Here is a 407926-nt window from a genome sequence, read left to right as displayed (position 1 = left end):
ATTGGAAATATAATAATAAAAGTGAAATAACTAAAGGATATAATAAACTAATGAATGTTCAAATAAATGTAGACGATATCTAATTTAAAAGTATATCTTTATTAAATGAGAGCGGGCGAGTGACAAAACGTGACGAAGTCAACGTGTGGTCTCATAGGACCTTATCTGCTTTTTACTATAAACAAATTGGAGGACCAATGGCGTGATTCTATACAGTTACTAAAGAGAGAAAAAGAGAATCACTTATACATAGAAATATATGGATATATAGTTGTACAGATTAATTTTTGTATATTCTAATACTCCCACTCAAAAAATAATTCCAATTTTAATTATGACATACTCTTTTATCTGGGAAAAATTGTTGGCCCAACATTTGTTGCGTGGATTGAGGAAACCCAGTGAAACCTCAACCAGACCAAAAGTAATTGTTTTGTTTACAATATTTAGTATTGAAAATTTTAATCAAAAATAACATTTTAAAAATTTTACTTTAAATTGAAAAAGTTTTATGAAGTGAATTTTATTATTTGCTTTCTTCATGATGTTTTGCCATCTCCCCCTTTCAGTTCCAGTTTAGAATTCCTCTAGCCCAATCTGTCCACGGATATTCGTGAACTGCACTGCAGGAAGCGACTTTGTGAAGGTGTCCGCAAGTTGGTTACCTGTTGGAATATATTTTAATATTACTTGCTTTTGTTCAACCTTTTCTCTGGAAAAATGATATTTAACATCGATATGTTTAGATCTTTTGTGGTCAGTCGGGTTATTTGCAATTGCAATGCAACTGTTATTGTCTTCGAAAATTGTTATTGGATTTATTATTTCCAATTTAATGCTAGCTAAGAGGGATTTTAACCAGCATGCCTCTTTAATTCCCTCGTAAAGAGCCATGTATTCGGCTTCAGTTGATGACGTTGCAACTGAATTTTGTCTCTTAGTGTTCCAGCAAATTATATTTTGATCGAATAATTTGAAGACATAACCAGTTGTACTTTTGCGATCTAATTCATTGCTAGCCCAATCCGCATCTACGTAACCGATTAGCGTTTCTTTGTACTCGTTTTGTCGGTAAACTAACCGGAGATTTAATGACCCTTTAACATATCTTAAAATTCTTTTTAGACATTGCCAAAGTTCTTTATTATTTTTATCTTGATATCTACTCAAAAGGTTCACCGCGACACACAAATCGGGACGTGTGCATAGCATTGCGTACATTAAACAGCCAATGACGTTTCGACATGGCGCCTCGTAATGTTCCGCTGAATTTAATTCGGTGTAATTTAATTTAGTCGGCAAAGGAGTGTTTATAGAGTTACAATCACTCATATTAAATTTCTTTAAAACCGTTTGTAGATATCCGCTTTGGTCTAAAGTGATGACTTTATCTTTTCTTTCGATATTTATACCGAGAAAAAATTTGACTTCATTTAAATCTACCATTGAAAAATTTTTCATTAAATATCGTTTAAAATTAATCATGATAGTTTTGTTATAAGTAATTATTAAAAGATCGTCAACATAAAGTACGATATAAATGTTTTTAGTTATATCCCCTTTATCGAGAAAATATAAACAGCGATCTACTGAGGAATTTTTAAACCCGTGATTTGATAACACTTGGTCGAATCGTTGAAACCAACATCTAGCAGATTGTTTCAAACCGTATATCGCTTTGTTTAATTTACACACGTGATTATTAGGGGCTTCGACACCGTCAGGGATTCTCATGTAAATTTCCTCTTTTAAAATACCGTTAAGAAAGGCGGTTTTAACATCCATTTGATGGATTAATAAATTGAATTGATTTGCAAAGGCAACTAATGTTCGAAATGTCGTTATTCGCGCAACCGGTGCAAAAGTTTCGTTATAGTCTAATAAGTATTGTTGACTAAAACCCTTTGCTACTAATCTCGCTTTATATTTCGACGGATTTCCGGCTGCATCATTTTTTATAATAAATGTCCATCTACAATCGACTATATTTTTATTAGATGGATATGGGACAATTGTCCAAGTTTTATTTTGGGAGAGAGAGTCAAGTTCTTCTTTTACAGCTATTTCCCACTTGGATTTGTCGCAGCGATTTTTTATGTCATTATACGATTTCGGGGTATCACCAACCATCGACTGTGCGCACGAATAAAAACATTCGGTAATATTATCCTCTTCATTATAAGAGAGAATAGGCTTTTCTTTGAGTCGTGCGCTTCGTCTTAGTTTATTTTCGTCTGATTTCGTTTGAGAGTTTGTGTCAACTTGAGACGGTGTATTAACTTTATCTGTTCTAGGAACAGTTTTGTTAATATTACTCTCTTGTGTGTTACTGATTTTTGATGTTATATCAGTTTTCATTCTTTTTGTGTTGAGATTTTCATGTTCAATCTCTTCCACGTGTACAATGGGCCTTGAAGTTTTAAAATTAACTTCATCAAAAATTACATCACGAGCTGTGATAAATTTGTTTGTTTCAACATTGAGAACTTTATAACCATTTTGTTCATAACCTACGAGTATGCCTTTGAATGACTTTTTGTCAAACTTGGTTCTCGTAGTTTTTATATGAACATATATTGTACAACCAAAAACCCTTAAATTCTCTAACTTTGCTTTTTTATTATGCCAGAGTTCATAAGGAGTTTTGTCTTGTACGATGGCTTTAGTGGGCGTTAGATTAAGCAAGTACGTTGCAGTGAGTATTGCTTCGCCCCATAGTTCTTTGCCTAGGTCGGCGCCGTGAATCATAGCACGGGCCTTTTCGGTCAATGACCTGTTTAGGCGCTCCGCAACAGAATTTTGTTGAGGAGTGTATGGCACAGTCAAGTGGAATTGGATGCCCTTTTGTACACAGAATGATTTGAAATCATTAGACACATATTCTCTCCCGTTATCGCAATATAAATGAGCTATTTTTAAATTAAAATGTGTTTCGCTTTTTGCGACATAATCTTGAAAAACTCTAAAAACATCAGATTTATAGGTTAACAAATAAACTACTGTGTAGTGAGTAAATTCGTCAAGAAATGTCACAAAATAATTTTTGTCATTTATAGTCGAGGGTGTAATAGGACCACAGACATCTGTGTGAATAACGTAGAGTGGCCTTGTAACATGATCCCTATTTCTTTCTTTAGAGAAAGGGAGGCGCGCTTGCTTTCCGTATACACAAGCTTCGCAGACCTCATCAGTGGGATTTATTGTCGTCAATTTTTGACAGTCAGTCAGTAAATTGTTTTGTTTAATTTGTAAAAATTTTGATTTACCAATGTGGCCTAAACGTGCATGCCAAAGTTGATATGTGTTTAATTTTTTGTTTGTATCGAGATGGACTTGATTACATGAATTTTTATATACAATAAATTTTACACATATTAAATTATTTACTGACTTACCCTTCAAGATGGTCTCACCATTTTTTGCGATTGTCACCTGTCCATTTTCGCTGAAAAATACGCTCATACCAGCTTCCTGGATTTTGCGCACAGACAGCAGATTATATGGAACTTCTGGTACATATAGGACATCTTTCAAGGTTCCTTGGACTCCCAGCGTTGTCGTCACCTCTATTGTTCCCCTTTTAGTTGCAAAGATTGCCTCGTCCTTCTTGGCGACTGAAATTTTTAGTGGTGTTTCCAAATCAGAGAGGGTTGAGAAAACATCTAGTTCATTGACAAGATGATCAGTTGCACCGGAGTCTAGTAAGAATGTCAACTGATTTGAGGAATTTGTCAATGTGGTTGAATAATTTTCAGCTTTGCCCATAAATGCGAATCTATTGTTGTCTTCGAGTTGGATGGTTTGAATTGTTCTCGGTCGTTCTTCGGAATTTTGTAGGCCTTTTTTATAGTAAAAACAATGCTGTATGTCATGATTAGGCCTGCCACAATGATCACATTTTCTTGAATTTGATTTTTTGTAATTTCCTTTGTATGAAGGTTGTTGTTTCGAATTATTGAAGTCACGTTTCTGATGGTTAAATGGTTTCCTTTTAAAGTTTGTTCGAGGATTTTTCCATTTTCTTTTGGCATTTGTATTTTGTTTCTTTTCTTGCTGTTGGATTTCAGCTTGCAGCACTTTTGCACTTGTATCCCCGCTTTCGCTTCGCAATTTTATTTCATAGTCCAAAAGTCGAGTTTTGACAAACGCGAGGGATAAACTTTCGTCCGAAAGGGTTTGAATGGCGGTTACCACAGCGTCATAGGAATTCGGCAAGGTTAAAAGTAGTCTTGCAACTTTGCTGGTTTCGTTGAGTGTTTCGCCAGCAGCTGACAATTCGACAATCATATCGTCAAATTTTATGAAATGCGATACCAACGGTGTATCACCTTGGAGCTTAAAGCTCAAGAGTTTCCTTTCTATGGCCAACTGTGTAGCCAAGCTTTTTCGCTCGTATATTTCGTCTAATTTCTTCAAAATTTGACGAGCCGTGTCATTTTCAGTAGCGAATCCGATCATCGAGTCACTCAGGTGTTCAATTATAATACCTTTAGCAATCCGCTCTCGTTTTTGCCACTTATCGGTCACATTCTCGGGAATGTCTTTGTCGATCACTTGCAACGCGTCTTCTTCCGCTATGAATGCACGAACGCGGAATTTCCATATGCTATATTTTTGTCCGTTAAACGGTTGAATGTTTCGCTTCGATTTCTTTTCTTCACTCATTGTCACTTAAAAAACTATTCGCTGATTTAACAGTCACAAAGCACTTAAAAAGCACAGGCACTTAAAATAACTAATTGTTTGTACCTGGGCCCATAACCTATTGGAAATATAATAATAAAAGTGAAATAACTAAAGGATATAATAAACTAATGAATGTTCAAATAAATGTAGACGATATCTAATTTAAAAGTATATCTTTATTAAATGAGAGCGGGCGAGTGACAAAACGTGACGAAGTCAACGTGTGGTCTCATAGGACCTTATCTGCTTTTTACTATAAACAAATTGGAGGACCAATGGCGTGATTCTATACAGTTACTAAAGAGAGAAAAAGAGAATCACTTATACATAGAAATATATGGATATATAGTTGTACAGATTAATTTTTGTATATTCTAATATACTTAATAACAGAATTCTTATGTATCGAAGTTTTATTGATACAAAATTCTTTGAAACGCCGAATTTTAATTTGTCCCAATTTGCAAATGTCGGAACAAATAATCGACAGAAAAATTACGGCACGTTGTTTAAAATTCACCAATCAACAGTTGGCAAAAAAATCGTGATTGGTGAATTTTAAAAATCACGCCGAAATCTTTCTATTGATTATTTGTTCGGACATTTTCAATTTCGGACAAATAAAAATTCTCTCACTAATGATTTTTATGGGATAACCATGCGCCTTGGTCAAATATATAATTTTTTGGTTATATTAAATTGAAAATTTGCCTAATTCAATTCAAAGTTTTGTTGTCTGAAAAAAATTTAATATTTATATGCGTGCGCCTGAAGTTCTGAACATTCAAATGAACGAAAAAGTTTACTGCTTTTTAAACTTCAAATTTTATTATAAAATAATTGCTTTTTGCATTCAAAAATAAATTTATAATTTATTAAATATTTTTTTATTTTTCATTCCTGTATAGTGTAATTTTTAAATAATTAATAGATCAAAAAAAAAAAAGGATTTCGTTCATTTGTACGTTCAGAATTTCAGGTGCATTAATATATTTACATAATAATTGAGTACCAATTTTTAAAAATCTGATAAATGTATTTTGGAAAAATTTTTTTTAAACATGATTTTTATAAATAGTACAGTAGAGACTCCATTATCCGGACTAATGGATGCAGGCGCTTGTCCGGATAATCGAAAATCCGGATAATCGAGTAAAGTACGAATTAAACAAATTTTTGATTCGTAATTTCATATATTTATTCGCATATGTATTAAAATAAGACTGAAAACAACTAAAACTTTTAAAGTCAACATTAATAAATGTTTAGTTAGAAATATTTCAAAATATTTGAATAAACATTTTCTTAAAATAATTAAAACACTTTAAAACGCAACGTTTCGTGTAAAAATTCACGTTTTTGAATTGACTTATATGGTATTTAATTTTTATTAAAATATTTGGTAATTGTCGTTTGACGTAAGCAAATTTCAATTTAAAAGTTGGGCGGGGAGAAATTTAAAATAGAAGTTTACGGCTTGAAACTTTATAAACTTTATATTTAAAAAAAAAAAAAAAAATAATTTTAAATTTGTCCGGATAATCGAATATCCGGATAATAGGGGTCCGGATAATGTAGTCTCTACTGTATGTTGAATTACGCACAGAAATTATGTTTGTAAAAACATTTTTAAAAGTAGATATAGTTATCAGGTTTTGAAAAAATCAATTCAAAGTAACTAAACTTTGAGTATTTCGTTAAGATAATCGAATTGTTTTGTTGACTAGAGCAAATATTTTTCTTTCATGAATTTTGAAATTTATTTAAAATTCTACATATTTGAACTAATATGTAAAACTTTCAAATATAGTCACAGTTTCTATTTATTAACACCTGTCGAGAAATTAAAACGAAATGATTAAAATTGAAACTGCTAATGCAATTGAACGTATCAAACTGATTGAAACATGTTACGATTATATTGAGAATGATTATGGCACCATCTGTCATGCACCCTTTGAATTACAACCCTTTCACAAATGTTGACATGCACGAATCTTTATGGTAAAGAATTGTTATTTTTTATATATATATTTTTTTAAAAATAAAAATTTTCTTTTTCAGTTTCACATTTATTATTTTTGTGTATATATATAGAAAGCGTAGTTTAGCGTTGGATTTTATTAGTGAATATATATTTGCAGAGAATATATATATATATCGATCCGCTATATAACCCGGGGTAGACTTGCCCCCTAAATCTAGTATTTTTCCAACGGTCGAAAACGGTGGCTGCAGATGGATTTAACTTGGGTAGATTGTATATATCCTGGAATCTGCGATATTACCGACGCGCGAGGAAAGGGTGCGCATTATATACCTCACATGGCGAATAGAAGGTGCAACGTTCTCTCCAGACTTTGCTGCAAAATGTTTAGGGTATTGCGCGGGCGCGAGTTATTCCAACTTCTTTGAAAATTGAGAAGGTTGGGGTAGTATAGGACTGGAAGTTGGTCCAGGATGGATGGAGGAAGGAAGATCGGCTGCCGCGGTTGCCAGGGCGACCGGCATTGATTACTCCCTTCTCTTCGCGAAACCCATCCTCTACCCCTCAACCGCCCCCTCTCATTTTCCCCGTCTCTCTCTCTCTCTCTATCGCTCGCTCTGCTTCTCTTCCTCCTGCACACTCTAATTCATTGTTTTCCCTCTTCTCTCTTTATCGTTTTTCTCTCTTTCCTCTATAATGTCCACTCATGTCCATATATATATAGTCATCTCTTTTTCTCTCTTTGTCTCAGTCAGTAACGACTCTTCGATCAGGTGTTACTGCATATTATATTTATATGAGAAAAAAGAAACCATCAGGAGGATTTGGTATATAAACGTGGCATGGAAGCGAAATTGTCAGATTATATATCGGAAAAGAGAATTTATCAGTGGAGAAAATGGTACAATTAGTTGTACAGAGAAGGAATTGTTAAATTAGTTAATCGAGAGAATAGAATAAAAACTGGACATGAGAAGAAAAGAGGGAAAAATATTGAAAAGAGAGACGCAGGATGGACACCCAACTGGAAGAACCGGGGAAAAAGCCGGGACTAAAATTTTACACCGGCAGATTTTTTTTCAAATTTTTTCATCAAGCCATATTTACGAGATATAAATTTTTCAAAATTTAAGAATTTTAATGATTTTTTATTTTTGAATGCTCATAATTTTCTTAAAAATGCAATTTTAATTTGTTTTTTTTTCCTTCAAAATGTGTGTTTTTAACTGAACTTTTAAAAAATTTCATGCAAAAATTTATACAATTAAAATTTGCTATATTTTTTGTAATTTAAACCTTAAAACCTTGTTTTTAAAACTGCATGGAGAAAAATGGAAAAACGAATAAAGGAACACTTTTATTATTTTAAAAGTAAAACCGGAACTGTCCGCTGTTTCTGCGCATTTCTGGCAATTTTTACTCCAGAAATAGTAAAATTTACTACGAAAGTAGTAAAATTTATTCCGGTAATAGTAAATTTTACTATTTCTGGAGTAAAGATTTCCAGAAATGCATAGAAACTACGGACAGTTACGGTTTTATTTTTAAAGTAGTAAAAATTACATTATTAGTTTTTCCATTTTTCTCCGTGTGTATCCTTCGATTTTTTTTTTTTTAAAACTATTTCCTTTTGTAACAATTTTAAGCCTGGTCTTTTATAAATTTTGTTGATTAATAAAAACAACAAAAAATATTTTTCAGGCAAAAAATAATACAATTTTTTATTCTAAAAAATGATTTGTTTAAAAATCGTTTATCATAAACGTTGCGTACTTCAGAATCGTGAAAAAATTGTTTTCCCATTACCAAACCAGGCTTAAAATTTTTTTTAAATGCAGTAGTTTTGTTGAAAATATTACTTAAAAGTAATATTTTTCTGAAATTTAAATTTTAACTAAAAACCGGGAGAAATCGCTTATTTTTACTGGGAGACAAATAGTCTAAAAATAGTGGCTACCCTGGAGAGTTAGAAAGTTTGTTGGACCAGACGTATAGGAATAAAAATAAATAAATTGATAAATTTAAAAGAATTGAAAAATAATATTCTGTTAATGTAAAGATGGGCTAAAGTTAATTAAATTGACTTTCCATTTTATAGAAGTATCGCAAAAATTAACTAATTAGAATCAAATTTTGAATCGGTTAATTTTAAAATACTCTATAGTATTTCTAAATTTTTAAATTTCTTTATTAAATTACAATTTGGTGTTTTATGAATCCTATATAAAATGACAACATTCCTGCAAATGAATGTACGATAAAATAAAAATTCTGCAATATATAAATTAGGCCAATTTTAAGTATAAGAATTTATATTAAGTACAATAATTGTACCAAAAATCGATCAGCAATACTAATAAAATGTAAATAGTGTTTCCTAGTTTATGAGAACAATAGCTTCGGTACAGCATCTGAGACACGTGATAAAGCTTTAAAATTAATTTGTTAGATTTTATATTTCACACGCAGAATTTCCTTATCTAAAATTTACTTTTAGCCTAATTTTTAGTTCTTCGAATTATTATTTAACCGAATTTCTATATATTCGAACTAATAAAATTCGGCTCATTGCAAATTATATATAATCTAATCAAATTCTATTAAATAAAAATTCAAACAATTGATTTTTAGATCATATTCATGCGTCCCCAATTAAAAAAGGTATTTATTTAAAATACACAGGGTTGCTACAGTCAGGGAAAACCTGGAATTGTCAGGGAATTTTTGTCCAGTCAGGGAAAACTTAGAAAAGTAACAACCCTGATACAGAAATTATTGGTTCAAATTTCTTGTATTTTTTATTAATCAGCAAATTATAAAAAAAATATTTTTTTAAGTAAACAATTTTATAATTTTCCGTGTTAAAAATAAAATTGATTTCTAATAATCGTTGATCATAAACGTTGCGTACTTCAGCATATATCGTATATAATACAGTTTATTAAATTGAAATATAAATTATTTGGTTCAGGTAAATATACCTATATTTATATAATAATATAGTCAAGTAATCGATTATTTGAATCAAATAAATCTTTTTTCCAATGTATAAATGTCAGTTATAAATGCATATACATATATAGATCCTATATAGACCTCGAAGGGTTAATTGATAATAATTGACGTGCATAATGAGTTGAAGATACGTTGTTTGGATGAGCCCAGGGCGCTAATTATAATCTGCGATTAGACTTACGAGAGAGTGAGACTGAATGAGAGCACATGGGGTTACTCTCTCTCTCTTTCTCTCTGTCTCCCTTCGGAAAGGTTACGAGGTCGTACATTAACTTGAGTGGGAGGAATGAAATCTAAGGGTGAGAGCTTGAAATGCTCAAGAGAGTTAGAGAATTAAATAAATAGTCATGAAATTTGATTCGGGTAAATATATTATGTTCTCAGAAGCTTATTCTATTTTCTATGATATATACATATAGGAAAAATTCACAATATGTATATTATATATATATTCAATCATAAAAAATTGTATTTGCAAACAAGGAAGCAGTTAAATGTAGTTTATAATAATAATAATAATAATAATAATAATATAATAATAATAATTAGTCCTGTTATAGAAACTAACTGGACTGGATTTTACTACAGAGTATTAGTTGTCTGTAAAATAAAATAACTGTTACTGCTAAATTAAAAGAAGTAGTACGAAAGAGAAAGGATATGAAATGAGTTTGTTAGAGGGGAAAAAAAGAAGTCGAAAAGTCTAATTTACAGTATACAGCTCATCATATACTTTATATCTACTTCTTGTTTTCTTACTGTTGTAATATTGTTTTTAAAATTGAAATATCAAATATCATTCGTTCACTAATTTTAGCAGAAATTTTCACTGATTTTTAGTAAAATATTACTATTTTATTTAGTAATATTTTTTTTTTACTAAAATTTTAGTGAAAAATTACTAAGAAAATCAGTATTAATTTTCACTAAGATTAATAAACGAAATCTCACTATGCAACTATGCAACCAAAAGTTCATTTGGTACAATCAAATTGTTTCTACATTCGAAAAATTTATTAAAATATATACACGGAGAAAAATGGGATTGTTGTGCAAACAATTTTTGAATTGTTGTCAGTAGATTTGTTGATATTACAATTCGAAATGTTAATATTACAATTTGGATTGTTGTCAGTACAAATGTATGTTGTTTTAACAACAATACGAATTTTTGGTTGTCAGTTTTGTTCAGTTTGCAATTCCGTACAGTTGCAAAAGCAAACTCTCTGTCGATTGCTGATGGAACAATCCGGATTTGTTCAGCTGACAAGTTTATTGTTCCATGTCACGTGGTCATCTTGAATTCTTGCAAACTGGCGTGCTGATCGTTGCGACGTTTGCTTCTGGCACATGAGCCACTTTTGCTTTTATTATTATTTTTTTTTTTTTGAAAATGACAAAGTGCTGTTACATAATGAATCCGGTTAAAGTGAGAAATCTATTGCAAATGTGGTGAATGGATGAAGAGCCAATTTCAGCGTTTATAGGTATGTTTAACCTATAAGTATGTAACAGTAAAAGTAGATATTGTTATTGTTAATTATTATAAGGAATATTTTATAATTTTTTATAATTAAAATTTCTTTTATATTCATATGTAATTAAATTAATATCAAGTTTTAAATTGTCTAAAAGTAAACTTTTATAATTAAAAAAATATCATTTATAATCTGAATTTGGATTCAAATTTCTATTTAAGTATTTATGATAAGAACTTCGTCGAACGCACGTGTTCCAAATTTTTGTTTAACTTATCCCTACTCATATAAGCGCAACTACACAAAGGACATGAAACATCACGTCATAAAAAATCAGTTCGACTTAAGACGTTGTAAAGAATAGTCTTCTCTTAAAATTATAAAATTTAAACAGTCTTTTTTAATAAACGTATTTTATTCATTTTACATTTCACTTTTTTGTTCCTCATAGTAAACGAAATAATCTTTCCAACAATAAAAATTGATGGAAAGGTACTAAAACATTAGTACAAAATAAACAGGTAAGTTATACACGGTTACTATTGAACATAACCTCACCTTAAAAAATACAAAGTGTATATTAAATATTATTTAACAACAAATTTTAACTCAAAATAATTTTTTGGTTTCAGGTCAAAGAATTTGATTCAAAAGCTGCATGTTCCACAGATTTTAATACAAATGAAACTGGTGATATGACCTATACGGAAATGTGCTATCGATTATTTTAGAAGGCGAAGAAACTGAACAAATTGTATTAGACGGAACAAAGCTTTGTTAATACAAACAAATTGTATTGCCGATTTAACAATTTAGTTTTGTTATTTCAACTGTTCCATAACAATTTTCTTTGTTCATTAAACAATTCTGTTTGTTTACCGAACAATCCCATTTTAACAATTTGTTTTGTCCCAACAACAAATAGAATTGCTGGTTCTATATTGACTATCCGGAATTGTTGTCTGGACTTAATTTTTAGTAACCACAACAATTCTTTTTTCTCCGTGATATCAAACCTTTATTTACATCAAATAAATATTTATTTGAATCAAACAAACTTTGTTTTAAAATAACCAAGAAATTGTATTTAATATAAAAAAATGGTTTGGTTCTCTCTAAATATGAATCAGTGAAAAAGTCACTGATCTCAAATCAGTCGCTAAATTCTAGCTATTTGAATAAGTGGTTTTCACTGACAGTTAGTGTCAAGCTATTTGTTACGGTCTGCCAAAAAATGGCGCTAATGTATGTAACTAACCGTTACGTGGGGGGGGGGAGTTTAAATTTCCAAAAAAGCCTTACGTTTTTTGTGAACAGCGACAAAAGTATTTTAAGTGAAAGATGCCAATAATACTGGAAAGATAATCAAAACCTAAACAGAAAATTAATAAAAACAAGTAGATTGAATTGAAAAAATTATATGAAAAAGTATATATATACATGTACTCTGGTTAAATAATGAAAGAACATTTTGCAAAGTCAAACAAAAATGTGGAATCATTGCTTGAAGTATGAAGCTCTTAGAACGTGAGAAAACAAAGATATATATATATATATATATATATATATATAGAATGGAGTCAAGATTCGCAAAAAGAAGTCTATAATGAATCTGGGAAAATATACGAGATGAAATCAGACTTTTTTTGTCCAATATAAAATCTGAAACTCGTTGTGGAAATACTTATGGAAAAATTAATGAAAAAATCATATAGACATTAAACTCTCAAGAAGGAAAATATAATTCAAAAAGTTTGAAGAATCTTTTACTTTGTGTTTTGAGTTATTTTAATTTTCAATATGTATTTTTTTTAAAACACTCATTTTCGAAATTATTTTGTTTGATGAAAAAAAAAAAATTCTTTTTTGACTTGGTGAAAATTTTTAAATATAGAATACCGTTTGTATGAAGAAAAAAATTTTTATATACACCTCAAAGTGTTAATGACTATTTTATAATGATATTGAATTTCATCTTAAAATTTCAAAGAATTTAATATTGACATGTTCTCAATTGAAAAGCGTCAGGCAAATATAACGTATACGTCAAATTTTCGTTATGTGAGGGTTTCGGACACGAACTCCTAAAAAAAAAAAAAAAGAAAATTGATTCAACAAAAAATAATCAGACTCGACGAAAAAAAAAATAAAAATCAATAGTACGATATTAAAAAAAAACACAAAAAATTTATTTCATAAAGTTTTCAATATTGTAGCTATATATGTATATACAAGCGAGGGAGGGAAATCTCGCAGCGCGAGCTATTTTCCGTATATTTGAATGAACGAAAATCCAGAAGGGAAAAAAACAATCGGTGAGACGAGTGATTTGCCGAATATATATTCTCTCTCTCTCTCTCTCTCTTTCTGGAGGGGGGTGGATGTAAAAAAAAAGTGTCGATGGAAGGTGCTCTGTATTAGGTATGGTCAGTTACATTCGAAATTGGAATCTCTCGTTATTCGGGAATGGCGCGTGGCGACGTTTGTCGTCGGGACGCTATTGACGCAAGAGATCGGCTCAAATCGGGAAAATTCGGCTCACATAATCTCTCTCTCTCTTTTCCTCTCTTCTGTTCTCTATCTATCCGAACATTATTTCTCTCTTTACGTCCCTCTTTCTGCTTCTGTGTCTCTTTATTTCCCTCCTACTTCCCTTCCTTGGTCTCTCTCTGTGAGTCTGCGCCACCAACCCCCTTATCGTCTCCTCTTTTCTCCTCTGGGGAACACTTTTCCATGGACGGTTCAACGCAAACGAATGCCGATCCACCTATCGACCCAAGAACTTTGACTACATTGCCTGATTGGATGAGCAGTTTGCCTTGATCGATTTTGTTTTTATGGAGAAATATTTTTCAATCTTCATATTAAGCTATTTGTATATATATATATATATATATAAAAAACTGACATTAAAAAAAAAAACTGGTGGGTGGTTTCTTTTTTGTGCGTGTATTTTGTATTCAATTATCCTAATACACGTGAGAAAACGATTCGTTAAATTTACTCGCAGAAAGATCAATAAATTCTACCGTTTTTCTACCCCTACTGCTTCTGCAAAAAAAGGGGAATTTTTTTTTCCAGTAAGAAATAAGGTTTTATATGATCCGTTATCAAATGGAGAATTTATGTTTATGCGATGATAAATATGTTAATTGTGAAGATAATTATATAGATGATAAATTAAAATGTTTTTATATAAAGGTAGATTTTGAATTGTCAGAATTGTTATTGTGTGTAAAATTCTTGTTATTGAGAATTAAGTGTGTATTTGAAAAAAATTTCTGGTTTTAAAATGGCATTAAATAGTAAAAAATTTAAAATACTTTAAATAGAATTTTAAAAAAATTTAAGTTAAATTTTTTTTAGCTGAAGAAATGAGAAATAAATGCAATATAAACCATTCCAATTTTATTAATTTTCAAATTTTATTATTATTATTTCTGTTTTGAATTTAAACATTTGGATATGCACATACAAAATAATTATATTTCATTAAAATTGCATTTTGGTGAAAGTTATTGGTTTTCAAGTCTTTTGTGTTCTGGTTGGAAATTGAAATGCTATTTCCAGCGTTACCATGTGATCAAAATCAGATTTCTCTTTATTTACAAAAAATTAAACAAAAATTCATTTCTAAATAGTTTGTTCTTTTTTATTAAATACTTTAAAATGTTTTGATTTTTGAAACATCAATAAGTAAGTTATTATTTTGAGGCATTACAAAATTTGTTTCCTAGCCAATCAGTTTTTATCCGAATCTAAATTTCTACGTAACTTAAAAAATTCTTTCCGGATCATTCCGAATCAATCCATTTCATTCCAAAGCTTAATTTTATAATCATTTTGACTCCAGAAATTTTATTCCAAATCAATTCGAAGCCAAATTTTAATTCTTTTAAATTATAAAATTTTTATTCCAAATAAATTCAAATCAATCCGTTTTCAAGCCAATAGGATTGATTAGTAATGAAATTTTAGGATTCAAAAGGATTAAAATTTTGTTTCGGAATAAAAAGAATTTATTCGGAAAAGAAAACAAAATAGAAAAGATTATGAGCCAAAAGTTTTGAACGTTCAAATGAACGAAATTTTTTTTGCAACTTCTTTAACTACGAATTTTATTATAAAATATTGTTTTAAATATGTAAAACGGAGTTATTTATTCAATAATTGTTTATTTTATTGTTTTATTTTACATGGCCATCATAATTTTGGATATACTTCCGAAGTAGGGGTACCTCCGATTTTAATAAAACTTGGTATACTAACGTATTTTGGTGCGCTGATTACAAAAATGATAGTGAAAATTGGCACAAATTTGATTATCATGGTAAAAACCATAAAAAACACCATAAAATCATGGTTTTTTACGATTATCTCGTAAAAAACAAAAAATTTCGAAAAAAGTTTTAGACAAAAGTTGTAGATCTCAAAAAAACACACATTTCATGTTTTATGCATTTTTTACCAAAAGTCATTATTTTTCGAGAAAAATGGTCCACAGCAGCGGTAAACGCAAAATAGTAAACACGGCCTTCGGCCGCGTAAGGTACTGCTCGCTTTTCTTTTTAAAAAAAACCTTGGCGAGAGGGGGTGGATATGGCCGAAAGTATTTTGCGCAATTCGTTAGATCCTGACTAATGGTGAATATGATACTATATACGAGTCAAATAATATGTCTAACCATGACTGCTGTATATGTTTTCATTATCATGGTGTTTTTCGTTTTTTGGATTTTTCTCGAAAAATAATGACTTTTGGTAAAAAAATGCATAAAACATAAAATGTGTGTTTTTTTGAGATCTACAACTTTTGTCTAAAACTTTTTTCGAAATTTTTTGTTTTTTCGAGATAATCGTAAAAAACCATTATTTTATGGTGTTTTTTTATGGTTTTTACCATTATAATCAAATTTGCGCCAATTTTCACTATCATTTTCGTGATCAGCGCACCAAAATTCGTTAGTATACCAAGTTTCATTAAGATCGGAGGTACCCCTACTTCGGAAGTACACCCATAATTTTTAATAATTTATAGATTGAAAAAAATATTTCGTTCATTTGAACGTTCAAAATTTTTGGCTCATAAAAGATTGATTGATGCCACTGAAAAATTTTTTTATTTGATTCAAATATTTCAAATACTCGATTAATTATAATAAATAATTATTGGTTCAAATAAAATTTATTTAATACAAATAAAAATTATTTTGGTTCAAGTAAATATTTATTTGATAATAGTCAAGTAATCGTGTATTCGAATCAAATAATTTTTTTTTTAGTGTGTTATTTCACATGTAAATATTCTCAGCAAGTTTTTCTTGTAAAATATTTGTTAGATTGAAATAAAATTTTGCGGAGAACTCAAAAATAGTATAAGGATTCGTTGCCATGTGCACCAGAGAATTAATATTTTATGGAAAAATTTATTTTTAAAAAATTGCATATTTGAAGAAACTTCAATATATATATATATAGCTCAACAATACGATTTTATCTATTTCTACAAATATGTAATTTTTTAAATATAAATTTTTTAACAAAAAATTAATAATACTCTGGCGCATGATCATTGCAGATATTCGGAGCTGACTTACATTGACTTTCTAAATTTTTCGATGAAAGTCGTCAATATGGACTATAATCTCATTTTGTTTTATATAATTTTAACGACAAATTTGTCAGTATGTCAGCTTAATGGTAATCTTTACACATTGTAAAGTGTGTGTTTGTGTGTGTTTTGAAAATTGATGCAGTTGCTCCATCGCTGTCCAACAATAGTTGTTGTGAAACTCGTAACAGGCCGCAACTAGCCAGGCAAACCAATCTCAGGAAGATTTTGCAACCGTGCTCGTTCGTTCTACTTGCATCCACCTTACCGGTCTTCTAGGTGTACTTTCACATTGAACAAAAAACAACTGTTCCGCGCTCGTTTATCGATAACCGACTCTGTGTTGTTCTTGAAAAATATCCTAAGGCCATAATGAAAGTTGCAAAGGGATAAAAGGTGTAAATTTTATAAGTAGGTATACAATTTAAAGGGTGTTGTTCTTCAAATTTTCATTCTCTTTTTTGGCTTCATCATGCTTTTTTATTATATATATATATATATATATATATACAAAGGTGTATCAAAAGTCCCGGGACGATTGAATCTTTCTAAATTTTGAATCAGTGAGATTTAACTGATAAAATAGTTGGAATTTAGAAAATGAATCAGTTCAGTAAAATTTTCACTGAAATACTTTTATGAAGTTGGCGTCGACGTTCAGCGCCAAAAATTATTTTTCACCTAGGACGAAAAATTTCAAATTTTTTTTCTTATAATTTTCGGTTTTAAATAATGCCTTGAGAAATACATTTTAAGGTATTATATGGACCCAAAATTTTTTTAAACAAGGAGGGGGTCCTTTATGTTTATTTCATAAACATTATGCTTCCTCATTTTGTGAAGCAAAAAATTCGCTTCCTCGTGAAGGAAGCAATGAATTTGTCCAATTCAATTGATTGATTTAAAAAATTTCGAGTTAAAAATGTTTTAAATTAATTAAATTTTTTGAAAAATAAAGAAAATTTTAATTAATTTTGAGTGTAACATAAACTTTATATATACGAATCGATTCGTTTTAATGCAAGGAATACAATTATTTTATTCATCAACTTGAATTTTAAAAAAACACAAAATTTTTTAGCTAAAATATGAATTTTCGATTTTTCAATTTTTATTAATTCTCAAATTTTAAATCAAATCTATACTTTATATATACCAACCAATTCGTTTCAATGCAGGGAATAAAATTATTTCATATATAAACATGAATTTAAATAAACACATCATTTTTTAGCTAAAATGAGAATTTTTGATTTTTTAACTTTCATTAATTCTTTAAATTTCAATCAAATCTATACTTTATATATATCAATCGATTCATCTTGACATAAAGAAGACGATTATATTATATATTACCTTAAATTTTTCGATTTAAAAATTTTTTCAATTAAAAAAAAATTTTTGGAAAAAAGACGATAAAATTTTTTTTTTGGGGTATTTTTAAAAATCCTCTCGTCATTTTTGAGAGATTAATGTGTTAAATAAGCCTACCAAATTTTACCCAAATCCATTAAAACCTGTTAAAGATATCGTGTTCACAAAAACTATCCACACACACATACACACACACACACACACATACACACACACATACATACATCCGGACAATTGATCAGGATCTCATATAACATGTTTCTATATAGAGGAAAATTTGTTTTCACCATTTTTAAAAAGTTTATAAACGAAAGGACTACATAGCTTCCTCCACGAGGAAGCAAAATGATTTGATATTTTTGGAAAATAATTTTCGACGCTAAGCGTCGACGCCAAATTCATGGAGGTACTGAAATTTCAACGCCCCTCGCCGATAAAATATTTATTAAAACGCCAGTGCAATATAATGTTAACTCAGAATGTTGTTCTATATGATGTCTTTTCAAAATTTCGTTCTTTGCAGAAAACAAAAAAAAAAAGTTGTAAAAAATTCTAATATTTAATTTGAATGCTTAGAATTGTTAAAAAATGGAGTACACTTCAATACTTTAATTCATTAAGAGTCAACGAAAATGTAAGGGTTAGTAAAAATTTTATTGGCATTAAATTTCTAAGTGACAAAGGAATTAGTGTAGATTTTTGTTTTTTACTTTGAATGTTCAAAAATCATTGAATTAAATGCTTATTTTATTTTTATTTTATTATTTAATAATAACTAATTTTTTGTGTCTCAAAATTTTTGTGTAACTTTCAAAAAGTAATTTTTAGATATTTTTTTTGGTGCATGGGGTAAAATCGCGTTTTTGGCTAACTTTTGAGTACCTCTAACACTGAAACAAAAGGTCTTAGAACCTTCCACTTGGGCTTAATTTGAAGCTTAATATTTTAACTATTATCCCCAAAAATGACCTATGTTGCACCATAATCTTAAAGTCATTTGTTATCCATTTTTGATTCCCAAATATAATTTTGTAAAAGTTTGTGCGCGTACATCTAGTCCTTGAGGTTAAGGTGCAGCAATGTAATTTTTATGAACTACAATCAAGGGTTAAATTGAATTGAAGCTCAACAAGAAGGTTCACTCACCTTTGATTTTATTGACTAGAGTTATTCAAATATTACCAAATAAGTTTTGTAGGTAAATACTAGTTACCAACAATTTTGAGTTTGTTAGTGAATAATATAATTTTTAGGGCTTGTAGTCTAAAATTCAAACTTTATTTTAAGTTCAAATAAAAGGTTCCATGATCCTTTTTTCTTTGTCAGAGGTACGCGCTCAAACTTTTACAAAATTAATATTTGCGAATCAAAAATGATAACAAATGACTTTAAGATTATGGTGCAACATAGGTCATTTTTTGGGATAATAGTTGAAACGTTAAGCCTCAATTTAAGCCCAAGTGGAAGGTTCTACGACCTTTTATTTCAGTGCTAGAGGTACTCAAAGTTAGCCAAAAACGCGATTTTTGAACATTTAAAATCCGTTTTTCTCAAAAACTAGAGCTGATAGGAACTTTTCGTTTACGGATTGGTGTTCAGCATAAAAAAAACATATCAAAAACAGGTCTGACATTTGCCGCACCAAAATCAGTGTTGGCTTGTGTTATATATATATACTAGACGTAGACTGCGCGCGCCTTTTAGATTGGTATTTTGTGCTTGACCAGAAATAAGTAAAGAATATTCATATTGCAAATGTCAAAATGATTGAAAATTAGTCAAAAGTTCAATCTTTTGTCGATAATAATTTATTTGAGCGGAATTTATTATGTCAACACTCTTAAAAGTCGACATTTTATTAGAATGAAATTGGTTTATCATTTTCTAGAAAGGACATAGAACCATCTAGAAACTTAATGAAACTGTCTAGAAACTTAATGAAAACTTTTAGAATCTTCATAGAACGTTCTAGTAAATTTATAAAAACTTATCGAAATTCCGTAGAATTTTCTAGAAATTTCTTGAAATTTTTGAGAAACTTTGTGGAACATTATATTCACAATACCTTGTACTATCTTCATGGAATTATCTATATACTTTATGGAACCTTCTAAAAACCTCAAAAACTTTTTAGGGTTTTCATTGGAATTTTCTAGAAACTTCATGGAACTTTCTGTTCATAGAACTTTTCAGAGTTTTCATGAAACTTTCTAAGAACTTCATGGAACTTTCTAGGAACTTAATGAAATGATCTAGAATCTTTTTGTAACTTTCTATTCATGAAACCATATAGAGTCTTTGAAACTTTCTTAAAACTTAACTGACCTTCTAGAAACTTTATAGAATTTTCAAGAAACTTAATGAAACTTTTTAGAGTTTTCATAAAACTTTCTAGAAACTTAATGAAACTTCGTAGAAACTTCATGAAGCCTTCTAAAATTTTTGTGGAATTTTCTAGAAACGTCGTGGAATTTAAAAAAAAATTTAATGAATCTTTTTAATGCCTTCATGGAACTTCATAGAAACTTAATGAAACCTTCTAGAATCTTTACAGAACTTTCTAGACAATTCATGGAACTTTTCATTCATGAAACCTTGTAGAGTCTTTATGAAACTTTCTAGAAATTTCATAAAACCTTTTACAATGTGCATGGAACTTTATAGTAACTTCATGAAAACTTATAAAATATTCACGGAAATTTCTAGAAACTTCATTGAACTTTCTGTTCATAGAACTTTTCAGAGTTTTCATGAAACTTCCTAAAAACTTCATGGAACTTTTCAGAAACTTCATAAAACCTTCTAGGAACTTAATGGTACTTTCTTGAAATTTCATAGAACTTTATACCTAGAAAGTTCGTAGAACTTTTGAAGAAACTGAATGAATAACCTTTTAGAATCTTTATGGAACTTTCTATGTATAAACTTCGTAGAACTTTTTGGAAACATAATGGAAAAATCTAGGAAATCTTCATCAAAATTTTAAAAACTTCATTAAAATATCTAGAAAATTCAGGAAAGCATCTAAAAATTTAAAGAAATCTTCTGAAATCTTCATAGATCCTTTTAGAAACTTGATGAAACTTTTTAGAAACCTAAAGAAATATTTAGAAATTATATTTCATCTTTTAGAAACTTTATAGAATTTTCTAAATATTTCATGGAATCTCTTAAGATCTTTGTTTATGAAGTAGAATATTTGCTAAAAAAATATTTACCTAAATATACACATTTTGAAAACCATCAAACCTAAGCAACTTTTCTTTATGAACCAAAAAGTAATAAATAAAAAATTAAAATCACAAACAATTTTTTTTAATTAGAATGCTTTTATTATGGCGTAGAAAAGTAGAACTATAAAAATTTTAATAAAAGAATAAATGTCCGATAAAATATTTTAATTTATTGCAAATATTCATTATGGCAGATTACATCAAAATGAAACATGACAGTTTTAAATAGTTTGTCGAATTGATTAAAGGTCCAAGAAGAAATAATTCGTAAAAACATTCAAAGTTGTCTAAAATATTTTAAATCATTGAAAACATTCTTTAAACCATATTTAATCAAAAAAAATTTTCCAATTTTGAATGCTTTTACGAATTACTTCTTCTTGAACCTTCAATCAATTCGAAAATATATTCAAAACTTTCATGATTCATTTTGATTCAATCTGGCATAAATAATACCTACTCGCAATAATTTTAATTATTTTGGCAAACATTTATTCTTTTATTGCAACTTTCAACAGTTATACTTCTATCTTTTATTTATCACTTTTTAAGCCGCCATAATAATAGCATTCCTATTAAAAAAAATTTGTTAAATTTAATTTGTTTAACTGGGGCGCATGAATAAGTTCTAAAATTAATTTGTTAGAATTCCCATTTGTTAGAATTACATTAGATAGAATTTTCTTTTAACCGAATTTTTACTTGACCGAATTTTTATTTTACAGAATTTCTGTTCATCTGATTTTCTATATGACAGAATTTTTATATAACCGAACATTCAATTGACAGAACTTCTATTTGATCGCATTTTTATTTCTCACAATTTTCATATACTCGATTTTTTGTTAAACAGAATAGCTATTTAGACAAATTCTTATTAGACAGAATTTTAATAAAAAGAATTTACTTTTATCCTGAGTTTCATTTTTTAGAATTATTATTTCACAGAATTTCTATTTCATCGTTTTTTCACATTACAGAATTGTTACTTAACCAAATATTCATTTAACAGAATTTCCATTTGATTGAATTTTTATGTGTCAGAATTTTCATTTTTTAGAATTTTCATTAAACAGAATATTCATTTAAATGAATTTTTATTAGGTAGAATTTTAATAGAAAGAATTTACTTTTAGCGGAAGTTTTATTTCTTAGAATTATAATTTAGAAGAATTTTAATTTAATCAATTTTTAGCATTGCAGAACTTTTATTTAGTCAAAATTTTATTTAAAGAATTTCTATTTGATCAAATTTGCATTTGTCTGAATTTTTATTAACTCGAATTTCTATTAAACAGAATATTTATTTAGACGAATGTTTGTAAGACAGAATTTACATTTCACCGAATTTTTATTTGTTCGAATTCTTATTTGAACGTATTGTCATTTGAAAAAATTCTTAAAACGTTGAATTTGCATTTGACCGAATTTGCAAATGTCCGAATAAGCATCCGGCAAAAACGATTCAACCATTTGCAAATTCGGTCAAATGCAAATTCGACGTTTTAAGAATTTATTCAAATGACAATACGTTCAAATAAGAATTCGAACAAATAAAAATTCGGTGAAATGGAAATTCTGTCTTACAAACATTCGTCTAAATAAATATTCTGTTTAATAGAAATTAGAGTTAATAAAAATTCGGACAAATGCAAATTCGATCAAATAGAAATTCTTTAAATAAAATTTTGACTAAATAAAAGTTCTGCAATGCTAAAAATTGATTAAATTAAAATTCTGCTAAATTATAATTCTAAGAAATAAAACATCCGCTAAAAGTAAATTCTTCCTATTAAAATTCTACCTAATAAAAATTCGTTTAAATGAATATTCTGTTTAATGAACATTCAAAAAGATGAAAATTCTGACACATAAAAAATCGATGAAATGGAAATTCTGTTAAATGAATATTTGGTTAAGTAATAATTTTATAATGTGAAAAAACGATGAAATAGAAATTCTGTGAAATAATAATTCTAAAAAATGAAACTTCGAATAGAAGTAAATTCTTTATATTAAAATTCTGTCTAATAAGAATTCGTCTAAATGGCTATTCTATTTAACAAAAAATCGAGCATATGAAAATTCGATCAAATATAAGTTCTGTCAGTTGAATGTCGTTGCTTGACAAAGATAACTGACGCACACACCACTTTTATTTCTGTGTGTCGGTAAATCTGTACGCGGTCAGATCGTGTCTGTTTTACGCTCTTGCGAGACGAAGATGACAAATAAGAATTCGACCAATGGAATAGACGCCACGGGGACAATCGACCAATGGGATAGGCGTTACTATAGATCGAGAGTTTATCGTTTAGAGATTTCTTATATAGGATATATAGGATATAGGATATTAGTACTGGCTATTTGTAGTTACAAGAGGCCATTTAAACAAAACAAACAAACAAAAATATAGGATATATAGAAAAGTGAAGAAAAAATGTTCGCAACAATGCGATTTTCTTATCGGTATAACGTTATAAACTTCAACATAATTTTTATTAGGGTGGGAAAATGGTTATTTATTATATTTCGACCTTTTAGATTGGTAAATTATCCCATTTTCATAACTTGCGTTTATATATGCTGAGATATTCTGATCGGAGATCGATTCCTATCTAGATTTATCGTTTGCTATTGTCTCAATTCAATCATTTAGTTCGTGATTTGTGAATATTGACGCTTCACAATATGCATATGTAAATGTGTGAATTTGCAAATTTGATGGTTTTTTTTTTAAATTTTATTCATTTTAAAAGAAATTTTCTTTTTTTTCAAATCAAAATTTTTTATTTCTTCTTATAAATACCTCTTGTATAATAATAGAGAAAAAAATCATCTGTTATATGTATATATTATAATAAATTTATTATGACAATAATTATATAGTTTCTTGATGGACTATTGTAAAGTTTGATATTTTTAACACACATATATATATACATATATATTATTTTGTTACAGCATAAAATCAAAATGTAATTTTGTCGTTTACTTTCACTGAACAACATTCCAGAAACCACTTGTGTGTTTAATGTAAATTCAGATATAGTACAATGTGCTCGTAAATGTCTCGCAGATGTCTTTAGAGCTATTAAATGTCTCTGAGATGTCTGGACAACCATTTCTATATACAATCAAGAAAAAAAAATGTTTCTAACAAATCCGCGGTTTAACTTTATGCTCACACCTTTTATCTCCCCATAACACCTCGTTTGACATGGTTTCATTTTTTTGTTTCTTCAGAAAGAAAACGAAAAAATAAAGTACACTCTAAATTTAAATTATGTAGTTAAAAATTTTTACTAATTCAGATTTAGAGTGGTTATTTTGTTATTTATTTATTTATTTATTTAACGATGCAAACGTTATATAAATCTTTAGTGCCCCCTTTTGTACTAAAATATTATAATCAATAATAATTAATTTATCAATACATTACGCTGCACTATTTCTATATCATAAATCATAAATAACTCTACGTGCATTCATATACGTTATATATTTAAATTATCATAAAAATTGAATTTAACTGAAATAAAAAATTCAAATTGATGCAAAATTGATTGCAATTTTTTACACTAGTTTTTTTTTTTTTTTTTTTTGAGCACTCATAAATACAAAAAATATATTGACATGAATATATCCACAATTCTTGTTATACTAATATTTTTATTTCAATTAAATTATATTTTGTTATTCGAAAATAAATTATTGGTCCCAAAATGACAAAAAAAAATATGTTTAAAACATAAATCGTTCCCCTTGTGCAGATATAACATATGATTCTACATTCTACGAGTTGTATTTGAATATATTTTTCAAGAAGTCAATATTATTGATGTGTTTGAAGCTCTGCACGTTCAGATGAAATTTTGAATATAACTCTCTTATTTTAAAGTAAAATATTAAAATATTTTATCTTGTAAAAGAATTATGTATATTTTATATAAGCTTATATATAAGATGGAATATTAAAAATTTTATTTTCATATGTTATTAAACACAATTATATATATATATTTTCAATTTACTTTTAAAAAAAAGGATATAGTAAAAAGATCAATTTAGCTTTTATATTAAATAAGAAAATATATGTATAAATGAGATGAACTTTATATATATATATATATATATATATTTTTTTTTTGAATTTTAAATTAAACAAATATTAAATTAATAACTTCTTTTTAGATATATTTAAAACAAAATAAAATAATAAAATTCGTCATTAAAGAAGTTGCAAAAAAAAATGTCGTTCATTTAAACGTTCAAAACTTTTATGAGCCGAATTTTATGTGAAGATGAGAAATATTTGTAAATAAGATTTTCTTTTTTCCAGGATGATTTTTACTTACATATATAATTTTTTGGTGAAAATAAAAATTTTTGAAATTTAGTTAATTTTATAGTTTCTAAAAACCTATAGTTTTTCATATGTTATCTATTTTAGTTATTAGATTCTAAAACTATATATTCCCTTGGAAGGTCATTAATGTGAACGATGTGAACTCCCAAGTATTGGGACAAGTTTGTCTCCCTCATAAAGTCACGCTTAATGAATGTAGGACAGCCCTTCTATTTACGCCTTCCAACGCACAGAATAATGTTTAATAGTGTCTTCTAATACATACACACATACGAAGCGATCCCTCAGTTGTGGCCTCATATAGGAAAAGGGCAACAGCACTAAATAGGTCAAAAGCACAGATAGTGCCTCTATTTTTTTTTCTTCAATATTTTCCCATATTACACTTTACTACTCAATTTTATAAAATATCATTCTGGCTAAATAACCTTTTGTTACTAAATAACACAATTTACAATAATAAACTCTAAACTTTTTATAATTATAAATATCACATTTTTTAAATATGTGTTTTATTTTTCCTGATAATGACTTATATATTTACAATCGCATTATTTAATTACTTTCGTTTATTACATATATGAAAATTAAATATAAATAGGTTTAAAAAATTAAATTACAGGGGGGGTCAATTGCGTAAATATTTCTGGATCCCACATTCCAGATCCCAGATAGTAGGTAAGCTTGCAGCAATCTTGCTGCAAGCTTCAAATGTCCCACCTGACACAAGCTTGCATGGTAAGCTTACCGAAAGATTGCAGTGTAAGATTACTGCAAGATTGCGGTTTAAGGTTACCGCAAGTTGCACAATAAATTTATCGCAAGATTGCTCAGTAAGCTTGCACGGTAAGCTTTTAGCAAGATTGGTGCAAGTTTGCCAAATACCCTTACTTTGAACCTAAAAAGGAACTTTTTTTTTTAATTTTTCGTCTAATTTATATATTTTTATTATATAAATTTTACTATGTAAATTAAACGAAACATTTTTTTTTTTAAATTTTATAGTTTCAAAGTAAGGTTTTTTGGCAATTTTGCACCAACCTTGCTACAAGCTTACTGTTCAAGCTTACTGAGCAATTATTGTGCAATCTTGCAGTAATCTTACCATGCAATCTTTCGGTAAGCTTACCATGCAAGCTTGGGTCAGGTGGGACATTTGAAGCTTGCAGCAAGATTGCTGAAAGCTTACGTGCTATCTGGGATTCCACATTCCGGATCCCATTTTCAAAATTCTGTATTCCAGATTCCACATTTCGGAGTCCACTTCCAAAATTCTGGAAATTCGGAACGGAAAAGTGGAATCCGGAATGTGGAAACCAGAAAAAGTTATACGTAATTGACCTCCTGTATACAAATATTAATATTTGAAAGAAAAAAAAAATTATTTAAATAAATTGGTTACTTGACTATTATCAAATAAATATTTATTAGTTAGCTTAGAAAAAAAATTTACTCTTCCATATCAAAGTACTAAAATTAAAGAAATTATAAAATATATATTAATAAAGAAAAATAATTGTTTCTTAAAAACAGGTAGTGTTAAATAATTATTATTTGAGTCAATTAATAAGTAGTACCTATTTATTTCAAATACAGTTTATTTAATTCAATAAAAAATTATTTGACAATTATCTCTGACAGCCCCCCCCCCTCTCCAATTTCTTTGATTATAATTTATAGAATGATTATCTCAAGAGTATTATATAGTGTGTAGATGAAGCTCATGACGATGTTTTTATCGATCACGAAAGGCAGTTGGATGTAGCGTGTGCGAATATTGTATATATACATATAGTGTACAAGAGGTAGGCACGTGCTCGAGAACGAGTGACGTTATTTGTCTAGAACATAGCTATGTCGTTCAGTTTCGATATCACCCCCCCCCCCCCCGCTCACACACATATTCTCGTCAGGTGCTTCGTGTTTTTCTCCTAGAAATCAAGTTTACCGTTTAACTGATGTGTTCCAACTCGATGAACTGTTCGAGAAATTTTACTCAACTATACGGTATTATATATACAGGAAGGTTCGTCGACGTTCATATAGAACCTCGATACAGATGTTGTGTGTCGTCATGACGTCAGACTCCTGACGCGCTATTTCTGTTCAATGACAATTTGCATTTGCCACTTACCTTCCTTATTGAATCAACTTTGAATGAAAATCGAATTTTGTATTTATTGTATATATATATATATTGTATAGCTTGTTTGCTATCGATTTTCTAAGGGTTTTCATTTGGAGAATATTACTTTCATCTTGCGTTAAAAAAAAATGTACAATATACTTTTTATATAATAAGACTTTAGTTCTACATATTTAGCTGAAATTTATAAGGCAAAATTTTTATTGGAATTTATTTTAAAAATTAATTGTTAGAATTTTCATTTAGAAATTCATTAGATATATAAAATATATTCATTTAGCTGAATTTTATTTGTTTGAATTATTATTTTTCACTCTGTGTTTATATAAAATTTAATTGAATAATATAGAAATTCGTTATTATAAATTTTGAGATTCATGCGATTCTTATAACTAAATGTTGAAAAATATTCTTTGACCCATAAAAAATTAAAATAATTTGATTTACTTAATAATAAGTATTATTTTTTTTTACTTTACAGATAAAATAATCGACGTCCGGATTTTTTCTGGACATTCAGACATTGAAGGCAATGTGAAATACGCGGATCGAAGACAAAGTAAGTTTACAAAATATTTTATTATTTCATTTATTTCACTAAAACAAAAATTTATCTTTTCACGTTATATTATCCACTGAAACAATTTTGTCAGTGATTATATGTACCTATATATATGTGGGGCGAAATTCCTGAAGTGATCCAATTGACAAAATGTGAGCATTGCATTTTTTGAAAAATTATAAAAGGATTAAAAAAAATTTGACCTATATTATTTCGAAAGGTTTTTTCCTACTTTTTCGAATGTTGCAAAAATTTTTTTAAAAACATTCAAAATTTACCCCTTTCTTTGAAAATAAAAAATATTTTGACTTTTTTTTTTTAATAAAGGACAGTTTTTATTTCTTTTTTTACACCTTAAAATGAAGCTTAAAATGTATGCTTTTAATAAACAAATTAAACAAAATATCGTATTTTTTTCGAGATCACAGTAAAGTTGGTTGTATCATTTTCTATTGCAAGGTTTTGATGCATATAAGTTATATCAAAATGAGAGCGTTTTGTAAATCATTTTTTGCAACACTAACCTCAAAAGTTAAATTTTACACACCGAAAATTGTGTTTAAAGAAGCTCTTTTTCAAACGGTGTGTAAAGTGATTCACTTTACGCACTGAAATATTACTTTACACACTGAAATTTACTTTACGCACCGAAATTTCTCTCACATAATATAAGGATTGTTTAAGACCATACAAAACCATAAAATTAAAAAACGAACTTTACTTTTAAATGTATACACTCCTGCTTAATGATATTTTTCCTGATCTTCGATTGACTTTTTTAATTCTATACAATCGAAATTATTCTAATAGAGAGTTGGAATTCTTCATAATAGGTACTTAACTTTAGAGGTGGGTGTTGCAAAAAATGTTGTATGATACACGTGCGTAAATCTGATTATGCTCGTGTGAAACGTCACACTCGTATAATCACTCACTTTACGCACTTGTATCATAAATAACTATTTAGAAATGATACACGAAACGGTCTCATTTTTTGATGCAAAAAATTTAATCAACTTATATTAATAATGGCCGTAATGAATCGACTGAAAAATAAACGATTTATTTTCAGTTATTTTCGTAATAGTGTAATTGCGGAGACTATTTCACTATTTAATTTTAAAATGAAAATAACAGAAAATCAAAGTCAATGTGCAATTCGATAATTAAATAGTGACAGCTTATAAACATAACCTAAAATGCATGAAAAAAAAATTTGTTGATAAAATCAATATAGCCGAGCTTTTTAGAAGGTAGGTGGCAGCACTCATCTTTTTTTTTTCTTTAAATTTTTTCTCAATCGTTATTTTTTTATAAAAAGCAAAACTCTTAGTTGCTCAACGGAAATGTTGGTCAAAAAGATGTATTATGTTATCAAAAAAAGTAATATTGTAATCAATAATATTTGTTTAAAAAAGATATTAATTATTTTCAACAATATTTTTAATAAAATATTTAATTATTTTTTACAATGTTTTTAATGAAAAAATTAATTTTTTCACAAATTTTTTTGATCTAATAATAAATATTTTTCACCAATGTTTACGTTCAAAATTAATATTTTTCACCTTTTCTTTGATAAAAAAATTAATTTTTGTCAGGATTATTTTTGATTAAAATGTAATTAAATTATAATTAAAATATAATAAATATAAAGGGCTTGTCCCGTTAATGTCAATAAATAAATAATTTTTTTAACCAATAATTCCTTTAAAAATTAATTTTTGTCACGAATATTTTTGATTAAAAAATTTATTTAATTCACCAATATTTTTAGTTAAAAAATTTTTTTTCCTGAAAATTTCCTTTAAAAATGCATTTTTTCTTTCTGTAAAGAGGAGGAGGTAAAATCTTAATTTGCAATTTAATTTTTTAATCAAAATATTGGTGAAATAAATTAATATTTTAATCAAAAATAATCCTGACAAAAATTAATTTTTTTATCAAAGAAAAGGTGAAAAATATTCATTTTGAACGGAAACATTGATGAAAAATATTTATTATTTGATCAAAAAAAATTGTGAATAAATTAATTTTTTCATTAAAAATATTGTAAAAAATAATTAAATATTTTATTAAAAATATTGTTGAAAATAATTAATATCTTATTTAAACAAATATTATTGATTACAATATTACTTTTTTTGATAACATAATACATCTTTTTGGCCAACATTTCCGTTGAGCAACTAAGAGTTTTGCTTTTTATAAAAAAAACGATTCAGAAAAAATTTAAGGAAAAAAAAAAGATGAGTGCTGCCACCTACCTTCTAAAAAGCTCGGCTATATTGATTTTATCAACAAATTTTTTTTCATGCATTTTAGGTTATGTTTATAAGCTGTCACTATTTAATTATCGAATTGCACATTGTCTTTGATTTTCTGATATTTTCATTTTCAAATTAAATAGTGAAATAGTCTCCGCAATTACACTATTACGAAAATAACTGAAAATAAATCGTTTATTTTTCAGTCGATTCATTTCGGCCATTATTAATATAAGTTGATTAAATTTTTTGCATCAAAAAATGAGACCGCTTCGTGTATCATTTCTAAAAATGATTTACGAAACGCTCTCATTTTGATATAACTTATGTGCATCAAAACGTTGCAATAATTTGATGTTGTTTTTGGTTTCAATTTGATACTTTCAAGAAAACTGTGATTACAAATTGTTACTTTTTATTTACCTATAACGTATCGTTATCCGTCGTACATAAAATTAGGTTTTAGCTTATTGTAATATTAAATTTTCATCAGAAATTGAGAAGTTTAAATTGTGGACTGATTTTTAGAACCTGTTGCCTCAAATTAAAAATCTAATTTTTGCAAATTTAAAATAGTGAATCAAATATAGCGGACTCATTTTTTCAAAATTCTTCAATTTTCATAAACTTTTGCATTTTGGATGAAATGAAATGTTTCATCAAAATGAGAAAAATCCATTGTAAACGGAAATTACTTTTCTCTGGTCTTGTGTAATTTTTCAATCGCGAATTGCTAAATTTCCAATCACATGCAAACGAATTTTGTTTACTGACAGCAATTATTTTGGTTTTTGTTTGAAATTCAATTTTAACGTTTATAAAAATTGCTAATGCTAACAAAGGGAATTGATAAATTAAATTAAAAATTTAAAAAAATGGGAATTTAAAAATTAATTAACATTTAGCAGAAAAAAATTAATGTATTATTTTAATTAACTATATTTTTTTGAGAAAATTTATAAAATGTTTTTAAATTAATTATTACATAATACTGAAAAACTTCCAATGTTTCTTTTCATATATGAAATGTATTGACTTTTTAATTTTACAGTATGTATATATATAGAAGTATAAAAAATTTTACATTTTTCTGTTCAAGTTTTGAGAATTTCGCAATATGTTTGCCGTTGAAAAATGAACTGCTAATAAATTTTATTTAAATTGAAAAATCTCTGAAAAAACGAACTTTTAGATTAAAAAACTAGTAAACCTATATAATTTCGTTGAAATTAGTCACATAATCATTTTAAAAGTTTAATACATTTAACTGTTTATATAAGACATTTTTAGTCTTAAATTTCATTCCTGAAGACATATTTTTCAAATTAAATAAAACTGAGGTAATCCTGAGAAAGTTTTTCCAATTGATTTTCAATATCAGTTTTGATATAAGTAAATTATCCTGAGGTATTCAGAAATTTGATTTTGAGTCAATCATTTTTTATCGCAAATCTAAATGTTGTTTGTAAATAAAAAAAAAAAAAAAAAAAAAAAAATTCTTTCCGAATCAATCTGGCAAACAATTTTATGATTTTTCGCATGAAAAATTTATTTTTATTTTTAATCGTTGTAACGTTCATCGACGTTTAAAACTTTAAATTTTATTCAAAATCAATCCGTTTTCAAGCGAAGCGGACTGATATTCGGAATAAAATTTAAGGATTTCAAAAGAATTAAAATTCATGTTAAAAAAAGTTTTTGTTGTTATTTTTGTGACAGGTGAATCTTAGCTGGTGTATTTTTTTTATTAATTCTCCAAACGAAAATTGCATTCGCTTGTTTGTTATTTCTGAGAAAATATATCTTTTACGCAGTTTTCGTAAAAAAATGCTCATATTTAATTTATCGACATTAATTTTTTTTTCCTTTATTTTAACTCAAAAAAAAAAAAGTTTTAGCTGATGTATTTCTTGACAGTAATCAATTATTCTAAAGGACAATGCATTTTATTTTCTCGTTTTCGAGTAAATTGAAAATTTTCCGAAATTTTAGTTTCGATGTAGATAGCGCTGCCTTACAAGGACATATTATTTTTCAACTTTTTCAAGAATAAAAATCTTTGTTTTTTTTTTAAATATGAATGATGTAGTTATATATTAAAAATCTAATTTGTGCAGTTTTTTAACCATAACAGTCTCTGTTAAGGTTCTCACTATATATGTGTCCTGACGCGGTGAAAGGGACCTTATGGTCCAATTGCAAATTGTACTTTAAATGTTCATAATAAAAAATGAATTGAACAAAATAATTTCTAATTTTTGGAAATCAAATTATTTGAGTTGCTCTTTCCTTTCCAAAAACTAGAAATTATTTTGTTCAATTCATTTTTTATTATGAACATTCAAAAGTACAATTTGCTATTGTACCATAAGGTCCCTTTCACCGCGTCAGGACACATATGTTTTGTTTCGATTAGAAAGAAGAAAGCAAGAAAGAATACGTTCTTTTAGATGTAGAAAGAACCTTTCTGATTTTCAGTAGTATAACAATCATCTCATATTTGATTGATGCTTCTGGTAAATCCTATAATATTGAATAGTATTCCTCTCATTTTCCCTTCTATTTCCTCAAAAGAAATTCGATTGATATAACTCTTAAAAATTCCCATAAGTTATGGTAACTTTCTTTTATATACTGTCTCTTTATTTTTCTTCATAACTAAATAAATTTTTCTATTTAGTTATATTTTATTAATAAAATAGATATATACATATATATTATATCATTGAGTCTTAGACTTTCTCTGCGCATATTTTTCCAAATTCCAAACTTTAAATATTTCTTTCTGATCCAGTCAGACTTTCCTGTTTCCTATTCTAATTTTAGATTGAACTGTCTACATGCTTTTATTTACATGATGATTTTTAGGCGAGAATATTATTTTCCTGTTACGTTATATATTGGATGTTAATAAAGCAGTTGGTTAGAAACGCATATTCAAAAAAAAAATCCACGAACATAACTTTAAACATTTTTATAATTACCAATCAACAATTAAAATATGAAATAAATTATTAGTTCTAAAGGAGATATAAAGAATAATTTTTTTAAAAAATCATCAAAAATATATTTCTAAAATTACATATTATTCTCAAAACGTAGAGAAGTGTTAAAAATTTTCCACAATATCAACCTTCTTATATTTGTGTAGTAAAGGGGGAATTTATTTTAATACACAATATAAAATTTCAGTCGAGGAAATAATCAAAAATGAAAACAAAATGTTCATATACATAAGCTTTTGTTACACTATAAACGGATGAGATTGTTTCGTACAACAAATCAATGAAAATGATATTACATATTTTTGTTTGATAATGTCCTTGACAGCTTTTTGTCCATTTTATTTGCGTAATTCATTCCATTGACACTCCCGTGTAGAAATTTATCGTGGAAGTGTATGAGAAACTCTCCAGTTGTGCTAGATTCAACCTAGCATCTAGATGGGAAAACTGGACAGGCTTGAACGTGGGATGTAACGCTAGCAACGTCAAGATTTTGTACAGGTCTTCTGTCTATTCCTTGTCTAGTAAAATAAAGTGATTCTAGCCAGTTCCACGATAATAAAAAAAGCAGTTTCTACCTACATAGAATAATTGATATTTATAAATATAAAAGAATATTTTTCAATTTTACTCTTTCGTTTTTCTAACAGAACTTATATTACAAAAGTATTTTTTAATAACACAATTCCTCTTGCAATTATTTTTAAAATTAATTGTAATACATTTTGTTAAATTGGATTTTTTCTTTAAAACAGATACACAGTCACTACAAAAATCGTACTTGTATATTGATAACTAATTACATATATTCTTGCAATCACAAAAAATTCACTCTAAATTGTCAAGTTTTATTATTTATTATATAAAGATTGTATATTTTGAGAGACAATCTCTGAGACTATGAATGTCCTTTTTCTAATAATTGTTTGTTTTATGCTGTATATTTTAACCTGCACGCTGAAACTGTTCAAAAATGCAAAAATATGGAAACTGATCACTAGATTTATAAATTTGATTTTTTCTTCACAAAAAAATAAATTCAACAATAAACCTTTAGTTTACTTTTACCGTGCACTATGTCAAGAACTGATTTCGTCTGCTAGATTAACGGATTCGCAGTGCCACCTTCTCTACGACATATTATACTAAATTCTTCAGTCAGGATCCTAAACTGGGCCTGGCTAATTCCTAGACAACCTACTATACGAACTTTGTACTGAATTTTAAAATCAGTGTCCTAGACAAATTTTAGCTAGATTCTAGACAAGCATTTATATCGAAGAAAATAAAGGGAAAACTGTACATTTACTTTTCGGGGCCAGGACAGTTTTTTCAGAATAAATTTCGACGACAAATACTGTCTAGCATTAGTCTATTTCTAGGAAGGCCACGATAAATTTCTACATGGGGCTTTCAAAACAAATGCGCAGCATTTGCGTCTCTTCGAAAATACATTGTCGAGAAAAGATTTGAAATCAATGAAATTTGAATCTAAAGAGAGGAAAAGAGGAGATAGAGAGATAGTATAAAGGGTGGATTTTGAACAAGTGAATTTGTGTTAACAACGCGTTAGAAACGAGGATTGAGGAGTGTGGCATTGAACTGGGAGTGGGGCTTAGTTGACCTCGCTCCTACATGGTCCCGTTAGACTCGAGTTCACTTCATAACCAGCCTCTTCCCAGGGATGCTGTTCAACTTGTGTGATAAATAATCTTCACTTGCCTTTCCACCACGCTCAAATTCGTCAAATTGATCTGATATAATATAAACTGCGCTAATCTGATGACAAGTCTGATAACATCATATTGATAAGATGATTGAAACAAAATATCCAATATGTAGGTTAAATATATATCGTGATTTTTTTTTTTTATTCTTTGACAAAAATTATGCAATTTTGCGAAAATAAATATTTGTAAAAACATTGGGATTCGATACTATGTGTTAATTTATATATTTTTTTCTTTTTTATCGAGATTACCAAAATAATATATTTTAGTTAGAAACTGCCAGTGAATATTGAATTTAACCATTAATTAAAAGATAGAATTAATTAAAATTATATTTTACTGTAAAGTATATTCGATAATAAAATATAATTTTAATTAATTCTTTAATTAAAAATATATATACACGGAAAAAAAGAAAAAGTAACTTTTACTACTTTAAAAGTAAAATTGGACCTGTCCGAAGTTTCTGCGCATCTCTGGCAACTTTTACTCCAAAAATAGTAAAATTTACTTCAGAAATAGTAAAAATTACTACGGAAACAGTAAAATTTACTACAGAAATAGTCAATTTTACTATTTTTCGAGTAAAAGTTGCCAGAGATGCGCAGAAACTTCGGACAGGTCCAATTTTACTTTTAAAGTAGTAAAAGTTACTTTATTCGTTTTTCCATTTTTCTCCGTGTACTATTGTAAAATTATTATTAATTAGACGCTTTTATTTTTAGAGTGAATTTATTATTTAATATAACTACTAGAAATTAAAAATTTTATAATTAATTAAAATTACTTTCAGAAAAATTTATTTATTTAGATTAATTATTTTTTACCATTGAGATTTTATTTTAATTAAAACTTAATTACAGTTAACGTATATTTTTATTCGTTTACAAAATTTAGAATTACAATTTTTTTTTAGATTCTCTCTTTCTCTTATTTGGAAAAAAAATAAGATATCTTCGAGTGTAATTTTAAAAGAATTTGTTTTTTTTTTTTTTTTTTTATAAGCATATATTTATAAAATTCTGTTAATTGTTTTGATTAATTATAGTATCATTAATAATAATAATTACATTGTTTATGAATTGAATCGTAAAATTAGAACACTCCTTAAATATCTTCTTATTATCTTCCTTTTTGATAATAAACGTCGCACAACCTACTTTTCCTTCCCATGACCCATGCCCTACATTTTCAAACTTCGATCCTGTAAAGTTAGCTTAATAGAGAAAATACGAATCAATTTCTTCTGTTGAATATTTATTTATTATAATTAAAATATATTGCGTATTTTTTTTCGTTTTACACTTTTTATATATAATAGATTAAATCATTAAATAATTAGTTGATCATTGAATTTCGAATTATATATACACGTAATTATTTTATATATATATATAGTTAATATAAATATAAACGAGTGAATTAAATGAAACCCCTTTTCGAAAATTAGTAAATAAACAATATCTGCATTTGAATTAATAGAATCGGATTTTATGATGTACATTGTCCGTGAATCCTATTCAGTGCTTCACTTCTGAATTTCCAGACACAGGTGCAATACATATTGTCGAACCCGTAGTCACAGCATGCGTCCATTGAACTGAGCATAATGAGCAAATACTCTACTGGTGCTCCTGAACGATATATGTATTATATATATATACGTGTATATATTGTATTGTTATTATGCGTGTAGATTTTGTAGACATACGAGCATATCGACTGGTCCAGGAATAACCACCGTGAACTACACAAATTCACCCACACTAACGAAAATTCTCTCCAGCGTGCGTGCGCAACTCCAAGGATTCATTTGCAATATAGTAATAAATATTATCATGCTGAAAACATTCAAAATTTTTAGTTGCAGTGACCCATGTTAGTACCACTAGTTAGACTAGACAAATATTCGATTTTATTTTTATACAAATTTACCCATTTGTATATTAATTGGTATTTTGATATTTTATAATTTTTTTTTAATTAAAATATTCATTGTAAAATTGGAGAGTTGATATACCCCCTAAAAGTATTCTATGAGCAATTCCATGGGATATGATCACAAGAATTTTTTGATGATTGGAGCAATTTTATTGAAATCTTGTGAATGTGTTCCTTTATTTGTACAGAATGAAAGCCCACAAACAATTTTTTTTTTTGGTCTCAAATATGTAGATCTTTTTGTTTGGAACAACTTTTGTCTTGAACATTTTTTACGAAAATTCGTACTTTTCGAGATATTTGCAAGTTTCCATACATTAACAAGAAAAAAAGTTAAATGGTTTTTTTAAAAAAATTACACAAATTTTTAATTAGAAATATCTCAAAAAATTTTGAAAATTTTGAAAAATTGTTTGTGGGCTTTCATTCTGTACAAATAAAGGAACATATTCACAAGGTTTCAATAAAATTGCTCCAATCATCAAAAATTCTTGTGATCACATCCCATAGAATTGCTCCTATGCAAAATTGCATTCTTTTAGAGTTGAAAAAAATTAATTAGAACTTAGGGATTTAAAATTTTCCTCCTTTACATTAAACAGAATACATTTTAGAAAAGACTTTGTTTGAAACGACCAAGTAAATGTATTTGGTTAATACATTAACTTAATCCAAAAAAAAATTATTTAAATGAATTATTTGTTGATTTTTAACACTAAAAATTTTACTACCAACTTCGGTTGCCATTAACTATTAAAAATTTTTTATTGAATAATGACATTGTATTATAATTTTTTGTCAAATTAAAGTTAAGCTTTATTGAAAAAATTGTTTGGTTTTGACAACAAAACGTTTGGTTGGTATATTCAAGCAATCAAAATTATTTTGTTGAAGCAACAGAAAAAATTTAGTTGCTTAAATACCAACCAAAACGTTTTTGTTGTCAAAGCCAAACCCTTTTTTCAATGTTCATTCTTGATTTTTTTAACTCTTGAAGTAAAATTTACTCACATGTGAAGTTAATTTTTAACATGAAAAATCTTACTCCCAATCCCTGCAGCCTTTGATGTAGAAAATTTGAACACTGAGAGAAAAGATTGATCGGGGTTACCATTTTTGAGATGAGCAGTTTTAGTTAGTAAACTATACTGCTGCTAATTTATTAGTTGTGGTTACTTTTTTTATTGGTTGGCATAACTATTTTATTAGTTGGTTTAACTAATTAGTTTGTAGAAATAACTAACTAACGAAATGCTAAGGCTGACTGTAATAGTATCTAATATAAATTTGCAAAAATACTCTTACTAATGAAATGGTAATAGCAACCGAAGTTGTGAGTTAATTAATCCTTTGCTTCTACTCTAAAAAAGAGTGGAACTTTTGTTGAATACCATATATATTGGGAGTTAAAATCTAACTCTCTTTTTTTACAGTATATAGACCAAGCCAAGGCAAATGTAAGGCTAGGTTTAAAGTTTTTGGAAATTTGAGATTATGTTTGCCTTTTTACTTGGACCTTGGAACTAATTTTGAAATTTAACTTAATGATTGTATATATGTATTGTGGAGACACCCTTACAATACTGAACTCTTGAAGCAGCAGCAGCGGATATCTGTATATGTTGTATGATAATACTTCAGATTCAATTTGTGTTTTTAAAATATTTTAGTTCACTAATATAATTAACAATTATAAAATAAATGATGGAATTATAAATATTCTTTCACTTTTGTACGTTTCTGGGAAACACGTTTTGCAGGGTTATACCCAAGTTTTATATACTGATGTTTTGTAATTCTTGTTGTAGCCAGCCAATATACATATATATATTTATCCATTCTGTGTAGACATCCTTCCTGTTTTTTAACATTTACGTGAGTATATGTGTAATAATACCTACATTTTATCTTCGCATACATCCTCATCTTACTTTTCATCTCCTCCTTCTCTTTATTTAGCCTTTCACTCCACACTGTGGTATACCAACTCAACTTCGATATATATATGTAAAAGCGGACAATGCATATATAGACATTTACCTTTACTATATACATGTATATATGGGATTTGAATGAAGCTGCTAGACGCTTATGTTGTGAAATCCAATTGATGTAAAAAATTGTTTTACGTCACCGATAATCCTCCAATATTAAAATTTTACAATTTTATACAATTTATACTATGTGTTTATATATATAAACCCCCTATTTAAATTTACTAAAAATATTAAATATTATTTTGATTAAATTTATATTTAATTAAATTTTTAAATTTGAACAGCATAAATTTATTTATATTTTAATATGAACATAAACTATATTTTAGCTTACATCCGTAAACTAAATTTTCATCTATTCTGCAATTGCAAAATTAATTAGGAACCGAATAAGTTTTTATATATTTTTAAAGATTAATTTTACCCAATTTCTTTAAATAAAATTTATTATTTCATTTTAAAGAATTTGTTTCTAAGATGCACCACGGATGCCGTCCTTCTAACCTATGATCCTAATTTTGCGGTAATGTCAGATTTTTTCTGTAACTTTGACCAAATTTTAAGGTTATGTTCGCCTACACGCCTATGACCTTCAACGTAGATTTAAGGTTATGTTCTCCTTTGACCTTTAAAAGTTTAAAGGGAGGGTCATATCTTGACCTCAGATAATAATTTTGAGGTTATATCCGTCTCTACTCCATCAAAAAATTTGGTTTTTAACATACTATGTCCTTGATTTTTAAAGTTATGTTCGTTTTAATCTATGATTTTGTCGTTTGACCTTGAGTATTGATGTTATGTTAATTTTTAACTTCTATTTTTGATACAGATAGATCAATATCTGAAATTTTGGAGACAAATTCTGAACGGTATGCAAGTTTTAATGCTTCGCGAGTTGAACAGTAGGCGAGTACTGTGAGCTCCCGCGTAGCGACGAAATTCTCGCCTAGTGTTCATTGGAGACAAATTATGAATGGTACGTGAGTCTGAATGCTTCGTGAGTTGAATGGTAGGCGAGTATTGTGAGCTCCCGCGTAGCGTCGAAGTTCTCGCCTAGCGTTCATTCTTGAATCAGCGGCGGCGGCGATATCTTTTTATAATATAGTAATGATATATATATATATATTTTTTTTTTGATAAAAATAGTTTTATAATTATTATTTAAACAAACTGCATATTTTTTCTATGAGTATCTCTTGAATTTACTTGAAAAAATTTTGTTTTTAAAATCATATACAATTAATTAACGAAAAATCAACTATTTTTTCATTTCATGATTTTCATGATGGATATTTTGAATTTTCACTGTGAAAAAAGTCGCACTCTTTTGGAGTTAACGCTAAGGGGAATAATTTTATGCCTACACTGTAGGTATAAATTTAAAATAAGAATTTACTTTCAAGAGTTGATTTATATTACTCCAAATGATAAGAGTCAAAATTTTACTCCTACTAAACGTCTGCAAATTTCCTTCAAACAGTCAATTTTTATCAAAAAATTTAATGAAAAGAGAATTATATGATAGAAATTGTGTGTATTATTTATACTCGAAATTATATATATAGTTTTATAATTATTGCGAGAAAATTTGTATTTCTCTTTTTTTTAATTTAATAAATATTTTTCTCTGTGTGCATGATACGTATGCACGTGGGATACTATAGTGCTACACTGCGGTGGGATCGATTCGACTGGAGGTAGAGTCCTCATCCCCATTTACAAGCTCCAATATATAGAGCCCCGCAGTACTCCGTTCGTCTCTTTCGCACCCTAGCAAAATATCCGGAGGTTGCTTCCTTCGTTCGCATTTACTCCTTTGGCTCACGTTTTTCTCTTTCTTCTTCTCCTTTATCATCTCTCTTCTTCTTCTTCTTCTTTTCGGTCATCATTCTATTCCTCCTTGTTCTTCAATTTTATCTTCTTCGTTTTTTTTTTCAATGCATCATATATAGGAGAAAGAGAGAGAGAGTTAGACGTCTTTGTCTCTTTCTATAAACACCCTCAACATCCGCCCTCTTTGTGAGTTTCAGATAATGAAAATACAAGGAATGACAAGGAGCTTATAGAGCAGAGGCTATATAAGTATCAATCAACTAAAAGTGTTCGAAATTAACTGAAATTCAAATATTTTACACAGTTTTCCTAAAAGTATCAAATTGAGACTAAAAATTGCATCAAATCTTTGCAACGTTTTGATGCACATAAGTTATATCAAAAAGAGATCGTTTTGTGTATCATTTTTAGAAATGATACACGAAACGGTCTCATTTTTTGATGAAAAAAATTTTATCAATTTATATCAATCATGGCCGAATTGAATCGACTCAAAATTAAACGAATTTTTTTCAGATATTTTGGTAATAGTACAATTGCGGAGACCATTTCACTATTTAATTTGAAAATGAAAATAACAGAAAATCAAATACAATGTGCAATTCGATAATTAAAAAGTGACAGCTTATAAACATAACCTAAAATGCATGAGAAAAAATTTGTCGATAAAATCAATATAGCCGAGCTTTTTAGAAGGTAGATGGCAGCACTTATCTATTTTCTTTCTTTAAATTTTTTCTGAATCGTTTTTATAAAAAGCAAAACTGCCATCTACCTTCTAAAAAGCTCGGCTATATTGATTTTATCGACAAATTTTTTCTCATGCATTTTAGGTTATGTTTATAAGCTGTCACTTTTTAATTATCGAATTGCACATTGTCTTTGATTTTCTGTTATTTTCATTTTCAAATTAAATAGTGAAATGGTCTCCGCAATTGTACTATTACCAAAATATCTGAAAAAAATTCGTTTAATTTTGAGTCGATTCAATTCGGCCATGATTGATATAAATTGATTAAATTTTTTGCATCAAAAAATGAGACCGTTTCGTGTATCATTTCTAAAAATGATACACAAAACGATCTCTTTTTGATATAACTTATGTGCATCAAAACGTTGCAATAGAAAAAGATACAACCAAGTTTACTGTGTATAATATTTCGTTTTGGAAATATTAAATCAAGTACGAAATTCAACACGACCCAAAACTGACCCAGTATAGTGGCAAAATTGGCACCTACTCTTGACAGCGACAATATTGAGCAGATTGTCAAAGTATTAACCGCGATACATTTTTTTCAAAATTGAAATTACGTATTAATTATTTTAGGTTTTTTTCGCTGATTACGAATCTGATGTCAGAATCCCAAAAAATTCTATAATTCTAATATGGCGGATACATTTTTAAAAATTGATTGAATATTCGCTTGAAACTCGTTATTCTCAGGGGTTTTTCAGGGTCACTAATTACGAATTTAAAGTCAGATTTTAAAAATTCAAAATAATATTTATTTTCTACTAACAACATTGTTTTATTCTTAATATATTTTCATAATGAAATAATGAAAAAGGTTTTTTCTTATTGAAGAAAAAGGTCAAGTGTATATTTTTACTCCTATATTCTGTACAATACAACATCCCACGTCTAAATCGTAGGAAGTGTCACTAATACAAAGAAAAAAAAAAAGCTCCCTCGTAATTTTTCGCATATTATACTATCGTCATGGCAACTTATTTAGAATCGATTTTGCAAGGTGCGGGAAATAAACTATATACAGTTTATAAACGCACGCAATGTATGGTGATGCGATGGCGACGCGATGATGATGATGATGATGTTATTATATTTAGGATAACGAAAATAATAATCATAGTAATCCTTGCAAACTAAATTTAAAGTTGTTATATTGATTTTTTTTTATTTTCATCAATGATTCGGATTCAGTACGTGTGACTTAAAAGTTCTAAATAAATATTTTCTACTGAATTTGTTAATTTCAAAAATTTTTAATAATGAATTTTTTAAATTTCAAAAGAAAAATTGTATTCAGCAACCTTAAAAACATTCAATTTAAATATGGTAATATCAACATTTAAAAAAGTATTTTCTTTTTTTGATTCCACTGTGAAAGATTTAATCTTTTTTCAATTTAGAAATAAACAAAAGTGTGAACTATCCTCTTTCAAAGTGACACTAAAACTATCAACAATGTAAATGTCAATGGATTAAAATTTCACTCGTCCCATATTCCTTTAACAAATTTTAATTATATTTTTCCAGAAAGTTTTGAAAAAAAGTTCTAAAATTCTAAATATTACTGAATATTAAAATAGGTACTTTCAATGTGCTTTCGATATGATGATATTACATAAAACTGAATTTTTAATTTTCTATAGCGTATAGAAATATGAAGAATTTTATGTTTAATTCTGAAATTTTGAGAATATTTGTTGATTTTATTAAACACTCATCAGAAGAAAAAAGGAAAAAAAATCCAATTTTTTATTTTTTAATTTTAAGTTGGATTTTCTTGTCTATACAAAAGTTTGGCGTTGAAAAACGAGCTACTGTATGCGAGAAATGTGTTTACAAAAACGAATTTTAAGGCTAAAATGTATAAAGTAGTTTTTGTAGAATTGAAGTTAATTGCATTAAACAAATTTTAAATTGATAATGTGTCCTGCTTACTTTACTTTTACAAAATTAGATACTTGCATTTTAACCTTAAAATACGTTTTTGTAAACAGATTTTTTAAATTAGCCCATTCTCTAATGCCAAACTTTAATGCTATAGAAAAGAGGATCTAACTTTAATTTAAAAATAAAAAATTCGATTTTTTGTTTTGAGGAGGAGTGTGAAGAGTATTTTAAAAATCACAGAAAAAAAAACTCGAAACATTTCTATTTTCTATTATAAATTTATCCAACTGTCAAAATAATTTTTTTCCTTACAACTTAAAAATTCACTCTCTAAATCTGAATCAGTAAAATTTGACTGAGAATCAATGGCTCTATTCTCGCGATTTTAATCAGTGAATGTTCACTGAATATCCAATTAAAACATTACTGAAATTTTCTGTCACACATATTGAAAATTTCAGTTAGTTTTTAAATGGACAATCAATGAAAAATAACTGATATTTCAATCATTTTTAATTGATCTTCAGTGAAAATTCACTGATTAAAATCGCTAGAATATAGAGCCATTGATTCTCAGTCAAATTTCACTGATTCAGTTTTAGAGAGCAAAATTTTTATTGTTAAATTATGTCCAATAATATACCTTTTTAACATATATTTGTCTATAATAACAATATGGTTTCGATAAAATTTCTTGCAAACTTTAGTTTTTAATTTTCTAAACAAGAAAAATGTTAATGGCAAAAACTAAAAAAAAACATCGACAGAGGGCTATAAATGAAAACCTTGCTTTCTGTCAGAAGGTGGAGTTTGAATATTTCTTTCATTTATCTAATTTAACCTCCATCTTGTCTTTAGAGGCTTGGTCTACTTAGCTTTGATTTCTCCTTTTTCAATCTACTCTCCAGGACTACGAAACACACTGCGAGACTTTTGGTTTGAAAATTTAATATAGTTCCGCATTCAATTTAGGGGAGAAAGAGGAAATTATTTGGAATTTCTAGTTTGAGTATATCGAAGTTTGTAAAACAGAATGCGGAAAATTGTAGTATAGAGTTAAAAAATACTAATATATTATCCCCGAACGTTTTTTCGAAAGATGCCGAATGTAGTTTGACGTTTTTCTTAAAGACCTGTGATTGGTTGAACTATACGTTTTTTTGAATCAGCGCGCGCATTTTTGACCAATCAAGTACTTGCGAATCGTAGAGAGCAGATAATGTAGGAACTATTTTGAAGGTTAGGTTTGGTTCTTATGCAGTCAGTGTTAAAAATAAAAATTCTCAATTAACTATAAGCCAAAAGTTTTGAACGTTCAAAAAATTTTTTGCGATTTGGTTACTTATCAGTTGTGGAATATTCATGCGTCCCAACTAAAATTTATTTATTAAATTTATTATTCAAATTGTCAGATTAATTTATCCAACTATTTTGTTTTTCTTCTCTTTTTTTTCATAGTGTAACATTTCGAAATTAACGATATACGTTGATGTGTTTACGATGGTTGTTGAACTATAGAGTAGGGGTTGGTGGGTGGTAAATTCCACAGCTTCCAGGGAGGTCACTGCAAGCGAGACGGTGCATTATATTCGGCTCCCTCGCTCTTATTATGCCAGCGCGACCTGTAGTACGAGGATATGGCGTGCGGGAGGTACACTACTCTGGTGTTGACTTGAATCACACATTCGTGTTCTCTCTTGCACCTAGAGTTTCATCTCTTCCAGTAACTGAAGAACGAGAGAAAGAGAGATAGATATAGATAGAGATGAAAAGGAGAAAGAGAGGCGATTCTCCCTATATAACAGGTCTTGTGATCCTATATATACGAGCTAGGCTACCATACACTATAAACTATAGTATATATATATATATACAGTATCATATATAGTAGCCTGCGCAGACTGGTTATGAGAAGGTCCCAATAGCTAAAGCGCGGGGAAAGAGTCTCTCGCGGGGACGTTTCCCAGAAAGCAGCGACGAACTCGCAATATTCCTTCACTGACGCCGTCTGCTCTGCATCGTAAAACCACCCATCAGCTTTGATCTTGCTCCGTTTTTTTTTTTCACGAAATATACCACTCACTTGATTTTTTCTTCTTCTTTTTTCTCATCCCAGGACTCGAATCGTTATAGAGTCTCGACTAAACGTTCGAAGGCAAGAATTGTAGGTCCACCTGATGTTTATAAACAGGTCAGGATGACCCAGTCATCAACATCAGGATTCATGGAACGTAGACTTCGTCTTTTCAGGGAAGCGTGAATTTTTAGAGAAGTTTTCTCTGCGATTCTAAAAGCTTCTTTTCGAAAGAGTTGCATCTCTTGGATGAAAATAAGAATTGCCATTTCTGAGATTTAAAATTTTGAATTTTCGGAAATAATATTTTGGTATATGAGTTTTTAGCCGCATCTTTTTAGTATAGTTTCCCATTTTTCGTATTAGGCGTATTATATGGTTTTTCTCTTTAAATTTTACTATAGTAGAATAATTTTTGAACAAATGACTCGGATTACTATTTTTATAGTTGAGATGAACATTTTTGGAATCATCAAATTTTTCAAATTTCACTGAATTTTCCTTTAGATTTGGTTTTCTGAATTTTTGGAACTGGACGCGAGCGGAATGATCAATACTTTCAACAACTTGGTCTCCAGGTGGCTCCAATTTTCAGAAATTGACTCGAACTAAAATGATCAATACAATTTTACAGCTTGATGGTGGTTTGAATCTTTAAATTTTGCTTCAATCTTTTTTTTTAATTAAACTTTAGCTTGATGGATCTTAATTCTCGAATTAGCTAGCAAGATAATCGATATTCCTCCTGGTATGGGAATTCAAATTTTAATTATACAAATTTTTCTACCTTTAGCTTTTTTGAATTAAGATGATCAATATCCAAATTTTCGAATTGGATTTCAATGGAATGATCAGTAACTTCATATACTTATATTGAATCCATGAATGATTTATTCAATTTTTGAAATTTTAGCATTTAAATCTTAACGAAATGATTAATATTTGCTACAGTGGTTTAAATTTTCAAATTTCTGGAATTATATACAACACATCAAAATAATCAATATTCCTCCTGGCTTTAATAGTTATATCCAAATTCTGGAATTGAACTCGAACGAGATGATCAATAATTCCCACCGGCCTGGTTTTTTTTGAAGCTATTCGGATATTTAAAATTTAAGGGGACTTTCTGGTTTAGAATTTCAAAAAAATCGATTTTTTTTTTTTGCTTAAAAATGTTCCATAGTATCATAGAATTACTGTCCCAAAACGTTTTTTAAAAAATATGTACAAAAACAAAAGTTATAACAATATTTATGACGGTATGTATTTCAACAACAATCTACAGTTATCTTATTTACATATTTGGTGTTCCTCTTTTATTGATATTAGCTTGAAACATGTTACTCGAGGGTTTTTGGGGTCGCTGATTACGAATTTGATGTCAGTTTTTAAAAATACAAAATGGCGGATCCAATATGGCGGACGAAAAAAATAAAAATTCAAGCGGATTTGCTTAAAACTTGTTACTCGGTGGTTTTTGGGGTAGCTGATTACGAATTTGATGTCAGTTTTTGAAAATACAAAATGGCGGACAAATATTAAGAAATTAATTAAATTTAGTTGAAAATGGTTACTTGTGGCCTTTTGAGATTGCTAGTTATGAATATAGGCACAAAACATTAACGTTCTAGGAACGTTTTAATTAATAAAAAAAGTTAATTTTTTATTTTGTAGTCCGCCATATTGGATCCGCCATTTTGAATTTTCAAAAACTGACATCAAATTCATAATCAGCGACCCCAAAAACCCCCGAGTAACAAGTTTTAAGCAAATCCGGTTGAATTTTTATTTTTTCGTCCGCCATATTGGATCCGCCATTTTGAATTTTCCAAAACGGACATCAAATTCGTAATCAGCGACCCTAAAAACAGCGGGATACGAAGTTCTGTTGTAATAAAAAGTTGTTTGATATTCATGACTCAATGAACTATGTTATGAAAACTTTGAACGCGTTTTTCTCGAAAACTCATTTTTCAAACTGGTACAGAGCTTTTCTCGAAATCTACCGAACCGATTTTGAAATACCAAAAATTTTTCGATTCTTTATTTAAAAAACTGGGGCCTAAACCTCTAAAAACTCATATTTCTACCCCCTGTGTTTTTATATGGAGGTAAATTGACCCAAAAACACGGCGTTTTTGCGAGTTTTTGAGAAAAATGTACATAAAAAATAAAAAAACCTTTAAAAAAAATCGTTTTTGAGGTTTAGGCCCCAGAATAAATCCTTATGAAGAGATTCCCGTTTGGAACTTGAATTTATGTATTACAGGTTGCCCGGAAACTAACGTACCAAAAAAAAGAAATCTTTTGGAAGACGCCACCTACAGCTATGAAATTGAACTAAATACACTCAAACATATTTTTTAAATTTTCTCTACGCAATGTGCTACAATGTCCAAAAATAGTTTTTACAATTTCTTTAATACTGTTCTTACAATAAAAGTTTTAAAACCTTCCTTTTTTGTCAATTCTAAACCAGAAAGTCCCCTTAATTCAATTGAAGCGATTAATTCTTTGCTTTATAAATATCAAATGAATCATCAAGATGACCAATTTTGGCTTTGGCGCAATACAAATTTAACTACAATGTGATGATCAATATATCTGAAATTACATTTTCAAAATCGAATTAATCATCAACAGGATGATTATCATTCCTCTATATAGATTTATTTATCTGAATTTTTTTTAATATTAATTACAAATTAGAGACGATCAAGATGATCAAGAATCATTCTGATTTGGTAAATCGTATTCAACTCGATAACAGGATGATAAATATAAACTTGACTCCATTTTCGCGGGAACTTTAGATTTTTCTACATTAAATTAAATCCTATAACAGTATATGAATTATTTCTTCAGCTTCATATTTCTGATTTTTTCAATTTGAACTCGAAATCAATACTCCGTAGTGACTTTCAAAATTTTCGAACACAGATTCGAATGTTCAACATTTTTACTTGTAACTCTCTATGGATATTGTAATAATTAATATTCCTCCTAGTTTCATTATCTGAATTTTCAAATTTAACCACAATGGGATGATCAATACCTTGACAAAGCTACATTTTCTGAATATTTGCATATTCCTATATATAATTAACCAATCATGATTATCGTGATTTGGAAATGTTTAAATTTTCAAATTTGACATCAATAGAATCAATATATATATATATATATTTATATATATATACCTCTTACATGGAAAAGAATGAATTAGCTATAATACAGATGTTAAAAAATTTTTGCTCAAAATCCTACATTTGATTTACGAATCTAGCAAATAAATTTTCTTTCTGATCTCAGGATCTGACCATATGTTTACTATATATGTTTTTGGGGTTCCTGAATCCGAATCCGAGGCTCATTTGAACCCCATCATTTCAGGATTCTGTCATAACCTCAAAAAAATGTATTTCTAATGTCTTTTTTGGGCTTACGGCAGAATTCTAAAATGATGTGGGGTTAAATGGGCTTCGGATTCGGATTCAGCGCGCCCAAAAACATTATAGTAAACATGATACCCTATACCAGAAATTGACAGAGTTATCACTACTGGAACAATACTAGTACCCAGTATTGCAGCAGTAGTAAAATTTTAATAGCTAATTCATTGTTTTTCCATTTAAAATCTAATTGATTTATAAATATGCTCAATACCGGACATTGCTGTACATTTTCAGAAAATTTTCAATTATTAAATATACAAATATAATAAAATGATCATTATTCCACAAAATTCATTATATGAAATTTTCAAATTGAACTCTAGCGGGATAATCAATACTTCCCACCAATCTCCACTGGTCTCTCCCAAAGCTTCGCGGAATTTTCAAATTGTACTTGCAACGGAATGATCAACACACACACACACAGGATTTCTCGAATTAGCCGCACCAAAATATATATATATATATAATATAATCAATATTCCTCCTAGTTGTTTATTGTTAATTCCAAATTCAATGTAGGAATGATCAATATCTAAAAAAGTTTCAGATTTTTTTTTTTGAAATTTGCCACCCTCCTCTCCTATATAAATGAGATGATCGATATTTCTTCTACACAGAAATAAAATACACATTATTTTTCTCTTAATATAATAAAATCTCGATAATTTCTCATGGTTTCTTTTTGTGTGACCTCTTTTCGTTTTTCGGTTTCACCGAGTGGCTTGAGGGAAAAAAAAATTATTTTTCTTTTTTTTATGATGAATAAAAAAAAGGGAAGACTTCTTCTGTTTCGAACGAGCTGTACTATACATATACACACACGACAATTGCGATATATTCGTTGTGCAGCGTCGCGCAAGCGCTGCTCTCTCTCACGTTCGTTGAACCATCAGGCAAACGGAGTAGGTATATATGTATGTATATATATATATATATATATATATATATATATATATATATATATTCTTCGGCCGCTGGTACGCGCCGATTTCGCGCCAGCAATCGCTGACGCCGTGTGCCCGAGGTCCAACGAGCTCCCACGAACGCCCACGAGCTACTCTTCTCTCTTCCCAATAGCCAGGACGACGCGTTCAATCCCGAGTGCTGCGTCGTGTTCTTGGGTTCACTCTGCTTTGAGCTGGTGAACGCGAATCACGCGCCTCTCTCGATCATCTCTTCCTGTCGAGTCTTTCTTTTTTTTTCTCTAAATAAAAAAAAAAAAAAATCATAAATACACACAAACATATTTCGAATTCTAGACTCTTCCTAGTTCTCACGGCATTACCTTCTTCTATTGCTATATACTAGGTTGAAAACCCACTTTTCAACAAACGCGCCGTTAATGTCGCGTTGACTCCGTTCCCTCTTCATATACAATATTACTATACATAATATTATCTCCCGTGTTTTCTCAATTTACCGTTCGAAAAAGCCTCTTCTTCATTTTTCTCCATTCTTGAATTTTATCCAGTTCATAGTAAAAAAAAAAAAAAAAATCATTTCTGATTATTCTTCTAAAAACATTTATTCAAAAAACGAAAACAATCTCAAAAAATTATTTTTCACGACATAAATATCTGTCGAATGTCTTTTAAATTATTGAATTCTCTCTATATTCCAAGTAGAGGAATCATCATGCTCGTGGATCAAAGGGTCGATGAAACTCAACTCGGTGAGAAGGGTGGTTGGAGCTGTGAAACAACGTAAATCTTCCCCGAGAGGATTTTTCATACACACACACACACACACAAAGAAAACTTGACTTTAAAGAGATTGAAAACAATTCAAAAAAAAAAAAAAAATTCCGTCCCAAAGAAAAAAAAGAATCCCAAAAGTTATTTCAAATCGAGGGAAGGTAAAATTCAAATTTTTTTTGTGTAAAATACGAAAAATTGCATTTTGTTTTTTTTTCTCATAGAAGACAAAAAAAAAAAATATCACTAACGTGTAAAATAATAAATCTCAGTGAAAAAAATTTGTGGCAAAAAAAAATTTTTTTTAACCCCTTTTTTTAAACAAAAATGTGTTGAAAAAAAAACTTTTTGGGGAAAAATTGAGGAAACTAATCCATGTTAAATTTGGTCCTGTTGAAAAAAAAAAATATATATTCTATTTTGGTGATTTCGCCTTGGTCTTTCGATGTTTACTAAAAAATTGATTTTTCCTCGGTAATGCACGCTTTCTTTATCATCGTTACTTTTTTTTTCTCTCTCTGTCTCTCATGGTGCGCGGTACCATTGGGCGCGTGGCTTATTGATCCCTCCGTCCTCGTTCGTTCCTTGTGTATGATATTTCAGAGAGAGAGAGAGAGAGAGAGAGAAAGAAAATGGAAAAATTGCTATAGACTATATAAAAAAGAAGAGTAAAAAAACAAAAGAAAACAAGTACCGACGAGCGTCTACGCGTCGTCAACTATATGATTTATTGTAATAGACGAGATTCCAGGTCCATCGCGACAAATTCCAATCCCTCTTTTCTTGACAATCCTTCAATATATTTTTCTATTTTCAAATAGAATTTTCTATTTAAAAAATATTTTTAATAAGAATTATTTAAATTTAATTGAAAATAAATTATTTAGGATAATGGGGGGGGGAATAAAATATAGAGAATTTATTGAAATAATTCTAGAGAATTTGTTTTTTAAAAATTAAATTTCAAAAATTCTAAATAAATTTGTTTTTTTTTTTTTTTTTGATAGACGGGAGAAACGGCCGAGATGGAATCGCCTTTGGCCGAGGACTGTGTCGTCAACGCGGCCCAAGAGGATTCCACCTCAGTGATGAATCCTGAAGGAGCAAGTGAAATCTTACCAACAACATCCGTTAACAATGAGATCATCATTAATGACAAGACGACATCAACTGCTATTACAAATGAGATGATTTCTAAAATTTCCTCAGAATCATCAGAATGCGATGAAAATTCATCAACAACAAACGAAAAGGAGAATTTGTCAACAAAATTGGAAATCAATGAAACTTCAGAGAATGAATTATCAAAAAATAATGATAATGTTGATGAAAATAATGATAATAGTGATAATAATATGAAATCATTGCAAGTCTCGCGTAAAAGACCAGCTGCTGATTTTCTTCCATTAAGTGGTGAAATTAAAAAAATTGGCGTCGAAATATCCGAGGAACAGGCACAACAATTGAAAAATGAGGTCAGAAGACTCTCGCCTATACACGTTAGTCTTCGTGAACGTACTTTAGGTGAAATTTCATTAATATCCACCGAACCTCGTGTTTTTGTTGATGACAATATTAGAATTTTAAAGAAAAATAATGATGAAGAAATGGAATGTTTGAAAGTCACTAATCAAATTGACACGAGATCAGAAAATTCAAATAATGATAGTTATAATTCGCGAGTGGAAAATTGTGTTAAAGTGACGGAAACATGTGTTATTAATAATAATGATGATGATGATGATAATAATCAATCGGAGAAAAATAGTTCGACGACAGATTTAAATTGCAGTGCTGTTGATTTTGATGAAAGTACAACAACAATAGAAAATACAAAAGGACTTCGTGAATTAGTTCTTGTACTATCAAGGGTGGACGCAATAGAACAGAAAAATAATAGCAAAAATAATAATAATAGTGAAAAAATTGATGAGGTTGCAAATTGTTTAGATAAAATGAAAAATAATGAGAAAGAAAAAATTAGTGAACCTGAAATTGATTCTTCTAGGACATTGACTTCGACTGAGGAAGAAAGTATTGGTCTTGTAATCGAGAGATGCGTCTGTTATGTCCATGAACAATCATCATCATCATCGTCGTCGTCGTCAGAAAAAAATGAATTGTTTTTAGTTGAGAAATTAGAAAAGAAAGAAGAATTAACTATTGACGATAGAATGACGACTAGAAAAACGAGTCAAATATGGGAGAGTAATAATGTGATTGAAAAAATTGAGGTGGATGAGGAAATTATTTTTTCCAATTCCACACTTGGAATTGATGATATTCAAACAACGGTGTTGAACGTTGGTGAAAATCCTTTGGAATTGGAGACAATTGGATTGACCTCAAGTGAAATTCAAGTGGCTGTTGATACTGAGGAAACGGAAACAACAGAGACTGGTTCAGATAGTTCGGAAGTTGTCGCGTCAATGAATGCAGTTCAATTTAGTGTTGACCATCATAATCATCATCATCATCATCATGTTATTTCTAATCATCAGATTCCATGCACAGAGAATGATCCACTTATTTGTGATGATATTACGCCAGATATTATGACACGTTTGGAACCGGAAAGACCGGAAGCATTCACTGAGGATTCTGCTGAGAGTCTTGCCCTTGCTACAGGTTCAAGGGATGAGGTCAGATCAGATGGAAGTGATTCGGGACTTGGTAGCGAGATTCCTGGTGATTCTGGACAAGCACCAGCTCCTGAAAGTGATTCTGAGACATCATTCCTCGATAGGATACCTGATGAAATTTTGTCGGATAAAGATAAAAGTGAGTGGAAATTTTGTTAACTTAATTCTAGATTAAAAAAAAAAAAATTGTTCAATTTAGATTCCTTATAGTCTTTATTTTGAAAAGAAATGGGGGGATGAATTTCTTATTCAAATGAAAACAATTTTTTTCACATTAGATTTATAGAATTTTAATATTAGAAATAAAATTTCTAAATATTATTTATTTCTTATAGTATTTAAAAAAGGGGAAAAAAAATTTACTTTTTACGTTTCTTTTTTCTCAAAATGTAATAAAACTTTCTTGGCTGAAAACCAATATTCGGAAATGGAAATCGACTGTATTGAAATACAAAAAAAAAAAAAAATTTCTACTATGCAGCAAAGGGAAAAAATATTTATTAAAAATTATTAGTTATTTATTTAGTTGAGTTTAATATTAGATTGTTAATAGTTTAATGTTAATTTCAAAAATGGATAGAAATTTTTTATTATTTTTTTTTAATTATTAAAATATTTGTATGTGATAATATTGTTGATATGATATAATGCGTGGCTTAATTGATTATGAAGCAGCTTTTTAAAATGACATTTGAATTTGAATTAATATTTAATTTTAAATTAGGATTTAAATGTAAGTTTGGATTTAAATTTGAATTAAAGAGATAATTAGAATTTGAATTTTAAGAAAGACCAAATATAAAATTCCATTTATTTGAACGTTCTGAATTTCAAATTGACCCAAATTCATAAAGCTTTATATTATAGTGAACTATTTTTAGAATTCAAATTATTTCTTAGAATTTGAAGAATTATTTTTCAACTAATTAGTTTTAACAAATTTGAATCTTTTTTTGGAAGAAAAATATCTTACTGTAATTAATATTTTTATTGTAAATTTAATGAATATTGATATTTATTATTTTATATATATTTAAATAATAAGAATAATATAGTAATAGTAAATTATTATTTTAATTATTATGTATAATATTTTTTTCATTTTCTTAACAATGACTATCAAAATAAATAAAAAAGAAAAAAAGTTTAATAGTTCAATTTGAGAATTCAAAATTTTAATATCTTAATTTTTTTTTTTTATAATTTAAATGTCATATAAATATTTCCTTCCAAGTATTTTAATTAATATTTGTATAAAGGGTGACATATTTAAAAGCAACTCTTTGACTTCAAGCAATAGTTATAGGTTCAAAGAGCATGCGATCAATATTTCGAAAATTATAACAATTTTTTCTATGAGTACGCTGACATATGCGGAAATTAGTTTAAGTTAATCACATCTCACGTCTGCTATATTGATTTTTCGAAAATGTTAAAATTACGTATATCCACTTTTCTATATGAGTACATCAAACGAGAGAGAGAGAGAGAGAGAGGGAGAAATATTTTTTTATTTAGAGCTGCACTTGAGTTTGATTAAAATTTACTAATTTATCTTCATGTACTCAGTTTTAACGTCTAAATTAACTTTTCTATTTGTAATACTCGAATATTTAATCAATATCTCGATAACTTAAATGATTTGGCGCAATTTTCGCATATTAAAACAATTTTATTATTTAAAATAATTAAAATTAAATTTTTATTTATTAACTTCCAATGTATTTTTTTTAAAGTATTAATGTTTTATTATTTTGTTTTCATTAAAATAATTTTTTGGCCAAAAATTTTTTTGGTTATTTGTAAAAAACAAATTTCTAACTAGATTTCAGTTTCGAGGATCTGTTAATAAAAATAAAAAATGGTATTTTTTTTCTAAATTTTAAACTCATAATACTGAAAGAATGTACCTCAAAAAAATTGTTTTCCCTTAAATTGTTATTTAGAAGAAATAACGTAATATTATTTTTCTCAAACAATAATAATAATAATAATAATTGTTTGGTATTTTCGTGCAAATAACGGATAGGAGCATTGTTTCCCAGAAGGAATTCTGGCGTTCATCAAATGGAATTGTTTGGTCCATCGATTTTAGTCGTGAATCGATTATCAGCACGCGATACTTTACAATAAGAGATGATAATAATCATATAATCAGAACGTTTTCTTTCAGCTGTAAATCAATTGGAAACCTATGTCCCCGACGTGAACGGACAGTGCATACCACAAACGTCTCTTCCAACTTTTCGAAGTCCTTCAAAGAGTAATCTAAAGCGTAGATTAGTTGATTGCATGGAGGGTGAACCAAATGCAAAGAGAACAAATGCAGATGAACCACCAAAAAAGAAACGTAACATCCAATTCGATGCGGTTACCGTCTATTATTTCCCTCGGGCTCAAGGATTCACTTGTGTACCTTCTCAGGTTAGTTAATATAATTGTCAAATAATAGCCACTTTCATTCTATTATACAATTGATTGTTCTTTTTTAAAGTTTTTTTTTATGTATTTTTAATTAAATTGTTAAAAAAAAATTTATTTCTTATTTTTATCAATTTTTCATATATTGGAATTAATCTTCAATTTAGAGATGAATTTCGAAAACCTGTAATTAATGGCAAAGTTTTATTTTACAAAATTACTGATTTTTGAAATCGAAAAAAGAGAATTCTGTTAAATGGAAATTGTGTTCGAATGAAAACTCGATGAATTTTAATTTTTTTTTTTACTTTAATTAATTAATTAAAATTATAATGTGATAATAAAGAATTAACAAAATTTGATTTGGTTTTCAGGGTGGTAGTACACTTGGAATGAGCGCGACTCACACTCATGCCGAGCGATTTTCATTATCGGAACATGCAACTGAACAAAGGCGACTTCATCGAGCAAGATTGGCGCAATTACGTACTGAGCGTGCCGCGAACCGAGTGGCGGAAGCTGCATCAAGCTCAGAGGATCCAAGTGACGACACCGATGAGGAACCAAGCGACGCCGAGGAACTCGATATTGACAGCTATTATTTTTTGCAACCTGTACCAACATGGCAGAGACGTGCACTTCTTCGGGCAGCTGGCGTTCGACGAATAGACGCCGTTGAGAAAGATGAATGTCGCGATATTAGGGCAAGTCGCGAGCACTGCGGTTGCGGATGCAAGGGCTACTGCGATCCCGAGAGCTGTCCCTGTAGTCGAGCCAATGTCAAGTGCCAGGTTTGTGATTCTGTAAATTATACCAAAAAAAATTAATTAGAAATATATGCCTCAAATATTAAATTAATTATTCTTTATTAAATAGTAATTAATGAATTTTGTAATTTTTATTTTTTAATAATCTAAAGTCTTAATATTATTTAATGAAAATTTATTTAGATTTTTAATTTATTTATTTGAAAAATGCTAATTTAATTTGAGAATTTTTTTTTTCTTTTATTAAAATTCCATATAAATTTTATATCTAATTTAATTTGATTTTCATTAGAAAAATTGTGAAGTATTTCTAATTTTTAAATCGATTTTACAGCAACTGGAAATACTTTAACTAATTTTTCGGAACCTTAAACATTTTCAGTAAATTAGAGAGATACCTAATAATTCTGAAAATATATCTAAAATTTTTAAATAATTTAAATTATACTATAATATCCAAATTCTCTTCAAATATTTGGAAGTAAGTTAGTTTAAACTGTTTTAATTGAAATTGAAATTCAAATGATATTTAAACTCAAATTAAATAGTATTCATTTGAATTTCATTACAGTATTTGAATTATTATATATTTTTTAAAAGAAATTTTCTTTTAACAAAAAATTTCTACTTTAGAAAATTATTATTTAACATAATTTCTAACTAACCGAATATATCTATTTAATTTTATTTTCATTTAACAGAATTTCTATTTCACCTAATTTAATTTGATTTCAAGACAGTTTGGGTAAATGAAAAATGAACTAAATGAATACTCATTTAAATAAAAAATTTTCTAAATGAAAATTCTACTAAATTGACTTAATAAACATTAGATTAAAAGAAAATTTAATTAAATGAAAGCTCCACTAAATTAATATTGAATTAAATAAAAACTACTGAATTAAAATTTTCTTAAATACAAAACTAAATGAAAATTTTACTAAATTATAATAAACTAAATCAAAGATCAATTGAATACAAATTTGATTAACAGAAAACTTCACTAAACATATTCGGTTAAATAAAAATGTTCTAAATAATAATTTGACAAAATATAAATACAATTTAAAGAAAACTTGGTTAATGAAAATTTTACTAAATGAAAATTTATTTAATTAAAAATTTTTCAATTAAAATTCTGCAAAATGAAAATTTGATTAAATAAAAGAATAATGAAATGAAATTTTCGCTTTATAAATTTTCGTTAAACAACAAATTTGTATAAGTATATTTTAAAAAATATCAATATTGTAAATAGTAATTCTATTTGTAAAATCATTGAAATATTCTGAATTATTTTCAGGATTTTTGTTTTAAATTAAAAACACACGAAAAAAAAAATCCGATTGAAAAAGGAACTTGTAATCAAATATTGGTACTAATTAGCTTCTAATTAAGGGGTCATTAATCTATTGATATTTGTGTTTCAGGTCGACCGAGCAGGATTCCCTTGCGGATGCTCTCGAGACGGTTGTGCAAACAGTTCTGGTAGAATCGAATTTAATCCTGTCCGCGTAAGAACGCACTTTATTCACACTTTAATGCGTTTAGAATTGGAAAAAAAGCAACGCGACGAAGAGCACACCGATCCAGATTTGATGGAGAATAATCATCATAATCATCATAATCATCATCATCATCAACAACAACAACAACATCATCATCAGCATCATCTTCATCAAGATCAAGGAACAGGACTTCGCGATGTTTCCTTAGGATCTGTGATTGATAATTCAGCGGAAACATGCATGAATGGAGGTGGATTTACAACACTTCATTACGAGAGTCACGAGAGTGTTGTATCATCGTGTCAAGGTGGTGGTGGCGTCGGTAGTGTCACGGGCGTGAGGGAGGATAGCTTGGATTTATACGCGATTAGAGATGATTGTTATTCGAGCGAGGACGCGGTAGATTCTTCGCAGAATTCACAACAACGTAAACTTCATCCCGAATTTCATCAAACTTTCCAAACTTTTCCTGGTCATCCAAATTCCTTTCAACAAAATACATATGCCGATTATCAAACTTATCAGAATTTACCATCAACGTCGCGAGGAACGCCATTTCAACCGCAATTTCCCGTAACCAGTGGCGGTGGTGGCAATAATTCTGGTTTTTCTTCACATTATAGTGGATATGCAACCGATCTTGGTACAATGCAACTTAATAATTGTCAAACGCATACGGGACAACATTCGACAACAACTGGTTATGAAACGACTTTCGCTCAAGATGATGTGACGGGCTCACAATATACAAATTTAAATTCTGTTCAGCCAATGAATGCAGTTGTTCAACAAATGGGTAAACTCGAGCCATTTTCCGAATTATTGGCTGGCAGATATTCTTATTACGGTGAATTAGATCCACAAAGTCATGGAAATTATCATGCTAATAATGGAACGACAAAAATCGAGACTGAAAAAATTGAAACGATCAACGATCAGCAATTGGAAAATTCAGAGGAATGCGATGAAAATTTCGGTGAAATTATTAAAAAATCAATGGTTGAGACTGTCTCAGCTTAAAACATCAGCGACGATTTATTAAATTCACTGATCAATTATTATTATTAATGGCTCATAATCAATTGAGATGCAAAATCATCAAATTTTTATTGTCGGAAAAATTTTATTTAAAAAAAAAAAAAAAAAAAATTGAAATTTATATAATCGTAGGGACTATTTAGCAAAATTTTTATCTAGTCAAATTTTGTGACTGGTATTTGAATTTTCATTTACCAAAATTGAAATATTTATTATTTATGTAAATTACATAAATTGTCATTGATTTTTTTTTCTTTAAAACAAATATTTTGTTTTACTGAATTATCTTATTTTTTTTATTAAATTAAATTAATTTTTTGAATTTAATTTAATTGTAGCAAAAAAAAAAAAAAAACGATAATTCAGTCAAATAAAAACTGAATGTTCTATTAAATGAATTTTCGGTCAAATACAAATGCTCGTATTCTACCAAATAGAAATTTAAAAAAAGAGATTTTTCTGACAAATGAAATTTGATAAATATTCAATCAATTGATGATAGTTAATAATCAATCGATAGTTGTAAATCATAGTTCGAAATCAATATTGAGAAGTTCAAAATCAATTGATTGTTCACAATTGATCATTTTCAAAATCAATTGATAGTTCAAAATCAATTGATAGGTTCAAAAATCAATTATAACTTCTAAACTTTTGATAGTGTAAAATCAGTTGATTATTCAAAATGAACTGATGATTCACTTTCGATAAATTGATAATTCACATACACATACACACACAAACACAGTTGATAGTCGATAATTTAATTAATCGTTCGAGTCCGTCGAACTTGAAAAATATATATTTTTCGATCGGCTACTGAGAACCGATCTGCGTTACCACAAAATAAAAAAAAAATAATAAAAAAAAAATAAATAAATAAAACTTTCGATTCCGATGATCGTAAAGTTGATGACAAAAATGTGTTATCAAAAATCTTCCCGAAATAGAGAAATATCTTTGATGTCCTCGTTTTGAATTTGAATTTTCTGCGTCATTTGATCGAATAATGAGGATAATTTTACAGAAAAAAAAATGTCGATTAGGATAGTATCAATTTTAAGACTTCGAGGAGCTGCAATTTTTTGACGACACTATAATATTAATTATATTAGAATGGATACAAAACAAACAAACAAAAAAAAAAATGGAAATGAGTCAATGCGGTTGTGACCAAACTAAAATAAAAAAAAATACATGGGATCAGCTTAGAGTGCAGTTTGTCATAATAAACTTAAATATTTATAGTAGATCAATCAGATTGCGTACATTGTTCAATTTCGTCGAATTTATGACGATTTTTTTCGATTGCGTATACAAGTTGACACAATTGACGTCTAGGCGATGCCATTCAATGAGAATATATACACATTAATGATATTCTTGCAATCTTGATGCATATTATTAAATATGCATTCGTATTTTTCTTTTTTTTTTTTTTTATGGAACTTGACAAAATTTAGAATTGTTCAGTGCGTTGTGGATTGCGGAAAAATTTTTATAAACCGACAAGAAAAATAGAACATGCGAAAAATATGTAAAGTTTTTCTGCCTATACTATTATGATTATTATTATTATTATTTACGATTATTTACAATTTATTTAGAAGAAGGGCAATTAAAGCTCATTAAGAATGTTTTCGTTAAATGATAATGCGAGAAATATTTGGATTTCTTTGTCTCGTTTCTTTACTTTGTATCACAATTAAGTATTATGTTTATCAATGTCTTTATTTAAAAAGTATTTTTTTAATTTTTTCTTTTTTCGAGGTATTTAATTTATTATACAAATTTTTTTTGGATTTATTTATTTATTTTTTTCTTTTTTTTTGATAATTTTTTTTCGAAAAGTAAATTTGAAATTTCTGTAATGAAAGGCGAAAATAAAAAGAAAAAAAGTGCGAAATTATAAATTATTTGACAAAAAGTGTGGAAATAGCGACTGGATGAGCCTGATTGGTGGTGGTTGGTTGCCTTGTATTGTTTTTCTAAATATGCAATCCTCGTTCCTTCCGTGCGTTTTCAATGCAAATCTTTTTAGTAATCATGGGACGTCGATCGCTAAATCCACGATTAATCGAAGCACTACGCGTATAAGAAATTAATTATATGATAGTATTAAATTTATACATATATTATATAAAAAAAAAAAAAATAAAATAAAATTACGGACGTGTCAGCTCCGGAGCATTTTTGCAGGTATTTTTGTTATTCATAATTTTTTGCGCGCATTCATTGTCCGCCCGTATTTCTTATTTTTTTTCTATTTTTGTTTCTTGTTTTTTTTTAAGAAAATTAAAAAAAAAAAATAGACGGGTCGGTATGTAAAGGAATAATAACCAAGTTTATAGATGAGTCTTTAGTTGGGATCAGCGAGGTGGATCCATTTTATGATGTTACACTTTGCGAAGGATGCGACACCTCCATACGACGTAAATTATACAAAATATACTACACGTATGTAAGTTACTTTTAGAATATTTGAGTAAAAAAACATACATAGTTTATAGCGTTTTATTAAATGTTGTGAAAAAGTCATTTTCGATGTTGTACTTATCGCCTTGGTATCCTTAAAAAAAAAAAGAAATTATTTTTTTTAATTACAATTTTTATTTCTAGTTGTATACAACTTAGTTTTAGTTTCACTTGTCATTGAATTTTATCATTAATTACAGATTATTCATTATCATGTAATTACGGATTAATTATTAATTAAATTAATAATTAATTTAGTGATTGATTAGTTATTGGGTTTTTCTAATAATTTATTAATTAATGTTAGTGAGTAATTGGTAATTGAAATTAATGATTTATTAAATTTAATTAGAGACTATAAATCGAATTTAATTTTTAATTATTACATTTTAATGAATATTTATCTTCTTTTAGGGTCCATAGAAATTTTTATCTATTTTTTCATTTATATTTTACACTTTCTCTTAATTGAAAAAAAAATGTTGCTAAAAATTAGAATAAGATCTCTTAGAAAAAAATTAGGTATATAGAAAAAAAATTCTGATAAACTTTTAGAAACTTTGGGTTAATTGAATGCGGGAAAAATAGTATTATTTAAATTTCCTGCATAAAAAGGAAATACTAGGGGGAATCCCCTGAAATGAAATTTTTCTTGTTTTCTCCTATTTTAACATTTTTTTAATATTCTAGTAAAATTATGTTTAATAATAATTGTATGTACAGTAAAGTATTTAAGTAAAGATGATAGATAATTTATTTTTACGTAAATTACATTTATAAACAATAAATAAATGTATAATATTTTAAAAATTAATAAAATTGAAAATTCAAATTTTAGCGCGTTTAATAAAAGTGCGCATGCGTGTGTTCTCAAATGCAAAATGGCGGCGCAGCGGGAATTAATCAACTGTCGTATGTCAGACACATGCTCCTTTTTTTCATAAACAAAGTATTGTCGCATTGTAACATTCTTAAGAAGCTTGACAAAGAATTCTCTTGCGAAAGAGTCAACGGTGTTAATGCGTGCAGCATGCAAATTGGAATTGCATCGAGTAACACTACTTGTATTTGTCGCTCTTCTCTAAAGGAGGGGAGTTTGTGGGAAGGGAATGGCGTCTTTATGTATAGGCTTTATGCAGAGGTTAGTTGATCGTAGTGCGTCGACAGGTTGTGAAAAAGTAACGTGTGTAAATTTTATCAATGTTCTTGATGCCGGATTAAATGACGTGAATTAATGTAAATTAGTGATTGAAATTAAACGGTAAAAGTTATAGAAAATGTACATCGTCGACGGGCATCAATGGCTTCGACGGACGTGAGAGCAGCGTGTTTCGGATTAGTGTCGTTGACGTTTCTTGTGTCAGTGTCCTCGTCTCACTCCCTCTTTAATCTCAACTCATTTCATCTTTGTCACGCGAACAAGTGTTTAGAAAATATCCATCTCTCTCTATCTACAGGAAACGTATACGATGCCATATGACAGGTACGGGATGCAAGTGCTCAGAAACGAGGTCTTGAATGGCTACAGAATTTGACGAAATTTTTTCGATAAATTCACTAAAATAAATGAATCACGTAATGAGGATTACAGAAGATCGCAAGTGTAGGGACGAGAACGAAGATTTTCATCACGTTAGTGGGCTATGAGCGCTGACAATGGGGACGACTCCTTGGTAATTATTCCTACTTTCATTTTTTTTTTATTCTTTAACCAATTTGGTCTACCTGGCGGTACACTTACGTTCTCCGGAAGTTATAACTGAAGATTATCTAAAATTATCAGACCAGATGTAATTAGATTTTATTAGAAACTGAGAATAAAATTGGTGACTGGAAATAAACATCTGTTCGTGGGGTGTCTATAGTAAAGTTTCGGTTCCTTTGGAACCTGCTGTACTTCCGGTTACCGGTACTTAATTAATTTCATAGACTGGCTTTAAACAATTTATTACCTTCAATTTTTATTGTCCTATTTATTGAATTATCTAGTATATTCTTGATTATTAAAAGTAACGGAGAAAGTATGATCGAATGTAGATTTTTACATTTCAAAATATGTAAATAACGCGATAAATTTTTTTTTCTTTTACAAATAATTATTAAAAAGGCTTGGCAAAAATAAATTAATACAATTTTCCATTAATTAAATAACATTATATTATTCTTTTTAAAATGTTGTATAGACTTTTATGTTAATTTAATGATAAATATAAAATTTGTTAACGTAAATAAATTTAAATTAAATTGATGGTAATAAATTGTTGTGTTAATATAAATAACAAATATTGATTTTTGAGAATAATAAATATTTATTTGACAATTATTACAAATATTGGTTCACAAATATAAATATTGTAAATATATTGGGCGACTATAATATTGGTGAAAGGAAAAGTTTCATTTTATTACACGTTAGGATTTAATAAAGTGATAAAATTGTGATAAAGGATAACTATTTTTAGATAATTCTAATATGATTCATTATTGATTCTATTTTTAATTATTATTTCTTTTTAATTTCGTTGAATTAAGGAGAAACCTTCATCAATATCATGGAAACAAATTATTTTACTTTTGTTTAATTTGCGGGTGCGACTGTTAATTCTATACACACCCTAGAAATGAAGACCTCATTCTTGACATATTATTTAAATAACATTAATTAAGATTTTTCCTTGTGACTTTATCGTTGATGAATTATAAAAATATGTCGAATTTAAAACAATATTTTAATTTTTTTTAATTTTAATTTTTCTTTGTTTAACTATAATTAAATTTTGGTTCAGATACAAAAAATTTGTTCTTTAAAATTATTTAGTTGTTGAAAAAACTGTTACAATGCTGATGTTTATGAAGATTTATTTACGCCAATGAGCAACTAGTAATTTATTTATTTTCTACTTTAAAGATTTATTTACTTTTCTAAATACATTAAGTTGATATTTTTTTCGAGAAAAAAAAATAATATTTACGTTTTTGGAATTTTAGTTATTGAATACAATGTTTATTTCGTGCTTTCTTCTTTTTCTTTCTCTAAAATAAAACATATGGAATATTCCAGAACGTATATTCGTAATTTCTATAATAATTAAAATACTCCATTTTTATACACAAAAAGTATTGAAAATAATAAACAATGAGAACAAAGTACTTGGAATATCAAGAATATTTCTTAAAAATATTTTTTAGAAGAAAAAATATTTTTTTTATATAAATTATATATTTTTTTGACTACATAAAAATATTTGCAATGCGATTAATAATTTTTAGAAGAAAAATTTGTAGGCCAAAAATGATATTTTTTTTGCGTGAAAAATATTGGATAATAAAAACAATAATAATATATATATATAATTCTATGTGGATGGGTGTTATATATATTTATCGAAATTGAAACTGTTAGGAAAAGTTCAGTGAACCTAATTCGAACTATTTTCTCTATGGGATGCAATTGAAGCTTTGTATTATTATACTAGAGAAGGAAGGCAATAAATGCGAAACGGGACGTAAAAATGCTTAGACTTGCCCCACCCTTATATAGTTTCGCCAATTCGAGAGCTAAGCAATTTGTTCTCTCAAGACGACATCCTATTCAATTTACTGATTATATTTATGTTCAAACCCTTTTCTATTTTATTCTTATCTAGAAAATTTAAAGTTACGTGTCAAAACAATTTCTTTTAAACATATCTTAAGTGAAAAAAATTTATAATATAAAATTTTCTTTTCACAATATCTATGTTGACAAAATTTTGAAAATTGAAATTTTTTCCAATTATCTGTGAATTCTAATACAATTTCTATTCAAATTAAGATTTTTTTTTAAATATAAAATTATTTTATTGACTTATTTGTTTCACTATTTTGCAGTGAATCTAGATGTAACGTTGTTCTGAAAAGTTTAAGAAGTCGATTTCAAATTTTCGTATACAAAAACGAAAGTTATATTTATTCCTTTTAAGATTTCTCAGATTTCAATTTGTATTCAAGAAGTACAGATATACTTCGAAAAATAAGATTTCATCAAAATCGTACCTTTGCTTTAAGAATGTAAAGTAATACGTGTCAAGTCTAACGAGGCGCGTCGTGGAATGCAGAGCGAGAGAAGTTCGCATTCTGTTCGAACTTTACAGCTGTTGTCGTGTGAGAGAGAAGGAAAAGGCCGAGGTTATAATAGACATTGGTTATATATATGTATATTGACAAATTTTCATTTATATATTTAATGAACACATAATAAATCAGGGTGTCCAGCGGTCAGGAAAGTCAGGGAATTTAATTAAAATTTAGGGAAATTTTTAAAAATTTGCCAAAAATTAATTTTTTAAATTTTTTGATGCAAGACAAAGTGCAAATGCAAAACATTTTATTTATTAGCATTAAAAAAGGTTAATAAATAAAATGTTTTTAATTATCTTTTAAAAAAAAAAGAAATGTTTTCTTTCATTTTGAACATTCAGAACTTTAGGCACATTACAGGCCTCGGATTATACGACTTTTTCGACTTTTTTTACATTTAAAAAAAAAAAATTTTTACAAAATACGTTTTTTTTTTTAAGTATACAATGCAGATCTTCTCTATTTCAATTATTTAACATATTTTTAAATAAAATTATTCATTAAATTAATTATTTTTAATAATTTTAATGAAATTCATGACAAATTCAATTTTCTTAAACTATTTTTCAAATTAAATTTTTTATAAAATTTAATAATTGTTCATAATTTAAAGAAAAATTAGCAAATAAAATTAGCAAAAAAATTTTAATACAAAATCACTTGAAATTTAATTATTTGCAAAAATTTCAATTATTTTTAATGATTTTTATAATATTTTTCGAAAATTCAATAATCTAAAAGCAATTTTCAATTAAAAACTTTTGGAATTGAATTTTTTTTTTGTCAAAAAATTTTAATTCAAAATCAACTAAAATTCAATTGTTTTCAAAAATTTCAATTCAAAATAAACTAAAAGTCAATTATTTTAAAAAATTTAAATTCTAAATTATAATTAAAATTCAATTATTTTTCAAATTTAAATTCAAAATCAACTAAAATTTAACTAAAATACAATTATTTTCCAAAATTTTAATTGAAATTCAATTATTTAAAAATTTTTCATTTTAAAATCAACTAATTTTAATTAAAAATAAACTTAAATTCAATTATTTTCAAAAATTTTTAATTAATTTTTAAATTTTTCTATTTAAAATTAACTAAAATTCAATTATTTTCCAAACCTTCAATTGAAAATTCAACTATGTGAAATAATTTTTTTTTCCAAAACATAAATTTTTTTTAATTCTGTAAAATTGAATTATTCTCTGAAAATTAACAAAATCTTTTGAAATTCATGAATCAAAATTTCTGAACGTTCAAATGAATAAAATATTTTTTTCAATCTATAAATTATTAAAAATTATAACGACAATGTAAATTAAAATAATAAATTAAACAATTATTAAATTCTTTTTAGATATTTAAAACAATATCTTGTAATAAAATTCATACTTAAAGAAGTTGCAAAAAAATTTCGTTCATTTGAACGTTTAAAACTTTTGGCTCATTGAAATTCAATTATTTCTAATAATTCTTAAGGGGGGAACACCAGTTGTAACTCAAAAAATAATGCTTTTTTCAAGAATATTTTCCAAAAGAACAATGAATCTTTTTAAAGAATACTATTTATTAGTTAAAAGTACATGTAAAAAGCTGTAATTTAAAAGAAAAAAAAAATTTTTTTAACAAAAACTTTTGGAGATATGAGCCATTGAAGTGGCGTCTTAAGAAAAAAGGCGAATTGCGGTGACCAGCATTCTGCAAGTATACTTCGTCTGAAATACAAAAATGAAATTGATTTACATTTATTATAAGATTATCTAGTTCGTGATCGAAGGATTTAAAAAAAAAAAAAAATTTGACAAAATGGCGACCTGTCAAAGTCAAAAGTATGATTTTCGTTAAAAAAATACGGTCGATTTTCAGCTATATAAAAAAAAGTTTTGCATAAAAAAAAAAATCCTTCGATCACGAACTAGACTTATATGTGTAAATGAAGCACACTAAATTTTAAATAAATCGGTTTAATGGTATTCGAGTAATCGTGGTCACCGACTTGGAAAATGTCATTTTGAGAAAAACGCATTCAAAGTTTCAACTTACTTTTTTTTGTTCAGAAGAAATTTTGTTTCCAAGTAACAAAGAGTCATCGATTCCTGGACCATATAATAACTCTTCCGCAGTGGTTGCCGTTTCTAAATCATAGGAAAAGGCCATCTGTCGTTAGGGTCAGTTATGGCTGGCCACCTTGTATGAAGCCACGGGACGCGCCGATGCAGTGTTCTGTATATCTCATTTATTTTTCACCGGATCGACTTTGAAATTTACAGACACATTTCTAAATATGTATACTTTAAGAAAATGCACAAAAAAAAAAATTGATTTTTCGAAAGTTACAACTGGTGTTCCCCCCTTAATAAGGTTCTTATAGAATGATTCTTATTACAGAATTAATTAAATGAATTTAATATCTAATAACATTAGTTATTTAAAGTAAAATATTTATTAACCAATTAAATTTTGTTAAAATTGAAAAAATCGACTTTTTTTCGAACATAAATCGACTAAAACAACTTTTCTTGTGCCTTAAAATCGATCCGAGGCCTGACATTATCTCATTGTGCATAGTTTTTTCTTTGCGAATGTAATATATTCTGAATCTGTACTACAGTGATTAAATTAATTTTTTTTAGATTAAAATAATAGGCGTTAAATTTCTTTTGTGTGTTGGTTTGCAAACAACCATATATTGTGCCATTAAATTCCTTAAAAGTAGAATGGCATGCTTGTCATTTGTTGGTACTGTTATAGTCACAGTTTTTCCACTGGTAGACAACAACTATGTTGAATTCCGGTTCATCGTTTTAACTTAAACTCAATAATTCTCTCTCTCTAAGAATAAAATCTTATGTTTTTGAGATAAACTTCAATCATCCATTATTATCTATCTTAGAATTCAATTCCCTCAATTATTGTCCTTAAAGATCTTGATGCATATTGAAATTGAAAATATCGAATTTTTAATTTAACAAAAGTTTTATTTATTTTCAATTTTTATTAAGTAGAATGTTTGTTTAGATGAATTATTATATTTAAACGAATTTTCGATTGGGGTACAAAAACACCAAAAATAAAAATTGCCAATCCAAAATTGCCAAGAATATGGTAATTTGCTAATTGTTTTTCTCGATGTACATAAAACTATAGAAGGTAAAATTGAATTTATTCGTTAGTTACGAAATTGGGTTTTTTTTCTTTATTTTTTTCTGCATTTATCTTTTGGCAAATGAGATAAATTGCTTTATACTTTTTTTCCAGGAAAAATTTTTTTCACTCACAAATTTTTGTTGATGTTTTCCACCAGTATATAATATTCTCTCTTGAGTTATTTGCGCAAACGAGAAATATGCGTATAATTGAGAAACGGTTTCAGTTACGGATATTTATGAAAATCCGCAGGAGAGAGAGAAATTGTTTTGTTGTTCAACAAAGTTCTTTTTTTTTTTCTCAATATGCACTAATTGATTTTTCCTTACTCGAGAATATGAATCATATATATATATATATATATATATATAAGCGATAGTGACAAAAGTAATTTAACCAAAAAAGCCTCAAATTAAATATGGAATTTCCTTGTCTTTTTTTGTGAATCGAATTTTTTTTTTTTGAGAAATTCTCTTAAATTATTATTTACCAATATCAAACATTTATTGCAAATTTATTATTTAATTTTTTTCATTTATTTAAAAACATTTTACGTCTTGTCTTTATTTAAGTATTTCACGATGAGTTTTTTTTTTTTTTTTTTGAACGCGTTAAAATTATATTCGCTCTTACTGAAATTTCACGCCTGGGTAGTAAATAACATTCGCATAGCATTCACAATGTTATGTATAACATTGAATAAGGGAAAGAAAAAGGGAAGATTCCATTCTCCTCGATTTCAGAATGGAAATCCTTTCTTCTCACGTATCCGCGAACTATGGCATGGCACTCTGTGCGCGATGTTGATTGCGTGGGAAGAGCTGCAAATATATCTATATATATAACATTGAATAACAGTCTGGTGTGTATATTAAGGATTGTCTTTTCATTTCACTAAAATTAAATTATTTTATATTGCACAATGCTTATGGTAAACACAATATTGAAAAAAATATCGGAAATTATTTGTCTATAAAGCTTACATTGGACATAAATAAAAGTATTATGTTTATTGAGTTTTATTTGCTTTCATTATATGAATAGTGGAATTTAATAGAACTTAATTATGCTGTACTCGCTTATAATTTAAATTCATATAGTGTATAGAAAATCAAGAAATGATCTGAATTTCATTTTAACGGTATTTTTGCTAATATAGGTGATTCTCCAATTTTTTTTTTTTTTTTTTTATGTAAAATATTGGGGCGCATGATTATGTTCTAAAAATCAGTAATCAAAATTTACATTTTATCGAATTTCATTTGTCATAATTAGTTTTGAGCCGAATTTTTATTTGTTCGAATTAGTATTTTGTATAATTTTCATCAAACCGATTTTCTATATTACAGAATTTTTATTTGCTCGTATTTTCATTTAGGGACAGCTGGGGTAAATGGGGACAAAATCGCTATGTTTCACAAATTATGCAAGATTCTTCCTTTAAAAGGTAATATTTGCGGGTTTATATTTTTTAAGTTGTTATTTACGTTCCCAAAATTAATTTTATGCAGCAGAAAAAAATGTAGATAAGCTTTAAACACATGAAACTGACTGTCCCCATTTACCCCAAAATTTAGAAAATTTCATAAAATTCGGGGTAAATGGGGACAGCATAGTTTCTAAGAAAGTTTTAAGAAAAAAGTTTCCTTAAGTATATTACTGTATTAAGGGATGCAAAAACTTGAAAAAAAATTGTGTAGATATGTAATAGTTGAACCAATTAAAATTTTTTTATTTTTTTTTCATTTCAGTATTTTGTCTCGCATTTCAAAAAAAAACAGACTTAAAAATCATACCAAATTTTTTTCTTATTCCTTATGACTCCCTTAACAGAAATTCACTTGAATTTTTAATTTTTGTTAATTTGGTTAATGATGACAAGGTGTCCCCATTTACCCCAAAAATTTGAAAACTCAGGGTAAATGGGGACAGCTTCTCATTATTAACCAAATTGCCAAAAATCAAAAATTCAAGTGAATTTCTGTTAAGGGAGTCATAAGGAATAAGAAAAAAATTTGGTATGATTTTTAAGTCTGTTTTCTTTGAAATGCGAGACAAAATACTGAAACAGTTTGACTTTGATTTTCAAGTTTTTATGCATTGAGCGATAACTTTTTTTATCTTGCTGCCAATTGTCAAGATAAAAGCTTGGCAATACTCAGAACCTCTTGCAGGTGATCTGAGGTTAAAATATTGACGTTGAACTTCATTTTAAAACTGTAAATTAAGCTACAAAACCTCTTGTCCCCATTTACCCCAACTAACCCTAACATAATAGGCATTTTAAAGAATTTTTATTGGGTAGAATTTCATTGCATAGAATTTTCTTTCAGATGAATTTTCATTTGTTGAATTATTATTTGATATAATTTTCATATAACCGATTTTTCATACTACAGAATTTTTACCTAACCGAAAAATTATTTAATAGAATTTTCATTTGTCCGAATTTGCAAATGGCCGAACAAACAATCGACAGAAAGATTTCGGTGCGATTTTTAAAATCAACCAATCACAATTTTATGGATTATTTTTGATTGGTTGATTTTAAAAATCGCACCGAAATCTTTCTGTCGATTGTTTGTTCGGCCATTTGCAATTTCAGACAAATTAAAATTCTATCAATTAGGTAGAAATTCTATTAAATGATTTTTCGGTTAAGTAAAAATTCTGTAGTTTGAAAAATCGGTTATATAAAAATGAAATTCTACCCAATAAAAATTCTTTAAAATACCTACCTATTATGTTAAATGAAAATTATGCAAAATACTAATTCGAACAAATAAAAATTCGGCGCAAAACTAATTATGACAAATGAAATTCGATAAAATGTAAATTCTGACTAATGATTTTTAGAACATAATCATGCGCCCCAAAATATTTGGTTAAAATAATCAAAATATACTGATTTTTGTATCTTTGATTCGATTATGTGCAATTTCGGACAAATGAAGATTCATTGAATTTGAAAAATACGAATCAATTAAAATTCTGTATTCCATTAAATGAAAATTATGCTAAATTAAAATTAATTTTTAATAAAAAGTTGTGTGAAAAAAAATTCTGTAAAATAAGTATTGTGCTAAATAAAAATTTAGTACCTAAAAATTTTATAAATTAAAAATGTATTTAAAAAGAAATTTCTCTCAAGTGACAATTCGAAAAATTAAAATTCGTCATAAAAAATAATAATTTTTATAACTAAAAATTGTTGTATTAAATTGTTATAGGGATTAAAAAACTATGTTAATGTATTTCACTTTGTGGATGTCATATTGATGATAAAAGGGGCAAAGATACAATTATTACTTTCAGGGCCGTTATTTTTTATCAATGGTTCGCAATCGTGCTTGTTAAAATTGATTTTGATGAGAGAATCAATGGAATATGACATTTTAAATTAAAGTGTTGTGTTTTTCTCATCGTTTAATAAAAAAATATTTCAATATAAATTGCTTTGTTGAAATACTAAAAAAAAAAATTAAATTTAATAAATTACAGTTCCAAAAAAAATGGGAAAAGAATTTTTCATTTTAATATTTTAATTTATATTTTAAATAAATATAAATTCTCCATCATTTCAAATTTCTGTGAAAGAATAATTTAAAAAAAAAAACAAAAAAATAAAACTGGGTGTTCAAAAAAAAAAAAAAAAAAAAAAAAGATTTAACTAAAGTTCGTTATTATTTTTGTTAGAAATTAAATTGCAACATTAATATAAAAAATAAATAAATAAAATATTTTATGAAATGCAAAAATGGTTATTTTTGCTATTTTTTAAAAAATTAACTCTTTTTATGTATTTTTTTAAGTAGTTGAAAATTTTTGCGGAAATAGTTGAAATTCCACGTGTTACTAATTAATGACAGTAGAGTATACTTGCAACGGAAATTGAAGTAGGTATGTGCTTGAACTTGTGATGTTATATATACGTAAATTAGCAACTGGTGATTTAACGTTATCTATTGAAGGGCATACTTTTGTTGACAATAAAACTACTCGAATGTGACAAAGAGTCTATATACATATAGTTGCGTGTGCTGTGCTGTCAATTTCAATATAGGAAATTTCGCGACTTTATAGGCAATCGAGTTGTAAAATAGGCGTGGGTCATATATATACAACCACGTCGCGTGAGTCACATAAAAACACTCCTACGTCAGTCAAATAAGTTCTTCTCAAGGACTAAAAGTTATTAATATTTGAAAATAACTTCACAAGGTTTTTTTTTCCTATTCTGATTTATATATATATGAAATCACTAATTTTTGTCATACACTTTTTTGAAAAAGAGAATTTTTTTCAAATATAAATATTATACAATTACTTTGTTTCTTAAAATATATAAAACAATAAAATATAAAAATAATTATTATTATAATCAAAACCAGGGTTGCAATAATTTAAAATTTAATTTAAGTTAAAATTTTTTAAACATTTTTTTTTAAATTTATATGTTTTATTTTTTTTTTACATTACATTTATTTTAAGTTTTAAAATTCATCTTTTAACCTATTGGCGAATACTCTACTGACATTTCATCAAAAGTTATTTACCTTTTAAAAAAATTAAGTTTTTTTTTTATAAAACATGTCATTTTTAAAAATTTATTAAAAAAAATTTTATATCACAACTGTCATAACCAGTTATTAAAATATTTAAAAACATATCGATTTATTTATATTTATGAAATATTTATATTTTTTAAAAATTAATTATTTCCTGATGCTTTTAGTATTAAATTTATCTTTTAATGTATTTTTATTAAAAAAAATATAAACTATCTTAAAAATGAACTTTTGAAAAATGTTAACGTACAAGTAAAAATAAATTATGATTTAAATTTAAAAAATTAGGATTTTTATCAGCCCTGATAAAAACTATAAATAATTTATGGTTGTTTTTGGATGTTTATTCTATGACAATTTTTATATCGATTTTCGAAATGACTCATTGAACTTTTTTTATGTTCATTGTTTTTTTTTGGTAATTTGTCATTTTTATTTTATTATTTTTTCTGTTATATTTTAGTTTTATATTTCTATTTAATTTTTATCAAATTTTGTTATTTTTAATTTTTCGTAATTTTTTGTCAAATACTGTTATTATTAATTTACTTTATGTTGGTAGGTAGTTGGTACACTGAAAAAAAAATTATTTGATTTAAATACTCGATTACTTGACTATTATCAAATAAATATTTACTTGAATCAAATAATTTTTATTTGAATTAAATAAATTGTATTTTGAACCCAATAATTTCTGTATTTGAAAGAAATACCATCTCAAATAATAATTATTTGATACAAATAAATATTTATTTGATAATAGTAATCGAGAATTTGAATCAAATAAATTTTTTTTTCCCTATAATTATTTTTAACTGGAGTTGACAATTTTTGTTAGTTTTTTTATTTTGGTTTTTTTTTATCAACATATAGTTTTTCAATTATACAAAAAGTAAATCACTCTCACTTTAATGCTAAAAATGAATTAATCGAATATAACTTGTGTGTGGTTTATTAACCGTTATAGTAGAATACGCGTGTAGACATTTATTTGATATTTCCCTATTTACACTCGGTTAGAAAACCGCAAGTCTTTACCCAGTGGACTATTTATTCGTATTGCAAATTTCTTGTTTCACATTTGATCTATATAATATGTATTTTCTTTCATATATGTACGTTTCTTTTTCTATTGCAAAAGTCTTGACGTGACACTTTCATTGAAAAATAAATATACTTTGATCATTATATATATATGAAAATTAATGACGATGGTGACGATGTGGTAGTTAATTACACTGTCAGGTATTTTATATTATACATATACTCACACTTTGCAAGTCGTTTATGAAAGTATAGAGAAAGTTTTTATTAACGTTGACGCCGTTCGACAATATTTGTATCTATTTTCGTGCTTTAATTTTCCCTTTTTTAGTTCAATGCAGTTAAAAAATTTTTTCCCTTTTTTTGCTCTTATAAATTTTTATATGTAAAATACTTGGCATAGTTTTAATAATAATTGATAATATTATTTTGTACAAAGATAAAATTCAAAATGTAAAAGTTTCCAAATAAATATCATATCGTATTAAGAGTTTTTGAGGTCGCTGAATCCAAATTTAAGGTCAGATTAAAAAAATTCAAAATGGCGGACCCAATAGGGCGGGAAAATTTAAAATTGATTCGATTTGTTCAAAATTCGGTACTTGGCGATTTTTTGGGTCGCTGAATCCAAATCTGACCTCAAATTTGGATTCAGCCACTCCAAAAACCCACGAGTACAAAATTTTGAACAAATCGAATCAATTTTAAATTTTCCCGCCCTATTGGGTCCGACATTTTGAATTTTTTAAATCTGACCTCAAATTTGGATTCAGCGACCCCGAAAACCTTAGTATATTCATTGACACTCAAATTGAATTATGTTTAGTATTTTTTTTTTCTAATGTGGACATATATGTCCAAAATCACAAAGGTGGTACGACTTTTTTTGGACATATATGGGCCATTGACTGTCAAGGGGTTAATTCTTGAAATTTTTTATAGAATTTATATTTTGTTTCTCCTCTTTTCTTTTCTACTTCATTTTTGATTCTCTTTATGTATCAAAATTGGAAATTTTGATAATTAATTTTAAATATGTATATATATATAGAGAGAGAGTGTGTGTCTCGTATATCGAGAAATTTCCCCGAGAACATAATGAAGTTAACACCTAACCCAATTTCACGTGCATCATATTTAGCTTGCACTATATTTGAAATTACCTCTGACGAATTTGCCGTCACTGTCTCTCGCTTGACGTAGGATCGTCGACGTCATCCATGTCGTTCGAGGCAATGAATTATGATATCGACGCTTCTATATATTTCAATCTATATTAATTTCAAACTTGTTGTTGAGAGGTTATCAAAACTATATTTTATTAAATATAAATGATTATAGGTTATATGTATATATTAGATAAGGTATATAAAATATATAATTCGTATAATTACATATATCAAGCTGTTTTTATTAATTTATTACAACTTATTAAATTTACATTACACACATTTATACAAACGATTAGGGTAAGTGCATCAATTACGACGCGTTCTTAAAAAATAACTATTATTACTATTATAGTTAATATAACTATAGTTGCAAAATAATTTTAAAAAATTATTGTAATCTTTTTTTGATACAATTACTAATAAAAATGCACATTTAATCAATTATTAATTTAATTATTTGATATCAAATTTTTTTTCTCGCCGTAATTAAAACATTTTTAAGTCTTCCATTGGCTCCAATTGCGGTGGGCAAAGTATCTTCAAAATACACATAATGTTGGTATACAAATAGAAATGTCGAATTTTCTATTTTAAAGGTGTTTTGATTCAAATCGCGCCGTAATTAGTGCATTTACCCTATTTGGAATAAAAATATTTTTAAAAAAAGTTAATTAATTTTTATATAATTTATTTCAAATTTTCATTTAAAAAAATATATTTTTTTTCATTTTGAATGAACTGAAAAATGAAAATAAATTTTTTTTAAAAATTATTCATTCTACTTGTGAGAGAGGGTTGATTTGATGACTCAGTGAGTAAAAGCTTTTAAGACAAATGCAATCTCGTTTCTTCTTGTTTAGTGTATACGTCGACGATACGTAACCGTCTGGAAACTTGCTTTATCACCCTTTTTGCACCCTTTTGTTTTATATAAAATTCACCAGACGCTTTTCAACATTTAACTTTTGTTGTAATGTGATTCATTAATGCGTTAGACTCATTAGCAAAAGTTAAAATTTATATATTTATTACCATAAAAAAAAAAAAATTTATCCCTTTCGCATATTTTAAATAAAATTATTATATACAATTTTTAATATGCACTCGCTAAATTTGAATTAATGAGAATTCGTTCACTAATATTAAAATTAGTAGAAATTTTCGCACTAATTTTTAGCAATATATTATCCCTCACAGCACCGAAACTTTTCTAAAGATTTCCTAAAGATTTATTTGAAATGTTTGAAATATTTAATTGCGAATGTTTAGTGAAAATTGTGTAAAGATTTAAATGTCCCACTTGAATAAATGTTTATAGCGCGAAACTTTCCTGATGAACATTTATTTAATCGAGACATTTAAATCTTTACACAATTTTCACTAAACTTTGCAATTAAATATTCCAAATATTGCAAGTAAATATTTACTAAATTTTCAGGAAAGTTTCATTGCTGTGGGGAACTATTTGATTTAGTAAAATTGTATTACTACAGTTTTAGTGAAAAATGACTAAAAAGGGATAGTAGAAATTTTCACTACTTTAAATAATTAGTGAACGAATTTTAAATTTTATTATTATATTTTTAGAATATTTAATAAAAATCATTATGCGTGAAGAAGTAATATTTTTTTTCAAAATCTAAATATGGATACATGTGTGAAATAAGTGTACGCATTGTCAGAGACTGTCACAATTTTCCGGAATCGTTAACTTTAGAAAGCGTAACCAAGGATAAGACGTGCACTAAAAGATGTCATTTTTTTATCAGCATTCTGATTATTAAAAATACATATACTGATTTTTAATCAAAATTATTGTTAGGCGTACTATTACTAAAACTATATATTATTTTATTTATTAACACTGAAAAAAAAATTCTGGTTAGGCTATATTTAACATTACTTTCTAGTTATGTTAACCAGAATTCTAGTTGAATTAACTAGAATTCTCGTTAAAATAACCAGAATTCTGGTTAACCTAACCAGAATCAAAATGTTAAATATACCCTTACCAGAATTCTGGTTATTCTAACTAGAATTTTTTTTCAGTGAAGAAGAATAACAATTTAATATGATAAATTATTGTTACTTTTGTAATATATTTATTATTTTTCCTTTTGAAACCATTATTTATTATTATCTTTTGAGGAAAAAAATTTCACCTATTGCGCTTTGTGCAACAATTTTTATGTCAATTTCGAAGAATTTTGATAATAATAATAATAATAATAATGATAATTAACAAAAAACTAGTAATCATAATATAGATACTATTATTATTTTTAATTAAAGCGAAAATTAAACAAATTATTTTACTGTATATATTTTAATAAACGAAATAGACAATGCTGAAGTATACGCAATGTTTTTGATAAACGATTTTTAAAGAAATAATTTTTTAAAATGAAAAATTCTATAATTTTTTTCTTAAAAAATATTTCTCGTAGTTTTCATGAATCAACAAATTATAAAAAAAAATATTTTATAAGCAAAAAATTATAGAATTTTTTATTTTAAAAAATTATTTCATTAAAAATTGTTTATCATAAACGTTACATACTTCAACTTCGTACAAAATAGCCCCCTTTTTTTGTATGTAGTTTCTACAGGTTTTTAAAATTATAATTTTACGTTTCCTTTTTTGTCTTAAAAATAAATTCTTTATTAATATGGTATATTTTTTTAAGAATAAAATCTTTAATCAAGATTTAGAGATTTTTTTTTTAGTACGAAATCGGTCCGCATGAGTTCGGTATTATCCAGAGTCCAATCAAAATATTACCGACAGAGATAAATCGACAAATCTCTGCTGTTGGAATTGTTGGACATGTGTTTTATCGATGAAAGATATTATGTGATTACGCGCAGGTGTAAAATTTAATTAAAAAAATATTATCTATTGATTCAAGAGAAAAAAACAACAACAAAACAAACAAAAAAATTACAATTTAATTAATTAATTAATGGTAACTATAATAATTGAAGTTATCAATTTTGAAAATACCACTATTTAAAAATACTATTTGTTGGAATTATTAATTTAAAATAATTATTTTTTGAATACTATACGATATTTAATTAGTATACGAATTTGAATATAATTTTAGTTACCGCATTGATTATAATTATTAGTATTAATTGAAATTATTATTAATTATAATTACCATTAATTAATAATAATTAATTAAAATGACTGTTTATATTGAAATCATATTCCATTTTTTATAGAAACTATTATTTTTATTCTTCTATTTTTGAAACATTGAAAAAATTTGATTCTTTATTTTTCATGTAAAATTTATCTCAATATATTTTTTGTTTTTCTTTATTATTGATAATCGATAGAAAATTGCTGCATAAGAAATATTTTATTATCTAATAGATATGAAATATAAAAATTTAAACAAACACACCATATCTATACATAAGGAAACTGTTCTTATTTTTAGTTTGCACTCGGATCAATAATTTGATCTTCATATTTAGTACACGGAAAAGAGTTCACTTTTATATAATATAATAATTTTGTTCATTTTTTTAATAGGTATAAAATGCGCTCTCACAAACAAAGCAATTGTTCTTTTAATTTTTCTTCTATTGAAAATCCATTGACACTTAATAATTAAAGTTTATATTGCAATTATTTTTTAAAAAAAAAGTATTTTTAGAGCAACTTGTATATTTAAATTAAGAAAAACTTTTTCTAAAATTCAGAAATTTTTTTTTTAAATTAACCTTAGGGGTCGTCCATAAATTACGTCACACATTTTTTAACTTTTTGACCCTCCCCCCTCCCCCTTAAAGTGTGACTTAATTTATGGACAACCCCTTATTAAATATTAACGTGAAAGAGAATTTTAAAGAAATATTTTTTTATCGTCTTTTCTTGCACAGAAATATTGATTGATTTTCAGAAAAAATATATACTTTTTAGCTGAAAATATACCTACTTTATAATTTTTACAGTGTCTCGTTTAGATTTTGGATATTAAATTTCAAAAAAAAAAAAAAGTTTCTAAAATAGAATTTGCATTAACAAACAAAACATTTTTGCATAATTGTGCAATTAAACCTTTTTTATTGCCCCCATAAAATGTTTTTTTACGTTAACCAATTTTTTTTTATTTCAATGAAATGTTTGTCAATTTAACAGAAAACAAAAATATTTTTAATTTTTGATATCAAATATACATAATATTATATTTTTTAAAAATATTTTTGTAAAGAAAATATGTTACTTCCTCTATAAAGGAAGAAATCAATTTTCATTTTCAAAAATTGTTTTTTAAATTGAAGTGTATAATTATTTATGAAACTCGACCTTTTTTCTATAAAATGTATCAGAATTATTAAAGTAGGTTTGAAATAATTTTTAATGAAAATTTGTTCATCCTGTATAAAGGAAATGACTTCATTTCCCAAGTAATCATTTTGATAAACGTTTTTTTTTTCAATCGTATTATCTGCTCTATTATTTATATATTAAAATGTTTAGCGAATGGGAAATTCTAAATCATAAAGAATTTTTTTTTCGAAAAATTAGTCCGGGATGCTGATAAAATAATCTCTATTTATATACAACTTAAAATCTGAAAAATCGCAATTTATAACTCTTATACGCATGTATAAATGGCTTTTACGCTTGCAATCTGGATAGTATGTACCTCGTGTCATGTAACTTGAACGTCAGTCGTTATAGTCGTATCGTAACGAGTCAGTCGTTCCTCGAACGTCGACATGCGAGGTTCATTCATAGTTTCTTTGGTTTTTTTTTTTTTTTTTTTTTAATTCAATCAAATACGTGTTCGATAAACTTGTGTTGTTATAATTCACTTTTAATTGCATAGTGCGGACAAGTTTTTTTCCCTAAAAAAAAAAACTATAAAATACTAAGAAAATTATATTAGTGCATTAAAAAAAAAAAAATGAGAAATAATTTAAAAATTTTACGATAGTGAAATATTGTGACAGTAAAAATTTTTGGTTGGTAAAAAAAAAATTTACCCTTTTTTTTAAATTAATGATATTTAAAAATCTGTTTAATATTAAATATTATGTAATGATTATAATATACAATAAGAGGCTGTTGATATTTAAAAATTTTTTACACACACATATATATAATAACTTGAAGAATTCTGCCATTGGTTGGGCAATAAAATGTTTATTTAATCTTGAGACAATATTTCTTTAAAAGTAACGTGAAATTTTATGTGTAAGTTTTGTATTATAAATGAATTACTTAATTTTAGTTAAAATTATTATTTTATAATTGTCATTTTTATTATTATTATTATTATTTTAATTATATTAATTTAATTTGTAAATGGCTTTAATTAAATTAATTTAATTATTGTTGGAAACTTTTTAAACACTCTGTATAATTTAATGTTTTGATAGCATTACCGTGATTTTATATATTTATTTTTGAAATTTTTGCTAATTTTACTTGTTAGGTATATAGATTAATAGTAACAACTTACAGTGGTTATTCCTGGCTTTTGTCAGACAAAGCATTTGAATTTTGAAGCAAATTTCTGGAGTATTTTTGGAATTTTATTGCATACAATATATATTTACCTAGTGAAAAATAAAATCTCCTATATATATATATATATATATATATATATATATATATATATATATATATATATATATATGGAATGTGTGACCAAAATATTGTCAATGCACACGTGCACAATTCTGTCGGTATTTTCTCCAAAGCTTTGAGAATGTATTATATGTAGTAACAGAGACAAAGATCCAGTGCACGTGCATATAATGGCAATCTCTATTTTTTTTATGTATACCACGTGCGAGAATTGTCTACAGTTGTAAATAATTATTGTAGAGTACATTTCGAGCCAGTTGTTTTCCATATTATATTTTTTATTATGTGTATTATAACTTTCAGATTTATATACGAATTTTTAAAACTTAGGGAAATCATTTTTTTTTTTTTTTTGTTTATAACATTTATCTCTTTCATTAATGAAAGAAGAAATTAATGTATAAAGGAATAAATTAGAAATAATAATAATAATAATAAAATAATATTAATAATATTGACAATATCAATGAACAATAATAATAATTATTAGTAATATAAATTTATTTGTTTTCTTTTTTATAGTGATATTATTCGAAAATTCAAAAAATTTAATTTAACATTACACTTTGCTGAAGTTCTCAATTCAATGATTATCTAATTATAATTTTTTTATTTAATTAATTTAATTTATAATTTAAGTTATAGTTTATTAAATAACTTTCTACACATAACTCAAAAAAAGAATATACTTTCTCTCTATATATATATATATATATATATGAAAGCAAAAAAAATATCGGAATCAATAAAAATAAATTGATTTTTCATTATTAGAATTGACTTTTAGGTATATAGATAAAAGTAAAAAAATGATGAGCCAAAAGTTTTGAACGTTCAAATGAACGAAATTTTTTTTGCAACTTCTTTAAGTACGAATTTTATTACAAAATATTGTTTTAAAAATCTAAAAAGAAGTTATTTAATTTACTGTTTTATTTTACAATGACATCATAATTTTTAATAATTTATTGATTGAAAAAAATATTTCGTTCATTTGAACGTTCAAAACTTTTGGTTCATAAAAAATGATTAAAACCTAAATTTGTTATTTTGAACAAAAAGATCAATCCTGATATATTGCTTATAATTTGTGAAAAGTCATATGGAATTTGTGAAATTTTTTTAATGGTTTCAAAACTTGTATATATTCAAGTATGTTAATTATATGTCAATGTATTAACATTTAAATTTGAAATTCGTGTTTTAAAAGCACAAGTCACAAATATATTGTACTAAAAATAAAGTAAAATGTCATCATTGATCAATATATTGTCATTGAGAAAAATTATTTTCGTATAATACATTTTCAATTTCCCTTTTGCCTTCTGTATATATTTCAATTACAGTTGTATAATTATAAAATTTATTTTTGGCAGAAGAATGTTAAAAAAAAAATTGGAATGATATAGTAAAATAATAAAAATTTGTTAAAATGTGTCAAAATACATAATAAAAATATATATCTGTAAAATAGAGATAAATATCCCATAAAATAGTCTGTTATATTATAGAAGGAGGTATAGGAAATTTATGAGAATGTTACGCAAATCTATCATTGACTAATAAAAAGGGGTCGGTATTATTTTGACACAAATTTTGTTGTGAAAATTGTTATATTGTACAAATAAAGAGTATGTTATTTAGTACAATTTGTAAAACGAAAAATTTTATTTTGTATACAAGTGAAAATTAATTTATTCTTAAAAATAAAAATATAACAATATAGTACAAAATAAAATTTTGGATTTTAATAGTTATACAAACTATTATTATCACCGGTTATTCAACATATAACAATTTTCACAAAAAAATGTGTGTCAATATAATTATACCAACCCATAAAAGTAGGGTAAATACATTTTTTGTTAGGTTTGAAAAAATAATTTGGTTGTGTGAACCAAATATTTTATTGTGACAAAGAAACCTTTGGTTGCAATCGCAAAAATTTGGTTGAGTCATTATTCAACCAATAACCTTTTGATTAACTGCGTTGTGTTACATATAGGATAAAGTTATGTAATTTATGGATGGCTCCTTAAAGAAATTCGTTATGAATATACTTCATATCTTTCGCACTTGAATGATATAACATAAAATTATCGATTATTTTATTTAATTTATTATCATGAATGTTACGTATTTTTTGTTATTTTGAAAAAATTCTAATGAATTTTCTTTTAAATTACATAATTACTGGATGAAAATACCTATAATTGTTTTATTATTATTATTATTATTTTAAATATATTAAATGATAATCCGTTACTCGAATATAAAAAGACGCGATCCTTTATTGAAATACATAATTTTTTTTATCTCATGCATTGGGAAATTTTATTTGAATTGAATAAAAAATTTCTTTGAAACGAAGATTATTTTATTTTATTTTTTTTTTTGAATCAAGGATAATTTGTTTGAAACAAATAAATTTTTTTTGCATATCAAAGAAAAATTTGTCAAAGAAATTTTTTTAAATCAAAGAAATCTTTTTTCTATTTATATTACATAAAAAGTATAACTTTTTTTAAATATTTAGATATAAAGAAAATAGTTTTATCAACTAGACTTTTGTGTCGTGAGTTAATATTTTTCTTTTTTTGTATTTAACAGTCAAGTTTCAATGTCTATATTTAGAAGTTAAAAATTGTTTTGTATTCTTATTATATGATTCAGAATCGTTTGGACTTAGGGATCAGTGATTGCAATGCGTAGGGTTATTGTTAGACTCGAACAAAGATGACCCTTTTCATGGTATATACGCATACATACATACATATATATAGTAGCAGACAGTAGCACATAACAGCAGTATTCTCCTAAATCGATGCATTTATCTTGGATCTTGTTCACCACAAATGACATGTGGATAAATGCACGCGATCAGAATTTGTTATGCAATTAGTTATTGTTCACGAAAATGTCTATTCCGTCTCGCGAGCAACATATATTATAAAAGAGAGGGAGAGAGAAAGAGAGGAAGTCTAGTCTTCGTTATTGCTTGTATATCTTGAACGAGCGGATTTCATGCCTGTTAATAATGCCAACGGAAGCTAGGTATTAACAAAGGGTCGCGCGTCATAAAAAAAGAAAAAGTTCAAATGAGGGGGAAATGATATTTTATGTTACATACATATATATATATATATATATATAAACTTTTATAAAAGTAAAAGTTACGATAAAATAACAGATATGAGAGATGAATAATATATATAGGAAACATTTTTAAATTAGTTAGAGATTAGAGATAAAAACTCCTATTAAAAAAAAAAATAATTTTATTATTTTTATTTAACAGAATTGTCATTAAACATAAATTCTATAACGAAGCTGAAGTATGCAACGTTTATGATAAATGATTTTTAAAGAAATAATTTTTAAAAATGATAAATTCTATAATTTTTTGCCTAAAAAATATTTCTCGTAGTTTTTTATTAATCGACAAATTATAAAAAAAAAACATTTTTTAGGCAAAAAATTATAGAATTTTTCATTTTAAAAAATTATTTCTTTAAAAATTTATCATAAACATTGCGTACTTTAGCTTCGTAATTCTACTTGGCTAAATTTTTAAGTGATTTTCTTTTCACCGAAATTCCATTTGTCCGAACTTTAACTTGTCCGAATTGTCGTATATTTGAAAGGAGGTACCGAAAATTATATTTGGTTTTGTTTTTTGTAAATATATAATAATATTTATTATGAATAAAAACAATAATTTTTTATTTTTAAAACTTTTTATTGTTAGCAATAAGTGATTAATAAATCCGCGTGGAAATGTATATGATTAGTTTGATTTTCTGTTCTCTCTTGATGGGGATAGGTTAAGTTGTTCATTGGCAAATGTCATACTCGTGTTAATCCGTGACAGGGCGTTGAATGAATTTATCGAAACCAGTCGCATTAAAATGAATATCTATACTTTTTATCAGCAATATAAATTGTCATTCAATGCTGCCTTTTAGGGCTCAATATTTTATTAGTACTTATCAATTCAGTGGAAAATAATTCAAGTATATGTTTGATACACTTTTTCACTACAAAAAAAAACAATGTCTTTTTAATTATTATAAATTGTTTTTTGACTTAAAAATAAAATAAAAAAATACAATTCCCTGACGAAGGTTTCGGATTAACAATCAATTTTAATAATTATTATTCTGAGACATTTCGAAATTTGTTTCTGAGCCAATATTAGTTTCTATTCGAATCTAAATTTTAATGTTACACTGAAAGAAATTTTTCGTAATTACTGCCATAATTCTTGCTGTTTCTGTCATATCGTATAACTGAATTAACATGGAATTGTTACTGCCATACAGTTTGGGTAATCCAACCAAACGAATAGTAGTGGAGACCGGGGCTGTTTGGCGCACTTGAGTTTATTCAAAAGTGTTAAGTTACATTAATTTTTCTCTTTATTCTGCTTGAAGTACTTGATGAACTGTAAGTTTGTACAAAATTTCATTAATATTCATTAATTATTGTGGAGTATAGATTAAAGTAACTGATTTTGGCACTCCAAAGTAATTTTTTAACCTCTTCATTTTTTTGTCATATCTCTTTAAAAAATTAATTTTAGAAAAGCTAAAATATTAAGTTTTGAGCTTTATACATTTGTTATTAAGAAACAAAAAAAATTTTTTGATTTATATTAACAGTTTTTATAAAAAATTAATAAATATTTCAAAAGTACATTCGGGGTTAGGTGGCGCGGTTATCTGAAAATTTCGTTAAATATTAATAAAATGAAGTTGATTATATGAAATTTACACATTAATAAGCACCAATAACAATCCTATTCAAAAAATTTAACCGAATAATGGTTTTTAAATATTCACAGCGTTATTATAAAAAAAAAATTTTTTGGTAATTTTACGATTTCATTTAAATCAAATTTCATTTAATTTAAATGAAATTTTCTAATTTTTAAATTTAAAATAATTTTATTGTAAAATTACAGTACAAGACTTATTTTGTTAAGTCTTATATTATTTAAACTTTAAATCATATAATTTAATTTTAATTTCACTCCTGCGCCACGCAACCCAGGGCCGGGGTTGCTTTGCACAGCTTCAAATAAAGTGGTATAAAAATAAAAGTATTAAATATATTTCAACTTTCTTTTTTTTAATTAAAGCTGATATGTTACAACAAGTTTTCTATACATTAACTTTTTAAAAAAAGCAAAAATGAGTAAGTTACACAACAAAGAGTAAAAAGTGCGCCAAGTAACCCCGGTCTCCCCTACTTCCAAAGAGCAAGATGTTTGAGTGAGACTTCACATGGTTATAATATAACCTAACTTATCTACCAATTTAATAGACTGTATAACCAATTCAACCAGAAATCTCAACCATAAGTTTATGGCTGAAATTTCAATAGCATTTCTTTCTGTGTAACTTAAGAAAATATTCTTTTCGAATCAATTCATCTCGATTTTATTCTAAAGCTGAATTTTAATTCCTTTCAATTCTGTTTTTTTCTTTCCAAATCAGTTCGTTTCATTCGAAAACTAAATTTTAATCCTGAAATTTCATATCGAATCAATCCTATTGGCTTGAAAACAAATTTAAACAAGGAGGGGGTCCTTTATGTTTATTTCATAAACATTATGCTTCCTCATTGTGTGAAGCAAAAAATTCGCTTCCTCGTGAAGGAAGCAATGAATTTGTCCAATTCAATTGATTGATTTAAAAAATTTCGAGTTAAAAATGTTTTAAATTAATTAAATTTTTTGAAAAATAAAGAAAATTTTAATTAATTTTGAGTGTAACATAAACTTTATATATACGAATCGATTCGTTTTAATGCAAGGAATACAATTATTTTATTCATCAACTTGAATTTTAAAAAAACACAAAATTTTTTAGCTAAAATATGAATTTTCGATTTTTCAATTTTTATTAATTCTCAAATTTTAAATCAAATCTATACTTTATATATACCAACCAATTCGTTTCAATGCAGGGAATAAAATTATTTCATATATAAACATGAATTTAAATAAACACATCATTTTTTAGCTAAAATGAGAATTTTTGATTTTTTAACTTTCTTTAATTCTTTAATTTTCAATCAAATCTATACTTTATATATATCAATCGATTCATCTTGACATAAAGAAGACGATTATATTATATATTACCTTAAATTTTTCGATTTAAAAATTTTTTCAATTAAAAAAAAATTTTTGGAAAAAAGACGATAAATTTTTTTTTTTGGGGTATTTTTAAAAATCCTCTCGTCATTTTTGAGAGATTAATGTGTTAAATAAGCCTACCAAATTTTATCCAAATCCATTAAAACCTGTTAAAGATATCGTGTTCACAAAAACGATCCACACACACATACACACACACACACACACACACATACACACACACATACATACATCCGGACAATTGATCAGGATCTCATATAACATGTTTCTATATAGAGGAAAATTTGTTTTCACCATTTTTAAAAAGTTTATAAACGAAAGGACTACATAGCTTCCTCCACGAGGAAGCAAAAGATTAAAATTTAGCTTCGGCTTGATTCGGAATGAAATTTTGGGATTTAAAATGATTACACCGAAAAAACGATATTCTAATTTTAAGAATTTTCAACTTATTTTAAGAATATGCAAGACTTAAATAGGCGCCACGAATATATTCTTAAATTAAGAATAGAATCTTCTTATATTAAGAATATTTTCTTAGAATCACTTTTTTAGAATATAATTTTAAAATAAGTATATTTTCTTCTTGTATCAAGAAATATACTTTTAGCAGTTTTAAGAATACTATAAACTTAATTTAAGAATAGTAAATACTTAATTTTAATCCAAAATATACATAATTTCAAATAAAGAAAAAATACAGCATTTTTATTATAAAAATATTACTTTTATTAAAGTTTTCAAAAAAGAACACAATTTTAATACTTAAAGACAATGTTAACCAATTGTCGAATTTGGGATCACAAAAACTTAAATTACTTAGATAAGATTAAGAAACGCAATAATATTTTATTTATAAATTTTTAAACGTGAAAAATTAAAACTAAACAACAATTATTACAATTGTAGAGAAAAATAGTTTTAAAGTTTACTATGATTGTCAAAAAAAAGACACTCCGACGCGCACGACGACTCGTTAGTCAATGGCGACGCGAACAAGCTAGCAGCCTGTCAATTCTAGCGCATATTCTTGTTTTAAGAAGAAGAAGATTTAGTACATAGAAAATATTCTTAAAGTTAGAATCTGCTTAAGAATATTTATGTAAGAATATAACATTCTTAAAACTAGAATATTTTTTTAAGAAAATAATAATCTTAAAACTAGAATACCGTTTTTTCGGTGTATAATTATTTGATTCCCCCCCCCCCTAAAAATAATATTTTTTATCATATATAAAAAATATTTTGAGCTTAAAATTTTCATAATTTTTAATTGACGTGCAAGTTTGAAAATTCTAAAAATAGTATATATATACGAAATTCTTTTGAGGGATTTATTATTTCCGTGTGTTAAGAAACTTGTAGTTTTTTTTCTTCTTGTTTTTTGTATATAAGCTAGCAAGAAAAACTGAGAAGAGTACTTAAAGGTGACGAGACACGTGATATGGGGTATATAAATGTGAAGGGTCGTATGCCTGTTGGCTTTCTAGTTTTAGTTGAGTTTGAACCTGGAAAATGAATTTTACAAAGGGTTATATATATTTTAGAGGGAAATATTGAGCTGGTGCGCTTCTTCACTATAAAAGCCATGTCTCAAAAGACAACAATGAGTGTTTGTCTCTCAGATTAATGACGATCTTCTTCATAATATATGAACCCAACCCACATTATATTAGAATGACCTCATCTACTCTTTACATAGATTCTATTCTTCTTTATATATTGAACATATATATGCGATCACTTTTTTGCATTGTTTCAATATAATAATCAATGGATGTCAAGGGCTGGCCTTTGAATATTGATCAGTGACCTTTCAGGTCGATGTATTTTTTTTTTTTTTTTTGCTCATAGTAAATACTGACAAGTCTATACGTTAAAGTGACCCTATATCCTTGTAGAATATCGCGAGTTGGCTTTTGCTTTCGTGTTCACTGAACATCAAGTTGAAAAACTATTATGTATCGTAGTATAAAGAGTGGGTTGCTTCCACGCTTTGATGACCACAACGTCTACTGTGGAAACGATGAGTGTTAACGAGGAAACGTCAAATTGCGCTTTACCGCAATAAGTGAACGCGAATTGAATATGTAGATGAACAATTGAACAAAGTCTAAATTAAAGTGTACAAACAAAAAAGACGAATTTTTTTTTTTTTTTATCATTGGGTTAAACTGACAACAATAATAAATTTATTATTCCAAGTTTTCTCAGAGTTCATAGTGGTCAGTGTTTAAGTTTTTTTTTTTTATTGAATTGAAATTTATTTTAGGATTCACTTTTTATGGTTCTTGAAAATTTATTTCATTGATTATGTGCTTGAAATTCTAAACGTTCAAATGAACGAAATCATTTTTTTGGTCTATAAATAATTATTTAAAAATTACTATAGCAATAAATTCTGGAAAATATTTGAGTTGAACATCTCCCCCGGATTTACACCCAGAGAAATGTTTTATTTGAAACCAAATATAATATATATTTGAGTCAAATAAAGGTATATTTGTCTCACAGCCTACTAGTCTATTTATTTGACGTAAATAAAATTTTTTTATTAAAATCAAATAAAAATTTATTTCAATCACTGTAAAACGAAAGGTATTAATTTAATATCGACTTCAGGCATTAAATTGTCAATTTGGTTCTATTTTGATATACCTAAAATCGGTACTGTTTTAGTACTTTTTTTTACAGTGATCATTTCTTTGGGTGTACCCTATTATTTTGAATTTATTATACTCTTCATAATTATTATAATAATTAAAATTTATAAAAATAGCGAATCATAATTTTTAAATATTAACAGCTTCCTTTAAAAAAAAAAATGAATTTGATGTAAAAAAATTTATTATATTTCGTTCTATTCAGTGATTTGGGAAACAAATTTTAATTAATTATAATTTTTTAAAACAGCGGGTAATTGCAGATTTTTTTGCGCAAGAACAATTCCAAGGGGGAAAAAGAAAGAGATATTATGGATTGTAAAACTGGATTAACCACTATTAAACAATTACATATCATTTTTGGTTGTAATGGGAAAATTGTATAACAAATAATGGAAACATAAATCAACATTTGAGGAGGAGTGAAACTTTTGTGTGAATTATAATTTTTTCTGTGGCGTAATAAACGGGGTGTACAGAGGCATCTTGATTGTGGATGCTGTGGCCTGTGTTGGGGGATGATGGGCTGAGGCCCTCGTCACCTCCGGGGGTGACAAATGCAAAGGTGGCCAATAGATTGACCCCCCTTCTTTTTTGCGCCCCATGTAAACCGACATTAAGAAAAAATCAAAGTTCAACTCAGTGGTATGTGCAACAGGTAATGATCACAATTTTTTCTTCTATAGTCACAGTTTTTTATTTATTTTTTTTTTTTTTGTGGTTTTCTATTATTTTGAGAGTGTCTGAAAATTGTGTTTTTTCATTTTATTCTATTGCAAAAATAGAATTTGGTTAATGGTATAAAAAGAAACAAAAATTTTAGATTTGTGGGCATGCTTTGCAGTGATGAGTTTTTAAAAAATTAATTTTTGATATATTTAATACTCAACGAGAAAAGGGACCTTATGGTAATGAAATTTTAGGTTATGTTTAGTGATAGTTTTACTTATAAACAAGTTTCTAATTAATTATGTAAAATTAAAAATAGTTTTTATTAAATTTTTCGAATGTAATGAAGATTTAAACAAAAAATAATTTTTTGTATTATACATTTTGTATTTATATTTTCAATTCAAAAATCACAAATATAACATAAATTTTTTTTCACCATCCCTTTTCTTGTGTTTGGCGGTCAAGTGCATGGAATATTAATACACTAAAAAAAATGTATTTGATTCAAATACTCGATTACTTGACTATTATCATATAAATATTTATTTGTATCAAATAATTATTATTTGAGTCAATTATATGGTATTTGTTTTAAATACAGAAATTATTGGTTCAAATACAATTTATTTAATTCAAATAAAAATTATTTGGTTCAAATAAATATTTATTTGATAATACTCAAGTAATCGAGTATTTGAATCAAATAAATTTTTTTTTCAGTGTAATAATTATTTTAAAATAACGGCCAATTATATATTTTCATTTTTAGAATACCTAGATTATATTTGGTGTTCTTATTAAAAACAGAAGGACTAATCTTTAAAAAAAAAAATTTCCTTTCATTTTTATTATTAAAAGTATGCTTTTTTATATATAAAAAAAGCCGATGAAGTTCAAAACGTTTATGATCAACGATTTACAAGAAAAAGTATTATTATTATTATTATTTTTTTGTTTAAAAAATTGTTTGCAACGTTTCTTGATCAAAATAATTCTCTAAATTTGAATTAGTATAAGAATTCGGTTACTAATTTAAAAAAAAAGCAAATTTCTACTAATTTTTAGTTTATTTTTCACTAAAACTTTAGTAAAAAAAAATTACTAAATCAAATATTATAATATTTTATTAAAAATTAGTGAAAATTTCTACTAATTAGTAAACGAATTCTCACTAATAAATTCAAAAGAGATTATTTTTTAAAGAACAAAATTTTGTAGTCTTTTTTCTTCTAATAATTTTGAGAAAAAAATAAATAGTAAAACTAAAAAGACAAGAAATATTTTAAATAATGATAACATTTTAAATAATGTAGGGTCAGTTGGGGTAAATGGGGACAAGAGGTTTTGTAGCTTAATTTACAGTTTTAAAATTAAGATCAACGTCAATATTTTAACCTCAGATCAGCTGCAAGAGGTTTTGAGTATTGCCAAGCTTTTATCTTGACAATTTGCAGCAATATAAAAAAAGTTATCGCTCAATGCATAAAAACTTGAAAATCAAAGTCAAACTGTTTCAGTATTTTGTCTCGCATTTGAAAAAAAAACAGACTTAAAAATCATACCAAATTTTTTTCTTATTCCTTATGACTCCCATAGCAGAAATTCACTTGAATTTTTGATTTTTGTTAATTTGGTTAATAATGACAAGCTGTCCCCATTTACCCTGAGTTTTCAAATTTTTGGGGTAAATGGGGACAGCTTGTCATTATTAACCAAATTAACAAAAATTCAAGTGAGTTTCTGTTATGGGAGTCATAAGGAATAAGAAAAAAATTTGGTATGATTTTTAAGTCTGTTTTTTTTGAAATGCGAGACAAAATACTGAAATAAAAAAAAAATAAAAAAATTTCAATTGGTTCAACTATTATATATCTACTACAATTTTTTTTTTCAAGTTTTTGCATCCCTTAATACAGTAATATACTTAAGGAAACTTCTTTCTTAAAACTTTCTTAGAAACTATGCTGTCCCCATTTACCCCGAATTTTATGAAATTTTCTAAATTTTGGGGTAAATGGGGACAGTCAGTTTCATGCGTTTAAAGATTATCTAAATTTTTTTCTGCTGCATAAAATCAATCCTGGGAACGTAAATAACAACTTAAAAAAATATAAACCCACAAATATTACCTTTTAAAGGAAGAAACTTACGTAATTTGTGAAATATAGCGATTTTATCCCCATTTACCCCAACTGACCCTATCTAGTTAATTTAATTTTAATCAATGACAAATTAATGATTTTTTTCTATATAGTGGTTTCAATTTGTACTTAGTTCCAAAGAACGGTATAATTTGAATTATCAATAACCTCGCAAAGTTTAACGTAAATTTTTTTTTCTTTTATTGGAAAACCTTCAGTTATAATACTTTCCAAAGAATAAGTGTAGATTGCTATTAAAATGAAGTAATTTTTACCGTGAAACCTTGTAAATAACAATTGGATTCATTTCTCGAAACTTCGCATAAATTTGAGAAGATTACTTGGCAGAGATTAATATTTGTGCGTAATCCGTAATTTTATACACGTACCTTTTATACATATATATACATATACAATTAATGAGTGTACATTATAACTTAAAAATGATTTTTTTATTTTTAACACATTTTTACTATATATATATATATATATATATATATATACATGTTTTTAATAATATTGGTAACAGGTTCAGTCAGTTGCGTTGTTGATGATGATAGCTGTATATATGTATATCAAATGAATTTGTAACGTAAGGCAAGAAGACTTTATGAATGAATGTTATTTTACATGCAATAGAATCGTCTGACTAGTGCATATTTTATAATATGTGACTCATATTGCTATACTGAATTTTTCAAGGAAAAACGTCAGTCATCATATACAAGAAAAATGAATACTAAGCTGTTTTGTTATATTTACAATTTTCATATAAAAAAATTCTTATCATTTTACTAGAAGATAAGCAATAGAAATGTGAAATTTTATTTTTCAAATTTATCCCTTTTTTTTTATCGTTTATTGATTATTTTGTTACAAATTTCTTACAATTCTTTTTTAATTATAATTTCTATTTTTATATATAGTAGCAAAAAAAACTGTTTTTACTTTATTCCTATAAAGGGCATTTTTTGGAATCACTATATTGAAAAAAATTGTATTTTTTTTTTCGTAATTTTATGTAAATTACTTGAGTTATTAATTTTTGAAAATAATGAATGTTTACATGAAGAGTGTAGGAAAAAAATTTATTTGATCCAAATAATTGATTATACTTAGATATTTGTATTTTATAATTTATTATTTGAATTAAATGAATTGTATTTTTATCAATAATTTTTTTATTTGAAACAAAAATAATTTAATTAATTCAAATAATAATTATATTTAATTACAAATGAATATTTATTTGATAATATAGTCAAGTAACCGCGATTATTTGAATAAAATAATTTTTTTTCATTGTACTTTTGATACGTGTTTTTCTTCATTATAATGAAAAAATGAAAAATAATATATGCTACATGAAATTTGTTGAAATTTTCTCATATTTTTCAAATATACAATAAAAAATAATATTCCTACAATGGAAGTAACCTATAAAGAATTAAAATTAAATAAAAATGTTGCTTTTTCTCATAAAGAGAGACACCATCGATTTTCAATTTTTTTTTTTTGTTCAACGCAATAATCTCTGGTAAATAAGGAATTTTTTTCTCGTTTATCAGAAATAAGTGTTCACAATTTTTTCGCTTCAACTAACAAAAAAAAAATATTTTTTATTAAAAAAAATTATTATGTACTATTTATTTTCAATTCCAAAAAAAATTGTTATTGCTGACTTTTTTTTCTGTATTTTTTTAAAATAAGTTTTTCTTTTTTTTTTTTTTTTGTTAACACTTTTTTTTTTACCAGTGAAAAATAATCTTTTAGTGATGATTCTTAGACTCGATAACTTTGTGAACTTGGATGACATTCCGGTTACAGTAATTCAATATAGAATTCAATGAATGAGATCATTTCTCAAAGTTCATATATACAGTAAAAGATAGAGTTTCTTTTTCTATATAGTGTTTTTGCTGGAAGAAAGAAAGAAAGAGATATGAAAAAAAAGACATCTGATTAGTTGTTTTTTTACCCACGGTATGTTTTTCTATAACTGTGCGTGCGTAAAAGGGCGGAGGAGAAGACTTTGTAATTATGCATTACTTTGGCCGGAAACTGAGGTCTATCTGCTTCTAATGGGATTCTTGTAAGACAGGCCTTTTGTTCGTAAAAGAATAAAAGACACTAATTTATCCTTGAAAAGTATATAATATTACACCTTACTCAAAATATTGTAACATTTTTTTTTTTTTTTAATTTCACTGAAAAAATGTTTGAAAAGCAATAAAATTTTACAAATTCAATAATAATGATAATATATTTATAAATTATTTTAAAATTTGAAGAATTAAATATAATTAAATTTTTGCTACTTTTTTTTTGTTTTTTAAATTTCACCGAATTCTGTAAAAAAAAATATTTATTTGAATGAAAATTTGATTATTATTATTACTGAATATTTATTTCTATTTTTCTCAATTAATTTCTCAAAATTTCTTTCATTTGAAAGAACATAAAGTGTCGATAAACAGAACAATGTCATTTTAAGTTGACATTTTTAGTTCATTGTACATAAGAATTAACAAGACACTTCTATTTGAAAGAGAGTTCTTTAAGTGTACATATATATATATATATATATATATATATATATATATATATGTACTTCCATTCTTTCATCTCCGAAAATGTTCTCTTTTGTTCCTTCGGTCTTTGAACTTGTCATGTAATGATTTATATTTATTCTATACATAGTATATAGAATGCATTTAATTAATATGAAAAAATCTTGTTATTATTATCTAATTGTGTAATTATTGTTATATACATTCATGAGAGTGTCTACAAACCGTAAAATAACCGGAAATTTGAAATTAATCATCAATTTATCGCCAAATCGAAAATTGTATGCATTAAAGAAATATCAAAATTGATACCTTAATTAAAAATTATAATTTAAATTAGTTAAAAAAAAATTTTCTCATATTTTTCATTGTTTTTAAATGTAAATTTTATTATTTTATATATAAATAGTAAATATTAGTGAGACAATAATTTAGAGATATGTATAGATAACTATGTATGTATATCGATCTTATATAGTTCCATAATCTGATACATTAAATCTTTTTTTAGTCTCTCACGTGAAAGTGTAATAAACTTGTTCACTGGACATTGAACTATCATCGCATGCGATATCACATATTCTTTATATACCTGTGAACATCAAATCAAAAACTCATTTTCAAGATTAAAATGAAAATAAAAAAGCTTTTTTGGAAATTAAAATTAAAAAAAAAAACGTAACTCTAATTAAATAATTAAAATTTCATTATTTTCCATTTGTTTAGAAAACAATATAAATTATTTGCAACTGTACTTATCTTTAAAACTAAGAGTTGAATGCATTTAAATAAAAAATTATTTTTATAGTTTAAACTTAATTATCTTTTATCATATATAAATATACATTCAATAGTTTCACATTTTTTTATTGAAATTAGTTATTGATATTATTAATATTTTACTAATAATTAATTTTTTTTTTTACTAATTTTTTTGTACTAAATAAGAAGTCACTCAAGATTTTACTAAAAATTAGTCATTTTTAACTAATTTAGATTTAGAGAGTAAATTCAGTTGACATTTTGGAGCGCATGATTATGTTCTAAAAATCATTAGTCAGAATTGGCATTTTATCGAATTTCATTTGTCATAATTAGTTTTGAGCCGAATTTTTATTTGTTCGGAATTAGTATTTTGCATAATTTTCATTAAACCGATTTTCTATATTACAGAATTTTTATATAACCGAAAATTTACTTTACAAAATTTTTATATAACCGAAAATTTACTTCAAAGAATTTTTATTTGTTCGAATTTTCATTTAAAATAATAGGCATTTTAAAGAATTTTTATTGGGTAGAATTTAATTGCATTGAATTTTCATTTGTTCGAATTATTATTTGCTATAATTTCCATATAACCGATTTTTCATACTACATAATTTTTACTTAACCTAAAAATCATTTAACAGAATTTTTACTTAACCTAAAAATCATTTAACAGAATTTTTAATTGATAGAATTTTCAATTGGCCCAAAATTGTAAATGGCCAAACAAACAATCGACAGAAAGGTTTCAGCGCGATTTTTAAAATCATCCAATCAAAAATTATCCATAAAATTGTAGTATGAGTAGTTGTAGTATGAAAAATCGGTTAGGTATATGGAAATTATATCAAATAATAATTCGAACAAATGAAAATTCATCTGAAAGAATAAAATGAAAATTCTATGCAATGAAATTCTCCCCAATAAAAATTCTTTAAAATGCCTATTATTTTAAATGAAAATTCGAAGAAATAAAAATTCTGTGAAATGAATTTTCGGTTATATAAAAATTCTGTAATATAGAAAATCGGTTTGATGAAAATTATGCAAAATACTAATTCGAACAAATAAAAATTTGACTCAAAACTAATTATGACAAATGAAATTCGATAAAATGCAAATTCTGACTAATGATTTTTAGAACATAATGTTTCAAATCATTTTGAAAAAATTTTTTCTCTAAATTTGAATTACAGTGAGAATTCTTTCATCAATTTAAGTTTGCAGTAATTTTCACTAATTTTTAGTAAAATATTACAATTTAATTTAATAATATTTGTTTGACTAAAATTATAGTGAAATAATGACTGAGAATTAGTTTACATTTTAATTTTTAACTAATACGTTTAGTAAAATATTACTATTTGATTTAGTAATATTTTTTTTTACTACTAAAGTTGTAGTGTAAAATGATTAAAAATTAGTAGAAATTTTTACGAATTTAAATTAGCGAATGAATTCTCGTTAAATTTAGATATTTCATATTTTTTAAACTATATATAATTGTTTCTCTTGCAAATATTGGGACATTTTTTTGTGTTTTTGACGAATTCTATTAATATAAAAATATAAGTTTGGTTTTAAAAAATATTTTTCTATTTATATTGTTTACTTATGAATATATATCTTTCAAGACCACATTAATATTCCAGATTAAAAGAGTACTTTTCGTTTCTTTTAAATTGCTTATATCGTAAATGCGTATTACCTATAGTGAATCTGTTTTGTGGGAAAAAAAAACAGTTTGAATAGACAATTTTGAAATTATGAGCTCATAAAACTGCGTGAATGTTGTAAATCGTTTTGCTATGATTGTTAACCCTGAGAAATCAACAGGTCGATGCCACGTTGATTGTTTATGTATATATATATATATATAAGTCTTCGATAAAAAAAAAAACTTAGTCACGGTTAAACCTTTTTGCTCGCAGATCATATTATTGTTTCTAGAGTTTAATTTTATAAATTGTGTGTATTTATTTAACAGATTTTTTTTTACACTTAACTGAACTTTCAATAAGAGATTTTTCAGTTTACTAAAAAGTTTAACAAAATTTTTTCAATTTATTAAACAACATTTTCGTAAAAATAAATAAATTAAATAAACAAATAAAATTTAATTAGCTACATATGCTATAACGAATATTTGCTATACCTGCTAAAAATTTAGCTGTGACGTGTAAAAAAACAAACAGAAAATCGAGAATTGAAATCCCACAACAAACCTAAATTAATTTTTTTTTTGTGTGTGAAAATTATTTTTTATTTTAAATTTAAAAACCCTTTTTCCGTTTTTGACGAAAGATTTTCGTTGAAAATTAATAATTTATTATTTTTATTTGATTTAAATTTAATTATATTCACTGGATTATTTACGATTAACTTAATTTTGTAAATTGTAGGTCTTTGATCATAAAAAAAAAAAATGATTGTGGATATTTTATACATTTTTAGTACACTTTTTTTTTTAAACACCTTTGATGGATTTGTTGTTGTCAGTGATCTATTGTATTCTTCAATAATTCAGGGTCGTAGAAACTCGTAAGGCTTGGGGTTCGTCATGCCTCGACTCTTTTTTCCTTAAACGTTTAATTACCGGATGAGTCGTGTTTTGACCGTTCTCGCATACAGTACTCAAGCAGTTTTTTGTGAGGTTACACCTCACGCTGAGAAGTTTAACATATAATTAGGAGTTCAATTGATTGGATTATATATACTTTGGACTGATAATAAATTTTGATAATTACTAAAGCTTTATATTGGTCTTGACTCAACACATCTCTGGAATTTATACTTTTCGTCATATTAAGGAAATTAAACCGGCAGTCATTCCAAATCACAAATCTCAATTTCACGGAACAGGAATAAATGGCAATATAGAACGTGACTTGGATACATGTGCCTTATGGAATTTATGGTTGTTTACCAGTAGTTAATTGAATTTCAACCTACACCTTTTCGCAAAATTTGGAAATTTGGAAAATTTTAAATATAAGGTCACATTTATATATCAAGTTTGTCTGGATCTCCAGGTACTGCCGTCCTTCATTTTATACTTTACCTTGTTTACCTAACTACACACAATACCCTTCTTCCCTGTGGGTTGTATTTACGCTCGATTTTTGGATGTTTGTAAATAAAATAAATTTAACACCTGTCAATAATCTTAAAATTCAAACTTTTAAACTAAATTAATTTTGTATTCTCATAACTTTGACTATATTTATTAAGAGCAAATTGACAAACAGTATATATATCTCTAAATAATAATTTTCTCTTTTCTTTTATAAATAAACAAACCAAATACTTGAGGTCTGTAAACACAATTAGTGAATTTTTCTTACATACCTTACGACACTAAACTTGTCTACACTATACTACTTTTTATTTTTATTATTTAAAACACTTCCTTCTACAATTAAATTGATACCTTTCACTTACCCATAGAGGAAGAAAGTTTTTATTTTATTTTTTGTTTACTGAATTCACATGTATGTTTAAGTCTTTTATATTTAAATTTAATTAAATTAATTTTTTGAGCCTGCTTGGCATTTGAGGCCGAGATCGTTTCCGGAGTTTATACTTGCCGGCGTTTCTTTCTATTTTTAGGTGTGCTCATGTCTCCAATCCACCCACGCAAGTCACCTTTGCGTTCGTCTCCAAGCACTCACCGTCCACATGGTATGATAAAGGCTCGTTCTACCGGAAGAGCCATGAACATAAATAAGAGATCGCTGGATATTTCTAACCTCAAACCGGGGTCTGTTTTTAACATCGAAAAGCGTTCTAGGGTCAATATCGGGTTAGGTGGGGATCCTCTTCATTCTCTGACATCCTCATTACATTCTCAACATCCCCCCATTTCCAACATCCCGATGGAGACCTGTGATTTTACTCCGGTTGATGGAGTTGAGGCAAGGTCACCCCTTGCTTCCAATCCCCTCACAGATCCAATTGTTCAATCGAATTCTATTCTTTTTGATCATGCTACTGAAACGTCGTCAGATCTAGCCATTTCACATCTGTCCTCTTCTCAATCTGATTCAACAGATACAATTGCTTCTGGGCCTGAGTCTCTCATTGATGAGTCTCCCAACACCAACTCACCTAAGAACTCTAGTTCTGTCTCTTACGATCTTATTTGGATGAATGAGGACTTCAAAGATGACCCTAGGTTTTCCGAGGAGTCTCCTACCCCTTTTACCATTCTCGTTGAATCCACTCAAAATAAAAAATCGGTAAATATAACCGCATTGCGTTCGCGGATTATTTGGAGTCGATCGTCAGTGATCCTCTTCGCACCATCGTCTCCAACGGTCTTAACCAGCTGCGCATTACTTCCTCAAGCTGGTCCCTTGCTAATTCTCTTCTGAACTCCACCCACTTGAGTAGTAGCGGTTATAGGTCCTTTATCCCCACATCATTGGTCAGTCGTAAGGCGCTGGCTCACGATGTTGATCTCGGTCTGTCTCCTCTTGCTATAAGTGGAAAGCTGGAGGGGGAGGTACGAGATAAAATTATTTCTATTCGTAGGAAAATAAAGGACCTCAACGAGGTTTCTGGCATAGTAGAATTTTTATTTTCTGGTGTTACAATTCCGGACTCTATCCTCATCGCCAGAGTCATATTCAAGCTTACGCTTAGTGTAACTCCACCTAAGCGTTGTTTCAAATGCCAACGCTTCAGACACTTCGCAACTCAGTGCAGAGCAACCCACCCCACCTGCGAATTTTGCTCAGAGCATCACACTAAAAACAATTGTCCCAATCATAATAGATCCTCCCAGTGCTCAAACTGCATGGGCAATCACACTGCAGCTTCAAGGGAATGCCCTTACTTTAAGTATGAGCTTGCTGTGATGAGACACAGATTGGAATTCAATGTGGGTTACGAGGAGGCTGAATCCTGGCTGCTGAATCATGGTTTCTCTCGACCTGGTTACCAGGTAGTCTGGGAGGAGCCGATGACTTCGGCTGCTCATAATCAGCCAGCTACTGAGGATAAGACGGCGGAGAATGCCGAAAGCAGACCTATCTAATTTATACTACATTTAATTTTGGAACAGTGTCCCATAAAACCTTTTGTTTTTTTGTTTTGTTTCTGTTTATTTATTTATTTAATATTTATTTATTTTTATTTCATTTATTTTTATTTATCTTTGTTTTTATATTTTTATTATTTTTATTTATTTATTTGATCTTATTTATTTTTATTTCATTTTTATTTTATTTTTTATACTCTTTATAATTTTTATTTATTTTGTTTATTTATTTATTTTTACTTATTTATTTATTTTATTTATTTTATTTCTATTATTTTATTTATTTATTTATTTATTTTATTTATTTTATTTATTTTATTTATTTTATTTTATTTATTTTATTTATTTTATTTATTTATTTTATTTATTTTATTTAATTTATTTATTTTATTTATTTTATTTATTTTGTTTATTTATTTATTTTATTTTTATTATTTTTAGTTTATTTATTTATTTTTTACTTTTTACTTATTTATTTATTTATTCACTTTATTTATTTTATTTTCATTATTTTTATTTATTTATTTATTTTATTTATTTTATGTATTTTATTTATTTTATTTATTTTGTTTATTTATTTATTTTATTTTTATTATTTTTATTTTATTTTCTATTTTATTTCTATTTTTTCTTGACAGCCTACATGTGATATATTTTATTTTATTTATCGACCTACCTATATTTTGATTTTAAACTAATTTTAGTGTCTTGTCTTGCTTTTGCTCTGTTCGGCTTTTAAAATATTCGTTATGCAAGAACACAGACCAATACATAAAATTTTTTCACTAATTCTCTGGAACGCCAGAAGTATTCAATCGAAGAGACCAGAGTTGGAGGCTCTTTTATGGACCCATGACCCTGATGTTGTGTGCATCACGGAATCATGGCTCACATCCTCTTCGAACTTTGAAATTCCGGGATTTATCTCAATTAGACAGGATCGTCTGACTGGTAGGGGTGGTGGAGTTCTGATCTTGATTCGAAGGGAGATAGCTTTCCGTCTTACAAATGTTTTCACTTTTCACACTAGAAATCTTCAAATCGATGTTGCTTCTATCTCCCTCCGCACTATGTTTGGCACCACCCAGATTACGTGTCTTTATGCCCCCCCTGGTGGTGACATCTCTCCGGAATCATGGTCTGAGATATTTGAAATGCTACCCATGAATGTCAACCACATTTTCTGTGGTGACTTCAATGCACATCATACATGCTGGGGTGATCAAGCCTCGAATATCAGAGGGGATTCTCTTCTGACTTTTGTGTTGGACAGAGACTTGCTCATCACTAACACTTCTTCCCCTACAAGATTCCGTGATGCTAATGTTATGGGCTCCAATCTGGACCTTATTTTCTGTTCGCCATCGGTTCTTCAGAACTCTTCTATTTCCGTCTTGGAGGACTCATCATCTTCGGATCATCTGCCGGTTGTGTTTCGTGCCGACATTGTTCCGGCAAGGGTGTCCTCCTCGTCTCTTCGATATTGCCTCAAGGATCTAGATTGGCTGGATTTCAAGAATAAAATGGAACAGTTCTCTCTTGACTTGACTTCCTTACTAGCCCAAGAGCATTCTCCAGTCCACGTTTACAACTCCTTTGTGGACAACCTCAAGTCGTCTTTACTGGAGTGCGGAGCATATCTCCCCCAGCCACGCTCATATAAACCAGCTTCTCGTCCTCTCTGGTGGAATGAGCAGTGCGATGCGGCTCTGGCAAGACGAAGGGAGAATTATAGATGGTATCAATCCAATCAAACGGTGGAAAATCGATCTGAGTTTAAAAGGCGGGACAACGAGATCAAGAGAATATTGAGGGAGCAGAAGCATCTGGCCTTTAGAAACTTCTGCGAAGGTATGTCGCCGGCGGGAGGTGTGTCGAGTCTCTGGCGTACACTCCGGGCGTTGTCTTCCCGCTCGGCCAGAGTCAATACCAATTTATCTTCTGATCCTACATCTCCTCTGTTAACGAAATTCAGGGATGAGTTGATTAGGGAGGATATTCCTCCGGTGTTTATCCCAAATCTGGACATTCCACCTGTATCCAGCCCTAACAGGATTCCTCCATTTACTTCCAACGAATTTAAAAAGGCCCTTACCTCCTGCAAGCCTAAGGCTTCGCCAGGATTGGACGGTATTTCTGGGGACATGATACGCGGACTTGGGCCGATAGCCCTTGAATTTTTGCTCGTCCTGTTCAATCGTATGTTCCAGCTATCTTCCTTCCCGGACTCATGGTTGAATTCAAGAGTCATACCAATTCCCAAACCTGGTGGTAAGGGTTTCCGACCTATCGCCCTCACTTCAGTCTTTTCCAAATTATTTGAGAAACTTGTGCAGGGCAGAATGGAACATGTGGTGGAGTCTGGGAGACTTCTTCCTACTCACCAGTATGGCTTTCGAAAGCAGAGATCAGCGATGGACTGCGTGGCTGCTTTTTCCACCGATGTTCTGAAAGGCTTCGCGGCTTCTCGTCATACTCTCGCCATTTCGATTGACATAAAGGGTGCCTTCAATAATGTCCGGCCAGACATTCTCAACAAATCACTTGTAAGACTCGGCTTCCATCCCAATATTATAAACTTCATTACTTTTATTACCTCTAAGAGATTTATTTCTTTTGACGCGGATGGATCTAATCTTAGGACTTGCGGCGTTGGCGTTCCACAGGGGGGGGTCTTATCACCTATTCTCTTCAATCTCTACCTCCGAGAGATTGAACTCATCCTTCCTAGTTGGATGAAGTTTGTAATGTATGCTGACGATCTTCTTTTGTATGTCACATTTAGTGATTCCGCCTCTATATCGGAAGACGTTTCGCTTGTTCTGAGCCGCTTGTCCATTTGGTTGAGAGGTCTTGGTCTAGATATTGCCCCGGCCAAGACCACATGCTGCATTTTTTCCAGATCTAGGAGGTCCTTCGACGACATACATGTTTTGATTGGGAACTCGATCATCTCTTGCGACGCTTCAATGAAACATCTGGGTGTTCTTTTGGACAGGAAGCTTTCGTGGCTTCCTCATATTAAGATGATTGCGGATAAAGCAACCAGGGCAACAAACATCTTAAGAATAATCTCTAGAGCCACTTGGGGATCCTCCCCTGACTTGGCTTTGCTAGTATACCGCAATCTTATTCGCGCTATTCTTGATTGGGGTGCCCCTCTTTTCGCTGATTCGGCCAAAACCACCCTTAAAATCCTCGACAGAGTCCAATCGGCAGCTCTGAGAACGTCTTTGGGTTGCCTTAAGTCAACCCCCATCTCGGTACTCCTGTCTGAAGCTGGTGAGCCCCCTTTGTCCTTTCGCAGAATCCATCTTTCTAACTCGTTTATTCTTCGAAATCTCAGATGGAAAGAGAACCCTGTCATACTCGGACTGGACCAGCTGCTTCGTAAGGTGCAGGCTGGCGGGACTAAACTGAATCTTGAAAGAATCTCTCTACTAAATGCATACGCTCGCACTTATCCTATTGTCGAACTCTCTTATAGGACAGCGCTGCCTGCCTATTTCGATTGGAGGTGGGAAATTCTTTCCACAGCACCATCCTCGGACATTAATTCGGGATACGAAATGCAATATCATGCTTCGCCTGAGACCTGCTTCAGAGACTTGATTGCCAGGAACTACCCGAATTTTGCCCTAATATACACTGACGCTTCCCTTTTTTCAGATTCTGGATTGGCTTCGGCTGCTTTTTATGATGAAACAACTGAGTTCTCGTATGGGATCCCTCTCCAGCCATTCTCGTCCATCTTGGTTGCGGAGGCCTTCGCCATTTACAAGGCTATTCTACATGCCAGGGCTCTGAATCTCCCAAGAACTCTTATAGTTACGGACTCTCTGGAGGTGATTACTCGTCTCAACAATTGCCTCCTCCGTAAAGACAACCCGGAAATTATCTATAAGATCTTGGACTTGATCCATCACCTCCCTTCTGACCTTCCATCTCCTTTCAGTTTTCTCTGGGTTCCGTCTCATGTGGGAATTGTTGGCAATGAAAAAGCGGATGCCATATGTAAAGCCTCTAACACATTTGCTAATAGAATCTATTTTGGAACATCTTTGAGCGATTTCAGAAGAAGTGTCTTTGTCCCTGATCACCGTGCGAGGTTGGCTCATTTGTGGCCCTTCTCGGATCGTGACCTAACCGGACATCGATACTTTGAAAGAATATCGCTCAAGACTAGTAGACCTTGGTTTGAGGGTCTTTCCCTTCCCAGGGCTTGGATCAATGTAGTCACCAGACTCAGATCTGGACATACTTTTACCGCGGATCACTTTGAACGCATCCATTGGAATACCAGGATGCAGTGTGCTTGCGGGGTTGATCGGAGAACTTATAACCATGTGTTGAACGAGTGTCCTTCCCTGGCACCGGTCAGGGATAGATTCTTTGATTTCCTCAGGAGAAAGTTTCCCAATGAGGATCCGGAAGCGGTTTCCCTCGATGATTTGATTTTTGCCCCTAATGAGGAAATTGTCAGAGAGATTGGTGGATTCTTTTGTCATGACCATCAATTCATCTGACTCTTGATTCTGGTCTTTTGGCATTTTTACTTGCCTGATAAGTATTTGGCTGCTTTGTTTTGTTTTATTTTGTTTTTGTCTCTCTTTTTGCTCTTTTGTTTTTTATCTTTTTGTTTATTTATTTGTTTATTTTTTTTTTTTTCTTTTTGCGTTTTGATCTTCGCGTTAAATTTTGCGCCAAAAGTCGAGTGTGTTGCGGCCGGTTCCGGTGTCGCCTCTCCCGACTGGTGGTACCTGGCCCGTCTGCAATTCACTCAAGAGTCGGGACTTTGATGCTTTGCCTCTCCCCGAGCAGCCTGTACATGAATGGACCTTGGTCTTATATGTTCTCTGATCTTTGACTTCTTCTATTTATTTGTTGTTCTGACAGTTGGCCAAGCCTCAAGTCATTTAAGAAGAAGAAGAAGAAGAAGAATTACCGGATCTTCTCGCAATGTTATATAGTTGCTTCTTTTCTGTATATATTATAAGTATATTTTAGTTTGTGCTCACATTTATCAAACTCAATTCCATAAAAATATATCATTCTAAAAGTATATGTTAGGAAAATATTTCTTTTTTTTATTTCAATAGAAAGAAGCATAATTTTTTTAAGGTTATGTTAGACGACCTTGAAATTTTTTCATTGCACTCTCCCATATATAAAAATTCGTGGATGTGCAACATAACCTTAAGGTCTTTTGCTTGCTTCTACATGTAAATGTTCTCCGTAGGTTTTCTCGCAAAATACTTGACAGATTGAACTAAAATTTTATGGAAAACTCAAAAATAGTATATAAGTATTCGTTGTCATGTGCCAGAGTATATTAATATTTGAAGAAATAATTTTTTTTTAATTATATACTTGAGGAAAATTTTAAATGTCGGCAATACGTTTTTAGTCATTTTTCCACGCATAGAAAAAGTTTACTGTGGTAGCGAATTATTTGCTGTCACAACAAATTATGTTAGCTAATATAGGGACAGCGAACAAATTTGCTGTGGGGTCAAAAAAATTTGCTGTGACAATAAATTTTTAAAAATTAAGACTGATATTGTTTATCATAATAAACTTTTTTTGTTGTTATAGCAAAAAATTTAGCTGTGGTTACTAATTTTGATAGATCCGATAGCAAATATTGTGTTTTTTTTTACTACTTTACAAAATTTTAGCAAATCGATCAATTTTCACATTTTCAATAATGAAAAAATAAATTTCCACCATAAAAAAACATTTTTTTTTTTTTGTTTCAAAAAACATTTTCTCTTACTTCTCACCTGCCATGTTTAATTTTACCACAAAACTCATCATTTTTTCTATTTTTGTACTCTTTTTTTTTTTTAATTCTTCTCCATTATAATTAAATAGTCATAAATTTGTCCCGCGAATATGTGTGGGATCGAAAAATGTCACTTAAACAATGACTGATAATAATTAACACCCATAGTTAGTTAAAAGTCCTCGTATTAATCCATGAAGTTTTATCACTTGTCACGACAACCAATATAAGTAAGTCACGGCAAAATGACGCATTCTATTCTTGCCGAGTATAGTATTTAATAAATTTGCACGTTTTTTTTATTTTTTTTTTTTCTGCATGTAGACTTTTGTCATAGAATATTGGACTTCCACATATGACCCCTGGAGTTTTATATGTTACTTTTTACATTCACATGAAAAAAAACTGTCTTTTAGTGCAACATAATTCTGACGAAAAGTTGTAAAAAAAACAAGCTTACAGTTATATTGATGTATATAAACAACAAATTGAAAACATTTTTATAGTTTTAATTTACTTTTTTATTTTCATTGATTCACACATACACATAAGATATAATACGCATGTAAATATATATATTATATAAAAAAAAACGGTAGTTGCGAATAAAAATTATTTCCTGTTCATTAAAGAAACTTAATAAATTATTCAGTAAAAATTGTTGAAGTAACCGAAGGCTTTATTTTATATTGCGAAATATGTTAATTATATGGATACAAATGTACATTTAAAAAAGTATTTTCAGATACTTTTCTTTTTTCTTTTTCTTTTTTTAATAAGTCAAGGTTTCAGTTACCGAATTCAAATTTTAACATTCATATTTATAAGTGGTGTGGCTATAAATATATACATAATAATATACAGAAAGAAGTTTTGAAGTTTTTAAATGAAAACAAGTTTTGTTTATCGAAAATTGAAATGTGAGGAAAAATATTTATTTTTGTAAATAACTTATTATGCAATCCTATATATATATATATATATATATTTAAAATTAAGCTATATATCAATTGAAACAACTGCTTTAAAGAGAATACAATTGCTTGGAACTATCGTTAATTGAAACTACAATCAACTGAAGGTATAATTAATTTAAAGTATTTTTAGTTGTATTGAAACTTTTAGAAAATTGAAACTATATTTATACCATAGTTGAAAAAAAAATATTAATTATAAAACTATATTTTTAGTTTGAAATAAATATTGCAAAATTAAAAGAAATATTATTATTATTAAATATATATCTGTTTTTGAAAATATATTCAAATATTGTTTACACGAATTTATTTATTGTCATTTTACAGAATTGATAAAAAAAATTGATATAAACGAAAAATTCTTTGGTGTATAAATTTTTTAAAAATTACTACAGCAATGGAAAATAAAAAAGTATACATTAAATTATTAATTTATTTTTGGATATGCAGAAACGTCGGTGAAATTCACAACGTTTATGATCAACGATTGAGAAGCAAAAATATTTTTCTATGCAAATTATTATTATTTTTGATCTACAAAAATGTTTTGCAAATGTTTCTTGATTAATAAGTTTTTTGAAAAAAAAAATTTTAGGCAAAAAATAAATTATTATTAGTTGAGTGGAAAATATTTTTTTTTTTTTTCAATCGTTGATCATAAACGTTGTGAATTTCGCCCACGTAATTTTAATTAAAAATTTTCATATAAGTTCTGATATATTCTAAAAAAAAGTTATAGTTCTTCAAACTTTATTACGAAATTATTTACTTTTTAAAGACTCGACAATTTTAAAAAATATGTATATTGTTGAACAGTTTAAATTTTTAATTCAAAAATGTTATTTTTTTTAATATATAAAAATGTAAATATTTTCTTATGTCGCGGTATTATTAAATTTATTATGGTATTTATTTAAAAAAACAAAATATTTAAAAATATAAACTTTTTGAAATATGTTAAGGAAAAATAAATTTGATTTAAATAAAAAGAAAAATCAGGATTTTTATCAGCCCTGAATCTTACGTTAACGGAATTTTCATTAAATAGAATTTTTATTTAACAAAAAAATTAGTTGAAATGTAAATTTGATTAATTTAAAAATTTGCGGGTTAAATTAAAATTTCAATGAAATGAAAATTCGTTGAAATAGAAATTATAATATATGTAAAATGAAAATTCTGTATGAGCCAAAAGTTTTGAACTTTCAAATGAACAAAATATTTTTTTCAATCTATAAATTATTAAAAATTATAATGTCAATATAAAATAAAACAGTAAATTTAAACTAATATTAAATTAATAACTTCTTTTTAGATATTTAAAATAATATTTTGTAATAAAATTCGTATTTAAAGAAGTTATAAAAAAAATGTTGTTCATTTGAACGTTCAAAACTTTTGGCTCATAATTCTGTTTTAATTAAAAATTTTTTAATAAACTGGAAAATATGTTATAATTTTGTTTTTTAAATTGTATAGGTTATATAAATAGAAAAATTGTAGTCGATTAACAAATTTATTTATTGATTTAAATGTGTGATAAAAATTAATATAATAAATAGTTTAATTACTCGTATAGTGTAATTATTTATAAAATGAATGAAAAGAAATCGAATTGAATATTGTGATTAATTGTGTGTGGATAAGATAATGGAATGCCTTGAAAAAAATAAAATATTTATATAATGTTCACACGTGTGAATCAACTGTATAATGTAGTCCTTGCTATAATTGGAGGACATGGAATGTTGAATTATTTCTTTGTGAAAGCATATATATATATATGCGAGGGCCATTCCTGTTCTATATCGATTAAATTTCATTAGAGTGTGCGTTGAGTAGATTGTAGAGTACTCATGATAAAAGGGATTGCTATAGAGCTTCAATGAAATTAGGACTATAATTCACTTCCCCTATATAGTAAATACTAGTGCACGATATTTTATTCGATATTTTCAAATTAGTCAAGTCTTTTTTTTCTCATTTTCTTTTTCAGCCCACGTGGCGTCTATGGGGCGAGGAAAAAGGAGATGATGTTATATACACTGTGTACCTGAAAAAAGTCCGATATCATAGACCTACTAGAAGTCTGTCAGCTTCGGTAAGATTATTGTCAATTATTTCAAAAATGTAAATCAATATTTTTTTATGTATTCAAAAAAAAAAAATTCCATTTTTAATTCTTTTTTCAACCAATTAATTTTACTAATTAAATTAATTTCGTTATATGATTTATAAATTATTTAAAATGTAAATTATATTATATTTTTTCTATATATAAAAAAAAAATTTATGTTTCAAGCTTTTTTTTAACTTTGCAACTTAAATAATTAAATTCGATAGGATTTGTAAATTATATTTTTTCTTTAATGAAATTTATTTTTTAAAGTGTTTTTTTTTAAACTAATTAACTCTGCAACTTAAATTAAATTTACTGTGTAATTAAAATTTTCTGTATTACTTAATTTATTTTTTCAAATTTGTAAACTTGCTTTGTCTTTTGTTTGAGACTAATTAACTTTTTAATACTTTTACATAAATTAAATTCTACGCATAATTATTATAAAGTTAAGTAATTTTATAAAATACAAATTTCACTGAAAAAGTTGTTGTAAAAAAAAAAATAAAAGTTAAATAAAAACGAAAAATTCTAATTTTCTTTTTTATTTCGAAAAAAGACTGAGTTTATTAAATGTGACTTTCTTTAATAAAAGTTTAATGAAAATTTTTACTTCGTCGTTTGATTATAATAATAGTTTCCGCATCAGAAAACTTTTTCACAGCATTATATAAAAGTTGCCTTTATTAACTTTTGTTTGTGAGCTTTATCAGTCCACTTGAAATGAAGCTCATCCTAAAATGCTTTTATTTTGACCTTAATTCAATCATTATAAGTTGACATCATATCAATAATATAATTGTCAACTTTCATTCAAATATAAAAATTTAGTCTCTGAAGTTCAAAAATGAATGAAATAATTTTTTTGGTCTATAAACTTTTTTTTTAATTACTACAGAAATTAACAATAAAAAAAATAGATATATTTAATATTTAATAAATTACTTTTTTTTTTGAATATAGAAAGCAATATTTTATAATAAACTTTTTATGTTAAAAATGTAGCAAAATTTTTTGTTCATTTGAACGTTCAAGAGGCACATAAGTTTTTATATATATCTTCTTTGTAAATAAAATAAGAATCCTCTAAAAAAAAAATTTAAGTGATTTAAATCGAAATAAAAAAAATTTTGTTTTTTGTCAATAAAAAATCGCTGACTCAAAAAAAAGTGTTCAAAATTAAAAGTTAGAAAATAATTAAATAGATAATAAATAAATGTAAAAAAAAAAAATTTTTTAATAATAAATTCAAGTGATAGTTACCTCGTTTTTTTCTCTATAAATTTTTTTTTATCACCCAGAGAAATGGAGATTAATTTTAATTTTTAATTTAACTCGCACTAAGATTGTGTTTAATTTTTCTTTTCTTTTTGCACAGGATTCAGATGATGAAATTTCTCATCTCGAATGGGAAACGGTGAGGGTGAGATTCCTAAAGGCCGGCACAGTTCAGAGATTAGTTGAGAGTTTGGCTAACGATGATGGAGAACTTGAGTCGACGTATATCAATGTTTTTCTTGCGACATATCGAGCGTTCACAACTCCACAAGAGGTTTTGGAGCTTCTACTTGTCAGATACGATTCCCTCGATGAAAATTCTGGAGCACTCACTGGCGAGCAACATCGAAAAACTTTGGTTCAAGCACTTCATGTATGGTTGGACGCGTATCCTGGCGATTGGTGTACACCACCAAATCATCCACTTCTCATGAGACTTTTAGATTTTACGCATCGTCGATTGCCCGCCTCGGAACTTGAACTTAAAGCAAGGCATCGTCTTCATCGTTTTTCTCAACCAAATGGCCAAATAGGTATATATATATATATTTTTTTAATTATACCTATGTCATTTAATTTATTTTAAATTTCACAAATTTCCGAATTTATGGTTTCTTTTTCTAAAAGACTATGTTTTAATAAACAATTTTATTTTTATTTATTTAGAGTGTTGGGATAGAATTTTTTGTTAGATGAATTTTCATTTTTTCGAATTAGTATTTGACCGAATTTTCTAATTAAATTTTTTTTGAACTGGAATTCTCATTTAACAAACTTTATACTTTGCCGAATTTTTAAATTGTATAGAATTTATTTTTCACCGAATCTTCATTTGTCAAAATTTATATTTTCACAAATTGACATTTGACAGAATTCTGTGAAGGAAAAATTTTTATTTGACAGAACAATTTATTCGAACAAATAATTGACATTAAAATAATTATTTTCTTCCTAATTTTTAATTGGTTTAATTTTAAAATTAGTTTTGAAATTTTTCTGTCTAATGTTTATTTGGATAAATGAAAGTTGTGTTGAAAATTCGTCGTTTTAATAATTCTATCAATATTTGTCCAAATAAAAGTTCATTCTATTAAATGAAAAATCTGCGAACTAAAAAAATTTTTACAAAACAAAAGTTTGGTTAAGTAGAAATTCTGTTGTTAAATGTAGGAAACTAGTGAAAAATAAAAATTTTTCGTTAAAAAAATTTGGTTTAATAAAAATTCAATTTAATTAATCTACACTGAAAAAATTTATTTTTATTTTAATAATCGATTAAACTTTTTTTTTATCCGATAAACATTTATTTTTATCAAATATAACTATTATTTCAGTCAATATGTTATATATTATTTTTACTTCAACTATACAGGAATTATAGGTTCAAATTGAGTTTATTTGATTGAAATGAAAATTATATTTCGTTGAAGTAAATTTTTGATTTTTATAATAGTCAATTAATCGATTATTTGAGGTAAATAAAAAAAAATGTAATAGCGAGAAAGTTTATTACTTATCAGATAGTACAAAAAAACTTTCTAGGATGTACTAGATTTAAACTAATAATTAATTATTTTAATAGCAATCGATTGTTGTTTTTTTTTTCTTTATAATTTTCTAATTGAAACATATTATATGGAGAGTTTATTATACCAGTATAATAAAATATAAAGTGCGTCTGACGATGTAAACTTTCCATTTTGCTTTTTATTTGTTATGTACATATATATGTATAATATAGCATTCGATCATTATTCTACAATAATTAGTTGATTGTGTGTACATATAAAAAATTTTATTTATTTACTTTATTTTTTTCTTTATCTTTTGTACTTGAACCAATTATCTCATTTGAGTAAATTTCATGAGTGTAAAATTTGTCATCAATTTTTTTTAAATAATAATATTATAATAGAAATAAAAATTATAAATTTTATTATTATTTTTATTACTACACTGAACAAAAAATTTATTTGATTCTTTAAACAATCGGTTACTTGATTATTATCAAATAAATATTTATTTGTATATCAAATAATTTGAGTCAATTAAATGGTATTTGTTTGAAACACAAAAATTATTGATTCAAATACAATTTATTTAATTCAAATAAAAATTATTTGGTTCAAGTAAATATTTATTTGATAATAGTCAAGTAATCAAGTATTTGAATTAAATAAATTTTTTTTCAGTGTATTGTTATTATGTTTAAATTATTAAGTAAATAATTGTTGATTGTAGTACTTTGAAGAAACATTTAAGTTTTCAATATAGGGGGAAAAAAAAATTTGCAAATATTTTCAATATAAATAAACATTAATAACTAATAATGAGGGCAGTGTGTTTCGTTTCACTTAGTATATTTGTCCTACATTTAAGTCAACATCCACGCACAATCAACATCTATGACACACTCGTCCGACTGTAGACTTAGTTTCAGGAAGAATTGTGTCAGCAAAGATCAAGAATTTGCTCTTGACAGTAAATTGTCTGAGGTATTTGTAGTTTCCTTCAGCAAACTTAGATCAACTTGAAACTTTAAAAAAAAAAAAATAATGATTTCCAGAAAAAAAGTAACTTTAATATATATATAAATTGAATAATATGAAATCTGACGTTTAATTTTGAAATTATTTTTTTAAGAAGAAAAATTTAAAAAAAATAATAAAATATATAATAAAATAAATCAAATTAAATATGTCAAAAATGTATGCAACTTATCAATTTATTTAACTTTAAATAATAAAAATATAATATAATATAAAAATGTTAAAAAAAACTACTTTAGTTGTGAATGGTTTACAATTAAGGCTTTAGGAAAAAAGTTTTTGAAAAAATTATTTTTCATAATTTTGAGATAATTTCTTGTCTTTTGAATCTTGGGTATATATAATTACTTTTAGTAAATATCTGATGTAGTAAAAAATAATCATTGTTGATTTGTTGATTCACTTGACTATTGCGATATAATGTTACACATATTGTCAGTTTATCACAAAGACTCAGGGTGATTTTAAAAATAGGAGAAACAATAAAGATAATTATCGTCATTCCTTGAATCTCTGGATATTTATTTATAATATATATATATAATCTTTAGCAAAAAAGTTACGGAATACTATATACATAGTATTTTTAAAAAAGTTTATAATTAAATTAGTTTTATTCTAAAAAATATTCTTTTCGAAAAATTGTAAAAAAAAAAAAAAATTATAAATTAAATTTATTTATCTTTTTAGACTCGTGTCAACCATACGACAACAGTCGTTTGACCTCACATGGAACGACAGATGTGATAAGCGATCATTGGCCGACCTACATTTTTCCTGAGGTGCCCCATCGACATTTCGCTGAGCAATTGACGCGAATGGATGCCGAGGTGTTTAAAAAACTTATAGCACATCAATGTTTGGGTGCAGTGTGGTCGAGACGTGATCGTTCGCGAAGTCATGATGCTGCAACTGTTTTGGCAACTGTCAATCAATTTAATGCAGTCTCATTACGTGTAATTGCGACAATTCTACAAGACTTAACATTGAAACCACATGAGCGAGCAAGAATACTTGAAACATGGATTGACATTGCTCAGGAATTGAGAGTTGTAAAAAATTTCAGTAGTCTCAAAGCCATTGTCTCGGGACTTCAGAGTAATCCTGTTTATAGGTTGGAAAAATGTTGGCAATGTATGCCACGTGAAAAACATGAGGTATTCCGAGAACTCGAGAGGATATTCTCAGAGGAAAATAATGCATGGACACAACGAGAATTACTCATTAAGGAAGGAACAGCCAAATTCGCTGATACTGCTGGCAGAAGCGACAGGCATTTACAAAAGATATTTCAAAAACAAAATACTCACGCAGGAGTAAGTCATTTAATTTAATTTTTTCGAATTTCCAGTAGAGATCAAACTTTTATAAAATTAACAGTAAACCGAATTTTTACACAGGAATTTTATTTTAATTCCTAGAGTCATGGAAATATCAAGAAAATTTTATTGAAATCATGAAAATTTATTTTTAATCTTTATTTTATTTATTAATTAATCTAATTTACTTTTAACCAAATTTTTATTTAAATATCAAATATTTAAAAAAAAAATAATTATAAAATTAGGTATTATAAGAAAGAAACATTTTTTTTTCATGTTTTCATAAAATAATTTTTCTTTTTCAGAATATTAGTTATGGCACGATACCTTATTTAGGAACATTTTTGACTGATTTAACAATGATAGATACAGCGATTCCTGATACGATAGCGGGTGGACTTATAAATTTCGATAAAAGAAGAAAGGAATTTGAAGTGCTGGCGAGAATAAGACTTCTTCAAGGAGCAGCGAATGCATATAATTTTAATACAGATCCAATTTTCGATAAATGGTTTCATTCTATTGTTGTGCTTGACGATCGAGAAGCGTACAAACTTAGTTGTCAAATTGAAGTTCCACCGCCAGGAACAACTTTAAATAATCGAGTAAAAAAGAAACAGGTTTGTTCCAATTTTCAGATTTTTTTTAATATTATATTAAACAAATTTCATTTAAATTGTTGATTTGAGTTGAAAAACAGGCAAAAAATTCTTTTGAAAATTAATTTTCATTTAAATTAGATGAAATTTATTTGAATTATTTGTTTTATAAATTAAGAAAATAATAAAAATGAACAAAATTGTTTATTAACAGAGAAATTTGTAAAATATCAGATTAAAAAATATTTTAGTGTCTGGAATTTTTTGTGTTATATTATTATTAATGTTCTTTGAATTTTTATTTACTATTATTTATAGTTAACTGAATTTTAATTCATTTTTCTTTAATTGTTTCGTTTAATTTTTTTTTAGAATCATCAAGGTCATCGGAAAAATGATTCGATAGCATCAACCTCGAGTTCGAGTAGTTCTCAGTTCTATTGTGATCTTGATTCCTTGCCGAGTTCACCGCACAATTCATTGGATCGAAGAACATCGCCGTCACAAATGTCCAGCTCGTCTTCCAGTTCTTCTCTTCCATCGTTGGACGTGTCTCTTAGCTCAGGTGGTGGAGCATCATCGGGTCAGAATTCACGTTTAGCGCCTCAAATTGGAGTTACAACAAATGGTGGTGGTAGTCCCAGTCATCCTGGACTACCAAGTCCCAGTCATTCGCATAAAAGTTCACCAGATTTTTATATTATTAAAGTAACAATGGAGAGTGACAATGTCGAGACAGACGGTGTTGTTCTTTATAAATCAATAATGCTTTCAAACAATGAGAGAACTCCACAAGTTATTCGCAATGCAATGCTAAAATTGGGCATTGAGGGCAATCCGGATCAATATACATTGGCACAAGTATTACCAGATCGCGATATGGTACTACCAACATCGGCAAATGTTTATTATGCTGTTAATACGGCTCACAATTTAAATTTTATCTTACGATCGAGACGTGATGTTAATGACGGGACCACGGACAGTCCTAAAAGTAAAACGAATTGTCACAAACGATAATAATAAGTTGAGTATTATTGCATTTATATATGAAAAAAATTAGGCAATGCGCATTAACTCAACGAGAGACTGTACCAAATTTTCAAAATATCGTATATAAATTATGAAACTCTTTTTCTTTTGTTTTTGAACTGATTTTCAGTTTTTAATAGAAGAAAAACGCACATTTTGCCAAACATTTTTGATGCCTTTTACGAATCAAATCTTTAAATAGATTAAAGGTGATTCGTCGACTTTTTTCCATATCATGACATATCGATATTAGTATTGACGATGTAGTTGTTATATTTGTAAATCGAAACGCGTTTTACGATCTAGTGTTATATATATAACAAATCGAATTTTCTTGTATATTTATATTTTTTTAGTGCAATCAAGTCTCGATCAATTTTTTTTTTTCAAAATTTAGACTTGAACTTTTTTTTTGGAGTTTTTTTGACTCGAACTATTTCAAGTTTTAAATAGAACTTTACGAGTATTTCCAGTTTTATGACTTGGATTTTTCAAAATTTGTATAATTGAACTTTTCGAAGTTTTTATACATCAACTTTTTAAAGTTTCAAAAATGAAGTTTCCGAAGTTTCTAGAATGAAATTTTTTAAAGTTCTTTTTGAATTCTTCTAATTTTAGTTGAAAATTTTTTTTCAAGTTCTCTTGAATTGGATTTTTTCATTTTTTTAAATTTCATTGTATTTTTACTTTGATGTTTAAAATTTGTAAATTTTCAAAATTCTTAAACTTGAATATTTCGTTCATTAGAACTTGAAACTTTCTGAAATTCTTGGATCTAAAATTTATCAACTTTAAAGACATCTGTGCTCTGTGTGTGAGAAATGAATCAAAGAATGATTGTGAAAATAGAATGATATAGAATTCAACGATTGTAATTATAATATCAATGATTTGTTTTAGTTATATTAATTAATTCACATGAACAATTGTGTATATGAGAGAATATTTATATTGCGCAATTAACATAGAATATTATTTTTATTATAATGCAAAAAAAAAAGATTTTTAAAATTTACAGAAAGATTAGTAAATACTTTTACTCATTGAAATATCAATTAAAATTAATTATTATATAATTTGTAAATACAATGCAAATTAATTAATTTCGTAATAATAATGTAATAACTAATTAATTTAGTACTAAATTATTTATTTATTATTACTTTTATTATGTGAATTATATTTTAACTACTACAAGAATTTCAATGATTAAACATTTTTTTTTTTTATTAGTTTTTACAAAATTTGAAATTTTGGAAAATTGATAAAAGTATTTAAAGAATAATATTCTTTAACTCAAAATTATGGTGTTTAGTATGTGTTTGTTATATTTATCAGAAGCTTAGTAAAATTTACAAATCAATTGATTTACTAAACTTTTTTAATAATAAAACGTATTATCTGTTATTGATCTTTCTGTAAATTTTATCAAAAAAATTTTTGCGCGCAGGATCGAAAACTTGTAAATATGAATCATCCATATAGGGCGTGTGTTGATTGAGAAAACTGAAGGAAAAAGATTATATTCTGATTGTGTCTCGTCAAAACTAAATCGAATGCTTTATCAAATCACACATGCAAAATTTTTTTTTTATTTTTCTTTATTTTTATAAAAGAAAATTTTATTATTATCAATCAATTTATTTTTTGTTTGAAATTTTTTGTTATATTTTAAGTTGTTTTTTGTTTCTTAAAATTTCTATTTGTTTTTATGTTTATTATATTTTTATTTATTATTTATTTTATTTGAATTTTTTATTCTTTAAATTTTTGTTTTTCTTATTATTAATACTTTTCATTTATATTACTTCTATTTATCATAATATATATTTGTAATTTATTTAGGTATGTTTCAAGTATTTTTATTTATTTTTGTTTATCTCTTCTGATCAGTTTTCTCGAGTGTCACACCAATTTTTTGTTAATAAGTTCTATTTTCGTTGTAATATAACGCTCCATTTATCCGGCGAAAAAGATAAGAAAAAAAAAAAAATTTTCTGTGATACTGAAATCGCTCTTTTTGGCCGCGTGATAGAATCTCATACGAGAAAGAATACTCAAATACCTGATCGGCTTTACGTAGAAGTTTGAAAAAAAAACCATATACATATTATATGCCTCTGGGCACCGTTTAGCGAGTTTAGATACCGAGAGTCAATTTATATATATATACCATTTTTAATCGAGACCAATTTTTCTTGGACTCAGATTATTATCCAAAGTGTATTATACAACCAGACTATGAAATTATCAAGATCAGAGCGAAAGAAAAATGTAAGAGAATAATTATTTTTGCTTCGGTCTATTCAACTCGGAAAAGTCTGGATTCAGAGAAAAAGTGTTAGTCTTAGGCAATTTTGTACTTACCTTCATCAATCATTGTATCTCACTAATTTACTCAGTATGTACACAACTTTTTTTTCCATTTAACAAGATCAATCAAGTGACCAAGAATTTGTCTTTATTTCATATCCTTGAATTTTCTTGTATTTTTCAATTTTAATTGTAATATTCGTCGTTTATTTTCGTAGAAAGAATTTTTTTATTGTGATTTTAGTTTTCAATTTTATAATAATGTTGATTAAAAAGAAATGCAAACGTTTGTCAAATTTAAATTTTCTAATTTGAAATTAAATTTTTTTTTCAATTCAGGAAGTAATTTAATTTAAATTAATTTCCATATTTTTAAATATAATTTTGCAGTAAATTAGGAAATTTAAATTAGTTTGTAAAAATTTTTAAAATATTGGTCGAGTGTTTTAAAAAAAAAACGCAAAAAACTGTGATTTGAAATTTAGAAAATAGGAGAAAAATGTTTTTTTTCACGTTTGAAAAGCATCTTTCTCTCCACACATGGATTGCGGTTATAAGCCAATTGAGATTAATTAAAAAACAAAAAGACTTAAAGTTTAAACGAACGGAGATTATCAAATTGGTTTGTGTTGGTGTAACGACTCTATACCCACTTGATGAGTGGACTTCCGGAACAGCAGCACTTCCGGCACGCGAACCTGTTGAGCTAGAATCGAATATGTGTACCTAGAGCACTTCAGGTGCACTGGTTTACGTCCTGGATCTATATACTAACGAGATCGAATCCACTGGACGAGAGCCATTAATGACTAAACCATATCAGTTAACGAAATGAAGCAGGCGGTTATTTCTGTTTAAGATAGTGTGCTATAAAGATACATTAAGTGCTCGGAAAAATTTTATTAAATAAAAAAAAGTGAGAAAATATTATGAGAGGTCAGTAAAAAAGTCAAATTTTTCAAAATAGAGTAAACTTTTTTTTTAATTTATAATTTAAAAAAAATTTTAAACTCTAAATTATAAAAAATTTGATTTTATTATTTTTTTCTAAACTATAATTTATATATTCTTATTATTATCATTAATATAATTAACATTAAAAATATTAATAACACTGTTTAAAAAACATACTGTAATAGTAATTTAATTTGTATTATATTTTTTATTTATTATTTAATATTATTTAACATTTTTTCTCACGTTTCTTTCGTCATATGTTTTAAAATAACGTGTCTTTGTAATTTACTAAAATTATTTTTTAATATTGTTATAATATCTTATGGGAACAAGATACAAAAATTAATATTTACTGAAAAATTCAAATTTCGCGCCGAAATATTGTGTGAAATGAAAGTGGAAAATTTGTCATTTATAATATAAATTATTATATTTATTAATTTTTAGGGGTAGGGGTAAATAATGATATATATAATCTTTAAAAAATATATATGAAAAAGGAAGTCATGAGAAAAATGTATCGCAAAAGAAAGTTTTGAGGTTATGTAAGGAGCGTTGGGAGGGGGAAGCATTCGCATTGAAGCCATTGAAGCAAGCGGAAGAAACGCAGCCGGCGAAAAGTTGCGTGTCCTGTGACTGAAGAGCCTGAAGAGCTTGACAAGTTTTGCAAATGTGTAAAAAAAAGTGATTATCGCAATGAAAAAACGAGAGAGATGTTGCATAGAGAAGAAAAAACGAGAAAAAGGTAAGAAAAAAATGTCATTTTGTGTAGAAAAAGTGTCTCAATCTCATAACAATGAAATTGGATGATTTTTCTTTTATTTCGAATTAGTCGAATTTTATACTCTATGAACAAAATTTTGTCAAGTTATTAGTAAAGGATTTTTTTTCTTATTAAAAAATAAAATTAATAATTGAAATTTATTAAAAATTAATTTTTACAATTTTATTGAAACATGTTGCTCTGCGACTTGAAGTTGGTTCCTATTCGTGTCGAATACATAAAATTTACATTTTTCGATCCTCGCCCCTTCCTAAGTTTGTTGATCGTTATAAACATGAATAATTGCAGTTTTTCGTCATAAAATTAATATTTCAAAGTAATTAAATATTTAGTAAAAGTTTAATGACGCGAAGGTCATGAATTTGTTTATTATGAAGAATATGTCAGGAGTACCAACTTTGGAAGTCAGTAAACAAACAGAGTGTAGGGATTGTTATTAATTTGATAATTTGGTACTCCTGCTTGAACTGAAGAAGACAACTTTGGAATCGGGATTAGTGAAGAATAAAAATTATTTCTTGAAATTCAGTCAGAATTGATTAAACATTTTTTAACAAAGTTTATAAAAAAAATAACGATTCTATGCAATGTGTTTTTATCATTATTATGTTTATGCATTTTAACATTATTCTATGACATTAAGATAATCGGATGGAGGTCGTCGTCATCAAAATGTGGATGAGAGAAAAGTCGAGTGTCGAATTTGTTGATTGTCCTGCGAATTTGTTTTTTTTTTTTAAACACGTTTGTATGTGACTATAATGAAAATACAATGAAAAACGGATTGAGAGAATGGAGATGAAAAACGGAACGAAAGTGATAAGAATAAGAAGGCTGAGAGGTAAATAAATTTTATATATTTTTTAAATCTCAACACGAAAATAGGTTATGTTTACTCTAAAATTTCGGATTAACATTATTTATTGTTCATCAACAAAAATCGGGCTTTTCATTTATGAAAATTTTTCTAATTTTATTGATGAAATTCAGTTAAATTATTATAAAAAATATTAAAATATTGTCAAAAATATTTCAAATAAACTTTTTGGATTTTTTCTGAAACGTTTCCTTTTACCAGTTTCAAGTTTAGACGAGATTGAATTGTTGAATTTTTTTTTTTTAAATATATATTTTATTATGTCATCACATAACAAAAAGTTAATCTTGTAAAGGTTATCAAAATACGGGGAGAAATTTCCATCAGTCAAATCCTGGAGTTAAATTTCAAACCGATTCATGTGAGATATGTGAGTCATTCGCTAAAAGTACAATCATCAATGGCAGAAATCAAGAGAGACAGGATGAAGAGGAAAAGAAAAAAGGATAATAAGGTAAGCAAAATAAATATATTTTCACTTTTAATGAATCTTATTTAAAGGAAAATAGGTTATGTTTATTTATTTACTATTTATTTGCAAAGATTTTTTTTTTTATTTTATTAAATCCCCATATAATTATTCGAGAGGATTTGAGATCCTGTTAAAAAATGGAGAAAAAAGTTATTGCTTTTGGTTTTATCTTAATTTGTCTATAAGATAGGGATCGTTGAAATAAAACGGATGCAATGAAAATATATGAATATTTATAAAGAATACTTTTAAGATAAACAACTGAAGAGAATTAATGGTAGTTATATAAATATAGAGAACAATCATTGCAAGTTGTTGTTGAACTCTTGAGGTGTTTATTTATAGGTTAAAATTGATTTACGAGCACTTTTACATATTCATAGAGGATAATTCTCGCTTTAGTGCTTCTTCCGTTATTGTTAGGAATTTAAAGTAAAATAGTAATTTAAAATTCATGTATTATATGAATTTTTAAAATAAGATAACAAAATTTTAATTAGAAATTATAATCTGAATATAATTTTCAAAAATTATAATTATTAATAATTAAATTTAAAACATTCGGAACTTTTGCAAAAGTTTAGGTCGCTTGAAAAATATTATTCTCGCAGTTGTATAATGAAAACAGTTGTTTAACTTAACTTTTAAAAAATTATAGAAAATATTATTTATACCTATTTTTGATATATTCACATGACTGTATAAGATTTGAAAAATCAGCTGTCAATTTTAAGAGAAAAAGTTTTTATATTTATTGAATTAAAATGAAAAAAGTTGAAAAATTTTAGTTATTCTGAACTAATGACAAAAATTTTCTTTTTATACTTTTAAAACTACTTTTTCCAAAAATTATTTTCTACTGACTAAAAAAATTACAATTTTTCTTTTTTTTTGCTGCCTACATTTCATATTCTTCATTTTCAAAAATGGAACATAGGCAAAGTATTATAATTTTTTTAATAATTCAGAAACGACTTTGGTCGAAATATAGATTATATAAAATAAAAATAGTAGTAAAATCCATTTCTAGTCAGACAAAACTTTTTAAATTCTTGTAATTTTAGTAGAAGAAAAGTGCATTTCTAAAAATACTGTAAAAACAAAAGGAAACAGAGAACATTCAAATTTTTAAAAAATTTTATTAAATATAATTATTTTTTAGATGATTTATTATTATTTGAATTAACATTTTATAGAATTTATTTCTAAACCAATTTTTAGTTAATCGATTTTTTAGGTACCGAATTTTCGTTTGTCAGAATTTCGGTTTTACTGGCATTTCTCTTTAACCAATTTTTTATTTAAAAGAATTCTAATTTACCCGAAATTTAATTTTGCAAAATTATCAGTTAGCAAAATTTTATAGGATTCAAATTTTTAAATTCCAGAATTTCCAATTCATCAAATCTTCATTTTACTGAATTTTTTATTTGCACAAATTCTTATTTAATATAGAATTTTTGAAACGTCGAATTTTCATTTTTCGAAATTGTAAATAACCGAAAAAATAATCAATAAAAAGATTTCAGAGCAATTTTTGAAATTAACCAAGCAGAAATCATCAAAAAAAAAACGTACACGGAAAGAAATTTTCTGTAGAATTTACAGAAACTCCTGCGTCATCTACTGATGTTTCTCCAAATAGAGAAATTTGTAGAATCATTGGCATTAAAATCTGTTAATTCTACAAGTTTGAGCTACAGTTCTTAAAAACTGTTGAGTGACCAAATTATGTATACTATATGGGGATAATATATATTTGGTAGAGTATTTCTTATAGGTTATATATTCTCCTCCGAATACATTAAATTCGCGGAACATTATTGTATAAATTAGTATAACTTCTATGTAAATAAATTCATCCTTCAATAATTTTCTAACAAAAAAAATGAGGAGCAAGTTTTCAAAACTTATGATAAATCCACTTTTTCTTATGTCGAGAAATTGAAACAAACGACTTTTCTCACTTAATCACTGCAGTTAATTTTACGATAAAAAATTTGTAATAATTTATTTCTATAATAATGTTTATATACTTAAGACGTTTCCTTTTTAATTAAACTTTCTTGCCGACACTATGATAATAATAAAAACACTAAATTCGCCTTAACCTCTCGCACTCAATCGTACTCAGCCTTAGTCGAATCACTGCATTGTTTTTGCGCATGCGTTAAATCCTTACAGAAAATATCTGTAGAATTAACAGATTTAGGAACATGTAAAATCTTCAAATCGATGTTAAAGAATTACCAGAAAATTTTTTTCCGTGTAATTGCGGTCAATTTTAAAAAATCGCGCCAAAATGTCGATTATTGTTTGTTCGGCCATTTACAATTTCGGGCAAATGGAAATTCGACGTTTTAAGAGTTCTATTAAATAAGAATTCGTGCGAATAAGAATTCAGACAAATGAAGTTTCGGTGAATTGAAAATTCTGACGTTTAAAAATACGAATCCAGGGTGGCCACCGATCGGGAGAATCGTGAATTAGCCTGCAATTTTGTATACCGGGAAAAAGCCGGGAAATAGCCGGGATTTTTAATAAAAACCAGGAATTTTAATTAAATTTGCATTAAAACTAATATATTCTATTAAATTTGTTGAAAAGAAATTTGAAAAAATTTCAAATCAAGTCAATTTTCAAGTTAGTCCGTGACGCTCATTCACGTTATGTTAAAGCTTTAAAAGATAAAAACAAAATAAAAACTCAAGAAAATGAACTCTCTAAATCTGAATCAGTGAAATTTCACTGAAAATCAGTTAAAACTTACTGAAATATCAGTCATTTTTCACTGATTGTCAAATTAAAAAATTACTGAAATTTTCTGTCACGCATATTGAAAATTTCAGTTATTTTTTAACGGGACAATCAGTGAAAAATAATTGATATTTCAATAATTTTTAACTGATCTTCAGTGAAAATTCACTGATTAAAATCGCTAGAATAGACTTACTGATTCTCAGTCAAATTTCACTGATTTAGTTTTAGAGAGAACAAATAAATAAACGAAAAATTCAAACTCAAAAAATTAAAGAGCTTTCTATAAAAAAAACAGAAGTTACAAGAAGACACACGAAAGAAAATTGATACAATTAATGCAGAATTAAAAAATTTAATTTAGGATGATATTACTTCAGAAGAAAATTGATTAATTTTCGTTTTGAGATTATATTTAAGATTTAATGACTTCATTGTTACAAATTTATGTTGTTTGTAAAAAGGACGTATTATTTTTGTAGAAAATATTTTAGAGATCGTTATATAAAGTTGGATAAAACAGTTTTATTACATTTTTAAAGATTTAAAATCAGTATTTGAAATACCAAAAATCCCAATCAGCACAAAAACTTGCAGCAAATTTGCAACAAAATGTCCTCTTGTGGCAAGCTTACTGCAAGTTTGCAAAACTTAATACGATGCGCAGTTGTAAACGGAAACTCCTACGGCTGCGCAATAAATTTTTTAACCTTCAAAGCAGGGTGCCCTTTATGTATATCTAGTAACAAATTGTTTAAAAAAAAATTTTTTTTGGTATTATACAAGCTTGCAGCAAGCTTTTTGCAAGTTTGCTGCAAGCTTGCTTAACTGTCTTGCCACAAGAGGACATTTTGTTGCTTGCACCAAACTTGCTACATGTTTGCACTGCAATCTTGCATGGCAAGCTTCTTGCAAGTTTCCTGTAAGTTCTAAGCAAAAGCTCTCTGGGTCACAACCCCCCTTTTCGGGCTGGATTACCCGCCAGAAGCTTTTAAAGGTTAAAAGGAGTAAGTTACTTTTTGCAACCTTTATACCTGTAAAATGCAATATTTTCCTTACTTCTTTGTACACACAAAGAAGATTATAAGTTCTAAACATAATAGTTCCGTACCATACAGTATCATACCGTACCTAACCATACCGTACCGTACCTAACCATACAGTACAGTTCGTAACCGTACCGTACAGAATCATATCTAACCATACTGTACTGGAAAACCGGGAAATAGCCGGGAATTTTTTTCTTATGTTACAGTGGCCACACTGGATTGAATCACATAAAATTCTCGATTGAATACGAATTCTGCTAAATTAAAATTCAGTTAAATTTAAATACTTTTAAATAAAAAGTTGGGTAAAGAAAAATTTTGTTAAATAAAAATTCGATACCAAAAAAATTATGTTTAGTAAAAATTTATTAAATAAGAAATTCTGTTATATGCTAATTTGAAAAATGAAAATTCGTCTAAAAAATAATTATATCTAATAAAATTCTTTAGAATGAAAATTTTAACCATTGATTTTTATGGGAAATTTATGCATCCCAAAAAAAAGACTTCTTCATTAAAAAACAAAATTCTATAAAATTTTCTTTACGCGCATAGAAAAAATTTTGCTGTGGCAGCGAATTATTTGTTGCCACATTAAATTACGTTACACTGACAAAAATTTGCTTTGCATTAAGGGGTCTACCCACTTTAGACAGGATAAAAAAAGGCTATTTTCATATATATTTTTTTAAAGTTTATATTACAAATATTGATATGCGAGGTATTGCACATAATAAATACACTCTCGAAGTGCAAAAAAAAATGTTTTTGATTTTTTTCAATTAATTTTTTTATTTAAAAATACATGTTGAAAAATATGTTTAAAAAAAAATGTGGTGCGCGCTGTTGATGAAATTTTTGACACGGATGGTCTGAAACAAAAAATTCAAACGGTATTAGATTCAGCATGTTGATAGCTATTGCGCATATCATACGATTTTTTTTTTATGCAAAATTGACAAAATGGCGGCCATTTTACGAAAAAAATGTAAAAAAAACGTTGTTTTTTGACCGTTTAGGGCTTAAAAAAAATATTTAAAATCAAAATTTTTAAAATCCCTTGATATGCGCAAGAGCTATGGTCCCAATGAATATGTGGTAAAAATTTGGTAAGGATCGGTGGAGCCGTTTCCAAGATTTCATCAACAGCGCGGAAAAAAAATTTTTTGTGGGATTTTTTTTCAACTACCATCTTCATGCATATAAAATTTACAAAAACAAATAACAAAAATTTTTTCATGTATTTCGGGAGTGTATTTCTTTAGTCTAACAATTTATATGTCAATATTTATAATATAAACCAATCAGAAAAATTCTTGAAAACAACCTTTATTTTAGAGCGTCTAAAGTGGGTAGACCCCTTAATGACTATTAACCATAGTATTTTAAATCTAGTAAGCGTAACCAAGCATCCTAGTCAATTCAGTTATGTAGCTTGGTTAATATTGTCAAAGTCGATTTAGTAGAATTGACCCCTTATTTACTAGTTATATTAACTAAGATGTTTAGTTAATATGACATGTATCCATAGTCAATTTTACTAAAATTTAATTAGTCAAAGTGATTCTAGCCAATGTAACTAAGATAACTGGTTATTGTGATAAGATTTAAGGGGGCACTCGCAGTTGTAACTTTCAAAAAATCGATTTTCTTTTGTCTTGCAGTTTCTTAGAGTATATGTTGTCAGAAATGTGTCTACAAAATTTTAAAATGATCCGGTAAAAATTGAATGAGATATACTGGCTGATACTGGCTTCGATTAAAGACTAGATAATCTTTCAATAAATGTATAACCGTTTCACTTTTTGATTTAAGACGAATCAGATTTCCATATAGTGTTGGTCACCGCAAACCATGTTTTTCAGATGGACGTCACTTTGACGAGACATAACTTTGGAACTATTCAATATTTTTATCCTTTTTAGGGTTCCGTACCCGAAGAGAAAACCCTATTAATAAGACTAGTGAAGCAAGGCATGTACCCCCCTTCCCCCCTAGCGGCCACACGAATTTATCTAGAAGGCTGAAATTTGGTACACATATGTATTTTGGCGTGTAGATTACAGGAAAAATATAGCGAATCTCATAGGAATTGATTATCATAGCGTTGTCAAGAAAAAACCATGAATTTTTACGAAAAATTCTTAAATATGACTATGTACCCCCCCCCTGGTGGCCACATTTTTTCACATAGAGAGCTCAAATTTGGTACACTTATGTATTTTTACGTGAAAATTACAGGAAAAATATAGCGAACATGATTCGTATCGATTTACATACCGTTGTCAAGTAAGAATCAAAAATTTTGAAAAAAAAACGTTTAATCCTCCTAGCGCACACACTATTTGACCAAGACAGTTCATATTTGGTATACATGCGTATTTCTGCGTATAGATTACAGGAAAAATATAGCGAGCACGATTTGAATTGATGATCATATGTGACGCTCCACGAGAAAAGGGACCTAACGTGCTTTTGACTTAAGGTTCGCTTTTACCGTGCAATGACACAGTGAATGAACCTTAAGTCAAAAGCACGTTAGGTCCCTTTTCTCGTGGAGCGTCACATATTGTTTTTAAGGAAAACTCATATTTTTAGAAAAAATCATTGATTTTTCGAATAAAAAAGAAGAAAATTTTATCTTAAGGGATTCAAATTTATACATTTTTACGTATTTTTACGTGTAGATTACAAAAAAAATGTAGCGAGAACACAGTAAACTTGGTTGTATCTTTTTCTATTGCAACGTTTTGATGCACATAAGTTATATCAAAAAGAGATCGTTTTGTGTATCATTTTTAGAAATGATACACGAAACGGTCTCATTTTTTGATGCAAAAAATTTAATCAATTTATATCAATCATGGCCGAATTGAATCGACTCAAAATTAAACGAATTTTTTTCAGATATTTTGGTAATAGTACAATTGCGGAGACCATTTCACTATTTAATTTGAAAATGAAAATAACAGAAAATCAAAGACAATGTGCAATTCGATAATTAAAAAGTGACAGCTTATAAACATAACCTAAAATGCATGAGAAAAAATTTGTCGATAAAATCAATATAGCCGAGCTTTTTAGAAGGTAGATGGCAGCACTCATCTATTTTCTTTCTTTAAATTTTTTCTGAATCGTTTTTATAAAAAGCAAAACTGCCATCTACCTTCTATAAAGCTCGGCTATATTGATTTTATCGACAAATTTTTTCTCATGCATTTTAGGTTATGTTTATAAGCTGTCACTTTTTAATTATCGAATTGCACATTGTCTTTGATTTTCTGTTATTTTCATTTTTAAATTAAATAGTGAAATGGTCTCCGCAATTGTACTATTACCAAAATATCTGAAAAAAATTCGTTTAATTTTGAGTCGATTCAATTCGGCCATGATTGATATAAATTGAATAAATTTTTTGCATCAAAAAATGAGACCGTTTCGTGTATCATATCTAAAAATTATACACAAAACGATCTCTTTTTGATATAACTTATGTGCATCAAAACGTTGCAAAGATTTGATGCAATTTTTGGTCTCAATTTGATACTTTTAGGAAAACTGTGAACGATTGGAGTTGATCATCATAGCGTTTTCAAGGAAAAACTGATAATTTTCGATAAAAATCATGAATTTTCTTCAAAAAACGTAGAAAATTTTATCTAAAGGGCTTCAAATTTATAAATTTTTACATATTTTTACGTGTAGATTACAAGAAACTTATAGTGAGCATGATTGGAGTTGATAATCATAGCGTTTTCAAGGAAAAACTGATAATTTTCGATATATGTGACTATGTTTCTATCTATGTGTTTTCATGCTCACATTACAGGAAAAATTAAGCAAAATTGAGGGTTCACATGCAATAAGGGGATACGCATGAAAGTGAAAGTCCCCGCGTACAGCGATTCTGCGGCTGCGCGAGGGGCTAACGAAAATACTGCGCGTCCCCTTATTGTATGTGAACCCTCAATTGGAATTTTTCCACCTGCCTTCACACTTTAACTCCCTTAAATTTTAGGTTTAAGGGTACGAAACCCTCAGTTTTAATGGGAGTGTAACTCGCACTTGTCCGATTTTTTTTTAAATTCAAGTTTAAATTATGTACTTTTAGTTAATAAATCGATATTTTAAAAACACTTAATGGTTTACGAGAAAAAATTCATGAAAAATGTCTATTGTTTGGCGCTACAACTGCGAGTGCCCCCTTAAGTTACTCCTTAAAGGATGAATAAATTCAATAACTCCTTCTAGAGTTAAAATTATGTTACTTTCATATAGGACAACAATTTACCAAAATATCAAGCTAATCCTAGAATTTCTTTTTTTTTGAGGGGGGTGGGGTGATTTTTTTAGAGAATGCCTCATATTCAAATTACAGAGAAGTCCAAAAGAAAAAGGGAAATTTTCATTCAGTCATTATTAGTATCAAATACTTTTTTTTTGACAATGACAAATGTTTATTTGAATGTCGAATATATAGAAGGAAAAGAGAGAAACATACAATAGTATATATATATAGATAATGTCTGACTATTGCGCGTTCGTACTACTGTGACACTGCGCCGGACTTAAACGCAATGGTATATAGTATAATATACAGTAGTATCGAGAAAGGGTGGGAATTATATACAATATGTATAACTATAGGTATAATAGTGAATGTAGAGCATAGTGTATGGAAAAAGGCATTAGGTCGAGGGTGGTTGGGTGGGATAAAACTCATGGAGCTTGCGCACCCCTTGTTCAAGAGAATGAGGTTTCAGTCAACGGAATAGTTTGCCAAGTTTTCGTCAGGTGGTGTTCCCGGTCTGCGGATCCGCCACTGTCGGCCATATCATCCCCCGCACATCGTGTCAACCTCCCCCTCCTTAACGAACCCAAAAACTGCAAAAGCTCACGCAAAGTAAAAGCACTGCCAGCTAAAGCTTCGAGCACGAGCGGCAGTTGGGAGCTTCAGGCCGGCCGGAGGCAATGCGCGTCTTGTCTGTCAGTTTTGTTCGCCATTGCGTTTGCGTGTGTGAATCGGTATGCGTTAATCAGTGTTTACCGCGGTTTGTGTACTTGATGCTGCGGACATGAGAATCGTGAGTTTTGTGTTTTGAAGCAAAAGGAAAAAAAAAATTTATTTGTAAAAATAAAAACCTCGAGGGGTTATTGAAATTGGTCGACAAAACACGTTAGGAGCCACTTTTTTTTTACACCTAACATGGCAACGGAAGAGAGTCGAGCGAGGCGTTTCTAGTCAATAATTTTATTCTTTCAATTTATTATTGTGAAAAGGAACGACTCTTTATTCGAAGTTCCTTCGAAAACGAGCCGCATTCATGTTTACCATTTTCAACTTTGACCCAGAGAGATGACAAAATGAAAGTGTCGGATTAAGATATCGTGGAGCCCTTGGGGCTACTGGTTTTTTTTTCACCTTAGGAAGCCCCTGATCATTATATTTATATAGTGAGTGAATTTTTCTCTTTTTCTTCTTCTTTTTTCTATTTTTGGTAATTTTTTGTTTCTTTTGCTTATATGCTATAGAGAAAGGACAAAAAAAAATGCGAGGTGAAAAATATTTTGTTGACTGTATAATTTATTTTAATTTTTTTCTTTTTTGATATTAATTTAATTTTTTTTTTTTTTAAATTGAATTAAATTACTCCACCCAAATAAAAATCTATAGCACATTTTAATGAAAATAAAATTATGAAAATTTGTACAAAGTTAACATCGATAAACACGTTTACTCATGATTTAAAATTTTATCAGATTTAAAAAAAAAAAATTATTATTATTTATGAATTTATTATTATGTAATAAAATAACGTATGGCGTGGAAAAAATTTATTTTTGGTATTTTTAAAGGTTTTTCGTTTTTTATGTCTCTTGTAAAAATGTTCAATTGTTCGTTATTCCTGAGTAATATTTAAATATTTAGTTTTAGCTATAGTTTAGTGAATGTTTTACATATTTATTTTGAATATTTTTTTTTTTTTTTTCTGGAAAATTTTCTAATTATTTTTCTCTATCCACTCTAAATCTGTATTTATTACAATTTTTTACTGATTTAAATAAATGACTGTAAATTAGTAAAATTTGACTGATAAATAAATAATTATTAATTTTTTTAATTCATTAGTAAATTTCAACTAATTCATATAGCGAAAGTCAATCTCGGATTTGAATTAGTAAAAATTGGAAATTAATTCAGTTTTGGAGCAGTGTCAATTTGGATATGTATGTAAAATATAGAGAGATATTTGTCCCTAACTTGTTAATTTTCTAATTATAAAATTATTTGATTTAAGTGATTTATTTAAAAATTGACTAATAAAACATTTATTTGATTAAAAGCAATTATATAATGAAAAAATAAATGGCTTTTTAGGGTATTTCAGCATATTTGTTTAATGAAATAATTTTTTTCTAAAATTTCTAGTTATAGTCTCGGTTTAACTTTTATATATACATATTGGGAAAATGTTGACTGGGTTCCTAAAATATTTGTTTTTATTGAGTAAAATTTTTACAATATGTAAAAAAATTTTGGTTTCATTTTGTATTACAAAAAAAAAAATTTTTAACAAAACAAAACCACACATTTTGAATGAATATTTGTTTATTAATTAAAGATACTAAACATATTAGAAAAACATTTAGTTGTCTCAATCAACAGTTATTTATTTCAAAAAATTTTTTTATCTGAAACAAATAAATAGTTATTTAGTTCTGAAACAAATATATTTTTATTTAATTCAAAACAATTAATAACTGTTAAAAATTTTGTTTCATTTATAATAAAATATTTCCTATTGTCATTTATAAATTCTCTATAAAAAAAATTACATATTTCACTTCCTAGTATAATAAAAAAAATTTAAATGAAACCAAATTAAAATTAAACTAATTTATTTTTATTATTCACGTGTAATACGTTTTTTTTTTTTAGAATAATTTTTTATGTTACAATTAATACGATTTTTCCCAAAAATTTTATTCATTCAATTGCATAATTTTTTTAGTGCAAAATTTAATTTTTTCATAATTAATATAAAATGTTATATGCAATTAATTATTTTATATTTACCAAAAAAAAAAAAAAACATATTTCCGTTAATAATTTTTTGTTAATTATATTTCTTGTGAATGCATTTCTGGCTTTTTGTGGAGCAATCATTTAATGTATCATAAATTACATTAGTGGCGCTAATAGTGTTGATATAATATAGTTATTGGAGCCAGTGTGTCGCATATAATAGCATGCTTTGCTAATTTTCCGGAAAATGTGGACCCACACTCCCTAAAATGTGTTTCATGATAATTAATGGACAATCCACAAAAAAAGCTCTTATATCCGCTATATTATAATACAATATTCTTTCAATGCATATATTGAAAATAGTTTAAAGTTAAATTTTTAATTTAATAAATAAATTAAATTTAATTAAATTTGTTATAATTAAAATCTACAAATTAAAAATTGTAAAATTTTTAATTTTTAATAATCTATATAGTTTTTGTATGTAAAATTATATAAAAGTAAAATGACATTGACATGAAAATAATTCGAAAAATAGAAAAAAAATTTCTTTTGTAATTGGAATTTAATTTTAAAAACAATATTATAGTTATTTCCAATAAAACAACACACATAAACATGAGATAGTATGTGAAAATGTTTTATAGTGACAGTTTTAAAATAGAAGCTGGACCGAATACCCAGAGGTGTAGATCACTGACTCGATCACAAAGTAATTTCCTATCTTTCTTTTTTTTTTGGCTATATGTGTGCTCTTATTCGCTCTTTATTATTATCATTATTATCCTTCACGGGTATAGAGCTTTTGTTCTTAAGCATCCACTTCTACCTGGCCACGAATTACCTTCCAAAGTCAAGTCTCATTTTTTTTCGGTATTTGTCACGTACAGGATTCACATGGTACGTGCTCGATGACCGAATATTCTGTATATTAATAGTACAATAGCAGCTTCCCTTTTATGTTTTCTTTGATTTCTTTAAATTTTGTTTTTTGTCTTGTTTATTTATGTTAGTTTATAGCTCAAAAAAAGTGAAAAAAAATTTGTTTCTAACAAATACAATTTATTTAATTGAAATAAAAATTATTTGGTTCAAGTGAATATTTATTTGATAATAGTCAAGTAATCATGTATTTGAATCAAATAAATTTTTTTTTTCACTGTACGATGTTTAGGATTTTTGTTAATTTTGTTATATATTATTTTTTAAATTTTTGTTTAAATTTATTGTTTATTTATAATTGTTTAATTTTTGTATTTTAATGAAACGAATTTAATTTTTGATCAAATTGGAAATTAAATATTGAATTATTGAAAGTTTGACTCGCTTTGTAAATTCAAGAGAAAAAAGAAAATAATTTGATTTTCAAAGAGTTTGTCAATATTAATCTAAAACTTTAAAAATTCGTTTAGTTATTGTTTTATTCTACGTTTAGTAATTATAATTTTTGGCAGAAGTTTATTGATACGATTCATACAATATTATATATGTACAGTAAAGTTCGATTTTTGTATATACAATGACAGGTTTTCGTGTTTATTGGTGAATAGATGAAATGACATAGGGTTATCAAGATCGGCTTTCGATCGGTGTATTCGACATTTCTGCATTCAGTTTTGCTTGGTTTGTTCCGGGAATAAAAAGCCTGTCAGTTACAAAGGACGTATTCCTGTCCACTTTTCAAAATAGCCTAATACAGAAAAGCTATTGAATTCATTTTGATGAATATATATATAGAATTTCATCTTGATGTGTGGTTCTTTTATTTCCAAATTTATTTATTCCACAACCAGATTATCTTTATATCGATTATTTTAATTCATCTTTCGATGTGACCTGTATTATAATCTAAGTAGAATTATCACTTAGATCTCTCTTCCACTTTAAGAAATACTTTTGCAATTATTTTTTTCATAAAATGAGGAAACTATTGAAGAAAATGTTTATAAAACAGTTTTTTGATCTTTTTTTAAAAAAATTTAAATAATTGTTTGTTTAAAACAACTCAATTTCACTTATTTTTTCTATTTTTCTCACTCAGTGAAAAAGTTTATTTAATTTAACGAAACATTTTAATTATTCTAATTTGTATGAAACAATTAAAAAGTTTAGTTAATTGAAATAAAAATTTGGTTCATTTCAATAAATGATAATTTATTATAAATTAATTTAAAAAATGCTTATAAAATAATTAAGAAATTCGAAAAAAATAAATAATTAACTTAACCAAAAAATGTATTTAAATAAATCAAATACGCTGGCTAAAATAATTTATTTAAATCAAACAAATTTTTTACTATAAAGGAACAAACTTTTTGTTTCGATTAAGATTAAAATTTAGTTAAATACAATTGACATTTGGTTCATTCAAAAAAAAGTTTTCATTGAATAATTTAGTTGAATCAATCAAACATTTATTTAACTTTATGGCAATGCATTTATTTAGTTGATTCAATAAAAATTTAGTTGGTTCAAACAAATTTTTCTCTGATTGCTCAAAATTGACATTAGGTCCCTCTTTGACGAACGGCTTCATTTTTAGAAAAAAATCTCTAGAATTAATTTCAATCTGATTAGAACTAAAAAAATAAAAATATGTAAATTTGAAATAAGAATAAGTTCCACAATGAAATATCATCTGCAATCTATATAAAATACCATGATGATTCTAACCTTCTATTGAAATAACAAATTAAAGTAGTATAGATTTGTTCTCATTTTTTCGAGAAGTGTATCACCCTCATTGATTTTCGTATTAGGTAATTTTACGCTTTCTTTTCTCTTCTAATTCCAAGTAATTACATATTTAACTTGGCTCCTAATTAGAAGCAATTTTAAAAATGAGAAAATTGAACCTTATATTTTAGCAATGTGTACATATATAAGAATTTAAGAAGGAAGCATGTCGTTTGGCAGTTAAATGAAGGGAAAAAAATTCTTGACTATAATATTCTTCACTCGCGTTTTATATACATATAGTTATATTCACGTGTATTAATAAAAGAAAGTTGTACATGTATATTAAGAGAGAGAGAGAGAGTCCTTTAGTCACGCTCAGTTCGAATACTCTACCTTTAGCGTTTCACTAACCCCCGACCTCATATAACTGGAAAGAAATCGATCAAACCGTTGAAAGTGCGTGCGTTTTACTTCATGGAAAAACAAATCAACTTTTAGAATTCAAAGCACCATCTAGTTAATAACCAACTTTACTGGTAGTCAAATATGTCCATTTCTGTTTTATTTATCTCATAAATTATAAATAGCAAATTTTGCAACCATATTCCACTTGAAATTGACGGAATTTTAATGTTTTTACTGTTAATTAGTACTATCATTGTTTAATGTCGTTTATATTATTAAATTTGAAAAAAATTTTGATGATTTTTTAAAATAAATTATTTAAAATTATTATAAACTATTATTAGATGTAAAAATGTAAATATAATGTAGTTTTTTTTATCTCAAACAAAAGATAGTTCAGTCTTAATATTTAGAAAGAAATGTTGGGTAAAAGATTTGTAAGTTAACGTGGCTGTCAGGTAAGTGTACATGGCTCGCGTCCCAAGGGTCCTGGGTTCGATCCCTTATGCGTGCCAAATTTTTCAATATTATTCTTGTGTTTTATGTAGATACTGTAAATGGAATATAAGTTAAAGATAAGAAATTTCAAAAAACGTCGTTATATTTAAAATATAAATTATTTCACAAAATAGGTCGCAATTTAAAGGACAACTGTCAAGTTTTTCTCTAAGTAGGGTATTGGTTAGCCACATCGTAACTGTCTTGTAGGGCACTAGTTAGTTTTTCTGTACAGGGCAATTTCTCATTGATCCCACATTTTAATTTCTGCTCTGGTATTATAAAATAAATATTTATTTGCATCGAAAAAAAAGGAAATATGTTTAACTGTTTAGTTAGAAATCACATAAACTTTTTCTCCAAGTGTACTATAATAATAGTAATACCAACTGAAATTAGTGATATTTACCACACAGAAAAAACCTGAATTCAAATTGAGTATAGATTCTATACTCAATTTGATTCGCAACAAAAATGAAACTGGTTGTTTCATTTCGAGTTCTAAGGTAAAAGTATCAAAATGAAACAGGCAAGTTTCATTTTGAGAAAAAGAAAAATGGAAAAATATTGTGAAATAACGAATAATTTTGCACAAAAACATGAAATATAATAATTACAAAGAAGTAAATAACACGCTAGACTTAATATATTTGATTAAAAATTGCTTGTAATCGCGTAATAAAATAATAAAGGAAATATGTTTTTAGGTTAGAAAAATGAAAACATGTGTTTTGACAACAGGAACGGTACTGCCAACTTAAATAATAGCGGTAAATTTAAAAACTTATGAAATTAATTATTATCTACGTAAATAATAATAAATAATTTTTATTTAAAAACTTCTAAATATTCGTACTGGTCAAAATAATCTTTCTGGTGTTGTTGAAATATTAGAAACAATAATTGAAATACAAAATTACTCTGCTTATGATGCCAACTTAGAAATCTCAAATTCCAGCCAATATCATTTTGAATAACATGAAATTTGTCCCATACTCATTTCGATACCCAAAAGAAAATGAGTTGCAACAAAAATGAGTCCAAGTTTTTTCTGTGCAAATATGATAATATCACTAATTTCAGTTGCTATTTTTATAAAAATATTATTACTTAAAATTACATATCATTTATAGTAACTACTATAATGCTTAAGCAATAACTAGCTTTTAATTGTAATTTCCAATGTTTTAAACTTACTATTGTTTGGAAGAACATGGAAAAAAGTAATAGTGGAACTTGATTGATTTGTTAAAAATTACAATTACAATACATTAATTATTATCAGATAAATATTCACTTGAATTAAATAATTTCTATTTAAATCAAATAAATATTTATTGGAATCAATTAAACTGTATTTGAACCAATAATTTCTGTATTTTAAACAATTACCATTTAATTGATTTAAATAATAATTTTTGATATAGAAATAAATAGTTTTTTAATAAAAAAAAATATTTTATTTGTTTACAGTGAAGTAATCTATTTTTTGAATCAAATAAAATTTTTTCAGTGTATGAAATTGAATAAATCATATTTTTTTAATTGTTTATTAAACAAAAATTTCGTTGAGTAAATAATTTTTTTTTTCGATTAACCTAAGTAAAATTTAGTTAAAGTAAATTATTTGCGGTTGATTAAAACAAAATTTTACTTTGTTTTTTTTTTATTTAATTGAATAATAAATGAATTCTAAATTCAAAATGTTAAAGTAATAGTATCTACTTTACCATAATCTATTTTTATGAGTTGAAGTATTTTATCTGAAAGACATTAAATTTTTAAAACCTTCTGACTGAAAGTGCATTTTTATTTACGGTTGCTTTTTTTCTATTAAATAATATATTTCAAATATCCATTAGATGGTTAAATATAGTTTAGTATTTTGAAAAATTTAAATAAATTCCGATTATTTGAAACAAAATTTCTTCGATCTAAATATATTCTATTTTTAAAGTTAGAATATAATACACTGAAAAAAGGGTTTGGTATTGACAACCAAACGTTTGATTGGTATTTAAGCAACCAAAATTTTTTTGTTGAATCAACAAAATTTTAATTGTCTCAATCAAAATTTATTTAACACAACCAAAATTAGAAAAAAAAGGATTTTTGTTGTCCTAACAAAAGTTTGATTGGGACAATCAAAATTTTGTTGATTCAAAAAAAAAAAATTTGGTTTCTTAAATACCAACCAAACGTTTGGTTGTCAATACCAAACCCTTTTTTCAGTGTATTCTTAAAATAAGAAATACTTTTTTAAAATCAACAAATTTTCTTAATTTAAAAAATTCGTTTTTTATTTTTAAGTAAAAGACAAAATATACATATTCTTAAATTAAGAATAACTACACTGAAAAAAATGTATTTGACTCAAATAATCAGTTACTTGACTATTATCAAATAAATAATTATGTTTGATACAAATAAATTTTTTTTCAATATATGAGCCGCCGGAAAGTAAAAGGGCGCATAAAATTTGTACGGCCGTTCGAGTTGGCCCCTGACGCTTGAAAAATCGATTTAAAAAAAATTTTTTTTTTATTACTACATTACTGGAAATTTTATTCCGCATCTTTTTTCTTCTATGAAAAAAATCTCTATCTTTTTCGGTTTTCGAGTAAATCGAAAAAAACTGGATTTTTAGAAAACACAAGTTTAATTAAATTTTTCACTTCAACTCGCACTAAAAAACAAAGTTATAAATATTTTTTGACAAAATTTACAGGAATTATAGTTTAAACTATTCTTAAGACGACAAACTTTGTAAGAATGTGATTTTTTTATTTCGAAAAAAGTTATGAATTTTTTTGTTTCACAGTGACAAATTTACGTTTCCAAATTTTCAAGGGCTTCGTTTATCTGAAAAATTTTCAGTCATTGAAAACTTATCCCGAAAAAAATGTTCACTAGGGTCTTACAAACATTCTTGTAAAATATTTTTGCAATTGGAATAGCCGTTTACGAAACATTATTGAAAAACTATTTTTCGTCAAACGCGCGCGAGTAAACATAAACGACCTTGGCAGCCATCGCTGAGTACTAGCCGGCTCTATACAAACGGGAAGTTTTTGACTCGCGCGCGTTTGACGAAAAATAGTTTTTCAATAATATTTCGTAAACGGCTATTCCAATTACAAAAATATTTTACAAAAATGTTTGTAAGACCCTAGTGAACATTTTTTTCGGGATAAGTTTTCACTGACTGAAAATTTTTCAGATAAACGAAGCCCTTGAAAATTTGGAAACGTAAATTTGTCACTGTGAAACAAAAAAATTCATAACTTTTTTCGAAATAAAAAAATCACATTCTTACAAAGTTTGTCGTCTTAAGAATAGTTTAAACTATAATTCCTGTAAATTTTGTCAAAAAATATTTATTTTGTTTTTTAGAGCGAGTTGAAGTGAAAAATTTAATTAAACTTGTGTTTTCTAAAAATCCAGTTTTTTTCGATTTACTCGAAATCCGAAAAAGATAGAGATTTTTTTCATAGAAGAAAAAAGATGCGGAATAAAATTTCCAGTAATGTAGTAATAAAAAAAATTTTTTTTTTTAAATCGATTTTTCAAGCGTCAGGGGCCAACTCGAACGGCCGTACAAATTTTATGCGCCCTTTTACTTTCCGGCGGCTCATATGTAGGCAAAATTTTTGAAGTAAATTTTGAATTTAAAAAAAAAAATTTTTGCATCATTCGAAAGAGTAGGAAAAAACCTTTCGAAATCATATAGGTCAAAATTTTTTTCATTCTTTTATACAATAGTTATGATTTTTCAAAAAAATGAAATGCTCATACACATTTTGGCATTTGGATCACTTCAGGAATTTCGCCCCATATATTTTTTCAGTGTTGTCTATTGAAATTTATTACCTATTGTTTTCTAAATATTAAATATAGAAATGAGCCTTTTTGTAAAATAATTAGTAAAAAATTACACTGAAATTCATGAGAAGATTATTTACTACATTAACAACATTTCTACATTAATGCATACGTTGCGTTTCTGTCGTTGTGTGCGTTTGTACGTTACACCTTGTGAATATTCAACGTTGCGATGAATGCCATGCAAATCTTGACATTACGTTTTGTCCCGCAAAAGAAAAAATAAATATATATTATATATATATATATGGAAAAGGGGGGAAAAAATAGTTTCAAAAGAAAATGTTTGAAAAAAATGCTTTTATTGTTCAAGAATATCATACCTATATATATTATGTAGAAAAAAAGTAAAAAAAAGAAAAAAAGTACTGAAAAATTAGCGTTCCCTGCTATGAACCACATACGCTCTTATGCACGCTGTTGAAATTCCAAGCATAAAATAATCCTAGTAGGAATTCGTGTTCACAATCTCACTCTCGTGAAAATAAAACTTCTCCTTGTTCCTGTGCACTAAAAAAAAAGTGGAGACAAAAGCGATTCTCCTGACAAGAAAAAAGTTATTTTTTGTAAAATCTACTGAAAATAAGACTTATTTTCTCTTCTGAAATATGGGACACATTCTGTCTTGAATAAGGTTTTTTTTTATTTTTTGTTTATATTTTAAGTTGCAACATTTTTATGTACCTATAGTATTTTATGTAGTATATTTTTATGTAGAAATCCCAATCGATGACAGTTAACTAAAGATTATAAGATCAAAAAATTAATTTTAATTTTCATTTAATATATACACTGAGAAAAATATGCTATTGAATCAATAGCATTTCTACCAAAGGTATAAAAATTATTGATTCAAAAGCATATGCTATAAAATCTATAAAATATTTTACGAATTTTATAGCATATGCTTTTGAATCAATAATTTTTATACCTTTGGCAGAAATGCTGTTGATTCAATAGAATTTTTTTCTCAGTGTATAGAAGCAAATTATTCACCTGTCAATGATTCGTACATAATAAAAAATGTTGATTAGATAAACTTTTTATTATAAGGTTTACTTTTAATTTATGAGAAACTTGGGAATATAGGAGGAGATCGCAAATTAAATTAAATTATATTAAATAAATGTGTACCTACTGAACTCTTTATAAAATAACACAAATGGGAATAAGTAAATTGGTTTAAAGAACCTTGAAACGTGTGTTAAAGGTAGGGCATATTGTTTTGCCATTTTATGGAATTAAATGTTCCATTAAATTAAATTTCATTTATAATTACTATTTCAAGTGCAATATATATATGGGACGTTCTTTGTCAACCGGACCACCCCATCTCTCCATAATTGGTTTAATTTAAAAAAATTTTATAATATTGGAAAAATTAGCTTGGAATGTCTACTTTTTAATCCCGTTGGGCGCTTTTTGAAATTCAAAATGGCGACTTAAATATGGCGCCTAAACGACATAAAAAACACAAAAAATCCACTAATATGATCTATATTATTGTTTAAAGCTTCACATATGACGATAAAAATAACCATAACATAGTTTACTTACAAACTGATAACGTATCTCCATTCAAAATTCAAAAATTCAAAATGGCGGATTAAATATGGCGGATAAAATTAAAAATTGAGCTAGACTCGTGAAAATTACTACTTGGGGGTTTTCGAGGTCGCTGATTACGAATCCGGTGTTAGTTTTCAAAAATTCAAAATGGCGGATCCAATATGGCGGACAAAAATTGAAAAATCGTGTAGATTCGATTGAAACTTGTTACACGGGGGTTTTTGGGGTCGCTGATTACGAATCCGTTGTCAGTTTTAAAAAATTTTTAAATGGTTGATGACAAATCTCTATTTAAAATTCAAAATGGCGGATAGAATTAAAAAATTAAGCTAGTCTTGTGATTATTAATTAAATAATCCTCACGTAATTTCCATAAAAAGTTTTCTGGCGTTGTATTTGATAAGTTCAAATGGCACCTTTTTACGTTCAATATAAAAAAGTTAGGTCAATTTTTTATATTTTGGTCCACCATTTTAGATTCACTATTTTGATTTTTTAAAAAGTAACGATGAATTCGTAAAGATTGTCCTGAAAAACCCTTAGGTAGACATTTTAACGAGTTTAGCTCAATTTTTTGGATTTTTGGTCAGCCATTTAGAATTTTTAAAAAGTAACCACAGATTCGTAATCACTGACCCCGAAAAACCCCGAGTAAATAATTTCACGGGTTTAACTCAATTATTTAAATTTTGGGCTACTATTTTAAGTCTGCCATTTTGAATTTTTAAAATCTAATAACGGATTTGTAATCAGCGACCCCAAAAACCCCCGAGTAACAAGTTTCAGGCGAATCTAAACGATTTTTTAATTTTTGTCCATCATATTGGATCCGCCATTTTGGATTTTTGGAAACTAATACCGGATTCGTAATCAGCGACCCCAAAAACCCCCATGTAACAAGTTTCAATCGAATCTACAAGATTTTTCAATTTTTTTTGTCCGCCATATTGGATCCGCCATTTTGAATATTTGAAAACTAACACCGGATTCGTCATCAGCGACCCCAGAAACCCCCGTGTAAAAAGTTTCAATCGAATCTACACGATTTTTCAATTTTTGTCCGCCATATTGGATCCGCCATTTTGAATTTTTGAAAACTAATACCGGATTCGTAATCAGCGACCTCGAAAACCCCCAAGTAGTAATTTTCACGAGTCTAGCTCAATTTTTAATTTTATCCGCCATATTTAATCCGCCATTTTGAATTTTTGGATTTTGAATGGAGATACGTTATCAGTTTGTAAGTAAACTATGTTATGGTTATTTTTATCGTCATATGTGAAGCTTTAAACAATAATATAGATCATATTAGTGGATTTTTTGTGTTTTTTATGTCGTTTAGGCGCCATATTTAAGTCGCCATTTTGAATTTCAAAAAGCGCCCAACGGGATTAAAAAGTAGACATTCCAAGCTAATTTTTCCAATATTATAAAATTTTTTTAAATTAAACCAATTATGGAGAGATGGGGTGGTCCGGTTGACAAAGAACGTCCCATATATATATATCTTATAAGGTGCAATTCATTGATTGGATGTTTAAGTAATAATATATGTATAGTAATTTCAGTAAATGGAAAGTTCAATATCCAGTGAAGGTCTATATAAATTTTATATACATTTTTTTAATATATCCCTATTATTTTACTTTATAATAAAAGTTGAGAATATAATTGGCAAAAAAAAAAATGTATTTCAGTTGTTAAAAATGTAGAACAAAATTTAAACTTAAGAAATTCTGTTTACAATTGTATATTTCTGTGTCATTACCTCACGGTATAAATCATTTTAATGTAAAACATATAGAATCTTTTACCTTTAAAACGTAAAGCACGATTCCTTGCGGGTGGTTACATCGTATAGGCGATTGGTTTCGATAGAACGTGCTGGATTATTTATAGTCGAGTCACATATACCCGAAACTTAAATATATATACAATATAATCCACTCGAAAATATTTTTATTTTTTTGCCTATATTAATTTATACTACTATTATTTAAATAATATGTTTTATTCCATATTTAAGAATATGTTTTGGCTCCTATATTTAAAAACAACATTTTATTATTCAGATATTTGTTTGCAATTAAATTTAAATATTTCTTTTAACTCAAAGATTAGTAGAAATATTACTATTTAAAGTAACGACTGACTTTTTGCTATCAAATTTGCTACTTTTTAGGGTTGAAAATTTTAAATTATAATAGTTAAAATAAAGTACCCATTATATTTGGTCTTACCATTATGATATTAAAAAATATCGCATAAATCTGATATTATTTCACTCACTCTATAGATTATGGAAAGTAAAAAATTTATTTTATGTAATTTCATTTTGATTCTTGAATATTATTAAATGAGATTTTATTGGAAAATGGAAAACAAAGCTAACGAATTCGAAACTTTATATTTTCCCAACAATTGAACTTTTATATATATATATATATATATATATATATATATATATATATATATATTCTTAAACAATAGGATATCTATATAAGACATTTTTTTCAACTCTTACTTTTAACATTTTTTTTTCTCGCATTTTATTCATTTTAATCTCGTTTCTTTGCACTTGACTCCTTTTCTTAAAGAAAGTACTTGACAATACTGACAAGATTAATTTCAGAACTGAATTTTCCTTTCTCTATATATTACTTCATTCTTTTATCCTGAAAAATAAGAGTCGTCATAATGTCTAATGCTTCTGACGTAAAAACGACTTTTTCAACTTTCAGAATTTATTTCTTTGAGCAATTTTTGAAAAGTTATATATAGTGTTTTTATCATATGTTCTTAAATTTTTTTCAACTATTTTTTCGGTAGGTATTATTTTTACACAAAATTTTTCGTATTAAGAATTATTATTTTATATGGGCAAATCCACGAAACTTTTAACTTTCAAGAAAAAAAAATTTCTTTTTTTAATTTGCAGGCACATTCATGTCACTTTGTATACACGTTTAAGTACATTTTAGCACTACAAATTCATATGTGTGATTCATTTTTAGCTCACGCCGTCAATGTTTAACTCTTTAAACCTCTTTAATGTTAATAAATTACATATAAAATTGAAAAATTCAACTTTTTTTATTTTTGATATCGGAGTGGTTTTCAAAGTATTTTCGTCCTCTGAACACGATTCTGGCACCCAAATTGACTTAGCACGTCAGGATTTTGAGAAAAGAGGGGGTAAAGACTCCAAAAAAGTTTTTTCAGCTTATTCTTAACTTAATAAAATTTATTTCACTCAAAATCCTTAAGCGGTGTTTTTGTGTTCAAATATTTGTATGAAAATGTTTCTATCACACCATAGATTGACCTCTTTAAAGCAAAAATGCAGTTGTGTCTTTCAAAAATGTATAAATTTAAATGAAATCACGATTTTTATTATCATCTTTAAAATGTTGCCACAGGAATACAATTAGAGGCACATCATTGAAAAAGGTCTTAAAATTTTTATTTTTTCATCACCTTTTAAGAAATGCATTGAACTTTTATTTTTATCCAACGCCGTAATAGATATTTTCATAAGAAGACGTTCAATTGAATTTTTTCAAAAAAATGCTATCACTCAATCAAACCTTCGTATTTTTAGTTTTAGTGGTGACACACTAATGGGATAGTGAAAATTTTTTGACAAAATATGTCTGCTAAATATTTCCATTGTAGCTAAAGTGATATTTTACAAGCCGCAAAAATAAAAACGTTAAGAATATAAACTTTCTCGAGAAATTCAAATGAAATTTTAGCATTTTTTCACTTTTTAACTTATAAAACTAATTGTCAAATAAATATTTTGATCTAATACTGTACATAAATGTTTCTTTGTATATAATTTAGCAAAAAAAATGATACCCAAAGTTTTAATTAAAAATAATTCAGATTTTTAAGTGTTCGATTCGAGAATCACAAAAGTTAAAAGTTTCGTGGATTTGCCCATATACAACTGATGATGATATAATGTTAGTTTTGTACAACTATTATTAAAAACGAAAATGCTAGTACACGGAGAAAAAGAAAAAGTAATTTTTACTACTTTCAGAGTAAAACTGGACCAACTCGAAGTTTCTGCGCATTTCTGGCAATTTTTACTCCAAAAATAGTAAAATTTATTATTTCTGTAGTAAATTTTACTCTTTCCGTAGTAAGTTTTATTATTTCTAGAGTAAATTTTACTATTTTTGGAGTAAAAATTGCCAGAGATGCGCAGAAACTTCGAGTTGGTCCAGTTTTACTCTGAAAGTAGTAAAAGTTACTTTATAAAAGAAATCTTTTTTCTCCGTGTACACTAAAACGTCAATCGAGAACAGACGAATGTGCAGTGCTGTCCTCGATTGACGCGATTTTTATCGCTCGAAAATAAAAACACTCAGAACCGTATGAAGTGCCTTAAGCAACAATGTGAATTTTATCTAGCACAGAAAATTAAAAGGCATTAAAATAAGCTGCAACGCTTATTATTTTAATCCAATTTTGCTTATTTTAATCCATTTTGGTATTAAAATAAGCAACATTGGATTAAAATAAGAAGCGTTGCAGCTTATTTTAATGCCTTTTAATTTTCTGTGAGGGGATTTTCACTAGTGGGGCACTGAATCCACCTTAAATTTAAAAATCACAAGTACGACTTTGGCGTCATTCATAACCTAAATTCTACCCGCTTCCCCACTTCCCCTCAAGTGTTCCCTTCACAAAAAAAAAACTGTACTCATTTTTGCTGCTTATCATTTTGAGTAAATTATCAAAATCAGTAAACGTCAAACTTCACGTTACTCAAAATGAAACTGGTTAGTATCAAATGTCAGGTTATGCTAGATAAAATTGTTTACCACTATTATGTTGGTACTAACTGTGAACTATTTCATAGTTTTTTATCACATTATTATTAAAGTTGTTTATAATAATTATAATAATTATTATTATTATTCATATTATAATATTATATTAATAATTTTAATAATTATGAGTTAATTTAACTATATAATAATATAAATTTATTTTTATTTTAAATATATTATACATAAGAATTTTTAAATAATAAAAACTCAATTTTATAATATTATAATATTTTAAAATAATCATTTCGTTTATTACAAAAAAAGCAAAGCTTTTCGTCCATTGACGATGGATTTTTTTCAAATAAAAAAAAGAACAACTTCTACTAAAAATTATAGATCCAAAGAAAAACTACATCAATCACATATATTGAATTTATAATTTTTTATTAGTTTATTCATCACAAAACAGTGATTTTAAGAATTAAAATTTATTTGTTAAAATTTTTAAAGATAAATTTTTTTTATTTATTAATTAATGTAAATTACTGTAATTACTGTCTGTCATTTCATATGTTTCTTAACCTAAAACTTGATTTATTTTATTTTATAAATAATAATCACGAAGTAGTATAAGGAGTCCCCACTATGCAAAATGAATATGTACCGAGTTTCCCGACAGCCTTTCAATTTGGTAGGTTAGCGATACTAGCGCGATTACCGGGAAAATTGTTGCAACTCAACTGGATAATGGCGGAAATGTATGTTTGTGACAGATTTGTCGTCTGCACTCGACTCTTCACGAGCAGATACGAATCATCACGAAACATATATTTCCGCCATTATCCAGTTGAGTTGCAACAATTTCCCCGGTAATCGCGCTAGTATCACTAACCTACCAAATTGAAAGGCTGTCGGGAAACTCGGTACATATTCATTTTGCATAGTGGGGACTCTTTATACTACTTCGTGATAATAATAAATTGACTTTAAGAATTAAAGTCTTTTTAGTTTAAAAGTGTTTATTTATGAAAAACAATTGTTTTAGTATTATTTTAAATTAAATAATCATTTGTTATTTATCTATAATTCATAGTTAAACATTTACTCAAAATAAAACTGACGTTGTTCATTTTGATATTTTTTTCACTGAAAACTCAAAATGAATAAGAGCGTTATCATTTTTGCTGCATATCAAAATGAGCATGATTTCGTACTCATTTTGAGTACAGTTTTTTTCTGTGTTGCTCTGTTTTCGACTGACGTGTTCTCGATTGACGTTTTAGTGTATTATATTTTTAATTTTACGAATAAATTAACTTGTTACTTTCAGTTGTATAAAACAGCATTATCAACGGTTGTACAATATAAGAATTGTTACGAAAATGTTTTTTTTTTTCAAAATAATGCATTTTTCGATCCTTGTGTGTGCGAAACATCGATTTTGAATTCATAGTGTGTATTTAGATAAAATTACTGTCTCAAAAAAAAGGTGTGAGGGGGTTTTTTTTTTTACAAAATTTGATATAAAATAAATTCTTCTCTTTGTTCTTTTCATATATAAGAAACAGAAAATGGAAAAAAAGAGTATTTTTATATACTCTGTTAAAATCAATTTTTTTAGAAGTCTATTTTCTCCACAAGGCGATAAAGTATAAGATTATTGAACCGTAAAAAGTGAATTTGTGCTTAGACTAAGGAGTTATGAAGTGGCAACTAATCAATTATCACAATGAACTTAAAATTTGTCCATTTGCGCGTTGAGGCACACTCTATTAAGTTTCGAAGGCATGTTACATCGTTGAACTTATTGTCACGTATATATGAGGCATTCTTCGTCAACGGGACCCCCCTGCTCTCCAAAAATGGTTTATGTTTAAATTATCGGGCATAGGCTTAAAATTTAGCTAAAAAGGAATACTTTTAAATGCCGAATGGCACTTTTTGAAATTTCAAAATGGCGGCTGAAATATGGCGGGCGAATTTTCAAAAATTAATTTATTTCACTTGATACTTGTTACTCGGGGGTTTTTGGGGTCGCTGATTACGAATCTGATGTCAGAATTTCAAAATTCAATATGGCGAATCCAATATGGCGGACGAATTTTTAAAAAAGCCCTGGAGATACTTAAAACTTGTTACTCGGGGGTTTTTGGGGTCGTTGATTACGAATCTGAAGTCAGAATTTCAAAATTCAATATTGCGTATCCAATATGGCTGACAAATTTTTTAAAAAGTGATTGGATTTGCTTGAAACTTGTTACTCGTATAGGTTTTTGGGGTCGCTAAATACGAATCTGAAGTCAGAATTTAAACATTCAATAGTATGGATCCAGTATGGCGGACTACTTTATTTAAATGTAATTTTTTAATGTCTTAATGTCTTTAATGTCTTGTGTAAATACTAGTTAAAGTTGATGCAAATTGATTAAAATACTCAATTTCTTCTAAAGATTTTGTTGAAGAATTATGTCATAAACTTGCGAAATTAAAATCATATTTATTATTACAAAGCAGCAAATTTAGTATATGAAAAATCGGAAAAGTAATATTTGTGACATTCAATTCTATACAAAAATATTCGCAAGAAACTTTACGAAAATTACAGAAAATTTCTCGGGAATCCATTTTTCCGATACTAATCCGGGATTTTCTAGGGAATTTTCCGAGAATCAATACCTTGAGAATATTCAGGTATATTATTAAGTAGGAAAAATCAGTACATTTATTTTTTTCTAGAAAATTATAATTTAGGACAAGTTGCTGTTCAAATACTCATTGTACTAAGATTTCTCATTAGAAAGATATGACAGTGACAGACCGTGTAACACAGAAACCTTTTTTTAAAATTTTTAAAGTTTACGAAAATCTAATAAAATTAAAAAATATCGTCCGATATATTTTACACAGTTAGAATTATTGAAAATTGACCTTATATTTATGTAATCAGCTAACCTAAAAACCAGTAACTAACATTTATCATGTAAATCATATAAGTTAAAATAATCGTTTGTTATATGTGATACAATATATTGAATTTTTTAAAAATTAACTTATATTCAAAAGCAACTACTCTAAAACATCCTTAGTAACAATTTTTATTAAAAAAATTACATTTAAATAAAGTGGTCCGCCATACTGGATCCATACTATTGAATGTTTAAATTCTGACTTCAGATTCGTATTTAGCGACCCCAAAAACCTACGAGTAACAAGTTTCAAGCAAATCCGCAATCACTTTTTAAAAAATTTGTCAGCCATATTGGATACGCCATATTGAATTTTGAAATTCTGACTTCAGATTCGTAATCAGCGACCCCAAAAACCCCCGAGTAACAAGTTTTAAGTATCTCCAGGGCTTTTTTAAAAATTCGTCCGCCATATTGGATTCGCCATATTGAATTTTGAAATTCTGACATCAGATTCGTAATCAGCGACCCCAAAAACCCCCGAGTAACAAGTATCAAGTGAAATAAATTAATTTTTGAAAATTCGCCCGCCATATTTCAGCCGCCATTTTGAAATTTCAAAAAGTGCCATTCGGCATTTAAAAGTATTCCTTTTTAGCTAAATTTTAAGCCTATGCCCGATAATTTAAACATAAACCATTTTTGGAGAGCAGGGGGGTCCCGTTGACGAAGAATGCCTCATATATATATATATATATATATATGTATATGTATATAGTATAGTAAATCGAATTATAAGAGACGATGTATGTGTATATATCTGTTTATGGTATCTATAGGTTGATGTTAGATTCATAGGTGTAGGTAAGTGCACCTGAGTCAAGGCACATTCCATGTCGAAAGTGTACATGCTGCGGGTCAAGCGTTCGTAAAATATTGCTACCGCAGTAGCCGCAGTATTGTTACTGTGTATAAGAGAAAGAGAGATAGGCTTGATGAATTTTTTATTTTTCTTTTGCCTTCTTATGTTAAAAAAAGCACTTCACTGTGTTTCGTGACTTCTATTACTCTAGCGGACAAAAGGAGCCAAAGAATATACACATATATAGTATAAAGAGAGATGATTTATTGTGAATTATACTTTTGCCCTGCATACATTGTTGAGTAAAAGTGTATTAAAAATTTTTTTAATAGGGTTTTATAAAATAATAACAATTGAATAATTTTTACATTTTTTTTAGATGTCGAAACGGAGTAAAATATTTTTAAACATATTTGACCGAATATAGTCAATTGATATTTATTTTTTAAAACAGTATTAACAAAATCTTAACATATTTTCTTTTTCGTGTCTATTTTGACCAAAGTCGCGATGCAGACTAATTTTAAGAAAAAAAAAATTATAATATACTTTATAGGAAATAATTTTGCATGTTTCTAGAATATAGTAAAAAGAATTTTGTTAAGAATTTTTATTATTTCCTGTAAAATATAAATTTAAAGTAAAAAAAAGAAAAAAGATAAGAAAAACTATCACTTTACTGTCATTTATATACATTTCTTTTGAAACAAAAAAAAAATTTCAAAAAAAATGAGAGGTATTAACCTAAAAAGAAATGTTTAATATTTTTAACATTCCGTTGTGACACACTTATGTTGTTAGTTTTTTTTCCAACTGTGGTTAATGACAGACCAATTTTTTTCTCGATATATTTATTAAGTTAAGTATAAACAAGTAGATATTTGCAGTAAACTAAAATTTCTACTGAGAACAGCGAAACGTTTCACTAGAATAGCAAAAGTTTTATAATTATTACAGATAAATCTTTCACTTTTCTGATAAAATTTTTCACTGTTTCAGACAGTGTTTTACTAAAAATAAAAATTCATTTTAAGAAACATGCAGAATGAGTATTAAAAATATTTGTTCCTATGCTCAATTAAATGTTAAAGTAAATATAACTTTTATATAGTATTTTATAGTGCAAAAGTCAACATTACAATAATTATACTTCAACAAAATGTCCAATTTTATTTCAATATGGAGACTAGGCAAATATAAATTTAAATTGCTAATCTTAGGGAGGATCAGCTATATAAATATAGTATTACATATACGTCAATTTTCGCAGAAAATCGCATAAAATCGAATATATTGTTTCGAACATTATATTTGCTGTGTAGTTGACATAGTTTGCAAAATTATCTTGCAGTTTTTTATGTTGGTTCATAAACATGATAACGGACAGAATATATGTCTTCAGAATGTTACTGTTTTAGTTCAAATATAAAAATCTGTTTTTAGAGTTTGTTGAAAATTTTAAATCGAAAAATATTCTTCTTTGGAAAAAAGAAAATTTCAAAATTAGAATAATTATGATGCATTATATTTTCAAAATGCTTTTGAGTTAAAAATACAACATTTACTTGTTAGATTAAAAATAACTTTTTTCGTATCAACAGTTCAATATTTTAAATTAAAGATGGAGCTTTCAAACTGTTTCGAGTTTTTAATTTATAACGTGTACTGTCTTATTTACAAAACACTTTTATATTTTCATATCAAATTTCAGTTTAAATTAATACCAACATTACTTTCAAGAATAATTTCATTTACATATTTTATTTTAAAATAAGATTTTCATTTTACTTCCTTAAAGCTGCGTATATAATTTATATACAAAGATATTACAATAACTCGGATTGACGCATGTGTAAGCAAATGTAAATATCAAAGGCAATGCACCGTAATCCAATATTCTTAATTTCTATCTCGAAATACATTTGTATTATGAACGTTTAAAAGGCTTCTCTTATGTTATAATTTACATTCTACTTTTCTTATTTTTATTTACATAACTCTTTTCTTCTTGGAATTTATTGCCAGGTAGATTAAAAATTGTGTACTCAATTAGTTAAAATATTTCATACTTTTTAACATTATTTTGCAAAGGTTAATTTTATCATATTTCAACATTTTGTCTATAACATTTTGAATTTTGCAGTTTTAACACTAGATTTGTAATTAGTGAAAACCACGAAAATTCCGAAGTATATTCATTTTTTGCAATAACTTCCACCATATTCCTGATTTTTAAAAAAATGCATTTTTAATCCTGAAAGCTGACCTCATTACCCCATTAGTTAAGTAATAATCGAATGTCTAAATAATTTAGGATTTAAATTCGTACCTTGAATTTCAGGCCAAAAATGTTTTTAATAATGGGTTAAAATATCTCAACACAGAAAAAACGCTGGGTAAATTTTGTTGCGGGTAATTTTAACCAATGCTAATTCACATAGACGGTGGCGCCCTCAACTAGGATAAAATTTGTTGCAGGTAATTTTTATACCGATTTTGGGGTAAAAATTGTACTCTTTTTTTCGTGTGTAATTTTTGTTTTCATTTGTCCAAAAGTTACTCTCTAAATCTGAATTAGTAGTTTTCTACTAATAAAAGAGTGCGGATTCGTTTACCAATTGAATTAGTAACAGTTTTGACTCTTTGGTTTGTAGCTGTACAACTTTTTGGCAGACACGCGCCCAAAAATGTACCGCAGCAACCAAAACGTATAGTCTCGTAGCTTACTAACAGAATGCTCCGCAGCCGCCTGTCGAAAGTCGGCTACGGTGCAAAAGGTCTCTCAGAGTAGCAATTAGTAGTCTTCTACTAAAAAAGAGTAAAAACTGTTACTAATTCAATTGGTAAACGAATCCGCACTCTTTCGTTAGTAGAAAACTACTAATTCAGATTTAGAGAGTAAGAAATATATTTTTGCATAAAAAGAAGGGATATCATTTATTTATACTATTTGTAGAAATAAACACAAATATTAGAACAGATGTATGTTCTGAAAAGTAATTCCAAAGAAATACAAGGAAACTTACTAAAATATATTTTTCAGCTAATTGTTATGAAATTCAATTTAAAAAAGAATTATACTTTTTCCGGTAGTAATTTCTAAAAAAAAAAAATAATTGAAAAACAATTATTTTATACTTAAAAATACTTTTATGATGAGTAAAATGGTATGTAGTTATCCAATATAGTGACCTTCAAAGTTTCAGAGCCATTTAAAGAATTTCTCGTTTGTATGTTAAGAGAATGGGGTAAAAAAAATTAAATTCCAAAGGTATATAGAGATAGTGATCGTTTCTGTATGAGTATGACCATCGGTAAATTCTTGGGAGCTTTGCCCATTTGCAACACACACACACACACACACCCTCTTTGTATATATAGGAAAGTCTGACCCAACCTTGACACTGAGAAAATCAGCTTGTTTGCCAGCAATAGCAACAACAGCAGCAGCAGGGGGTTGGTCGGAGGTTATCCCTCGACGGTCTGCGTGTCTGCGTGTTGTTGGCTGGTTATATACGAAGAAAGGTAACGGGTGAGGTTAAGGAAGGACAAGAAGGGTTAGGGGGAAGCTCTTGGAGGAGCTTTCTCTTATAGGCGAGGATGGGGCGATCAATACTGCAAACCCAGTAGTCGACTTCATTCAGAAGCTCCTATTCCTCTTTTTCCCTCGCCCTTTCCCACGTTTCGCTACAAACCTTCTATATGTACCTATAGGTTATACAACGTTTTACTATAGACTCATATATATAAATGTGCTTTACCTCAATGACGCGCGGCCAAACTCTAAAGTCACTTCAACAATATATATATAGTATAAAATTGCTAGGTTTTAACGTCAAATACTCTTAGTTTGCATTTAAATCAACAATGTCGTAGGAACTCCTTGACATTCGCCTCTGTATTTACAGCCTCATGACTGGAAATTTACAACTTGTTATCGAACCAACACACCTACTTTTTTTTCAACTAACAAGTATTCACTAAATTAATTTATACATTAACTCGAATTACAATTAGTGGATTTCTTTTTTGCTTTTGCATTAGTAAATTAAATCTAACATCTATATAGGTGTTAAAGCTAGTGTAACTTTTGAAGCAACTATCGGATAAAAGCTGTGTATAAAGTTTATTAAAACTATACCATTAATTAAGCTAGCTAGCTATTAGCTGATAAGTACATAGATGGTTAGCTTAATCAAAGGATCCATTCTATAAACATTCTTTTGAATCCCATTAGAATATCCGCACATTTTGAGAAATTTTTAGATTTTGTATATTTAAAATCTGACATCAGATTTTAAATAAAAAAATCCGGCAGCCCCCTACGGGGGCGGCCACATTCTCATCACGCGCTTCGCGCGTAGGAGCTCGCTTCGCTCGCATAATTGAGCGCGCCCCGGGGCGCGCGTAGGACGATCGTCCCGCTTCGCGGTCCGATTTTGATGCTGACTCTACATTGGCTGCGCAAACGTGTACGTGAACGTGAACGTGCTGACGTCACAATGTTATTCAAATGGGTGACGTCAGCACGTTCACGTTCACGTACACGTTTACGCAGCCAATGTAGAGTCAGCATGATGCGCGCTTCGCGCGCATTTTCTTACGTTGTGCTACACGCTCCGTTTGTCTTTTACAATTAAATAACCTAGTATCATTAATTACTTTTTATCTGAATTGTATAGTTCAAAAATTCATGAATTTCATTTAAAACTTGTATTAATTATTCTATCAGAAAGTACTTGAATGACCCAAGAATCAGTTTGGTAGAATGAGATTTTGTAGTAGTTTCAGATTTTTTAGTTCATTTAACTAAATATTGAAGTGATACGTGTAATAGAAAGAAATTTTTTTTATTAATTTTCTTAAAAAGAGTAAATTTAATTACACACAGAGTTTAAATAAGTACAAAAGTAGTTACTTTAAGGTGGAAGCTATATGTAAATGACCTGTTTTGTATAATTCATTAGGAAGAACTAGTATTTTATATTAAAATGCGCTGAATTAAATTATACAAATAGGTGAGGTTGAAAGGTATTAGAATAAATTTTTTATCGAGAAAAAAAAAGGACGGCACTGCAGCTGTTCAGACTTAGTTCGTTAATTTGCGCCGTTGATTGGACAGTTCTTTGTAATTAACGAAATCAACAAACCCAGATTATTTATTAAAATAAGTTATTCCTCTTCAAATTAATTTCTATTGAGTAAACGAATAAATTAATTGAAAATTTTAAAACATTTTAAAAAAATAACTTTATAGTAAATCAATTTTTAAAGCAACAACAAAATTTAATTTTATAGGAGGTATCAACCTTTTTTTTAATTCCTAAAAAATTTGTGTACAATGGATGTAAGTGAAATTTTTTAAACATTTAATTTTCTTAAAGTCCTTTGACTTTAAGGATAACATTCTCATCACGGCACTCGCGTTTCACGCTCGAAAATTAGAAAAAAGCGATAGCAAAACTTGCAGATTTAGAGGAATTATTAAAGAAAATTCAAAATAGCATAAATCTAATCTTAAAGAGAAAAAAAATTCTTGATAATGTTGTTATCATGTCGAAATTTTTGGGGTGCATGAGGCCAATGGTGTTTGCCAATATTGCACCATTATAAGAACATTAATCTAAATTTTCTTCATTAAAATACCAATCTTTTATTTACGACGTGCACAATATTAAACAAAAAAGGTTCAAAAAAATAGTTTAATCGATATATACCTTCACTATTATATAATATAACTGAGCTAGCTATGATAGTTAAAATGTTGTACATAGAATTTTAATCCGAAAATTTTGATATATTTTAACGAAATTTGGATAATATTATTGTTTTTTTGACGAAATCACCTGGCCATCGATCTCAGGCGACATTTGAAGTCGATTCATTAAAATTTATTCAAGTTATTATCGTCGGACCAAATTTTTTGTCTACAGACATTCATGCGTACATGACAAAGACAAAGACAAAGATTTTTGTATTGTGAATTTATTTTTTTAGGATTCTAGAAGTCTCAAAACGTGAAGATTCACTGGAATTATAGAAGGCTCAAAAGCGAGCAATTATAATAGGTGAGAGAGGGGAGTTGTGCTTCAGGTTTTGTTTTTCCATCAAAATGACTATATAATTTTTTTTTAATCTATTATATGAAACTTTTAGTAAATGTACAAACAACTTTTAGCATGATCGATTAATTAAAATTTAAAACGAAAATTTGCTTGTTTTCAAAAATACTGGTTTTCTTATTTTTCGAAAACAGTGGAAGATGACCTCCACCGTTAAAATTTGAAGAAAAAAACATTATTTTAGAATATTCTTTATTTAAATTATGAAATGTGAAAAAGTAAAATAACTTACATAGAATAAAGTAATAGATAGGATAATAAAAGATTAATTTTAGATAATTTAGATAAAGTTAAATTATTTTAAAAATAATTTAATTTAACTAGGTAATTAATTACATTTACAGTGAATACTGTTGTAAAAAGTCTCATTTTACTAAAAAACAATATTTAAATTGCATAAAACATTCTAATTATTCATAAATAATTTAAAATAAAAAAAATTTCCTCCATATTGGTTTGCAATTTTGAATTTTTTAAATTTTACCTTAAATTTGGATTCAGCGACTCCAAAAACTCCCGAGTACAAAATTTTAAACGAAACAAATCAATTTGAAATTATTCTGCCATATTGGGTCCGCCATTTTGAAATATTTAATTTGAACACAAATTCCGATTCAGCGAGTTAGTAATCGAAAACATAAGAAATTCTGGTATAAACAACGCAATATAAACTATTTTGGAATAGAGGATTTTTTAAAAAACAATTGAAATGTTTGGAAATGGATAACAATGGTTGGACTTATAAAAAAAAAAAAAACAAAAAATTCGGTATTTTATGAGAAAGTTACTTTAATTTATGTTAATTTAAGGTGGTTTAAAGAGAAATAATACATAGTTGCTCATATTTTCTCAAAATAAAGTAATTTCGCCCTGCATTTTACCCATTTTTCATCCGTTTTTGTCATTTTTTGTCTTTTTTTAAAAAAGTGGTATAACTTTTTTGTTTTAATCGCTATTAAAAATTGTCAAAGGAAAAAAGTGTTTATTTTTAGTCGTAATTTTCGAAAAAAAATTGAAAAAATTTTTTTTTTGAAAAATGCGAATTTTAGAACTTTTTAAAAACTAAAAATTTGAATTATTTTGTTGTTTTTCAACGAAATCATCTGGCCAACGAACTCAGGCGAGATTTTGGTACACTTAAGGTGTATACCAAATTTGAAGTCGATTCATTAAAATTTGTTCGAGTTATCGTCGGACCAAATTTTGTCTACAGACATACAGACAGACAGACATTTTTTTAGGACCCATTTTTTCGGCATCAGAAAGTCTCAAAACGTCGAGATTTACTAAAATTAGAGAATGCTCAAAATCGCCCAAATGTAATACCTTCTCATTATGATGAGAATGTAAAAAACCCAAAAATTGTAGAAAATTAAATTTTTATATAATAATCCGTTAAAGAGGGACTTAATATTATACATCTCCTGTGGTTGGCTAGTAGATTGTCTTCCATAATTAAATAATTTGAGTAACTAAAGGTTAGCTTAGGTAGTAGTTTACATCAGGCAACATCTGCGTTAAAATCTTTATTTTATGCTTTTGTAGTATCTAAATTGGAATATGTTTCACTTCTTTAGTATAATTTAGCGCAGTATTTAATTGATTTGATTCAAAAATTCCACAAACAATTCTTAAAATTTCTTTATTTTAAAAAATATCGTATATTTCTATTACTTGGCACAGCTTATAAGGAATTGTGTAATAATTTTAATACACAACCTCTGTAACTTGTACTTCTGTAGAAGTAACCTTCTTTATCAAGAATGTTACTTTCTTCTTTAAAATTGTACACTGGAAAAAAAATTGTAGGTTTTACTACTTTTTAACTACTTTGAGTAGTACAATAGGTCCTCAACTGAATTTAAACGGTTCTATTAACTTTATAAAAATAGTTAAACCAATTAAAAATGTAACTGGTAGAATGACATTTTGTGATTGTATTAACTCAATTTAAAAATGTTAAAACAACTCAAGATGTAAGTAGTAGATTTTACTACTTAAAGTGGTTTAATAGGCTTTAAGAACATTTTTTTGGTACATTTAATAAATATTTTGCAATTGAAACTACTACTTTAAGTAGTAAACTTTACTACTGAAAGTGGTTCAATAGGCTTTAAGAACATTTTTTTGTAGAATTAATAAATCTTTTGCAATTAAAACTACTATACTTTAAGTAGTAGATTTTACTACTTAAAATAGGAAAATAAAATTATTTTTTATTTATAATTGTTTATTATCAGTAAAATTGACTTTTTCATCCTCTCTCCTATACTGACGCTTATTTAATGCCCTAACGATCATGTACCTAACAGAGAAAATTTCTAACCGACGGGAATTGAACCCTCGACCCTAACGCTCGCTATCCGATACCTTAACCGACTAACCACGCACGCTCGCTACGACAGTCTGCAAACTACTCGAAGACTACTTTCTGCTTGTCCAATTGGTAATTTCACTATTTAAAGTAATCATTTTTACTACTTTTATTAGTTGCTATAACAATCCTTTTTAAGTTTTGACTTTTAAATTTTTCATCTTTTAATTATATTATAAGTTGTTTAATTGCATAGTGCAGTAAAATCTACTACTTAAAGTGATACTTTTAATTGCAAAGGATTTTTTAATTCTACGACATAAATGTTCTTAAAGCCTCCCGTGCAGAAATTTTGACCGGGCCCTGGCCAGGGCCAGACCGGGCAAGACCGGGGCCACTTCGGGAAATCTGGCCTGCCCCCGGCCTGGATGAAACAATAAAACCGACCGGGGCCATGGCTCGGGGCCCGATCTGGTTCCCTGCTGGGGACCCGACCGGGGCCATCAAATTTTTCCCGATTTGACCACCATTCAAATGTTTGTGGTATGGTAAACCATACAGTAGTCATCTGCCTAACAATTTAGAGTGGATATTGTTAAAAATTTTGAACAATATGTAGATTTTGTTTAGAAATATGGTAAATTAGTAATCTACAATTTTCTCAAAAATTTTAGCAATAATCACTCCAAATTAATACGTGTCTTATTATACTGTATTCCCTAATGTATCATTAATAAAATAAAAACAATAATATTAAGTTTATTTAAGTTTTATTTAAATTGCATAAAATATCAAAGATTTACATATTTATAAATTAATCGATAAAACAAAACAATAATTTTTTTTTACGACAATGACCATCCCTATCCTTGGGTGACTTTTACAAAAATAAACTGTTAATTTATAATAATAATAATAATAATTTTTAAAAATTTTATTACAGTAAACAACACTTAAAATTGTATTATAATTTAATTTCGTAATATGTTTACAATATTTTGGATCTAACAATAAGTGAAAATAATTTATGTTGAACTTTTTTGAATCCACAAAAAGTCAAGAAATACAGTTGAATTCCAAAAGGTTCAACTGTAGAACAATTTAAACCGTATATTTATAATTTTTAAACGGCAATGGTTGAAAATTATTAACTTATACTGTATATTAATGGTCAGTTTGTTTGTTTTTTTAGCTCTGTCAAAAAATTTTTTTTTAATTTTTGCAAACCTTAGGAAAATTTTAGTCTTTTAAAAGTTAATAGATGTTTTTATATTATTTTTTACATTTGTTAAATATAGACATTTTGTTATACATAGCAACAAATATTAAATAACTTACTGCTTAAAAGCAAATTTCCACACAGTCTAAATCTGAATTAGTGAAAATGTCACTAATTTCAATTCGCAGTGGATGAATTTTCTTTGATGAATCAGTGAAATTCAACTGAAGAATTAAAGAAAACTCGTCCACTGCGAATTGAAATTAGTGACATTTTCACTGATTTAGATTTAGAGTGTAGCTATTTGAAATATCGGTCAATTTTTACCATTCTCAGATTTTTATTTGAAAATTTTACTATTTCTGCACTTAATTATTTTATGAAAATTTTTTTAATTTAATCGAACGTCGTACAATTTGTTATGAATTGTGATTATTTCCAAAGTAAATTTTTCTAAAGAAATTTTATTGGTAAATAGTAAAAGTAATTCTGAAAATAATAATTTTTCATAGTACATTTTATTATTTTGAGAGGAAATTTTACTAAGTCCGAAATTAATCCGAAGCAAATTTTTTTAATTTTTACTTAAATTTAATGCGTTATATACATAAATTTGAATATAGTAAAATTCATGGAATTTTAAATCTGGAATTTTAAATCAAAAATAGAATTTTAACAAAAATTTGTATTCAGAATTAAGAAATATAGGCTACAGAAGAAGATAATAATTAAATATCAGGGAATAAGCGCCATTTTCGTAACATTGCGCGTATCCTCATATAGCATTCAGCCCCTGAATTATAATAAAAAAAATTTTTACTTAATTTGAAGAAATATCTCTTTCAAAAATTAATATCCCCCTTTTCACCTAATGTTAATCACTGTGATCTCGCGTTCATTACGTTGAAATTAATTTTTAAAAATATTTTAAGTTTACTTTATTATTAGTAATATTTACTTTGGTCTTCAGATTCATTAATTTCGTAGTTTGAATCAATGTCGCCTGGTGTGAGACAATCTTCCATATGGGAACTAAGCGAATCATATTGTTGTCCTAGCTGTGAGCTGATATTCTCATTAACATTCGCATCTTCATGATTTGAATCATCTGAAGCTATAAGGCATAGAATTATATTTAACATACATGAAAATAGTTGTTATCATTATTATTATATAAGAAAGAAAGATCATTCTTATAAAACTAATTTCGATCGAGTGATAAATTCATACTTATACATATTATTATTATAACAAATGTGAAAGAATATATAAGAAGTCAGATGTAATAAAAGAATTTTTAACTTAAATTCGGGATTTTTTCAAAGGAATACTACTAGAACATTTGTAAAACTATAAAAATAAAAACAATATTTATAAAGTTAGAATACAAAATCTCTATTTTTAGGTTATTTTTTATTTGGTAATGTAATATCATGTGAATAATATTTTTTACTTACGACTTGATATATTCGGCAGAGATGAAAATTGGGTTGACAGTCGATGTTTCCGTACACGTTTCGTACTTTTGTGTTTTGGCATATTATTCACAGAAATAAATAATTTATGTATCCAAAATAAAACAAAAGTTAGGCCAAGAAGACTAGAAATGGGAGGTACCGTACGAATACGTAAGAAAAAGGGTTTTCTGAAATAGGCAGAGCAATAGAATAAGTTGCAAGTCGCGGTAGCCTTCTGCGCAGACTAACTGTTGACTTACCATCTGGCGGTAATTCAGAATAAAATATTAACACTGATTCTATACGTACGTATATGCTTCGGTAAAATAAATATCTGCTTTTTTATTATCACCTGTTCGTAATATGCGCAGGAGGCTACTGCGTCTTGCAACCCGGCCTGGCCACGACCGGGGCCACTAACATTTACTGACCCGGGGCCGGACCAGATAATCTGGCCGGGGCCAGGTCGGAAATCGGGAAGAAGGGTGGAAATTTCTGCACGGGCTATTGAACCACTTTAAGTAGTAAAAGCTACTACTGAAAGTAGTAGTTTTAATTGAAAACGATTTGTAAATTTTACATCAAAAACGTTTTTCAAGCTTATTGAATTAATTAAAATAGTAAAAAATTACTACTTAAAGTAGTAGTTTTAATCACAAAGGATTTGTTAATTCTACAACAAGAATTTTATTGAAGCCTATAAAATCATAGAAATTAATAAAAAATTTACTACTCAAAGCAATTATATTAATTAAAGAAAATAATTCCTTTTACTACATATAATTGACTGTCCATACTTACTATCATTTGAAACTCTCTTTGTAATGTAAATCTCTACAGAATACTATTTTAAACAATATGTGTGATGTATTTAATAGTGTTTACAATGATTCTGATTTTAATATTAATTTTCATTATTTGACTACTTTTTCGAAACTGGTACACGATTTTGGTAAAAAAATTTTGTTCTTTACAGATATCATTTTGTTGGTATATGTAATAGTGAAATGTACCATTTTTCGTTAATTTTCCCAACATTTCAGGGTTTTAGTTTCTACTTCACAATTCATGCTCCTTCACTTTACTGGAATGTTTAGTGTCTATTATTTCCCTTGGCAGTTTAAAGCCCTGCTTTTGTTTAGCATTATTGGCTTCATCAGTGATCAATCCCATTTCAAATTGTCAGAGAGCCGTAGTATTGATGGGTATGTGTTTAAGGTTAAACTGCAACACTAGACACAAAGAGAAGCTGTTGACGAAACATTTTTCAAACTTGAAGGAAAATATAATTAACTTGTGACAATGTTCAATATTGCTTACTTTTCGGAAATTAAGCATAGTTATTTAACAATGAGAAAAATATATTCTTAATTTTATTTCATTTAATTTCAAATTTTTAATCAATTTTCATATTTCTTTGATGATCCAGATTTTAATAAAATGTGACTTGGACATTTAAAAGGGACCTTACGTCCGAAAAAATATATTTATTTAAATCCAGAGATAAATATATTATATTTTTTCTTTGTACATTGTAATCAATTGAAACAATTTAATTCAAGTCGAGGTTAAAGTAAATATAGATTTTTGAAAATGTATATATAAAATAAAAAATTGGGGCATTCGATATTACATTTTAATGTCACTCATTCAATTTGCCTTATCTGACACTTTAATTAGAAGTGCCAAGGGTATTATTTAAGAGAAGTTATATTATTAGCATATCATCATATAATGTCACCCATTAAAATACTTTAATGTCTTAACTGGATTATTGTAAAAATGTACAAAAAAAAAGTAAATTAAAATTTCTCTAAAATGAAGTATTTTTATTCATTTCACATTTTTAGGAAAATAATAAATATCGTTGGATATTTTTTTTTTTTGTTCAGGTATAGAGGTATAATAAATTTCATTAAAATTAAAAATGAAAAAATAAATTTCAAAAATAATTGAGAGAAAAATGAATTAAAATAAAATATTAAAAAATTTATGTAATAAATTTTTAAAATGATTTTTCAATGGAAATTCTTGATTAGAAAGAAATTCAGTTTGTTAGTGTCGAATGTCACCCTATCCGAGGATTTCAATATTGGCGGGTATCAACTCCGGAAATTTATGACTCCGGTCTGGATTGGTCTCCAGGGTACGTTTGAAAAACAGCTCGTTCATTTCCGGAATCAGCGTCCTGATGTCCCGGCTCGAGCAAAACGCGAATTACGTCAAATTTTTCATGTAAAAACTGTTAATCCCCCCCCCCCTTACCCTTCCCTTCTCACTTCGCCTATCAGCTCTTTGTCAACAAGGTCAAATATGAAAAATTCTACGATGACCTTAAAATTATTTCGTTGTGTTAGTTTTACTATACATATATAAGTATGTTTGATATCATTAAGAAGCTATAATTTTTTTACGATTATATACGTAGGAAAATATGTGAAATTGAGGAAGTGCTCTTGTCTCATATATATATATAATATATATATATATATTTGACATATACGCTCTTGGGATTTGCAGCATTTAAAATTTTCATCATCATTAGTCACGCTCAAAATATGACTTCTTTGTTTATTTGTTTTTTTTATGCATTTCAACGAGTTCTGTAATTTAAAAAAACACAAACAAAAGAATATGCAGTAAAATTTTTCCAACTATCATTTGTGTTTGTAACATTCACAATTTTCAGTCCATAAAGCAAAACTTTTGCATAAAGTTTTCTCCTAAATTTCTGCATATATATAGTATGTGCATTTGTCTCAAAAATAGGGTCATACATCATCATACTTTATTTGGTGGGACTAAAGGTGAAGGTAATTTCAATTTTAATATTGAGGTTACCTTCAGTTTAGCAATGTGCCATCAGGGAATGAAGAACCAATACTTCAGTATCGAACCACGTTTTACATGGTATAAAATTTTTATGAGAAACCCTAGTCTAGGTGCTTCTAACTTTCTCGTTTGTATGTATGTATGTATATATATATATATACATTTATATCACCTTTTTCTCTTTTATATCGTTTAATTTTTAAAACGCATTTTAGAACAAAAAAAAAAATTATAAAAAAAGAAAATAAATTGTAATTTTCTTTTTAAATTATTTAAATTTTTTTTTACATATCATTGAGAAAAGGTATATTTAAAACAAAAGTATACTACATGCGTGCAAATTCAAATTTACATTTTTAGAAGATAAAATAAATATTTCGTATCTCTCAAGGATATGTATTTTAAACTCTCATTGATAGTGGATTTTTTTTTAAACTTTTTTTTTTTTTTTTAATGAAAATTTCATTAATGACTTTTCATATACGTGCTCGTGGGAAATTTTTCAGATATTCTGAAGCTCTAAACGTGTGTTAATACACAAGAGCACTCTTGTTTTGAACCATGCTAACGCAAAAGCTCGCAGGTGTGCACACTGGCCTCCCATACAAATGGCTGTCTCAAGCAAGTGGTGCACAATAAATTCCCATTACCTACATTTGAAATTCATCGCCTTTCAAGATAATGGCCTGCTTTCCCGCTTTGCATAATAATAAGTTCGCCAGTTTTATATTTGCCATTTTACTTTTTTGCCCTGTACCAAAAATTTCATATTCATCTTTTATTACCCGTACAACCCAGAGAAATGTTTTATTTGAACCAAATATAATATATATTTTGAGTTAAATAAACGTATATTTGTCTCACTGCCTTTTCCATTGATCTTATTTTTCCAAATGAACCACCTATTTCAAAGAATTATTATTACAAATTCATTGAAATCTGAATAAATATTATTAAAATTAAAATTAATTAATTAATAATAAATAAATAATTAAATAAATTAAAATCGACATTAAGAAATTATTTTTAAAAATAATTTCAATGAAATTGACTAAAAACCAATAAATTATTAAAAAGTCTTGAAACGAACATAACCTTTAAATTCAAGTCATTTTTGGCGGAAACTCCACTTTCACTTGCGGCTATATTGAAAGCACGATTGAAAGTCTTGAAATTTACATAACCTTAAAATTTATGTCATTTTTGGCGGGAAATATAGAGAGAGATGAGGGAAGGGGGAAGGACTTACTGCTTTATTAGGGTCTTAAAACAAACATAACCTCAAAATTTAGGTCAATTTTTGGCGGAGGAGGGGAAATGAGAAGAGGGAGGGAGGATTTGCGGCTATATTCAGAGCCTTGAAACGAACATAACCTCAAAATTTAGGTCATTTCTGGCGTGAGAGGGGACTTGCGGCTATATTCAGAGTCTTGTAACGAACATAACCTCAAAATTTAGGCCATTTTGGCGGAGGAGGGGAAATGAGAGGAGGGAGGGGGGACTTGCGGCTAAATTCAGAGCCTTGAAACGAACATAACCTCAAAATTTAGGAGGGGGGACTCACCCCTCCTAGGTCAAGAATTCTTGAAACAGCGGCAACGGCGATATCTTTTTGTAATATAGGAAAATATATATCATTTCTCTAGGTGTATTTTTGAATGTTTCTTTCTTGTATTATTAGTATATACGGTGAGAAATAGCAGAATGAAATAGTATTAATTTAGAATAGTGGTTTTACATCAAATAATATTTTATGAAGCGTTTATAGCGTAGTGGTTAGAGCGTCAGGTTTGAGGTGCTTGTAGATCGTAGGTTCGAATCCCCTCAGGCGTTAATTAAATTATTTCCTAAGGTTTGCGTTAATTCTACACTGTTTCTATTATTTGTAACAATGGTAGTTGTATTTAATGATATTAATAAATTTAATTGAAATTTTAATTATTATCGTTTTTAGTTAACAAAAATAGTTATCATAGTCATTTGTATAATTACAATAGTTGCTAGTTCTAATGATCAGCAGTTACAATTATTAATATTAACTATCATTATTAGTTATTGGTTGTCACAAAGGTTGCTGCTTCTAAATAATGTGACATATAGTGAATAGCAATGACAATTAATGATATCAGTAACTTTAATTATTAATTAAATATTAATTGTCACTTTCGATAAATGGTAATTCCTATAATTATTGTCAATTAAAAATTGATGCTTTCAACAAACTGATAGTTTCAAACAATAGAGTCATCTAATGAATATAAACGAAGTGAAAATGAATTTTCGGAAAATACAATAAAGAAAATATTATATTATTATTATTATTATTAGTGTCAGTATTATTATATCATGTAAAATAATATGAAAACATTATCATTATTATAAATCGGAAATTGCGAATAAAACCCATCGATGCGAGAATATGTGTTTAAAACTTTAAATTTAAACATTTCTCTGTATAGTTTAAATATTGATTATACTCATGATTTTAGTTCTTTGAAATTACATTTGCACAAAACTCATTAGACTAATTAAACAAGAGGCAGAGAGTAAATTAATGCTAACAAGCCTTCACGTAAATAATGTTTATCCTTCGTGTGTGGAAACGACTATTTTTTATATATATGTATGTATGCATTTATATGTGTATTATAATGTCGATGAATGTGTTATATATAATTCATGACATATGGAATTTTTTTTGCATATATTCTGTTATTAATTGAGAAGATAATCGAAAATTAAGGGATTAAACGGAAAGATGGATGAATCTTTTGATTAGTACTGCTATCGATCTTATTTCTACTATTTATTTATATATAAGTATTGAAGGAGGTAATTAACTCCTGGTCAAAGCCTCAGAAATCTCGATGATGGAAGTTGGCTGGGATAATCGACTTCTTCTAAGCAATTGCCTTGTTGGCACGCAAACTGTATCTAGGGCTTCCTTTTCATAGTAAAAGGTTTCCTTCACTTCGGTCACTGATCCTAATACATTGTCATTTACTATATTTCTCGACATTTGATAATTTATTAATTTTTATTTATTGACATCAAATATCACGTCTTGAAGTGATTACAAAATTATTTTTAACCCACTTGGAAAGATTCCGCGTAAAGTGCCCTGTGACAGGATATTCTTTTATTGAAACTTAACACTCTTTGAATGAGGTCGACATTTAGGGTCCTTTCATTATCGATTCGATCCTGGAGATCTATGAGAAATGGAACGCATGCGTTTGACGGGACGCCGTAAAACTGCGTGCTTGTCGGGCACATGGCACTCTTGGATCGATCGTTAATGTCAATAGACGTATAAAATTATATTTGAAAATGTAACTTGTATGTGAGTGAGTGTTCATATTGTGTTGTCTTAGGAAGATTTACTTGACAAATTATGGAAAGTTAATCTATTAGACGTCAATTGTAAGTAGATCGTCTATTATATTGATTAAATCGACTGATTGAACTTGCTCATTTTATTCTTTTGGGTTCTCTTATTTTACCCACCCTGGAATTATATTTCTCTTGCTTTAGTTGAAGGTAATTAACGTAAATCTAATCATTTTGTATTACATATTTTTGGCGGTAATTTTTATTAAATTATTAATTCTTGACCCTTTGCGGCTTTGAACCCGGCTGCGCCAAGTGAGTGTAGATCTTATTTATTTAATTTTTATATATTTTATTGAAATAAGAAATCTGCCTGTCTCAGACCCCTGAAAGTTCTATCAGAATTCCATCGGAGTTCCAAAGAATTTCCGATGGGATTCCGACGGAATGAGGACTCTAAAAATTTTGAAAAAAATTAATCGGAATTCCGTCGGAATCCCATCGGAAATTCTTTGGAACTCCGATGGAATTCCAACGGAATTACATTGGAAGTTCCGGCGGAATTCTGATAGAACCTCCAGGGGGCACTTTCCGGGGAATCTTTCCAAGTGGGAAGGCAGAAAATTTTTAATGATAAAATACTTTTAGCTGACAAAAGGTACTGAAATCTTTATTTTCTTCTAAGTTTGTATTAAGTATTAAATAAATTATTTACATTATCTTTATCGTTTTTTTGGAGTTTCGTGCCCCAGGGCTAAAAGCCTTATAGTTTCGCTTTGGCGTCCGTCCGTCCGTTTGTCGTACAGTTGTACGGTTGCCATTGTAACAGTTACTATAGCAACCGTTACCATTCATCCACCTAAAAATTTGTCAGTGACCATTCTTTTATTTTGTTTTTTTTTTTGAATTCCTCTTAAGAATGAAAAAATGTATATAAAATTATTTAAAATTGTAATTTTGTGAGTAATTTATTACAAATGCAACTGTCTAAATTGCAGGAAGGGTTGGAATTTTTTTTCACAAATAATTTCATATATCGAAAAAAGTAAAAAAAAAATTTTTTAGTATGATTTAACATGATTTGAAAATTGTAGTACTGGTAACCTTAATAAATAAATTTATTCAATCGAATCAAAAATCTTCATTTGATTATATAGGATTATACATGGGAGGAAATTGGATAATAAATTTTACTTCTTCTACAATTTATATATATATATATATATATGTGAGAAACGAAATTACATATTTTCATGTTGAAAATTATGAATATGATTACGATTTTTTGATTTTTGAAAAATTTAATAAAAGCTTTATTTATGTAAAATATTTCATTTAAATTCTTTTGATGAAAATATAGAAATATTTTTTTAATGCGAAAATGTTACTTTTTCATGCTTAATCGCTTAACATATATTAAAATGTTCAAAAATTACATTATATACTTGGTAATTATTCTCGTCACAATTGAATTTAAAATATAATTACATATTTTAATAATTTATATACAAATTATACTCTAAATCTTTTCTTTTGTTGAACATAATTTCTAGAAATTAATATTTGAGTAATACTATATGTAATTCATTCATTTAAATGAGAAAGGAAAATCAAAAATTCACTAAGTATATTTAAATCTGATTGAATGAAAAATTCATTGATTATTTAGAAAGCAGATGATTTTAAATAATCGTACAAGTGTAGTATCAACATTATAGATGAAGGTCACAAAAAGTGTCAATATAGTGTTAATAGTGAACTTTTTTCAGCTAGTTATGTCAGGTTATGAAAGCATAAAAAAGAAAAAAGGAAGCTTTTATGATGGGGGAGGGCAGTGGGGTCATGAATGAGAAAACAGCGTCATTCGACTTGAGAATAAACGCGACCTGCTGCAATATAAACACGACCCACGACTCGACGTCTAGATTGCTTTTGAGAAATGAGGTCGGTTTTCTTTTACCCATTCCTCCTTGGCTTTACTCTGCTTCTCTCGCGAGGAGACTTTCATATACCTGTTACGTTCTAAGAATCTTTCTGAAAACGCTTTTACTGGTAAACCCTGGAACGAAGAGTGCTCAACGAAATTTACGTGAAGAAACATGCACATGACTGGAATTGAGCTGCATAAGAATATATATATATGTACATATTTAAATATACCCATAGGTACATAAAGAATCATATTTTCTTTTTTTTTCTCAAATTAAAAATCGAGTTCTTCAAAAAACAATTAGCCCACTTGGTTCATTATCACGAAGTAGTATAAGGAGTCCCCACTATGCAAAATGAATATGTACCGAGTTTCCCGACTGCCTTTCAATTTGGTAGGATAGCGATACTAGCGCGGTTACCGGGAAAATTGTTGCAACTCAACTGGATAATGGCGGAAATGTATGTTTCGTGATGATTCGTATCTGCTCGTGAAGAGTCGAGTGCAGACGACAAATCTGTCACAAACATACATTTCCGCCATTATCCAGTTGAGTTGCAACAATTTTCCCGGTAATCGCGCTAGTATCGCTATCCTACCAAATTGAAAGGCAGTCGGAAAACTCAGAACATGTTTTTCCTGAAATTGCCTATGCAGTGGGGGCTCCTTATACTACTTCGTGTTCATTATACACAAGAGGAAAAAGTTTTACAATATAATTCAATTCATTTTCAAAGAAAACACTGTTTTCGTTTCTTTAATGTTTTAATAATAGTTTTGATTGCTATTTGAGATTTGACTATTTTTTTCTTTCATTATTTCAACATGTGCAAGTTTTTTCGCTACAATTTAAAACGAAGATTTTTTAGATATATATTAATTAAATTAATTTATGATGATTTTAAATGCTCAAGAGAGATTGTGTATTAATATTATGCATATATGTATATATATATGACATATTTTTGCTAAATAAAAGTAAGTGAACTACTTTGCTAAGTGAGATATTTAAATATTGCAAGTAAGGCACTTCCTAGAACACATTGAACCCACGCCCGACACGCAAACGTTCAGACCAACTGACGGAAAGTCATCTTTATTCAAATTTCACTTGCATTTCAGAACTCATGCAGTTGTAAGAAAGATCTTATCTATCACCTTTATAACACGTGTTCAATGTACCCAGATATTCTTCGATTAAGGGTCAAGAACTTTCAAAGCCATTCAGTAACTTTTCATTCTTGAATTGCCGTCGAAAAATAAGTAATTTTTAGTAAATTTAAGGCCATGTGGGAAATATCCACGTGACCCCCATGCAAAAAATATGGTATCGTATTACCAAATTTTCTCTAAAATGGTAAAGAATTTTTGGTTGAAATTTGTAAAATGTGATAGAGAATAGCATTGAGAATGGCGCTGTTCTCGATTTGAAGCACAATTTTGCGTTTAAGTATTAAAAATAAAAGTTTGAAAATAATAATAATAATTCCACTATTAATTACTGTTTTAAATTATTTCGCATTCAATTACAGAAAATAAGTAGAACGGCCCAATTCCTTCAACCCTTTTTTATCATTCCTCAAAATTTCAACCCGAAATTTCTTCTCATTTCCGAGAATACTTGGAACTACCAAAAAGTGTCTTTGTCTCACATGGCCTTAAGTGGGAATACTTAAATATATTTTAATAGTTTATAAAAAGTAGTGGACGGGGGAGTACGCAATGGTTGTTTGTACTTTTTTTAATTTGAAAAATTGAATCGCAAAATGTATTTACGGATATAACTTTTATTGAAATTACACACTGAGAAAAATAATATCGTAAAAATAAGAAAATAACACAGCCCCACAAAAAAAAAAAGTGTCATGTACTTTTGACCGGAATACCCTAACCCTATGTATTTTGACGCGCTGAACACGAATCCGAAGTCCGTTTTGCTCCATCACGTCAGGATTTTTTTCTAACCTCAAAAAACATGTCGGATTTTGAGAAGTAGGCGATTTTTTTAAAAATTGCTGTATTAACTTCAAACTTGGTATCTGGGGGTTTTTTGTGTCGCTGATTACGAATCTGAAGTTAGATTTTCAAAATCCAAAATGGCGGATCCAATATGGCGGACGAATTTTGAAAAAATTTTAAGATTTACTTCAAACTTGGTATCTGGGGGTTTTTTGGGTCGCTGATTACGAATATGATGTCAGATTTGAAAAATTCAAAATGGCATATCCAACATGGACTTCTATCGGACATATTAGATACGCCATTATCTGTATCTGGGGGTTTTTTGGGTCGCTGATTACGAATATGATGTCAGTTTTCAAAAATTCAAAATGGCATATCCAGCATGGACTTCTATCGGCCATACTAGATACGCCATTATCAATTTTTGAAAACTGACATCATATTCGTAATCAGCGACTCAAAAAACCCCCATTTACACTATTGCACATTATTTTTAAAAAATTTCGTAAAATAATGTCCCCCTACCAAAAAAAAATTCAAGGGGTAGTTCCCCCCATAAATCAGCTTTTGGGGAAAAACAAAACATACGTGTCAAATTGTTTTTAAAAAACTACAAAACTGCCAAGTTTCAGAAAAATCGTCGTATGGCACTTCCCTAGTGTTACTTGTCAGCAACTTAGAAAACCTGTAGATACCAAATTTCATAATAATCTGACAATTTTTTAAAAATAATTCCTTAATATTGAATCAGACATGTCGAATTTCGGAAATCTGACATCAGATTCGTAATCAGCGACCCAAAAAACCCCTAGGTACCAAGTTTGAAGTAAATCTTAAAATTTTTTCAAAATTCGTCCGCCATATTGGATCCGCCATTTTGGATTTTGAAAATCTAACTTCAGATTCGTAATCAGCGACACAAAAAAACCCCAGATACCAAGTTTGAAGTTAATACATCAATTTTTAAAAAAATCGCCTACCTCACAAAATCCGACATGTTTTTTGAGGTTAGAAAAAATCCTGACGTGATGGAGCAAAACGGACTTCGGATTCGTGTTCAGCGTGTCAAAATACATAGGGTTAGGGTATTCCGGTCAAAAGTACATGACACTTTTTTTTTTTTTTTGGGTCTGTGTAATTTATTTAAGCATTTTTAGTTGGTCTTACTAAAGTATGGTTGGCACAACAGAAAAGAAAGTGACAATCAATCGAAAAATTTAGTTTGCTCTACCAAAAAATATTTTTGAAGGTTTCATGTCTACGAACTAAACAGTTTAGTTCTCCGTACTAAATCGCTGGCACGCAGAATTGCGCACGCGCTGTTCTCGTAAATGTGGCGTCAGTCGTAGGGCCTAGTCAGTCGTGGACCTCTTCCGCGTTATGCTTATCCGATCATTTATGTCATGTGTTTTTATTGTTCGGCTGGTCTATTAAGTGACAAAACGTTTGCTAAGAGAATGGAGGTTAGAATGCCTCGTGGCAACATTTAACATATGTTAAATCAGTATTTATTTAAATTTTTTTGGAAAATGGATTTATGTATCAACTTTTGAAAACTTGCTCCTCAATTTTATGCGATATCATTTTGAGATATTTCATGAAACGCGCGTAGTGTGTACTTACGGGAAGATAAATTATTTTTGTAATGTCTAAGCATAATGAATTTAATAAAGTTATATTATTAATCTCATCTCTCTTGAATTAAAATACCTTATTTTTTATGCAAAATCGTAAAAATGACCAAAGAAACTATTTTAGATAAAATAAATTATTTAGTTATTTCTACAAAAAAAAATTTTTTAATCAACGAAAACAGTAAGTTGAAATAACTAAATTTTATTTACGTCAACAGAACATTTGTTTCATTCTAATAAATGTATTTATTACGTAGACTAAATTATTTGGTTACACCTACTAAATAATTCAATTGAGCGAAATTTAACGGTTGTACAAAAAAATTTAGTACTCCCAATCAAACGGTTTAGTTGCACATATATCAAATAAAAAATTTGGTAGGGAAAACCAAACTTTGATACATGATACCAAACAGTTTTCTCAGTGCACACAAAGTTGTACGATTTAAACTTGGCGCCTTACAAAAACTGTCTCCAGCGACCCCTGGTGAATTAAATTTACAACTAATGGCGCACTCACACCTTTTTGGCTGCCTGCAGGTTACCATGGCAACGCACGAGTGTGAGTGAGACAGAAAATTTGAATATTTAAATTTTTAAATTTTCTGTCGCACTCACTCTCATGCGTTGCCATGGTAACCTGCAGGCAGCCAAAAAGGTGTGAGAGCGCCTTAATGTTTGTCTATATATAAGTGACACTTCGCAACAAAAGGTACCTAAGCTCCCAAAATTTTTAGGTTATATTTAGTGATAGCTTTACCTCAAGAAAAAGTTTTATTCTAATTAGGCAAAATCAAAAATAGAAATTATTGAATAATTTAGATGTAATAAAGACTTAAACATTAATAGTTTGTATATAAAGAGTTGATCCACTTTATGTATTTTCACTTCAAAAATCAAAAATATAACCTAAAAATTTTTGGAGCTTAGGTAACTTTTGTCGTTGAGCCTCACATATATAAGACAACTTTCAATAAAGTGACACACGCTTATTAAAGATTTGATTAAAAAAATAATATAAATAAAAAAAAGACTGTAGTTGAGTAATAATAAATGAAACGAGGCATAAAATATTGATTGAGAAGTGACGCGAGCTGCACATTTTTTGCAATAAGGCTTGAGATAAAATATTACATATCAAGCATTATTGAGAAGTGCTTGACTCGCTCTCTTTCTTGTTGAGTCAGAGCGTAAATAGTTGTCACGTAACTGGACTTGTGACCTCGTGGCCGAAGAGGATCAGTTAGCAATAAAAATTTTGTATACACCTTCTCCACTTTCTTGATATAGTTGATTTCTTCTTTCTCTATTTCTTGATATAGTATACAAAGTGGTTTTCTTTTTATTTTTACTAAAGTAGAACATTTCCTCGTAGGTGTGACCTAAAGAGCATCAGGCATGGCCAGCAGCACGGAGGATTACGGATCCGAGCTGCAGGAGTTACAGTGGGGTAGGAACACTGGTTCCCACTACTTACGTAGTGGTTCTCATTTTATGAGAACAGGGACCAGCGGTTGTTACGAGGCTGAGGACTTGGAACCAACGAGTAGACATCACACGATGTCCAGTCAACATCGAGGATACTACAGTCCACCTGGAACGAGTTATACAATTGTTGAAAGGCCACCCAGTGCCCCCCAACATCATTCCTCCCATACCACCCCTTATCGGCATCGTGGACATGCTTCGGGAACAGGACCCATTTCGCCTGAACAAGTCATTAGGTAAACTATAATTAAGCCGCTATTTATCAATGCTCTCGTCGGGATTTTAGAATTCTATTTAAATATATATTTATAAGGAAAGGTTTACGATCTGTACTCGAGTTTTATATAAATTCATTTCTTTTTTTTTTATCTTTTAAAACCGGTGAAAAATAAACTTGAATTTTAATTATAGGCAAATGAATTTTACCAACGATATGTAAAATTTTTAAATTAGAGATAAATGCACTTGAAGGAAAATATTTATATTAAGAAATTTCAATAAATATACTGGAAAAATAATTTATTTGATTTAAATAATTTGGTTATTTGACTATTATCAAATAATTTTTATTTGAGTCAATTAAATGTTGTTTAAAATACAGAAATTATTGGTTCAAATACAGTTTATTTAATTCAAATAAAAATTATTTGCTTCAAATTAATATTTATTTGATAATAATCAAGTATAACTGATTATTTGAATAAAAAAAAAAAAATTTTTTTCAGTGTATAGTAGAATTTTTAATAAATATTTTGATATTTAGGGAAAATGTGAAAAATATTTGTATAAAAAAAAACTTGAATTTTAATTATAGGTAAATGAATTTTACCAACGATATATGCAAAATTTTGAAATTAGAAATAAATGCACTGATAGAAAATATTTATATTAAGAAATTTCAATAAGTTTAACAGAAATTTTAGTAAATATTTTTCTAATCTAGGGAAAATGTGAAAAATATTTATATAAAAAAAAAATTTATTTTTTATTTAGTAATTATTACGTTCTATTTCGTAAAAGAAGAATATATTCTAAATGCTAAAATGAATTCTTAAGCGGCGTTTTTTTCCTTCGTATTTTTAGTTTTAGTCGTGTCACGCTAATGGGATAGTGAAAATTTTTTGACAAAATATGTCTGCTAGATATTTCCATTGTAGCTAAAGTGATATTTTACAAGCCGCAAAAATAAAAACGTTAAGAATATAAACTTTCTTGAGAAATTCAAATGAAATTTTAGCATTTTTTCACTTTTTAACTTATAAAACTAATTGTCAAATAAATATTTTTTTCTAATACTGTACATAAATGTTCCTTTGTATATAATTTAGCAAAAAAAAAATGATACCCAAAGTTTTAATTAAAAATAATTCAAATTTTTAAGTGTTCGATTCGAGAATCACAAAAGTTAAAAGTTTCGTGAATTTGCCCATATGAATATATTCTAAATTTCAAAAATATTTTTCTATTATAAAAAAAATATTAATTAGAATTTTTTAATTGTATTTATTATATTATGTAGTGGGAACTGAAAATCAATTTTATCTTCCAATTGTCAAGTTTGAAAGAATTTTAGACGACACACATTTTTTTTGTTTCTCTAGAAAAAAAATCTAAGTGTTATAACTTTTTTAAAAATTAAGATATCTCATTTTATTAAACTTAAAAGAGTTTAGAGTTTTCTTTTCTAAAGAATCCGTTAGAAAATCTCAAATTTGTTGAATTTTTTTGTTGTAAATTGTCTACGTAGTGAAGAATATTTCTTGAAAAAAAATTTAATTTGTGTCCAATTTTTACAAAGAAAAAAATTATGTCTTGTTCTTTTAAAACTGCAATATAGTTGTAAAGAAAGTTCTCAATTGATGTTCTTTAAAAAATGTAAAAAAATGTATTTTAACATTTTTCTCTATCTCGAATATTTTTCCACATTTTTCTCAAAAAATTTATTAAAGTGTCTTATTGTCGTTTTTTTAAGTTCAGTAACAGTATATTTTCTTTCCTATATTATGGAAAAAAAAAACAAATAATTTTTATTGAAAATCTTTTTCTATTACTATCTAGTGTTCTTAAAAATAATTTTTTTTTTTACATTTCTTAACTTTCCCATCGGAATTTTTAAAGAAGGGTGAAAACTTTTTTAGATCAAAAAAGGGGGAAAAATAAGAATAAGATATCTTATCTACTAAAAAAGTTAAAACACTTATTTTTTTTCAGCAAAAGAAAAAAATACGCGACATTTAAAATTCTTTGAAAAATAACATTTGGAGGATTTTGAAAATGCGTACAAGTTAAAGTTTTTTCCTCCTTGTCACGTAGATGTTTTTTCTTCCTTCTTTTTTTTTTGTTTAAAGTTTATATTGTACTAAAATTTATATTGTACTTAAAATTTTTTTACACAATACATATTTAATAATTTTCCTCATTTTGTATTTTACATTAAGTTAAAATATTTGTGAAATTTCAATTAAAAAGATAAAACTTATTTTTCGTCTAATTTTTTTTTATATGACTAAATAAAAACAATGATAGCTTCGAAAAATTATTGTTTGATTTATTTTACTATTGGTAAAAAAAATTTTAGCAAAGAAATATATTACTTTATATTATTATTATTATATATACACACAAAAGAACTAACATAAAGTACAAAGAAATAGTAGAAAAGTTAGAGAAATCAGATTTATTTTCCTTTTCCCTGTTTACATCCTGGAAGCTCTCGATGCACTCAGACTGAAGTCACAAAGATGACGGGAAAGATGGGGAAGAAATATTATTTTATACCAAAGAAGTGAATACATATCAATAAAAAAAAGTCACAGGAAGAAGATACGTTCTTTTCATTCTGTTTTATTTTCTACCATTTGCTTAGAAAATTTTCATGTTTTAATACCGACATAAAATGTATATAAAACGGAAATCTTTAAATTGAAGAGAAACCAAAAAAGTTGTTTATAAAAGTTTTCTTAAATTTTTGCTGGTAGATACTTAAAAATTGCACACGTAATTTAAAAATATCAAATTGATACCAAAAATATCAAATTAATATAAGAATTCGTATCAATTTGATATTTTTGGTATCAATTTGATACTTTTAAATTAGTGTGTGTTTATGGTTTATTATAAAGTTTTAAAGAAGAAATTATTCTGAATTAAGAGTCGATTTTACGATTTTTTTTTTTTCAAATAAATAAATTTTCCATTTTTTTTATTTTTACTTTTAAAAAAATGCTTTCATCTTTGAATAAAAACAATTTTTCCATTTCTGACAAATATAAATTATAAATTTTGAAAAATAAAAATTGTATACAATAGTTGATTTTATTAATCAACACTAGTTTTAAAAAAAAAGAAAGATAAGGAAAAATACTAATTCAATGGAATTTAAAGAATGAAGAATAATAAATACTTATGCGTCTCTTTACATTTCTTGAATTAGTAGTTTACTCTTATTGAAGTGAAAATTAATTCACTTCAATAAGAGTGACAATTTCTCTAAAAGAGTGAAAACTAATTCCACTTGAGTGAAAATTCAATTTTTTTTAAAGTTTAAGCCAATAAAAATAAATTTTCACTACTTCATAGATATCTATAAAATATTGCAACTTCACTTCATGGAATGAGTATTTCACTCTTTTAGAGCAATACTTTATCAATTTGATTGGAGAGGCTCAATTTCCAATCCATGAATGAGTGAAATTTTGTAATTTAGAATTATGGATTATTTTTATTCTCTCTAAATATTTGATAAATCTCATTAAACTTTTTTTTCACTGTTTTTGATATATTTCACTCTGCTTGGTCGTTGCGAAAATTGTGCCTCTCCAGTCAAAAAGCAAAAGAAATGATTTGAAAAAATTTTTCAAGGCTCTTTGGCGGCAATGGTCTCGCTTCCGATAGACGAAAAGGTGATAAAAGAACTCCAGCTTCCAGTCCAGCTAGTGTGTCAGCCCTTAGGAGTTCATCCTCATCATCTCAGCAGCAACAACAACAACAACAGCAACAACAACAAAACGCCCAAAGTCCTCAAACTCCTCCTGGACCTCAGGCTCTAAGTTTACAGGAACTCACTGTAAGGACAGTGACCATGACACGTGAACCTCCAGAATCACATCACGGTTTCGGCATCTGTGTTAAAGGTGGAAAGGACGCCGGTAAGCTTTTCAAATCTTTCAATTTTCTTTTCGATTTTCTTTTCAAATATTAAAGAAAAAAAAATAGCTTAGAAGTGTCTCTGAAAAAACGAGTTTTTAATTGAAACCATTTTTTAATTATAAAATTAGAACAAAAAATTATTAAAATTAATTGTATAAATGGTATAAAGTCATTAAATAAATTTATTTTAATCGTGCACACAAGAGAAAAAATTTATTTGTCGTAGAGCTAAACAAAAATTTGTTTCAAATAAAAATTTTATTTGCAACAAAGAAATTTTTTATTTGTTTCAAGTACAATTTATATGAAAAAAAAAATGTTTATTAAGCACTGTTACATATTATATTTTTTTATTTGATTCAAATACATTATATTTACTTATAATTTGAATAAAAAAATTTATCTAGGTGTATCGATGATATAAATAAAATTAAATCTTTTATATCCGTATTTTATATTTTAAGATTATTAATTTCTGAAAAAAGTAAAAATTAAATTAAATATCTTCAATCATTACTTTTTTCAGAAATTAAAAAAATTTATTTATACCGAAAAAAGATTCGTTAAAAATTCATTTTATCACAAATGTTTAATTTAAAATATTTTTCAAAAATATTGGTAGTTAAAAACTTGTGCTTAAGTGATATTATATATATATATGTGCCATTCCAGGAGTTTTTTAGCACTTTTCGGAGTAACCTTTCCAAATTAAATGAAACATTTTTTTAATAATATTTATTAATATAAAGGTCCAAAAAAATCACTTTTTAAGTAAAAACAATTGTTTATTTAAAAAATACAACAATAAATAATGCAAAAAATTCACTTTTTTCCTGCAACTCCAAATAAATTGGTTTAAAGATCAAAATTTTCCTTATTTTTCAAGCTTTAATACCGCACAAGAAACATAGAGTCCGAGAAAATATTCAACTCACAATTTTTTAAACAATGTTTGTTTACTTTTTTGTATTTTATTTACTGTGAAACGTCTGCTAAAGCTGCGCGCGACGTTTGGAAGTTGTCGCTTTTCTTATTGAGCAGAAGCTCATTACACTAGCGTAGTAAAAAACATGTTGTGTGAAAAGTGAGGTTTTTCATCCTTCAAAAATGTTTTTTATGATTTTTTACTGCAAAGTAGATAATTAAAAAGCATTCAATGTGATAACCAGAAATTTTTACGTTTCGTTTAATGACAACATAACCTCACTTTTCGCACAACATGCTTTCTACTACGCTAGTGTAATGAGCTTCTGCTCAATAAGGAAAGCGACAACTTCCAAAAGTCGCGCGCAGCTTTAGCAGACGTTTCACAGTAAATAAAATACAAAAAAGTAAACAAACATTGTTTAAAAAATTGTGAGTTGAATATTTTCTCGGACTCTATGTTTCTTGTGCGGTATTAAAGCTTGAAAAATAAGGAAAATTTTGATCTTTAAACCAATTTATTTGGAGTTGCAGGAAAAAAGTGAATTTTTTGCATTATTTATTGTTGTATTTTTTAAATAAACAATTGTTTTTACTTAAAAAGTGATTTTTTTGGACCTTTATATTAATAAATATTATTAAAAAAATGTTTCATTTAATTTGGAAAGGTTACTCCGAAAAGTGCTAAAAAACTCCTGGAATGGCACATATATATATATATATATATTATAAATAAAATATAAAAGTAAAACGAGAATATTGTAGAATGGAGTAAATTTGTTGAATTTTAAGTGAATATTTAATATTATTTTAGAATAATTAAAAACGACAGTCAATGTCGATGAAATATTTATTAAATTATACATTTGAAATTATTTGAGGTTATAATTAGTTAACATAAATTAACAGTAATTGTAATATTTGGTAATTAAAATGGTTTTGCAGAAAGAAAATCTTAAAATTGTTACATCTTATTTCACTGTAAAAACAAAGTCAAATTTTAAAACAATTTCATATTTTCAAAACTTATATTTATAGTTAAAATTATGCTCGATCATAAAAAATTAGAAAAAAATTTATAAGATAAATTGTTTAATAGAACATTAAAAGAAATATTAAAATTTCAACTTTTTTCATAATTTCTATTATTTTTCATCGCTAAATTTTTTTTTCACGTTTTTTTTATGATTTTTCTTTTATTTGACAAAATATTATTAAATAAATATTTAATTTTATCAATTAATTATTGAATCAATTAAATGCTACTTGCTTCAAATACAGAAATTATTGATTCATATACAGTTTATTTAATTCAAATAAAAATTATTTGCTTCAAGTAATTATTTACTTGATAATATAGTCAAGTAACCGATTATTTGAATCAAATAAATTTTTTTTTGAGTGTATATTTAATAACTTCAAAAACTTTTGTTACGTAATTTTATATTAAAAAATTATCTCACATCTAGTTTTAGTTTTACAATAGACAAATTACTTTTCAGTTGTAAATGCTTTAATATTACCCCAGTTTACCTTTGTACAAATAAATAAATAAATAAATATTTTAATATTAAATTTTAACATCAATACAGTGATCGATGGTAATTATAGTGGTTTATTTAAAAAATAAAAACATATCTGATAATGTTAAAAATGTAAAAAATACTCCATTTTGAAAAAGAAAAATATCTCATTGTAAAGAGACATTTCTAAGTTTACGCTGACAATTTTTTTGCAACTGCTTTCTCTTTCTCGACAAAATTCATAATATTATATAATTTACAATTTAACAAATTCTCCATTATAATAATTTAAAATACGCTTTATACATATATAAATAAAAAGATGAGAATATATTGATAAGAAACATTACTGTATATATACATATCTATATGTATATTGTAAAATTTTTTATGAGAATTCGTTGAATTTATATAGAATACAATTGAGATTTAAATACCTACTTTTCAGTATTTTCTATTATTGGAAAATGGTGAATCAATGTTTTTAGTGTTCTGCTTTTATTATATTGAGAAAAGAAAGTCGAGGGGGGGCAAGTACGTTTGTTCTATTTGGTATTTTTACGATTTATCATTTTTTAAATTATATTATTCAAGGATCTTCTCGAAAATAATTAAAAATTGTTTTTTTTTAACAATATTTACAATATGTTTAGTAAAAATTATCTCTGAGAAAGTTTTTAATTAAAATTTTTAATTAATTTTTTTTTATTTTACTAAAAAATTTTTAATAATAATTCCTTATTTTTTAAAATTAAAATTTTAATTAAAATTATTTATCAACAGAAAATTATTTTTATTTTTGGATTAAAATAAGTTTCTGAATTTTATGTAAAAAAGAAATGATTCCTAATTATTATTTTTTTTTTTTGAGACAATGTTAAATAATTATGACAATGTAAAATTGTTGTGTAAATTTTTCGAGGAGATTCTCAATTATTGAATTGAGAGTGAGAGTAAGTCAGTGACTGCGTTGTCTTTCTTGTTTGTTTCGCTAAACCAGATGCGCAGTCAGGTAACCAGCGTAGTTGCAAAAAGAAAAGAGATTTATCAGCATGTAATTGTTAGCTCTTTAATGTTAATTTTGTCGTCAATTTTATTTCTTAAAATATTGAATTGATTGATTTGAATTTTTGTGAAGATGTCTAAAATATAATTAGGAATGGCGCTTATTTGCGAAAATTGTAATATTTTGTTGAATTTATTATTATAATATACTTTTATAAAGTTTTAAAAAGTGTGAGGTGTTGTGTGACTATAAAGTGTTATTATAATAATTAATCCAACAAAATATCCCAAATTTCACACCAAAGAGCCATTCCTAATTATATTTTAGACATTTACACAAAAATTCAGATCAATCCATTTAATATTTTAAGAAATAAAGTTGCCGAGAAAATTAACATTGTGAACCTAACAATCACATGCTGTTAAAATTCAGTAAAACCACCGACGAACGAAATTGAGTCTGTGACAGAATAAAAAAAAAAAAAACAAAAAATAATTTTTAAATTGATAAAAATAATTTTATTTTTTAAATTTATCTAAAATTACAAATATAATTATTTTAGTTGATAAATATGTTTCTTTAAAAATTTCATTGGTTTTCTGGATGATGTTTTAAGACTCGGTGGTTTTCATTTATTTATTTACGCTCAATGTCGCATGAAAGTTACACGCAGATCTCTCGATTCGAGAACTGGAGACTCTAAAGAGTTTTTAATAATAAAAATGCCAATAACTCTTTTCGAAGTCACGCAAACAAGTTTTATTATTTTTTAAATGCTTCTTAATTCCATAAAGTAAAAGAATTTTTCAATCTCTTTTGATAGTTTTATATTATGTATATATATATATATTACTTCCTTTGTGTATTTATACATCTTTATCTTTAAGGGGAGGGACCGCTGAAATTTTAACACATCAAAATTAAAGCTGTTTAAGGGTGGTCAATTTTTTTTCTGACAATATTAATTATTTAAATGTATAATATATCATGAAAAATTGAAAAACTATAAATTTGTTAATAATTTTTAAAATCAAATTCAAAATTATCGAAAATTTAAAATTTAAACTTCTCTCACAATTTTAATTATTTTTGACTGACGATTTTTTTATACGCTTGTTTCATGATTCTAAACAATCAAGCCGTATGGATTTTGAAAAATTTCAATTTTTTCAAAAAATGAAAATTTTGAAAAATAAAAATATTTGTAAATTTGTTAAAAATTACCTTTTGTTGTTTTTCTCAGTAGAATAAGATTTTTGGTTGAAAAAAAAATGTTGAAAAAAATTATTACCCCTAAACAAGATCAATTTTGATTGCTTTCAATTTTAGTGGTAATTTTGAAAAAATTCAACTACTTCCACAATTTTAATTATTTTTTATTGTCGAATTTTTTTTACGCTTTTTTCACGATTTTAAACAATCAATCGTATGGAATTTAAAGAAATTTAATTTTTCCAAAAAATAAATTTTCTAAAATGGCTAAAAAATTTTTTTTTTGAAATTTTAATAATTTATAATAATTTTGGATCCTAAATTATGCCAGAAAAAAAATTGACACTCTTTAACAATAATAACTTTAGTAGGCTGAAATTTCACCGGTCCCTCCCCTTAATATTTAAACAGAATTTTTGAAATTTTTAACTATAATAATAATAATCTTGTTTTAAATAATCATAAAGAAATGGTTTTTTTTTTTTTTTTTTTTTTTTTTTTTTTTTTTTTTTAATTTATCGATGAATATTTACATTGACGATTATATATATACATAAATATTCAATTAATAAAATTGAAAACTTCTTTTTAAAAGCCAGAAATTAATTAAATATAAAAGATGGTAATCAATTAAATATAAAATATAAATCGTGAAAATAAAATCAATATGTACATTTCTATAACGAAAATAATTTGTTGTTTGATGATTAAAAATAATTAAAAATATGAAAAGATTAAATGTTATTCTCGTAGAATTTTATTGGTTTATTAATAAATAATGATAAAATAACCACTTATACACTAAACCACTTAAAAAAAAAAAAAAACAAGAATTATTCATATTAAAAAACTAGAATTATAAAATGTGGTTCTGGAAAATGAGTTTTAAAGTCGTGTATAATGTAGATAAATTGTTCGATGTACTTAAATTCCTAAAGTGTTAGGTGGAGATGATATAATTCTTAAATAACATTTGCTCCATTTCACACTTTTCCTTCAGTTTCTTGATATAGTTTAAAAAAAGAGAGAGAGAGAGAAAGAAGCAAAAGGAAGTTGAACCTAGAATGCTCTGTTAAAATTTAATGCTCTAAAACCAGCTTCGGTTGCACCAAGTGTTTTTTATTTCATCTATATACTATCCTTTGGCTTCTTTCCCTATTCGACGTGAACTATTTCGAGATCTTGTTTTGAATTATGCGCGACAGATATATATATATATATATATATTTTCCTCTCCAGGTGCAAATGAGAATGAACTGTTGCAAAACTTACAGTTTTTATGAGCTATTCATGTATTCGTTATAGAAAATGTTCACAAATTATATTTTATATTCCTGCTTTTGGCTTGATTACTATAATTTTTTTTTTCCTATATATAATTGAAAACAAATATTATCTCACACTATTATTTGTGTACATAATTAATTTTATTATTTAAAAATGATATAATTTTTTTTTCTAATTAATTTATTATAGTTTTATAATGTTATTGAAAAATTATAAAATAACTTTTTATATTTTCATCATATGAAAAAGTATTGTTATTTATAAATGTAATTATATTTATTCTAATTAATTATATCATATTTTTTTATATATATATATTTTTTTTTATTTATGAATTTTACATTTTTTATAATTTCAAAGTTAATAGTTTTATTTAAAAATTATGAATAAACTTAAATTTTACATTTTTTAATTGGAAAAAATTTTAATTTTTCAATAGGTAAACGAATCTCTAGTCTTCGAATTTTAATATGTACACTCAGAAAAAAGATATGTTTGAACCAAATGTGCCATTTTTTTATATTTACCCAATTTTTTGGTTAGTTCAAACAAAATTTGTTTAATTCAAATAAATATTTATTTGATCTAAATAACTGTTTAGTTTATTTTAATAAATTTTTTGAACAAAGAAAAAATTTGATTGAGCTAAATAAACGTTTGGCTTATGCAACCAAATGTTTGGTTAACTGTATATCAATGCATTTATTTTGTTGATTTAACCAAAATTTGGTTGCTTCAAACAAATTTTTTGCTGAGTGTATCTGCATGAATTGTATGCATATTTCTATGAACTATTTTTAAATATTTCAAATAATGATAACTATCTTTTATAACGATTGAAATGTTTTTGGAACGTTTATTACTATTATTATTATTATTATTATTATTATTATTATTATTTATTATATAAACTTTTAATATGCAATTTCCCGTCGGTCACATCAATCTTTTCTATTAATTTGCACGATTATAGATCACTAATTAGTTTCTAATTTTATTAAAACTTGCCTCAATTAAATTATTATTAAACATTTTTACAATAAATAATTTTTATATAAATTTAACATTTTTTAAATAATTTTTATATTTTTATTCTTGTTTTTCAAATTATCATTAAACTGTTTACGAAATTTTAATTAATTTTTTTTTATTACAGGTATACATTTTATATTTATCCTTGTTTTTTTTTTATTTTGACATATTTATAAAAATGTTTTTATTAAAATATTAATTACAGATATCATAGAAAGTCATATATATTTATTCATCTCTTTTTGTAACTTTCTTTTATAAATTACCACTATCGATTATAAAATGAAAACAAATTATTTTTTAATCCATTTAAATTTAAGTGTTTAATTTTTGGTATTGAAATTTAAAATTAATTATAAATTAAAAACGAAATATTAAAAATGGCTTCAAATTTAGTATATATTTTAAGTGTTTCTTATTTCCTTTAAAAATAGTTTATTGTCTTAGTATTATTTTTGTTCAATAATTTGTGTTTTTGTATTTTCGCAGTTGAAAGATAAATATATTTATTTGTTAATCTTTTTAATTAAATTGAAAATAAAATTTCGTCTGTTTTAAAGTTTATAAAATTTGATAAATACACTGTGATATTTGTAATTAATTAAAAATATTGAAATTTTTTTTGTAATATTTATTCAAAATAATATATCGAGTTAATTTTTTTTTTCTCATTTTTAGCATATTCAATGCTTTAATTATGAATGTTTTGAAATAATGCGATTTTAATTAAACGAATGCTTAACATTTATATAAACGAAAAAAGCTTCTTTGGCGGAAATAGGATTTGCAAGAGCGGCTTTATTTGCCTTTTGCAATTACTATTATGTATAATGAGAGAGATCCTTTCATTATAAAGGAATTTCGATGAAATCATCTTGCCATTGTCCCTTATCACACTATTCATTGTCCTTTCTCATTATCTCTTATTAACGCTTATCTTATCTCGATTATTGCCTTCATTCTTGAAGATTAATTAGGCATTATAATGTAATTCCTTCTTGCATTATTTGTCAGAATTTAATCCTTCACTATCTATAAACGGTTTAAGCTCTAATGAAGTTAAAGAAGCATCTTCCCTTATATTTCCAATCAATTTCTATCTTAAAATTTCTCTTCTATGTATATAATATTAATAATATTGTATACTTATATTTAATTTAAAATATCTTTTCATTGTTACAAAAAATGTATGTAGATGTATTATATATTGGAATAATTTTCAAAAGTTGATTTATTAATTGATTTTGAAAAATTCTTTTTGATTATAACAAGTTTTTAAATTTGATTTATATATTTTCCACTTTTCTTGTTCAGCTTTTATTCATAATTTCCTGTTCGCTCGATATTTGCAACCGTTGAAAAAAAAAAAGTTTTAATTTCCCATTTTGTACATTCTTTAAAGGGAGATTTTTTTCAAATTGTGACTCAAGCTTTTGAAAATCTTGAATAGGTAGAGAATTGAAAGGAGCTTTGGCCGTACGTGCGATGGAGTAGGGACCCTTTCAGAAAATCACTACTGAAAGCTATTTGAATGTTGAAAATTCCAGTCAAATACCTACCATTTTGAATTGTGATTCATATTTTGTTGAAATTTTTTTTTCTATTTTTTATTAGCGAAAAAAAATAGTTATACAGTCATTAAAAAAAATAATTTTTTTTTCTCTTGTATAGAAAATATCGTCAGAGCAAGTGGAAAATTGTTCTTCAATATCACAATTTTTACATTAAATTAAATTTAATAATTTTAGAACAATTTCGACAAAAAAAAAAAAACATAGAATTATTTAGACTAAATACTTTATTTTAATTACTATTTAGTTTATGGTTATTAAAATAAAATTATTGAATTTTAATGTAAAATATTTGATTAAATATTTTTATGTGAATATTTTTTACTATATATGGTATATGAAAATAAGGCCATATTTAATTTTCACAAATATGTAATATTAAATATCATGTGTGTGAGTGTGTGTATGCAAAATGCAGAAAAAGCATGTTCTCTATAAATCACATCACTTTTATATCACTTGCCTTTTATTTTCGGCAATTTGTCGTTCTGCACGATAATATTTGTCATGTCAGATGGTCAGCTCACTTTTTACACAGAGAAAAATAAATTCCTAACAATCATTAAAAAAAAAAACAAAAAAAAAAAAAAAAGAACTCTCAATATTTATTTAGCAGTTTTGTACTCTAAATCTGAAAATGGTCAAAAATGGATTATTAATTCAAATTAGAAAATAGTCCACTACTCAAATCATAATTACTGTGACTATTTTTTTTTTTTTTTTTTTTTTTTTTGCGAATATATAGTACATTTTCAGTGAAGTTAAAATTTAATTCTTTCTACTTTGAATTATATTTAGTTTGACAATAATTCAGCTATAGAGAGTGAAACAAAATTTTATTGATTAATTATTTTGAAAATGTAAATAAGTTTATTTTTTCCCAAAAAATTTGTTAAGTAATGAATATAATCAACGAATATTAAAAATTATTTAGTTAATTACACCGAAAGAATTATTTTCTGTAAGTTTAAGAATATATTTTTAACATAAAAAACAATTGTTAAATTAAGAATATTCTTTTTTTTTTTAAGAATATTATTCTTAGAGAATATTATTTTTTTTTTAGAATATTGTTCTTGAGGTGTAATTAAATTATAAATATTGAAAATATTAGTAAAGAAATACTAATAATAATTAAATTATTATTTATTATTAATATTTATATTATTATTATTATTAATTCTAGGAATATAAATAATAATAATAATGAAACTTTGAATTGAATATTATAATTCAAATGAAGTTATTTTTCTTTGTACACCATTTATGCATTCGCACCAGTTTTTGACTATATTTAATTATTTTTTTCATTTTTATTCAATCAATTTTTTTATCATATATATTTATTAAATGTCCACACATGGCGACCTGATTTACATTAGATTTTCGAACAGCTTCTAATAAAAGACCAAAGGTTGGAGGTCACTGAATCGGGGCTTTAAGAACTCTGATTTTCAGATTACTGCTGAAATTTGTAGACATACTATGATTTTATCTTGTTTCAATTTGTTCTTGTGCTCTGATTAAATTACAGAATAACCTAGAAATCCCTGTAATCTAAGAAAATACAGTTTTCTTGTTAGACAAAAATATCATTGCGCAAATGTTGTTTTTCCATTATTTAAATTTGCATATGATTTTCTTAAATTACTATTTTCTTATAAATAATAAATTATAATCAAGATTTTTTAGAATTTTTTAATTTAATTATGTATAAATAAAGTGAATTAAATTTTAAATGATCCAGTGAATTTGAAATTTACTTTTAAATATTGAATAATTTTTGTAAAAATAATTTATTAAATGCACTAATTTAGCTGAGATTTGAATTTTAAACAATAAAAAAATTACAGTAATTGTTGAGGTTGAGATAATATATATTCTTTTATTTTAAACAAAATCAACTAAAGTGTTTCCAATTGAAAAAAAAAAATTCAACACTAGTGTATGGGTTCTATTAAAAATATTTCAAATTCTCAATGCTTTTCAATTTAAACTCTTTTATTTACGTATGACGGGAATTCTGTTAAATAATAAAATCGTTGAAACAATTCATACATGATCGATTTCAATAATGAATTGTTCTACTTCAGATGTTTTCAGTTTAAATCATCATTCTGATAAAATATTTTCCATTTGATAAATTAAGATTCTCGTTTCTTTTCAATTTTCACAATTTCCATACAAATTTCATATATGCATTTGAAAGTGCAATTTTTCAATGTTGAATTGTTTTACTTTCAAGAGAATTTGTTTCAGTCCAGAGAAAATGGGTCGAATAATAAAATAAAATTTGTCAACTGCACATGTAAATATAAAATATTTTTCCCATGCTATATAAAGTAAAATTTTATAAAAAGAAAAGAAAATATTAAAAAAGTGTTTAGTGAAATTTTACTTGTTTTTTTTTTAGATTTTATTTTTTTAAATTGTTAGGTTTTATTATATTGAAGAAGTAACTTTTTATTTTGTTTCAAAGTTAAGTAAATTTTTATCTTTTATTGTATATAATTGTTACTGTATTTATTGTAATTAACTTATTGTTAATTACAATTAAATATTGTTTTATTACTTTAAATTTTTATTTTATTATTTTTCATTTTATTTTCTTTGATGGAATTATATTTTTCATTAGTGTTTCTTTTTTTTCTAATTATTAATTATTATAAACTAATTGAATTAATTAATGTTAATTAATTGAAGGTTTGAAATTTACAAAAGAATAAAAAAAATTGAAGAATCCTTAGATGAGAGGATTTTCTGTATAGCGACTCTGTAGTATGAAATCAGTGCCAATTGAGTTTATGGAACGAGATAAATTGAAAGACCTTGAAATTGAAGCTTTTCCCGATTGCATGAACATTACGTTGAGTGGAAAATGCAATCTGGTTTGTTGAATGCACATGGCGCCATGAGTGGAATGGATTAGTGCACATTTGTCGATTATTAAGAGTATATAAAATGTTTTAGAGCCTAATGGAAAGTATGTGAATTGTTCTCAGGGGTGGGAGTTTACATTTCGAGGGTGGAAGAAGGTTCGGTGGCCGAACGTGCTGGACTCAGGCCAGGAGACACCATCTTGGAAGTGAACGGCACGCCCTTTCGGGCTGTCACCCACGAGGAAGCTTTAAAGGTGAGTTTTTCTTTCAACTTTCTTATCACCTTCTCATTTAAAGTCTGCGGTTTCGCAGACAATAATACTTTTCATCACGGAAAGCAAATAGACTCCAATTGAATTAATTTTCAATGAAGAAAAAATAACTTCTGTGGAAATTTTTTTTCTTTGCTTTTTTATACATTTTTTTTTTTTGTTAATAAAAAATTTTTACATTTTTTTTTAAATATCTACACTTTTAGTAAAGAAGTTTTTGAATAATAGAAAATAACAAAAATTTAATTTTTTTTACTGCAAAATGATGCTATTTTTCTATAAATATTTATATATTAATATATTTTTTTTTGATTTATTAAGCTTATAAAAAATTAAATAAATTTTTTTTATGTTCTTAAAACGTTTAAAAGATTTAAAGTTCTTGCTGATAATATATAACTGAAATGGAAATACGACATTTTTTTTTCTTTTTAAGTTTTTATTTCCGTCGTTTCTTTCAATTTCATGAAAAGATTTTTTAATTATGGACATTTATATTTTTTTCATAAAATGAAAGTTGAATGTTCTGCGGAAAAGGAAATTGTCGCACATTATCTTTTTTTTTTTTTTTTTTTTTTTTTTTCTTTGAAAAATTTAAACGTTAAGGTATAATTTTTATATAAAATTTTCAGGAAATTAACTTTTTTAACAAAAATTTGCTGTATACAAATAAGAAAACTGTGCTATTACTATTAAAACAAAATGGTTAACTTGAAATTTACTTTTATTGTTGAAAGTATAAAAGACACTTAGAAATAAGGTTAAGTAAGTTCTTTAATATGGCTTCTCATACTTTTTTTGCTTTTCGAAACTTATAAATCTCTATTGGTTTGTCGAACTGTTTTCGACAACAACTATAACTATAATTTAAATTAATTTCACCGAATTTCGAAGTATTTAGCTCTGCAATTTTCAAAAAAATTATATTAAGTCCTAATTTGTTGTTAAATAATTATTATTATATGACTTTGTTGTTTATTTTAATATTTAAAAAATTCTCTACAATTCCGTTTGTTACATTTGATAAATAATATTTGTTTTAAAAAATATAAAAAACGTTTTATTTATTCAATAACAAATTTGATCCGAATTAATTAATAATTATTTAACAACAAATTTTGACTCAGTATAATTTTTTTTTGAAAATTGTACAACTGGATCCTACAAAACTTTAGTAAAATTAATTTGGTAATAAAACTAATTTTTAGTTTAAGGTTATGTCAAGGAATTGAGTCGTCTTAAAATTTTTTTAACACCATATATAATGGCAAAAAATTGTGTTTAATAAAACTGAATATCATTTTTCGTATTCTTGCATTCATAAAAGATAAAAAATAATATTTAATTATTCATCTATATAAAATAATGATGGGGAAAAAAGGAAAATAGTATTTTCATAATCATATTTTATAGGTAACATTTTTCAATTTTATTAATATATTTATATTTTGAAAATTTTTTCTATCCGATGCACCTTCTTTATATACACTAAACTATTTTTCAAATCTGTCATTTTAAAAGATTCTTCATAAATTGTACACATTTATCAAATTTTTTATCTAACGTCTACCGATAATATATTATGGAACAGAAATCCGTAAATTTATAAAAAAAAGGAAATTTTAAAAAAATTTTAAAGTGAATAGTAAAAAATGAAAAATAGATTTTTGTTGCCTTAAAAAAATCAGTTACTAAATATCAACTATTTGAATCAATGGAATTTCACTGATTCAAATTTTAAAGAGATAATTATAATAACACTTTATAAGTTAAAATTTTCAGTAATATATTAATTTGAAATTATAATTACAAAATTCCAGCGTATATTCGCTATCGTATTTTGTCACCATATTATTAACTTCTCTTCTTTCATGTCCTTATAACTATTTCAATATATGTAGTATGCGGCATCGAAATTTCATATAACATAGTTTCCGGAAGTAAGCTCCAGCTTCTCCGATTTGCTCATTCTATATAAGACGTAAATGCTATACCTATAAAGTTACCTCGTTGGCAAACACGGTTTTCGTTGAGCGAAGCAATTTTCAGATCGATCAAATGTCAAAGGTGGTGCTTATACTATATATATATTTCCATCTTAAGGGCTACGCGTCTGAATAAGGGATGCAAAAAAAGGAAAAACATGGAAAAGAAAGAATAAAGGCAAAAGTGTGCTTGGTGAATCTAAAGCGCCGACTACCATGCGGCAGTAGCTTTTGCATTATGTAGAGAAAATAAATGACGGGGTTTCATATAGCGTCAAGACGACTGGCGCCGCGACGCACTATAAAGGCGACAATGAGAGAAAGAGAGCGAGAGAGGGAATGATGTTCCTCTTCATTTATCTCTTTTTCTCTTTTTCTCAGCTATGATACAGATAGAGATACAGATTAGATACAGATTTTTTTTGTCATTACATTATATATATATAGGTATATATTTCATTTAAAGTCTACATTTTCAATAAATTCTATTTGTAGAAATGATATATTTTTTAAATAAAAAAAAAGAAAATATAATAATAATAAAATAAAATTGAATATTAATTAATTTATTAAATTAAAAACAAAATACCTATGACTTTTTCTGTACAAACTGTAGGACTTCTAAAATTCAATTATTTTGAAAATTTTAATCTAAAATGTCTTTGCGAAATTAATTATTTTTTAATAATTTTTATGAAATTCTTTGACAATTTTAATTATTTAAAATTTAATTATTGCTTAAAATTCTTTTAAAAAAGTCTTTAGCGATTCAAATTTATAAAGTTTTTAATTTAAAATCTCCTAAAATTTGATTATTTTTAAAATTTGTTATTTAAAATTTGTTGGCCAAGTTATTATTATTATTATTATTATTTCTTTATAATTTTAGCAAAGTTATTCTAAAATCACATAACCTTAAAATATTTTTAGGTAAAAATTCTCCCATTTTCCATAAAGTATATGATTTTATATAAAAGTGACTGAATTTTTTTTTTTTAACCATATTTCAAATTCAAATTTTGACAAAATTCTGAATTCACAAATAATTTGCATAAATCAGACTAGATTTTTTTTCCAAAGAGTAACTTTCATATTTTTTTTTTTAAATCTAAAATTTTTGAAAATTGAAAATATGTCTCAGTTCAATTTTGAAATATTATCTAAATAAAATTTCTTGATAAATTACTATGCAGTTTAAAAAATCGACTTTCTCGACTTTTCTTCTAATGTAAATCAACTTTTTTTTTACCTTAAATAAAAAAACTTCCAAATTTGTTCAACACTGTAAAAAAAGAATGTGAATTTAGAACAAGAAGAGTATAAATTGAAAACAGATTTCGGGTACTAGACCTTCATATGTATTTTTGCTTCAATACCTAAAATCTGCTCTGAATTGATATATCCCTCTTGTTCTACATATTGACATTTTTTTTTCACAGTCAGTTTTCTAAAAATAGTTCACAACAACATTGGAGATAAAATATAATTAAATGGTTCTTCCCCTCTATATATTTATATATATATAGAGAAAAAAAAATTTAATCACACTTTGGCAAAATAACTTTTTTTTTTGCTTTTTGTGTTATAATTTAACGATCCTCTCTCGCAGTTCAATCTGTACGTTCTAACTTACTCGTTTAGGCAATCGATTTTCGAGATATTCTCTTGGTCCATTGTCTTCATTTTCCGAGGAAGCAACCCCTTTCTTCCTATTGTCGCTCTGCTCAGCGCCCTTTCTTCTTGTTGTGTCTGTGTAATCTGTTGAACTCCTTTCATGCGAACAGATTAAAGATATACTTCCTGATGAGTTTCAATGATTTTCCTGTTTTTGATCTTCTTCTGTCTTCAGAATGTCAAAGTATAAATGAAAAATTACATAATAGAGGGTATATTTGATAAAGGAAAATCGGAATTTGTTAAAATATAATTAATTTTAATTTAAAAATTGATTTTTTTTAGAGAGATTAAAAAGTGACATGAATTTAAAATTTAGAATCTCAAAAATCTTAATATCATATTTAAAGTTTTAAATAAATTTACTTGCAAACAAAAATTAGTTCTTGCAATGAGAAAAAAGATATATATAGGTTGACAACGAAACATTTTGTAAAATATATATATGTGCAACTAAAAAATTTTTGTCGTTCCAATAAAATTTTTATTGCGAGCACATGATTATTCCATAAGAATTATTAGTTAAAATTTTCATTTTAAAGAATTTTATTAAATAAAATTATTTTTTAGAGGAATTTTTATTTTTCAAATTCACAGAAAATTATAAGGTATTAAAATAAGCTGCAATCCTTATTATTTTAATCCAATTTTGCTTATTTTAATACCAAAATGAATTAAAATAAGCAAAATTGGATTAAAATAATAAACGTTGCAGCTTATTTTAATGCCTTTTAATTTTCTGTGTTAACATTTGACTGAATTTGTTTTTAAACAAATTTTTACTAAACATAATTCTTATGTATCGAATTTTTAATTTACAGGATACTTAAAACGCCGAATTTTTATTTGTCCGAAATTGCAAATGGCCGAACAAACAATCGACAGAATGATTTCGGCGCGATGTTTAAAATTCACCAATCACGATTTTCTTGACTACTTTTGATTGGTAAATTTTAAACATCGCGCCGAAAACTTTCTATCGATTGTTTGTTCGACCATTTGCAATTTCGGACAAATAAAAATTTAGCGTTTTAAGTATTCTACCAAATAAAAATTCCATGCCTAAAAATTCTGACCCTTTAATTGACACAACCAAATTTTGATTATTTTTTAGTATTTACTTATTTCTAGTTTTTTATTTTACAAATGATAATTAAAATTAAATAAACAAGTATACAGTTAATATAATTACACTGAAAGAAAATTCATACTACTAAGTATTAAACTCATATTAGAGTTTAATATAAATGTTACAATTTAGGGAAAAAGTGCACCTATACTGATTACTATTACAGTTTTTATGAAAATATATAATGAATTTAAGAGTAACTATTATTTTAAGAAATAAAAATTAGTATATTTATTTTAAAAATTAGTATTTTCTTTATGAATTCACAGAATACGAAATATTATAATAAATAATTTCACAAAATAGTAAGAAAAATAACATATATCCGTATACTTATTTCACATTTTGTAAAACTTTATACTAAAAGTCACGGATTTTCCCGAGAGACTACGAATTTAACCGAAGTTCTGTCTGTTTGCGGCTTCGTGTCCTACTCGAACTTCTACGACTTGATCCGATTTTCGAAAGTGTTGTTAACCAGCAGAACGTACCTATCAACTGTCAACACACGTGTTTCAAATGTTTATAGTGCCACAGAAAACATTTATAATTATTAAATTTATTATTATTTTTATTAATTATTATTTTTTGATGTCATCTTTACAATTATTTGATTTTTATTTGCAATAAAAATTTTTATAACAATCATAATTTTTAATCTGAAAAAAAAGAAAAATCTATATAAACAATTAATAATAAAAATGAACCCAGCGTAACCTCTATAAAATTACACCATTGGCACTAGTAAACTATTTTTTATTATTAAGTTATTATAAGTAAACTTCTTTCTCGCAAGTGGTAAAAATATTCAGTAGTTAGTATATAAGAAAACGATATATGCCGACCCCCAGCGAAATTTATCGTTATGCGTATAGAATTGTAAGTGTAGGTTTCGTTGCGATCGTGTAATGTCTATGTATAAGCGAAATGAACGTGCGTGTTCATTAGTATGTGTGTTAACCTGTATCGTAAGTGTGAATGTGTTGTTCCTAGTCTCACTCCTCTTCCTCCCGAGAATTAACGGAAACGTCCGAGTTTCCACTTTTTTTCCCTTTTCTTTCGACATTCTGAATTTTTCGTATAAAGTTTTACAAATATTAGAACGCTACATTCCATATAATGCAACAACTCTATGAGAATTTAATATAATATTTTCAAATATTGGTAATCTTTTTACGTTCTTTCTACAATAATTATTAATATTTGAAAAAAGATTTTAAGTTGGAACTTTAATATAAAGTATATTGAATTTTAATAAAAAGTACACTTTTCCCTAAATTCTAAAAGAATATATTAAAATGTAATACGCATTTTGTTATTTTTTCCTATGAAATTTCTTTCAGTGTAGGAAAAACTGTGAAAAAACTATTTTATTTATTCATGAATTTTCCATTGACTTTTTTTTGTTCTGTTTTTTTGTAAGAAACATTTAAACATTTTATTAAGTTTTCAGTTAATTTAGCCAGAAAATTAAGTTACAAGTATTCACATTACATTTTCTCTTTCTCTCTGATTTTCTCTTTCTTAATGTAGTTTTGTACATTCGACATTTTTTCTACTGATCTATATATATATAAATAGTATTTGTAACTTTGATGTTGAATTTGAGATGAAAACTTTATGAGACGTAATAATTCCTTTGTCGTGATCAGATGAAAGATAAAATTTATTTCTATAATGGAACAAAGAGTCAGTCTTTTATTAGTTTTATGACTAGAGCAATTTACAGTACAATGGAGTTTACCTTTCTCATAATACCGTTGAAACTACTCGCGTACTAGGAAATGCGTATTTATTTTTTTTTGTTAGCAAACTTGAGAAATTATTAATATTAGTTGAAATTTAATGATCGAAATTTTATTTAACTGTATTGCCATTTGATTGAATTTGTTTTGACCGTATACAATAATATTGTCAATAAATTCTAATCGAACTAAAATTAAAAAAAAAAAATTTCTTTAATCTCGAGGTGCTATTTAAGATAAATTTTTGAATTTCTATTTCACCGAATCTCCATTTAGACAAACTATTTGTTTATCTTTGAATTTCGGCCTAAATTACTTTAGCTGAATTTGGTCAAATGAACATTCAGTAAAGTAAAATAGAAATTCCGCTTTTTTTAAAAAAAATTTGTTCTGTAAAATGTCAGTTTCGTTAATGGCAATTTGGTTAAATTAGAATACTATATTTAATTAAAGTTCTGTTCAATGTATTCGGTTGAATTTGGAATAAATGAAAATTCTATTGAAATCCATTGTTAAATATTTTAGTTCGTGCGTCAATAACATTTTATTATAATTTGGTGATAATATTCTTTTAGTAATAAAACTGAAAGTATTACTATATATTTAGAAAAATGTAATTTTTTAGAATTGGATAATGAAACAAAGTAATAAAAAATAATTAAAAATAGAAACATTTTTAAGGTAAATGGGGGTAAAAAAATTACAGCAGTATACAAAACTACTTAGAGCTTTATAGTCTTAAGAAACGCTAAAGTTGCAAACGGTCTATTAGTAAGTCAATATCAGAATGACTTCACAACAGACTTATTGCTGGTAATTTAAGGAGAACATATAATATCATTTCTATACTTTCTTATCTATTTTAGTTTTATTCCTTTTTTTGCGCATGTTATATGTATATATATTAATAAATATTCTCTTATTTCTTTTTCAAGTTCAAACATAAAATACTAAAACTTTTCTTTAATATAATGATATGGATCAACAACATTAATTGGAACATTTATTTTATGTACCAGTAATTTTGTAAAATCTATCAGTCATTGTCAGTGAAAATTGTTTTTACCCGTGTTGAAAAGTCGACTGGGCCTCAATCTGGGCCAGACTGGGTTTTCCAATGTCCAAAGTGGACAACCCAGACAACGCCCAAACTGGGGCCGGATTGAGTTATTCCATTTTTATTTATAATTGTTAATTAATAATTATATAAATAATTTAACAACAAAAAAGTAAATTAAATTAAATGAATAAATATAATTTCCTTTTAAATTAAATTGTATTAAAGATGACGACTAACAAACAATGTATATAGTAAAAAAAGTAAAAAAAATATTTATATAATTTAAAAATTAAATAATAGTGTATGTATTAGATTTTCAAGGTTTGGTACAACTTATAAATTAAAATCTAGAAAATAACGCAAACCTATGAAATAAACAAAACTGAGCACGAGGGGAATCGAACCTACGACCTACGGACTTGTAGATTAACGCTCTAACCACTATGCTAACGACGCGTACCTGCAGACAAGTTTTAATTTCTCAGTATCAATTATATCATACAACAATTATTGAATCAAAGATATAAAAAATATGATTAGGTTAGACAATAAATTAAAATATAATAAATTTTTAATTATTATAGTAAAAATATCACTTACTTAATTTCATTTATTTTAATTTAAAATTTTTATCAGTAATAATTTGGATTAATAAGTACCAAAGTATAGTTGTCGTTGAAATCAAAATTTTGTTTAAATAATCTATTAAATTAGAAAATTATTATGATCAGTACCTTACGCGGCCGAAGGCCGTGTTTAATATTTTGCGTTTACCGCTACTGCAGACTCCACCCCACAATTTCTGCAAAATACTTTCGGCCATATCCACCCCCTCTCGCCAAGGTTTTTTTAACAAGAAAAGCGAGCAGTACCTTACGCGGCCGAAGGCCGTGTTTAGTATTTTCCGTTTACCGCTGCTGTAGACTCCATACCCCACAATTTCCGCGAATTACTTTAGGACCATTTTTCTCAAAAAATAATGACTTTTGGTAAAAAATGCATAAAACATAAAATGTGTGTTTTTTAGAGATCTACAACTTTTGTCTAAAACTTTTTTCGAAATTTTTTGTTTTTTACGAGATAATCGCAAAAAACCATGATTTTATGGTGTTTTTTATGGTTTTTACCATGATAATCAAATTTGCGCCAATTTTCACTATCATTTTCGTAATCAGCGCACCAAAATACGTTAGTATACCAAATTTTATTAAAATCGGAGGGGGACCTTATTCGGAACTGCACCCAAAGAATATTTGAAATTTAATTGCTTTCTATTTGTTAAAAATTTTCTAAATTCATTCGTATTTATTGCTGATAGATATTATTTCTTTTTTTTTTCACTGTAAGATTCTTGTGATTTTTAACGCAAGTGTACGCGAGAGTCGCAAAGAAATTTATCCAAGACCTATTATACCGGAGATTACCTGAAGCCAGACAGAGCTCGGGGGTTTTCCTCTCTGGTATTTTTCACCTCCTTTCATTCTCAAGTTTCTGATTCGTCTGTAATTGAAATAGGCTCTATTTCCACGTTTCAATTTCCCTCCCCTCCTTTAACTTAGAATTCATTTTCATCTAAATATAAAAACAGAATTTATTACATTTAAATAATAATTAATGTTTCACTGAAATCGGTATTTGAAAAATTAAAAAATATTTTAAATATAAAATTATTTATTTGATTATTCACATTATTTAATTATTAATAATAATTATTTTTGAAGAATTTGAAAATATAATGAATGTAAAAAATATAAGAGAGGAGAATGAAATTAGAATCTTTTGTTTATAAAATGAATTCTTTCTCAAATATCAAATTTACTTTTACTACTTAAAATGTCTGATTGAAATATACTTTTTCTACTTACAATTAGAAAGCATTTTTATATCAATATAATTGTGTTTTTGTAGTTTCATAATGGCTTGTTTTTCTTTTTATTTTCTTTTTATAATTAAAAAAAAAATTTTACTTTTATTTTTAATTAATTAATTTATAATTAAATTAACATAATTCGTATTAGAATAAGTTTACAGTGCGGTAAACTTTTAATTAATAGGAAAATAACTAAGTTAGACAACAAAGAATAAAAAGTTCTTCATAACGATCGCGTTTCTTAGAAGTTTCTCTTTTCCTCGACAATTTTATACTCTTAAAATAAGACTATTACTCTTCAACTGATACTATTTTTCTATTTTTTTTTAAGGTGATAGAAATGATAAGACAACAGACTCTTTTACTTTTTCCTTAAATTGAAAAGATTATTATCTTTTTGATATCATATTGTAGATGAAAAGTTGCTTCAAATAGGATTTGAAAGAAAAATTAGAATTTCCCATTTTAAAGTTTTATTTACGATTTTCAAGTCTTAAATAATAAATTTTGCACTATTATTCGAATTATTCGTCATTCGTGATGACATATACGTTATGAAAGTATATTTTCGTACTAATAATAGTATGGTTATCTGGAATATTCCGGAACTCACTTGACGCTAGGATAATAACCACCCTTTCACACATAGTCTAAACCATAATATCCTGTTGTAATAACCTAGATCATAGTACTTTCGGTCTAACTTGGTCCTTACCTTAGCATAAGTGTCAGACATAAATTCAGTTATACCTTTGTTAAAAATTTGTTACTAAACTTTAAAAAAAAATATATTTAGTTTTTTAAAATCATATAAAATTTGTCATTTTTTAAGAGTTCTAACCAAAATTTTTTTTAGCACTTTTTTCTAAAACCCATATGTACTGGAAAAAATGTATTTAATTCAAATATTAATCGGTTACTTAAAGAGTTTCAACCCATTGACATAACCTTAAACAAAAAAGTTATTTGTGCAAAATTATAATTATCAAAAATTGATTTTATTGAATTTTGATAGATATACACTTCAAAAGTAACTGATTACTTGAAGGAGATAAATTTTTTACAGTGTATTATTATTATTATTATTTTTGTTATTATAAGATAATTTTATTTGAGACTTACAAAATATTTTCTTAGAATTATAAAAATAATATTTTTAACGCGAAAAAAAAATTGACAAAAGGATTATAAATTCCGCTTATTTCACTATCCATGTCTCTATATATAATAGGTATGTACATTTGAAATTATAATCGTCTTCTTCTTCTTGTATTATAATTTAGAGAGGCAATTAATTACGTTAAATTACGATGATTGATGATACTCTGAGATTTCGGTTAGATAACTATCTCATAACTCACTGTCACTCTAAATCAAATTTTCATATCAGAAATTGAAAGCTGCTTAATCTGAGACGACTTTTAAAATTTATTTTAATAAGCATTTAAAGAATAATATACATATATGGGTGATTCTCCAGAAACAGGTCACTTTTGATTCTTTGATTAATTAGTTAATAAATATTATCTAGAATTGGTTTATTTTTTTTTTAATTTCTTCATTTTAATGATCTTTAATAAACTCATTATCAATATAATGATATTTTACTTCCCAAAATTTATTTTGTCATCTGAAATATGCTAAAAATATACTTTTGCTCGTTCCACACATGGATTTTGCTATTTTTGAATAAGATTTTTGACATTAAAATTAAAAAAATAAAATTTGTCATTATAGTCATTTTAAAGTATGGCTGAAAAACTGTTATTCCCTAAAAGGGTTTTTAATTTTTCGTCCATTTAAATAAAAAAATGTTTATTTATAATGTTTCTTCGTAAATTTTTTTCTGGATCCGGAGTTGAGAATTTGACTAGTTTTTCGAGGTTTTGCTTGTTATTTTCATTGTAACTAAAGCAATTTTTTGATAAATATGTGTAAAAATCCCAATTGAATAAAAATCAACGGTACTAATTAACTAATTAACTTTTAAATTTATATTATTAAACAATACAATTTGCGTATTTTTATTATGTCTCAACTCCGAACCTGTTTAAAACAATCGTTTTTCAAAATAATTTTGAATTTCAACCTATAGTATCGATAAAAGTAATAAAATTGTATAAAATCCCTAAAGGATTTTTTATTTAGTCCTTGATTAACAAAGTAATTAATGTTTTTCATTTGTTTCTCAACTCCAGCTCTCTCAACTCCGGCCCCCGAAATTTTATTGAGCATGCGCAAGTTTCGCGCGAGCAGAAACGACACTCAACTACAGGGCCGTCATTCAGCTTTTCAGTTCCCTTGCGTTTAAGAAACTTAATTTTTTTTCTCTATTTTTATAAAAAAAAGCCGAGATAAATTTCTACAAAACAATTAATTTTTGCAAAGAAATTATTGTTTTGTTCTCGAAAAATTAAATATTAAAAATTTAATTACATGTCTGCGCAAAAACAATGGTGCCTGGGGCCCCGGCCGCCCTTGCTACGCTATTGCGCTGAAAGTACTACAATACATATTTATCGTTAAAATTACATTAAAAACGGTTTTTAAGCTCTAATATTTATTAGAATCACTTGTTCCAATCATAATTAATACAAAGGATGCAATAAACATGTATTTTTAAATAATTTTGAAAAAAAATTCCTTATTCAAAAGTGACCCGTTTCTGGAGAATCACCCATATGCGTATATCGTAAACATTATTACGTTATAGTTCATAATTTTTATTAACCATTATATATAGTAATTATGCACTGAGAAAAATATGAAAATGATTGGATTCCTACAAAATATGCTTTAAAAATATCATATTTTATAACTTCTGTAACAAATAGTGGAAACCTGGGTTTAATGGAACAAGGGTGTAATGAAACATTTAAATTTATTCAATAGTGATGAGATGAAATAATTTCCCTCTCCATAATGTACTTGGTACACGGAAAAAAATTTTCTGGTAATTCTTTAACATCGATTTAGAGATTTTACATGTTCCTAAATCTGTTAATTCTACAGATATTTTCTGTAAGGATTTAACGCATGCGCGAAAACAATGCAGTGATTCGACTAAGGCTGAGTACGATTGAGTGCGAGAGGTTAAGGCGAATTTAGTGTTTTTATTATTATCATAGTGTCGTCAAGAAAGTTTAATTAAAAAGGAAACGTCTTAAGTATATAAGGGTGATTCTCTCAAAAAGAACAAATTATTTGTGCACAATTTTGGACGAGGTTTTTGTTAAAAAATAATAACATTAATTTCAATTAATAAACATTCTCCCAGCCATACGATAAAATTCAACAAATTTTTATGGGATCACTAAAGAAAATTTCAAAAAAATGGCAAACAACTGAATTATTGAATGAAAACTAGTGTTAAAACTCCATTCCGTAACTCCATTCCGTAACATCAGTTTTTATTCAATATTTCAGTTATTTTACCTTTTTTTAAAATTTTCTTCAGTGGTCCGATTGAAAATTGTTAAATCCTAACGCATGGCTGACAGAATTTTAAATAATTTCAATTAATTTTCATATTTTTTAACAAAATATCTTAAAAGCGTAATTTGTCCTTTTTGAGAGAATCACCCATAAACATTATTATAGAAATAAATTATTACAAATTTTTAATTTTAAAATTAACTGTAGTGATTAAGTGAGAAAAGACGTTTGTTTCAATTTCTCGACATAAAAAAAAGTGGATTTATCATAAGTTTTGAAAACTTGCTCCTCATTTTTTTTGTTAGAAAATTATTGAAGGATGAATTTATTTACATAGAAGTTATACTAATTTATACAATAATGTTCCGCGAATTTAATGTATTCGGAGGAGAATATAACCTATAAGAAATACTCTATACCAAATATATATTATCCCCATATAGTATACATAATTTGGTCACTCAACAGTTTTTAAGAACTGTAGCTCAAACTTGTAGAATTAACAGATTTTAATGCCAATGATTCAACATATTTCTCTATTTGGAGAAACATCAGTAGATGGCGCAGGAGTTTCTGTAAATTCTACAGAAAATTTTTTTCCGTGTATATATACTGTATAAGTTTTTACCAAGTTTCATTGTTATTTATTCATTATTGTGGAAAATATATCAAAATAACTATATATATATATATATTTTTGATACTTCAGTGTAAAACTCAGTCTACATAAACATCAAGAACCCAAGCTTTCCAATTATAAAAATGAACAAATAAAACAGTCGTCTTCAAAAAGTTATAAATTTTGAAAATTGCAAATTATTTTTAACCCTGTAACAAACAAATATTCAACAGTTGTTTACTTTTTAAGATAAAAAAAACGGAAGGAAAGGAATTGACTGTGGGGTTATAACTTTAAAAAGCGATAAAATTCGTTTAATATTTTCAATATTTATAAGAAAAATAAAATACTGATATAGGTAATAATGCACTGGGTATGAAAACATTTGTCAAAAATTAACTAGAATTAATTAATCTTTTTATTTTTTTGGACCCATTTTTGTGTCTCGAAATAAACATTGAAATGTTAGAGAAAAAATTGACACTGTGGTCCCAAAATGTCCAACCAATTCTTATATATGAAACTTCTCAACCAAAAAGGACCCCGCACTTTTTACATTGAAAATGGCTTTCAGCCAAATCTTTTGAAACTCTGTAGTTTTGTAGTTTAAGGCTTCCTGAACAAAAAATGTTCAATGAATGTTTTCTTTTTCACAAATGAATCAAAATCTGTTAATCGGGGTCGCTGAGTACGAATCTGTGCTCAGAATTTCGGAATTCAAAATGGCGGATCCAATATGGCGGACGCGCTTTCGAAAAATCACTTGAATTCACTTCAAAATCATTACTCGGGGGTTTTTGGGGTCGCTGAGTACGACAGGAAGAAAGAATTAAAGTAATAAACGAATAAAAAATTGTCAAACCTAATCTAACACAATAGGAAACTGCGTCCGCCATATTGGATCCGCCATTTTAAATTCCGAAATTCTGAGCACAGATTCGTACTCAGCGACCCTGAAAACCCCCGAGTAATGATTTTGAGGTGAATTCAAGTGATTTTTCGAAAGCGCGTCCGCCATATTGGATCCGCCATTTTGAATTCCGAAATTCTGAGCACAGATTCGTACTCAGCGATCCCGATTAACAGATTTTGATTCATTTGTGAAAAAGAAAACATTCATAAATACATTATTTTTACGTTATTATTTTTTAACTTTAAAGTGCTGTAGCTAAAAAACTACTCGTAGGATTGAATTTTAGCATATGGATTTTTTATTGAGGAAGCCTTAAACTACAAAACTACAGAGTTTCAAAAGATTTGTCTGAAAGCCATTTTCAATGTAAAAAGTGCGGGGTCCTTTCAGTATTATACCAGAGTTGACTACTGGCGCAGTACTGCACCCATCAAAAATATCCCCGTGACAAATTTGGAAGGAATTCCTCGAGGATTTCCACGAGGATTTTGTACTCTAATTTTTTTTGTCTGTATTTCAAAAATCCGCAAGGAATCCACGAGAATTTTATACTTTAATTTTTTCGTTTCTTTTTTAATAATTCTCACGGAATTTACGAGGATTTTGTAGTTTAATTTTTTCGTTTCTTTTTTAATAATTCCCACGGAATCCACGAGGATTTTGTACATTATTTTTTTCGTCTGTTATTAAAAAGTCTTCACAGATTCCACGTGGATTTTGTACTATAATTTTTTTGTCTGTATTTCAAAAATCCGCAAGGAATCCACGAGGATTTGTACAAAGAGAAAAAATTGAATTTCAAAATTTGAAAACCTCGAGGAAATTTATTGTAATTAAATGCCGACAAAAAATATTTACTGAAAAGTCCTCGTGGATATTTTCAACGATCAGGAAATAAAAATATTTAACTTTAAGTTAAAATCATTATGGATTTTTTTGACGACAGTGAAACACAGATAAGACATTTTTAAGATAATAATCCTCGTGAATTTATAGGTGCAGGGAAATTAATTCAAAGTTCAAAATCCTCGAGGAATTCCTTGCGGATTTTTGAAATACAGACAAAAAAATTAGAGTACAAAATCCTCGTGGATTCTGTTAGGATTTTTGAAATACAGACAAAAAAATTAGAATACAAAATCCTCGTGAAATCTATGAAGATTTTTAATAACAGACGAAAAAAATAAAGTACAAAATCCTCGAGGAATTCCTTGCGGATTTTTGAAATTTAGACAAAAAATTAAAGTACAAATCCTCGTGGAATATGTGAAGATTTTTAATAACAGACGAAAAAAATAATGTACAAAATCCTCGTGGATTCCGTGGGAATTATTAAAAAAGAAACGAAAAAATTAAAGTATAAAATTCTCGTGGATCCCTTACGGATTTTTGAAATACAGACAAAAAAATTAGAGTACAAAATTCTCATGGAAATCCTCGAGGAATTCTGTCCAAATTTGACACGAGGAAATCCTCGAGGATTTCCACGGGGATATTTTTGACGGTATTGGCTGCCGAGGCTGGTCAGTCTGTACTGAACCAGTACTGATATTTTCATTGTATCAGTACTGGTGCAGTACCACACACCCAATACTCGCAAACCAGTACGGAGCCGATATTGAACCAGTACTGGCTCAAATAGATTTTCTTTTTGATTAATACTAGTTTATAAAAAGTTCTAGAGTGAACCTGATGAATCTTTTTCTTTAAATATTTTGTTTATAAAAATTTTTTCACTTTGATTTTATTTTTGAAAATTAAAAGGTATTTTATTTTGCTTTTTTGTGGGTAAAGTTATTTAAACAAAAAGTTTCCTGAGACTAATTCCAAAACATTTTGCAAGTTTTTTTTTATTGTTTTCAGATATGCAATAAACCAACAAATTTTTAGAACGATCAAACTAAAAATAAATAAAATTTTTTATAAAAAAATTAATAATTTTTAAAATAAAAATTTAAAAAAATTTTCTTGACAACACTTGTTAAAAATTAAAAAAACAACTTTTATTTTCTTAAAAAAGTTTTTCAAAAATTTATTTTGATGCAAATAATTAAAGTGAATAATAAAATAATTAAATAGCTAATTGTATAATTATATACATTATAATTATTTTATAAACATTTTTATTTTTACTGAACTGTTTTTATATATTATAAAAACTTTGGTTTTATAATAAACATATTTTTATATTTATTTTTTGATTTTTTTAAATAATAATTTGCAATATATATTATACTTAATAAAAAATAATAACTCTTGGTGTTTTCGATTTTATATATAATAAAACATTAATTAGTTAGTTGACTAATTTAATTAATATTTAATTTGTGTTGGGTTAGTAAAAATTTCACACACTTTTTCCTAAAAAAAAGTATTACCTGGAGCAGAGATTTCATTATTGCAGTGTAACTTATCTTTGTTACAGTTAAAGTTTTCTCTTCGTATACAATAAATTACAAAACTACCAGTACTCAGCCAGTACTGAACCAGTAGTGGTAACCAGTACTGGTGCTAACTCTGGCAGCCGATACTGGTAAAATGTTATCATCTCAAAGTTACGCCAACTCTGGTGCCAATACTGGGTGCCAGTACTGCGCCAACACTTGTCAGTACTGCGTCAGTACTGCGCCATTAGTAAATTTTTGATTGGGTTAGTATATAAGGGTTTTTGGGGTCTCTGAATTCAAATATGATCTCAAAAATAAAATTCAAAATGGTGGACATTTTTTTTTTTTAATTTATGCAAAAATCAAGTTTCATTTAAATTCCTTAAAATTTTTAAAATTATGTCCCCCTATACCAACTTTTATTCAAATCCATTAAAAATAATGTCGGACATTTTGAATTTTTGAATTTGAAGGTCAAATTCGAATTCCAACAAAAACCAACTAATTTATTAAAATTACGAAAATATATGCAAGGGACATTAAAGTTACAGGTTTCAGAGATATGTCTATATATTTAAAAAAAACACGTTAGAAATTCAAAGAAATAAAATCTGATTTTATAATTGTTCATTAATTTTATTAATTAATTAATATGGAAAATTAATAATATAAATTAATTTACTATCTACTTACATTATTATTGCTCTTTTTTTCGTAATATAATATCATTTGAAGTAAATTTAAAAAACCGTAACTGACAGCTATTTATTATTTATCATTAATGACTATAATCTTTGTTAATTTGAATTTTATTATAATTTTCACCAGATACAATCAAAAGTTTCACATAAAATTAATACATAGTACTTTACGGTATATAGTAAATTAATTCAACTTATATAATTTCAAGCTAACTTCTTACCATATAATATTACTGAAAAGAATGTTTTCTAACATATTATATCAGATTTTTGCAAATTTATTTTATCGTGTTTTATACATTTTCAACCTACTCTTACACTCAATACAGTGATTTATCAATTATAAAATAAATAAATGTTTAAAAATGATAAATCTCTGCAAATAGTTAATATTTTATTATAAAGTAATAATAATAATAATTAAATAATATTTTAAAAAAATAATAAACTTATTATAGTTATAATAATATAATTAATATTATTTACAATTTTTTGAACTTTCTTAGTTTCTATTATTTTTATTTTTATATAAAAAAAAAGAGATATTAGTTAGGGAATTGAAGAAAATTTTGTGAAATCTATACTATATATAAGAGCGTCAACAATTGCTCTTGTGTTCTATATGAAAATCTCCATAGAATTGATTTTGAGATTGGAAAAACAAAGTAAACAGTATGACAAGTTAATATCTTGAAAAGATGTAAAGTTTTTTCTGTCGTTCATGCAATTCATACGGAAATATCGTAAGGACGAGACTCGCGTTGGGTCAAGGATAAGCAGGATGTGACGTCACGGGCTGCTCCGAGATCGATATCCTAGCTACCGTATGGCATGGCGTCAACTCGAAACGTTATGTCTGCATATTGTCTTAATGTCGCTCACTTGCGCTTGTATATCCTCAAAATTTCCAAAATTTAATTAAAATTTAGCACTGCAAGCATTTTATTAAAAACAGAGAAAAAAAAGAATCAGAAAAACTAGAATAAAATGCACACTATAAAGAAACAAATTTTTTTGATTTAAATAATTTGCTTATTTTTCTACTTCACTTAAAATTTAAAATAAAATGTTTTATTTGGTTTGTTTCAAATATGTTTTGTTTTTTACTTATCGGCGATTTCACGTGTAATTTAAGTCGACCTCTTAAATTTGGTTAAATACATTTTTTTTTTATTCTTTAGAGAAAAAAAATATATACAGATAAAAAATATTTATATATCTATAAATGATATTAATTTAGAAGTATTTATAAAATTCGAGCATCTACTGGAGATACTGTTTGATAAAAATTTTTTGTCCAACTTTGTGAGACTTAAATTTTTTTTGTATTTATATAGTGTAGTTTTTATTTTATTTTTTTAATTAATTTAAATTTTCACGGGAAATAGGGAAAAAATATTTATTTTTTGTAAAATTTTAACCAGTCAGATTTTCAAAATTCAAAATGACGGAAGAGTTTTAAAAAACTTAATTTTTGCTTGCAATTTTTAGAACAAATAAACCATATTGGATTCTAAAAATCCAAAGCTACATTTTAATTCAACGACTCCAAACTCCCCCCCAATTAGCATAAATTTCTAACAAATTTTATCAAAAAAAAAAGAAAATTTCGCCTTCTATGCGTTAAATCCGCCATTTTGAACTTTGAAATTTTATTAATTTATATCGCTTGCCATTTTACCACTAAAAACTTAATTAGTAAATTAAATGTAAAATTTTCTAAGATATCCAATGTGAATTTTTAGTCTATATCCTGCTAACTGTGCGCCTGTAAAGACAATATTCAGTAATTCGAAGTTTTCTAATTTTACCATATCACTTTGGTAAACTTTGGAAAACTTTTCAAATAACCCACAGTGTGCAGTATACATATATACATGTGCACGTAAACGTATTTAAATAAACGTCCAGAGGAAATTCGCACTTCTTGATATTCTACATTCGTGTTTCCAATTTTTGGTCAATTAGAGAGTTCCCGTATATTGATTGAAGTTGGCAAGTTGTCCTCAAAAATTTAAGTCAAACTAGATTAACCAAAGTTTTAAAGTTATTATATATGTATTTATTCGTAATCACTGATTGCAAATGTGTAATATATAGTTTAAGACATAAAAAAAATGAAATATTAGGGGAAAAAAAAACTATTTCTGATTATTAAAAAAAATATAATAATCTGTACAAAGTAATTTTTTTTTTTTTTTTTTTTTTAAGTACAATTTGAAATAAATGGTTTGAAAAAAAAAATAATGGCATCAGATTTATGATAATTTACACAATACAAAATATATAATTTAATTATGAAAATATAAATTTTATCGTATAAAAAAAATTCATATTTAATAAAATATAAAAGTCTTACTGGCTTGTACAATCGTCCTATCTTTGTGCTTTCTTTTTCTGTCTTGCCACCTCAGATTCAGAGTGTAAGTAACACTTTTCAAATACTTCCTCGATAAACACAAATTTCACGACCCCCTCGAGTCAAAAATATTTTTAGCTCCTGAAAAAATAGTCTGGTTAAATTTACTAGAATTTTATACTGGTAAAGAAATTATTTGATTCATGCATCAATTGCACTCTTTATAAATTGTTAATTACTTTTTTTTTTTTGAAAACTAATATTTTAAATTATTGTTTTTTTGCTATAAAAAAATATATAAAATTTTTAAACAATTTATAAATATTAAAAAAAAACTAATTTTTAAAATATGAATTTAAAGAAAAAATTGTTTCAATTTTCGAATCAATTTTAAATAAAATTACTTGGATAATAATAATTTATATAAAATATTTATTGTATTAGTAACAATTTCGATGCTTGTATTAAATAATTTTTTTTCAAAGTATAATCTTAGCAAATTATTTCTGTTGTTTTAACTAGAATTATTGCAAAAATAATAATTATTATTCTAGTTAAATAATTAGAATTTTTTATAATGGTGTAATTAACCAAAACTTTTTTCAGTGCACTAAGTTATTAATAGTGAAGAATATTTTATTGTTCGACATCCCCCCTTTTTTTGGTAAAATGATATTGCGATGCAAATTTAGAGAAAAGAGAATTTTTTTAATAATTGTGAAAAATAATTTTAATATCTCAAAACTAGATAATAACGATTTTTTTGAAATAAAAAGTATAAAAGTTAATATTTTTTAATATTTAATTAATGATTATTAACTAATGGTGATAAAAATTCATGGTTCATGATAATAAAAAGAATTTAATAATTATAAATAATTTAAAATTAATATTTTAAAAGTATCGTTCTCTTTAATATAAAATTTAATAAACAACTATTAATTGTTAAAAATTGTTAATAATTGCTAATAATTGTTTACTTTTGTAAAATTTCGTAATTTTTAAAAATTAAAAAAAATTTTACATCGCAATACTATTTTCAAAAAAAAGAAAATAGCACGTTTATTGTAATAGGTTCATTTCGGGTTTTCTATAACACCTATTTTTATTTTCAAAGTTAAGTTTTTAATTAATTTTATTTTACAGTAGAATTAATTATAGTGCCAAAAATCAGAGTGCAATGACCAATTCCAGAAAATTTTACTTTTATACTGAAATAATTTTGTAAAATATTTATTTTACAAAAAAAGCAATATATTTGAATTTTTTTTTTTTTTTTTTTTTTTAATTTTTCTCTTGTAAATTTATTTTAGTTTTCATTTATTTTTAAAATTATAATTGTTTTTAATTGTTACTTTTAAATATTTTATTTAAAGTATAATTTATTATATTTAATATTAACAAATACAATTAATTTTGATTTTTCTTTTTTTACTGCTTTCATTTTCGTTCATCTTTAAAAATGCATGAATTTCTTTGAAAAAAAAAAAATTATTTTTTTCTGTTGTGATTTTTTTGAAAATTTCACTTGCACACTCGTTTTAGGCTCTGTCTTATCAAAAGAGGTTAGTCCGGATTGGCCTATTTTCCTGATAGTAATATAAAAATTGATTAAATAATTTTTGATACAGTTGACTATATTGAATAATGATCCGAACCATATAATAAAATTAGCGATGCATTAGAATAATATAATTATTACTCTTACACCAATTTTAATAGAGTAGAAAATTTGTCTAACAATGTTTATATGCATAGACAAAAAAAAAAGGTATTCTAAAAGCAATACGCAAATAATCTCATTTAATTTCTCATTATTTAAGAAAAAATAGGATAAAAAATTGAAAAAAAAGTTAGTCCAATTTTACATAGGGATATTTCAGATTAAAAAAAAAAAAAGAATTGAGTTTCCTATTGAACAGCGTTTTATAGTTTATAGTTGAAAATAAAATTATCGACACTTTCACTGCAACACTTTTTAATTAAAATTTGCTTTTTTTTAAATCTCAAAAGGTTGGACTAACTTTTACTTTGATTTTTCGTTCGATTTTTACTTAACGAATTCATATAATAATGTGTATTATATATTTTTTTATTTATTTATTTGTTCAGTTTTTTTATAAATATAATTTTGTAATAAATACAATTATTGTAAAAAAATTAATTTGATTCAAATAATCGGTTACTTGACTATTTATCAAATAAATATTTATTTGTATCAAATAATTATTTGAGATGGTATTTTTTTTCATATACAGAAATTATTGATTCAAATACAGTTTATTTAATTCAAATAAAAATTATTTGGTTCAAGTAAATATTTATTTGATAACAGTCAAATAACCGATAAATTTGAATCGAATGTTTTTTTTCATTATACTATTAATATTGTACCTATAATTTATATTTAAATTTTATATAAAATTTATAATTATAAAAATTATATTCTTTTTTTTTAATAACAAAAATATGTAAATTATTATTTGAATTCGTAATGTTAATGATTCATTATTTATCAGAAAATATTGTCACTGATTAATTAATTATTATTTTATGAAAGAACAAAAAAAAAAAAAAAAAAAAATTAATTTTTCTGAAAAAAAAAGGAAAAATTGTGAGCACCATAATGGAATAGGAGCTAAAATGTCAATCCGGGTTAAGATCTAGAATTATCAGTGAACAGTTAACGAAGACCCATGACTCTTTTGATTTGTTCGCAGATGTTAAAATCTTGTCGGACATTGAGTATGACAGTACGAGGTCCAGCATTGGATCCTCGTTGTCGAGGTGGTCATCCAGTATGGACCGCTACCGGAAGACAACAGTCTTGCAGTTGGATGGACCGACAGGGTCGACCAGCATCGCCACCTCCACTTCATCCGCGTGACTCACGTTATGGTCCAAGAACTCGTAAGGTTGAACTTTGCATAGAACCTGGTCAATCTCTTGGACTTATGATTAGAGGTGGTCTCGAGTATGGTTTGGGTATTTATGTAACTGGAGTCGACAAAGACAGTGTCGCCGATCGTGCTGGCCTTTTGGTAAGTTCTCAAATTTTGAAATCTGAAATTTATTTAATTTTTTTTTTCCCGAAATTTTGTTTACTAAAAGAATTGATAAAATTAGTTTAGAATTTTTTTTTCTCAACTTACGATTTTACTTTTTATTTTTGTAGAAAACTATAAAAGTAACTTCATCTTAATTTTTTAAACTATTTCAAAAAAAAAGTTTAAAATAATTTAGAAGAGACTATTTTTATTTCACTGTAAAAAAAAAGAAAAAAATGTACCAGAATTTAGGATAAAAAAAATGAATTATAAAAAAAATTTTTTTTTTATTTAAATTATTACTCTGCTTGATTTATAGATAGGCGATCAAATACTTGAAGTGAATGGACAAAGCTTCGAGGAAGCAACTCACGACGAAGCCGTCCAGATTCTTAAAACGAATAAAAGAATGTCTCTTCTGATTCGTGATGTTGGCAAAGTGCCCCATTCCTGTACGACAAGTACACCGATGGTTGTTCCTGTGTCTAGGTATCCGGATCATGATTCAATGATACTTGAAAGTCCCCCAAATCATCGACCTCCTAGTCCTGCGTAAGTTATTCTATTTAATGTATAAAAGCGTTGAATCGCCTTAATATTAGATGAAACATTTTTAACTAGAAAACTTTTTTAATCTATTAATATTCAGTCACAAATGACATTAATGTTAATTCATTATTTAATATAATTTCAATGTTCTTCAATGATTATAAAAGTTTTAATTATATAAAAACTGAAAGTGACATTCTGTTAAAATTATAGTTGAATAATCACTTAAATGTATTTTGAATTCATTTAATTTATAAATTAATTTTATTCATTTAATAATAAACTGATACAGTATGTAATTTTATAATCAAATTTAAAGGGTAATAATTAATAATAATAATTATCGTTTTATCAGTTGGTAATAAGATTAAATGAAATCCTAAAAATTCCAATGAATCAAAGTTAATTAATTATTTATTATAAATTGTGAATAATTATTAATTCTTTGAAAAAAGAAATCTCCATTTCTGTATAGTTTTTATTTTACTAGTTTAATAAAATATATAGTCATTAAGAACAAGAAGAAATTGCCAGTACCATTTACACAGAATTGAGAGTAATAAGAAAAGTAAATTAGCTGTATTGTATTGTTCTTTAGGAATAGCACTAACGAATGGAGGCATCGAGGTGTTCATTCTGTATCAGCAGCCACAGCGGCAATGGTGGAAGAGAAAGCGAGGGTTGTTCTTGCCAGAAGTGAAAGAGCAGCCCTTTCACAACTTTTGGCTGATTATAGAACTCGAAGGATAACAGTTGAGGAACTTGTGGCAAGTCTAGCTGATCTTCTAAACACTCATGAAAAGCTCACTTTGCTCATTGAACTTAGAGAACTTGTCGACAGCAAAGATAGAGTCTGCTTTGATGATTTAGTCTACAGGCCACGTGTCGCAATGTCCAGAGTAATTAAATTTTTCTCTTCTCTTTCTTTTTTTTTTTAATTACATATATTGTTTTTCTCTTATTATCTTTAAGCATCTTTTGTTATCTTATTTTTTGTTGTTTATTATCTTGCATTGTTTTTCAATTATTTTTTGTTATCTTTTAAATTTTATTATATATTTTTTATTATCTTGAATTGTTTTTTTTTTGAATCTAAATAAAAAATTTTTAAAATGAAAAAAACTTTAGTAATTGAAAAAAATTACTTTACATTTTTTAGAGAAAAGGAGATCGAGCCTATTCGGATTTAGTGGTAACTCCGTCGCTTCATGACCTTCCGGTAAGTCATTTACAGATTTAATTTTAATTTACTCATCAATATTAACTTTTTGTTATATATATATATATATTGTGCCGTATAAATGATCCCAAAATATTTATCTCTTTATCTTCTTAAATATCTATACTGGATGCCTGTTGTGTGTTTCTCGGTCCATTCTTATTGTCTTTATAATATATATATATATATACATTCGTATATATATGTATATATATTTACTTCACTTTTGTTTTTTCTTTGACATTTATTGCACAATTGATATTCAATTTTTGAACACTTAAAATATATAACAAAGATTTTTAATTTTCTCACAATTATTATTATTTTCGTAATTAAAATCAATAAATTCACTTATTGCTTTTTTTATATCTTTGTAAATTAGTATTTTGTGTGTTAATTTTCTAGAATACACTGAATAATATTATAAAAAAAAATTATAAAAATAAAAATCTGAACAAAATTTTCAAATAGATAGCTATAGATGATAAATTAAAATTTATTAAGTTGAGTAAAAAACAAGATTTTTGATACTTTAAGAAAATTAATTTCATCAACTAATATATTTCGTTGACTTGAAATAAACTTCTTTTTGCAGATAAATTTTATTGAAATATAAAATAATTATTTTATGAATAATAAAAATTATTTTCTTAATATTAATTATTTTATAGACGAATTTCTTTTGTGTAAAAGAAATTTTATTTGTTTTAAAGAAAATTGATTCGTTTATAAAAAAACTTTTTTACTCTCTAAATTTGAATTAGTAAAAGTTTTAATTAATTTGTAGCAAAAAGTCAGTTCAAATTAGTTGAAAAAAAAATTTAAATTTAAAAAGAATACTTTACAATAATTCGAAGTCGAAAGAATTTTTATTAAAATATTAATATTTAAAATCTAAAATCAAAAAAAAATTTTATTATTTTCAAATTTTGCTAAAAAAAATTTTATTTTTAAGCAACGAAATGTGAAAGATAATTTCTTTTTGTTATCAAAAACTTTTTCAATTATACGGTGAAGTTGAAAAAAAAATTATAAAGAATTTCTGGCGTATAGAGGTAACCCTTTTGATATCATTGTATTCATCGAGCTTTTTTTTTTTAATTTTATTGTTCCTTATGAATATGAAACGAGAGGAAAATAAGTGTTTTTTATTCAGTTCCAACTTGCTGGTACTGCGATAAATTTTCTCGTGTAGTCGTATATTATTATTAATGATTAGATGGCTAAAGCTTTCACATATATAGAGAATCACTTTTGAAGTAAAGAGAACTATGCGTATAAATCACAAAATGGTAATGGAATTTTAGGCGGAAACAAAAGGAGAGTGAACTCGGGAAATAGAAGGGAAATAATAAAGTAGGTTTAAATGTATTACAAAAAAAAAATATATACTCGTCAAATGGAGAGGTGCGATGAAAGAAAATTATGTAACGATTTTAACAAGGATATCGATCACAATTTAGACAAACTTATATCGATATAACTTTCGACGTTATATATAGTTGCTTTTTCCCAGCTTAGTATTTTCTGGTCCAAAGGCATGCTTAAATAAGCACTCCACCTGACTATAATAATATAGTAAACACACTGTTAAAAATATTTTTTATGAAAAATATATTGAACTTTTCAGTATAAATAGTTTTTTCATACTTTGATTTTATTTTGTTAATATTTAATTTAGAATTTACAAACAATAAAGACACATAAATATTCCCTAAAAATCATTACATATATAGTACGAATTTATAATGTCGAATTTTCTATTTTTTATGTAACAGAATTTTCATTAATTAGAAAATTAGAATCATTAGAATTTTTAGTAAATCTTTCATTTAATAGAATTTTAATTAAACTGAATTTAATTTTAGCACAATTTTTATTAAGTAGAATCTTCACTTGACAGAGTTTTTTATTGACCAAATTTATATTCAGCAGAATTTTTATTCAACTAAAATTCCATTTAGCAAAATTTTTATTTATTTAGCTTAGCACAATTTCTTCTTGACAGAAATTTTATTTAACTGAATTTCTATCATGTATGTTAATGGTTTTTCTTAATGATGACACATTAAATAAAAGTGAAAAAGTAATTGTTTATATTAATTTAAGGAATATACATTGACTCGAACAAAACGGACATACGTCCCCTTGACAACGTGACAATAACGCATCTCATGCCATTTTTCAACTAACTCAAACTTACGTACAACCAAAACGAGCCAACGCTCCACACAACGCCCTCTGCGTCCATACTGCACACACGCACTATTTCAAAATAAATTTATAATATCGTTAATATGAAAATTGCTAACAGTCGGTCATCCTGACAGAAGTTTGTCCTCAAACTTAAGATATTCGCTTCAAAGTAATATCACAATCACTGTAAAATTTTATTACAATAAGATATAAATTATAAAAGTAATTAAATTGTAAAAAGAAATTATTGTTAGTTGCGATCTCAAAAGTAATTCGGAGCTTTTCTAATTCTCGCACTTCGTCGGAGTACAATAGGTGATTGTTGATTTTGAATTACTTGAGAATTAACATTTGTGTTTACAGTTTGATCAACTATTTCCCTATTATTTTTATCAATTTCGTCGTCTGAATCGGAATTGGAATCGGACATACTATAATCGTCGTTGAACGTATTTCGCGGATTCCAAATTTTTAATTGGCTAACGTGTGCCGTAGTAGACGATCTTTTTGCACCTTCGTTTCGAAGACTAGTCACCGCATAAGTGTCATGATTCAAGGCTCGTGTAACTACCAACGGACCTTTAAACTTAGGCTGCAATTTGGTAGACTCACCTGTTGCAATCGGATTCGTTTTCATATAAACAATGTCTCCAGCATTGTATCTCACATTTTTCAATCGCTTAGAATCGTAACGCGTTTTATAATCATTCTGTGCACTTTGAATGTTCTCACGGATTTCGGATTGTAATTCAGATGGAATTCGATAAGTTTCGCTGTTTACAGTGAGTTGACGAGTAGCGCCTTCTGAAAAACGAGGAATGTAACCGTACAAGGCTTCGAATGGAGAACATCCAGTGGATTTCGATACAGATGTATTTAAGTCGCGTTGTAAACTGGGAAGAAGCGTGTCCCATTTGTTCGCATCCAGAGTACCGAGTTTAGCGCGCAAAGCAGGCAAAATAGTGCCATTTAATCGTTCAATATTTCCGTTCGCCTGCGGATGTCTGCTAGAGTTAAGTACATGTTTAATGCCGTGATCTTGAACAAATTTTTCGAACGCTTTCGAAGTGAAACATGTTCCTCTGTCGCTTACAATTTTACATGGCGCTCCGTAGGTATTTACAAATCTTTCTAGTCGTGAAATTACAATCTTAGTACTCGTATTCTTTACTGCTTCGATTACCGAGAATTTAGTAAGGTTATCATTTATGCCAAGAATATATTTGTTTTTACGTGGCGTTTCGACGAAAGGACCTAAATGATCTATGTGAACAACTTCAAAGGGGCGTTTACCAGGAGGTATTGGGTGTAACTCGCCTTCCTGTTTCCCCGGTTTTCCTTTGGACAAAATACACTCGAGACAAGACTTAACGTGAACTTGAACATATTTCTTCATTTTCGGGAAATAAAAAAATTTGCGTATTCTAGCTAAAGTCCTTTCGACGCCGCCATGATCTTTCAGATCGTGATTTCGAATAACTACTGTTTTACGCATGGATTGAGGAACTACATAAAGTTCGCGCTGTGTGTCGTTTACATTAATCAGTTTGTACAACATCCCGTCAGATAATTTGTAATCTTTAATTTCGTTTTTCTCAGACTTATCACGATCTTTCGGATCTTTTTTGAAAATATTTACCTTACGCAAAATCTCAGAATCAGATCGTTGAAATAAAAGCAGCTCATCTTCGCGCGTTTCAACATTGAAAATATAAACATCATCAATCAAATCATCAGGCTCACCTACTGGTCTACGTGACAGGGCATCAACATGTGCCATTTGTTCGCCAGCTCTATGTTTAATTGTAAAATTAAATTCCGCAATTATCCCCAGCCATCTAACGATCTGAGGATGTTTTGTTTTTAACGCGTTAATGTTAACAAGAGCCTGACAATCCGTGACAATGGTAAATTTAAGTGATATTAAAAAGTCTCGTAATCGCGTAACAACCCAAACAATTGCCATCAACTCAAGCTTACTTGAATGGTATGAGCTTTCGACCTCGGATGTCCTTCTACTAACAGCATAAACTAGTCGCAAATTTTTCTTATCACCTTGCAAAAGCATTCCTCCTATTCCACGCGAGGACGCATCTGTGTGAAGTTCCGTAACTTCAGCATCAGGGTTGTAAATCATTAGAACCGGATAACTCGTAAGTTTAAATTTAATTTCTCGAAAACTATCTTCTTGTTCAATTCCCCACGAAAATTTTTCGCAATTTTTAGTTTTTGTTAAATGAGTTAGCGGTGCTGAAATCTTGGCGAAACCGGGAACGAACCGTCGAAAGAAACTCGCCAAACCAAGAAAACTACGAACTTCATGAACGTTTCGAGGTCGTTCAAAATTTTTAATCGCTTGTGTTTTCGCGTCACTCGGTTGTAATCCATCGATACCGATCTTAAATCCCAAAAATTCAACAGTTTTCATCGAAAAACGACATTTAGAAATGTTGAGGGTCAATTTAGCGTCCTTCAACAACTCAAGGACAGTTCTCAATTTTTTAATCATATCCTCCCATGACGTAGATGGTATGCATGTATCGTCAAAAAAATTAAAAACCACTTTCCCCTGTACTTTGCCTAGAACTTTGTGCATCAATTTGGCAAAGTAAAAGGGAGCATTGGTTAATCCAAAATTTACTCTTTCAAATTGACCAGTCTGCTTTTCGGTTATAAAAGCAGTTTTTGCTTTCGCGTCGTCAGTCAAAGGAATTTGGAGAAAACCCTTAGTTAAATCGAGAATCGTGAATCGTGTTGCTCCCGAAAGAAAACGTAATGCGTCATCAAAGTTTGGTAAAGGGTAACTAATTTTAATCGTATCAGTGTTTAACCCGCGATAATCAGTCACCATTCTCGGAATACCGTGTTTATTACGAACAAGAAAGGCGGGACTGGCATATTCTGCGTCTGTTTCTGTAACAATCTTCGCTTTTTTGTATTCTGTCACTATATCGTCCAAATCATTCCTATCAGTCGGATTCATTTTATACGGCTTCGAACAAAACGGAACAGATCCAGGTTTTAATTGAATATCCATCGTGATTTTATTGGTCTTACCCAATTCAAAAAGATTTAACGCTATACAGCACCGATATTCATTAAGTAAATCAATTAATTCCTGTAACTGCTCGGGAGTGACATCGTCGTCTGTCACAATATCTTTTGCCGTAATTGGTAAAACGCGAGGTTTCACTTCATCTAATTCTTCGACCGATAATATTGCTTCCCCAATTAAATCCCCTTTATTTAATATTTTGGGTTTAGAATCGAAATTGACATACGGAATAGTCGCTTCACGATCTCGGTAAACAACATCAACGAAATTAATACAGTTCTGCTCGACTACAGTAGTTCGAGCAACTTCGGCTTTAAACGGAAATTCATTTGTCATTTGCAAATCTTTAAATGGAAAATTATCGATATCGCGAAACTCAAACTTATCTCCGATTCGAACATACGCGAGATCTGTCAACTCCGTGAAATTTCGCCCGATCATAACCTCAAAATTCTGAACATTATCGGGAACGACTCTGAAAACAACATTGCGCGGCTTTACTTGATCGACTTTTAAAACTCCCGTGATCACTCCCGGAGATTCGACAAAACTTCCGCACGCACCAAATCCTCTCAACTCCAATTTCCCGGCCTCGATGAAAAATCCCGAATTAATAGCGGCACTGAGTTTAATTGTTGACACGGAACTCCCGGCATCCACAAACGCAATAAACGGTTTATCATTTAAATTGACAGATTTAATAAATTTTTCGACAGAATTATCCGAACAATTAGAATTTACCAACTGAACATTTTCGCTTACATTTTCTTTTTTTATAAAACGATCACATTTATTGGCCTTATGACCCACACGTTTACAATTAAAACACTTTACCTGTTTTGGCGGCTCATTACAATTCCTACTAAAATGACCGCTTTTACCGCAATTGAAGCATTTCAATACATCTCCGTTGTTTACTTTTCGCTCCTCCGTTGACTCAGACACTGAATTCGATGTTCCGGTCGATGTTGAAGGTGTCGCCATCTGTCGCCTATCGTTGAAATCAGAATTCTGGCGCTCTTTCGATAATACTGCACCTCCAGGGTTCCGCCGATCACGAATGCCAAACAATTCTCTTCTCTCCTTATCATCTTTCTCGTACTCTTCGATCGAACGATACATATGATCAAGGTCAAAAAATGATTTTGCCTTTATATAATCACTAAGGTTGCGCAGACGAAATCCTTTACAGATCTGTTTTCTAGTTTCGCTATCATTTAATTCCAAAGCTCTACAAAGTTTAAACTTTCGGTGAAAATATGCTGTCGCTGTTTCATTTGAAGCTTGCACGCACTGTGTAAGTTCCAAAAGCAGATCTACCTTTGTTCTTTCGTACACAAAAGTTCCACGGAAGGCAGTTTGCAAACTTAACCAATCAACAATTGTCGCGACTCGTGCCTCGTACCACTCTCGTGCCGAACCTACGAGATGAATGCGCGCCGTCTCAAACGCCATTGCATGAGTCCAACCATGCAAGTGTATGAAGGAATCAAACTTCTCGATCCACAATTTTGCTTTTTCAGGCCCTTCAGTACCATTGAAATTTTCCACGCTACGATGCAAGTCGGGCATAACGTGGAACCTCTGAGGTTGTTGCTGTTGCATGTGCTGTTGAAGCGTCAGCATGGTGGCTTGATTCTGCTGCACAATGGCCATCATGGTTGCCATAAACTGCTGCATGTCCAAGGGAGGGGGAGGGGCATGAGGCTGTTGGTTAGGATTGCGATTTCCAGGATCACCATCCTGATTTGGGTTTTGAATGAGACGATTAGCTGCGGCAGCGGCGGCTTGCTGCGCTCGTATCTCTCTTTGAGCAAAATCTTCAAACTCGTTCGCGTCGGCCATCTTTTACAAAATGTGCACGCACAAACACACAAATCACCGGTTTATCCCACTTCTGAACTGTTAATGGTTTTTCTTAATGATGACACATTAAATAAAAGTGAAAAAGTAATTGTTTATATTAATTTAAGGAATATACATTGACTCGAACAAAACGGACATACGTCCCCTTGACAACGTGACAATAACGCATCTCATGCCATTTTTCAACTAACTCAAACTTACGTACAACCAAAACGAGCCAACGCTCCACACAACGCCCTCTGCGTCCATACTGCACACACGCACTATTTCAAAATAAATTTATAATATCGTTAATATGAAAATTGCTAACATGTAGAAATTTTATTTAACGGCATTTTTTATTTAATCGTAATTATAGCTTAAAATATTTTCATTTAACAAAATTTTCTTTCAATAGAATCCTTAAATCCTCATTTAAAAAATAAATTTAATTTGTATATAAAAAATTTAGTATGAATTTAAAAATTAACAAATTACAATTTTTATTTACAATTTCTGATTGAACTCTAGTTTTCTATAATAATTTTACGCTATAATTTTAAGCTTTAATCCAGTTTTTTGTTTCTGTAATAAATGATTTCCTCAGAAATTTTGTTAAAATTCAATTAAATAGATAAATTTTGTTAAACAATAGTAACACAAAAAAATATTTAAATAAATAAAATTATTTTATATATTCAGTTCAATATTAATTTTACTTTATAAAATTTGATCTACTCTGAAAATTTGAAGTTACATATTATAACGTTTAGAAAATAAAATTTTTTAACAAAACAATTTAATTTTTAGAAAAACAATTGATTTTTAAAAGTTTATACATATTTGAAAATTATGAAATTATTATTAACTATATGTGATTACTGCATTTTTTTCGCATTTCTTACGATTTGGAATTCACATGAATTTAAAAGAGAAATTATTTTGTAAAGGACAAATATTTTTAAATATATAAATATAAATAAATATTTAAATATTTTAAATATTTTTAAAAATAGATTTACAATATTTCTAGTCTTTATGTCATTTTATTTAAGAGTAGGAATTATTAAAATATACTTTTTTTTATAGTACATGTGGGAAAAGATTTATTCGGATAGTTAAATTTTGATTAATATATATATATATATATATATATATATATATATATATATATCCTATAAAATATTCATATAAATATTCAAAAATTAAATATTTTTCATTAATATATGTATATCTAAATTTTAAAAATATTTGAAAATATTTTTAAAAATCTTTATAAATAATTTCTATTTTTAAACCGCTATATAGTCATACATTTTTTTTTATGAATTATATTATTTTCTCTTTTAAAATTCGCATTATTAACCATATTATTAATTCTTCCCAAAAATCGTATAAAATATTTTAATGAAACACAGAATAAAATTTTTTTTTTCTGAGTATTTTATTTGCTTCCCTTTATTCAGTAAAGAATACTTTCTCAATTTTTTTGTTCATCGTTTAAAGGAAGTGAAATAAATGATAATATAAAAGAAAGTAATGTATGTGCATTTCTTTTATAATTTAGAACCCAAAGGGCAGGACCTTTAATGTTGGTATAATATGTGTAAATATATGATTTCTTTTCAATTGAATGAAAAAATTTATGAAGTATCTGACTATAAAAATTTTATGCTCAATATTTTTCAATTGGCCACATTCAAAACCCATAAAAATTTTAGAATTATGAATGTAAGATTTTGTTTTTTTTTTTTTTTTTAATAAGACTCATTTTAGTGGCGCACTTTTAAAATGTTCATGTAACTGTCAAACTTGGTAAATTTATGATATTATATTCATATAATGAAGGAGAAAATTTACTGACAAATTCAATGCAAACTCATAAATTTAATGCCAACGTTATTTACACTTTGTATATATATACAAAAGATGATTTAAATTATGAACAAAAATTACTTTTGCCTTTATTTTTGATTAATTATTATTTCCTCGATGAATTTTGTTTTATTAATTAATAAAAAATTAATTATTTAAAAATTTATTTATTTTTATAATTAATTATTTTTTTAATTTAATAATCAGATAACAAGTATTTTATTTAGGAAAAAGATTCGAAATGTCTTTTATTTAAAAACGTTTCATTGAAGGATGTAAAATTTCTTTAATATATTGTCGCAACGATCTATTTTTGCATTGTTTAAGTAGTAACGGCAAGTCATAAAGACACACTCACACGCTGTTTTACAACTGTTTTACAATTGAGACAGATTCCTTCAATCACGTAACCGGTAGGTGTCCAATAAAAATAGCGGTCTATGAGGTAATGAACAAGAAATAAAAAAAAAAAAAACGAGAGATTACCAAGAAAAAGTATAAAACAAAATGAATTTGATTTTATTTGTGCTTGCGATCGCAAAAAAAAAAGTTTTTAAAAGCCTTTCTTTAATATGAAGATACATTCTTAATATACGATTTATATGTTAAGTAAATGACTATGTTGGTACTTTATAAGCTTGAGTAAGATTGTAAACTCATTTATAAAGTCTCTGCGACCGACAAGTTGAGTCTACATTTTGATTCGTGAGCAAACAAGTATGCAAATTTTATTTATTTATTTACATTTTTTATAAAAGTATTTTGCATTGGTAATTAGAAATTATGTAGTCATTGTAATCTTGAATTTCTATGAAATTTCAACCTATATATAATTTATTAGGTATTTATGCTCAAAAGAAAAGTTTTATTTTTCTTTTTTTTTTTTAATTTTATAAATTATTTTAACTCGAAAAATATGATTCGTAAATGTACGTGTAATGTTTAATTTTTTTTTTTTTTTAGGGTAAAAAGAAATTTTTTACATATTCATTTTGGTTCGTTTCTATAAAGAGGGATTGACATTTTTCAGTATAACTATAGTGCAGTAAACAAAATAAGTAGGTTGCATTGGTAATTATGAACTACATGCAATAGTCCAGAATTCAATAAAGTTCAACCTACAATTTGTCAGGAATTTTTATCGAGAAGGTCATTGTTTAAATATGTACAATACTCGGAGATTATTCTTTTTTTTAGATTTTTAATATTTAAGAAGAAATTCATATTCAATAATTTTTTTAAATCAATTTTAAAATTATTTTTATTTTTATCAAAATTTAATTGTTTTGCATTGGAAATTTTTTAATGTGTAAAGATTTTTCCTTAAACCAGAAAAAATTGCGAATTTCAAGTGAATATTTTCAAAAATTTCTTTAAATAAAAAAAAATTGATTTAATTTAATATTTAATGAAAAATATTTTATTTTTAAAAATTTGCAACTTGAAAATAAAAAGAAAAACAATTAAATATCGCACACTAAAAAAATGTTTCTTTTGTTAAAATTGTTTTAGTAAAATTACCGTTTTGTTTCTTGTGTTATGTACATTAAGAAACTTGTTTTGCTTTTAAATGTGTTTCTTTCTACATATTATGAAAAGTAATTATGTCCTTAGTTCATTTAAGCTTTTATATTAAGTTCAATGACACAAAATTGCATGTGAATTCCAAATTGCAAAAACCCCTTGCACCATCTACCTCCAAACATATAGAAATTTTTATAATTTCCTTTATAAGCTTGTTACGCTCGCTTATTTCTCAGGCTTTTTCAGAATTCATTTGGCCTTATATTATCACGGTGTATATATATATATTTATTCTTGCGCAGTATTATTACACCAAGCACGAAAGCTAAAGAGGAACGAGAAAAAACACAAGGCGTTGATATATACATATACATATATATTACAATTCTATACTTAATATACTTCAATCGACATTTATACTATATAATGTGAATGCGACTGTTTTTTTTTTTTTTTTTTTTCACTATTATAACACCACCGACATATAATAATCGTGTTACGAGTTCGCCTGAGCTTTGCTGAATAATTTTTTTTGTTCTATTTTGGTTATATTTCATGTGACAACGATCGAGTGCGCATTCGACACATAAAAACAACTTTTTTTTTTTATAAAAACGAAAAAAAAATTATTTACAAAAATTTTTCATATCTTTGATAATTAAAAATTTGACGAATTTTCATTGATTCAAATTTAGAAAGTATAAAAGATAAAGAATATTTATTGTTTAAAATTATTTTAATGTCTACCATTTGTTTCATTAATTTTATCAAATAAAAAGAAATTTATATTCTTATTCTTGAACTAAAATTTAATAAAATAAGATTATAATTTCTATTCATTATTTAGAGACGTTTGGTAATTAATTGTTTAATAAAATTTAAACAAAGAATTTTTATTTTTTAAAAATTCAATATAATAATAATTCATATAGATTCTGCAGGTGAAAAAATATATTTGTCTCAGAGATAAATAAATTTTATGTGTATTAATGAAAATTTATATTTAAAACAAATAATTATTTAGCTTTGGATTAATTTCGATTTGAATATTTGCTTCATAATGAGAAGCTATATTATTTTGAGATAAAATCAAATAATCATTGAATTTCTCAAAAGTAATGAACCAATAAAGGATAAGATCATTATTGCATTTTTATTTAGAATGACATTTATAAAATGTTTTATTTTTTTTTTATGAATGCAATTTAATATTAGTATCTTGTTTGATTTCTTTGATAGTTTTCTCTATTAGCTTACTTTTAATTTGAATAAGATATTTTTAGTGTTATAAAATATAAATTATTATTTAATAATGCAATATTATATTTTCCTCTTGATTGGTAATATCAAGTTTCTTCGAGTTTATTTGAAAAAAATATGATAACCTCTATTATAAAGTTCCTATTTTCATTGCAAAAATAATTGCAGTAAAACTTTTTCAATTAGGATTTGGAATTCCTCTTGAACGAAAAAGTTTAATTTAGTTGTTGTCATGTTCTGCCTAAAGTCTCAAAGAAGACATAATTTGATTCTTATAACTTAAATTACGTTCTCGACAAAGAACAGTTTAAGATTTTTTATAGAAAGTAATAAAAACATATATATATATATGAGAGTATGATAAAATCTTTTCGATTAATTTTGGAGATTATTGAATTTATTAAAATCCAATGAAATTAAGATGAAAATATCAATTCAAATTAATTTATTTTTTTATTTATATCTACATTTATGTGACATGTTTTTTTTTATCACTGTTCGGAGTAACCTCACCAATTTAAACAAAACTTATTTGTATGATATTTATTTTTATATTAGGTTCAATAAAAACTATTTCTGGAGTAAAGCCATTGTTTATTTAAAAAATATAAATATTGAACAAAATTCACTTTTGAACGATTTGACAAAATGAAACGGCTCAAAATTTTAGAAATTGTTTTTCCAGTTTCTTATTTTCCAGTCAATGATACCAATATGTTGCGTGAATTAAATATTATAAACATAACCTTTTTTTAAAAATTATGTTGGTAGCATTGACTGGAAAATAAGATATATTGCGCGCAGTCATAACAGCTGTTTGAAATGAAAGAACTCAAAACGAAAAGCAATTTCTAAAATTTTGAGCCGTTTCATTTTGTCAAGTCATCATTCAGAAGTGAATTTTTTTCAATGTTTATTTTTGTATATTTTAAATAAACAATAGGTTTACCCAAAAAAATGTTTTTTTTTTACATAAATCGAAAAAAATATCACATTACCAAATTTTTATTTAAATTGTTGAGGTTACTACGAAAATTGATAAAAATAAACTCCTGGAATGGCACATATAATATTTATAGAATTAATTTTCAAATTATAACTTTTATTAACGCCTTGTGTTTTTGATTGAATTTCATTTTTTTTTTAAATCATAATTTTTTAAACAAAACTATTTCTTTATTATATTCGGGAATTTATTAAACGAAACAATAATCAATCAATAGTAAAAAATTTCGTTTATAAAGACAGTAATGCAAATACAATTCTATATCAAATAAAATTCGTACAAATGAAAAAAATTCTAGCTAATGATTTTTATGGGATATTCATGAGCCCTATTTTTACTAGGTCTTTTAAGAGAAATTTTTTTTATTTAACCATAAGTTTTTTTAAAGATAATTTTTGCAATTTTATCAAATATAACAATTGTAAAGAATTGAATTTTCCAATGGGAAATCACAAAACCCTTTCAGTCAATAAAAGAAAACAATAGTAGTATTGTATGTTTGATGATGCACACTCGGTCGTTCTTGATCATATCTGAACTCTCATATAAGCTGACCGCGTTACCTTGTCACGTGCTGCGTTTTGTCACGGCTGGCCTACTTCTTAAGGAATCGTCGTAAACCGATGTTCTTTTAGTTATTAGTGTTGCATGAAAAAGTCAATTTCGCATATATGAGGTATAAGAAAATTATATTAATTTTTAAAAACACAGATATATCAAAATATGTATTTTTTTTTATAGAATATTGTATTAAATTGAGGCAAGAAAACAAAAATAATGTACATATATAGGTATAGTTGTTCAGAGAATAATGAACAAAGCTCGGGCAAGCTCAATTATTGGTATTTGTATAAAAAGGGTGACCTTCGGCCTGACCGGATCTTGATAATTTCCCGCAGAGGGGTGCATCCGGTGGTTATTGCCGAGCAGGACGACTGGCAGACGTCGAGGCTGATCCCAGAGGAATCAAGGGACCACAACCATCAAGGGAAACACAGGAATATAGGTCACCCAGCGAGGACAGCGGTCTCGGGTCCGATATGCCCAGGACCAGGTCGAAATGATTCTTTTTTTTATTTATTTATTTCATTAGTTTTGCAAGATTTTAGTAATTTTTTAAAAATCTTTTTTCTATTCTTTAATTCAAAAAACTATTTTCTGAGAAAGAAATCATATTTCTGTGAAATTACTTTTTATTACTCGAGAGTCCTTACACCAAATTTTTAGAATGAAATTTTTTGCCTAAATGTCAGTCAAAATTACTAAAAGTGGGTCAAAGATTACTGGAAGTTAGTCAAAATTAACTGAAAATAATTGTGGATTTGTGTAAGAAACAGTCAAACGAATGTCTTGTTTTAGGACAAAAAGGAAGTCTAAAGATGCAATATTTTTAAGGCAGTTCAGATTCTTCTTAAGAGTGTCGAACGGTCTCTGAAATTCTTTGGCATTTAATTATCGCCCTACACTGAAAAAAAGCAATGAATGTCACATCCATACGTCTGGTTGCCCCAACCATATTATATTGAAAAATACGTCCCATCCATATCTATGGATGCTACATCCATATAAAATAGTTAGCTGTAAATTGATGCAATAACAAAGGTTTATAGCTGTGTGAACCATATAATATGGAAGTAGCACAAATCTCATTATGGATGTCACAACCATTTTTAATTGTTGCTGCAACCATTGACCTGTGTGTACTATATTAATATAGTTAACGTATCTATTTTATATGGTTATACTTAATATTTATTTTATTTTCTGAATTATATTATTAATAAGGTTATTTTTAATTAATTTAAAACATTGCGTATCATATTAACATATTTATTTTTTCCAATAAAACGTAAATGTAAATGTTTATTACAATAAAATATAATATTATATATAATAATTCGCGCGAACAACTTAAAATAATATCGCGATATACTTATAATAATATTATAATTATAATTTATGGCGTAAAGTTGCAAACATGGAACCATTTCTCCATTTGCAAATTGTGACTGGGAAAGGAGAATGCAAATCATTTACAAGAACACAATCAAATTCGGCAGTTTAAAATTCGGCAATTAAAAATCCAACAAAGATTTGAGCACGTGGAAACATAACCTATAATTTACTGATATTATTGCTTACCTTTAAAATGCGGTATGTATTCCTCGAATCCATCTTTTTTAAAAAATTGAAAGCACTCAGCTTCCATGTTGTTTATATCTAACCCGAACCACTTAGAGCCAATTTTAAATAATTTAATTTATGCCAAAATTGCTTTTTTTCTTTCAAACACACTTTTAGGACGCGAAATAGAATGACGCAATATGTGACCAGCTGACCAAGTCTGATTACCGCGCAAACGCGTACATCTATTTAGATCAACGAGCGTAACCATTTAAAAATGGATAGGAGATCCAAACTAGTAAAATCCATAGCGGTATTGAAAACACAACCAAACATATGGTTGGTACATCCATATCAAATTTACAAATATTATATGGTTCCCACAACCCTTTTTTTTAATTCTTCCAACAATATTATGAATAACAATATTTTTATGGTTATGATATCCATTCATTTTTTTCCGTGTATAAAAACGGCACTGAATGTGAAAATGATAAACATTGATTTTAAAATACTTTTTTCTCGAAACGCGGACACTTTTTACAAAATCGGCCAAAACACCATAAGGATTCTTATTTTATAAATTTTCTAAACCCGAAAGATTGTGCAAATCTATACAAAAAATACGATTGTAAAACGAAAAGTAGGAAAGTAATGTAATGACAGCTGCGACATTGTGCTCCCTGCATGCTTCTGCCATCTGACGGCGGCAGGATGTAATAAAGCTGTCATTATATTACTTTCCTACTTTTTGTTTTACAATCGCGTTTTTGTATAGATTTGCACAATCTTTCTGATTTAAGAAATTTATAAGATAAGGATCCTTATGGTGTTTTGGCCGATTTTGTAAAAAGGGTCCGCATTTCGAGAAAAAAGTATTTTAAAATCAATGTTTATCATTTTCACATTCAGTGCCGTTTTTATAAAGCGATAATTAAATGCCAAAGAATTTCAGAGACCGTTCGACACTCTTAAAAAGAAACTTTCCTTTCACTGCAAAGTAAAAGTTACTAAAATTCAGTAAAACCTAACAAAGTATAATATGGTTGAATTTTCCAAAAATTAATTTAGCAAACCGGAAAATAAACCCATTTTCTATTTTACTATGTTTGCGAATGTTGTTGGAAGAAGCTGTTGTTAAGGCAATAAAGTTGAAATGGCTGTTGAAAACTTATCGACTTTTGCGGATAGGTGGTGGTTTGAAGGGACAAAGTGAATGTGGTAAACAACACTGGGCTTTTTGTATTATATAACCCAGCTATAAAAGTTTTAGTGGACATTTGATTGCCGTAAATTTACTAACTGCTAACACGACGCAACAAAGTTTCGCTTACCGAAGGGTTGCAAATAGCTTCAAGGTAAAGCGCCCTAAAACAAAGTACACAGTTTACGTTTATAAAAAAAAATTCATTTTTTTAAACAATCAAAAAAGTTATTACTTTCTAAAACTATCTTTTTAAAATAAGATCTGTTAAAAATATAAAAATTCCTTTTTTTTGTTAAAAATAAAAATTGATAAGTTAAAAATTAAAATAAATTTCAAAATTATTTAAAGCTTTTTATATGTTCTTGATGGGTTTAATCGTAATTTTATAGGTACAAAGGAAATTATCTATCAATATTGACATTAATTTTCTCCTTTAAAAGTTGTTAAGAGCAAAATTTCTCGATAACAAAACTGTAATGTAATTAGAAAAATTAATTTTAATTAGTTTGGAATATGACCTCTTTTTTTAAATTCAATTATTTATCATTATTTTAATTCAAATAATAATCGATCACTTGACTATTATCAAATAAATATTTATTTGAGTCAATCAAATGGTATTTGTTTTAAGCCCTTAGCTGTCGACGAGATTTCCACTGTTTGGGTCAAAAGTGTTTGAAAAAAAATTTTAATGAATTTTTATGAAACTTTCGCCCACAGCAAAGAAACTTTCCTAAAGATTTCCTAAAGATTTATTTGAAATGTTCGGAATATTTAATTGCAATGTTTAGTGAAAATTGTGTAAAGATTTAAATGTCCCACTTAAATAAATGTTTAGCGCGAAACTTTCCTGAACATTTATTTAGTGCGGACATTTAAATCTTTACACAATTTTCACTAAACATTGCAATTAAATATTCCGAACATTTCAAATAAATCTTTAGGAAATCTTTAGGAAAGTTTCAGTGCTGTTGGGGTTTTCAGGGTCGCTAATTACGAATCTGGCATCAGTTTTTCAAAATTCAAAATGTCCCCAAAAACCCTAGAGTAGTTTCAAGTGAATTCAACCAATTTTAATGTTGTCGTCCGTCATTTTGAATTTTGAAAAACTGATATTAGATTAGTAATCAACGACCTCGGGTTAAATACAGAAATTATTTGCCCAAATAGAAATTATTTAATTCAAATAAAAATTATTTGGTTCAAGTAAATATTTATTTGATAATAGTAATGTAACCGATTATTTGAATCAAATAATTTTGTTTTTCAGTGTGGGAAGGGTCACATAAGAGATGGGGAAATCTGGTAGGTACCGCGTCTGGCCCACATTTCAATTTCTGCATCTAGAATCTCAATAGTTAATTTTGCGATATATACTTGTCTGTACGCATGGGCATTAATGGGTTAAACATGAAAGGAATGAGATATTACAGCAAGTTCTTTGTTTAATAAAATTTTAACAAATTGCAGTAATGACAAAGTAAAACAACAAAGAGATACAAATTGGATAAATAAATCCATTTAGCATCGGTCTCCCCTTATTAAATCTACCATAAAAACTACCAACAGATTTGAATTCAGCGCTTTGATTGAAACATTAAATTCAAGCTTTTAAATTTATCATCATTTAAAATTCCCGTGCCGATCTATAAACCTATCATTAAAATTGAAGCTACTATAATAAATGTAGTCTTTCAATTAAAACATAATAAATAAGCGATAAATTTATCATCATGTTGATTTAATAGAAATTGCCATTAATTAAGAATTTATACAGTTATTCGAAATGCTATATATATAGTCAAATATAAAGTTAACAATAATTGATGTTATACTGTCAAGAATAATACGACTATAAATTTTTATATTCCTGACATTGGTACAGTGAATTGAAGTGAAACTTGTTTCGGAGTGTTATATTCCTTGAACGTGAGTTTGCTTGACTTAATGGCTTTTCTATGTAGAAGTCGGCAGGACATCGATATTTCATTTCCTGTTCCTTTCCTTTATAGCGGACCCCTGACGCTGCATCTCGGATCTCGCACGGGTGCATGGAGATAAATTGATATGTAGGTGCTCCGGGGGCAAGTAAACAGATGCGATGGCGAACTTGTGTATGCACCATTCTCAATAGATAAACGTGCACTGCACCATAAACGAGAGAGTCAAGAGTCAGAATCATCCTCTTGTTTTTTTTTTTTTTTTTGGTTTTAATTTTTCTTTCCTTTTGCCTCTCTCATCTCGTGAAAAGAGAAAGATGAAAGTGAAAAGATTCTAAAAAGGGATACCAATCGGTTGCACGTTTCTTGGGATATTTTATTGCCATTTTTAAGGGCACGAAACAGCGTGCTAGCAAGTCGTATTTCATATCTTCTTATCTTCCTTTTCCTAGCCATAGAAAATAAGCTAGAGGCGCAAGAAGAAGCCTTGTGATGGGGATTCTGTACACATATATGCGTATATGGTAACATTAAGAAATTTTCAAGGAATTATGCCTTGTTGTACAATTAATTACACATTTTCTCTTGCGGTTCTTAATATAATCTCTTAAATTATTCCCTGTGATTTATATGGATGAAATATAGTGTGCTAAATATTTTACATTTTACTGAGAAAAATTTTATTCTAGCAGGCGCATATTATTATATGTTTTTTTTTTTTGTTGACCGCACAATTAACGTTTTTAAAATCAAGACATTAAAAATCTTTAAATCCTGATTTAAAACTATACACGATGAGCTTGAAAAAAATTAAACTAAAAGTCAAAATACTTTAGATTTTCCTGTGGATTTTGAAAGTATTATGCTTTTAGATTAAGAAAATCGGAGAATATTAAAATATTTAATCGAGAAATTTTTGAGAAAAGTGATTTTGAATTTTTTTTCTTCACACAAATTTTTTATACTAAATTTTGTTTAAAAGTTTGTTTCTCAGAAAAATACATTGAAAACAAAAAAAAAATGATTTTGATTCTACGATTTTCTTAATCTATAAATGCATAAAGGTCCCGAGGCGAAATTTGAATCCTCTTTAGCTTCCCTTAGAACCTAAATAGGCCCTCTTTACGATCTTGTAGACTCCCGTAGGCCCTCCTTTGAATCCAAACGTGGAAGAAAGGTAAATTTGCGACTGGTTGAGGAAGCTAAAGAGGGTCTAGTTCGATTAAAGTACAAAAAAATGCAAAAAAAAAACTCTTTTACTTATTTTGATTAAAGCAAAATGAATTTTTTCTTCACACAATATTTCTTTAATTACCCTTTAAAAACTGGAATTAACATATTTTGAAGCGTTTTCAAAAAATTAATAGAATTAGAGCAATTTCAAAATTTTCAATATTTTAATCAATTTTTAGACCCTACTTTAAATCCAAACGTGGAAGAAAGGGAAATTTGCGACTAGTTGAGGAAGCTAAAGAGGGTCTGTTTAACTCTACTTTACTCCTTGTAAATTAGGGCTTAAATTTCGCCTCGGGCGCCTTTTCTAACCTAACTTTTCTAACCTGTCCCTATCGCAACCATGGCATCAATACGCCTGAGCATCAAATTTAATGCTCCTTATTGGCTCTCGGTGTAGCAAAGCTCTAAATTAAAAAAAAAACTGGGGGAATTAGTTTAAGGAGGTACCACCTATTATCGAATAAACAAGCAGTTGTTGGTAAAACTTGATACACTACTAAATAAAGCTTCTAAAATTCTGTAGTTAAATTTTTGAGACCTGTAGGTTCCGGAGAAAAAAGTTCTGATCGATTTATTTTTTCACTGTTTAACATTGATTCTTATAGGAATTCATTACTTTGTCACATATATTTTCATACTATGAAATATTAAACAAACAGATGTTGATCAAAGTTTGTATACACTGAGAAAAATAATTTCGTAATAATAAGAAAATAATTTAGTTGAGCTTTTTTAGTTGGCGTTACTAAAATATGGTTGTCACAACAGAATAGGAAGTGGCAATAAATCGGGAAGTTTAGTTGGCTCTACCAAAAAATATATTTGAAGCTTTCATGTTTACGAACTAAATAGTTTGGTTCCCAGTACTAAATAGCTGACATGCTGTATTGCGCACGCGCTCTTCTCGTAAATATGGCGTCGCTTCCCATTCACGGGATGTCAACATTAACCATATGTCGTTCGCGTCGTGAAGTTTCAGTGTTGAAGTTTTTATGTTTTTCAGACATTTTTTTAAAAAAAAGTTTGTGTAGTGAAAATAAATAAATAAAACTTGTTACAAGAACGAAAGTTTTTTTCCAGCTTTTATACATTGTGAAAATGATTTAATCTCAAATTGTTAGTAGGATTCGTAGAGTAGTGGTCAGCGTTCTCGACTAGCGTTGCGTAGTCTGAGGGTTCGAGCCCCAGCAGTGTTAGGTTTTTTCCGCGATAGAAATTAATTTAAGTAGGCATAGGTAGGTTATATAAAGAGAAAAGGGTGAAACAAAAAAATAAGTTGGTTGAGAAAACAAAAAAAAAATTTTCATTTAACTAAATTTTTTGTTTGCTTAAAAACAATAAGTTAGTTGTGCAAAACAAAAAATTTGGTAGACCGAACAAAATGATTCAACGAAAAAATTTAGTAGCCCGAACCAAACGGATTAGTTGCACATATATCAAATAAAAAATTTGGTAGAGAGAACCAAACTTTGGTAGATGATACTAAACATTTTTCTCAGTGTAGTTAAAGACAGATATGCAATGAACCGGTATTGTATTTAAAAAAGGACAATAGGTTCCTGTGAGAGTTCAAAATAGTTCATTTATAAATTTTTTTTCCACTTTTTGTGATACAGAAAAGATAACTTGAAACATCTGGCAATACGGCATTTCGCGTCTTCACGGTTTCCACCGTGCGCGTGCGCTTGTCAAAGTTTTGAGGTTATGCGCGACAATACAAAACAACAGTTGTTGACAACGTACATAACGTGAGTTGCAGTGTTGCCAGACGTTTCAAAATACCGAGCAAGTCAAATCAGACAAAAATGGTTATTGCTTTGACTAGTTCAGTGAAGGGATGGAACCTCCTTAAAACTTAATTAGTTTAAAATAAATTTTAAATTAACTCACAATTAATTTCATTAGTTGCCAAACAGTCATGGGAACCATGATATTGTTGCATTATCTCAACTTGTCTTAACAAGTAAAATATTTTTTTTTATGCATTTAATCAATTTGGTAGAATCAGAATTGAATATCGACAGGAGGACAAATAGAATTAACTGTGCCTACAGAAAAATGTAAATTACTGAAGTTAAATGAAAAGAATGGTTTTGCGAGTATGCAAGGACATTATTTTTACAAAAAAAAAGAATATACGTTCCTCGCGAAATTGGGCCAAAGTAAATTATCACCAGATGTAAATCGATTCATCGCGTTCAGGAAATGTCAATGTATTCAAGTGGCACGATATGAGGTTGGAGAAACGGAAGAAGAAATTGGGAAAAACATAAAGAGAATCTCGATATATAGAATAGAGATGAGACTGTGTGTGCTATAAAGCTCGGGTCCAAAGCAATGTCGTTTATGTTTCCTGGATCTAATCCAGTTTTATGGTAACGACAGATGGTAATCATTGAGCATGAAAGGAATTATGATTTACTTCCCCTGGTGTATGACAAAGCTACTTGACTTTCTCTTTAATTTTATTTTATTTCTATTTAAAAAAAAAAAAAGTTAATCAACATTAAGAAATTAACATATATATATATATATATTTTTAAATTGTAAAACCCTCTCTAAATTTGAAATAGTAAAAATTTTAACTAATTAGAATTATTGACTCACTTTTTGCTTTTGAATTAGTTAAATTTTAATAATAATTAATAGTAAACAAAATAAATTTTACAATCGAATTAGTATAATGTCTTAACTAATTCAAAAGCAAAAATTTGGTCACTAATTCAAATTAGTTAAAATTTTTACTATTTCAAATTTAGAGAGCAATATTTGAATTTTGAATTCAAATAAATATGACAAAAATTTGCATATTTTAATTGCAGATAAATTTAATCATAAATTAAAAATGCACCTTTTTTTATTTTATATTTTTTCATCTCTTTGATGATGGATGGTTGATTTTATGAACTAATTTAAAATGAAATAGATTTAAAAATAAATTGTTAACGAATCAATAAAAATATACGGTAAAAATACATTTTTATACTTGAGTTTATATAGTGTATTTCTAGAAAAGTGTATAAAAAAAAAAAATGTTACATTTTTGTTTTATCAGTTGGTGTGATAATAATTTTCTAGAATAAAAATAAACTGCAGAAAAAATTATAAATAAATCACAAAAATTAAAATAATATTTTTTTACTAAAAGAAAAAAATAAAAATCACAATAATTATTTTTATAAGTAAATTGTATAGAAACTAATTAATTATATATGATTAACAATTATTATCTAATTCCTAAAATACATTTAATTGACTAAAAAATATTTTTTCTATTGGTGTAAGACTCTTGAGTATCGAAAGTACATTATATTGAGATTAGCTAAATATATATTTATTTATTGGATTAAAATTCTAAAAAAAAAAAAAAATTCATGGGACTTTGGGCATTGCAGAGTGGGCTACAGAAAGGGTCATCAGTACCAGGTCGCCACTTCTGACCTCGCCCTCTCCAACGATGACGAGTGTGACAATCAGGTACAAAGAACCGCGTAACCGCGACTCTGAAATCGTGATTTTAACCTTTATTATTTATTTTTTGATAAAAAAAAAAATTACCTGATATATATTATTCTTTACATAAACATTGAGCATATGAAATAAAAAAACAAACGTCGATACATTCGGTGTGTGTGTGTGTGTGTGTGTGAGAGAGAGATTGCGTGGGAGAAAATTTCTACTTTTTCGTCCAAGAGTATAATTTTTCTTATTTTCAGGATTATGACGATGAGATTGATAATGATCGAGGACGTCGACACAGTTCCCCTGGAAGTTCTCGTGGAAATTCGCGGGATTATCATCATCGTTTGCATGCCGATAATTTGGTAAGTCTATTTATATCTTATTTTTGCCTTATTTTCACTTTTTTAATCATGTTTTCTTTTTCAAGCTCTTCTCGAAAGAACAAGTTAATTACATTTTTTGACTATTATTAAATAAATATTCATTTTTATTAAATAACTATTAATTGCGTCAATTAAATACTGTATTTATTTCAAATACAAAAATAAAATTGGTTCAAATAAAATTTATTTAATTCAAGTAAATATTTATTTGAAAATAAATAATTTATTTAATTTAAATTTAATTAATAATTATTTGAATCAAATAAAAATATTTTTTCGATTCTACCTTTTAAAAAAAAATTTAATTGATTAATTAATTAAATTTACATTTTTATAATGTTTTTTTTTATCAATACTGTTATTCAAAAAAACAATGAAAATATTTTTAAAATAATGTCCTCTTCAGTCTAAAGTTTTTTTAAGAAAGGAATTTATTATAATAAAGAATTGAAACATTTGAAATTATTTGAAAGAAGTTTTTTTTTAAATGAAAAGAATCTTTTGTATTTAAAGATGAATATCATTATAATATAAAGAACTTGTTCTTTCGAGAAAAAAAAAGTATAGAACAGTTATCAGTTAGAAACTAGGAAGTGTTATTTCATGATTGACGAAAAAAATATCATTAGGCCATAAATATTATTATTATAGCTTCGCGTCAGTAAAATATACTTAGAGCAATGGCAGTTGAATATATATATATAACAAAGGATTTTTTATACAATCTATTAGTTTTTAATGAAGGTCTGTCACTTGTAACTATTTTTTTATATACAATACATATATAAATTACTTCTTTCGAACATTATTATAATAATTAGTTTTTTATAAAATTTTATTATTTACACTTTATCAAAATTTATTTGATGTTAAAAAAATAAGTTTAATAAGAAAAAAAACAAATCATTGAGAAAAAAATATGTTTTTAGTTTATAAAATTAATTTTTTACTTCTTTGAAAATATTTTTATTGTTAAAAAATAATATGAAGGGTAGAATGACAAAAAGGGTCAAGCGACAATTCACTGTTTTTACAGGAAGTAAAAAAAACATTTTTAAAAATTTTGCAGGTCATTTAAAAAAAAACTGAGAAAACCGTTTCGATATATTAGTATGTTTTAATAAATAAACAACAATTTGTTGAAATAAACCTACCCAGATAACACACGTACTAGTACGGTAGTAGTATAATACTAGTACGACGTACTAGACGTACTAGTACTGTACCAGCCATGTACCTTCGCACGGTACCAGGTACTGTACTAGTACGGCGTACCGGTATGCAATATCGGTAGAATACGAGTACTATACGAGTACGACGTACTGAAAACTTTTGTGACTTAGTATAACGTACTGTTATTGTACTGGTACAATACTAGTATGATGTACAATATAAAATATTATATACCCTCCCCTTTCTCTTCCCACAATAGTATTTTCATTATTTTCATTTATTATTCAAAAGAAAATCTGTGGGAGAACTGAAATAATAATAATTCATTTTTATTGAATCATTTTTTTTATTTACATCATATATGTAACTTGTATTCTCACTTATCTTAAAATATCTGGTATTTTATATTATTTTAATTACTTAACTTTATCAAATATTAATTGATTATTTCTTTACATTTAAACATTATTTCAAAAGAATTTTAAACTTGATGTTATAAATTGCTTTGAAATTTGCTTTGAAAAACATATTATCACATCCTAACCTATAAATATGTTATATGTATAAGAAAAATTATAACGAAATAACACACAATTGAATTTAAAAATATATCAATATGATCAAGACCGAATTTATGAATTTTTCTCATTATAAATGTAAAAGATTTTGATGTTTTTCAATGAAATAACACCATGGCACCATGTCAAAGTAAAAGAATATAAATCTTATAAAGATCGATAATTTAATATAAATTTAATCTCGGATATTCAAGATGAGTACAGAAGCACAAGTTACAAACGTTAAAACTCTTTTGCTGCATCATAAACGACTTTTTTCACCAACATTTAATGCACCGTTTTCAGTGACGCGTTCATATTTGACAATTGTCAAGAAAGTGAGGTTGGGTTGGCATTACCAGCAAAGATTCCCAGTACGACGTACCAGTATTATACTTGTATCGTACAAGTATGTTGTGCTTCTTATTTCAGAAGTACGACGTACTGATATTGTACTAGTACTATACTTTTATCGAGTAATCATATTTTACAATTCTAACAGTACGACATACTTTTATTGTACTAGTACCGTACTGGTACGACATATATAATTATTTTGTACTTGTATAAAACTAGTATAATACTAGTACGCCGTACTCGTAAATAACGATTAGTACGCTTGGTTATCTGGGTACATATTAACGATAAAATTAAAAAAAACTGTGGTGCCTTGAGGTTATATCAACTGCGCACATTTTCTTTAAGCATTAATTATAAAAAAAATATACAGTTTAAAGAAAAACTGGAAAATTAATTTCTTTCTATGGAATCGACGAAATGAATAGAAAAAAAATTCCTTTAAAAAATTGTTTGTTTTCAAGAAAATTACGAATTAATTGCTTGCTTTGGAATTGAGCAATACTTTCATCTTTAAATTCAATTGTTCACTTAGTATAATCATAAAAATATTTAAAAATTAATAACAAAATGATTTTAAAATTGTTTAAAATTGAAAATATATTATTATTATTATTAATTTTATTAATTAAAATATTATTAAAATAAAATTAAAATAAAATATTAAAATAAAACCTAAAAAAATAATATTTTTTTTTATTTTGATAATATTATTGACTCACCACTTTCTTTTGTTTTTCAATCAGGTTGCAATAAAGTAAATTTGAGGCTATTTTATTAATTTAATTTTTATTAAAAACTGATTTAAATACGCAATAAAAAAGGAAATCCTTCTACAGAAATGTGTAAATGAATTTTCTTGATTTTTTTATGCAAAAACCTCATTTTCGAAAAATTGGCGCTTGACCCCTTTTGTCATTCTACCCTTCATATATTGACCTTTAAAAAATAGGAAATTATATTCTTTTAATATTTATTTTGTAATTTACTTGTAAGGGTTTTTATTATAATTTTAATTAATTAGTCAAAAGTCTGATTTTTTCTGGACATAATTTATTTATAAAAAAAAAGATAAAAGTTATTTAAATTTTCATTTTCATGTTTTTAATTGAAAATTTAAATAATTTTATTCTTTTTTTTACAAATAAATTATATTCACAAAAGATTTGACTTTAAAGTGATTAAAATAAAAACTCTGAACCATTTTCATTGACCGTCAGATTGCTGAAAATTTTAATTAAAAAATCGCATAAAATATATAAAAATTACATTTTAATATTTGCTTTTTGTTGAAAAATTTTTAATATACATTATTTTATTTTAATATTTAAATTTAAATATTTATTTATAAACTTCAAATAAATTTTTGAATTTTTTTACATGATGAAAATAGTTTACAAATGTGACAATCCAGAATTAGAACATAGTCGAGAACATAGTGAATTTTATAGCTATATAATTATTACTATTGTTGTTATTATTATTAGTAAAAGAGGCGTAGAATTTAGAGTTTGAAAAAAATTGTAGAATTTATAATATATATATCATTGCCTGAAAAATTTTTCACAACTTTTTTTTTTTTTAATTAAAAATGGAGGTAGCGCGTCTACGTATTACCACAAAGGGAATTAAGGTACCTTATCATGGTACTGAATATATCTATATAAAAATAATTTACAAACGGGTTTAGATTTATTATATTATATTTTACGTTTCAATTTGGAAAGAATAATGAAGAAACTATAATTGGCTTTGAGGGTCAAAAGGCGTAAAAGTTATGAAATCATCCGCAGAGTTCAGAAAACGTTTTATACGTCGCTATTTTTTGAGTCAATTTTTCATAAAATTCAGTAGACCTGTGCGAAATCTTTAAATTTTCTATTGAGGAAAAAATAAAATTTAATTTTACATGATTTTCATATAGAAAATAAAATGTATCTCTGAATGGAGACAATTTCAGATGCATAAAATAAGTTTATGAAAATAAACTTTGACCTTTATATATATATATATTTTATATAAAATTTAAAATTTATTCCTCATTTTCAACTGGAACGTGAATTATGATAATTTTTTTGCTTATAAATTTTGAAACATTCTTTTGGAGAAAATTATAATTTTAATTAAGTTTTGATACGTAATTTTTTACAAATTTTATTTAATTATAAAATAATAATCCTTAAATTTAATATTATCATAGTGGAAGTTAATTTATAAATTTTTTTTTAATTAATTTTTTTTAAATAGAGAAATTTTTTATTCGAACCTAATATGAATTAAATAAATAAATATTTGTTTCAGAGCTAAATAACTATTTATTTTAAAGAAATAAAAATTAAATATTTATTTCTTTATTTAACTCTGAGATAAATTTTTTATAAGTGTGTTTTTCGATAAAAAGAAAAATATGAAGGGAAAATTTCTGTTTCACTCCTTAATTAAATAAAGACTGCTCTTGAAAAAAAAATTTTAATTTCATTTTTGATAAAGGATTGAATTTTTTTTTAATTTAAATGACAAATTAAGATTCGGTGAACTAGAAATTCTGTCAATCAAAAATTCATTTAATAAAAATTCAGTTAAATAGGAATTATGAATTCCTATATAAATAAATATAATTTCTGTTTAATATAGAAATTCAATGAAATTTTATAAAATTTTGTTAAATAAAAATTCGATTATAATTTAATATGTATTTGAACCACTTGAAATTTTGATATGATTTATTTATTTTTTGAAGGAAAAATAAAGAAAAAAAAAAGAAAGTTTACTCATTTTTATGTTATACTTTCCTATGAGATAGACATTTTTATTAACTGCGTATTTTTTCCAAAGATATTTATTCATTTTTATATGAATATTTCTTTTGAAAAATATATTCATAAAAAAATATAGTTGTCTGAAATGGCAAATATAAAAATAGAAGAAAAAAAAAATCTCATGGTTCCATTGATGACGTTATAGAACTAAAATGGTCTTTTGATGAGAAAATTCTAGATGTAAATCGATGATATACCGCCGATTCATGGTGCTTATCTATCCTTCTATCCAATATCTTTGATTCCTCTATATCATTTATTTACCTCTGACGTGGCCCGTTTTTCTCTCATCCATCTCTTTGCTATAGGCTTTGTTCTTGATCGAGAGGAATCGTATCAAAGAGCAAAAGAAATATTATAAGAGACCCTCCAAGATGTGAAATAAGTCTGCACTTCCTTTCGATTTTCCTTCTCGGGTGGAAAAAAAAAATCCTCTTTTAATACTTCATGATTAAAAAAAAGAAGGTTAATAAAAAAATTGTCTTTGTTCTATTTTATATATTTTAAATAACAGATAAAATGCAAATTATTACAAATCATAAAAAGAATTAAAAAACATTTTTTTTTTTTTTTTGTAAATAATATAAATAATTATTTATATGATTGTGAATTTTGACGTATACTTAAAATATACATTAGTTATATAAGGTCGCGTACGAAATTTGTACACAAATTATTATCAAAATTAATCTAATCAATAAAAAACTAATAATTTCGGTATCGCTATAAACGCAGATTTCCATTATCACATAATTCGCGTGATACACGCATTTGAACTTTTACGCTTTTTATACATAAAAGAAAAAGATGAATGGATGTATGTAAAAAAAAAAAAAAAAAAATTGCAAATCAGTCGGATTTATGAAAGCTGAAGACAAATATGTGAAATTTAACATTTGCTTTTCGATTATTGAATTAATGTCAGCGTTCTTTTAATAATTACATGAAAAAAAAACAAGTTGAAAATATTCGTTTGAACTTTAACGAGTAAAATTTTATTGACATTCGTTTTTTTTTCTTTTTTTTATTCTTTAAAATGTTTATTCTTCTTTAAACAGTTTATTTTCCATTAAAAGGTTTGTTTATGATTAAATCTTTTTCAATGATATCTTTATTTTAAGAAACAACTTTTTTTTGGCTATTTTTTATTATATTATTTTATAAAAAATTTTTTATTTTTATTATTTTCTTATAAATTTTTGTTCTTAATTGTCAAATAAAATGATTTATATAAGAAATTGTTTAAATGGAAATTTTTCTTGATATAAAAAGATTGGACATTTTTAAAAATATAGTAATTTAATTAATCAGTATTCGTTTAGTAAAAGTAAAAAGAGATGTCGAGAAAAAAAATAATAAAAATTTCAATTTAACTTTCAAAATTATGTTTCCTGTAATATAAGTTGACAATAACAGAATAGTCGAGAGAAAGTGATATTAATTTAAAAAAAGAAAAAAAAATCACAAGTCCAATACTTGTTTCATAACATTTTATGGTGTATTTCAAAAAAGAAATTGAGTTGGCTTTAACAAAGTTGTTTTAAAAAATTTAGATAAATAAACTTTCTTTATGACGTACTTTATAATTGCAACATAGAACTTTCCTTAAATTATGTATTTTTTTGTTGTTGTTATAAATTAGCAAACATTTTTTTAAACCAACAATGTAAAAAAATTTACATTGAAAATTAAAAAAAAAAAGACATTTCAACTTGTTTCTTCTCCTGATACATATATAAATAAATCCCTAAATAAACTATAATCTATGATAACGATTATTTACAAAATATTCAATGGTCGGATCCCTGATAACACTTTTACGTAGTCCGAAAAAAATTTAATTTAAAAAAATAATTTTTAGAAAAAAATACGATTCCTAATAATGAAATCTGTTCAAATACAAAAATTGACCCAATTTTCTGAAAGACTGATTTTTGCTCACGATGGGAAAAAAAAAAATTGAGGGACAAAAGGACGGAATTCACTCTGAATTAATTGGTAGTCTGATAAAGGAAAATAGAGGAAAAGAGATTGAGAGAGAAATGAATGAAGAAAAAAGACAAGTTGTACATGGTTGAAGCGAGTGGGACTAATGGATCACAATCACGACACCGCACCAGATTTTTTTTTTACCATGATGATATCCTTTTGTTTTCCTGATGAATATACATATATATATATGTTGGTTTGTATGTGTGTGTGCTCAACTTGCAAGATTTATGGACCATTTGCGATCAAGGATTCAGGCGAGGTTTTCTCGATGCCATATAGTGCCTCTTTTGAATGGAAGTCCCGACAAGTTTGTCACACACCTACGGGGCGTGTGTCCTCGCTTGTCAGGACGTGCGACGTAGGTACGCAGAGTAAAATAAAGAACAATCCAACTCGACTCCTCGTGAATCAGAGCTTGTCCTGAATGGCCTGGCGAAGTTCCTCAGTTGCTTTAGTCACGTCTTGAACTTGCCTTCCGTGAACCTCAGACCTGATGTGCTGCACCGTTGAATTAGATCGTCTAACGGAATTTCCGCTACCGAATTTCGGTCGCGGGATGCGTACTCGTTGAACTTCACTCAACCAGGTCTCCATTTCTACCGTCTGCCTGTAAAAAAAAAAAAAAATCAGACAATCATTATTAAGAATGAAAATAAATTTTTTAGAATTATCATTTTATAGAATCTTATTCTGTAGAAAATTATATTTTTGCGGAATTTCCATTAAATAGTTTATCAATGTTGCAAAAATTTTATTTAGACGAAAATTAATATGTCAGAAATTAAATTTGTTCGAAACATTGTCTCGTAGAATCTTAATTTTTGCAGAATATTCATTTGTTCGAATTTTTCTTGAAAAATGCAAATAGTCGCAAATTAATATTTGATATAGAAATAATTTTGCGCAATGTTTAAAATTAACCTATCAGAAATTATTAACAAAATTGTGATTGGTCAATTTTAAACCTTATACAACGAAATATTTCTGTCAAATTGATTTTCAAACATTAACATTTTCTAGAACATTAATATTAATCACAGTAAACTTGGTTGTATCTTTTTCTATTGCAATGTTTTGATGCACATAAGTTATATGAAAAGAGATCGTTTTGTGTATCATTTTTAGATATGATACACGAAACGGTCTCATTTTTTGATGCAAAAAATTTAATCAATTTATATCAATCATGGCCGAATTGAATCGACTCAAAATTAAACGAATTTTTTTCAGATATTTTGGTAATAGTACAATTGCGGAGACCATTTCACTATTTAATTTGAAAATGAAAATAACAGAAAATCAAAGACAATGTGCAATTCGATAATTAAAAAGTGACAGCTTATAAACATAACCTAAAATGCATGAGAAAAAATTTGTCGATAAAATCAATATAGCCGAGCTTTTTAGAAGGTAGATGGCAGTTTTGCTTTTTATAAAAACGATTCAGAAAAAATTTAAAGAAAGAAAATAGATAAGTGCTGCCATCTACCTTCTAAAAAGCTCGGCTATATTGATTTTATCGACAAATTTTTTCTCATGCATTTTAGGTTATGTTTATAAGCTGTCACTTTTTAATTATCGAATTGCACATTGTCTTTGATTTTCTGTTATTTTCATTTTCAAATTAAATAGTGAAATGGTCTCCGCAATTGTACTATTACCAAAATATCTGAAAAAAATTCGTTTAATTTTGAGTCGATTCAATTCGGCCATGATTGATATAAATTGATTAAATTTTTTGCATCAAAAAATGAGACCGTTTCGTGTATCATATCTAAAAATGATACACAAAACGATCTCTTTTTGATATAACTTATGTGCATCAAAACGTTGCAAAGATTTGATGCAATTTTTGGTCACAGTTTGATACTTTTAGGAAAACTGTGGAGCCAAGTCGAACTTAAATTAACTTAAACGATAAATTTTGTTGTTAAATAATAACTAATAAACATATTGTGTTTTTTTTAAAGTTAGTGAACAATTGTAATTTTTATACAATTTTTATAAACAATAGCTCATTTTTCTCTTTTAAAAATTCCCTACAATTCTGTCTTTGTGTTTTTTTTGTTAAATAATGGTTTGTTTAAATTTAAAAAATATATAAAAATAAAAATTGTATTTGTTTATTAATTTTTATACAAAATATTGTTAATAAAATTCAACGAACAGAATTGTAGAAAATCTTTCAAAGAGAAAAATGAGTAATTTTTTTTTGTAAGAATTGAATAAAAATTACAATTGTTAACCAAGTTTAAACAAAAAATATAAAATGTGAAATAATTACTATTTAACGACAAATTTTTGCGCAAAATAATTTATTTTGAAATTTATACATTCGAATCTTTCAAAATTTTATAAAATTAATTTTATTAAATATAGTTTTATTTGTTGTTAAAAACAACTTTTTAGTTTGAGGTTATGTTAATGGGCTAAGCACTCTTAATGACGTAATATTTTGCAAAAGTAATATTCTACAGAATAAGATTCTATCATATCATAATAAGTATCGCTGAATAGAAATTTTGTTAAACAATAATTTTAGTACAAAATTTTTATAGATATTTATGCGTTCCAAATTTATAGAGAAAATATTCCATGCTTCATAGATTTTAAATGTGGTAAAAAAAATTCGCAAATCTCTTACAGAGCTAGAAAATAAGATATTTATGTTGAAATTTTTGAGCTTTTAACATAAATCGATATTTGAACTCGAGTAATTTAATTTTTAGTATTGCCAAAGGGGTTCTAAAATTTTTATTATAGTTAATGATAGGGAACACTCTGAAAATTTCAAGAAAATTGTTTTTTTTTTCAAGTTTTCGAGTAGAAATATTTTGTTTGTATTTAATTAATTGATAGTTGATTTACAATCTTTTGTAAAAGATGGCAATAAATTTTTCACGTTAATGAATTCATCGAAAGAAATGCATATTAAAAATTCAATTTACGTTCCTCTCAAATTTCTCCCGGAAATTGGATTCTATACGTTTGAAAAGCAAATAATCTTACACTATATTAAAAGCCGGTATGAAATTATTCTCATCTTTTTTAAATTGAAATTATATCCAGTATATAATATATATTAAAATAATGTAATATATATTATATATATATATATATATTTTTTTTTAATGTATGTAAACATTAAAAGATGAATTTTGAAATTTTATGATCCATCAAAAAGACCCTTATAATCAAGTAAATTGAAATGATGCTCAAGCTATTTTTCCTGCTAAGAGCAATAAATCATGTTTCACTGGATATAAAATGCATAAAAAAGAATGATAAAACTCATAACTAAGGGGTATAAAAATCCCGAAAGAATAAAAAAATCTTCTTAAATTTCGATTCTGAACGTGGGATTTTTTTTCTAAAAGAAACAATTTTAAATAAGTAGAAAATTAATCAACTGAAAAAATTACACTTGAGGTAAAAATATATATTATTTAAAATGAGAAGAATATTTTTTTATATATAAATAAATCATAAGAATTTATGAAGAATATATAAGTTTATTATTTGTGAGGATTATATTTTTATTGGAGGAAATATTTCAGATAGAATAAATATAAAATATTTTATTAAATGTTTTTTTCTTTTCGTTGTTTCCAAAAAAAGCCCTAATTGCAAAAAAAAAAAAATCCGAAAGTAGTCTATATATAAAGATGATGAAAAGAATTATATTATATCACATGTAAATTTGTGTGTGTTATCACATGTAACTTGAAGAATTTTTAACAAAAAACGTGTGAAGAATAATGAAAAATATTTTGCTTTAGAAATTCAGGTACGTGAGGGACCTTAAATTATTTATTAACCGGCTAAGAGAAAAAAATATATGTATATATATGTGTGTCAAAAGGAAAGGCAGATGATGAATTAGTAAATAGCAAAAAATTTTCAATGGAATTTAAAAGAGGTTCTCTAAAGGAAGTTCTTAAAGCTTATGAATTACTTAGAACTTTAAAAGCAACTTGTAACTGTATTTTCTGAAAATCATTTTTTTTTTAACATATATATCTAAAACATATACCAAATTTATAACTTTTGATATTCTCGAAGTAAAACATAAAGTTTTTTACAAACCAAATTATAATAAAATTACAAAATTTGAAGTATTTAAAAAATGGTATTTAAATGTAACTTCAATGGAACATTCAATGAAATTGAAACAAATATACACCCAGAGAAATCTTTTATTTGCTCCTCATCTCTTTTCTCTATGTAAAATCTGTAGATGAGGGAATAACAATTTCACTACGAATTTTTTTTTTTTTTTTTTAAATTGGAATTAAAAAATTATTTGGATATAATGCGATAAAATAATTTTCTGTTTGTCGTTTATATATATATAATACGCCTTTCACATGACACTCGTGCGACAGGAAACGAGTAGGCCAGGGCGAGGGAGACACAACTCTGACGTATCTCGATGGTATCCTATCCAAGCAAATCCAATTAGAGGCGGTACTACATGGCGCGCGGTGTGTCCGTCGATAAACCGAATCGCAGATACGATACCAATTTCACTCAGGCAGCGTTGAGAAAATTTTTATACGTAAACAAGAAAAAAAAATAAAATAAATAAAGTAAAATAAGCAACACAGAATTTCCCCCCTTTTTTTTCTCGTCTCAGTCGCTTAACTTCCATTCACTGATTTCAAACCCAAGTCGTGTTGTTTTACAGTCTTGTTTACGTGTGGTTCCTCTTTGAGTGGGGAGGTTCGAGAGCCAGTCTCGCAGCAGTAAAATGGTCGTTTCGCGAGAATCTAGGCGGATTCCAATTAGTACCTGTAGTCAAGAGAGTCGAGCCGATGTAGAATTACAGCTCTTAGAGTTGCATGCCTGCTGTTGCTGATCTCTTCCGAGATGGGAAATACTGACGAGAGGGGCACAAATCAAAGAGTAAAATCAGCTTCTTGTGAAAAAAAAAGTAGAGGAAACAATTTAGAGTTGCTGTTACTGATTTTAGATATATGTATATAGAGGTATAGACGAAAGAGAAAGAACAGGGTCGCTGTTGGAATCCATGCGTTTTTGGAAAATCTTATTTTAAATCTCATAAATTTATATGACAAATGGAATGTTATTTATATATTCGATTTAAAGGGTTTTCGGTTTGTTGCCAAGCACTTCTTGCCATGAATATTCTTGAGTTCTGCGATGATGAGAAACTTTGATAACGGACGTCAAGGTTGCTTAACATCTTTAAGAAATGTACCTACTTAAGATAATCCCTTTTTGCTTCCTTTATAGAGAGAAAGTTTTGTATATATGTATCTAATACATCATTTCAGAAAAGTTTCATTTTTGGACGCAAAGTAAGTTCAAAAATTTTTTGTTAGAATTTTGCATAATTTTCATTAAACCGATTTTCTATATTGCAGAATTTTTATATAATTAAAAATTCACTTCACAGAATTTTTATATAATTAAAAATTCACTTGACAGAATTTTTATTTCTTCGAATTTTCGGGTCGGTATCATTTTCACACAAAACTTGCCTTAGTGATCATAAATTTTTCTGACAAATATGCACCAAATGGGGATTTTTAAGCCTTATTAATTTACATTTTAAAACACTATCCTGAGTGTATTTTTGGGTATTGCGAAATAAAATATAAAACCTTTATTTATATCATTTTATTTAATGAATATTTAATTCAATGAAATAAAATTATATTTGGCCTTGAGATATATATATATATATATATATATATATATAACTAATTTAAATTGTCAATTATTTAATATTTTTAAAAAATTATAATTTAGAAATATTTTGAATGTATTGAAGCGATTTTGGAATTTTATTAACTTTCTGTCTCCCGAGCTTTATTATGTTTACATTAAAGTACAATGGGTATCAATAATTGTAAGCCAAAGGTCATAAAATCCCAAATATAATAAAGTCAGTTGCAATTCGTGTATTGACCTGTTTAGAAATTTAGCTTCGAGAGTGCTTGAAATTTTGTAATTTCAGTGTTAAACTTTTTATTTCTTTGTTACTTTAGTCAATTTTTTGTTTCAGAAGTGTTCGAACTTCTTAAAATCGCGATCGCTTAGATCTTTAGAAAAAGTATTTTGTTTCTTAATTTAAATGTGCTTTCGGGAGGGTTTGAATTTTTTTTTTTAAATCACACGTATTTTCGGAATATCTTATTGTCTGAAGTAATATGATACATCGATTCGAGACTAAGGTCAGAGATATTTTTTTAAAAAAATAATTATATGCAATTGTTTTTCTACTAAAAAGTTGAAAAATGTTACACTAATTTTTTTTATATGTAAAAATGTTAGTACAATTTTAAAGCTCAAGAAATTATTTTTTAAAAGTATTAATTACTCTCTAAATCTGAATTAGTGAAAATATTTACTAATTTGAATTAGTGACTCACTTTTTGCTTCTAAATTAGTTAAATTTTACTAATTCAGAAGCAAAAAGTGAGTCACTAATTCAAATTAGTAAACATTTTTACTAATTCAGATTTAGAGAGTACATTTTATATTTAGAATATTTTTAATAAATTAAATTGTGTTTTATACTGAAAAATTTTTTTATTTAATTCAAATAATCTTGAATTATTATCAAATAAATATTTATTTGAATCAAATAAATTTTCTTTCAGTCGAATGAAAAACCTTTTTTTAAATAATTAATTAATTTAAATATTAAAAATTACTCTTGAGATGATTTAATATAACTATCTTTTGATTTAAACAATTTTTTTTCAAAGAGATTTTTTTTTTAAATAGCGTATAATATCCTTGATTTTCATTTAAAATACCTTAATATTTTCATCCGTGGCATTCAATTTAGGCGTACATTTCCTTCATATATAATAGTTGAAGCTAAGAGGTTTTTAATTAATATAGAATTTTTCATAAGGTTTCACGAGATTCTTTATAATAGAGTTCTTTTCAAAGTGTATATATCACGAGTATCCTCGTTATTCATAATTTCATTATACTTCTTTATATGTATAAAAGGGAGTAAATTATTTGCATAAACAGTTTTGTGAAATTTTTCTTTTGTCCTCGCAGTAAACTTATTTCACGAAAAAAAGAAAAAATCTACTTGCATTCTTTGAAATTCTTATATCATGCAAATTTTTCTTTGATTCCAAGCGTATCATTTACTTAAAGGTCTTTATAAAAATATTCTCAAGAACTGATAGTGATTTTCCGTTTAATCTCTCGTTATTAAAAGAATTATTAAAGAAAGTATTTTTCCATAGATATATATTTTTTTTATCTTCATGTTGAAATTGAATGAAAATTTTTTAAGAATCCATTTTTTTTTTTATTGAATAATAATAATACGATGTAATATAAATTGTATAATATTTTAATTTGTCTGTATATATGCAAAAGAAATTAATACGATGACAAGCTTGGGAAGGATGACTCTGTTTAAGATGCAGACCTTGCCTTCTTCTGACCCGACTGAATTCATCAGTTCCCTGTCCCAGTGACATTGTCGACTATACGTTCACTGGTCTCTGACCTACTTTTTCAACCCCGATGATGAATTGAATATATACCCCACGTATTTTGACAGCTTTCTGACACGTGATAATAAAGTTTTGCATAGAACCGAAACAATCAATTTTTTTTTTTTTTTTTTTTTTGAAATCATGGAATGTTATACATAATATTTTTTTTACGTATAATTTTCTTTTTATATTTCTTCCATATCATTGCATTTTTATTCAATGCATTTCTTTATGGCATGCAGGATTATGTTTTAAAAATCATTTGATAGAATTTTCATTTTATGGAATTTCATTTATCATAATTATTTTTGAGCCGAATTTTTCCATATATATTATCCATATATATTATATTTCCATATAAACGATTTTTCATAGTACAGAATTTTTATTTAACCGAAAAATCATCTAACAGAATTTCTAATTGATAGAATTTTCATTTGTCCGAAATTTAAAATGGCCGTTTATATGGAAATTATATCAAATAATAATTTGAACAAATGAAAATTCATCTGAAAGAAAATTCTATGCAATGAAATTCTACCCAATAAAAATTCTTTAAAATGCCTATTATGTTAAATAAGAATTCGAGCAAATAAAAATTCGGCTCAAAAATAATTATGACAAATGAAATTCCATAAAATGAAAATTCTAACTAATGATTTTTAGAACATAATCATGCGCTCCTTCTTTATTTTAATTTCTTTTATTCCAGACGGAGATAAAGAATTAACAATTCGGTTATTAGATTTAACAATCCTTTATCCATTTTTCCTTAGGTAAATTATGTAATAGGATTTTCAATCACAAAAGTTCTCTGGAATTTATGATGAATCAAACAAACGAAAGAAAAAAAAATTGCATTTGAATAAAAAAGACAAGAAGAAACGATTTAGATATAATATATTTTAAAATGTTAATTATCTTGTTAATTTGTTTTTTTTTTTAAATTTCTTGTTAGAAATTTTTAATCTTTATTTAAAATGCAATTTTTAATGGTTCAAATTATTATTTAACATAAAATTGAACACAGTAAATTCAATGAAAAATACGAAAATATACATTTTGGCTTGTTTTTGTTATAGAATTTATTTTACTATATAAAATTTAACTTTTACTATAATGATTTAGTAAAACTTATATACCTTACTAATTCGTAGCAAAAAAATTAGCCACTCATTCAATTAATTAAAATCTTTACTAATGCAAATTTAAGGAGATATAAATAAATTAAATGTAAAATTCTATTTTTGCTATACTCTTATGAATGTATAAAGTCTTTTACAATTTGTTAGTTTCCAAAAGCTGTATATTCATTTGTCAGGTTATATCTCTAAACACTCTTTTGTTCTCTAGTTTGTTACCCTGACCTTCTTTAGGCCTTTAATCATGACATTCTACTTTCTTATCAGCTTTTATCTTTATATGTTTTGTTTCTATGCCTTTGCTTTTGCGAATCTAAAAATCATCTTCTCAAACACGTATATATATTATAAATACATATTCATTTGGCAAAAAAAAAAAATATTATCTGACAAAAAAAATCTGTATATGATAATCATATAACCGGATTATATGTATATAGTTATAATAATCTCAGATTTAATTAAATGAAAATTAATACAGTTAATTAATTAGTGCGTACATACAAATATAATTATGTATTATGATATTCATTTATTTGTGTATTTCAAGAATTTACAATCATGTTGTAAAATATACACCTGATATTAGATATAATTTCAATAAAGTAAACACACTAATCATTATTATTAATTTTTTTTTTGTGCAATATTGCGATAATCTGATAATTCTTCTGCGAATAAGAAAGATAATAATAAAAGGAAAAAAGAGTTTCAAAATCGATAAGTTTTTTTTCTTGAAATACTATTTCTGACGTTTACTTATTTCGATGGAGAGTATATTTACCGTTTCCGATTGTGAGTTCCTTATTTTTCTACTGTAAACTTTGTTCAGGTGTTCATTTTTTATTTTTATAAAATTAGTGGAAAAACGAGAGAGAACTATATATATTACACTTGTCGAAAGTTATATATATATGTCTAAAGTTTCGTAAACAGTTACTAAATATTTGTTTAATTAACATCATATATATTTTTTTTTATATTGACAAAGTATCAATATTTTAATTTTTGTACTTCCTCAATAGTAGAAGAATTATTGGTTTTACTATAGATTTTTTTTTTTTATTTATTTCCGTGTTTTTTTATCTCAGGAGTTTAACATTTAATTTTTGAAGAAAATTTTTGTTTTTAATTTTTCAATAAATTTATGTAAATATAAATTTTTTTTTAAATATTTATTTTAAAGTAAATGGAAGAAATTCTAAATACGAAAACTTTTACGAAATTTAATGCGAGCTTTTAAATGTTTATAATTAATTAAAAAAATTCTAAAATAGTATTAAAAAAAACTTAATATAATTATTTAATTAAATGAATTGGTAAATTCGGTGACACTTTGATACATTGTCTTTTTTCCTATATTATTATATTTGTTCCCGCTTCTTTTCACGTCAAATCAATACAATTTGCTTCTATATTGGGAAAATCAACAAATAATGTAAAAGATTTTTTATTCAATTTTTTTGTTACTTAAAAGGGAACATTTCGTTTTATGGGTTAATAAAATCGGTTTTAGTAATACGAAAAATATTATATAATTTATTGGAAACAATATAATATATTGTTTTATTAATATATTATATATTGCTTATGCCGTTAATTTATTATTTTAGATATTCTTTATTACACAGAGAGAAATAGATGGTAAGAACTTATGATATTAAGATGGTAAAAAGTAAATGTTATCCGGTACTATCGTTATGCTACTCGGTACTATCAAAGATGTTACAAAAAGTATGGTTATGTTACCCACTATAATCTAGATAGTTACAGATAGAATATAGATGAGGCACATGATTTTTCCCAAAAATTAAAAAGGTCGAAAATTGAATTGATCGAATTACATTAAGTCGATATTTTATTTGAACGAAATTCTAAATGATCGATATTTAAAATTGTCAACATCTTATTTGGTCCATATTTTATTTATTCGAAATTCTAAATGATCGATATTTAAAGTGGACGATATTTTATTTAGTCAATATTTTATTTTATCGAAATTCTAAATGATAGACATTTATGAAGATCGACATTTTATTCAGTCGATTTTTTATTCGGTCGAAATTCTAAATAACCGACATTTATGAAGGTCGACTTTTTATTTAGTCGATTATTTATTTGTTTGAAAATCTAAATGCTCGATATTTAAAGTGGTCGGCATTTTATTTAGACGATATTTAAAAATTAAATATCGACCAAATTAAATTTCGATGGATATAAAATTCGATGCTTCTAAATTTCTATCATTTAGAATATCGAACAAATAAAATATCGACCACTTTAAATGTCGTTCATTTAGAATATTTACCAAACGAAATATCTAACTTATAAAATTTCGACCACTTTAAATGTCGATCATTTAGAATTTTGACCAAATAAAATGTCGACCATTTTAAATATCGACCAAATAAAATATCGACTAAATAAATTGTTGACCACTTTATATATTGATCATTTAGAATTTCAAATAAACAAAATATCGACCAAATAAAATGTCGACCACTTTAAATATCGATCATTTAGAATTTCGATTAAATAAAATATCGACTGAATAAAATGACGACTTTCATAACTGTCGTTCTTTTAGAATTTCGACCAAATAAAATATCGACTTAAAGTAATTCGATCAATTAAAATTTTGAACTTTTTAATTTTTGGGAAAAATTATGCGCCTCATTTAGATAGCTGTCCGTATATGTAAGATCAAATATGGTACCTGGTACTATCTAGATAGTACGCCGTACCATCTATTTCTCTCCGTGTATAATGTTATTATTTTTTTTTTTTTTTGAATTACTAATATTAATTACTATAAACTTGAATAAGTAATAATATAAAATGGTTTCTATTAAATTGGATTAATTAAATATGTTTGCTTCTTTTCTACTATCACTTTATTTGTCAATTTAATATATATTCGTATATCGCATTAATTACGAAACAACTGTTACAAAGTGAAATCTGGTTGCCGGGATTTAATCGGGAATAATTAATGATCAACTGAACCATTTCAAGAACCTACATTGCAATCAGTAATCAGATATTGATTGATCGTAAATTTCTATTGCAAATTATTTTTTTAGTTTTTCAATTTTAATACTGAAATTTCGCTATACGAATTACATTTTTAAACTCACTCATATATTATAGTTTTTGACGAAATATTATATAATATATTTTTGAATTAATATATCAGTGTTTTCACTAAATGGTGACAATTTTTATAATTATTACAAATTCAAAATCGATTGTTATTTTTTTAAATTTTTATTTTGATTCTTTTATTTATTTATTCCTCGATTTATTCTTTTTAATTATTTGTTATTAATTTATTTATAATAATAATAATCATTATTAATTTTAATTACTATTATTCATTTTCATATGAATTTTAATGGGTTTTACATAAATTAGAAGCACCTACCTTTAAATTGGGTTATATAACTCTAATTATATAAAAGAAAAAACTTGTAAAAATAATATTATAATTTTTTTATAAATATGTTTTAAACTGTAATGGAATTTTTTAATTTTTTATACATTAAGAACTTTATCATCTCATTATAAAAATTTATATTCGCTACAATAATTTAGTTTAATGTTTCAATTTCCGTACAATATAAACTTTCCCAATCGAGAAAATGAATTTCAAATTAAATTTTTTCTTTTAATGAAAGTTATATAATATTTGACGCACCACGACATAAGGGACCTTACGTCAAAAAAAAATTTTAGGTTATGTTTGTGATTTTTGAAGTGAAAATACTCGCAGAGAATCAACTTTTAATATAAAAATATTTATGAGACAAAATTTCTGAAGTGATCCAATTTAAAAAAAAAGATTTGCACTTGAACTTGGACTTACTCTTGTACTTATTATAGAAGCTTCATTAAGGAGCTCCCACTTGCCGTGGAAAATAATGATTTTTTGTTACTTTTCTTTAAATTATTTACAAAAACTAGAAAAAAACAAAGCGATATAAAAATAATCAGTTTATGCAGGTTATGTCACGACAGCCATTTTGCGAAAGTTCTATGTGTTAGTAACTGTATGTAGACATTTTGTGTCAGTGTGGGTAACTAGTTCCCAAATTTTCCGATAGGTTCGACACCTCCGTTAATTGTAAGAGAAACGGGAAAATCAGCTTCAACTTTTCGTGGGCTTAAGGCCAGGTCCAAGTCGTGTCAGCTGTTCCATTGAAACTTCAAAGGAACAGCTGACTCGACTTGGACCTGGCCTTAATATAGCAGTGGGGTCTCCTTATACTACTTCATGGAATTTATTAAATTCACATGTCCGCCATTTCATGGTCACCTGAGTTGTAACAGTTTTTCCGCAAGAGCGCTAGTATCACTAACTAAGAATTATTCGAACAGAAAAGAAAAATCGTTATCAAAATTTTTCGAATGTAATCATATCGTAGGACTTTGTGGGTAAAACTATTACTAAACATAACCTAAATGTTTTTTAACGTAATGTCTCTCACATACATTGATCAATATAATACAAAATAACCTATAATATACCAAAAAAAAAAAAAATAGTATTGAAACACTTGCGAATGTTTTTTTTTTAATTAGTGAACGAATTCTCACTATAATTCAAATTTAGAGATTATACCAACAAACTAAATAGTTAAATAAACTGTAAAAAAATAAAATTGGTAACCCTAACTATTAAATTAGCAGCAGGATATTATACTAACTAAAAATAGTCATGATATAATTATTAACTCGTAACTAATCTTTTCCTCTCAGTGTACTTATTTGTCAACGGTGAAAATAGCAGGTCTTTATCTTTTGCATTTTTTTTTTATCGCCAACACAAGGAAAGAAAAAAAAAATCTAAATAGCCGTGTCGCTCTGATTATGAAATCGCGAATGGTCTGTTAAAAGTCACCTCGGCTGTTTACTATATTTAACGATCATTTAGATTCTGTGGGTTGTTACATTCTGTATGTTGTACCTACACGTGCTGATGTATATACCTTTAGATATATACATATATATATATATTTACAAGTTGCACATTATTCTTAGCGGTTTATAATCGCTCATAAATTTCACAAGGATGTATTCGCTGCCGGGAATAATTTCTCCTATCACCCTCCCCCCTCCTCTTCTTCCCTCTTGTCTGGCCTCATCCACTGCCAGGGGAGGATAATTTTTATAGAGAGAAACGCGCAACAAACAGAGTGAGAATTAGATAAATCTGTAAACTTTTTCCATAAAGTAAAAGCCGATTTACTATGGTGGGATATCCCATTTCTATCACAACTCGCGGCCTAACTTTATATATATATGTATATACTTGCGGGTTTCCTTTTCCTAGGCGATTGTTACTTTATTTTATTCCATGATAGCCACAACTGTATGTATCCACGCAAAGTTTATATATTTATATATATATATATAAATACTCACACAAAGCTCGTTTTACGTTATGCAATTCTACGTCACCGCAGTTGACCATCGAGAAACCCGGCTCCTTTACGCTCTTTCTCTTTCTCTTCCTCATCCAAACACGTTAATGTAGAAATATTTGTGAAAAGAATTAAGATTTACAGTTAACCGTGAATAGAGTTGTTAAGATAGTCAATATTTTTTCCTTTTTTTTTTTTTTTTAAGGAATAACAATCATTTCCTCTTGTGGAAAATTAGAAACTTGACATTTAAATATACTAATCATATTATCGAATATAAATCTTTTTCAAAAAATTATGCAAAAATTAGAAATTTCAGAAACAAAAGTGAAGTGAAATTTTTATGTCCTTTTACTTCCTCGTATAAAAAAAAAAAATCTACGTTTATTTTTGTTCTCCAAATTTGAATTAGTTACACTGAGAAAAATATGCTATTAAATCAACAGAATTTCTGACAAAGATATAAAAATTATTAATTCAAAAGCATATGTTATATAGAATCTATAAAATATTTTACAAATTTTATAGTATATATGCTTTAGAATTTATAATTTTTATACCTTTGGTAGAAATGATATTGATTCAATAGCATATTTTTCTCAGTGTAAAAATAACTAGGATAAGTGTATGAATTACTGCTGATGCGCCAATTACTGCGATTTTTATAAAATTAGTAAAACTTAGTAATTGAGAACATAAAACTGTTTCAAAATAACTTTAAAACTTATTCCAAATGATATTTGATATTATATCCACTAATGATGCATATTTCGACTATTATCAAATTATTTATTATATAATTATATTATATTAGTAAATTTCAAAGAATAACTGAAACTTCAGTTAAAATGAAAAGTATTGATTGAATTAGTAAAATTTCTACTGATTCAGATTTAGAGAGTACATCACAGTAATTGGGACATTTACCCTACACAGTAAAAAGTAAATTCAGCAAAGCTGCCATAAAAATGTTGCCTCTTAAAATAAGACCTCTTTTCGGCCTTAAAATATAAGACTTTCTTTTTACAGTGTAATTTGATAACAAAACGTTAGTTACTGACCCAAATAGTTTAGTAATATTTCTACTAATCTTTTAATTAAAAACCAAGTGATTAATAGTTTTAAATTCACTATTATTAGGTTATGTTATAATCAGTATAGAAAAACATAATAAAGAAATATCGGTCTGAGAGACCGGGAAAAGCACTAATGAGTAATTTTTCAACACCTAGCAGATTTTAAAGGGTTAAAATAAATAAAATTTCTGGTAACTAATTCAATTAGACAAATTTGATTATTTTTGCACTGAAAATTAATTTCTATACACGGAGAAAAAGAAAAAGTAATTTTTACTACTTTCAGAGTAAAACTGGACCAACTCGAAGTTTCTGCGCATCTCTGGCAATTTTTACTCCAAAAATAGTAAAATTTATTATTTCTGTAGTAAATTTTACTGTTTTCGTAGTAAGTTTTACTATTTCTAGAGTAAATTTTACTATTTTTGGAGTAAAAATTGCCAGAGATGCGCAGAAACTTCGAGTTGGTCCAGTTTTACTCTGAAAGTAGTAAAAGTTACTTTATAAAAGAAATCTTTTTTCTCCGTGTACTAATAATTAGTTATTTTTGACTAACTGGTGATGTAAAAAGTCAGCAAAAATTTTACTAACAATTAATTATTTTTAAGTAATTCAGAATTAGAGAGTTAATGTAAAAAACTTCACATTGTTCAAAATATTAATTTCAAAATTGTGTAGAGAACTGTCAAGTTATAGGTTATGTTCTAAATAGTAAAATTCTTATATTGGTAGCACTGTAGGTCCTTATAATACTGTAAATATTAGGGTATAAATTACATTTAAGAATGTTTTACATATCCCAAATTCTTGTGTTATTAAAATTTTAAAAAAAATTTTATTTTAAGAAGGTGAATAATTTCTTTGAAAAGCCAATAATAATAACAATATTATTGAATCTATTATTTGATAACCTCATTAAAAGTTATTCTCAATTGAACTAAACCACCAATTTATTTACCGTTTCTTTATATTTAGAATATTTAGTTTCTATTTTATTTTTATTAATACTATCATATTAATACTGTTATCTCTGTTGATATTAATTTTTTTTTAAACTAATTTAAAACTATTAAAACCATTCTAAAAATTAGACCAACTACTACTATCATTATTATAATCAGACTATTATAACTGTTACAATTATAAATTATCACAATAACAGGAATTTTTAATCATTAAAATATAAAAATTTATTGTATTGTAATTAATTTCAAATTAAATTATTATTTCTATATTAAAAATACTGTCAATTAAATTTAACTTCATTAAGTCATTATTCACATTTAAAGAATAATTTTATATGTAACCCAATTTTAGACTTAAAATTAAATAGTCTCAATTTAAGTTTTGGGCTTAAAATAATCTTAATTTCAATTGTTATTAAATGAAAATAGTTACTGCCAAAAATTATTAAACTTAAAAGTTGTTTTTTTTTTTTTTAGAAAAAAATAGGTCACTTATACTGATTCGAATATAACATTAGTTAAAATTTTCAAACTTTTCAAATATTCCGAGTATTCACTGCTCGTAAATGAATATTTTAATTATGAAATAAATTGAGGGCAATCATCGTCATGAAAACAGAAAAAGTAAATGAGTTCGCGTGAAAGTGAGTGTGTTTCCTGAAAATTTTCCTTTTTAATGGAACTAATTGATTTGCATTGAGACAGTCATTTGTCGAGTTCTGTAAACTCTTCCGTAAATACCTCCTGACAGTTTATCCAGCAGGACGAGTCTCTCATAATCATTAATTAAAGTTCACGCTTCGCCGATGCTGGCTGTCTTTCTCATATACATATACATAAGAGTAGCATGAGACTGTGACATCTGTTACTTTAATCAAGTCTCGCAAGTTGATGAATGTATTATTTGAAATTCCATATGAAATATTAATTACATATGCATGAAAGAGAATTTTTCTTTTTTTCTTTTTTTATTAAGAACAATTTAAATGAACCGACAAAATTTTATTTAAATTTAAAATGCACTTTTGCAACACAAATTGAACTTGTTTATTACACAACGGTCTTTGACATTTGGTGCGCTTATTCATTAACAAAGTATTTTTCAACTTTAATATTTTACTTGAAAATATATTTGTTACCTTAATATTATAGATTACCTAAGTATATTAGATAACGAATGTTACATATTAAAAATGCTTATAAATGTATAATAATAATAATAATAATAATATTTTATAATAATTTGTACAAATTTACAAATTTTTTGTAATTTGGTTCACAGAAAATTAAAAGGCATTAAAATAAGCTGCAACGCTTCTTATTTTAATCCAATTTTGCTTATTTTAATACCAAAATGGATTAAAATAAGCAAAATTAGATTAAAATAAGAAGCGTTGCAGCTTATTTTAATGCCTTTTAATTTTCTGTGTTATAAATAGTTATTGGTATCTATTTTAAAAATATATCTTAATCCAAGTCAGTACAAGTGTGGTAGAAAACTACCCCAGAAAAAATCCAAGCTTTGGCATTTTTTTTGTGCAGATTTAGTGTTTTTTTGTAATTTTTTGACCATATTTTTGATTTTATCAAAAAACAAAAAACTCTACCATTTTCCTTATAAAAAAGGGAAAAAAATGACATATATTTAAGTTATTTTGCGTTAAATATAAAAATTCTAGCAACAAAACAATTTTTGGGTGGTTATACTTCTACCTATGAGCCAACTATGTTATACTGTCTAGGGTTAATAAAAAAAAAATTTTATACTTTCACAAAGAATTATAGGGTCAACCGGGGTAAATCCGAACGCTTTTAGTAAGTTTCAACAATAACATAAGTTTTTTCTTTAAAAAAAAAATACTTCCGGTATTCCGGTGCATGAAGTTGTTACTTTACTTCCATAGAACAATTTTATGGGGTAGCAAAAATTTTTGATAAATTACAATCGCAGGAAACTTAGCGTTCGTATTTACCTCGATACTTTGCAACTTTCCTAAAATATGGAGGTAAATACGAACGCCACTGTATTTTAGAAAAATCTTAGGGAAAATAAATTTAAAGTATTGCAATTGTTAAACTTATATAAAAACTCAAAAAAAATACGATAATAAACCTATTATGTAATAATGCATCATATATAAATACAAAAATCAAACAGGTTAAAAATTAAAATGCATTACACAATTAAAACCTTCAATAACTTTATCAAATCATAACGGATTTTTGCAAAACTTGCTACACAAAGTATTTTGGAGTGATTGAATGTAAATACAAAAATAAAAGTCAAATTTTTTAAATTCAAAATGGCGTACTTTCCTAAAACTTATTTTTAAAAATGATCAAATTTGCTAACCCTGAAACCCCCCGAGTAACAATTTTCGAGCGAATCCAATGAATTTTTTAATTCTCGTCCGCCATTTTGAATTTTGAAAAACTGACTTCAAATTGGTAATTAGCGACCCCAAAAACCGTAGAATACCAAATTTTATTAAGATCCTGAAAAACTTTTTTCAACAAACCATTTGGCAAAAAAAATTGAAGCACTCCTTCGAGAGAACAGAGATTAAGTTTCTGCTTATTAATTACTAACGAGGATACGTATAGAAAGAAAAACTTTTTTCTATGTACTTTTATAATGTTAAAATAATAGTGTAATCAAATAAAAACAATTTTGTGTGGCTTTGATGTAAAAAAAAATTATTAAAAATACCGTTCGGATTTACCCCAGTTTTCCAATTTTCTTGGGTAAATACGAACGGTCTGATATTATTAATAAAATTTTACAGAAGGCAAAAATCAAATATAGTTTCTGTTCTAGTATTCATAACAAACAATTATAAATAATAAAATGAATTTTTAGCTTCTTTTTCTTCAAATACGAGACAAAATACTGAAAGAGTGTCATCTTTGATTTTCAATCTTTTTTGCAATACTTGTTATCTTTGTTTATGCTGTTGCTAATTAACAAACAAAAAATGGGATAATACTTAGAATCTCTTCAAGAGGATCTGAGGTAAAAATTCTCATATCGAACTTATTTTTAAAAATTTTAATTAAGCTGAAATAATTAGCGTTCGGATTTACCCTCCGTTCGGATTTACCTCGACTGACCCTAATTGAAATTTTGTTCGATTCAGAAATATTGATAATATTTAATTTTTTCAAATTTGACTATGTAATATTAATTATAAATAATTAGTACACGGGGGAAAATGGAAAAACGAATAAAGTAACTTTTACTACTTTAAAACTAAAACCGGAATTTTCCTGAGTTTCTGCGTATTTCTGACAAATTTTTACTCTAGAAATACTAAAATTTACTATTTCCGAAATAATTTTTACTATTTCAGTAATAAATTTCACTATTTTGTGGAGTAAAAATTGCCAAAAATGCGCAGAAACTACAGACAGTTCCGGTTTTATTTTTAAAGTAGTAAAACGTTATTTTATTCGTTTTTCCATTTTTCTCCGTGTAAAAAAATAATTCGAATAATTAATATATGTGAAATATATATAAATTAAAAATACTTAAAATTTTAAATATACTTTTGCAAATTAAAAATTGTTTTTAATGTCAAAATGTAATGATAATTATTTCAAAATTGATTTGATAAAATTATAATTAATCATATATACTTAAAATTAAGTAATTTTTTAATTATAATAAAAAAAAAATTATGAAGTTTAAATTAAAAAAAAAAAATTAGGTAAAATTAAATTTGCAAGATAAAACGATCATAAATCGAAAATTCATAAAATAATAATTAACTTTGTTTTTTTTGAGAAAATGAACTTTATGAATGAAGGATGAGTACAGAATCAATGAATGAACGTAAGAAGAAATAACGGAGTAGCTAAATAAATGTAATCGCACTGCATAATAAATGTTGGGGAAATTTTCATCGTCTCCTTTTCATAAATTTATTTAAAGAAATAAAAATTTTATATCATTCCAAAGTAGAAAAACGTGTGATTTAGAATTTTAGTATTAAATTATTTAGATATCATGATAATAAATATAAATTGAAAACGACTAATAAAATTCTTAGAAACTCTCTCTTTTTCTTTGCACACACCAACAACAAATAGTTATAGAAAAATCTATTGCGCTGCAACTTACTTATGTGATTGACGTTGTTGCACTTCCTGGCACCTCTTGGGATTTCCAACAAGGATGTTGCGTGTGCCGGATAAAAGTCGCGAATGAAAATCGAGGTCGAAGTAGAAATCGAAATTAGGGTCAAAGTTGAGGGAAGGTGTCAGGAAAAGGTGAAGGTGTGTTATAGATTGTGGAATAAATGCGAAACGAGAAAAAGAAAAAACATTAATAATAATAATAATAATAATGAAAAAGTAGAGAGCACGATTTTAAAAACAGAACAACGGTCTTGTGAAGGCGAAGGTACTGACTCGACTGATTCAAGAAGTTAGCATAAAGTAGCGGAGTAGCCGTAGCCAGGTTTACGTTTACTTTACCTGATCAGGAGTGAGTAAAAGAGAAAGAATGAAAGAAAGAGAGAGACAGAGAGACGTACAAAAGACAGACTAAGTTACCTGTGAGGAAGGGAGACCAATGATTCTTATACACCGTTGCCAAGTTGTTTTCTCTTAATTTACCAATATACGGCCCATTTGTCTCCAAATTTATCAATTAATTTTTATTTCCTCGTCTTCCTCGTTTAATATTCACTTCTCCATGTTATTAGTTGAATTATGATTAATTTTTCACTGACGGATAAAAAATTATTTTTTTTTTTATAAAACTCTTTTGTAATTACGATTTTAATTAATTTTTTGTTTTTTTTATAAGTAGTAAAAATTATTAAATTTACACATAATCTTATATTTAAATTAGTTTTAAATAAAATAAATCTTGAAAATTAAGATAATTTTAAATTAAACTAAATTTTGTGTAAAATAAGATGTTTGTGAATTTGGATTTAAGAGGTATGTGAAATTTAGATTCTCTTGAGACTTAATTTATTTAGTCTTAAATTCAACAAAGAGCTTCTGGTTTTACCAAAAAATTGCCTTAAATTCAACTCATCAAAATTTGCTAATTGCTTATACACAATCTATTCAGAAATTCAATATGTACTTTTTTGTATCTTTAAGACTCCTTTTCTCCCTTAAAACTGGATTCTCTTTTTTTATTCTATAACTATATTGAAACTAAATTAATTGAAAGCTTATAATGGTAAATGTGATTAAAAATTGGAAAATTATATACAATTTAATTTTATTACAATGAAAACAAGTAAAATTAATACTGATTTATACGGTCAAATCTGTTTTAACATCAATCGGTAAAGCAGATTTGACTTTTTAAATTAATAATAACTAGCGATGTATTCCTCGCTCGCTCGGCTATAGTTGTACTTATTGTTGTTTACTTATTGTAGTTTATGTATATTATATATAATTTATGTTTTAAATTAATATCTTATTAATATTGTATAAAATTTATCTTAATTTTAAAAAATTAGGCACAATATTATAGATTCCTAACTAAAAATTTAAAAAACAACAATAAATAATTTTAAAAAACCATAAAAAATTGAAAAAAATTGCATAAAATTGCAAAATAACCCTTTTTGGGATGAAAATGCAAAATAACCCTTTTTCGGGTTAAAATTGAAAAAACATGTTACAAAAAAAGTATGTAAGATTTTCTAAAAACATATGGCAAAGTATTTTGATTTATTTGAAAATAAGTGAAAATAGATTTTTCAAGGACGGTGCTGAGGTCACGGGGTCGTTTTTGGAAATTTGTTAACTTAATATAATAAAAGATTTTATACTGTTTTTCTAATAAATTATGAGACTGAATTTTAGACGAACTTTAATTCTTAAATTCTATGTCGTCTATATAAAAAATGTTAATTATTCAAAATTTATAAAGTAAATTATAAATTAAAAAATAAATACAGATTAAAAAAAGAAGAAAAAATAGCTTAATGAGGTAATCATTAACATAACCTTAAACTGAAAAGTAATTTTTAACAGATTTAAAAATATATTTAAAATTGATTTCCCTGAAATTCGAAAGATCCAGTTGTACAACAGTTTTCAAAAATAAATATTTCATAAATTAAAATTTGTTATTAAATAATAATTAATAAACATTTTGTGTTTTTTCTTAAAAGTTAGTGCTAACAATTCTAATTTTTTTTTAACTGTAAAAAAGATGTCTTATTTTAAAAAAAAAAAAAAAAAAATTATAGCTTACAATTAGATATCAAAAATGTTATTTTTCTAAGAGGTATTACTAATTTTTGATATATTTGTCAAATTCGGACAATAAATTTTGTTATTTTAAATTTTATCACTTTCGGAACACCCAAGTGGACAATAATGATGTGTTTTAAAAAATGTATTCTTTATCGAAACTATATTGACTATCCATAATGACATGCCCTATAGTCTAGAATAGTGTTAGTATTATAGGTTAAAATAAATGCCATTAGTTTTTTTTATGTAGTATTAAAGATAGAATAGAGCCAATAGATCTCTGTTTATAGTGATAAGACAAAGTGGAATACACACTTCTATAGAAATAAATATATTATTAAAAAAAAAGAAAGTTATTCTGTTTAGACCCATGTATATAAATATATGAGATATCACTATATTTATATAGCTCTTCAGGTAATGGGTTCAAAATTTGATCGTCTTGATCGAATGTTGCTTGACGATGATCGTTATGGTTTAATGCAATATACGTTAACGATCATTATCTCATTTGAGTATATCCAATACATATGCGTTTTATGTGGTCTTTCGACTAAACGATTTTCTCGTACACATAAATATCAATATTCTCATGAAATTTTTCCTTATTATAATAATGGTTTCATTTATCGTTATAGCAACAAAATTTTTGTCACAAAAAAATGAGAGTAATTTTAGCGAATTTGTTTTTTTTTTTTATGGATAGAATTTTTTTTATTGCATCATTTGGATCTTAAAAACATATACAGGGTGATCAAAAAAAGAAAAATTTAATTTTTTGATCATTTTAGAATTTGTATATTTTTAAAAAATAAAAATTTTTGAAAATCCATACGCGAAATTCTAAAAAATCATTAAAAAAAGCGTGTAAAAAAATTGGCTACGAAAAATAGTTAAATATTTAAGAGGAAAAATTAATGAATTTTTAATTCATTTTTTTTCTTTCTTTTTGTTAAAAATTAAAATTTTTAAGAATTCATGGGAAAGGTGTTCTAAAAATATTATTCAAAAAATTTGTAAAAAAAAAATTGTCGATGAAAAATATAGTCAAAATTGTATGAAAGTATTTTTATTTTGAAAAATCTTAACTTTTTCAAAACTATATTATAATGGCCAAAAATTAAGATTTTCTTTTTTCACCATGTTGTTCGTTTTTATGACCGAAATGATGCAATAAAAAAATATAACATCGTGCGATCATTAAAATTTAAGGGTTTGTAGGCAAAAGACGTTTTCTTACAATTTGCAAAAAACAATTTTCTTTAAATTCTTAAAACACTATTATAAAGATTCCCTTTAATTGGTAACAATTTTTCTTTTTCAAAAAGATAATGTTAAAAATGTTTATTTAGGGCATTCTATGGGAAATTTTCATTGAAAATTTTTTTTTGTCCGAAACATTTTTTTTCGAAATCTATATGAAAAATGAGGAAATACGTATTTTTTTATTTTTTTATTTGATGAAAATGAAGGAAGTTATGATTTTTTGAAATTTAACGTCAACGTGTTTTTGGAACATTTTTTAATCTATTGTACTAATAAATTAAAAATTATGCTATATATGAAATTTGTTCATTTTTTCTCAAATTTTTCAAATATGTGCTCAAAAATAACGTACCTATAACAGAAGCAACAAAAAAGTTGAAATTAAACTTATCAAATAAGTTTCCTCAAAAGAGACACTTTCGATTTTTAATTTTTTTTTTGCATTACAATCTCTGATGATTGAAGAATTTTTTCCCCTATCTGCGAAAGTGGTATTTTTAGTTTTTAAATTACTATTTATAATTTTTTTTAGTACGGCTCACAGAATTTAAGCATTTTTCTACAAATATATCCTTTTTCCATTAACATTCATTTGTTTTTTTTTAATTTTCATAAAAACATACTAAAAAACGTTGCGTCGAGCTTAAAAATTGTAAATAGTAATTTAAAAACTAAAAAAGTACCACTTTCGCAGATAGGGGAAAAAATTCTTCAGTCATCAGAGATTGTAATGCAAAAGAAAAAAATTAAAAATCGAAAGTGTCTCTTTTGAGAAAACTCACTTTATAAGTTTAATTTTAATTTTTTGTTGCTCCTATTATAGGTACGTTATTTTTAAGCACATATTTGAAAAATTTGAGAGAAAATGAACAAATTTCATATATAGCATAATTTTTAATTTATTAGTACAATAGATTAAAAAATGTTCCAAAAACACGTTGACGTTAAATTTCAAAAAATCATAACTTCCTTCATTTTCATCAAATAAAAAAATAAAAAAATACGTATTTCCTTATTTTTCATACAGATTTCGAAAAAAAATGTTTCAGACAAAAAAAATTTTCAATGATTTCCCATAGAATGCCCCATTTACATTTTTGTCAAACACGGAGAACTAGAGAAGCCCTGACCAAATCCCCATTTCAAATAGTGCAAAATAGGTAAATTTCTGCACGGGTTTTAAAAGTTTCTTTAGTTAATTCATCAAAAATATATCGAAATTTTATTCAGTTATTTTTTTGTGCAACTATATTGTTGAAAATATCTAATTTAATTTTGTTGAGAGAAGTGCAATTTCTTTTCATGAGGCAATAAGTGAAATAATACGATAATGCGCAAGAATGAATAGAAATGAAAATTATGAAAATGAAAGTATATATATATATATATATCAAATAAAATTTGCATTTGTTTTCTCATTATGTTTATAGTTTTATGTGTGACACTGAAAATCTTATGAATAAATGCTAATTGAAAATGTATATATTTTCCCGGGGCAATTAATTTTCATTCAATGAGAATTTCTCACTATTAAAAAAGAAACTTCTTGTTTCACGATTCTCAGAGACGTATTTATATTTCCACTTTCAGAATTAGTTTATATTAATAAACATTGTTCATTATTTGTTTTTTTTTTTTTTTTTTTTTTTAATATGATGACAATCATTTCTTATTTTTTTAACAGTATTTTTATTTAAAACAAATCTAATTTTAATTTTTTTTCACTTTGGTAAATTATTATTTCATTTAAAACTATATTTGAATTATTTTATTTAAAGTCAATTATTAATTAATTATCAATTAATAATTATTAATTCTAATTAGTGAACAAAATTTTCACTAATTCAAATTTAAAGAATATTTTCACCACCGAATCAAAAATGAAATATTGACAAATTTTATGAATTAATATTCTTAATTGAGGAATTATTATTCATGAAAATATATTGGCGTGTTTATTTTATATGTTATATGTTTATTTTTCTCGTCGGTGTGTATAATTGGCGTATAAGTAAACTAAAATAATAAATACGGAAGCACTTTCAGGGTCTTGGATGCATTAGCATCGTCTATCTCTTTTACGAAACTGCAATTATTGCAGCAACGCTTAAGGAAAAAAAATTGAGTATATATATATTAAGTATCAAAGTTCATTCTTCGAGTCGATCCCGTTATCACGGAAGGAGTGTATATTTAGTTTTATCGAGAACTTTACGAGTCTAAAAGATACTATCAATCGTTAATTAATCGAGGTGTAAATCTAATGTAAATAGAGTGTTAACGTCAAATAAATTGAACTCAACATATGATTCGCAAAGAATTTTTTATTTAAATCAATTATAATTCACGTTGAATAATATCATATATCTTTTATATTATTATATATGTATGCATATTTATATTTGTATATATATAAGATTATAAAAGCCGGAAGTAACAATTATAAACATTGGACATTGAAATAAAAACGTGCCTTCATTTTAAGAGAAAATTATAAAATTTAATTTCAGACAATGTTATCTTAAAATGAAATTATAATATGCGCTAATGTAAAAACAAAAATTTTAAATGAAAGTGAAAACACAGTGAATTGTGATTTTTTTTTGTCGTACAGGAAGGTTTGTTTTATTTTCAATTTGTCCACAGAAAAATTTGAACTCATTTATTTGTTCCAACACATTTTGAGTTTAGTATCGAAAATGAGTAAGGGACAAACTTCATGTTACTTAAAATCGAGGGGCTATTCACTCTCATGATTCGCTATGATTCTCAAGTAACTCATTTTTACCACTTACACTCTAAATCTGAATCAGTGAAAATTTCACTGAATTCAAATAAATGGCTCAGTTTTCTTTAATTCATCAGTGAAATTTCACTGGGAATCAGTAAAAACCACTGATTCTCATTGAAATTCCACTGGTGAATTAAAGAAAATTGAGCAACTGATTTGAATTCAGTGAAATTTTCACTGATTCAGATTTAGAGTGTAGTGACTCCTCGTGATTCATAAGTGACTCACGGTGACTCATGGAGAATTTGTTCCGGAGTCACTTATGAACACTGTAAAACGAAAGGTATTAATTTAATACCGACTTCAGGTACTACATTGTCATTTGGTTCTAATTTGATACCTACTCTCTAAATTTGAATCAGCGATAAGTATACGACTGTTACCAATTAGCGTATATACGCTGAAAAATCAGTGAATTTTCACTAATTTATCAGTGCATATTCGCTGATTGGAATCAGTGGTATACTTACAGCTGAGAATCAGCGAGATTTCGCTGATTCAAATTTAGAGAGTAAAATTGGTACTGTTTTAGTACTTTCTTTTTACAGTGAATCAAGATGAGTCACTAAGGTATAAAAATGAGTCACTTGGGAATCATTACGAATCACAAGAGTGAATAGCTCTTCTCTCAAAATGATCCTTCCCGAAAATTCAGATCTGTACACGGAGAAAAAAAATTTAGTGTTTGCAACAAAATTGTTTGGTTAGGTAATTTTGGTTCTTGTAACCAAATTTTGGTTGGCTGAAACAAAGTTGTAGAGTTATCTCAATCAAACATTTGGTTAGGCCAACAAAATTATTTGGTTGAACATTTTTAAATTCCAACCAAAATTTGGTTACGACAACAAAATAATTTGGTTAACACAACAAAATAGTATGGTCTAAAAAACCAAATAATTTGATTCGCTCTCAGCTTATAGCTTAAGAAGACAGGTATAGTTTAAATCTCTCACAAGGATGGGTGGTCCAGTGTTCAGAGCTCCCGACCTACAGTTTTAAAACAGAGGTTCGATCCCAGGCGGAGATGAGATTTTTCAAAGTCCACAAATATTTCAATTGGATAAATATAAATTAAACGTTAAATTGGTTAATAAATAAATAATGAAATAAATAAAAAAGATAAAAAAAAAAAAAATAAGGTAGAATAAAATGTTTGTTTGATCAACCAAACATTTTTGTTGACCTAACAAAAAAAATGTGGTTGAGCTAACCAAACATTTTTGTTATGTCATCAAAAAACACTCAACCAAATTTTTTGAATGACTCAAACAAATAGTTTGGTTGCTTAAATACCAATAAAATTTTTTTGTTGGCTTAACCAAATTTTGGTTGCTCTGACTAAACATTTTTCTCAGTGTAGGTTGGCATCATTTGCAGAGTAATTTTGTATTACAATTATTTTTTCTAATATTTCAACAATACCTGAAAGATTATTTTTACCAGTACGAATATTTAGAAATTTTTAAGTAAAAAGTATTACTTAATTATTATTTATATGGATAATAATCCATTTCATAAGTTTCTAATTTACCTCTATTATTTAAGTTGGCAGTACTGCTCCTTCTGTCAGAACACATGTTTTCATTTTTATAACCTAAAAACATATTTCCGTCATTATTTTACGCGATTACAAGCAGTTTTCAATCAAATATATTAAATCGTGCATGTTATTTATGTCTGGTAATTATTATATTTCATGTATTTGTGCAAAATTATTCGTTATTTCATAATATTTTACCCTTTTTCTTATTCTCAAAATAAATCACTTCACTTTGAGTTCAGGCTTTTTTTGTGATTGTACACTTTTTGCCGTATATGCTTACACTTTTCTGTCCTTTTCTAACACACGCGTTGTCATGGCAACACGTGCGTTAGAAAAGGACAAAAAAGTGTATAGGCATATATCTGGCCACAAGTGTACATCTCTTTATTGAAAATTCGGTTAAATAAATATTTTGTCACATAGAAATTAGAATGAAAATTAGATTAAAAACAATTATGTTAAATTAAAACGTCCCAACCAAAAATTTCAGTATTATACCAGAGTTAACTACTGGCGCAGTACTGGTTCAGTATTGGCTGCCGAGGCTGGTCAGTCTGTACTGAACCAGTGCTGGTATTTTTATTGTATCGGTACTGGTGCAGTACCACCCTTCCAGTACTGGCAAACCAGTACTGAGCCAATGTTGAGCCAGTACTGGCTCAAATAGATTTTCTTTTTGATTAATACTAGTTTACAAAAAGTTCTAAAGTGAACCTGATTTTATTTTTGAAAATTAAAAGGTATTTTATTTTGCTTTTTTGTGGGTAAAACTATTTAAACAAAAAGTTTCCTGAGACTAATTCCAAAACATTTTGTAAGTTTTTTTTATTGTTTTCAGATATGCAATAAACCAAAAAAATTTTTAAATGATCAAACTAAAAAAAAATAAAATTTTTTATAAAAAAATTAATAATTTTTAAAATAAAAATTTAAAAAAATTTTCTTGCCAACACTTGCTAAAAATTAAAAAAAAACTTTTATTTTCTTAAAAAAGTTTTTCAAAAATTTATTTTGTTGCAAATAATTAAAGTGAATAATAAAATAATTAAATAGCTAATTGTATAACTATATACATTATAATTATTTTATAAACATTTTTATTTTTACTGAACTATAAAATATTAATTAGTTAGTTGACTAATTTAATAAATATTTAATTTGTGTTGGGTTACTAAAAATTTCACACACTTTTTCCTAAAAAAAAGTATTACTTGGAGCAGAGATTTCATTATTGCAGTGAAACTTATCTCTGTTACAGTTAAAATTTTCTTTTCTTATACAATAAATTACAAAACTACTAGTACTCAGCCAGTACTGAACCAGTAGTAGTTACCAGTACTGGTGCCTACTCTGGCAGGCAATACTGGTAAAATGTTATCATCCCAAAGTTACGCCAACTCTGGCGCCAATACTGGGTGTCAGTACTGCGCCAAATCTTGTCAGTACTGCGCCAGTACTGCGCCATTAGTAAATTTTTGATTGGGGTTGTATTATGAAAATTTTGCAAAATAATAATTCCGTTAAATAAAAATTATTTATGATTTATAAAAATTCGGTAAACTAGAGATTCTGTTGTATAAAAGTTCGACTAAACAGCATGTGATTGTTAGATTAGGTTTTACTAATTAATAATAAAAAAAAAATAAATAAATTTTGGTATCGAATTAATAAAATTCAGTTTCCATTCAATATTTCATGAATAAAATTGCCGACAAAATTAACATTGTGAACCTAACAATCACAGGTAGTTAATAAAAATTCCTTTCACAGTTTTCTTAAAAGTATCAAATTGAGACTAAAAATTGCATCAAATCTTTGCAACGTTTTGATGCACATAAATTATATCAAAAAGAGATCGTTTTGTGTATCATTTTTAGAAATGATACACGAAACGGTCTCATTTTTTGATGCAAAAAATTTAATCAATTTATATCAATCATGGCCGAATTGAATCGACTCAAAATTAAACGAATTTTTTTCAGATATTTTGGTAATAGTACAATTGCGGAGACCATTTCACTATTTAATTTGAAAATGAAAATAACAGAAAATCAAAGACAATGTGCAATTCGATAATTAAAAAGTGACAGCTTATAAACAAAACCTAAAATGCATGAGAAAAAATTTGTCGATAAAATCAATATAGCCGAGCTTTTTAGAAGGTAGATGGCAGCACTCATCTATTTTCTTTCTTTAAATTTTTTCTGAATCGTTTTTATAAAAAGCAAAACTGCCATCTACCTTCTAAAAAGCTCGGCTATATTGATTTTATCGACAAATTTTTTCTCATGCATTTTAGGTTATGTTTATAAGCTGTCACTTTTTAATTATCGAATTGCACATTGTCTTTGATTTTCTGTTATTTTCATTTTCAAATTAAATAGTGAAATGGTCTCCGCAATTGTACTATTACCAAAATATCTGAAAAAAATTCGTTTAATTTTGAGTCGATTCAATTCGGCCATGATTAATATAAATTGATTAAATTTTTTGCATCAAAAAATGAGATCGTTTCGTGTATCATTTCTAAAAATGATACACAAAACGATCTCTTTTTGATATAACTTATGTGCATCAAAACATTGCAATAGAAAAAGATACAACCAAGTTTACTGTGAATTATAAATATGAATTCAATTAAATAAAAATTCTTAAATATAAAAATTAAATTCAGTATAAATTCTACTTTATAAAATTCCTTAACATTGAAATTCGAGCTTATTATTAATATCGAAACCGTAGAAATTTCAACAAATTCAGCGTGGGGAATATTCATGCGTCTCCCTTTTTTTTTAAAGTCTACTAACAAGGACTTGTGAAATACTGAATATTCTGACAAGCAATATCATTTCTACTTTATAGGAAAAATCCTTTGCCTTGATTTTTTTTTTATTTCTTTAAATATAGTCCTAAAAAATGTACAAGTGAATCCTTGTTATAATATTATGCATCTCGTGTTAATTTTTGTGAAAAACGACACAATAATTTGAAGACTGAAAGGAAGAAATTTATTCCTCGAACGTAATTATGAGGTACTTAAGGTTTTTCTTGTATAAGGACGTAAAGTGTATGGTACTTAAAGGATTCTACGAAAAACGTTTCACAGCAGTTATATATATATATATATATGTTGTTTTTGTTTTATTTATTTATTTATTTTTGTTTTTGCAAGTTGAGTAATGTAAGTGCATGAAATAACAAAAAGAGTAGGATGACCTGCATTAAGTGTTCTGTAATCAAGAGGCCCCCATTGAGAGACTGAAAAGTCGTCTTCTTCCCCAGGGCGTATAAACTCGTCGAGCAGCTCTTACTCCTTTCTGATTGTGAGTCACAATCGCGGTTGTGTATATATGTGCTTGTGACTCACGTGGAGCTGAGTATATAGGATACCGCGAGAGCAGACAAATGGGTGAGCGGGTAATTGAACTGGAACGTATTTTTCCTTAGGTAGACAAGCAGACTGATCTCAACTGCTCTTCCGACACATTGAGAAAGAAAACCTTGACCGCGAACAATATATATATATATACAGATTTATTCTATATAAATATAATATAGATATATATATAGAATTGAAAGATATTTCTCATCCATTCTTAAGGCGTGGTTTTATATCCAAAAAATCGATTCTTCTTATATATCAATAAATTTTGTCTAGTATTGTTATTAGAGAGGAATCCCTCGGGTATTCATCATATTTAAACACCTTCTTATCGTAATTCTATTTTATGATTTACCATCGAAACTTTTTATTATTTATGGAAAATTTATGTTCGTATATTTTTTTTTAGTATTATTTTCAGTTAACATTTTTTTTTTTTTAATATCACTTTTATTACACTATACAATTTAAATAAATGAATTATTGTTACTGAAGTTGTTAATCAACATCATGTGATTGTTTAGTTACGTGTTTGTTACAATGTTGATTTGTCGACTATTTTTTCTAGTAAAATTTAGAAAAAAAATTTTTTTGGACGCCATATTGAGTCCGTCATTTTGAATTTTGTAATTCTGATTCAAACTCACAAAGGTGGCACGACTTTTTTTTGGACATAAATGGGCCATGGACCCTACCAAAAATTACCAGAGTTCACTACTGGCGCTGTACTGGTAACAATATCGCGCCACTACTGGTAATACTGGCGCTGTACTGCCCCAGTAGTTAATTTTTGATAGGGGACTGTCAAGGGGTTAATTGATATATTTTATTTAACCGAATTTTCATTAAACAGAATTTAATTTAACAAAATTTTAATTGAACAGACTTTTTTTTATTAAATCGAGTTTTCATTTAATTGAATTTTTATATATATAAATTTTCATTTAGCAGAATTTTCTTTTAATTGAAATTCAATTTAGCAGAAATTACATTTAGTAAAATTTTAAGTTAACAGAATTTTTATTTTTAACCAAGTTGAAGTGTAAATATTATATTTAATGTAGATTTCAATTAATTCTATTTAGCAGAATTTTCATTTAATAAACTTTTTGTAAATTTCTGTATCGTTTAGAAATTTGTATATACTATTTAAAAATATATATCCACTTGTAAATATATAATTTTTTTTAATCTTGCATAGATGATCTTAAAAATGTTTTTTTAAAAAAAAATGTAAATCTTAAAAATTTGGAGTAAATTTAAAAAAAATTTTGTTCGTTCAGTTTTTTAAAATACTTTCGAGATTTTGTAGTAATGAAGACCTTTTCTTTTTTATATTTTCCCCGTATTAATTATTATTTAAGTTCAACTTTCTTGAGCATTGAAATTCTCTTAAACTTTCAAATTAAAAACCTATACAAATTGGAATAATTACACCCCCCCCCCCCTCTCTCTCTCCCTCTCTCTCTCTCTCTCTCTCTCTCTCTCTCTCTCTCTCTCTCTCTCTCTCTCTCTCTCTCTCTCTCTCTCCCCACTTGATGACTGGTTCTTTTAATGAGGCGTTAAGCATTAATTTTTTATGACACATAAAACGAAAGATTACTGTTACTTATTTTACAATAGAAATTTAAATTTCTTTATTTTCTTTCTTTTTTTCTACATACTGTTGTAAAATAAATATTTTTAAAAATACGTAAACTTATATATTTTTAAAAATGATAAAATAATATCTAAATTTAAAATAATTACAAAATTGTAAATGTTAGAAAAAAAAATTCCTATCTTTGTGGAAAAATAGAATTTGGTCATTTTTGTGCTAATTTTTTGATTTTGAATTGATTATAGAAGAATAAAAATAGAAAATTATAAATTGTATCGTTTCTTATTATATTTAAATTAGAATTTTTTTTTTTTAAATATAAATGTACTGTATATGTTAGACAATGTAGACGAATATAGTATAGAGATTTCGATTCGGTTCAATGGTTGTAAAGAAAGATATGCTTTACAAAATGAAAATAAAAAAAAAGAGACATTCGATAGAAATGAGGAAAAAGAAATAATAGTGAGTATATAAGAAGGCAAAGGCAAAATAACGAGAATCACGTTTCTCGACACTTTACTCACGACGTGCTTTCAAATTTTGTCTCTTCTCTTTGCCATTTTCATCATCCCCGCATCTTTCCTTTGATTCCAATACATGCCAGCAAGAAACCTTTGTCGATTTAGATCCTTATCGATTGATCGTAACAGGTGTTTTGATCCACGTTCGATGTATAATATACATGGGAAAAAATTTTGCTTAAAATAAGCAGAATTCCGGTTTTTTTTTTTTTTTTTTTTTTTAGTTAATGAGATCAAAATATTATAAAATTACAGTTTTAAATGAAATTTTTTTTTCTTTAGCAAAAAAATATCAGAATATTATAAAGTTATAGGTTTCATTTTTAAATTAATTTTTTTCATTCTTAAAAAATGTTATATTTTTCCAGTATTGTGGAATAATTGGAGACCCATGAATAAGCTCTAATTTAAATCTCCATTTTAAAGTTGACGTTGGGAAAAGAACACTTAATATTTTATTTTATTTTATTTATTTCAATTTATATTGTTCATTTATAGATTATGTGTTTTATTTATTTATTTATTTATTTATTTATCATGTGTTTTGTTTTATAATGTGTCTGTTCAATTATTAAATTTTTTTTTTTTTTTTTTTTTTTTTTTTTTTTTTTTTTTTTTTTTTTTTTTTTTTTTTTTTTTAAATGGTTTGATTGACTGTATGTTTCTCTTCAACGTTAGGGTGGTTTTGTTTTTATTAATTGACACCGCAATTGACCATTATCTCTATGACTTGACATATGTTTCTTATTTGACTCCCTGAAGAGGAAATCATTTAGATTTCGAAACGTTGGAGTAAACTTTTATTAAAACAACAATGGTCCGAATGTTATCGTTTTTTATTCATACGAAACCTTCTAATTAAGCTCTAATTTATTTTTAGCCGAATTATTATTTAATAGAAATGCAATTTAATCGAATTTCTAGATATATTACAGAATTGTTACTTAAACGAATTTCTATTTTATAGACTTTTTATTCCATCGAATTTGAATTTGAAAGAATTATTATTTACTAGAATTTTCATTATACAAAATTGTTGTTTAAAAGAATTTTATTTTAAATACAGATAAATACAAATTTTATTGGTTCAAATAGAGTTTATTTAATTCAATTATTTGATTTCAAAAATTATTTGGTTCAAGTAAATATTTATTTGATAATAGTTAAGTAACCGATGCTTCATGCTTCTCAATAATAGCTATATTTTGAATTTTGAAAATTTAAACCAAAAATTCCAAAAGTAATGCATTTTTAAATTTTTAGTTGATCTTTAGATAATTTTCATATTCTATGATAAAGTTATGAGAGAGAAAATTTAATTTTAATTTAAATTTTAAAAAACAATGATGATCAAAGAAGTAATGATCCAAGTAAAGAGTTTTTATGCTAGAGTGGGTGGAAACAGATGAAGTTTATGCCACTGGGAAAAAGATTCTCTTGCAGATTCAAAGAAATTCATTCGTTTTCATTTGAGCGTGAAAAGAAATTGTTCTGTTATAAAGGTAACTGTCACTGTGAGTACATATATATGTATATAAAAGGTACAATAACGACACGTCAATTTGAGAAAACCACTTTTTTTGCTTGTTGCTTTTTTTACGAGCTATTAATCTACATAAAACAAAATTAACTCATTGTTAAACTGCATGTAACAAAAAAAAAAAAAAAAAAAATAGAAAATAATTTTTATACTGGAAATTTTTTTTTAATTTTTCAAATTAACATTTATTTCATAAATTATTTAAATTATTGGAAAGTAGTAATTATTAATAAAAGAAATAGGATATTAAAAATTTTGGGACACATGATTATGTTCTAAAAAACATTAGTTAGAATTATTTAATTTTATAGGATTTCATTTGTCATAATTATTTTTGAGCCGAATTTTTATTTGTCAGAATTTTTAATTGCTTGAATTTTCATTTAAAATAATAATAGGCATTTTAAAGAATTTTTATTGGGTAGTATTTCATTGCATAGAATTTTCTTTCAGATGAATTTTCATTCGGTCAAATTATTATTTGATATAATTTCTATACAACCGATTTTTCATACTACATAATTATTACTTAACCGAAAAATTATTTAACAAAATTTCTAATTGATAAAATTTTTATTTGTCCGAAATTGCAAATGGCCGAACAAACAATCGACAGAAAGATTTTGCCGCAATTTTTTAAATCAACCAATCAAAAATTATTATTCATAAAATTTTGATTGGTTAATTTCAAAAATCACGCCGAAATCTTTCTGCCAATTGTTTGTTCGACTATTTGCAATTTTGGACAAATGAAAATTCTATCAATTATAGAAATTCTGTTAAATGATTTTTCGGTTAAGTAAAAATTCTGTAATATAAAAAATCGTTTTGATAAAAATTGTACAAAATTCTAATTCGAACAAATAAAAATTCGGCTCAAAAATAATTATGATAAAAAATTAAAATTCTAACTAATGATTTTTAGAACATAATCATATGTTCCAAAATTTTATAAATTAAAAAATAGAAGAAATTTACTTTTCACTAGCACAGAAAAAACTTGGACTCAATTTTATTATAACTCATTTTGCGTTAGGTATCGAAATAAGTATAAGTGACAAACTTCAAGTTACTCAAAATAATGTTTCATTTTTTATGCGTTTCAATAGTTTGTATACTACTAAAATTGATAACAAATTTTTTCTGGAAATTTTTTTATTCGTAAAAATGTTTATTGGCGATTTTATTATTTGCCATTCGATATAAAGAATTTTTGATATGATGAGAATTAAAATATCAAACATACTTTATGTCTCATGGGGAGAGTTTATAGCAAGAATTTCCGATTGCAATGTGTGTGGATCATTGTCATTTTTGTGAATTTAATGATGACGATAGTTGCATTCTTCAAATAACAATTAAATATCCGTTTTTTTTTTTTTTTTTTTTTTTTGAGTGCAACTAAAAGTATACGTCGGATATGAACTTTAAACGATGACCTCGGTGGTTTTGTAACAGGATATACATGTTCAGGACAAACCGCAGAAATAATAAAGGCAATGTGAATTGCGGAGAAAGTTTTGATATCCTCACTGGTGTATTTTTTTACAACTTTTCGCAATTTAGGTTAAGATTTATAAATTCACAATTTTAAATTATTTTTTTTACCTATTTCATCGCATATCTTATTAAAAATACATTGTTTAAAAAATTATTCAGTTTAAAAAAAAATAACGCTATTTATCGTTAGGTAAAAAATAATTTAATTTTAATATAAATATGCAATACCTATATATATATATATATATATATATATATATATATATATATTACAAAAAGATATCGCCGCCGCCTCCGCCGCTGTTTCAAGAATTCTTGACTTAGGAGGGGGGAGTCCCCCTTCCTAAATTTTGAGGTTATGTTCGTTTCAAGGCTCTGAAGACTGAATATAGCCGCAAGTCCCCCCTCCCTCCTCTCATTTCCCCTCCTTCGCCAAAATGGCCTAAATTTTAAGGTTATGTTCATTTCAAGGCTCTGAATATAGCCGCAAGTCCCCCCTCCCTCCTCTCATTTCCCCTCCTCCACCAAAATGGCCTAAATTTTAAGGTTATGTTCGTTTCAAGACTCTGAATATAGCCGCAAGTCCCCTCCCCTCCCCCGCCAAAAATGACCTAAATTTTGAGGTTCTGTTCGTTTCAAGGCTCTGAATATAGCCGCAAGTCCCCCCTCCCTCCTCTCATTTCCCCTCCTTCGCCAAAAATGACCTAAATTTTGAGGTTATGTTTGTTTTAAGACCCTAATAAAGCAGTAAGTCCTTCCCCCTTCCCTCATCTCTCTCTATATTTCCCGCCAAAAATGACATAAATTTTAAGGTTATGTAAATTTCAAGACTTTCTATATAGCCGCAAGTGGAGGTGGAGTTCCCGCCAAAAATGACTTGAATTTAAAGGTTATGTTCGTTTCAAGACTTTTTAATAATTTATTATGGTTTTTAGGCAATTTCATTGAAATTATTTTTAAAAATAATTTCTTAATGTCGATTTTAATTTATTTAATTGTTTATTTATTATTAATTTAATTAATTTATTAATTAAAATTTAATAATTTTAATTTTAATAATATTTATTCAGATTTCAATGAGGTGGTTCATTTGGAAAAATAAGATCAATGGAAAATTAAAAAAAAATGATTAAAACAGAGAGGTTGGCGCGCAGGGGGGCGTAGCCCCTCTAGTTTATATATATATTTATATAATTACAATATTTCTAATAATAAACCATAAGATTAAAAATTAACAAAGGTAATAAAACTCGAGTCCATAAATCTGGAATCTAGAATCCACTTTTATTATTCAATTATCTTATAATCCAATTTCCCATGTCTGAAAAAATCGACCGCGACCAAATTAGATTTGTACTGAATAACAAATTGTACAAAAAAAAAAAGTTTTTTCTAAATTATTTCTTCGTAATAAAAAATTATTTTACTTAAAATTTGGGATTAAATAAAATTCTATGTATATATTTATAAAATTTTGTGTTTCATAAAAAAATGTGATCCCACTGTATATATATATATATATATAGATCTTCAGATGTTTGACAAGTTATTATTAAATGTCAACTTGAAATATATATATATATATATTCTTGGGAAGCGCAGTGATTAATTATAATTATAAGAATTCTTAGCTAACGAGTTTTTGGTTTCATATCAGAAACCTCTCGCATCAACTCTTGTAATTAGTTTCAATATCAAGGCTCTTCAATTATAATAGACTCATTTCTCAGACAAAGTTAATTGATTTACGATTTTTGTTTCTGGGGCATTATAATATGTAAAATCTTTCTCACGCACTTTAGTTCTTAATGTGCCATTATATTTCTTGATCGATAAGAAATAAAGTTATATACTGAAAGGAATGGATTAACGACCTGTATTAAAATATATATACACTTTAGAGAGTATATATAATTATATATCTACTTTTATATTCGCAAGAGTAATAATTTTCTTTTATGTTTTAGAGAGAATAATATTCTATTGTTTTTATTCATTTTTTTTACATATTCTCATATCATATAATAAAAATAAGGTCCTGGATTTGTTTTCAAAAAAAAAAAAATTTACTTTCTCTAAAAGAAAATATTTTTTTTTTAACGAAAATTTCTTTGATTTGTTCTACATTTATCCCCAAAAAAATATATTTGAAAAATATGTTTTAAATCATTTTTTTTCCCACGTGAAAAAGTTCCAGGGAAACTCCCGGGAATGTCCCGGGAGTTGATTCCCGGGAATTTCTCAGAAAAAATTCCCGCAAACTTGTTAACCCTTACGTGAAGCATTGTAGGTGTCTCTGAAACAAAAAACTTTTGTTTAAGGCGTAAAAAATTTTTGTAAGTATTTAAAAAGTTTCATTTAACACTAGGAAGTACCCAGAAGCATATTTAAAGTTTAGGTTAATCATATTTTGCACTTATAGGAACCTATTCAAGGTTTCAGTCTGAGATCCAGGTAATTAATCGACATTTTCCAATGTATTAAACTGAAAAAAAAATCAATAGTCGATTACTAGGATCTCTCCAGGTACTTCTCTAAAAGTTAGTTAAATTTCGATAACTTCTTCGAGGAAGAAAACCCTAAAATATGAAAGACGATCGCTACAAGAGATTTCCAGGTACCTATGATTACTCAGGGTAATTTTTCGTCAACTTCTGGAACAAGTTAACCTTAAAACGTGATAAATGATCACTAGGAAGTTTCAAAATACTTTCCTAGTGTTCAGGTCGTTTTCATAAACTTTTTCAGGGAAGTTTATGTTAAACAGCTCAATCGTTTACGAGAAGCAATTATCATATTACCTAAACTCAGTCAAAATCAAATATCTACAATTAACCTTCAAATATTTGCTCCTAGGTCAATTGATTTTTATCAACTGTCTCCGTCAAATTAAATATAAATCAGTTAATTATTTATTCCATGTAATTTCAAACAAAAAGTTTTTATCATAATTAAAATTTTTTCTTCTGATTATTTATTTATCAATTTATATTTATATTTTTAATTCTTGAAAAACAACTAAAATATCTTCAAAAATATCGTTGATTTTTAATTTTTATTAAACTTTTATGTACAGACATTTACTAAATTACACACCCTAAAAAAAGTAATTTTCAATCTAGAGGATTCCTCTAAAATAAATGCATATTTTCCTCTTAATTTTGGTATCAAAATTATTATTCTTCATTTAAGAGGATTTTCCTCTTAAATTAAATGTCGACATCCAAACCTCGTAAAATTGTTTTTAATGTCAAAGCCATCAATAAAATATTTATAATTTCAATCAAATAATAAAATCTTTGCAGAAAATACATTTTTAAATTAAAATTAAGTAAAATTATAATAGTTCATTTCAATATAATAATAAAAATTGTTTTTTAATATAACATTAACAATGTCATGTTTTTGGTTAATTATCAACATTTTATATTGATAATTAAAATACAAAAAATAAGTTTTCATTAATCAGTTGTAATGATCAACGAGATTTTCAGCGCAAAAATAATTTTAAAACATGATGATATGTTTAAAAGTTAACATTTTTTATAGGACAGAAAAAAATTTCATATATGAAATTATTTAACGTTTTAAAACTTTTTTAAAAAAGTAAATAAAAAGATTTAAAAAATTCGAAAGATTCAAAAATGGGGTTATAGTATTTCTATTTACCTGAGTAGTAAAATTTCACAAGAAATATCCAAATTTTTTTAAATCTAAAAATAGCGTTAAAAATATTCATTTAATTTGAATTTAACTATATTTTCTGTATTTTTAATAAAGCAAATCCATTTTTTTGTCCTTTTTGTTGACATTTTACCAGAAATATTAAAACTGAAAGGTTAAAAAACAACTTCACAACTATCATACCCAGGGAAAGGGATCAAACGATTACATTATTTTTTTCCGTTTCCTTTTTTTAAATCTTCTAAATTTAAAACGGAAAATCTTAATTAAAGAGGAAAATACAAAAGGAATCCTTTTGTCATTCTTCCATTAAAATGAAGAATAAAAATATTCTACATTTCAATTGAATAATCTTGTTTTAAGAGGAAATATTTAGAGGATATTAGAAGAGGAATTTTCCTCTAAGTATAAGATTACTTTTTTTTGGGTGCAGAATAAAACATTTTGATTAATTTTTTTTAACTATAAAACATTCTCGAAGTATTAAACATAACATACAAAAATACCAACAAAATTGTCTGAATTTGAAATTTCATAACCTAAACTTTAAATATGCTTCTGGGTACTTCCTAGTGTTAAATGAAACTTTTTAAATACTTACAAAAATTTTTTACGCCTTAAACAAAAGTTTTTTGTTTCAGAGACACCTACAATGCTTCACGTAAGGGTTAACAAGTTTGCGGGAATTTTTTCTGAGAAATTCCCGGGAATCAACTCCCGGGACATTCCCGGGAGTCTCCCGGGAACTTTTTCACGTGGGTTGCAACTTCTTTTATTTGAAACAAATCAATTTAATTTACAATTTATTTTTAGTTAATTCAAATAAACATGTATATTTGGTTCGAATGAAAAATTTCTTTAAATTAATCAATTTTAAAATTTAAATAATTTTTTATTTGAATGAAAAAATTTTAGGAAAAATATGTTTTAATGAAATTGTATAAAGTTGCATGTGTAAAAGAAATAGTATAAAAAATTTGAAAAACTTCGCACAGGTTTACTGATTGTATTATAATAATAAATTAACAGTAATGATAATTACTACAAATTAATTATTATACTTCAGCTAATATTTTATTATCCGAATAGTTTTTCTTTAAATAATAAATTTATTTTCTCATAAATAAAAAAACACAATTCCTAGGATAATATTTTAGTATATTGTATATAGTTTATCCATTAATACCATGCTCATATATCTGGATTAAAAATCTAAACGGATATAGCATTATAAAAATCGAATTCATCCTCCGAAACTATAATTCATCACAGCGGCCATCATTGTAACCTTTAAAAAAAATTCTAGAAACTAAATAAAATAACGTAAAACTTCATATAGAACTGGGAGTTTTTTTTTTCTACTAAGAGACCAAAACTTCGATTTATTTTGTTTAAACAAGATATTTTTTCCATGTAAAAAATTTTCTCCGATACAAGAAAACTTTCTTTTTATTAAAAAGAACTTGTGATTCAAAGACCGAATTTTTTTTTGAATTTCTTTAATTTCAGAAAATTTCTTGAATTCCAATAAGTGATTTTATTTAATTTATGAGAAATTTTCTTAGTATCGTGGAATTTTTTTTTTACTTGCAATAGATTTTCTTTAATTTAGAAAAAAAAATTTTTTCAAAAATAATAATTTTCAATATAGTTTTTATAAAATTTAATGTCTTCATTTCGTTGATTTTGACACTTTGGATTTGGCTAAAATTTTTTTTTATTTTTTAGTACTCTACAAAAAAGTGTTCCATGATTTTTTTTCAAATTTTCTTTATCAAGCTGTTTAAGAGATAAGAATTTTTATGTCTTTTTTTTATCGTTTTAACTATAAAAATCAAATTTGCGGGTATTTTCACTACAATTTTCGTAATTAGCGCATCAAAATACATAAATACGTAGTATCAAAAAAAAAAAAAAAAACTGGAGGCATTAAAAAAAAAAAATTCAAAATTTCGAAAATATTGAAAAAATTGTTTCCTCACAACTGGACCAGGTTTTAAATGTTTATAAAAGCAAGTAGTTTTTTTTTTTTAATTTTTCAAACAAAAAATAGTAAATTATTTTTCGCTATTGTTTTGCATCGAATTTTTGAAAAAGTTCACGTAAATATTAACAATTTCAAAAAAAAACAAAAATAATCTTTTAAAATTGATGTATTTTTATGAAAGTCATGAGCATTCAAAAATAAAAAATTATTAAAATTCAAACACCTTCATAAAAAATTTGAAAAAAAAATCATAAAACACATTTTTGTGAAGTACTAAAAGAAAAAAAAATTTAGCTAAATCGAAAGTGTCAAAATCAACGATATATTGAAATGGCGTATATATTTCTTTCAGAACTAAATAAATATTTATTTGTTTCAAATAAATTTTATTTGGTTCGCAAATAAATATTTATTTGTTTCAAATAAATTTTATTTGGTTCGCAAATAAATATAAAGTTCTTTACATCTCTGAGACAAATATATAATATATTTTTATTTAATTCAAATAAATTATATTTGCTTTGAATAAGAAATTTCTTTGTGCACACAGAACCATTGGTCTTTTTCTTGGAATATTTTTTTTTTAAAAAAAAGAATGTTACAGAATCTCGACTCCCCTAAAATAAATTTTTTTTTAGTTATGTGACCGTAAAAAAAATCACTGAAAAATAATAGAAAAGAAAAGAGATTGGGAAAAAAAATCTTTAAAGTTGGGTCGAATTTTTGAAAATAAAAGAAAAAAAATCTCTTTTTTGAAGAATTAAAAACTAAAGAAGAAGAGGAAGAAGAAGACTTTTGTGAAGGTCAACTAATGAAGTTTCGGTGTTTTTTTTTTTCTTTTGGGACTGTTTATGGGGACTAGGAAAGCGATGGAGGTTGCGATGGTAGCGACGCCGAGATGATTGGTAATGGGAGGAGAAGAGATCGTGATCGTGATCGTGATACTGAGGATGATGAAGAAGGAAGGGAGGACAGGAACTCGGAGAGTGGGGGAGGTTTTGGTGGTTGGAGGTCTCACCTCGGTGGCCTTACTCAACGCGTCAAATCCTGGTACTGGGGCGCCAGACCCCTCGTAAGTTTCTCCAAAAAAAAAAACCAAAAAAAAAATTCCCGCACAATCTTCTTTTTTATAAAATGCATTATATACATTTATTACATAATATATTATACACTATTCAAAATTTCACTTATTTCTTCGATCACTGCAAATATTTCAATATTATTAAAATTATGTTTTTTTTTTTTATCAAGAATTTGAAATTATTAAAACTTTATGTAAAATGTTCTTTATAATAATCGAGAGATTACCATTAGCAAATTTATCTGCATTTATTTGTTTACGTTTGGAAAATATTGTAGAAAATTTTAATTTTTGTGGGTTATTATCATTTAACCCCCAGAAAGATAATCTCAGTTCTTGACTTTAGCTTCAATCTGTCAGTATAAGTTGAAGTATAAAATTTTTGTGTTCATTTTCATGAGCACTTTGCTTCCTCATGGAGATTTTTTTTAATCAATTTATGGTAACTTATTTCTAATACAATACAAATGAATCCAATAAAATTTAGACTTTTTATTTCAATAATTAATATAATTTATTTCTAACTGGGGGAAAACTGTGTTTTTTTTACAATTTAGTTGTAGGAAACTTACTAGTTTCTATCCAGATAATACTTTAAATTAATATAGTCCATATTAATTTTAAGTATTATTTGGTCAGAAACTAGTAAGTTTCATATGATTAAATTGTAGTACAAAAACAGAGTTTTCCCCCAGTTTGAAATAAATTATATTAATTTTTAAAATAAAAAGTGTCTTTCAGTGTATCTAAATCTAATTAAAAAATATTATTTTTTTAATTTCAAAGAATAATATAAATATCATTGATGTTCAATTTATAATTTATTTTATTAATTATAAAAATAAAATTGTATTGTAATTTGTTCAAAACATAATCTAGAAAATGTCTAAATTTCAATTAATTTAAAACAAAAAAAAAATAATAGTCTTTAATTAAATTGTAGATATTCAAAAATATATAGAAATAAAAATATAATTATTATATAAATAAGTTACTTAACCCCTTCGCAGTCCAGTTAAAAATCGCTGGTGGGCCTAAAACGGTCCGAAAAAAAAGTTTCCAAAAAAATATGACTTCATCATATTTAAGGTTTTTGTGGTCGCTGAATTCGAATTTGAGGTCAGTTTTTCAAAATTCAAAATGGCGGATGCAATATGGCAGACAAATTTTTAAAAAATCAATCCAATATGCCTGAAATTTGTTACTCGGGGGTTTTTGGGGTCGCTAAATTCAAATTTGAGGTCAGTTTTTCAAAATTCAAAATGGCGGATCCAATATGGCGGACAAATTTTTAAAAAATCAATCCAATTTGCCTGAAATTTGTTACTCGGGGGTTTTTGGGGTCGCTAAATTCAAATTTGAGGTCAGTTTTTCAAAATTCAAAATGGCGGATCCAATATGGCGGACAAATTTTTAAAAAATCAAACCGATTTGCCTGAAATTTGTTACTCAGGGGTTTTTGTGGTCGCTGAATTCGAATTTGAGGTCAGTTTTTCAAAATTCAAAATGGCGGATCCAATATGGCGGACAAATTTAAAAAAAAAAATTTTTAATTTGTCCGCCATATTGGATCCGCTATTTTGAATTTCAAAAAACCGACCTCAAATTCGAATTCAGCGATCCCAAAAACCCCTGAGTAACAAATTTCAGACAAATCGGATTGATTTTTTAAAAATTTGTCCGCCATATTGGATCCGCCATTTTGAATTTTGAAAAACTGACCTCAAATTCGAATTCAGCGACTACGAAAACCCCCGAGTAACAATTTGTGGTCAAAACGCATTAATTTTTAAATTATCCGCCATATTGGGTTGCCATATTGGATCCGCCATTTTGTGGCGACAGACCGACCTCAGATTCGTAATCAGAGACCCCGAAAACCCCTGAGCAACGAGTTTCATGTAAATCTGATAAATTTTAAGTTTTCATGGTCGCCATTTTGTTTTTTTGAAATCTGACTTCAAATTTGGATTCAGCGACCCCAAAAACCCCCGAGTAACAAATTAAATCAAATTAAATTTAGTATTATTTTTTTGCGATGGCCATATATGGCCACTTGCACAAAGGTGGCATGACTTTTTCTAGCCACATATGGGCCCTGGACTGTCAAGGGGTTAAAAATTGCAAATAAAAAAATTTTTTTTTTGAGTAATATATTTGTAACAATGAAAAGTGTATTTACAGTGATTGGAAAAAAGTGAATCGAAGTTGTAAATCGATATAGTGTTAAATAATTATATTTATGTATTTATGTACATTTTGTGGCCTCTACGACTCTACTCACTTCAATTGGGTCTACCACCTTCAGCATCATTTGCTACTGCCTGCGATTGATATATATATATATTAATATCTTATAATCACGGTTATCAATCACATTTTTATATATAATATATATACTCATTGGGCTTTTTTCTCTTGAGATGATTTTTCTTCTAAATTATCTCTGTATATTTAATTCACAAGCACTTTGGCGACTTACACACATATCCATGTCGTTTTTCGATCTTTCGTATTAGACAAAGACAAGTATAATAAATATTAAAAATAAGTGAATATATTGAAATATAAAAAGAAAATAGTTATGACATTTTGAAAAATCTTCATTAAAAAAAAAGAAAAAAGAAAAATAGACAAACGAAAAAGGCACACGGACAAAAAAAATTGGCTTTAACTATAAAATATTTCATTTATTGTATAACCAAAATTTTTTATTTTTCACAAATAAAAATATTTAAATTAGCTTAATAAAATTTTTATCTTCTCTACTATAAAAATGGGAAAAAATTTTAATTAAAATAACAGAATTCAAAATTTAATTGAGAAAAGTAAAAATAAATTTTCCAGTTAATGAAATAGGTCAATGAAATAATGTCTTTTTGGTCAAAACAAAAAATTTTTTTTTAAACTCTTTCAATGAAAATTAGTTAAAATCTACTGCAGATTAAACGAAACAGACTGTCAACTAATTGGATAAAAGTTAAAAAAACAATAAAATAATTAACTAATTAATTAAAAATTTGTTAGCTAATTAATCTGAAAAGTCATTGAATAAATAATTCAAAAATCATTGATTAATTAATTAAAAAGTCACTATCTAATTAATTCAAAAGTCATTAATCAATTATAAATGGGAAACATTGTCAACTAATTAAATGAAAAATGTTAAACATCCTTCTATTATATGTATTTATTAAATAATTTAATCATTTTTAATTATAATTAAATTTTAATACTTTAATCAAATTAGATGAATAAAAATAATAAAATTTTATTTTATTCAATTAGTTTTTTTTTCCATTGTTTCTATAATTGAAAAAAAGTTATTATATTTTATTTTTAATCTTTAATCCTCCTTTGATTATGATAAAAGTTTTAGAATTTTTTATAACAAATTTTAATATGTATACTACGAAAATTAAAAAAACAATTTAAAAGTTCTTGAATTATAAGAAAATTATAAAGGGGTCAATAATTAAAAGTAAAACTCTGAATAAATAATAAATGTAATGTTTCTTTTATTAAATTTATCACAGGAAGTGTTGAAAAATTTTGCTAAAGTAATTATAGTTAAAATTACTTTTTTTAAAAATATTTATTTTATATTTCAAATAATTGTATACAGTTTGTTTAAAAATAGTATGAAAATTTAAAATTTTTGAAAATACTCGAAATGAAAAGAAAAAAAAATTTTTTTAATTCTAAAAAAAGAAAATGAAACGTATATATATATATTTTAAATGAGGAAAAAAGACAAAAACATTGACATTAATACAGTGATAACGACAATCGATTCGACATAATCATATATATTATATATATATTAAAAGGCACTCTTTTGGCATGTCTAATTTAATTAGATTTCTCTATTTCACATAAAAAAAAATATTTTTAAGCCTAATACTTTTTGATAAAAATATTGCTCTTTTATATAGAGGTAGCAAATAGTCGATATAGCGAGTGTACGTGTTTTTCTTAGATGTCTTGCACATGCTCCTTTTTTCATATATTGTTCATGTACTTTGTACTCTTGAAAGCACGATTTTCTACATAGATGTCTTTAGCATGCACGATTCACAAAAAATAAAAATAAAAAAATAACACATCGAACAATTCAAAAAGCCTCAAATTTTTTTCATTATTATTCCAAAAGTCTACTCCGCAGCCACTACAATTAAACTTCAACTATATCGAGCGCTGTCAACAAAAAAACAAAAAAAAAAAAAAAAAAAAAGGCAAAACGAGAGACGCACAAATTAACAAATTAGCGTCTACTAATTATTCCAGAAGTTGAGGATTCAGTAATTTCGCGGTGAGAAACATTTTCCGCAAAAAAAACTATTTTTTATCTCCTCTATGTATATATATATATATATACATATAGTCGAGCTGAGAATTTTTTTGTAGTTATGAAAATTAGTTTAGAAATTATAGAGCGTAATAGCTTTTTTTTTTAGAAAATTATTATTAGCATAAAGTTCGTCAATTAGTTTTAAAAGTAGGCTATTATTCAAAAATAGAACAAATGCTACCACTTTTAATACATAAATATATTTTATAAAAAAAAAAATTCATAAAATATATTTATTTTTAGAATAGTGTTACATATAGAATTATGCAATGAGAATGATAATTTTAAGAATTTAGTGTGAAAAAAATTTTAATTCATTAGGTATTATTTAATAATATTTATTTATTTTAAATTTATTGAATGATAAAGTTAATTACTTGCATTTTTTTTCAAATATTCTTTGCATTTAGTTCAAAATTTTAGTTTTTCGTATTTTCTTTTCATTTAAAATATTTTTGTATTTATTAAATTTAACTCAACAAATTACTTAAATGTATAAATAAATATTAAACTAGGCTGAATCCATTTCAAAACGTACAGGCCGACCACCTTCAGGTTGTAGATTTTTCTGTCGATGAAATATATTATTCTACATGAAAAATAAAGAGACACGTATTTTTTTATTTTTCATAAAAATTATGTTTAACGAAATTATGGTCATTTGAAGTTTGAGTGGTAAAACTCGAAAGAACAATGAAAAAAAATTGTTTTGCCTGTAATTTTTTTTCTAATGAATGCAATCAAATTATTTTTCTTGGATCTTGTAGAGGGTTATATTCCTCTTTAAAATCCCATTTAAAATTGGAAAAAAGATTCAAAATTAACAAAACAGGAGATGATTTTCTAAAAATCATTAAAGTTAATTTTCTAAAAAATCCCACTTTTTTTTTCTCACAAATTTTTACCATAAATTCTTACCAATATGAAGAACTAATCCTAGGAGTTTCAAGAGGGCTAAACAATCCTGGTAGTAAGGAGAAATTTTTTTTGAAATATCTTTTTTTACGAAATTTGAAATGGCTGACGTGCAGTTTCAAGAACAAATGAACTAACTGAAGTGAGTCATTTTATAACCAACAATAATGTATTCCAATATTCAGTTACTTTAAATGTGTTTTAATGTGCAATAAAAATATTTAATTATTTATATGTGAAAATAATTCATAATAATTTGAAAAAATATTTTTTTAATATTTGAATTATTATAAAATAAACTATCTTGAATTTTTACTTAATCAATTTATTTTAAAATGAAATTTGCAAATATTAATTTCCAAATTGAAAATTAAAACTTTAAATTTTTTAAAAAATTTTGAATGATAATTTGAATTGGAAAATATTTCAAGAAAAATAATTTGATTGCATTCATTAAAAAAAAAATTACAGGCGAAACAATTTTTTTTCATTGTTCTTTCGAGTTTTACCACTCAAACTTCAAATGACCATAACTTCGTTAAACATAATTTTTATGAAAAATAAAAAAATACGTGTCTCTTTATTTGTCATGTAGAATAAAATATTTCATCGACAGGAAAATCTACAACCTGAAGGTGGTCGACCTGTACGTTTTGAAATGGATTCAGCCACTATATTCTATTAATAATATTTCGAATTAAATTATTTCATTTTTTTTAAGTTTTTTATTTAAAAGAAGAATAAATTATTTTATCTTAAAAAATAATTTAATTATTTTTTTATAAATTATTATTTCTTTATTATTTAATTATAACTTTTTTTTTTTTAAATTCTTCCCCTTTTTTGTATAATAATTATGAATTTTTAAGCGAACCATCGATACTTAATCACAAAAATATATATGTATATTTTTATCGTTCTTCATTGAGAAATACGTTTGTGATTTCTTTCCTTTACTCGCTATTAATATCAATTAAAAATCTACTATTACTAATTATTAATTAAATATTATTATTATTCACATGGATATCGATATAAAAAAAAATGACAGATTCTGTGGATCTAAAACTCTTTTGTCAAAAGAAGAAAATTCCAAATAGCGATGCATCTATTTGCAGATTATCAACACTTTCACCTTTCTTCACGTTTCTCTCCTCGAAAATCAAAAGAAACGAGCCGCGAACTTCATAATTAACTCGATTTCCAAATCTTCCGACCGAAACCACCGGGTTTTCAGTCGAACATCCATATAGATAAATTTTATTCATATATTTTATATATATATATATATACAGCTCGTAAATCATACGAGTATTGAAGCGATGAAAATGAAAATATAAGAAAAGAAAACTATTATTATTATTATTAACAAATGAGAACATTTAATTTCTTTGTCAGATAATAAATTAATTTTTTTTTTCTAAAAATTTTGATTAAAAATATTAGATAAAAAAAAAATGAAACTAATTTTTTTTTTTAATAATATAAAAATTAAAGGCATGATGAAAATATTTCCGAATGTGATTCGATGCAAATATAGCTTGTGATCAGAATTTTCTGAAACATTCAATATATATATATATATATATATTATAGAAATGTATCTTGTAACTTGTTTTTGGAGTGTCAAAACTCAATGTGACGTAACAATGAAAAGTAAAGAAAAAAAAAAAAAAAACACCACCACCACCACTCTCCGAGCACCACCAAACACCCTGTACCACTACTAGTTTATCAGCAAGCATGATTCTTATATATTTCACATATCTAATATATATATTATCTCTATTATACATTATTATATATACTTCTTCTCATCTGAAATCGAAATTGCATTATTATCCTAAAAATGTGTGATTAACGATGATTTAAAATTTTCTCTTTTATTTTAAACGCTTCTAGGTCTCATATTTGTTTCAAATAATTTTTTTTCAGTCAATTTTGATTATTTTTAACTAATTTAAATTTTTTTTTTAAATTTTAAACTACTTTCAAATTAAAAATTATTTAAAGAATTTAATCTTATATAAATATATTTATTTAAACATTAAATTAATTTAATTAAATTTTATATAAAAACTATTTCAAAATGATATACCTAAATATAATAATAAAAATTAAAAAAAATTAATGACACCTTTTAGAATGTTAATGCGCCATTTATCGACGCAAATTTGATTTCGATGTTTTAAAAAATTACTTATTTTTTGATATTTTTCCAATGTACATAAGGAATTAAATGATTTTAAAAATATTTTAGCTCGTAGAACGCATAAGCATTATTTTGACGTATGTTCGTGTCAAAAAAAAAAAAAAAAAAAAAAAAAAAAAAAAAAAAAAAATGCTTTATGTCAGTTCATTACACGTTGCAGCGGTCATACAACTTTCATTTTTTTAAACTTGAGAAGAAAAAAAAGTAAAATTAAGAGAATTCATTTAAATCTAATTATTCTAATTTAATTTAAAAAGAAAGAAAAACTTAACAAAAAATGAAAATCAATAATAAATATAGGAAAAGAAAAAGTCTTTCGTCAAGTACAATGAATTTCTTCTCAATAATACTTTTACAAAATAAATAATAATAATTTCCAAATTTCCTGTTTTTTAAAATTACAATTTACTTTCGTAAAAAATTTCAAGCATGATAAAAATTATAATTTAGTTTTTATTTTTTAAAAAATCAAAACAATAACTAATTTTAAAAATAATGAAAAATAGTAGATATTAAAAAAAATTAAAAAATTAAGAGAGTGAGAGGCAAGTATTATCGCTGTGACGGTAGAAAGGAGTTGTTGTTGAGTGACAGTTTATTACAAAAAAGACGAATGAAGTTTTGCTCGTTTCAGGAACTCGCGCACAAGTTATCACGCAGCTTTGACATGCAAGGTGCACAGCTTCTTGACGAAAGTGGTTCCGGAAGTGGAACCACTGGAAGTGCAGGCTCAGGTGGACCACCCCGAAGACACCACAGTGCCCAGAGATTGGCGAGAGGCGATCTCTCTGAAAGGAGAGACGAGGATGCTGCTCTAGTTGTACCTGATCATCAGGGTAATCTGAGAATCACTGTCAAGAAAACCAAATCTATTTTGGGTATTGCCATTGAGGGAGGTGCAAACACCAAACATCCACTGCCTAGAATTATCAATATTCATGTAAGTATCTTTTTTTTTTTTTTTTTTATTGACTCAGAATTTTTCAAATTTAACAAATTTAAGTTTTTTAATGTTAAATGATTTTTTTTTACTCCAACTGTGATCAAAATAAATTGATGAAAATTTTTTTTTTTAGAATAAAAAAAAATTGTTCAAATTATAAACAATTAAAATTTTTAGTTGTCATGAATAAAAATAAAAATTTACTCGAGATCCAGTTGACAAATTTAAAAACAAAAATAGATTTTTCTCGTCTTGGTATATGTGGTATTTAAAAATATTTCTTTTTAAAAAATTGTTATTTTAAATGGTGTTTTACATTTTAAGAAAAATTAGTTTTAAATTTTCAAGACGAGAAATTTTTTTGAAATTTGTCAACTAAATCTCGAGAAAAATTTTTTTTATTTATGACAGATAAAAATTTTAATTGTTTATAACTTTAATAAACAATTATTTTAGGGTTTTTAATATTTTTAGAAACTTATTTTGATTTCAGTATTGAAATTTAAATATTGTATTGTCAAAAGAATAAAATTATAAATTAAAATATTTTAAATAAATATTCCTAAGATATTTCAATGAAATATATTTTCAACCATTTAAAAAAAAAATATATTCTTACAATATTTTTATTACAAGGCATTTAATAAAATTGAGAAAAATTTTAATTTGTCTAACAATATTGCTGAAATTAAAAAATTTTTTCTAATCGTAGTAATTATTATTTTTAAACAATTGATTTATTAGCTATCTCGCATTAAAATGAAATAAATAAATTTTTAAAATTAATTATATAAAATCATTAGCAAAACAATAGTTACGACATTCTTTATACAAGTCATTAAGTTGTTTTTATCCATGACAAGATGATACCTTGTTTTTTTCAATACTAGATTTAAATGTCATTCCATATAAAAGGATTGACTTCATTATACATGAAAAATCTCTGTGAAAAGGCCTCTATATTTTCTTTGAAAAATTTGAATATACTAAAAATTATAACAATTCATAAAAAAAATGATGATTATTCCAACAAAATATCACAAGAATATTATTTGACGAAATTTTCTTTTAAATGAATTTTTATTTAATCTAATTTGAATTTCGATGTATTTTCATGTCATCAATAAAAAAATCCGAGTCATTTTATTTTATTTCTTTTTTTTTCTGGTGGTGGATATGTTATAGGTATTGGAAATGTACTTATATTTTGTTTCAAGCTACACCCCTGTATACTCAATGCTGCCCTCTATTTCTTTTTACATTTGTAATTCAGTAGTTCGAAGATACTCGAACAGTTAACATCACCATTTATTAATAAAGGATCATTTGAATGCTAATTACATTAGCCCTTTTCTTTTACCTTTCGCTTAACGTTTCAATAGGTTATGGGCCCAGACCCTTAACTCCGCGATTGGGAATAAAAAGAAACTCGTAACAAAATAGTGCTTGAAGTAATCTTGGTTAAAATCGAAGTGACGCGCGTGTAGTTGAGAACGTACAAAATGGCTTCCTCACATTCGGTGCGCATTGAACCACTATCAAAAGACAATTTCGATACGTGGAAACTTCAAGTCAGGGCACTACTTGTGAAAAATGACGCGTGGGAATTTGTTAATGGTGAGAAGACAAAACCAGAAATTGCTGACGGAGAAGGAGCAGCTGCTTCGATAATCGCAAGGAACGCTTGGGACATTGCTGACAGAAAGGCACATTCGGACCTCGTATTGGCAATTCATCCATCTGAACTCAAACAGATCAAAGGCTGTGAGACCTCTAATTCTGTTTGGTTAAAACTTCACTCTATCTATCAGTCAAAAGGACCGGCTTGAAAAGCGGCCCTTCTGAAAAAACTGACCCTGCACAAGATGGTGGAAGGTGGCGACATCCGTGATCACATCCGAGAATTCTTTGATGCAGTCGATAAACTGCAAGAAATGGATGTAATTATCAATCAAGATCAACTAACCATAATGTTATTATACAGTCTACCGTATAGTTTCGAAAACTTTCGATGCGCCATCGAAACAAGAGACACTTTACCAAGTGCTGAGGATCTGAAAATCAAGATTATAGAAGAAAGCGATGCAAGAAATTCCAAGCAGCAAGAAAACTCAGAAGCCATGCTAGCCAACAGCGCCAAAGGTGGTCACTTTAAAAAATTCAACAAAAAAGAAAACAAACCGGAACCTGGAAAGCAGACGAAAAACTATTTTCCATTTAAGTGTCATAAGTGTCGGAAGATTGGACACAAATCTATTGACTGTCGATCGGGATTGAACAAGTCAACTGAGAAAAGTGCCAATATAGAAGAAATGGGATTTCTTACGACAATTATTGAAGAATCCGCGTTAAAAACCGAAAGTGATCCGTTTGAAACTAAATGGTGCCTGGACAGTGGTTGCACATCACACATGTGCAACGACCAAGAAAAGTTTATTTCTCATGAAAAGTGTGAAAGTGATAAATTAAGCTTAGCGAGTAAAGCAACAACTAAAATTGAATCGAAAGGTACCGTGAATGTTTTAATCGGTGATTGTAATCAAACTAAATCTCTGAATCTTGAAAATACCTTGTACGTACCTGACCTGAGAACCCACTTGATGTCAGTCGGAAAAATCTGTGATAATGGATACTCAGTGATGTTCAAAAAGGATTCAGCTGTAATTTTTGACGCGAGTGGAAGTGAAAAGTTATCAGCGAAACGAATTGACGGTTTATATTACCTAAAAGAAAAAACTGAAACGGTAAACCTTGTGTCGGAAAGTGATCATCCTAATAAACTGGAACTGTGGCATCGAAGACTCGGTCATCTCAACGAAAAAGACGTAAAAAGTGTTATGAAAACTCAGGGAATAAAATGTCAAAAAAACGAAACATTAAAAGTGTGTGAAACCTGCGTTTTAGGGAAATTAGTGCAAACGCCATTTCCGAAAGAGTCATCGCGAAAAACAAAACCACTCGAATTAGTGCATTCGGATTTGTGCGGGCCTATGCGGAAGGAATCCTTAAGTGGAGCAAAATATTTCGAGACATTTACAGACGACGCAACTCGGTGGTGTGAAGTTAAGTTTTTGAAAAAGAAAAGTGATTTGACGGATGCATTTAAAAGCTACAAAGTGATGGTAGAGAAGCAGACTGGATTCAAAGTGAAATGTTTACAGTCGGACAATGGGAAGGAATACAAAAACACGGAATTGGACAATTATCTCGAAAATTGTGGAATTGTCAGAAGACTCACTGTACCTCATACTCCCGAACAAAACGGGGTATCAGAGAGGAAGAACCGCACACTGGTAGAGATGGCAAGGTGTTTGCTGATAAGTTCGAATCTTTCAGCGTGTTTTTGGGCCGAAGCCGTGTTGACGGCGAATCATTTGAGAAATAGATCACCTTCAAGAAGTTTAAACGGCGAGATACCTTTTCAAAAATGGACCGGAATCAGTCCTAACCTATCATACCTGAAAACATTTGGCAGTAAAGGATTTTCGCTCAATAAATTACCTGGAAAAGGGAAGTTCGAACCTCGCGCTCGTGAGTGTTTATTTTTAGGGTACTCAAATGAAACTAAGGGTTACAGAGTCTGGTTAATCAACGAAAAGAAAGTCGAACTAACAAGAGATGTCAAATTCATTGATGATTTTTTACCAAAAAGGGAATTCGAGGACTTCATCTCATTGGAAACTTTGGAGCAGACAAAAGAAAAACAAGAAACCGAGAACTGGATCGAAATCAACGTAACGACCAATAACAACGGAACTCATGCAGAAACTGTTCGTGAAGAAGAAGAAATATCGGAAGAAGAAGAAGATTTTCACGGATTCGAAAATGATCAAGGAATCAACGAAACAAGATTGCCTGGTCGACCCAAAATTGTGAAATCAGGAAATTCTGGAAGACCAAGAAAAATTTACAAGACAGCTGCAAATTCAGCATTCGAAAAATATTCGGAATCAGCCAATTTAGCAGAAATTTCGGTAAAAGAAGCGCTGATTGGAGCCGAGGCTGAAGATTGGAAGCGTGCGATTCGAGAAGAGTTCCGGGCTCTTATCATAAACAAAACTTGGGAATTGGTCGATCGTCCCAATGATAGAAACATAATTGGTAGCCGATTAATACTTCGAAATAAATTGAATGCAGAGGGAATTTTGGACAAAAGAAAAGCACGAGTGGTAGCCAAAGGATACTCTCAACAACCTGGACTTGACTTCTAGGAAACATTTGCTCCAGTTGTTCGTCTAGAATCCATCAGGCTCTTGATTGCTCTTGCCGTCGAAAATAATCTACAAATTCAACAATTGGATGTTACCACTGCATTTCTAAATGGAGATATTCAAGAGCAAATCTTCATGGAAATTCCTGAACTTTTTGAAGAAATGCTCCCAGAAATATCATCGATGGAGGAAATAAAGAATCATTCGAAAATTGCATCTGAGATGTTGAAGATCTTACAACAAGGGAATAAAGTGTGTTTGATGAGGAAGGCGATTTATGGCCTGAAGCAAGCTGGGAGGCAGTGGTATCTGAAATTGGAGAAAAATCTTAGAATGCTTGGACTAAAACCACTTAATGCTGACCCCTGTATCTACATTGCAAAAAATGGAAATGATATATTAATAGCAGCAATTTACGTCGACGATATATTGTTATTCTCAAATCACAGTGACTGGGTTTCAAGATTCAAAAAGGATTTCGGACAGAAGTTTGCCATCAAGGATTTAGGTACTGCAAAACACTGCCTGGGAATTGAATTCCATCAAGAGAGCAATTGTTTGAAAATTTCACAAACTGGATACATTCAGGAACTTTTAAAAAAATACAGAATGGAGGACTGCAAACCAACATCATCACCCTTGGATCCTGGAACAAAGTTAAAGAAACTTGACGAGTCATTGAAACAAGAAAAAAAATATCCTTTCAGAGAGCTCATAGGAAGTCTCATGTATCTAGCCGTGGCTACGCGACCAGATTTAGTGTATGCAGTGAATCATCTTAGTCAATTTAATAATTCACACGGAACGGAACATTGGGTGGCAGCCAAAAGAATCCTTCGATATCTTCGTGGGACTTCAGATTTGGGATTGAAGTACCAAAAAACTTCAAAAGGTTTGGAAGGATTTGTCGACGCTGATTGGGGTGGGTGTTTGGATGACCGAAGATCCTATACTGGATTCGTCTTCGTGCTCGCTGGTGGTGCAGTCAGTTGGCAAGCTAAAAAGCAACGAACTGTGGCTTTATCCAGTACGGAGGCGGAATACATGGGATTGACAGAGGCCGCCAAGGAAGCTGCACATCTCCAGGGACTCCTCAATGAAATAGGAATCAGACGTCAGGGAGTTGTTCCAATTTTTAATGACAATTTGGGTGCACAAAAACTGGCTCAAAATCCCGTTTTCCATTCAAGAAGTAAGCACATTGACATACGTCATCATTTTGTCAGAGAAGCTTTACAACATGGTTGGATCACGCTAGATTTTATTTCATCGACAGAAATGATGGCAGATGTGTTCACCAAAGGTCTATCTGGACCTAAACATCAAAAATGTTTAACTCAATTCGGAATGAGTTACTGTGCCAATAAAAAGACTATAAATGAACAAAGTTAACATAAATTAGTGATTTTTATTTTGTCAAAAGAAAAATGTTGTTTTCGCTTGAGGGGGAGTATTGGAAATGTACTTATATTTTGTTTCAAGCTACACCCCTGTATACTCAATGCTGCCCTCTATTTCTTTTTACATTTGTAATTCAGTAGTTCGAAGATACTCGAACAGTTAACATCACCATTTATTAATAAAGGATCATTTGAATGCTAATTACATTAGCCCTTTTCTTTTACCTTTCGCTTAACGTTTCAATAATAGGAATATTTATTTTAAATATTGATATAATACCATTTTTATTAAAATATTGTAAAAATATTTGCATAAAATTATTGTAGAAATATTTATTTGTTTAAATTATTTTAGAAGATTATTTAATTGGCATTGTAGAAATATTTATTTAAATTATTTTATATAGAATTATTCTAATAGAATATCGTGTAAATTTTCGTTAAAATTATTATATTAAAATTCCTAAAGAATTTTTTCAAAACCGTACAATAGAAATATTCAATCAAAAAAATATTTCAAAAAATAATAATTCATTAAAAATTTTACAATAATTTTTCTATATAATATTTTACCAATATATTATCAACATTTTTGGATAAAAATATTCCCACAAGATTAAATAATTTATTTAAAAATCGCAGTCAATATCAAAAAAAAGTGTTATGAAAACAACACGAAAGCGAACAATTTTATTTTGTCTTTTTTTTTTTATTAAACAATAATAAAATCAATAAATATTTTCTATAATTTTACCGTAATTTTCTTTCTCTTAATGTCAAAACCAAGTTAAAAATATTTTCGTTTTCGTTCAAAATAAAAACAAACGGTAAAAGCAAAAAAAAATTACAAAATTTTGGTTTTTTGTTAAAGACTAAAAATAAATTTTTTTTTTTATAGCGGAAATTTTTTTTTTAACATTTTTATTTTGTATTGCGGAAAAAAATAACAAATTTTGAAATCAATATTTGGGTAATAAAAGAAATAACTGAAGATATTAAATTTGGAATTATTATATTTGCAAATTTGAAAAAGTAAAGGAATTTAATATTTTTTTTTTAACCGTAGCAAACTCTGCTATGATAATGTATATGGATCAATGATACTTACCCTAGAGGACCATTGTTATATATATAGGTATATGAAACTTGAATAACTTTAAATTGACGTTTTTCTATTGGTGTACAATGGAAGAGTTATAGGCAACGAATTGTATAATGCATTAAGATCGTTTTGGTTTTCAATGTGTTTCAGGACAATGGAGCAGCTTATGAAGCTGGTGGCCTCGAGGTGGGTCAACTTATTCTCGAAGTCGACGGACACAAGGTCGAAGGTTAATACCCTTAATAATGTCTCAATCATTCTCTCCATTTTTTATACTGAACAAAAATAATTATTTCATTTATATATATGTCATCACAGATTTTCTGCTAAATTCATCTTACTTCAGTTGTCAAATTTTCATTTTTAAAAAATTGTTTTACTTATTCGATTTCGAAATTTCGATTTTTATAAAATTTGTTCAAAATAATTTTCTTTTTTTTTTAATTAATTAATTTATAAAATTCTCATAACTTTAAAGAAATTCTTACTTCCTTAAATTAATACTTAACAGGAAAAAGAAGTGACAATGAATTTACAACAGATTTATTATAAAAACTCAATAGGAAACATTAAATTAAATTTTACAGTAATAGGATAATTTTTTATATTCTAAATTTATTTTTAAAAATCTCGAATATATATATATAATAAAAAAAATATTGTAAAAATGTTTTAGGGCTACATCATCAGGAAGTAGCTAGACTGATAGCAGAGTCTTGGGCGCGGAGGGATCGTAATGACATCGAGTTCCTTGTAGTTGAGGCCAAGAAGAGTAACTTGGAGCCGAAACCAACAGCCTTGATTTTCTTAGAAGCGTAGCAAGAATCTCCCACCTCGGAGTCTGATGTACCATAGCAAAGAGCCCCCAGAGTACTTGTTTTGAGAAAAGTCGATTTGGATGCTGAGGAACAAGAAGGTGCCGAATGAAAAAGTGATTGAATTCAAAATGAGAATTCCACTCCTATATACTTCTTTCTCCTAGTCAGTCTCCGAATAGTCGTATGTGGCATTAAATAGAAACAAATAAAAGAATCAGGATAAAAGAAAAGTAAGAAATTAGAAAACGAATCAGAAAAAAAATCCGAGAATCAAAGACTGGTAATAGAGGGGAAAAAAGAGTAAAAAATAAAGTACACTCGAACTAGAAAAATTATTACCAACATAAAGTTAAAAAAATTCGAAAATTAGTCATAAAAAAAATTATCTAGGATAAAAAATTAATAAAAACTTGAAAATTAATCAAGACGATAGGGATGGAAAAATTTTACAAAAAAAAAAGAAGAAGTCTTCTTTTCTGTAACAATGAAAAACCACAGTGATAAAAGAAGTTGCCAACGTAACCCTTGCATTTTGATTCTTCAATTCAAAGAAAAAGCATATGTAAAAAAGTACAAAATAAATCTAAGAGAAAAATGATGTAGACGGAGACAGAGGAAGAAGAGAGAAAAAAAGGGGGAAAAAAATCAAATTATTTCTTCTTTGATTCTGATGCTGTGATCACCATTGCCATGATATAACATGTCAATAAAAGGACTCTCGAGAAACAAGGTACTGTTTATAAAATACTTAATATCTGACCCTGGTGGTGGGAAAATTTACGCTAATCTGATTTTGAAGCTTTTAATCGTAAGAGACTTGAATGAAGAAACAAAGTTACCTATCTCAATTTAAGTTAAAAATTCTACTTTTAAATGATAATGTATGTGTGAGTGTGTGAAAGAATAAGAAAAAAAGAGAGAGAAAAAAAAATAAACTGTGGTAACAATTTGCATTCAGTATTATAAAGACTAGTCAGTGAATATGATTGACGAGTAATAGAAAAAAGCGTCAACTGTGCCAAAGTTCTTTTTTTTTTTTTTACTTATTTTCATATTTTTCTAATTAATTTATGAATAAAAATTTTTCTTTACTAATTATATCACTAAATTGTTACTATTAATTTTCAACATAATTTTCAATTAAAAATTTAAAAAATTCTAGTTTCTTCACTATTGACACGATTTAAACAATTTAAAAATTACTTTCGATAAATTTTAATTAAAATATAAATAAAATTTATGTACAGGAATTAAAAAAAATTGTTTCAGTCACCTTTTTTTTTTGAAATTATTATAAACTTTTCATTTCTAGAAAAAAGTCAATTTAAACTAAAACACCAGTTTTTGATTTCAATTTTCTGTTATTAATTTTATTTGTTTTCCGAAACAATGGGAGAAAAAAAATAATTGACACAGTTTACGCACAATTATTTGAATTTCTTAACGAGAAAATGCATTATTCACTGTTGACCTAATCTGTTATAAAAGTTTCTTGTTATCTGATGAAAACCATAAAGAGTAAAAAAAAAAATTATTACACTTTTTTGCAAATAATTTTACATAGACAGAGAGAAAAAAATAACTGTTTCTCAATAATAAACTGAAAAAATAAAATAAATTGTTTTTGAAAAACAGACTGAAAAAAGAGGAGAAAAAAAATTATTCTAAAAAGGAGTTTAAAACATAAATTCATTTGAAAAAGAAAACAAACTAAAAAATAAAATAAATCTATTCTGAGAAATGTGGTGAACGTTAAATGGAAAATACCATTGTTAAATATTTTCAAAAATTGTTAAATATTGTAAACATTTTTTTTTACAATAACAATTTTCTTGAATAGAAAATTATAAAATAATCCAAGGAAATATTTGTACTCTTTATGATTTTCATCTTGTGCCACGTGTCGTATACAATGTAATATATAGACTTATTATGGGAATTGTTAATGCTTACAAAGTATATTATATATTAGTACTGATACATGAATATATTAATATACATACCTGATAATGCCGAAAATTGCAGTAGTGAAATTGTAAAATATGCTAGATGCGAAACTTTTGCAAATGTATTTAGAACAATTAAAAAAAGTACACATGCAAAAGTGATAAAATATATACGATATTTTCAAAAGTTAACATTTTAGCTCGCAATATTATTGTAGTTTTTAAAAATATTGATTCTCTGACAGAAACGTTAAATCGCGGATTGTCGTCTAAAATGATAAAAAAAAAAAAAAAAAAAACAATTCTAATATGTATATATATATAATATATATTTATATCTTTAAATTCATTAGATTTTAAATATTTTGTAAAAAGAACTGAAAAAATAAAATTTATATTATGATAACTGTAAATAATTTATATGTTATTAATTGAAAATTTTTATTTAAAAAATGTTTAATATGTTGAAAGTAATTGATACTATAATAATAATTTATTATTAAAAATTAATTAAATAATTAGTTAAATTAAGTAATTTACTAAATATTTGGATTAATCAACCAAATAATTAATTATAATGTAGCTAATTAATTTGTATAATATTGTTATTATATTTTTGTTAATTATTTCTAATAATGTTGATATTTTATTGATAAATTAAATTTGTTATCACACTTATATTTACATAGAAAACAAAAAAAAAAAAAAAAATTGGCCCTAAGAATGTAATTATTTTGAAACGTTAAATTTATATTCATAGCGTATATACATAAGGACGATAATCTGCGATTTCTCGCCAACGCTGGTTGCAAAATTAGTGATGTGAAATAATTACAAAAAACGTACAAGAAAGCCAAGCAAATTTTTGTGAGAAAATGCCTATGCTCGAGTGTATAAGTGTATAGAGTTATATTATCTAGTATCTTTTACTAGGACCATTAAGTTGGAAATGTGCCAAAGTAGTGCAATAGATTTGCAAAGTTCCTCATTTTTTTAACATGAATAAGAAAAAAAAAGGAAAATTTTTAAAAAATTTTGCTTCTTCAATTTATAAGAAATAATTTGACATTTTTGACTACATATTTTTTTCAAATAAATTTTTATTTTAAGTAGAATTAAATTGTAGAAATTTCAATTAATTTTATGCTTAAAAGAACATTTACTAATTTTTTAAAAATTCAATTTTCAAATTCAATTGACAGATTTTAATTAATTATTACTTTAATTATTATTATTATTATTATTATAAAAAATTCATAAAAACATTGTTTTATTTTTTAAATATTAAAAAAAAATTTATTTAATATTTATCATTTTAAAAATGAGGAAGATTGCAATATTAATTATTAAGCTATGCAAATTTGTGAGATAACTGAGTATAATATGTATAATAATAATACTACTACTAATAATAATAATAATTAGAGAGGGAGCGTTTTTAATATGGAAGAACCAATGGCGTGGAAAGTTTTATTTTGAAAATAAGCGAAAGAATGGATGGTGTTTAATCTTGAATTGTTATACACATCGGGTTTTATTCTACTCACTGTCTTTATAAATAGCACGCACAATGAAGTTGAAAATACGCACTGCTTTTAATCAGCAGCTCTCTAATTTAAAAAATATATTTAACACATTAAATAAAATTAACGAATAGTGGTTTTTAAATGGAAAAATAAATTTTTCCTAATTATATTTCTCACATATATATATTTTTAAAACATTTTTCTTCTATATACCTATGTTTAATAAAATAGAAATTTTTTTTCTCAAAAAATTTATTGGAGAAAAAATATTTTTTAAATTTTTGTTTACATATAGAAAAAATTTCTTTGATTTGAAAAAATGTTCTCTTCTTGAATATATTCGTTTTTTTTTAATCCAAAAAAAAATTATTGAAGCGAGGCAATTTAAATTAGTTTATTTACTACAGATATTTTTTTAATTAAAAAATTGTCTGATCGTTGATTTTTTAATTAAAAAAAAAAAAATTCTACATTTTTCTCTTAAGAAACCACTATTCATCAAAAACTAAAAAAAAAAATTTCTTAAATTTGTGAAAATTAGGATTTTGAAGAAACAAAAAAATTAAAATAACGAAGAATCTATTCCAATTAATTATTAAGAGGGTTTCAGACGATTTTACTACTAATTTAAGACTTTTACTGTACGTCGCGTCTGACCATAAACGACCTGAACTACTTGGAATAATTTTCTTTATTTTCTTTTTTAATTTTACTATATTATATACGTGTATATAATAATGAAAATATAAACGATAAAATAATATATAATATATATATATATACATAATGAACACAGATGCGACGCAACGGTTCAAGAAACGGTAGAGATAAATTTTTTCCGAGCGAATCTTCTTCAAGCAAACTTTAAATAAAAAAATATATATATATATATACAATATTATAAAGAAAAAAACAAAATAATAAACAGAAAACTCGGCAAAACGGGCTCTGAGAGACAAATATTTTTGTAAGCTTTCGAAACGCGCAGTCCGAATGGCCGGAAATTTTCAGCTGACATATCCAACAATGCCTTACTGCTTTACATGTTGAATAATGTTACGGCGAAATGGGACAATGGACGACTAAAAACGCCCAACAGTCCTTAAAAAAAAAAAAAAAGAAAAAAAACACCCACGGAAGATCCATTAAGAGTCCCCAAAATTCATCTCCAACGAGACATCCAGCATTTAGTTTATGAGAAGCGGTCTCAGAAATAATGTTTGCAATTAAGAGAACCCTTTTTTTTAAAAATATTTATGATTTCATGTCAGTGAACTGTATTTTCCATTTATTATACATATTATATATTATCAAGTCAGGAAAAATATTCTCATCTCATTTTTTTAGAAATCATTTTAATAAACATATTATTATATTATATATATTATCAAGTCATGAAAAAAATTCATCTCATTTTTTTAAAAATCATTTTAATAAACTTTTGAGAATTTATTAATAATAATTGATTCAAGTTCCACGTATCATTTATCTGTACGTAAATATGCAAAGTGATGTAAAAATAAAATCGGACAAGTGCGAGTTACACTCGCACTGAAATCGAGGGTTCCGTACTCGAAGCGAACTTATTTGGTATAAAAACAAATGTTTAAAAAATATGTGTTGTATGACAACTAATATAAGTGATACAAAAAGGAACAATTTTGTAAAATTCAAGAAAATTGTTCCTCTTCGTATCACTTATATTAGTTGTCATACAACACATATTTTTTAAACATTTGTTTTTATACCAAATAAGTTCGCTTCGAGTACGGAACCCTCGATTTCAGTGCGAGTGTAACTCGCACTTGTCCGATTTTATTTTTTAAAAAATATTTTATTAAAAAAATATAAGAAACATAATTTTATTTCAACTCGCAATATTTTTATTGTATTTACATTTTAAAAATATATTGAATATTAAATTTTATCTTTCTAAGTCAAAAAGAGATAAAACTTAAGATATTGATATAAGGCTAGTAGCTGCTTGTCAAGGAAAAATCGAAAGTTATCTAAAAAATAAAATTTGTTTATTAATTCCAGAAAAATCAACTCCAATCATCCTCGCTATATTTTTTTTGTAATCTACACGTAAAAATACGTCAAAATATATAAATTTGAATCACTGTAGAAAAACTTTTTTCGTTTTTTGCGGAAAAATACATTTTTTTCTGAAATTTATCATTTTTCTTCAAAAATTTGATAAAAATTGATCATCAACTCCAATCGCGCTTACATTTTTTCCCTGTATTTTTCACGCAAAAATTGAGTTTTACAGCAAGTATGAACAGTCTGGATTGAATATTGTGTGCGCTAGGGAGAATAAATCATTTTTTTCGAAATTTTTGATTTTTCCTTGACAACGCTATGTAAATTAATCCGAATCAAGTTCGCTATAATTTTCCTGTAATTTTCACGTAAAAATACGTAAGTGTGTCAAATTTGAGCTCTTTATGTCAAAAGATGTGGCCGCTAGGGGGGGGGTACATACTCATTTTTAGGTATTTTTCGTAAAAATTCATGGTTTTTCCTTGACAACGCTATGATAATCAACTCCAATCATGCTCGCTATATTTTTTTTGTAATCTACACGTAAAAATACGTTAAAATATATAAATTTAATTTCCTTTAAATAAAATTTTGTTCGTTTTTGGTGGAAAAATACATTTTTTTCCTAAAATTGTCATTTTTTCTTGAAAAACTTGATAAAAAGTTAATCATCAACTCTAATCGTGACCGCTTTTTTTCCCCTGTATTTTTCCCGTAAAAATACATTTGTATACTAAATATGATCTGTCTGGGTTGAATATTGTGTGCGCTAGGGAGAATAAATTATTTTTTTTCGAAATTTTTGATTTTTCCTTGACAACGCTATGTAAATTGATCCGAATCAAGTTCGCTATAATTTTCCTGTAATTTTCACGTAAAAATACGTAAGTGTGTCAAATTTGAGCTCTTTATGTCAAAAGATGTGGCCGCTAGGGGGAGGGTACATAGTCATTTTTAGGCATTTTTCGTAAAAATTCATGGTTTTTCCTTGACAACGCTATGTTAATCAATTCCAATCAAGTTCGCTATAATTTTCCTGTAATCTACACGCGAAAATACATATGTGTACTAATTTTCAGCCCTCCAGATAAATTTATGTGGCCGCTAGGGGGGGGGTACACGATTTCAAAAAAACCGATATTAATAGGGTTCCGAACCGAGTACGGAACCCTAAAAAAAGTAACGTATAATTATGCACTAAGCTTTAATTTTTCAATTTTTTAATTATCACATTTATTTCTTTTTAATTATTTCAATTTACTTATTTAATTTATTTATTTATTCTGTTTTTTATAATAATGGTAAATGACATTTTTCAAAATTTTAGCAATTTTTTTCATAGTTTGCTTATTAGGAAGTTTTACAGGAAATTTGTAAAATTATTATAAAATAATTTTTAAACATTTTTTAATAATTGTCTATAAATTAAAAAAGAAAAAAAAATTTACCGCATAAAATTATTCTTAGGTACTTTTGAGACTAAAGAATTAAAAAATGTCAAATAGTTGAATTTATCAATATTTCTAACTTTTTTAATGCTAATAAAATATAAATCACTTGATTTTAATAATATTTTTTTAAAAAAATGTAAATAAATAATAAAACAAAACAACTTTTGATTTGAAAATTAATTTTTGTTATATGAAAATTTTTAACATTTTTCTTGAAATTATTTTTGAAATATAAATATGCAATTGGAATAATTTGCATATAATGAACCGAAGGTTTTTTTTTTCGTATCTTGTCATTAAGCGTTATGTGAATAAGGTGAAAGGAGTGAAAATATCAAAAAATTGAGAGTAAGTTAGTAGTATAAATATAATTATTATTTTTGCTTGATTAGCATTATGACTACCCAGAATTCTATTGTTTTCTCATCGAATATATTTATTTAATGATAGATACGCTTTATGCGCAAAGAGACGCCGTTTTCTCTTTAATCAAGCATCAATAAATCATAAACTGTTATTTTTATTTATTTGATATAAGTTTGCAAATTTTATGAAAGTACTTCTTTAACTTGTTTAACTTACAAAATTTTTTAATATTTATTTTTATCTCCACTTTTCTCGATTATAAAGTTGAATGTACAGTTCAATTGATAAATTAAAATTAATTAAATTTTCGATTTTTAATATAATAAAATATATGAATAAATAATTATATATTGGGGGGAAAGGTGTTTAAAAAAAACTGATTTCAAAATTATTTCAAGTTTTTGTTAAAAGCTTAAAAATATATAACAAAAAAATTCTCTCTATAATTAAATGCTGGATTGGAAAATAATTTTTTTTTCTCAATGTAAAAAGAAAATTATATCCTCCTTGAAAATGTATTTATTAAAGCAGACATCTTATGAAAATCATTGACAACGGTATAGTAATTATATGAGAGGCCATATAGAAATTTTGCTATAGTGAATTAAATTGTTAGTGAGACTATATAAAAAAAAAAAAAAAAAAAAAAATGTGACATATAGCTAACAGATTCTAGACAACTTTTCAAACAAAGAAGTTTTAGCAAAATGTTTATTTTTTCAATGAAACTTTACCGTTATAATCTACGTACGTGTACCTTAAAAGCATCTCAATAATTTCAGAAAATCACTTGTTATTGTCATTTTTTAAGAATAAAAATTTATGTTAATTACTCATTATTGATTAACATCAATTAATTAGTATTTTTTTAAAAAAAAATTTAATCATTTTAATCTTTGAAGTTTTTAAAATAATTAAAGAATTGTTTGATTAAAATAAATATTTATTTGTTAATAGTCAAGTAATCGATTATTATTTTAAATAAATAAATTTTTTCCATTTATCGTCATAAAAAAATTAAAAATAAGTCAATTCTGAATTCTTGAGAATGCATTGATATCTGTAATTCTTTTAGTAGAAAAAAAACATATGTACTACGTAAATAGAATAGTAAAAAAATGTGTCTTGCTTTGATTAATCGTGCGATTTTCAGGGACTCTTTTAAACTCTTTGACCCCAAATGTCACACGAATTGCAATTATTGATTGGCTGCTCTATTAAATTCACGTGAAACACAGAAAATGATCATTATATACCTTGTAATAAATTTTCTTGGAAAATTGCCAGAATAATGTTTTGAAAGCTATTTCATTAATTTTGTATTTTAATTACTTTTTTTTTTTAATCTATAAAAAAAGAAATTTTTATTTAAAAGTAAAAATAAAAATTTTTTAAACATTATTATTATTATTATTATTATTCTAAACCGTAAAAAAATGTGCAGCAAATTTTCAAGGACATTTTTACATTGTGTAAAAATTTAGTTCCTGATGAAATTATATATAACGAAGTGTATTCAAGTATTTAAAAAAAGCAAGCAAACATATTTAATAAGCGACATGCAAGTTATAAAAAAAAAAAAATTCGTTATATTTACTTCTATGCGTTAAACACGAAAAAGCAAAATGAGTAAAAAAAAAGATTATGAATTTTTCATTTTTATTTTCCGATTATATTCTTCTAAATAGCAAAAAAAACAATAATAAAATAAAATCCAGACTGTTCGAGGTTCTTTATTTTCTTATCGATTTTAGCCGAATACTTTTTAAGGACCTTGAACAATCTCTGTATAGATATTTCCTTTAAACTACACAATATTTCTTTTTTTTAAATATAATAAGCGAAATATTTTCAAGAGATTTGAATTTTTTTAAAAATTATTTCAGAAAAAAAACTAAGCATTTTTTACTCATACAGAGAAAATGTGAATTCAACTTAAACCATTAACTGATGCATCTACAATTTGATTTGCATGAGACACATGAAACTAACGAATTAATTATTAATAAAATAAAATAAAAAAAAAAAAAATGACAGAAATATTGTCAAATCAAAGGGTGCCACATTTTATGAACTTTTTCATTATTATTATTATTATTATAGGTTTAAGATGAACCTACGTTTCTTCTGTAATCCTCGACGATAAATAATAGGCGCATTGCGATGTGAACATAAAATATGATTGTAATTATGTACATTGTAAATAAAATTTACTCGTTCATACCATTTCACATAGATCTTATTTTTTCAAATTCTACAAATATTAATATAAGTACTGAAATTATTAAATTAAATTGATAATTTACTATAATTAAGGTGAATTATCAAATTAAAAATTAAAATTACCCAATTAGCACGAAATATTATTATTATTTGTACGCATGCAATTTGACAGACAGTATTGTATAGAAAATGCAGCTCTACAGGCGCATTTAACGATTTAAAGTTCTTGAAGAAGAATACTTTTAATAATTATAAATATTACTGCGTTTTTTTAAAAATGATTTTACTACATTATTAGTATTTCTTGAATTATTCTATTTTATTCTTTGTTTATTCTTTCTTTGCAAAAATACTACTTATTTTTGTTTTATTTTCAAGTAAAATCATTTGAAATTGTTTTGTGAATCCCCGCTAGAGTTTTGTGAATCCTGAAACTATAATCAGTATTGCCAACTAATTTTGTTTTTATACCTGTGACGTTGTATGGAATAATAACAAGTGAAAAAAACAAAATAGATTGGCAACCATGCATAGATTTCAATATAAGATTGAGCGCCACGGTATTTATATAATTTTTTTAAATTAAAATATAAATTTATAACAACATTTCAATTTATTTCGATTATTTAAATTATTGAAAATCACAAGTGAATAAAAATGTTAAATTAAATTATAAATCATAATGATTTTTTAATTAAAATTAAATATTTGTATTTGAATTTTCCGCCATGCAGTTATAAACATTGTGAGTCAAGTTAACGCTTGCGCATTAATAATCATATTGACTCTGTAACCTCCTCGAGAGTGGGCATCAGAGTTATGGAACCATGATGCCAGGTTGCATTCAAGCACCCACGAAAAGCGAAATAACAAGTGTAACAAGTGCAGTGTGTTAAAAAATGGCGATGCATCGGAACGCGGTAGACTAAAAACGATGCAGTGTGTTAGTGAAAAAATTGTTAACCTCAAAATTTCAAGAAAGTAATTGACTGCCTCGTAGAAGAGCATCATTTTTTTGTCCAAATGACATGGGAATTTGCAGCAGAAGATATTTTCTATTGACATTATGCATTCTACAACTTGTAAGTAATTTTTTCAATTATATTTTTTTTTTGTTTATAAACGCGATACAAAAAACATCCGTGTCAATTTGATTTCTATTGATCGTATCGACTTTTCGTCGGCTGATTATCAACAAATGTTTTTTTTTTCTTTTTCCTGAGCGAGAAAACTTAGGGACAATGACTATATGTAATACGTCTTTCCAGCTTTGCGTGATTCACGCGATTCTTTGAAAATCAGGAATACATATATACAGGACTCGTGAGAAAGTAATGAGTGCATTCTTATCTTGATGACAAAGGATTCTTTTCTGTATCGATCCGTTTAAGGTAGTCGTTGTCCATTTCTTGCTTTTCAGATTGAAGTTTTTTTGTTGTTTATTTTTATTTTTTGTTATTCTTGTTGTTTAAAGTGGTAAAACCTGATTAAAAGCGGTTGTGAGTTTCCGCTGTGAATTTTAAAACGACCTCGATTTTCTTGGTTAGTCTTGTGGTGATATAAATAATATGCCAAACAGTTTGTTTACATAACTTGTCGAAAATTAAATTATTTTCTAATGATTTAATTTTATTGCTATTTACATAAAAAGAAAATTTACTCTTATATTACTTTTTACGTTTGTTTTCATTTTGACTGTCAATAATTTTAAATGAATATCTCTGAAAAAATGGAATTTAAAATTTTTGTTTTCTTAAATTTATTATTTTCATTTACTTTTTAATTTTACGAAAAAAACTTTTAATGTTGTACATTTGAAGGTTGTAATCGAAAAATGTTTGAATAGGTTTTTACAGTTTTCGAGTTTTATGATTCGTATAGGAATATAAAAATTGAAGAAGATAAGATCGATGATAATAAAACACGTGTAAGGCATTTCTCTCTTGTAAAAAATGGAGAGTCGCGCTAGCATGTTTTTAATTACCATTCGGTAATGAGGGGGATAATTATTGTTGTTGAAACTTCAAATGAACAATTTTTTTTTTTTGTTTACAATTTCTCTCGACCTGGATTAAGTTCATCGATCTTTTGAAATTAAATTATTATAGTATTATTATTATTTAAAAAATACTTTTTGTATTGAAGTTGATATTAAATTTTCAAAAGATCAATTTCTTTGCGTAATTTCACATATTGTGCAATGATCTGGTTTTAATAAAATCCACTACTACTGGAGTATTGCCATTTTTGCTTAGATTTTCACTTGACCTCGATTGAGCTCTCTAATCTTATACTTGAGAAAATATAATATATAGATTTTATAGTATCAACAATTATTGACAATAATTCTAGGAAGTATTTTAGAATAAAAATCAGTTTTTGAAAAAAAAGTTGCAAATTTTCGAAAAATTTCTCGAACACTTTTACTTTGTATGTTTACTTGTGAATTATATTATTCAATTTGAAATGCGCATTAATGTGAGATAATTCTGACTCCTTACAAGCTGCACGATCATCATCTCATAAAGACACTCAAATTGCTCGACACAATGATAATTAAACAAGTTATTTAGAACACACAGCAATTACACTAAATTAGGATCACTTACAAAGATGATCCACTCGAAGGAAAGATGATTTAACTTTGGTTAATCAGCCATCATATCTCACACACATTAAATTTCCACGATTATAGCAGGATTTTTTTATATAATAATTATTATTGTAATTATTATTTTTTTTTTTTTACAGATTACTACCATCGAGCGACAAGTCTTCGACTTCCTGGGGTTTATGTGGATCCCGATACTGGTCAATTTTTTCAACTTGATTTTCGTGATTCTTGGATTTTTCGGAGCCTTTCAATATCGTCCTAAATACATTATATCGGTAAATATCTTTTAGTAATTTCTCTATTGCAATTTGAAAAGATATTCTTCATCCTGCAATTAGTATTACTTTCTCTCCGTGCTGAGATGGATTAGAGATACGCGAGTCTCTTCCCTGATTGTCAGACCATGGCAGGTGCTCTTTTGAGAATTTATAATTTCACTGGAAAGTGATCTATTATTTACAAAAAAGAAAGCAACGTATAATATTACACGTATGAGTAAAGAATATTATTTTATATTATACTGAATTGTAAATGAGAATTATTAAATTTAATATAATATTTAGTTTATTTTTCTAATTATGTAATTCAAATTGAAAGTGAGGCTAATAACTAATAATATTATTTATTATTATAATTATTTTGTTATCACCATTATTAATTATATAATAATGTTTTAATATTTTAAAAAAAGAGTACTTGTTTAAAATTATTGTAAAAATATGATTTCTTTTTCAAATAACAGGGTGTCTAACGGTCAGAGGAATGTTAGGAAAATTTCTATAAATTTATACAAAAATTAAAATTTTTTCTGAATTAAAAATAATTTTTAATCTAATAAGATTTATATGGCTTTTATCACAAAAAGGCAGAAATAAGATTAGTAAAAAGTCAGGTAATTTTTTTCTCAATTCTTGTTAGACACCATGAATAATTTCAAAAAGGAAAAAAATAGAAATTGTGTAAAACAGAAAACGATAAATTTACAATTTTAAAAATCAATAAGTAAACTATTTTTTTCAGTATTGTATTTGGAACACACTTTGGCTGGGATGGAACATTTTTGTAATTTGTTTTTACGTCAATGCTGGAATTTTAGACAAGGTATATATAAAATAATTCCCATTCAATAGATTGAAAATTTTTTTATTTTTAAAATAAATATTTAATTTTTTTTATTGTTACCAAATATAATTGTTACGAAATTAATTGTTGATAATTAAAATTAATTTCTCATTTATCTGCGTAAATAAATTTTTTCTGTTTTAAATTCAATAGACAAGTTTAATATTAGAGATTACTTCATTCTTATTGTTTTATCATTGTACGTTAACGTGAATCATTCGAAACAATACAACTCGTAATTTAGATTTATATAGAAATAATTTATTTTTTTAAAATTATATTTGTCCTCGACAATTATTCACTGATTTTCCAAATTGAATATTTGAAATATTGTACATAACTTGAATGTTTATTTAACTTTATTTCAGAAAAGTGATTTATTGAATTTCGGTACTGGCAGCTTTTCCTGGTGGCTGGCTAACGGACCAGGATGTAAACCAATTTATGATAATATTGAACCAGAATTTTTCAGACCAGCAAGACCTACTAATGTTACTGGTTGTATTTTAGAATATGAAGTAATCGAAATTTTACATGCTTCTATTCAATGTATTTTGTCTGTAAGTTTATTCTATTTTATTCTTTTCTTTATTTAAAATTCACAGCAATAGAAATATCCTAGAAATTATTAGAATTTAATTTTTTTTTTTAATTCTTCATCTTTACATTTTATTGCCCATTTTCTTCATTTAATTGGTTTTCATTAATGCAATTTTTTAAACTTAATATTAACGGACATGGCAATAATTTCTCTCAGCCAATTAAATTTCTTCTATTAACTTTTTTTTTCCTCCAGAATCAAATTTTTTTTATTATTATTAATTCTTCATTTTAGGTCATAGCAGTCGTGGGTGGAATATGTCTTAGCCGAGTTTTTCTCGAAGAAGATGATAGTTGTGAGTACAAAAATATTTAGTTCATATTTGTTTGTTTATTTAAATTTCTATAAAAAAAAAGTATTCAATATTAATTTGAAGTAAGTACACAAATACTTTTTTATACAAGAGTATAAAAAAAGCGTCACACTATTACTAGGAAAAAAAAGCACATTTGCACCATTTTTATACACAAGCTTATCCATTATTGTCTATGTGATCTTTATAAATTGTTTCCTGAATATTGTTCACTATACCAGAGTCTCAGGTATTTTTCATTTATAATGATTAAATTTTCTATCGAGTCTTTATTCATTTGGCTTCAGCTTAACAAAAATTGGCTATTGAAGGTTCTCAATTAACAAATTAACATTCAATATTTAAAAATTCGCTTTTAACATGAAAAAAAAAATTATATTTCATGCTTAAAAAAAGGTTAAAAAGTATTTTTTAAAAATTTCTTTTCATTATTTTAAATGAAAAGCATTTGTTTTTTTTTTTTGTAAATCAGATATTGGTGAAATATTTTACTTTACTTTTTTTTTTTTGGTAATTGGAAATAATTCTTGAATAAGGGATTGTCGGTTACAGTTGATTTCATTGGTGGATTTGATCCTCCTTTTTGGTAAGTGCTTTGCTTTTCTAAATTTCATCTGCACGCTTTCTTTATTTTTATTATTATTATTATACATGTAGCATGAAATTCAGTAGTAGTGGGATATCTAAGGTTTGTGTACTACGTAATTATTTCTGAGCTTTTTATTTTCAAAAAATCTTTCCATTTTTTGTTAATTATTTTTATTTTCGAACAATTTCCTTGGTGGCAAAAAAAAAAAAAGAAAAATTATCCACAATATCAAACATTTTGGAAATAAGTAACGAAAATATGTAAATATTGAAAAATTTCATAAACGAATGTAATTATTGTAATTATTATTTAATGTTTATTTATGTAATTTTTTGCTTTTTACTGACAATAATGAGAAAAGAAAATTTTTTCTCACCACTAGTAGTAAAGAAAAAAATTTTGTTTGTTTGTTAATAAATAAGTAAAAAAAAAAAAATGACATGAATAAATTGTAGACTGTGTGGGTAAATTTCAGTTGACTTTGTCGGAGGCGGTGACTTTGGTTTGGCCGGACACACGGCTTTGCATCCAATGTACGTTAGCTACTCGGCACTACCACCACCAGTCTACTCCCATAAAAATTCCAATCAAAACTTCTCATGCGGCACAACTAGTTCACATCAATCGACTTTTCCAAAACCTAGTGAAAAACTGATAAATAGTATAGGTCGCGGTCGAAATATATTTAAAAACGATACAATACGCAGCAATCGAAGTATAACCAATAATAATCAGACACAAAATTTTGAATACGTAGATTATGCAAATGATTATTCAAATCCATTTGATCATTTACAAAGACCCGTATCACCGCCAATCAATGATTATGATTCATTGGAAGATGGTACAGCAGCTATTAATAATAAATTTAAAAAAAATCGTTCTACAAACTATAATTCCTCGCGTTATAGTCCAGTGATTGCTCAAAAATCAAATCGAAACAATACAAACAATAAACATAATAAAGTTCCTAATAATAAACCGCGTGTTTTTACTGATTATATTCGTGAACAGCCATTAAGGTCGTTTTACTCGGATCCAAGACTGGCTGTTGAACAGCAACATCACAGTTTAAATAGACGTGAGGGTGCTAACAGAAGTAAAAGAGACAGCAGACCTCTATCCATGTTTGCCTCCAATTTTTAAGAACTAATTAATATATTTCTAGACCCTATTATATATTGTTATATATATATAAACAAAGACTTAACACAAGATTTTTATCGAACTGACAAACTGTAAATATCTGAATACTGTTATTGAAGGACTATTTTTTTGATGTATACGATTAGTCGATTTTTCTTTGTAATTTGCTTTATATTTTTTTGTTCTTCTAGAGTCGGGAATATTTTTTATGTTCACTGAAAAAATAATTTGACTTTGAATAATATTTCATTCACGTTTTCATTTCCTACTCTTGCCAAATATTTAGATTTACATTTTAATGCTCTTCCTATCGAATGGTTTTCTATATTTAAATATACATATACCTATATATTTATATATATATATATATTAAAGGAATGCATAAATATTTTCTAAAATTTATGAATCTAAATTTTTAATTGTTCAAATTTTACTAGACTAAATTTTTATTTACTCAAATTTTTATATAGTAAATTTTTCAGTTCACCAAATTTACATTTTGTTCAATTGATATAATAGAAATATTAATCGAATTTTCATTTTACAGAATTATTATTTAGTTGAATTTTTATTTAAACAAATTTCTCTTTAACAAAATTTTTATTTAGTCGAATTTTCTGCAAATAAAAATTTGTGGTTAAATGAAGTTTTTAGAAAAATTTCTCCATTTTACAATTTGGCTGAGTAGAAATTTCATTTAATGAAACATTGGCTAAATGGTAATTACGGTTAAATAAATTCGGAATTGCAGTTAAATAGAAATTTTCTGTATAATTTGAAACATTAAAAATACGGACTAATGGAATTTTTAGGAAATTATTTTGCGTTCTATACTACATATTCTTTTTTTTTGCGTTCGTATTACGTTTCGACATGAAAAGCAAGATAATTCTTTGGAATATCTTCTTTTATTTTATTGTCAAATACCTGCAAGACTTTTTTTGTTGTCTTTTCGAAATGCTTCTTTTGTAGAGCGTAATATTTTTGTTGTGTTTGCATACATATATATATATAATATAGACTTAAATGAATTTTTAGAGACTGTGATACTTAGAAAAATGGTCAAAAAGCCGCATTGAGAGCTTCAATTTTTATAAAATAATATTAGAAAAAAGAAAGAAAAAACGCTCATTCTGAAATTTTCTTCTTTTTTTGCTAATTAGCAAAAATTTGCATAATTTTTAGTTATAATGTACGAATAAATTTGCATTATGAATGCAAAATATTTTTCAGTTGGTTTTGAAAAAAATTTAATTTACTTGCTACAGTATATTTGTGGTATGATACTGTCTTGACAAGTGAATATTTAATTTAAGTTAGTAAACTTTTTTTTTCGTTTTTCGAAACATTTAAAAATAATTTTGTATCGCATTTAAATTTATTTTTAAATGGGGCTATGGTTCTTAGTAAGGAATAAATTTTTTTTTTTATTTAAGCATCACGGTTTTATATTTCATTGCATGGTAGTACAAATTTAACTCTTTCGTTAATTATTCTCATAAGTATATAAAGTAATTAAAAATTATATATACCTATATTTAATATTTGTAAAAGTATTTAATTATATTTTAAATTACATTTATATAAATATTAAAGTAAATATATTTATTTATTATAATATCTATTCAATTTAAAAAATTGAAATTCAACATTAAGGGATTAAAATAAGTAAAAATGTTGTTAAAATTTTTTGAATTTTTGATTTAATTTATAAAATTAATATTGAGAAGAATTCAATTTTATATTAAAAATAAAACGTTAAAATTTTATGGTGCGAAAGGGTTAAATGTTTATAATAGTTGTTCATCCCTTGTTATTATATTGAATAAAGAGAAAATTTAGTGCAATTTTCAAAATTGCGTGGTATTTTGAAAATTTTGGAAAATAAAAGTATTATAATTTCGTTAATAATAATATTATAGGTTTGCAGACCTTTTTTCGTAGTTTATACTTTGTAAGTAGTAAATATGTACCTTGAGTTGTATTTTGAATTATTTAATTATTGTATCACACTTTTCACATCATTTCAGTGGCTACAATAAATGTGCATTACAATACTAGTGCTTGCTTTTTTATTTATTAACCCTTCACTTTACTTTTCCTCTTTTAACAATTTTCTACATGTTCTCTGGTTTCTGGTAAATCATTATTATTAGTAGACATTCAATATTATGTAGAGTATTTTTTTTTTTTTTTTTTTTTTTTTTTCTGTAGAATCTTTATGGAAAAAAATAAAATGTCGGGAAAAATGGAAATTTTGTTGATATGAATAATTTAGTAAATATGAAATAAAAATTTTGTAGATTTATTTGGTTAATTAATTTATTTAAAGAATATAATAATTAGTAATTATTTTTGAAACGAAATTGAATTTTGCGGCATGATGAGGAAAGACATCATCATGAAAAGGAAAAAATAAATTAAATTTTCTTTCCAACAGTACACAATAAGATGATGATGAAGAAGAAGAAGAAAAAACAACCTCGACCATTGTATAGCATTGAATATTCCCAACCAGAGCCACCAATTCAGGATGAGAGTGTTTCACCAAAACCAATGACACCACGTCGAGTTAAACGTCGTTCGGTAATATCACGTGACGGAACAAGACGATCAAGTCGAAGAAGTTCAGTGCGACAATCGAGGAGAAAAAATCCTGTTAATCGCATTATGGATCAACAAGAGGGTCTCTATGCGAATTCATCAATCAGTAATCTCACCAATCAAAATGTCTCGTCCCTATCGCAGGGGACTTTGAATTACGATAGAATTGCAAATAATTGGGATAGAGAGAGAAATCTCAATTGGCAACCGGAAGCAATGAATATGGCAGTTTCCACGCCAACCTTATGGAATCAGGATTCCAATTATTCAAATTGTACAAATTTTCCAAGTCAAAATATACCACAATGGGACGGAGGCGGTGGCAGTAGTTCAACGAGAAATTTAACTGACAATTGGCAAGGGAATCAAATGAAACCATTACAATGGCAGGGACAGAGTAATCCATCATTTCAGCCAACAAGTACGCAAAACATCAATGGAGAAGACGTTGATGAAATTTATAGTAATCGACCGGCGAGTGCAAGGTCAAGTTACAGTAATTATCATGGTGTCCGTGCGACTCCACAAGTTCCTCAGAGGACTGATATTGTTCGACAAAGTCAGAGGCAATTTGTCCTCAGTGGACCGCCAGCTTATCAGGATACCGTGATTTAAATTAAATGTTCATTCAATTATTGAGTTGAAATTCCTCAAGTAAAACAGATTTTAATGAATTCATTTAATTTATAATTGAATTGAAAAGTTTTAAATTACAAATTTTGTAAACTAATTTTCTTTTATATAAAGGATTTTTTAAAATTACTGTTACACTTCAGGAAGAAAAACTCTTGTATAAAAAGGGTACTTAATTTAAGTATTGAGTAGTTTGTAGTTTATTCAAAATAATAGCAATAGGTACAAGAGTTTTAATACAATTTTTAAATTACTCGGGTAATTTTATTTTATTTTTTTAATTTAGAATTATAATGCAAACAAGATACAAAAATTCCAAAAAAAAAGAAACTCTTGTGCCACTTCCAGTAACGTCACTGAGATTGTCATACATTTTCATGTATTTAAATCAAATCATAGGTGATTATTTATCTTAAATTTAGTGAATTGATCATGAAAAAAAAGTAGGTCCCTCTCTGTAGAAATATTTTTTTCATGTTTTTTTTTTTTAATTTCACAGAATTTCTCTTCTTTTTGAAAATTTTCTTTATCTATAATATTTTTCATTAAGATGAATTGAAAACTATTTTTTATTACAACAATTTTTTGAATCTTTTTTCATAAGAAAAAGATTAAAAATTATTTTTTATTAAATATATACCTACAGTTTCTCTGTAATAATCTCTTTTTTATAAAAAGACTTAAGTGAATTTTTATAAGCGCACAACTCTATTAATTCCGAGGAATTTAAAAAAGTTAATTTTTTTTAAATTTGAAATCTCTCAGATTTTTAAAAGTTAGTAGATAAAATAAATAAAAAAATAATTGCTTGTTAAAAAAAATAAATTAAAAAGCTTTAAAACATTGTCTAAGTTTAGCAAAAAAATTAATATTGAGAATAAAAAACAAAGTTTTTAGAGAATGGACTGAAAAAATTATACAGATAATTTCTGTATTTTAGTTTTAAAAAAAAAATGTTGCTCAACAATTCCAGTTAAAAGCCATCTTTTGACTATTTAAGCGAAAATATACAAAAAATGCCTTAAAATCCAAACTCAGGAATTTTTTTTAAATTTCTCGAACAAGACTCAATCTTCTCGATAGACAATACTTTTTCAATTTAAGACTGACGATTTTTTTTTTAAATTCATCTTTAAATTTAAATCTTTGTAAAAAATTTTTCAATTATTCTTACTTGGCATTTTTTTGTTGTTGGCAATTTTTCTTAATCATTATTCCCTTTGGCTTCTATTTATTATTATTTTTTCCTTTTTTTTAAACAAATAGTAATTTAAATTTTTAAATAATTTGAAAAAAAATTATATCTTGCGATTTTAACATATGAGTTATATTTTTGAAATACTCGGTTTAATTTTACTATAGCTCTTTTCTATTACGTTAATTTTATATACTTTTTTTCCCCAATAATGACAAAAAATCAAAATGTTATAAAAGCAAAATTGTAAATAATGCTGCCAATGTTTTATCGTCGATTTGACGGGTTTATGTCAAATAATAATAATAATCCTTTCATGTACAAAGAAGACAATCAGCTTCGTGTTTAATTAGATGAACGATTTATATAATTAGAATTTTTTACACAGTTTAAATTGTGATATTTTAAGGATCTATAAAGCAATTTTGCTTTTAGTCTTCACTGCCGTACTTTTTATCTTTTCTTTTTATATTTTCTTAATATTTACATGCCATGTGAAAATATTCAAAAATATTTTATAAATCAAAAATCGTGTTCCATTCAAGTAGACAATTTTTTTTTTTTTTTTGTTTGATACGGCAAAATATGCGTAAGAAAAGTACCAAAGTATTAAATATCATTAGTATTAAGTTGTAGTCTAATTCAAGAACTGTCTGGTTTTTTTTAATTGTACCGAATAAATGCAATATTACTGGTAAAAAAAATATTTCTTTAATATTCAAACAATTTTATTTTCGAAAATTATTTTTATTCTCAACAAAAATACCATTTTTTTTTTTGGAAAATCAAAAAAAAAAATTGTAAGAAAAAGAAAATGTAAGCACAAAAATTTTCAAAGCCAAAATATGCAAAAAGAAAGGAAATTAAATAAATAAAAGAAAAAAGGAAAATTTGAATTTTAAATTTAAAAATGAAACTTTAAAAAAAGTAAATAAAATTGAAAATATTAATGACTTCTGAAAAGGGATAATTTTGTTTACCAGTACAAGTTAATTTAAATTTATACTTGAGTAGTTGTCTGGTTTTATTTTTTTTTTTTTTTTGCATAAAGAATTAAGTCTGAGGCAACTCTCATATAAATATATGAAAAACCTTATTTTAATAATCAACTAAGAATCTCATATAATTATAGTCATGCGCCTTTCACACCACTTAGATAATATTATTTAGCAAACTATTAAACGAGCTTTACAGGTCTTTGCTTTCTTAACGCAAATTAATTTGTTAATTATTTTTCAACATTGAAACTAAATTCTATATTAATTTATAAAACTGTTCTTGAAAATTGTTCATCTACAGTTGAAAACTGACGATCAATTTAAAAAACAAAGAAAGAAAAGTTTCATAAAAATTCGAAATAAACCATATAAATATAGAATTTTCATTGTTGATTTGAATGCAATAAAGCTCATAAAATTACAAACGATGCAAATTAATAATTAATTGGTATTAACAATTAATCGATATTAAGAAATAATATATTCATATATATTATTTCTTTCATTTCATAATAATGTTAATTAATAATTAATAATACATCTAATAATTAACTTTTCACTAAAACTAAAAAAAAAATTTATTAAAATTAATATAATGAGGAAATTTTGTTAATAATCTAATTAATTTTCCATTATATTGAAATGAATAATTGTTAATTATATTTTAAATCGGTGTATAAATCTATTGAATGATTATAAATTACTAAAATTAACAATTAATTGATAATACTAATTACTTGCTAATTTAAATAAATTTCGAATATTATGAGAAAATTTTAGGCAACTTTTATTTTTAAGTGTAAATTCTTTCGTTCGACTGCAATTTATTTTCATTGTCGAATATGTAATATGACAAATTCATTTGATTATTCGAAATTAATGTAGAAATGAAGACAATAAAAATGCAAATAAAAGTTATGAAATGATTATTTGTTTTTGATGAAAAAAAAAAAAAAAAAAAAAAAAATGTCGAAAATACTTTACATTTATCATATTACATCATTTTTCATTTGTTTATTGATGGTTTATAAAATGTTCAAACACAAATTAACCACCAACAGATTTTTCACTATTGACACGTTTATTATGACACTTTGATGTTCTATTTATTGCAACTACTTTTCATTGAAGAAAATTTATTTTAAAATTAAATCAACTTCCTGTTTAGAAATTGTATTGATATTTAAATTATTTTAAATGTATTTTTTTTTTGAAAACTTAATTTATTGAACAAAAAAATACATAAATATAATAAAAAAAAATATATTAATTGAGGAAAAATGTAATAATATTTTTCCAATTATTATTGCAAATAATATTTTTATTTAGAAAACATTGCAGTGTTGTTGATTTTAAATTTACTAGAAAAGGCCTTGACAATTTTTAACTTTTAGGGATAAGGTGTAAATTTTTCATAAGTATTATTTAACCACAGTGTGCGATAAATATTTTGTCAAGAGATTAATGAGAGATTGTTTTGCACATTAAATATAATTTAAATGTTTTTGTAGACGATTTTCTATTTAAAAAAAAAAAAATTTTTAATTCAATTAAATTTTTTTCTTAACAAAAGCATAAAGTCATTTGGAGAATAATAAAGTTGAACACATAATTTGAAATTTAAATTAAAAATAAAATAATTACAATTAGATAAATAGAAGAATTAAATAAATTAAAATAAAATAAAAGTAAATTCGCAAATTGAGTTATAATAATAACAATTTTTCATGTTTAATTTGTAAAATATTCCTGTTCTGATAAGGAGTACTATCTTTAGAGAGTGATATTTCTTATTTGCCTAATTACAAATTTTCCTAGAATATCGACGTTTTCTGATACCCAAGAAATGTGGAGCACAATATATATATATATATATATATATATATATATATATATATATGTTTTCCATAAATGGAAAATTTAAGTTATATAATTAATTTCAAAGTTTTCATGAAAATTCAACATGCCAAATACAATAATCGTCCTTTTTTCTGAAATCAAAGAATTTATAAGAAACTTGATGAATTATTGAATTTTTTTTTTTTTTTTTGAAAAAGAATTATTATTTGCAATTGTTTAATTTGCAGAGTAATTAAAAAATTTAATATAGACTCATAAACTGTTGAATTAATTAGTTGTTAATTGACTGTATATTATTAGCGCACTAATGAGTAATTAATGTACGTCATTAATAATTGCTTTCAATTAATGAACCGTCATTAATAACTTTTTAATTATTACATTAATTATTTTCGTCATTTTTTTTAAATTTTATTCTATTAAAAAAGAATAGAACGGATAGTAAAAAAAATGTTAGTTCAATTTCATATTTTTGTATTTTTAATTAAAAAAAAGTTTTTATTACAGTTTTTCAGAAAAAGTGAGAGAAATTTTATTTTAAAAATTTTGACTTATTAATAGTTGGATTTGAATATAAAAATTAACAATTTCTTGCTTTGGAGAAACGATTGTTAAATATTTATATATTACCTAAATTGTTTCCTATTGACAAGAAATTGTAGTTTTTATTATCAAAATACAATTTTCAATGGTTCGAAACATTCGAAATTAAATTGTTAACACTTATTTGGATCATAAATTTTTACCTGACTGTCTATTCCATTACTCCTTAAATTTTAAACAATTAAATCCTACAAAATAAAATTATTGCATAGAAATTAAAAAAATATTTTAAATTTATTTTTACAAAATGAAAATATTATAGAATTGTTTTTTTATGTTAGCAATAAATATTTAAAATTAATTATCAGCAAGAATTTAAATTTGTTGAAATTAAAATAGAACCACTCCAATATTATTTTTGAATTTCAATTAAAATTGATAAATAAAAATTCATTAATTTTAATTGATGTTTAATTTATATAAAAAATTTTCGATGATATAAAATAAGAAGTAATTGCGGATTATTAAAATTTATTTTTCAAAATATATACAATATTCAGGGATGTCATTTAGGGGTGTTTCGAAATTTTTTTTTTTTTTGAAAATATGATGAATTGACAAATATAAAGTGAAATTACTAGTTCAATAATGCAAATAATAGTGTCTGATTATACATTTACCTGTGCGGAATTTTTGTTAAAGAATGATCATTGACGTTAATTTTAGTACGCATATCAATTGCTAAAATCGCGCATGTCTTGATTTGGGCGAACCCAGGTCTGTCTTTTCAGCCCTTCAGACGAGTGAATATCATCCAGTAGTGTCTAGACTTTGAGACGCTGAGCGTCTATTTATCGTTTAGTGTGAATGCATTAAAAGTGTGTGACTGCGAATATTATCAACAATTTTTCAATTATTTATTATTAATAATATTGTCAAATTTTAATACTAAAAACAATTATCAATAATTCTACGATAAATTATTTATTGATAATCAAAGTTAGTGATTTTGTGTCAATTACCAAAAAAAAAAAAAAATTATTAAAACGCGAAAATGTACAGAGAAATTATTTATCACGGTGTGAAAAATCTCAAATTAACAAAAATAGGAAATAATATTTTCAGACGATTTCACAATGGAAATCAGGTAATTTTAATTTATTATTACTTTTTAGAAATATTTTCTTCTTATTCTTTCTTTTTTTTTATCGTTTAGTTTCTTTAAACGATCAATAATTTTGCGCTTGAGAGTTTTGAAACGGTTGAATTTTCAAATTTGACAGATTATTATATTCATGGAAATGAAGATCGCATGAAAAATATCAACAAATTATTGTTGATATTTGGAAATGTATATATATATATATATTTCAGTCAATTATTTTCAAATTATTTAATGTCAGAGTTTCTTAAAGTTGGAAGTCAATTTTTGGAGTAAATAATAAAGTTTTTATTCTAATTTACACATATACACTGATCATAGTGGAAAATTAATTTATTTTTTAATTAGAAACATTAAAATTTCATTTGAAATGAGTTTATAATAATTTTAAATTAATTATATCTGCAAGATATTTTTTTTTTTGTTTCAAAGAGAGATTGCATGTTGAAATCTTTTTCTACCGGTTATACTGGATGAAAGATTTTAGAGCACGTGGGTAACATTAGTATTAATTGAAATTTTCTGAACAAAGCAAATTCATTATTTTTTTTTTAATTTCGTGGAAAAAGATTATTTTTCGTTTTCATTCAAAATGTCAAATAAAATCTAAATGTATAATATTAAAATTTAAAAAAATTTTTAAATAATCTTAAATTCTATTAAAATTATTATATTTATAATTATGATTATTATATACTTTTATTTAAAAATTGTTATCAGAAAATTGTAATTTTAATAATTTTTATTTTTATTTAGAACAGAAAATTTTCATTTTTAATTAAAAAATTTTCATTTAAAATAAAAATTGAATTTAAATTTAACAATTTTTATTTCAAATACGTTCTTATTTTTTAATCTGTTCTTTTTTTTACATTTTGCTGAAATTACACGTGGGGTTGTTTCGACTTGGGGTGGATTTGTATTATAAAATCAATACTAGACATGGGTCTCGAGAAAAGTGAAAGTCCAATGAAAAGCAAAGTGGAATTAAAAAAAGTATTTTGCATAAAAAAAAAATTTTTTATTTTTTTTTAAAAACCTTCTCAGAAAAAAAATGTCTTGCCGGTATTATTTCCACATTTATACCTGGTACTGAAAGTAAAACAATAAATATTCTCTTTAAAATATTTTTATCGATTATTAAAAGTGAGAAAACTAGACTTCAAATGACAATTATTCTATTGTTAACTTTCCTTTCCACATTTTGTCGCATAATATTGACATAACAATTATAATATTAAAATTAATTTTTCTCATGATGACAATTCAATATTTATATATTCAAAGAATAAATGTAACAAAAAATATTATAGTTTGATTTTTATTCAAATTATAAAATCGAATATTTGTTTTTTGGAAATTTATAGAATACAAAATTTTACTATATTCAAAGAAGGAAAATTATTTTAAAAAAACGTAACAGGAAACTTAAAATTTCCTTTTGTTATCGCACAAGTCATTGAACTAGTGAACTATAATTTGTTAAATTTTTATTAAATTAAATAATTTGTTTATATTATTTATTATAATTCATTATTTCATTTTTTTTAGTAATTTTTTAATGGACGATATTTGGAAAAAAAATTTTCTTTTAGAACAGAAATTTTTTTTGAACGTTATTCTTATATATTATTTATATTTAGAAATTTCTATTTAAATATTGTCTTCTCATAAAGAATATTTCACTTTTCAAATTATTTTTCTCGACGTTTCTCGGATGAGAGAATGTCTAAATTTATATTTTTGAAATTTATTTAGAATAATTTTTAAAATTGTTTTATTGAATTTACAGAAAAAGGCTGCAGTCCCAGCATCAATGAGATTAGGAACTGCCAGGTATTTGGATGCAGCTTATGGAAGTGCCTTGGAATTAGAGCGCGTGCCAACACGGTACTAAAAATTTGCTTTCAATGTTCATTCTAATTAATTAATTGCAATTTTCAGCCAATTTACACACGATGCAGTTCAAAATATTATGTAATCTATACACAAATCTTTTTAAAGCATTAAATTAACATCTTATGAAGCATTTTTAATTGTGTGTGTGTTTTTATAAGAATTTTATAAATTATAATTTTTATAATTTTCTTTTGTGAATCGTTTACATAACGATATATTAACCTAAGTAAATATTTTTTATATTTCAATATTTTTCAATTTATTAAATTGTATTCAAATTAATTAGAATAATTGAACAAAAACATTTATTTCTTATCAAAATTATACTAAAATTTTGAATTTTTCTGATTTTATTTTGAAATAATAATTTTTTTTTATTTCAGAAAAAATTTGATTTGATTTTATTCAGTGACTAATACTTTAAAAATGACAACAAATTTATTGTCATAAGTTTGCATGCTTCAATAAGTTTCTAATATTTTCATAAAAAAATGATGTACTTTGGAAAAAAAAAATTTTTTTTTATTGTTTAATCAATGTTATTATTATTTAATCCAAAGCGCACGTTAAAAAAAAAAGAAAAATTAATAAAAGTGTTAACCAATGAAAAATAGCACTTTTAACGATCATGTATTTTCTTTACAGTAATTTCAGCTTTATTCATGACAGCCATTATATGTAGTGAGTACCATGTAATTTTGCATGGAAAAACATTGAAATTAAAAATTTTAGAATTTATTTTGAAATGCGGCTTCTTTATATAATATATATTATAGTTATCTTATTATTAATTAAACAGAAAACTTAATTTTCTCCTTTAATTAATTTTATAGAGAAGCATGAATGGCAATTTTTTTCTTCGCTAGTTTTCTCTTTTTTGTTTTTTTAAATATAAAAATAACATTTTGTTAGAAATTAATTTTCATGACAAAATTTCTATAAATTTTATTTTTATTTCGAAGTTTGAATATTTTTTTTTTTCTATGCTTTGTTTTTGAAAAAGGGTAATTTAAAAAAAAACCGTTAGGTTATATATGTCAAGAAAATAAAAATGATTGTCTGTCAAAAATGAAGGGTGAAAATTGTAAAAAAATTTATTTTTTATAAAAACATGCGAATTTTCGGATTAAAATTCACGAAATCATTATCGAATTTTATTTTTAGACAAAAATACAGGTATTTTATTTTTATTTGTACGTTTTATTGATAATAAATAATTATTGTTGTTGAAAACTTTTTCTGCAAAGAATGCAAGTTAGGATAATATATTAATAAATAATTATAAAAAAAATAATAATTTTGTTTACAGGATGGTTTAGTTTTACAAAATAAGATGGTAAACTTTAAAAAATTTTTAAGAAAAATATTTTATTTTCTAATTATTAAATAGTTTAAATAGAAAAATTGATTTTAAATTTAATCTTGGACTGAGTTTTGAAATTTGTACTTTGACCTACAAATATTTAATTAGTTTTAGATAATATCGTGTGGGTATTAATTTTTTTTTTTTAACAGGAAATCTATTGTAATTTAGAGAAATTGTATATTACAAAATTTTGTTATTTATAATATCATTCAATTTTTCTTCATTAAAAATGCATTTATTTATTTATTTATTTTTAAAATTATATTTAATTTAATTGCTAAAGTATATTTTGCAATTTGATATTCCACTGTTTACTGTATTTAAAGAAAGTTATTTTATTTCTAAAATCTATTGTTTTGCTATTAAAAAATGTGTATTAGCAGATTAATTTTGTGTGACTTGTCTTAATTTTTTTTGGTCTACCTAATTTAGAATTTACTAATTAGTATAATTTTTTCTTTTTATTTATTTGTTTATCCTTTTTATTTTATCTGACAAATTTCTTTGAATATTTATTTTAATTCTTATTATTCACATTTTATACTTTAATATTAAAATATTTTCTTTTTCAGTACCAGAGATCAAGATCAAGCTAGTAATGTTGAAGATGTTCTCTTTGACATGTTCAAAAATGAAGAAACCGGACTATTACCCGTTGGAAAATTTTTAGCTGTAAGTAATAAAATTTTCAGAAATTATTTAAAATTTATTATTATTAAATAATTATTGGAAATTATTTTTTACATATAATTATAAATTTTAATAGATTAGAATTTTTAATCATTATCAGCATAAAGAAAAGTTTTTTAATTTTTAATCCCACAATGTACAATATTTTGTACTAAAATTGCAATTTTTGAAATAATGAGAATATAAATAAAAATTCTAATAAAAAAATATGATAAAAATTGTCATAAAAATTGAAATATAAATAATAATTATATGAAATTGTTTTTTTAGGCTTTGAGAACTACAGGTCTAAGAAAAAATGATCCCCGTCTACAGGAATTAACCGATAATTTAAAACAGGAGCATATAAAAACCGGTGGTCACGAAGGCATATCCCATGAAACACAAAAATTAGATCGAGAACAATTTAAAAGGTTTTTTTTTTTAATTTTTAAATATATTATAATTATTATTCAAAAAAGTTGAATTTTTTAAAAATTTATTTTAATAGGTCTTTTGCGTGTGTAAAATTTAAAAATGTTTTTAAAATAATTAATCCTGAATATTTAATTTTATTTTACAGAATCGTTAGTCCAAATATTGTTCTTATATCGAGAGCATTTAGACATCAATTTACAATTCCAGACTGGGCTGGTTTCATAAAACATATCGAAGATTTTTATTGGAAATGCAAGACAAACACAGAGGGAAAAGTAGCTTCCTATATTCCTCAATTAGCTAGAATGAATCCAGAATATTGGGGAGTTTCTGTTTGTACAATTGATGGACAAAGATTCAGTATTGGTGATACGTCAATTCCATTTACACTTCAAAGTTGCAGTAAACCATTGACGTATGCAATTGCCCTTGAAAGATTGGGCCAAGAAGTTGTTCATCAATATGTTGGACAAGAACCGTCTGGAAGAAATTTCAATGAACTTGTACTCGACCATAACAGTGAGTATCAATTGTTTTTTTTTAAAAAAAAGAAATTAGTTTATAAAAATTTTATTTTATTTTAATATTCATCTTTTAATATTAATTTTTCATTCTTCAGAAAAGCCACACAATCCAATGATAAATGCGGGAGCAATTTTGATTTGTTCACTTTTAAAGGCATTAATAAAGCCAGAAATGACGTTAGCTGAAAAATTTGATTTTACAATGAATTATTTTAAACGTTTATCCGGTGGTGAGAATTTGGGTTTCAATAATGCTGTTTTTCTATCGGAACGTGAGGCAGCGGATAGAAATTACGCCCTTGGATTTTATATGCGGGAGCACAAATGTTATCCAGACAAAGTGGACCTGAAAGCAGTTATGGATTTCTATTTTCAGGTAAAGAACGTCTGGTGACAAGATGGTTAAGTTTCCATTCTTAATAGGCTTATTTGAAGGATAAATAGCAAAAAAAAAAATTTCAAGTACATACTTATATTATTAAATTATCGTGCTTCATTTTTGAAAAAAAAATTAATATCACGATTTTTTAAAATTGATAATTTTTTATTGTTTCTGAGAGAAACAAATTTATTTTTCATTTTTGTTGAAAATTAATTTAATGTACACTTTTAAAGTTATTTCTAATAAGCAAATTATTGTAATTCAGGGTGTCTAACGGTCAGGGAAAAGTCAGTGAATTTCAGAAAATTTCATTCAAAGTCAGAGAAATTTCTGAAAATTTCTACAAAAATTAAAATTTTTTAATCTAAAAAAACTTGAATGGTTTTTATTACCATTTGTTACTACCATTAAAAATTAATTTATTGTTAAATATGTCGGTAACCATATTTTTGTCCAAAAAAAGCAGAAATAAGGTTATTAAAAAGTCAGGGAAAAATCAGGGAATTCTTTTCTCAATCCTTGTTAGACACCCTGTAATTATATTTAATTTTTATTTGAAATTTATAATGTTTGCGTTTCCAAAGATAACCCCTTTTTTTATTGATTAAAGAAAGTAGTAAGCTAATAAAAATCTAGAATTTCTAAATAGTGCAAAATAATTCTTATGATTAAAGAATTTGTTATTAAATTATTTTTTACTTTTTAAATTAAAATTGTTTAAATTTTATTTCAGTGTTGTGCCATGGAAGCGAATTGCGAGACAATGTCTGTGATGGCTGCCACTTTGGCAAATGGAGGAATTTGTCCAACCACAGAGGAAAAAGTATTGAAACCCGACAGTGTTCGAGACGTTTTGAGTTTAATGCACAGTTGTGGAATGTACGATTATAGTGGACAATTTGCTTTTAAAGTAAGAAATTATTAATAAATGATAATTACTTATTAACTAATAATTCATAAATAATTAATAATACTTAATTTACCATTTTTTTTTATCTCAGGTCGGAATTCCAGCAAAATCAGGAGTGTCCGGAAGTTTATTAGTTGTCATTCCAAACGTCATGGGAATTTGCACATGGTCACCACCTTTAGATCCATTGGGAAATTCTTGTCGAGGCGTTCAATTTTGCCAAGAATTGGTCTCTGAATTTAATTTTCATAGGTCTGGAAAATAAATCATTTTTATTATTAAACTATTTTTTTTTTGTTAAGAATTTTTTTTTTTACTATTCTAAATAATAAAAATAATTTATTAATATTGTTTTCTCGACAGATACGATAATTTGAAACACGCGACAAATAAAAAAGATCCAAGAAGGCACAAATATGAAACAAAAGGATTGTCAATTGTAAATTTATTATTTAGTGCAGCTAGTGGAGATGTAACAGCAATGCGAAGGTGAATTTAAATTTGATGATGAATTTTTATTTTTAATTAATTTATTAATTTTCAATTATTAATTGTTAATTTAATTTGATTTTTGTTTTTCACCCACTAACTAATTTTTGTTTTTATTTACCTACACAAACGTTAAACACAACATAATGAACGCTTGCACACAAAATATACGCAGTCTGAAAGAACTAACAAAATGGTGAGTCATAAGCGGGATTTTTTATATCAACATTATTTTTTTTATAAAAATTTTTCTTATTTTATCAAATTTTTTTTTACTCTTATGACGGCAAAAAAAAGAAAATAAAACATTAAACTGTCTCACGAGCTTCACTAATTCATAAAAATTCTACACTGAACAATAATATTTTACATGAATTTTCTTATAAATTTTGTATTTTAATTTTATTTTATTTTAACATTTTCTCCTCTAGATGTTAATTTTTCATTTGTACGATTTTTATTTGATTTTTTTTTTATCATTCAATCTTTGTACATAAAATAAAATTATTAAAGATATGTGTAATTTATTTCGGATTTTATTATAAATATTTATTTTTAGGCATCGACTGAGTGGTATGGATATGACATTATCTGATTACGACGGTCGGACAGCTTTACATTTGGCTGCAAGTGAGGGACATTTGGATTGTGTTGAATTTCTCATCGAACAATGTGGAGTACCTCATAACCCAAAAGACAGGTAAAATATAAAATTTTAATTTAAATGAAAAAAAAATAAATAAAAAAATAAAATATTTGATAGATGGGGTAATAGACCAGTGGACGAGGCACAAGCTTTTGGACATTCTCAGGTCGTGGAATATTTACAGAATTATGAACTCACTAACAATAATTCTCAGGCCGATAAAAATAATGATCAAGATGGTACTTTAAATAATGAGAATGAAAAAGTTAACAATCCCAATTCAGGTACATCTTCTGGTAATACATCACCATTATCGTGAAGAAATTATTAATTAAAAGATTCAAAAAGGTAAGAAAGATCATCAACAAAAAAAAAAAAATGCAACAGAATATCAAAAAAGCACACGATTCTTTTAATTATATTTTAAAAATAATTAAACAGCAAACTCAAACAAAAAAAAGAGATTAAAAAATGATAAATAAACTTTTAATTATTCTTCAAAATATTATGGAGAAGTGTAGAAAATATAGAAAAAATAATTGGAAAAGAAAAGAATTTTTAAAATTGGGATAATTTTTATTTTAAAAAAAGTACTAAACAAAACAAACTTTTTAAAATGTAATGCAGAAAATGTGCTTTTTTTAAACCAAATTTTTTTGAAAAAACAATTTTATTGCGTCTTTATGCAATAAAAATAATGTTTGGTCAATTGTAAACAATAGAAAAATTGTATCTAATCGTTAAAAATATTTTTGAAGAGCAAAATTAAGAAACTGAGTGGAAAAAAAGTAAGAATTAAATTTTCAAAGAAAAATTATGATACAAGATATCAAAATGAGACAAAGTGAGCGAATTTAGTAAATTCTGATAACTTATGTTGATAAAAAAAAAAAAAAAAAAAAATTAGAAGTATTTATTAAAGGGACTGTGATTATTTAATAACATTATTACGCGCATTGTACTTCCTTGTTTAGTTATAGAGTTTTAAAATGAGTTAATTAGAGATATTTTAAATTAAAAATCTAAAACTAACTAAGCTTTAAACTCCCACTTTCTGATTGACTTGATTTTATCATAATTAAATTTTTGTTCTTTTTTTTTCTAAAAAAAATAACTGTCAAAAAATTTTTTTTATACATACTTTTGTGTCATTTTTACTATTTTTTCTATACTGATACAAAAGTACAAAAAAAATATATACATATTTTTTTTTAATTTTTGAAAAACTTTTTTTTAAACAAATGAAAATTTTCAAATTAATTCTTCGATTTTATAGAATTTTTTTGACACAATATATTTATTTTATGCAAAATAATATTAGCTTCCCTTCATAGTTTGTAAGAATTGTTTATAAAAATTTGACAGTTGAAAAAAAAACTACGGTGCTTATTATAATGCTTAAAAGAATAATTTTTGCGATGAGAAATTTTCAACATAGCCTACCTCTGAGTTTAGCAGAAATTCATTTTAATAATCTGATATTATTTTATTTATTAAATATATTAACAATTGATTTTAATTTAATTTTAATGTTTAAATTAAATTTTTTTTTAACATTTAAACGTTGTTAAAATTTTATTTATAAATATCAGAGCTTCAGGGAAAATACTATCATTAAAGACAATTAGTGTATATTTAATTTTCCTATATATAGATTTAGAGAATACAAAAGACTTAAAAATGAATTATTTATTCGCAATAGTGTACGCTATTAATTTCTGCTTAACTCTGACAAAGACTTAATAAGACAATAATTATTATTTATATTATACAACAACAAAAAAATGATTTTCGTTTTTAATTAAGTAAATATTTTTAATAGAAAAAGCTGAAAGTAATTGTCTCGAAAAATTTTCGATAAATAACTTGAAAAAGTTGAAAAAAATTAAATTTCTTTAATTTTATTTTCAACTTAAAATTTTTTTTATATTAAATTAATAGAAAATTTATTAAAACTTTAAAAAAAATTTTAAGTTAAAAAAATTAAAAACAAATAAAACAAAAATAGAAAAAAATTGTTTCTGTGCAAAAGTGAAAGAAAAAATGTACCTAATAAAATTTTTCAGCTTTTTCAAACATTTGTTCCAAAATAATAATTTAGTTTTATTACTAAGAAAAATTGTGCGTTCCGTTAAAAACAGTATTACAATTATAGTTATAATTATGAGAACCCGCAATTATATATATATATAAGATTAATGAAAATAAATGTTGGAATTAATTTTTTCTTCCTTTTAATATTTAATTAGCGAAATATAATTTTTGGTCATTATTATTATTATTATTATTATTTATTGTCGTATTTGCGCACTTTTATGATAAAAATATATGTCAATAAAAAAGAAATAATTTAGAAATTTTAGAAAAATAAATCTAACTAATTTATAAACAAATAAGAAGTTTTAAAGTTTCCAAAAAAAAGAAAGTGAAATTTTTAGAAATAATCACGAAGCTGACAATAATTATTGAACTGAATTTAATGATAATGTGATTTTCAATAAACGAGAAACATTTTTCTAAATGTTTTAAGAACATATACGTATATAGGCTATAAACAAGTAGATTGTTTTGAAAAAAAAGTGAGAAGTGTGATATATGAATGATAGCCTCGAAAAAAAAAATTTCGATTTTTGTTTTTTCATAAATTTTCACCGCAGGCTTTTTTCACTTTACACAAAAAACAATATTTATTTTATTCTCATATTTAACGGCGAATTTTAAGTGTCATTTTATTGTAAGAAAAGAAGAATATTATCTGAAAAAAAACAAGAGTAATATTAGAAAATTTCACTTGATATTGAAAAAAAAAAATGGCTAAAAATGTATCTTTTTATTAGAAATAAATATTATCAGATAATATTTTTTAAATAAAATTGTGACAATTATTGATGAATCGCTTTTAAAAGTTACAAATTACTTAATATTTAGAAAAAAAAATCGTCCATTTTTCTCCTGTTCTATATGTGAAAATAAAAGTTTATGAAGAAGAGTTTTCACGATTGTTTTTTATAATTATTATTTTCCATTTTAATTTTATAAAAGCTAGATATCTTCAGGAGTGCTCGAATTTTTTTAATTTGTGATCAAAAAAGGTTTAAGAATAATGCAACATTTTTTGGAGTCAGTGTAGTAAGTTTATTATTCCATGATTTGTTTGATAATTTATCATATGATTTTCATAAACTTAAAATGAAGTTTTTTCTCACTTATAAGTTAAAAACCTTTATTTTATATATAATATTAAATTAAAATTTAAAATTATAATTTCAAAGTGTATTTATTTTAAAGTCGAAGCTATTTTGGGATTTTATTACCTTTAATACCTGTGCGCATCACGAGCTATTTGTTTACACTCAAGTACAAAGGCTACCTTAAGCCGAAGATCATAAATCCCAAAGATAATTCAATCAATTGCAATTTGTGTATTGACCTATAGACGTGGTCAATAAAAATTGAAAATTTTGAAATTTTTTTTAATTTTAAAAGAAATATTTGTCTGTATTTATCTTTTTGTCTTATATTGTGTATGTCTTTTATTTAATATTTTCAGATTTGAAGTGAATATCTTCGGGAGTGCTCAAATTTTTTAATTCGCGAACGAAAATATTTTATAGTGTTTAACTTTTCTTTTTTTGTCAATTTAATAAATTTTGTGTTCCGGGAGTGCTCGAAATTATTAAAATCGCGATCGCTTAAATTTTCTCGAAAAAGTATTATTTTATTTCTTAATTGTTAAACATGGTTGCGCGAGTGTGTTTTCGGCAAATCTTATCATTCTAACATCGATTTCACAAGCTAAGGTAAGAGATTATATATTTTTCATTAACAAAAATTATATGCAATATTATAATTTTTCTACTAAAAAAAAAACCAACATTTTCCTAAATCGACGTAACTATGGCAGCAAATATTTTTTACTTGTGTGTTTTTGAGGTCGAATAATTAAAATGTTCATTCAGAATTATTTTAATGAAAATTGTTTATTTTTTTTTTTTTTTTTGACTAATATCAATCTTTATTTATGATTTTGCATCATAATTTATTTGTAACAGGTGTAGAATTTAAATAATTTTGAACACATATTTTCTACTACAAACTCAATTTAATTAAACTTCAATATTTTTTCTTCGAAGAAGAGCGTACATAGAATACGATGTTTGCATTATCTGTAAAAATAATAATTACATATGCATATTATGACAAATTTTAATAATACTGATTTTCAGTTTTTGCCTTTTATATCAAAATTTATTTTTAATTATTAATCTAAATAAAATCAAAATTTCTCACAAACTTACGGACATAAATGTTTCTACTGTTAATTTAATTAAAAATCTTGTAGTTATAATAAGTGGTTTTCGAGTCCTGATCATTATAAATTGCAAATCGCGTTTAATGCGTGAATTCATTTTCCACCAGTTGCCTAAATAAATTGCAGTCGCTAAACTTTCATTCTAAAAAAAAAATTAACAATAATTTTATTCCACAAACAAGAAGTAAAAAATTTAAATAATGAAAAAATTTATTACTTGAAGAGTCAATTCATTTCCATGCCAACAATATATTAAAATTTGATATGCCATTGCAATAATATATGCACTTTGTCCAATTATTCCCACAAATTCAGATGATGGCATCTTGAAAGGAAAATATTTTTAAAATCAATTCTAAAATTTTAGAAATTATATTTTTTGCAGATTTTAAATTTAAAATAAAATTTTTGTAAATTTAAATTGTTGTAGCTTTTGTTTATAATTTCTGACAACAATTCAAGTTTAGAGTTTTTATTTGAAACTTTTTTAAATAATTGAATTTTTAAAGAAATATTAAAATTATTAAAAATAATTGAATTTTTAAAGAGTAACAGTTGAAATTTTTAAAAATAATTAAATTTTAAAAGATTTTGTTAAATTTCAGACAATAATAAAATTTTACAGAATTGAAAATATAATTTGTCAGATAATTTTAGATAAAATTTTTTAAAAATAATTGAATTTTGGAAGAATCATATTTGAAATTATTAAATTTCACGAAGTTTTAGATGAATAATTTTAAAAATAATTAATTAAATTTTAAAAGGTTTTGAATTTAAAATTTTGAAAATAATTGAATTTCAAGTGATTTTGAATTGAAATTTTTTGGTTATAGTTCAAACAAAATTTGTTTAATTCAAATAAATATTTATTTGATCTAAATAACTGTTTGGTTTATTTTACTAAATTTTTTTGAACAAAGAAAAAATTTGATTGAGCTAAATAAACGTTTGGTTTATGCAACCAAATGTTTGGTTATAGCTGTATATCAATGCATTTATTTTGTTGATTTAACTAAAATTTGGTTGCTTCAAACGAATTTTTTTCTGAGTGCATAAAATTTTTAATTAAAAAATAGTTGAAGATAATTTTGCGTTCCTCTTTTGCTCAATATTAATTTCTATTCAAACAATTGAATGAGTTAAATTATTTATTAATATGAATAATTATTTGTGCAAACATAAAAAAATATGATACCTGTGACACTGAATATGTTGATAAACAAATGACTAAGGAATTGAAAATCAACTGAAAACTAATGACAGTACTAAATACACTTCGTATTTCTTCAATAAATCTAAACACATGATGAATGTAGAATTTCTAATAGAAAATCTATAATTAAAAATTAATATATTTAAAAAGTTAGACTAATACTCAAAAATAGCCAAATTATGTTGAATGCATCTGCGCAATTTCTCATTTATGCCATTGTCCTCTTGATTTACTTCTTGAGATTCATTACAATTTCCAAAAGAAGAAATATTCCATTTTAGTAATTCAAATTGACAAGAAGCAACATTTAACAAACCAATTATAAAACTATCAGTAGCTATATTATTGATGGAACACAACAAAATTGCGATCGCCTGAAATTTAACAAATATTTATAATATTGACTCATAAAATAAAATAAAATAAAATAAAAATAATATTATTATATAATAATCTATTCAATATTCATCGATATTTTGTTCCCATAAATAAATTACTATTTTAATAAATTTTGTCATTTTGGAACAGGAAAAAATATATTTCTTTTTTTAATATCAGAATTTTAGTAACCTATGATAATAATAAACATTTTAATATTTAGTACTTGAAAATTTTAAAAATACAATTACAGATAAAAAAAAACAGTTACATATCGTCAAATTCTGACAATGTAAATTTTAAGCATCATTGTGAGTAAATCCTATTGATACTCAAAATTTACATTGTCAAAATTTGACGATATTTAACTGTTTTTATTTAATCTGTAATTGTATTTTTCAAAATTTAAAGTACTGAATATTAAATTGTTTATTATTATCATAAATAACTAAAATTCTTATGAAGAAACCGGTTCAAATCGTTAAAAAAAGATGTTGTACCTATATATTTTTTCCTATTCTAAAATGCCAAAAATTATTAAAATAATAATAGTTTATACATAAAATTATAATATTATAATTACTAAACTATCTTTTTTATTTCACCTGTTGTGACCAAGTGAAAATGAAGTTTAATGAATTTGAGAGGTCATAAGGATACCATCCATCTAAAGGTAATTTTTTCTCCTCCCCTTTTAGAATAGCATGAATGGGTGTGCAGGCCCATAAGACAATAGTTATTACAGTAATTAATTGATAAAAGATATGATGAACAATTCCTTGATAAGAATACCAAGAAATTATATTCTTATATCTACAACAAGAAATGTATATAATATATTTTAAAAAAAAATGTAATACACAATATCAGATATAGATATAGAAATTATTAAATCATTTAAAAAAAGTTTAAATACCAGAATAGTAAAGAAGAGTATACAATGTTCTCTTTTTTTTTTTAATTATAAGATACAACCTATACTGCATACTACTTATAATCGCAGTCATGTTAAAATTATTAATTAACATCTCCTTAATTTTTATCTGTACCTAAAATTATTTTCAGCAAAAATTGGGCTGTCCACGATGGCAAGAAGTTTTTGTAATTTCCCATGATTTCGAAAGAGGATGAAACACTTTGATAAATTAATGAAAAATTAAATAAATCCGATATTTTTCCTATAGTATTTTGAATATTTAAAAACTCACAATCGAAAAAGTTTCATTATCTGCATGTGATTGTTAGGTGTACAATATTTATTAATTTTTTTCAACCACTTTTCTTGTAAAATATAGTGAATTGTGGATCTAAGTATAACAATCACATGCTACCCTATTAAAAATCCCTGTATATATTTTGTTGTACAATTATGATGCCGAAATTGTACATTTTCTTCAATCGTGTACAGGAATTTTCAATAGGGTTATTATAACTTGAAAAAGTTTGATTCAATTTAAAAATCATAAATAGTAATAAAATCAATTAAAATTTAAATACCTTGTACGAATGCAAAAGATTTGTGAGGAATAGAGGGCCACCCGAAGCAATTTTACCAAGATCATTATAATTAAAAATGACATTAACAATTTCTGCAACAATAAAAGACCCTAAAGTAAATGAATAAATGCATAAACTATAAGCATAAAACAAATATCGGAAAAAGCCAGAATTTTCTGGTGGCCATGATCCTGTAGCACGTAAAATTTTAAGACAAATTTTTATATTAAATTGAGGTATTGCTATTTGTAGATTTGATTCTGCTTTAAGGACATCCATTTTAATAAGTTGTTTCAAGTGAAATATTTACGTATAGTCTATTTAACTATACTGTTTATTATTGTTAGATGATCATTATCAATTTTCAAAATTTCAAATCGAAAAGAAGTCTTCAAAATTAGATAATAGTTTGAAAGTAAAGAATATGACTAAGCAATTCTTGAAGGGTCTTATAAAATAATCTTACATAAGGAAATGTTTCTTGGTTTCGTTTTTGTTTATATATATATAGAAAATATTAATCACAGGTTACAAATAAGACATTCTATATCTTCTCTTATTGCTTCTCTACAATTAGAAAATCAATATTGTCGAAGCGGAATAACAAATTTTCAAACCTGTAATTATTCGTCTCCATCTAATAACATGATTCGTTTTATTCATCGACCCAAGTTTAACAAACGCTCAACACTTTCTATATATTCTCACTTTAGTTTAGTTATGGAAATTTGAAGAATTGAAGCTAAGATAATATAAAGTTTTAGAAGTATTTTGCCACAATAACGGAAGTTAAACTCTAGACAATCTTCAACTTTATTATTTGCCATTTCATTACAAGACTATGCCATGCAATAGTATTTAAAGATACATATAACAACATTATATTAGTATCAAAATCTTTTTGTCTTGAATTCAGGTAAAGTGTTTAACTGTAAAAATCTCGAATTTGTAGGTAAAAACGGTAAAAAATTAGTAGACAATCCGCACAAAAATCTGAATCAGAAATAAATTCAAAATAATTCAAAATCTGTAGGTTTAAAAAATTCGTATTTATGTGCGCGAGCCTCGAAAAACTGCGGATAATTTGTCCTACCTAAATGCAAATTATTGCGAACTTAATATACTAAATTTGTACAGATTTCAAATTAAGATTTTTTACCTTAACTAAATCTAATTTGTTTATGATTGCTGATTTTATACATGAAAATTCCAAATGATTCTTGATAATTTTGGACTAAGATTTTTTAACAGACTAAAACCGGATTTTTTACATACGAATTTCGAATTATTTCGAACTCCTATGTACAAATTGTTGTGCGGCCCGACTGCTGATTAGTTAAAATACAAATTCCAAATTTTTCCGAACTCATTTCGAATTAGGATTTTTGACCAGAGTAAATCTCAATTTTTTGTAAGGGAGCGTTCATAAACTACGTAGACCTATTTTTGTGACTTTTTGACACCCCCCTCCCCCCACGTAGACTAACGTAGACTTTTGATGAACACCCCCCCCCCTCCCCCCGTGTTTCACGTAGTTTTTTTTTAATATGCATTTTTACTACATATTTAATTATATTCGCATATTATACAAACAAGTCAATTAAAAACAGTAAAATAATCTGAATAAAATATTTTATTCTTTACATATAGAAATGTTTAAAATCAACAAATACAAACAATCTTTTAATACGAAGATAACATTTTTTTAAAATTTTCTTAAAATTTTTTTTTAGAGATCTTCGGTAAACGGTGAAACTAACCAGTCGTGTAAGTCCCTCTGTCTTTTTTATTAGAACACAGAAAATTAAAAGGCATTAAAATAAGCTGCAACGCTTATTATTTTAATCCAATTTTGCTTATTTTAAGGGGACTTTCTGGTTTAGAATTTCAAAAAAATCGATTTTTTTTTTTTTGCTTAAAAATGTTCCATAGTATCATAGAATTACTGTCCCAAAACGTTTTTAAAAAAATATGTACAAAAACAAAAGTTATAACAATATTTATGACGGTATGTATTTCAACAACAATCTACAGTTATCTTATTTACATATTTGGTGTTCCTCTTTTATTGATATTAGCTTGAAACATGTTACTTGAGGGTTTTTGGGGTCGCTGATTACGAATTTGATGTCAGTTTTTGAAAATACAAAATGGCGGATCTAATATGGCGGACAAAGATTAAGAAATTAATTAAATTTAGTTGAAAATGGTTACTTGTGGCCTTTTGAGATTGCTAGTTATGAATATAGGCACAAAACATTATCGTTCTAGGAACATCAAATTCGTAATCAGCGACCCCAAAAACCCCCGAGTAACAAGTTTTAAGCAAATTCGGTTGATTTTTTATTTTTTCGTCCGCCATATTGGATCCGCCATTTTGAATTTTCCAAAACGGACATCAAATTCGTAATCAGCGACCCTAAAAACAGCGGGATACGAAGTTCTGTTGTAATAAAAAGTTGTTTGATATTCATGACTCAATGAACTATGTTATAAAAACTTTGAACGCGTTTTTCTCGAAAACTCATTTTTCAAACTGGTACAGAGCTTTTCTCAAAATCTACCGAACCGATTTTGAAATCCCAAAAAATTTTCGATTCTTTATTTAAAAAACTGGGGCCTAAACCTCTAAAAACTCATATTTCTACCCCCTGTGTTTTTATATGGAGGTAAATTGACCCAAAAACACGGCGTTTTTGTTAGTTTTTGAGAAAAATGTACATAAAAAATAAAAAAACCTTTAAAAAAAATCGTTTTTGAGGTTTAGGCCCCAGAATAAATCCTTATGAAGAGATTCCCGTTTGGAACTTGAATTTATGTATTACAGGTTGCCCGGAAACTAACGTACCAAAAAAAAGGTATCTTTTGGAAGACGCCACCTACAGCTATGAAATTGAACTAAATACACTCAAACATATTTTTTAAATTTTCTCTACGCAATGTGCTACAATGTCCAAAAATAGTTTTTACAATTTCTTTAATACTGTTCTTACGATAAAAGTTTTAAAACCTTCCTTTTTTGTCAATTCTAAACCAGAAAGTCCCCTTAATACCAAAATGGATTAAAATAAGCAAAATTGGATTAAAATAATAAGCGTTGCAGCTTATTTTAATGCCTTTTAATTTTCTGTGAAGTTCGAACTCCCGCGCAATTTTAAAAAAGCAAAGAAATTAATTTTAGTATATATTACGTAGTTATGGCGCACTCACACCTTTTTTGGCTGCCTGCCTGCCTGCAGGTTACCATGGCAACGCACGAGTGTGAGTGAGACAGAAAATTTGAATATTCAAATTTTTAAATTTTCTGTCGCACTCACTCTCATGCGTTGCCATGGTAATCTGCAGGCAGCCAAAAGGTGTGAGTGCGCCCTTAGAGTCGACACCCCCCTCCCTCCACGTAGACTAAGGTAGAATTTCGCTTAACCCCCCCCTCCCCCTAAACATGCTACGTAGTTTATGAACGCCCCCTAAATAATACCAAATTTTTCATATAAAAGTTATTTTTCGAATTAATTTTGGATTAATTTCTTTTAATCGGACAAAATTTGAATTATTGCATATTGTTTGCATACAAAAAAAAAATTACGGATTGACTAATATCGGATTAAATTCTTTGATCGAATTAAATTCAGGGATTATTGAGAACTAATTGATTTCATATGTAAATTCCAGAATATTTTGGACTCACAGTAAACTTGGTTGTATCTTTTTGCAACGTTTTGATGCACATAAGTTATATCAAAAAGAGATCGTTTTGTGTATCATTATTAGAAATGATACACGAAACGGTCTCATTTTTTGATGCAAAAAATTTAATCAATTTATATTAATCATGGCCGAATTGAATCGACTCAAAATTAAACGAATTTTTTTCAGATATTTTGGTAATAGTACAATTGCGGAGACCATTTCACTATTTAATGTGAAAATGAAAATAACAGAAAATCAAAGACAATGTGCAATTCGATAATTAAAAAGTGACAGCTTATAAACATAACCTAAAATGCATGAGAAAAAATTTGTCGATAAAATCAATATAGCCGAGCTTTTTAGAAGTTAGATGGCAGCACTCATCTATTTTCTTTCTTTAAATTTTTTCTGAATCGTTTTTATAAAAAGCAAAACTGCCATCTACCTTCTAAAAAGCTCGGCTATATTGATTTTATCGACAAATTTTTTCTCATGCATTTAAGGTTATGTTTATAAGCTGTCACTTTTTAATTATCGAATTGCACATTGTCTTTGATTTTCTGTTATTTTCATTTTCACATTAAATAGTGAAATGGTCTCCGCAATTGTACTATTACCAAAATATCTGAAAAAAATTCGTTTAATTTTGAGTCGATTCAATTCGGCCATGATTAATATAAATTGATTAAATTTTTTGCATCAAAAAATGAGACCGTTTCGTGCTCATTTCAGATTTGTCAATTTGTTCGCACTGATACGGATCATTTTCGGATTGTTTTCGTGCATTTTCCAGTTTAATCTGTTCGAATTTAATCCGGAATCAGTACGAAATTTTAATCAGGGATCTTTTAAGTAAAAATTGACAAATAAAAATACGATTATGAAAAATCTGTAACGATTGTTAATTTTAAATTATATTTATGAAAATGGCGTTATTTGTGAGGAATGAAATAAAAGATAGACTTTCTGAAGACATATTTTTTTAAAAAAAAACTCCGTTTTATTAAATTTTTAAGTATTTCTTCTACGAAGTAGAGCGTACATTGAATACGACGTTTGCATTATCTGTAAAAATAATAATTATAAAATAACAAATTTTCTTTACATGAAATGTTAATTACTAGTAAAAATTAATTTTTAAATTTTTTCTAGTAAATGAATTATAAACTATTTATAAATATAATAAAAATTATTCCTTAACTTACGGACATAAATGTTTCAATTGTTAATTTAATTAAAAAATTTGCTGTTACAATAAGTGGTTTTCGAGTTCTAATCATTATAAACTGCAAATCGCGTTTATTTCTTAAACTCAATTTCCACCAGTTGCCTATATAAATTGCAGTTCCCAAACTTTCATTCTGCGATAGATTGAAAAAATTATTTTTCTTAACATTTTCATTCTATGGATTTAGAGAGAAAAAAATATTTTTAAATAATGAAGGAAAATTTTATTACCTGAAGATACAATTCATTTCCTTGCCAACAGTATATTAAAATTTGATATGACATAGTTATAATGTATGCACTCTGTCCAATAATTCCCACAAACTCAGATGATGTCATCTTGAAACAATTTTTAAAATTCAATAGAGTACAAAATTTGAATTTAAAATTTTTTTTTTGAGGATAATAATTGAACACGGTTATAATAATTTAAATACATATATTTATTATGTTGTATACTTTTAATATTATAATATACAAACTCTCTAAATCTGAATTAGTAAAAAAGTTTACTAATTTGAATTAGTGACTCACTTTTTGCTTCTCAATTAGTAAAATTTTACTAATTCAAAAGCAAAAATTGAGTTACTAATTTAAATTAGTAAACATTTTTACTAATTCAGATTTAGAGAGAATAATAATTATTTGTGTAAATGTATGAAAATTTAATAGAATACCTGAGACATTGAATATGTTGTTAAACAAATAACTAAGGAATTAAAAATCAACTGATAACCAACAACAGTACTAAATATACTTTGTATTTCTTCAATGAATCTAAACATATAATGAATGTAAAATTTATAGTAGAAAAAGTTTATCAAATGTCCCGTGCAGAAATTACCCTAATTTGTCTTAATTTAAAATGGGGCTTTGGTCCTAGGTTTCGATCCCTCTGGTATGAGAGGTTTTTAAAAATTATTTTTGTATTTTATTTAATTATTTTAAATAGAATATAAGATATAGAAAATTGTAAAATCAGTCATTTGGGACCAACGAAACTGATAACGAAACACTGACACTAGTCAGTTTCTCTAGGAAGGGCATTTCTGCACGTGAGTATGTTAAAAAATTTAAAAGTCAGACTCACCCAAAAATAACCAAATTATGTTCAATACATCTGTGCAATTTCTCATTTATACTGTCGTCCTCTTGATTTACTGCTAGACATTCATTACAATTTCCAACAGCGGCAATATTCCACTTTAGTAATTCAAATTGACAAGAACCAACATTTAATAAACCAACTATAAAACTATCAGTAGCCACATTATTGATGCAACACAACATAATTGCAATTGCCTGAAATTTAATTAAAATCAATTCAAATATTGGCAAGTGACTATCCAAATTAGAAAATCTGACATGTAAAAATAAACTCAAAATTTTAGTGAAATAGTAGTTTAGTTCAATTAGTGAAATTTGCCCATGATTTTATTGATAATTAGTGACTATTAACTAATTCTTTAGAGTTTCTTTTCTCACCTGTTGTGACCAAGTTAAATTGAAGTTAAAAGAATTTGAGATGTCATAAGGATACCAGCCATCTAAGGGTAACTTCTTTTCCTCGCCATTTAAAATTGCTTGAATGGGTGTGCAAGTCCATAAAATAACAGTTGCTGAAGAAACAAATTGATAAGCGACATGATGTAAAATTCCATTATAGGAATACCAAGAAATTATATTTTTATATCTACAACAAGAAAAGCAAATATTAGAAAGATTTAATTTTAGTCGTTAAGTTCTCCTTTTTTAATTTTAAAATACACAACCTTCTTTTAGGGGAGTATCGTCTAAGATGGATACACCGCGTTTATTTCTGCTTTTTACAAAGCAGAATATAAAATAAATCAGACTAAATTTTATTTTCAAATGTTTATAACTCCTAAACTTTAGATCCAATCATTTTTCAATGTTCAGCAAAAACATGAAATTTGGAAAAATCTTTTGAACCGCATAAATGATACAAAACGCGAAATTCGAACTACAACGGAAATTATGGAAAAAAATTAAAATATATGTTACAAACGTACCTACAACGACAACCCCCTACATTCATAATTATGTAATTTAAAATTATTAAATAACATCTGTAAAATTTCTCTGTACCTAAAATTATTTTCAGAAAAAATTGGGCTGTCCACCATTGCAAGAAGTTTTCTTAATCTTCGATGATTTCGAAAAAGGATGAAACACTTTAAATTAGTTTAAATGAAAAATTATAAAATTCAAATTTTTTTTTAAATGCCTCACAGATAAAGAGAAAATTTTCTTTTTAAAGTGATGAAAATATTTTTTTGCAACACTAACCTCTAAAGTTAAATTTTACATACCGACAATTGTGTGTAAAGAAGCTCTTTTTCAAACGGTGTGTAAAGTGATTCACTTTACGCACTGAAATTTACTTTACGCACCGAAATGTTTCTCACATAATATAAGGATTGTTATACAAAATTTTTTGGATTGACCATACAAAACCACAAAATTAAAAAAAGAACTTTACTTTTAAATTATACACTCCTGCTTAATGATATTTTTTCTGATCTTCGATTGATTTTTTTTTTATATATCGAAATTATTCTAATAGAGAGTTGGAATTCTTCATAATAGGTACTTAACTTTAGAGGTGGGTGTTGAAAAAAATGTTGTATGATACACGTGCGTAAATCTGATTATACTCGTGTGAAAAGTCACACTCGTATAATCATTAACTTTACGCACTTGTATCATAAATAACTATTATTAATTTAATTCTAAATCACTAATAAGGAAAATCAATTCATTTTTCAATTTTCAAAATTATATAACTTCTTTTTGGCAGTAAGAGATTAAAAAAATGATTTAAATTATTAATTCAAATATATATACATTATTTTTCCTTAGACTTATAAAAATTCATAATCATTCGAAAAATCATATGCAATAAAATTGATTATATCACAGAAAATTAAAAGGCATTAAAATAAGCTGTAACGCTTATTTTTTTTCATCCAATTTTGCTTATTTTAATCCATTTTGGTATTAAAATAAGCAAAATATGGATTAAAATAATAAGCGTTGCAGCTTATTTTAATGCCCAAGAAGCACGTAATATAACCTCAATATCAAGGTAATATTACATGTAAGATTCGTAATATAACGTTGTAATATTACAGTAATCTTACAGTGATCTTAAAATGTCCGCCTCAAGGTAATATTACCGGTAATGTTACTGTAATATTACGCGCTAATATTAAGGTAATATTACAGTACCCAGTAAAAAAAGATTTATTGAGCAAGCGATTTGGCTGATTGAGCAAGCCGTCTGCCCAATTGTCTAAACGACATTCGGATAATTGGACTGTTTGCTCAATCAGCCAATGCATTATGCCCAATCACCAACATTGTATTTCGCGTCTAATAAAAGAAGAAATCGGTCCGAGTGTTGAGAAAATGATAAATCATGAATAATTATTGTTAAAAAGCAAGAAGTAATATATAAAAATACCTGAAATAAGAATAAATAACGAGTTTTGTAAAATGTTATTTTTTAGTTGACAGTGCACTGATGTAATATGAATTTTGTCGGTAAAAGTGAGGAGTATGATAAAGAGAAACGTTTCTTTATCGACTCGTGATACATTTCAATTGATAATAAAAAATTGTAGATTTCTTGTTTTTTTAAAAAATAAGGAGAAATTTCAATTGAGTATTTAAAAATAAATTTTAATTGATTTAATTTAATTTAATTAGTGGATTAATGAATCAGTGAAGTGAATTAAATTAAATTAGGTTAAATACATTGAATAGTGGTAAGTAATTATATTTTGTAAAATTATTATTTATTAATAGAATTATATTCTTTGTTAATTTGTCTAGTATTATTCTTTTTACAAAAAAATAAGTATAAATAAAAACTGGTAAGTAAAATAATTGAATTTAATAATAATATATTTATATTATTAAACTCAATTAATTAAATAAAATAGGATTATTAATTATATTATTATTAATTATATTTTGATCCTTGATATATAAAAAAAAATTTTCTTTAAAATAATTGGATTAATTTAAATCTCCTATTTATTGATTCTTTTAATAAAAATCCTATTTTATTTAATTAATTGAGTTTAATAATATAAATATATTATTATTAAATTCAATTATTTTACTTACCAGTTTTTATTTATACTTATTTTTTTGTAAAAAGAATAATACTAGACAAATTAACAAAGAATATAATTCTATTAATAAATAATAATTTTACAAAATATAATTACTTACCACTATTCAATGTATTTAACCTAATTTAATTTAATTCACTTCACTGATTCATTAATCCACTAATTAAATTAAATTAAATCAATTAAAATTTATTTTTAAATACTCAATTGAAATTTCTCCTTATTTTTTAAAAAAACAAGAAATCTACAATTTTTTATTATCAATTGAAATGTATCACGAGTCGATAAAGAAACGTTTCTCTTTATCATACTCCTCACTTTTACCGACAAAATTCATATTACATCAGTGCACTGTCAACTAAAAAATAACATTTTACAAAACTCGTTATTTATTCTTATTTCAGGTATTTTTATATATTACTTCTTGCTTTTTAACAATAATTATTCATGATTTATCATTTTCTCAACACTCGGACCGATTTCTTCTTTTATTAGACGCGAAATACAATGTTGGTGATTGGGCATAATGCATTGGATGATTGAGCAAACAGTCCAATTGTCCGAATGTCGTTTAGACAATTGGGCAGACGGCTTGCTCAATCAGCCAAATCGCTTGCTCAATAAATCTTTTTTTACTGGGTAATATTGCAGTAATATTATACCGTAATATTAAGGCAATATTACAAGAGAATATTACAGTAATATTATGGGAATATTTCTTTACGAAAAAAATCTACCCATCCAGGGAATCGAACCCCGAACTCAAAGCACACGAGTCCAGAGTTTTACCAACAAGCCAAATTGACTTATAATATATTTACGTTTTTTATGCTTTATGAATAACTCAAATCAGTCTGTAATATTACTGTAATATTACCGTTAATATTACAGTAATATTCCCGGTAATATTATCTTGAGGCGGACATTTTAAGATCACTGTAAGATTACTGTAATATTACAGCGTTATATTACGAATCTCACGTGTAATATTACCTTGATATTGAGGATATATTACGTGCTTCTTGGGTGCCTTTTAATTTTCTGTGATATTGTATGAAATACCTTGTATGAATGTAGAAGATTTGTGATAAATAAAGGGACACCTGAGGCAATTTTACCAAAATCATTATAATTCAAAATAACATGAACAATTTCTGTAGCAATAAAAGATCCTAAAGTAAATGAATAAATGCACAAACTGTAAGCAAAAAACATATATCGGAAAAAGCCAGAATTTTCTGGTGGCCAAGAACCTGTAGCACGTAAAATTTGAAGACAAATTTTTATATTAAGTTGTGGTCTTACTATTTGCAGATTTGTTTCTGCTTTAGTAACATGCATTTTAAATAATTTTTTTTTTTTGATAAAGTAACTGAAATGAATAGTCTATTTTTGAGTTCATTGGTACTGTGCTAAATAAGAATTTACGAAATCGTAATGGAATTTAAAATCAAAATTACGGAGAATTGTTTTTAGAATAACAGTGTAAGAAGTTATGAGAGGGTTTTATCAAATAATTCTGTATAGGTTTGTTTTGTTTTCTATAGCAAATTTATAATTACAGATTGTAAAAGACAATGAATAGTTTCTCTTTGCCTTCATGTAATTAAAAAATCAATGCTACGATAGGAAGCGAAGCTACGAATTGTCAAACCTGTAATTATTTGTCTTCGTTTAATAGCAGGATTTGTTTTGTTTATCGATCCTAGTTCAACTAACGCTCGATGTTATCTATATATCTATCTTTTATTTTAGTTATATAGCAAATTAAAGGGATGAAACTAAGACAATGTAAAGTCAAAAAAATTGGCATTAACATCGACGCTTAATTCTCGAAAACTATATAAGTCATATTTTCAAGATTTTTGTGTTACACAGAAAATTAAAAGGCATTAAAATAAGCTGCAACGCTTATTATTTTAATCCAATTTTGCTTATATTTTAATCCATTTTGGTATTAAAATAAGCAAAATTGGATTAAAATAATAAGCGTTGCAGCTTATTTTAATGCCTTTTAATTTTCTGTGTATTCGATTACTTTAGGGTTTAGTCTCTATGCCACACTTATTTTCGTCAAATTTGTAAATGAAATTTTTTATAGCTTTCTATATATTACCGACCGTTTAAAGATTTAACTACATGTTAGTATAGCGCTGACAGTATTTTAATTTTTCTTTTTGCAGATTCTATCCTCGATGGCTTGTGGTGTCACGTACTTCAAAGATAAGAATTCACACAGACTTTTTAGAACTAGGTCTATTTTGACTGTTATTTTTCACATTTTCTAAATGGAAATTTAACTTGAAAGTAGGGATCTCTGAGGGCTATTTAGTTTGAAAGAATCTCCTTGAAGCTGAAAATTCGTTATTAAGGTAAATATTTGAATTTATTGGAAAAATTTTATTACAAAAAATTAAGTTAATATTTTTTGACTTGAATAATTTTTTTCTGTAGAATGATTTTTTTACAATTATAAAAATTAATATTCATTTTATTTGATAACGAAATATAAATTTAAAATACCACTATAACCGAAAATTTGTTTTCGATTCGTTATGAAAAAATTTTATTTTAATTTTGTATTTATATGATAAATTTTATTATCAGTTATTTGTAACCAATATAGACATTTTGAAGACACATTTCCAGCTATAAAAAAAAATCCAATTTTAGTGAATCTTAAGTATTTCTTCTCCGAAGTAAAGCATACATAGAATACGACGTTTGCATTATCTGTAAAAATAATAATTATACATCGGTAAAATTTTTTTTTTTTTTACATTTTATATGAGGTATTAATTATATTGTCCTGATTATGTATTTTCGAGAGTTAATAAAGTTTTTTACATTGAAATATAAACCAAACCCATAAATTTCTCTTTAAATCTGAATTAGTAAAAATTTTAACTAATTTGAATTAGTGACTCAGATTTTGCTTTTGAATTAGTAAAATTTAACTAATTCAAAAGCGAAAAGTAAGACACTAATTCGAATTATTTAAAATTTTTACTTATTTTAAATTTAGAGAGTTGGTGAATATTTACCTGTATTCACTATAACACTAAAAGTTTTTCGTTGGTGGTAAAACTATAATTTTAATGATAAATATTTTAATGATTGATTTTTTTATTCTTTGGTTAAAACATGTACATTTAGTTATTTTTTAATACTTCTTCTATACATTGAGTAAGAGTGGGGAAAACAAAAGTAAGCCTCCCTCTCTCATTATTATTTGCCCCACCCATACTTACTTACTTACTTATGAACAAAGTCAAATCTAAATTAGCTCGTTGTCAACTGACTTTAATTTGTAGAAAAAAAAATTATTATTTAACATAAAAAAAAATTCTTACATTTATTTATCTTTAAAAAAGTCTCGGGACCAACACAAAACTTTTAACGTGATATATGCCTGAAATTCTGAACGTTCAAATGAATTAAGTAAGTTTAAATTTAATTTTTAGAATTTAATTTTCATGTTACTAAATTTTATTACAATTTAAAATATTTTCGAATATATTTGATAAATAAAAAAAAATAAATTAAAAATTATTCCCCAACTTACGGACATAAATGTTTCAATTGTTAATTTAATTAAAAAACTCGTGGTTACAATAAGTGGTTTTCGAGTTCTAATCATTATAAACTGCAAATCGCGTTTATTTCTTAAACTCAGTTTCCACCAGTTGCCTATATAAATTGCAGTTCCCAAACTTTCATTCTGCGATTGATTGAAAAAATTATTTTTCTTAACATTTTCATTCTTAGGATTTAGAGAAAAAAAATTATTTTTAAATAATGAAGGAAAATTTTATTACCTGAAGATACAATTCATTTCCTTGCCAACAATATATTAAAATCTGATATGACATAGTTATAATGTATGCACTCTGTCCAATCATTCCCATATACTCAGATGATGGCATCTTGAAATGAAAATTTTTTAAATTATATTTTTCTATTTTAAATCAAACGAAATTTGAATTTGAGAAATATTTTATAAATAATTTAAATAATTCCATAAATTAGAAATAATTATTTATTGCAAATGCGTTATAAAATTTAATAAAATACCTGCGACACTGAATATGTTGTTAAACAAATAACGAAGGAATTGAAAATCAATTGGTAAGCAACAACATTGCTAAATATACTTTGTATTTCTTCAATAAATCTAAAAACATGAAAAAAAAATTATTTTATAGCTGAAAAATTTCACTCATAATACTAAATTTTGTGTAAATTACAGCCTGATTTTAGAATTTTTTTTTTTTTTTTTATCACTTTAGAAATAAAAGTTAGACTCACTCAAAAATAGCCAAATTATGTTGAATACATCTATGTAATTTTTCATTTATGATATTGTCCTCTTGATTTATTTCTTTTGAATTTGATAATTGATTTTGAATTTCAATATTATTGCCAATTGCGGAAATATTCCATTTTAACAATTCAAATTGACAAGCAGCAACATTTAATAAACCAGCTACAAAACTATCAGTAGCTATATTATTGATGGAACACAATGAAACTGCAATTGTCTGAAATTTATGTCATTATCGTAGATATAATAAGAAATAAGAAAAAAAAATTATTATAATTAATGATTATATTTTCTTTGTTTTTTCACCTGTTGTAACCAAGTGAGAATGAAGTTTAAAGAATTTGAAATTTCATATGGATACCATCCAACTAATGGTAATTTTTTCTCCTCGCCATTTAAAATAGAAGGTATGGGTGTGCAGGACAAAAAAAGAATTGCAGTTAAAGAAATAATTTGAAATACGGCATGATGAAACATTCCTTGATAGGAATACCAAGAAATTATATTTTTATATCTACAACAAGAAATGTAAAATTAAAAAAATATTTACTATCCAAATTTAAATTTAAAAGTCAAAAAAAAAAAAAATAATAAAATAAATAAAAATTACGAGAATAATAAAAAGCTTTTTGGATTTTTTAAACTACAATTTTTTCTACAATATTGCAATTATATAAACTTTTGAAATTTTAATTAGAATATATTGATATAATTTGTCTATATACCTAAAATTATTTTCAGCAAAAATTGGGCTGTCCAAAATTGCAAGAAGTTTTCTTAATCTTCGGTGATTTCGAAAAAGGATGAAACACTTTAAATTCGTTTAAATAAAAAATTTATAAAATTTTTTTAAATTATCTATTCATCTTTCTATTTCTCTTTATTAAAGATATTTAATATTTATATGCTGGAATATGAAGTAAATACGAAAAAAAAAAAATTAACGCTAGGGGGAATTGAACGTACGACGCGCATTGCCCTTAATTTAATTCAGATTTTTGAACGCCTTAACGACTGCGACCAACACAAATTCAGATATGCAAAAGAATCAAAAATTTTATTTTTTTTTTATTTATTATTAGCAAAATGAATGTTACTAAATTATAATTTATTGTAAAAGTGAGACCAATCTTAACCCCTTGACAGTCCAGGGCCCATATGTGGCCAGAAAAAGTCGTGCCACCTTTGTGCAAGTGGCCATATATGGCCATCGCAAAAAAATAATACTAAATTTAATTTGATACGCCTGAAATTTGTTACTCGGGGGTTTTTGGGGTCGCTGAATCCAAATTTGAAGTCAGATTTCAAAAAAACAAAATGGCGGACCCAAAATGGCGACCATGAAAACTTAAAATTTATCAGATTTACATGAAACTCGTTGCTTAGGGGTTTTCGGGGTCTCTGATTACGAATCTGAGGTCGGTTTTTCAAAATTCAAAATGGCGGATCCAATAGGGCAACCCAATATGGCGGATAATTTAAAAATTAATGCGTTTTGACCACAAATTGTTACTCGGGGGTTTTCGTAGTCGCTGAATTCGAATTTGAGGTCAGTTTTTCAAAATTCAAAATGGCGGATCCAATATGGCGGACAAATTTTTAAAAAATCAATCCGATTTGTCTGAAATTTGTTACTCGGGGGTTTTTGTGGTCGCTGAATTCGAATTTGAGGTCAGTTGTTCAAAATTCAAAATGGCGGCTCCAATATGGCGGACAAATTTAAAAAAAATTTTTTTTTTTAATTTGTCTGCCATATTGGATCCGCTATTTTGAATTTCAAAAAACCGACCTCAAATTCGAATTCAGCGATCCCAAAAACCCCCGAGTAACAAATTTCAGACAAATCGGATTGATTTTTTAAAAATTTGTCCGCCATATTGGATCCGCCATTTTGAATTTTGAAAAACTGACCTCAAATTTGAATTTAGCGACCCCAAAAACCCCCGAGTAACAAATTTCAGGCATATTGGATTGATTTTTTAAAAATTTGTCTGCCATATTGCATCCGCCATTTTGAATTTTGAAAAACTGACCTCAAATTCGAATTCAGCGACCACAAAAACCTTAAATATGATGAAGTCATATTTTTTTGGAAACTTTTTTTTCGGACCGTTTTAGGCCCACCAGCGATTTTTAACTGGACTGCGAAGGGGTTAATTCATATGCGAGAGAATAATCCATATGTGTCGCTCCAAAAGATAAGGGTTCGTACGCCAAAAAAGAATTGATTCTCTGTGATTATTTTCACTTCAAAAATTACAAACATAACCTAAAATATTTTTTTTTTTTACGTAAGGTCCCTTTTCTCGTGAAGCGTCATATTATATTGAAATACCTTGTATGAATGTAGAAGATTTGTGAGAAATAGAGGGACACCCGAGGCAATTTTACCAAAATCATTATAATTAAAAATGACATTAACAATTTCTGTAGCAATAAAAGATCCTAAAGTAAATGAATAAATGGATAAACTATAAGCATAAAATACATATCGAAGAAAACCAGAATTTTCCGGTGGCCATGATCCCGTAGCGCGTAATATTTTAAGACAAATTTTTATGTTAAGTTGTGGTCTTACTGTTTTTAGTTTTGTTTCTGCTTTCAGAACATCCATTTTAAATAATAATTTATTTTTTAACAAAAAATTTGAAATATATTGTTAGTATCCTAAATGATAATTTTTGATCAACATTTTGAAGAAATTTAGAATCAAGATCAAATGAGTTGTTTGAAAGTAAAGAATATGATTAATATCAATTCTTGAATGGGTCTTATAAAATAATTTTATATGCGGAAGGAAATGTTTCTTAGTTTCGTTTTGTTTATATATATATATATATATATATATATATATATATATATATATATATATATATATATATATATATATATATATATAGCAAATATTAATAACAGGTTACGAATAAGACAATCCATAGCTTCTCTATATAATTATTAACAAATCAATATTGCGAAACGGAGCTACATATTGTCAAACCTGTATTTATTTGTCTACATCTAATATAGTTGAATTTGTTTTGCTTATCGACCCAAGTTAAACTTGCATACAATATGGCAAACGTTCAACGTTTTCTCTTTAGTTAAAGTTATGAAAAGGGTTGAAGATATTCTATATTTATTATATTTCGGTTTATCTTATTTTGTTTGTTATTATATTTATAACTCGTATTGCATTATTATTATATATTATTATATTTGTAATGGTTTAACCTTAAATGAATTAAATTAAATTTTCATTGAGCCGAATTTTATTTGTTCGAATTATATTATTTTGCAGAATTTTTATTTGCTTGAATTTTCATTTGTCCGAAATTGCAAATGGCCGAACAAATAATCGATAGAAAGATTTTGCCGCGAATTTTAAAAATCTCAACTAATCAAAAATTATCCATAAAATTGTGATTGGTTACTTTTAAAAATCGCGCCGAAATCTTTCTGTCGATTATTTGTTGGACCATTTGCAATTTCGGACAAAATTGAAAATTCATCTAAAAGAAAATTCCATGTAATAAAATTCTATCTACTACTATTTCTATCTATTTCTATCTACTATGATTTAAATATTCATGAAATTATCTAGAAAAAAAGAAATTTATGAAATATGAATAAAATATTTTTTTAATATTCGAAACATATTAAATATTTCAATTAAATGTTCCAAATTAAAAAAATTATGCTCTGATATTTATGTCTTGAGTAATAAGGAGAAAAACAATACATTTATCAACATCGATATATATATTTTTTTTTAAATTCAATAATGTTAAAAATTCAAAATAATTATTTAAGACTATTTTTAGTTGACTCGTTTTTCAAACTGAACTGACATTTTTTCTGTGGAGAAGAGTAAACATCGAATATGAAGTTTGAATTATCTAGAAAGGTGTAAAAAAAAAAGTGATTCCTACTAATTTTTTCTTCAATTTAGAAATTAATTAAAAAAAAAATTTTTGCCCCAAATATACTTACCGACATAAATGTTTGAACTGTTAATTTAATTAGAAAATCAGTGTAAAAAATAAGCGGTTTCTGAGTTCTGAGCATTATAATTTGTAAATCACGTTTAAATCTTGTTCTCAATTTTAACCAATTTCCCATATAAATTGCTGTACCTAAATTTTCATTCTGTGAACAAAAATTTTAAATATTAAACATAAAAAAATTTTGCAAAAAATTTTGTTTTATTACAATAATAATTACTTGAAGATATAATTCGTTTCCATTGTGGCAATAAATAAAAATTTGATATGTCATACACAATGTATATCCACTGTATCCAATTATTTCTATTGGAACAAATGTTGTCATCTTGAAAGATTTGTTTTTTTTTTTAAATTAAAATTAAACAATAAAATTTTAATTAAAATGATATGTAAAAAAAGTGAAAGGTAAAAAAAAAATAAATAAAAATTCATACCTGTGATAGAGAATAGGTTGATAAACAAATAACTAAGGAATTAACAAATAATTGCAAACCAATAACAGTGCAGAATAGATTTTGAACTTCATTAATAAAACTGAATATAAAAAACAACAAACATTTTTTAAGATTTCGTAAAAATCTTTATATTTTTTAATATTATAAGAATTTAATATTTAAAAATATATTAAAAATATAATTTTAAAACTTGACTTTCAAAAACATTTTTAGAAATAACAAATGAAATTTCTGTGAAATTATGCTCACTCATAAATAGTCAAATTATGCTCAATGCATCTACGTAATTCGTCATTAATTTTTTTATCCTGAAAATTTTCATCAATTTTTTCATCTGAATTTTGTGAAAAATTATTTATCTCACTATTGTCACCTATTGAGGCGATATTCAGTTTTAGCAATTCAAATTGACAACAGGCCACATTAATGAGACCAGTAATAAATGCATCGATAGCCAAATTATTGATACAGCACATTGCAATTGCCACAGCCTGAAAATATGTGTTTTATTTATTTATTTTTTTTTAAAAAAAACCTTTAACTAAATTAGTTTTGTTACAAAAAAATAACAATTTTGTTTATTAAATAAATTTGTTGGTACATAATAAAAGAACAATAAACTAAAGAGCAAAACAAATATTTAATATTGTTTCAAACAAATTTTATTTCTGTTAATAATTAGATTTTTCATTTGAAAAAAAAAATAATTGGTCTTTGAGATAAATATTTATTTGTTTCAAATAAATAATTATTTGGTTCAATTAATAAATATTTAATTTCTGCTGAATTGAATTTTTTATATGAAACAAATAAAAAGCTATTAGACTCTGGCATCAGCATCAAATCTTGTTTTTTCTCAATAGTACACTGAAAAAAAATATTTAATTCAAATAATTAATTAGTTCACTATTATCAAATAAATATGTATATTTGTATCAAAATAATTTTTGTTTGAATCAAATAAACTATGTATTTAAACAAATAAATTATGTATTTCAAACAAATGAAATTTAATTGACTCAAATAAGAAGTTATTTGATTCAAGAAAATATTTATTTGCTAATAGTCAAGTAATTGATTATTTGGGTGAAAAACATTTTTTTTTTCAGTGCACGAAATTACCTGATGTGCCCATGTAATAGCAAAGGCAATTGGTTTTGTTGTATCATACGGATACCATCCGTCCAATGGCAACCTTCTCTCATTGTCATTGACAAGTGAGCTTATTGGTATACATGCCAAAAAAAATACACCAAGTATGCCAATTATTTGATAAACACCATGATGGAATATTCCCTGCCAAGCGAAGTGGGACATTACTCTTTCATATCTAGAATACAAAAAGAAAATACATATTAAAATGATAAAAAAAAATTCTAAAAAAAGAAAATGAAAAAAATTTGTTTTTTTAAACAAAATTATAAATAAACTAAAAAAAAATATAGATTTTTTTTGTTGATGCTTTTAAAAATAATACCTTACATTATCTTTGGAAAAAATAGGACTGTCGATAATTGAGAGAAGCTTATGTATTCTTTGCTGGTACCAAATAATGGTTATAAACTTTAAATAATAGCAAAATATATTAATTTATTTATAATTACCCAGATAGCACGGAAACTTGCAGCAAGCTTGAGGCAAGTTCACCGTGCAAGCTTGCCGCGCAAGTTTGCTGCAAGCTTGTCTGAGCTAGCGAAATGTCCCACCTCTTTCATATCTAGAATACAAAAAGAAAATACATATTAAAATGATAAAAAAAAATTCTAAAAAAAGAAAATGAAAAAAATTTGTTTTTTTAAACAAAATTATAAATAAACTAAAAAAAAATATAGATTTTTTTTGTTGATGCTTTTAAAAATAATACCTTACATTATCTTTGGAAAAAATAGGACTGTCGATAATTGAGAGAAGCTTATGTATTCTTTGCTGGTACCAAATAATGGTTATAAACTTTAAATAATAGCAAAATATATTAATTTATTTATAATTACCCAGATAGCACGGAAACTTGCAGCAAGCTTGAGGCAAGTTCACCGTGCAAGCTTGCCGCGCAAGTTTGCTGCAAGCTTGTCTGAGCTAGCGAAATGTCCCACCCAGGGCAAGCTAGCCGTGAAAGCTTGCTGTAAGCTTTCCAGGAAAGGTTGCTGCAATCTTGCCATGAAAGATTTCTACAAGATTGCTGCAAGCATACTAAGAATGATTGCGGCAAGCTTGCCGTGAAAAATTGCAGGAGAATTTCAACAAGCTTCTGGAAAGGCTGCAATTTTTAAAAAATACATTTTAAATTAAAAAAAATTTATTTGTTTTTTTTTTTAAATTTGAAAATCCTTGTGGCGTTTATTATTATTAATTATGTCCTGTTTATTTTCATTAGGAAACTTAACGAGAAAATTTTCGAAACAAATTTGAGGGGATTGGGAATTGAACCCGGGTTCGACAGACACTAACCAAAGACCCTAACCGAGAACCTACTCGACCAACTATCAGAGAATAAAAAAATCTTGCTCTTAACCCTCGACTGTTTTTATGAGTTGAAAAAGAGTTGAAAAACGAAGGTTAAGAACAAGATTTTTTTATTCTCTGATAGTTGGTCGAGTAGGTTCTCGGTTACGGTCTTTGGTTAGTGTCTGTCGAACCCGGGTTCAATTCCCAGTCCCCTCAAATTTGTTTCGAAAATTTTCTCGTTAAGTTTCCAAAGGAAAATAAACAGGACATAATTAATAATAATAAAAGTCACAAGGATTTTCAAATTAAAAAAAAAAACAAATAAATTTTTTTAAAATTTAAAATGTATTTTTTAAAAATTGCAGCAACCTTGCAGCAACCTTTCCAGAAGCTTGTTGATATTCTCCTGCAACCTTACGTAGCAAGCTTACAGCAATCTTTCACGGCAAGCTTGCCGCAATCATTCTTAGTATGCTTGCAGCAATCTTGTAAAAATCTTTCATGGCAAGATTGCAGCAACCTTTCCTGGAAAGATTACAGCAAGCTTTCACGGCTAGCTTGCCCTGGGTGGGACATTTCGCTAGCTCAGACAAGCTTGCAGCAAACTTGCGCGGCAAGCTTGCTGCAAGTCTCCGTGCTATCTGGGTATAATAATCAATTTTATTATAAGGTCTAAAATGTTTTATTAAGTCTTTAGCAAAACATTATTTACCCATATATGCACTGAAAAAAGGGTTTGGTATTAACAACCAAATATTTAATTGGTATTTAAACAACCAAAATTTTTTTTGTTGAATCAACAAAATTTTAATTGTCTCAATCAAAATTTGTTTGACACAACCAAAATTTGTTTGACACAACCAAAATTAGAAAAAATGGATTTTTTGTTGTCCTAACTAAAGTTTGATTGGGACAACCAAAATTTTGTTGATTCAAAAAAAAAATTTTAGTTGCTTAAATACCAACCAAACGTTTGGTTGTTAATACCAAACCTTTTTTTCAGTGTGTATAATTTAAAATTATAAATTCACGCACATTCAAAGAAAAGTAATTTTATATAATAGAAAAAAAATAAATTATGCTTTTAAATACTTTCTCTTCAAATAAGAGTTTTCTGCAATATATTTTTTTTATTTTGTTATAATTTTAGTATCAATATAATAAACTTTAGTTACTTTAGCTAAGTCAGAGTGACAAAAATTTTAGTGAGTTTCAAATAAATTTAGATATAACATTTTGAATTTTATCTGCAACTCTATATATTTTCAGTGGTAAAACTCAATTTAAGTCAGACAGTAAAATTAAATTTATGATACTTTAAGTATCAGTAGTAAAGGACAATTTTAGTGAGACGCAAAATTGTTTCACTTTATATGTAATATTAGTACTACAAAAACTGATATTATTTTTCTCTGAATGTGTTCTATAAGTCAGCAATAATAGAAATTTCCTTTTTAAAAATACTTGTAGAAAAAGTAAATTAAAAAAAAATTTTTTTTATACCTTGTAAGCGTGTAGAAAATTTGTGATAAAAAGCGGAACTCCGGAAGCAATTTTAGTAAGATTATTACAATTAATAATAATATTAACAATTTCTATAAAGAGATAGACTCCCAATGTAAACATAAAGAAGCAAAAACTGTAAACAAGAAACATTAATCGAACAAAACCTGATAGTTTGGGTGGTAATGTTCCCATATTGCGTAATATTCTTATACTAATTGTCAAATGAAAATAAGGTTTAAGAATTTTTTCCGTTTTTTTCACATTCATTTTGATTAGCAAATTTAAATGAAAATCATTTACAATTATATTTCCTTTTATTTAATAGTAAAATTTTAAATATAATTTTAGATCCAATGATATTTCATAAAGGAATATGCTAAATGAAAATTGAATATAGAAAGTGAATAATAAGAAGGAAAAATGTGATAATTTTAGTGCTCGAGTATAATCGAATAATCGACATTTAGTTCCTTATTATGAAATGTTTGCAAATTCTTAATCACATATTGTAAAAGACGGTCTATAGACTTCTATTTGCTTCTCTGTAATTAACATTTGCAAATCAATAAAACGAACAGAAGGTCCGAAATGTCGACCTGTAATTAATTTCCTCATAGGAAGAAAATTAATTTCAGGTTTTGTTCTCGTTATTGATTTTTACACTAAGTATGTACAAGTACAGAAATGCAAGAGTTGTTTTATAATTTAACCCTTTAGTCAATATTGGAATGAAAGCAATGACAAAATAAAACCCTCTAGAGTTATAGAAATTTATCTGCGGAAGTTGCATTTATATGTTTCATCAAACATTCTTCAGTTTTCAATATTTGTTAAATATTTTTTTAAATTTTGTTATTCTATTCTATTGCAGATCTAATGATATTAGAATGTACAAACAGAAAAAAAGATAAGAAATCAATTTCTTTGACAAATTTTTCTTTGATTTTAAAAAAAATTGTATTTGTTTCAAAGAAATTTTTTCTTTAATTTAAATAAATGTTTCTTTGACCTTATACCAATGTTAAAATTTCTTTGATTTAATGCACAAATTTCTTTCATTCAAAGAAAATTTCTTTGAAACTAAGAAGCCTTTTTTTGTTTCAAAGAAAATTTTATTTTGAATGAAAGAAAACAAGTCAAAGAAATTGGTTTCTTTGAATCAAAGAAATCTTTTTTCTTATTTAAATTATAATTTAGTAAAATTTAACTATTAAGATGACATGGATAATAATATAAATTAATAAAATATCCAAAACAAATTATATAACAAAATTAAGTAATTCTTAATTTTTATTTTATTTTTAAAAATATAGATTTTATTATCTTTAATTGTCTTTTAACAGTTCTTAGAATAATAATAATAATTTTATAAATATTGCTAGAAAAATATTTAAAAAGACATTTTTTTTTGCCAATACGAAATCCTTTTTAATAACTAACATTTTTTCTCCGAAGAAGCATGTACATTGAATATGACGTTTGAATTATCTGCAAAAATGAGATATAAAGAAATTTAAATGTTTAAAAAATCTTCATTAATTTAAACTTGAAGAATTAATGTCAAAAGTTTAAGGCAAACTTACAGACATAAATGTTGGAATTGATAATTTAATTAGAAAATCAGTGGAAACAATAAGTGGTCTACGAGTTCTAATCATGATCATATACAAATCACGTTGATATGATAAATTCAATTTCCACCAGTTGCCCATATAAATTGCTGTACTCAAATTTTCATTCTGTAAATGAAAAAAAAAATTAATTTATTTGCTAAATAATTAAAAAACGATTTTAATAAAAATAAGAATTTTAAATAAATTTAGATTACTTGAAGAGATAAATCATTCCCCAGAAATGTGTAAATAAAAATTTGATACGTCATGCACATAACGTAGCCTAAATTTGCAATTAATTCCACTGGAGTAAATGTTGTCATCTTATATTGAAAAAAAACATAATTTAATTATAAAATTGACTCGAAAAAATTACTGATATACGAACATTATAAAAAAATAGTATTCCAAATAAAATACCTGCGAAAGATAAAAAGTCGATAAACAAATAACGAAGCAGCTCAAAAGTAATTGCAAACCAACCACAGTACTGAATATATTTTCAATTTCATTAACAAAACTGAATAAGGAAATAAAAATAAAATTTTTAGTAATTATATAAATTGAATAATTAAATAAATTTCGAAAATTATAATATATATATATATCTACTCAAAAATCGCCAAATTATGCTCAATACAATTGCGTATTTGATCATTAATTTTTTTATCCCTATAATTATTATTTTCATTTTCCTTTAAATTAAATGAAATATTTTCTTCTTCTATATTATTTCCTATCGAAGTAAAATTCCATTTTAATATTTCAAATTGGCATGACGCGACATTTATCAAACCAGCGATAAATGAATCGATGGCTAAATTATTAACACAACACAAAATAATTGCTATTGCCTGAAATATTTTGTTGTTAGCATTAATAACACAGGCCGACAAAATTTTTGCCTAGTTTTCAGAATCAAAAACCAGACTATATGTGTTATTTTGACGTGCTGAATCTTAATCTGACTTAAAAATTTACCCAAAAAGTTAGATTTTCGAGATATTCTATCCTAAAAGTGTAAAGAAGATAATACGTTTTTTTTTACTATATTTGAGATCATGTAACATCAAGAGATAATTTTTTTTCAAGAAGGTCGTTACAACATCTAAAAGTACCATTCTTATCTTTTAAAATACATTTTGAAACTTTAAAAAATCTTTGTTTGGCTCAGAGTTATAGTCATTTAAATTTTCAGCTACTACTTCTCAGATAGTACGTAAGCTTGCAGCAACCTTCAAATGTCCCACTTGACCCAAGCTTGCATGGTAAGCTTACCTAAAGATTGCAGTATAAGGTTACTGCAAGATTGGACAATAAGATTATCGCATGGTTGCTTGGGTCAGGTGGGACATTTGAGGCTTGCAGTAAGCTTCCGGTAAGTTTGCCATGCAAGGTTGGCAATATTGCGAGGCAAACTTGCCGCAAGGTTGAGCTGCAAGCTTACGTGCAATCTGGGAAGTAGTAGCAGAAAATTCAAATGACTGTAACTTCGAGCCAAATAAAGATTTTTTAAATTTTCAAAATGCATTTTAAAGGGTAAGAATAGTACTTTCAGATGCTGTAACGACCTTTTTGAAAAAAAATTATCTCTTGATGTTACATGATCTCAAATATAGTAAAAAAAACGTATTATCTACTTTGCACTTTTAGGATAGAATATCTCGAAATTCTAACTTTCTGGATAAATTTTTAAGTCAGATTTGGATTCAGCAGGTCAAAATGTATCGGATAAGTATAGTCTGGTTTTTGGTTACGAAATATTAAGGGGGGAACACCAGTTGTAACTCAAAAAATGCTTTTTTCAAGAATATTTTTCAAAAGAACAATGAATCTTTTTAAAGAATACTATTTATTAGTTAAAAGTACATGTAAAAAGCTGTAATTTAAAAGAAAAAAAAAATTTTTTAACAAAAACTTTTGGAGATATGAGCCATTGAAGTGGCGTCTTAAGAAAAAAGGCGAATTGCGGTGACCAGCATTCTGCAAGTATACTTCGTCTGAAATACAAAAATGAAATTGATTTACATTTATTATAAGATTATCTAGTTCGTGATCGAAGGATTTAAAAAAAAAAAAATTTGACAAAATGTTGACCTGTCAAAGTCAAAAGTATGATTTTCGTTAAAAAAATACGGTCGATTTTCAGCTATATAAAAAAAAGTTTTGCATAAAAAAAAAATCCTTCGATCACGAACTAGACTTATATGTGTAAATGAAGCACACTAAATTTTAAATAAATCGGTTTAATGGTATTCGAGTAATCGTGGTCACCGACTTGGAAAATGTCATTTTGAGAAAAACGCATTCAAAGTTTCAACTTACTTTTTTTTGTTCAGAAGAAATTTTGTTTCCAAGTTACAAAGAGTCATCGATTCCTGGACCATATAATAACTCTTTCGCAGTGGTTGCCGTTTCTAAATCATAGGAAAAGCAAGGCCATCTGTCGTTAGGGTTAGGTATGGCTGGCCACCTTGTATGAAGCCACGGGACGCGCCGCTGCAGTGTTCTGTATATCTCATTTATTTTTCACCGGATCAACTTTGAAATTTACAGACACATTTCTAAATATGTATACTTTAAGAAAATGCACAAAAAAAAATCGATTTTTCGAAAGTTACAACTGGTGTTCCCCCCTTAAACCAAAATTTTGTCGGCCTGTGTTTTTAATAAATCGAGAAAATAATTACAAAAAGTAAACAAATTTGATACCTGATGTGCCCAAGTAATAATGAAAGCAAACGATTGCGTTGTATCATAAGGATACCAACCATCCAATGGCAATTTTTTTTCATCACCATTCAAAATACCAGCAATAGGAATAAATGACCAGAAAAAAACAGCGAAAAAACCAAATATTTGATAAAAACCATAATGGAAGATTCCCTGCCACGCATACCAAGACACTATCCTTTCGTATCTAGAATATAAAATTAATTCAGTCATAAAATTTAAAAGTATATTCATTTTTATTCTAAAAAAACAAAGGATCACAAAAAAAATTGATGAAGTTTAAAGTAAATCTGTCAATATTTATAAAATTTTGCCTGTCACATAAAATCCGCGATATTTTTTGGGAAATTAAGAAAATATTTTGACGTTATGAAGCGACCCCACAAAAAATAATACACGTGTATTGATTAAAAGAACCTATCATCGACTTTTTTGTGATCGACTGTAAAATTTAAGATTAATTTAATTTAAAGTAATATTTACCTTATGTTATCATTGGTAAAAATAGGACTGTCGATGACTGATAGGAGTTTATATATTCTTCGATGGTATCGAATAAATGTAATAAACTTTAAATATTAAATTAATTAAAAAAATAATTTTATTTTAATATCAAATTAACTGACTTTGGATTTAAACATTTTTTTCTCTAATTAAATGCTTTAATTATTATATATTGTTTGATAATATTCCAATAAAGAGAAACTATTTAATTTTAAATAGTTTAGTTTTGTTACGAACCAAATTATTATTGGTGACAGCGGTGGGATTTACTCTATATACATTTACATGTGCAGAAATCGACCCACTTTGCTTTCTATTTAAAATAGGGTTATCTATGATAACAAGTGTAATTAGAAAATAGAAAATAATAAATAATTTACTAAATTTTCAAATTTACGATTTATATTATAAGTATTTATTGGTTCGTAGCAATTTAAAATACTTTTTTTCTTTTTCGAAATTTTTTTTTTAAATTAAACAATATATAATGTATATAAAGTAATATTACTTTATAGGCGTTCAAAGCATTAGTGATGAATAGAGGACCTCCTGATGCAAGTTTATTGACATCATTATAATTTACGGCAATATTCATAAATTCGACAAAAACATAAATTCCCAAAACAAATAGAAAAGAGAAAAAGCTATAAATGAAATACAAAATACGAGGAAAACCTAATGTTTCAGGTGGCCATGTTCCCATATAACGTAAAATTTTCAAACAAATTTTTATATGAAGATGAGGTCTGACTTTTTTAAAAAACGTATCAGTTTTATAAATATCCATTTTTATATGACTTGCTTCAAAAAAAATGTGTATTTTACTTTTTCTGAATAAAATAATTGTCAACTGTTATACTAACACTATAAAGTAAAATACGAATTTAAAATGTTGGAATGTTTCCTTCTTTAAATTTCAACATTCCAATAGAATTTATTTTAGTTCATTTTATTAATTTCTATACTATTTTTATACTTCTAATATTCTATTTGATTTTTCATAACGATATGATTGGAAGGAATTAAATTTAATTTATTTTGTATCCGATAATATTTCATAAAGAAATATATTAAACGAAAATTGAATATAGAAAGTGAATAATAAGAAGGAAAAATGTGATAATTTTAGTGCTCGAGTATAATCGAATAATCGACATTTAGTTCCTTATTATGAAATGTTTGCAAATTCTTAATCATATATTGTAAAAGACGGTCTATAGACTTCTATTTGCTTCTCTGTAATTAACATTTGCAAATCAATAAAACGAACAGAAGGTCCGAAATGTCGACCTGTAATTAATTTCCTCATAGGAAGAAAATTAATTCCAGGTTTTGTTCTCGTTATCGATTTTTACACTAAGTATGTACAAGTACAGAAATGCAAGAGTTGTTTTATAATTTAACCCTTTAGTCAATAATGGAATGAAAGCAATAATGACAAAATAAACTCGTCTACGAAAGTTGCACTTATATGTTTTTATAGTTTGTAATTTTTTAAATAAAGTCGAGAAAATAATAATTCGCGAAGATTAACAAACAAAAAAGAGATTAAAAATCAAAAAGAAAATGGAATATTAAATATATTATTATTATCATTATAATTAAATAAATAATTAAAATGAATGATTGAATCATATAAAATTATTATGTAAAATACATTATTTTGCAACGTAAAATAATTCTAATGAAACAGATTTTATAACAAAAGTAATTATCTTGAATTTCATATTTATTTTTTAAAATATAGATAGTGTTTTATAATATTAATTGGTGCTCTATAAGTTTATAAAATAATATTTAATTAAACTATAGCTAGAAAAATATTTCAACTTTAAAATATAGGGACTATGTAGACTTTTTTTTGGCAACACGAAATCCTTTTCTAATAATTGACATTTTTTCTGCGAAGAAGCATATACATTGAATATGACATTTGAATAATCTGTAACAAAAGATTCATAAAAAAAACAAAAATTATAATGATCTTTTTTAACAACATGTAATTGTTACCCTAACAACATCCGGATAATCGGGATATCCTACGGATGTTCTAGAGATAACCGGAAATTAGGATATCCATAGGATGTCTCAGGGATATCTATAAATATTTTGAGGACATCCTAGAGATATCCAAATTTCCGGATACGAATCAGGGTTAATTATAATGAAAAAAACGGTTTTAACAAAAAGCAAATATTAAATTAAAATTTTTTTTGAATCTTTCTTTTTATTTGAATTTTTACTTACATATCTATAGGTATAATAAGGTTCAGGTAATATTGTATAAAAAATAATAAACTACGTGACATCAGATTTTTATAAAATAATTATTTAAAAATTGTAACTTTATGAATGAATAAAGTGAATAAAACAAACTTACTGACATAAATGTTGGAATTGATAATTTAATTAGAAAATCTGTAGAAACAATAAGTGGTCTACGAGTTCTAATCATGATCATATATAAATCACGTTTGTAATTTAAATTTAATTTCCACCAGTTGCCCATATAAATTGCAGTACTCAAATTTTCATTCTGTGAATCGAGAAAAAAAATTAATTCCGCAAAATATATTATTAAAAAACGAATTCATATATATATATAAACAAAAAATTAAAATAGATTTAAAAATTTAAAAAAAATTTCGAATACTTGAAGATATAATTCATTGCCCTGATATGTGAATGTAAAAATTTGATACGTCATTGTCAAAACGTAGCCAAAATTTCCAATTAATTCCACTGTAGTAAATGTTGTCATCTTGAAAGAAGCATATATTTTAATTATAGAGAATCGATTTAGTTGAGTCAAACAAATATTGATTAATGATATATTTTTTAATTTCATCATTTATCGATTATACTTTTTGGTAGACTAAATACGATGATCTAGTAAATTGTGGTGTATTTTTTTTAACCCTTCAAGTACACACTGGGAAGAAATCGCATATGTGCCCATATAGCACGTAAGGTTGCAACAAGCTTGCCGCGCAATATTGCCAACCTTGCACGGCAAACTTAACGCAAGCTTCAAATATCCCACCTGACCCAAGCTTCCATGGTAAGCTTACCGAAAGATTGAAAGGTAAGGTTGTAAGGTTACTGCAAGATTGTACAATAAGATTATCGCAAGATTGCTCGGTAAGGTTAGTGCAAGGTTGCCAAATAACTTTATTTTGAACCTAAAAATTTTTTTTTTTTAATATTTCGTCTAATTTATATAAATTTGATTATATAAATTATACGAAACTTTTTTATAAGGTTTAAAGTAAGGTTATTTGGCAACCTTGAACCAACCTTACTACAAGCTTACCGTGCAAGCTTACCGAGCAATCTTGCGATAATCTTATTTTGCAAAATCTTGCGGTAACCTTACACTGCTATCTTTCGGTAAGCTTACCATGCAGGCTTGGGTCAGGTGGGATATTTGAAGCTTGCGGTAAGGTTTGCCGTGCAAGGTTGGCAATATTGCGCGGCAAGATTGTTGCAAGTTTACGTGCCATTTAGATGTTTTTTGTTTTAAATTGTGGGCATTCTTTGAAAATATGTCATTATTTATTTTTAAATATTTTTTAAAAAATTAATTTTATATTAAAATATAAAACTATTTATATTTATATTTATTTCATGGTATGAATTTAATTTCCAACACTTTTTAATTTCCCAAAGTTTTACTGTATGTTTCTTTTTTTTCATAGAACAATCAAATTTTTGTTGGCTTAACAATAAATTTATTAATATAATCTATAATAATATACCTGCGATAGATAAAAAGTTGATAAACAAATAACAAAACAGCTCAAAATTAATTGTAATCCAACCACAGTACTGAATATATTTTCAATTTCATTAACAAAACTGAATTTGAAAAGAAAAAAAAATGTAAATTTATTATTTTAAAAAATTGTAATAAATAACTATTTTTAAAAATTATATCTACTCAAAAATTGCTAAATTATGCTTAATACAGTCGCGTATTTGATCATTGATTATTTCATTTTCATTATTATTCTTTTCTTCAAAATTTGATGAAATATTTCCTTTTTCAATATTCTCTTCTATGGAACAAAAATTCCATTTTAATATTTCAAATTGACACGATGCAACATTTATCAAACCAGCGATAAATGAATCGATGGCTGTATTATTAATACAACAGAGAATAATTCCTATTGACTGAAATATTGTATTAAACATTAATAATTTATAAATTTTACCTGAAAATAATGCTAATTGCATATTTTAATAGTTAAAATGTTTTATCATTAATACAACAAATTAATTTGGAATGTTAATAAATAAATTAAAAATTATAACTTTGTAGTAGGGGAGGATAGGGCAAGGATAGTTAGTGGTTCTATTGCCTATACGGCTTCTTAAAAAAAGGTACTATTCTTCATATATGAGAGATTCTTTTTCAATCGCCCCAGCCCAAAAAGTCAATGTTCTGGGATTGGCTTCATACTTTGGTAAATTGTTGTCCTATATGATAGTAATGTTACGTCTCAAATAGAGAAATAACTAAAGAAATAATATTTTATTTTATTTGTGGCCGCTCGGTGATTCAGTGAATTCCTGTTTCATTTACAGAGCAGAAGGCTCTGAGCTAAGGGTACAGGAAAGAAAGAGAATAGTGATTTTTAATGACAAGATTACAAATTTATTTAGACAAACATTTAGAGTTATAAAATTGATCTTTGAGAGAGAGTATCCTGAAGCAACCATTCTTGAAATAAGGGGAAATCAGCATTCCACTGCAACAAGGAATGTAAAGGTTACTACAAATTTTTATAAGGAATTAGGAAGGATTTAGATAAAAAGTATTACAACTTACCTTGAAAATTTAGATGTAAGATGTATGAAAAAGGACCACTGTTGTGTCCTGATTATGATAGGAACTTCTGGTACCAGATATAGTTTGAGAGCTCACAGGAAGGTTGACGGGCCTTGGTGATGACCACAGGTCCGGAGTTCAGTTGATTGAATCAGCTCTTCTTGACGTAGAAATTTTTAACACTTGACACAGAGATTCTTCTAAGTCGAACTTGAGTATGAAATCGAGCAGAGTAACAACGCTTGTACTAGATTTCGTATGTGAACTGGTACCGTGTATGATGAAAAGTTCTGAACTGGTAGATGTTACACGTATGAAGATGATTTGAGAACCGGCGGTATCGGTGGTAATTTCTGAACTGGAAGACGTCGACTGGTACCAAGAATGAAGTTGATGTTAAACGTATGAAGATAATTTAAGAACTGATTTCTCCATAAAAATGTAGTCCTTTTATATTGAATATTCATAAGAGAATATATCTATATATTTTTCACCCTAATTTTTCATAAGAGAATATATCTATATATTTTTACCCTTTTTTTAGAAGCCGATGTCGAATCCTTCTATATAAGAGAATAGTGCTATATATTTTTCACCCTTTTTTTTAGAAGCCAAAGTTGAGTTCTTCTATACTGAATATTCGTAAAACAGTAGTGCTATATATTTTTCACCCTAATTTGGAAGTCGATGTTGAGTCCTTCTCTCTCAGTTAAACGTTAAAGAAGAGGGTTCTTCTAATGTGATGATACCACAGGTGTTCGTTACATGGGGGGAATTAAAAGATTTCTCGCTTTTATTTCTATGTTTTAGAAATACAGTATATAGACATAGGAAGATACAAAACGCAAGGGTCATTTATACATTAAGTCGCGCGATAATGGGGCGGGAGTTTACATAAGAGAAAGGCATTTAAATGCGTAACAAAGGCACGGGTGTTTGTCGCAGAGACATACAATTCGGTATTGATTAAAAGAATTCTTATAATTATGAATGTAAAAGTTACGGTGACGTGACACCTCCCCCCTTTAAAATTCGGAAATTAGAAATGAAATTGAATAATTTACGAATTCAGTTTTTGAGAAGAGTTAAGTTATTTGAGGGAAATGTCACTTACAATTTTGATTATATTATGTAACGTTTTTTAGACATCACTGTTTAAAAGACCTAAGAGAAAATACGTCATACACATAATATAGTTTCACACCTTATTCACACCAAGTTAAGATACAAGTTTATATATATTGAAAAATACATACGAATATTATTGTTAATGATTTCAAAGATTTTCACACATATCCCATACTATCATTTTTGATTTAATAATCATACATGATTTAAAAATGATTTAATCATAGAGATTGAAATCTTATGCATAGAAACATATACAAATTTGAAATACTTTCGTAAAAGCTCACAGAATTAGTAGAAGTAGTATATAAAAAGGAATTTTAATTATATTTATAAAGACACTCATACCATGTATTATAGAAGATTTTAAGGATGCATTATTATTATTTGCTCTTTACACATTGGTTAATTTAGAATAAGATATAAGTTTTCAATACATAGTGCATACGGATAGATTACATTCTGATGATGACAGAGTTCAATTATTTTTTTTTTCATACATAATTTATACTTTTGAAATGTTATATAATTCTGTTAAAGATTTTCATCCACATATATTTACGAAAAGGAGGAAGGCTGAAAAAAAAATTTTCTAACATTTTCCTATCTGAACGCAGGTATAATTTTTGAAACAGATTTACATAAGCTTATACATCCCTCCCTCCTTTAAGAGAAAAACGAGAAGTATTCGAAGTTTTGACATGAATAGAATTTACAACATTGATTTAAAGAATTTTGGCTTTAATATTAATTAATTGGATAATTTTCGTTCATCATTTTTTTTTAATTGTAACAATTTCTTGCTATATGATATTTTTCGAAACATTGCTCACAAGATAAGCTGCATTTGCTTAATTAAAATTTTCTTTTTTTACTCTAAGTGTCGATATATTACAATCATATTGTTTACACACTCATTGTGACATTAGTTGCAATCTTTCTTTTTATCTTTATCAATAGAATTCGTTTTTTTTAATTTTTAATTTCAATATAATCATTCCATGTTCTAAATGACATATTGCTATTTTTTAATTCCTCGACTCCGGTAATTAATATATTGGTTTAGAAAACTAAATTCGATTGATAAAGTCTTCATAACACGAATTGGAAAATTTACTTATTTTTACCATGCCCGTTCATATTACCTATAGGAATATAAGATTCTATCAGGTAACGTTGTTCTCATTTTCAAGACTACATGTTTCTCTTCGTTTTTTTTTTTTAATAAATAATTTTTGAAATCGATGACATTTTTCAATTAGGCTTATAGTTTACGAGATATTGACGATTTTATCTGGCATTTTTTTATATAAATTTTCGAATATTTTGAATTTGGGAAAAAAAATTTCAATCTCGATTTACATGTTTTAAATCTCAAAATTTCGTGTCACATTGTGGTAATCAAATTTCGGTATTGATACGAACTTCAAGAAAATGAAGTTTAAAAAAATTTTTAAAATTGATTTTTTTTTTTATTTTTATTTTCGAATATTTGAATTTAGAAAAAAAAAAACAAAATATTAATATGGAACTTTCTTATACGAAATATTTAAAAGAAAAAAAAAAGTAAATTTTATAATGTAAAAATAGATCCTGGAAGAAAAATAGCAAATATTAATATAATGAATGTCCATAATATATTTTAATCACCTGAAACAGAAATATCTCTATATTATTATCAATTATTTAATGTCTCTTTTTTATTATATCTAAAAATTAAAATGTATGCTTAAGAAAATACTCCAGTTGTTCAATATAAAATTCGAGTCATCTGTATTTATTACAGATAATTATATATTTTTTTATAATATTTATTTATTTTGTTACTGACAATGCCTTTTTTTATTCGTATTTTAATGCTTAAGAATATGCAAAACTGGATTATTTACTTTAATAAAAAGTTAATTGTATTAATGGAGAATTATAATTATAAGAGCAAACAATAATATAACAAAAGCAAATTGTTTTGTTTATGTGTATTTAGTGAATATATTGAAGGATGTGTATTAAGATTTGAATTCATTCACTATTCTTGTTATATTTTATAGAAATGTTTAAATTAATTTTGGTTAGCATGATGAATATGAGATAAGCGAAGTCTGTTAATGTGTACAATTTTTGGTGATTTATTTATTTTAATTTTTATGTTTCCTTTACTTAATATTTCTAACACTTCATGTGGTCCTGTATATTGATTACCTAACTTTTTCGGTTTTGGACCTTGTAATAAAAATACGCTATCTCCGATTTTAAAATTTTGAGGGTTAGCTTTGCGATCATAGTAAGTTTTTGATTTTTCTTTAGATTCGATTAAATTTTTCTGCGCGAGTGATTGAATATCATGTAGTTTTGTAACTAGTTTTACTAAATAGTCATCATAGGTTTCGAGTTTTTCTTCTTCTAAAAGTGGTAGACTTGAAGGTAATCTTGGTAATCTACCGAAAACTAACTCATAGGGTGTACATTTACCCAAGTAGCACGATATATCAACCAGATGTCACGGTGATATCACCGGGGAATGTCACCGTGACATCAGGAAAATGTCAAAATGTCCGCCTTACGGTGATATCACACGGTGACATCGAGGTGATATCATGGTGACATCAAGGTGATATCACAGTCATATCACGGTGATATCATGGTGATATCACCGTGATATCATGTTGATATTTTACAGGGACTTAAAATTTTTAATAATTTAGAAAATAATAATAAATAAAAAAAATAATAAAAATAATAAAAAAAATAGTAAAAAATAATAATTTTTAAAACATTTTAAATCCCTGTAAAATATCAACATGATATCACGGTGATATCACCATGATATCACCGTGATATGACTGTGATATCACCTTGATGTCACCATGATATCACCACGATGTCACCGTGTGATATCACCGTAAGGCGGACATTTTGACATTTTCCTGATGTCACGGTGACATTCCCCGGTGATATCACCGTAACATCTGGTTGATATATCGTGCTACTTGGGTAGTACCTTCATGGACGCTTGTATTATAAGAAAACATAGCTAATTCTAATAAATCATCCCATTGAGTATTTTTATTGATGAATTGTTTAAGATATTCTGCTAATACATGATGCGATCTTTCTAATGAACCATTTGATTGAGGGTGAAAAGAAGTAGTTTTAAATTGTCGAATACGAAATCGTTTTGCTAATCGCTTCATAAGATTGCTCAAAAAATTTGTACCTTGGTCTGTTAAAACGTTTTTTGGAGAGCCAAAAGTACAAATGAATTTCTTTACAAAAGCATCCGCAATTGTACTAGCCTGCTGATTTGGTAAAGGTACTGCTACAGAATATTTTGTTAAGCAGTCTTGTATAGTTAAAATGCATTCATTTCCAGATTCTGTTGCTGGCAAAGGTCCTACTATATCCATAGAAATTTTTTCGAACGCGGTTCCTGGTGTATCAGTAATTACCATTGGGTTTTTAGTTTTTACTCGAACTAACTTTTTCAACTGACATTGTAAACAAGCTTGAATATATTTTTGAATGTCTAATTTCATATTTTCCCAAAAATATTTTTGCCGAATTCTATTATAAGTTTTCGTAACTCCCTTGTGACCGCCTATAGCAGAGGAATGTGCTTCTTCAATCAAAATTTGTCTTTGTTCAGTTGTTGCATATTGAACATAACCTTTACAAATTATAACTTTAGTACAAGAATCTTGAAAAGTTTCTTTAAGAATTAATTCGATATCTTGCCAATTTACGTGATTGATGACTGTTGTTTTTGCAATACTAACTGATTTTAACTTTAATTTTTCTGTTAAATTTTTAAATGAATTAATTGTTAATTTGATGTTATTTGTTATTTGAGTAAGACTTTCACTTGATTCTGTAGTAATTGGTAAAGCAATGTGTAAAAAATTTCCTTTTTTAATTTCTTTAGCTTCATTAATTAACAAATTTTTGAATTGAGGAAGTTCATTTTGTTTATTTAGACTTCGAGAACCATTATCTAAAGGGACACCTGTTGTAGATAAAAAGTACGCATAATTATCTTTCCGCATTCTTAACTGGTCTTTACATTCCACTACATTAGTACATAAGGGTCCATCAATTGATTTTTCTAATTCACCCACGTTTTGTTCGTTTAGAAAAGGGTCGAGGGGGAACTCAGGAGGGGGCTCAGCAGGAGGGCGTTGACATTCATGCTCATTATTAATTTTTCTTTGAGTTTGTTTTGAATTTGAAATTTCATTAGGAAAATATATTTCCTCTAAATCGTCGGAATCACTATCGTATTCTTCTTCTATATATTCTTTACTTTTCGATTTCGCACTATCTTCAATAATTTCTTCATGAGGAAAATCTTCAACACTATCATCACTTGAACTTACATATTCTTCCGCACTAAAAGGTTGATAAAATTGATTTTGTTTAATATATTCTGGATCTGAATTTTCTTCTGAATCTTCACTTTCGCACTGATTATCTTCACTAATTTTACGCGTTTTTTGTTTAGAAATTGATCCTTTAGGCCTACCTCTTTTTCTTTTGATGAAATTTTCATCCTCATCAGTCATTAAATCTTCATTATAATTTATTTTTTGCAAATTTTCGCGATTTCTAAGATTTCGAACGGATTTTTGAATAATTTCTTGATTTCGCGGACTTTGAATAGATTTTGTATTTTTCACATTTTTCGAATTTCGCACATTGATTTCACTTCGCCTTGATTTAATTTCGTCAATTTTATTACTAGAATTAGATTTCTTTGATTTAGAATTTTTTATTTTTTCACTTGAATTTTGCACTTTTTCACTTGATTTTTGACACGAACGTTGCACTTTTTCTTTTAAATTCTTGGAACTAGTAGCTTCTTCTCTTAATTTCTTTGATTTTCTTCTGGTCATCACTGCAATACATTTATCACTTTCAAGATTTATCGGACAGTCTTCATTATTAATTTTTTCACAAAGATTTTTAACTTTTTTATTTTTCGTACTCTCATATATCAAACTTATTATTTTTTTAACAAGATTTAATTCATTATTCGCAGATACACTTTCAACATTTATTTTGTCAGTAAATTCTTTATTACAATAAACACCATCATCTTCGATTTCATCTGAATTTTCGTTTTCTTCATTGTCGTCTTCTTCTTCGTCATATTCTTCTTCTTCTTCTTCTTCGTATTCTGGGATGCAGCGATCAAATTTTTTCACATAAGTTACTGGATTTCGGGATAATGCATCCGCATTAACATTCATTTTTCCTGCCTTGTATAACATCTCGAAATCGTATTCTGCTAATTTTAATTTCCATCTTGTTACGCGAGAACAAGGATCGCTTGATTTTTGAAACCATAATAATGGTTTATGATCGGTAACAATTTTAAATCTCCTACCATAGAGAAAATGTCTAAAATGTAAAACACAATATACAATCGCGAGGGCCTCTTTATTATAAGTGTCGTATTTTACTTCATGTTCGTTTAAAGATCTTGACGCATAAGCAATGGGCTTATCTTTACCAATTTCACCTTGTGATAATATGCCGCCAATAGCATAACCGGATGCATCAGTTGTAAGTATAAAAGGTTTTTCAAAATCTGGTCTTTGTAGGAGTGGTTCTTCGCAAAGTTCATTTTTTAAAATTTCAAAAGCTACTTGTTGTTTATCTGTCCATTGAAAAGTTACGTCCTTTTTCAAAAGTTGTGTTAAAGGTCCTGATTTTTTAGAAAAATTATTAATGAATCTTCGATAATAACCGGCAAGACCTAAGAATTGTTTTATATTTTTTACGTTTTTGGGAACTGGAAAATTTTTAACAGCAATTATTTTTTTCGGATCAGGTCGGACTCCATTTTTATCGATTATGTGTCCAAGATAAACTACTTCGGGTCTGAGAAATTCGCATTTATCTGGTTGCAATTTTAAATTTGCGTTACACAGTCGAGACATAAAATTATCAAATTTTTCTTGATGTTCTTCAAGAGTATTTGCAAAAATTACTACATCATCAAGGTATACAAATAAATCTGTACCAATAAGACCGGATAGACAACAATTCATTAATCTTTGAAAACAACTTGGCGCGTTCTTTAAACCGAAAGGCATACGGTCAAATTCATAATGACCATATGGGGTTGAAAAGGCTGTTTTGTGAGAATCTTTTGGGCTCATTTTAATTTGATGAAAACCGGAAGCTAAATCAAACACAGAGAAGTATTGCGCATTTCCAAGGGTCTCGAGCACTTCGTTTATATTCGGTAGCGGAAAAAAGTCGGTTATTGTTTTTTCATTCAACTTGCGAAAGTCTAATACCATTCGCCATTTTTTATTTCCATGACTGTCATTTTTTTTAGGCACAATCCATACCGGTGTATTATATGGGGATTGAGAAGGTTTGATTATTTTATTTTTTAAAAGTTCACTTGTTTGTCTTAAAAGTTCTTCTTTATGCACTGGGGGAAATCTGTATTGTCGCGTGAATACTGGTTCGTCATCTTTAGTAGGGATGTTATGTTGGAGAACATTGGTAGCTGTTAAATATTCACCTGGTAAATGAAATCTTTCAGAATATTCCCTGATTAATGCTTCTACATGTTTTAATTCATCTGGTTTTAAATGATCTAAACGAAGTGAATCTAATATTTTTTCAATTCTTTCTTTACCCGTAATATTATAAAATCCAAATTGCTTATCGCACAAGGTTTCTGAATATACAAAATTGTCAAATAATTTTTCCGCGGTGCTATTATCAATATTTATTTTATTATTTTTAATTTGATTTGTGTCAGAGGAGTTATTAAAAACTTCGTCATATTCTTGTAAAATTACTTTCGGAATTTGTATTTTTACTGAATTTGATAGTGTATTTGCTGCTTTTACGTATGCTTTACCATTATTATTTGTGACTATAGCGTTTCCTATGTAAACTCCAGGTTCAGTATTTAAAAGTGGAACATATCCTTCTTTTAAATTAGAATTTTCAACAAATAAAAATATGTCAGATATTGATCGAGGTGGGAGAGTAATAAAATTTCTTGATGCGAAATAGAACATTTTTCCTTTGACTTCTAAACATTTTTCAGCATAATTAATTTTGACATTATTATCTGTAAAATATTCTGATCCTAAAACTCCATCTTCTTCTATGGGAACTTCATTAGGTATTATGTTAAAAGTTGTGGGATAACCGAAAATATTTAATTTTGTTTGTCCTAATGTGTGTACTGGGTGTTCATTTATACCTGTTAATTGAATTTTCTTTAATTTATTTAAAGTCATTGTAGAATCAAGCATTTTTTCTTTTAAAAGATTTAATCCTGCTCCTGTATCAATCATTAAATGAAGTGGTTTAGAAATTGTATTAACATAAATAGATGGTATCATATTTCCTTTAGTACAATTGATTTGAATGGTTTCTAAATGTTCAGATATTTGCTTTTTAGGCACGCTTTTTCTGTTAGCACCTGTCCCATCGTACCCGATATGGGAAGGTATTATTCGTTTCCCTGGTTCATTAAAGTGGATGATCGATACTGTTGACCTTGATTATAATTATTATATTCTCTTTTTCTGCAATTTTTAATAACATGCCCACGATTTTTGCAATATTTACAAGTAACATTAAAAAATCTGTTTTGTTGATTAGTACGGAAATCATTTTTATTTGGAAATTGTGAGTTTGTTCTATTATGTAAATTTTGGGGAAACCCCGAAAATCGTAATTGTAAAGGGGAATGCTTTTGTTCACTAAACGAGGGGGACATCCCTCTTCTTAGATAATAGACAGGTGGTCTCTGCTTCATGCGGAATACGGAGCGCTGGTACCTATGCTGTGCTGAGTATTGATTTTTTTCTGACCTACGACAAGTGCGTGAAGTATGTCCTTCTACATTACAATTTTGACATACTACTATATCTGCACTAGCAAATGTAATTTTTGCATTATTTGGCCTACAAGAATTTTCTTTTCTAAGCTCTACAACCGCATTTAATTTTCGTTCTGCCTCTAATGCTTTGTTTGTTGTTTCTTTTAAAGTTATGCAATCTGGAATTCGAATTTCTAATTCTGGACGTAGCCCTCGACGAAAACAAGATATTATATCTACTTCTAAAGTTTCTAAGATTGTTTTGGATAATTTACCGTCTTTACTCGATAATCTGTATGAGTCAAAAATCTGATCCGATAATTCTTTTACTCGATTCGCATACGATATGACACTTTCACTTTCCTTCATAAAAATATTTCCTAACTCTCCTTGCAATTGATAGATACTTTTATTTGGTAAATATATCTTCTTTAAATGAGCTTCTAACTCCAAAATTGTTTTAAAAATATTTCCCGATATTGATTTTCTAACTTCTCCTATTAACTTTCCACGAATTAATTTTACTAAATTTTCCTCCACTTGGGGTGAATCTGGCAACATTAATTTTGCTTCATGGCAACCTTCTATAAATGAAACTACTGGAATATTTTTTCCATCGAACACAGGCACTAATTCTAACGCGTCGCGAAGAGATACTTGTTGATTATTAGGTAACGACATAACTAAGCTTTTTATTTCACTTTTGTATCACTTTCACTTAGAATTTTGATTTGTGTTTATGAGTGTACATAAAAAAAATTAATAAAGAAATTTCTAGATTTGTTGGTTCAAGGATATTTTTCTCTCTCATTTATATATTTTAAATTATTTAAGGAAAAATGATTTTTTTTTTTATTTCTCTTTTTTTTTATCACAACAAATGATGCACCAAAAATTATACTGTTAATGCATCGATATTTATATTATTAGTTTAAATTCTCTTTTTTGTTCACAATGGACAATACACCAAAAATTATATTTTTAGTGCATAGATTTTAAATTTATATTCTCTTTCTTGTTCACAACGGACGATACACAAAAAATTATATTTTTAGTGCATAGATTTTAAATTTATATTCTCTTTCCTGTTCACAACGGCCGATGCACCAAAAATTATATTTCCTCTGTTACGTCTCAAATAGAGAAATAACTAAAGAAATAATATTTTATTTTATTTGTGGCCGCTCGGTGATTCAGTGAATTCCTGTTTCATTTACAGAGCAGAAGGCTCTGAGCTAAGGGTACAGGAAAGAAAGAGAATAGTGATTTTTAATGACAAGATTACAAATTTATTTAGACAAACATTTAGAGTTATAAAATTGATCTTTGAGAGAGAGTATCCTGAAGCAACCATTCTTGAAATAAGGGGAAATCAGCATTCCACTGCAACAAGGAATGTAAAGGTTACTACAAATTTTTATAAGGAATTAGGAAGGATTTAGATAAAAAGTATTACAACTTACCTTGAAAATTTAGATGTAAGATGTATGAAAAAGGACCACTGTTGTGTCCTGATTATGATAGGAACTTCTGGTACCAGATATAGTTTGAGAGCTCACAGGAAGGTTGACGGGCCTTGGTGATGACCACAGGTCCGGAGTTCAGTTGATTGAATCAGCTCTTCTTGACGTAGAAATTTTTAACACTTGACACAGAGATTCTTCTAAGTCGAACTTGAGTATGAAATCGAGCAGAGTAACAACGCTTGTACTAGATTTCGTATGTGAACTGGTACCGTGTATGATGAAAAGTTCTGAACTGGTAGATGTTACACGTATGAAGATGATTTGAGAACCGGCGGTATCGGTGGTAATTTCTGAACTGGAAGACGTCGACTGGTACCAAGAATGAAGTTGATGTTAAACGTATGAAGATAATTTAAGAACTGATTTCTCCATAAAAATGTAGTCCTTTTATATTGAATATTCATAAGAGAATATATCTATATATTTTTCACCCTAATTTTTCATAAGAGAATATATCTATATATTTTTACCCTTTTTTTAGAAGCCGATGTCGAATCCTTCTATATAAGAGAATAGTGCTATATATTTTTCACCCTTTTTTTTAGAAGCCAAAGTTGAGTTCTTCTATACTGAATATTCGTAAAACAGTAGTGCTATATATTTTTCACCCTAATTTGGAAGTCGATGTTGAGTCCTTCTCTCTCAGTTAAACGTTAAAGAAGAGGGTTCTTCTAATGTGATGATACCACAGGTGTTCGTTACATGGGGGGAATTAAAAGATTTCTCGCTTTTATTTCTATGTTTTAGAAATACAGTATATAGACATAGGAAGATACAAAACGCAAGGGTCATTTATACATTAAGTCGCGCGATAATGGGGCGGGAGTTTACATAAGAGAAAGGCATTTAAATGCGTAACAAAGGCACGGGTGTTTGTCGCAGAGACATACAATTCGGTATTGATTAAAAGAATTCTTATAATTATGAATGTAAAAGTTACGGTGACGTGACAGTAATAAATCCCTAAAATATAAACTCATTAAAAAAATATTTGTAGAAAGTAGAGGGGGTTGAAGTTTTGACGTTAAGGGTAACATTGTCATTTTCAAATCCATATAACTATGATAAAAGTTAATGGATTTTAATTTATCCATAATGAATTTTTATGCATTTTTCACGTACTTTTCAAAAATGTATACAAAATTTAAAAAAAAAATTTTTAACCCCTTTTTTTCAAAATCAACCCTTATTTTTCGATTTTCACCCCTTCGGGTATTTTTTTTTTTTTTTTTTTTTTTATTTTCATTGGAAAGCTGAGGTTTTTTCCCATGAGCTATGTAAATATGAAAATGGGACAACAATAATTTTGTGAGAAACAGAATATTAATGTAGGCGGTGCCGATAACGGGTATACCTGAAGATCATCTTCGAGGATTTAGGTAGGCACCGCCTGCTTTAATATTCTGTTTCTCACAAAATTATTGTTGTCCCATTTTCATATTTACATAGCTCATGGGAAAAAACCTCAGCTTTCCAATGAAAATAAAAAAAATAAAAAAAAAATTCCCGAAGGGGTGAAAATCGAAAAATAAGGGTTGATTTTGAAAAAAAGGGGTTAAAAATTTTTTTTTTTAAATTTTGTATACATTTTTGAAAAGTACGTGAAAAATGCATTAAAATTCATTATAGATAAATTAAAATCCATTAACTTTTATCATAGTTATACGGATTTGAAAATGACAATGTTACCCTTAACGTCAAAACTTCAACCCCCTCTACTTTCTACAAATATTTTTTTAATGAGTTTATATTTTAGGGATTTATTACTATCATATAGGACAACAATTTACCAAAGTATGAAGCCAATCCCAGAACATTGACTTTTTGGGCTGGGGCGATTGAAAAAGAATCTCTCATATACTTGATTTAACACTAAAAGACGTCAAGAAAAATTTGATCTTGATGCGATATCATTTGTGGAAGCTACGTGTTTATTTGTGAAAATCCTGTTTTTTCTAAAATGTCTCAGTTCTGTTTAAAACACTGTTTCAGATATTAACTGTTTTAAATATTTATTTATGTCCAAAAAATTTTTTTGGTAGTGTTTTAAAGTGTTTTGATCCAATGAAATTAAAAAAAATCCAAATTTACTGTCTTTTTTTGATTATTTTTCATAAAAAGAATTTTGATAAATAGTTAAATTTTTTTTTTAATTTTCCGCTAATATCTCGAAGGCATTGCAATCCACAGCAAAATAATGTATTACAAAATTGTAGCTAAATAAACAGGCTTTCCAACGATAGTATTCTTTTTCCGATGCCAGTTTAAATTTCACGGCTAGATCCAAAAATGTCTTACCTACCTATCCTTACCCCATCCTCCTCTAATTTTTTTTTATTGGTATCGTAAAATAATTACAAAAAAAAAAAAAAATGAAATCCTACCTGATGTGCCCAAGTGATAAAAAAGGCAACTGATTTCGTTGTGTCATAAGGGTACCAGCCATCTAATGGCAATTTTTTTTCATTGCCATTTAGAATATCAGTTAAAGGAATAAATGACCAGAAAAAAACAGCAAAAAATGCAAACATTTGATAAACACCATAATGGAATAAACCCTGCCAAGCATACCAAGACACTATCTTATCGTATCTAAAATAAAAAATAATTATTTTATTTATTTATAAACATTTATTTTTATTATTTAAGTTTTTTAATTATTTATGGGTGATTCTCCGCGTAGCGCACAACTTGCTTTTTTTCATGTTGTGAATGAAAAATCACAAATAATATTCACATAATATTTCGATTCCAATGTAAAAAGGTAATTTCTGTGTCTACAAACAAAAACCAATAGTTATTTTTGTATTTAACATTATAATTTTTCGTGAAAAGTGGTTTTTAAGGCTGAAAACGTCAAAATTTCACCTGTCCCCACAGGATGTTTAAACAAAAAAGTTAATATTTTTAGCAATGTGCACTAATAAATACAATTTCTATTGCTATTTTAGTATTGTATATTGTAATGGAATTGAATAAAAAAAACGTTTCATCAAAAAAAAAATTATTTTCTTTTTTTTTTGCTATTTATACTTGACTGCACTTTTGTGTGTTATTCTGCGTTTTATTATTAAACATTGAATTATTTAAATAAAAGTCAAATGTTAATACAGTTCTACTTCAGTAACAGCAAACGTTATATTCCTTAAGTTGATCCATGAAGAAAATAATCAATTTTCTAATTGATTTATCCTTTTTTTACACATTTTAAGATTCAAATTTGTACAGGGCATCACAGAATCGTCTCCACCGGCATCCACCGACCCTTCAATATTATTTTAAAAAAATAGAATATAATTAAATAATAAAGGTTAAATAAAGTGTAGTTATATTATTTTAGTCTATATATGTGTGAAACATATGAAACCGATTAAAAATAAATGATAATTTTCTCAAAAAAAAAAAAAATATTCTTAACATCAGTTCCACCGGTTCGACCGACCCCAGCGTCTCCACCCGCAATAAAATTTCGACCATCACTAGTCCAAGTTTAATACACAATGAAACAAACGTAATTCAAAATATTTATTATAAACTATCATAGCTCCGGTGAGTTTACTATAACTTACCAAATAAATTTCTATAAATTACCGTATAAATTTCCATAAATTACCAAAATAAAATTTTTAATTGTCGTTCGCGCTATATATGTTTTTGTAAATTACCGCGGAAATTTCCGTAAATTACAAAAATAATAATTTTTAATTGTGATTTATGCTTTACATATTTTTATGAATTTTCGACAAAATTTCTATAAATTACCGCATAAATTTCCATAAATTACCTCGAAAATTTCCGTAAATTACCGAAAGAAAAATTTTTAATTGTCGTTCGCGCTATACAGGGTGTTCCAAAAGTATGGAAACTTGCAAATATCTCGAAAAGTACGAATTTTCGTAAAAAATGTTCAATACAAAACTTGTTCCAAACAAAAAGATCTACATTGTTGAAACCAAAAAATTGGGCCCCGGGCCCAATGTTGGCCCTACAATGAAAAAAGTAGTTCTTTAAATGAGACCAGCAATTTTGAATATCAAATTCGTAATCCCCATGAAATTCTGCGTTCAGACATGTGGTATAAGTGCCCAAAATATTGGGCCCAATCCAAGATATCGGGCCCAACAATTTTTCGACAAACAAAAAAAAATTTTTTAAATCGTATCTTTGGGGGTTTTTGGGGTCACAGGATTACAAAATTCAAAGCTACTTTTCAAATTGGGCACAGAGCCCAATGTAATTCCGCGGCCCAATGTAAGGCCCACAGTAAAAAAATTAGTTGTCTAAAATAAAACCCACTAATTTTTAGTATCCATTTCGTAATCGTCATGAAATTCTGGATTTAGTTTTGTAGTACAAATGCCAAAAATATTGGGCCCAATGTTTAGGATTGGGCCCAAAATTTGTTGACAAAGAAATAAATTTAAAAAATTGTATCTTTGGGGATTTAGGGTTCACAGGATTACAAAATTCAAAGCTACTTTTCAAATTGGGCACAGAGCCCAATGTAGGATTCCGCGGCCCAATGTAAGGCCCACAGTAAAAAAAATTAGTTGTCTAAAATAAAATCCACTAATTTTTAGTATCCATTTCGTAATCGTCATGAAATTCTGGATTTAGTTTTGTAGTACAAATGCCAAAAATATTGGGCCCAATGTCTAGGATTGGGCTCAAAATTTGTTGACATAATCATAATCGTTGTGAAATTCTAGTCTCAAACTTGTGGTACAAATTACAAAAATATTGGATCCAATCCCAGACCTTGAGCCCAACATTCAACATTTTTCTACAAATCAATTTATTTCTTTGTCAACAAATTTTGGGCCCAATCCTAGACATTGGGCCCAAATTTTTTGGCATTTATACTACAAAACTAAATCCAGAATTTCATGACGATTACGAAATGGATACTAAAAATTAGTGGGTTTTATTTTAGACAACTAATTTTTTTACTGTGGGCCTTACATTGGGCCGCGGAATTACATTGGGCTCTGTGCCCAATTTGAAAAGTAGCTTTGAATTTTGTAATCCTGTGACCCAAAAACCCCCACAGATACGATTTTTTAAATTTATTTCTTTGTCGAAAAATGTTGGGCCCGATATCTTGGATTGGGCCCAATATTTTGGGCACTTATACCACATGTCTGAACGCAGAATTTCATGGGGATTACGAATTTGATATTCAAAATTGCTGATCTCATTTAAAGAACTACTTTTTTCATTGTAGGGCCAACATTGGGCCCGGGGCCCAATTTTTTGGTTTCAACAATGTAGATCTTTTTGTTTGGAACAAGTTTTGTATTGAACATTTTTTACAAAAATTCTTACTTTTCGAGATATTTGCAAGTTTCCATACTTTTGGAACACCCTGTATATATTTTTGTGAATTACCCCAAAATTCCCATAAACATTTTAAATCAAATTTCAACTATTTTATAGAATTCAACAAGCAAAGAATTTTTTTTTAATTTGTTTAAAAAAATTTAAAAATTATAAAAAAATTTTCCGGCCCACCTAGGATATTTATTTCTTGACACTTTATCTTCAAAAATATATTGTATTGATATTTATCATTTCGATAAAAAAATATTTTTAAAGTTGCAAACATTAAATTGTGCGCTACGCGGAGAATCACTCTTATACAAAATTTTATCTAATGTACCTTATGTTATCTTTGGAAAAAACAGGACTCTCGATAACTGAGATAAGCTTATATATTCTTCGATGATATCGAATAAATGTAATAAACTTTAAATATCAAATTAATTAAAAATATTTTAATTTCACAATCAATAGCTATTTAAATAATATAGAAATTTTCATTATTGATTCTAATTTAAAATCAACAAATCTCTAGTTTTATAACATTATATGTTGTTAATTTGTTATTTTTCGAAATATTATTTAAATATTTGTTTATTTTCTTAAATATAACTTAAAAAATTAAATAAAGTTATATTAATATTACTTTATAGGCGTTCAAAGCATTAGTGATGAATAGAGGACCTCCTGATGCAAGTTTATTGACATCATTATAATTTACGGCAATATTCATGAATTCGACAAAAACATAAATTCCCAAAACAATTAGAAAAAAGAAAAAACTATAAATGAAAAATAAAACACGAGTAAAACCTAATGTTTCAGGTGGCCATGTTCCCATATAACGTAAAATTTTCAAACAAATTTTTATATGAAGATGAGGTCTGATTTTCTTTAAAAACGTTTCAGTTTTATAAATATCCATTTTTTATTGACTTGCTTAAATGAACTTTATATATTTTTTTTAAATCACATTTCCTTTGCGTGTGAAGTTTAACATTTTTTTTTTTTTAATTAGTGAATTTAATTTATTTGTTTTATGTTAGTAGTATTACAATTAAATATATTGTATATCAGAATTAAGAAAACTAAATAAAATAAAATCATGAAAGACTGAGAGAGACAAAGACTGATATCAACTATATAATGTCGAGGATCTTAAAATAATTTTCAGAAGTTTATACTTCCTTGTTGATTTTACTTTGCAGTATAATTTAATTACATATTTCAAACGACAATGTAAAGCTTCTTCCCTATTGCATTTCTGTAATTATAACTTTTGCTATAATCAATATACAACCGTAAGAGATATTTTGCAATTTGTCAAACATGTAATTAATTTTCAACGTTAATAACTGCTTTTGTTTTCGTTATTGATTCTTATTTGTAGAAGTTATATTTACTCTTTAGTCAATGCATGGCAGAACATTAAAGGGTTGAAAAGTTTAAGTTATACAATTGATCTAGATATTATGTTGATAATGCAAAAGTTGATTTAAAAATAATCATAATTTAAAAAGTCAATTTTATTTATCCTTACACTGAGAAAAATAATTTCGTAATAATAAGAAAATAATTTAGTTGAGCTTTTTTAGTTGGCGTTACTAAAATATGGTTGTCACAACAGAATAGAAAGTGGCAATAAATCGGGAAGTTTAGTTGGCTCTACCAAAAAATATATTTGAAGCTTTCATGTTTACGAACTAAATAGTTTGGTTCCCAGTACTAAATAGCTGACATGCTGTATTGCGCACGCGCTCTTCTCGTAAATATGGCGTCGCTTCCCATTCACGGGATGTCAACATTAACCATATGTCGTTCGCGTCGTGAAGTTTCAGTGTTGAAGTTTTTATGTTTTTCAGACATTTTTTTAAAAAAAAAGTTTGTGTAGTGAAAATAAATAAATAAAACTTGTTACAAGAACGAAAGTTTTTTTCCAGCTTTTATACATTGTGAAAATGATTTAATCTCAAATTGTTAGTAGGATTCGTAGAGTAGTGGTCAGCGTTCTCGACTAGCGTTGCGTAGTCTGAGGGTTCGAGCCCCAGCAGTGTTAGGTTTTTTCCGCGATAGAAATTAATTTAAGTAGGCATAGGTAGGATATATAAAGAGAAAAGCTCGGAGAAAAGGGTGAAACAAAAAAATAAGTTGGTTGAGAAAACAAAAAAAAAATTTTCATTTAACTAAATTTTTTGTTTGCTTAAAAACAATAAGTTAGTTGTGCAAAACAAAAAATTTGGTAGACCGAACAAAATGATTCAACGAAAAAATTTAGTAGCCCGAACCAAACGGATTAGTTGCACATATATCAAATAAAAAATTTGGTAGAGAGAACCAAACTTTGGTAGATGATACTAAACATTTTTCTCAGTGTAAATACCTTTATACCCAAGAATGCAGACATCGGGAAAACAAAATTTAAAACTTATAAAAAATATTTATTTATACATTTGATCATTATATGTGACGCTCTCTGAAGAAAGGGACCTTAGAAGCAAACGAATTATAGATTATATTTACGATAGTTTTACCTTGATTAAAATTTTTTTTTTTTATTTATGTAAACTTAAAATCAGTTTTTATTAAATATTTTGAATGTAATGAAGACTTAAATATCATTAATTTTTATTGAAAGTTGATCCTCTTCGTGTATTTTCATTTCAAAACATAACCTATAATTTTTTGCTTCTAAGATCCCTTTCTTCAGAGCACGTCACATATGATAAAAAATTTCTTTATATCCTTTTCTTAAAATTTTGTAGAAATGATTCGATTTAAATGAATGATGTGGCTTATTGTTTCATCAAATTTTCTTAACATTGTTATCGCATTGATATTTTTAAACAAGTGCACCGTTGTTTTTTTTTTTTTTTTTTTTTTTTAATTTGGTTATTTGTTTAAGAAAAGTCAAAATTACTTTTTAAACCAATAAGCATATTTAAAAAACGGTAAACTTATTAAAAAATTGATTTTACCCCTAATAACACAAGATATATCTTGGGATATATTGATACACGGAAAAAAATAGTTCGCGAAACTTTTGTAAACTAGTTTTTCACTTTTGGACGGGCCCAAAGTTTGGAAATCTTTAATTAACTTTTTTAAGATTCTACAAACTTTTTTTTGTGCGCGTGCGCAGACATTGATTGTCATGAAGAGAGTAATGAACGTTTGTGAAATCTTGAAAAAAGTTAATGAAAGATTTTCAAACTTTGGGCCCCTCCAAAAGTGAACAACTAGTTTACGAAAGTTTCACGAACTATTTTTTTCCATGTAATATCCCGCAGGTATCCTAGGGATGTCCTATGGATATCAAAAGGATCTCTTAAGGATATCCAAAAAATCGGCGGTCTGGATATCCAAAGGATATCTCTATAGACTTTCATAAATGTCCTCCAAATATCCCATAGATATCGTCAGGATATCCCACAGATATTTTCAGGATATTCTCAGTATATCTTCTGGATGTCAAGAAGATAATCTCAGGATACTGTTTTTAAAGTCATTATGAGACTACGAGTGAGAATATTCTGTGAATTAAATTTTATATAAATAAAATAAAATGCAACTTGTTTTTCGAGAAAGTTGTTTAATTTGAAAAATTATTAACTAATTTTTTTCTCATTCGTGATTCATTTCTTTATTCATATGCTTAATATTGTCAGAAAATAAATTGGCTTTAAACAATATAAATTCTTTCCCGCAAATAACGAATAACTATTAATATTAATTATACATTAAGGTATCACATCGGTAAAACCGTTTTCTATAGATTTTCTTGAAAATTTTACCATATGTTCTTATTATCATTCTTGACAAATTTGCAAAATATGAAGAATTTTCGCCGTACGAAACCAGAGATATTAGCAATCAAAGTTGCTTATTTTGCATGGGAGACGGGACTAATGTATGGGGGAGAAGTACATTTTCATAAATATCATCAGAAGTTTTCTATAAATTTTTTTCAAAAACTAATGTTGAATTCACGAATAAATTTGGAACTAAAATATACAAAAAAATTTATAATTTACCGTGCCGTTTATTTGTAATTATAAATTAAAAATTCTATTTCATGACGTCATTTGCAATATATAGCACACCCGCCACTTTGATGTGGCAACATCGCAGGATGGTAACATTAGTTAGAGAGAGACAGTAGTCCACAGTAGTCAAAGCGAGACTTAAAGCGACGTTGTCAAACCTCCTACTCCTTCCAATCGCTGCTAGTGTGGGGTATACGTGTACGAGTGTAGGGGAGACCGAGGAGGAAAGTAACAAAAATCAGTTTTTTTATGCTAGCATTAAAGATATTTGTCGGATAAATTTGTCCAATATATTAAATGAAAGCTTGGACATTCACCTTTTAAATAAAATTTGAATTAAACATTTATAATAAATTGACAGTTCACAGTATAACTTTTACGCAAGCTCTTCATCTGTTACTTTCCTCCTCACCCCCGAGGAGGAAAGTAACAATATAAAATTATGTAAAATTCTTTAGACTAATGACTATTATTAATTAGAAATATTTTTATTAGGAACACATAAAAGTTTAAGTACACTTTATACTTATTTGGCACATATATGGGACATATTTAGCACATATATCGAACATTTTATGAATTTAGCTCATTTTTTTTCTTAAAGATATTTTATGCTTACCTAGATCACAGGTTTTTCTTAAATAAATCTCTGTTATTCGTAAAATTAAATACGATTTGCTTCAATCATTAGTTAAAACATAGACAATATCGACAACTGGAGAAAAGTAGCGTGTTACTTTCCTCCTCGGTCGCTTTTTTCTTGTATGTCAACAAAAAAGTTAAAACTACACAAATGTTAAATTGTTTGTTTAAGCACAACTTAAAGACAGATAATAAGGCTACAAAATAACGAAAGGCACATTTTGAAAAACAATAAAATTAAAGAAATACGAGACTTTGAAAATTTGAACGAAAACTTACTTTTGACGTTTTTTCTTCACGTCACACCGGAAATCAGACCTAACCTTTCCTGTCAGGCTCGGACACACTATGGAGGAGGAAGGGGGAACAGTGCCGACTAAAAATATGTTTGAACCATGTCTATCCGATAATTTGTTTAAAAGTTATAAGCTTTGTTACTTTCCTCCTCTGTTACTTTCCTCCTCGGTCTCCCCTATTTGTAGAAGTAGGTACAGTATGGGCTGAGAGTATAGGGAGTTGAGGGCGAAAGTATACTGCGGGAAGTAGTAATGCGAGCTACAAACTTTTGACTCCGATTAGTGCCGATGTGATAGCTTAAGTGCATGAGTTTATTTAAAAACTTTGAAAAATGCGTTTCAAATCTTCATTTAAAATAAATTAGAAGCTCATAAGATTTTTCTTTTTATTATATTATTATTCATTATATTAGCTTAACAATTTTAACCTTTAAAAATATATGTTGAGATATTAAATATCCCGTGAATATCCTAAGAATATCCCACGGACATCCTGAGGATATCCCATGGATATAATATCCAATAGATATTTTGTGGATGTCTTAGGGATATCCTATGGATGTCCTGTTGATGTCCTGTTGATGTCCCACAGACCGGTTGTTTGGATATCCTAATGATATCCCAAGATATCCTGGGGACCATTCTAGGATATCGACCATTGATATGGATATCCTAGGGATATCCTTTTGTTATGAGGGACGAAATATTTTCTAAAGAAAATAAGCCATCATACATTTTTATAAAAGGGCCTGATGAACCCATTTGTTTAAATAAAATTTTAAATCAAACTATCGTGTAATTTATGTGAAATTTTTTTTTTTTATTTTTTTTTTAAATTTGTCGTATTTGTCTAAAAATATTAACTCGGGGTATTTTTTGGGGTCACTGAATACGAATTTGATGTCAAAATTGAAAATTTAAAATGCCTCTTTTCAATATAACAGACAATTTTTAAATTGATTCGATTCGATCGGAATTCGTTACTCGATTTGTTTACGAAGAAGCATAAATATCGAATATGAAGTTTGGATAATCTGCAAAATAATAATTCAAATATTTGATACTTAAATTAACTTAAATTGCAATTTTACTAATTATTTGTTATTTATATACTTATGCATATAACTAAATTTTCTTTTAAAAAATAAAAAAAAATTTAAACTATTGAATTTACCGATACAAATGTTGAAATTGACAGTTTCATTAAAAATGAAGTAGACAGAATTAGAGGTCGACGAGTTCTTAGCATAATAATATGTAAATCTTTTTTGTAACGAGGTTTTAATTTCCACCAATTTCCCATGTAAACAGCCGTACTTAAGCTTTCATTCTATGAAAATTATTACAAAAAAAAAAAAAATTTTATATCAATATAATATGTATATTAAATAAATTCTTTAAAAAATTGAATGATCTCTTCCCAGATAGCTCGTAAGTTTGCAGCAATCTTGCAACAAGCTTTCTGCGCAATATTGCCAACCTTGCACGGTAACCTTGCCGCGAGCTTACTGAAAGCTTCAAATGTCCCACCTGACCGAAAGCTTGCATAGTAAACTTACCGAAAGATTGCAGTGTAAGATTACTGCAAGATTGCACAATAAGATTATCGCAAGATTGCTCAGTAACCTTGCACGGTAAGCTTGTAGCAAGATTGGTGCAAGGTTACCAAATAAATTTGCTTTGAACCTAAGAAAATTTTTTTTTAATGTTTCGTCAAATTTATATAATTTTATTATATAAATTAGACAAAACATTTTTTTAAAAAAATTTTAGGTTTAAAGCAAGTTTATTTGGCAACCTTGCACCAACCTTGCTACAAGCTTACCGTGCAAGGTTACTGAGCAATCTTGCCGTAACCTTACACTGAAATCTTTCAGTAAACTTACCATGAAAGCTTTCGATCAGGTGGGAGATTTGAAGCTTGCAGTAAGTTTGCCGTGCAAGGTTGGCAATATTGCGCTACAAACTTGCCGCAAGCTTACGTGCTATCTGGATTATTTATCTTGTCAAATATTTTATGCCTTACTTTATTATGTTATATAAACATCTAGACACAATTTTTTTTTTATTATTAACTGCAATCATAAATTTATTGTTAAAAATAATAATAATAATATTGATAATGGATATTCAATTTTTTAAATTAAAAATTACATCAATAATAATTTTAAAAAAATTTACTTGAAGGAACAGTTCATTGCCATTAAAACAATACAAAAAACTTTGATATGTCATACATAAAACATATGCAAAAGTCCCAATAATTTCGGCAGGGATATATGTTGTCAACTGTTATAAAAATAAAATGAATATTGTTTTTTTTTTGTTTTTTTTTTTTTTTTTGTTATTTCAACAAAAATTAAAACAAAATACCTGAGTTATGTAAAATGTTGACAAGCAAGTAACGAAACAATTCACAAACAATTGAAAACCAATTGCAGAGCTAAATATTTTTTCAACTTCTTTAATGAATCTAAATAACATATACGAGACTGTAATTATATAATATTAAAAAATTTACAGAAATTTTTAATTACACAGACACACAAAAAAATAATTCTTGCTAGGAAGTCAGACCATGTTTACTATATATATGATTTTTGAGTCTCTGAAACTGAATCTGAAGTCAACATTTATTAAATAAATAATTATTAATAATAAATAATATAATACAATAATAATAAAAAAAATGAAATAATAAAATAAATAATTATTTATTTAGAAAATATTTGCAAGTAAAATAATTTTTTTTTGTGGCTTTATTAATATGATTAAGCTTACTTAAAAATTGACAAATTGTGTTCGATATAAGAACGCAATTCCTCGTTGATAATTTTATATCTATTATATTCCATTTTATTTGATGAAGATACATTTTGTATTTCATAATCAGTTCCCAATTTGGCGAAATTATATTTTAATATTTCAAATTGACAAGACGCGACATTTAAGAGACTGGAGATAAGAGCGTCAATAGCCAAATTATTGATACAAGCGGTAATAACTCCTAATACCTAGATTTTAATTTATTTTTTAAAACAATAAAAATTTTTTTTAAATTTTGTTATAAAATTTATATTAAAATTACGTAAAAAATTTTTCTATGAAAATTTTGCTGTTTTACTTTTTTTTGTTTATAAAATTTGGTAATTAAATGAGTAATAGATATTCTATTAAAAAATAAAAAAGTAAATAAAAAATTATAATACCTGATGCAACCACGTAAACATAAAAGCAACTTTTTTTCTTGTATCATAAGGATACCATCCGTCCAATGGTAATTGCAAATCACCATCATCTAATAATGCAGCCACTGGTATTGAGGCCCAAAAAAGTATTGTCGATATGCCTAATATATCGTAAATTCCATTATGAAACATATTTTGCCAAGTATAACACATTATAATTATTTCATATCTGTAAATTTTTGCAAAAAAATTTTATTACACTTATCGTTAACAAAATATTATCTCGACAATATTCAATTTTTATTATACTTTTCAATGTTTAATTATTCAAATTTAAAAATTTTAATTAAAAAAAAAAGTTAAACATTTCAAAAATTTCATTTACTAATATTAATTATTATTTATCAATAAAATTTCCACCTGGAATTATGTTTACTAAAAGTTGGACTCTCGATAACTGAAAGCAGATCTTGAATTCTCTTTTTATTGCAATTAACTGCAAAATACTATATTGAAAATAAAAAAAAATTAAATTACATTAAATTAAATTATTTTATTCAACTAAAATTATAATTATTTAACTCTATTTATTTGATGTACAAATAAATTTTTTATTTAAAACAAATAAATAATTATTTAGCTCTAAGAAAGCTCATGATTAAAGTAACTTATATACCCTACCTTATATGCGTATGCAATATTAGTGAGTAAAACAGGAGCTCCTGATGCAATTTTTGACAAATCGCCACGATTAATTATGACATTAACAGTTCCCACGAGAAAGAAAATTCCCAATTTGAATATAAAAATAAAAAATGTTTGAGCAAAAAGAAAATAACGAAAAATTCCCTTTTGTGGTGGTGCCCATGTTCCCGTCCAACGTAAAACTTTTAGACTAATTTTTAACATAAAATACGGTTTTATTATTTTCAATGGTTTTTGTACTTTATAAAAATTCATTTTCATTTAATATTAAATTTCAATTATTTTTACAAATTTTTTAATTTTCAAAAAATTATTTATTCAATTCCAACAAAAAAAAAAAACTATTTCCAAAAGGCTATTCGGTTTTCAAAAAAAAAAACTAATTTTGTTTCAAAAAAGTTATTCAGAGAAAAGAAAATAATTTTAAACAACTATTTAATTTCAAATAGTTGAAATAAACAAAAAAAAACTGTTTCGTTATCTTAAAAAATTTTTTAAAATGATTTTTTATTGAATTTTGTCATAATTTTACTACTGTTTCATATAAAGTTTGAAACAGATTTATAATCAAAATAGTAGCATAGTTTATCTCAGGTATCATGAATGACTATATACAATTGTTAAAGGGGGAAAATTGTTTAGTTCCTGGTTTATGTTTAGATTTTCTGATATAGTTTATGTTTGCAAAATATTTAATCGTACGTTTCAAAAGCCAGTGTATAAAGCTTCTCTATATATGCCACTGTGCAATTAACATTTGTAAATCGATATAACCCAAGAGATGATTCGCAATGTCAACATGTTATTATTTTACTTTATCTAATATCAAGTTTTGTTCGATTTATCGATCCTTTTATTGTGCAATAGAACAATATATAATATTTCAACCAATTGAAAACATAATATCAACAACAACAGTTCAATTCAAAAAATTTTAATAATTTTTTTTTAAACTACTAAAATAAAAAAAAAATTTAATATATTTCATTCAAATAATTGGTTACTTGACAATAAAATAAATAACCAATTGAATTTTTTATTTAGAGAAAATTTGAAAAAATATTTTTTTGATAATTTTACTGATTTCTGCGTTTGAGTAAAAATAATAATTTATTTGACTTAATAATATTGTTTGCTATGAATAAATATTTATTTGATAATAATTTATATTGTTTTATTGAAAGAAAATACATTAAGAGTGCAAAAAATAAATTTAGTAATTTTCAAAATTATTATTTAATATTTAATTATTTGCAGAGGCTAGTATCAAAAATGTGTGTTTTTTTAATTGTTTTTTCTATATATCTACAAAAATAAATTGACAAAAATAAGTATTTATGAATATTATAAAAAATATCTCATTAAAAAAGGTATAAAATTTTTTTATATTTTAAACTTTTTATAAAAACCAAGGTTTTAATCATTATTTGCACATCAATATCGAAAAAAAAATTCATTCTAAAATATAAAAAATAAATTCTTGTTATTTTTTAAAAATTATAATAAAAAAAAAAAGATTTTCTAATTTAAGAATATATTATTTTAATGTTAAAAATAAATATTCTTAATTTAACAATATTTTTTGTATAAAAATAGCCACATCACAATATTAATGATATTTTAAATAAATCCCCATAATATCGATATTCACTTACTACCACTTTTTCTATAAAGAACCATAAATATTGAATATGAACTTTGAATTATCTGAAAAAATAAAAATATATTTTTTCATTTTTAAAAAAAAAAAAAAAAAAATTGTACTTTCTAAAAGTGTAAAATGAATTTAAAAAAATTTTATCTAATGGAATCGAATTCAATTTAAAAAGAAAAATATTACCGACACAAATGTCGAAATTGACAATTTCATTAAAAATGAAGTAGACAAAATTAGAGGTCGACGAGTTCTAAGCATAATAATATGTAAATCACGTTTGTAACGAGGTTTCAATTTCCACCAATTTCCCATATAAACAGCCATACTTAAATTATCATTCTGTAAAAGAATAATAATAAAAAAAAAATATTGAACATTTAATAATTTTTTATATAAAATATTATTTTTAAAAGACAAAAAAATTTTAATTATAAATGGAAAAAATAATCTCTTGCTAAAACGAATTTATAGTGAAAAATGAGCACAATTTTTTTTTTTATTTTTAATTCTTTTTTTTTACTAAAACTAGTCAAACAAATAGAAATAATAATACTAAATTAAATATAGCGGTATTTTACTAAAAATTAGCGAAAATTAATTCACTGAATTAATAGCCTACATTTCACTATATAATTCAGATTTATTTCTCAAATGTTAAATGATTTTAAATAAAAATAAAAAAAAAAATTTTTAATTTAAAATATTAAAACGAAATTTAAATTTATTTTTATCTATTTATTATTAAGACATTTTTAATAAAAATATTAATTGAAAAATAATTTTACTTGAAGGAACAATTCATTGCCATTTGTGCAATAAATAAAACTTTGATATGTCATGCACATTATGTATGCCGAAGTCCCTATTATTTCAGCTGGAATATATGTTGTTAACTAAAATAATAATAATAATAATAATAAATAATTCCATAAAAATTTTTACACAATATTTACAAAATTTAATTTTAAATTTTTGAAAAATTTACAATACTGACAATTCTTATAATATATAAATGGCTCATTTGCCGAAAAAAAAAATTCTAAATTTTTAACTCTATTGTCTCTTAAAAATACAATCTATATATTTAATTCTTATAATAGGTATATAATAATATTTTTAAAATAAAAAAATATAATAAATTTAAAAAAACAAATTTTTTTCAGGAAATTATATTCCAACTGTAAGAATAAAATATTTCAAAAAACTAAATGCCTTTCTAATATCAGGTGAAAAATCCTTTTTTAACGTGTTTATTTAATTTTTCTTGAATTTTTCAAGAATAATTATAAATTATAATTATATATACCAATATAAATAAAAAATAAAATAAAATCCTCAAAAAAAAAATTATTGCAATAAATTGTAATTTTTTAATGATAAATGTCCCGTAAAATGCCCTCTTATGATTTATTTACCTGAGTTATGTAAAATGTTGACAAACAAGTAACGAAACAATTTATAAACAACTGGTAACCGATTGCCGAGCTGAATATTTTTTCAACATCCTTAATGAATCTGGAAAATTTATGTAAATTAAAATTTATTTATAATAATAAATAATTATTATTATTTTTATTAATAATAATATTAACGTTAATTTTTTATTGCGAATTTATTTTTTTCTTTCTACATTTATTTATTACACTTACTGTAAAATTGCCAAATTGTGTTCGATACAAGAACGCAATTCCCCATTAATATTATTGTCATAAATAAAATTGTCATTCACCTTTTCATTTGACGATAATAAAGATTTTTTTACTTGAATATAATTTCCTACTTTGACAATATTCTGCTTTAAAATTTCAAATTGACAAGTTGCCACATTTAAAAAACTCGAGATAAGAGCGTCAATTGCTAAATTATTGATGCAACAAGTCACAACTGCCATTACCTAAATATTAATTAGATATTTATAAAAAAAAAAAAAATGCAAATAAATTTCTTTTTAAGATAAATAAATATATTTATTTGCTTCGAATAAATATTATATTTGGTTGAAATAAATTTTATTTAGTTCAAATTAAATTTGTTTAGTCCAAATAAATTTTTTGTCAACAAAAATTTTTCATACAAACTTTTTAAATGAAATTTTATTAATGAATTTTTAATTAATTCAGATAAATTATATATTTGATTAGAGTAAAAAATTTTTTCTAAATATATATATATATCTTTTTTTAAGAAATCGAAAATTATAATGAAACCTGATGAGCCCAAGTGAAGATAAAAGCAACTTTTTTTGTTGTCTCATAAGGATACCATCCATCTAATGGCAATTGCAAATTGTCACCATTTAATAATGCAGTCACTGGTATTGTGGCCCAAAAAAGTACTGTCATTATTCCAAATATTTGATAAATTCCATTATGAAATACATTTTGCCAATTGTACCACATTATTATATTTTTATATCTAAAATTTTATATTACAAATTATAAAAATCACATTTTATTATTTTTCATTATGTTACTCTTAATTCAATAATAATTTAATAATTCACAATAATTTATATTTTTAATGGAAAAAAGATATTTATTATTTCTTTGTTTTTTTTTTTTTAATATTTCAATAACATTTATGTACCTGGAATTATTGTTAGAAAACATTGGACTATCGATGATTGATAAAAGATCCTGAATCTTCTTTCTGTTACGATTAACGATAAAGAACTTATGGGAAAAAAGGAAATAAAAAAATATTTGTAACTAAAGAAATATTTCATATTTGTTAATAAAAATATGTAAAATTGAAGAAAAAAAAAACAATTTACTTTGTATACATAAGCAGTGTTGGTAAGAAAAAGTGGCGCTGCTGAAGAAATTTTTGCAATATCACCCCAATTAATTATAATATCGACAATTTCCACAAAGAATAAAATTCCCAATTTAAATAGAAAAATAGAAATTGTTTGTAATAAAAAGAGATAGTGAAAAATTCCATTTTGTATCGGTGCCCATGTTCCTGTCCATCGCAATATTTTCAAGCTAATTTTTAATAAAAAATATGGTCTTATCACATGTCCTTTATAAAGATTCATTTTATATTTTAAAAACAATCACCGAATTATATTTTAATTACACTCGATTTTTTTAAATTAACATTTTTAAAAATTATAATACAAATTTAATAATAAATTTGATTTTTTTCAGTGTGATTTTAATCTAATTTTGTCTATTATCATTTTTTATGGTAAATAGGAATTGAGAAATGTAAGCGAAACAGAATGACAAAGAAACGAAAAAATAAAGAATTAATTCTTCTGGGTTGTAAAATAATTTTAACAAGATTTAGTTCCTTGTTGAGTGTATTATAGGTAAAATTAATTACAGCTTTCAGAGATAGTGTATAAAGACTTCCCTTTATACTTCTGTGTAATTAAACATTTAAAAATCAATATCGTTTCGCAATGGTACAGACGAATATAATGTCAACCTGTAATTAATTTTCTTTAGCCTAATATCAGGTTTTGTATATACGTTATCGACCCACACGTTAAAATTACTCAACAGAAACAGTTAATAAATTTTATTCCCTAGTCAGAGTTAAGAAAATAGATAGACGCATATTGGTTTATTATAATTTTAAAACGATGAGGAACTATTTAGTTGCAAAAATATTAGCGAAAATAAGAAATATTATAAAAAATCATTAAAAAAAAACCTTGTAAAAAAATTGACGTTGAAAAATAGTCAAAATTATGAAAGTATAGATCCATTTTGAAAATTCTTAATTTTTTCAAAATTCTAAAATGGTCAAAAATGAATATTTTCTTTTTTTTGGACAACACATTTTTTTATATTTAAAAATATTGTAATTATTTTAAACACAATACAATTGTATAAAACGTCATATATATAGGTATATAAAAATAATTAAATCATTTTTCATGATAGATATTTTCATATTATCTATAATCTACTTCTGTCATTTTAATAACGGTCATCTTCGGTTCTGTTGACATCTAATGATAAGTTATCCGATAAATGCTTAGATGCTATTAGAGTTGCTGTGGAACAGGGGCAAGATACCAAATTTACTGAGTTTCAAAACCTACTAACTGAAATGTTGGGATCTTTCAAAGCTGAGCAGGTTGAATTTAATAAAAATTTGTTGTCTACTATTTCATTGATGAAAGAAGAGATCAGTGAGAATTCTAGAAAAATTAATTGCATTGAGATTGATTCACAATGTATGTCTAATGATCTAACAGTTGTTAAAACAGAGACTGAGCAATTGAAGAGCAAAATCCATCATCTCGAACATTGCGTCAATGTACAGGAACAGTCGACTCTTCTCTCCTCACTTGAGGTCCATGGACTGCCTATTAAAAGTGACGAGGACTTGCACGGACGTTTTATTGACATTGCCAAGAGTCTAGATGTCACTATTAACAGTGGAAATATTATAAACATTTTTAGAATTCGCAGACCCGACATTACCAGTTCACAACTAACTCCACCTACAATAGTTGTTAAGCTGTCTGATCAACATTTAAGAGACGAACTAATTAATAAACGAAAAATGCAAAAAAATTTTTCTACGATTAATATTGGCTGGCCCGAAAAAGAAAAATTTTCAATCTATTTGCGCGAATCACTAACTCCGATAAATCGACGAATTTATTCTGCTGCACTAGCCCTAAGAAGAGAAAATAAAATCAAATACTTATGGATTTCTGGAGGCAAAATTTTTGGACGGAAGGCAGATGGAGAAAGACGATTCCAATTAACATCGCTCGAAGCTGTGAACTCGATAAAGTGAAAAGGATTGAAGCTTTGGTTATACTTTTCTTTTTAATTCTATTTCACATTTTTAGTTCTTTCTATATGCTCTATCTATTTCATCAATTTTTTGTTATCTTCTTAATATTGAAATTAACGTTATTATATCTATTGTTTGTTACATTTGCTTTATTTCGTTTTTTAAATTTTATTCAAATTGATTTTGTATTTACTATTTTATTTTGCTTACATCATGTAATCTCAGAGCCTGTGTTTCTTTTTTTTGTTTATTTACTTAAAATCATTTATTATTTTTTTTTTTTTTTTTTTCAGTCAGTTGCAATGTTTGGACTATTTACTTTTTAGTTAAAAGTTACAACAATGGAGACCTTAAATATATGCCATGTTAATGCGCAATCATTGCGTGCACATTTCATTGAATTTAAAGATTTTTTCGATACTGGCTTTTATGATGTGATTGCTGTCTCTGAGACTTGGCTAACACCTAGTATATCATCTAACCTTGTAAATTTACAA

The 407926-nt window shown here is 26.6% G+C and overlaps 10 protein-coding genes across 28 annotated transcripts; 5 read left to right on the top strand and 5 right to left on the bottom strand.

Moving 5' to 3' along the window:
- The first annotated feature begins 28376 nt into the window (after nucleotides 1-28376).
- On the top strand, nucleotides 28377-62017 carry LOC127291380 (uncharacterized). Of its 2 annotated transcripts, none has more exons than XM_051320473.1 (5): nucleotides 28377-28457; nucleotides 52111-53884; nucleotides 55919-56169; nucleotides 56541-56957; nucleotides 58364-62017. In XM_051320473.1, exons 2-5 carry the CDS (start codon nucleotides 52129-52131, stop codon nucleotides 59459-59461), a joined length of 3522 nt encoding a protein of 1173 aa, XP_051176430.1. In that variant the 5' UTR covers nucleotides 28377-28457; nucleotides 52111-52128; the 3' UTR covers nucleotides 59462-62017. The 2 variants fall into 2 exon arrangements, with proteins under 2 accessions (XP_051176430.1, XP_051176429.1); XM_051320472.1 differs by lacking the exon at nucleotides 28377-28457 and adding an exon at nucleotides 50518-51264.
- An 815-nt stretch (nucleotides 62018-62832) lies between these two features.
- LOC127291385 (ral guanine nucleotide dissociation stimulator) lies at nucleotides 62833-120737 on the top strand. 3 transcript variants are annotated; one of them, XM_051320482.1, is made up of 7 exons: nucleotides 62833-63627; nucleotides 90692-91099; nucleotides 110392-110496; nucleotides 111893-112325; nucleotides 115032-115657; nucleotides 115969-116283; nucleotides 116635-120737. In XM_051320482.1, exons 2-7 carry the CDS (start codon nucleotides 90938-90940, stop codon nucleotides 117280-117282), a joined length of 2289 nt encoding a protein of 762 aa, XP_051176439.1. In that variant the 5' UTR covers nucleotides 62833-63627; nucleotides 90692-90937; the 3' UTR covers nucleotides 117283-120737. The 3 variants fall into 3 exon arrangements, with proteins under 3 accessions (XP_051176439.1, XP_051176440.1, XP_051176438.1); XM_051320481.1 differs by lacking the exon at nucleotides 62833-63627 and adding an exon at nucleotides 80710-80987; XM_051320483.1 differs by lacking the exon at nucleotides 90692-91099.
- A 145-nt stretch (nucleotides 120738-120882) lies between these two features.
- On the top strand, nucleotides 120883-310175 carry LOC127291506 (whirlin). Of its 9 annotated transcripts, XM_051320687.1 has the most exons (18): nucleotides 120883-121309; nucleotides 121992-122189; nucleotides 122521-122679; nucleotides 175294-175642; nucleotides 179268-179554; nucleotides 183003-183014; nucleotides 191113-191243; nucleotides 213859-214179; nucleotides 214505-214737; nucleotides 215333-215633; nucleotides 215894-215953; nucleotides 229614-229768; nucleotides 238617-238698; nucleotides 238938-239045; nucleotides 288977-289186; nucleotides 297293-297613; nucleotides 304480-304558; nucleotides 305006-310174. In XM_051320687.1, exons 4-18 carry the CDS (start codon nucleotides 175317-175319, stop codon nucleotides 305146-305148), a joined length of 2769 nt encoding a protein of 922 aa, XP_051176644.1. In that variant the 5' UTR covers nucleotides 120883-121309; nucleotides 121992-122189; nucleotides 122521-122679; nucleotides 175294-175316; the 3' UTR covers nucleotides 305149-310174. The 9 variants fall into 9 exon arrangements, with proteins under 9 accessions (XP_051176644.1, XP_051176646.1, XP_051176649.1 ...); XM_051320689.1 differs by lacking the exon at nucleotides 121992-122189; XM_051320692.1 differs by lacking the exon at nucleotides 120883-121309 and having other exon boundaries at nucleotides 121321-122189; nucleotides 179301-179554; nucleotides 305006-310175.
- Nucleotides 244795-266511, bottom strand: LOC127291508 (uncharacterized). 2 transcript variants are annotated; one of them, XM_051320697.1, is made up of 2 exons: nucleotides 266187-266511; nucleotides 244795-246571 (listed from the first exon to the last, which is right to left on the bottom strand). In XM_051320697.1, exon 2 carries the CDS (start codon nucleotides 246556-246558, stop codon nucleotides 246373-246375), a length of 186 nt encoding a protein of 61 aa, XP_051176654.1. In that variant the 5' UTR covers nucleotides 246559-246571; nucleotides 266187-266511; the 3' UTR covers nucleotides 244795-246372. The 2 variants fall into 2 exon arrangements, with proteins under 2 accessions (XP_051176654.1, XP_051176655.1); XM_051320698.1 differs by lacking the exon at nucleotides 266187-266511 and adding an exon at nucleotides 258468-258534.
- A 5310-nt stretch (nucleotides 310176-315485) lies between the features above and the next one.
- LOC127291409 (sodium/potassium-transporting ATPase subunit beta-1-interacting protein) lies at nucleotides 315486-325131 on the top strand. Of its 4 annotated transcripts, none has more exons than XM_051320534.1 (7): nucleotides 315490-315787; nucleotides 317457-317594; nucleotides 318340-318420; nucleotides 318810-319001; nucleotides 319277-319337; nucleotides 319908-319941; nucleotides 323531-323675. In XM_051320534.1, exons 1-7 carry the CDS (start codon nucleotides 315734-315736, stop codon nucleotides 323538-323540), a joined length of 570 nt encoding a protein of 189 aa, XP_051176491.1. In that variant the 5' UTR covers nucleotides 315490-315733; the 3' UTR covers nucleotides 323541-323675. The 4 variants fall into 4 exon arrangements, with proteins under 4 accessions (XP_051176489.1, XP_051176490.1, XP_051176491.1 ...); XM_051320535.1 differs by lacking the exon at nucleotides 323531-323675 and adding an exon at nucleotides 320420-320563; XM_051320532.1 differs by lacking the exon at nucleotides 319908-319941 and having other exon boundaries at nucleotides 315486-315787; nucleotides 323531-325131.
- A 4591-nt stretch (nucleotides 325132-329722) lies between these two features.
- Nucleotides 329723-338452, top strand: LOC127291412 (glutaminase liver isoform, mitochondrial-like). Of its 3 annotated transcripts, XM_051320537.1 has the most exons (13): nucleotides 329724-330070; nucleotides 331878-331975; nucleotides 332630-332665; nucleotides 333923-334022; nucleotides 334311-334453; nucleotides 334603-334976; nucleotides 335077-335357; nucleotides 336097-336273; nucleotides 336365-336525; nucleotides 336637-336762; nucleotides 336938-336958; nucleotides 337322-337462; nucleotides 337526-338452. In XM_051320537.1, the coding sequence occupies exons 1-13, from the start codon at nucleotides 329978-329980 to the stop codon at nucleotides 337725-337727; spliced, it is 1953 nt and encodes a 650-aa protein (XP_051176494.1). In that variant the 5' UTR covers nucleotides 329724-329977; the 3' UTR covers nucleotides 337728-338452. The 3 variants fall into 3 exon arrangements, with proteins under 3 accessions (XP_051176495.1, XP_051176494.1, XP_051176496.1); XM_051320538.1 differs by lacking the exon at nucleotides 336938-336958 and having other exon boundaries at nucleotides 329723-330070; XM_051320539.1 differs by lacking the exon at nucleotides 332630-332665 and having other exon boundaries at nucleotides 329725-330070.
- A 2997-nt stretch (nucleotides 338453-341449) lies between these two features.
- Nucleotides 341450-345250, bottom strand: LOC127291411 (odorant receptor Or1-like). The gene is made up of 8 exons (XM_051320536.1): nucleotides 344812-345250; nucleotides 344364-344449; nucleotides 343920-344127; nucleotides 343099-343310; nucleotides 342919-343018; nucleotides 341938-342045; nucleotides 341707-341862; nucleotides 341450-341574 (listed from the first exon to the last, which is right to left on the bottom strand). Exons 1-8 carry the CDS (start codon nucleotides 345088-345090, stop codon nucleotides 341515-341517), a joined length of 1209 nt encoding a protein of 402 aa, XP_051176493.1. The 5' UTR covers nucleotides 345091-345250; the 3' UTR covers nucleotides 341450-341514.
- Nucleotides 345251-349498: 4248 nt separating this feature from the next.
- Nucleotides 349499-372373, bottom strand: LOC127291423 (uncharacterized). Its single transcript, XM_051320553.1, has 22 exons — nucleotides 371984-372373; nucleotides 371455-371540; nucleotides 370951-371158; nucleotides 368851-369092; nucleotides 368659-368758; nucleotides 368454-368561; nucleotides 368209-368364; nucleotides 366623-366916; nucleotides 364152-364237; nucleotides 363797-364004; nucleotides 362924-363165; nucleotides 362654-362753; nucleotides 362437-362544; nucleotides 362206-362361; nucleotides 360551-360835; nucleotides 358941-359026; nucleotides 358522-358729; nucleotides 358200-358432; nucleotides 357966-358065; nucleotides 357710-357817; nucleotides 349707-349862; nucleotides 349499-349566 (listed from the first exon to the last, which is right to left on the bottom strand). Exons 1-22 carry the CDS (start codon nucleotides 372260-372262, stop codon nucleotides 349513-349515), a joined length of 3603 nt encoding a protein of 1200 aa, XP_051176510.1. The 5' UTR covers nucleotides 372263-372373; the 3' UTR covers nucleotides 349499-349512.
- An 880-nt stretch (nucleotides 372374-373253) lies between these two features.
- LOC127291425 (odorant receptor Or1-like) lies at nucleotides 373254-393366 on the bottom strand. Its single transcript, XM_051320555.1, has 8 exons — nucleotides 392781-393366; nucleotides 392475-392560; nucleotides 389200-389407; nucleotides 375416-375651; nucleotides 375234-375333; nucleotides 374129-374236; nucleotides 373856-374011; nucleotides 373254-373417 (listed from the first exon to the last, which is right to left on the bottom strand). Exons 1-8 carry the CDS (start codon nucleotides 393057-393059, stop codon nucleotides 373358-373360), a joined length of 1233 nt encoding a protein of 410 aa, XP_051176512.1. The 5' UTR covers nucleotides 393060-393366; the 3' UTR covers nucleotides 373254-373357.
- A 9243-nt stretch (nucleotides 393367-402609) lies between these two features.
- On the bottom strand, nucleotides 402610-405786 carry LOC127291386 (odorant receptor 2a-like). 2 transcript variants are annotated; one of them, XM_051320484.1, is made up of 8 exons: nucleotides 405439-405785; nucleotides 405252-405337; nucleotides 404873-405080; nucleotides 404315-404559; nucleotides 404081-404180; nucleotides 403451-403558; nucleotides 402849-403004; nucleotides 402610-402715 (listed from the first exon to the last, which is right to left on the bottom strand). In XM_051320484.1, the coding sequence occupies exons 1-8, from the start codon at nucleotides 405703-405705 to the stop codon at nucleotides 402656-402658; spliced, it is 1230 nt and encodes a 409-aa protein (XP_051176441.1). In that variant the 5' UTR covers nucleotides 405706-405785; the 3' UTR covers nucleotides 402610-402655. The 2 variants fall into 2 exon arrangements, with proteins under 2 accessions (XP_051176441.1, XP_051176442.1); XM_051320485.1 differs by lacking the exon at nucleotides 403451-403558 and having other exon boundaries at nucleotides 405439-405786.
- Between the last annotated feature and the right edge of the window lie 2140 nt (nucleotides 405787-407926).

The sequence above is a fragment of the Leptopilina boulardi genome, unplaced genomic scaffold, assembly GCF_019393585.1.
Source record: "Leptopilina boulardi isolate dan_hultmark-lab unplaced genomic scaffold, ZJU_Lbou_2.1 LbouV2_137, whole genome shotgun sequence".
Taxonomy (NCBI): Eukaryota; Metazoa; Arthropoda; class Insecta; order Hymenoptera; family Figitidae; genus Leptopilina; species Leptopilina boulardi.
The sequence above is the reverse complement of the archived record's forward strand: the minus strand, read 5'-3'. Positions and strand labels throughout refer to the sequence as shown.

Bases quoted from the DNA above. Each gene is read 5' to 3' on its own strand.
- LOC127291508 (XM_051320697.1), bottom strand. From the start codon at position 246,558: ATGGAGACCTGGTTGAGTGAAGTTCAACGAGTACGCATCCCGCGACCG.
- LOC127291411 (XM_051320536.1), bottom strand. From the start codon at position 345,090: ATGGATGTCCTTAAAGCAGAATCAAATCTACAAATAGCAATACCTCAA. The intron at 343,019-343,098 runs GTATTAGTCTAA...TCATGTGTTTAG, and splicing joins CATAATTTGGCTATTTTTGA to ATTTATTGAAGAAATACGAA. The intron at 341,863-341,937 runs GTAATAAATTTT...TTTTTTTTTTAG, and splicing joins GAAATGAATTGACTCTTCAA to AATGAAAGTTTAGCGACTGC.
- LOC127291380 (XM_051320473.1), top strand. From the start codon at position 52,129: ATGGAATCGCCTTTGGCCGAGGACTGTGTCGTCAACGCGGCCCAAGAG. The intron at 53,885-55,918 runs GTGAGTGGAAAT...GTTTTCTTTCAG, and splicing joins TTTGTCGGATAAAGATAAAA to CTGTAAATCAATTGGAAACC. The intron at 56,958-58,363 runs GTTTGTGATTCT...TTTGTGTTTCAG, and splicing joins GAGCCAATGTCAAGTGCCAG to GTCGACCGAGCAGGATTCCC.
- LOC127291506 (XM_051320689.1), top strand. From the start codon at position 175,317: ATGGCCAGCAGCACGGAGGATTACGGATCCGAGCTGCAGGAGTTACAG. The intron at 289,187-297,292 runs GTAAGTTTCTCC...AGACGAATGAAG, and splicing joins ACTGGGGCGCCAGACCCCTC to TTTTGCTCGTTTCAGGAACT. The intron at 297,614-304,479 runs GTAAGTATCTTT...AATGTGTTTCAG, and splicing joins CTAGAATTATCAATATTCAT to GACAATGGAGCAGCTTATGA.
- LOC127291412 (XM_051320537.1), top strand. From the start codon at position 329,978: ATGTACAGAGAAATTATTTATCACGGTGTGAAAAATCTCAAATTAACA. The intron at 332,666-333,922 runs GTGAGTACCATG...TTTCTTTTTCAG, and splicing joins CATGACAGCCATTATATGTA to TACCAGAGATCAAGATCAAG. The intron at 337,463-337,525 runs GTAAAATATAAA...AATATTTGATAG, and splicing joins CCTCATAACCCAAAAGACAG to ATGGGGTAATAGACCAGTGG.
- LOC127291423 (XM_051320553.1), bottom strand. From the start codon at position 372,262: ATGGATATTTATAAAACTGATACGTTTTTTAAAAAAGTCAGACCTCAT. The intron at 362,545-362,653 runs GTATGAATTTTT...AAATCTTTCAAG, and splicing joins CAACCTATTCTCTATCACAG to ATGACAACATTTGTTCCAAT. The intron at 357,818-357,965 runs GTATTTTATTAA...TTTCATTTCAAG, and splicing joins CAACATATTCAGTGTCGCAG to ATGCCATCATCTGAGTATAT.
- LOC127291409 (XM_051320532.1), top strand. From the start codon at position 315,734: ATGGGAATTTGCAGCAGAAGATATTTTCTATTGACATTATGCATTCTA. The intron at 318,421-318,809 runs GTATATATAAAA...ACTTTATTTCAG, and splicing joins ATGCTGGAATTTTAGACAAG to AAAAGTGATTTATTGAATTT. The intron at 319,002-319,276 runs GTAAGTTTATTC...TCTTCATTTTAG, and splicing joins CTATTCAATGTATTTTGTCT to GTCATAGCAGTCGTGGGTGG.
- LOC127291386 (XM_051320484.1), bottom strand. From the start codon at position 405,705: ATGAATCTTTATAAAGGACATGTGATAAGACCATATTTTTTATTAAAA. The intron at 405,081-405,251 runs GTACATAAATGT...ATAAAATTTTAG, and splicing joins TTTTCTAACAATAATTCCAG to ATATAAAAATATAATAATGT. The intron at 402,716-402,848 runs GTAATATTTTTC...TTATTTTTTCAG, and splicing joins CAATTTCGACATTTGTGTCG to ATAATTCAAAGTTCATATTC.
- LOC127291385 (XM_051320482.1), top strand. From the start codon at position 90,938: ATGCTGTGGCCTGTGTTGGGGGATGATGGGCTGAGGCCCTCGTCACCT. The intron at 91,100-110,391 runs GTAATGATCACA...TTTCTTTTTCAG, and splicing joins CTCAGTGGTATGTGCAACAG to CCCACGTGGCGTCTATGGGG. The intron at 116,284-116,634 runs GTTTGTTCCAAT...ATTTTTTTTTAG, and splicing joins ATCGAGTAAAAAAGAAACAG to AATCATCAAGGTCATCGGAA.
- LOC127291425 (XM_051320555.1), bottom strand. From the start codon at position 393,059: ATGGATATTTATAAAACTGAAACGTTTTTAAAGAAAATCAGACCTCAT. The intron at 392,561-392,780 runs GTAATATTAATA...TGATATTTAAAG, and splicing joins ATGCTTTGAACGCCTATAAA to TTTATTACATTTATTCGATA. The intron at 389,408-392,474 runs GTACATTAGATA...TTTTTATTTTAG, and splicing joins TTTTCCAAAGATAACATAAG to ATACGATAAGATAGTGTCTT.